Genomic DNA, 432,746 nt, shown 5'->3' with positions numbered 1-432,746 from the left:
ATAATGTACAGTTGGAAATATGGAGGAGACAAACTAGATATGTTGTGTATATTTGTTTATTAATCATTTAGCCTGCTCATACAGAGAACCCTGTTTATTGAAACCAAACAAATTCATCAGTCAGAGAAGGCTAGATGAGATTGAAGCAGTGAGCTACAAAACTTCCACAGAAACTGCCCATTCCTCCATGGCAGCCCTGGCTACTAATATTAGCATTCAACAAATCTGCAGGGCATCTCCATCATCCTTCACCAAACACTATAAAATGGACTTTCATGCCTTAGCGGAGGGTAGGAGGTTCCTCCAGAATGTTATTTCCTTTCAGTAAGTGGCCCCCAGTCTAATTTTGGGGCTTTAGTATGCCCCATTGTAATTGGCTCGAGTTTGCCAGGAAAATGGGTCACTGGGTTATTACTTTGAAGAATCCTTTTAGTTGCAGGCCACACCTGCATACAAGCCACTCACACAAAAGTGTTTGTTCAATATCTGATCAAGGGGACCTGTTCCCAAATAAATGTTTACTGGATTGCAGCCACTGAGCCTCTTTCTATGGTATGTTCAGCATGGCTAAACCCATTGTTTGCAACTAACTGCTTAGAATAAAGCTGTTGGTGTCAATGCATCTCTCAGTCTCATGTCCCCACATTAAAACAAAACAAAAACAAAACTGGGGAGTGATCTGGTGGGGAGTGATCTGTATTGAGACCATGGCATTGGGGAGTGAAAGATTTAAACCCTTACCGCCATGCTATATACTTGCTGAAAATTCTCCCCTCTGTTGCTAATAGCAGGTTTGGCAGGGATTTTCAGTGAAGAATGGAAGTGGGGGAGGGTTATATCTCCTATCCTGTTTGATAGCCATAATCTGGATCAGAGACCAGAGTCCACCACTTCCCTCAGCAGCTACATTTAGACTGAAAAGACACGTTTAAACCAACCTTGGGATGTTGAATGTGGTTTTAGCTGAAGCATGCGTTGCTTGGAAAATAAACCTCTCTTCCGTTTTCACTCAGGGCCCAACTAGAAATGATCTTATTTATGTGTTTGCTTTTAACATGTTTAGTTTTAATATGTTTAAACAGCAGCTAATGACAGGTGGCAGGGCAAGGGGGAACCTGATCAGGTATAGGTTTGTGGCATGCAGGGAGGGAGGGATCAACCTCTATGGTGCAGTGCCATTGGAATTAGGGTTGCCATATTTCACAAAGTGAAAATCCAGACACAAAAGTTGTTGAGCTTCGGACATTGAAGTGATTTCCACCCAGAAGCTGTCTCCAACAGCCAAATCCCAGCTACAGCTGGGAAATTCTGGACATATGGCAACCCTAACTGGAATGTTCTTCTCCTGAAGCTGCTATTTGTCCCTTGGGACACTGCAGAATGCAATCCTGATCCTGATGTGACCCTCTGTGGCTGCTACTTTAATTTTTCAAACTAGACGCATTCATTGCCATCACACAATGGCCCTCAGCATGCTTAATCTAGGCTTCTGTAGCACAAGAATGGCCATGGTAGACATCTGAAGGCAGCCCTGTTTAGGGAAGCTTTTAATGTTTAACAGACCACTGTATTTTAATACTTTGTTGGAAGCCACCCAGAGTGGCTGGGGAAACCCAGCCAGATGGGCAGGGTATAAATAATAAATTATATTATTAATTATTATTCTTATTAATGGGGGCATATTGATGAGGATTAAGCAGTTGCTGCTGACATTTTGGTTTAATTCATGGGTTCAGAATTCAAATCACTTAAAGGAAAAAGTTTACTTTTTTAGTAACTCAAGGAGGGCAGACTTCAGTCTTTTCAGACTGAGGACTAACCTTTAGTTTAAACATGCCACTGGGGGACTTATGTCTTAATTGGTAACTTTTTTTTTGGCAGTAGTGCTGGTACTGCAACCGACCTGTGATCCAGTAGCAGTGGGTCCCTGCTCACCAACTGAAAAATCAATATCCTATATTATACACACCCATTGTACATACTCTCTGTGCTACACAAGCACATATCTTTCCATGCGTGAATTTAACTTAGGAGACCTTTAATGATTTAATAATAAAGGGAAATATGAGGCTGAAGCAATAAATCCATTTCCATTACATATGCAATAGCTTACAGCAGCACTTTCAGACTCTTTCCTTCATGTGTAGCAACTTTGAACATTGATTTTTAAAGCTGTCTTCTCAGTAGATGATAATCAGTGCTGCATGTAAATCATAAAAATGGGAAATTGTACTTATCCAGATTAATTGAAATGGACATAAAATATCAGTCTGCATGATTGTAAAGTAGTACGAATGTTCATCCTAATTATATTTTGTATAAATAATTACAAGGAATATGGATGAATTTACACAGTGCATTTGATATTCTGGAAAATGACTTGAAATTGCCTCAACAATTTCTAAAAGGAATATTACAGATTTATACTAACTGAGAGGCAGCTGTGCTGGTCTGCAAAAAAGAACCAAACCTTGTGGAACCTTAAAGATTAATAGTCAGGGGTTGCCAACATTTTTTAAACCATGAGCACATCTGTAAACTAGATAAATATGTCAGTACAACACACATGACACAACCAAGCAGAAGGCCTCAAGGCAAGTTTAGCAGCGGAGTGAGCTTGACAATAGGGCGAGGAAGCCATGGAAAACTACTCTGCCCCTTCTTTCCTTGATGTAAACAAATTTCAAGCCCCAAAGCAACTTGATAAATGGAGGAGGGGAACGAATAGTTGTGCAGGTAGAAAGCCAACAGGGCTGTGTAGCTAGGACCAGCCCCAGTTGTTTCGGCACCTAAGGATGGAAGTGTCCAAGGTGCAATATGCTCCTGGTTCTCAGAGAACGGATTTGTTCCCTTTAGACCAAAGTTGCCGACCTGGAGAAGCTGAGAGGCAGAGAGGTTGGTGGGATATCTTCCCCTTCTGTCATCGAGAATGAAGACCTTGGCTTGGGAAAGGAAGGCACCACTCTGGGGAAGAGGGGAACAATTCCTTAGAAGGGACCCATTCCTTGAGGACAAGCAATTATCCTGCCCTGCTGAGGACATTTGTTGGGGTGGGGGAATATTTTTTTGCAATGGATAATTCAGTCATTAGGAGCATGAATAGGTTCATGTGATGGGCATGCAGACCACATGCCTGGCGTGGAGTTTGTGTATATCTCCCATCGTCTAATTAGCTAACTGGGTGCAACTGGTTGTAGGGTTTGTTGGCACCAATGACAGGGAAATGTAATCCAGAGGTCCGGGAAGTGAAATGTAGGTTGCTAGGTAGGATATTGAAAACCAGGACCTTGTAGCTTTTTTCTGAAATGTTACCAGTTCTGTGTGCAGGGCGGGCCAGACAGGCATAGCTGTGTAATCTCAATGTGTAAATGAGATGGATGGATTGGAAGGTGGGGTTCGATTTTGTTAGGGAACATTTTGGAACAAGCCAAGCCTGTACAAAATGGATCAGGATGCAGCCAGACTGTTGGCGCTTGGAATATATAAAAAAGTGGCAGAGCAGCTTTCAAACTGATGGGGGGGCAAGGGTAAGCTGGCAGGAGCTGAGGAACATCTGGTTCAGAACAAATCTTCCTCTTGGATAAGGAGGAAGGTGGGCCAAACAATACAGTAATTTAAATAATGGAGGAGTGGAACTAGGCATTGAGAATGCAGGGACACATGACAGCAATTAAGAGAGGCCAGAGAACCGATCAAGGCTAAAACATACCGTATTTTTCGTCCCATAGGACGCTCCGTCCCATAGGACGCACCTAGTTTTTTTGGGGGGAAATAAAGGGAATTTCCCCCCCTTTATTCCCCCCCCAAAAAAAACCAGGTCGAGGAACAGCGGGATGGTGGCGCTACGCCTCCCCGCTGTCCCCCCTCCCCCGAGCTTGTGGGGCTGGCCGATGTCTGCCCGAAGCGCGGGGCGCTCTGTTTCAGCGCGCCCCGCGCTCCATGCAGCAGGCTGCTATCTGCAGCCTAGGGAGCCCTGTGGGAACTCCTGCAGGGCTCCCCAGGCTGCGGATGTCTGCCTGGCGCGCGGGGCGCTCCGCTTCAGGGTGCCCCGCGCACAGGGCGGCAGGCTGCTATCCGCAGCCTGGGGAGCCCAGCGGGAACTCCCGCCGGCTCCCCAGGCTTGCTGATAGCTTCCTGAAGCTTGGAGAGTGAGAGGGGTCGGTGCTTCGGCGAAAGCCTGTATTCACCCCATAGGACGCACACAGATTTCCCCTTCATTTTTGGAGGGGGAAAAGTGCGTCCTATAGGGCGAAAAATACGCTACATGCCGGAGACCCTTGGAATAAGAATCCTTTGAGCACATGTTTACTCTCTCAACTTAATCCTGAAATGCACCCCAGTCCAGTGAGTGAGATCTATGTACGGAAGCAAGTTTTCAAGCTCACAGCTGATGCTGATTCAAATGTGTATCTAGCTGCACTAAGCTGGCTATGCCTTCCAAGGGAATAGGGATGCGTGTCTCCATCGAAAGCCACTGATAGTTGCATGTAACTACTTGTACACAGACAGAGTTTGGTCACAGTTAATTGATTTTTAATTAGCTGTGTAAAAAGGTTGCAGCTCTCCCCTCTGCCCTCTGCATGCAGCAGACCAATAAATAAGCCATTTAAGCTGAGAGTTTTGGATTAACATCCAAATTGCAAACATATTTCTCTAAAAGTAAGTCCCATTTATATCAATAGGCTATTCTTTTAAGCTCCTTGTTTGGAAGCAAATTGCACTGAAATTAATGGATGCTTTTTCTTTGTAAATGTCGTTTATGGATGAGGTGTATATCTACTGGCCACGGTTTTTGTTTTGATAACTGCATAGTGAATAGTGAATTAAAATAATCAACTAAGAGCACAACCTGACCTCTGATGTTGATGGCATGTGGGAAAGGATGATTAAGATAACATGCAGGATCCTCCCTGTAGGTGGAGGAGAGCACAGACCTCCAAGTGTCCCTATTTTCCAGGGACAGCCCTGGATTTACAGAAGCAGTCCTGGATTCTGATTTGATCCCAGAATGTCCCGCTTTTCCCACGGATGTCCCTATATTCATTGGAGAAATGTATGAGAGCACCATTAGTGATGTGGGACATTATGGGCATAGCCAGGACTTTTGCTGGGGGGGGGGGGCAGGTCTTTTGTTAGGGAGGTCAGAACCTCAGTTATCTATGTATTTATATTGATTTTTATTGATTGGGGGCAGCTGCCCCTCCCTGCCCCCCCTTGGCTATGCCCATGTGGGGTGTACATCTCATTTAACTCATTAACACTTAGACTAGCATAGGATTGTGCGGCATGTCACAGTTTTTTTCCTGTACCTGTCTGATGTGCTAGTATTTGGCTGAAGATCAGGGTTATCTTGGTGTCCTCCTCCCTCATATGTTAAAATCTGTTTTCACAAATAAAGTTTTCTTTTTACCACAGATGCTGATAAAGCTTCAGCTTTATTTCCCTTTAATGTAACCCTTACCATTAAGTATACTGCAGTCACTATGATTTATACTAAGTGGTTGGACCTTATTAAGACTCCTTCATTAATCATGTCTTCTGAACACAGAAATAGCTTTAGCAATAATTTTTTATCCCCATGATTGTCTGTTGTGCAACCGGTTTTAAAACGTTTCTTTAATTGTATTATTCTGCCAAAATATTTTTCAGCTGCAATCCATCAACCAGTTAAGCTAGAGCATTTGGCTATTAGCTTAAATCCACAGTTTCTAGTTTGGGTGAAACAGGAAGCCAAAAAATGGGTCAGATCAGATGACAGAGCCCCATTTACTTCCATTTATTACGTGAGTAAGAAAAAGGGCAAATATTGCACCTGTTTTCCTATCCCACCCAGTACATCTGCCTGCAATGCCACCAACCACATACATGACCCATATGCAAAAACTACAGCATGCATACACTCAGATCACACAGTTGTTTTTTCAGGTAAGACTCAGAATCAGCCATACAACCAGAGCCTATGTACTTCTGATTTTAAATGTGTAGGTACTGTTCAAATGTTATGTCCTTCTGCAAGTGGGTAGTGGCATCAGAGGTGGAGCAGACATCCTGGGTAAGTGGGAAGGCAATGCAAACTCTTGTTCATGCGTCTTCTGTGCCATGTGGGGGGGGGGGCGTGACTGGGACTATACCATCCTGTACAGTGGAAACTGTCTTTTAGATGTACCTTCCTTGTTTGCTTGTTTACAAAACTACAAAATATACTAATCCACACAAAACTTACTACATACAATTTGTACAATATGCACTCTTCACTCTTATGTCTCAAACAGATCAAAAGTACCCAATTTGAACATGTCATTATTTATTAGTAGTAGTAGGACCTTCATCATAATTAAAATTACTTTAATGTATTAGGAAGCAGAAGAAAATTAATAGTGTCCATGAGTTGAGAATATGACACAGTGTTCCGCTAAAATTTACTACCTGAATGATGATATTGACTGGGCGGCAACTATTCAAGGACTATTAGATTCAATTCATATTGTTGTGTCATGTATTCAATTCATATATATACACTTAATTTTGTTTATTGGTTTCCTTGCCACTCTTGTACATTATTTGTCTAAATACAGTGGTACCTTGGGTTAAGAACTTAATTCGTTCTGGAGGTCTGTTCTTAACCTGAAACTGTTCTTAACCTGAGGTACCACTTTAGCTAATGGGGCTTCCTGCTGCTGCTGTGCTGCCGCCACCGGCCGATTTCTGTTCTCATCCTGAAGCAAAGTTCTTAACCTGAGGTACTAGTTCTGGATTAGCAGAGTGTGTAACCTGAAGCGTCTGTAACCCGAGGTACCACTGTAGTATAAACACTGACAACTGGGAAACACTGACCTGGGAGCGCTCCAATTGGAGAACAGCCTTTACCAAAGCTGTCATAGACTTTGAAGATGCTCAAACTCAGGATGAAAGGGAGAAACCGTGATCAACCCCTGGCCGGAAATTATATACCCACTGTGGAAGGACGTGTGGATCCAGAACTGGCCTCCACAGCCACTTACGGACTCACTGTTCATGGAAGACACTCGGCTACGAGGGATCGCCAAAGATGAAGAAAGAAGGAGGTTCTAATCTCACCACCTCCAGTTGCGCTTTACAGGCACAGCTGTGAGGGGCTTGAAGTACCAAACAAGCTTTGCTTTCTGCATCAGGTCCCCAACCTATCACCAATATACTACGGATCCATCGACAACAATACGCCCGTAAACATGTTAAGTTAAATTAACTGAAAACAGCTTGCAGATACTTAATTGGCTTAGGATTTTAAGTTAAGTGATGAATTAATAGGTTTAATTTCATAATGTGAAGATCTAAAGATGTTAATGTTTAAGTTAAATTATTTTAAGAACTATGATTTGGAAAACTGTTAAAAGGACATGCAGTGAAATTCAACCAAGGGGAAGCGAGGAAGTCACTAAACAATGTTAATAAGTGTAATTTTTAATAAGGTTATGATTTATGTTTGTTTGCTCTATGTGTCTGGTTGTTTACAAAGTTGTGAAAATAAAAAAAAATATTTTTTGGCAACAATACGGCCGCACTACCAATAACGCGGATCTGCGCCGCGAGGGTTGCAAGGCATCGCGTCGAGGAACCTCAGCATCTTATAACGGTTCTCGTTGGGCCGGCCCCGCCCCTTCCCTCCAGGCCCCGCCCCCTACTCCGGCGGCTGTTGCGTTCGTCTCCGATTGGCGCTTTCCCGCGGACCAATGGGAAGAGCGGGGCCGCGATCCTACGGGAAAGAAGCGGGCGGGGCCTGGACTTGAGGCAGCGCAGCGATTGGACGGGGCGGCAGGGCCGGGGGGCGGAGCCCGCTGTCGGGCCGCCGCCTGTGCGTGGCAGCCGCTCTGAGGGGTTTCTGGCGACGCGGGCGAAGCGGGCCATGGCGAGGAAGGTGGCCGGGGTGGCGGTGCTGGTGGCCGGGGTGCTGGTGCTCGGCTTGTGGCCGCGCGGCGCCGAGAGCGCCCCGAGGAAGGCGGTGGCCGCCCGGCTGGCGGCGAAGTGGCCGGCGACGCCGTTGCTGCTGGAGGCCAGGTGAGGGGGCGAGAGGGAGGGTTGCTTGAGGGGTCAGCTGAGGGAAAGCGAGGGCAGCTGAGGCGCACCTCCAAAAGGGGGCGAGGGACGACCCGCGTCAGGAGCAAGGAGACTAAGGGGAAAGGTTGACCTCGGGATCTGCTGCCCCTGTGGATCTGCTTGCCTCATGGGTGCGCCTGCCCTGGGCGGGGAGATCGAGTTGGAAATCCTCCGCTCCCACCATCCCACGAGGGTCATCTAGTCCAACCCCCTCTGCCCTGCAGGAATCTTTTGCCTAAGGAAGAATGGACAAAATTTAACGATTATTTAGCTAAATGTGTTAAGTTAAACTAATTGGAAATAGCTTGCAGGCAACAGATTGGCTTAGGAATTTATTTAAGTTAAGTGATGTTTAACACGTACAATTTCGAATTGAAAAGATATAAGGATGTTAATGGACTAAATTAAGTTTATAAGAATTAAGATTTGGAAAGCCGTTATAAGGATATGCATGGAAATTCAACCAAGGGGAAGTGAGGAAGTCACTTAACAATGTTAATAAGTGTAATTTTAATAAGGTTATGATTTATGTTTGTTTGTGTGTTTTGTCTCTGTATAATTTTGTGAAACTTAATAAAAAAAATTGGGGGGGGGAATCTTTTGCCTAACATGGGACTCGAACCCGCAGCCCTCACGCCCTACCTTTTGTGCCAGCACTCCACAAACCCGGCATCCCAGGTGTCGGGTACAATTCCAATCATCATTCCTGGCCCTGCGAGCGAGGGATGCTGGGAGTTGTAGTCCAGCGACAGCTGGGGTAGCCAAGGTTGAGAAGCACTGGACTGCGCAACCTCCAACCAGGTCTCCTGGTGGGAATTCAGTGGGGATTGGGAATCACAGCTCTCCCGGCTGGGGCTGGTGGACGCCGAGGGAAAAGGACCTCAGGGCAGTCCGATTGGGAGAAGTGGAGACTTCTGGTGCCAGGGAGTGTAGTGTAGTGGTTAGAGCAGCCTTTGTCAGCCTTGTGCCCTTGGACTGCAGACACCATCAGCTCCAGATAGCGCACCTGGCAGGAGTTGGTGTACGTTGTAGTCCCAGCAATGTCTTGAGGGTGCCAGGCTGGTTAAGTCTGGAGAAACTCCTTCTGAAATACTCAGCCTTGAAGGTCATACTCTTTCACCTACCTCACAAGGCTGTTTTGAGGAGAAGGGAGGGACAATGAATGCTGCCTTGGAACTAACTTGTAGGAAAGTTGTGATATACAGAAGCTGAATGCTGTGATGTATGTAACATTAATTGTCCATGGAAGTCCAGAATTTCAATTGATTTAGGGTCGTTTCCTTGAAATCCATTGGAGTTTATGGAATGATTTAAGGGCCTGTCCCAAAGATTTTAATGGCATGTTAGGGAGATTGTTCCAGAGAAAGTGTCTTGGAGTTGTAATCACAAACCAAATAAGTGCCCCTGCATTCCAGCCCTTTTATAGTACTCGTATGAGTTCATTTGCCTTATTGCTATCTCCATTAAGAACGTGTAGCCACGTGGTAAAATACTGAGGTCAGATATCTTACATATCCAGCAGTATCAAAAATAACAAGAAGCAAGTATGGGTCTTCTGCATCTGGCATGCCCATGAATCTTGTTCCAATGCCATAGCATGCCAAAGTGATGTACTGTAAGAACCTTATTTCAAATAATTCTATATGTCACCAGTAACAACTTAATACCTCAGGATGGTTGATCTTCATATTCCAGCAATTTGACCAATGTTGCCACACTGTGTGCACGCTGCATATAACTATGTAAAAAATTTCCCACCTCCTTTTTTATGCTGTCATAAAATAGAAGAAAATGAATTGGTGTGTTTAAATAGCATTATTTTCTGCTATGTTAAACCAGAAATGTTGCTTGCTATTTAAGCTTATGAGTGGTCCGCAGTTTGGCATCCTGCTCCTTTTCCTGCCCCCCCCAAAATAGATTCATTTGAATTTGTGTTGTGTCTTAGTAATAAATAATCCAGTAGTTGCTCCATGTTTTCTGAGACAAAATCCTATCCCAAACAAACTTTTCATTGCAGAATTTTCACAGAAGTAAATGTAGGCATAGCCCTTCTAGGACTCTGTCACCTGCACAGCAGTAAACAATGTCCTCCACTATACCATTTTGTTTCTATAAAAAAAGAAATGTGTCTGGAGTATAAAATATCACAAAGAACAAACCTTGTTTACAACTCATGGTATGTCTGAAGTAAGGCAAACTATAGACCTGGGTTTGGATGACACATTAAGCCAAATTATTACTCAGCCCTGAGGAGTGTAACAGCAGTATCTCCTCTTTGGGAACCTGTGCGTTTGCGCTAAGCCATGGTTTGTTGTGGCATTACGTGCAAATGAGTCCCTTTGTGCAAAAATACACAACTTCTGAGCAATTAGGAAACAGCAAGAATGGTTAGATCATGTAACACAGTTATTGTCCATGGTGGTATGGATATCACATAATTTAAAAATAAAATAAATAAAATACATTTATGTAGTTAAAACTTACTAGTTTAATCTGTACAACACCAGAACTTACATGTAATTCCAATTGTATGTGATTCAGAGTTTTCCTTAGCAATGAACATTCAATATACCTCTTGTACAATACCATAAAATTTTGCGCTGTATGTGCTACATGTATGGAGGAATGAGGCAACATAACTTGCATGTCTCATCATACTCAGTTTTCATCCATCCCTTTTACAGTACAGGCCTGCCTGCTGAGCTCATGGGTGACTGAATGTCTTTAAAGTCATTCAGAGTTAATTGTATAAATCTAATTTCACTGGTGTACTTGCTGAGTGTGCTAGGGTGTCATATGTACATAGCAATTCTAAGTAAGTTTAGTCAGAAATAAGTCCTACTAAATTTAACAGGATTTATTCTGCAATAAGTATGTTTAAGATTGCAGCTTTTACCTCAGTTTCCTGTCTGTAAAGTGAGAATTACATCCTGCAAGCCTAATTTGAGCAAGTGTTATATAACTGAATGAAAACATCTCTGCCTTAGTTGTTCAGTCTGCATTGTTTTTAAATCTATCTTTAATTGTTTTTGGACTTAAGAAAAATCTGTCTAAGCTGTTTTTATTATATATTTGTAAATTTCCCTAAGGGGCATGTAGAAGGGGATTCATTAATCAATTAATTCATAGGTTGACAGCTTAATACAAAATATATTTCCGGGATCCAGTGCTCTGGCTATGTAGATTATGTCTTGTTGTTGGTTGGTGACATGGGTTATTATTCTGCAGAACGTTTGCTATGTAGTGTTGTTCTACTGATCCCAAAGGACTTCTACAATTTTGGGGTGAGAAGTAAATTATGTCTTTAAATCACTTAGGCTTTTTCAAACACTTAGGGAGAATTGGCATAGCAACATCTTCTGGGATGTGTGAGGGTAGGATCCAGCAGATCCCTAGTTGAGCGGGGAGGTTACCAGTGGATCTGGGCTACACCTGCTCAGCTTCTTCATCTTTAGCTCAGCTGGAGATACCCTGACATATCACCCCCATCTGTCTTAGCTGGATCCCACCTTACTGGGTTGAGCTCAGTGGATCTTAAACTGGCATAAACCTTGAAAAATGAGTTTTCTAGAGACACAGTGGGGTCAGTACTGGAGAGGGAGACTAAAGCTTGACCTGGCTGGGATAAATTAAACCAGCAAAAAGAGTGGTGTAATTCAAACACAATTTTAAAGACTTGTTCCCCCTCTGCCAGGTTTAGGCGGGCTCTGCTAGCAGAAGCTCCGTTCCTGGACGGAGTTTGGATCCAGTGTAATTTTTGCACCAGCTTAACTGATGCCGGGCCTGCTATATGCCAGCTGCTTGTGTATAGGATCGCTCACTTTGGCTTCTTCTCAAAATGTTTGTTTGTGTCTTATGAGCTATACTAATGGATGAATTATTACACACATTTTTAACAGTGAATTCATTGCAGAAGAAGGCAATGAGCAATTCTGGCAGTTTTTGGAAACGGTGAAAGAATTAACATTATACAGGAAAGGAGGTAAGTTGGGTTTGTTGTGTGTATCTGGACTGGCAGACCTTTCTGTAACTTGTACTGTGTAATAGTGTTAGTAGTGTGCATGCTTTCAACCAAGAGTGGTTAACTTGGGACTCTCCAGTTGTTGTTGGTTTACAACTCACCCACCATCCTTGACTATTACTGGTGCTGGCTGGAGCTGATGGGAGGTTTTGGGTTTTTAAAAATCTTGCCTTTAAGTTGTGTTTTAGGAAATTTTTATTCTTTTTTATGCAAACTACTTAGAGATTACGGGACGCGGGTGGCGCTGTGGGTAAAAGCCTCAGCGCCTAGGGCTTGCCGATCGAAAGGTCGGCGGTTCGAATCCCCGCGGCGGGGTGCGCTCCCGTTGTTCGGTCCCAGCGCCTGCCAACCTAGCAGTTCGAAAGCACCCCCGGGTGCAAGTAGATAAATAGGGACCGCTTACTAGCGGGAAGGTAAACGGCGTTTCCGTGTGCGGCTCTGGCTCGCCAGAGCAGCGATGTCACGCTGGCCACGTGACCCGGAAGTGTCTGCGGACAGCGCTGGCCCCCGGCCTCTTGAGTGAGATGAGCGCACAACCCTAGAGTCTGTCAAGACTGGCCCGTACGGGCAGGGGTACCTTTACCTTTACCTTTTACTTAGAGATTTGATTATATTAAGCAATAAAATATGTTATAGAAAAATAGTCCAACAACATCTGGAGAGTCACTTTAAATGCACAGTGTGTTCTGCAACCTGTCCTTAGTAGCGATTCACTTTCTGGTTTCTTCACATTAAAATAAGAACGTTGAGACAGTCCAAGACATGTTGATGCCTGAAGCAGAAAATCAGAATGATATCCTCCCTTCCAAAAATCCACTGCATAAAGTAGGATGCCTTGCCCTGGCTGATACCTGGACTTTGCAGTCCTAGCCACTGATTAGACTGATAGATAGCATGGACAGGTCCTTTTCAGTGGTGGGTCTGTACCTCTGAAACTTATTTCCTCAGCAGATATGTAGGGCCTCCTGTTCTAAGAAGAAGAAGAAATTCAGAATATTTTTATTTCAGTCTCTCTTATTCATCATGATATTGGAATTGCTGTTGCTCAATTTTTAGGGGTGTTAATGTGGTTTTCATGGATTCTGTAGGTGATTATGCCTTACAAAGTGGTATGTAAATGTAGTAAGTAAGTAAGTAAGTAAGTAAGTAAATAAATAAATAAATAAGCAATGGCTTTTTAAAATATTTGCCCAAACCTTTTTCATGCCCCCCCCATCCTTATTTATATTCTGTATCATCTTCTTAGTTATCAGAGATCTTTTAAAAAAGATTTCTGATCTAAGCATCCCAGCATTTGTTGGTGGGGAGGGGAAGCAGCATGAAGGAGGGTCTTGGTTTTGGCCTTATGAGTGAGCCTTGCCACTTGGCAATTTCATAATGTCATATCCGGGTTCATCCTCTTTTCCGTTCACCACATGAAGTTACTGATAAATGTGTAGGTACAGCATTTTTGTATCTATAATAACCCAGAGCTCTTTTCTGCAGCACATCAAAGGAGGCGACTGGAAGGTTTTGTTTCTGTTTGTAACAAACCATAGTTCCCCATTACCTTCAAACTTGGAGAAAAGTGATTTGCTTAAACGCTTGCTACTGAGAACAAACAAGAATCAAACAATAGTTTCAGATTCTTATTTACTAATTAGCTAAAACAATGTTCTCCAAGTTTAGATGTAGGAGTGAATCAAACATTGCATGCTAATTTTAATTGTGTCCAGTCATTTGGGCACATCACAACATTTTGTTTGTTTTGGGGATTTATATTCCTCCTTTAAATGCCCATGGTGGCTTCCATTAAATATTTTTTTTAAAAAAAAATCCACAGAAGGGGGCGTCTACACCTTCTGATGTTTGCTTTGTACAGGTTTGTGCATAACTCTAAACTATGGTTAGTGCACATCAAGATTTATAAACCAGCAGCACACCATGGCTTTCAGGTGAGGTTTGTTCATGTTTAATAAACCATGGTTAGGCTGCTGCTATGGCTTCAAATGATCTAATAAACTGTAGCTTAACATTAAGTGCGAATCACATCATGATATGGTCCTAGAGTTGCATACTGTTCTCTTTAGGTCATTGTTCCTCCTTAGTCACTCCCCACCTCCTGGGACTGGAGAGTTTTTCGCTGTTCCAAGCACTAAGAGGAAGGAACAAGGTGCCACAGCTGGTCCTCTTGTCTCCATACTTACGTGTTATGGTGAATTAAAATATTTCCACCCAACCCCAATCAAACTGCCACACAAGCTGGCTGCCATTAAATATGGTTGTTACAGAATTGTTGTCTTTATAATCTTTAGTCCTTGGGGACTTGCCCAGGTGTTCAGTTAGGATGGCAGCCGTAATTGCTGTTTGTTAAAAGAAAATTATATGCATAACCACTCAGTGGAATAGCAACCTGTTTTCTGTCTTTTGTTTATCTGTACTACTTTATTTTTTCCTTTTCCACAGCACTGTCTGTCTTGTCTTCCTCCATTTTCCTCTTCGCTTTTTCAACAACACAGCACTTTTTGCTTGTTAGTTCATAGGATTTCAGGCATTTACCTTAGCTTGGGCCATTTTATTTGGTAAAATGGTTAGTGATTAATACATAGTAATGCTCTCTGATGTATGATTCAACTTCTGCACCACTCTTTTCAGATTGGCAAGAGAAACCAGTTCACAAGTCAATATACCTGCCCTTTGATGGACACTTAATAGCATGTTTAATTTGTAAGCCCCCAACTAGAGAAATTGTACTTTGTATTAATAAAAAATTTAGAATTGGCCAGTCATCTGAAATCCTACAACTTTCTATATTCCAGATATTTTTATTTGCCAACACGTAATTGTAATTCAGTGATTTTTGGGACTAGATGTTAACATCTCACTTGTATTTCTTTTCCTTTTTTAATACAGTCTCGGAGCATTCTTATTACAACTTAATCCTGAAGAAAGCCGGACAATTCCTTTCAAATGTGCAGATTAATCTTTTGAAATTTTCTCTTTCCTTACGAGCACATTCCCCAACCATTCAGATGTTTCAGCAGGTGTGTAAAATGGGCTGGTACAAGCTAGGAATCTGGATATGGCTTTGGTTCACTTGCTAAAGAGGGGCTTTCAAAAATGGCTCCTCATTGTGGCTGTTGTCATACTGCAAGCCGTTCTCTTGCAGAAGCTTGCAGCATGGCTAAGAGCGCTTTCTTCATGCTGCTGCAACCCTCCCTTCCAAAATGTTTTGTGGTAGCGTGATGGTCTGCGTGCTAAGCTGCTGTAGAACTATAGTCCTGTGTGGAAGGGAAAAAAGACCAGAGGGATGGATTTACAGTAGCATCCAAGTGGTGGTGGTCTTCAAAGCAGCCCTTAATCTCTAGTAGTGTTGTTGATATTGGTAGGACTGGTCTGGAGAAAAACACTATTTGCTTTACATACATATGACCTCTTCAGGTGATATCCATCTGCAGTATATTGTTCAGTGTGAATGCAGAAGCAGACCTCAAATCGGTCCCACGCCATAGAGATACTGGCCTGGCTTGCATGTAGTGCTGAGCGAAACCATGGCTCCCAAAGAGGACATAATGGCTGCTTTGCTCCTCCTTGTCATTATGATATTGTGCTGTGTTGACCCAAGTCTCTTGCAAGACAAACTGCAAGCTGCAAACAAAGACCTAGGAGTTTGTGGTTTGGATGTGAAAGCTAAACCACAAGCATGGATTTGGATGTCATGCTAAGCCAAAGCACAGCTTAGTACATTGGCAAAACAACTTTGGAGAAGAAAAGCTTCCATGATCTCCTCTCTGGGAGCCTGCCCATTTGCAGCAAGCCATGGTTTGGCTTAATGTTATGTGTGTAAGACAACAATGAGTGATCCAGGAAGACTCTGTATTATAATAAACACATGGTGTCCCAGTTCATTTCTTCATTTCTGCCCACTAATGGGGTGTGTGCAGAGTTCAGCCCCCTAGATTACAGGTTGTCCACATGTGCTTTAGAACTAACAAATTCCCTGTAATGTCTAAATGGGAGACTCTCTCCCCACCCCAACTATAGTTAGTTAAAACAAAATATGGTCAAACAACTCACCTGGCTCAACAGAAAATGCTGCAAACTTGCGCTTACTGATGTGAAAAAGAAAGCTGTATCCTATTGATGTTGACACCAAAGCGGAGTCTGATCTTAAAGTGGGTATTTCTGAGGGTATTTTTGGAAGTAGAAGAATAGACATGGTAACTATGAATTCGCCTATCAGCAATTTTATAAAATCAGCTTATACTTTATAAACTAGTTTAATAAAGGGTGTCCCTGTCATGTGAAGTAGGCACATGTTTCTGCAAAAGGTTGTATTAAAACTGTCCAAAGATGATGTATTTTGACCTCAACGGGAGTTGGGGAATGTGAGAAAAGATGATAGCTTCCCTGTTTACTTCTGTTATTTCCAAAAAAGGTGTGTTTTGTTATCTTAATAAAAAAAGAAAATTGATTTCTAAAACATCCAAATAACTGTTAATGGTGGGCATTCTGAGATAGGATACATTGGTGTTACTTGTAGGGCTCCGATCTTTTCATTATTTTCTCCTCACATACTTGGTACTTAGACGCACAATGTGATAGCAGCTGATGAGCTGTTTTAATCAAAGGAAGGTGCATTACTTTTAGGATGAAATGCAATTACACCAGCTGGGTTGAGTGTAATTGTTGAAATATTAGATTGCAGCTGATGAGCCGCCACCGAAAGGTTGCAGTGCATTTGTGGTTATCCATGGGAAGAGCACCTGTAAGACTAATGAAATTTGGAAGCTTCTGAAGAAAGCTGCTACAAGGTAAATATAGTGAGCTATTTTGAACAAACAGTTCTTAAAGCTTTTGTTCCACAGTATCACATTTTTATTTGTTTTGGCAGCACACATTTACCTTTGTACCTGGATATTGGGACTCAATGATGCATGTTGGTCAAAGATGCCACTTTGAGTTGCAGCTGTTGCTTTATCTCAGGCGCCTGGGAAGAGTGATTGTCTGCAATCCTTCTTCCATATGAATTTTACATTTCAGGCAGTGCATGTCAGTTCAGCTCCATCTCTTGGTCTGCTGCCACCTCCATCCTATCAGGTAGCTTCCCCTGACACTCCAAGAGTTCTGATTCTCTGATTCTGCAAGAGAGTGTTGAGTTCTGCCCATGGAACTGTGTGGGATTGCCACATAACAGCAATTATTTTCTTTTTAAAAGATTGGTGGAGCTTTTAAAACCATGAGAGAAGTAAGATGTTTCTGTGAGATACTACACATTGCACCTTCTCATTTAGAAATATTAGACAGGCTGTCTAGTGCCTGCTCCCTGCCACTAATGAAATTTGGTAATTTTCAAACTAGCCGACTAACTTTTCTCTGACCCAAGTGGTCACGTGTGTGGTTCTGACACAGATTATATGGATACAGGATTATACCTGTGGGATTACCACGCACATTATCACACACATTGAGACAGAATGTGGCTGATATGACATTAACAGATGCGTTATGGAAAACCTGGCTAGTTTGAAACCAGCCTCATATAACCAACATGCATAAGTCAAATTAATGCACTTCCCCTTATCTTGGGAGGAGATCTTCCTGAGAAGCTGTGTGTAAAGAGGTTTGAGCTGGTTGTTCCAGCTCAGCCACATGGTTCTCACCAGCCACTCCTGAGTTCCTTTACAGTAATTTAGGAACTTTCACCACTTTGTAAGCTAACTTTTACTGCCTGTGCAACTTCTGACTGATGTCTGGAAAAGCACATGAACCTAACCTTTGAAGAGTTTGTAAGTAAACCAGTTTTTAACTTGGAAACGTGTGGTCCATTCCTATGCTGGAACGGAAATTTTGGAACTCACTTTTAAAGGTCTAACAGCCTATATTTCCATGCTTTGCTTTGCTGCATATTTTGTGACATTAAATCTCTGCTGGGGTTCTCTCACCACAGAGTACTTGCCCCCAATTTGGATCTTGGCATCCAGAAATTATCCTTTCTATATATATTTTCCACCAACAATATCCAGCTAAGTCCTACACAGAGTAGACCATTTCAGTCAATGCACCTACCTTAGCCATGTCCATTAATTTCTGTGACCATCCTCTAAATAGAGCTAATATTGAATGCAATCCATAGATATACATGATATACATTTGCGCACGCACACACAAAAAGTGACCTTGATATGCACTGGCTTCTGGCTCTCTACTTGCTTGCAACATTTGAAGGCTACTTTGGCTGCAGTGATTAGGTGCATTATTTCAGCCCTTCTGATCCTTCCCCAGGTCTGAAGACAATGGTGTTTGATCCCATTGTTTGCCAGCCTACATATAATGAGAACTGATACAGACTTCAAAGCATATGCATGCCTAGATTTCTTTGGCTGAGCTTCAGCATGTTCTAAGGAACATTACCCCCAGTGTCCCTTAAACTTTAGTTACTTTGGTAGGATAGAAGCAGTGTGATTGCTATGAAAATGAACCTTGTGGCTTGTTCCCCCCACCTTGCTCTGCTCTCTGTGGATATCCTGCTAGCAGAATTAGCCCATAAATTGTGAGATTAACAAACTACACATAGTTTAAAATGGCACAGGGTTGCAAAGTCATTAAATTCTCATAGTCAACAAATTCTTGTTGTTTACAAGGCACACACATTATGCATAGGATTGTAGCTTACATAGGAGTAAGTTCCACCAGAATGGCATAAAGCTACATGTATATTTTGACTTCTGGTCATGGTGAGAGTATTGCTACTTTTTCATGAAACAAAGCATAAATTCAACTAGATCGTGAACTACCCATGTCATCTTTAGTGATTGCATTCCCTTTGGTCTAATAGCTCCCATGAACGGTACTAAATAAAAAGTCTGCATGTGCTGGATAATTAAAATAGCATTCAGTGCTTTGTGCTTGCAGCTGTGTAGCTTTTTTATCTGTGTCTTGATAAAATGGCTGATGCTGAGTTGCATCTTCAGCTGGAAACTAACTTAGCTTGCTCTGCAACCAGTTTTAGCTACTGTGATGTCCTTATCTTAGTCTGAAATCCTATATCAGGCATCCCCAAACTCGCCCCTCCAGCTGTTTTGGGACTATAGTTCCCATCATCCCTGACCACTGGTCCTGTTAGCTAGGGATGATGGGAATTGTAGTCCAAAAACAGCTGGAGGCACAAGGTTGGGAAACACTGCTATACGGTACTTCCTATCTGAGAGGAAGCCCCATTGGACAAAGTGGGTTTTACTTCTGAGTAAAGATGTATTGGATTGTGTTACATACTTTTGTCAGTTGTTCAGTAACCAGGCAGTGAAGTCTCTCCCATTCTGACACACTCAAATTAAGTGATTCCTTTTAAGTTGACAAATTATTTGTTCTTAATCCAAGGCCCAAGCCATATCTGTTCAAAGGAGATCATAAATTCCCTACGCTTAATGAGACCGGCCCAGTAGTGATCCTTTATGCCGAAATGGGCACAAAAGACTTTGCTACATTTCACAAAGTTTTGTCTGAACAAGCACAAAAAGAGGAAATTGTTTACGTGCTTCGACATTTTGTCCAGGTAAGTGTGTGTGCAGAAGAGATATAGTGAACCGCAATTGAATTAAAGTTTGTTTAAACCTTTCCAAATGTCCACGAAGCCCCGTTGTTGCATACTTTGTTGTCAGTTTCAAAGCTTTTCAGCCACAGTTTGCCACAAAAGGGGAACACTGGGGCTTTTGGCCTTGTGCCAGACTTATGGGTTTCCTATAGGCTTCAGATATAACACAGTACATTGAAATTAACAGGAGAATGACTGGCTTCAGATGAGCCTACAGTCAGCCACCGGAGAACTGATATATCTAGTAATAATAATAATAATAACTTTTATTTATATCCCACCCTCCCCAGCCGAAGCTGGGCTCAGAGCGGCTAGCCTCAACTAGAGCCAGGGCTTTCTCGGCCGCGGCTCCAATCTGGTGGAACACTCTGTCACAAGAGGCCAGGGCCCTGCAGGACCTGACATCCTTCCGCAGGGCCTGCAAGACAGAGCTGTTCCACCAGGCCTTTGGTCAGGGCGCAGCCTGACCCCCTCCTCTGGCAATCAGCAATCTGCACAGAATTTTGCTTGATGGTTGCCATTAATTTGATTTTAATTTGATTTAATTAATTTTATAATGAATGTTTTTAGAATGTCGGACTATTTTGATTGTTGTTAGCCGCCCTGAGCCCAGCTTTGGCTGGGGAGGGCGGGATATAAATAAAATTTATTATTATTATTATTATTATTAACAACAGTAAAATGATAAAACATTCTAAAAGGATGTTGTAAGGAAAGTAACAGGTGGCGTTTTATTGAAAATGATTATTTTTTCCTTCACCCCCATTGTTTTTAAGTTCCCATTGTGGGTGGCCAGATGCAAAAGAGGACAGGGCTCCTGTGCCTTTCATATTATAAAACATCTGCTACAGCTCCCACTTCTGCACAACTATTAAACTACTGTCTTCTTTTGCACCTGTTCGCCCTATTAGTGAAGCACTTCCTCCCTTCTTTCCTCTAGAATGTTCTTTACAGTATGTCAGAATTCTTCCCCTGAACAAGCACAGACTGCAAACCACATGCATATACCGCATCAAGCATCCTCCAAGTTAATATTGCATTAATTGGATCCTGACATTCAGTCACAAGGCCTAACTCTGATGTGAAGTCGTTGTTTTTTTAATTGAAGTCAACTAGGCTGGTGATGAAAACTCTGTGGGGCAGAGACCAAAGAAAGTGTGTGTGGATTAGTGTAGTGTCCGAAGTTCAAAAAAATAATCTGACTTTATGATGATGATGATAATGATATTAATAATAATTTGTACCCCGCCCATCTGGCTGGGTTTTCCCCAGCCACTCTGGGTGGCTCCCAACAGAAAATTAAAAACACAATAAAACATCAGACATTAAAAACTTCCCTAAAAAGGGTTGCCTTCAGATATCTTTTAAAAGTCAGTTAGTTATTTATTTCTTTGACATCTGATGCGAGGGCATTCCACAGGATGGGTGTCACTACTGAGAAGGCTCTCTGCCAATAGAAGGTATTCTTTCCGAATGGAGGCCTCTATTAATTTTAGAAACAGAATGATTAAAATCCATAGTTCTTGTCTAATGCCTGCTACAACTCACAGTACAATGCTATATGACGTACCGTATTTTTCGTCCCATAGGACGCACCGGCCCATAGGATGCACCTAGTTTTTTTGGGGGGGGGGGAAGAATAAAGGAAAAATTTTCCTCCTTAATTCCCCCCCCCCATGAGGTCGGGGAATCCAAACCAGGTCGGGGAACAGCAGGATGGCGGCGCTCTGCCTCCCTGCTGTCCCCCGAGCTTGTGGGGCTGGCGCTGGGGAGAAGCGCGAGCCAGCCTCCAAACCAGGTCGAGGAACAGCGGGATGGCGGCGCTGCGCCTCCCCGCTGTCCCCCGAGCTTGTGGGGCTGCCCGATGTCTGCCCAGCGTGCGGGGCGCTCTGCTTCAGGGCGCCCCGCACGCTGTGCAGCAGGCTGCTATCCACAGCCTAGGGGGCCCTGCGGGAACTCCCGCAGGGCTCCCCAGGCTGCGGATAGCTTCCTGAAGCCTGGAGAGCGAGAGGGGTCAGTGCGCACTGACCCCTCTTGCTCTCCAAGCTTCGGCGAAAGCCTGTATTTGCCCCATAGGACGCACACAGATTTCCCCTTCATTTTTGGAGGGGGAAAAGTGTGTCCTATAGAGTGAAAAATACGGTAAGTCCCTCTGAATTGTATGGGGATTGCGATCAGGGAAGTGGGTATAGGATTGCAGCCTTAACGGGCAATTATTTGTAAAGTATAATCCTGATCTTGTGTATGTTTACTCAGGAGTTCAACAGATTTAAATGTGATTTACTCTCAAGTAAATCTAAGTTTAGAACTTATTTAGAAATGGCAGTACTTAACATTCCTCCCTTCTGTTCTTTTCGAAATGATGTACTCGAGCAGAAACCTAGCTCCGAGAAGATGTATTTGTCTGGATATGGTGTGGAACTTGCAGTAAAGAGTACAGAATACAAAGCGGTAGATGACTCTCAGACCAAAGGTACATTTTTCTCCGGTGTGTGGTATTACTAGAGACATTATCATCACAAAATATTTGGCAGTGTCTAGAATTTTGAAGGCAGTAATCTTCTACATTGCCCCATTGAAGTTAATGGAAAATGTCTTATTGGGTCAGTAATTCACCCAGTATTTGTTTTCCTGACACACACCGTTGGTTGTGATTGCATTTTGTGGGATATGGCAAAAGTAGCCACAGGCGTTGAGAATCAATACAGAAATGTACATCTGTAATTTTTTTGTTGATGGAATGGAAAACTCCTATTTTCTAACTGTATGCCAAACCTGATCTTCCTCCTTTGTCATCTATTTGAGAACCTGTCTTAATTTCTTTCTTCCTCTCATTTTAGGCAGTGAGTTAGTTTCTTTGATAGAAAAACTAGTAATTGTAATCAGTTCTAGAAAGAAAATATATTGTAATATTTTTGTACATGTGTTTTGTTTAGCTACAAATAATGTAACAGCAGAAGGAGCCAATGAGGAAAGTGAAGTCCAGGGCTTTCTCTTTGACACATTAAAGTGAGTTTATGTTAATTATAATTCCATACTGTCATGCTTGCTTTTATAAACTTGTGTTTTTAGTGCTTGAATAAGCTCTTTTGCAAAATCATCTTTTGAAATTTTACCTGTTTTATGAAGTTAATTTAAACTGGTAGTTACAAATGCCTTGATGTATGCAAATGATGTTGAAATGTTACTTTTGACCATATTGCAATTGTTTTAAGATCATGCTTCTGTTGAACATTGTATCATTTATATGCCACCCATCTGACTAGGTTGCCCTAGCCACTCTGGGTGGCTTACATTTTGCATTAACGTAAAGAATCAGCTCCTTATATGAAAACAGCTGCCATTTTTGCTAAATGTTGGATGTGATACCTAAAATACCTAATATGGGAAAACGGATGGTTAAGATGCAGGGTCCAGTGGCCATGGCTCAATCAACATCCTTTATTAAGAACTAAGGAAAATCAACAAAAATAGATATGTTTATAGAAAATTAGGCACCATTTATTGGCTTTTGTGGGAGTAGCCTATTAATTCCAAGCTCATATTTATCCTTTAGGAAGATAAACTGTAATGAAAATAAACCAGAAACTAAAAATGTCTTCATATTTTATTACACAACTATCACTGACGTTTGCTAACTGCCCTAGGAGCCTTTTAGGATGTTGAGTGGATTAAAAATACTTTAAATAAATACAAAAATAGAACACATCAAATATAGACGTTGAAATAAATTCCCTCAATGAGTAATAAACGGTTGAGTCACGTATTAGAGAAAGCCTGCTTAAACAAAAAACGGATATCAGCAAATGTCTAAAGACCATTACTGGTGGTGTTTAATACTGGTGGTGCCTAATATCTTACTTCGCCAAACCTTTATTAGGCATTACAAATATAGGCCATCATAAAGCATCTATGTACAAAATTTTAAAATATATACAAATAAATAGCCATGTAAAAATATGTAATAATGAGGATTTTCATTGGACTTTCTTCCCACTAAATAGTGCCATTCACCAGAGATACTACTGATAAAAACTCAGCCACCCTTGCAGTTGCTTGCGAGTTAATATTAAACAGATAGAATCTGATATTTTCATTGTGCCATGAAGAGTACCCCCAAAAAAGGGGATAGCATGCATTTGCGTAGCTGGTTGTACAATGGGCAGTAGAAAAGAATATGTTCTACTATGTCCGGCACGTTCCAAAAACATCCACAATGTCTATTGTTTCTGGGGATGTTTGAATATCTGCCCCTGACAAAAGCTGAGGGGGAAATGTTCAGTTGGGCTAACATAAAGGCCCTGCATTGGACTGGAATTATTACTTTTGAAATATAAGTGACCCTGTTATCTGTTGTATTTAAACCATAAAACTAAGGGGAGCAAATTTGATTTACAGCTCTCAATGTTTTGTTTTTCAGTGTTCCTTAATCTGATTTGAATATTATGATAAATAATTGTATAGCTATTATAACTTGAATTATGCAAGAGTTCTGCCTAATATCTATAGAAAGGGAGGTACTACTACATGGGAGATCATTACTTTGTACCAGGCTTGGGAGGGTGAGCTGAATTGGGTGAAGGGACCAGCCAAGCTCTCCCAGCTAAACCAGCCTCCTGCCGTTGGTGCAGTACACTTGCACCCACCAGACGGGTAGGTGTTAGTGCCTCTGGAATGCCTGCCAGCAGTAGCCAGCACAACACTCTGAAACAGGGTGTTCCAGGGGTGAGGAGGGGCTGAGCTGGCCCATATCTGTCGGATCCTGAGCTGGTTTCACTGTCATTGTGTGACAGCATCAGGCCTATAAATGCTATGTCAGCTCCAGGCTGGCACAGTGACCTTTCTGCCCCCCACCTTCCACCTTGGCAACCATATGTGGCAGGGCTGCAAGTGTGCTGGTGGCTTTGCTGCACTGTAAAGCTGTGGGCTGGGAGAGGGGAAGAGAGAAGGTTTGCAGCCTAAAAGTCCTATGCCTAATGGAAGGGAGCGGCCAACTGGAAGGTCAGTTGGCCTACAAAAGCGCCATTTTCTGGCTCTTTTACGGGCTTCCACACACCCGTAATTTCCCAGGTAGTATTTTTGAGAATTGGTTAAAATGTCCTGGAAAACCCAGGCACATGGCAGCTCATATCGGACTTTCCCCAAAAGTAGCTAATGACTTCATTTATTTGGAGTTTTTGTCAAAAAGCTCAACAACTTTGGCCTATATGGTACGACATTTATTTGGAGTTGGCTCCTATGGTTGCTAACCATGGTTAATGGTAATCAGTGATTGAAACTTTGCTTTGAACCCCGTCTTCAAACTTTGGTTGTGTGGGACAGTTGCATTAATAAGTTCCCCCTTCTGGGTTACAAGAAACATTAAAACTACAATTTTCAAACGTTTATCATTGGTCTTTACGTCAACCGAATTATAAGCTCCTACAAGTGTTGTGTAGTTATTGACTTGCTTTATGTTTCATAAAATCCAGGCAGAACTATCCTGACCTCAAAGACAATCTTCAAGAGCTGAGGAAATACCTGATTGAAAGTAGTGATGATACAGAGCCTTTGAAGGTTTGGGAATTGTCAGGTAATAACCTTTATACTAGTTGTTTGTTTTTTGGTGTAATACAGTGGAAGAATGAATGGCAGTGTATTTGCACCAGTTATATTGACATCAATGTAATGTTTACAAACCTTGTATGTGCAAAGGGGTTGTTGGTTTTTGGGAAGGCTCTTCTGAGAAAAAAATTCTCGAGGTGTACATTGGGAAATAACTGCTGTGCACACATAACTTTTATCATCCGGGCTAAAAAAATAAAATAAAATGTGAATCCCTTGCTCCAGATTAGCCATTGTATTCAGAATCTGGATATCCGTTATGCTTCTTTTGCTATGTTGCTTAAGGAGTATCTCCCAGAACTACATTTTCATGGAATACATTTTCAGTGAGCTGTGTTGATCTCCCAATGATAATGGTAATTTGCTAGTGTTATGAAAGTATCATGCTGAAAACCTGAGGGACCATTCTAGATGTTACGCCTAGTTCTAAGTGGTGCAGTGGAACAGGAAATGTGGAGGAATTAATCTCTGGGGCATTTTTTTTTGGAACAATGACATCCTCTGCTGGAGCACCAGATACAATCCCCCCCCCCCACCCACCCACCACTGCCTCTGTTCTCATGCCTCTGGCAAACGAATGAGATGATAACGAGGCTTTCAATTTTTACTGTTGTTTGTAACATATCACCATAGAGGAAATTGGAGAATGTGGGCAATAGACAGAAGCTGGCTGCTTTTGTTTCCTTTCTTTGCGATTCTTGCTTCGTGTCAGCAGTTTAAATGGTAACACCTTTTTGTAAAATGGTGAGCATGGCTGATCAAAAGCTAAAGGTTGGACTTTTGTTAAAGCTCAGTGTGTTTTAGCATACTGAACCTATGCCGTTAGAAACAAACTCGGCTGAATTTAGTAGCACTTACTCCCAGGTAACCATGCATAAGATTGTACTCCTGCCTCATGGCTGATCAGGCAAGTGATTCCAGGTTAAGCGGCGCACCACTTTCTGCCAGCCCAGTATTCTAGGATCGGCATCAGATCCCATTAAGTTGGGTATTATGCCATGTCTACTAATCTTTGAGGTGTACATGTGTCATAGTAGATCAAGACAGCTGCCTGAATTTTTTAACTCAGTGGAGTGTGGCTATGGAAGGCTGTCAATATGCGCTTCTGTACTTCAGAATTTATGTCCTAGCATCAACGTGCAATGGGTTTTTTCAGGCTCCCTTCATATAACCGACTTGGGTGGGGCTGGGGAACTAGACACAAAGCTGCTACTTTCAGCAGCCGCCGCACATTTTGGTTCTGTGATCCTTGTAGCTTTTCTTAAGTTTTCAGAAATAAATCAAGAGATTAATATATGGTCAGATTCAAAACATTTGTCCTGGCTTCATTGACAGGATGAAACACCAAGAAGCATCTATTGTTCTCTTCTGTGAATCTATTTTTAACTAAACAGTTTTAGATTTTATTGGTAAACTGCTGCATCAGATGAACAAAGTGCACATAAAGCTCTTCAGAGAGGCGGAGGGAAGGGAAAGATGTTAAATCTTCCTATCCTGATGACCTGCAGGAGGATCTTGTGTGGCTGAAATCATTGTGGTACAATTTATCTTTACTGTTTCTATTAATGCGGCACAGGAGTAGGCCATGAAGTGTTATCATTGCAAAATAAAAGCCATAATACTACTTTAAAAGCTATTTCGTCATATCTATGATATGTTGAGGATGAGGGAAATTGACCATGAAGCTTGTGGAAGATTAGGCTTTTTTTCATAATACTGTAAAAGTAGCACGATATGATGCCTTTTCCCCTTTCAGCGTTATTGGTAACAGTTTCTTGTATGCTTTTATGTTACATATAGGATATCCTTTTTGGAAATAAATAAACAAGTTAATGAGAATTAGTTAGTTGTAACTAAATTAAGTTCCAATGCTTTCCCTGGGTCTTATAGCATTATGCATGTCTACTCAGAAGTAAGTCCTATTGAGTTTAGGGCGGATTACTCCCAAGTAAGTGGGTATAGGATTGTAGCTCTACTAAAGGCCAACATTGACTGCATTGCAGAGAGAATAGCCTTGTGCTACTCATGATTCATTAGTTGAATTAGATTTGTTTGTTATAAGCTACTAGGAGTTCAAACAAAATAGATGGAATATAAATTTAATGAAACCTTTTGAAACTGGGCAATATAGCTATTACTGTGTTTCCTCTATAGTTATTATTCCTGTTTTCCAGTGTTCCAAAATCTGTGCTATAATAAGCTGAATTCTGTAACCTGTATAAATAATGCAAATTGAGCACCCCTCTTTTTTTGCTGCTTTAGAATAATCAATACTATTTTGCCTAACTTACTCTGATTTTTAGTATTCATGGAGAGTGGCAAGAAATTATATTGGAGTCTGAAACTTCTCTCCCAACTGTTGGAAATTTGGTGTCGCACCTATGCTGCGTTTCAGCAACAGCTGGCAGAACAGTTTCAAGGCTATCAGGAAACTTGTTCTGGAAAGTTTAAATTTTCAGAAAGCTTGAATTCTAGGGGTTTTCTGCACTCCGATCAAATCAAATCAAAACATACAAGCAGTCCTGACAGATGCATGCAGATGAGGTTTGAACAATCAGAAATGCGAGTAGAAGCAGTTCAGTGGTAAAATTTATGTATGCGACTGCAGCGTCAAGAATGTTGTTGGCCCCAAAATGGAAAGAAGAAGACCTGAGGAAAGAACTGGATACAGAAACTCATGGATTATGCAGAAATGGCAAAACTTACCAGAAAAATAAGACATCAAAACTACAAACTTTTTATAAAAGAATGGAAATTGTATACAGTGGTACCTCGCAAGACGAATGCCTCGCAAGACGGAAAACTCGCAAGACGAAAGGGTTTTTTGAGCTGCTTCGCAAGACGATTTTCCCTATGGGCTTGCTTCGCAAGACGGAAACGTCTTGCAAGTTTGTTTCCTTTTTCTTAACACCATTAATACAGTTGCGACTTGACTTCGAGGAGCAACTCATAGCACGCGGTGTGGTAGCCTTTTTTGAGGTTTTTGAAGACTTTGGTGATTTTTGAAGCTTTTACAAAACTTTTCCGACACCGTGCTTCGCAAGACGAAAAAAATCGCAAGACGACAAAACTCGCGGAACAAATTAATTTCGTCTTGCGAGGCACCACTGTATTGGATATGTACAAATAAATTGTAAACAGAGAAGGACATTGGTAGGATTATTGTAATAACCTGCAGTTTCATAAGAGTAAATAAAGTAGTTGAATAAAAAAATAAGTTAATTCAGTATATGCAGGAAATGATAAATATAAATTTTTCGGAACCGCAGAAAGAGGAAGAAGGAGGTCGAATTTTGAAATGTTAAAATGACTGTAAAACTATTGGAATGTATATAACTGAATATTACAAATAGTTCAGTGGCTAAGTTCAGACATTCCTACAAACCATTTGGAGAACTGGAAACAAGACATGTGCCGCGTCTGAGTTAGGGCGGTGCAGGCTGTTGCCCCACACAGGGTGCTGAGCCACAGAGGCACAAAATTGAGAAGATCCATAATTGAGAAGTTCCATTTTGGGGTTCCACATTTTGGGCTCGCTCAGGACGCCATGTTAACAAAGATTGCCAAAGTACACACCTGACATGTGTGTACAGCACTCTCTGTAGTTTGCCAGTTCAAATATCACGACAAACTGTGGTTAGGTTGGAAGAGCAAGTACCAACCCTTGCTGCTCTGAAGTAAATTGGGGGTCAGCACTAAACAGGAGTCGGAAAGGGAAGCAGCGTATGTGCAAGCCTGCAGCTCATTCATAAGCGGAATTATTTTCTGACTAGAGCCTTTGAAACATCATCAGACAAAACAAGCTTAACCTGCTGCCACATCTTACACCTAAGGAAATTATTTAATTACAGCTGCATCTGTAGTATAGTTCAGACTGTTTTCTATCTCTGGTCATGGTGACAATTATAACTTGCATTACTGCTGTGTACTATCATAGTAGCCTCTGAGTGCATTTGTGGAAAATGTGTATAGAAATAGGACTGCTGCAATTGTTAAATTGGCTTTAGGGCAGTGGAAGTCACTTACCATTTCAGACGATAAGATGTGTCAAAGAGTAGTTGAAATGGTACGGTTTTTAATCATATGTTACGATGAATTAATGTATTTTTTATATATTTACCTTGTGGCTTATCTTGTTGCTTTTATTAACAGTGTGTGCAAATGACCTGATTGGCTAATGATGAATATAATTCTATTTACAGTTGTTACTTATATGCCCCTGTCTAGTCAACATATATATGCTCCAGGCATGTGACCATAGTCAAGGAATTGGGAGTTGACCCTAGGATTTCCTCTTCCCTTCTCTCCCTAAATTCTACCTGCCAACATAACTGTAGCTGATCGTTAGATAAACATTGACCTTCAAGTTAATTAAAGCCAGACAGGTTTTGCTATTAACAAATGTTTTAAATCCATACCTGAGGTTCTTTAGTGAATGCTTTGTTTTCTTGTAGACATTAGTTTGCAAGCAGCCTCTCGAATTCTCTCTGTGCCCGCTTATAATGCATTAAAAGTCATGAAGGACATTGCACAGAACTTCCCAGTCAAGGCCAGGTAAGGCTAATGTTATTTCCAATTACAGTGGTACCTCGGTTTAAGAACAGTCCGGTTTAAGAACAATTTGGTGTACATACTCTGCAAAATCGGAAATAGTGTCTTGGTTTGAGAACTTTACCTCAGTCTAAGAACGGGATCCGAACGGTGGAAGGGCACCGGTGACGGGAGGCTTCATTAGGGAAAGTGTGCCTCGGTTTAAGAATGGTTTTGGTTTAAGAAAGGACTTCCGGAACGGATTAAGTTCGTAAACCGAAGTACCACTGCATATTAATGAATGTCTGGATTTTGAGAGTTTCTTTTGAAACTTTATTTACATTTTTATCCCACCCTTCTTCGAAAGTTATTAGGGCAGCAGATGTGGCTTTCTTTCATTTTATTCATTCACCAACCCTAGGAGGTAGAAAGTGACTGGTCTGCGTTGAGCTTTCTGACCAAGTGGAATTTTAGCCTGGTCTCTCCAGTCCAAGTTCAGCACTGTTGTCCACTACAATATGCTAGGGTAGCCTTCCAATAAACTCTACAAAGGTTGCTAGCCTGACTGCTGTCATATATCTATGTAAGTTGTCTGTGTCAATAAAGAAAATCAGGATCTACCCCACATCTTGCCTTGAAGTTGATTCTTATCATGTGACCAGGAAAGTGGTTTTTAACAAGCCTAAACAACAGTTAATAGAATTCAACAGATGGAAGGATCCAGTATGTAAATCCAAATGCTAAGTCTTAAATGGCCCATTGGGTGCAAGTTGTCAAATTAAGAAACATAGCCATGATCATTCATGCCACAATAATAGGCAGTTCTTTGTCATCTTTCTATACCAAGAGATTACTCATAAGAGCAGCGAAGCTAGCTTTCCAGTGTTTATACAACTGGTATCATGTCGAGATTTCCTTCATTAGCAGACATTGTCATGATTGTAAGTGAACTTTTTATAGCGTTTTTCATGGATAAAATGCTTTACAGTTCTTATCTCGTTTACCCTTACAACAACCTTGTGGGTCTCCCTCTGCTACAAAAGCCAAATTTCTTTCCCTACTGTTCTATCAAACAATACACTATTGTTACAGTCTGCGATGCCTTGAATCCCCAATACAATCCCATACTTATTTGACATTGCAAAGCACAGCTGGCTGTAGTTTTTGAACTATTGTGACAACCCTTAGACAGAATAAGGCGGAGATGAGAGTGCATGGTTGATGTTAGACACGAGCAGTAATTTCTGTCGTCTGGCAGAAACTTGAATGACTTTTATTTGTTCCTGTTTGACTACATCTTGCATAAAATTTGTATTTGAGCATATAGCAACTGTTGAAAATGATGCTTAAGTCAAGTACCACACTGTCTATCAAAAGTCTTTTCTAAAAATCTTTAATAGTCATTTTACTTTAGAAGAAAAGTTTACAGGTCTTACTAGATAGCAAGAAATTGAGAGTGGACATCTGGTTTGAACATGCCCTCACCTGCCACAGAGGGAAAAGCCTAGTTTAAGAAACCATAGCTCAAGCTAATTGTAGTTTCAAGTTCAGAAGTTAACTACAAATTGGTTAGCTTAAACCAGTTGTTTCATTGTGGTTGGGTGTTAGAGGGGATATATTGATGGGATATCATTGCATGCAAAACTTTGCCTATGGAGTACTTTATTCCCTCAGAATAGGTGGGGGAAATGCCGAAATACAGAACAGTTCATGATCTCTGACTTTTTCAGATCCCTGACCAAAGTGTTAGTGAACCTGCAAATGCGGAAAGAAATAAAGGAAAATCAACAGGTTTGTTACTGTTCTTTTTATTATACAAAATGATGCAGTTGATTATACTGTGTCGAGAGATGCATATATTATATATTAAACGCATTATAATGTAACTTAAAAATGTAAGCAGCAGAATTTCTAAATGTGGACTTGCTCATCAGTTGCAGTCCTTAGCTTCTCATGACACCTTCTGCTCAAATATTGCATGGCATGGCCTGATTTGCTGAGCAGCCCTTCCAGCTACAGTGAGCGATGAAACTTAGACCATTAATGTTCAGATGTTACCTTCAGGGCTTGAGCTTTAACTCTGAACTAAGCTGCTTTAATTGACCACTGGAGTTCAACATAAATCAGTTCAGTACCCCAATGTCTGCATGCAGTATAATTTGCTCTGTCGATAATGTATTTTAATATATTGCAGAATTATATTTTGAGCTTTTGCCCTTAACACATTTGAGATCTGTGTTCTTCAGAGTATGTTTTAAAATATAAGCCTCCTTCCTCAGCTTCACCCCTATCATCCTAGATCAAGTCAGTAATCTTCAGCTACTGTCCCATTCCAAACAGCCCCATGTTTGTGAAGACTGCTTCGTTCAGGATTCATTTTCTTATATGTATAGAACCAGACAGTCATTGACACCTCTTTCCACTCTTCCCTGATTTACCGGTATATAAAATATGCTTGATTTGCTACTCACAGAGGTGTAAAGAATTTTATTTATTTATTAAATTCCTTGACCACCCTTTATTTGAGGAACTTGTGGATGTCAAGGGTGCAGTACCAGTGATGCAGGCAGAGTTAGGTTATGGACCAACCCCAAGGTCTCACCCCCCCCCTTCTCTGTGCATAACATGTAGACAACTTCAGGTTCTCAAATTTATCTATGTGCTTTTTGAGGGTCCCTTATCCATTTTGATAAACTTGTCAGAAAGACCCACCCTTTTTATCCAACACCACCTATCTGCTGCTAGGTATGCACTTTTCTTCCTCCCTACCTCCCTCGTGGAAACCATTCCATATCTTGCAAAAAATTAATCCATGTGTTGTTGTTGGATTCTATCAGCCCCAGCCAATATGGCCAATGGTCAGGGTTGATGGGAACTGCAGTCGTCCAACAACAGCTGGGAGGGCCGCAGGTTCCCCACCCATGTGCTAAATTATGGTTTCGTGCTGCAAGATTGTGCAGGTATGAGCCTCAGACTTGCATGCCGTATCCTGATAATAATGTAAAAGCCCGGCTGTGTGTTGGGGACTGGACTGAGGGGGACAAGACTGAGGAGGAATGGTGGAGACCTCCCCTCCCTCCTGAACTTCCCAGAGAAGAGGAAGGTTGTATTGAATTACAGCCGTGGTTTGAGGAAGTTCACAGGTCAGAGACAGGTGAATAGAAGAGTTGGGAGGTGTTGGGAAAAGAGAAAGGGGGAGACAGAGACAGAGCAGCCAGCTGACACATTATCGCTGGAGAGCATTTTTGACCCCCCTTCTCCCAGAACCTGGTGTGCACTGAAAGTGGAAGAGCAAAGGACTCAAGAGACAGTTAGTCCCCAGCAGCCACCATCAGAGGAAGTGCTGTTGCTAGGAAGGGAGGGGGAAGGAGCTCCGTTGGAGCAACGCCATTGACGGGAGACAGACTGCATTCCTTCATCGTTCTCTGTGAATTATTGAATAAATCTTGGTAAGACCTCTTAATTGTTGGTGAAAGGCCCAGAGCTCCAGCATTCTGTTCTCACAATGGCCAAACAGATGCATATGGGAAATGCACCAATGGGACCTGAGTTCAGCAGCACTCTTCCCACTTTGTGGTATACAGAGGCATTCTGCGTCTGACCGAGGAGGCAGGACATAGCATAGCTATCATATTTGGTAACTTTAACCTCCGTGAATTTGTCTAATCTTCTTTTAAAGCTGCCCAAGCTTAGCAGCCCTCCCTGCATCTTGTGCGAATAAAGATGTACCCAACATTAGAAAATTCTAGCCTGGGGTTAGTGGGAAGCCATAGATTTCCAGATTCGAACAAATTTTGTTAAACTCTGACTGAAAGATTGTCATCTGCAAAGGGAAGAAGGGACAATACAAGCCCGAAATGCCTGCCTGCTTCTTCTCAGCATTTAGCTTTTATGTCTGAATGCTCTCAAGGAGGCTTTGACACCTTATAGGCTAACAGATTTATCGTGGTGAAAAAATTCATGAGCTAGAACCCACTTATTGATTCATTATGCCCTAATAAATCTGCTAACCTAGAAGGTGCCACAACAAAACTCTTTGTGTTTTCTGGAAGAGACTAACATAGCTACTGCTCTATGTTCTGCTGGCAACTATTTGTTTTTTATTTGGGATTTCTGATCACTCCACTGAGACTGCTTCAGAATGGGTTGTGCTAAGATGTTTCTCTTCTACGCTGCTGGCATTACTGGTTTTCAGAATAGTCTTTCAGAAATACCAAAACTAGGCAAAATCCACTCATAGAAGGGGAATATTTGATCCAGACTTCAGTTCTAAGCTTGGTTATAAGAAGTAAGTCCCATTGAATTCAGTGGGGCTTATTATTTTCTGAGTAAAGATGCTTAGCACCAGGCTATAAATTTCATTTTGTAGATGCTTCAAAGCAGTACTGAACTTCATGCCCATGAAAATCACTATTAAATAGCACAGTGTTTTTCATGCTTTCCTGACACTTTTACGTGGCTGATCTAAAACAAATACTTCTTTTAAAGCCCTGGAGCTATTATTTTTATTTGAGCCATTTGATCTTTTTAATAAGCATCTTTTAGTGAATTCCTATTTAAGTTTTCCTCTTTCCTCTTTTTTCTTTCTCTCTTTCTCTTTTTTTGCCTTACTGCAGATTACTCATTTTTATTAGACTGCAGCAGCTGCACAAACGCAGTGTAAAATGGTATCAAGTACTGGTAGTTAAATAGCTCTTAAAATAGACCTGAATACATTTTGATGCCAGTTGCTCTCTTTTGGAAAATCCTGTTACCTAACAGAAGAACTTTTGAGTCTTTCTGTCTCAAGTGTCACATCCAAAGTAATGTTTGAGTAGACAGGAGTCTAATATACTTGCAGAAATTGTTCTACACAATTGCTAATGAGGTATTGTGTGTGTGTGTGTGTGTGTGTGTGTGTGTGTGTGTGTGTAAGTTGGTTCTCTGTATTTTAAACTTACTACACCAGAGAATTCAAACATAACTTTGAAGAGAAGTAATAAAACAAAATTTCATGAATCAGACAACATTTTGGCGAAACCGTGACCCCTGCGGGTCAGGGCACCAAGAGCTCATTTTATGGCCTACGGTTAAACATGCAGTTTGCACTGCCAAACGTTGCAAGAGCCAATTTGCAGGTGTCTGGCACCATTTTCGAGTGAATCAGATGACATTGGGTTTTCGGGGAAATTGTGACCCTGCAAGTCAGGCTGCAAGGGCTTTTTGTGGAGCGCCTTGAAACGTGGGGTTTTCACAGCCAAACGTTGCAAGGGGCCTTTTGCTAGTGTTTGATGGCACTTCTGAGTGTATCGGATGACGTCAGGTTTTTGGCAAAACCGTGACCTCGTGGGTTAGTTCTTTGAATATAGATAATGAAATTTGGGGTTAATCTGTGCAAATTTAACCTGGCTGCATACATAAGGTATTATCTCTAAGGACCGCATGAAAAAATGCTTTGGGCGCACACGAATGCAGTGGTGAGAAAGCAATCTCTTTGTCTTTTTTGTCTGTCTATAAATCTGGCAGCTATTCAGACATCAGTAGTAGAGCAGAATAAATTGCCATGCACATTTTTGAGCTACAGGATATTCGTCTAGCAGCAGGAGAGGCATGATTTCAAGCTGTGCAGAACTGAAAGATTCTCCTCTAAGATAATGTAAGTTGAATAGAAAATGCAATATGGGAAAGAGGCTAAAGCCTATTAAGGACTGAAAAGTATATGGTGATTAGATGCAGTCAGAATAGCCTTCAAGGATAAGTAGCTATGTTACGGAAGGATGTAGTTGTTGAAGCCTAAATAACATTTCAAGTTACAGACTCACCTAAGGAAGCCTTCCTTTTGTTTTTGCTCAGGTTAGCTATCTAAAAACAAACGTTGTATGGTCCACGTTATAAGTGTACAGCCATTGTACCAGGTCCAGTGAAAAAATGTTTCCATTAGACCAGCCCTGTTTGTATGTATATAGAGACACAGAGAGAGATTGTCCCTGATCTTATTTGCCTTTGGTGCCCATTGTAGGGTAGGCCATTTGGTAACTCCCATTTTACAGACTGAGAAAGGACCAAGAGAGGGGTGTGTTCACACGGCCATCAGTGTGCATACAAAACAGAGCAGGAAGGAAGAATTTTTAAATCAAATTCAACACTGGCAATATATTATCTAAACACATTTCTATGGAACCAATTATAACAGTAATATATTAAGTCAAGAATATTCAATAAAATTTCAAAGGGAAAAGAGAAAAAACAATCAAAGACATCAAGATTAACACTCAAACAAGCCCATCTAGACTTGGACTAACTAGATCAGCTGAGGGCAATTGCTGAGGCCCATGCAGTCTAAGGGCCAAGTCAATTTAAGTTAGAACAGTACAGTATATTTGTGAGCTGCACCCCAGTCTGAGGTGCACCCCCCCCCAGATGTTGGACTCCAACTCCTATCAGTCCCAGCCAACATGGGCAATGGTCAGGGGTGATAGGAGCTAAAATCCGACAACATCTGGAGGGCACAATGGCTACCCCTGCTGTAGCAGATAATCTTTTTCATGATCAAATGGTGCATAGTATCCTATTTCTTCTCTTTAAAAGTTGCATTAACTGAGACTGCTTCATAGTACACCATGTAAATGTTCTTTATTGTGGAAAATAGGGAAATGGCATCTAGCTCCAGTGTGGCACTGCCAGGCAGCACGTTGAATCCACTGCTGGGTGGCACTGTGGTCTAAACCACTGAGCCTCTTGGGTTTGCTGATCGGAAGGTTGGCAGTTTGAATCCACGTGATGGGGTGAGCTCCCGTTGCTGTGTCCCAGCTCCTGCCAACCTAGCAGTTCGAAAGTACACCAGTTCTAGTAGACAAATAGGTACCGCTGCGGCGGGAAGGTAAACAGCGTTTCTGTGCGCTCTGGTTTCCGTCACAGTGTCCTGTTTCTCCAGAAGTAGTTCAGTCATGCTGGCCACATGACCCAGAAAGCTGTCTGTGGATAAACACTGGCTCCCTTGGCCTGAAAGCAAGATGGGTGCCACACCCCATAGTCACCTTTGACTAGACTTAACCGTCCAGCGGTCCTTTACCTTTTTTTTACTGCTGGGGTTGGGAATAATCAAACAGAGCCATTCAAAGACCAGGACTATGCCAGCTTGGAGCTGCTATAATGATCAGTCTAATTACTGGCAATTAACAGCAGTGGGGCTGGCTCATGATTCAGAAGATCCTGGCTTTGCCCTCCCCGGTACTTCTGCCTGCCTGCATTTTTGGCAGGTGGAGCAGCTAGCTTCTTGGCTGGGTACTGGGAGATCACCATCTCATCCCAGCAACCTCCCAGTGCTCAGCATGACCAGATGTTTGTGTTGTACCATGACAGAAACTGGAGACTGAATGCATTGCAGGTGGCTGGAATAGATGATCCCTAAGGTCCCTTCCAACTCTATGATTTTATGAATGGTGCAGGAAAACCTTCTGAAGTATGTGACCTACAGCGGGATGGGAAGCAACTTGCACTTCAACATAGGCAGCAATATACAGGTGAAACTCGAAAAATTAGAATATCGTGGAAAAGTTCATTTATTTCAGTAATTCAACTTAAAAGGTGAAACTAATATATGAGATAGATTCTTGACATGTAAAGCGAGATATGTCAAGCCTTTATTTGTTATAATTGTGATGATTATGGCGTATAGCACTTTGGGAACATCCAACTTCTTCTGCAATTACCTTTTGAGGCTTTCTCTCCTTATGGAGAATCTCAGTGATGGCTTTCTGCACAACTGTTAGGTCAGCAGCCTTCCCCATGATTGTGCTTCCTACTGAACCCATTGCAGGTGTTATGGATTGAATAGCTACTGCACCTTTTCACAATATTCTAATTTTCTGAGATTGTTAATTTGGGGTTTTCATCAGCTGTACGCCATAATCATCACAATTACAACAAATAAAGGCTTGACATATCTCGCTTTGCATGTCATGAGTCTATCTCGTATATTAGTTTCACCTTTTAAGTTGAATTACTGAAATAAATGAACTTTTCCACGATATTCTAATTTTTTGAGTTTCCCCTGTATAGCGAGCAAGAATTGGTTTGCTTCAAAGACTCTGGTGTGTTCAGCAACAAATGCTGAGCCTAATTTCCTGAAATATAACTTGTCAAACTAAGTTAAAGCCTGTCTTTCAGGTTATTTGGTTTTTCCTTTCTGTGAGCAGTGAATATGTAAGAAAGGATGAATGATGTTCATGAATAGTTAGCATCAAGCCTACTCTGTAGAAGAGGAGAAATCCCTTATCTACAAGAATAATTAGAAGATTAAATTTTATCCAGCCAAAATTAATGTCATCTTGTTCACATAGATTTCAGATTTGAAAGATGAGGATATTCTGAAGATGGGTTTTTAAACTGTCTTGACTAAATTATACTAAGCTTGACTTCTTCTTTTTACTATCTTTCTAGCATCTGAATGAAGCTCTTGAACTTCAGCCTGGTGAAGCACGTTTATTTCTAAATGGTCTTCGTATGGATTTGAATCTTCATGATCCATTTAGGTAAAGTATTAGTTATGCAACTTTCCTATATTAACTATACCGAAAAGGCCCAGTGACTTGATCCATAGACCAGCTAAGCTGTGGTTAGCTCTATATTGACAGTCCTAAAGAGAATATTAAGTATAGCAATCTGATTGTTTTGTTCAATTTAAATTGAGAGGAAGAACAAAAGAGTTGCTTAACTAAATCATATATTTGTGGGTTTTTTTAAATAGTCTTTTAGAAACTTTGAAGGTAGAAGAGAAAGCAATGCGTGGACTTCACTCCCTTGGAATTAAAGGAGATGTTCTTAGTAAAATCATGAGATTAGATGCCCATTCTGATGATGACGCTTATGCATTAGACATTCGTCACTCTTCAATAGTAGTAAGTAACCATATTAATTTCTTTATCTAGCTAACAACTTTTAAAGTCCCATGAGACCCTTGGGGTGATACTCATCTAAGTTTTATTCAAGAGTGGACCTCTTGAAATGAATAAACCCAGCTTTCTCATGTTCATTTATTTTAGCAGGTCTGCCCTAAGTAAATCTCAGTTGAATTCCACCCTTTGTTGTTTTTTGCTGCATCTAAATAACATGGCCACCTCTCTTGAAAACTGCATTTAAGGCTTTAACACTAAAAAGTCCAGCAGGTATTCTGATTCATGAAGTGAACAAAGTATAGTTAAGACTTTAACTGTTTTTCTAGCTTAGTTTAAATGACAGATACGGGATAGGTTGCATTCATTTTCTTAAGTGCTGCTACATTATGCTTTCTGGCTACGTTTGCATGAAACCCTTGAGTCTTCCCTTGAGTTGCTTGTCGAAACCACTCTCAGCAAGCAGTGAAATATGTCTGAGTTTATTGCCTGTCTCTCTATGATGTGTGTAAAATGGGTCTGTGCCCATTTTATGCAGCATAACTTGTATAGAACTTTTACAGGGTAGTACAGGCGGCAGCAGCAGCAGCAACAACAACAATGAGCACTTCCATTTGCAGAAGGGCCACTCTTGTTTTAAGGCAGTGATCTGCATTCAAGTGGTACTTGGCATCTCTGCATACTCATGTGGATTTTTAATTGTGTTTCTGTTGCTTCTTTTGTATATTGCATAGTGGAATGCAAATCGTAATACAATAAAATACAATATAAGAATTAAAAGAAGCAATGAAATACAGTTTAAAATCATACAGCATCTTGCACAGTGCATTACAAATACTGCAAGAGGCAGAAAAATCACCAATTGCTCCACCAAGATCATCAGAATGAGTGAATCTTTATTTGCATCAGCCATCGGCCAGAACAATAAAATAACAATGCAATATACAAAGAATAGAAATAAAATGTCAATTATATAAAATACATTTTAGGGTTTTGAATCAATAGTCAAATAGTGGATCTTATTCTAATTGCCCCAGCTAAAAGATCATCAGAAATTTTCATATGCTCCATGGGAAATAAAGTTTGGGATCCACTGCTCTAGGCAAATATTGTAAATGGCATTCAATAAAAAATGAGTCCTATACCAAGCAATCATCTTCTTCTTCTTCTTCTTCTTCTTATTTGTATACTACCCTGTACATATATAGATTGCACACACACTCCCTAAGAAAATTAGCTTTGTATATTTTATGAATTTGTTTGAAGGAAAGAGATTTATTAATTGCTAAGATTCAGGTTTCTTACAAAGTTCTACTGGTGAACTTGATAACCACTGGGTAAGATTCAGGTGCAACTGCAAAAAACAAAACCTTATTCCTATGTGTAGTTGCCATATTAAATTCTGCATTTATTAACTGTAAGTGTACATCAGTGGATAAACGGTCTTCAGTATCAAATGACAAACTTCCTTGTAAGTGAGGAAGAAATTGAAGGGAAGAACCTCAAAGGATGCTAAATTACCCTTTATTGACAAGTATATGAACACAGGTAGTAGCTGAGAAATTTTTAATTACTTGCTTACTGCATTATATATCGTTGAGTTCCCAAGGGGACGAAACCCTCTTTTCCTTTATATGTTTAATGTGTGTTTCCTTAAACTGTGTAATTTGTTAAAAACTTGCATGCAATTAAGTCTATTCAGAGTACAGTAGACCAGTATTAACTTTCTTGTCAGCGCTCTCTCTCTCTCTGTTCCCTAAATGATTGTCATGAGATTTCCAGTGTATACATTTTCTTACTAATAGTTAAACACAGACTGTAGGTACCAATTCTCAGTGCTATTTTTCTAGAAAAAGAGGTGCCAGAACTTACCATGAATCCCTCCCTTGTTCTCTTATAACGGCAGTGGCACCCAACTGAGAGGTGCCGGAACTAAGTTTCGGTGAGTCCTAGCTGGAAAAAAGCCCTGCCAGTTCTTCGTATGGTTTTCTCTGGCTGGGCATACCTTTAAGTGAATTTCAGTAATGGTTGACAAGCTTCTCTGAAAGGCAGTTTGCTCACCTCTGCTGGTCTCACCCTGCAACAGAGCTGCATAGATATATTCCAGACTGGAAGTGGTGCCTTCCAGATATTGCTGGATTGCAACTTTGCAATGAATGGCTGGTTAAAGATATTTTAAATGAATAAAACAAATTCCCATTATCCCTATGCATTGGCTTTGTTGGCTAGGAACGGACGGCGCTGTCATTTAAAACGATGGTCTGTTTAGGTGTTTGACCCCAGACCTTAAACTATTTGGGCAGTGACAGCATTGCTCCACTTCAGGAGGTTGCTGCACCGCAGAGACAGGAGCAATCCTAATGAACTTTTAAAGTTGAATCCTGGGCAAAGAAGGAGCAAAAGCAGACAAGCATGTAAAAAAAATGTTTGGTCTGCTTGTTATAAGATTGAAAACTTAAATGTGGGTTCCCCCCCTTTTTTATAATAATTTTTATTAGTTTTCAATTATAATCCAATAATAGCCTCATTATAACAATACTAATTTATAATACAGTTTATTCAAATACCAAATTATATAATTTAGATAAAGTGGCCCCATGCGTTCTAGAATTGATGGCTTGATAATTTGCTTAATTTCTGCGTTCCAAAATCTTATAATTTCCATTACATTCCAGTCATAATAATAATCCCTTATACAACAACCGCAATATTAATAACTTCTATTTATGTTAGCACATTAAATGATTTATAAAACTACAAGCAAGGAACTCAAACTATATCCTTGTTATTCCTGTGTGTGGCAATTATTCTGTCTGTGGTGTTTCTTTCTGTCCTTGTAAGATGTTATGACTTTCTTTTCCCTGGTTGTTGCTGTTATCCATCATGCCTTGGGTGGAGCTGAGTTGGAGGGGTGTGTGTGTTCTTAACCATGGTTAGCACATACCATGGTATGAACCCAGTCTATACTTCCAGTTCAACAACCCTGGAAAGGTCTGTTGTGAAATGAATGCATACTCTAGAACAGCCGTCAGAATCTTTTGCAATGTATTGTGCAGGGCAGGGTTCCAAGTGAAATTTATCAAGTATTCTCTGGCAGACAAGTCAATGAAAGTGTTCCCTGAAGGGAGAAAGTCTATAAAGTGCTTCTTAAGCTTTGAAAATCCTTTTTAGCACCATATTAAGTTAGACAAGAGAAAACTTTAAGCAGTAACACTGTTTGGCATATCAGATAATATACTCTATTGTTTTACTTTTGTCTTACAAAGAAATTACGACCCCTCTTTATCCCTTTCCCTTTTTGTTGAAATATCTGATACCTAAACTGAACACATTTATTTCTGAGAATCAAACATTAAAAGCTTCCTTAAACATAAAATATGTAGAATAGAGGCCAGGAACTTCAGTCTTCCCCACAGAATTTCATGGTCAGGAGGACTCTTGCAATTGGTCCTTACCTACATGGTTACGTATTTAAATGTTCTCCCAACTATGTGGTTGGTTACTTAGGGAAAGGTAATTCCTACGTAGCTGAGGTAACAAGGAAGCACTTAATGTGCTTAAGACATCAGCCTTACAGCCATGTGAATATGTTGTCATCATGTAACTGGTTATAATGTTTGGTTTTAATGGTAACTCTGGTAATCACTTCTGTGTTTCAGTGGATCAATGACTTAGAAACAGATCACATCTATGATAAGTGGCCTACAAGTTTTCAGGAACTTCTTAAACCAGCATATGCAGGAATGATGCGGCAGATTCGGCGCAATCTATATAACATGGTATGTATTGGGGGTACTGGCCAAACTTGCTTGTATATTCATTTATTTTGAGATTAGGGTCTTCTGCCTTTTGTCCTCCCCACCCTCTGGGCAGCAATCCACATGTCTGTATATCATTTAAGATAGTTTCTCTTGGTTGTGTGTAAAATATGCATAGCTGTGCTGGTGTATCCATGAAGAGTCTGAAAAGGCGTAGTTTGCATCTGACTAGAAAATGGATATGATAAGACATCTTCAAATGTTACTCTCCAAGTAGCAAAACCCTGGAGCTGCAGGCGGATAAGATCAGGCTGGACTTGGAGGACTTTTCTATGTATAAGACTAGATTTTTTCCCCTAAAAATTGATGCTTAAAATTGGGGGGGGGGGTGTCTTATACACGGGTAGTGCATTGGGGGGATTTGTGATTAGCTGCTGCCCAGAAATTGAGGGCGTCTTATACATGGGGGCATCTTATACATGGGATAATACAGTATATACTTTTTCTGTTATCAGAATCACAGCTTTTACCTCTTTCGCCAGACTGCACCTCCTGGGCTCCGCCTCCTTTCTCAAAAGTGGAGAACCCTAAAGGGACAATCTTCTGGCTTGGGAACCTAGCACTCAGTTGCCTCTTGGTCAGCTGCCAGCTTGTGTATTGGCCGACCTTATGATCCGGCACTAATCTGAAAGTGGGCAGCAGGAGAATATATTTAAGGAAATATTGTTTATTGGAGTCCTCATTCAGGAGTCTCTGACCCAAGGGGCTCCTGACTTGACAAGCTCAGGTTGTGCTTTGCTGGTTGTGTTGATCCACCTAGTTTCTCCTCCACTGTGTCAGAAGTTTGGCCTCTGCTAGGGTTTGGGACATGACATAAGTGCTTTATATAAGCTGCCCTAAACTGAAGTTGCAGTCTGTATGTGTTTTATTCATTCATACCAAGATAAGCAGCCAGAAATTTGGAACCATTGAACTGTAAAATGCACGTACCTCATCAGTTTCATATATGTGGGCTGATCTGTCCTGTGCCATTACAGCATGCGGCCCTCTGGTTATTACAGCATCTTTCATACAGCTCAAGGAATTCCTGATTAAATAGTATACCAGTGTGGTATGGGATTTGGCTACATGGAAGAGGCATCTCTTGTGCTACAGCAGGAACTTAGGAATCAGCCCCTGTGGTCCTGAGTATCCACAAGTGTTCTGATATATAACTGAATTTATACAAGCACATTTTATCTGAGATTTTGGCAGTGTGTTCAGCATTTCAGAACCTCTTTAGCTGATTATTCTTATTTTCTACCTGCTGAAACCGTAACCATCAGAGTTGATTTCCAAAAATTCTAAGCTTATCCCAGCAACATGTTCAGAAAGTATGGTAAAAGTTAGGCTTCTTTTGACTGTGAAAGCTGCCATTGCACTTTTAGAAGCGAAATGTGAATATGAATTTCTGGGATCAGCAAAAGCCATCAAAATACCTAATGGGTTAAACCACAGAGCCTAGGACTTGCCGATCAGAAGGTCAGCGGTTGGAATCCCCGTGACGGGGTGAGCTCCCGTTGCTCGGTCCCTGCTCCTGCCAACCTAGCAGTTCCAAAGCATGTCAAAGTGCAAGTAGATAAATAGGTACCGCTCCAGCGGGAAGGTAAACGGCGTTTCCGTGCGCTGCTCTGGTTCGCCAGAAGCGGCTTAGTCATGCTGGCCACATGACCTGGAAGCTGTACACCGGCTCCCTCGGCCAATATAGTGAGATGAGCGGCGCAACCCCAGAGTCGGTCACGACTGGACCTAATGGTCAGGGGTCCCTTTACCTTTTACATGATTCAAGTCTAGATGCCATCTTCTGGTAGAAACAACCTACATCATTGCCTAACTGCTGCTAACTTAAATAAAGTAGTTGTGTGGAGAGACACACACTGAGAGCAACTCTTGCTTGAGCTACAACAGCCTTGCTCCATATCATTTCTGTCAGTGTGTCATAGAAGAAAGCGAAATTAAAATGTGCACCTCTATGGCTGATTGGCTTTTAGACACTAAAACTCAATTTATCCTTCTGTTCTTCCTTGTGATTAGGCTTTTAATTTAAGTACACTTTACTGTCAGAGAGCCTATTGTTGTCTGTCTGGAATACTGCATTAAATCCTGATACAGCTAACATGACACAACTCATTTCTTTTTAGCATGATAAGTTTATCCTTGGCCAAGCTGATTGATAACTTCCTGCACATATTTGAAAAGGTTGTTGCTGAGAGAACCAGTGCAGTCACTTTGCTAGCCAGATTGTTGTGTGTTGATGTCTGTGGCCAAATGAGTATATGCCATTGTAAGAATTCACCTCCAAAAGTTGAAAATCTTGGCTCCTTTATTTAGGTTCAGCTTCTTGGCTTTGTAATGCATAAGATGAAAAGTTGCCATCTAAGATATTCAGAAACAACAACAAAATGAAAATAAAAAATACAGCAACCTAGAGTAATAACTTTTCCAGGGTGTAAAATATTTGTAGACAAAATGTAGATATACATATTTTAAGTATTCTCACCACCCCCTGCAAAAGTGGCATTCATCAAAGGTTGGCCACAGGAAGCGGTAAGCATATACATTTTGGGAGGTTGTGAACAAAATTCAGAATGACAAATCTGCTACTGTTTATCACCCAGACTTTTGCTACAAATGCATAAATTCTAAAGTTGCATTCAAGTATATAAATGGACTTTTATCTTTCCATTTCCCCTAGCTATTACTAGGGATGTGCTTACTTTTTCCTGATATTGTTGAACTAGTAGCTCTCACTGAAGTGATAAATCTGTGTATGGGCTGTACCATTTCACGGTGCAGATGACAATACAGTGGAACCTCGGGTTATGTACCGTCCTCCTTATACACGGTTCGGGTAACAAGCTCTGCTAACCCAGCAGTAGTTGCTCCTGGTAGCAAACTTTGCCCTGGGATGCGAGCGGAAGTCTCATGCCAGCGGCGCGCACACAGCGGGAGGCCCCATTAGCGAAAGCGCGCCTCAGGATAAGAACGGTTTAGAGTTAAGAATGGACCTCTGGAACGAATTAAGTTCATAACCGGAGGTACCACTGTACACATTTTGGGAATGTCCCTCATACAATTCTCCACATAGCCTACAAGTACATCAGGTAATTTTGCTGGGCTAAATGTCGTCTGTTGGGCATCAATATTTTTTGCGGGAGATAATTCAGTTGTGTGAGCCCAAACCTGCGGTCTGGAATCATACAGTCTAGAACAGATATGCTACCTCAATGTGTTCCTTTGGGCCTCTTAAGTCTGCAAAGGAAAAGAGCAGAGAAAGTACAGGGAATGATATTGGGCCTAAGGATTCTCTTCTCCCGTCAGGTCATCTTTATTGATCCTATGCAAGAAGAAGCAGCTCACTTCATGAAACTTGTAGAAGTATTCTACTTTCAAAAGGTGCCTCTTAGGTAAGTTGAAATATGGGCAGATATGTTTCTTATACATGATGGTGTACACTGGCGTACAGTCTGTGTAAATGTCATGTGTGGTGACCCTTGGGGCCCTTCCAGCCATTCTCTTAATTGTGTGTTAATGATTATTTGTGCTCATGATAGGGTAAGGGCAGTTAAAATCCTTTCAATCCTTTGTTTAGTATGGCGGCACCTGCACTTTGGAGTTCCCAGCCTATTGAGATCAGGCCTTCACTGAACTCTTTTTGGCACCTGTTAAAAACATTATTTCCAAACTGTGTCGCGACACGTTAGTGTGTCGGCTGCAGTGTCTAGGTTTGTCCCCATACATTTTGTTATTACAATTTATATGTGTGTCCGTATCTCTTATAAGGGGTTAGTTTAACCTCCGGTTTGCCAGAAAAGCTGAATTACTGTGTCACGAAATGATGCATGCCTGAAAAGTGTGTCACCAGCATGAAAAGTTTGGAAAGCTCTGGTTTGGACAAACCTAAGCAGTTGCTTTAGGGACGTGGGTGGCGCTGTGGGTAAAAGCCTCAGCGCCTAGGGCTTGCCGATCGAAAGGTTGGCGGTTCGAATCCCCGCGGCAGGGTGCGCTCCCGTTGCTCGGTCCCAGCGCCTGCCAACCTAGCAGTTCGAAAGCACCCCCGGGTGCAAGTAGATAAATAGGGACCGCTTACCAGTGGGAAGGTAAACAGTGTTTCCGTGTGCTGCGCTGGCTCGCCAGATGCAGCTTTGTCACGCTGGCCACGTGACCCGGAAGTGTCTCCGGACAGCGCTGGCCCCCAGACTCTTAAGTGAGATGGGCGCACAACCCTAGAGTCTGGCAAGACTGGCCCGTACGGGCAGGGGTACCTTTACCTTTACCTTTAAGCAGTTGCTTTAAAAGTTGAGATAATTTTAATCAATTTTAGTATTTTAACTTTGTATGTTTTAAAGAGGGGTTGTGGATTTATCTTAATTGTTTTATCATTTATTTATTTATTCATTCATTCATTCATTCATTCATTTTAATTTATATACCATCCTATACCCGCAGGTCTCAGGGCGGTTCACAGGATAAAATGACAATATAAAAGCACAGAATATATAATCAAACTAAAAACAGAAACTACCAAATTAATCCCCACCCACCCCAGCACATTTTAAAAGGGCATTGGCTATACAAACCAGTTAAAAACAATTTAACAATTTTAAACATTGTTTTTTAAAGAAATAAACAATTAAAAAGCAGTTTAAAAGAATGTAAACAGCTGTGATGGGTTCCAGGGATTCTGTATAATTCTCTAATTCTGTCCAGATAGCATTTATAGTAGATTTTTTTGGGCAAGGTGGAATGGAAACCTTAATCCGCATTAAACAGCATTAAAGCTTTCTGTACTTTAACCAGGACAGCAGTTGCAAATGGATTACGTGGGGTTATAGATGTTGTAGTTGCGTTTAACGCTGTAGAGATGAAGCAAGCTAGACCGCCACTGGGCCTTCCACCTTTGAGGTTTTCCACATCAACCAGTGCATAAACCAGTGCATATTTATTAGGTAAATAAAGAAATACTGTTTGCAACTGCAAGAGTTTCAGGACGGATATACTACTTTGCTTCCAATCAGTGCATGTCCTGTAACTCCATAGATTTGACGGAAGCTTCCAGAAGCACATGTGACCAGAAAGCTAGATTAGATGAACCTTGATCTCCTCTCACAGTACTTTGTTTTATCAGTGGAGAATTGTTGATATTACTTTGGATTTGTTCTCAATAGAATCACCATAGAAAACTAGTTTAGGGTCCTAGGACTGGAAAGCTGTGCTTGATATTCTGATTTAAAATACTTATTGCTGCTGGCGGATGGGACAAGCAGAATTTCACAGTAAAGATGCTTAGGAACTACCAAGTACAGACTTGCAAAGAAGACTTAGCTAAAGTTAGGAGGGAAGGGATACCAGGAACTGTAGAGTCTAGGTAAAAGGGCAGGAATTTTGGCTACTGGAGAATTACTGTGGTGATATAAAACTGTTGGCATCAAGTGAGATAAATCATAGATGTTCAGGGGGAATAAGGAATGCAGAGTGCCAAGTCAGTTAAAGACTGAAAATGTGTGAACATTTTTTTTTTAACCTCAGAAAAGGTTATTTATGTATGCAACAACTGAAGCCCATGTTTTGTTAGCCCCAAAATGGAAAATGAGGGAGGTCCCAACCAAAGAAGATTGACAACTTAAGTTGACAGAATATGCACAACTTGCAGGCTTAAAGTATAGAATAAGAAAACAAGAAGAACATACATTTAAAGAAGATTGGAAAACGTTTATTGAATATATGGAAAATAATTGTGCACAGCTGAAAACGCTGGCAGCATTAAGATAAATTCAACAGTGTAAATAAGTTTTGATGGATGTAATAATGGAAAAGTGATTGGTATAGTTTCTGTAAAATATGCAGGGATATAAGATATGCAGAATGAACCATGGAAAGAGAAGAAGGGAAGTCATTGATATCTTAAGTATGTAAAATGTTTATCTGAATTTGTAAAACAAAGTATAATAAAAATCATATTAAAAAAGAAAATGTGCAGACATGATTTTGATAGTGTGGTTTTGAATAGGACATGGACATCTGTTTTGAGAGGTCAAGGTAGGAGATAAAGTTTCTCAGCAGAAGTAAAGATCACGTTAGGACCTGAACCATCAGCAAAATCAGGGATAAAGGATGACCTCGGAGGAGGGTCCAGTTTTTCCGCTATCTGTGTTTGATGAATAGAAAAGCTAGGAAGTTTACTTCACGAATGATGTGGTGAAGGCAATTTGTTGGGACAAATTTTCTCTACTTCAGAACTATCTTGTTCTAGAGTGAAGTCCCATTAATCTGGAAAATTCTCTTTAGCCTGTATGAATATCTATTTATCTCTATCGCCTAGAATATTTTCTGTAGTGGGGAAATATGTTTCTTACCCAAAAGATCCTTTTGAATTTTGGTATCTTCTGGTCAGCAGTCTAACTAGCAGGCAAAATCTCCCATGAACCTATAGCTACATGAGAGCTATCTGCAGTCAGATGTCATAATTGGATTGAGCTCACACAGAAAGGTAACCCTAAATTAAAACCTTTCTCTAAGCAGGTCCAGGCTATCTAGTCCTCCAGTTTACCTCTTTCACTGCTTGCAGAGTCATCGTCACTAATGGTAGATGGTTTCATAACAATTAAATTGCTTTTATTTGCTGTAGGCCACTGCCACTCACTTTAATATTTTGAATGTTGCCAGTTTATTCTTGCTGTTTGGATTCATATTCAATGTGTCTATAATGTGGTTTTATAAAATGCTGCAACTCTTACAGAATTTTCATTTCTTTTCTGAACAGAATTGGGTTTGTTTTCGTCCTAAATACCGATGAAGTCGTTGACGGTAACAAGGATGCAGGTGTAGCTTTATGGAGAGCTTTTAACTTCGTTGCAGATGAAATGGATATCCCTGCAGCTTTTACTGCCATGACGAGAGTTAGTGCTTGTAAAATATTTTTAAAACAATCCTTTTTTTTTCAAGGTTACCTGAATTTTTCTACATTTACAAAGTAGCCATGGGGCATACTATTTAAATGCATTTATTTTTAAAAAAATACTTTTCCGTAAGAAGTTTTGTTCTTATCATTGCCAAGCTTTCCTGGTGGGGCGGGGATGGATGCAGATCCATGTGCCTTTTGGCACAGATCTTAGCCTGAATGGGCCAAAAACATAAAATTCAGCTGCCTGCCTCAAGATAGAGACGCACGCCCCCAACTCAGTGCATGCAATTGAGACATATAAGCAGGAAGCCTCAGCTAGCTTCAGATGACTCATACAAACAGAGAAATGCGGCACAGGTGAAAGCAAAGGAAACCTACAGAATCGCTAGGCAAACCAGGGGTGTGTGGGTGTGTGGAGGCAGATTAGAATTTCCTTACTCTTAACCCAACTGTGGTTAAACTGGAAAACATGGAGCTGAATTCAGGTGGATGGTAGTAAAAAAAAAAAAAGGAGGCGGTGAATTCAATGTTAGGCATTATTATGAAACATATTTAGCATCCATCCTTGAGTGCTTTTGCCAGGCCAGTAAGAGGCTGTGTTTATTTTTGTCTCCTTGTCTGGCCCTGCCCACTTTTGGGGTGTGGTACCACCCACTGCTGACATTCAACACACCCACCCCATCCCACCAAGAGCTTTCCACACTAGTAATCTGGTCGTCGGACTGAAAGGCTTCCTGACCCCCTGGTGTAAATGGCTTCTGCTCACCAGTTTGGGATTGTTAAGGGGAGAAACGCTAAATATATGGATTTGAGAGAGTTGGTGCACTCCTGTTTAACAGGAACCCTGGAGGAGGAAGGTAAAATCCAGGTGCTTAAGCGCAGGTTAAACTGAAGCTTGCAGAATAAAATCATGAAAACCTAGCTCTTTAATTTTATCTAACACTCTCATGAAGCCGTCAGGATTCCTTGCTCCCAAAGCTGTTCTAGGGAGGCTGTCCTAGAATTATGTGCTAGTAATAGAAATCTCCCCATTTCTAACCTAACTTTATTAGTGGCTAATTTATAGCTGTGAGGTTTTATGCCTCCCTACTTGTCTTCCCTTAAATAGCTCTGACGGCTAAGCTGTGATATTTCTAACATGACTGCATATTTAGCAGTTTACTCATATTTCTGGGCTTCAGGAAGAGAGTAGGCAACAAGACAGCTTTATTATGTAAATATTTGCTTTGCTTGCTTGACGCATTTCATGGCTGGGTACTGGAAGGATGTGAGATGGATGCATGTAATTGTGCAGAAAATAAAGGGTGGTTTTATTCTCTCTCCTGAATTTCTCCTTTTCCCCTAAGTGCCCAGAAATGCATATGATGGATGAGTTTAAGAGTGAAAGTTCATTGAAGTTTAATTGGCGGAGGCATTAAAGTGTGCCGTCTCTTGGTTACTGCTGAAAAACCCGGTAATAAAATGAGCTAGATGGGCCTGTGATTGGGCGGCAGGAGCCTTTAAAATCCACTTGCAGCTTGGCAATAAAAATTTAATATAATATGAATACATCAGTAGAATGGGTGATCACATTTCTTTATCTGTTCCTCTCTCTCTTTTAATTAGATGTACCATGAAGTAGAAGAGGGAAGTGTACTTTCTGTGGGGCATGTGAAGCGTTTTCTTGTCACAGGGTTTCCTCATGCTGACTTGCAAGATATCTTGGGTGTCGATTCTGATTATGATGAGAACAGACAGGTAGGAACAGTACAGAGTTGCAAGAGGATGTACAAAAAAATCATTTTTTAAAGTATTTCGGGTGGATGGCACAAATTCACGGGCATTGAACACTGAGGTTTTGGAATATCAGATGTTTGAGGAGGTACAATATTTCACTTCCCACAATTCCTATGCCACAGAGTCTGGAATATCAGCAAAGCGACATTGATGCTGTAATGCAGAAAACGGCCAGGATCAGATGTGTGGATGTATCTTCTAAAATGAGCCTTATAGGCTCTGTTGTTTGAGGGTCAACAGGGAAACAGAAAACAACACTGTCCTAATACATCTTACAGGCAGCAGTTCTGTTCTCGGTCACCTGGGAGGCGTGCCCCATTGAGCTCAGTGGGACTTGTTTTTGAGCCGCCGTGCATAGGATTGCAGTGTTAGTCATCCTAAATCCACTTCTGTAAATTCAACTTGATGCTTGGCTTTGTAAGTAAGCAGGAAAGGCAGATAGACAGCTATCATTCAAAACAGTGGCGTTGCCTTGTTTGACTTGCCTGTCATGAGATCTTTTTTCACCTATGACAGTGCATGTTCAACCAGCTTTCCATATCTTCATCAATGCATTGATTTGAAGGAATAAATAAATGAAGTATTCTAATGTTGCCAACTAATTTGCAGGTCTAAATGAAATGCGGAGGGTTGGATCGAGAAGAAGTTAGTTAAACCTAGTTCTCATTGAAATTTGTGTTCGTGTTAGTCTTGACTTGTCCCATCGATTCCAGTGGGAACTGAGTTCAACGAACTTAACCTGAATTCAACCCAAATACTGTTAATGCATTGTTTCAGGAAATCATGTTCTCAGCCGGCGATTGCCAGTCCCCCTGCCTTTAAAATAACTGTTTGAAAAGTTATAAAGGAATAATAAATCACTTTGCTCCTCACCTGTCCCAGCAAGCGATGCATAGATGTTTGTGTTCATTTTCTCTTGATATCTAATCACTACTTTTCCACAGTCAGCTCTATATAATTGGGACATCTTTGCTCCATCTAGGCAGGAGCAATGTTTTATAAGAAGACTGGCCTGGGTCCATTGCCTCAAGCTCTCTTTAATGGCGTGCCCTTTAACAGAAAAGAGATGAATCTTGCAGAGCTACAAACCTCTCTAGTGAAGATCATGGATGCCACAGAGTCCTTCCAGAGGGCAGTGTTCTTGGTATGTTTCGCATTTTATTTTATTTTTAAGCAAATGCTCAGTGAGATAATGGCTAGTCGATTGCTTAAGTTGTGCTTATGTTCTACATTTTTTATAACGAGGCGGTTTGGAATTAATCTTGTGAAAACCTAAATGGCATCATTATTTTAATTTGCAGTCATGATTTTGAAACCTAATATATAATTATTATCCATGCTTTAGAATTTAACTAAGCCCTTGTTAATCCTTGAGATGCTTGGAACCACAGTATGAAGACAAATGCTGCTACAAAAATGTGGACTGGATAAGAAGACATTTTCCCCTACTATCCTTTTCTTCAAATGATTGAATAATTTGTGTGAGTGTGATGTTCTAACCACCTTCCTGACTTCACTTTTCCCCTCCTCACCTTTTTCTTCACAGTAACCTCTGTCTTTTGCCCATTCTAATAATAATAATAACAACAACAGTACAGTGGTACCTCAGGTTGCATACGCTTCAGGTTACATCCATGCTTCAGGTTACAGACTCCACTAACCCGGAAATAGTGCTTCAGGTTAAGAACTTTGCTTCAGGATGAGAACAGAAATCGTGCTCCGGCGTCACGGCAGCAGCAGGAGGCCCCATGAGCTAAAGTGGTGCTTCGGGTTAAAGAACAGTTTCAGGTTAAGAACGGACCTCTGGAACGAATTAAGTACTTAACCCGAGGTACCACTGTAAAAGCCCCATTTGCCTTATCTGCTTGGCTTTTTCTTGCCTTCCCTTCATTCCTATTCTCCCTGTGGTTGTTTTAGCAGAAGGCGGAAGTGGAGTACAATGTATTTTTTTGCCCTTTGCAAAGCTCCTCACAACCCGCTCTGGATCCACGGCGCCTGGTTGGAGGTGTGTGTTGTACTGGCACCCCAACACCTGCTTGTTGCATCTCTGGAAAGGGAGAATGACAGCAAATGAGCCCACAATTGTAGCTTGCAAGGCACTTGAAAAGGGCAAGGACCTGGAGCCAGCGGAACAGGAACAGGCCATTAGCATCCCTGTGCAAGCCATGAAACTTTCAGAGCAGGAAGCCAGGTGATCCCAGTACATGGGGGAATGAATCATTAAGATCCATGCTTTCTTAGGAGCATCTGCTTGAAGCTTGTTTAACCGCTTGTTTCCTTCTTCATCTGAGAAGCAGAGAAGATTCCTGGAGTGGCTACACAGAACAGTGTGAGCTCTTAGAAATGCTTTATTCTACCTCAGCCTCCAGACAATGAGGAGTTTTTAAGGAGTCACCAATTCCCCCTGGTCAAAAAATTATTATTTTTAACTCTCCCTTGCCGTAACTCTTTGCAGCCCAGCGGCCAACCCATCCCACATGCTTTTAAGCTTAATGCTGATGTTCAGAGACAATTTAACCAAAGAGGCATTTCTGGGAGAAGTTTCCTCTGAACATGGGGACAAACTTTGACTCCTTCCCACCCTCCGTCTCCCTCTGAACGTAATGGTCAACCTAAGGCTGTTTTGCTATTAGCTTCCTGACATAAAGCCCTTCACAAAATTATATAAGCAGGTGTGTTCTAAGACTCTGCTTCATAGATGGCATTCTTCCCTGGAGAGAGAAGAAATTGCTCCACAATCTTCTGATCATTTTGTACTGATTTCCGACAACCATATTACCGACACCGGGGGCTGACCCACGTGACTCAATTGTTAGTCCAGAATATGATGATGGGGACTGGGTTGACGGGTCTCAAGTTAAAGATTGAGGGGTCTCAATTTTTGCATCGCCTCTTTTATAACTCCCTCTATAGTAAAGGTAAAGGGACCCCGACCATTAGGTCCAGTCGTGGCCGACTCTGGGGTTGCAGCGCTCATCTCGCTTTATTGGCCGAGGGACCCGGTGTACAGCTTCCGGGTCATGTGGCCAGCATGACTAAGCCGCTTCTGGCGAACCAGAGCAGTGCACGGAAATGCCGGTTACCTTTCTGCTGGAGTAGTACCTATTTATCTACTTGCACTTTGACGTGCTTTTGAACTGCTAGGTTGGCAGGAGCAGGGACCGAGCAACGGGAGCTCACCCTGTCGCGGGGATTCGAACCGCCGACCTTCTGATCGGCAAGTCCTAGGCTCTGTGGTTTAACCCACAGCACCACCCGCGTCCCTCTAACTCCCTCTATATGCCACTGCTATTCACAACTCTGGCAGCTCTTCCTCAATAGCCCTTCTGCAGAGCCAACCCAACGCCACTTAAGGGAGAAGGAGTGCTGATTGAACCCAAATCCATTCTAGCCTCTGTTACATTTTTTTAAAATAACGGGATTCACCTTCATTATAAAAAAATATGTCTTTGGCTAACGAGTATTATAGTCTAGAGCCAGAATTTATGGACTCTTGGAAGCTCCCAGCAGCTGACACCCCAGTCTCTAGTCTCCAAATTTCTCCCCCACAAAGATGGGGAGGCTCAACTGAAAAACGTCACTGAGAGGAGGCAGGATTTCACGTTACACAGCATCCTGTAGTAGAAGGCCATCAGGACTTCACCTCAGTTTTGAAATTCACTCCCTGACCCCTTAGGAAGAAGAAGAGGAGTTTGGACTTGATATACCGCCTTTCACTCCCCTTAAGGAGTCTCAAAGCGGCTAACAAATCTCCTTTCCCTTCCTCCCCCACAACAAACACTCTGTGAGGTGAGTGAGGCTGAGAGACTTCAGAGAAGTGTGACTGGCCCAAGGTCACCCAGCAGCTGCATGTGGAGGAGCGGGGAAGTGAACCCGGTTCACCAGATTACAAGACTACTGCTCTTAACCACTACACCACGCTGGCTAGGTGTCCTACATTTTTCATGCACTGGTAGCTCTTTTATTTAACTCAGGTTTTTTTTTATCAAGATAGTATGCATTCCCCCATCCTTTTTAGTGTTGGTATAAAATTCCAAAGCAATCTTTTCAATTTTGGTGAATATGCAAACTGGATTATGGGAGCTGCCTACTTCCAGCAAGTTCTCTTCCTGCCTTTGACCACAAGTTCAAGCTGCTACCCGCCCCAATGACCTTTTACAGGCACTGGTACTTTTCAAATAGATACCAATAGAACGATCTAAAGTTATTGAGTGGTGCGGAAACTGAACTGCTGTTGTTTTCCTTTCAGGGCGTGCTGAATGACCATACAAACGCAGTAGACTTCATCATGGAGCAACAGAATGTAGTTTCACATATACATGACAAGATTCTTGATCCTCAAAGAAGATATTTGAACTTTGCATCCCCATCAGGTAAACCCAAGTACTGCTTCTTTTCTTTCTGTAAGCCCTAAGTTTGATTTCATATTTGATATTAACAAGCCACGTTTTAATTTTTGCAGTGCCTATAGATACAAACGATTTCTCAACTTTTTCCTTCTTGGACTCTCAAGATAAGACTTTTGTTATTTCAGAAAACATGAAGTATGTTACAAGGAAAGGTACATTTTGTTTTTGTTTAACTGTTGTTATGTAACATTCATAGAGCAATGTCTGATGCAAGCTGAATGGTTTACCAAGATTAGTTATAACATTGTATTGTTACAATAAAAACCCCTCAAATATACATTCAATATAACGTATTTTTTGCTCTATAAGACTCACTTTTTCCCTCCTAAAAAGTAAGGGGAAATGTGTGTGCGTCTTATGGAACGAATGCAGGCTGCGCAGCTATCCCAGAAGCCAGAACAGCAAGAGGGATCGCTGCTTTCACTGTACAGTGATCCCTCTTGCTGTTCTGGCTTCTGAGATTCAGAAAGTTTTTTTTCTTGTTTTCCATATGGTCCATATGGTTTTCCTTATGGTCTGATGCATCTTATAGAGTGAAAAATACGGGAATTTGATTCAATATAATTCAAATATAACAATATCCTTAAATGTAACTTAAATATAACAAGATCCAAATTTGGGTCAAGTACTCTTAGGTAAGAGAACCCCAGCAGAGATTTAAAACCACAAAATACGCATCAAAGTAAAGTGTGGAAATATAGCCTGTTAGACCTTTAAAATATGCCCCTCCAAGTGAATTCCGAAATGTTCCCTAAAAATTTTCTTTCCAAAGTTTTCCTCTTCCCCCTAGCATAAGAAAAGGCCACAAGTTTGGTAAGTTTAAAAAATGGTTTACTTACAACTCTCCAAAGGTCAGATTCATGTGCTTCATATTTAATGAATAAATGGAAAATAATTGTGTACAGCTGAAAACGCTGGCAGCATTAAGATAAATTCAACAGTGTAAATAAGTTTTGTTGGATGTAATAATGGAAAGCCAATTGGTATAGTTTTTGTAAAATATGCAGGGATATAAGATGTGTAAAATGAACCATGGAAAGAGAAGAAGGGAAGTCACTGATATCTTAAGTATGTAAAGTGTTTATCTGAAATTGTAAAACAGAAAATATAATAAAAATCGTATTAAAAAAGAAAAGATTCACATGCTTCAGAAAAGTTTTACAGGCACTAAAACTTAGCTTAATTACAAAATGGTGAAAGTTCCTAAATTATTAGTATAAGAACTCAAGAGTGGCTTGTGAGAGCCATGTGCTTGGGCTTGAGCAACCACCTCAAACCTCTTCAAGTGCTGAGCTTCTCAAGTAGACTGGGAAGAACAAAGGTTTGATTACCTAGTTTCTACAAAGGTGAGGGGAAGTGGACCTAGCTAAGCCTGGCAGGACTGCTTACTCTATGGCATTAACCCCTTCATGCATTGATTAGACTTAAGCATATTCGTTATATGCGACTGGTTATCCCACACATGGGGCATCTGTTAATGTCATATCAGCCACATTCTGTCCCAATGTGTGGAATTGATTGTGAACACGGATTCAACAACTGGTTCTTAAATTGGCTTAGTCGAAATACAACATACCCAGTCAGTGACAATAGCTACTTCAGTTGGCGTGCTGTGCACTTAGTGAGGAGTTGTCGGCTGCACAATACTTCCTCCTCCTCTTGCATGGCAGTCCTCCCTTGGTAGAGCCAATCATAGTTCAGCATTATATTTGTGCCAGCAATAGCACTTAAGAACATAAGCCTTCTGCAGTCGTTTCTCCCTCCTGCCGTGCAATGGGGAGAGAGGGGCCGTGCTCAATGGCCGTTCTGGTGCATCCCCTGCCAGACCCACCCCCTGCCAGCTGCACTTTGGGGCTGAAGTTCAGTGCGTGCACCCCCTCTGAAGATGATTTAGAATTGTTGAATCATGTGAGGGGCCTACGCTTGTAGACTAGGCTATCTGATTCAGACATTCAGGCAAGGGGTGGCTTCAGTAGGGGCAGCGTCCTGCCCTCTCCTTGCTGCTTCAATCATATGTCACATTATTGTAAGAACATGGGGTGAGCGGTGCTGCCCCAAATACTTACTAGCATATTTTAAAATAGCTCTGTACAGTGGTACCTCAGGCTACAGACGCTTCAGGTTACAGACGCTTCAGGTTACAGACTCTGCTAACCCAGAAATAGTACCTCGGGTTAAGAACTTTGCTTCAGGATGAGAACAGAAATCGTGCGGCGGCAGCGGGAGGCCCCATTAGCTAAAGTGGTACCTCAGGTTAAGAACAGTTTCGGGTTAAGAACGGACCTATGGAACGAATTAAGTTCTTAACCCGAGGTACCACTGTATACAGCAATCCATACTTCTGTCAGTGCACTCTTCTTCATGCACTTCCCTTTCTTTTTATTTTTTTAATGTTGAAAAGTGAAAATGTTCGATCTGGGTTCTTTCCCTCCCTTTTCTTTTTTTAGATGAAGATGTAGTATACCCAGGCACCATATGGATCGTTGCTGATTTTGATAGCCCAGATGGGAGGCAACTGCTTTCAAATGCCCTGAAATACCTGGTCAGTGCTGTAAAATTCCTGTGTCCGCATAGTATGAGTGCAGCCGGGTCATCTCTCTCTTCAAGGCTCTGAAGGAGGATAGTGATGGAAACACAAATAACGGCAACAGTATTTGATCACTATGGAAGGGTCTCACTAACCTAATATCTTATCGCCTTTCCATAAAATAAAATAAAAAGTTTTAAGGAAATAGGCAAGCTTAGCTTCTGAACAATTCTCAAAGCTGGCAAGGAATTGGACTGAAAAAGCCAAAGAGAGTTGGAAGAAATAGGCCAGATGAAAGATGCTGACTTCTTTTGACATCTCTGTATTATATGTGATGGTACAAGCTCATTATACACATGCAGTTTACTATGTCAGCACCCAAACCCTTCATTTAGCAAGAGTGTATCTAATAAGGAAGGAAAGAAATGATTATGGGAATGATCCAATCTCCATACTGAGCAGTGCATGCCCATTTCTGCATTTGGGATGAACCGAATGGTTGCCTAAATAAATAAAATTTTAAAGTATCTGACACTTCCAGAGTAAATAACTGTCCTATAAATTTGGTTTTACTGTGCCAAACTGATATTTTTCCTGGACTTTCATAATGTTCAGGAAAACAGCCATTGCAGCCTCCTGCTCTAAAAGATAAGCTGGCATCTTTTGAGTTGGATCCAAACTAAGGTAGTGTGCTTTAGTCACATTTGTCTTTGTTGGCTTGATTGTTCAAAGTATACCACCTTTTATATGCTATATAAGAATTCAGGTCAGTGATTAAATTCAATGGGACTAGTTAATTGTGACCCATAAGTCCCATTGATTTCAACTGGACTAATATATACCGTATTTTTCATTCTATAAGACGCACCAGACCACAAGACGCACCTAGTTTTTGGAGGAGGAAAATAAGAAAAAATATATTCTGAATCTCAGAAGCCAGAACAGCAAGAGGGATCATCCGCTGCACAGTGAAAGCAGCAATCCCTCTTGCTGTTCTGGCTTCTGGGATAGCTGTGCAGCCTGCATTCGCTCCATAAGATGCACACACATTTCCCCTTACTTTTTAGGAGGGAAAAAGTGAGTCTTATAGAACACTATATCTTGGCTGCTCCCACCGTAACAGTTCTGAATTCTGTTTTACATGCATGAACTATCCATAAGGTTCAGCGTTTTGGATACTTGAGTGCAGGGAGTAACATAAATTATACTCATTATTGATGCAGAGCAGAACTCCGACATATAGTTAGCAGAGTGAAAACTTACGTTGCAGGATTCCCAAAGAAATAGACCAGAGGCAATTAATATTTCACCCAGCAGAGCTTTACTGCTACTTAAGGCAGATAAGCGTAATGGTCACAAATCCAACACATTCAGGATTCGCACTGTACTTAAGAAATCCAGTTGCAGCAGACTTAACTTAAACTTACAATAACTTACAATAAGACTAAAACCTTAACACTAAGCATACTATATACAGAACACTACACCAGAAGGAAAGAGAGATAGAAAGTGAAACTTGGGTTCCTTCTGGCCCTACTTTTATAGTCAGTATGACCTTGACAGAAAGAGAGAACAGAACCAATTTAAGCCCACTGTACTCACCTTCTCTGAAGGAATAACCCAAACATCATGAACCTTCTGCTTGTTTCTAAGCAGAATAGAAACTTAGGTGTCAGGTAGAAACTTCCAGCTTGCACCAGATTCTCTCACACACAGAAGCTTCCATAAGCCTCTTGAATTAATTAAAATAGGAAAGATCTCTACACATCAGATCAAGATCTGTACCAAGAAATGCAAACTGAGAGGGAGGCCAGACTATAACATTTATGCCCTGCTCGTAAACTTCCTAGAAACTTGTTGTTGGTTGAGATTAGATTGCTAGACTACATGGAGCCTTGGTTTGATTCCATAGGCTTATAATGCCGTTCTCAGAAAAGAAGAAAAGAAGAGCCAATTCACACTTCATCAGCAAGCCTGTTTATTGCGTGTACACCATTGTTTGCAGTGACAAACACAACAAAGTGTAAAAGGAGCTTATTCGGCATATATGGGGAGCCACAGCCAATTGCTCTCATTTTTTCAAAGCATATCCCCATCAACCTTACCTGCTTTGAAAACACAAGAGTTGATAACAAGGAAAGGAGAGGCAAGGGTACCGAAGGATGAATGTATTTAGGCTTCACTCCAATTGCAGATGCAGACTGACAGGCTTATCAAAAGGCTTCATAGGGAAAGTGGGTTATGAGAAGGGATTTGAAGGAAGAGAGAGAGAGAGAGAGAGAGAGAGAGAGAGAGAGAGAGAGAGAGAGTTGGTGGTCTGGGAGGGACTTGCAGGCATTAACTGTAATAATAAGTTAACATGTAACCTCTATCTGTGTCTTACAGAAAACTAGCAGTCATGTGCAGCTTGGGGTTGTGCATAATCCTGCATCGAAAATAACTGAAGATAACACTGTCATTGCAAGGGCAATCTTGGCAGCTTTTCTAACGCAGAAAAACGCTAGTCTGAAAAACTTTCTCGGTCGGATTCTAAAAGAGGACACGGCAAGATCTCTCACTACGGGAACTAAAATCAAGACACTTCTTGTTCCGGTTAGTAGTTTTACACTCCCTTTGCTCTCTTCGCATTTGCTGAACGTACAAGACGGCGAAGTAATTTTAAAGGAGGGCCCTCCTCATTTGGTGCCGTTGCACTGTGAATTCAAGGAGAAACTGATTTAAGTGTTTGGAGGTGCTGTTGCCAGGCTGGATTTGACACCCAGTCTCTCTTTGGGGGAGATGTTTTAGCTTTTTCTGACCTGGGAGACATCTTGTTACTTTTCTGTTCTAGGGCATGAATAACGATGCGTTTGAGAAGAAGTACAACACGATAGGTGTTGATATGATTCAGGCTCACCAGGTGTTTTGTCGAGAGGTTCTTAAGCTGCTTCCTGGGCAAATGGCTGTTGTTAGTAATGGCAGGGTAAGTAAACAAGTAAACTCATTTGTAGGACGAACTTCACTCAGCTTATCGAGAAAGCCCAGCTCTTGCTCTTTTTTCATCTCACTGACATCTTCTTATCCACCATTCCAAACCAGCAGTAGGGAACCTCTGGTTGTGGGCCTCATTTGGCACAGAAGGGTCCTAGTTTTACCTGCAAGGTCCTAATCTTCCCCAAACCAGGCCCATATGCCCTACACCTGATGTCATATATAAGGGTTTGCAGGAAGGTATAGATCTGGCTCCTTTCTGTAAGCAGACACTGCTGAACGGCTGATGGTTGGTGTCTGCAAACCTCTGAGCCTTTACTCACAGTGTTTCATTTCAAATAACCCAAAGGACAGCATTTCTCCTGGTGTCCCAGTTGCATTATTGAAACGTCCTGCAGGGGTTGAGTGAGGTCAGGATTCAGGCTGCTGGCTGGATCCATTTCCCCACCCAAACACATTATACTTGGGCTTGGGGTCCTATTTATTTTTATTTATTTATTGAATTTCTATACCGCCCTATACCCAGAGGTCTCGGGGCAGTTCACAGAACAAGGTCAACATAAAAGCCACAATATATGTAATCAAAATGAAAACAACAACCCAATAACACCCCCCACCAAAAAGAGCCACATTTTAAAAAGGCATAGGATGTCAGTCAGATCAACCAAAGGCCTGGTTAAAAAGGAACAATTTTGCCTGGTGCCTGAAGATGTATAATGAAGGCGCCAGGCGAACTTCGCTGGGGAGAGCACTGCACAGACAGGGAGCCACTGCAGAGAAGGCCCCGTTCTCGTGTTGCCACCCTCTGGACCTCTTGCGGAGGAGGAACACAAAGAAGGACTTGAATGGGTCTTCACCACTCCAGCTAAGCCCCTCATCTGAATGAGTCCATCCTGTCTCAGCACCCAATGGTGTATAAAAAAGGGAAGCTGCTGGCACAGCACCATTTACTTCTGACTTCCTTGCCTCTTCGCAGGGAAGTGATACAATTGTATACTCACCTAGGTCTAAGAAGGTGGTGACCTTGACAGGTCAGCGATCGTGTAATAAATGCAGCCACCGTCTACAGTGAGACTTTGAACCAGTTTGGTTGTCCATAATGGAAATATTTCCATGCCTGAGTGTGGAGTGGGCCTGCACAGAGTATTGGTGAACCACCTAGCTGCCAAGGCAGCACTGTGTGCTCTTGCCTCTGGATCAGGGGATCCTACCCCATGGCTGATGATGCTCCAGCACATTACACTAAAGGGGACAAGGGGAAAGAAGCACCAGTGCCATCATCACTCTTGTTTTGTCATCCAGACACAATATGAAAGAGTGCATGCAAAATGCGCAGAATATAACACGCAAGTATGTCGAGTTTCACTGGCAGCTAGGCTCATTCTAGGTGCAGATGCTGGTTTGAAGCCTCGAAAAGCAAAATGTAGCATTCCTCCCCCATCCCCACCAATGTCTTAATTTGTTTGTAACAGATAATAGGCCCTCTACGTGAAAATGAACTGACCGCAGAAGACTTTGACTTGTTGGAGCAAGTAACACTAAGTAAGGCAACAGCGAAGGTCAAAGCCCTGGTCAAGGAAATGGGTATTGGCGGTAAACGGTAATATTTCATTCAATTTTTTTTATATTAAAATATTTTTGTGGGGTTCTCTTGGATTGTAGCTAGAGCTTTCCTCACTAGCCAAGGCAATGCGACTTTGGACGTTCACTCCTTTAGATCCAAATCAATTTGACAGTTTGCATTTGAGTTTTAACGTCTTTTGAAAGCCTTCAGAATGTTATGGTGACACTTCCTGGTCTATATTTTAGGGGGTAAATATAGCTGATTGTTTGCCTTGAAGAAAAAAACCTTTTCTTCTTTTCTTTAGCGGCAGTAATTTAGCAATGAAAGTGAGTGCGCTTCTTTCTTCCTTGCCTAAAAGTGATGTCCGCCGAAATATTGACTTTCTCAAAGAGAAGCACAGGTAAAAAGCCTCTAAATTGTTGCGTGTTAGTTTTTGCCACAGTGCATTCGTCGTTGTGAAATCTGTGTGATACACAAGATGTTTCAATACTTAATGAAGCGTTTTCTAGCACTTGATTTATTATGTGTACAGGCAATGAACAATCCACATGTATACCCAAGAACAGAACTTGATCTAAAAACTTGCTATCTAAGACCATAGTTGATTTAGTTGTTCAGAGCTGAAAATAAATGTTCTTGATGCTGCTTTTAGCATTCATTTATCTCTGCTGATCAGGCATGTGTGGATAGGCTCACATGGTCAAAACCACAAAGACAGTGCACAGGAATGGGGGGTATCAGCAGAGCCCGAAGTTTGCAGAAGTACATAAAAACTGGTGGTAAAATAGACCTCAAGGGGGACTCCCCCCCCTGCAAAAAAAATAATCATCAGCCCGATGAAAACTGAGCATGTTCAGAGTCCATGAAATGCTGACAAACTATTGGCAGGGGAATTGGATGGGAGGGGGAATGAAGGACAGGATCGCGGACTGCGCAAAACACTAAAACAGGAACACTTCAAGCTGCAACATTTTGTTGTGGGTTGCACTTAATGTATTTAATAAAGGTTCTGGTAACACATCAGTCAGAACTCCTATGAAGCCTGGCTTTCAGAAATGGATAAACTGCTACATTCTGACATGCCTTAATGACTGGAGTTTGGGGGATTTCTCTGTTGTTTTGTAATTATTAATTCTGTGTGTGGCAACTGAGATTAAGTCCCTTTCTTTAGTTTCTCCCAAATTCTTCAGTTCGGAAACCTGTTGATATTGTGGTTCTGTTTTTAAGTCATATCCCATCACTTCAAGAAATACTTTGTAATTGTGCGATGTAAACCTCCACTTGACACAATAGTTTTCTCTGGAGGTAGTTCCCGCCATCGGCTGTGTGTTATGAAGTGATGGGACATCTGTTGAACCAGAGCATGCTTTCTAAAAACACAAAAGGGTTATATTATAAAATTCCAGTGTATGCCATCCCTACAAATCATACTTGCCCTTTTATATACCTTGCTCAACATTGGGTGTATTTTCCTCCCCACAGTGTACTAAAGATAGATCCAGAGCAGAAAAGCGAACCCTTCTTTGACGTTGTTGGCATTGTAGACCCGTTGTCGAGAGAAGCACAGAAGCTGTCACATTTACTGATTGTAAGATCATTATTGATTTCTTGCATGCAATTCCCGCTTTGTGATTTAGTTAAGATCTGTGTAGTGCAGAATGCTATTGGGGGGTGATGAGAGAGAGAGAGAACACAAACCAGATTCCAATCCTCATTTGACCATGAAATTTACTGGGTGACTTTGGGCCACTTCTCTCTTTTAAGCTAACCTCCTTCATAAGATGATTATGTATATATATACGTTTCCAAGCACAATTCAGAGTGTTGGTGCTGACCTTTAAAGCCCTAAACGGCCTTGGCCCAGTATACCTGAAGGCGTGTCTCCACCCCAATCGTTCTGCCCGGACAATGAGGTCCAGCTCTAAGGGCCTTCTGGCGGTTCCCTCACTGTGAGAAGTAAGGTTACAGGGAACCAGACAGAGGGCCTTCTTGGTAGTGGCGCCCACCCTGTGGAATGCCCTCCCATCAGATGTCAAGGAAATAAACAACTATTTGACTTTTATAAGACATCTGAAGGCAGCCCTGTTTAGGGAAGTTTTTAATGTTTGATGTTTTATCAAGTTTTTAATATTCTGTTGAGATCCACCCAGAGTGGCTGGGGAAACTTCTGTTGCACTTGAGTATGGTATAAAAAGTTGCAAACAAATAAATTTATATGTACAATGAAAGTGTCGGGAATTACGGTACGTTGTTGCCCCATGCAAATTGTTGTGCTTAATTCTGGATAGGGCAAAATCCCACACAAAACAATTTCGTTAATACAAGAATTGTTTCTGTTAGTTCCTTGGTCAGGTTGTCAACATGAAACTGAGGCTGTTTATGAACTGTAGATTCAAGCTGTCAGAGGCACCTTTGAAAAGGTAAGTAGCACGTGAAAGTTTATTAATGAAATGTGCCCCATAATATGGTTCCCACTTAGAAGTAGTTGCCTTGCCTAATGACTTTACTCATTAGGCAGTGAGTATTCCACAATCTTCTGCTAGTCTCATTTACGTTTTCCCACTCTGCTGCTTCTCGATTGCAACTTTCCTTCTCTCCAAATCTTCCTTTCTTTCTGTCTGGAATTACTGTGAGTAATTTTGCAAGTATTGCCACAAATACTTGATCTTCCAGTCCTTTCATGTACCCAGGCATTAACACCCACTTCCTGCTTCTCTGAATTCTTAAATAAATGTGCACATTGGTTGACTGCACTCTGTTAGAAACATGCTTAGCATAAATTCAGCAACTCGTCGCTTGGTGCTGGTGCTTATAGAACATTAGTGGGTATTAATGCAGAAAAATGGTCCTTTAAGCAAAGTATATCCTCATAGAAAGAGAGCTTATAATTGTAATCACTTTATAATTGGAATCGCTTATCGGAGCTCATCATATTACCATTTATTTATCATTTTTGCTGTATTTGCTTTCTGCCGTGTAACCAACAGCCAGGAAGCCCTTTCCTTTTGCCAAAATAATTAGATCATTTGTTACAATATTATGAGTTTTCTGTGACTTGTATTTGCTTTCTCCCAGGCATAAAATGGGTTCTGGGCAGGAAAATTAATCATTGTGTGCCTCATGTTTTTGAAGGGCTTGTTCACTTGCCCTATATAATAGGGCTGTCGCATTCAGCTGGCTAATGCTGGCGTCCTGAGCTGCGTGTTCTGTTTCTCAAAGGGCTGGTAACACCGGCCGCGTTCTTGGCACGTGTTGACAGTGAAGAGAATGTGTTTGTTGAGGGCTCGGCTGGTAATTGTGGCGCAGGAATCCGACCTGAGCTAGAAGAACTATAAAGCCTGTGGAAATTAAAAATAAAGAAAGGGTGCGAAAGATCTCCTACACTGTCTTGTCGCTTGTGGATTAGCTGCTTCAAAAATAGCAGCATTTGCGTGCTCGGCAATGATGAATGTATAAAATAGGATCAGAGGATTCGAAGGTGTTTTAAAAAAGTTGTTCTGCAAACTTTTCAGTTGCATCTTGCCCTTCCTTTTCTGCTCTTTTCCCTTTAACGCTGACATTTGTATCCTTGCTGTAGTTTTTATCGTTTTGTTCTGGAGCCCGAACTTGTTTCAGGAGCCAGTGGTTCCTTTCCTCTCGCACCGGGAGCAAACTTCTTTGAAATGCCAGAATCCCCTCTCCTGACCCTCAACATGATCACTCCAGAAAGCTGGCTGGTTGAAGCGGTGAACAGTTCTTATGACCTTGATAACATTTATTTGAAAGATGTAAGTACTGTTTTCTAAATGTACGCGTAGGAATTGCACAAATGCATGACTGACAAATTAATAATTCTCCCCTCCCTTTACAAAAACATTCAGGATTTGTGTTTTCTTTAGGTCTTGCAGGCCAAAAATGCCTCAAGAAAAATAACTTTTGCCCTGTTTCAGATACATTTAGTGACAATCAGATAGATAAATCAGGTAGATTTAGTGACAAAAGAAGTTTTTTGAATGTGTACTAACCAAGAAGGAGCAGAAGACATAACTTGATGTGTGAATGTTTTTAAATAGTGAATTGTTCTATTTTCAGACATCTTTACAGCATACCTAAAGGTTTGCAGTTGCACTGTATGCCTTTACGGTGTAAGTTCTGGGTCTGTTTTTCTATAGCTCATCATAGACTGTTTTTGAAACACTTGCCTCACAGTATAAGAAGTTTTGTATTGGTGGTAGAACGAGTTGGTGTCAATAAACCAGGAGTCCTGCTGAGTTACACACATTTATGTATTTTGCCTCTCCTTATATTACAAAGAACATTGCTTTGTTTCCATTATTTTGGCATGGGTTTATTTTTGCCTAAGGATGAGTATTTTTGTATTCAATCATTTTGTAAGAGTACCGTAGCTTCCTCATCCTAACTGTCTAGCCACTAATGGCTAACAAGCTTAGGGCCCCACCAAAATGAAAACGTGACAGGGGATTTTGGATTAATCACTTTTTAGGCAGGGTCCATCTAGGTCTAAAACAATAAAGCTAACATTTTCTATCTGGGAACCCTGAAGATCATGGAGTCAGCCCTGTTGTGCAATTCATTTTTAATATATTTGGACAAAGAGTAGTAAATAAGGAAAGCTACCACTGAAATTTGCTGCATTGAGAGCCAGTGTGGTGTAGTGGTTAGGAGCGGTAGTCACGTAATCTGGGGAACCGGGTTTGCGTCTCCGCTCCTCCACATGCAGCTGCTGGGTGACCTTGGGCCAGTCACATTTCTCTGAAGTCTCTCAGCCCCACTCACCTCACAGAGTGTTTGTTGTGGGGGAGGAAGGGAAAGGAGATTGTTAGCCGCTTTGAGACTACTGAAGGGGAGTGAAAGGCGGGATATCAAATCCAAACTCTTCTTCTTCTTCTTCTTCATTGGCATACAGTGCCAAAAAGCAGTAGAGGAATGGCCCTTAGCTCAGTAGTAGAAGTTTCCTAGCATCTCCAGGTAGCATCCCCTGGTAGACAACTCTGTCTAGAAGTCCTGGAGAGCTTCTACCAGTCAGTGTAGAGAATACTGATTTAAATGAACCAATGGTCTGACTCAGTACAGTGGTACCTTGGTTCTCAAACTTAATCCATTTTGGAATTCCATTCCAAAACCAAAGCGTTCCAAAACCAAGGCGCACTTTCCCATAGAAAGTAATGCAAAACAGATTAATCTGTTCCAGACTTTAAAAAACAACCCCTAAAACAACAATTTAACATGAATTTTGCTATCTTAACAAGACCATTGATCCATAAAATGAAAGCAATCAATGTACTGTAGTATAAAATAAATAAGGCAGTATTGTATATGATAAAAATAAAAATTACATTTTTTTTCTTACCTGCACAGATGATAGTCATTGTTTGGATGGGGGGCTTTTATCCATTTCCGCACAATCAATCAACCAGTAGCTGAACCGGGTTCCACAGTCCCAAAAACAAATTAACCAAAAAAGCATTAAAAACAAAAACGCAAAATAAATAGCAAAAACAAACGCACCAGACTTAATCCGTTCCTGAAGTCTGTTTGACTTCTGAAATGTTCGAAAATCAAGGCGCAGCTTCTGATTGGTGCAGGCACCTTGGAAACAATAGCTGACAGCTGCATCAAATGTTCAGCTTCTGAAAAACGTTCGAAAACCAGAACACTTCTGGGTTTTTGGCGTTTGGGAACCAAGGCGTTTGAGAACCAAGGTACCACTGTATACGGCGGCACCCCATGTTCCTAGCTTCTTAAGAGAAGCAAACTCCCTAAAAGAAGCATAATGAATTCTGGGTAAAAAACTGAATGTCAGTTGAAATCGTAGCTGCTGCAAAATTAATTAATTATTGGACAGCTGGGGGAAGGGACCCTTTCCCCTCCTTCTGCCTTATTAGAAAGGACAGAGCTTAAATACAGTGGAAGCAAGGTTGAATCAGATCTAATGCGTTCAGTAAGATTGAGCCTTCTGCACAGGTCCATAGCCAAAATGTTTGACTATCCGTATATGCCTCCCACTCCCTAATTTCTGGAATTCTAAACCAATGAAATTGTGCATTTTCACAGGTTGAGAGTGTTGTTTCTGCAGAGTATGAGCTGGAGTATTTGTTGCTTGAAGGACATTGTTTTGATGTAGCCACTAGACAGCCGACTCACGGACTGCAGTTCACTTTGGGAACTAGGAAAAATCCTGTTAAAGTTGATACCATTGTGATGGCCAATCTGGTAGGTTCTGGCTAAGCCTGGTGAGGGAATACTTTATTTGACCAAATGCTTATTATTGCCTACCTAAACACAACTGTCCCATTATTATTTGATTCTTTTATTCTTTTGGGCCCAGAAATGGTTAATTATAATGGTACAATATGGCGGTTTCAGACAAGCTGAAGATTTTGCTTCAGCTTTTGACTTACTACAGCTTAGTGTTGCATCTGAACACGAACAGACTGCTGTTAATCTTAACTATGGTTTATTAAAACAAGCCAACTTCCTAACATTGTTATGTCATGTTTTTGTGAGCTATAGTTAAGTGTGACCACAGTTTAGGACATGGGAAGGTAAACTAAGGCCCGGGGCTGGATCTGGCCTAGTCGCCTTCTAAATCTGGCCCGTGGATGGTCCAGGAACCAGCATGCTTTTACATGACTACAATGTGTCCTTTTATTTAAAATGCCTCTCTGGGTTATTTGTGGGGCCTGGTGTTTTTACATGAGTAGAATTTGTGCTTTTATTTAAAATGCATCTCTAGGTTATTTGTGAGGCATAGGAATTTGTTTATTCCCCCCCCCCTTCAAAATATAGTCCAGCCCCCCACAAGGTCTGAGGGACAGTGGGCTGGCCCCCTGCTGAAAAAGTTTGCTGACCCCTGGTTTAGGATATAGATCCTCCATTGCAGTGGATGACCCTTGGTGTCCATTTGAACTCTACAATTCTGTGATCCTATGACCCAACACTAAACTGTTTAATAAAAAAATGGAATGGAAGCTTCTAATCTTCTGTTTGTGGTTGCACCAGCAGAATTTCTTTTAAGGAGTCAAGGGTTTCATGAGCTTGAGGTTCCTACAGACTCATTCTACATGCAAACACAGGGGCAATAGCAGAAAAATGCTCTGTTTTCAGGTCACTGTCCCATAATATTATGTAGGATGTGGTGCCATGAGTAGAATTTTCCCAGAGGTTCTAAGTCAGGCATGGCCAAACTTGGCCCACCAGATGTTTTGGGACTACAATTCCCATCATCCCTGACCACTGGTCCTGTTAGCTAGGGATGATGAGAGTTGTAGTCCCAAAACATCTGGAGGGCCAAGTTTGGCCATGCCTGCTCTAAGTGATCTTTACAGTTCTATAAAGGGGCCATGATTAATGTTAACACTGGTTTGTTTAAAACAAACCAGCTTGATCAACCATAGTTTGAAGTTGGCTTGTTCCAAAAACTATAACCGCTGGTTGTCAGATTTAGACAATGTGACTGGCTACAGGCCAAGTAAGACAGAAGTGAGCTTCCAAACTCTGCTTCCTGGACTACACTCAGGGAAGAAGAACAGGCAAATCTGGGAGCAGGCTAGGCTTTGTAGAACACAGCCACTGTTTACAAAGAAAGTGTACTCCCCTCCTGCTTTCAAAGCAATATTTTCATTTTGTTTTGTTTTCCTCCTTTGTAGGGTTATTTTCAGTTGAAAGCAAATCCAGGTGCTTGGATTTTGAGACTACGTGAAGGAAGATCCGAAGAAATCTACCAAATATATAGGTAAGTCATAACATGACATTTGCTAATGGTGTGGCGGTCGCTGGAACTGCTGCAGAGAAAAATTCGGGCATCAACACAACTGTTCATTCTACTGTTTGCAACAGCACAGTCTGACTAGGTGTTTTGCTCCTTGCATCTTCTGAAGGAATGATGTTCACCAAACCGTCCTGGTTCAAAGAGAAGCCTTTGGAAGAATTCACATTCTTCTCACTTCATCTGAATTGGGAATTTGGCAGTCTTAACAGTACCGTCCCAGGCTACAAGACTTAGGAATGTTACATGACTACAGTGTCTTACTGCAAAAAGGTTTAAAATCACAGGAATAAAAATTCCATAACGGGTATAAAGAGGGAGTTTAACATCCTTAGCATCCTCACTTTTTTAAATAAGGAAAGATAATTTCAGAAACGGAGGAAATTAACAGAAACAAACATATGCAGATTTGCTTACTCGTTTATTTTATGTTGCAGAGTTCAGCTTTTCTTGGTACAGAATTTGGGCTTATTATTTAAAGCACATGCATAACCACCATGCAATTGACGAAGAAGTGCACTAAATCCGATAGAATTTATTGGAATTAAACATAACGGTAGGCTGGTTTCTGGATGCACTAAACGATCTGTTTTTTTAAAAAGAAATACATTGGTATTCAGGTTACTAACCTCCTCCTTGAAATTATCTTTTTTTTTTTAATAAAATAAAAAAGCTCCTTTGCTATTTAGACATTTACGGTGACACTATTCATGATGGCGATCATCGTTTTGAAGCAGCTGCACCTGTGAAGCAGAATTTCTTATGCAGTGTAGCTATGGATGACGCCAGATCTAAATTTGGCATCTCTCAAGTGACAAGATTTCAGTCTAATTATTATGATTCATTTGCAGTTCAATCCAGTGCTTCTCTATTTATAGTGCTGTCAGGCACTGCAGGGCTTGGATCAGGAACCCTGCAGGTCAGAGACAGGTATGCTACTGCCTGCACCATTTGGGCTGCTGAACTCCACAAAAGCTGGTGGTCTGGGGAATATTTGACAAAAGAAGCAGAACTCTTTCAAACAATGGCTTCAGCTGAGAGGGTAGATGGTTATCAAAGAATTCTGTGTTTGAGGGGTGATTACAATAACATTTAGAGATTAAATTGCTCATTCTTTAAATCGATATCCCTACATATGTAAATTTGTTCCTTATTATTGTCCTGGATCTTAGGCAAGTCAATTGGCACTTTTGTAAAAATAAAAATAAACAACATTTGGGGTTTCCTGGTTTATACTTTGTGAAATATGGCAACCCTATTATTGTTGTTTAAATCCTGACCCTGTCTATTGATAGCTTTTTATTGTTTTGTACATTTGTATTAGAAGAGGAGGATAAAAATGCTCTAATAATGAAAGACGGTAAATATGTGTCTACTCAGAAGTAAGTTCCACTGTGTTCAATGGGTCTTACTTTCAGGTAATTGTATGAAGGATGCTGGCTTGGAAAATAAAATAAAGCAATAAACCGGGGTTTCTGGAATCCAGATTCTGAGCAATTTATCTTAAAGCTGGGTAGGTTTCCTAAAATATGTGTTGATATTACATTAATCAAGAGACGTGGGTGGTGTTGTGTTTCATCTCTCACTTCAGCCCCAAGCTTTTTAATGGATTTTTAAAATAAGTGAACCTGCCATTGTTTAAAAGATGTTTAAAAATAAGCGAACCCTTTGACAGTGATGCTCAGTAATCAAGCAACGCTCCTCCACAAAAGTAATGCAGCTCTCTTAAGTGTTATAAATGATTGAACGTTTAAAAATTGGTAAGATTTTAGAAGGAGATACCATATTGTTGTTCTCAAATTGAAGGCTGTACAAATAATATGAATTCATGAATTGAAGTCATGGGTATTTTTGTCTCCTTTTGTTACCAAACCCGGGACCCCAGCTGCAGCTGATGACATGGGTGTTACCTTCAGTGCTGTTTGTCAAACTGATCCTTTTGCACTGACATTTAACTATCTAAGGAACAAGATAAAAATGGGTGCTTAAACTGAAGGAACACCAGGATCTTAGGTCGTTTGGACATTTGAGTCCTTTCTATTCTTTCCCATTGCTGGCTGTGAGGCAAGGAGTCATGTCTAAAGGTTGTGGGGACTTCCATCTATTAGAGACCCAAGAACTACGTCAAATATGTATTACAGGAATATAGTAAACAGATAGAAGAGAACGAGCCACAACTTTGGCTTGCGCATTCCCTCCTATCCTTGTCACAGTTGCAAGGAGGAGTTTCCATTTTTACTTAACCACAGCTTGTTCCATTGTCTCAACAAAGAAATTATATTATTGATTGATTGAGTTTATATACCGTCCTATACCTGGAGGTCTCAGGGCAGTTCACAGGATAAAATAAAAATATAAAACAACAATATATATAATCAAAATAGAAACAACCCAATAACACACCCCAAAGAAATAAAAGACCACGTTCTAAAAGGGCATAGGATGTCAATCAGCTCAACCAAAGGCCTGGTTAAAAAGGAACAATTTTGCCTGGTGCTTAAAGATATATAATGAAGGCGCCATGCAAACTTCCCTGGGGAGAGCATTCCACAGATGGGGAGCTACTGCAGATAAGGCCCATTCTCGTGTTGCCACCCTACAGACCTCTTAAAGAGGAGGCACACGGAGGGCCTCAGAAGATGATCTCAGGGTCCGGGTCAGTTCATATGGAAAGAGACGGTCCTTGAGGTATTGCAGCCCTGAGCTGTCTAAGGCTTTATACGTCAAAACCAGCACATTGCATTGGGCCAGGAAACTAATTGGTAACCAGTGCAGTCAGACCAGGATCGGTGTAATATGCTGAAACCATCTTGCTCTGGTGAGCAACCCGGCAGCTGAATTCTGCACTAGCTGAAATTTCCGAACCATTTTCAGAGGCAGCCCTATGTATAACGCATTGCGGTAATCTAACATTGAGGTTACCAAAGCATAGACAACAGTAGTTTGGCCATCCCTGTCCAGATAGGGGCATAGCTGGGCAAACTGTAGTTAAGATTAACTATGTCTTGCATGAAACAAGCCAACTACAAACCGTTAACACTGACCGTAGTTCAGGGTTCAGAGAACACACTAAAATGTGGTTAATGAAAATGGCAAGTGAACAGTTAAGAATTCTTCATCATAGCTGCACTGAATGAGTGTGTGAGCCCAATGGTTTGCTGCAGCTTGTTCCTTCCATGCTGTCGCTAAATGTTTGGTGGACAACTGCCTAATTTCCTATGGTTGTGCAAATCCTGGAGCCAGAAAAAGGAGTGGGGGAAATGGTAGGGAACAGCAAACAGATGGAGCAGTGGAAGGAGAGGGGGGAACCCACAGCAAGTGATCAGTTCAGACCTCTGACAAGGGCAATTTGTTCCCTGGCCCCAAGCAGCCTGCTGATCAGGGAGGAAAGGGGGAGATGACCCTGCCCACTTTTGGTGTTAGCCCTGCCCACCAGTAGCGAACTGCTGCTGGCAGATGACCCCCTTGGGAACACAACCCTCAACAGAAAAAGAAAGTTTCCCACCCTTGTTCCAAGCAACGGTTTAGCATTATGTCTGAACACAGTCAATGCCTAAGGCGAAATTCCTTGGTTATTTTTGCTGTTGGATGCTGCATATGGTTTCTGTAATCTTATTATATCTATAGTATTGAAATGTGGGGTTTTTTTGGCATGTTTTTGTTTTGCTATGTTGTTGTTGTTGTTTGAATTTATATACTGCCCTATACCTGGAAAGGGGACGCGGGTGGCGCTGTGGGTAAAACCTCAGCGCCTAGGACTTGCCGATTGTCAGGTCGGCGGTTCGAATCCCCGCGGCGGGGTGCGCTCCCGTTGCTCGGTCCCAGCGCCTGCTAACCTAGCAGTTCGAAAGCACCCCCGGGTGCAAGTAGATAAATAGGTACCGCTTACTGGCGGGAAGGTAAACAGCGTTTCTGTGTGCTGCGCTGGCTCACCAGAACAGCTTCATCACGCTGGCCACGTGACCCGGAAGTGTCTCCGGACAGCGCTGGCCCCCGGCCTCTTGAGTGAGATGGGCGCACAACCCTAGAGTCTGTCAAGACTGGCCCGTACGGGCAGGGGTACCTTTACCTTTTACTTATACCTGGAAAGTCTCAGGGTGGTTCACAGAACAAAATCAAAATATAAAACCACAAAATATATAATCAAAATTATAGTTTGTTACTATGCTATTGTTTTTGCTTTGAAATGGTTTTTGTAGTGTTTGCTTGAAATGTTACTATGTTTTAAGCTACTTTGGATATGGGTGTGTGTGTGTGTGTGTGTGTGTGTGTGTGGGTGGGTGGGTGGAAAAGCCACATACAAATAAAATGAATGAATTCCAGGTGCAGTGGTTAGCAATGCTTGTCTGTTCCTTTCCCCTGCAGAACTATAAATCTTGGTTTGGCAACTAAGTAAACTAAGCATATTGGAATATCTACGTACTGGGGAGCAAATAAACAAAATGCTGTCTGTTTATGTTTGTCCGGTCTGCAGCCTGTCTTGCTTCCTAAAACAGAGTGACGTTGGATACAATTGCCGATAGATTACAACCACAGGAGAAGTTGCCTTTATTGTAAGAAGTGTTTCTGGCTGTTAGTCAATGTCTTAAAGCTGGTTTTGACATCTTCTTTTGCGGTGTGTCTGTTGGTGATATTCTAGACATGCTTGCCTTAGGAAGAATCATTCTGAAGGCTTGCTGAGAAGGGCCCAGATATTTGCAAGAGATTACCAGATAGTTTTTGGCTTCTTTTCTAAGAATGCCTTAAGCGGAGTGGGAGCTCTACTGAGGCTGAATCAGTAAGTTGTCTTTTGTGCAAGAAGCCAGTCTTTTGCATGCAGAGATACTCGAGGGGAGAGATTGGTATTGGCAACTAGGCTTCAGAGACTTGGCAACAGTTCTCCAAATAGCCACTTTTTGCTTTCCAGTGTGATTAGGATTATTCATTCAATGAAGGTACAACTGCATATTTTGCATTTAGAATTAGCTTTTAAAGACGCTGAGCCTGTAGCTTGTGGATAACTGATAGCTGAAGCATGGGTTTTCGTGCCAGGTGGCCTCCAGTAGATAGACTTTAGCTCTGGAACTCAGCTGTTGAGCATAATAGCACCGTATTGATTTATGCTTTGTTGAACCAACTTGCTTGCTAAATTGATATGACCTTCCCCCAAAATTTATCCTTCCGCCAGCAGCCTCTGCTGGAAGCATATAAATGTGGAAAACTTCCTAAATTAGTAAGCTGGTACAAACCATGCTGTGAACCGGCAGTTTTCATTCTCATCTGAGCAAAACATTCTACTTCTTTATGTTGTGATTAAAAAAGAAGTGGGTTTTTTCCTAATCTGAAGTTAAAATAACTTAACTTTTCCCTCCTCCTAGGCACGAAGGAACTGATTCTTCTGAAGTTTCAGAAGAGGTTGTTGTGGTACTAAATAGTTTCAGCAGCAAAATCATCAGAGTCCAGGTATGTATGCTAATAAAAACTTATGAGAACAATTTTATGTTTCATTTCTTTCTTTTCGGTGAGGTTAGTTTGGCATGGAACCATACCTTGGAAGTTGAACGGAATCCGTTCCGGAAGTCCATTTGACATCCAAAACATTTGGAAACCAAAGTGCAGCTTCTGATTGGCTGCACGAAGCTCCTGCAGCCAATCAGAAGCTGCGGAAGCCCCATCGGACATCCGGGTTCCAAATATGTTCGCAAACCAGAACAGTCACTTCCAGGTTTGCGGCGTTCAGGAGCTAAAACATTCGAGAACTGAGGTGTTTGAAAACCAACTGTAATGGTGCCTGGTGGGTGCTGTCTGTTGACAACTCAATTTGTTCTCATGTGTAGGTGCAGAAAAAGCCTGATGAAATTCATGAAAGCCTCTTGAGTGATGGGGCAGCGGAAGAAGAGGAAGATTTCATGATTAGGTAAACTGGCTTGTTTGCATTCGGGCAAACCAGCACATTTGATTTTCCTTTTTGGGGAATTGAAGGCTGTTTACTTAGAAGAAACTGAGCCTTCCTCAATGAAGATGTTAAACCTTATTTTATGTACAGCAGTGTAGTGTTGCATTTTGCAGTGCTGAAATTTACCATGATGGTCCCCGTAGCCATTGCCCCCCTCCCAGGAAAAGTCCAGAAACACAGGCAGTTTTGTTGATCATGCATATCTTCAAAAGCAGCAATGCATAGTACAATATCAATTTTATTAGGAGCAACTGATGCAGAAAGTTTCTTCACTGTGGACATTTATTACTCCATTCTTCAGGCTCCCAGAACAAGTAGCAAAGATTTTTGAATGGGCAGAATGATAACACAGGGACATTAAAATGAGCAGAGCAGCCAGAGTGTATTACTTCCAGCCAGACCAGGAAAGAAAGAACAGTTTTAAAATGTGAAGATTTCTAAAGAGAGCCAAGGTGCTAGAGGTGATTAGGAGTGACCTGGAGTACTGTGTCCAGTTCTGGGCACCACAGTTCAAGAAGGACACTGACAAACTGGAACGTGTCCAGAGGAGGGCAACCAAAATGGTCAAAGGCCTGGAAACGATGCCTTATGAGGAACGCCTAAGGGAGCTGGGCATGTTTAGCCTGGAGAAGAGGAGGTTAAGGGGTGATATGATAGCCATGTTCAAATATATAAAAGGATGTCACATAGAGGAGGGAGAAAGGTTGTTTTCTGCTGCTCCAGAGAAGCGGACACGGAGCAATGGATCCAAACTACAAGAAAGAAGATTCCACCTAAACATTAGGAAGAACTTCCTGACAGTAAGAGCTGTTCGACAGTGGAATTTGCTGCCAAGGAGTGTGGTGGAGTCTCCTTCTTTGGAGGTCTTTAAGCAGAGGCTTGACAACCATATGTCAGGAGTGCTCTGATGGTGTTTCCTGCTTGGCAGGGGGTTGGACTCAATGGCCCTTGTGGTCTATTCCAACTCTATGATTCTATGATTCTATGATTGGGGCAGGAGAACGAGGTTCAAATCGTCACTTGGCATGAACTTCACTGAGTGGCCTTGGGCAGTCACAACCTCTCAGCCTAACCTACCTCACATGGTCTTTTGTGAGGGTGCCTTGGAGGAAAGAAGGGATAAAAACATATTCAATAAAATTAAAAAGTCCTGGACAAAAAATAAATTTCTTCACATGGTTCTGAAAATACGTTAAATTCAGCAGCAGCCGAGTCCTCCCCTGGCGACATTATTGCACGGTTTGGGCAACACAACCGAGAAGGGCCACGTCTTGGGGCAGTAAAACAGTGTTCTGCAGACTTTTCTGGGTTCTTGTGCCTTCCTCCTTTTTCTTCTTCTTTTGTCTTGATGTTCACTCTTAAATGCCAGCTGAATAATGCTCTTTTTGAAGTTCTACAGGAGGGACTCAAAAAGCGGAGAACGAAAAGAAAATGGATATGTTAAATATCTTTTCTGTTGCTTCCGGCCATTTGTACGAACGGTTTTTAAGGTAACTGATTCTTTTCGTTGTTTTATTTTAGGATAGGATTGTGTTTTTCCTCTGTATTTTAACTTTGAAAGTGGAGTGAAGTATTTAAAATGGAGCTTTTGAGTGCTGGGGGCGAGTTGCATGAGCAGTATAAGCAAGACATGTGTAGTTTAAGAGGCTTGTTACTGGATTTTTTATTTCCAGTTGTAAAGATCTCAAATATCAAATTACCTTCCGGCATCTCTGTGGCAATGTTTTGCTGTGCATATGCTAATATGTTAACTGATGAGATTTTCCCCCCTCTCCAGAATAATGATGCTCTCAGTTCTGCGCCACACCAAGACACCGGTTAAATTTTGGTTTCTGAAAAATTATCTGTCACCAACATTTAAAGTAAGTACACTTATCTCCCTGTTAAGTTAAAAACTTTTGTGAGCCATGAAAATAATAGCAGACTCTTGTTAGCAGAAAGATGTCAGTATTTTGAGATCACAAATCAAAACTTATATATAGTAACATCAGCATGCATTTTTCAACTTTAAAATGTGACCTTTGTCTAGATGGCCTTTGAGAGAGACATTTGTCATCATTGTCTGTGCTTTCAATTCTGTCAGGTCAATTTGTAACTTTTAAAACTCTTCCTTGAGTAAAATCCAGTTCTGAGCAATTTTATTTCACAAAAGGTTTGGTAAATTGAAAGTGTCTCATTGCAGCTAATAAGATCTGGTTCTTCTATGATTCTTAACTATAGAGCAGGAAAGGATGGATCAGGGCCACTTATTACATAATAGGCTGATGCCTGAACTGCAGTTTAAGATTGAGCTGTGGGATCACAAATGTTCCCTTCGGTCACAGTTAAGGGGTACATCAACATCATAGCTAAGTGCAGTTAGGCTTTTTTTAAAAAAAAGGTTTTATGCATTTCTATTTGTACTTTTCAAGTTTATACATTTCACTAATTTTATACATTTCACTAATTTTACAATTATTTTGACATTTCAAAACTTCCTTTCCCCTCTTTCTGCAGTTCCATAAATTTGTTTTTAATATCTTCTGCATATCCAAATTAACTTAATTTGCTCATTTATTCATCTCTTTTAAATATATACTCTTATGAAACTGCAGGTTATTACAATAATCCTGCCAGTGTTTTTATCTGTTTATAATTTATCTGTATTCTTTTATATATATAAAAAATGTTATTTTGATTTCTTCTTCTTCTGGTAAGTTTTACCATTTCTGCATATTCCATAAGTTTTTGCATCCGTTCTTCCTTTGCTGGGACTTCTGCTTCTTTCCATTTTGGGGCAAGTAACATTCTTGCCACTGTAGTAGCATACATAAATAAATTTCTATACATTTAGCTAGTTCTGTCCCTATAATTCCCAAAAGAAAAGCTTCTGGGTTGTTTTTTTTACAAAGGTTATTTTAAACATCCTTTTCATTTCATTATATATAATTTCCCAAACACTAGTCATATTTCAGGAAGCACATTAATTCTGCTCTGTTAATTTTTTCAAACATTTTTTACAATAATCTTCATGTCAAACAGTTGCATTGTTTCATAAATTGACTTTCCACCTGCAATTCTACAGTGTTTTTTACTCAAACCTCTCACCCAGGCAAATCTGAGCATATGTGTACCATACTTGGGAAGCATGTACTGTTAGGAGATTGCCAAGATTATCACAATATGTTGACCATCTGAATGGGGGTTGGATTGTTCTCTGACTGGTGTTTGGGATGGAATGGCTGCTAATAAGTAGGCCATTCTTGATTTAGACATCCCCAGGGAAAATGTGAAGCTGGGAATTGTCTTGGAAGTAGTGTTTGCCTCAAGTTTCCCATGTGACCTTGACAAGTTTCTTTGGCAACAGCGTGTGTGCAACTTTCTTTCTGTCTTTTTATCTTGTAGAAAGTTATCCCTCACATGGCAAACAAATACGGATTCCAGTATGAACTTGTGCAGTACAAATGGCCCCACTGGCTTCATCAACAGGCAGAAAAGCAAAGAATCATCTGGGGTTACAAAATTCTTTTTCTGGATGTTCTCTTCCCGTTGGCTGTGGACAAAATAATATTTGTTGATGCTGATCAGGTAAAAAAGTCCAGTTTTTAAGGAAGCACAGTATGCATCTAAGACTGTTCTTGTTTGCATTGGTTCAGCGTGTCTCTGATATGCCTGAATGTTACGCTTCAGGCCAGAACTGCAGTTTCGCTTGGTTAAAGTTTAACCCTAGATTGTACCATTTTAGTCCATTGAGTGGGCACATATGAATGCTCTCTTTGATGCACAGACAGAACTAGCACATCCCGGAGAGGATTCAGAAACATAATCCTCCTCCGGGATGAGGTTTTGTGGAAGAGCTTTTGAAAGTGCAACCCCCACTTGAGTATTGGAGTTCAGGCAAAATCTTTCCCATGTTACATTGTTGATTGAGGGTTCCCAGCTCTTACACTTGGCCGGGAAGTCATTGCCATCAAGGATATAGCATTCGGGACACCATAACTGATGAAAAGGTTTGCTTGTAACGTTTTCACCCCAAGTGGGCCTTGGCATTGCTAGGGTCATGCTAGGCATCCTCTTTCAACTGGGAGCTGGGATGGAACTGCATTCCATAATGGCTTTGATTCCTGTTACCTGTCCCAGAGATGTGTGTTCAACATACAGAGTATGGTAGTTCAATTCTCAGTGATGTTCTGATGAGATGGGTGAAGAAAGCTTTGAAACATTTAAAAAGCCAACTCCCCCCCCTTCCCCCTTCAGTCTCTGTTCAGCTTTTCCTCTCCCTGCCCCCAGTTATCACAGCTGGCCTCCTTCCTCGCTTTGCTCTTTCCCAGAATTCTGCTTCCAACCTTTAATTGGCCGTGCATTCCATGACATCATATAGAGTGTAGGCGTTACACCATCCTCTCTGTTTCTCCTACTGTTTAGATCGTAAGAAGCGACTTGAAAGAACTCCGGGATATAGATTTGAAAGGAGCACCCTATGGCTATACTCCCTTCTGTGATAGCCGTCCAGAAATGGATGGCTACCGTTTCTGGAAGTCAGGCTATTGGGCTTCACATCTTGGAAAAAGGAAGTACCACATTAGGTAAGAGAACTAAACAACCCTATCTCTCTTCTCTGCACCCTCCTTTTTATTGTATGTAGAAATTAGTTAAAACATTTTTTATGCCAAAGTTCTCTATTGAATATTTCACTAAGCAGGATACCCTGAAGTACATATAGACAAAGCATGGAACCTCTATGGGTTCTTTTTATGTGTTGAGACCTTATTCTGGCCTCATGTTTACCCTTCTTTTGGATACAAAGAAATGTGACCTTAATACATTGCTCTGAAACTTGTCGCTTTTATAGTGCTTTGTATGTTGTGGATCTGAAGAGGTTCCGGAAGATTGCTGCAGGAGACAGACTTAGAGGTCAATACCAAGCCCTTAGTAAGGATCCAGGCAGTTTATCCAACCTAGATCAGGTATGCTGCAACTAGTGGTGTATGTATGTCACAAAACTATTGTCTTGCTTGCTCTTGCTACAGTGACAGTAGCAGTGTCAAGGAAAGAAAACACACCCCTTTGCTTTTAGCATGGCCTAGTGCTGTTTAGCTACTGTGTGTAACATTTTACTATTCACTATATTCAGCTTGTGTCTTGGAACTTCAGCAGCAATGATAACTGGTGACGTGTTTTTTCCCCCCAGGATCTTCCAAATAACATGATTCATCAGGTGTCCATTAAATCTCTTCCTCAAGAGTGGCTGTGGTGTGAAACTTGGTGCAGCGATGAATCCAAGAAAAAGGCTAAAACCATTGATCTGGTGAGCTACTTTGTAATAATTCCCCTCTCCCCCAATAAACATTCATAGTGAACATTTTATCCATCCTAAAGGAGAATACTGTTGCATGGTGTCTTGAAGGCAGTCCTGCTGTAAACTGTTGGATAATGAGACATTTCTTCAATGCACGCTGCAATCCACCCTATGGTAATATCAGGAGGAGGTACTGAGCACATGTACTCATTCCATGCCCTTCCTCCATTGGTGCTGTGGTCTAAACCACTGAGCCTCTTGGGCTTGCCCATCGGAAGGTTGGCAGTTTGAATCCCCGCAACGGGGTGAGCTCCCACTGCTCCGTCCCAGCTCCTGCCAACCTAGCAGTTCGAAAGCAAGCCAGTGCAAGTAGATAAATTGGTACCACTGTGGTGTGAAGGTAAACAGCGTTTCCATGTGGTCTGGCTTCCGTCACAGTGCCCTGTTATACCAGAAGCAGTTTAGTCATGCTGGCCACATGACCTGGAAAGCTGTCTGTGGACAAACGCCAACTCCCTCGGCCTGAAGCAATATGAGCACTGCAACCTCAGTCACCTTTGACTGGACTTAACCATCCAGGGTACCTTTACCTTTTAAAATTGAGCAGCTGAACTTTACATGTGTTTAATCTGCAAGATACAACCCATGACTACCACCCAAGGTGTCTCAGGAAGGGAAAATTGCATAGCAACACTTTCTTGACTTTTCCAGTTGATCACCTTTATACAGGTGTGAATGTCTTTCAAAAAGAGCATTGCTATCCAATTTTATATCTGTTCATCAGATCTCCATCTTTAAGAATCAGATTGTCTGCTGTGGACTCCCTATCAGATTCACATTCTTGTGCTTTTGGTGAAGTTGACAGAAGAGCTTGTTTGGAATGAGGCAGTTTTTTTAAAAAAAGATGAATGGTGGGACTGAGGGCTCCTGGGGGGCTGGTGACAGATGGTTCTGTTTATAAAAAAGAATGCTATCCAGATGTGCAGGCTGCCTAAAGAGCAGTGATTGAAAAGCATGGCATGCTGTTCTCCAGAAATGTATTAATACGTGGATTTTTTTGCCAACATAATTTGTATGGCTGCTGATGTGTCAGCACAGCTACGATTTCTAATTCTGCTATGGAACCAGAATGGTGTGTATTTTAGGCCTTAATGTGAGTCCCATATGGAAAACAGATACGGGAAGTGGGACAACACTGAAACCTGGGAAACAGATTTGCTTCCCTGCTATGTCGTCTCTGCCTTTATTTGTGACTTATCCCCAGGGTTTCCTCCATTCTAAAGTGATAGCTGTAGGAGGACTGTGCCAGGTGACACTTCCGGACCACAATAACAGACCCATAATCTGTTTGTACTATTTGTATTTCAGTGTAACAATCCGAAAACCAAAGAACCCAAACTAGAGGCTGCTGTCAGGATAGTTCCTGAATGGACAGAGTATGATTCTGAAATACAGCAGCTTATAAATCAAATAAAAAAGGAGAAGAAAACCATGAGTCAGTCTCAACAAAAAGGTGAGATATAGAAACATTTGCTCATTAAAGACCTTTGGCGGGGGGAAGGGGGTGATAAGCAGCAAGTTCCAACATTTAATGCCTATCAGGACTGGTGAATTTGCAATGCTGGGGTCCTCAGAACCACTGGCAGAGGAAGGGAGGGTGCTGGGGGTGCAGTCTGCCCTGAAGGGGGGTGACATCGCCCCCTGCTCCCCCGGGACGCTAGCCCCGCCCCCAGGTGCCAGAGCAGCTAGCTCCGCCTCTGCTCAGAACCATGCAAGGATGCCTTTATTGATACCCGTAGAGAGGCCTCATGAGTTCAGAGAGATCATTGTTTCAGAAAATTACCCTCCAACTCGTGGATGGCAATCAAACTGGCACCAAGGGTGTGCTGCACCCTCCCCAGGCCCTGTGTGTTTGCATATGCAAGTAGAGAATGCCAAAAGAGTGTTCTCGCTTTCCTATAATGTTCCAATACAGTCCAAGGTAGCTGATATTAGAATTTGAGCTGTTTGCTCTTTTCTTTTCTCGAATGAATATTACTGCCTAATAAAATCCAGAGATTGTCCAAGCTCCTGTATAACTGTCTGTGGCCCTTATTGTGAGTTAGTTCCGGAAGTAGAACAGCAAGCTCTGGAGTAACTTCTGGTTGTCTTGTTTCCTATGTGAAGGAACCAGCTTGCAATAGAACCACCAACTTGGACAAGAGATTATGGCTAAGTAAATTAATTGTGATTCTAACGGTGATGAGAAAATGGCACGAAGAATGTCTCGGCTTTATTCAGTTCTTGTGTGATCTTGCAGTTGTTCTGTGTACTCAAATAATTATTATTTTGTTTGTTTTTCATTTACAGATTCCAGCCATGATGAACTCTAGCACTATTTGAAGAGTGTCCTGATGACACAGCTACTGGCCATAGACTGGGGGTTAGTGGTAGTTTTTGTGGATGTATGTAAATACTACAGAGATGCTCTATATTTTTAAATGAAAACTTCTGGCATTTTATTGGGACTTGGAACGGAATAACAGAGTGGAAAGGAAACCTAGTAAAGTGTGGGCTGTGCAGTTTGTCATTCAGTCCGATTGCCTTTCCACTTCTTTCGTTTCCAAAGGCATTACAAATTCTGGTGCTACATTCGCTAAGTGCACACTGCTTTTGTTTCACATTACACAAATATTTTGTTGGAGATCTCATGTAATAATTTTGAAATGTCTGTCTGTAGTAAACAAACACCCCCATCTCATACTTTTCTTTTTAAAGCTCTATTCCATCTTTCTGCAGAAGCTTCCAAGGAAGCTGATCTGAGACAATACTTGAAGTTGCATTGCTTTTTCTGTATGACATGTCTGCGTGCCTCTTTGTCGTGTCTGATGTCACTTTCACTGAACTTTACTCTCCTGGTGCAAGAAGTCAGTTGGGTCCCATTCCGTGGAGAAAGTGCTGAATTTTGGAGGGTTCAGCTCGCCAGCTCAGCAAGGACTGAACAGTCTTGGCACTTGCTAAACCTCAATATTCCCGCTGGGCTCTGAAAGAGATGCTGCGTAAGATCAGCAGCTGCTGCCAGGGAAACAAAGTGGGAGCCCCGAATCTCACCAAGAGCAGCCACTTAAGTGATGTGGGGCAAGCAAACGGCAACTACCTCCGATGTTACTAAATGAAGGACTTCCTTTGCAGACACAAATCCTCTGACATCTAGTTCCGGCCTGCAAACTTAAAAGTTGATAATCACTTCTAAAAGTGACTTCTAAAAGCATTTGGCTTAGACCCCAGAGGAAATACTGGAACTAATGGATACTCGCTCCTGCACCCCCATATACTTTTAACCTTCTTTTCAATCTACCTGCCTAAGTTTTCTTTTTGGTTCTCCCAGATAGTCTAGCTGCCCAGAGTGGCTGGGCAGACCCAGCCAGATGGGTGGGGTATAAATAATAAATTATTATTATTATGTTCTTAGCTGCTGCTGGGCCCAAAAATATTTGTCTACCTGCTCTGCCAACCTGGGGCAAACATGGCCATTGTTCTGTTTGCTGCCCTGGGTTCCTTTAGGAGGAAGGGTAAGATATAAATTTAATAATTTCTCCTGTCTGTTTAATCTATAAATCTATTTAAAACCCAAAATCTTTGTGAGACCCTCATTCAGCTGCACTGGATTCCAGTTGATAAACCTTTTCCTGCTTCCACAACACTTTTTGTGACTGTTTTGAGAGTCTTTGCTGATACTCAGATTTCTCTACCCCTTCTCTAAAATGCCTCTCTTTGTATAGATTAGCAAGATGTGTCTTTTGCAATCACTTTTTCTTCCTCAGTCTTACATTGATTTGTCTTTTACAATATCAGCCTTGTTACCACTGACATCTGAAGGCAGCCCTGCTTAGGGAAGTTTTTAATGTTTGAGGTTCTATTGTGTTTTTAATATTCTGTTGGGAGCTGCCCAGAGTGGCTGGGGTATAAATAAATTATTATTATTATTATTATTGATGGGCATGGTTTCCTGGATCCTCCTGATCTTTAATTTTATGAGTTTTTGTGACAGTAAACCAAACTAATCCATGTCTTTTACTCCCTATCTCTCTGGTACAAAATGATGTATCAGGCTGGAACTAGATGTTACAACAAACAATGGACTGCCATCTCCAAATGGTACAATAAGAATCTAACATAAAATAAAAATCAAATTATTCCCTCTTTGTGCAGTAAAATTTACTTCTCTCCTGCTGTGCATAATTTTGATTTCACATCAGAGAAACTGTAGAGGAGAAACTGAGATAGAGCAGGAGCTGTAAGCCCTCCATGAAACAAATGCAAGGGAGATGGAGCTGTTGCTGTAGAGATTTCTTTCACAGGGAGCGGGGCTGCTTCTATCAGTATTATCCGATACCGTGAGACAGTGGTTAAAAAGCAACATTCTACAGTGTTGTCTCCTCTGGTTATTGTAAAACTATGGCACAATTATTTACCTTGGTATAATCTCACTTCATAAAAAAAGATGGCAGCTTGAAACAGATGTAATTTAGACACAGCTTTAATCAAAATCTTTCTTGAATAGTTTTCATCTTTATCTTCAAAACACCTTCTTGGCTTTCATAATGTTTTTAAAAAATAGAGCTTTATTCCAAGACATTTCCAAAGTGCACCCACACTGCAATGGTATATATGTTAACTGATACTGGCTGGTCTTTTTTCACTATAAATCCTGCACTGAGGTACTCTTGTTCACTCTAATTTGCAGGCCCTAATTGCACTTCACCCAAGAGCAAAGCTAGTAGCTCTCGAAAAACCCAAGAATAGCCCAAAACAACTGAAATACACACAAATAAAAGTGAGGGCCTCTCAGGAGCCCTCCCCCATTTCATACAATAGGCCTAAAAAAGGAATTATTTAAATTACTGTTCAGCATAAATGCATAAGAGCTGCCTTTGGCCACACTTTTGACATACTTCCCTTGGACACAGGAAAAGCATTAGGTTGGCACTGGTTACATTACTTAGGAAGATTACTGAGAGCAAGATCTGATGTGCAGTTCAGATGCATGTGCTCACAGAAACTATTCCAAAAATCTGTCCTATGCCAGAAAACGTTATAAATTAAGAAGCCATAGGAGCACTTCAAGCATTCAGTACTTATCTAGTGTTTTGGGATGTGTGAAAGAGAATGTGCTTGACCCGAACTGGACATAATTGGACTCCACAATTGACATGGCTTGGTAACAGCAAATCTAGCAAAAGAAAATATATGCAGAACTTACTCCATGCATAGCTCTCACTTGCAAGAACTGGTTAGGGGTTTATGGATTATTGAATACCAGTAGTACTGTAGACGACAACATTAGCGGAGTTACTCTTGAACTTTTGACTTGAGAGCTGGAGTGAGAAGGTGGTGAAATATTTAACTAGGCTGCTCTGAGCCCAAAATGCACTATAGTCATTTCTTAATGCTCAAAAATTGCCTTCTGGAGAGAGGCTAGATTTTTTTGAAAGCCACTTTTGCAGGTCCATCATCTCATTATGAAAGGACTTTAAATGCTGTTATGAATGCATTTCACAAGTACCAGAGTAATGCTAAATTTAAGGCTATCAGAAGTGTCCCAGTTCCTGCAGCAAAGCTAAGATGGAAGCCAGCTTTGGTTTCCTATGACATCAAGTAGCTCAGTGACTTAACAGAATGAAACAGTGCCTTCTTCCTATATAACTTAATGTACCCCAAGCGCTTCTTGGTTATATGCATTAGTTAAGGCAATGAAGCACTAAAAACTGCCATTTGGAGGGGTCACATTTTCATCAAATTGTAAAACACTGTTGATATCCTCATCCCAACACTGTCATCTTGACAGTTTCCTTACACTACACATCTCTTTCCGTTTTTCCTTTTTAAGAAAAAAAAAAATCTAAGATCGGAACTAGTTCTGCACATTTGGGGCAATGTCTCAGTCGTTCTGCTCAAATGTCAAGCATATGTTGAGTGAAAAGCTCAAAATGGATCTATTTAATTAACACCAACTAAGAATATCATTCTATTTAAGTATCTTTCTGAAGCAACCATAAAAAGAAAAGAGGTTTTAATCCAAATGAGAAAATTGCCCTTGTAAAAATAAGTTAGAAAAAGCCCACAAGCCAGCTGCAGTCGTCCTATATTGGATAAGTAAAGAGTCCTAGTGATGATGCTTCTCTGGGGAATTATCTTAAGCACTAGAGTGGCTTTTTAGAGGACTTGCATGTTGCATAAAATCCTCCTAAAAAGTAGTATGGGGACAGTTATACTATCTATACTCAGGCAAATCCATATCCTGCTTTGAAGAGGCAGGCTTTGTCATAACCTGAGCTATGTTTACAGAGTGCCTCAGAGGTGCCAACAGCGTGCAGAAGTGATGGAGAAGCTCCTCCGATGTCTCCCAAGAAAACAAACTTTTCCTCTTAGCAGAAATGAAAACTAGATTGCTTTTCTCACTGTAGCGACGAGAAAGCATAAAGTATCCCATCGCGTTCCAAAGGTCATGAAGAGTTTAGTAAAAAAGAAGAAGAAAAATTAAAGTGCTTTGGGGAAACAATTGCTTCTCTGGTGTTAATGTGTCTTGAGTTGAAGGTCTGAACCCACTTCAGAATAAGGGGTCCAAAGACTTCTGCAGCCTTCCACCTCTTTAGAGATCTAACACCCAAAAGTACAAAAATAACCAGCACTAACATAACTGTTGTTTCGCTCTCCATTGTGGACTTGCTTACTCTTTAGCCTATCACTGAAAAGCTGGCATTTATTTAAGTTCAACGATCGAAACTCCTAACTGAAATTGTCTAGAAATAAAAATAAAGAGAGTCCTAGGGGGAAAAAAAGGGAAGCGGTGGGGTTGTTTCTAATTGAAGTGGAATTTAAATTTAAAAGGTCCTCCGGAACTGAACGGGTCAAACCCTTGCCACGTATTCCAGCCTCTGTGGAAGTGGTTTCCTCCGCCTTGCTGGCTTTCTGCATCCAGCGGATCTTCCCCTGCGTCAAACTTCCTCCGCATCTCTGAAAAGACACACACGTGGCAATGAGGTCTGTAGAACTGGACACATCATCCAACCAGGCTCTAGGATATTTCATAAACATGGTAGACCACTAGAATTTCAATGGGTGGATAGCCATGGCATGCCTTCCACCCCAGATGGCCCTAAATGTCAGGTAATCAGCGTTTTTCACAAGAGGAGCATGATTAAGAAACCCGAGGTAGCCAGCCTGATACCATCCACATGCCAGCTGCCAGAATCCATCACCATTGTGCTAGTTGGGGCCTGGACACGGCGGCATTGGCTACGCGTCCGCAATGAAGAGAACTCCTGCTTTTCAAATAGAGATGAAAAGCAAAACATGTTGGCTGCGTGGGTCTATCGTTTTGAGAACGAACTAGTCCCAAAACAAGCTGCAAGCCCACATACCTGGATCAGTGAGGACTTCTTTGGCAGCTGCAATATCAATAAACTTCTTCTCTGCTTTCTTCTTCTCTTCCTCATCCTGGAAATTATCTGGGTGCCACTGCATTGCTAGCTTTCGGTATGCTTTGACGATTTCTTGTTTTCTCGCATTCCTGCAGAGAGGGTGGGAAGAATCAGTTCTCCAACTGTCTTCACGTCAAGGTAAGTCTTGAAACACAGGCAGACACAGAAACGGGACACCTTTGCCAGCACCTAAAGCCCTCTCCAATCTTTCAAAGGGATCACAGGAAAGAGCAGTAAGCTCCACCCCCAACATCCCCACAGGAGACATTTCCATATTGAGTGGGAAGGTTTGAAGGGGCTTTCTAAGTGCATTCAGCTAAGCAAAGGATTGGAGGCCTCTGCAGGATCCAGCACCTTCTGTTATTATCAGGGTAGCTGATCATTCAGAGGTATCTGAAATGCATCCATCTGAATGCACTTAGAAGCCCTCTTCAGACCTAGGCAGTGCAAGTGCCTCTCATGCCTCTACAATTTTCCACCCCTTTGCATGTTACTTGAAAGGGATACATGGGGAGTGGGAAATAAGGGTAACATCCAACTGTGCTCAATCTATAGACATAGTCTATTTCAAACAAACCCAAAACTATTTCTTCAGGGCATTTTCATCAGTCAGCATCTGCAGAAAGGGCATCGCAGCCCAAAACTTTCTGATAACTCCCACAAAGTCATTACCTTTTGAACATTACCAGTGTTCTTTGGACTTAGGGCCACGTGGAACACTTACTTTGAATTTTGAGCAACCTTAATCTAAGTCTGCTTGTTTCTTACATAGGTTGCCATAAACGTTAACCAGGCGTCTAAAAATGTGTTTGTCCCTTCATGAGGAGACTGAAATGTGGGAGCAAGAAAGCCAAGGAGCTTCTGGGTATTAGTCACTGTAGACACAGAGGGGCAGCCTGACCACGTCCTGCACCCTAGAGCTGCAGGTGGGGAACTTGGCCTGCATGGCTTCCCCCAATCCATGTTCACCTGCCCCACACCTGGTGACGGACAGGTAGAGATGTACCATCAGGAGGCTTAAATGGCGCTTCCAACTGTTCACTGGCAAGGGCAAGCAGACTTTGGCTTTACACCCATCGTCATCTGATGATGACAATGATGATGATTTATTTGTATACCGACCTATACCCACAGGTCTCAGGGTGATTCACAACATAAAATATTGAAAGATTTTTGGCAGAAGGTAACTGAAACTATCAACAGAACTTACATTTACAGAGCAAGATACCCTTTTGAATTATATACCCAGCACATAGAACCTTACAAAAGGACAATACAAGTGGACTCTCTGTGCCCTTATCGCAGTAAAAAGACTGATACTGATGAATTGGAGAAATAAAAATGTGGCTCCCTTCTACGCTTGGATTGAAGACATATACATACTTATACAACTTGCATATAAACGCAGACTTGCCATGGACAAATTCAAAGAATTCCATTCTTACAAATACTGTAATAGGTTAAGATTACAATAACAACTTTGTAAAATACAGTATACAGTTTGGGGTCCCCCCCTCCCCCCTTTATTTTCCCTTCTACACAGGTGCTGTTTCTTTTATTTACGTCTCATCATGTTTAGTGCACATATCACCATGTACTTTTTGAACTTCCAATAAAGATGTCTGGAAAAACAAAACATAAAATTGCTGATGGGCACTAGAGCTGAAGCCTGTCTGATTGGCTGCACGATCAGATGCCTGGCTGTGCTTTGAAGCCCCAACAGCCACCTGATGTCTTTATGATGTCGTGCGACTGACAGGTGAGCAGCCCAGGAGGCTAGTTCCTGACAAAAGTCTGGCCTGCAGAGCCAAAAAGGTTCCCACCCCTGCAGTAGAGCAACGACAATGTAAGAAGCACCTACAGATCCACTGCAACATTTTTTATTTTTGCTAATGCAACCTTATTCCCATTCTAAAGGCCAAGCTCCCTCCTTTCGTTAAACCTCCTTTCGTAAAAGTGTGCCATAATCTGGTTACTTTTCATCTGAAGGAAAAGCGGTTGTGCAGAGCGACAACTGCTTCTTGTCAAAACCAGCTTCTTGTCAAAAGTCTCTCTCTGCTTCCAGCTGCAATTTGCTTCCTCAAGGGGTGCTGTTTGCAGCAAACTGCGCAGGGGAGAAAGCATAATTCAGACTGGGGACCCCACACAGCAGCTTTTGCTAAAAGTGAAAAGTGGTCAGCTGAGGACAGGCAGAGAGCGAAGAGCAACTCTGCACCAAAGCAGTCGGGTGAGGTGGGAGAAAGCCTTCCTGCCCAACTCTTGTTGCTATGCTCTTAACTCTGTACCCTTTTAAAGACGTGAGTTTGCACACGGGAGACTGGTATTTCTAGAAGACACTTCTTAGCAATTGCCTCCCTCACGTTCCAAGTTGTTTCAGCCCTTGGTCTTTTATATCATTCTTTTTCTCCTTCCATGGCTATTTGCTTTTCTGTAACACTGGCTTTGTTCTTTGCTTAATACTTCATCCAGCCTTTAGCTAATGAGGCTTTTTGGTGCTGCCTGTTCATATGAATTTGCTCTCTGCTCAAAATTAACATCGCTTTAGGACGCAGTGTACCCCTTTGGAGGCCAGAGCTTATCTAATCACGGTTCTCTCCAGTACGTGCGTGTTGTTGGTTCTTTTGGATTATATTTTCTATTGATATTTTAGTTTTGTTATGGCTTCTGGCCAAACAAATAAAAAACTATGCACTTTCCTTAGGAGGTTGAAGAAGTCTCTAAAGTATTGTTGCGGGCGGGGGGGAAGAGAAAGAAAGTTTTATTTGGAATAAAGAAATAACTATTCATTTTGGTCTGCATAAAAGATGGTCTAGCAACAAGGGAAAGTACACAGTTTTAGGATTAAACATTCAGGAGGACTTCCTCATGGGCTGTGACAGTAGAACAGACTCACACAGAATATGGATGAACTGGATGAACACAGGAATAATAAAAGGAAGTTTCTTGTATCTCACCAATCTTACTGCATTGCCCCAGCCACTCTGGGTGGCTTCCAACATATTATACAGAAACACAACAACACAACAGAACATCACACATTAAAAGCATCCTGACACAGGGCTGCCTTCAGATGTCTACAAAAGACCATACAACAGGGCGGGCATCACTACTGAGAAGGCCATCTGCCTGGTTCCCTGTAACTCACTCTCACAGTGAGGGAACCACCAAACGACCATCGGAGCTGGACCTCGGTGTCCGGGCTGAATGATGGGGATGGAGATGCTCCTTCAGATATACAGGGCCAGAGCTGTTTAGGGCTTTAAAGCTCAGCACCAGCACTTTGAACTGTGCTTGGGAATGTACTGGGAGCTGGCTGAAGATCCTTTAGGGCCAGTTTTCTATGGTCCCAGGAAGCTGTTTTATACTCAGACTACAGGTCCATCTAGTTTATTGCTGACTAGCAGCTGCTCTCCAGGGTTTCAGAGAGGGTGTCTCCCCCAGTCCTATCTGGTGATGCTAGAGAATGCATCTGGGATGTTCTGCCATGGAGCTACAGCCCTTTTGCACCCATCAGGGATGCTGTAGTAGTGGATTTCTTGGATCGGCAGGGGGCTGGATTACAGGAGCATTGAGTCACCGTCCAAATCTACAGAACGAGCTAAGTGACAAGAGGTCCATGCTTGAGACTGAGAAAATGGCAAGTAAATGAAGCCAGTGACTATATTTCCCACTCGCCTATGAAGTGACTCTTAAGCGTGGCTCTGAACATATATAAGGGTGTGCACAAGACAGACTGGAAGTGGCAGCGCATGGGACTGATGTTTCTTTCTGAAGGGCCACCTGGAAATGTTTGTTCTACCCACATAGGGAGGTGAGCCCTGCATGGGACACCCACTCCTGGTGAAATGGTACAGTCTGGACAGTTATAAAGAAACATGAAGAAAGGGAAATGGGAGTTACTTGTTCTCATTTCCAATGTATTGCATAGTGCCTGAAACCACTCAAAGATAAGCCACAAGCCTTGCTCCACAGTCACTTTTGGAATGTTGCAATGGTGCTTTTCCTGCTGCCTCCTTGCAAGAACTGTGCTACATTATATTGCCTAACTGGTTTATAATGAGAGAGAGATAGAGAACGGTGGGTGGTACTCAACCAAATTCTTGCACTAGCACAAGGATTAGTGCTACTGCAATGGGATCCCTCTTCTCCTCTCCCTCTTGTGCATCACCATCCCTGAATCCAGAGGTCTGGAGAAAACCCCACAATAGATTTGGGCAGCAAGCAGTGGGAGGAGGCAGAGAATGCTCCATTGTGCAAGGATACAATGGTACCTCGCAAGACGAATGCCTCGCAAGACAGAAAACTCGCAAGATGAAAGGGTTTTTGGTTTTTTGAGTTGCTTCGCAAGACGATTTTCCCTATGGCTTGCTTTGCAAGACAGAAATGTCTTGCAAGTTTGTTTCCTTTTTCTTAAAACCGTTAATACAGTTGCGACTTGACTTCGAGGAGCAACTCATAGCACGCGGTGTGGTAGCCTTTTTTGAGGTTTTTGAAGACTTTGGTGATTTTTGAAGCTTTTCCAAAACTTTTCCGACACCGTGCTTCGCAAGATGAAAAAAATCGCAAGACGACAAAACTCGCGGAACGAATTAATTTTGTCTTGCGAGGCACCACTGTAAATCCTTTCACTGCGCAAATGCTTGCATTAGTGCTATGTTGAATACAACCCAACGACTCCATCCTCAAAGGATGTTCTGCTCCCTTCAGGAACTATAATTCTATAAGTGCCACATGTAATATGCCAACAGACTCAAATCCATGCATAGCAAGGATGTTCACAGGACAGCTTTGGGCACCTGAAAGACTTGTAAAAGGGGGGTGTGATGTTATGAGGACCTGGAAAAAAGGCAAGATACAATGGGCAAGAAGTAATATGTATAAACTTATAGACTATCAAGTACTCACCTTTTTACTCCTAAAATTTTGTAGTAATCTCTCTTCTGAGATTGCTTGAGTAGCCGCTGGGCTTTCTCTAAGCCTTCCAAAATCTGTTGGTCACTGTCACTGTGGTCCTTAGCAGTTTCATAGTCTTGAATAGCTACACATAATAAACAAGGACATGCATACACTTAATGATCTTGCAACGATTAATCTTCAGCAGAGAGGGCTCAATTTCACGTTTCAACTTATTCACTGGTTTTGTTTGGAAAATCAAGTCTCAGCTAAGTAAGCCAAAATAACACTCTTCCCTTTGCACAAGCAGCAAAAAAGCTAGATAAATCTGTTTTCCCTCCTCAGGTGGGCAGCTTTGCGGGCAGGCCCTGGGCCTCCCCTGTGAACCAGCCTGCTGCAGGCTGGATCATCATCTGGCCGCCGAATTGGCCAATCAGGGCAGGAATTTAGGGGGCGTTCCCTTGGGCACAATGCCAACTGACCAGTAGCGGTGCTTGGCACTGCGCTCAGGGCAAGGATAAATGCCCAGCCTACAGGGCCTTTCACCCTCTTTCTTTCTCACTCACGGCACTGGTTTTCCCACCCACCCTCCCTCAGATTTTTTGCAGAGGGTACAACCTTGCTATGGACAATGTCGGTTGCTGGATTTAGGGGCGGGGCAAGAATTTTCGCCATCTGGCAAACTGGCTCCGCCATGTGGATTTTCGCCTACCTCACAGCAATTGTCGCAACTGTGTAAGGCGTACAGGCATTGGGTAAGCCTAGTCTTGGTTGGAGGGGAGGTTGTAGCCTCTGCCTGCCCTTCCACGGGTAAGGGTATCCCGTTAAAAGGATCCGGGAGGAGTGGATCCTGTCCGATGCTCTGACGGGGCCTAGGGCCATACCACTTCTCCAATGGGAACCACTAGGGGGACGCCCCAATTTGATGTATGTCATAGGACATCCCCACCCCCCACCAGCTTCACTCCTGGATGGGCAGGAGTGACATACGCAGTTGCTTATCTCAATGCCTATGGCCAAACATTCACATCTGTAACCAATAAAGTTGTGGCCTTATTTGATCCCAAAACCAACATGCCGTGTGCTGTCTAGTTATTTGCACCTTAGGGAAAGGAGCGGTCATGGCTCCTCATTATATTTGTGCTAGGATACCAGCTTTAAACCACAGCTTATTTTTGTTGTTTGGAAGCCATTAACCATCGTTTCTCAGTTTGGATGCAATGAGTAGCTGTGGATAATTGCAGGTTCCTAGCGGGTGGTGCTGTGGGTTAAACCACAGAGCCTAGGACTTGCTGATCAGAAGGTTGGCGGTTCGAATCCCCGCAACAGGGTGAGCTCCCGTTGCTCGGTCCCTGCTCCTGCCAACCTAGCAGTTCGAAAGCACGTCAAAGTGCAAGTAGATAAATAGGTACCGCTCTGGTCGGAAGGTAAACGCCGTTTCCGTGCGCCGTTTCCGAAGCGGCTTAGTCATGCTGGCTACATGACCCGGAAGCTGTACACTGGCTCCCTCGGCCAATAAACCTCATGCCTATTTCAGATCATTACACTGAGATTTGATCATCTGGTTGGTATTCTATAAAAGCTGAAAATGCAGTATTAGCAATGCCAATTGCACAGAAATATGATCTTTTCCTCACTTAGCTCTCTGCTCCACCTGCTCTGCATTAATTACTTTGTCCTTCTCTTCCAATATCTCCCATTCATTCTCTTATAAAAAAACCCAGTCCTTCCTACCAATGGTTCTTCATAAATCCAAGCGATGGAACAAGATGAGGAAGTTAAAACCATACTGAGTACAGGTATTAGAAACCAGCACCACTTTGAGTCAATCACTGGAGCAATCCACACACAAAACCATTGAGCGGACAATACAGAAGGTGTGTTTTTGTAAAAATATGAATGTCATTCACTACTAAATGGAATGCTTCAGCTTTCGTCTTAGTGTCCTTCACAGTTTTGCATTTCCTAAATAATGAGCCTTTTCCTTTTCGATTTCTCCATCTTTAATCTCGGAAAGTCTCATTGTGGATCTCAAGACTTCTAGTTTTTCTAAGTAAGACAAAGCATTTGCATCAGATTATCTTCCAGCAGCTGTTCTCTCTCAGTAGGCATTACATTTATCTTTCTGCTGTTTCTGGGCAAGCCGGCAGGAGACGGTGACCAATTTATATCACTTAAGACACTCAGTGGCTGCACGCAATTCCCTTTCGAAGAAGAACAAAAGGGGGAAAAGTAGTTCTGATGCCCCAGCGATTTAAAACATCCATCCACCAACAAAGCGCAAATCTGATTACTCTTTTTCATTCTGACTAAGCCAGCCTACTGCGATTTGCCACTAGAGTTCTCTGCCTGCCACTGTCATTTCTTAACACTTTGGCCGTTCACTTAGAAAAACAGCAGGAAACTGCTATTCAGGCCCATCGTAAACACTCTACGGCTACGTCAGAGTTGGAAAGTGAAGCTCCTGAGATTTCCTCCCCCATCTTGCAGCTTCATTGCTCTGGTAATGTTAAATGCCAGACAACCTCATCCATCCCTTTAAAGCACGTATTATAAAATCTCACAATGAATGAAAGAATGCCTGCTGAAAGTTTGCCTTTTTCGTTCATTGCCACAGGCAACTACAACACACCATGGCTAATGGAGTGAAGATACTTGAATGCAGGTTACATACTGGCAAAGGGAAAGCCAGTGTCATGTAACAGATAAAAGTGATGGACTGGGTTCAAATCTTCGTTCTGTAATGAAATCCATCAAGTTATCTTGGGACAGTTGCTATCTTTTACCCTGAATCCACCTCAGAGAAACATTGTCAGGATACAAAGGGGGAAAGCATGAAGTGCCGCCAAACCCACTTAAGCAAAATAAAGTGACTGATTTAGGGTTCATATCATCATCATCATCATCATCATCATCATAAACTTTATTGCACTAGCCAAAGGCCATGGCATCAGTCACAAAGGGAACAAAAAGAAAAGCAACCATAACCATAAAAACATTAGGCACTGCAAATACAATAAACCACGGTCACATTTCCTAGAACTTATAGAATATCAGGGGGTTCTCCGGTAGAATGTGCCAGCTTAAATGTCCAAATCACCTTTGCAACTGACCGCTCCTCTGCTAGAACCTCCAAACAAACTCAAGGGTTTATATCGTACCAGTCGGGCAGAGCATGGCTCTCTTAGTAGTTGCGTGTAAGGAAAGATACAACCCAGGGTTAGAATAAGAAACCTTACAGCCCCTGCCATGATCTTGATGATAAAATCCTCAAGTCTCCATTGGTGAAGCTTACTTGATGAAGACATAATGCTCCCGTCTACAATGTGTAGGTTTAGCACTTTGCCAATGTTCTCAAGTATTCCTAAACAGATAAGACGGCAAGGGCACCCAAACATACTTTAAAACAGAGCTTCCTAGAGTTTTATTTTCTACTGCAAAAGCTAGCTTCCCCTTCCCCCTCAATGCTGTGCTGGACATAAATACCAATCAGCAACTAGAAAAACGGTGGTGTTGACTGCCTTACCTGCCTCTCAGCCCCTGCCTCAAATGGGCTGCCTTTTTCTTTTTTTTAACAATTAATATATATACATAGACACCGTGTGTGCTTTTTTTAAGCAGGAAAAACTAGTTGCAAAGCCACTCTGGGGGCAGAAAGGGGGAGGCAGGCTTGGCAACAAGGCTTGCTACCTTGCAGACTTTATCAGACAAAGGTAACTTCATGAACAGCAGCAGCAGCAGTGCAAACCCCAGAGAATCCACACCGTTCAGAGTTGGCTTCTGCTGCAAAGTTTAGAGAGGAATAGTTACGCCTGCAAATAATGCACTGAGCACACTACCACAGTGACTTGACTATTCAAAATTAAGAATGTGAACAAATGCACATCAGTCATTCTTAATCCGTTTTCCATTGGGACTGATTTTGCATGGTGGCAAAAGGGAACAGCTAGACTGCCCCATGCTGCCGATTTCTGTCTAAAACCATCCGCTGTCCTTGAATTTTTACCTTCCTCATATTGCTCTTCCAGCAAATAAGCTTCGGCCCTGTCTTTGAGAGCATTTACGTTATCTGGTTCCAGCTGCAAAACTTCTGTGCAGAGCTTGATGGCGTCGGCTGACTGCTGGTTCTGAAAAGGGAAGAGGGACCAAACCGGGTCAGCGCTTGCATTCATTTCCGACAACAGCAACAAAAAAGATGAAGCTAAACATTTACCTTCGAGAAGCAGTGGCAGATTCTCTCTTTGGCTCGAGTGGTGTAAACGGGAACTTCGGACTCGGTTTTCATCACAGTCTCATATTTACCAATGGCATCTTGGTACCTATTTACGGCAAACGGTGGTTAGTTTAAACTGGGGGCTGGGTGCTTTCAGCCATGGTGGAGTAAAGGGCAGGAAGGAGTGCCCAGGCTCATTTGCGTAGCACTAAACTGGCACAGCACTGCAAGCGAACCAGGCCTTGCCTCCCCTGAGGTTTGGCATTCATTTACCTTTGCTACGAGTGGGTTACAGAGCACCGTGGCATTTGGAGCACACTCTGTGCACAGCACATTTCCTGTCTTCCAAAGCTTTGGTTTGATCTTGTTTCCCCCAAGAGCTAACAATCTGACGAAGATTTATTTATGGGCAGCTGCAGCATTTTAATTGCAAATATGCTGTGATCTCCACATTTAAACGCTGAGACATTAAAATGCCGTTTTAAATAAGAGATGGCATTTAGCGCTAAAACTAACAGCCCTGACACTTTAATTTACTGGGGAGATGAATAACTACGTAAAGCTTTCCACAGAGGCCATGTGGTAAACCTCTCTAATTACTCACAAAGCCAATCGATTCCCCATTTTTTTGTATTTATCAGCAACTGGAGTGATAATGAAGCTTTTGCTTTTTCCCCCTTTGTCATTTCTGCAGCACTGCGAGTTGCTGGCTTACCCACTTCTTGGCACCAGAAGCCGTGTGTGTGTGTTTATGTGGCCACAGTGGCGTAGCGTGGGTTGTCAGCACCCGGGGCAAGGCAAGTAATTTGCGCCCCCTAACCCGTGGATTTTAGCACTCAGTCTCTTCCGCCCCCCCCCCCGATGTTGCGCCCGGTGCGGCCAGCCCCCCCTGCACCCCCCACGCTACGCCACTGGTGGCCACAGAAAACCCACCACACATTCTCCAATCAATATCTCTGAAATGTTTAGTGCTGGACCTCTTATGAGCCCCCTGAAAGGCTGCATAATGACCATCAAACATGCAGAGAGCAATGCTTCAGCCATTGTTCAGGGCTGCAGTGGGGATCCCAGCAATGAGCCTAATCACAACCGGATCAGTATGACGGAGGAGCCAACAACTAGAACAGAAACAAAGACCCCTCTGAAATTCAGACAAAGATAACATGGTAGAAAAGGTAGAAACTGGAGCAACAAACCAATGGAAGATGGGCCTGGTGAATGTTTTGGGGACACCAGACGCTGTAGTCTTGCTGAACATACCACGAAGCAGAGCAAGGCAGGCACCTCGGGCAGCAAATTTGGGGTGCCATTAAAGGGTAGCGCTTAATTATTTAATGTATCCTCACTGCATTTTTTTCTGCCAGGGAAGGGAAAAGGGGCTTGAGAGATTTTCCACCTCAGGTGCCAATCTAGGCGAGGTTAGTAATCTGGATGGGAGACTGTTGCGAGTCTAACATACATATAATAAAATGGAAAAAAAGAAACCAGAAATTAGAAGGCAGCACAGAAAAAAATCCCCAATAAATACAGCTCATGCCGTTCGCATTTGTTGCCTAACAAAAGTCAATGGCATGGATGCATTTCATTTGGGATTTGGCCTAGTAAGGTTTCCACCCAGCTAGAAAAGCAAAATCTCCTAGTACCGACCAACTATGATAAGACTCACAGGCCTGAGTTTCTGTCTGAAAGAGTTCCCCAGAGCAAACCCATTGCTTTATCAGCTGGCTACGTGTGGTCCAAGAAGTGGCGTCCGGCCTCACAGAGCACCTAACAATTAGTACCTTACCTGCCTTCTTGGATGAGTTCTTCTGCCGACAAAATCTGCTTATTGAGTTTCTTTACTTTCTTGTAGTGAGAAAAGCACTCCTTATGGTCTTGGTCAAGTTTCAGGCATTCACGCACTTCACTTTTTATAGGGGGGGAAAGAGAAAGGAGGCGGCGAGTCAGTTTCATTCTGCGGGCAGCATGCTAGATTTTAAAGACCTGGATTCAAATCTTGCTCCTAAACTCATTTTGTGTGTGTCCCTTCACAGGTTACACTCTCTCAGATTCATTTCCTCTCCTGAAAAATTTGGATATTAAGGGTTTTCTCAAAGGCCTGTGGTATATATGTAAAAAGAGGGGTGGGACACAATCCGTTTCCTCTCACTGGGGATACTAGAGGGTTCTTTTCAAGCTAAAAGCTACTCTGGAGTTTACTAATCTAGTCAGTCAGGCAACCCTGGAATTTACATTCTGGAAAGAACTCATTATAATCATTTTCTCTCTCTGCTTTATTTGCACTGGATTGCCATCGCACTGTTTTCTGAGGTTCTAAAAGTGAGCAGGGATACGAGAGACCGTTTCTGAGGTTCCAAAAAGCCCTTGTGGGTAAGGTGTTTAATTTAGCTTTCTGGCGTGGGACGTGATGCCTCAGAGAGATCTCCAAAGAGAGTGATATTTTGGTTTTAGAAGGCAACTTGCCTAAAAGCAGAGGCTCAGGCACCAGCTGAGGACTAGGAATTGCAGGTGGGCATCATAAGGAACAGGTGGGGTTCTGAACCCTGTGCTTTCCTCCAAATTAAATGTGGTGGAGTGAGGAAGCACTTTTGGAAGAAAATTGGCAGAGGAGCGGACAAAGGTGCTTCACTCTTCCTCCTCCAACCTTCTCCTTTGAGATGTGAAGGCCAAAGGGGAAAAGCTGCGAGAAAACTCTTCCTGCCACACCCCACCCAATTTTTTCCAGGCCCCACTTAAGCATTTTGAACCCTTCTTTCTCTACCACCCCAATCCCAAAACCCAAAATAAGATCCAAGGGAGGGTGTTGCTGGGGGATTTTCAATGAGGAAGCCATAGGCTTGGGAGGAATAAATGTTTCTCTGAGCTATTTCTCCCCAACATATGTCTCCCAAGCTCCTACGATACCTTGGCAAGCAGAGATTTTGTTTCTGCCAAGGCAAAGCATCTTTCAGATAGAGCTGGGTTAACCAGAGTTCCACCTTTACAAGCAGCAAATTTCAAAATAGCTTTTGCTGATTTAAAGGCTTGCAATTTAATATTGGATAGCTGTGTATTCCAAGATGCCGTTTCTGAAAAAAATCAATGCCAGATATTTAAATGTATTAATTTGGTTTATGATGTGTTCATCCAGGTGCCAAACATGCTTTTTAGGGCGCTTCCCAAATACAATGACCTGCGTCTTATCGTAGTTTATAGATAAAGCATTCCTCGCGCAATATGAACTTAATTTTGCAAGCAGCCGTCTCAGGCCCACCTGGGTTCTAGATAGAAGTACAGTGGTACCTCGCAAGACGAATGCCTCGCAAGACGGAAAACTCGCAAGACGAAAGGGTTTTTTGTTTTTTGAGTCGTTCCGCAAGACGATTTTCCCTATGGGCTTGCTTCGCAAGACAGAAACGTCTTGCAAGTTTGTTTCCTTTTTCTTAACACCGTTAATACAGTTGCGACTTGACTTCGAGGAGCAACTCATAGCACGCGGTGTGGTAGCCTTTTTTGAGGTTTTTGAAGACTTTGGTGATTTTTGAAGCTTTTCCAAAACTTTTCCGACACCGTGCTTCGCAAGAAGAAAAAAAAATTGCAAGACGAAAAAACTCGCGGAACGAATTAATTTCGTCTTGCGAGGCACCACTGTACTAGGTCATCAGCATACATTAAGACTGAGAGTTTTTGGTCGAGAATTGTGACAGGGGCAACCTGTAGGCCCTCCAGTTCTTTAACCACGTCATTAATATAAAAATTAATCAGGAAAGGCACCAAAATGCATCCCTGTTTGACTCCAGTAATGGTCTTAATTCTAGTGGTGAGATGGCTAGCCAGATCCACCTTTACTTGTATCGATGTGTCAGTATATAGTGTTTTGATGAGAAATAATAGATGGACGTCTATATTTGTCTTTTCCAATTTTTGCCACAATGCGTGTCTTGGGACCGTGTCGAAAGCTGACTTTAGATCGATAAAAGCGACATATAATTTTTGCTTCAAATTATGGATGTATTTACATAGCAGAAAGTTCATCACAAAGCACTGGTCCAATGTGGATTTCCCTCTTTGGAAACCTGCCTGGACTTCAGATATCAACTTAATTGTATCTGCCCATTCTTCCAGTCTCCCAAGAAGAAGCCTGGCATATAGTTTAGAGGCTACATCTAACAAACTAATGGGTCTATAATTGGCAGGGTTTTTCTTATCACCCTTTTTATATATTGGGGCAATTATACTCAGCTTCCACCCTTCCTGTATGCGACCTGAGCTGTTAATGTATGAAAACAGTTTTGCAAAAATGGGTGACCAGAAATCAGGTCTTATCTTATAAATCTCCATTGGGATCATGTCTTCTCCTGGAGCTTTATTGGCTAGTTGTCTTACGATTAGCCTCTTAATCTGATTGGCAGTTCTGATAACTGAGTATAGTAAACTTGTGAGGGTAAGTCAGGACCGGGGCCATATATTCAAAGCATATTTCCAACCTGTGCAGGTTTTGGGGGGGGACACACACACCCAACTACTTCTGAGGAGCCTTTTTTTATTTTTGCCCTTACAGGTAATAATAGTAACCTTACCTCAAAGACATTTCGTGGTCTCCCAGCTGATAGTATATAGTGCTGATCTTATGAAATGCTTCGGTGTTATCGCTCTTCAATTTGGCAGCAGCTTTTAAATCACTAAGGGCCTTCCCGGGCTCTCCCTCCTTGATGTAACATTCAGCTCGAAGCTCCCGCATCTCTGCAGCCCAAACACAAACCTTGAGAAACCAAAAATGAAAGCGAGACTTTGGTCCAAAACGTTTCTTGTTGCATTTTTTTTTTTTACAAAAAGGACAATAAATGTATTTTGATGCCGCCTCTATGGTGAGGCAAAGATCCATTTCTACACACATGATGAGATTATTGGTTTGCCTTTGTGTTTTTATTATGCATTTTGAGTTTTTTATATTGTGAGCTGCCCTGAGATCTGCAGGTATAGTTAAAGGTAAAGGGACCCCTGGCTATTAGGTCCAGTCGCGGACGACTCTGGGGTTGCGGCGCTCATCTCACTTTATTGGCCGAGGGAGCCGGCGTACAGCTTCCGGGTCATGTGGACAGCATGACTAAGCCGCTTCTGGCGAACCAGAGCAGCGCACGGAAACGCAGTTTACCTTCCCGCCGGAGCAGTACCTATTGATCTACTTGCACTTTGACGTGCTTTCGAACTGCTAGGTTGGCAGGAGCAGGGACTGAGCAATGGGAGCTCACCCCATCGCGGGGATCCGAACCGCTGACCTTCTGATCGGCAAGCCCTAGTCTCTGTGGTTTAACCCACAGCGCCACCCGCGTCCCCTATAGGGTTCAGTTAATTAATAATGAACAACAACAACAACAGTAGACAGCACACAGAGCAATACCTATTAAAAACAATGTTTTTAGGTAAAGGGACCCTGACCATTAAGTCCAGTTGCGGACGACTCTGGGGTTGCAGCGCTCATCTTGCTATATTGGCCGAGGGAGCCGGCGTACAGCTTCCGGGTCATGCGGCCAGCATGACTAAGCCGCTTCTGGCGAACCAGAGCAGTCCTACGTACAACGCATTGCAGTAATCTAACCTTGAGGTTACCTCAAGGTTTATTTTCTGTTGTAGAAGCGGATGTGAACATTTCAGGAGAGAACCCACTTTCAGAAGATAAGAAAACGCTGCTGGATCAGGCCAGTGGTCCATCTAGTCTAGCATCCAAGATATCTATGGGAAGCCTTAAAATAGGATCTGAGCGCAACAACATCTTCCCCATTAAAGATTCCCAGCAGCTGGCATTATTATTTATATATAAAACAACAACAACAACAACTTATTATTTATACCCCGCCCATCTGGCTGGGTTTCCCCAGCCACTCTGGGCGGCTTCCAACTGAATATTAAAAACAGTACAGCATCAAACATTAAAAACTTCCACAGGGCAGGCACCACTACCGAGAAGGCCCTCTGCCTGGTTCCCTGTAACCTTACTTCTCGCAATGAGGGAACCGCCAGAAGGCCCTCGGCGCTGGATCTCAGTGTCCGGGCTGAACAATGGGGGTGGAGACGCTCCTTCATATATATAAAAGTTTTGGTTGAACTGATTGACATCCTATGCCTTTTTAAAATGTGGCTCTTTTTGGGGGGGTGTTATTGGGTTGTTGTTTTTATTTTGATTATATATATTGTGGTTTTTATGTTGATCTTTTCTGTGAACTGCCCTGAGACCTATGGGTATAGGACAGTATATAAATTCTAATAAATAAACAAATAATAAACAATCAGCCTAATTTATTTGTTGAGGCAGTAATCAGTGGTGAAATTTCAGCCATTCAGGCACTGGGAGCCAGATGCTCACTATGACCTCAAGCTGAACTGATCTGAAGACTTTTGAGTTATATCAAGGTAGAGTTTGTTAAGAGGAGTTGCTCATCTGCCACCTGCAGAGCCCACAATTATTCCTTGGCAGCCGTTTCCCCTCTGAGACTTACGTTCAGAATTTCATCCAAGAGACCGATCACGGTGTAATAATCCCCCATGAGGTATGCTGACTGCGCTTCCGAATGTAGGCGCTGCATCTCATCAGACTTCATCAGCTGGGTGCGGGCTTCTGTGTCTTCCTTATCGCTAGGATTAGACTGAAGCTGCAAAAATTAACACAGAAAGACGAAGAACAGTTACACCTGAAACGGAGGCAGAGCCGTCTTTCCCATAGGGCTTAGTGGCGCATTGCGCCAGGGCGCCGGCCTCTCAGGAGCGCCCCAGAGAGTGGGGGAGCTGCACGGCTTTGCCGGCGTCCTCCCCTTTCCCTGCACGCCCGCCAGCTGTTCCCTGTCAACCATATGGCTGTAGGGCTTGCAGCTTGCCTCCCAAGCCTCCGCGGGAGGAGAGCGATCCCTGCAGCGGCATGGGGGAGAGTTGTGCACACACCCCCCATGGCTGGCAGTGCACAGCTTCGTGCCCCCTACTATCTGTGGTAATTTGAGGGCGCTGAACGGATATTTGCACGCTGGCGCCGCATCTGCTAAAGATGGCGCTGAAAGGAGGAATTCTACAACCCATCATCTGCCGTGCACAAAGCAAAATGATGCCACTGAATTCCTTTGGGGAAATTCTTGGAGCTTGTTAGTCATGACTAACTTAAAACCTACTGTTTTCAATGGGTCTTTAGTAAACATGACTAAGTCTGGATATTACCCCATAAACAAAAAGATGAAGAACCTGCAGATGTAGTTGAACTCCAAATTCTAACATCGCTAGCCTTTATTTTTGGAGGTCAATAATCTCTAGAGGCCATCAGTAGGATTTAGATTTTATTGTTTTTTGGAATATGGGGCCAGGAGTTGCTTTGAACGTATAACAACACCCCAATATTTAATGTCCTTGATCCCAAGATTTTACTCACCATCTGAACCAAATTGGTTCGGCCAAAACAACTGATGTGCAAAGTTCAACAAAAGCTTTGCTTAGAAAATACACACTGGCTCACACAATTACAGAAAGAATGTGAAATAAAAGGACACAAGCGCGCAGGGGAAATACAGAATAAAAGGGCTCCTTTCCCCTCCAAAGACATGGAAATTTGCTAGTAATAGAGACAATGTGTCAGCCTGAATCCCAGCAGCTAATCCAACCAAATAACCCAAGGTAGCAAAGCACACATCCCTCCCACAGACTATTTCACTATAATGGCTAAATAAGCTGTTGGGAGAATACTGTAGTGTTAGAAATAAATTATGTGCATAAAACAAGGCAAAAGGCATGTTTTATACAGAAGGTCAGACTACTGAATTTGGGGTTGAGGGAGGGAGAGAGAATAACTCCAGGATATTAGAGGAGAAAATGTTGTTTATTTTAAAAGAAAATGTGTGTAACATATTGAAATTTCAATATGCATTGCCTCATGTTATGAATACAAATATAATTTCTAAACAAGCCAAATGTTCTTTATAGCCACCACCTATCGCTGAGGAGGTCTGACCTTTTGATGAAACATCACGACGCATTCCCTTTGGACAGCAGATTCCAGAGGGGAAACAATTTTCATTTCTCCAACCTCCTTCTCTGTGCATCATTTAACACAAGAAAGGAAAAGGCAGAAAGGAAAGACAGAGAGATTGAGAGAAAGAAAGGGATGGTGGGTGGGAGAAGTGCCATTCTACTCCAGGTGCAAAACAGCCCAGGGCTGTCCCTGTCACCCAGAGTTAGCTGATGAACGGAAGCAAGCAATCAAAAACCAATTAAAAGGGTTTTTTTAAGCCTTCAGCTCCTGTCATTGCTATTTTCTGACATGCAGTTCTTCAGTCATTTAGACTGTGAGCCCTCGCACACAAGGCAGGGCCTGTTTACTTTTGTCTCCGAACCATTCCTGGTGTATCTGACACTTGAACAAATAATAAAATGATGATTAAGTTCCCCCACGTTCGTAACGGGCACTCTTAAAAGGCGTCTTTAGCCTTTTGATTTATGAAAATATATTTATCATGATTACGGAAACACTTGAGCGCTAACAAGAAAGCAAACAAGGCCATACATCCTCCTTACTTCCCACGCTAGTGAAATCCGCGAGTCCAAGGGGAACAAAAAGAGAAAGGTACACACAAAAGGGGTATCGAGGCTAGGAAATAGGAGGAGACGAGGTCAGTCAAATGGTAACAGGCAAATGTGCCACGTTCCTGAGCTTCATTCCAACAACAGCTGTAATATCTTCACAGGAAACCTGGTGCCCTTCAGATGCTATTGGGCTCCAACTCCCATCCGCCCCAGTCCACATGCCAAATGGTTAGGGGTTTGGGGAGTTGTCTTTCAACAAGTTAAGGTGTGTATTAACCTGTAGATATTGCAGGGGGGAAACGCTGGCTGGTGCTGATGGAACTGGAATCCAACAACATCTGGAAAGACAGAAGTTTCCCATCTCTTGAATAGCAGTGTTTCTCAAACTTGGGTTGGACTACAATTCCCATCATCCCTAGCTAGCAGGACCAGCGGTCAGGGTTGATGGGTAAGGTAAAGGTAAAGGTACCCCTGCCCGTACGGGCCAGTCTTGCCAGACTCTGGGGTTGTGCGCCCATCTCACTCAAGAGGCCGGGGGCCAGCGCTGTCCGGAGACACTTCCGGGTCACGTGGCCAGCGTGACATAGCTGCTCTGGTGAGCCAGAGCTGCACACGGAAACGCCGTTTACCTTCCCGCCAGTAGGCGGTCCCTATTTATCTACTTGCACCCGGGGGTGCTTTCGAACTGCTAGGTTGGCAGGCGCTGGGACCGAGCAACGGGAGCGCACCCCGCCGCGGGGATTCGAACCGCCGACCTTTCGATCGGCAAGCCCTAGGCGCTGAGGCTTTTACCCACAGCGCCACCCGCGTCCTGGGTTGATGGGAGTCATAGTCAAAAAACAGCTGGGGACCCAAGTTGAGAAGCACTGCTTCAGAGGATAAATCACATGCCTAGCTTAGGGTTACCAGATGTCCCTGTTTCCCGGGGACAGTCCCTGGATTTGCAAATAAGTCCCCGGACAAATTCCATCCCCGGAATGTCCCCGGATTTCATCTAATATCCCTGGGAAATTAGTGCAGGGGCTCTAAGATACAGCTTCTGGGCTGCTCCACCTTCCCTGACCCCAGCAGCTAAGCTGTGAAGGGAGGCTTCATGCTGCCTCTCGGAGCAGCATCCTAACTCCTACTTGTGTGCAAGCAGGAGGGGGCAGGGATCTCTCAGTTAGGCAATGGTAAGCCTCCCTTCCCAAGCAAGGGATCCTTGCTCCCTCCTGCATGCAGGCAAGTAGGAATGGGATTGGGCCTGCTCCGATGGGAAGGGAGGCATCGCGCTGCCTGAGAGATCCCTGCCCCCTTCTGCTTGCATGCAAGTAGGAGTTGGGATGGGGCTGCTCCGAAAGGCAGTGAAGCCTCCCTTCCCAGCTGAGGGATCCCTGCCCCCTCCTGCTTGCACGCAAGTAGGAATGGGATTGGGTCTGCTCCGATGAGAAGGGAGGCATCACGCTGCCTGAGCCTTGCCGCCACTCTCGGCCCTCCTTCTCCGCCTTCCATGCCTGACCCACCGCACACCACTTCCCCACCACCACCACCACTGAAGAACCAACAACTCAGTGGCTGCCCAGGCTCATGGAGAAAGGAGATAGAAGCCTCGGAGGAAGGGGAAACGCGGCGGTTGAGGTCAAGGCGGCGGCCACCCCTCTGCCACCGCCATCGCTGCAGCATCAACATCCCGAACGTATAGTAATTAATTAATTAAAGTGTCCCCAGATTCATTAAAAAAAATGTGGTAACCTTAGCTAGCTGGTCGAAAAGCATGGGGAAGTGGGGTAACAAGAATCCAAAAAAACTCCCCCGGACATACTGGTGTATTATCAAGCCATTATATGGGACAAGAGAACTGGGGAACACCAGCTTTTCAGACCATACGCATTGAAGTTACAGTCCTATGCACATTTACCTGGAAGTAAGCCCCACCAAAAGGATTTACTTCCAATTAGACATTAGATTGTGCTACAAAAGATTTTGCTCCTACATCCCAGCACATCAGTGACATCCAGTTTGCATCATCCGCCACTTGTCTGCGTGGTCACTGTGCAATATAAATGGTCTAATATTTACATCGCTTATGGGTCTGTAGGCTTTTTAGTGGCCTCCTGTCTCTCTCAGGAAATTTACCCTTTTACAGAAAATGTCATACTAAGAAATCACCACCAGGATAGGGAATATCCATCAAAAGTTTGTCAACTTAAGCTTTCTAGCCATAAAAATAATGATGCCAGCAGAACTTGTGGCTATAAAAAATATACTGCAGTGACCTCCCTATAGCAAGCTAATGTAGGTAATAAAAAAAATCATTTAGTACAGCTTAATTAGCAGTTTAACAACAGTATAAAATAGATGAGATGGAAGTGGTCAAACTGCTTTTAAAAATTATTTGCATGTGCATCTCATTTCTGCTTTATGAATCTATTTGCTTTGTTAAGCCAAAAACACAGCGACATGTGTTGGGTTTAACAATTTGTCATACTGAGCTTCATCAGCTTGCATTTCTAGCCTGCATATTCCTAAGGTTGGTGTCATGTAATTGATCAGATTTTCATAGCTAACCAATCTTATAACCCACAGTGCAACATTTTTTTTTAAAAAAAATAAATCCATAAAACACCAGCAGGCACGTTAGAAGTCGTTTCATCAATTTCTGAAAGCAGATTTTTAAAAACCTCACACACACAAAGCAAATAATTCAAAAGAAACAACAACAACAAATTAAAAACTTAGGATTTGTGTGTGGTTTCCTTCCCCTCTCTTTTCTTAAACTGCTTTGAGAATCAGGGCTTCATATCTGCCTAAACCCAAACCCGACACCCACACAATGCCATTCTATGTACATTTACTTAGAGGTAAGTCACACTGTATTCAATGGAGCTTAGTCCCAGGTAAGTGTGCCCAGGATTGCACCCTCACGCCAGGTTCTCTCGGGTATGTTTATCATTTGGTCTGCCTACACTTGGTAACTGACAGCCATTAGCCCCGTTTATGGGTTGCTCGTGTGTTTGGCACTCCAAAGTTGTGGTGAAGTGGTTGGAGTGCCAGGCTAGGACCTGGAAGACCAGGGTTCAAATCCCCACCCTCCCTCACTGGGTGTTAGAACTCCTGCTCCGTGATTGCAGTCATGGGATTTTTGTCTTTCACATGCCAATATATGTTTTGACTCCACAGAGTGGGAAGTGACGGAGACAGGATGTTTGTGTTACTGTGTTCCGTGAAGTGGGACTATTGTCCTTTGTTTTTTCTCTTTGCTGTCTGATGCTAGAGAGAGAGGGAGCCATGTTGCAGTGCTCCATGTGTGTTTATATGTAAATAAAGTAGATTAGCCAAAATGCTGAATTTCTGAGGTCTGTTACGCAAGCTGCGAAGACTCTGTGGATGTTAGTTTCTGTTTGCTACTGTGCAGCTGCTTAGAGTCACAAGACTCTGTTTACATTCCAGAGACCTTCCAGTCTGTTGGAAGTCTTACGGAAGACAGGAGATGGATGTGATGTTACTGGTTTCCTGTTCCTTTGTTTTTCAGTTGCTCTCTGCTCTCACAGAGAGAGGATGTATTTTTTTTCTGTCTGTGTAGCTTAGAAAATAAAGCATAGGCATGTAGCCATAAATCTCATCACTTCCGCGTGCTGCTTTGATTCTCTGCTGAATGGGGGATGTGCCAGGAGCGTTATCAGAGGCTCAGGTCATCAATCACGTCGGAGGCGATTCTGGAAGACTCGGCCAGAGGAGGATGAGCTTTATCAGCTCGGTCGAGCAGAAATTCCGACAGCGGATGCCTAAGTGTGCCGGTGTCTGTTGGCATCAGTCGCTGTGATGTTCGGGCAGAAGAAAGCTTTTGAAGCTCCCGAACGATCAACCAGGAGGGAGAGAACATGCCAGTCGGGAATGTGTCTCTGCCAAGGTCCTACTTGAGTGTAGGCTGAACTCCTGACGCTGGGTGCCCTTGGGCCAGTCACTGCCTCTCAGTCTAACCTACCTCACATGGTTGTTACGGGGATTAAATGTACACCAAAGAAAAAGCTGGGATATAAATGCAATCAAACGAGCAACCCATCAGGAGTGGAGCTGCAGAGCTGTCCAACCCCATCATCACATGTCATGGCTGGCACCAAAGCAGCTGTTAGGCAGAGGAGGAGCAAGTGGGAAACTGGGGAGCAGTTCTGGTTGGTTCCCCTCTTGCCTCTCTCCTTCCCAGCACTAATCTGGAGGGGGTCTACATAAAAGGAAAAACCCGCTATAAATAAGTCAGAAATTGAATCGTCATAACAAAATTTTAAAAATGCTATGTAAAAATTGCAAAGATTTTTTTGCTCTCTGGCGCCATCTGGTGGCACCATCTGGTTTTGACTTCGCATGACTTTAGGTGTGCGCAAAGGGCTCTTTCACCCTAATCCAACAAATCAGAGAATTATAGAGTTGGAAGGGACCCTGAGGATCATTTAGTCCAGCCCCTTGCAATGGAGAAATATGCAGCTGTCCCATAGGGGGATTGAGCCTGCAACCATGGCGCTATCAGCGCCACGCTCTAACCAACTGAGCTATCCTGCACTATTTTTTCTTTTTTTATGAATTTTTTTGTGGTTTGGAAAGTGACAGGGAAATTCATTGAGATGTGTAAACACTCCGCAAACACATCAGGATGAATGTTCATTGCTGCATAACCGTCCCACAAACAAATCAGAACTATGACTAAAATAAATAATAATTGTAAAATAATAATAACTGTAAATAGGGACGCGGGTGGCGCTGTGGGTAAAAGCCTCAGCGCCTAGGGCTTGCCGATCGAAAGGTCGGCGGTTCGAATCCCCGCGGCTGGGTGCGCTCCCGTTGCTCGGTCCCAGCGCCTGCCAACCTAGCAGTTCGAAAGCACCCCTGGGTGCAAGTAGATAAATAGGGACCGCTTACTAGCGGGAAGGTAAACGGCGTTTCCATGTGCGGCTCTGGCTCGCCAGAGCAGCTTTGTCATGCTGGCCACGTGACCCGGAAGTGTCTCCGGACAGCGCTGGCCCCCGGCCTCTTGAGTGAGATGGGCGCACAACCCTAGAGTCTGTCAAGACTGGCCTGTACGGGCAGGGGTACCTTTACCTTTAATAACTGTAAATATATAATAACTAGGAATCACACTGTCTTGAGAGAAACACTATGGCCTATTTAAAGCAGAAAGGCTTGTAATAGTAATAATAATAATAATTTATTATTTATACCCCGCCCATCTGGCTGAGTTTCCCCAGCCACTCTGGGCGGCTCCCAATCGAGTGTTAAAAACAATACAGCATTAAATATTAAAAACTTCCCTAAACAGGGCTGAATTCAGATGTCTTTTAAAAATAAGATAGCTGCTTATTTCCTTGACATCTGATGGGAGGGCGTTCCACAGGGCGGGCGCCACTACGGAGAAGGCCCTCTGCCTGGTTCCCTGTAACCTCACTTCTTGCAATGAGGGAACAGCCAGAAGGCCCTCTTCTATTGGCTAGGCAGCATTTTAATCAAATAGGCAGGATACAAAACTTAACAGGACATTCTGCATTAGAAAAACACAACTGACAAGAAGCTGACAGAAGACGTTGGTCTTCAATAATAGTCTTTGCTGGCCTCTAGTGGAACAATACAAAATGAACAATAAGTTTTCCACTTGTGGTTCCAGAGAGAGACGATGCCTATGGTCTAGTGTCTCCCTTAATCTGCCATACTAGGAATTGTCTGAGTCACCTTCCAGTCCCTGTGCTACCAATTTCAATTTTGTATTGCAAGAAGCAGCACGTTGCACCGCTATGTCGCCAATAATCCCCTTGTTATTAAAATTCTTGTTTGTTATGCACCCTCTGCCAGACCTCCTCTTCATTATACATATTAATACCATTTTAAAAAGACAGAGATGGGGCAAACTCACCAGGGCCCAATTCACACACAGTCCCCGACTTGGGACTGATCACACATTCACCCAAATTACCACGGTGCTAAAATCTTTGTAGTTGCATATATTCCACACAGCATAAGAAACACTTAAAAGATTTCCATTGTGCAGCATGAAAGATAATCCCTGTGAAATCTACATTTCTGCTTCCTATTTTCCTCTGGAAGCCAGTTGATAAGGGGTGGGATTTACTATGAGCTCATCTATTCCAGAAGCCATCTAGAAAAGCTCTCTTTTACAAGTGCAGTCTGCAGAACCACCTCACACCACATAAAAGACAAAACCGTCTTCCACAGAGCCAAACTTTATGGCTTTAGCAGCACAACTGGTTGATGAAGCCACCTGCCCGCTTTTAATTCCTTACATCTGGAGGGCTAAATTTATTCCTCCAAGCAACACACTAATTCTGCTTGAAAGATGCCACATCGTAGCTTCACACAACATGCCACTTTAACTTTCTCAAGGAAAGCTTATAATTTATTCTGTTTATAGCCTCCCCTTTCTAAAAAAAAGGTTTGATTTGCAAAAAGGGAAATGCTAGAAATTGAAATTGAAATAGTTTACTGTCACTTGTACAACTTGTATACAGTGAGATTACACGAGCACCCCCCACTCAGCTCTCTTAGTCTTAATTCTCGTTTACTGACGCACACCCACCAAACCCGAAAGTCAGTTGCCCTGTTGTTATCTTTTCATTCAGCGGCCTAACAGCCCACGGATAGAAGCTGTTCTTTACCCTATTGGTGAGATAATCATGCTTCTATATCTTCTGAAAGTGTGATGCTATATTTAATAGGCATTTACATAGGCACAGAAAGACCAGAAGCTACCAAAAGTGTTATCTACAATGTGAGAGGAAAAAGGTTTCTGAAACTGGATTATCACAGAGCACCCCACCCTATGATGATAAAGGTTAAGTAAAAGAGATAATCATCTTGCAAAGGAGCTGCTATATACAGTGGTACCTCGGGTTACATACGCTTCAGGTTACAGATGCTTCGGGTTACAGACTCCGCTAACTCAAAATTAGTGCTTCAGGTTAAGAACTTTGCTTCAGGATGAGAACAGAAATTTCACAGCGGCAGCAGGAGGCCCCATTAGCTAAAGTGGTACCTTAAGAACAGTTTCAGGTTAAGAACGGACATCCGGAACGAATTAAGTACTTAACCCAAGGTACCACTGTAACTCTAACTTAAATATTGCCAATGGTTTGTGTGCACAGCAAACTCTTGCCTACGGACAGGTGGGGTCTATTGGTGGTCACTCCCAATCAAGATGCCTTAAAATGGGCCAGCACCCAGGGCTATTCAGGGCCAGTGAATATCACTGAGGCATATCAGGCAGATTCTGTACCAGCCCTGGGTCTGACTAATGGCATGGTCTCCAACAAAGTTGTCCCATTAGCACACGCCCTTCCATCTGCGCAATGGGGCTTCCTCTCCCGTAGGATTTGGGGAAACAACCTGCCCCCCCCCCGAACAGACTGTGGGCACAGAGAAAGGAGCTGCCGTCCCATTGTGCACACAGAAGTCCTTGAATGAACAGGACCATTGCAATGGATACAACCCACAGTTTCCCCTTGCAAACAAAGATCAGTCGCCAATGGAACCTTAAAAAAGGCTTTTTCAAGAGCACAAATCACATTAAGAATGCTACATGCACATGATGGGGGAAATTCCAGAACTGTTTAAAATCATAGAGAGCACTCGTTGCCTATGTTTCACCAGCAAACAAAACTATGGTAGAAATTATTGTGCTGGGAAAGAGGTGTGTGTTTGTTTTTCATATTTTTAATACTTTGGCCTCAAGTCAGTCATGCTTAAATCGTGGCTCTCTTGTCTCCAAGGATTTTTAACTGTCTCTGGATAGAGTTCTCAATCTCCAAACCCTATTAGAGTTCAAAATCCCATTTTCCTGTTAATATTTTTGATTTACAGTAGTAAGCATCCCAGAAATGTTATAACAACTTGAATCATTTCGGCTGCTTCCCCTTCATATTCATTTGGCTACGTAGCAAACAAACATACGGAAATTGTACATTGTGAAGAAAGGGAAATTTATGAGAGGGAATAGAACTCGGGATCATCCACTGAAACTGACTAGTGTTAGATCTGGAGAGACCAGTTGCACTAGCACTTCTTCACACAATATTTAAGTCATACAATTTACAGCTACAAGATGTCACGATGGCTACTAGCTTAGATGACTTAAAAAAAATGGATTGGACAAATTCACGAAGGGTTTGGAAAGTTAAGCTGCAAATTTATGCGTAGAATAGAGAGCAAATCATATCGTACACAGTGGGGTTTACATGAGAGTAAGCGTACTGTGCTGTTACTTTATTGCTTCAGTTTAGCAGTTTCCTTTCCAGGCTGCTTCTATTGTGGAAATGTATTGAAATATCAGTACCCTATCTAGTGAGTTTTATGCTCAGAGAAGTCTCCCACTTTCCCCTTGTTCCTAGCACTGCACAAATTAAAAAATATTTATTCTGCCATTGTGACATAGGAGCTACCCTGTGTGACACGCACTGGATATGTGCAAAGCACCACCTTTCTTCAGCACGGGGCGCTGTTCCATATTTCAATAACCCCATTATTAAGGTTTCTTACTTACCACTCTCTTGAAGTCCTCTTCTGCCTCATCAAACTTTCCCTGCTTCAGTAGCAGGTGTCCTCTTTGCAGCCTCGCCTAAAATAAAGGAAAGAGTTCCGTAACATAGGAAGACACCGTGTGACATACCTAGTGCAAAACTAAGGGAAGTCTGTGCTCCAATCCCCACTCAGTCATTGGAATCCCTGGGTGACCTTTGAGTAGCCCCTATTTCTCATCCCAAGCTACCCTATGCAGGAGGAGAGAGAATCAATTATGCCACCTTCAGTACCTTGGAAAGGTGGGGAGAAAATTAAACGAATGAATGAATGAATGAATGAATGCGGTTCTTAAGTGTAGGCACACATACATTCAACACATATTTATTTTCTATTTCAAAGCATGGAGCATTTTGTTGCTGTCCCGTGAAGTACCTTTGCCCCTCCCACCACCCCAGGTAATTATTTGGGAAGCTGCCTAGCTAGAACCAAGAGTCAAAGGGCATAAGCTAAATGTCCAGATAGCCAAGGAAGAGAGAATCTGTATTATGAGGCACAGGTCACTTACTGGGGGGTGGGGGTGCATTTTCCACTGAGAATCCCCAGCCTTACAAAGCCTTTGGGGAGGCTGTCTATTACCACTCCCGTTCAATAATTTTCCCACTTTAAATAACCCCACTGAATTCAACCGAATTTGCCTCTGAAGAGATACGGGCTGCATGTGCACTACACATTTCAAGCCCTATGATACCACTTTGAACAGTCATGGCTTCTCCCAAAGGATCCTGGGAACTGTAGTTTCTTAAGGATGCCGAGAGCCGTTAGGAGACTCCAGTTCCTCTCAGAGGGCTACAAGTCCCAGGGTTCCATGGGAAGATGGTTGATTTGTTAAACCTTTGGGAACTGCAGCAGGAACGTGCACAATGTTCTACAGGACAACATACGCAAAATGATAGACATCCCTGCCCACAAGGAGTTTGTGATCTAGTGATTTAGAAAAGGGGGCAGGGAGACCACTGAAGAATCCGTCTCAAAAAACTGAGGGCATGTAGGAATCTATGTAGGTTTGATTTCAATACTCAGTAGTCACTCCTACTTTGCATCAAAACATCAGCACAATACTAGGTACCTTACAATCCCATCAGTAGCTGAAATAACACTTTGAAAAGGTGGCCCTCTCTCCTAAAGCACGTTTTGTATCCTGCAGTTGCTGGAATTTCAGTCTACATTTAACCTCTCCAAGTTATAGGATAATAAAAAGTTTTCTGTTGGATTATGCCACTTACTAGAGAGAGAAAAAAAGATTCCCATTTAAAAGGCAACATAAAAAACAAAGACAAAAGCCGTTTTCATCCACCCTGGAGGAGTCTCTGGAAAGTATTGCTTACCGATGTGAAATCCTGCTTTAATTCAACCACCTTGCTTAAGTCACGAATGGCAGCTTTAGATTTGCCCATGGCTAAATATACTGTGGCTCTTCTGTAATAGGCAAGGTAGTTATCAGAGTCCCCTTCTGCAAGTGAAGAAGCAGCAATCAGAACATAGCCTCAAGCCAGCCAAATCTTTGGATACAACTAAGCATGCAATAAGGAGAAATAACAGTGCCATTACCAGAATTTTTAAACAGCCTGATACCACCATTTAATTAGCAGAGGGAACGTTTCCATAGGACAGCCGTTCGGCACACACTATTAACGCTAATGGGGGGAAAAATGAAAATCACACGCACATAGGAGCGTTCAGCTTCCTGGTTATTTTTTAGGGCTTCGGGAGGTGAGCATCCAAGTGGATTCCAGCTGTGGAATGAAGTCAAGCCCCCTACATGCTAAAGCTTTTTATCTCAAACTGCAGGCTTGCCTTTCGAAGGCCGTTTTACATTTTGGTGCAGGCTCCCGCGTCTCTCATTTGCGGAGGGCCAAATAACCATCTCACCGGAGATCAGAGGTGGCGTGTTCTTCTAAGAATCCCCATTAATTCTGCTGATACAGCAATCAGCAGGGACAGAAACATGCCAACCCTAACTTCTTATTCCCATCCCAGACAATGAGGATGCTATAGGACTGAATGGAAGTACAAAACTTTCCTCCCGCACCAAGAATGATGCATTGTATAGGCTTTGCTAAGGACAGGGGTCAGCAACCTTTTTCAACCGTGGGCCGGTCCACTGTCCCTCAGACCATGTGGGGGGCTGGACTATATTTTGGAGGGGGGGAAATGAACGAATTCCTATGCCCCACAAATAACCCAGAGATGCATTTTAAATAAAAGGACATATTCTGCTCATGAAAAAACACGCTGGTTCCCGGACCGTCCGTGGGCTGGACTGAGAAGGTGATTGGGCCGGATCTGGCCCCTGGGCCTTGGGCTGCCTACCCCTGGCTAAGGAGGAGTTTCTCAATGCTTCAAACCACATACTTCTCCCAGAGCTTGAATTGTGGGGAGGGGGCAGGAGGGATAAGGCGAGGCTTCATGAAATCCACAAATCCCCACTCTGCCCAACTTGAGCCAAATCATGGCCATGCACACCTTTCCAAAAAAATAAAAAATAAAAATAAAAAATGGGGTCATGACAAAAAGCATGACAAAAAAGAGAGCTAGCCCCCCCCCCCCCCCCGCAATTAAAATATTGTTTCCTTTGTCCACAGAACTAGATGCAGTAGATGGAAACATCCTTATCTTTCCCCTATGGGCTAAGTTTGATAGGTAGGCTCATTTAGGTAGGACTCATTTTTGCCCCTGTGGTTTGAAATCAAAGGCACAGCCTGCAAAGCACCAATGACCAGCTGATTGCCAGGCCTTGCAAAGGTCAGAGGGCAGGTAGGTGGGTCTTGGCAGAAATGGCCTGGGGGAACCCCGCCGCTCTAGTTATGTTCAAAGGCCAGGGGTTCCCTACTCCTGCTACTGAAGTACTTCTCCTGTCTATCACAATTTGTGTTCCCTGAATTTGTGCCTTTGGCAACATTCTTAAGCCCATGACCTCAGATAATGGATGCAACATTTCAGCAGCATGGAGATGCCAATAGCCAGAGTAGGGGACACGGACGGACACACACACACACACACACACACACACACACACACACTTGTTTTTAAGACTTTCCCATCACAAGATAAACCATAAACCGCAAAACACAAATGAAACAACCACCATAAATATATTTTAAAAGCAATCATGGGTATATGATTGTAAAGGTATCTGAAGAAGTGTGCATGCACACGTCAGCTCGTACCAATAACTAACTTAGTTGGTCTCTAAGGTGCTAATGGAAGGAATTTTTTAATTTTATTCAATTTTATTTTGTTTCAACTACCGGTAAAGCTAGATAGCTAAACACCCTTTGAAGCTCCCTTTTGTCCTGGCACAACAAACCAAGCCAGAAAACTGTAAAAGTGGTGGCGACAGGCAGGATTTTCTGGGAATTGCTTCCTGCTATTCCATATCCCATGCTCCCAATCCTCCCGATACTAAACTTGCAACAATATGAGGTGCCAGGAATCAGTCTTGCTGAATTCCATTCCTTTAGTTGATAACCTTTCTACCCAACACCTGCTGTAAGGTAGATGTCTGTCATCAACAGGTGGTGGAGAAAATCTAAGAACACGTCCTGAGCCCACATTATGTGGAAAGCTCATGTTATGAAGCCACATGACAGCTTTTGTAACAGATCAGGGAAAACCCAACTGCCTCCTCAGTTCCCCAAATTAATCATTAAGTGCCACCTCCCATGTAGCAGGAAAAGAAATTAAGGTTCAATGCGCTACAAAAAATGCCACTTCTTGGCAGAGAACACCTAGAATGGAAGACACCTACAAAGACTCATCTGTTACTCTCTGCCAAAGATCCAGGTTTTGCGATTAGAGGTGCAGGATCGCAGCTACCACAGACCATCCATCAGCCCCAACATCTGTTTACATCTAAAAGGAAGCCGAACATCTTATCGCTTGCATAAAAGCAAGCTCAGCGTTCCGAGCCAGAAGATTTCTCCCGGCGCACGAAATGGATGGCTGTTGGTGCCTCGACTCGGTAAATTGGGAGCTCAAGTTTAACCACGTTAGTAGCTAAGAACAATTCAGAAAAAATCGCTGCAAAGTTTAGCCCAAGCTTCATGGGTTGGAAATGCTTATCAGGAGCATCCTTGTCAAAGGGGCAAAGCAGAGTAGATCGAGAGAAGCCCTGAAAGTAGAAAAAGTCAAGAAGAGCCTAAAACATTTGTCACATTCCTTGCCACAATGATGTTTGCTAGCTGACCTGCCGCAGAGAAAATCTATCAGGCCCAAACCTACACAATTTTTCTTCCAAGAAAGGCAGGGAAGTTGAAACACAATCCAAGTGGTGGAGGGTTTTTCTGCAATTATTCACACAGGATTGAGTCTTTCCTGATCTCTCCCATACATGGGAGATTACATTTGCGTAGCACAAATTTCACATATAAAGCAGCTCTCCATTTAGAAGGATTCAGCTGCAATGGGCAAGCCCCTTGCTGTGACCCAAACCTGGTGCCCTTCTCTTTCCTTGCATCAATCTCGTTCACATAGAAATACAGTTAAAAGTTATAGGACCAGAGTCCTGAATGGAGATCAAGTGCTGGAGCAACCAAAGGCAAGGAGAAAACATGGGGGACAGTTCAGCATTCCTCTCCCACTTACACCTCATACTCACTCCTCCTGCTTTATATGTGGATGAAGGTCCCATATCGGGTTTGGGCCCATGCCAGCCTGTGGGTCAGTGTGTTAACCCCCTGGATTTCCCTAAGCAGGCCTGAATCACACTCTGAACACCCAGAGCCCACAGACATCCGGGAGATTTGGATAAGTCCTGTACAATTCACAATATAGACTGTCGTTACACGCTGCATTTTTCTAAAGAATGCACCAAGGACAACATTACCACCAGGCATGCCCATTTAACTGACAGAAAATTCAAAAGTCACCACTACTAAGGCAAAGGCCTGCTTCAGACCTCATGACCGCAGTCCAATGAACCATTGTTTACCAGCCTAGAAACAAGCCATGTGTCGGCATGCACCTTCCTCCCCTCACATGCCTAGTTTAACCATGGTTTCCCTGGTTTCTGAACCGGTAAGCTTTGGCTTAAGGGCTCCTTCAAACCAGGATACAAAACTAGGGTCAGATCTAACTTTACAGAAACCAGGTCCTTGAATTAAGGAGGAAGAATGCAGCAGGTACACAGCTCATTCCTGGACTGATAAACCGCGGTAGGTCAAACGGGGATTGTTACATCAAATTGGAGCTGCATTTGCAAATTATGACACGTGTACCCTGATCCCAACTACAATCACATGTTGCGAGTAAGTCTTGTTGATTTCTGTGGGGCTTATTGTTACTTGAAACTTTTTTTTCAAAGAGGGCCAGATGTGATGAAGTGAACATGCGTGAGGGCCAACCAAAGTTGTTGACTTTTTTAGGATTGAAGTTGTTGAGCTTTTTTCAGGATTTTGCCCCAGGAGATATACTGCCACAGGGGCCAGATGTAACCAAACAGCGGGCCAGATTAGGCCCCTGAAACGGACTTTGGACATGCCTGGTATATAGTCTTTGTTTCAGCTGTGGATGGGCGGGGAGGGGGTTAAAGACTCCTTACTGCAGACTTAGCTGAATACGCAGCTCACCAGGAATTAAAAGAAGAGCAGGCATAACATACTAGACAACATCGACCAGTGATCCTGAACAAAAGGAACAAGACAGGAGGCAATGTGCTGCTTACTTTTCAAAATACTACGTATCAGTAAGAGGGATGGTACACCAAGGAAAAGGTTTTTCTAGATGAACAGTGAACTTGTGGGTAAAAGAGAGTAGAACAAAAATTTGGCAAAAGTCAAACGCTATTAAATGAAATGCAACTGCTTTTCGACACACACCTATGGCAGCGTGGAAGTGAGACAAAGCATCTGCCAGCTGCCCAGCCGCCAATAGCTTCTTTCCCATTTCAAGTTGTTTTTCGACTTCTGCGTTTATCCCACATTCCGCACCTGAATGAAGAAAAAAAACATTTAATATCGTTAAAAAAGAAATTGAATTGTTTTACTATTTTATTTGCTTCCCTCCTCCCTCCAAGCTGATGCCACAACGTTATCATACGTGAATATGAATAAAACAGAATAAAAATCTGCATACTCTATCAAGCCATGATGCAATTTCTGTTTCCTTCTCAAAGTTAAAACGAGTTCATTCCCTCAGATCATTAAATACGTAATAGTCATAAGATTTATAAAGTTAATTCAGTTTGCTGCCCTCAAGCGCATTTTGTGCTTTCAATGGGGTCACCAACGCAAACAAATACACTTCTGTGTACTTTCTAGCTAGCTGTATTTAGAAAGAAAAGGAAGGAACTAAGGAATATGGGTGTTTTTTTTAAATTCCCCTTCCTTTTTTGGTCTTACACCGATTTCCAAATCAAAGTCGCCATTTTCAAGTACAAATAACTTTCCCCTCTAAATGTTCAACAGACTCACTGAGCTCTGACAGCCAATATGATGATTTCCTTCCCCATTTCACGCATCATCACGGACAATAAAAACTCTGGAGGCCAAATTACATTATATCTGCGCAATCTCTTCTTACCTCATGCATGCCCTCAAAAAATATGAAGCGCGGTTATCTGGGTGTTATTAAGAGAAAAACTGAAAGCAAAGTTACGTGAGTGTCTATGGAGGCTGTACAAGACTCTTATTACTTGAGATGAGTGAGCTATAAAGAGTTCAACTTTATCTTACGAAACCAGAGCCAGTATTTATATAGCTAGAAATCATATATAAATGCATGCAAGTGTGTCCCTCAAAGACAAAATACAAAACTCCAAGATTGCAGTTTTCCACATACAACCACTAAATGTAAAGTCAATTTATTCATTCAGAATAACCATGTACTGCTGAGACTGTCCCACTTTAGATGCTAAGGGTGCTACCGGCTTACCTGCTCCCCTAGTCTATAGGTCTCAGAGAAGCTCCCTGTAGTTACAAAGCTAAGACAGTGAGGGTGGGGTGGGGGGTCGTAACACAATTCTCTTCTTGATGTGCAAGTTTTCTAATCCAAGGAGTTTTCTACGCCAAAAAACATTACAGCAGGAAACTCCTCCCACCTACAGTCTGAAGTGGTACACTCCATCAGGGCTGTGCCACGTGATTATTCTAAATGCATAGGGATGGGGCATTTTATACCTTGAAGCAGATGCACACAATACTTTTAAAGCACATTCAAAGCAACGGGTTTCCTTCAAAGAAATCTGGGAACTGTAGTTTCCCACACAGAGAGACACACAATTCCCACCACCCTTAACGAACTACATTTCCCAGGACTCTCTGCGAGAAGCGGTGTGGATTTAAATATGTGCTGAGTGTGTTTTAAACTTAATTTTTAAAAATATATAGTGTTGATCTACCCTTGCTCCTCAACATATCTATTTGGAAGTGTCACATGGGGTTCATCAGGGCTTATTTACAGTCAAATGTGCTTATGGTTGCCGAAAAGCACAGCAACAGCACTAGACACAATTCTATTCCTATCTCAAGACACGTGATCTTCATATGTGCCCCTGCAAACTCAAAATATTAGGATTATTTATTTCCTGACATGGAACCTTTCTTCTGACATGGAACCCAAGGTGGCATGTATGTTGCTCTCAGGTGGTCACCCAACTAGGCACTGACCAGAGCTGGTTCTCAGGTGGCATGGACAAGACCTGCTTAGCTTCAGCAAGGTGGTGACCTCATGCGTCTTCAGGCTATGCCCCACAGCCAATTAATAGATTGCATTATAATAGTATCATACATATGTTGACCTATGTATGCTGACCACCAAGTGCACAGATCTATAATGCATACTGCCTTGATAGCCATAGACCCCACGTCACAGCCACCCATGTGAGGATAAAGGAAGCACAGAAAGGATGGACTTCGAAACACTATTGTGGTTGTTGTGATTGTGGAAATTTTTGTTTACACAGTATTTGCAATTGCCTGGTTCACAAATTAAATGCATATGAACCTACCCTGAGCCCGAGATCAACTTCTGAGGCACTTCTTTGTGTGCCTCCTCCATGAGTGGTCTGGAGGGTGGTAACATGAGAATGGGCCTTTTCTGTGGTGGCTCCCCATTTGTGGAATGCTCTCCTCAGGGAGACTTGCCTGGTGCCTTCGTTATATACCTTTAGGCACCAGGCGAAAACATTCCTCTTCAACAGTCTCTGGCTGAATAACATTCTATGACCTTGTACATGTATTTGAGGGGAGAGGGTTATTGGTTTTGCTGTGCTTTTGTTTCATTATGTATCTCCTGCTCTCATTTTGTATTTTTATGTTGTGAATCGCCCTGTGTCCTTGGATGAAGGGCAGTATACAGATTTAATTAATAATAATAATAATAATATCCAAGGAGCTCAGGACAACACACCAACAACGGCTTTTTACTAACAGGAAATGCTGTGTTACTACAATATCGTCATCAGAATTTATATAAATATTTATATCTTCCTACATGCTCAAAGTGCCTCACACACATTATTACATCATTAGAACAGTTCTATAACTTAAGGCAGGATAACAATGTCCTCTCCACTTTACAGTTGGAACAGCTGAGCCTGGAGGAGGTGTAGCTTGCCCAATGTCACTCACAGTGAGATTTGAGCAATGCCAGAAAATAAGCAAGATTTTAGCTGGACACTTCCCAAACCATATTCTTAAACTGAAATCCTAAACAGTTGCTAGGGAACAAGGCTCACTGAATATAATTGAAATAAGATATTTCTGGTCTGAAAAATGCTAGAGGATACTTTATCATCTTTGAACAGACACAGACAGGACTCCCTTTGCACCTCTCTTCTCTCCAACAATTGGCAAAGAGTCATGAGTACTACTGGCAAAACTTGAGTCCCTCCCCTTAAGGACAACACACAATAGGATCCCTCGCACATATTTGCTATGCTACACCACCCAAGCCCCTTCCTGAGCCCTGCTGGGGCCACCATTGGGCACCGGCCAGCAGATGAGCAGGTCCATATTCCACACGTTAACCCACGCTAGACTCTGTAGGGGCCCAAAAAGCCAGCTCACATTTTGCCGTTCACTATTAATTGAAATCGCACGCACCCACCCCCTCTCATCCCAAGGAGGACAGCTTTGCTGTCATTTTAGGGGGTGAAACTTAATTTTTGCCAATTTCTTCAGTGAGAGGTCTTCAAAACATGTTTTTGGGTGTGAGGACTTCAAATCTGCTGTTATTTTTGTGGCTGGGCAATATTTAGCTTGGTAAGTCTATGTTAAAGCTCGTAAACTGCTTTCGAAAAACCAAGTAGTTTTAATTTTACCTTAATAATAACAACAACATACAATACAACGGCAAGTACTTGGCAATCATTTCTGAGCATACCTGGATAGCTCAGCTAGTTGAGCATGGTGCCGATAACCCCAAGTTTGCGAGTTCGATCAAGATATGGGACAGCTGCATTTTGCAATAAGTCGGACTAGATGATCCTTAGGGTACCTTTCAGCTGTACAATTCTATGGTTTCCGTGCTATTTTACACACACTTTCTACTTACCAAGCACAACTGAATCATACTAATTTAGCCAAAACACCTTTTGGATTCGCAAGCGCTGTGACTTTTTTGGCACCCGATTTGGAAGGGGGAAAAGTCGACGCGCCCTAAATTGCAGCACCTCATATATTGCCACTGTTTCCCCACCTCTGAAAAATAAAACAACTCGCTTAACTTTCCTCCTGGTAATTACCCGCCCTACTTCCCGGTTAAGCAAACGCCCGGGCTTGCCCACCCCAGTCCCGCAGCAGCAAGCGCTTCCTCCTCACCCTGGTAGTGCAGGTCCCACAGGACCAGAAGCAAGGGCAGCGCCGAGCCCAGCCTGCTCGAGTAAGCCCGGGGGGACACCATGCCTGCGGAGCCGCTCCGTCCCCACGTGCGCCGCCCGACCCGCCGAGAAGTTCACTTCGGAACTCTGGAACTCTCAACATTCCGAGCCAGGTTCCACGGGGTGGGTCGTGGGAGCCGCCGATTGGCCGCGCGGGCGCCTGCCCCGCCCCCTCGCAAAGGGGAACGTGGAGGGCAGGAGAGGCGAACTGTCAAAAGTCCCCGCCCCCGGCAGGCTTGAGCATGCGCGTTAAGGGGAACCGAAGCCCGCTGCCGCCCACACTTCGTGCCCTCACTTTCAGCGTCGAGTTTACCTGTTGCCAACTTCGCGATTGGTCTCGTTTTGGATGACTTTTTTTTAAAAAGACAGAATTGGTTTCCGAAGTTCTGCTGAAAAGGCAAATGTGAGCTTTCGAGTTACACTGATCTCCCCCCTCCCAGGACACAGAATCCTAGAATTGTAGAGTTGGAAGGGACCCCAAGGGTCATCTAGTCCGACCCCCTGCAATACAGGAATCTCTGCTGGATCATACATCTCAGGGGGTCAGCCAACCTCTGCTTAAAAGCCCCCAGTGAAGGAGAGCCCATCAGAGACGGTTTTAGGGCATTTGGCTGCACCAGGTGCCGGTGTCACGGCGGAGCTGCAACAATCATGTAGAACCGAGTGCAAGAGGCGGGTGTGTGTGTGTGTCACTGAATTGAGCATCACACAGGGTGCTGCTGAAGTTTGAGAGCCCAAAGTTCACCTCTGAGTCCATGACCTCTCATGGGAGTTTGTTCCACTGTCAGAAGGTTCTTCCTGATGTTCATAGGAGCCAACTCCCCCACAATAAAATATTTGTCCCCCCCCCCCCAGTTGATGGGCATTGCCATTCAAATTGTGTGTGTGTGTGTGTGTGTGATGTCTTGTGATCGATTATGCGGGTGGGGTTTTCCTGGCCTCCCCCCCCCCCCAATATTTTATTCAAGTTGTCACCCCCACTGATGTTGATTTGGAACATGGGTAGGCAAACTAAGGCCCGGGGGCCAGATGCGGCCCAATCGCCTTCTAAATCCAGCCCGCAGACGGTCTGGGAATCAGCATGTTTTTACATGAGTAGAATGTGTCCTTTTATTTAAAATGCATCTCTGGGTTATTTCTGGGGCATAGGAATTCGTTCATTAATTTTTTTCAAAATATAGTCCGGCCCCCCCACAAGGTCTGAGGGACAGTGGACTGGCCCCCTGCTGAAAAAGTTTGCTGATCCCTGATTTGGAAACTCCTTTCTTGTACCTGGAAGCCTTTGGTTCGGGTCCTATCCTCCAGAGCAGGAGAAAATGAGCTTGCTTCATCTTCCATGTGACTGACAGCCCTTAAGATATTTGACAATGGTTATCATATCTCCTCTCATTCACCTTTTTACCAACTCCCTGGAGGTAAGCACTTAAAAAGGAAAAGTAACCTGGTAGGCTGATAGTGACCTGGCAATAAGAACTGTCCTCCATGAGTTTAGGTGCTTTAAATCTAAAAAATATATAAAATGCCACAAACACCCACTAGAGGCCACTAAAATTATTCTAATAAATAAAGGTATGTGTATACAGTACTAACTTATGAATGGCTGCTTTTGGCTGAACACAGCCTCGTCATTTTTTGTGACGTTGCATTTATGTGATGTTGCAATACTATAGCCAATATTCTCTACTTACCTAAAGAAACAAAATAGTTGGATTATTTAGATTAGTTTTGTTTTTAAAAAACAGTAGTACCAAAATAATGTATACAGTACAGTTGCGGACAGTGCAACGTTACACAGGAGGAGTGCGGTGATTGCGCCTTTAAGATCAGCAAAACATTGCGCTGTCTGCGCACAAGTGGAGCCACGCGAAGACGTCGCACGGCAAAAATGGACTGCCTACAGCCTCCCTCCCAGCTGCATGGCGGGCAGAGTGGGAGGAGGCAAGCAGAATACGGAGGCCCCGTGGGAAAGGCGAAAAGTGCTAAAAGTAATTGGGGGGAAAACTTCACCACTCTTCCCCCCCCCCCAAAAAAAAGCTCAGCGATTGCCAGCGAGGGAACAGGTGATAGGCAGCCTGTTAGACACGCATGGCTGTTAGCCTCTGGGCAATCCTCCCCCCCCCAATTTTTTTTCAACAAGTCAGGGCACTTCCCCCCCATTTTCTTAATTGGTGTCCCCAAAAATAGGGGGCGTCTTATACATGGGGGTGTCCAATACACGGAAAAATACGGTATATGAAGCTACTTCAAATACAATGATACCTCTGGTTAAGAACTTAATTCGTTCCGGAGGTCCGTTCTTAACCTGAAACTGTTCTTAACCTGAGGTACCACTTTAGCTATTGGGGCCTCCTGCTGCCGTTGAGCTGCCGCTATGCGATTTCTGTTCTCATCCTGAAGCAAAGTTCTTAACCCGAGGTACTATTTCTGGGTTAGCGGAGTCTGTAACCTGAAGCGTATGTAACCCGAGGTGTTTGTAACCCGAGGTACCACTGTACACATATAAAGGGCTGTCACATGGAAGATGGATCAATCTTGTTTTTTCCTGCTCTGGTGGGTAGGACCTGAACTAACAATTTCAAGTTACAAGAAAGGAGACTAAACATCAGGAAGAACTTTCTGAGAGTAAGAGGTCTTCGACAGTGGAATGAACTCTCTTGGAAGGTGGTGGACTCTCCTTCCTTGGAGGTTTTAAAGCAGAGGTTATATGGCCATCTGTCATGGATGCTTTAGTTGAGATCCTGCAGTGCAGGGGGTTGGACTAGTTGACCCTCACAGTCTCTTCCAACTCTACAATTCTATGATTCTAACTGCTTTTTACTACATTAGCAGTCGGATCCTGCAGTTCTGCCTGGGGATTCTCCTGCATTTGCTTGCGATGGGGATGCATTTATTATTGTTCTGCATTGAGATCCTCTTGCCAGCAGGGCCACTCAGCCACACTGCTGACAATTCCAAGCAACTCTCTCATCTCCATGTTTCTTCCCTCTTGCAGATAATGGGATTAGCCTTGGCGAAGAAAAGAGGCGGGGAAGAGAAATGAGTCCAGAGAAGCAGCCAGTTGGGTTGGGGTGCATGCAAAGAGGAGAGGGGGAATCCAATCCCCTTGGGGACAAGCAGGGGGTGGAGGCTGTGCAAGCGAGGCTGCAATGCAACCCACCCACCATCTTTTACTGAAGGAGGTGCAATTCAGCAAGCGGATATTGAAGGACACTGCCTGGGCACAAGCTAAGAGAATCCCCAGGACAGAGGAGGGGGTGTTGTTGTGGCTGCTTAGCAATAGTGCACGAGTGTCTCTGGGCTCTTGCTGTGGAGCTGAGTGACTCCTGAGATAGCACCAGTTACTGCAGCCAATTTTTGATTTCATAAAAAAAAGGTTATTTATGCATGCTACTACTGCGGCCCATGTTTTATTAGCCCCAAAATGGAAAAGGAGGGAGGTCCCAACCAAAGAAGATTGGCAACTCAAGTTGACAGAATATGCACAACTTGCAGGCTTAACATATAGAATAAGAGAACAAGAAGAACATTAAGTTTAGAGAAGATTGGAAAACGTTTATTGAATATATGGAAAATAATTGTGTACAGCTGAAAATACTGGCAGCATTAAAATAAATTCAACAGTATAAAAAAGTTTTGATGGATGCAATAAGGGAATACTGATATGATATATAAAATGAACCATGAAAAGAGAAGGAAGTAAGTCAATGATATCTGAAGGATGTAAAATGAGTATTTTAAATTGTACGACAGAAAAGTTAATAAAAATTATATATATATATATTTCTGATTTCGATTACAAATATGTTTTCGATTTCCCCCCCACCAACACTCTTATGCTGGGATAGCTCAGTCGGTAGAACATGGGGGGTTGGACTAGATGACCCTCGTGTCCATTCCAACTCTACAATTCTATGGTCCCATGATTTCTTGCGCAACTACACATCCCAGAGCCTCGTTGTAAAGCTCCTTTCTTTGCAGCTGGGGCAGGCCAAGCAGGGAAAAGGGAGATGGGTCTTCTTCACTTTGGCCCTGGAGACCTGGCTCTCCCTTCCTCTGCCCCGCTGCTGTCTTCTTTTGAAGGTGGCCAGAAGTTTGTTGCAAAAATTAAAATGCATTTAACATGCCCAATTCCAGGAACACATTTCTTTTTCGGCCTAGCTAAACATCCCACCTCCCGGTTGCAATGAATAAAGCTTGCACAGGCGTGCAGCATTTGAATTTTAGCCCGCATTAGAAGCAAATCCCAATGTCTCCAATACGAATTCCCAAGCAAATTGTTTAGTTTTGCAACTTTATTTGCCGCACTGGGCCCTTAGTAAGCTGTGTAATCGATCTGTGCATCTTAAAGTTACGTCTGCATTGATTAAGACTGCCAGCTTTAATCTGTATAATTGGTGGCTTAATTTACTTGCATATAAATCTGCAGATTAAAATCCCTTCTCCATTAATTAGTGAGATTGTAATTGAAGGCAAGTGTAGTGCTGTGCAGGAAACCCACACTTGACTCCTCAGGGTGCTAAAATTCACTGGGGGACGGGGGACAGCGACAGGGGACTTAACAGTGCAATCCTCTCTATGTCTAATTAGAAGTAAATCTAACTAAACTCAATAGATTATTATTGTTGTTGTTGTTGTTAATCAAATTTATATATCACCCTATACCCGGAGGTCTTGGGGCGGTTCACAGAAAAGATCAACATAAAAACCACAATATATATAATCAAAATAAAAACAACCACCCAGTAACACCGCCCCCCCCCAAAAAAAAATAAGAGCCACATTTTAAAAGGGCACAGCTATTTTGCAGGCTGTGTAGAGCCAGGAGGAAGATAATAATACGTTTAGAGAAGATTGGAAAACCTTTATTAAATATATAGGGAATTATTGTGTACAGCTGAAAACGCTGGCAGCGTTAAGATAAATTCAACAGTGTAAATAAGTTTTGGTGGATGTAATAATGGAAAACAGATTGGTATAGTTTTGGTCAGTGCAGGGGTACGCATGCGCCTAAACATTTTGTGAATCCTTGTACTTTTGTCCATTTACTGTATTTATTATTCCCGATTTGAACTATAAAATGTATATATATATGTATGTGTGTATATATATATATATATATATATATATATATATATATATATATAGCACTGTTTTTTGTAAAATATGCAAGGATATAAGATATGTAAAATGAACCATGGAAAGAGAAGGGGAGTCATGGATATTTTAAGGATGTAAAAATGAGTACTTTAAATTTTAAAACAGAAAATGCAATAAAAATTAAATATATACTCACTGTACAGTATCTAAAAGGAGGGAGAATCCGTCCGGCTAGTTACCTCCTAGCTTGCAGCGGGTTTGCAGGGTCCGGTTTCGAATTGGACATGGGGCGAGAGAACTTCCCTGTGGGGGGTTGTTGTTGGGGATTGTGTGTTTGTGTGTATGTGTGGTGTATGTTGTGTGCGGGGCGGGGGGTTGGACTAGATGACCCTGGGCGCCCCTTCCCCCTCCATCCTCATACGAGGGCTCGCGACCGCCTCACCTGGCCTCGAAGGAGCCTAGGCGGGCCGCGGTCGACCAGGCCCCGTTCCCATAGCAACGCGCGCGACGCGCCGCCAGAAGCGCCACAGGCGGCCGCTGGGCCTAGATCCGCCGGGCCGCGCAGGAGGCTCCTTCCCGCCTTCCCCTCACGCCGGGCCGGCCGGGGGATGCGAGGCGACCCCGGGGGAGGGCGGCAGGGCCCCACTGCCGACTAACGGGCCTCCTCCTCCCCCCTCAACCCTCAGCGCGCTGCTGTTCTCGAGCATGGCTGCCCCGGCCGAGTCCGTCCCCGCCTTCCAGTTCCGCCCGCGGCTGGACCCCCCGGACTGGCGGCGCCTGAGCGCCGTGGACGTGGAGCGGGTGGCGGCCGAGGTGGACGTGGCGGCGCTGCAGGAGCACCTGGCGCACGTGGCCTTCTGCGACGCCGGCCGGGAGCGCTGCCCGCGGTGCCAGGCGCCCGCCGACCCGCTGCTGCTGCGGCTCCTCCGCCTGGCGCAGCTGAGCCTCGAGTACCTGCTGCACTGCCAGGACTACCTGAGCGCCCAGCTCCGCGCCACCCAGGAGCTGCTCAGGGCCGCCGACGCCCACCGGGACCTGCTGGCCAAGGACGTGGCCCGGGGAGCCCAGGAGGCCCGGCTGCTCCGGGAGGAGTGCAAGAGGCGCAAGAAGATCATCGGCACCCAGCAGATGATGCTCCAGGCCGGCGCCGCCTGCCACCAGGTGGGCGCATGGGTGGGTGTGGGGGACAGTGGGGGGCAGGAGGGGAGGGTGCACCAGTTTATCTGCACTTGGCTCCTGGCAAGGTGCCCCGGGGCCAGTGCCCAACCCGCCATGCGCCCTTTCGTTGTTTAGTCGTGTCCGACTCTTCGTGACGCCATGGACCAGAGCATGCCAGACACTGCTGTCTTCCACTGCCTCCCGCAGTTTGGTCAAACTCATATTAGTAGCTTGTCCAACCATCTCGTCCTTCCCCTGCATGCAAAGACAGGCTCCGGAGGATTGAGCAGACGAGAGCAATAGTGGGTCTAACAGTCAAGAAGGCAGCTTCTGCGCGTGCCGTAAAGGGAAGTGAGGGTTCATCAACTTGGGAAGGTCTTCTTCTTGTTGTTGTTTAGTCGTTTAGTTGTGTTCGACTCTTCGTGACCCCATGGACCAAAGCACACCGGGCACTCCTGTCTTCTTCCGCTGTCTCCCGCAGTTTGGTCAAACTCATGTTTGCAGCTTCAAGAACACTGTCCAACCATCTCGTCCTCTGTCGTCCCCTTCTCCTTGTGCCCTCCATCTTTCCCAACATCAGGGTCTTTTCCAGGGAGTCTTCTCTTCTCATGAGGTGGCCAAAGTCTTGGAGCCTCAGCTTCAGGATCTGTCCTTCCAGTGAGCACTCAGGGCTGATTGCCTTCAGAATGGATAGGTTTGATCTTCTTGCAGTCCATGGGTATCTCAAGAGTCTCCTCCAGCACCATAATTCAAAAGCATCAATTATTTGGGGATCAGCCTTCTTTATGGTCCAGCTCTCACTTCCATACATCACTACTGGGAAAACCATGGCTTTAACTATACGGACCTTTGTCGGCAAGGTGATGTCTCTGCTTTTTAAGATGCTGTTTAAGTTTGCCATCGCTTTTCTCCCAAGAAGCAGGCGTCTTTTAATTTCGTGACTGCTGTCACCATCTGCAGTGATCATGGAGGTCAAGAAAGTAAAATCTCTCACTGCCTCCATTTCTTCCCCTTCTATTTGCCAGGAGGTGATGGGACCAGTGGCCATGATCTTAGTGTTTTTGTTATTGAGCTTCAGACCATATTTTGCGCTCTCCTCTTTCACCCTCATTAAGAGGTTCTTTAATTCCTCCTTACTTTCCGCCATCAAAGTTGTGTCATCTGCATATCTGAGGTTGTTGATATTTCTTCCTGCGATCTTAATTCCGGCTTGGGATTCATCCAGCCCAGCCTTTCTCATGATGAATTCTGCATATAAGTTAAATAAGCAGGGAGACAATATACAGCCTTGCCTTACTCTTTTCTCAATTTTTAACCAATCAGTTGTTCCATATCCAGTTCTAAATGTAGCTTCTTGTCCCACATAGAGATTTCTCAGGAGACAGATGAGGTGATCAGGCACTCCCGTTTCTTTAAGAACTTGCCATAGTTAGCTGTGGTCGACACAGTCAAAGGCTTTTGCATAGTCAATGAAGCAGAGGTAGAGCTTTCTCCATAATCCAGCGCATGTTTGCAATTTGGTCTCTGGTTCCTCTGCCCCTTTGAAATCCAGCTTGCACTTCTGGGAGTTCTCAGTCCTTAGGCAAGGCTAAACTGCTTGCACACGCACACACACCAAAATTGCAAACTTAAGTTTTTCCAAAAAAAAAAAAAAAAAAAAAACCAGATAGGAAAAACAAAAAGCACAAAACTGCTAGATTTAAATCAAAATTGCAAACTTAAGTTTTTCAAAGATCAGGTAGGAAAAATGAAAAGCACAAAACGGCTAGATTTATCTCAGATCGCAAGATTTAGACTTATCGCAGATCTCAGCAACAAAGCCGTCTTTGATTATCTTCAATTGCAAAATCTAAATCTATCTTAGATCTTGGTAGTGTATCCATAATAATAATTATAGTAATAATATTTATGCCCTGCCCACCTGGCTGGGTTTCCAGTCTTACTTGGCTATGAGTGATCGCCAAAGAAGAAGCATTTGCAGCACCGAAGTGACCTCTCAGGGATGCAAGCCTGGGCATTGTATATGAAGGTCCTGGGCTGCCCAGACAACATATGGCACCCATATATCTCAGGAGACAATGGAAGAATGATACAGTGGTGCCCCGCAAGACAAATGCCTCCAAGACGGAAAACCCGCTAGACGAAAGGGTTTTCCGTTTTGGAGGTGCTTCGCAAAACGAATTTCCTATGGGCTTGCTTCGCAAGACGAAAATGTCTTGTGAGTTCCTGCAGGGTTTTTTTCCTTTCCCCCCCTTTTTCCCAAGCCGCTAAGCCGCTTATTAGCTGATCCGCTAAGCCGCTAAGCTGCTTAACAGCTGAGCCGCTAAGCCGCTTAACAGCTGGTCGCTAAGCTGCTTATCAGCTGATCCGCTAAGCCGCTTAACAGCTGATCCGCTAAGCCGCTTATCAGCTGATCCGCTAAGCCCGCTAATACCGCTAAGCCGCTAATGGGCTTGCTTCGCAAGACGAAAAAAACGCAAGACGAAGAGACTCGCGGAACGGATTCTTTTCGTCTTGCGAGGCACCACTGTACAGGAGAGACATGTTTTATTGCAGGTGGGGCACATGAAAGTCTGATTTTGTTGCTACAGGTGCCACATTGTGTATCAGTCTCTCCATTGTGTATCAGGCGCTCCACCAGTTTAACTTAATCCCCGAAGGTGCACTTCCATTGTCTCCTGAGACAGATGGACGCCCACAATGTGACTCTGAACCCCAACAATTGATTATCATTACCTTAGATGGGGTACATAGACTCCTGTGTTAAACTAAATACAGAGGGCTAATAGAGTTCTGTTCCCTAGACAATACTTAGTCAATAACAATAAGACTAGCCTAAAAGTAGTGTTACTGCTGTGTCTTTTTTAGATTTTCAGAACTCAGGATAATCATGTTTTAGGACGCTGCATTAGCATAAGTTCTGTATGTTTTGGTACATCTCAGAGCTCTGGTTATAAAGTATTCACTTTACGGGACGTGTGTTGGTAGTTTTCATCATATCCATTGAGAACAGGACAAGAAGTGAATGGGTCTAATGTTGAAATGCAGTTGCTTTAAGGAGCCTAACTCCAAACAATATCCCTTTTCACTGTGTGGGAAAGCCTTGCAGTTTCATATAATCGATGTTTATTTATGAATAAGGTCCTTTCAGTAGCTCCATGCAAGACCTATCCCCAATAAACATAAAACACTAATGTACCATGAGCTAAAGTAATTGAATGAAGGGTAAAGCATGCAACCGCTACATGGAATTGGCAGCATTTCAACATGAGTGTTTGTTTGGATAAAGATATTTCACAGCTGATTTAATACATTAAATCCTGATATGTTTCAGCAGAAGATATCTGTGGCTTGCTGGCATTTCCCTGGCATTCAGTCCTTGACTATCCAAGCTTTGCATGTTCTTGCATTTATCCAACAAAAATGTAACTTAATTATTTATACCCTTAGTAGCTCTTTCAAGGAATTTATATTTAATCACATAGCAGCTATCAGTTGCAGGATTTTAAATAGTTGATGGGGATTGGGAATTCAGCAACAAGGATCTGATTCTGAATCCGCTGAGCCATTACACACATTTCACATCATATGAGCTGATCCTCCTAAATGTATAGTAGCATGTCGTTGAAGAAGATGTGCAAGTTTGAAGCACATTAAATGAGCAACAGATTTTGAGAGCATGTGTCTACAAATCAGAAGCAAAATAATCTCCCTTTTGCACCAGCAAAATCTGCTCTGGTGTTATGTCCACTTGCCCCTAAGCACAAGTCCTAGATGTCCTTTACTAGATGTTGGATGCAGGTGGCGCTGTGGTCTAAACCACTGAGCCTCTTTGGCTTGCCGAATCCCCACGATGGGGTTCAAATCCCCACGATGGGGTGAGCTTCCATTGCTCTGTCCCAGCTCCTGCCAACATAGCAGTTCGAAAGCACACCAGTGCAAGTAGATAAATAGGTACCGCTGCAGCGGGAAGGTAAACAGTGTTTCCTTGTGCTCTGGTTTCCGTCACAGTGTTCCATTGCACCAGAAGCAGTTTAGTCATGGTGGCCACATGATGTCTGTGAACAAACGGCAGCTCCATTGGCCTGAAAGCGAGATGAATGCTGCAACCCCATACTCTCCTTTGACTGGACTTAACCATCTGGGGGTCCTTTACCTTTTACCTTTATTAGATGTCCTAGCTTTGGGATAGCGGCCGCTGCCTTCATTTTGTTTCACATTCTAGTAGCGATAGTAGTGACACTGTTTTTCTCCATCGCTGGCACGGTTTTTGAAAAGGTGATATTTGGGGTGGGGGAGAAACTTGCCTACCATAGGATGCATAAGATCAGGTTGCAAGAATGATCTGGTGTAAATAGTTAGTTGTTTACACATTGACACTCTGATCCAAATATTCTTACTGGTGCCTGTTCCTATAACACTGGAATAATATGATGGTTTAGTTCAGAAACAGGCACATCCTAAACATGTATTTACCGGTGCAACTGTTAGGTTCAGGCCAGAGTGTTGAATAGAGTGTTGGACTAGGACTTAGGAGACCTGAGTTTGAATCCTCACTCAGCCATGAAGTTCACTGTGTGGTCTTGGGCCAGTCCCTGCTTCTCAGCCTAGCCTACCTCATAGGGTTGTTGTGGGGATTAAATAAGGAGAGGAAGAACTAATGTGCCCCTCCTTGAGCTAACTGAAGAAAAAGGTGGGAGATTAAAGCAATAAACAAATGGATAAAGGTACTTAATTCTTCTCCAAAGCTGTAATCTTGTGCCTAGTTAGTGGAGTATAAGGCCCAGAGACTGGTGATGCTAGCATATGCATAACTGATAGCAGGATCAAACCCATTCACGATCCAGTTAGAGCTTTGTGCCTGTCCCTCATCTAGCAGCCAGGACTGCTCATGTGATAGTGCTGATCAGTTGTTCAACACAATAAGGGATGGATTTTGATTTATGCTTCTCCACCCCCACATCCTGAACAGGACATTACTGCTGTTCTTTATAGTCTCTCCAATGATTTTTCATGTAGAGTGCCAATTTGCCAGGTGGAACATCTCCCCTTAGGTATCCCACATGCAGGGATCTTAATATAAAATGCACCTCCTAATATAAAACGTGTCTAGTTGGCAAATGCAGCATTAGCACCATTAGTGCTTCCAGTAGTTTGTGTATTTTTGGGCCATGTCACCTTTGAAACTATGTATTGAGAAATGAGTAAAATAACAGAGGTATTTGATGATTGATTTGTGTGTTTTGTCTATTTCTGCTAAGTCCATTTACATATTTTCTCAAGAATACAAACCTACGTTGAGAATGGGCCCTGGACTAGCACTGAAATATACAGACCTAATTTCTTACCATAGTTGTATAGGTGGATTTTTGTTGTTGTTTAAACAAAACTACATTTATTTTACAGTGTCAATTTTGTGACAAAGCTTTTATGAACTATTCCTTCCTGCACAGTCATTTGCAACGTCGCCACGCAAAGGAACCACACTCTGGTGAGTTATGAAGAAGGAGAGGAAATCTCAGAATGGGCAGTGTAATTCATTTTTTCCCCTGGGTGAAAAAGCAAACAAGGAACAGCAGTGCCACTCAAAGAACAACAGTGATTTTGAGATATAGCTCCAATCCAGCTATAGTTAATCATAAGTAACTCCCACTGGAAGCAATGGGATTTTAGTTAGCTGTTTCACTGACATCAGTAAAATTTGGTCATGACTAATTGGGCAACTTAATGGAACTACTAAAGTAAACTGATAATTCCTTTATTCTTTTTTTCACATTTAATAAATGCAAATCTAGGTGGAAATGTATAGGACACGGGTGGCGCTGTGGGTTAAACCACAGAGCCTAGGACTTGCCGATCAGAAGGTCGACAGTTCGAATCCCCGCGACGGGGTGAGCTCCCGTTGCTCTGTCCCTGCTCCTGCCAACCTAGCAGTTCGAAAGCACATCAAAGTGCAAGTAGATAAATTGCTACCGCTCCAGTGGGAAGGTAAACGGTGTTTCTGTGTGCTGCTCTGGTTCGCCAGAAGTGGCTTAGTCATGCTGGCCACATGACCTGGAAGCTGTACGTTGGCTCCCTCGGCCAATAAAGCGAGATGAGCGCCACAACCCTAGAGTCGTCCACAACTGGACCTAATGGTCAGGGGTCCCTTTACCTTTAGGTGGAAATGTAACAGTTTCACATCTGGATATTTGTCTGTTTGACATGCTTTAAAAAAATCATTGTCAAGGAATCCTGACCCAAGACCCAGGTCAGCACTTCCTTAGTAGGTCTGGATCTTGCTCAGAACCCAGGATCTCTATCCACTCCACCAGGCCAATGTTTCGGGAATGTTTTGAACAAAACATTTCAGTAGAACTTAGACTCTCAAAGTAGCTCACAGAGCTCCTTCTTGTCGCCTTTGGCTGATACTGCTCTGAGGCAGAATACACCTGGCATCGCTGTTTGCAGAGTGGAATTTGGAAATGCATTCCTGAAGTGCCTCTGTAGGAAGAGCTGTGTTGCCCAAAATAATAAGGAAAAAAACCATGTTATCACCAAATATGTATTTCTTTTAATAGATCAGAAGCAAAAAGTGCAGACGGGTCAATTACAGGAGGAGATCAACAAGCTGAAGGAGCAGTTACAGCTCACCAGGTCTCAGTTAGAAGCTGAGCAACACGCTCACATGGTCAAGTTGTCTAAGGTAGGGCATACTCTGCGTCAGTACTCTAAATGCAGTTGAGTGGTATCCCAAGTAATGCATTATGGATGTGATCCTGAAGAGACACACACATGGTTTAATCCCATTGAGTAACAGAGAAAATAGGACTGTAAATGTTCAAATGGCCATATTCCTCTGCCACGCAACATTCATTGCCTATTCAGTGCATCAGGCATGGATAATCTTTACAGGTAGTCTTGAGTCGCTTTGGGAACAGAGATTATTTTGATCCATAAATGCATGGAGGTCTTGATCAGTGTTTCCCAAGCTGTTTTCAAGCTGTTTTTGGACTACAGCTCCCATCATCCATAGCTAGCAGGACCAATGGTCAGGGATGATGGTAACTTTAGTCCAAAAACAGCTGGAGATCCAAGTTTGGGAAGCACTGGTCTAGACAAAAGCAGGCAAGCATCTGGGTAAGTAGGATACTGATAGCTAAACACTGGAAAACTCAAGACTTGCCCACGCTGGAAGAATGGCAGATGCAACTGATAGAATATATGGAGTTAGCAGAAATGACTGGCAGAATCCGCGACCTGGGAGAGGAAGCATTGGAAGAGGACTGGAAGAAATTTAAGGACTACTTACAAAAACATTGTAAATTGTATGAGTGTTAAGATGATGCAAGAGTGAAAATAAATGTGGCATCAGTAAGTTAGCTGATAAGAATCTGAGAATAGGTGAAATTTGAGAAAAAGTTAATTTTATTTTGGTTGAAACTATGTCTAATTAAGTACTCAAGCGTTTGGAAAATAAATCTAAAATTAGAGGCATAATATGGGGAAAAATACAAATAAGAAATTAAAATAAGGTGATAATTTGCTGTAAAGAAATTTTATAAACCTGGAAAGCAGGAATGGAAGATGTGAGGAAGTCCAAAAGTAAGGAAAGCATGAATTTGGATACGATGCTACAATTTTGTTTTTTCTTTCTTCTTTTCTTTTTTGTATGTATTGTTATTGTTATTTCTTTTCTGTTTGTTTACTGTATTGTTGGGTATGGGATTATATATGTTGGGTGATAAATGTAAAAAATCTTGAATAAATATTTCATTAAAAAAAAAAAGCATCTGGGTAAGTAGGGACAGGAAGTCTGAGTAAGTAGGGACAGGAAGTTTGTGTTTGAGCAGCATGTTTTCTCAGACTGAAGATCCAGGTGAAAATCAGTTTTATAGGACTAGGAGGAACCCTGCAAACCTCTTGTGCCACTTGATTTCTGTTGAACTGGGAACTGTAGGACCAGAATCTGGCCAGGACAGGATGGGCTTTCCTGTTATTCCTTCTGGGCTTGATGAGACATGTGATCCTCACCTGAGCCTATTCCAGCTTGAGGAATCACCCACCTCCTCCCCAAGCTAGCGAGCCGAACCTGGGCTGTGGGTCCTTGCCTGCCTTCCCTCAAAACTAACAGCTGTAAATTCTGGAATCCTGAGGTCAGGGGTGGTTACATCCCATTTCACCACTTGAGGCAAAACAGAATCTGGTCGTCTGCAGTGGGTGGCGCTACAGCCTATCATAGAGCTAACACTAGCCAGCTGTTCCCTGCTCTGTCAAATCTTCACAGTTGGCCAGAAAGTGAGACACTCTGCTAGAATCTCTGGTTTGAGATCCCTGCCCCTTGCAGGTAGAGCAAGAGTCAAAGTGCGGCAAGTGATAAGCCAGAGGGATGAAGCAGCAAAAGCAGTCAGAGGTCAAGAAGTCTCAAAGCTGAGTACAAGTTGAGGCAAAACGAATTAATTAGGTGTGATGGGATGATGAGCTGCTTGTGCGTAAAATCCTAGTCCCTCAGAGTTTGGTTAAGTCCGCAAACCTCTGTCTATAACGGAGCCCCTTAAGCATGGCTCCGTCAGTCGCTAGCAGAATCCGACAGCGGGCGCTTACGGAATCTCTTCCAGCATAAAAGCTCCTTAACGGAAACGCGTCTTCTGGACTCTCGGCGCGACAGTTTCCGGCGAGGAGTGGGTGTCCCTATAGGAGGTCCTGAAACCTCCCCACTGTTTTCGCTGGAAGTGTCTCTGAGCCATCCCTCCGACTCACTTTCCCTCGGAGCTCCTTCTCTCCCCCTGCTGGTTCCCTCTTCAGCTGCTAAGTCTCTCTCAACCTCTGTGAGCCCTTCCACCTCCTGTCCTTCCGATGGCAGTTCCCTGACATTAGGACTGGGATGAAGGTGGAAGCAAGAGGGTTTGTTAAAATTGGAAGCAGCAGGGCAGAAGATAAATGTCTGGGTCATCCGTGATGGGACAAGGAGGATGCTCAGGAAGTTTAAATAGAAGCAGCAATAACCAATGCCTTGTTGTGCTAGCAAGCTGGCCACGTTTTCTAAAAAGATCCATTATTTTTCAGTGTTAAGTGAGTCAGAGATATTTTAGAAGAGAGATACTATCAGGAGTCAGTAACCTTTTTAAAGCTGCTGATTCTCACTAAGAAGGAACCCCTGTGCACGCTGCCTTGAGTTCCCTGATGGAATAAAAGCAGGATACAAATGTATAAAGTAAGGCCAACCATAAAAAGTAAAAGAATGAAACTCAAAGTTTCTCAGCCTAGGACCTGTGTGTTGCTTGGAACTGTTCGGTTTGTTGTATCCATGAGAGAATTCTCAGAATAACATTTTAAAGCAATTTCAGGAGTATGACGAACACAGATCCAAGGAGGAGGAGATTCGGCAGTTATTTCACAAATGGAAAGAAGAAGAAAAAGACAAACTGGCCAGTGAACTAGAGAAGATGAAAGAGATGTTTATGAAGGAATTTAAAGAGCTAACTGCGAAGAATACAGAATTAGAAAATGTAAGTAATTGAGAAGGGGTTTCAGTTGGCCTGCGCACACCTTCAAGGGGTCTTGACTTGATCACTTCCTTAAAGTTCAAGACGTGAGCTTCTGGGGAAAGACACTTAGGATTTTCTAAGAGCAGAGCTTTATAAAAACCTTGGTATATTCATAAATCTAATTTCAGTTCCAAGGACCAAAATATTGCTATGTCATTTAAACACTTGCTGTGATCCAACCAAAGACCATACTTGCATGGACCCAGGTTTTCCATACATATCCTTAGCTGCATGAGGCTCTTTTATGCAAACATGTGCATGTTTCCTCTGACTCATGCAGCTTGGCCAGACTGTGAACATAAAACCTTCTTGACAGAGCAATGCCACTCATCACAGTTATGGAGGGACAGCAAGGGGCTACCTCTATTCTCTACCCTGCCACTACCAAACAAGCTCTTTTGCATTATTACTGCTTTTCTAAGAGGTCATTGAATTTACAGGGTTGGACTGGGATCAGTGTTCAAAAAATGGTAGTGGGTGGATTCCTAAACATTCAAAGAAGGAATCATACAAGTTATGTCTTCAGGGAAAAGAAGGCAGAGCACGTACACCCAGCCTGCGAAATTGCTGATTGGTGTGCCTGTTGTTGTTTGCAAATTTCCATCCTCTAACACAATACATATTTGGATTTTAGCCTTTTATCATTTTCTGTCTCTCTCCCCCGCCCCGCCCCCCTTCTTGCTCTTAGCATCTATTAGAAGTCCAGAAGTCTAACAATCACCTGAAATCTAATTTGGGCACATTAAAAGATAGCTATGAATTTCCAGAAGAGAAACACCAGAGTGCTGTAGATCAGCAGGAAGCAGTGCAGGCTTTTGAAAAACAGGTAATTTAACGCAAATTCCATTCCAGTTGCCTTGTTTCTAGTTTGTGGGAAAGAGTGTTATTACCCTGTACATATTAGATCAGAGCTTTCCAAACTGTGTTGCAACTGTGTGTCGGCTGCAGTGTGTAAGTGTGTTGCGTGAACACTACCCATGCTTCTCACAGGGCTGGAAAGGGGTTAGTTTAACCTCCAGTGTGCTGCTTTTCTGGTGGAGACACACATACACACATCATATAAACTGAAATACGAGTATGTTAATACAATTAACTTTATTCTGTCTTACGTAGGACACTGAGTGGAAGGCTAAACTACAAGCTCTTATAGAAGAACATGGCAGTGAAAAACGCATGGTAAACAAGACTGTTTGTGATTAAAGGGGTGGGGAATAGACATTGGCTTGGGTCCTAAAATAAGTCATCCTAAAGAAGTTAGTGGAAAGAATGTTTCTCCTTCTCTCCTTCCCACTTCTGCCGTCTTTGACCCTTAAGAGTCTCTCGGGAGGAAGGGAGGGCACTCCCAAACAATGTGGGAAGAGGGGCTGCAGGGGAGAAGGGGACAGAAAACTTTATTTAACTCCCTTACCTCAGGATCCAAGCCAATCTGCTCTCACGACATTATCTAAGGACCTGGCAAACTGTTCAGAATGGGTGTTAAAATCTACTCTTGCTGCATTGTAGAATTCATTTGAACATTCTCGTTGAAGGCTTCACATTCAGTCCTTGGATCAAAAACTTCAGTACAGAGGTTGACTCTTTGCAATACAACCAACTGGTTAGGGTGTGGACCTGGTCTTGCCCTAGCCCTTGAGAAGAGCACAGTTAGAAATAACTTAGGATTCTGTGCTTTGGTATTGGAGGCATCGGCAGAAGTTATTATGTTTTATTCACCCAGGAAGGGACGTAATCATGTGACCTCTCCCCCCATCCCAAGTCTGTTGCTGGTCTTTTCTCAGCTTTTCCCCAGGGCACAGCAAGTTCTTTCTTCTCCTTGTTACCTGTGCCTTGCCTCCGGCCTAACCTCTTCCTGATTCTTGAAGCATCTTCTTTCACTCTTCCAAATCCCTGAGTTCCACACGTGGCTCAAGCTATATTCTGTCAGATGGCCCTCCTAGCTTTTGCCCAGCCTTCACCAGATGCTGTAGGAGAAAAGTGACCAGAAGTCCACTAGCAACAAGACGCTCCTTCTCTTCCTACAACAAGACACCAATCTAGACCTCAAACCAACTATTCTTTGCAGACAGGTGTCAAACCTGTCATCAGTTCTGCCAAGATCTGGCAACTCAGCTCTAAGGACATAATAATATTCTTACCAGACCTTTATTACATCCATATTATGTCATCTACAGATTTCAGGAGCTTCTTCTACCCTCTTTGTCCTCCAGCCCATCCCTCTGAGCAGACCTGGTACACACTGAATGTTCACAGGCTACTTAAGGCATGTATTAAAGGCACCACTGCCTTCTGACAAAATGAAAATCTGTTGATGTCTTTTCGTCCTGCATCTGTAAGGAGATTCCCCCCTCCCCTCCAGTGCTAGAAAGTGAATCAAGGCATGTGTTGCCTATATAAGACACACCATCTACCAACACTGTTGCACGTTACAGTCACTTTTTTATACGATCTGAAGAGAAACCAGAGTATCACTTCACCTGGGCTGCAGCTGACATGTTTTCCAGGCACTACAAAATAGACTGCTTTGCCTTAGCAGAAGCTGTCTTTGGGAGGGCAGATGTTCCAGCATGTAGTCCTTACCTTATTCGGAATGCACATCCCATTGTTGGATGCTTCCAGTGTCAGACAAAGAATGGAACATCGGTTGCTCTCCATGGAAGTTCCTTTAGTTTTGGCACGTACAGGCCTCCTGTCTAAGCTTGGCGCTCCTTGTAACACTTTCACAAAGCCAGCAATTCCTTCACCCTTGTTGCTTGGCCTGCTCAGGCTCCTACACTCCTACTCCCCTTCTCTATTTATACTCCTCTAGATACATTTTGTCTCACGTTTGGCTACAGGACAGAATTGAGGGATGACTCCCCTCCAGGACTGGACTTTGTGAAGAAAACAAGGTAACGCCAGACCCTTCATTCTTGAGCAAGTGCAGACGTACTAAACCATTGTTTAATAACTCCATACACCAAACCACAACAAACCTTCATGGTGATTAATCAGTGTCTGATATCCCATCAGCCATGCCATCAGACTTCCAATTTCATCCATTCTTAACGGCTATTTTTTGTGCCACGGATCAGCATAATCTTCCTAGCTAAACATTGCATGGAGTCACGTGTAAAAAGCTAAAATCCCACCGGTCAGTTGCTTGAGGAATAGAATGGGAGACTGGATTTGTTCCCTCCCCATGTTCCCCCTTCCCCAGCAAACCAATTAGGCTGGGTTTTTACTTTTGAAAAAAGGACTCTGCCTGTGATGTATTGGATCAGAATCAGTGTTATTTTTACCCACACGACCATTCTCTTGTAGCCTTTTTAGCCTCGGGTGAGAAGAGCTTTGCGCCTGGGAAATGGGAGTCAGCAGACACTCAAGGAATAGTTTCAGAGAAAAAGCTTTATTTCTACCATCCGGGCTGGTATAAGGAGCAAGTGTGATAGATTCACAAACAAGCACGAGTTCACAGCCATTTGCACAGAGTATATATTCCCCTCCAGTTCCCTCCCCTTTGTCCCCCTCCTCAGGAGCCCTGCCCCATGATGAGTTTCCTGAGCATGAACAAAAAGCTCCTGTCTTTGGGACTCTTGGACTCTTGGCGCCCTTCCCAGGAAAGAAAAGTTGCAAGTTGAATGTACTGTTTGGCAAGGTCAGCTAGCCTGAGAAGCGAAAAGGCATTGTTCTTCTCAGCTCAGCTTTTGCTACAGCAGAGTAAGATAGCAAGATGCTTAGCTAAATGCTTTTTAGCCTTAGAGAAAATAATTTGAAAAGTGCAATTTGAAAAGTGCCTGAGGCTTTGAGGCCTGATTTGGGGGGGGGGGGGTGACTTACACAGGTTTTAGGGTATCCTAACCTGTCCTCTCCTCCTTCACTCTGTCTTCTCTTTATGCCAACTATATGCAAGTGAAAATTGTAATTTCTTTCCCTGTTCTTTTAAAGGCTTCTTCTGAATGGTTTCCCCCCTCTTTCTCCAGCCATTATGTCTTCATTTCTGTGTGTGGCTGTTTGCTTATTTACTTACTTAATTTATACCCTATATTGAAATGCACGAGGGCAGCTAACAAAATTAAAATGGCAAAAAGCAATTACACTGCTGTGAAGACCGTAGCCTGCTAGGTCAATGAACTTACCTGTCTGGTCTGTGATGTGCTTTGTTCCCATGGTGATCCCCAAGGAGGATACTGGTATGTCAGAAACAAATCCACATTGGATGTTTTGCCCCATCTCTGGAACTTCCAGTCAACAAAGCCAGGCATGTCTGGAGAAATACTCCCTTTATGCCCCACCCCCCTCCCTCACGGGTGTTTTGGATGTCACAATGACTTTCAGATGCAGTCTGCTGGAAGGTTCAGGAGACAGCTGGCAAACATGCTAGGTATCAAGGTGGGTCTTCAGTGAATTTATTTCTAGCTCCTTGTATCGCTTTCTTTTTGAAATAGCATCATCAAGAGCTGCACACGACTTTTTCTGTCTGTTATAAGAGTCTGTGCACCCTTAGGATGCCCACGGAAGAGATAAACTTCCCAAACAAGGGCAAGAATAATAATACAGTGGTACCTTGGGTTAAGTACTTAATTCGTTCCAAAGGTACGTACAGTGGTGCCTCGCAAGATGAAAATAATCCGTTCCGTGAGTCTCTTCGTCTAGTGGTTTCTTCGTCTTGCGAAGCAGCCCTATTAGCGGCTTAGTGGCTTAGCGCTATTAGCGGCTTAGCGGCTATTAAAGGCTTAGCGGCTTAGCGGCAAAAAGGCTATTAGCGGCTTAGTGGCTTAGAAAAAGGGGGGGGGGAGCAAAAAAAATCGCAAGACTCGCAAGACGTTTTCATCTTGCGAAGCAAGCCCATAGGGAAATTCGTCTTGTGAAGCGAAAAACAGAAAACCCTTTTGTCTAGCGGGTTTTTCGTCTTGCGAGGCATTCGTCTTGCGGGGCACCACTGTACTTAACCTGAAACTGTTCTTAACCTGAAGACCACTTTAGCTAATGGGGCCTCCTGCTGCCGCCGTGCCGCTGCTGCACGATTTCTGTTCTCATCCTGAAGCAAAGTTCTTAACCTGAAGCAATATTTCAGGGTTAGCGGAGTCTGTAACCTGAAGCGTCTGTAACCTGAGGTACCACTGTAGCAGCAAGAATTGATAGATAACCTAAGCATCTATGTAAAGACAAAAAAGCCCCTCAGCCATTCATCCTCATGTGAAGGTTATCTGTTGCTTTATAAAAAGAGAATGAGCTCCATAGGGTTATGGATTTCCATTTGCTATTAGTCCTTTTAGCTGGAACTTTTAAATGAAAGAAAATAGGAACTAATCCAATAAACATTTTTAAAAAAAATTAGTGAAATATTGGAATATTTTACGTCTTATTTAAGATCAATTTATTCTTCCCTATTTGACACCTTCAGCTTACGTCCCAAATTGAGAAGTACAAAGCACGGAGTGAGACCTGCAGTGCAAGCAACATCTTCTATAAGAAGAGGATAGAAGAACTAGGCCAGAAGCTGCAGGAGCAGAATGAACTCATCACTACGCAGAAGCAGCAGGTCTGTTCATTTAATATTGTTACGTATTGAAACCCCCAAAGCAGAGTGGAAGATTCCTCTTCGAAACAACACGAAACAAACCCTTGAAAAATACAGATCTATTTTCAGCTGCTGTACCATATTTTAGGGACACAGGTGGCGCTGTGGGTTAAACCACTGAGCCTGGGACTTGCCGATCAGAAGGTTGGTGGTTCGAATCCCCGCGACGGGGTGAGCTCCCATTGCTCGGTCCCTGCTCCTGCCAACCTAGCAGTTCAAAAGCACGTCCAAGTGCAAGTAGATCAATAGGTACCGCTCCTGCGGGAAGGTAAATGGCGATTCCGTGCGCTGCTCTGGTTCGCCAGAAGCGGCTTAGTCATGCTGGCCACATAACCTGGAAGCTGTACGCCGGCTCCCTCGGCCAATAAAGCGAGATGAGCGCCGCAACCCCAGAGTCGGTCACGACTGGACCTAATGGTCAGGGGTCCCTTTACCTTACCATATTTTACCAACCCATACGTTTTAAATTGTGTTCTTAGAAACAGTGATCCTGATTTCTGCAGGGGTTAGGGCTGTTAGAGAATGACTTTCCCCCATTTGCAGCCTCATTCGCAGGGGGGAAATGTGGGGAGAGAGGGTTATTTTTCCAATTTGGGAAGGGAGGGGTTCGTTGAAAATTTCTGAAGGGAAACCTGTGCTGTGTTTTTGTTTTGCAAAAAGCCTCCTTCCTATTGCCCCTCTCTCCCTCCCTTGTCCGGGGAAGTGATATCCTGGTGAGTTTATTCACCACCTTGCTCTAAGGATGCCGCGCAGAACTGTCATCGGAGCAAGCAGCCACCACTCCTGCTTGGCCAGCCAACTAGCTAGTGCGTCACTTCCTGCCCCCAGGAGAAGGAGGGGGGAATAGGAAGGAGCTACTTTGTCAAGGTTAAAACAGAGGAGGGGGGAAATCCCCTCTCTCCCATTCAATAGATCAACTCAGTTGGTCAAACTAGGGAACAGTTTTAGTATTACAGATTGATTCCATAGCATTGGCTGTAACAGACCTTAAACTGGCACAGAAATAGCATCCAGTGGCATTGTATTGATGGGATGTTCAGAGCACTTAAAGCAACCTCCCTCCTATGATCAAGCCAGGTTTGATCATGTTAGGGTTCACATTAAAAGGTAAAAGGGACCCCTGACCGTTAGGTCCAGTTGTGACCAACTCTGGGGTTGCGGCACTCATCTCGCTTTACTGGCCGAGGGAGCCGGCGTACTGCTTCCGGGTCATGTGGCCAGCATGACTAAGCCACTTCTGACGAACCAGAGCAGCATACGGAAACGCCGTTTACCTTCCTGCCGGAGTGGTACCTATTTATCTACTTGCACCTTGACGTGCTTTCGAACTGCTAGGTTGGCAGGAGCTGGGACCGAGCAACGGGAGCTCACCCCGTCTCGGGGATTCGAACTGCCGACCTTCTGATCGGCAAGCCCTAGGCTCTGTGGTTTAACCCACAGCGCCACCCATGTCCCAGGGTTCACATTAGGCAGGAACAAAGGTCCCTCTCCCTCTTTCCAGCCCCTGGGCCACTCCAGCAATCGTTACTGGAGCTCTGGCTGGGGCTGGCTTCAGATGTTTGAATCAAGCTGCCGCCTCTTTGTGGGTGGGGAGGGTGCAGCTGGGCTAGTTGTCCAGCCATCAGGGACTCTTAGGTCAGGGGACAAAACAATCCCACCCTGCCCTATAAGGCCTGCACATGCCCACCTCAACTTGTCAAAACAGCAGGGATTTAGCTGGTACCACCCCACAAATGATAATAGTCGTCTCCTTTCTAAATCTGCACCTACGCTTGACTCTCTCTGCATTTCAGATAGAGAAACTGGCGACAAAAAAATCAGTGGAAAGCATCAAGTCATCTGATGGTAAGTGGCAACAAGAAGGACTTTAAAATTCCTTTGTTTTTATCTGCTTGTTCATCATTGTTCTCTTAACAAATTGTTCCAAAGTATATAATTCAACAAGTCATCTTTTTTTCTAATTGCTTTGAGAAAGTCTGTTGAGAAGTACAAGAACCTCAAGCCTATATTTCTTTTCTTTCCCAGTGAAAACGTCAACGCAGAATGTTGTTCAGCCCAAATCCAGTGTATCGTCCATGCGTGGTAAGTTTTTGTAATAGATACGTACATTTTTACTGATCTTCCAGGATGACAGCAAGTAACAGCTAAATTTAATTAACACAGCAATATTTTTTTTTAATTGAGAGGTCTTCAAAAGATCACTGTCATGGTTCACAGTGGTAAATATAACACATAGGCATTTTCTTCCAGTGCAATACTTCTTTCTATTTCTAGACAAAACTGAAGCTTTTTACTTGGAGTGTGAAATTCCATTGTAGTGGAATTGACTTATTAGTTAACTGATTTTGTTACCAAATGACCTCCGCGTCTAAATTTAAGGCACCTAAGAATAGGTGCCCGAGGCATCAATTTACCTAATAGTTGAGCTGACCTTGAATAAACCATAATAATTGGATTGTAAAATAGCAAACAACCTCATTACATTTTGTTTTATTTCAAGTGGTCTCTTAATTTTAAAAAAGCAGCACCGTGAGGCTTTCAATTAAAAAAACCGTTGACTGGAAAGCCTGTTCACAATAATTATTTTATGAAGACTTTGCACCATGAATGCTACTCTAGTGTTTTATGCTTTGATGTTTTAATCTATGTTTTAAATTTTGTACATAGCTTTATTTTTTTGCAAGCCACTTTGAGACCCAGATGTGGCGATATGCAGGGTGTAATAATAGTTAAAATATTCATCGTATGGCAACTGCACTTTTCATTTCACATTTGGGTTGTTTGAATGGTCACTATGTCTCCAATCTCGCAGATATGTTTATGATCACAAGGGCTGTGTTTGGACATAATACTGGCCAAAAACCCTAGTTTAGCAAAGTAGTCTATGCACAAGCTGTGTGTTGGTACACATAAGAATAATTTTATTATTTATACCCTGCCCATCTGTCTGGGTTTCCCCAGCCACTCTGGGTGGCTTACAGCATATACAAAAAGATAGTGAAACATCAAACATTAAAAACTTCCCGATACAGGGCTGCCTTCCGATGTCTTCTAAAAGTTATGTACAGTGGTACCTTGGGTTAAATATGCTTCAGGTTACATACGCTTCAGGTTACAGACTCCGCTAACCCAGAAATAGTAGCTCGGGTTAAGAACTTTGCTTCAGGATGAGAACAGAAATCGTGCGGCGGCGGCAGGAGGCCCCATTAGCTAAAGTGGTGCTTCAGGTTAAGAACAGTTTCAGGTTAAGAACGGACCTCCGGAACAAATTAAGTACGTAACCAGAGGTACCACTGTAGTTCTTTATCTCTTTGACATCTCAAGGGAGGGCATTCCAGAGGGAGGAGGCCACTACCGAGAAGCCCTCGGTCTGGTTCCCTGTAACTTTGCTTCTCGCAGTGAGGGAACCAGCGGAAAACCCTCAAAGGAGGACCTCAGTGTCCAGGCTGAACGATGGGGATGGAGATGTTCCTTCAGATATAGCTCATGCACTTCCCACTCTCCTCCTTTCATGAGGTGAGGAAACAAACCAGTTTGCAATAGAGTGGCTGGCTTAGCATAGCACCCAAACCAGTTCTCATGAGAACCACAATTAGGAAGCCAAGAGCAAGCTCTGGATTCTAGATCATGGATCTCCAAAACAAACCACAACCACAGTTCCAGGTGTAATACTAAGCTAGACATTCCATGATGTGTTACCCTGGAAGGGAGGGGTTAACTCTGGTTTTTGGTCAGCATTATGCCTGAAGACAGGTATAGATTTAATATCTTCCAGTGGCAGCAATCTTAGCACATTATAGCTCATAGTTCAACTAATTGGGCTTGGAAAGGTAAAAAAATGGAAGGAACATTCTTCACAGTTTTATCATTCATTGTTTTATCAGGTCCATTTCCTCCACTTTGGACAGGCACCAGGGTGATTGTCTCCATTAAATTTAAATCCATATCTGTAATTTCAGATACACTCCCGACTATACAGTGGTGCCTCGCAAGACGAAATTAATCCGTTCCGCGAGTCTCTTCGTCTTGCGGTTTTTTCGTCTTGCGAAGCACGGCTATTAGCGGCTTAGCGGCTTTAAGAAAAAGGAAACAAACTCGCAAGAACTCGCAAGACGTTTCGTCTTGCGAAGCAAGCCCATAGGGAAATTCGTCTTGCAGAACGACTCAAAAAACGGAAAACCCTTTCGTCTAGCGAGTTTTTCGTCTTGCGAGGCATTCGTCTTGCGGGGCACCACTGTACTAAGCATAATAAATAAGCCTTTCTCAGTTTTCGAAACAACTTGGGTATTCATTTTGGATGACTTTGCTGGTGATTGTCTATTTTATTTATCTCTGCAGGTCTTTTCTGTCTCTCTTTTTATCTCTTCCTACCTTGTTCCACCCCCTGCCTTTTTAAAATTAACTTCAAAATTATGCCTTAAAGGGGAAACACTACTTTTCCTACTTTCTAGCAAACAAGACCGTGATTAGTAAAGCTGCATTGTGTTTTCATTCAAATGAAACAGCTGAAATAGGCAGTGTCATCTTCATGAGTGAGTAAATTTAATATAGTATCCCAGTCTTTTGCAAAATAGAAGTTTCCATCTGATATTCATTTCTGCTTTTTGGAGAAACAAGCTTAGATTAAAGCATTCATCACTGATCTTTTTTTGTCTTCCGTGGAATTAAATGAAACAGATCCATTTCAGTACTTAATTTATTTAGATTTCTAGCTCATTCTAAAATAAGGGCTTAGGGAAGTAACTGCACTAAAATGAACTATGACAAAAGCTGACAAATAAAAATGGTTTTTTATAAAAAATGCTACTTCAAATAAAAATGCCTTAAACCACCCTAAAGTGAAACAAACACATAATCTTGGATGCGTTAAATTTGTCAAAAACAGGATTTTGTCGCTTGTGGGGAGAAGGTTAGTCATGTCAAAAGTTCAGTTTAAATCAACAGGATTTGGGTTGCAATTCTATATCTATATAAACACCACTAAATTCAGTGGAACCACTAAATTCAGTAGGCATTATTATTAGCTTGCACTGTTAGAGCAAAACTCGACATGGCATGAGAGTTCCATGAAGCGATTCCCTATTGCCTCTTCCCCACTCCTGCACAAACAATCTACAGCAGCGGTTCTCAACCTGTGGGTCCCCAGATGTTCTTGGACTACAACTCCCATCATCCCTGAGCTCTGGCCTTGCTAGCTAGGGGTGATGGGAGTTGCAGTTCAACAACATCTGGGGACCCACAGGTTGAGAAAGGCTGATCTGCAGGGTATGTGGCTGCATCTGGGGGAAGGTTGCTTAGTTAACCTTTTCTTTCCAAGCCATTTCCTTAATAGATATTATGTCCTGATGCTTCCGCCAGGAAAATGACACGGGGTGAAAGAGTTAAGCCCACTGCCTGATCCTCTCCCTGCCTGGGTTGAGAACCCCCAAGCTTCTTGGGGATCATTCACAGGTGACTCATGACAACCATGGGGCTGCCCGCCCCCCCCCCCCATCCTGTGATGGGTCACACACTTGTCATGGTCAGATGTGCCTCTGCATGCTTCCCCCTCCTTCCCTCTGAAACCTCTGGTTCAGGAGTTGCCTTCCATGCATGGTGAGCAGGGAAGAAGCCCAGGAGCCTAAGACCTAGCATCTATCTCACTACACATGGAGGTAAGAGGGGAAAGTCCCAGGTACGGCCAGAAGCTTACTTTTGTTCTAATGCTAAAGACCTACAACCACTCCACTTGCAGGTAAAGCTGAGAAACAACTGCAGCTTAATGTGATGGAAAATATTTCACTTCCTCCATGCAAATTGCTACAGAGAACAGCATTCGCTACCTTAAACACATCCCTACAATTTGAATAAACTTCTATCACGAGTAATGACATTTTTACTGGGCTCTGAAGTTAGTGGCTCAGAAGAACAAATAAAACAAATGCGGCACCTCCATATAATCTTCTGCATAATTTTCACCCTTTGGACCTTTATCTTGACCTGCTTCTGTCTGTCTGTCTGTCTGTCTTTTTGCTATTCCTCTGTTTCCTGATTATTAGAACAGGCCCATTTGGTGCATATCCTGGAGCCCATAGAGGAGCTTCCAGAGGATGGAGAAGGTAATGGAAGGGCCAATCAAATCATCTGTGGCCTAACGTGGGAAATGTTTACTAGGAATACTAATGTACATGTTCATATGTTTTCCAGAGTATCAATCACGTAGGCATGTTTTCATACTGCATGGTAAATTACATTTTCAAGCCCTACGCAGAGCTAGGCACCGCAATATTTCCGCCGTCACCTTCCTGAAAGTAGATTGCTCCTCCTCCTTTCCACTAATTCCCACCACCCACTTCTCCAAAAAGCTAATTCCAGTCCTTCCCACACTTCTGGGCAGCTCTGACTCTGCCACTGTTTCAGTTTCCATATAGTGTGAGAACAAAATGTGAGCCTGCTTGTTACAGCTGTTTCTGAGCAGTGGGAGTTTCATTTTAGGCTCTTCCTCCTAGCAGAAAATTGATACCCAAATGCAATCGTCATCTTCCTATACCTCTTCACTTTCTTGTTGGGGTGGCCAACGTGGACCCCAGCTCCCATCATTCCTGACCATTGACCATGATGGCAGGGACTGATGGGAGTTGTAGTCTAGCAGCATTTGGAGGGCACCATATTGACTGCCCCCGTTCCTACGGTACTTCCTTGCCTATGTTGGTAATTGTTTCAGGAGGAGTAGGGTTGGCAGGCAGGACTTGTGAGCACAGATCCCTGGAACATAATAAATTGCTATTATTCTCTTGTTGCTGTTACTACAGTAGCTCTTTCTGGCAGATAAAGTGTTTTCTTCTTATCTTTTATCCTTGCACAAACCAGTGAGGTGAGAGTGCCCAGTGTTTTTGATAGCCAAGCAAAGATTTGAACTTTGATTTTCCACAGTCAAGCTATAGTAGTAGTAATTATTATTATTATTATTATTATTATTATTATTATTATCATTACCTGACTCCACTCTGTCCAATTCTATCCAAATTAAAAAGCCAGATTAATCGGGCAGAATTAAAAATGGCCTTATGATATGCCTATGCTTATGCATATAATATATTTCAAGAAGGGTTTAAAGTATTGTTCTGTGGTGTTGTGTTTTATATGTTTATGTGGTAAACGACTCTGGAATGCTATGGGATGAAGGGTGGTTTAAAAATGAAATAATAATAGGTTTCTAACTTTTTAATGTAGTTTTTTGAAGTCAGTTCTTCTCTTTTGCCTCTTTAATTGTTGTGGGCTTAGCATATATTGATACTACAATATCGTTGTAAAGAAAACTATCTGTTCTGTTTCAGAAACAGAGAAACATGAGCCCAAAGCAGGGAGGAATAAGCACCATACAGCACATTCTTTGAGGAGCACTCCTTCAGTACCAAGAGAGCTGAGATCTGTTTTGGAGCAGACCCTAGCAGAGAAATTGGAATCCTTGGGAATTAAATCAGTAAGGCCACTTTATAGTATTTAGGTGATCAGAAGATACTTCTCTCCCTTTTAGTTCCTTAACTTCCTCTTTCACTCAACCTGGGACAATCAATCAATTTCCTTTATTCGGCCGATAGTCAGAAATAAAACATTACACAATAATTATAAACTATAACATCATAGGGGTACATAAATAAGGTAGGGCCACAGTACTAGACCTCTCACAGATAACCCACATCAAAGCATTCAGTTATATGTTTCCGACACTTGAGTGCCAGGAAAAGGAATTTAGCCACTGACAAAGTTGTTTTCCCAGAAGACTTATTTAGCAGATATGCTGTCTGCTTTCCTCTTTGTCGGGAACTGAGCTGGGGTAAGTATGGAGTTATAAGATACTGTCTTAAATCGTTGTAGATGGGACAGCTCAGTAAAATGTGCTCTGTGGATTCTACCTCACCCAATGCACAGTGGCATAATCTCTGGTCATATGGGACTCCTCCATATCTTCCCTTCAGAACCGCCGAGTCAAGAACATTCAGCCTAGCCGCAGTAAATAGTCTGCGGTATTCCACGTAGTGGATATCCGCCAGGTAGCGAACTTCAGCAGCCCGATACAACTGCTCCCACAGAAACAACCCAGGTTTCACACGGGCTATGTCCTCCTGCCTGGCAATATCCCTTAATCTTTGAGCGATCACCGCCTTTGCGTGGCTATACGTCATGGACTCTATATAAAGGGAGGACAACCTGCACTTCTGCACTTCCTCCACTATCTCCCCTTCCCATGGAGATTTAAAGTTATCCCTCAGAATCAAGGGGGCCAAACCCACCGGTCTGAAACAGAGCTTGAGCCATAGCCATAACTTCGCTTTCAGGGCCACATACCTAAAGGCTTGATGGGACAATCAGCAACTCAAAATCACTAAGGGCACCAGTGTTCTTTCCGTTCTTTTTCTTAGACTTTAGTGTAATATTGCAATATCTGCAGTAATCTCACGTATGTGCGGTCTCACACTACTGTTGGTTATACTTACCCTCAAAGCAAAATTTATGCCTGTATCTTGTTGATCAACACACTCCCATATTTTTTCATTTACGTCCACCAAGAGACAGGGAAGGGAGAAAACACGGGCGCAGACGTTTAAGTTCTACAAATTTCAACTGAATTGTCACCTGTCACAATAAGCCACAAACCATGGCCTATGAGCATGGCTGAATTGCGCTTGCTTTGATCCTCCCTGCTAATGCATAGAGAAAACAAATCACGATCCCCGAATTTGCATGTTGTCTGAACCAGGGATCATGGTTTGGTTTGCTTTGCTTAAACAGAACTCTCAATAAGCTAAGAACAAATGTTGGCTTATTGTGGTTTGTTTGGAGTAGAGACAATGCAAATCCCTGGTTTGGAAGTAATGCTAAGCCAGGGATCATGGTTTGTTTCCCTCCCGACATGACCTGGGAGGACTGAAGCCAGCACAGTTCCCTCATGCATGGCTAGTCATAGTTTATGGCTCACCACAATGTGTGAACATAGCCAGCAACTCATTAAAGTGCTTAACTTGGGTTGAATTATGCATATTAAGTAACATTCAGTTTAAATCTTCAGTAATGAAGTAGTAATTAGAAGGATAAAATCTGTTTAGTTTGTAAAGAGAATTTCACATACTGAGAGTGATAGTTTACGGGGGGAAATCCTTATCATTCCAAAGAAATAAAAAGAGGGAGGTAAGATGACCATTATTATTATTATTTAAAAAATACTATTTCTTTCTGGTGGAGAAAACATACCAAGTTTAGATTTTCTAGATAGACTCTGAAGACAAAATTTCCCATAAATCTCATTTGTTTACTGGATTCAAAACTGGGATTTTAGGGAGAAGTTCTATAGAACCACCATCTCATTTAAACCAAGCTTGTATTTCTTAAAACACAAATACAGAGTCAGAGTTTGAATAATACAGACATTAGGAAGATGACACCATACTTTTAGGGAAAGAAATGCTTCTTAAATAGTGCCACCAAAAATCACATAGGGTGAAGATGTCAGTGCCATTGAATAAAAAAACGTAAAAGCCTTCACCAGAAGTAGAGAACCTTCTTTCTGTCAAGGACCACATTACCTTGGGGTTAATCTGCCAGGGGCTGGAATGGGTTGGTCTCTTTGGTAGAAAGGGAGGGATATAAAATAAATACCATATTTTTCGCTCTATAGGATGCACCAGAGCATAGGAGGGGGAGAACAGAAAAAAAAAATCTCCCCCTCTCTGCTCAGTGCTCCTTCAGCGAGGCGGGAGGAGAAACAGAGCCCCTTCCATTTCTCCTCCCACTTCGCTGAAGGGGCGCTGTGCAGAGAGGGGAAACTGTGCAGCACCTCTCCAGCGAAGAGAAGCCTGGAGAGCAAGAGGGATCGGTGTGCACCGACCCCTCTCGCTCTCCAGGCTTCAGGCAGCTATCTGCAAGCCTTCGGAACGCAGCGGGAGTTCCCGCTGTGCTCCGGGGGCTTCAAGCAGCTTCAGTGAAAGCAATGCAAAGCCTCCGTAGCGCGGGGGGAGCTCTCCCTCTGCGCTTCGGAGGCTTCGCGTTGCTATCGCTGAAGCCAAGGAGCCTGCATTTGCTCCATAAGATGCACACACATTTCCCCTTAATTTTTGAAGGGGAAAAAGTGTGTCTTATAGAGCGAAAAATACGCTAGTAGACAGGGCCAACCGTTCTCTTTTTCTCTTTGTTACACATTTGCTACAGCATCATCTTGTAGGGTCCACACAAAAGCAACATCCTTCCCAAGGATAATTTGTATGATTTTCAAAACCGCGTTTCTGAAAAAGGGAAGCAGTATTGCTTTTTTTAAAAGCAGAAAGTAATTTGCATTTTGTTTCCTGCATATCAGAATGAAACTTTTCGTCTTTCACAGGGAGTTCATGGTATCCCAAGTGATCATTTGAACAGGGTCTTAATGTCTGTGGAATCTGCTAGAGAAGAAAGAAAGAAACAGATCCCTGACATTCAGCTTATTCGGGAGCAGCTGCAGCAGCAAGTCAACTTCAGGGTTATGTCTTGCAGCAGACTTTATTCCAGTTCTTACCTTTCTCCAGAAGGTGTGCTAACTTCCCACCCCTCTCCCTGCCCCAAACACCCCCACTGCTTTCAGGTGTCTGGAGGTCAAACCACCATGTTACTTATAACTCGAGACAACGTAAACGTGGGCCTGCTTTCATGTGCAGTGTGTTAAAGGTTTTGTTAACAAGTTAATGTTCAAAAGCAGATCAGCTGTTTGTCTTTGGGGCCATTAATTAATCGGTGAGCCATTTGCATTTTGGTACCAGCGTTGTTTGAGGGCAGTGGATGAGGGCAACATTTGGACTAGAAAACTGGTCCCTAGCTCATGTGGAATCTGATCAAAGAGGAGCAGGTATGAGCTTCCTCAGAATCTACCTGAGCCTCCTTAAGCAAGTCATCACCACAGTTTTACGGCCCCAGTGTTGAACACATTCTCAGATGTCTGTGTGAACTGCAATCGATAATCCTTTCACAGATTTATTTAAACTATTGTTAAAAACTCCCAACTTACTTGTTTAAGGACTACATGTTATTTAATTAGCAGTCTGTACATTCCTGACCAAAGCTACTTTACAATGTATAACTACTTCTTATTCATAAAAAAGTGGAAATCCCGCTACCTGAGGTATTGACCAATCGGATATTACATTCCCTTAGCACATTTTGCAACATGCTGCTAGGCTTAGGGGCCAGAGGGCACTTTTCTGGCTCAAGATGTAGAGCTAGTGCCTCTTTTGTGAAACCTGTGCCCAATATAGAGAAACATTACTAACATTTTTTGTGAGCACAGCTTTCCCCTGCATTCTCTGTTATTCATTAGAGCATTTTTTACCCCATCTTTCCGTTGTGGTTGTTGTGTTTAAAAAATGTGCACTCAAGGAGGCTTGCAGTGTAAAAATTGAAAAAAACAGTAGCAAAAAACCAAACCTGAAATGCAAAATAAACAGGGGCAGCCAGGTGACTTTCTGAAAATTCAAAGGAACTCAGAGCACAGACACAGCCAAATGCCTTCTGAAATGAAAATGTATTCCTGAGATGATGAAGAATAACCAAGGAGGAAGCCAGGCAAGCTCCCTTACTTGGGCAGGTCTATTAGACACAATTCAGCTGGCAAAGTAGAAACTGAAAATGTGTCTGTCTTTCTTGTTTCTTTTGACATTGTTCCGTGGGATATATCTTTGCTATTATTGTTGTTGTAATTTATTGAATTTATATACCGTCCTATACCCGGAGGTCTCAGGGCCGTTCACAGAATAAAATCAAAATATAAAACCACAAAATACATAATCAAAATAAAAACAACAACCCACCCCCCAAAAACACATTTTTAAAAAGGGCATAGGATCCTCACAACATTTAAAGTAAGATAATTAAACCTGGACATGAGCCACTCATTGGAAAGACCATGATCTCAGAAATGTCTGTGGCAATATTTATTGGCAACCAAATTGGCCAGGTGCCTTTCTAATACAAAGACAAAAATAAAAGTGGGAATGGGGGGGATTAGCTTTGGTTGTTGAGCAGATGTAATACTAGTTCTTCATCTTCCGCAAGGGAAAGGCCTGTATCTAATGTTGCAAACAAGTCCTCTTTGCTGAGTTTCATCTTCTTTCTTCTTGGCACTGTTTCTACTGCTGATGCGCTTCCACCAGAATGCTGTTTTGAGTATTTATAACCTGCGTTTCATTGCAGCTAAGAACAGGTTAGCTCATTTGGGAGGTTCGCTGTCAACTGTGTTACCCAAAGCAGCAAAACGTCCATCTGTTGCCAAACGCCCAACCATACAAAGACCAGTCGCTGCTGAAAACACCCCCGCACCAAAGTAAGAGGAACCGTTCAGTAAAGTTTTGTTTGAGTGTTTGGGGTTCTCCATATTATCGGAAGCAGCCTTGTGGGCCTATACGGTGGAGCACCTGAACATGTCTGTATTATTCATCCGCTGGGAGAGATGCACTGTCTTCTGATTGGCTGCAGCTCCATATTGAAAGCTTTTTTAGTAACATAGAAAGCTCCGAGCAACTTGGGATCAGGTTACCCAAAAGGCCCCTGACCCTGGATAGACATTTAAAATTTATTAGATCAGGGTTTGCCAAACTTGGGTCTCCAGCTGTTTTTGGACTACATCATCCCTGACCACTGGTCCTGCTAGCTAGGGATGATAGGAGTTGTAGTCCAAAAACAGCTGGAGACCCAAGTTTGGCAAACCCTGGCTAAGATCATCTGGGGAAATTCTACCCACGGCTCCACGTCCTATAGAATATTTCGGAGCATGTCCATTTTTTGCCATTGCCCCTATTCTGTGGAATGTCCTTCCCTCTGCCATACATGACACGTCTATTAGTTGCTCTCTGCATCTTTAGAAGATGTATCATTTCCTCCTGGCTTTCCCAGGTCCCTAAGATTGGATCCTGTTATTTCTGAGTTCTCTATTTTATAATATTGTTTTTATTATGATGTTGTGTTCTTTTGGATCACAGGTTAGGGTTTCCCCAAACTTTTTCAATGTTAAAAATTTGTAAATGCTTTTAAATAAAAAAGGGGGGGAAAGACAAGAAACGGAAGAAAGGAAATAGGTGTATTGATTTATTTCCTCTAACCCCTCAAAAGTGTATTTTAACAAGATAGCGAGACCGTCATCCTTCTGCAGGGAGGGGGCGATTAAAAAGCATTTACTACATTATTCCTGCATTGCAGGGGTTGGAATAGATGACTTGGGGCCCCTTCCAACTCGACTATTCTATGATTTAAATATATTTGTAACATTCATAAACCTCTTCTGAAAGGCAATTGCCCAAAGCAGCATACAGAATCTGAATACAGAGTACAGAATCTGCAATATTCAATATAACAAAAGTTGTAATTTTTGTTATTGTTCCTTCCAGAACCAAGAAGAGCGCTTTGGGAGATGAAATCCCCCAAAAGCTGCATAGTATTACGTAAGTCTTCCGTTTGGTTTCTGTGCGCAATATTCTGAACTCAATTTAAACAATGCAAAGAAGAAATGTCAAATTGTATACATGCCACTTTACCTAAGGTTCAGGTTTTCCAGTTGCTTGAAATGGTGAGACAAAGAACTGGGGATGGACAAGTAAGCAATAGAGGCAGAACAAAAGAACAGGATGGGGAGAGACAGAGGGGTGTGCAGGATACCACCCCTAAATGGAAGTGCTGCTACCACTCCTCTAATCCCCTGGCCTTCATCAGAAACTATTCACAGATTTCTACAACCATGGTGGCTGGAAGTCTCTTTTTTTAAAGACATGGTAAATCAGATTGTGTAGTAAAACCCAAGACAGATGTATAGCTATGCTTACTTTGCGCATGCTTACTATAGGTATGGTCAGGGGTTCAAATCCGCACAACGGGGCGAGCTCCCGTTGCTCTGTCCCAACTCCTGCCAACCTAGCAGTTTGAAAGCACACCAGCGCAAGTAGATAAATAGGTACCACTTTGGCAGGAGGGTAAACAGTGTTTCCATGAGCTCTGGTTTCCGTCACAGTGTTTTGTTGTGCCAGAACCGGTTTAGTCATGCTGGCCACATGACCCGGAAAGCTGTCTCTGGACAAACACCGGCTCCCTCGGCCTGAAAGCGAGATGAGCACTGCAACCCCATAGTAGCCTTTGACTGGACTTAACCGTCCAGGGGTCCTTTACCTTTACATTTACAATAGGCAGATGCTCAGAGAGAGCCTTGAACCACAGGTGCACTCTACCTGCTTTTCAAACTGGATAAAATGGTTTGGCTGCATAGAATCCACCTTTATTCAAAGGACCTAAAATGGCTTTCCACACGTTCCTTACTGTGTATGGGATCTTTCTCAGCAAAGACTCCTTTCTTACTAGTTTCAAAACATGGGGAGAGTTTAGGTTGATGGAAATCAACATCTGTAACCAGTTTTCTCAAGAATGGTGGCATTGTGGATTAACTTATGCTGAAAATGGTGGCCTGCCATTTACCTTGTGGTGTGGACCAGGATCCTAAGATTATCTTAACCAGAGGTTTGTGACATCCCTACCATTTTCCTGTTGGATGAAAGGATTTGGAGAACCTGGGCAAAGTGTGGCTAAGGCAGTACCGTGTTTGGCAACAGTTGGGTTAAATCAAGGTCTTGCCGCAGCGATGATGATAATAATGGAAGGTGCCTAACTCCACCGATTTCCCTCCCCCTTAGAACTCCACCATTTAGCTCAGAGGAAGAAGTAGAAGAGAATGACATCATGCAGTCCTATATCTCGCCAGAATTGTCTCAGCCTCAGGTGTCCAAGAGCAACATCAAAGCCAGCTTGTCAAGATTTGCAAGCCAGAGTGATGTGAACTCCATGGAAGAAGAAGAGGAGGAGGAAGAAGAGGAAGAAGAAGAATTCAAAACAAGCCTTAAACCTTCAAAAAGTAGGGAAGCTAATTTTGTAGACCACCTTAAGGAGGAGCAGACCTATGGGGAGATGCTCCTCTCATGTTCACACCAGGATCTGTGTTCACCCCATGGTCTCCTTTACTGTGGCTTTCTATCCTGTGCTCAGGATTGTGCTGAACAGCTGATAATCATACTGGCCATTAACCAGTGGGATTGATTACGTAATTAAAAAGAAGCACATAGAGCAAACGGTGAAAAGGAAATAATCTTTTAACACACTACTGAATGTTAAAGTCTGAGGGGTTGTAGCAGGAGGACAGGGTTCTTGGGCAATTCCCACTGCACAGCTGCTGCCTAGACTAATATCATTGATTTACGAGTAACTTCCAAATTGTAATCAGCACAGTAGCTGAAGACTCACGGGGCAGTCTACCAATCTCATCAGCCATCATTAATCTGGGTTTATTTTATTTTATTTTTTAATAAAACTAAAATGTGTTGGAAGATTTGTGCTTCCCTGGACCATTTTGTTGGGGGAAAATAAGGGGACGTTTTTATCCCACTATATTAAAATTGGCTAGAACAACAACAACAACAGAGCACCTCAGTGGCAGAAATCAATCAATTTATTGGGATATTTTTGTCTTAGACTCTTGATTGTTTTCAAAACAAAAACCTACAACGCTGGGTTACTTTTTGCTAGAAGAAATATTTACCCTAACATGTTACACTGGCACCCCCAAATGAGATAACTAACCACCCCAAATGTAAAATTCAGTTGGTTTTCTTTGGATTATTTGTGTACTGTAAATAGCGAGTGACTGAAATTTTTTTATTTCTATGCAAGCAAAGATGTCTTATAATTATTGCATTATAGGTCTACCTCTGTGTTGATTCTGCAAGGAAAAGTGTACTGGGAGTGTAATTTCACACCCAAAAGTCTGGGTTAGAATTAAGCATTTCAGTTATAAGTTACCCATGTCCTGTTTTCTTGATTGTGTAGGCGCATTTATCCAAAGAGAGACTGTCCAAATCGAAAAGCTTCCTCCGAGCCAAGGGAAGGAAAATGAATCTGCTGGAGTAATTAATGTTGGCCCCGTATCTATTCAAAAGTGTGCCCAAGGAGTAAAGGTATTAGATTTTATTTGAAAAGGACCTATATACATCAAGATACAGTGGTACCTCGGGTTACAGACTCTGCTAACCCAGAAATAGTGCTTCAGGTTAAGAACTTTGCTTCAGGATAAGAACAAAAATTGTGCTCCAGCAGCACAGCGGCAGCAGGAGGCCCCATTAGCTAAAGTGGTGCTTCAGGTTAAGAACAGTTTCAGGTTAAGAATGGACCTCCAGAATGAATTAAGTACTTAACCCAAGGTACCACTGTATTATTATTTCTATTTTCTTATAATTGAGGGGATAATTTACTGGTGTAAGAATTTCCTTTGCAAATCACTGTCTTGTTTTCAACCACTTTGTAGTTGCTGATAAAGATATTTGTGGTTGGTATTAATTCAGTATGATGGTCTTCTGGCTTTTAAATGCAATTTAAAAGAGATTTACTTCTTTTCAGTGTAAGTAAAATTTACACTGCAAGTACAAGTCATCCCCCTGGATTTTTAAAACCTGTATCCATGCAAAAAAATAAAAATAATAAAAAAAATTCAGGGAGCTACTGCAAAAGCAGCAGTCAGAGCACAACAAGTAAAACAGAGTATTGCAGCTTTGCCCACCTGCCAGGTAAAAGCTATTTGACCCCCTAACTGCACCACCTCCTTCTTTGTTTCCAAACAGGTTTCAACCTTTGAAAGCCTTTAGTAGTCTAAGCCCATCATACAATCTGTGAGAGCATTCTTCCTATGTGGACCCACTCAGAATTTTGTAAGAAAGCCTAGCTCAAGGTGCTATCTATAAATGTAGCTCTATAGGAATTAGAGAATTGAGGTGCAGGATTTCTTAAAAAGAAAAAGATTTGAGGGGATCGCTCTCTTTCCTCTTGTCACTCGTGGTGAGGAAATCTGGAATCTTAAACCTTTTCCATAAAATGCTCTCTCACAGATGGAGGAGAAGAGGCCTTGTAGCTAATAATAATAATAATAATAATAATAATAATAATAATAATATTTATACCCTGCCCATCTGTCTGGGTTTCCCCAGCCACTCTGTGCGATTTACAGCACATTAAAAAATTGAAAAACATTATAGATTTAAAAAATTTCCCAATATAGGGTTGCATTCAGACGTCTTCTAAAAGTCAGAGAGTTGTTTATTTCCTTGACATCTGATGGGACATAGGTAACAGAGCAGACGTTTTACAGTGGTGCCTCGCAAGACGAAATTAATCCGTTCCGTGAGTCTCTTCGTCTAGCGGTTTTTTCGTCTTGCGAAGCACGGCTATTACTGTTACTGTGCCCTTTTTGTTCTATATGTAGGTCGTGTGTTTGTGTGCATGCAGTCTGTACATAATTTAAATGAATTTTAGGTATTTTGGCTTCATGTAGCATATTGTAGTCTCCTGTCAGTAGAGGGCACTGCAGTCTTTCTTCAGTGTAATAGCTATTCCTTAAGAGCTCTTTTCGCCTTGCCACAGGGTTTGGCACTAATTCAAATAATGTGAGTATTTTGGTCTGCTCTCTTCTCAACCTATTTAAAAAGCAAAACCCACAAGCACAAAGAGAACAAATCACATCAATTGTTTTTTCTTCTGTTGTGTGTTTCCAGAAATCTTCGCTCTTTAGTAGCTCAACGTATTGACGTCCATCGTCTTAAGCAAGCAGCTCCTCTTACAGGATCTGTGTACAAAAAGACTAGCAGATAACTGTTCCTAGATTTAAGTTTTCCATTTGTTTCTTAATAGTTTACAGGAGTTGAGGAGGACGACGACGAAGACTGGGATTTATCATCTCTAGTAGAAGATGAGAAACCATCGCCAGCAAAAGATGAGCAACCTTTGTTAGCAAAAAATGAAGAACGTTTGCTGGCAAAAGATGAGAAGCGTTTGCCCGCAAAAGATGAAAAAGTTAAGAATGCAACTGCTGTTGAAAAGAAAGATTCGAATGCGGCATCCACAGTCCATGCATGGGGAACTCCATGCGTAGGAAAACCAACAAAGGAAGAAGGTACATTCATGGGTGATATCAATTACTGGTCAATAGCTCTGATGTTCTCAGCCATAGCTGTGCCAGGTTCCCTTGGTGCTGACCTTTAAAGCCCTAAATGGCCCCAGCCCAGTACACCTGAAGGAGCGTCTCCACTCAGTGGCGTAGCGTGGGTTGTCAGCACCCGGGGCAAGGCAAGTAATTTGCGCCCCCTAACCGGTGGATTTGCGCCCCCTAACCGGTGGATTTGCGCCCCCTAACCGGTGGATTTGCCCTAACCCCAGATGTTGCGCCCGGTGCGGCCGGCCCCCCCTGCACCCCCCACGCTACGCCACTGTCTCCACTCCCATCGTTCAGCCCTCATACACTGAGGTCCAGCTCCAAGGGCCTTCTGGCGGTTCCCTCACTGCAAGAAGTGAGGTTACCTGGAACCAACAGAGGGCCTTCTCGGTAGTGGCGCCCGCCATCAGATGTCAGGGAGATAAACAACTATCTGACTTTTAGAAGACATCTGAAGGCAGCCCTGTTTAGGGAAGTTTTTAGTGTTTGATGTTTTGCCGCCTTTTTATTTATTTATTATTAATCTGTTGGGAGCCGTCCAGAGTGGCTGGGGAGGCCCAGCCAGATTGGCGGGGTATAAATAATAAATTATTATTTTTATTAATTATTATTCTCTGCAAACCCTGCCTGGAGGGAAGGGAGATTTGCTACCAAGGTCAGAGCCACTGGGGCTATGGGCAAGTTTGATTCAGACCTTTGCAGCTGCAGTACAGAAAAGACTATTTACCTGTGTTGTGTCTATCCTTTTCCTTAATTTCAAGGAAATATACGACTTACGAAACCAATAAGACAGAATAATAAAAGTGCTAAAATGCAACAAAACACGATTAATATCATAAACTTCCCTAAAAATGTATCAGGACTATAACTATGAAATTTAAAAAACTTCATCTGATGTCTACACCTGATGTTTAAAGCCATTGTTTTTTCCCCCTTTATTTTTATGGGGTGCGTTTTTTACTAGGTACAGTGATAAAGTGATTGGGGCCTTTCACTGTTCCCAACAGTGGTGGTTTTGATCCCCTAGGTGTCTGTTCTTATTACATAGAACAGTATTTTCTACAGACCACAGTAAAACAGTGCTCTGAAAACAACAGGACTGGGCACATTTAAACCTGTGGTTGGATTGTGGTCACCCTGTTCGGAATAACTGAAAGCAGCCAGACAAGGTGTTGGGCTTCTTATATTGTGGTGCATTTGACCACAGAAATTAATGCACCTTAACTGCTCTGCTAGGGACGCGGGTGGCGCTGTGGGTAAAAGCCTCAGCGCCTAGGGCTTGCCGATCGAAAGGTCGGCGGTTCGAATCCCCGCGACGGGGTGCGCTCCCATTGCTCAGTCCCAGCGCCTGCCAACCTAGCAGTTCGAAAGCACTCCCGGGTGCAAGTAGATAAATAGGTACCGCTTACTAGCGGGAAGGTAAACGGCGTTTCCGTGTGCGGCTCTGGCTTGCCAGATGCAGCTTGTCACGCTGGCCACGTGACCCGGAAGTGTCTCCGGACAGCGCTGGCTCTCGGCCTTTAGAGTGAGATGGGCGCACAACCCTAGAGTCTGTCAAGACTAGCCCGTACGGGCAGGGGTACCTTTACCTTTAACTGCTCTGCTAGAGGGCCTGTATCATTCAGGATGAACTTTGGTTTAGGTGAGATGGGCTCCACTGCTCCATAGGCTGCTAAAAAGAGTTTGGATCTGGTGCAACTTAATGCCCATTTAATTTACAGCTGCTTTCCTTACACTAACTTCTTCCCTGTTTAGGGAAGTTTTTTAATGACTAATGTTTTAATGTATTTTAAATTTGTTGCAAGCCGCCCAGAGTGGCTGGGGAAACCCAGCCAGATGGGCGGGGTATAGGTCATATTATTATTATTATTATTTATTTATTATATTCTGCATAGGCCTGCTCCTTAAGGAACTCTGCTGGAAGTGTGGAAAGTTCCTGTGTCAGACTTTGTTTAAAGGAGATCAAAATTGTTCTAAATTGTTTTCAGGAAGACCTTCCTACATCTAAAAATGGTAGAGCACCGGAACGTGTTGCAGAAGAATGGTAGCATCTCTATCCTTGCGTATCTTTGAAAGCTAATTTTGCTGTTTCCTTTTTAAACAGCCCTTCAAGATGAAGATATGAGCACAAAAAGCAGCTCACCCACTATCACAGACTGGAGCGACGCTTCGGTTATTTGATTGTTGCAGATAAAACCTCATTCCAAAGACAACAGTCTTGATTCCTGTTCATTTTTTTCTTGTGCGTTAACAAGGAACCTTTTGTTTACAAAACTCTGGTGTCTTTAGTTGATTTAATGCAGGGCCGATTAATACTTCACTAAATCTCCACTTTCAGGTAAGAAGTGTTCATCAATAAACAGCATTAACTGATCCAGTATTTTAAGTAATCTTTTTAAAAAATACAAAAACAGTTTATACATAACTTGATATAAAATGTGAACATTTTAAATAAACTATTTTAACTCGAAGGTTACTTTCTTCCTTCACAAACACACAGAAAATTGCAATGAAATTGGCATCCCTCTGGCAGCCAGAGGATCCCGTTGATCTCTGTTGGTTCCCTGAGCAAAAGAGGGGTTGGCTTTGTAGGAGACCACCCCTGCGCACCTCACCAACTCAGTATATTTGGCCCACCCTGTCCATGTTATTAGGACCTTTTCAAAGCCTTGCAAGCAATACTTAACTGTTGAGACAATGCATAACAGCTGCACCAGTCAAGCTTAAACCACAAAAAGTCTTGTAGCACCTTGAGGACTAACAAATTCATTGTGGTGTTAAGTGTCCGTTCCCAGGTAAGCATGGCAGCTAGATCCTTGCCTGGTGGCAGGGCTTAGACATTTAAATGCTTTGAGACACTGAGACCAAATGCAGCTTCTGCACCTCCTTGCCCTCTTCCGCTGCTTAATACTGTATGCACAAGCAGAACTGGTACATTTTGCCTTACAGCAAGAGGAAGAAATTGACCAAGTGGGCTGGTGGGCAAATAGTGCAAAGACTCAACCCCTGCCACCTCAGGGGCTTGGAGCATTTGAAAATATAATCAGCTTCTGTAGATGAAAAGATGTCATTACAGTGGTGCCTCGCAAGACGAAAAGAATCCGTTCCGCGCTTCTTTTCGTCTAGCGGTTTTTTCGTCTTGCGAAGCAAGCCCATTAGCGGCTAAGCGGATTAGCGCTATTAGCGGCTTAGCGGCTATTAAAGGCTTAGCAGCTTGGCTGCTAAAAGGCTCTTAGTGGCTTAGAAAAAGGGGGGGGAGCGGGGAAAAAATGGCGAGACTCGCAAGACATTTTCGTCTTGCGAAGCAAGCCCATAGGGAAATTCGTCTTGCGAAGCGCATCGCAAACGGAAAACCCTTTCGTCTAGCGGGTTTTCCGTCTTGCGAGGCATTCGTCTTGCGGGGCACCACTGTATTGGCATATTTGCTTGAATCAAAATCTGGAATGAATGCTGGAGGAAGAGGGTAAAACTTGTAAAAACAAGGACATTTATCCAAGGTCAGTCATGTGTCCCTCCTTAAATAAAAATAGCTTATTGTCTTATGATATCCCCAAGAGAGTTTGGCCAGTTTCAGAGATTTGTGGCTGTAAGTTCTGGAAGGAGAGGGATTGGCCTTGTGTGACAATCTCAACACTATCCGGAAAGGATAGGTTTCAGCCCATAAGCTTGAAGTTTTAGGAACCAGTGTCTAAAATTAGGGTTGTTTTTGCACAGCATAAAGGACTTGGATTGTGTTTCTGTTTACTTGGCTCACCTTCCTTCAGAGTAGGCATAAAATAGATAACACAATCCTATGTAACGTCTTTCAAATTGAGCCCAAGGTCAACGACCCATCTAGTGCCCATCTAAAAATTAACCTGTGGTGCCTTGATCTCCACCAATTAGCCATAACCAATAGGACGTGACTTTATTTGTAAATATGTTAATTTTTTTTACAGAAAGCAAAAAATGGCAAATGATTTACATATATAATTTATACATAACATCAGTACAAATCTTAAAATGAGGGAAGAGGAAAATTTACATCAAGTAGGTAAAAGTTCATTTATAAAATATTCTTGTTTCTGGTGCTAACAACACCAGAAATCTCCCTTAAAAATCATTCTGTGAATGAACAGAACAAATGTGATTTTTAAAAACAACAACAACAGGCTGACTCTTGGAGTCACCTGGCTACACGTAGGCGTTTTTGTCGAAGTGCTTTGGAGGGGCTCTGGGCATTTTTAAGTCTGCTGAGCCATTGCAGCCCTTTGTTCGAATAGACATCGCGGAAGCCGCTCTGTTGTATGTATATCCCATCCTGAAAAATGAGAAAGTTACAGTTTACAGCTCATTCTGCAAATACTAGCAGAAATTTTAAGAGCAAACCCCATCCTTTGTTAGAAGAAAAAAATGTCTGACATGAGCCTACTGTCAGTGCAAAGTGGGTAGGGACTATTCTGAGAAACTACAGTGTTGAATAAAAATACAGTGGTTCCCCTGGGTTACAAACAACTTGGGTTACAAACACTTCAGGTTACAGACTCCGCTAACCCTGAAGTGGTACCTTGGGTTAAGAACTTTACCTCAGGATGAGAACAGAAATTGCGTGCCGGTGGTGGGGTGACAGCAGGAGGCCTCATTGGCTAAAGTGGTACCTCAGGTTAAGAATGCTTTCAGGTTAAGAACGGACCTCCAGAATGAATTAAGTTTGTAACCAGAGGTACCACTGTAGGGGCAAATTCAGTACAAATTCTTAGTCAGAATATATATTGCACTTCTCAAACTTCGAAGCAGTTCACTAACATACCAGTTCTCATGTGACGCTAAGAAAAACTATGGCTGAGTGACTCTATTTTTTTAAAAAAAAATAATTATTAAAGAAACATTACAAACATAACTAGAGTGCCTCTAGTGCAGGCTTCCTCAAACTCGGCCCTCCATATGTTTCTGGCCTACAACTCCCATGATCCTTAGCTAGGAGGACCAGTGGTCAGGGATGAGGGGAACTCAAAACATCTGAGGGCCGAGTTTGAGGAAGCCTGCTCTGGTGCCTTGGCTTGGTGTTCTGCTCATGGTCTGTCTCCCTCTAGACAAAGAGATGCAAACCATGAGCCTGGGTTCAGACATAATGCTAAGCCAAGCTATGACTTAGCCCTGGCTAGCGTGGCAACAGCAGAACTTGGGGGGCAGAGCACAACAGCAACCATCTTCACTTGGAGAGTCTACACTTTTCTGTATTTGTGCTGAGCTACAGTTTGGCTTGTCGTTACGTCTGAACTAAGTTACTATCTTGATAACTTTTTTTTTTTAAAAAAAAAAATCTATCAAGCAGATCTGAAGCACTGCCTTCTCTAGACAGGCAACTCACAATTTACGCCGGGGTTACGTCCCAAGGTGCTGCACGTTTGAGTGAAATCGAGTATATTCGAAACACCATTGAAAAGTCTCCGCCCTGGCCCCACCCCTTTTTGTGACATTTTCAGGTCACTTTCGGGTTTGGCACGATGCGCAAGTGCGCTGTCACAAACATATTGGACGCACCTAAAATGATCACTGCCTGTATTCGCAGATTGAGGGCTAAGCAACTTTCCTCCAGCCACTTAGTAATTTTTTATAACGGCGTTTTCCAGTTCATTACCTAACAATGCAGTCCTATACATGTCTATACGTGAGACTTACTTCTGAATAAACATGTCAGTTGGGCTACAATCCTCTACATGTTTACCTGAGAGTAACTTAAAAGGTAAAGGACCCCTGACAGTTAAGTCCAGTCGTGAACGACTCTGGGGTTGCAGAGCTCATCTTGCTTTACTGGCCAAGGGAGCCAATGTTTGTCCGCAGAGTTTTTCCGGGCCTGTGGCCAGCATGACTAAGCCACTTCTGGGGAAACCAGAGCAGTGCACAGAAATGCCGTTTACCTTCCCGCCAGAGCGGTACCTATTTATCTGCTTGCACTTTGACATGCTTTTGAACTGCTAGGTTGGCAGGAGCAGGGACTGAACAACGGGAGCTCACCCCGCCGTGGGGATTCGAACCGCTGACCTTCTCATCGGCAAGCCCTAGGCTCAGTGGTTTAGATCACAGCGCCACCTGCATCCCTTGCGAGTAACTTACTAGGGTCCAATTAAAGGAATATATGCACTGGACTGTGTGTGGATGTGAATTTGATGCATGAGGTTCAGCTGTAACCCCCAGCTTGGGCCGCTAGTTAAATACAAACCTTGTGACTCCAGGTAGCTGGGATCACATGTTCAATATATCCTCAAGTTGGCTGACTGGACATTATTATACAACCACGAAGGAAATATATGAAAAGGTCAACTCTGGCAAATTATTTACTCTAATGTGGAGTGTATGTTGCAGTGAGGTCTCCTGGCACCCTTCGCAAATCTTTTTAATTCTGAAACAAAGCAGGTTAGGCAAATAGGCTAGTGGGGTTGGTTTGACTCCCGATAGTTTCAAAATTCCACTGGAAAAACAGTTGTCTCCCTGTGGAGATGGCAGTATTGAGTCAGTGGCTCATGTGCTTGTACTCTTTATAAAGATTTGAGGAGTGAGGTTATTACCCCTCTATTATTGCCCATTCCAGGTCACTCAACCATTGCTACTGTGTCCTTTCTTTTAGCAGTTCAAGATGATCAGGTGGCAGCAAAAACTGCGAGGTTTTTAGCTGGGGGCAATTAGAATAAGATCTATTATTTGATTATTGATGTAAACCTCCAGAATGTATCTTGTAGAGTTAAATTTTTACCTCTTCAGTACATTTTATTTTATTTTATCGTTATGGCTAGTGGCTGATGCAAATAAAGATTATTCTGATTTTGATTCCCTATAGTTTCGTGATGGGATGGTATTGTGGCAGGGTTAAGCTGAACGATAAGGAGCTGACAGAGTTGGTCAGTATGCCTCTAGCGCTGGAAATTAAAACCAACCAGCCATTTGGGGCAGCTAGGAGGAGAGGCCTTACTTTGCCAGTCTTGGGGAGAAGTCTTTCTGTGACCAAAAAGGATGGAATCAAAGTCAAAACAAGTTTTCAGGGCAGTCTTCCCAGGTTGCAGTGGAATGCTCTCCTGTCGCTAAAACGGCAAAGTGTCGGAAGAATGCAAGGCTGTATCTGCCCACAAGGCAGTTACAAAGATCCCACGTTGACTTCTGAATTCTCAACATGCCCACATCCATCTTTGTGTCTAGACACCCAGAACCGCAATGAGTTTCGAGCAAAGCATTCCCATAGCTTCGCTTCATTGACCGAGGGAGCTCAGGTTGCCCCTTAAGGCCTGAGGCTACCAAAACATGTAGGTCAAACGTTTAGCCCAGCAGGGTCAAAAGCATGGAAAGTCGAGTTAATGGCCAAACCAAGAAAAGAAAACTGCCTTCTAATGATTACGAGATCTTCATTTCTCAAAGAAGAGCTGAAGCTGTGGAATCCTTCCTACCAAAGGCCAACACTAAGAAATGGAGGCAAGTGACAATATTGCCTACATTTCGTACCAGAAATGGGTTTACCTGCTTGGACGAATGGTTGCGGGGTGGGCATGAATGTGGGCCTATCAGGCCAAAGGAACCAGTTTGGAAAAGGCTGGTACTTTCCCTCCAAAGAATTGCAATGCTCCAGTTGTCTTCAGCAGCCACTTCTTATCATTTAAGTCATCCATTTTCCATATTGGTGTGTTTGATTTTTTTATTTTGCATATTTGGGCCTGGACACAAAGGACCCAGAGCCCGAACTGCCTGCAGAGTTGTTTTCTTTTTTTCTTTTTAGAGCTCAATGGCAAATTGCATATATATATATTTATAACATTTTTAATAGCATTTCCATAGCGTGTTTTTCTATAACTGTAGAGTGTAGATTATATTCCAATATGGAAAGACAGAGGAAAGTCTATGACCCTGTAGCTGAAGTACAGTGGTACCTTGGGTTATATACGCTTCAGGTTACATAGGCTTCAGGTTAAGAACTTTGCTTCAGGATGAGAACAGAAATTGTGCTCTGGCGGCACAGCAGCAGCAGGAGGCCCCATTAGCTAAAGTGGTGCTTCAGGTTAAGAACAGTTTCAGGTTAAGAACAGACCTCTGGAACGAATTAAGTACTTAACCTGAGGTACCACTGTAAGTAGAATTACTTATTTGTAGTTACACTCTCTGTCTACACTGTAAGTACACATAGTTCAGATCACTAGAAGTGTTGGCACTAATCCTATCCTGCTCATATAGCAGAGCAAGACAATAGGGTTATTCTGTTAATTTCAAAATGAGAATTCATTTATTGATGACAATCATAAACCAACTTTCAATAAGATTAAAAAATTCTTGTTGCCTCCCTATCAAATGACCTAGCCCATTTATCATCCCCAATGCCTGGTGCCAAAGGGCTCTTCGCGTGGTCTTCAGCCCGTGGCTTGTATTATCCCTACATGTGTGCATTATCTTCGCCCAGGGATGCAAATGTTCTTTGTAGTCAGCTCTGCAGGTCATGTTTGTTTGCCACCACTGGGAATGCACAACTTCTGTGTGTTGGGGAAGGGGGCCTTCAGGGGAGACTCTGCAATGGGAATTGTGCAGGTGTCGGGTCCCCACTTCGCAGCTGGATTGCATGGATCCAGGCCCCTGCCAACTGGGAAACAGAACGTCCTCCTAAAGAGTCACCTAAAGAGTCGATCCTCCACATGAGCCACAATGTGGCTTCTTGAAGTGAGCAAGAGCCGCATTCATTTCCCTTTTTTACTTTCAGCAAAGAATTCCAGGTCTCCTCCTCTCCTTCACTCCTTATGTCACCACAGAACTGTGTGAGAAGCATTCTGATTAGACCCAGGCAACATACGGCCATCCAGCTGTGGGGTGCTTTGCATCCCGCACCCAGAGAAATGAAAAGATAACTACAGAGTTAGTTTCTTTACTGTAAAAGAATTAAAATATCTCCTAGATTCAGAGTTAGCAGCTCTTGTTCCTGAATCATGAAACCTAATTGTCATGAGCCCCATGGAGGTGTCATGGAGGGTAGGATCCTTAGGAGGAATGAGAGGAGCTCAGGGTGCTGGATAACCATGGGGAGGGTCATAGCATGAAGATGGAAGTGAAATCAATAAGTGCTTGTGGTTAGCCAGTTGTCTATACAGGAGTCCTCCCACACGGTCTCTCTCTCTCTCTCTCTCTCTGTGTGTGTGTGTGTGTGTGTGTGTGTGTGTGTGAAATCGCGTGAAGTGGGGAGCACCCTCTGAAAAGTCTCTAAATGCCTATTTCCCCCCTTCTCTCCAGCTCTCTCTTCAATCCAGACCAAAATATCTGGAGTTGAAGCTCTGGGGCCGTCTGGAGACTGGAGGACGTGTAGGAAAGCAGCTGCCACTGCTGCTGCTGCGCTGCCCCATGTGTCAGCTGTTAGGCGGGGTGACTGAGCAGCCTAAACAAAGCCCTGCTGCACCTCTGGTCTCTTTGGGGTTTCCTCTGGCCCTGTATATACAGGGGGATGCCTGTATAAGTAGCTCTCAACTTACACACTTTTATTTTGTGCACATTCAGCTTTGCACACTTGGCAAAATAAATTAAAAAGGGCGAAAAGGGGGTGAGAGTCGGGGGGGGGGGGAGACTTTGGCAATCTCACCTGCCATTGAACACAATATGTTTTGATCATACACGATTTTGCCTTTATGCGCTATCCCCAGAACGTAACCCCTGCGTAAGTTGAGTATCATCTGTGCAACTTAGATCACCTCCTGCACTGTGCAATCTGTGCTGATCTGATTCACTCATCAAAGACTTTGGCAGAGACAGGAGTTCAGGTTCTTTGTATGGCAGCAAAGGACAGGACGCTATGCTTCTTAAGAGCGATGAAAACACACGAGATACCCCTTTAGAGGAAACATTAAAGGCATCTCCATGATGCAAATGGAGCCTTTGGTATCAGCTTCTGCCACACAGCATCTCACGCTGCACTAAAGCCTTATACAGACAACTAATATCAAAGAAGAGTTTCCTTAAAGGTGTTTTATCCCCCCACATTTCAACCAGTTTTTTCCCAAACCCTAAGTTTGTTTTTGAAAGATATGCAAACTGGATCTGCCCAGCTTACTTTCTTACACATTTAATAATTAGAAATATGCTAATGCATTAATTTCAATGAAGCTGGTGTGATCTGTACCTTGGAGTTTTATTGTTTTCGGCAATCGAGAAGCAGAATATGCTGCCGCCAATTATGCAAAGTGCCGATCCGGCCCATCCGATGAACAAAGCCGCTCCTAATTCATACCTGCAGGTAAGCGATACATTCTTGCTTCGTAAATTGTTTAATCAGAAAATAGGTTTCATTCATTTCGTATTTTTGGTGTGACACAGATAAACAAAGCCATGCAACATATTAACATATATTTTCACTGAACAGCTTTGTGGGAGCAGTACAGAGTGTACTTCAGAACAGAACAAAAAGTCACCAGAACTTCTGCTGTTTTGGGTATTTGCCTTTTTCATTCGCCATGTGTTATAGTTCTAGACTCCAAACACCCTTGGCAAGCAACTGCCACAGGCATGGAAGTATGTCCATAGATTCAGATAGATTTTACTTCCAGCAAAACAGGTAATCCCTGTTAAGGCTGATAATAGATAAATGAATGTCAAAAATTTGACTAGTTTCCCCCCCCTCCCCCAACTTCACTTACCTGGAAGTAAGACCTATGGAACTCAATAGGACTTATTTCTGAGTAGACACGGTTAGCAAAGCACAGAGCTTTCAAGATAGGCTTACAGAACTCCCCAACAAGCAATTTTAAATATATATATATATATATCCCATCCTTCCTCCCTAATGAGCTCAGGGTAGTAAACAACAAGACTCAAAACAATGGGAGAAAACCCCTCTTTATAAGATTTTAAGAAACATTCTGATATGGAAGAAAACTGGGGAAGATCTAAAACAACATATTGAGGGCTACAGGTTTTTATATTGCATTTCAATGATGTGAACCGCCCTGCAGGTGAAGGGAGGTATACGAATTTAATAAATATTATTAACAATAAATAATCCCCGCTGTAGCAAATTAAAATAATCACTGCTGCCACCTCATCCCTGTACTTTAGCCTCTGGTAACCATGTTTTGAGCAAGCTGGTTTTCACTCCTTTGAGCCAGATGCAAAAAAAAAATATTTTCTGGAAAATGCACCACATGCTAAATTTATGTGTGTTAAGCTGGTGTAAGGTGCAAGACTAAGACATGATAAACCTAAATATTTACTGTGGGCATCCTAAAGCAGGTAAGTGAGTTACAGGCCCATGCAGCCTCACTACTTTTACAAGTTTTGATCTACTTATTCAACACAGAAATAAGTATGACCCGCTGAAACATGCAGTCATACCTCGGAAGTCGAACGCCTTGCGACTCAAACATTTTGGCTCCCGAACGCCACAAACCCGGAAGTGAGTGTTCCGGTTTGCGAACGTTCTTTGGAACCTGAATGTCCAACGCAGGTTCTGTGGGTTCTCATTGGCTGTAGGAGCTTCCTGAAGCCAATCGGAAGCTGCACCTTGGTTTCCGAATGTTTTGGAAGTCAAATGGATTTCCGGAACGGATTCTGTTCGACTTCCGAGATACCACTGTACTACATTCAAGAATATAATTTAACTATAACAACAAGGATGATGACGATGCATCTCTTTGGTGCTGTTTGTGTACCTCAAACCTTGCATTTTTGTATTTCTAAAAAACCTTCAGTATATTTGGATCAGCAGACTCAGTTCCAGGCCAGGGAATTTGGTTTCAGTGAGGCACTTTGCAACCTCCGAAAACTAGGGGGAGAATTTATACAGTGGTACCTCGGGTTACATACGCTTCAGGTTACATATGCTTCAGGTTACAGACTCCGCTAACCCAGAAATATTACCTCGGGTTAAGAACTTTGCTTCAGGATGAGAACAGAAATCGTGCAGCAGCAGCGCAGCAGCAGCAGGAGGCCCCATTAGCTAAAGTGGTGCTTCAGGTTAAGAACAGTTTCAGGTTAAGAACGGACCTCCAGAACGAATTAAGTACTTAACCCGAGGTACCACTGTATAGGCCTTCCCTGACCTGAAAGATCAGACCCTGTTCCATATGCCTGAATCCCCTGAGTTTGTGCTTTTATATGCCTTTATAATGCAGTTTTGCTCAATTTTTGTTTTAATTATATATTGTGTGTGTTTTTATATTATACATCGCTTACAGATTTTAAAAATCTTAACTGGTTTATAAATGCACTTTTGTTCCATTCTAGTAAGTATTGTACCATTGCCTATTTTAAATATTTTAATAATAATAATAATTTATTATTTATACCCTGCCCAATTGGCTGGGTTTCCCCAACCACTCTGGGTGGCTCCCAACAGAATATTAAAAACACGATAAAACATCAAATATTAAAAACTCCCCTAAACAGGACTGCCTTCAGATTTTGTAACCTGCCACAAGATCTTCAGTTGACAGGCAGAAAAAGGACCCCTGGACAGTTAAGTCCAGTCAAAGGCAACTATGGGGTTGCGGCGCTCATCTCACTTTCGCTTTGACAGGCAGAGTATGGATGTTCCAAGATAAATAAATTATTTGGATTATTAAAGGACTTATTATTACATGAGTCACATGCCTATCATTTTTTTAAATAAAAAAAATCTGCAGTCAATACAATATGCAGGTAAACCACTGAGCCTAGGGCTTGCCGATCAGACGGTCGGCGATTCGAATCCCCGTGACGGGGTGAGCTCCCATTGCTTGGTCCCAGCTCCTGCCAACCTAGCAGTTCAAAAACACGAAGTACAAGTAGATAAATAGGTACCACTCTGCTGGGAAGGTAAACGGTGTTTCTGTGCGCTGCTCTGGTTCGCCAGAAGCGGCTTAGTCATGCTGGCCACACGACTTGGAAGCTGTACGCCAGCTCCCTCAGCCAATAAAGCGAGATGAGCACCGCAACCCCAGAGTTGTCCGTGACTGGACCTAACAGTCAGGGGTCCCTTTACCTTTACCTAATCATTCATATCTGTGGCATTTATCCAGCAATCTTTTATGTTGTGGCATGTAAAATGTGCACACACACCTTTAAAACTTCCTTGTGCAGCAGAAGAGACAGCAGCCTTTCTCTCACCTGTTTTTCATTTTCTGGACTTGTCACCCACCATCTTCTGCAGCAAAGAGGTTGCATGGCAGGTGGCAGAGGGAAGCAAATGACAGGCTCAGGGAAGAAGCAAGATGCAAAAAGAAGGAGCTGCCTCTTTTCTCAAATTTGAGAAAACTGGCGAATCTGAAAAGCCACGTGCAGATAAATCTATCTGCAATCTATCTGCACTCCTGAACGCACTTAACTCGGTGGGGCTTACGTCCGATTACCCCTGTATTGAACCACCTGTATAGTCATGATACTTTTGATGGGACATTTCTGCCTGCATTTTGCATATGTAAATTAAAGCATGTTGCAGAAATGAAGGAACCAATTGCAACCCACCTACATTTCTTCGAAAAGTCCCAATGCACACCCCTCCCTCCGACTTACTTTTGGGCAATATATGTGGGATCGAAGAATTCCGACGTGATTCGATTTGCATACAGGGAGCAACCAGCCATTGCACAGAGCCCTAAAAAAAGCAGCAGATGGAGAACCAGATGTTTAGTTAGTACCAGATGTTCAGTAACTGGATGACGATGATGAAATTAAGAAGAGTTTTACATCCACTTGGTGTAAAACACAGAGCATTGATAATGTCATATTTACCGCACAGTATGAAAATAAAGCCAGCTAAACAGGCAATTTTAGCTTTCGTCTGGTCCGAGCCTCCAATTTTCGTACATTTCATCCCAACCAGTGCAAAGACGGAGCCAAAGAACCCAAGACAGACAGCGGCAATCATGAGTCCTCGACAGGCCTGGATGTAACCTGAAAAATACAATGGTAAAATTTGGTATTAGGCAGCAGTTTCAACTTCCATAATTCCAGTGCAAGTGAAACACTTCTGATCTTCCTAACTCCAGAGATTTGGTGTGTGCCATGAGTTCATATGCTCCATCCCTCCGTATGGTTAATTACTGAGCCATTTGCAGTTCGACAGATCACTCTCCTTCCCAGGCTGAGAGGGAAAATGGTGGAAACAGGTTATTAATTGTGACAGTGTGGTTTTTGCAGCTGCTGGTAAAGTTGCAAAATAAAGAAGCATGAGATGGAGCAATCGAGAATTTCCGAAACAAGAGGAAGAAGAGTTTGGATTTGATATCCCGCTTTATCACTACCCTAAGGAGTCTCAAAGCAGGCTAACAATCTCCTTTCCCTTCCTCCCCACAACAAACACTCTGTGAGGTGAGTGGGGCTGAGAGACTTCAGAGAAGTGTGACTAGCCCAAAATCACCCAGCAGCTGCAAGTGGAAGAGCAGGGAATCAAACCCAGTTCACCAGATTATGAGTCCACCACTCTGAACCACTACACCACACTGGTGTAGTGAAACAACAATGGGATATCAGCTCTGCCCAAGGCATGACGGAGAACAGCAACAACCGGGAAAAGATATGACACAACATTTTACAAGGACAGGAAGAAACACCACGAACAGAATAATTGCCACAAACAGGAAGAACAAGGATATCGTTTGACTGCCTCACCTGTAGTTTTATAAATCATTTAATTTGTCAGTACAAATGGAAGTTGTTAATATTGCAGCTGTTGTATAAGGGATTGTTATCTTGACTGGAGTGTAATTGAAACTAAGAATTTAGAACGCAGAAATAAAATCATCAAACCATCAATTCTAGCATGTGGGGGGGCCACCTACGGTAAATTATATAATTTGGTATCTTAATGATTGGTATTAGTAATTGTATTATAATTTGGCATTGTTATAATGTGGCTATTAGGTAAAGGTAAAGGGACCCCTGACCATTTCGTCCAGTCGTGGCCGAATCTGGAGTTGTGGCGCTCATCTCGTTTTATTGGCCGAGGGAGCCGGCATACAGCTTCCGGGTCATGTGGCCAGCATGACTAAGCCACTTCTGACGAACCAGAGCAGCGCAAGGAAACGCCGTTTACCTTCCCGCCAGAGCGGTACTTATTTATCTACTTGCACTGCGTGCTTTCAAACTGCTAGGTTGGCAGGAGCAGGGACCGAGCAACGGGAGCTCACCCCGTTGCGGGGATTTGAACCGCCGACCTTCTGATCGGCAAGTCCTAGGCTCTGTGGTTTAACCCACAGTGCCACCCGCGTCCCAATGTGGCTATTATTGGACTGTAATTGAAAACAAATAAAATTATTATCATATATGCTCCATCCCTCCTAATCCCTCACATGCAAATCCCTTCCCCTTCCCTTGTCAGCCTTAACCATGGTTTTCTTTTACAGCTGCACTATGTTAACTATGGTCAGCACCTCAATAAGGTTGCCATATGTCTTCTTTTTCCAGGACATGTCCTCTTTTTTCAGGATTAAAATTTCTGTCTGGGCAGATTTTTAAAATTTGGCAAAATGCCTGGGGTTTTTTGGTTTTTTGTTTACAGTAACCCAATACATTTTTAAAATAAAAACAATTTTAAAAGCCCCACGTGTCGTGCTCCCACCCCTCCCTACTAGCAATATATCACAGTTTCTATAGCCCACGTATAGTAGGAGTATTTAAAAGTAGAAATGGGCCCATTTGTCCTCTTTTTTGCTCTTCCAAATATGGCCGCCCTAGAAGCAAACCGCACAGGAGGACATGGCACAGACAGGGCAGGAGGGAGTAAGCATTTGACCCCTCAACGTGTTCCCAGTCTCCTAACTATTGTCAGGAGAGCAGGGGCATTGAGTCTGCAACAGATCATTGTCCAGCTTACTACACAAAATTATAATTCTGCTTGCATTAATCGGGCTCCTTACGATGCACACTGCTTTGAGATCAATGTGAATAAGTGGTCTGCAGATCTTTCTAAAGAAATAATCCATTGGCCATGGACTGGTTGGACACAGAAGAATGGCGGGAGGAACCAGTGTGGAAACCACCGAGGGAAAAAGGCTCAGAGCCCGGGCAGTGGAGGTGGGACAACGAGGAGTGGTCAGAAGGAAAAGAGGGAGAAGACTGGGTAGAGGAGATGTCGAAAGGTAACACGGCTTAGAGTGCTGGGAGAGTCTGCGGCAAAGAACAGTCAAGAATCAGAGGCAAGAGAGTTGAGTGAGGGAACCTAAGAGGCAGAGATGAGTCAGGCTGGTGAAAAGTCACAAGTATCTCTGGATAGCTCAGTTGCTTAGAGCAAGGTGCTGATAATGCCAGGGTTGCAGGTACAATCCCTGTATGGGACAGCTGCGTATTCCTGTTGCATTACAGGGGGTTGGCTGGACTAGACAATCCTCAGGGTCCCTTCCAACGCTACAATTCTGTGATTCTATGATTCCCTCCTACTGCAACAAGCTCCCCTCCTGCCTGGTCTCCCAGAACCAGAAGAGGCATGAAAAGGGAGGAGAGGAGAGGTTGGCTACACACAGGTACAGTCTCTGATTGCTTGGGGAAAGCCCTGAGGAGGCAGGGACTTTCAGTTCTGGCAACTGATATGCTCCAGTCTCAAGCAGTATAATTGTCAGGACTGGGGAGAGGAGGAATGGTGGAGACCACCTCCCCAGCTTGACCCTTCCAGGGAGGAAGAAGAGGAAGAGAGTTTAGATTTACAACAGGGGTTTGAGGGAGGTCACAGCTCAGAGGCAGATGAGGGGGAAAGTTGGGAAATAATGGGAGAGGAGGAGGAGGAAGAGGAAGAGGAAGCACCAGGAGGGCGACAGCTGATGGACACAGTGTCTTTAGAAAGCATTCCAGACCCTCCATCTCCCAGAACCCGGCGAGCCTTGAAAGTAGGAGAGCAAAGAGCTCAAAGACAGAGGGCACTTATCAGCACCCATAGGAGAGACAATGAGATTGATGAATTATTAAGTGGGAGAGATGGGGGGGTGTACAGATTCACTTGGGGAAACACCATTATCCAAGAGGCTGGGTACTATAGCCTCTCTCTGTAAATACTGAATAAAAAGCAGACAGTAAGAAACATTTCCTTGTCTCTGTACGTTCCTGGGCAACTGACCGGAAGTCGCTGGCAGCAGCCTGACGATGTGCTGCTGCACACACCAAGTACCTCACGCCAGAAGTAGTAGGGTTGTGGCAACTACTAGTTTCAACAATTCCCACATTTGTTTAGTAGCATGTTGCATGGCTGGATGCCTGCATAAAACCATTTTCCCTCGACTGTTGCCATAAAATTTAAAACAGTGCAAGAACATAATTTTGCTTAAATACTCTTAAATAGCCAAGAGTCTCTTGAGGCACTTTCTTCCTCTTTTCCTCTGTTTGCTAGCTCTGCCTGCCTTCAGCAGACGTCATAATTTCCGACATCCACAGAAATGACGCAGAGAAACCTTGTGATAACAAAGGGATCATCCACTGTTATGGCGTCCAATCAGCAATTTTCCTTGCATTTTTCAACAAGGAACTTTAACCCTGCACATCATGATGGTAGGGAGATTTGGGGTAGAGGGAATTGCTTCTATAGTACAAGGTCCAGGGGAAACTTTTGCTAAATTTAAAAGCAACTGTGACATTGCCTATGACAAGGGCTTTCAAAATACAGTGGTACCTTGCAAGACGAATGCCTCAGAAGACGAAAAACTCACAAGACGAAAGAGTTTTTCGTTTTTTGAGTTGCTTTGCAAGACGAATTTCCCTATGGGCTTGCTTCGCAAGACGAATTTCCCTATGGGCTTGCTTCGCAAGACGAAAACGTCTTGCAAGTTTGTTTCCTTTTTCTTAAAACCGCTTGAAGAGGTGCAGTTGCGACTTGACCGTGCTTCGCAAGACGAAAAATTCGCAAGACGAAAAAACTCGCAGAACGAATTAATTTCGTCTTGCGAGGCACCACTGTATGCCTTCTTAGTGTGGCATGGGTGGGTAGTCATAAAGACTTTTGCTAGAAGGAAAAGGAAGACTTTCTTAACTGGTCATAAGATAATCTCTGTAGAGGAGAGAAAGATGATTTGGTTTTGGAGCAGGAAGCACATGAAACGAGAATGAATTGTGATTTCCTTTAAATGTAGGGATTTTTGGCCAGACACCCAAAAAGTTTGCTAGGGAAACTTTCCCCAAAGTTTCTAGAACAGGAAAAGCTTCACCTGCTTAATATTTGTACCCTGGATTCAGCCAAAGGCACAGGAGCAGGCTCAATTTAACACAAAAAAAATGTAGAGAGAATTAAAGGAGACGGACCACAGATTCCCAATTATATTACCACTGTGGAAAATGGACATTTGAGCAAATCCTCCGTCGCGCTTTAAACATAACGCTATGTGTAATCATTAAGGGTTTCAGACCGACAGCCCAATCCGAGCTTGAAATTGCCTTTAAGCAGACCTCTGACCTTCCATCAACTATAAATACATAGGCATGATTTCAAATTCCAATGCAGGCACGCAGTGCAGCTTGGCAGCAACATACCCTGTGACAAATCTCACTCTCCCTATTTTTGCTGCCTATAAAGGTAAAGGTACCCCTGCCCATACGGGCCAGTCTTGCCAGACTCTAGGGTTGTGCGCTCATCTCACTCTATAGACCGGGAGCCAGCGCTGTCCGCAGACACTTCCGGGTCACGTGGCCAGCGTGACAAGCTGCATCTGGCGAGCCAGCACAGCACACGGAACGCCGTTTACCTTCCCGCTAGTAAGCGGTCCCTATTTATCTACTTGCACCCGGGAGTGCTTTCGAACTGCTAGGTTGGCAGACGCTGGGACCGAAAGACGGGAGCGCACCCCGCCGCGGGGATTCGAACCGCCGACCTTTTGATCGGCAAGCCCTAGGCGCTGAGGCTTTAACCCACAGCGCCACCCGCGTCCCTTTCTCCCTATTTTTGCTGCCTATAGGAAACTGCAAAAAAAGAAAGAAGGGCATTAAACCTGGAGGAACAAGAAGTGCTCCTCCTGAGCTGGATTCAGATTCAGCCTGGTGAAAGCCTCACATGGGTGTGCCGACTTGGTTTAATGTTACTAAAAGTGGGTTTTTATTCCAAAGCTCTTCCCTTTGTGCCCTTGCCCAGTTCTCTTCTTCTGTAGCTACTTTGTGGGTTACATTCTTCAGCTACACCTGTAGATTCAAACTAGCCAAGGAAGCCATTATTTCCCGACAGGTCCAATTTATTGGCACCGTTAGTAGCTAATTAACACATTAAGGGTGATGAAGCATGAAGGTATTTACCCAGAGGTCCTCTCCCGTCTAATTTATGGCTAAATCTCCTAGGCAAAGCCATAAACATTCACCCCAACCCAAATAATTAGCGTCTGCTAAAAACAACATGGCTGCCATTTGCTGGTCAAAGGCCAGCGCATGTTTTGTTAGGGAGACGGGTAGCGGGGGGTAGAGAAAGCAAATGTGTGATCAGCTCATTGAACCAACACAAATTCACAGAGTGGCAGGATAATAATGAGGGAAATGGTCATCCAGTCCCAACTCCCCAAGGCAGGATCAGGCAAATGTAATTGTTCCTAAAGGGATTAGTTTCCGGGCATGTCAAAAGGCAAGTGGAAAGTAGGAAGCATATAGGAACACCGTGGCAGAGGTACACTTTAAGGGAGTTTCAATATATTTAAAATAGATAATTAAATGAGAAAGTGAAACGAATTTGGATATGCAGAAGATATTAATAAATAAATAAATTTAAGGAACTGCCGAAAGAGAGGGAAGGATGTCAAATTTTGAAATGTCAAATTGATTGCAAAACAAATTGAAATTGAAAATTATAAATAAAAACTAAAAAAAGAAAAGATTTAGATTAATCACAGAAACTTCCTTAAAATGCCTGCTGAAATAGAAAGGTCTTTGTAAAGCACCTGAAGTTAAATTGGGGCAGGGGGGCTGTCCCATCCCAGACAGTGGGGTGGAGTCCACAGAGCTGGGCATCGGAGCAATGGGGAACTCACTGAAGATCCCAGTGATTAGGCAGGGTTATAAAGGATCAGGCAGGACTCAAGGCAACCTGGCCCCAAGCTGTTCAGGGACTGGCAAATTAAGAGATGATTCCCGAACTTAGCCTGGTAATATATTGACAGCTGGTGAGATAATAATAATAATAATAATAATAATAATAATAATAATAATAATAATAATAATAATAATAATTTAATACTAATAATTTATTATTTGTACCTTGCCTTTCTGGCTGGGTTTCTCCAGCCACTCTGGGCGACTCCCAACAGAATATTAAAAACGCAATAAAACATCAACCATTAAAATCTTCCCTATACAGGGCTGCCTTCAGATGCCTTCCAATAGTCAGATAGTTGTTTATTTCTTTGACATCTGATGGGAGGGCATTCCACAGGGTAGGTGCCACTACCGAGAAGGCCCTCTGCCTGGTTCCCTGTAACCTCACTTCTCGCAGTGAGGGAACCGCCAGAAGACCTTTGGAGCTGGACCTCAGTGTCCAGGCTGAACGATGGGGGTGGAGACGCTCCTTCAGGTATACTGAGAGCTTTTAAGCACCTGTGTTATGTGCTAGGGGTGGTCTCACCCCACCAAAGGTCTAGCCACAGCAATGGCTTATGCTTCCTTGCTCAAGAGCCCTGCAGGGAGTGGGAAAGTCATGAGCACCTAAATATCGCTTGCATTGAGAAAGGAAGCATAAGCCACACAGAGAACATTATCAATTGGTTCTTCATTGGCATCCATCTATCTCGGGAGACAACGGAAGACTGTGCCTTCAGAGGTGAAGTCAAACTATTGGAGAGTTAACAACGGGCTCCTAGTGTTTGAAGAAAAATGACACAGCAGTCACTTCATGTGTGCATGATGCGAAGCCATAGTTTGTCTGCTTCCCAACCTTCCCTAAACCCCCTGGCATGGGTGAGGGCAATAGACTGGAAGTTTCTGGTTCCTTTTAAAACTAATTGTAGTTTGTTATTTTGTCTGAAGCAGGAACTACAGTAAGATTTAGCAATGGTTTATCCAAACAAGCCCAGATCATAAACCATAGTTTTTAAGTTCACTCGTTCAAACAAACCACAGTTGGAGCTAACCACAGTTTGTCCCAGTTCAGATATAAGGACAAAGCAGAATAAACTGAAAATGGAAGTCACTGCTTCTGATCAGCTCCTTGTCACAGCAGTGGGGAGGCTAAATAGAAAGCATACCAGGACTTTTGCACCATCAATACTTTTGTAAAAGAGGGAATTTCAGCAAATGTAGCAGGTGAGAGGAGAGAATACAGGTCCAAAGGAAATTCGTGTAACCCTAAACCATAGTTAAGTGTTACATCAGAACCAACCATTGCACATTACTTAATATTAGGGTTGCCATATTTCAAAAATTCCTGACACCCACAGGAAAGTTGTTGAGCTTTTTTGGGCGATTTTAAGCTTTTGCCCTACATCTGGGTTGACATTTTGTCAATTTGGCAAAATTACCCCCGATGCCATTTTTACACCCGAAAACCAGGACATGTCAAGAGTTTGACAGGCAGGACATGTCAAGCCGACTTAATATCCTCACTCTGTCACTTTCCCTAACATTCTGAAGCAATCTTGATTCCAAATGCTGAATACAGAATCGGGAAATAAACAGGCTATTTCCATGCTTTCCCACCACAAATGGACAAAAAGCGGTGTGCAATAACGGCAGCTAAAAAAAAAGCACCACAATATAAAATAAGCAGCAAGAAAGAACCAAAAGCCATAATATTGTCAGAAAACCACCCCCAGTTGTGCAAAATAGCAACATACATATTTGCAAAAGAAGAGTTTGGATTTGATATCCCGCTTTATCACTACCTGAAGGAGTCTCAAAGTGGCTAACATTCTCCTTTCCCTTCCTCCCCCACAACAAACACTCTGTGAGGTGAGTGGGGCTGAGAGACTTCAGAGAAGTGTGACTGGCCCAAGGTCACCCAGCAGCTGCATGTGGAGGAGCGGAGACGCGAACCCGGTTCCCCAGATTACGAGACTACCGCTCTTAACCACTGCACCACACTGGCTCTCAAGGAAAACAAATGTAGATGAAGCTAGGACTAGGAGCCAAGAATCAACTTTGACGAGCCACTTGAAAATTTGTGAAATAGTTATTTTTAAAACGCTATTCACTCATTTGCTATTTGAGTACCACGTGTTGCAATTGCTTATCACATGCAGCAGATAGTCGCTCTCTGAAAATAAAAAGTTGCCCCTAAGTGAAAGGATAACAAATGGATATATGCTTTCTAGAAAGATGTCTAAAGCAGAACTAAGTTAATGGCTGCGGCTGCCAACCTTGAGACCTTTTTTGTTTAAGAGCCAAAGGGCAAAAAAGCATTCCTTAACAGCCACTCAAAATAATAGCCAATTCTGAGCTATGACAGCCACCAAAACCAAAATACCACTGCAGTTCAAAAGGGCAAACAGATTAGAAAGGGAGCTGGGTAGCTTTTGTTGTCACCTTGCTCTTTCTATAAAGCGGGTCAACATGGTCTGAGGACCCCAGTATATCCACATTCAATACTGATTTTTAATTGCATTTTTTGTCGCGATGCCATCAAACACAAGATACAAGAAGGAAAAGAAGTGATAAAAGCACAATTGAAAATCATACAGTTTCGAGCACATTGCATCACAATTGCTGCAACAGGCAGAAAAATTACTAAGCCATCCCCAAAGACCATCAGGAATTTCAAAATGATCCATGGGAAAAGAAATTTAAGGAACAGCTGCTCTGAGGATGATCGTTGATCGTCACATTGGATAAAACAACTCTTGTCTTTCCAGCATATAAGCATCAATACTGTTACTGATTTTGAGAAAGGAGACAAAGCCGTTGCATATCAACAAAATACTCAGAGGCACGTGTTTTTATAAAACACAGGAGCAAAACGGTGATTTCATTGCATCAGCCCACAACAGTTAAGGAGAGAAACCTATTTTCTTTCTTTTTTTAAGTGCATTATTCAAACCAACTCGGTAGGTTAAAGACCAATATGGATTCACTACTCTCTTAATTAACAGGGAATTAATGAACACATCTGAGATGGAGGTGACTGCAAGACTAGCTTCCTCAGCCCCACACCTGGTGCCCTTTTTGATGTCAGATGTGAAGAAGGAGGAATTGTGGCTGCCAAGGATCAACCAAAGGATCAACCAAAGTGATCTTTTTCAAGGTAGGCTTGCTGTCAGTGCCGATCAGCTGATAGGCAGAAACAGGAAGCCTGCAATGATCAATGGCACTGTAGTTTCTCTTAGGGAACTTCATAGCACAGTTAATTCCAATGGGCTTCCTGCAACTACCAGATAGCTGACCCCTGTGCTTCACTCTCTCGTAGTTACCATTATGGGTTTTTTTATCCTGTTTTTATTGATCAGGACAGCCTGTTGACTTTTCACAGCTGTCGAAAAGATCAGCAAACACATGCTTTTTAAACGACACAGCCGACACATGCATTGCATTCATCAATCTTTGCAAAAGCAGATGTAACCAATATCTGCACTGCTAAAGACTTTTTATTATTCTGCACCTAGATATCATTCTGGAAAATAAATGGAAATGTACAAAACAACAGCACACCGCTGATCGGCATTTACAAGAAGCCCACTGGGATCATCCATGCTATGATGTTCCTGATGGGGAACTTTGTAATGCAGTTAATGCCTGCCCAAAACCCAGCTGTTCATTACCGGGAAATGATATATAATGAAACAAAAGGGATGTTTAAAATAACGGTTGTAAAAAACAACAACCCAGAAGCTTTTCTTTTGGGAATTACAGGGACAGAACTACCTAAAATGTATAGAAACTTATTCATGTATGTGACCAGTGCGTTTTTTCTTTAAAAAAAATGTTTAGGGGTACTCTCATTTTCCTATTCGTATTGAAATACTGCCCCTCAATGATGCCAAACTTAGATTCACAAAATGTTTAGGGGTATGCATACCCCTGCGTCCCCCAGAAAAAAGCACTGTATGCGACTACATCGGCAAGAATGTTACTTGCCCCAAAATGGAAAGAAGCAGAAGTCCCAGCAAAGGAAGAATGGATACAAGAACTAATGGAATATGCAGAAATGACGAAACTTATCGGAAGAATAAGAAATCAAGATAACAAACTTTTTTTTATAAAAGAATGGAAATGGTTTACTGAATATTTACAGATAAATTGTAAACAGATAAGAACATTGGCAGGATTATTGTAATAACCTTCAGTTTCATAAGAGTATATATTTAAAGAAGATGAATAAATGAGCAAATTAAATTAATTTGGATATGCGGAATATATTACAAATAAATTTAAGGAACCACAGAAAGCGGGGGAAGGAAGTCAAATTTAGAAATGTCAAAATGATTGTAAAATTAGTGAAATGTGTAAAATTAGTGAAATGTATAAACTTGAAAAGTTTTAATAATTTTTTTAAAAAAGAAAATAGAAAGAAAAAAGAAAAACTCAGCTCTTCGGCACTTGGAGCAACCACCTGCAAACCACACTTATGGCAGGCCTTGCTGTTTGTATATCTCTTTGGACCACTAGCTTGAGTTGAAGATGGCAATGCAAAGGACCTTCGTCTCTAGGGATCGGGGGGGGGGGGGGTCATCTAGAGCAAAATATAGATTAGAAGGCTCAGTTTGGTCAGTATCGATTACAGTATACACTTCCAGAGTTAACGCTAAATAGAGAGCCAATGTGGTGTAGTGCTTAAGAGCGGTAGACTCGTAATCTCGTGAACCAGGTTCGCGTCTCCGCTCCTCCACATGCAGCTGCTGGGTGACCTTGGGCTAGTCACACTTCTCTGAAGTCTCTCAGCCTCACTCACCTCACAGAGTGTTTGTTGTGGGGGAGGGAGGGAAAGGAGATTGTTAGCCGCTTTGAGACTCCTTCGGCAGTGATAATGTGGGATATCAAATCCAAAATCTTCTTCTTCTCTTCTAAATACATTACGTCTGTTAATGAGCCACCATAGCTGCTAGAGGGCTGTGAAAATTTGTGTCTTGGGCTTTTTAGACTCGTCTACCCATGTACTGGGGACGTGGGTGGCGCTGTGGGTTAAACCACAGAGCCTAGGACTTGCCAATCAGAAGGTTGGCGGTTCAAATCCCCGCAATGGGGTGAGCTCCCGTTGCTCGGTCCCTGTTCCTGCCAACCTAGCAGTTCAAAAGCACAAAGTGCAAGTAGATAAATAGATACTGCTCCGGCAGGAAAGTAAACGGTGTTTTCATGCGCTGCTCTGGTTCGCCAGAAGCAGCTTAGTCATGCTGGCCACATGACCCGGAAGATGTACACCGGCTCCCTCGGCCAATAAAGTGAAATGAGCGTCGCAACCCCAGAGTCGACCATGACTGGACCTAATGGTCAGGGGTCCCTTTACTTTTACCCATGAACTATCTGAAACCAAAGGGGCACACTGGTTGCCAAATGTGAAATGTATTGGCATTATTTTCAGCTCTCCTGCCCCACTACTGGGCGCAATGAGAGACTTGCCCTGATTCCAAACTCCATTCAACTCGGTCCTGTGACCTAGCAATCCAGTGGAAGTTACACTGGCAAAAGGGGGGCGTAAGTCTTTTTTATTGTTTTTTATTTTTATTTTTTATTGTTTTATTTTCTTTGTTAGGTTTGGGCTGGCTCAGCCGGCAGCAGCCCTGTTCCTGGAGTTTGGAAAGGAAATAGGTAAGTTACACCGGCATAATCTACCCTGGCGCAACTTACACCAGCTTCTTACAGCTTGAATTGTTCTGCACAGTAGCAGAAGTCGGGGGGGGGGGGGAATCGCAAGCCTCTCCTCTGCTACACCTGCGCTCACGAACATTTATTCACCAAAACTCAAATGATAAACCCCACGTTTCCATGCAAGACTGGAGGGGGGAAAACAACAACCTGCACCTGTCAAAATTCTTATTTGCCAAACTCTTCAAAGAAGAGGATCTCTCATTCTCTTCACATCTGATCAGCCTAAACCCTCAGATGAAAGAAACTGAGCTTCTTTCAGGCGCTCCTTCCTCACCCTTAGGGCTCAAGTTTAAGGAAAGCTTCTGTTTCACAGGTATGGCTTCCCTCTGAGTGCATCCATTTACCCGGAGGACAAGGTGAAGACATTGATATTTTGCCTTTCAAGCTGAGAAAAGGAGTTGACGGAAGGGACCTCTGGGTCAATCGGTATAAAAACCTGCAATGTAGCACGACTCCTTCGCCTTAATGCATGTCCCGTGCAATAACAGAAGCTTTAAAATATGCCGACACCAGGAAGATTGAGGTCTTTGTTTGCCTCAGAAGCAATATAACTTTATGTGTTGTGACTAGAACAGCCACTGGATAACAATGATGCACAAGATGCTTCTTACTATGAGAGCTATACAAGTGACTCTGGAATAAGATTATTATATGGATGACCACATTGTTTGCAAGCAGCGGGTCCCAGGTTAAATCTCTGACATTTGTAATTTGGAGGGCAGGAGGAGAGAGAGTTAAGGGTCAGGGAGGAGGTGATAGAAAATGACATGCCCTAATAACATAATGACAAGCATCTATATGAGATCCAAAATCAGGAGTGAGAAGAAATGGGAAGATCCCCAAAAGCACATTGGAGAAGATATTGCTCATCACATTTGCTCATCCATGCAACAAATAACAGGATGTGATAACATATTTATTCCCCTTGGCCATGGCAAAGACAGCATGATATGGACCCCACCTCTCCTCTAACACTCTAACCACTAGATTATTTTGGCTCTATTAATGCAGCGGACTTTTTAAAGAAGAAAATGTTAGCAGCAATCAAGGCCTTAAATCAAAGATGGATATGTATACACCAGTGGGTCAAAAATGGGGAACACTTAAAACAAACAAAACACAGAGGGTGTCAAGCCAAGCGCTTCTGGGAGCTCAAGCAGAGAATGAAGGCAATAGTTATCTTTAGTTTGTTGGCCCCTGGTACTTACATGTATACTGACTTTAATGCAGGGTCATGGACCCTGTGGCCCTCTGTATGTTGTTGGGCTGCAACTCCCATAAAGCCCAGCTAGCATGGCAAAGGTCAGGGATGGTGGCTATTGTTGGCATCCATCTGTCTCAAGAGACAATGGAGTGTGCCTCCAGGGGTGAAGTCAAACCACTGCGTTAGCAACGTCAAAGTGACCACCCTGGGATGCAGGCACAGGCAACGTGTCTGAAGGTCCTGGGTTGCCCAGGCAGCAAGATCCCCCTCTTGACCTCACTGATGTGGTCCAAAAGAAAGCAGAACAATATGTTTGGCACCATCTTGGCTGCAGGAGTTGCTGGAAGGAGGCAGACAAGGCACCATCCAACTCCACTGCAGATATGTGCAAGGTTTACTCCTTAGCATTTTCTTCTTCTGAAGTTACCCTGCAAGGCAGTGGAGATTTAGGACCAGAGCTTTCCTTCTCCTAGATGGGCTGCCTTCCCAGGTGGACGACCCCCATCTGCCCCTCAGTTCCCTCTCTAGCACATGCAGAAATCGCCTTTTTCATGGTTGGACCCACTATCTAATGGATCATGCAGGTTCCCCATGCTTACTCTAAAGCAGGGGATGAAGCCCAATCGCCTTCTCAATCTGGCCCACGGGTGGGCCGGGAATCAGCGTGTTTTTACATGAGTAGAGTGTGTGCTTTTATTTAAAATGCATCTCTGGGTTATTTGTGGGGCATAGGAATTCGTTCGGGACGCGGGTGGCGCTGTGGGTTAAACCACAGAGCCTAGGACTTGCCGATCGGAAGGTCAGCGGTTCGAATCCCCACGACAGAAGTGAGTTCCCGTTGCTCGGTCACAGCTCCTGCCCACCTAGCAGTTCGAAAGCACGTCAAAGTGCAAGTAGATCAATAGATACCGCTCTGGCGGGAAGGTAAACGGCATGGGAAGGTAAACGGCATTTCCGTGCGCTGCTCTGGTTCGCCAGAAGCAGCTTAGTCATGCTGGCCACATGACCCGGAAGCTGTACGCCGGCTCCCTCGGCCAGTAAAGCGAGATGAGCCCCGCAACCCCAGAGTCGGTCACGACTGGACCTAATGGTCAGGGGTCCCTTTACCTTACTAGGAATTCATTCACCCCCCAAAAAAATGTATTCTGGCCCACCACATGGTCTGAGACATGGTGGACCAGCCCACGGCTGAAAAAGGTTGCTGACCCCTGCTCTAAAGGCTCTGTTTAGGTATCATGGTCAATCGCCATTGATATATCTGCCTTCCCCGAATACTTGTGATAGCTGCTTAAAGTCATCTCATGCAATGATCATCACCATGTCTCGCGACAGTGAATTCCATTTCGAAATGGTACTGTGTCAGGAGAACAAGATCACTGAGCAGGCAAATCAGCTCTCAGATTATGAGGGAAAGGACTGCCTTTAATGTCTGCATGCAGAAAGCCCCATGTTTACTCTCCAGGTAGGGTTTGAAGAGAACCCTATCAGAAATCCTAAAGAACTACTTGCCAGTCACCAAAGACACTATTGAGTTAGATAGACCAGTGGTCTGACTCAGTAAAATGCAGTTTCCTATGTTATTAATGTTATTTATATGGAAGGACCAGAGCTCAGTGGTAGAGCACCAGCTTTGTCTGCTGAAAAATCACAATTTCTCGTTGAAACAGTTAAAAATTTAAAATGAAATTTAAAATGAAATTTAAAATGAAGTTAAAAATTTATCTATGATGTATAAATTATTATTAGAATGGCATTTGAAGGATGAAGAGGTTAAATCAGTTATGATCCAATGGGCCAAAGACTTTGGATATAACATTCAATTTGATGATTGGATAAAATTGTGGAAGGAAGGGATGAGATTTACGGCATGTACCACAATTAAAGAAAATGCTATGAAAATGATATATGTAAGGAGAGAGAAGGGACATTTTATCATATGTGGTGGGAATGTAAAAAAAATGAAGTGCTTCTGGGAAATGATATATAATGAGATAAAGAAAATACTGAAATACACATTTGTTAGAAATCCAGAAGCATTTCTATTCGGAATATTAGGTGGTGAAATAAAAAGGAACGATCAGAAAGTATTTCTGTATGCAGTAACTGCAGCCAGAACTCTTTTGGCCCAGAAATGGAAACAAGAAGAAATGCCTACGATTGAAGAATGGAGATCGAAATTAATGGATTACGCGGAACTGGACAGATTGACAGGGAGGATTCGCAACCGACGAGACCAAAGATTCACTGAGGAGTGGAGTAAATTTACAGAATATATTAAAAATATTTGTGATAATGATATAACGTTTGTAAGTTTTCAAGAAGCTCTGTAAGGTTTGGTAGAAATATTGTTTAAACAACATGGTAAGATAAGATATATATAGAGCAATATAAATTAAGAAATGTGAAGATTTGTTATAATTAGGGAAAATTATCAGACATGTTTGATGGAAGTCTAAAAGAAAAAAAGATGTGTGATGAGTTTTTGATTTTTAATGGTGTTATAAATTTGTTTTGATTGGAAAATTAATAAAAATCATATAAAAAAAGAAAAGAAAAAGAAAAATCACAATTTCAGTCCCCGGCATGCCCAATCAAAGAATCTTAGGTTGCAGGGCTGGAAGATGCTCCCAGCCAGAATGTGCAATACTGGGCTGTCATCCAGTGCTTTATAGATCCTGCCTTATCCTTGCATATTCTTCATATGCAGGGCCAAGCCATCACAGTGGTGTACCCTACTAATACTAGCCCTGATTACAGAAACCAGCTAGGAATCTAGGAAGATTTCATGCTTATGTCAGCATAGGAACTGTAGGGAAAAGATGGCTTCATTTGCAGATATTCTGGGCCAACCAACAGGAATTCAACCAGAACTGAGCCTAAAGAGTTTGGGATTTCAACTTTAGGATGGAAGTGTAAGTGTGCATGTGCCATAATTTCATAGGCTTTTATTTTTTAAAAAATAGATTAAAACATTAGATATCTCTGGAGTCTTTTGCTAAAGGTAAGTTGGGGAAAAACCAAGGGGGACAATCAGATTGAGACTGAATCCTGACAAGACAGAAGTACTGTTTTTGGGAGACAGGGGGCAGGTGGGTGTGGAGGAGTCCCTGGTCTTGCATGGGGTACCTGTGCTCTTGAAAGACCAGGTGCGCAGCCTGGGAGTCATTTTGGACTCACAGCTGTCCATGGAGGCGCAGGTCAATTCAGTGTCCAGGGCAGCTGTCTACCAGCTCCATCTGGTATGCTGGCTGAGACCCTACCTGCCCACAGACTGTCTCACCAGAGTGGTGCATGCTCTAGTTATCTCCCACTTGGACTACTGCAATGCACACTATGTGGGGCTACCTTTGAAGGTGACCCAGAAACTGGAACTAATTCAGAATGTGGCAGCTAGACTGGTGACTGGGAGTGGCCGCCGAGACCATATAACCATATAGTAGGACCATATAGTGGGTCCTGAAACACCTACATTGGCTCCCAATACATTTCTGAACACAATTCAAAATGTTGGAGCTGACCTTTAAAGCCCTTAACAGCCTCAGCCCAGTATTGGTCCAGCGCCAAGGGCCTTCTGGTGGTTCCTTCCCTGTGAGAAGTGAGGTTACAAGAAACCAGGCAGAGGGCCTTCTCAGTAGTGGTGCCCGCCCTGTAGAACGCCCTCACATCAGATGTCAACGAAATAAACAACTACCTGACTTTTAGAAGACATCTGAAGGCAGCCCTGTTTAGGGAAGTTTTTAATGTTTGATGCTTTATCGTGTTTTTAATATTCTGTTGGGAGCTGCTCAGAGTGGTTGGGGAAACCCATTATTTTTATATTATTATTATTATTATTATTATTATTATTATTATTATTATTATTATTATTATTAAAACTAAAATCAAGCACTTTCAAGTCCCATTGATTTCAACTGCAGAGTTGAAGCCCTTGCTTCAATTTCTCTCATGGATGTCAAATGAGCAACAGAGCTGGCTTTGGGTGGACTATGCCTTAAAACCAATAGCATCCATTATTTTTCCTTGTCTCTTTCAGTCAACCACTGCCACCCCTGACCCCCCTCAAGATAAACAAAACAGGTACCTGAATATAAAATAATTTTAATATCTAGGGATTTCTAGGAGAGCTTTCTGATTCCAACAACACTTGTGCTTCAGTATTTAGGTAACCTTTCACTATTTCCCCGTGAAGCCACTACAAAAGCTTAGCAACCATTCAATATAATAATAGCCATCCTAGCGCTGAGACAATTAACATACCAGCCAGTTTGCTACTCTTGAAGCGTTTAGAATGGAAAGAGGAAAAACAACACAACCAAAAAAAACCCCTTACATCAGGACATAGCAGCATGTTTTTCTTTTGGTATTGCAACAAAGTGTTTAAACAGCTAATTTTTTTACCTTTCAACTAATAACAGCACTGGGGGGGGGGTGTTTGGGAGAGGTCATTGTAAAGTATTCTATACAATTTATGTTGTATTTGTGGTGTTCCATCGTGTTATTTTTATCTTTTGTTTGTAAACCACTTTGGGATTTATTTTAATAAAAAGCGGCATAGAAATAGAATCTATCAATCAATCAATCAATCAATCAATCTCTCAAGTAGGACACCCTACATGGACTCCATGGATTATAGACCCACCCTACCCAGAGTTTTTTTTTTGGGGGGGGGTCCCTCAGACAGGGCATTGGATAAGGCCCTTTTCACTTCTCAGGGATGGAACTTTACCTGCCCCCCCCTTGCAGTGATGTCAACTGCTTAAGCTCCTCCTACTCACAGGCTGAGCTGTTGGGGAAGGACCAACTGATGCCTCCCCTTGGCCAACCTTCTCCATGATGCCACTGCTACCTCTCATCCCTCACCTGTCCAGTGGCTATTTCACCAGCCCACTTGCTGTTTCTCCTGCTCCTTGGTGAGCGCAGGCAAGCAAGTGGTTTGGGTGGCAAGGAGCAGCGGCAAAACCAAGGAGAACTGGCTGGCAGGCCACAGACAAGTATGTGGTGCTATCAGGGATGAGTTAATGGCTACATGGCTTGTCAGATTACACTTCATTCTGTTCACTGCACAACTAGCAAAGCAACTTAAAAATGCAGTGGTGCCCCGCAAGACGAATGCCTCGCAAGACGGAAAACCCGCTAGACGAAAGGGTTTTCCGTTTTTGAGTTGCTTCGCAAGACGATTTTCCCTATGGGCTTGCTTCGCAAGACGAAACGTCTTGCTAGTCTTGCGATTCCCCCCCCCCCGCTTCCCCCCCTTTTTCTAAGCCGCTAAACCGCTAATAGCGCTAATCCGCTAATAGGGTTGCTTCGCAAGACGAAAAAACCGCTAGACGAAGAGAATCGCGGAACGGATTCTTTTCGTCTTGCGAGGCACCACTGTGGTTTAGAAAGAGGAGCGGGAATATGGAAGTTCTGGATCGCACAATTCTTTCCCGCTATCAACTCCAGGCACACCTTTAGAGCAGCAGCATAGCCGAGCAGGTGCAACACTGAGAAGACCCAGAACTGAGAAGATCTATTTTGGGGTGCCAAATTTTGGTCTCACGTATGGGGCCACATTACGAAAGATTACCAAAGTCCATCCCTAACAGAGTGTCCAGATAGGTCTGAGAAATGAGGGTTCAAATCTACCTAGCCCTTGTTCCCAAAGAGTAAGTGCTTGCAGGACACCATTCAAAGCACTTACAGGGGCAAGTGGTGTCTTCCCAAAGTGGTCCAACATAGAGAGCAGATGGGGGATGGGGAGATGAGGTGCCCCAATGCATGCTGGGCATATCTTTGGCACCTGGAGGCAGGTGATGAACAGGGAGATATTACATGCCCTGGTATAAATAAGTCACTCTTTGACAAATCAGGGTGGGTTGGTTTTTTTTTTGGGGGGGGGGAGTTGCAGAGGAAGAGAAAGGCACCTGCGAAGGAGGTCTGTTTCAGCTGCTGATATCCAACCCCTTGCTGATTCCTCCCAGCCTACCTGCATATTCAGCAAAGAGGAAGAGGTAAGCACAAAGCTACCTGGCAAGGATCATATCCGGGACTGTCTTAGAGGTACCGGCACATATTACGGTAGCTTTTGAGGAACTAGTTTATACGCTTTATTGCATAAGCTGAGAAAGCAATATTTCAAAAAAGCACTACATTCCAGATGTTGCTTGGGAAAGTGGGGATTTCTATTTGTTCTTCCCCTTCATCAGGGTAGGAACCAGGGGATCCTTGAAATCTGTTATGGGTGAGTTCCCAAGGTGTCTGCCTTCCGAGCCAAGGGAAGACTTAAAGGGAAGAAGCTTTAATATTGTCAAAAGCTCTCCAAGACCAAAAAGCAGTGAAAACATTTGGTGGCCACAAACAGTTTGGTCTCCTATAGAGCAATCAGCAAACCCTTCAGCACTTAAAATAAAACACACAGCAATTATCCTGGGTAGCAAGTAAAGTTCAGAAACAAAGTATTAGCAAAAAAAGAGACGGGGGAAATGATTCACAACTGTTGAGATGTTTCCATCTGTACTTGGGGGAAATATGTTCACACCTGTACATCAAACCCCCTTTTCTTATTATCATCAGCCGAAATACAAACTTTATATAATTTCAAGATGGAGACAAAAACACACACAAAAATAAAAAACAGTGGGAGGGAAATGGTATAGTTTCAGAATTCATTAAAAAACTATGTGAAAATATTTGTACTGTATTCCCTTTCCCACGGATCTTAGAAAATGGATCAGAAGGCAAGCAGGTCTCCAGCCTCCTCGTACATTTCTTTGCAGCTGGACCTTTCCCGAGGCGTGTTTCCTCGGAAGTAAGTCTCGCTGGATCCAACGGGGCTTACTCCCAAGTAAGGGGCGCAGAGAAGGTCCAGGGGCGCGCAAAGAGCCTCCACCGTGGCCATCGGGAAGCGCAAGGAGCTGTTCCTACAAAAAAAGAACCCTCTCCTTCTCCTTCTCCTCCCTCTCGCCCTCCCCACCATCCCGGATCTCCGAGGAGACCCATCTGCTTCCAAGGAAGGCGGCGGATAGAGAAGAAGAAGAGGGACTTGCGCACCGTCCAGCGCCAGCATGGAAGGGAAATCCTTGCAGTTGGAGACGCCGGTGGAGTCGGTCACGCAGGTCTTCCACAGGTTGGCCCAGAAGGTGGCCGTGGTGATGACAGTGCCGTCGATGGTGGACACTTTCCAGTAGTCCGTGGGCAGCGTGGACGACACCAGCACCCAGCCCGAGATGACCAGCAGGAAAGCGAGGATCTCGGCCGACGAGTTGGCCATGGCGGGGAAGGAGGAGAAGATGGAGCGCTGCGCTCTCGGAGCGGGAGGCGAGAGCGCACGGCCCTTCCTCGCAGCCTCGACGGAGCGCACGGAGCGACTGAGCGCCCCGGCCGAGCTCCCCACCCGGGCGGCAGCATCCTCCCGGCGGCGAGGGAGGAGCCGGCCGCTCCACGCCCCACCCCGGGCGGCGAGCCCTCGCGGCCGGCCTGGCCAGGGCGACGGGGCCCCGGGAGGAAGGCTGAGGCGGGAGGGGAGGGCGACCCTCCTCCTGCTGCCCTCGCTGGGGAGAGGTCTGTAATTCCAGGTAGGGTTGGCCGTCTGTCTATTAGGATGATGGTTATTACACATCCTCCAACTTTTCTCTGATGAAAATAGGAACGTCTTGTTCCACAATAATAATTTTACTCTTTATACCTTGCCCATCTGAGTGGGTTGCGCCAGCCCCGTCTAGGGTCCGATAACTCCAGACCCTCTCTGTTTAAAATATAGCATCTTATTCCATCATAATAATTTTGCTATTTATACCTCACTCATCTGACTGGGCTGCTCCAGCCCCTCTGGGTGCCGTCCAACATATAAAACACAATGAACCATTAAACATTAAAAAATACACCTTTCCTATACAGTGGTGCCTTCAGTTGTCTTCTGAAGGTTGTGTAGTTACTTATCTCTTTGGCTTGGGGGGTCAGATAACGCCATACCCTCCAACATTTCTCCAATGAAAATAGGGACATCCTAAAGAAAAGCGGAACATTCTGGGATCAAATTAGAAACTGGGATGGATTCTGTAAATCCTGACTGATCCCTGACACCAGGATCTATTATTACTGTAATCTTCATTAATAATAATAATTCAAATTATAGGCCACCCTTTATCCAAAGATCCTAGGGTATTGTAAAACATTAGGAACGTAATTACGCAGCATAATAATAGAAACATGATACACACACATTTAAGAGGCCATAGATTATTTAATGACCAAAGGCCTGGGTAAAAAGGAATATTTTCACCTGGTGCCTAAATATATGTAATGATGGCACCAGGTGAGCCCCTAAAAGTAAGCAAACAATATTACACCCCCCCCCGCCCCCCACCTAAAAAGACACACCACCAGCCTGCCTGAAACCATTCTGAGCTGGCCTAAGCCCAGCAAAGGGAAAGCAAACCTTTGAAATAGTGTTTGAAGAACACCGCCCATTTTTGCTGACTTGAATTACACCAGGCTGTCAGGTCATGTGACCAAGCCGAATGGGTTTAGGACCCAGGGTGTATTTAAGCTTAAGATCTACTGGGTTTGGCATCTGGGAAGATATGTTGGTAGATCCCTGGATGAGCCAAGGATGAGCGAGCTGAACCAGGATCCAGCCCAGAGGATCCTGCTCTGTAGGATTGCTCCGTTAGTGACAAAGCATCAAAAACGAAACTCCAAACCGTCTCCAGATGCTTCCACTTCATGGTCACAGATCTGGAAATTGGGCCCTAAAAGTCCCATAGAACTTGTGACACTTACTAAATTCATCTAAGAAGAGTAACTTGTTCCACCGTGAAACTACTTGAACGGTGTTCTCAGCCATACTGAGTTGTGCATTGGGCTGTGGAACCAAGGGTTCTGCAGAAAATGTTTTGTTTGTGAAGGCTGTCGGACAATTTGATCACTGCAGGCCTTTTTTTTCCTTCCCAAAATAAAACCACACGCACCCATTTCTAGTTTCATAAATTAAATACGGATGACAGCCTTATTTGTTCCTCTGCCAGTATAAACAGATTAGGGTCGTCATGCCTGTTGTTCCAGATTGGTTTTTCTTTTTCATTTACACCCGCTTTCTGTTGGGCCACTTGAAACCCTCCCCTGCCCCTTGAATGACATGGTTTCAGTGGGTGCCTGGGTGCAGCCGGCCAAGGAAAAGACAGCTTGTGAATCTGGGCTCTGTATAACCTCTATGCATATGGCTGAGTTTGTCTGCAGGCCTGAATTGTTAGAGAACCTTTCCTGAATTCTTGCCAAGATGTTAAAGACAGGTGAAGCTTTGTCCCTGGGCATGGTGGAGGGGACACAGGCAAGCACATGGGTGATGAATTTGGACCGTGGGATAGATTGTGCATCCTCTCAAACTACCCTCCTCTTTCAAACCTCCCTCCCCTGCTGGTGAATATGGATACAGTGGTACCTCGGGTTAAGAACTTAATTCGTTCTGGAGGTCTGTTCTTAACCTGAAGCACCACTTTAGCTAATGGGGCCTCCTGCTGCCACTGCGCCACCTCTGCACGATTTTCATCCTAAGCAAAGTTCTTAACCTGAGGTACTATTTCTGGGTTAGCGGAGTCTGTAACCTGAAGCGTATGTAACCCGAGGTACCACTGTACTACATTAAGTACTTGGGTTCAAGCTAGCTGTTGGTGCTTTAAACAAATCTTTCCTACCATTACAGTGGTACCTCGGTTTTCGAACGTAATCCATGCCAGAAGTCCGTTCGAGTTCTGAAACGTTCGAAAACTGAGGCGCAAACGACCCCCTGCAAATTTAATAGAGAAAACTGAGAAAAATACAGTGGAAGCCATTTGACTTGTGAGGCATGTTCGAAAACGGAAGCATTAACTTCCGGGCTTACAGCATTCGAAAACCGAAACGTTCGTCAACAGAGACGTTCGAAAACCAAGGTACCACTGTACCTTAAAAATGTGTCTGGGAAGAAGCATTAACACAGAGGGTAGGGTTGTGAGGACCATGAATGGGAGGAAACTTTTGCAAAGGGTTTTTGCCCAATTTTGCCTCCTTCCCCTCTGCCCCCCCCCCCCAGTTCCCCATGACACCCCATTCTACTGGGTTTTGGAAGAACACAGGGAGTGGGAAAGAAGAGGCCGTCAACAGACTTCCTTCCATTCGAGGTTCTCAGGAGCCAAATCAAGCATTTTGGAAAGCATTTAAATACACTGAGAACTTGTGATACTCACACACACACACATGGGCATAACAAACAATATATACAAACTTCACATGCCTATTGTTGCTAATTTGGCTATTCCTATACAACTTGCATTTTAAGATGCAATAGGTCAAAACAATTAGCTGAAGAAACGGACTGGACCAGGACCAAAAACATTTTCTACAGTAACTTACATTTTTCTCTCTCCATTTAAACACAATGTTATGCATAAAGTAATACCATGAAGCACAGAACAGATGGCTTGACTGTGAATATATTAAAATACGTTTTCAAGCTGCTTAAGTATATTTAAGGATTTAACAGGCAATTTAAAAAGGCAGCAAATGTTTTCAGAGTGCCAGCCTTGCTTTGCTTACAGATATTCCTTGCAGTCAATCAATTACCTTACCGTGAAACTGTTAGTATGCTTTGTATACGGAAGAAACGGAAAGAGACAAGGAGAGAACATTATACTCTTTAATCCTGCAAATTATAGGGTTAGGGAGAAATGGAGTATACAAAAAGGCCTGGACTGGCCAAACCTGGCATAAATTTAGTTTTCACAGAAGGAGAGATGTGATGGAGAGCGAGTTACTTGTCTTTTCAACATGAAGTCACCGTGCATCCCAGCTCAACAAACTGGACCACACAAGCTCCCTTCTCTGAACAAAGCTGTTTTGTGATTTTGTTTCAGTCTAGCAAAATTAATCGAAAACATGGAATTCTTCCAAGAGTTTTGTGTTGTTTAACTGGATGGTGTGTGCAAAATACAGGAATGTGCCAAGATAGGACCCTCCAAAGCCTTTCTTTGACTTTTGAGCTCAGTTTCCACTTCCCAATCAGTCCCAAGCCCCAGTGCCAATGCAAGGAATACATAGACTACAGTCCTAAACACACCTACAGTGGATTAACTTAGCAGTGTTTCCCAACCTTGGGCCTCCAGCTGTTTTTGGACTACAACTCCCATCATCCCTAGCTAGCAAGACCAGTGGTCAGGGATGATGGGAACTGTAGTTCAAAAACAGCTGGAGGCCCAAGGTTGGGAAACACTGGATTAAGGGCCCATCCACACTCCTGCTGGTCCCATGCCCAGAAACCATGGGGCCGAGTGGTTTTCTGTTTGCTCCTGTAGCTTACCCTGGGGAAACCATTCAGAGGTAAAGATCAGGTTTCCCCAGGCGAAAGCAGCAGGACAAGCGGATATCTGAATGAGACCTAAGCTTTGTTGGGCACAATGGTTTTTTTTTTTTTAAAATCACTAATAAATATGTATAGGACCAAACTGTGAGTCAGATTTGACAGCTCCCTCTCCACAGACATGCTGGTTAGAGTGCTTCCCTTTTATATAACCCATTTTGTATCGTACAGAGGTCCCCGAGCTTTTCCTCCAGTGGACCACTTGAAAATAGCTGGGAGTCTTGGCAGACCACTTAGTAATTTTTCTGCCCATTGCAGCAATTTCAACGATATTTGCTAGATGCTGCATGATTTTTAATTGCCATTTTACAGACATGCCATAGACCATCTGAATGAAGTTCACAGGCCATTGGTGGTCCTCAGGCCACAGTCTGGGAACTCCTGATCTAGTGGACAACTATAGTTCCATATATCTACCAGACAGGAACTGGCCAACTTCTATGTAGCAGGTAGGACATGGGAAGCAAACATGACTGGACACGCTTAGGACACTCTAGGACACTCAAGCCTTTTTTGCCACAAAGGATTCCTGGAGGATTATGGTCCAGTAAGAGACATGGGGAAGGCCAACCCAACCAAAGAGCAGGAGGTACATCTAAGAAAGTGCAGGAAAAAAATGTATATTTACTCATAAAAATAGTCCAATATATCCAGTATTATTTCATGTTATAAAACCATCTCCCATACATCTCTTCTTCCTTCTGAGAGAACAACCTAGCCCCAGACACCAACCAGCAGCTGCCAGAACATTACTTCTTCCTTCCAGAAAGAAATTTGCTCCAACTGCCTGTGGCAGGTTTTTGCTACCTTGTGACTTCCAGATGTTTTGGACTCAAACCCCAATTATCCTTGACCATTGGCCATGCTGGCTGGGGATGATGGGAGTTGGGTGTACAAAATTACCTGTAAGGCATCAAGTTGAGGAAGGCTGGCCTGGGGGCTATAGAAGGGAGCAGGAAGGTTGTTCTGTCCATTGTCACCAGCCAAGTGATTAAGAGGTCTGGTATTTTCGCCCCTTCCTGTATTGTAAGCTGTTTTGTAGATCACTTCATGGAAAGGCAGAATGTAAAATCTCTAGGTTAAAGATGACAGTGGCAACAGTGATAGATTTCAGTTTTTAATAGATCCCCCAAATAAAACCCAAAGGAAAATACAGTGTTATCGTTGAGCTAGAAATCTTGTAATTTTTGTGGGAATAACTTCACCAAATCCTATCCATTAAATCCAGTTCTTTAAAACACATCTTCCCAAATTGTGGGAAGGAGCAGAGTAATCATAGTGGGGAATCAGCAGGAAGAAAAAGGTAGCGCTCAAAACCTCTGTAAATCCATAATAATAATAATAATAATAATAATAATAAGTAGGGTATAAATAATAAAATTATTATTATTATTATTATTATTATTATTATTATTATTATTATTATTATTATTTATTATTATTATTATTATTATTATTATTATTATTATTATTATTATTATTATACCCTGCCTTTCCCCTTCAAGGCGGCTTACATAAAAATGTCACAGAGCCAACCAGTCAGTATATCACACAGTTCAAAACTGGAGATAACTCTTTATTAGCGAAACACGATCTTCACAGACTGGACAGAATTTCAGGCCCAATGAGCACAGCAGCTCATTCCCTTTAGATCTTACTCCATGAAATTAGTTGCCGAGACTAAGAGCCCCCTCCTCCCCACAGCCATCTATGTCTCCTCCTCTCTCGGGACGCTGGTGGTGTTGTGGTCTAAACCACTGGGCCCCTTGGGCTTGCCGATCGGAAGGTCAGCATTTCGTATCCCTGTGACGGAGTGAGCTCCCCTTGCTCTGTCCCAGCTCCTGCCAACCTAGCAGTTTGAAAGCATGCCAGTGCAAGTAGATAAATAGGTACAGCTGTGGCGGGAAGGTAAATGGCGTTTCCGTGCGCTCTGGTTTCCGTCACGGTGTCCCGTTGTGCCAGAAGCAGTTTAGTCATGCTGGCCACATGACCTGGACAAACGCCAGCTCCCTCGGCCTGAAAGCGAGATGAGCCCCACAACCCCATAGTCGCTTTTGACTGGATTTAACCATCCAGGGGTCCCTTACCTTTACCTTACCTCCTCTCTAGGTCTTCTTGCACGCAATCAGATACTACACCTGTGTGCAGCCTATCTTTGCGCCTCCTGTTTCATGCCTCTCATGGTTCTGGGAGTCGAGGGGGAGCTCACTGCAGCAGTGGGGTGGGGGTGGGGAGACACCTGTGACTCTTCACTAGCCTGACTCATCTCTGCCTCTTGACTTCTCACCTCTCACTCGCCTGCTTCAGCCTCTGCCTCTGCTTCCTGACTTCTCTCTTTCACAGACTCTCCCAGCTCACTAAGACACCTCCTCTTCTCAGTCTTCTCCCTCTCTGACCACTCATCATTGCCCCACCAGCACTCCCCAGGCTCTGAGCCGACTTCCCTTGGGGGTTCCCTAGCTGGTTACTCCTCTGTACCCAACCAGTCTATGACAAAAAATAAGAACAGGTAAAGATACTGAAGAATTGTTAAAAGCAAACAAGGCTGCCCCCCCCCAATACACACATCATGGGTTTACTTGCATTCTCCGACCAAAGTTGATGAGCATTTTCAGTAAAGAACTAGTGGGACAGAGAAGAGTTAAGAAAACTCATATACACTACAGTGCTATTTTTCTAGGGGAAAAAACAGTGCTGGAACTCACCTTCAACACCTTCCTCATTTTCTTAGCAATGGCAAGATGGCGCCCACTTGAGAGGTGCCGGAACTGAGTTTCCACAAATTCTGGCTGAAAAAAATCCCTGTTCATATATATGTCTACTCAGAAGTAAGTTCCATTGAGTTCAATGGGGTGTACTTTCAGATAAGCACATTAGTCAGGCAGTAAGTCCCAACAGATCCAGGGAGACTTCCTTCTGCAAAAACTTGCGCAAGATCGCCCTGCTTAGATTTTACCTTCAAATAGGTTTTCATGTATCAGATTACCAAACTCATAATACTAAGAACATTAACAATTTAAGTACAGTTTGCCCATCGGCTTTGGTTTCAAGTCATTGTGCTATTCCGTGCAAAATATATTAATCATGTGTTACTAAAATCAGCAAATTATCTGGCTCATTGTTTGTTTTCAATGGACCATTGATGAGGAACTATTTCCTCCTGTCTGACTGAATGAAGCCATTTTCTCTCTGTCTCTTGACTGCACTCCCCCTGACTCTTTTGTGAAACACACTGTATAGAATGAAAATAAATAGAGTTTCTACGATCCTAAACATTGCAAGAGAAATCAGAACATGAAACACTATCCTTAATCATAATCAATAACAGGATAGATATGGATGAGTTCTAAAAGTCAAGTGTACATCACTTCCTGAACCAATAGCAGGAGCACATGGGATACAGGAGAGCAAACAGGAATGTTTACCCAGCCTTTATCAACACGCTGTTTGTGCTGTTAATCAACACGCATCATTGCTGCCAAGAGGACATCTGCATATATGAATCCGTGGACTTGGGCTCTCCGATTAATTTTCTAAGCACTCAGGAGGCAGCATGAATCACAGAATTGTAGCGTTGGAAGAGACCACTAAGATCAACTAGTCTAACCCCCTGCAATGCAGGAATCTACACGAGAAAAGACTAAAGTTTATTGTTAGGGCTTCGTGTGCGCCGTGTTTTAACTGCAAGGATCAGATGCAAAAAGGTGAGGCGTTGGCCAAACGGAAAACAACCAGGAACGCAGTAATTGAGATGGAGCATGGTGAATTAATTGGCGTGTCTGGTGAGGAACTGACAGACTCCATTGACAAGGGAGTGGCTGGAATGAGGAAAAAACCATCTGGGTGCTTTCAGGCAGCCCAACGGTATTTCACTTCAAAGAACCGGACCTGGGTCATTCATAATGAAAACCTGGACTTCAGAAATAACAGAATTGCAGCGGTAAGGGTGATTAGGAAGCACAATCACTGCGTTTACATCCGCGTGGTGTCCAGCCTTCTCCAGCAGGGCCTACTCATCCATGAAGCCAGGTGAGATGGTCATTTCAGGTGGCAGATCCAGCTTCTGAACACCACATCACTCACTACCACCCGGCCCCCTTCACCCTGCTATTATGCCCCTGCGGCCTTCAGCGTGTGGGGAGGCTGTGGAAGAGGAGGTGGCAGTAGCAGCGTTATCTGTTTGCCCTCAGGCGGCAAAACGTCCTGGGCGGGCCCTGCTCTCTAGGGTCCCATTCTCAAAAAAACCATTCTGCAACTTTGCAGCAGAAATTGTCTGTGCCAAGCACTGATTGCCTTGTGCCTGTGATGTCACCACTATGCCTGCCTTTACTTCTCTAAAATAGTTTTCGCCTGGATAAGAGGAGAAATGACAGCCGTCTCCCAATATCTAAAGGGCAGCCACATGGAAGATGTAGCGAGCATGTTTTCTCGAGGGTAGGACTCGAACCAATGGATTCAAGTTACAGGAAAGGAGATTTCTACTAAACACCAGGAAGAACTTTCTGAGGGTAAGAGCTGCTGGACAGGGGAATGGATTCTCTCAGGAGGTTGTGGACTCTCCTTCCTTGGAGATTTTTAAGCAGAGGTTGGATGGCCAACTGTCATGTATGACCTAGTTGAGATTCCTTCATTGTGGGGGGCGGGGGGGGGGGAAGGTTGGACTAGAGGACTCTCAGGGTCCAGCAACCATTCTGTGATTCTGTGTTCTGCTGGAGGAACATTCAGAGCACAAACTGAAATTATGTACTGCTTCTAAGAACCTGTGGTGGCTGTCAATAGAGGCAGGAAATGGAGCTGTGATCAATGAGGGGCTTTCCTCCTTTCCCTTTCCCCTGCTTCTACCTATGATTTATCCCTTGACTGTAGAAACAATTACAGTGGTGCCCCGCAAGACGAATGCCTCGCAAGATGAAAAACTCGTAGACGAAAGGGTTTTCCGTTTTTTCAGTCGTTCCGCAAGACGAATTTCCCTATGTGCTTGCTTCGCAAGATGAAACGTCTTGCGAGTTCTTGCGAGTTTGTTTCCTTTTTCTTAAAGCCGCTAAGCCGTTAATAGCCGCTAAGCCGCTAAGCCGTTAATAGCCGCTAAGACGCTAAGCCGTTAATAGCCGCTAAGCCGCTAATAGCCGTGTTTCGCAAGACAAAAAAACCGCAAGACGAAGAGACTCGCGGAACGGATTAATTTCGTCTTGTGAGGCACCACTGTATGGCACTTCAGAATATTAAGGGATTGTTACTTCCAAGTAACAGATTGCATAAGCCCAGGGCTGGCACCAGAGAAAAGAATGGGGTCTCCTTTTGTGTGCCTTCTTCCGTTCTTGCTTTACTTAGGCTCAGTTTTCTTGACCCCGTTAAGAAAGGACTGTGATAGATCATTGCTTGAAGCCTTGTTGTGTATTTCTTGGCTTCTGCCCTACCTGCCACTGATCATGTGAAACCAAGCATATTAAAGGAAAAGACGGACCAGATCCATTTCTTTAGGCTAATTTAACTCAAGTGAAAGCAGGATGGCCAAGATCAAAAAAAGGTCAGAGTGACAAAGGAAAGATTATTCTGGACTGGGAACAGTGTGAATAAGCAGCCAGGAAGTAAAAGGGAAAGAGGACAAGGAGAAAAACGATTTCAACCATGAGCCTTCAGCATGTGCCTTCCAAAAACAGCAAATTAACTGGCACTCCGATCCTAATTGCAAAATGCGGCTTGTGCCATCATAAACCAGAATGGCATTGGATGCAAGATAACTGGAAAAGGTTATTCTACCACCACATCACAACAGTTTTCTATAATCAGAGTTGGGTATATGCAACGTCCTAAAAAAAAAAAAGGACCTGTGTACGTTGCACTTTATATTCGCATAGTTGTGCCTGTTTCTGCTAGGGAATGACAAACTATCCAGAACACTGAACTTGCACACCCAGCTACTGTTGAAAAAAAAAAAAAATCCTTCTCAGTGCTCTTTCTAGCTTCTGAAATTTTACCATGTGTTGCCGATGCATTTTCAAGCTGGCTCTATCGCAGAAAGGACTAAAAACTTACTCATCTTTTTAAAAAGACAAAAAGCTAAGATACTATGGATGCCAAATTCTCTGCCAAACTGAATTTTTTGCACCAGTTACAGAATACACACAGCCCTGGCTACACCTGTACTGGTCCATCTACTGTTGGTTAATACCTAACACAGATGCCTGCCTCGCATTTTGTTCATAGTCTCACTGAAAGTAACAGAAAGTCAGCTCTGAATATCTTGAGTGCCACTGCTTTCAATAAGATACCGAGAGCTTCTGCAGAATTAGTGCCACTGATTTCCCAGGGACTAAGGTAACGGTAAAGGGAGCCCTGACTATTAGGTCCAGCCGTGACCGACTCTGGGGTTGCAGCGCTCATCTCGCTTTATTGGCCGAGGGAGCCGGCGTACAGGTCATGTGGCCAGCATGACTAAGCCACTTCTGGCGAACCAGAGCAGTGCACGGAAACGCCGTTTACCTTCCTGCTGGAGCACTACCTATTTATCTACTTGCACTTTGATGTGCTTTCGAACTGCTAGGTTGGCAGGAGCAGGGTCCAAGCAATGGGAGCTCACCCTGTCACGGGGATTCAAACTGCTGACCTTCTGATCGGCAAGCCCTAGGCTCTGTGGTTTAACCCACAGCGCCACCCGTGTCCCTTCCCAGGGACTAGGCATTCCTAATTCCCAGTAGACCTGTTAGCAGTTTTTGCAGTGCCCTTTGCAGTGTATCACAGGAGTGTGCTGGTCAACAGTTGCACAGTTCAAAGTTGGAGTTAACTCTTTATGAGCAAAGACACAATCTCCGCAGACTTGGCTGAGTGTCAGGCCTAAGGCACGGAGCAGCTCATCCCCAAATAGGTCCATGAAAAACCAGTCACCAAGGCTGAAAGTCCCCTCTTCTCCCCCCAGGCTTTTCCCAAGCAACCAGAGACTGTGCCTGTTTGCGGCCAATATCTCCTCTGCCCTTTTCATGCCTCTTCTGATTCTGGGATACAAGGGTGGAGGGGAGCTGGTCGCAGCAAGAGGAGGAGACACCTGTGACTCCTCACCAGTCTTGCCTGAGCCACAGATTCATTCATTGGAGTCTGTGCCCCATGATGCCCTTACAAATGTACAGCCACTTCCTTGCAAGCAGAATTGGTGGCTGTTACAGGTGCAGCAGCTGTCAGGGTGGCGTTGATCAGCTCAGGTTACTAGTGCTATGCCAGAAAGTGACACTTGGTCTGTACACCTGATTGCCTAGGGACTCATTCGCCACCACCGAGGCAGCAAGACTATATAAATAAATGTGATTCTTTAATAACGATCCCTCCTTAGTGCTTGCACTAACTGCCTAACTTGCAACAGGAGTGAAATTTACAATAGATACTCACGGCGATAAAATCTCTGGGGTTGTAATCCGAGAATGAAAAATAAAGGGCCGATAAGATCGGCCAAAGCTTGCTTTCAAAAGAAAAAAGGACTTGGGGACCTGTCGTTTGATTACAAACAGAAGCAGGAAGTTGTGTTTCAGCAGTGCTGTCTGATAGCCGTATGAGAAACGACCCAAAACATAGACGTTATTTAGAAAGTTGCTCATGTCGAGGGATAAAGCTACTTTGCAACCTTCCTTGTTTGCGTGCGGTTTTAAACAGTTTTCTTAGGTGTTCGAAACTAGGTGAATATAATTCCTTTAAGAGCACACTGCTATTATTTTCTTCTTTGCCAATTAAAAAAGGAACATGCTGTGATTCTGGGCAGAGTAAAACTGAGAGCTGGTATAATGTAGCGGCTTTAAAATGTGTCAACCAGAAGCCCCTTGTTCAAATCTTACCACAAGTTTGAGCACATTAGACATGGTGGCAATTGTTCTATTCATTTAGACATAGAAATGACAAGTAATGTAGAAAGAGGGAACTCCTGACCTTAACAGCAAAATGACTCAGGTGTTGTGCAGAATTTCTATCCTGCCTGAGACACACCTCCCCACAGTCTTTTTTCCCAAACAAAGGTAACTTCTGCTGTTGGAGTTTCTGGGCACTTCCAGACTGTCACTGTTTGCAAATGGGATCCGATCACATGCTGGCAAATTCAGGTTGTGCAATTTTAGATGATCGAGAGGTCTTGTACAGCCCTGGAAAGGCTGGACTTTCCGCAGTGACTGGAAAAGTACAGGATAACACTTGCCTTGATCCAATGTCACCAACCTCTCCCCTAACAATTAAAGAGTGAATGCCCATTAAATAGCCAACACTATTTCATCTTCATGCAAATAAATTTGGGATGAATGCTGAAATAAACAGGTTGTCTGGACATACCCTGGGTTGAAGAGATAACCTTTTAAGACATAAGTTGCAGGTGGGGAAAGGTACTGCACTCCTCTGTGGGGCTATTTTGGTCTTAAAAATCAGCCCCCTCCCCTTCTTTCTGTATGATTGGGGCAGGTACTAAACATGACTTCCATACACTGGTACCTAGGGTTAAGAACTTAATTAGTTCTGGAGGTCTGTTCTTAACCTGAAACTGTTCTTAACTTTAGGTACCACTTTAGCTAATGGGGCCTCCTGCTGCCACTGCACAATTTCTGTTCTCATCCTGAAGCAAAGTTCTTAATTCGAGGTACTATTTCTGGGTTAGCGGAGTCTGTAACCTGAAGCGTCTGTAACCTGAAGCGTCTGTAACCTGAGGTACCACATACAGAGCCCTGCCTCGCCCCCCCCTATGCAGTTAACAGAAGATTCAGAGGACATTTAGAATGATACAGCACAGATTGAAGCGTTAATTGATTGTGATTTGAACTACCGCAATGCGCTCTACGTGGGGCTACCTTTGAATGTGACCTGGAAACTACAACTAATCCAGAGTGCAGCAGCTAGACTGGTGACTGGGAGTGGCCGCCGGGACCATACAACACCAGTCCTGAAAGATCTACATTGACTCCCAGTACGTTTATGAGAAGAATTCAAAGTGTTGGTGCTGACCTTTGAAGCTTCGGCCCCAGTATACCTGAAGGAGCGTCTCCACCCCCATCATTCTGCCAGGACACTGAGGTCCAGCGTCGAGGGCCTGGACCTCAAAACCTCTTGACATGTTAGGACTTCACAGAAAATGGAAAGAACTGGTCTGCATGTGAAGTGAAAGACCTACGTTTCTGAACACAATTCAAAGTGTTGGTGCTGACCTTTAAAGCCCTAAACGGCCTCGGCCCAGTATACCTGAAGGAGCATCTCCACCCCCATTGTTCAGCCCGGACGCTGAGGTCCAGCTCCGAGGGCCTTCTGGCGGTTCCCTCATTGCGAGAAGTGAGGTTACAGGGAACCAGGCAGAGGGCCTTCTCGGTAGTGGCGCCCGCCCTGTGGAACGCCCTCCCATCAGATATCAAGGAAATAAAAAACTATCTGACTTTTAGAAGACATCTGAAGCTAGCCCTGTTTAGGGAAGTTTTTAATGTTTGATGTTTTATCATGTTTTTAATATTTTGTTGGAAGCTGCCCGTAGTGGCTGAGGAAACCCAGCCAAATGGACAGGGTAATAATAATAATAATAATAATAATAATAATAATAATAATAATAATAATTCAATTTTCATCCATTTCCACTGCACAACATCAGAGACGACAGCTGCCAACCTAAACTGTATGGAACTGCTGGCAATTGCCTTGGGGGCAGGAGTTGATGGAGGGTGCTAAGCTCAACCAAGTCTCCTGTATTCAATCGGCAAATGTGCCAATGACCAGGTATCTGCTATGGGGATGAGGAATGTGTATTCATTTTCTTCAAGAGCAGAGGAGGTGAGTTTGTGAGGGTCGGCAAATGCACTTGGAATCCCATAACAAGGGGGGGAAACCTGCCCGTGTTAGGTGGGTTGAGATGCAGAAGAAAAATGGCAGGCAGGGAGGGAAAGGTTAGGCATCCCCATAGCCTGATGTTGCTTCTTGCAAAAAGAAAGAAAAAGACCCCCCAAAGAGGTTTTATTTCCAGCCAACACGACAGCTTCTGAGTTGCGCATGAACTTGTGAACCTTATGCTCTCTCAGATGAGCAAACTGGGTGGAGTTCTCCTCTAAGTAGTTAGAAAAACCTTTATTACTGTGTTTATTGGGATGGTGATTCATACCAAATTCCAGGAGTTCATCCCTTTACCCTTTCATGTGGCATTTGTATAATTGAAAATATTGAACGATGCTTTGTTGTATTGTTGTAAGCCAATTCCATACATCATTGCGGCAAAGATTAGATAGGTGAGCTATCAAACCTATCAAGGGGTGTGAAAAAAACAAAGCACCACTCCTTTCCCTTTGAAATAGAATAGACAATTTTTCACTGGCCTGTCTCCTGAGTATCCATGTGTATGAAATATAGTGGGGTGAGGTGACCCCCATTTTGTAAGGATCACCCCCCCATATTGCATACCTTGGGTCCCAAAATGGTTAATTTCTGGCCATGATATAAATGTGAAAGCAACAACAGCAACCATGCAAAGGCTGCAATCCTGTCCCCACTTCCCTGAGGAGGCTGCATGAAATTCAGTGGGACTTACTCCTGAGTAGACATGCATAGGATTGCATTGTAAAACACCAGTTTCAGTTTCTCAGATTTAAAATGGTTCCAATGCCCTGCTCCTAGTCCATATTTGCAAAGCTAAGCAGGGTCTGGTGTGGTTTCAGATTGGATGGGAGGACCGCTTCTGAGATTCCTGTCAGGGAAAACCTGGATGTATGGCAACCAGTGCTTTTTTCCTGGGGGTATGCAGGGGTATGCATACCCCTAAATATTTTGTGAATCTAATGGGGGAAGAAACTACAGTGGTGCCCCGCAAGACGAAATTAATTCGTTCCGCAAGTTTTGTCATCTAGCGAATTTTTCGTCTTGCGAATTATTATTTAGACAAAGGAAACAAAGTCGCGAGACGTTTTCGTCTTGCGAAGCAAGCCCATAGGGAAATTCGTCTTGCGAGGCAACTCGCAAACGGAAAAACCTTTCGTCTAGCGAGTTTTTTGTCTTGCGAGGCATTCGTCTTGCGAGGTACCACTGTAAACATTTTTTTAAAAAAGTTTCTTCTCTAGCATGGTGAATCGTCAGCTACCTCCAATGGCGGCCCCATTTCCTGTCATGGTGTTTCCTGAGTCTCAGGTGGAAGCGAGCGTTTAATGTGTGAAACAGTGTGGAATGTGGATGTGTGGTGTTTTACTGTCTGGCCTCATTTCAATATTAGTAGAAAAATTACTATTTTTCACCAGAGGAATCAGGAAGATGTTAATGCACACAACCTCGTGCCAGTGTGGAAGTTACTGTGAGCTGTCAGCTGTGTAATATGAGTTAATGCATGGGTGGGCAAACTAAGGGCCGGGAGCCGGATCCAGCCCAATCGCCTTCTAATTCCGGCCCGCGGACGGTCTGGGAATCAGCATGTTTTTACATAAGTAGAATGTGTTCTTTTATTTTAAATGCATCTCTGGGTTATTTGTGGGGCCTGCCTGGTGTTTTCACATGAGTAGAATGTGTGCTTTTATTTAAAATGCATCTCTGGGTTATTTGTGGGGCATAGGAACTCGTTTATATATTTTTTCAAAATATAGTGCGGCCCTCCACGAGGTCTGAGGGACAGTGGACCAGCCCCCTGCTGGAAAAGTTTGCTGACCCCTGAGTTAATGCATGCTCTTTGTACTTTTGTCCATTTACTGTATTTATTTTCCCTAAATTGAACGATGAAATGAACGATGAAACTTTGTGGGTTGCAACAACTTTGCAATATGGCAACCCTAACTGCAGGGGTCCCTTCCCTATGATTCTATGATTGCAGTCTTCAGCCCATTTTATAACAACTGACTTTGGGGGGAAATGGCCTGGTCTGCTCCTCTGCCTTTCCTAGCAGCCTTGATCTGCAGGAATCGGCAGCTGAAACTTTTACATCACGCAGATCCACATTTCCACCATCTAATATCTGAAGATGAAGGTGCTCTGAAAGGCAAAGTAGCAAGAAGAAGAAAAAAGACTTTGGCAACCCTGTATTACTACACAGGAAATGTAGAATTGGTTTGAAGCTTTAGTCCCAAGCCTTAGTCATGAAGGCTGCAAAGTCCACGCTCTGAGAGGAAGCATCTGCCATGCATGGTTTTCCCCATCATCATCAGATGTTGGCAGAATGAGGCCATAAGCAACATTCCTAATGGGCAATTCTAGCTAGGGCTGCTGGGGACACAGCTATTTCCCCCTTTATGCTCCTCTCACAGGTATAGCTGTGTCCCCAGAAACCCTAGCAAGAATTACTACACAGGAAAGCTGTTTATGGCCCAGATTTGTGTGCCTACCTATTTCTGGCTTCACTTCTACAAATTAATGCCTTGTTTAGCCATAGGTCAATTGCAACGATACGTCATAAAAGACGATGAGACATAATACAATGGAGTGACTGACCGCAAAAAGATAAAGTGGAAAGGAAGGAGCGTTGTGAGGAGCGTTGTGAGGAACTATGCGTCATTATATGCTGTACTATAGATATAATATTGCATGCATATAATATGAATATATTTCCCAGGTTTCCTAACGCAATGAGCACACAAACTGCATATAACTATCATGAAAATTATAAATAAATTATAAATAAAATTATGCTGCAACAAATGGATTAGCTCTTTTACACATATAATGTTTGGCTTTTAAAAAAATACATTTAATGAGTTGGGATTTTTAAACCACAAGCAGCTTGGATATGAGTGGGCACCTAATATGAGAGAATGTGATCAAAGCTTGATTGGGTCACAACCACCAAATCCTACGTATAAATCCCTCTAAAATGGATTTCTCCTCCCTCTCTAGACCAGACCTGAGCAGAGGGAAGGAGCAGAGTTTTACATTACTGAAAGGACAAGAAAAAGGGACATGACGGATTGAATATGAGTTTCAAAGGAGGGGAAGGAATCGAGAACAAACCCCAGGGCTGGTGTCCAGTTGACTGAGAGGGGGACACTCTCAGTGAATCCAGAGATCCAGTTTGAGAATATGGGGCTGGATGGAGGAGAATGAAGAGATTCACGTAACGAGGTACAGTGGTACCTCGGGTTAAGAACTAAATTCGTTCTGGAGGTCCGTTCTTAACCTGAAACTGTTCTTAACCTGAGGTACCACTTTAGCCAATGGGGCCTCCCGCTACTGCTGCACCACCGCGACACAATTTCTGTTCTCATCCTGAGGTAAAGTTCTTAACCCGAGGTACTATTTCTGGGTTAGCGGAGTCTGTAACCTGAAGCGTCTGTAACCCGAGGTACCACTGTAATGAAATGATTCCCGGTCCAGTCATGAGCTCACCGTATAGACCTTTAATATAGCAGCTTCTATATCCCAGAATACATGTGTGCTGAGCAGAGATTGGAATCTTTTATTGGCTATTGCCGAAACCGACCTTTGCAAATTGTATTAGGTGGCAGTTGCAGTTAGCATTTTGATTTTTTTACGGTTTAATGGCTTGGGCGTTTTATTGTGTTTTTCTGAAGGACAGCCCCCCATCCCACCCACCCCCCTCAAGCATTTGGAGAGTCCGGTGCAGAAGTTAAATAAATCAAACAGAAGCTGAGCGTAATCGTGAATTGTCGTGCGATTACATGAGATTGCCTGGGTGGGGTGGGCATTGCGTAGAAGGGTACCGAGACTAGAAAACTTGAGAACTCGGGCAAAAGCAAAGGAGCTTCTCCCACGGCAATCACCGGAGGAGTGATTTAGCACATTTGCTAGAGAATGAGACTCTCAGGCTCAGGGTTCGAGCCCCTTGCTGGGGCAAAAGATTGAAACATTGCAGGGGTTGAACTAAATGGCGCTCATGGTCTCTTCCAAGTCAGTAACTCTATGATTCAATGATTTGGCAGGTAGGGAGAGGAAAACTAGCTAAAGACAGAGTCTCTCTAGTCTAATAGCCTCGTCGCTTATATGCCCAACCATTGCATGTGCTCTACAAGATAGGGCAACTGGTGTTAGAAGCTAGGAGCTAGGAGCCAAATGGCTCCTTAAGCCAGGGTTGCAGTTGCCAAAACGGAATGTCTAGTTGCCATTTTGGGGCCAAATGGCTCAAAAGTTGTATTTTTCAACATGACGTTTTGGTAACTGAAATTCCTTCTGATTGAGCAGATAGAATATCACACAGAGAATTCTACAGGATGTGTTGTTAGTGTGTGAAAACAGGGAAGATCCAAGGATCCCCCGGAACAATTTATTTGATATTCATTGTGATTACAGGTGTGTCATCAAGTCTTTAACAAGGAGTGCTCCATACTAATAATAATAATATCTAATTATTCCAGATATTAAAGTGGATGTTGCTACTTTACTTTCCCCTATTTTCTTATTTTGTATTTTGTTTTTAAACTACCCCTTTTGTGTTTTTATTTCAAATTAATTTTAACTTACCTGCAACATTTGCAATGAAAATATATGAGAAGGAAAGTGTATGTGCACTTGTTTGTGTATATTTGTGTTGTACGTCAGAAAGAGAGAGAAAGAAAAGTTCCTATACATCCGCTAGAGGGCAGTGAATCCAAAGGATTCGGTGTTTAGAAGATTAAAAGATTGAATTCCTGGCCATTTGTTCCTTTCAGAGGGCATATTTCTCATTGTTGTACAATGAGAAAACTCTGCAAATTAAGCAATGCCATTGTCATTAGTCTTCTTACTGCCCATGTGGAGTGAAAGCATGTTATTTCATCATTTGCCATTATTTCCTTTACCAGAGTTGCCACCTTTGTTCTGGCAAAATACAGGACAGGGCAGGTTAGTTGGGGGGCTTCAACCTGTTAAGTTGTGGGTGAACATATCAGACAACACAGCGATTCTTCAAACAGTTCTTGTTTATTCACAGGCCAGAACAGAACTGAACTGAAGGGTTCAGCCAGCCTGCTTATATAAAGCTCCACTACAACACAACAGTAACCACTTTCTATAACTATCCAATCACCGAATGTCACTTTCAATCCCTTATTTGCAAATGTGGACCTGAGTGAAAACTATCTACAGTATCCCCCTGCTGGCCCAGGGTGAGAACCTCAGTACATAACACCCCTCCCCACCAAGATAAGGCGTAAGTTGCAATCATAATGGTTTCCTTATATACATCACTACACGTAATGGTTCAGTTAGGCACAAAAGCATATTGGTTACATTTCACATACTTCCATTAGACCGACAGTATTACATGAGAACATCAGTATATATAACACAACCAACCAAGTGACTTCAACCAAAACATTGCAAGATATTACAGCCTAACAGGATGGTCCGTCTGAAGCACACACACATACGCATGAATTTGCAGATCTGTCTGTTCTTGGCTGCCCTGAGCTTAAATACATGACCTTTCAAACACCCATTCAGTCACATGCATTTCAAGAAGGTCCCTAACTTGGCAGAGAGAGAGAGAGTGTGTCAGAAGACCTGAAATACAGGACAAAACTGTATCAATACAGGACGTAGCATTTTACATTGAAATATGGGACAATCTTGTATTATACGGGACGGGAGGCAACCCTACCCTTTCCCCTTGTAAATATTGTAAACGTTGGTTGCATTCATTCAAAACCAAACCAAGTAAAAATTCACATTTTAGGAGGAATAGATAATGTTTATTGAATATTTTAAGAGCCATTATGAACAAATACATAGCCTAGCAGGTCTCAAGTAAATCCAGCAGAGTTGAAATAGATAAAAAGGTTTTTAATAGATAAGAAATTGGAAGATGGAAAAGATGTGGATTACGTGGAGTAGTAGAAAAGAAAAGGAACCAGGAAAACGGTAGAAGGGAAGACCTATGGTATATGCAGTGCTTTTATTGCTAAAAAAAATGTTTAAGGTTATTCTCATTTTGATTCAAGAAAATCACCATTTTATAGTTCAAATCGGGAAAAATAAATACAGTAAATGGACAAAAGTACAAAGATTCACAAAATGTTTAGGGGTATGTGTCCCCCCCCCCCCGACAAAAATCACTGGGTGCAGTATATGTAGACATGCTGTACACCTTTAGGTGCCAAGCAAAAGCAAAAGCAAAAACATTCCTTTTTAACGAGACCTTTGGTTGATCTGATTGACATCCAATACCCTTTTAAAATGCGGCTCTTTTTGGGGGGGGGTGTCATTGGGTTTTGTCTTTATTTTGATTATATATATTGTGGTTTTTATGTTGATATTTTCTGTGAACTGCCCTGAGACCTCTGGGTATAGGGTGGTGTATAAATAATAATAATAATAATAATAATAATAATAATAATAATAATAATAATAATAATGTGGGGGAGGAGGAGGGGAGGGAGGAAGGGGGGTTAAATATGCTCTCTGTTCCTGTTTTTGGAAATGCAAAAAATGCAAAAAATAAAAAATCCAATTCACATTTTGACAAATAATTAAGATGATCATGATGATGATGATTGATAAATAAATAAATAAATAAATAAATAATAAAAGCAGCAATTTCTGCAGCTTATAAGACACTTATATAATGAATGATGTGGCAGTTAATTCTATGGCAAGATACTTTGGGATGAGCTGCTTAAGATGCACTGGATCTCCTGCTTGGCTGGGCTCAGTTGGCATTACGTCCCCTGGGCTCATCCCAACTCAGCCAGCAGACCTAAAGCTGACTGGGCCGAAACCAGTGTCAGTCCTTCCATGGGTCTGGCAGGGGCGTGGCCACAGGTAGGGGTCTCTGCCTGCACCCTGAGCCCACTCAGTTCAGTCCGATGACCTGGAAACCCAGTGCAATACTTCCACCTCCCACCAAATAATTTTTAATTCTAGCAGGCATTTTAATTGAAGTTTGATTTAATAGTTCAGACTATTTTTTAAATTACTTTTTTGCATTGTTTCCTTGTAAACTGCTAAGAGATGATTGTAGTTAAGTGGCATATAAATAATCCCGCTTCTGCAGCTGCCCTCAGTTTACTCCAGTGTAGGGAGAGAGGAGGGAACCTCTCCCTAAAAGGTGTGGGGTTCTAGCTATTCTACTACTACTACTACTACTACTACTACTACTACTATTACTACTACTAATTTATTATTTGTACCTCGCCCATCTGGCTGGGTTTCCCCAGCCACTCAGGGTGTCTCCCAGCAGAATATTAAAAACACGATAAAACATCAAACATTAAAAACTTCACTATATAGGGCTGCCTTCAGATGCCTTCTAAAAGTCAGATAGTTGTCTATTTCCTTGACATCCGATGGGAGGGCGTTCCACAGGGTGGTGCCACTACCGAGAAGGCCCTCTGCCTGGTTCCCTGTAACCTCACCTCTCACAGTGAGGGAACCGCCAGAAGGCCCTCGGAGCTGGACCTCAGTGTCCGGGCTGAATGATGGGGGTGGAGACGCTCCTTCAGGTACACTGGGCCGAGGCCGTTTAGGGCTTTAAGGGTCAGCACTAACACTTTGAATTGTGCTCGGAAATGTACTGGGAGTCAATGTACGTCTTTCACTTCACGTGTGAAATCCTAACATGTCAAGAGGTTTTGAGATATGCTGTGTTGCTCATTGAACAAGATCATTGGGGATTTTGACAAAGAAAGGGCTTTATCTCTTTTGTCCTCCCTCCACAGCCATCTGTCATGGATGCTGTTATGTACTGAGTTGAATAGGATCCAAACTGCAGCAGTCTGATTGGTCCTAGAACAATAGGATCCAAAATGCAGCAGTCTGATTGGTCCTAGAACAATAGGATTCAGAATGCAGCAGTCTGATTGGTCCTAGAACAATGCAGCAGTATGATTGGTCGGCAGGAACCACCCAATCATGCTGCAGATAGAAGGGAATCCACAACCTGATTGGCCTACAGTAGAATTCCGGAATTAGCCAATCATGTGCAGCCCATTGTGTAAATAATGTATATAAGCAGATACTTTGAGGGGACTTCCATTCATTCCTCCTCACCACTACGAGCTGAATAAAGAGCATGAAATCACTTTACGACTCTGAGTATATTTCAGACGCTTTAGCTGATTTTCCAGCTATATGACCCATAGGGTCCCTTCCAACTCTACAATTCCATGAATCTACGATTCCAGTCTACTTTCTCCAGCATTTGTGACAGCTTTATAGTACCACCTGCAGGCCAGTGCCAGGCCGGACGAAAGCCCTCTCTGCTAGAAGACTAGGCTGGCCTTAGATGTACATTTCACCGGTAACCAAGAGTACATGCATTCCAAAAACCAACCCTCCTTCAATCCTTTCACTTTGCTTTGCATTGCATTTGTCTTAATTTTACAGCTCCCAGATGGCATCATTTTGAAACCCCAGAGCTCTTCCCACAACAACTGATGTTCTAGTTGCTTTGAATATTAGATAACAAGGCACCAAGAACTGTAGTTAGTTAATTACTTGAGAAACACAAAAGCAGCAGAGAGCTGCAGCCAACATAGAGTGACTTCCTTTTGGTAAACGTCTCTGTGTGTTTCCTTTTAAGTGGCAAGAAACTACATTTGTCAGGAAGTGACTCAGCACTTGAAAGGTAGTGCTCCATAGCTGGCCCCCAGCATCAGACACAATGCCTGAAAAATGATATAAAATAATATTTATTTAATGCTAGTAAATAATATTTATTTAATGCTAGTAATGGTAGCCAGTGAGTAGGGACGCAGGTGGCGCTGTGGGTAAAACCTCAGTGCCTAGGACTTGCCGATCGCATGGTCGGCGGTTCGAATCCCCGCGGCGGGGTGCGCTCCCGTTGCTCGGTCCCAGCGCCTGCCAACCTAGCAGTTCGAAAGCACCCCCGGGTGCAAGTAGATAAATAGGGACCGCTTACTAGCGAGAAGGTAAACAGCATTTCCGTGTGCGGCTCTGGCTCACCAGATGCAGCTTGTCACGCTGGCCACGTGACCCAGAAGTGTCTGCGGACAGAGCTGGCTCCCGGCCTCTAGAGTGAGATGAGCGCACAACCCTAGAGTCTGTCAAGACTGGCCCGTACGGGCAGGGGTACCTTTACCTTTAATGGTAGCCAGTAAAGGATCAGTAATGGCAGGATGTGATCATGCCCAGATTAAGGCAAGTGATGGCCCCACTCTATTCAGACCACACCTGGAATACAGTGTCCTGTTCTGGACACCACAATTTATAAAGGATGTTGACAAGCTGGGATGTGCGCAAAGGAGGATGACCAAGATGATAAAGGATCTGGAAACCAAGCCTTATGAAGAATGGTTGCAGGAGTTGGGTACGTTTAGCCTGGATAAGAGGAGACTGAGAGCAGATATGATACCAATCTTCAAATATCTAAAGGGCTGCCACATGGAAGATGGAGCAAGCTGGTTTTCTCCTGCTCTGGAGGGTAGGGCTTGAACCAATGGATTCAAGTTACAAGAAAGGAGATTTTCATTAAACATCAGGAAGAAGATTCTGATGGTGAGAGCGGTTTGAATGGATTCCTTTGGGAGGTTGTGGACTCTCTTTCCTTGGAGATTTTAAAGCAGAGGTTGGATGGCCATCTGTCATGGATGACCTAGTTGAGATTCTTCCATTGCAGGGGGTTGGACTTGATGACCCTGGAGGTCCCTTCCAGCTCCACAATTCTATGATTCTACGCAGGCTGAACACCAGGCATGTAGGATGTCAAACTCCTGTCAAGACACAGTATGTGGGTTGTGGGTTTTGTTCCTCCTGGTAGGCCACAAGTCATGCGGGTCTGATAAGCAGGCCTATGTCCTTGTTTTTGTTTCAGTTTAAACATGGTTATTTTTCTAAAGGGTAACCAAGAAGAAATAAGAGACTCTTGGCACACACAAGTGTATGAAGAACATTTGCTAGGATTGTTTATATCAGCTTCTTCCTGGAGAATATGCTGGAGCCAACATTCCAGCTTGGGAAGGAGAGGAGGATAGCAAAGACGAAAGCACCCAATGTAGATTTCGAGGCAGAAATAGCAGCGGAGAAAGCAAGCCCTTTTAAATATCCTTAAAAGGAATGAGGTGTGTGTGTGTGTGTGTGTGTGAGAGAGAGAGAGAGAGAGAGAGAGAGAGAGAGAGAGAGAAAGAAAGAAAGAAAGAAAGAAAGAAAGAAAGAAAGAAAGAAAAATATTCACCAAAAAGAAATTGCAAGGATGTTGTTAAGTTGTGGGTAAACATAGCAGACGTCATAGCGATTCTTCAAACAGCTCTTGTTTATTCACAGGCCCAGAACAGAACTGGACTGAAGGGTTCAGCCAACCTGCTTATATAGAGATCAACTACAAAGCAACAGTAACAACTTTCTGTAACTATCCAATCACTGAACGTCACTTTCAATCCCTTATTTGCATATGTGGACCTGAGTGAAAACTATCTACAGTATCCCCCTGCTGGCCCAGGGTGAGAACTTCAGTACATAATAGATGTAGCCCACAGGGATATTTAATGTATCCTCCCAAGTCAGCCAGCCAGTATACTTAAGTCACACAACTCCCTTAGCCTAAAGTTCAAAAGGTAGGGAGTATAAGAATCCTGGGAATTATAGGTTACGCTTCATAGAGCTACAGTTCCAAGCATCCTTGACAACTTACAGTTCCCAGGATTCTTGGGGTGTGGATGCTTAAAGATAAAAGCATAATAAGGAAGGAGAGAGGACGTCTTGCCACTGCCCACCAACCGTTAGCACCAGAGAGTAGACTGAGCAGGTGCACAGGTCTCCCTCACAGAAGTGCCAACTTGAATAAAATATTCAGTTACAAGACACGGCACATGCACACCATTTGAATGGCAATGCCCATCAACTTTGGGGGTCCCCGGCCCAGCAGTGTAGCTAGCCACTCGGGTGCCTGGTGTGGGGCGTGTCCTGCAGCCGGGAGCGGGACGATCCGCCTGTGGGGATGGGGCGAGCCTCTCTGACGCTTGGAGCCTCTCCTCTGCCTCCCCCTCAGCTGTAGGGCGGCTGAGGTTGAGGCAGTAGGCAGACGCAAGTCCCATGCTGCCGTTTCAGGCAGCGTGGAACCTGCAGACGCTTAAGTCACCACATCACTCCTAAAAAGTTTTGTGAGCCCAATTTTATTTTATTTTAAAATCATTTTGTTACCCACCCCCTCAGTGATGTCACCTGGGGCAGGCCACACACCCCACATCCCCTTTCCTCTGCCACTGCCCCAGCCCTCTCAAATATTTTATTGGGTCCCCCAAAAGGACCTCAGCCCATTGGAGTTGGTTCCTATGCTTCCCCTCTATGGCCAGGTCAGGTATATTGCATTTCTATTTAAATGAACGCAATTAGTTCTAATTTTGCGTCTGCACATGTACATCAGCGTGTGCAAATTTTAGGCTAATGTGTGCCGTATTTTGCCATTTTTGGGGTGTGTGTGTGTGTTGCAATTCCTCTTTTTCCGGTGATGTGTCAGCATAGAGAGTTTCTGTCCCAGCCTGACTTGCTGCTATATTAATTACAGTGGTACCCCGCAAGACGAACGCCTCGCAAGACGGAAAACCTGCTAGACGAAAGGGTTTTCTGTTTTGGAGGCGCTTCGCAAAACGAATTTCCCTATGGGCTTCCTTCGCAAGACGAAAGCCCATAGGGAAATCTCCGGGACAGCGGGAAAGCGCAGCGCGTCTTCCCCACTGTCCTCGGACCTCCTCCGAAGGCTGGTGGTGGGGCGGAGAGACCTCCTCCCGCCGCCAGCCTTCGTTTCTCCGCTATTTTGAAGGCAGGCGGGGGGAGCAAAGACTTTCGCCCCCCGCCGGCCTTCAGAAGAGGTCCAGGACCTCTTCTGAAGGCCGGCGGGGGGCGAAAGTCTTTGCTCCCCCCTGCCTGCCTTCCCGGGAGAGCGGAGAAACGCAGCGTGTTTCTCCGCTGTCCCAGACGGCTTTTGAAGGCAGGCCGGGGGGAGCATAGACTTTCGCCCCCCGCCCGCCTTCAGAAGAGGTCCTGGACCTCTTCTGAAGGCCGGCGGGGGGGCGAAATCTTTGTCCCCCCTGCCTGCCTTCCCGGGGGCTTTTAAATCGCCCCGGACAGCAGAGAAGTCCCCCGCTGTCCCGGGGCTTTTTAAAATGCTGGCGGGCGGCAGCGGAGGCTTCGCTCCCACCCGCCAGCATTTTAAGATCGCCCCGGACAGCGGAGAAGTCCCCCGCTGTCCCGGGGTTTTTTAAAATGCTAGGTGTGGGAAGAAAAGCCCTTGGTCCCCCCCCCCCAGCCTTCAGAAGAGGTCGTGGGACAGACTGTCCCCGGACCTGGTCTGAAGTCGGTTTCCATAGGAACGCATTAATTGATTTTCAATGCATTCCTGTGGGAAACCGTGCTTCACAAGACGAAAAACTCGCAAGAAGAAAAAAACTTGCGGAACGAATTAATTTCGTCTTGCGAGGCACCACTGTACATTTATTTCCAGGCATTTCTTGCTGGCTAGGTCTGATGGGATTTGTAGTCCAAAACATTAGGAGGGTACCGGGTTGGGGAAGAATGATCTAGAGTACCACATCAGCTGGGTCTGACTCATTACCAAATGTATTCTTATTATTATCATTATTATTAGGGAGTACCCATTGTTGAAGACTTGATGATACACCGGTCGTCACAATTAATATCAAATAAATTGCTTGTGTCAGTAGCAGTAGGTCACACTGTGTTAGATAACTTAAGCAGCTCCAGCTATTTAAACTATCCGAGTTTGTTTAACATATGCCTAATTAAATTTCTAATCATACTTTAAATGCTTAATTCCAACGCAGGTAATGAGGTAAGGAAGCATTTTGAAAGGAAAATAAAGATCAGTGTGATTAAATATAATTCTCCGTGTTGCTAGTTCCAAGTTCCCCATGGCAAGAAGCTGATGAACTCTGATTTATGTGGGTTTTTGTGCCAACGTACCAATGCGGATTCCATTGGAGTTAAATTAGCTTACAGGAGACCACACAATGCATTTATTATCTCCTTTGAAACAATTTTGCCAACAGTTTTTGAAAAGCAGGTTTGGAATGTGTTTTTGCAGGCATTAATTATTTTAATGAGTGATCTAATCGTACTGTTTAGCTTGGGTCAGGCTATGCACGACAGCAAGTCCCAGCTCGATTACTTGAGGAGCTGGAAGGTTGTGCAGCATGGAGGTTAGAGGGGAGTAGTTTGGGATTAAAAGATATGGCATTGGTCACCCAACGTCCTAAGGATGCAATATTCCATCCACACCAAGAAGTCTGTCCTTTTGCTGGCTTTGGAACACAGCAGCTTTCAGAAATATCACAACAGAGAAGCTACAGCTGCAGAGGTTCTCCTGTGCAACTTGGAATTGGCATCTGGACCCTATTGAATAGCTGAAAAGCCTCTAGGGGGTTAAAAGAGGGTCAGGCACAAACAGGTTGTCTTCGATAACTCAGGGACCACCACCAAATTTGGCTGGACTCCACAGCTTGCCTTTAAAGTAGTATAACAGCCATGGTTCACCCCCCAAGAAACTGGAGTTTCTTAAAGGTGCTGGAAAATGTAGGTCTGTGGCAGGTCTCCTAACAACTTTCGGCACCTTTAAACTACCATTCCCATAATTGTACGGTTTGCCTAATGGGCTGAGGTCCAGCTCCGAGGCCCTTCTGGCAATTCCCTCACTGCAGGAAGTGAAGTTACAGGGAACCAAGCAGCGGGCTTTCTTGGTAGAGGCACCCGCCATGTGGAACTCCCTTCCATCAGACGACAAGGAGATAAAGAAATACACAACTTTTTGAAGACATCTGAAGGCAGCCCTGTTTAGGGAATTTTTCAATGTTTGATGTTTTATTATGTTTTTATATGCATTGGAAGCTGCCCAGGGTGGCTGGGGCAACTCAGCCAGATGGATGGGGTATAGCAACAACAACAACAACAACAGCAGCAGCAGCAACAACAACCAAACTATACATTAAATGTATAGTTGCTCCATCATGTGTTATTCTTTCAGCATGTGTCTGTAACCAGGTTAAAGACTCTCTCAAGGCAAATCTAAAAAAAATGTAGTATAAACACCGACAACTGGGAAACACTGGCCTGCGAGCACTCCAGTTGGAGAACAGCCTTTACCAAAGGTGTCATGGGCTTTGAAGACGCTTGAACTCAGGATGAAAGGGAGAAACGTGCTAAGAGGAAGGCATGCTTGGCAAACCCCACTGTGGAAGGACATGTGGATCCAGAATTGGCCTCCACAGTCACTTATGGACACACTGTTAAGACTGTGTTCATGGAAGACAATCTTACTTGGTTACGAGTGATCACCGAAGAAGAAGAAGAAGAAGAAGAAGAAGAAGAAGAAGAAGAAGAAGAAGAAGAAGAAGAAGTAGTAGTAGTAGTAGTAGTAGTACAGTGGTACCTCGGGTTACAGACCAGAAATAGTTCCTCGGGTTAAAAACTTTGCTTCAGGATGAGAACAGAAATTGTGCGGCGGTGCAGTGGCAGTGGAAGGCCCCATTAGCTAAAGTGGTACCTCAGGTTAAGAACAGTTTCAGGTTAAGAACGGACCTCCGGAATGAATTAAGTTCTTAACCAGAGGTACCACTGTATTGTTTGCGTTCAGTTTGCAGCCAAAACGATCAAGGGGGTGGAACAACTCTCCTACGATGAACCGTTGCAGACTTACTGATTCAGGGGGAAAGCCTGGTAAGAGGTGACACGGTGCAAGTTCATAAAAATATTTGTGGCATGGAGAAAGTGAATATGGGAAAGTTTTTCAGTCTCCCCCATGACACCAGAACTCATGGCCATGCAATGAAGCTGCATGTTGGAGTATTTGGGACAGACAAAGGCAAGGACCACTTATGCAGCGCCTAGTTAAACTACAGATTCCTCTCCCACAGGAGGCAGTGATGACCACCAATTTGGATGCCTTTAAAAAAAATCAGACAAATTCGTGGAGGATAAGACTCTCAAGGGCAATACTCTGTCTCCAATGGTAGAAAAATGCAACCTGTGCTGCTGATAGTACAGTGGTACCTTTGGATACGAACGGGATCCGTTCCGGGGCCCCGTTCGCATCCAGAGCAGAATGCAACCCACGCCTGCGTGTCTGTGTGCGCAGGTTGCAATTCGCTGCTTCAGCACATGATGTCATTTTGAGTGTCTGCGCATACGCGAGTGGCAAAACCCAGAAGTAACATGTTCTGTTACTTCCGGGTCACCGCAGAGCGCAACCCGAAAACGCTCAACCTGAAGCAACTTCAACCCGAGGTATTGACTGTAGTGCGACTCATGCAACACATTGGCGATTAATATACAGAGAACAATAATTATACAGTGCTACCTCAAGTTAAGTACTTAATTCATTCCGGAGGTCCTTTCTTAACCTGAAACTGTTCTTAACCTGAAGACCACTTTAGCTAATGGGGCCTCCTGCTGCCGCCGCGACGCCGGAGCACGATTTCTGTTCTCATCCTGAAGCAAAGTTCTTAACCTGAGGTAATAGCAATGAGGTAAAATAGCAACCTGAGGTAAAATAGCAATTTCTGGGTTAGCGGAGTCTGTAACCTGAAGCGTATGTAACCTGAAGCATATGTAACCTGATGTACCACTGTACATACTTTGTCAACCTTCTGAGAAAAATGCAAAGCATTAAACAAAGCCACAAAGACTTGTGAACTACCCAGCCTAAAATGAACTTATAATGTCCGGTTTCAGTAGAATTTTCAAATGCTTATCTCAGTCTTTTGGATAAGTTCATGAAGATACCAACAAAAGGTAAGTTCGGTGATATTCACAATACCGAGAGGTGCTAGCAGAATTGTAGTAAAGGTAAAGGTACCCCTGCCCGTATGGGCCAGTCTTGACAGACTCTAGGGTTGTGCGCCCATCTCACTCAAGAGGCCGGGGGCCAGTGCTGTCCAGAGACACTTCCGGGTCACGTGGCCAGCGTGACAAGCTGCATCTGGCGAGCCAGCGCAGCACACGGAAACGCCGTTTACCTTCCCACTAGTAAGCGGTCCCTATTTATCTACTTGCACCCGGGAGTGCTTTCGAACTGCTAGGTTGGCAGGCGCTGGGACCGAACAACGGGAGCGCACCCCGCCGCGGGGATTCGAACCGCCGACCTTTCGATCGGCAAGCCCTAGGCGCTGAGGCTTTTACCCACAGCGCCACCCACGTCCCAGTGCAGAATTGTAGATAGATGTTAATAAAGTTGTAGACAATGAAGTTGTAGACTACAGGGTGCCGGCATTTTGTACCTGTTTTGCCCTGGCAATCCAAGTAATCAAAATCACCCCGGATGGGGCCCTTTAACTGGGGTTTGCCGGTAGCATCCTCCCAGGATAGTTTTTCGCGCTTCTTCAGTGGTCTAATCTCAAAGTCTTGATACGTATATTGATATTCAATCATATAGAGAATACTCTTTCTTGGCTTAAGCTTAAGAGACTGATTTGCTTAGCCAGAATACTCTGTCTGCAAAGCCAGAGGCAGTGTGACTCTGAATTGCGGCTGCTGGCATCTGCAGGAGTAAGAGTGCTCTAATGCCAAGATCCTGCTTGCGGATTTGCCATCTGGTTGGCCACTGTGAGACCAGGATGCTGAACTCAGTGGCCCATTGGCCTGATCTACTAGGCTGTTCCTGTCAAAAAACATTTGCTTTAAAATGTGCACTTGGTATTGGTACCTGTGGCACGGAGCTCCCAGTTGTCCAAGACTCTTCGTAGCAGATAGCCATGCAGGCAGATTTCTGGTTTGCATGGGTTTGTAGGTGAATAGAAATTTAGGGTTGCCTTTTAAAAAATAGTTGGCACAAATTGCTGTCATTATCCAGGTTTCAGCTCCCTCCTCCATTGTTTAAGTTTTAACCACTTTTCTTGGGTAGAATGAACTGCAGCTACTGCAGGCGACACAAACCGAGGCTTCCATTGCAGTTAGAAGGATCAGAATGTTAAAACAGCTTGGCCTTTTGCAAATGTAAAGAAACGCAAATTTTAAAAAAATATGTCGTGACAATTTAGATAACTATTTTGATGCTTTTAAGATTTGTTAACTATTTTGCCTTTCTTCTGAAGATGGGAGCAGCTTTTGAAGTTCAAATAGATCATTTTGCTGCGTGCAACATGTAAAGAGCTTTGCTGTGTCATTCTAATTGTTTATATACGCCTATCTGAGCTCTGGAAGACAACATTCAAGGGGCTGTGACTTTTTGGAATTTTTCCATCTAGGAAAGGAAATATAAAACTCCTGAGTCCTCATTTCCTTTGGAAATCTGAATCAGGGCTTGTTCGTAATTTTGAACGAATGGGTGGTTTCAAAATGATATATTCCAGGAATAGTGTGCATCTCGTTGCCATCTGAGAAATACCGGTAATAGACAAAGTCCACCTACCCACCCAGTTTTGTCTATAAAGATAACCTATTAGTTAATAAGATTTAACATCTCAAGATTAAGGGGTGTACAAAATAAATGCCCATTGTGTGCTCATGTCCAAAAAAGACTTGGCTGAAAGACTTTGGTGCAGGGTGGCTTTGATTTAAATTGAATCGATTTAAATCACAATTTAAAATTATTATTTTTTAAATCATTTATTTTTTATCCACCCTGAGGCAAATTAATACTTTTTTAAGAGTGTGGAAGATTGTATGTAAGAAGCATCATTGCCTGTGATATTGATATGCAAAACTTTGCATTTGGAAAAGGCATTTGGGGCTGTTTTGTAGTGTGCCCACAACTAGCAAAAGCTGCTCAGGTGTGTTCATTGTTGATAACAATGCCCCTATCATACCATAGTTCTAGTTACAGGTAGATAGCCGTGTTGGTCTGTTGTAGTCGAAATAAAAAAATAAAAAATTCCTTCCAGTAGCACCTTAGAGAGTGGTACCTCGCAAGACGAATGCCTCGCAAGACGGAAAACTCGCAAGACGAAAGGTTTTTTTGTTTTTTTGAGCTGCTTCGCAAGACGATTTTCCCTATGGGCTTGCTTCGCAAGACGGAAACGTCTTGCAAGTTTGTTTCCTTTTTCTTAACACCGTTAATATAGTTGCGACTTGACTTCGAGGAGCAACTCATAGCACGCGGTGTGGTAGCCTTTTCTGAGGTTTTTGAAGACTTTGGTGATTTCTGAAGCTTTTCCAAAACTTTTCCAACACCGTGCTTCGCAAGACGAAAAAAATCGCAAGACGACAAAACTCGCGGAACGAATTAATTTCGTCTTGCGAGGCACCACTGTAAGTTAGTTACTGTATTGGTATGAGCTTTCGTGTGCATGCACACTTCTTCAGATACACTGAAACAGAAGTCACCAGACCCTTATATATCGTGAGAGGGTGGGGAGGGGTATTACTCAGAAGGGTGGTGGGAATGGGTGATTGGCTGATAAGTGAAGTAAACCTGTTGAGGACTGTTAATGGCTGCAATTGGTCTTACAGGAAAAAGCAAGGGGTGAGATGGCTAAAAATAGCTTTATCATGTATAATGAGATAAGAATCCAGTGTCTCTATTCAGACCAGGTCTCTCCATGGTTTTAAGTTTGGTAATAAGTTGCAATTCAGCAACTTCTCTTTCCAGTCTATTTCTGAAATTCTTTTGTAATAAGACAGCTACTTTCAGTGGCGTAGCGTGGGTTGTCAGCACCCGGGGCAAGGCAAGTAATTTGCGCCCCCTAGCCCGTGGAGCGGGCCCCCCCAGATGTTGCGCCCGGTGCGGCCGGCCCCCCTGCACCCCCCACGCTACGCAACTGGCTACTTTGAGATGTTGTGTAGAATGTCCTGGGAGATTGACAATCTCCCACTTTAAACTCTCTTTAAAACTGTATCCCTTGCCATTAATAGCTCTATAGCCTGTAATGGTGCCATTTGTGCACTTTTCTTCTTCTTCTTTGCTTTTTAATGAGAAATTTCTACAAAAATTGTTTATCTCCACGGTTATCAGTACGCTGAAAAACGAAGTCTTAGGACAAACCTAGATCTGCACTGTGTATCTCTCAATAATCATTGCTTTTTTAGTGGCACGAAAACAGGAAAAAGAGTTAATGGATTAACAATAGATGAAGGGGGGGAAATGGCACAAACGCATTTGATATTGTGCGCCCTCATTTGAAATAGACTGCTGGCTGGATGGTCTTGAGGAATTCAATCGCTAACTTTAATGAGAATATTAAGTAACAGCACTATGCAAGATGGGTGAACTGAGGTAAAATTAAATTTGACATCTGCAATGGACGTAGTTCAGAGCTGTGCCCGTCTGGACAGGTAGCCTGGTACAATCGAGGTTGGATTACTGCAAAGCGTTATATGTGGGGCTGCCTTTGAAGATGGTACAGAAACTGGTGCAGAAGACAGTGGCCAGATTGTAGACTGGGGAAGGAACATATTGAACTTATCTGAACATATTGCCCCAATTCTGGCACAACTCAATGCAAAGTGATGATTTTGAGTTATCAAGGCTTATGCAGCTCAGGACCCCCATAGCTTAAGGGCCATCTCTCCCCATATGAACCAACCCAAAACCTGCAGTCATCACCTGAGGCCTTTCTCCTTGTGCGTCTTTCACAGCAGCTCCAGTGGGTGGGAACACAAGAATGAGTCTTTTCAATAGCAGCTCCCTGCTTGTGGAATGTTTCTCCGATGGTAGTTTGCCTGGTGCTCTTTTTATTTATTTTTCTAAGCACTGGGCAAAAAATATTCCTTTTTTACCTATGTTTCTAGCCTTTAATTTCGAACGGTTTTAAGTCCCCATGGCCTCTTTTGGTGGGGCAGGATCTGTAAGACCCATCTTCACATTTTTATAGATGTGTTTTTGAGGGGTTTTTTTAATTAGTTTTGAGGTTGCACTTGGTTTTAGTATTTTGTTAGAAAAGCAACTAATAACATTGAAGTTTCAACATGGCAGATTGGAGTTAAACTGCTTCCAAACTGTTGGCTCCTAACACTACTCAGCCATAGATCTTCTCTTGTAAGCTACATTTAGAACTGCAATTACATTTCTAGACTTTGGGGTGGGTTATAACGCTTTTTGTGAGTATACAGTGGTGCCTCGCAAGACGAAAAGAATCCGTTCCGCGATTCTCTTCGTCTAGCGGTTTTTTTCTTCTTGCAAAGCAACCCCATTGACAGCTTAGCGGATTAGCGCTACAGCGGTCTAGCGGCTTTTCGCGATCAGCTGTTAAGCGGGTTATCAGCGGAACAGCTGATAGGCGGCTTAGCGGCTTAGGAAAAGGGCGAAAAAACAAAAAAAAAAACCCCGCGGGGACGCGCAAGATTTTTTCGTCTTGCGAAGCAACCCCATAGGGAAATTCGTTTTGCGAAGCACCTCCAAAACGGAAAACCCTTTCGTCTAGCGGGTTTTCCGTCTTGCGAGGCGTTCATCTTGCGGGGCACCACTGTACATCCTTTTTCGTGAGTATACACCCTAGGCCAATATTTATTGAGATTATCAGCCTTTTTTGCCTAAAATTATTATTGCGCCTTGCCTGGAGTACTATTGATCAAGAGATGAGTAGGGGAGAGGGGGCAGGATATGCTCAGGCAATTGAGGAAGAGACCAAGGTGCAAGAAGAAGCCCTTTCAGTGCTTACAGACAGAGGGAGGTACAACTTTGGGGTTCAGCTGGTTTTGGTTAGGAGGAGGGTTGCTGGATGCATTAAGGCTATCACTTTTACTGAACCGCTCTTCAGACATCAGAATTTAGGAGACTGCAGAAATTAATGGCGACACTGTTGGTTGTTAATTCTTTGTGTTAAATTACAATTTATTTACCGTACTTTGTGCAAAGGAACTCAATGGGAACCAGGGAAAATTAAACCTCATCCTGTCTTCATCGGCCTGCCCCATTCTGCTAGAACGTTACAGAATGGAATGTGCAGTATGTTGCCTCCTAGATTTTCCATCCATCCATCTATCCTCCTAACCTGTAACCCATCCATTTATTCACCAAACATAACGTCTTGACTGTTTCCCAATGAACGTTTACAAGGCCGCGTACAGTAAAGATGTCAGAAAACAGAATCCTAGTATAGATAAATATCAATTGCACACATGGCAATATAAAAACAAGCAGTAAATAGACCTAATTACACATATTTGGTTTATAGCATTATAAAACGGCTAAGGGCATGTACACACTGTGGGATAATGTGCATTCGAAACTGGATGCAGGCACCTTTTTGGGGTGGGGTACACATGAGTCATCCTCATGCCCTCCCTGTCCCAAACTGTTTGTCCATATAAAATGCATTTTGCTGGAAGGGTTGCAATCCGTTTTGTGCCGAGATTCCTGCCATTCTCCAGAGGAGGAAGAGACTGTTATGTACTGAAGTTCTCACCCTGGGCCAGCAGGGGGATACTGTAGATAGTTTTCACTCAGGTCCGCATATGCAAATAAGGAATTGAAAGTGACGTTCAGTGATTGGATAGTTACAGAAAATGGTTACTGTTGCTTTGTAGTTGCGCTCTATATGAGCAGGTTGGCTGAACCCTTCAGTTCAGTTCTGTTCTGGCCTGTGAATAAACAAGAGTTGTCTGAAGAATCGCTGTGTCGTCTGATATGTTCACCCACAACTTAACAGAGACTGTCCTAGGCACTGTATCTTCCAAAGCCAGCCTGGGGTCTTCTTAGGTCTGCAACTGCTGTTCCTGAGCTTTCTCCTCTCGTCTTTTGGAGCTTATCTGGATATTGTTGGGACAGGTTGCAAAGGCAAGAACCTTATGGTTTGATTACTTCCTAACTCCTTTCTCTCAGCTTGTCTTCTCCAGACTGCAAGCCCCTTTCTCCAATGTCGTTTCCATGGAAGGTAGCCAGGGGGTTATCAGCATACCAATCCACAACCAGTAGCCTTGGATCTCTAGGGTTAGGTCAAGAATGGAAAAAGCCTTCTCCAAGTCCATCTCCTCCTGTCTCTTACTCCTCTGGGGGTGTGTGTGTGGCAGGAATCATTCTGTGCTCTGTGCCTTTCACAGCCACCTTGGTGTCTTCTGAGGTCAGAATTATGCATGTGATATGAGAAGCAGTACAGTAGCTTAGCAACCTCTGTATACTGACATGCACCCCCTGTTTAGCAGGATAATAATGTACCGGTTTCCAGCCCTTCTCTTTTGAAAGAGAGTTTGCTGTGGCACTCTGTTGCAGAAGTGCTAAAGAAAAGGGATTTGGATCTTCATGTCTGCAGTGATTTTGTATTATGAGATTATACTAGCCGATAGTTTAAAATGCTTGATTTCTGATCAGTGCCTTATTTCACTTAGTGTAATACTATACATTAGAAGTGCTTGCACAGTGTGTTTAAAATTAGCATCGCTGCTGCTGCCAACTCATTTGAGCAAGCGCTGTTATCAACGAGCTTCTTTCTCTGAATATAAGCTACAAGCTCCTAGTAGAAAGAAGTGGTTCAAGGGCTGCGTAGCTTTTTGTCCCGGGGATTCGTAAATGCTTGGAGCACCGTGATTATTATCATTACTTGGCGTGTTAAAATTAAACTAATCTTAAAAGGCTCACCGTAACAAACAGCAATATAGGCTTGCTATGGCCATCTGTGTTATCCATACTTGCTGAAGGATTCGAAAGGGAATTATCAAGATCCCAGCCTCTCCATTCCCACTTGTTTATTGGCTGTGCCATTTTGGCTACAAAAGCAATAGCATTCTTTCCCTGAAGACTGGAAAGAGCGTTTACAAGCCTGCATTCCAGGTGATAAGCGAGAAGTCTGTGGGACGGGAGGAGAGTGGAGCCTACCAGTTACCGAAAAAAGAAATGCAAAAAAAGAGGGGGAAAAAAGAGAGAGAGCTGCATTTCGACATCAACAGCCTAGCCCAATTTCTCCTTAGCTTAGAAGCGGGTGACTGCAGTTCATGGTTAAAAAGAGATGTTATGTACTGAGTTGAATAGGATCCAAAAGGCAGCAGTCTGATTGGTCCTAGAATAATAGGGTCCAGAATGCAGCAGTCTGATTGGTCCTAGAACAGTAGGGTCCAGAATGCAGCAGTCTGATTGGTCCACAGGAGCCACCCAATCCAGCTCCAGGTGGAAGTGAATCCGCAACCTGATTGGCCTACAGGTGAATCCCGGAATTAGCCAATCACGTGGGGCCCATTCTGTAAATAAAGTATATAAAGCAGACATTCTGGGGGAACTTCCATTCCTCCTCACGACTATGAGCTGAATAAAGAGCATGAAATCCACTCTCGACTCCGAGTATATTTCAAAAGACTTGAACCACAATCCTAGGTTCAGACAACATGCTAAGCCAAACCTCACTTAGTTGCCACACTAACCTAAAAAGCCAGGGAGGGAGCAAAACAGCTGTGATTTCTTCTTCAGAAGGTAGCACGTGTATGCTAAGACCCGGTTTTGTTTTGTGTGGATGTGCGCAATGACAGCTATTAACCAAATTGCCCCAGTGCATGTGCGACTACTTGGTAAACTGGGAAAATCCATTCCTGACAGAGATTTTTTCCTTTAAAAATGTTTAGGGGTACTCTCATTTTGACTCAAGAAAGCCACCATTTTATAGTTCAAATCGGGGGAGATAAATACAACAAATGGACAAAAGTACAAAGATTCACAAAATGTTTAGGGGTATGTGTACCTGTGTGTTCCCTTAGAAAAAAAGCACTGCAGCCAGATAATGAAGAGAATTTTAACACTCTCTTGCTGTCAGACATATGGCTAAAATTCTCCTTATCCTTTACCCCTCATGTGTGCTAAAGCTCCTCAAAATTAGCATGCTGCTGCTGTCAGAGATAGAGAACTACCTTTTCCCTAGAATGTGGGAGGCCTGCAGTATTACTTGTCTCAAATTTTCCAGGTACAAGAAGACTATTAATCTCAAGGAAGCCGCCTCTGTAGCAATCCCTTGTTTTGACAAATGAAGAACAACTGTGGTTCTCCTTAGTTTGGGTAGAATAGATCAGAAAGGTCACTAATAAGTAAGGATGGATTAATAGGCACAAGCGAAGGATAATGATTTTTCTTGGCCTCTATTCCGTACTGTACAAGAACCGAACTATTCAGGTTGAGCTCTTTAACCCCAAGGTAGCTTTTGCCGACACTGATACATCTACTCTCCAAGTAGTAAGGCAGAACGTTTGTTCACATCCAGTAAATTTATAGATTCATGATCTAGATCCGTTACCTGGATTAGCCCTATCGCCCTATCATGGACATAAAGTTCGTCCTCAGTGTGGAAGCATCTAATTGTAGAGATCCTGGATCCATAATTGTTATTTCAAAGGGTTACAAGCAAGTAGCTTTATAACATTTTAATTTATTTCAAAAGTATTTCAAGTTATCAAAGAAGGAAATTATTATTATTATTATTATTATTATTATTATTATTATTATTATTATTCATGTCATGTCTATACTGTTTTATATATATTTTTAAAATATTTTTTATTGAATGGTTTTATGTTACAAAAAACAATACAGCCGTACTACCACTAAATATATACTGTTTTATATTTTTAAGGGGGGGTAATCTCAAAGCAGTTTAAAACCTACATGAAAACAGCAGATAAAACAATTCAGAATAAAACATTGCTGAAGAAAGTCAAATATAAAGTATACATTTAAAAACAATTAACATTCATTCAAACATAATTAACAGGAAACTAAAATATTATCCAATTTTTTTTAAAAAAACCACTACAAGGAGGTCAACTGCAGAATTCACATTTAGGAGAGCAAAGTTAAGAAAAAAAATTACCTTAAACATTTCAAAAGAAAGCTTTACTAAGTGAAGTCAAATATAAAAGGCACATTTGAAACAGCGTATCTAGCAAAAGAATAAAATAGACTTGTGAAACACAACCACACACACTCAAAATATTGAACAGGGCTGTGTAAGGTCTTGGATTGGAACTTCTGAAACTTCTTTCCAAACAGGATTTGATTCATCTGAGCAACTTGCTGCTCTTTTAGACCCAAGTATGCTATTCTGGTGGCCTCTCCTTGCCTGTTGCTGCTACCATTTTGTATTTGATGTTAACAGGCATTAGTGACCATGTACATATAAACAGGGTTGATGTATACCGGGGTGGCCAGCTCCCAAGAGACTGCAATCTACTCACAGAATTAAAAACTGGCAGTGATCTACCCCCCTTTTAGGGGTTCAGGTCAAAGTCATTGGGCTTTTTTTAGGAAGGAGGAAAGACGGATTCTGTTTTACCAATGATAAGGAAAAGGACCCAGAGATCGACCACGATCTACCAAAACCTCCCAGGGATCTACCAGTACACCGCGATCAACCTGTTGGACATCCCTGGTGTATGCTAAGATGCCTGGCAATGTCCTTGTTTATGTTTATTTTAATATTAGTTTTTATTAGTTTTCCAAATTATTACAGATCAGACCAAATTACTTTAATACAATTTCATAGAAAAAAACAGGTTCCCTGCTCCTGTTGCAAACATATGTCCATCACTTCCTCCTGAACTGGACAAAGAAAGATAGCAATTAACTCTCCCAACACACCAGGTCTGAGAACAACATTTATGAAGGATTTGAAATGGATTTTATATTTATGATAAATAACAGAGGCGCTGTATGTAAAGATCAGCTGTGAGTATGGACTACAGACAAACCTTGGTTGTCAAACGTAATCCGTTCCAGAAGACCGTTTGACTTCTGAAACGTTCGACAATCAAGGCACGGCTTCTGATTGGCTGCAAGTACTTCTTAAACTCAAGCGGAAGCTGCGTTGGACGTTTGGGGTCCGAAAAAATGTTTGAAAACCCGAGCATTTACTTCCGTGTTTTCGGCGTTTGGGAGCCAAAACGTTTGAAAATGGAGCCGTTCGAGAACCAAGGCTTGACTGTAACATCAAGAGAAGGATTAAGTGGATATTAACAAAGAGATGTAGTGGCTACAGGAGGAACTGTTTATGTTTGATTTTGTGAGCGTTGAAGACCATAAGGAGCAGAAATGGCAGCGGCGGCAGCAACGAAGGGAGAAAAGAGTGGTGGCCAAGAAAACAGGGCTCATGCTAGCCTCCCAGTGGTCCCCTGTTCCAAATCTCAAATGTCAATGACTCAAACAAGCATCCTAATCTAAGCATGTACCCCCATCTACAAGTATCACGATGGCCGTATTTGTTCCCCATCTAACAAGATCCACACACACATACATATAGATACCCACCCTCTAGTTCCCTTTCACTTACTCTCTATTTTGAAGATGGTCAGGTGAGGTCTGCAGTGAAAAGCACCCAGGGCATTTCCTGCACAATTCATCCAGAGACCCTGGAAGACCCACGTCGCTGTGATCACAGACGAAGCCCTGCTGGTCACTTTCCATTCGTTTGAGACTGTGGCTGCAATAATTGCTCCTATTCCACAAAAACAAAGGGCGAATGCTATAATCTGTACTCCGGACATGTTCCCTGGGTGAAATTTCCAGCGGCTTCTTCTGCCACAACGGGAAGAGGAGCACACTTTTCGCTGTCTAGTACAACATTAGCAAATTACACAAGGGAACAAGTGTCAATGCAGATGCAAATTTTGTTTTTCTTCATGTCTGGCTAGCATCTGAAATCATGAGCCTCATGCTTTTGCGTGAAGAAAGGGGGCACCGTATTGGCTTAGCAATATTTAGCAACGGCAACAGATAGCAGTATTGACGTTATTAATTTGCAATTCCAGGAAGGCTAGTTTTTTGAATATATATATATATATATTTCTCTTCTGGCATTCTATCATATAAGTTAATGCTTAATTTTTAGTTAAGCTCAAACGCAAAACAGCTCATTGCTAAAAAAAAAAAGGGAAAAAAGTGCAGAGTCCAAGTTGCACAGTAGCACTTGACAATTATTTTAGCAAAAGGTCATGAAAGAAACTCAGGCGTGCTTCAAGACTGGCTCCCTTCACCAGAGTCGTCGCCCCTCCCCCGTCTTTAAAGGAATTGCAGAATTAAAATGAGTCCTGTCTTTAGCATATACACATCACAGTATCTGAAGGTACTCGCCTTGCCTATTAATTTATTTTACAGATGTATTGTGGCATCATCCAGATGTGAGTTACGCCAGGAACTCGTGGAATGACCAGGGCAAAGTGGTAGTTCTCTGCTGGCTTTCCATCTGTAAAATATGAGTATTATGGACCCACCTCACAGACTGCTAGAATTATAAAGCTGAATTATAAAGCTTCCTCCTCCTTAATCTCAGTGTTAATGGAGATCTGCCCTATGTGGTAAGCAAATCTTCTTGTGTTTTTGTCAATGTCAACATCCATTTCCCCTTGTGCTTCACCATTAGCTCCAGTGATGAAGAATTCTGACTAGGTACTGTAGCTCTATAAAAGGTAGAGGTAAAGGTACCCCTGCCCGTACGGGCCAGTCTTGACAGACTCTGGGGTTGTGTGCCCATCTCACTCAAGAGGCCGGGGGCCAGCGCTGTCCGGAGACACTTCCGGGTCACGTGGCCAGCGTGACATCGCTGCTCTGGCGAGCCAGAGCCGCACACGGAAACGCCGTTTACCTTCCCGCTAGTAAGCGGTCCCTATTTATCTACTTGCACCCGGGAGTGCTTTCGAACTGCTAGGTTGGCAGGCGCTGGGACCGAACAATGGGAGCGCACCCCGCCGTGGGGATTCGAACCACGACCTTTCGATCGGCAAGCCCTAGGCGCTGAGGCTTTTACCCACAGCACCACCCGCGTCCCTCCTACTGTAGCCCTATCCCAGACTTCAATTCTCTGCTACTATAAAGAATGTCTGGGCACATACATACCCTGATGGATGTGTATCACTTTTCTTTTGTATTAAGATCTTTAAAATGGCACAGCACTTGATACAGTTCTTCCTTTCTCAGACATCTGCAAAACGTATTCTAATATACGGTATATATTGGGCAGTTCATTTTTCTGCTTTGAGCCTAGTATGCAATGAGGTCTTTCAAAATCATCCTCAAAGAGACTTGGAAATCTGGGGAGATCTCCTTTGACTATTACGCCAGGAAGTGTCGCCTACCAAATCCCTCCTCATTTTCTCCAGTCTCCGAAAGACGAGTATTTCTACTTTCAATTTCCTCTATCCAGCGTGAGGGCCTTCCGTTGCCAGGATTGGTGTTACGTCTTGTCCCTGTGAGGAACCTGGCTGGCTGAATTGTGCACAAGCTTCACTTTCAGAACTATCTTCAAAGGTAGCCTCATGCAAAACATATTGCAGTAATCTAATTTACAGGCTACCAGAGCATAGGCAGCAGAAGTTAGGCTGTCCCTTGTCCAGATAGGGGCGCAGCTGGGCCACCAGCCAAAGCTGATGAAAGACATTCCAGGCCACTGAGGCCACCTGGACCTCAAGCGACAGTGATCGTGTGCTGGTCCCGGGGGAAAGGTTACCGAGAGGCGAGGTCAGGGTCCTGGGTTGAGGGTTTGTAGATTGGCCTCCAAGGGCGGAGAGGGGTCCGAAGCGAGGAGCTGGGCAAGGACAGGAACTCTGAAGGTGCAGGTCTGGGTGCTGGCCGAAACAGCTCTTCAACGACGTTGCTCCCGCAACCTGGGACCGGGCTGACTGGCCTTTATCTTCTCTGAGGTCAGGGGTGGCCCTGGCCCCCAGGAGATCCGCCTCTCCTGGCCTTAAGGCGAGCACTCCTCCTGGGAGAAACCAGTTCCCTCCACCTCTCTGCCCTGAGCCTCTGCAGCTCCGGAGAGGCTGGAGGGTTACTGGACCCAGGGGGAGACTCGCCTTCCCCTGACAGGGCTGGGAGAGGAGCACCTGTAGGCAATGCGTCCTCAATCGCCTCTGGAGCCAGAGTGGATTCACCTGGTGCCTGCTCCTGAGGATCCGGCACAGGTGCAGGCGCTTCACATTCAAGGCCCTGCACCAGCTCAGCCGGCCCTGGAGGCGGGGACTCCTGTGCAGGCTGGGATTCCTCCGGTTCAGCCTCTGAATTGGACTCCCAGGCCATCACAGATGGATTCAGAAATACCCCCAAGCTGCATATCTGCTCCTTCAGAGAGAATGTAACCCCATCAAGAGCAGGCAACCTCCCATCCATCTGGTCAAGGAAACCACTCACTAATGGTGCCTTATCTGAATTGAACAGTTTACTGTATTGGCTCTCATCCGGTCCACTACCTAGTCAAGTCATCCTTCCAGCACATCCATTGCCACACCTGCAAGGAGAAGTAGAGCTGGGTGTTACTAGCATATTGTTGACAACATCCTCAGTGTTTTCTTGCAGATGTTATGTGGTCTAAACCACGGAGCATCTTGGGTTTGCTGGTCAGAAGGTTGGTGGTTCAAATCCCCTAGACGGAGTGAGCTCCCATTGCTCTGTTCTAGTTCCTGCCAACCAAGCAGCTCGAAAGCACACCAGTGCAAGTAAATAAATAGGTACCACTGCTGCGGGAAGGTAAACAGCGTTTCTGTGCACTCTGGTTTCCGTCACGGTGTTCCCTTGTGCCAGAATTGGTTTAGTCCTGCTGGCCACATGACCCTGAAAGCTGTCTCTGGACAAACGCCGGCTCCCTCGGCCTGAAAGCGAGATGAGCGCCACAACCCCATAGTCCCTTTTGATTGGACTTAACTGTACAGGGGTCCTTTACCTTTTTTAAATATCACATGGACCCTGTAGAATGCCACACTGAAGATTCCATTTTAGAAAGATGCTCTTATGCACATAATGGTCAATTTTCAAAATTCTAATTCATCCATTCAGCTTTCATTGGCATAATAAAATTCTAACTGACAGTGGGTATCATTTTTCAGAAAGTTATGAAACTTTTGTTTGAAATGTCACGATCAATATATGTATGTACTGAACTGCTTAGCATAAATCAAGAGAACATAAAAAACCCTTTTAAATTGTGGTTACAATGCCACAGTGAGTCCTCTTGTTAAGAAAAGCCCTGTGGGACATCATGGGATGTCACTTAGAAAACAGTTGCAGACAATTTTGCAGCAGTACACAAAGTTCTGTTCTCTAGAGGCTTCATTTCCAGTAATATGGTGAAATTCTCCATGCCTACTGTATCGTCTAACTTTTGGGCCATTTCAGTAATTTTAGATTACATTGGGAGTAAAGCTGTAGATCAATCAGCCATTAGTTTGTACTGCAACTGTTTAATTTGGCCCCCCAAAACTCTCGACATCAGAAAGTCTTCAGCCATTTTGCTGCCCCCCACTAGTTCTTTCAGGGGCCCAGTGTCTGGGAGAGCACCGTTCTCCCTCTGGAGACCTCTGGAGTACTAAAAGGCTCATGTGAAGTAAAACAGGACCTTTGATTTTATTATTGGTACCAGATTATTCCTTGTGGCACTTCCCTCACTCTGAGCTGTCCATATTTTGACAACTGTCAAAAATAGGCTGCTTTCTTTGGGACTGATTTCCCTGTTGATCAGACAACTTCACAGCTATGCTGCCATTTTTATTTTTATTTTGGTGACGAGATTCACCACCAACCCTAAAGAGTAACTTTAAACGTCTAAGGTGTTGGATCTGCTTGGTTCAATGTGGGCACTCCCTCAGTCTAGCATTTGCTTCAGTCCACACTGTAGCTATTGTGACTTCCATGGTGGCAATAAGGTACACTTTTCCTTAGCACCTGTCAACATCATCGTCGTCATCATAATATTTCATTGTTAGGTCACCTAAATATGCTAGACTTTGTACAGCAGTACTTTTAAGGCAACCCAAGGGTGTGTCCGGCTGGCTGAAACCCTGAAAATTATATCCACACAAAGCTTGAGGGCAAAGCTTGAGAACGGTAAAGTTAAGAAGATAGATCCTGATTGAATTGTCTGAATTCTCGACTAAATTGAGGTAGGCCTGATCTAGAAAGGCAATGCTTATATTCTTAAATTCCTCTCGTTTCCTGCCGTTTAAACTATGTATCATGCTAACATTTTCCCCGGAATTATGGAAGTTTTTGTTGTCGCTGCTTAAAAAAACCCCACACCAAACAGACACAGAGACTGCAGCATTAACAGAAAGACTAGTGAAGAGAGGGCTTCCTAATCATTTTTCCTCCTGGGGTTTCCTTTCCAATTAAGAAGGCGAAAGATACAAGTACATGTCTCTTCCCCCCCCCCCCCCTTGGGGTGGTGCACTGGTTGGCAGGGGGAGATGTGATTTGCCGCAAAAGAGGCAGAACACCTGCATGAAGCCATTTCCACTGCTGTACACAAGCTGGGGGGACGGGACGCGAATCTAGGACCTGTGAGTTTAGCCCTCACTGATCGCAACACTTAAAAGTTTTGAAGTGGGAGGGGGAGGAAGTTAATTAATAATTTTAAGTCATTTATTTCCAAGTTAAAAGCTAATGTGTTAATCTATTTGAACCTTCCTTTTGTAATCATGCAGCACGGTAATGCGTGAATAACAACTTTATCCTGGTAGACAAATGGGCCTTTGGATTGTCAGGAGGCTGGCAGGTCACAGAGCTTTTGGTAATGATCCCTCTCCTATTACTGCCCAACCCTGTTAGTTTGCATAAGCTCCGTAGAAGAAGCAATAAGATGGACATGTGACGTGGACTTGGGCAGGCCAAGTGAAAGGCATGTGAGCACTGCAAGAAATGAAACATAATATTCTTATTATTCATAATAAGAAAAGAGTATTGGGAAATAATTCATAATGAATTGAAAAAATTGTTTAAAGGTACTTTTCCAAAACACCACCACCACCACAGAGTCCTTTTTCTTGGGGATAATTCAGATGGAAATTCCCAGGTATCAAAAAAGGTTAAGTTGACAGAATATGCACAGCTTGCAGACTTAACATATAGAGTAAGGGAACAAGAAGAACACACATTTAAAGAAGATTGGAAAATGCTTATTGAATATATGGGGGGGGGGAATTGTGTACACTTGAAAACGTGGGCAGCATTCAGATAAATTCAACAGTGTAAATAAGTTTTGATGGCTGTAATAATGGAATACTGAATGGTTTGGTTTATATGCATTTAGGTTATGCAAAATGAACCATGGAAAGAGAAGAAGGGAAGTCATTGATACTTTAAGGCTGTTTACATGAATATTCTAAAATGTAAAACAAAATTTAATAAAAATTATGGGGGTGGGGAAAGTCAAACCTGAATCAAGCTGCGGTCTGACTCTCTGACTACTGCTCAGCTTTCATGAACTCTGATTTTGTCTTCTAACTACCAGCCGGGTGCGGGAAGAGGCCCACCCCTTTGCCCTCTGGCACACTGCAACTTCCTATGTATCATAAGACACGGCTGGGAGAGCCAGTGTGGCGTAATGGTTAGAGTGTTGGACTAGGACCTGGGAGAACAGGGTTCGAATCCCCACTCAGCCATGAAACAACCTAGGTGATCTTTGGCCAGTCGCCATCTCTTAGCCTAATCTACCTCACAGGGTTGTTGTAAGGATGAAATGAGGAGGAGAACCACGTATACCACCTTGAGATCTTTGGAAGATAAAGGCAGTATTATAAATGAAATAGATAAATTAAATAAAGAAGGTAGATCAGTGGCACTTAGGTAGGGACACGGGTGGCGCTGTGGGTTAAACCACAGAGCCTAGGACTTGCCGATCAGAAGGTCGGCGGTTCGAATCCCCGCGACGGGGTGAACTCCCGTTTTTCCGTCCCTGCTCCTGCCAACCTAGCAGTTCGAAAGCACGTCAAAGTGCAGCAAGTAGATAAATAGGTATCGCTCTGGTGGGAAGGTAAACAGTGTTTCCGTGCGCTGCTCTGGTTCGCCAGAAGCGGCTTATTCATGCTGGCCACATGACCTGGAAGCTGTACACTGGCTCCCTCGGCCAATAAAGCGAGATGAGCGCCGCAACCCCAGAGTCAGTCACGACTGGACCTGATGGTCAGGGGTCCCTTTACCTTTAAGGCCACAAAGAAACTTACCTGACCTTTTCAGGGATGAAACATATTTTAATCCTTGCTGGATCCAGGATCCCAGGAATTAGAAGGGACTCAGGCGTTGTACATACGAACCCCCTCCCCACAACTCACAACAATATTGTTTGTCTTTATGCTTATGTCCAATCCACTCTGATCTCATCACCATAGGATCCAACGCCTAGAGCAGGGGTCTGCAACCCGCAGCTCCGGAGCCGCATGTGGCTCTTTTACAACTTTGCCGCTCCGGGGCGGATACTAGCGAGGGGAGGAGGCGCATTGTGCGCCCCGACACTCCCCACTGTGGCGGGCGCTGTACTGGCTGTGACGTCGCATGGGGGCGGTGCGTGCGTTAGTCACGCACCGTCCCGACGTCACCTTCCCGCCCGCTGTCAGATTGGACATTAAGGTAAGAAACAAGATATGCAGTGTTATATTTGTTTTAAATGTTGCAATGGTTTTGCGGCTCCCAGTTATTTTTCCTTCAGAAACGGGTCCAAGTGGCTCTTTTTGTCTTAAAGGTTGCAGACCCCTGGCCTAGAGGTTGAGGTCCCTTTGGCTCACCCCCCTTACATATTTGAGGGGGCTGCTTCCCCAAAGTTGATGGGCATTGTCATTCAAATGCTGTGCATCTGCCACGTCTTGTGATCTATTATACGGGACAGGGCTTACTTGCCCCCCTTCCCAATATTTTTTCCAGGTTGGCACCCCTGCTCATCATGATGCAGAAGCAGTTGTGGAAAAGGCCTTGGTCCAGTTTTACAGCATCCGTTTCACATGCAGGTCTCAGGTTTGGGCTGGGAATGTCTATATGAAATTCTGGAGATCTGCTGTCAATGCAGCTAAATGCTCTGCTAGTTGGACCAGCGATCTGTTCCACTATAAGTAAGAGTCTTATGTGCCAAAACCTTATGAGGTTTCAGAGCTGAATTAGTTTTCTAGTCTGTGCCAGGCAGATTTTGGTTCCTTCCCCCATTGTTTTAATGCTTCAATGGTTCTTTATCTTTTAAGTTACAAAAGGTGATTGTACTGGGAACTCCTTTGTCAAAACTTCTTTCTCTCCCTAGGTCAGCAGGGAGCCACTGCCACTTGGCCAGTTTTACAGATTAAACATTCCTGCATTGGTAACGATGGAAGCATCTGCAAATCTTTGGATCCAATTTTCCAACCGCTCCAAATGTCACAGCGCATTCTTCCTCGCGCACTGAGAATCGTCTCCCCGTTTTCTTCATGCGCCAGTTGAATTGGAGCTTTCACATCCTCTGGGAACGAGAAATGTTGTTTTTGACTTCAGAAGGCCCTCTTGCCTTTTATGCTGCAGTCTAGAAAAGCTGATAGAAATTCACTTTCTTTCATAGCATGCCAACGTACTCCATCTACCTTAGTGGAAGGCAAAAGCGTGTGAGCTGGACTGGATGAATCCCATGCCGGAATTAAGATTGCCGGAAGAAATATCAACAACCTCAGATATGCTATGACACAACCTTGATGGCAGAAAGTGAGGAGGAATTAAAGAACCTCTTAATGAGGGTGAAAGAGGAGAGTGCAAAATATGGGCTGAAGTTCAACATCAACAAAACTTAAGATCATGGCCACTGGGCCCATCACCTCCTGGCAAATAGAAGGGGAAGAAATGGAGGCAGTGAGAGATTTTACTTTCTTGGGCTCCATGATCACTGCAGATGGTGACAGCAGTCACGAAATTAAAAGACGCCTGCTTCTTGGGAGAAAAGCAATGACAAACCTAGACAGCATCTTAAACAGCAGAGACATCACCTTGCCAACAAAGGTCTATATAGTTAAAGCTATGGTTTTCCCAGTAGTGATGTATGGAAGTGAGAGCTGGACCATAAAGAAGGCTGATCGCCGAGGAATTGGTGCTTTTGAATTATGGTGCTGGAGAAGACTCTTGAGAGTCCCATGGACTGCAAGAAGATCCATTTTTAAGGAAATCAGCCCTGAGTGCTCACTGGAAGGACAGATCATGAAGCTGAGAATCCAATACTTTGGCCACCTCATGAGAAGAGAAGACTCCCTGGAAAAGACCCTGATGTCGGGAAAGATGGAGGGCACAAGGAGAAGGGGACGACAGAGGACGAGATGGTTGGACAGTGTTCTCGAAGCTACCAGCATGAGTTTGACCAAACTGCGGGAGGCAGTGGAAGACAGGAGTGCCTGGCCCATGGGGTCACGAAGAGTCGGACACGACTAAACAACTAAACAACAAGAAGAAGATGGGCTATCTTCCCAGGTTGATGAACCTTCACTTCCCTCTACGGCACGTGTAGAAGCTGCCTTCTTGACCGTTAGACCTACTATTAGTCTTGTCTGCTCAATTCTCCGGAGCCTGTCTTTGCATGCAGGGGAAGGTCCTTAACTCACCGAGGGTTTGAGACTTATCAGCTACCCACACTTGGTTTAGCCTGCCAGTCGAAGCCGTTTCCCAGGATGCAGCCGGCGTCACATGCTGACAGCCACAGGTGAGATCTGAGTGCAGGGTGGGGACCAAAGGTGGACAAACTACCCCAGAAGAAGCAATATGTGTTGCCCCACCAGAGATGCTATCCTTCCCCTAACACCCCGTACAATGTCGGGCCTGTGATATGTCGAACTGCTAGGTTGGCAGGAGCAGGGACCGAGCAAAGGGAGCTCACCCCGTCGTGGGGATTCAAACCGCTGACCTTCTGATCGGCAAGTCCTAGGCTCTGTGGTTTAACCCACAGTGCCACCCGCATCTGAAAAGTCTGCACTTTATATCCTAGCAACAAACCGGCAGCCCCAATGGAACTGGAAACCTCCATAATGTTCTCCAACCTGCTTTTGTTGAGCCTTTAACAGAAGAAGAAGAAGAAGAAGAAGAAGAAGAAGAAGAAGAAGAAGAAGAAGAAGAAGAAGAAGAATCTTTATTTGCATCAGCCACTAGCCATAGCAATAAAATAAATAAAATGTACTGAAGATAGCAGTAAAAACTAATCTACATTTTGGGGGTTTACATCAATAATCAAATAATAGATCTTATTCTAATTGCCCCCGCTAAAACCCTTACAGGTTTTGCTGCCACCTGATCATCTTGACTTGCTAAAAGAAAGGACACAGTAGCAATGGTTGAGCAACCCGGCATGGACAGTAATAGAGGGGTCATAACCTCACTCCTCAAATGTTTATAGAGTGCAAGCCAGAAACACATGAGCCACTGACTCAATACTGCCATCTTCACATGGACATACGGTAACTGTTTTTCCAGTGGATTTTTTTGAAATCAACCCTCAAGTCCTGCGGAAGGCAGCATATTCAATCTTGCGAAAGTGAAAGAGTGTCTGTATTTCGGATTATTCTGCTGCTCGATATCATATAGGTGCTGTCTAAGTACAGTGGTAAAAGGTAAAGGTAAAGGGACCCCTGACCATCAGGTCCAGTCGTGGCCGACTCTGGGGTTGCAGCGCTCATCTCGCTTTATTGGCTGAGGGAGCCGGCGTACAGCTTCCGGGTCATGTGGCCAGCATAACTAAGCTGCTTCTGGCGAACCAGAGCAGCGCACGGAAATGCCGTTTACCTTCCCGCTGGAGCGGTACCTATTTATCTACTTTCACTTTGACGTGCTTTCGAACTGCTAGGTTGGCAGGAGCAGGGACCGAGCAACGGGAGCTCACCCCGTTGTGGGGATTTGAACTGCCGACCTTCTGATCAGCAAGTCCTAGGCTCTGTGGTTTAACCCACAGCGCCACCCACGTCCCTATATGTACAGTGGTACCTCGGGTTAAGTACTTAATTCATTCCGGAGGTCCGTTCTTAACCTGAAACTGTTCTTAACCTGAAGCACCACTTTAGCTAATGGGGCCTCCCGCTGCTGCCACACCGCTGGAGCACGATTTCTGCTCTCATCCTGAAGCAAAGTTCTTAACCCGAGGCACTATTTCTGGGTTAGAGGAGTCTGTAACCTGAAGCAGTTGTAACCTGAAGCGTATGTAACCCGAGGTACCACTGTAAATTATTTGCTTTACTGAAGCCCAGTGTTAGTAACTGTTGTGGTGACAAATCAGAAAAGTAAAGCTTTTGGTTGACAATTTTAGTCCAAGCACTCTCATGACAATCTTGCGATACTAAGGGTAGTAGGCCAGTGGGGTTTAAATTTAGGCGAAGCCAGTAATTAAATGTCCTACGCCAAATCTGTAATTCGACAGAGGGGAGGTTAGCCTCTAAGCGCAATGAAGCCTTTAATTGGCTGTGACCACCTGTCAGCACTTCTCTTATCATCGCTAAATCTGAGCATGGGAGAGAGATTTCCCCACGCAATTCGGACACAAAACCGGTCACGCTTGTAGGCACAAGGTGAGAAATGCAGACAAAAATGTAATCTCTCTAAGGCACGAGGGTAGCAGAGTCAAAAGTTCACTTCTGATATTGTTCGGCACATGGTAGGAGAGCATACAGCCAAACCAAACTGAACCGAAGCCACCAGCCGTCATCTGTGTTGACTTGCCATGTCACAGGTAGGCAGCAGATGGGCGTAGCCAGGATTTATGGCGGGGGCAGGACAAACACCTGTCCTGTTCCAGAACCGAGCTACCTGCCATGTGATAGGTCAGTTTGCAGAAGCCACGCCTATCACTCAATTGGGTTGTCAGTTGCATCACTAGAATGCGCCACAACATCGTCCAAGTGACCTCAGCAAGCATTTCAGTTTCAAATATTCTGATTATTTCTACTTTTTGTTAAGTATTTTTATTTATTTACCTGATTCGGGGAGGGGGGGACACAGCTGCCCCGCCCCGCCTACACCCATAAGGCAGCATAAATGGAAAATCTATCATATTTGGTTGGTCGGCTGTGTTTGATTTGAATGGTCACATCTGTGGTGAAAACTGCATTCACTCACAAGCAAACAGCCCATTGCACAGACATCTTCTTTTCACGACTGACAGCAATCTGAAATTGGTTAAGTGTTAACGATCAATGTTGCTGAGCCATGGTGATGGCAGAGTTTTTATCTTTCGCTCCGTTCAGCCTTGCCCTGCCAAGAGTATTCAGACAAAAAGCTATTAAGGACACCGCCTGCATGTTTTGGGTGCGCCTTCTGACAAAGACTGGCCCTTCCTATAAGGAAATATTAAACCCTCAGGATTAACGACGGCCACAAAAGAAGCCTCTCAAAATACTTAAAAGGCTGGATTCCAGAGCCCAGTGTTATGCACAGTAGAAACCACTGCCAACAGCAAAGGGTATATTGGAGTTTTATAAAAAACTGTAAGAAACTTTACTTCCCAAGGGAACAATTCTATGCACGAGAAGCTGGCATAGAGGAAGCCACTGTAAGTTACGCCAGTGTAAAGTACACCATGTGCTGCTCTGCTTGGGGAGGGGGGGTTACAGGTTATTGTACCCCTGTAATGCCCTTGTGAGTGGACTATGATTACATCTCCTGTTTCCTTGACAGATTATGGCAAGCAATAGACTGCATTCTGGAGGAAGAAGGAAATTAGACAGTGGATGCTTGGCAACTGCTGGGCGTCTGCCATGGCTGTTCTTTATTGCGGCCAGCAACTTCCAGTTTTTCCTCTGCCTGAGAAGAGACAGAGGTAACTAGGATGCACTATGTGGTCTTCAGTTTGCAGGGGAACAGCTTTGCCCTGCTACATTTAGCACGACAAAAAACAAAAACAAAAACAGTCTGACCCAAATGCTATTTGTATCCGCAGGGGCTTTCAATTAATGCAGACGTTGTGTACTGTGCAAGTTGCACAAAGAGCTTTCTGCAAGGAAACCAGTGATACAAGACCAACTATAATTCATGGTAGGTCTGTTTTGATTTTGGGCACCGGGTGGTGCTGTTGTGTTATTACCTTGTAAGCAGCACTACAGCGACACCTACTGATGGAGAACATGCATTACAAAGCAGCTGTCACGTACCGATCAGAAGCAACTCACACCCAATACAGAAAGGATTTGTTTGAAAAAAGTATGTATTCTTGCTCATGCACATCTGAATTGCTTCAAGCATTACTGTATCATTACTGAACAAAACTGTGCAATCTTCTACAGTGGTACCTCAGGTTACAGATGCTTCAGGTTACACGATTTCGGGTTGCGCACCACACCAAACCCGGAAGTACCGGAACGGGTTACTTCCAGGTTTTGGTGCTTGCACATGCGCAGACACTAGATTGCGCTTTGCGCATAAGCAACGAATCGCGACCCACACATGCGCAGATGTGACATTGTGGGTTGCGAATGGTGCAGGTTGCGAGCGTGCCTCCTGCACGGAACATGTTCGCAACCTGAGGTTCCACTGTATTTGCTTTGAAACTCCCTGCCCCTTTCTATTCTAGTCCTCATTCCCTATATACCGGTAAAACCATTCTGCTCCAAAAGTAACAAATACACATTTTTTCACTATATTGGGTGATTGTAAATTCATAAATTGGGTGTATCATTACCTACAAGTAACACTTTAGGCCAAGGTACTTGCCAGATATTGTAAGGATCCATGTTAAGTGCTCAGATGATTGCTGAAATATGCAGATTCCTATGAAAATCATTGGCTGCAAAGTCGAGATGTGCAATTATGTACGTGTTGGAAAGCAGCCAAAATCATGGGGTTTCTTTGACCTTTCTTTATAATCCCCAGGTGTTGATGGTTGCAGCGGCTCTAGGGTGATGCTAGGAAGCAGTGTAGTTACCGTATTTTTCGCTCCATAAGGCGCACCTGATCATAAGGCGCACCTAGTTTCTAGAGGGGGAATTAAAAAAAAAAATTATTTAAAGGGAGTGCTGCTCTTTAAAGGGTGCGTGGCTCCCGTGGGCTTTTCTACGAGGTGGGAGAAGAGACTGATGCGGCCAGTCAGTCCCTTCTCCCTCCCTTCAGGAGCCAGTGTGGTGTAGTGGTTAAGAGCAGTGGACTCGTATTCTGGTGAACCGGGTTCGCTTCCCTGCTCCTCCACATGCAGCTGCTGGGTGACCTTGGGCTAGTCACACTTCTCTGAAGTCTCTCAGCCCCACTCACCTCACAGAGTGTTTGTTGTGGGGGAGGAAGGGAAAGGAGAATGTTAGCCGCTTTGAGACTCCTTCGGGTAGTGATAAAGCGGGATATCAAATCCAAACTCTTCTTCTCCTCCTGGGGAAAAGCCTGCAAGAGCCGCACGGAGCTAGTGTGCGGCTCTTGGGGGCTTTTCCCGCCTGCCTCCCCCCTGCATTCGCTCCATAAGATGCACACACATTTCCCCTTGCTTTTTAGGAGGGAAAAAGTGCGTCTTATGGAGCGAAAAATACGGTACCTCTCCGCTGGCAGAAAAAAGGTGCTACTGATGAGAGAGGTATAAGGAGGATGGGATTGGGCTGGGGCATCAGAGCCTTTAGATCTACAGGTTGGTCAAAAGTCTCAGCTGTACCAACCTTTGAGCAGCCTCAGCAAAAATAAGCTTCTATACTGCTCCCTGCTAGTGTGTTTGTTAGCTGATACAGGAGTCTGGGGCAGGAATAACAACAACAACAACAACAACAACAACAACAACAACAACAACAATTTATATACCATCCTTCATCCAAAGATCACAGGGCTGTTTACAATATAATACAAGGAATGGTTACCTTACCTCCTACAAAAGTAACGGGAGCTTCTTGATGCTCACCATTAAACGGTTCATTATTGGGCAGAACACACCCTCATTTTTAAATTATTTACTAATTTAAATAGCAATTAATCCCAAAGTAGGTTTGCGGAACCAACAGACAACATTAAAATATAAACATTACCAATTCAAGTTATTTGGAGAAATATCAGGGGCGTGATAGCTCTCTGGGGCCCTTTCCTGCTCCGAGATCAGTATGGCTGCTCTCAGGTTATTTTAGGATCCGTTTGATAAAAACGATTCTGCCATGAGTTGCATTGCCATATTTTGCAGAGCAGAAAAGAGGCAACAAGGGCCGACTTCTACTTTTAACTGTGGATGGCTATGACGACTCTCATTTTACATACCCATGCAAACGAGGACGTGTCTTGAAAAAAGAGTTTCTAATCTACTTCTACCACACAGATACCGTATTTTTCGCCCTATAGGACGCACTTTTTCCCCTCCAAAAATGAAGGGGAAATGTGTGTGTCCTATGGGGCGAATGCAGGCTTTTGCTGAAGCCTGGAGAGCGAGGGGGGTCGGTGCGTACCGACCCCTCTCGCTCTCCAGGCTGCAGGAAGCTACCCGCTAGCCGGCACCCAGAAACTTGGGGCGCGCTGAGCTCAGCACGCCCCAAGCTTCGGGCTTCGCGCAGCCCTCCGCTAGCCGTGGGAGAGCTGCGCAACTTCGTGCAGCTCTCCCACGGCTTGCGGATAGCAGCCTGTTCTGGGGGCTGTTGTCGGGGGAAGCTCGGGCTTCCCCCGCCCCAGCCCCGCACCTGGGGGGGGGATATATATTTTTCTTTATCCCCCCCCAAAAAAAAACCTAGGTGCGTCCTATGGGCCGGTGCGTCCTATGGGGCGAAAAATACGGTACATTTTATCAGGGAGATGCTAGCTCCTGTTTATTTTCTCTCATCCGTGCACCACTCTTGGCAACAATGCTCTTTTTGGCATTGAAAAGTAGCTCAGCTGCCCTTCCTACATGCTTTGCTCTTGTTTGATTTTGCTCGGCCATCTTATGATTCTGCTGACTCATGTGCCTTGTGTTGTTGTTGTTTTTAAAAAAATTGTTTGTTTGCGCCACCCGCGTCCCTATGCTTACACACACACACACACACACACACACTCATGCCCTCTGAAAGTCAAACAAAACTCTCCCAATAGTTTCTCGGTAACAGCCGTTCCATCAGGTTTTACACACACACACACACACACACACACCCTGCAACAAAACAGTGATCAGGCTTTCTTAACATACCTCACTGCGTTTTCAACACTGCTTGAAGTCTGGACATGCACATCGTTTGCACACTGCCTAATTTTTGTCACAGTGGCTGGATGGAACTGCTGATTTCCCCCCAAAACGGCCATGAGTTCCCAGATGGAATCTACACACATATTTAAAAAACCGCTCTGAAAATGCTTTTTTAAAAAACGTTTTTAAAAATACGTTGAATTTTCCATGAGGCTCACCATTGCCATCTAGTGTCACATTGCATATTGCACTTAAAACGCACTTAAAATGTTTTCATCCAGCCCTACGAACACTGGCTAAGGGGGCTTAATATTGCAAGCCGGTCGTTTAGATATTGCAAACGGGACCTCGCTAATTGCTGTTGCATCCAGGTAACTGAGCACGACTCCCCAATTGCTTGCACAAAGTTTGCAAGGAGCTTAGGTGATGCTGGCTACGTAACCAGCAATCCTTTTATTTTCTTGATGAGTTGCTTCAAGCATTGCCAAACACTTCCAAGCGCATTTCTCCATTCCAAGTCCCAAATCGTACCGAGTCCCAATTTTGTGAGTGTGTAGAAGCAGCTTCATTGAAGCAGAGCGCCAAATAATCCTTTAACAACAAGCACCTTGGGCTGTTTTTTCTGCACCAGAAAGCCCGACTGTGCAACAATCCCTGGCCTGGGCACTGTCGCAGCCCAGTTTGATTCACACTTTCTCAGGAGCAAGCTGCCCTTCATCACTGTGAATCACGATGTAAACCCAGAGGATACAGTGGTGCCTCGCAAGACGAAATTAATCTGTTCCGCGAGTCTCTTCGTCTTGCGGTTTTTTCGTCTTGCGAAGCACAGCTATTAGCGGCTTAGCGGCTATTAACGGCTTAGCGGCTATTAACGGCTTAGCGGCTATTAACGGCTTAGCGGCTATTAACGGCTTAGTGGCTTTAAGAAAAAGGAAACAAACTCGCAAGAACTCGCAAGACGTTTCGTCTTGTGAAGCAAGCCCATAGGGAAATTCGTCTTGCGGAAAGACTCAAAAAACGGAAAACCCTTTCGTCTAGCGAGTTTTTCGTCTTGTGAGGCATTCGTCTTGCGGGGCACCACTGTATATAGATCTATACTGATTAAGGTCAATAACCGGTTGAGAAAGTAGGAAGAAAACAGAGCACATAAAACACGATAGAACACATTGGAAGGGGCAAGAGGAAAATAAAATGGAAGAATGGTATAAAGAGGTGTAGGATATAGCTATTAATAATAAATTAAAATGTGCCATTAAGGAAAGACGGGGAATATGCAGGAGAAATGATTTTGAGGAGATATGGAAGGCGTTTGTAGAAGTTGTACTGTTAAAACGGAAAGGGGTCAAACCATCATAAGACGTGTTAAAATTTTGGGAGGTTGAATAGTTACAATGGAATAGTCTCAGGGGTGGGGTGCACTTTTTTATTCTTACTTATTATTACTTTGTCAAAATAAAAAGAAAAAGAAAACAAATACGAAAAGTAACACATTAAGTATACTATTAAAGGTAGAATTAACAATAATGTGAAACGTGAAAAATATAAAATAATTATTTTAAAATGGTAAAAACAATGTAAGGTGTTAATAATTTTTAAATCAATTAAGGATCCTGTGAAACCCAGAAATTTACCCCCCTTTTTCTTCCCAACCCTATACTGCATATAACACCACATCAAATGTAACTGAAGAATCTGAAGAAAGAGATCATGCATGTGCTTTTGAAAATGAGGGGTAATTTTTATTTTTTTAAAGGAGAAAAGGAATGTGTGGCAGCCCCCAGTATTTAAAGAGCCCCACCCTTATTACATCATTAGAACCAGAACATAAAGCTATGAAACCAGAAAATAGCAAAAAATATCAATGTTTGGTCCAGATCCTGGGTACTGCCCCCTCACTAAAGGAGGCTGTATGGATGATTCACTAAATGACGTGTATACCTGAGCTTAAGGCCTCAAATTCTCTTTATCTTATATGCTGCCTTATTACAAAAATGACGACTAGACTTCTGATCCTAAACTGAATAGTTGCCCCTTCCAGAACCCACTGCTCTCAACTGCCACGCGTTCAAACTCCCTTTCCAATCCTCATCCAATCACCACCCACCACCAGAGTTCCACAACCTCTCTTTCCCCCTCCCTCCCTCCTTGACATTCCTTTAATAATTCTGATACAGTTACAGTGGTACCTCAGGTTAAGAACTTAATTCGTTCCGGAGGTCTGTTCTTAACCTGAAACTGTTCTTACCCTGAAGCACCACTTTAGCTAATGGAGCCTCCTGCTGGTGCTGCGCCGCCGTCGCACGATTTCTGTTCTCATCCTGAAGCAAAGTTCTTAACCTGAGGTACTATTTCTGGGTTGGCGGAGTCTGTAAGCTGAAGCGTCTGTAACCTGAAGCGTATGTAACCTGAGGTGTCACTGTACATTCAATATTTTATACAGTGGTGCCTCGCAAGACGAAATTAATTCGTTCCGCAAGTCTCTTCGTCTTACGAGTTTTTCCTCTTGCGATGCACGGTTTCCCATAGGAATGCACTGAAAATCAATTAATGCGTTCCTATGGAAACCGACTTCAGACCAGGTCCGGGGGACAGTCTGTCCCCCGACCTCTTCTGAAGGCTGGGGGGGGGGGGGACAAGGGCTTTTCTTCCCACCCCCAGCATTTAAAAAAAACCCGGGACAGCGGAGGGCTTCTCCGCTGTCCGGGCGATCTTAAAATGCTGGCGGGCGGCATTTTAAAATCGCCCCGGGACAGCGGAGGACTTCTCCGCTGTCCGGGGCGATTTAAAAGCCCCTGGGAAGGCAGGCAGGGGGGACAAAAGTCGTTGCTCCCCCCTGCCTGCCTTCCCGGGAGAGCGGAGAAAGGCAGCGCTTTTCTCCGCTGTCCCGGATGGCTTTTGAAGGCAGGCGGGGGGGGGGGGGCAAAGACTTTCGCCCCCCGCCCGCCTTCAGAAGGTGTTCCCGCCCCGCCACTCGGCTTCGGAGCATCGTTCCGAAGCCGGGCGGCGGCACCAACCCCTCTCGCTCTCCAGGCTTCAGGAGAGCCCCAGCGCCAGCCCCGCAAGATCCGGGGACAGTGGGGAGACGCAGCGCGTCTTCCTGCTGTCCCCGGACGTGATCTGAAGGCGGGCGGCGGGGAGAAGAGCGCTTCTCCCTGCTGCCTGCACCGCAACCTCTGGGGACAGCTGGGAGGCGCAGCGCATCTTCCTGCTGTCCCCGGACCTGATCTGAAGGCGGGCGGCGGGGAGAAGAGCGCTTCTCCCTGCTGCCTGCACCGCAACCTCTGGGGACAGCTGGGAGGCGCAGCGCGTCTCCCCGCTGTCCCCAGACCTGATCTCAAGGTGGGCGGAGGGGAGAAGAGCGCTTCTCCCCGCTGCCTGCACCGCAAGCTCCGGGGACAGCTGGGAGGAGCAGCGCGTCTCCCCGCTGTCCCCAGACCTGATCTCAAGGTGGGCGGCGGGGAGAAGAGCGCTTCTCCCCGCTGCCTGCACCGCAAGCTCCGGGGACAGCTGGGAGGCGCAGCGCGTCTCCCCGCTGTCCCCGGACCTGATCTGAAGGCGGGCGGCGGGGAGCCTTCCGAAGCCCGGCGGCGGCGGGAGGAGGTGTCCCCGCCCCGCCGCCAGGCTTCGGAGGAGGTCCGAGGACAGTGGGGAAGACGCGCTGCGCTTCCCCGCTGTCCCGGAGATTTCCCTATGGGCTGTCGTCTTGCGAAGCAAGCCCATAGGGAAATTCGTTTTGCGAAGCGCCTCCAAAACGGAAAACCCTTTCGTCTAGCGGGTTTTCCGTCTTGCGAGGCGTTCGTCTTGCGGGGCACCACTGTACATGCTCCTCCCTGTAACCATACCGTATTCCTGGTTCCTAGGAAATGGAGGTAAGCAAACTGCAGGTTCTCCATCTCTGTTCCAAAAACCAGATGTCTTCCCCCAAAATGATCCTGAGAATTGTAGTTTGTTAGGGGTTCTGGGGATTGTAGGTCTGTGAGAGGGAAGTCACAATAATAATAGTAATTTATTATTTGTACCCCGCCCATCTGGCTGGGTTTCCATCTGGCACAAATCATTTTGGGGGAAGTGATGTGCTCTAAAGGAGCATTGGATGCTCTTCAAAACATAGCATCATAGAATTGTAGAGTTGGGATCCCGAGGGTCATCTAGTCCAACCCCCTGCAATGCAGGAATCTCAACTAAATGATCCATGGCTGATGGCCATCCACGCGCTGCTTAAAAACCTCCAAGGAAGGAGAGTCACTGCTTCAGGCCCTAAGGGCCTCTGGAACAGGAGAAAACAAGCTTGCTTCATCCTCCATGTGACAGCCCTTTAGGATTTACTTATTGAAAGGGCTGCATGGTGTGGATCTCCTATCAGGGTTATGAGAGTGTACGCAACACATTTCTCTCTCTCCTTTCTCCACACCATGCAGAATTGCAGTGGTAACCAGAAGGCTGGAGTTTGGAGCCCAGCCAGGGCTGGCTGTGGGCAGGATCCTTGCATTGCTGGGCTTTGGACTAGTTGACCATTGGGATCCCTTCCAATTCTGCCATGCTACGATTATATCAAGCAGCTAAAGGAACGAAAAGATGCTTCTGAAACATTTGGGAATCACAGGAACGCTCTCCTCACCAGTGGATTCCAGCAAGAGCTTGCATCTTCCTTAGGAGAGAGGCAGACCAGAACAAGGGGCAAAAGGCTCAGAGTTCAGGTAGGTGGAAATGCCAATTGAGTGCCCTATGCTATCAGAATGGTTACTTCCCGTGTCCCCCATCCTCATGCGCCAGACTGGTACTAACATGACTGGGAGCCAGGCGCCTGCTGATTGCTTCGTTTTCTTTGCAGGGAGGGAGCTTTTCCCCAACATAAACTTGTTTATCTAGCCCACGGCGACCCCTGCCGCCTGCTCTTACCGGCGCTGCGCTGCGGCCCACTTCCCGAGCAGTGGAAATAGCTTGTGCGCATGTGTTATTTGCGCATGCGCAAACGTTATTTCCGGTGAACACCTGGGTTGGAGGAGGCCCGTGCACATGCACACAAGCTATTTTCGGTGCTCCTCTGACCCGGAAGTGTGCTGGAAATAGCGTGTGCGCACGCATATGGACATGCGCTCCCCTGTCCTCTGGTCTGCCGCACAATCAGTGCTGGAGTTACTGGCTGACCCCTGATATACAGTCATACCTCGAGTTTCGTTTGCTTCACATTGCGTTTTTTCAGGTTACGAACGTGGCAAACCTGGAAGTGTTTACTTCTGGGTTCGCCGCTTCGTACATGCCCAGAAGCACACTTATCGCATCACATGCACGGACAGAAGCGGCGCTCTACTTACGGACTTCTCGGAGTGCGAGCAGCACCCCAGAACGGATTGTGTCTGTAACCTGAGGTACCACTGTACTTTGTTCTGGCCAAATCCCTGGAGAGCCGTGATGACCCTCAGGTACTGGGGCAGAGGGAAGGAAGGGGTCCTTGTGAAACACGTTGGGGGAGTCTGTGGCTTCCAGCAAGTGCTTTTGAGCATAGCCATCACGGCTAGTTGCCTTTGGTAGGCCTCTCCTCCATGCAATTGTCTAGCTCTCTTTGAAAGCCATCTCATCCAAGATGCTCTTGTGGTGCATTTGATTCTCCTGTGGTTCCTTGCTCCTGCAAGGAGATGACTATGGTGAGATCCTTTGGTTAACATCTATCTGGGCTGGAAAATATGAAAGAATCAGAGGACTGGTGAGCTTCCCTTGAAGCACAACTGATCAAAGGCAGGCAGATCTGTTAGCATTTTGATAAAGATGCTCAAACGACAAAGGGTGCTATCATGCCCCGCAAGCGACCCAGAAAAAGCTCCAGAACCGATGGAGAAGAGAGCAGTTAAGTGGTCAGTGGGGTAGAGTTGAGTTTTTACCTCTATCTTAAAAATATATTAAATCTATTATTTGATTTTTGATGTAAACCCCCAAAGGTATTGTCTGTAGTTGAGTTTTTACCTCTATCTTCCGTACATTTCTTTTCATTGCTACGGCTAGTGGCTGGTGCAAAGGATGACTCTTCGGATTCTGATCCCAGAAGCGGGATCCCCTGCGAGCGATGAGCGGACCGGAAAGGAGACCGATTAGATCTTGGAGCGCGCGGGCGGGCGCGCGCCTGCCTGCCTGTCTCCTCCCTTCCCCTCCTTTCTGATCGCTGCGCGGCTGCAGCTCCCTCTAGGGCCCTCCGGGCGGCTTGCAGGTCGAGGGTGTCGGGTTTCCCGGAAGCGGCGGCGGCTGTCCTGCCCTGCCTCGCCGGGGGAGGCTCTTTCCCGGCAAAGCCGCGGCTGCCGGGCCACTGGGCTGCCGGGTCCCGGCCGATCGGCGTCGCCTGCGGCTGCTGCGGCGCCTTGCGCTCCTTCCCCGGCGCGCGATGGAGGCGCTGCCTTCCCGGGACGAGAAGCGCAACCCTTTGCGCGGTGCCAACTTCTGCTCGCGGCTTTTCTTCTGGTAGGTCGGCGGCGGGATCCCTTTCGTGTTGTGTTTTCTTATTTTTTTTACCCCTTTGCTTTCCCTTCTCATTCCAGCAAATTAATTGGTGGTGGGTTGTTGTTTTTTTGCATCCTCCCCCGCTTCAGTTGCGGAAGATGAGAGCCAACGCCAATGGTACCCCTGGACACGTGCAGAGTGCCGGAATGAAAACCCACGCGCTGTTAAGATGCGGGGTGTTCAGAGCGCCATTCTGCCTGCGCACCGCCCTGAGATCTTCGGGCGGAGGGCGGGATATAATTTAGATAAATAGACACATGAATCTGCCATCGGGCCGCAAATCTTGGGAAAGATTTTTCTTCTTTTTTTCTTGCTTCCCCTTCTCATTCCAGCAAATGATCGAGTTGCTCCTCTGCCTTAATTAATTGTTGATTTTATTTTTTGCACCCCCCCCCCCCGCTTCAGTTGCGGAAGATGAGAACCAGCGCCAATGGTACCCCTGGGCATGTGCAGAGTGCCGTAATAAAAACCCACGCGCTGTTAAGATGTGGGGTGTTTAGAACGCCGTTCCGCCTGTATACCGTCCCGGGATCCTCTGGCGGGATATGAATTAGATAAATAGACAAATGGATCTGCCATGAGGCCGCAAATCTTGGGAAGGATTTGCTTTCTAGCGTGTCTCTTCATCGACATGAAGCTGTGCTTGGGGACACGAGGTGACCAGGGGATTGTGTTCTCCCCATTGACTTAATCTCCACTCCCTCCCCTCCCAATCTGTGTTTATTCTAGAGTAGCTTGCATTTCAGTATCATAATTCTGGAGCCAAAGGTATTGTGTGTTCAGTAGTAGTATTTGTTTTTCTACGGTTTTTGAAAACCAGTAAGTAGATTGTAGGATTTGTCAAGCTTCTTGTACACTGAAAAATGATGTGGGCGTTAGAATTGTTCTCTAAATTAAGGCTGAATTCTTAACACCACCTAACTGGAAGTAAACCCCACTGGCTTAAATTGGACTTAACTTCTGAGTAGACGTGGTTAGCATTGTGCAGTAATTTATTTGTCCAAGTGAACCAGGGTTTGGAACTGGTAAATAGTGTTTAAATGGAAGAGCTATCTCTCTGTGTGTAGAAGTTTGTGATATTACACAATTCAGCCGAAGTGAAAGAAAATATAAAAGATACGAAAATGAAATACATCAAATCTAACTGAAAATAATATCCCACAATCATGGCATGTGTGGATCCCATTCATTCCCATCTTACCCTGTAACAAGAAATTTCCTAATCATACAGCTCATTCTTATACATGCCTACTCAGAAAGTAAGTCCCACTTATCTAGGAGCAAACCTTACTAGATTCAACAGGGCTTAGTTCTGGGGAGACCAGACTAGGATTGGGCTATAAATTTAAGCTTCTGTCTAAAAGAAAAGGGCTAGGTTTATATTGTTGTACCGCAGCACCAGAGTGGATTTATTTAGAATAAGGATGATTTAGGCAAGAATATCACTTTACATGAAGAAAAAGGGCCACAATCCTGCTTGAAGTTAGGTGTGCTGGAATGTGGGCTAAGTGCCCAGAAATTTCCATAAACAGAGCTGGTAATTACTGGGCAACAGCAGATCTTTTGTAAGATGGAAAGTAAACCTTTCTGATGTTTGGTTGCTGGAGTCACAAATATCCATCACTTGTGTTCATTTCTGTAACGTGATGTGTCATGTTAAATTTATCGTCCTAGTTAAATTTTATCATCCTTGACTTCAGATCAGATATTTTCTTCCTCGCTGTTCCTTACCCATTTATAATATAAAATGAATTCATGCACCTCTTTTAAACTCCCTGGTTAAAGTAAAAGCAGGCTTTTAAGGTGCTTAAAAGAGGCGCATGAATTCAATTTTATTCGAGAAGTATTGATTTTAAACATCTCAGGTAACCTTTCATCCCTTATCCTAGAATAAAAAGGTAAAGGGACCCCTGACCATTAGGTCCAGTCATGGATGACTCTGGGGTTGCGGCGCCCATCTCGCTTTATTGGCCGAGGGAGCCGGCGTACAGCTTCCGGGTCATGCGGCCAGCATAACTAAGCCGCTTCTGGCGAACCAGAGCAGCGCACGGAAACGCCGTTTACCTTCCCGTTGGAGTGGTGCCTATTTATCTACTTGCACTGCATGCTTTCGAACTGCTAGGTTGGCAGGAGCAGGGACCGAGCAACGGGAGCTCACCCCGTCGTGGGGATTCGAACCGCCGACCTTCTGATCGGCAAGTCCTAGGCTCTATGGTTTAACCCACTTCTCACTTTAACAAAAATTCTAGCTGCTGTTCGCTCAGTTTCTGTCAGGGTTAGCTGACGTTTGAGACATGCACAGTGGAGGAACAATAACTAACATTTTCCCGCAAGTATGCAGTGCTCTATTCTTCTGGATCCTGTTTTTGTTGCTAGGCTCCACTCCATCCTTGTAGAGGCATAGAGAATTGGGGTCCTTGGTTCAAATGTTGCCCCTGCCAATAACTCACTAGGTGACCTTAGACAAGCTGCCTTGTCTTTCTCAGCTTCAGTCCATCCCCACCCCACCCCACCCCTCTGCAGTATCCTGGGGACAGTAACCCTGACCTACCTTAAGGAGCAAGATTTCAGCCAGGCCAAACTGAATGTGTTTAGGATCCCCCACAGCTAATTTTGTACTTATAGTTTCATCTGTGCACAGTGAGAAGAAGGTTGCAGGGCTACATGGGCCTATGGGGTGGTTTGAGTGGAATATTTGGGAAGTGGTGCTTTGGGCGAGGGTGTTTAACTGAGGCAAATCATTTCCGCCCCCCCCCCCAAAACACACACGCTATATTCTGCAAGGTGGAAAGACAGGTACAGTCATACCTCAGGTTACAGATGCTTCAGGTTGCCCGTTTTCAGGTTACGGACGCCCCAAAACCCGGAAGTACTGGAATGGGTTACTTCTGGGTTTCGGCGCTCGCGTATGTGCAGAAGCACTAAACCGCGCAGAATCGCCGAATCGCAACCCTCGCGTGCAGAGATGCGGCGCTGCGGGTTGCGAACGTGCCTCCCGCACGGATCACGTTCACAACCCGAGCAACCACTGTACATTTATTGTTCCCGTTTTCCTCTCTGCCCAGCAGATAGTAATTAGTTGTGTGTGTGTGTGTGTGTGTGTGTGAGAGAGAGAGAGATACAGTGTTAGAAACTTCGAGATATAAACTAGGTGCCAAGTGACTCCTTAAACCAGGGTTACAGTCTCCGAAACAGAATGCCTAGTTGCCATTTTGGGGTCAGACAGCTCAAAAGTCATATTTTTAAAGACAACTTTTGGCTTCTGATTCGTTCTGATCGTGCAGATAAAATATCACAGGCAGAATTCTATAGGATGTCTTGTTGGTGCGTGAAAATGGTCAAGATCCAAGGCTCCCCAGTCATGCACCTCCAGATGGTGGCGATGTCAGCACCAACCATCCTGGCACCGAGGCATCATCAGTTGGTCGCAAGTGGCCGATAGCCAGGTGCAAAATGAGCCTGGTGCCTGGCAAATTTTGAATTCTTAGGGGGGGGGGCGCTGTTAGAGAAAGCAGCCTTCTGGGGCTGCTAATAACCTAATTGCAGATCTCCCACCTTGGCACTCAAACCCATACAAGATGGGTATTGCTGTACAGCTGTATGAGAGTCACCCAGTCACTGGCCAGAGATGTTTTGTGGTCTTTAGTTTCAGAATACGAAGACTTCAATAGTTTTGACTAAGAATGGAAACATTTACTGCTTCCCGTAAGCTAAGGAGAAGTGTGATTGTTGCTCACTCCCAACCATCCTGGTCCATGTAAATATGCAGATACTATTTATCTAAATGCTTGCTGATGTTTGTTCCGGCAGGCATGTTATCTGGGGAAAGATTATGCAGGAATAGTTTGTGCACAAGGTACCTTTGATGTATTAACAGCTAGGGGAAGGTCACAAGGTGGTTTAGGTTCAGACACGGCAGGTCTCCTCCATAGAGTTAACAGCTGAAGGCTGAAACAAATTGTTCCTGTAAATGTATTCATTTGAATTTATTTCTTCCATGCCTCTTGCCTTTTTGTATGTATTGATCCAATCTTGTGCCTGAAGATCTAATACACATGTGGTTGTTCTGCTGTCTTAGAATCATAGAATTGTACAGTTAGCAGGGACCACAAGGGTCATTTAGTTTAATCCCCTGTGTTGTCGGAATCTTTTGCCCAATGTGGGATTCAAAACCATGATTTTGAGATTAAGAGCCTCATGTTCTACCAACTGAGCTTTCCCAGTGTCCTCCTTTTTCAGTTTATTGCACAGTTAGGGACGTTGTCACAGGGATCAGCTTCCGGAAATGTGCACAGTCTTATGTCTGTTTGCATGTATGAGTGAAGGGACACCACCTGTTTGCAGCAAAATTGGTCTGGAAAGTAACCCACACAGTGTGAATGGTCTGGGCTAGTGGTACCTAAACTTTTTTGCCATGGACCACTTGGAAATTGCTGCTGATATTGGTGAACCGCCTTATGATTTGTCTCCCTGATGTAACAATTGTAATGTGTGGTACAGTGGTGCCTCGCAAGACGAAAAGAATCCGTTCCGCGATTCTCTTCGTCTAGCGGTTTTTTCGTCTTGCGAAGCAAGCCCATTGACAGCTTAGCGGATTAGCGCTACAGCGGTCTAGCGGCTTTTCGCGATCAGCTGTTAAGCGGGTTATCAGCGGAACAGCTGATAGGCGGCTTAGCGGCTTAGGAAAAGGGGGGGGGGCGGAAAAAACCCGTGGGAACGCGCAAGATTTTTTCGTCTTGCGAAGCAACCCCATAGGGAAATTCGTTTTGCGAAGCGCCTCCGCGACGGAAAACCCTTTCGTCTAGTGGGTCTTCCGTCTTGCGAGGCGTTCGTCTTGCGGGGCACCACTGTACTAGGTGCTGTATGGTTTTTAACTGTTTTTCTATTGCTTCTTTTATTTATTATATTGTATTTTATAGTGCTAGAATTTGCATTCCACAGAATTATTAGGATATTTGATCCACAAACAAGCCATAAGGAGTTGATATGGAATTTAAGAGTAGCTGCTTGAATGCTGGTTGCACAGAAACGGAAATAAATAAATAACATAAATGTAAATGAATAGAATGATTTTTCTATGTGGTAAAATATTAATACAGTAAGCCCACAACTTATATACTTGGCAAAAAATTAAAAAAACGGAAAATAGCAGGTGTCTGGGGGGAAAAGACTTTGGCAATCCCACCCGCCGTTGAACCCAATGTGTTCTGACTATACGTACCGGTAATTTTGGCTTATGTACTATTACTAACGGGACATGGGTGGCACTGTGGGTTAAACTACAGAGCCTAGGACTTGCCGATCAGAGGTTGGTGGTTCGAATCCCCGCGACGGGGTGAGCTCCCATTGCTCGGTCTCTGCTCCTGGCCACATGTGTGCCGGCTCCCTCGGCCAATAAAGCGAGATGAGCACCGCAACCCCAGAGTCGTCCACGACTGGACCTAATCGTCAAGGGTCCCTTTACCTTTTGCTATTACTAATAATACAGTTTAAAATTGGTATGAATATTGAATGCAGACATGCCACGAACCACCTGAATGATTCTTGTGGACCGCTGGTGGTCCATGGACCACAGTTTGGGACTCCCTGGTCTACAGGAACTTTTAAGTTCTTGTAGCCAGCAGCACAAAACTCCAAGGACCACTGATAAATCAACCTATAGACAGTAAGCACCATGGAGCATGACGGGCCTTACTTCTAAGTAAACATACGGGACTGTGCTCTAGATATGCTGCGTTTTGACTTTTTATTTCTCATTAGTGAGAGAGGAAAGGCAAGACCTTTGAAAATCCTTTGTAGTTCATGGATAATGTTGTGCTGGATTAGCCAAGTCACCCTGCTTCTGAAATGATGCAATCTGGTTGAAATCTTTGTATTTCCTTTAGTTATTTTTCCGGCATAAGTAGCTTAAATACTTTCCAATGGCTTTTCTAGCGCAACGCCCAGGGCTGGTGTATGTTCCGACTGTACCATGAGCTCTGAGTGACTAACTGCCTGTAAACATTTTGCAGCGTATAATAAACAGGCTGTCTGAGGAATCTGCCAAGGGGGAAGATTCAGGGTTCAGAGTTGTGTATACTTTGTACGGAAGCTACTTCAGAATCCCAGATTCTGCGCTTCAAATGGATGTGTGTTTACTTTCAGAATTCATTCTTCTTTTAAAATTTGCTTCTGCAGAGAGCTTAGAAATATTTGGCCTGGATTGGAATTCATGCTTAAGATTTAAGATGGTCGTGACCTTGAAGATGAGATGGCAAAAGTTGCTGTATGAGTCATGCACCTGTATAGCATTTTTGAATGTTCAAATGTGTTTGACACGTCTTCAGTTTTTAATTATATTTGTCTATATAAACATACATTTATAAAATGCAAGAACAGTAAACAATACGTGTAACATTCATCCTTCAGCTTCCACTGGCATTTCAGATCATGATGTAATATTTATTGCGTAAGTTGATTTATATGTTTTGGTTTCTTCCCAGTCCAAAAGGAAATTCAGTGGATTAAGTCTGGTTATATACTCATTATATACTCGTATAGAGGAGCCATGCATCCATGAAATTCTCTCCTAGTTAACTGACAAAATGGCTACATACATTGATTTGTGATCCTTAAAGCAGTAAGGATCCTTAACCCCATAAGATTCATCTTCATGAAGGTGTCTAAGGCCATCTAAATCTGTACCTGAGTGTCTAAGCCACTATGTTGACCAGCTGTAGGAGCTGCAAGAGAATTGGTGGGACGAGCATATGCTTCTTGCATTCCAGCGTTCTGTTTCCAAGCTTACATAGACAGGTGTCCTGGAAGCTCATAAGAAGGACATGGCGATGGATGGTCAATACCTAGTACAGTAGTACCTCGGTTTTTGAACAGCTTAGTTCACGAACAATTTGGAACCCAAACGCTGCAAAACTGGAAGTAGGTGTTCCGGTTTTCGAACTTTTTTGGGGAAGCCAAACGTGCTCCGTTTTGCGTCCCCCTGTGTTTCCTGTTGCTCTGCTAGTTTGCGTCCCTCCTATTGTAACCCAAGCCTTCCGTTTTTGATTGCAGTGTTCTAAGGAGATATTTGGAGCTTATGTTTGGTGCTTTTGTTTGTGCTATTTTGTGTTTTTTGTTTTGGGGCTTTTTCAGTTAATTTGTTTTTGTGACTGTGTGGATCCCAGTTCAGCTACTGATTGATTGATTGTGTGACTGTGGAAATGGATAAAAGCCCCCCAAACAATGACTATCATCACTGTAGGTAAGAAAAAATTGTAATTGTAATTTTTATCATCTACAATATTTTTTTTATTTATTTTATAGTACAGTACAGTGGTGCCTCGCAAGACGAAATTAATTCGTTCCGCAAGTTTTTTCTTCTTGCGAGTTTTTCGTCTTGCGATGCACGGTTTCCCATAGGAATGCATTGAAAATCAATTAATGCGTTCCTAGGGAAACCGACTTCAGACCAGGTCCGGGGACAATCTGTCCCCCGACCTCTTCTGAAGGCTGGGGGGGAGGCGAAAGTCTTTGCTCCCCCCCCCCCCCCACGGCAGCATTTTAAAATTGCCCCGGACAGCGGAAGACTTCTCCACTGTCCGGGGCGATTTAAAAGCCCCTGGGAAGGCAGGCAGGGGGGACAAAGACTTTTGCCCCACGCCAGCCTTCAGAAGAGGTCCAGGACCTCTTCTGAAGGCTGGCGGGGGGCGAAAATCTTTGTCCCCCCTGGCTGCCTTCCCGGGAGAGCGGAGAAACGCAGCGCGCTTCTCCGCTCTCCCGGGAGGGCTTTTAAAGGCAGGCAGGCAGGGGGGACAAAGACTTTTGCCCCACGCCAGCCTTCAGAAGAGGTCCAGGACCTCTTCTGAAGGCTGGCGGGGGGGCGAAAATCTTTGTCCCCCCCTGTCTGCCTTCCCAGGGGCTTTTAAATCGCCCCGGACAGCGGAGAAGTCCTCCGCTGTCTGGGGCGATTTTAAAACGCTGCCGTCCCGGGGGAGCAAAGTCTTTCGCCCCTCACCCGCCTTCAGAAGAGGTCCTGGACCTCTTCTGAAGGCGGGCGGGGGGCGAAAGTCTTTGCTCCCCCCGCCTGCCTTCAAAAGCCGTCGGGAGAGCGGAGAAGCGCTGCGTTCTCCGCTCTCCCGGGAAGGCAGGCAGGCGGGAGCAAAGTCTTTCGTCCCCCGCCCGCCTTCAGAAGAGGTCCAGGACCTCTTCTGAAGGCGGGCGAGGGGCGAAAGACTTTGCTCCCCGGGACGGCAGCGTTTTAAAATCGCCCCGGACAGCGGAGAAGTCCCCCGCTGTCCCGGGGTTTTTTAAAAACCTCTCCGCCCCCCTGCCAGGCTTCAGAGCAGCCTTCCGAAGCCTGGCGGCAGGAGGATGTCCGAGGACAGTGGGGAAGACGCGCTTCCCCGCTGTCCCGGAGATTTCCCTATGGGCTGTCGTCTTGCGAAGCAAGCCCATAGGGAAATTCGTTTTGCGAAGCGCCTCCAAAACGGAAAACCCTTTCGTCTAGCGGGTTTTCCGTCTTGCGAGGCGTTCGTCTTGCGGGGTACCACTGTACATTGATTCTTGCTTTCATTTTATGGATCAATGGTCTCGTTAGACAGTAAAATTCATGTTAAATCACTGTTTTAGGGGTTGTTTTTAAAAGTCTGGAACGGATCAATCCATTTTGCATTACAGTACTTTCTATGGGAAAGCGCGCCTTGGTTTTGGAACGCTTTGGTTTTGGAACAGACTTCCGGAACGGATTAAGTTTGAGAACCAAGGTACCACTGTACTTACCTAGAACTTGAATGTTTCATTTAGGTTTGTTGGCTAATGGCTGTTGATACACCTGTTTTCTATTATATTTTAGGGGTGGAGATCTTAAAGCATGCCACATCTTGTGTAAATGCAAGAAGAGAACAACTTAATAGATCTTAGACAACCAGCGGGTCCCAGACTGCGGTCCATGGACCGCCAGGGATCCAAAAGATTCATTCAGGTGGTCCCAAGAGGAAGTATACAGAAGTATAAGGAGAACCACTTACTAGAACAGCAGTGGATAGGGGTATTGCTTGGCTCCAGCTCATGACGTAAATTTATTTATATTCATGCCGATTTAGGCTGGCTTTCACTAAACTCTAGCTTTGGTTGTCAAGGCATTTATCTGAGCTACAGGATTTCCTGGGTCCACTACACTTTATGTACACTCTGTTCCCTGCATATAATCCATTGGCAAGAACTGTTGCTTATGACAACTGAAAACATACGTTGTCCAATATATCTAACATGACTTCTCTCTTTTGCACACACATATCTGGGTTTCCTTCCCTACCTGACCTAGCTGTTGCATGTGCTTTCAAGCCCTCTGTCACCAGTCAGTACCAACTACAGGATATCCAGCAACCACAGGTCAGGACAATCGGAGCCCCAAGTGGAAAGGTGAAAAATGCCCCATGTGCAGAGCAGCAGATAACTCAAGAAAGTTAGTCGCGCCCCACATGATGTGCACTATAACGTCAAGGAATTAAGCAGGGGGAAGACTTTCCAGAAAACACCCTCCCAGTTTAGAAATAAGAACATTGCACTTAAGCTTGAGAGGTGTAAAAAGAGTGCTGTAATAATATTAGTATTAATATTAATAATAATAATAATTTTATTATTTATACCCCGCTCATCCGACTGGGTTGCCCCAGCCACTCTGGGCACCTTCCAACACATATATAAACATAATAAAACATCAAACATTAAAAGCTTTCCGATTCAGGGCTGCCTTCAGATATCTTCTAAAAGTTGTGTAGTTATTTATCTCCTTGACATCTGATGGGAGGCTGTTCCACAGGGAGGGTGCCACTGCCGAGAAGGCCCTTCGACCATCTATATAAAACAAACCCCCATAACAGAAACATATATCCACCCGGCTCTCTTTCTGAATTTCAGATAGTGGGTACTTGTCCCACTAGTAAACTTATAAGAGATATTTTATTTATTGTATTTTTATCTTGTACTGTAAGTCTCACGGACCGTGTTCACTGGGGTTCCCTGTGCCTGTTTTACCAACATCACAGCTCCTTATGTGGTGGTGGGCCTCAACATCATTCTGCTTCCTCCAGCAGTGCTACATGTGGGAAGGGCTCTCCCGCTATTGCTATGGTTTTACCTTCCTCTCTGGACCAGTTAAGCTGGGGATTGACTGGTGTCTCCCTGGCAGCAGGATGTCCAGAGCTTGGGGTCCCTGTACCACCCTCTAGCATCTCTCCTGGTGATGGGGAACTTGTGGTCCTCCAGATGTGGTGGGACTCCAGTTCCCATCATCCACAGCCAGTGGCCAGGGATGATGGGATTTGTAGTCCAGCAACATCTGGAAGGCCACAGTTTTCCTCTCTCTGTACTAGAGAATAAAGCGACCCTTGAGAAAAAAAGCAATTTTTTAAAATATGTGGTGGACTTGTAAAAGGGTAAAAGAGTATTGGGAAATGATCCATAATGAATTGAAAAAAAAATGTTTACAAGTACTTTCCCCAAAACCCCCCAAAGTCCTTTCTGTTGGTGATAATTCAGACTGAAATTCCCAGGTGTCAAAAAAGGTTATTTATGTATGCTGCTACTGTGGCCTGTGTTTTGTTAGCCCCAAAATGGAAAACGAGTGAGGTCCCAACTAAAGAAGAGTGGCTACCTAAGTTGACAGAATATGCGCAGATTGCAGACTTAACATATAGAATAAAAGAACAAGAAGAACACACGCTGAAAAAGCTGGCAGCGTTAATATAAGTTCAACAGTGTAAAAAAGTTATGATGGTTGTAATAATGGAATACTAAATGATATCGTTTCTGTAAAATATGCAGGGATTTATGATATGCAAAATGAACCATGGAAAGAGAAGAAGGGAAGTCATTGATATCTTAAGGACGTATAAATGAGAAAAATTAATATAAATTATGTAAAATAAATAAATAAAATGACCCTTGAGAACAGAGAAGCTGGCCACCCACGATGAAGTGAAGTACAATGTTAGCTAGTCTTTCCTCATTTTGTTTTATAAACCAGGCATTTGTATAGAAGTTTGGAAGTGGATGTTACTGTAAAGTCACCATGTTTATAGGCAGAAGTTTGGATAGTCAAACTTTGAAACAGCCCTATGTTTCCACAATCTCTCCCTTCACCCTGACCCTGTTGAATTGTTTGTTCTAACTCAAGGGAGTTACAGTGTCTGAAAAACAGCTCTCAAGGCTGAATGAGCCTCTAGGCGCCCAGGCAATCTTAATACCCTTTCACGACCCTTTATTTTGTATTTCCATCATCCAAGAGTCATATCCCAAATGATGTCTTTAATTTTTTTATATGAAGGATTTCTTTACTGCCCTGCTTTGAAAGATTACTAGGGCAGTGTTCAAAAGCGTGAACGAAATATTGTGCAGAACTTAAAATAAACACAGACCCCATTTGCACTATACATTTAAAGCAGTATTATTCTACTTTAAACAGTCATGGCTTCCACCACAGAATCATGGGAACTTCTAGCAACTCTCAGCACCCCTAACTAAAGTTCCCAGGCTTCTTTGGGTCGAAAGCTGTGACTGTTTTAAAGCTGTATAGCGCTGCTTTCAATGTAATAGTGCAGACAGGGCCACAATTTTAAATCGGCTGGCATTTTAAAAAGGCAACACAGACACAAAATGCCAATAAACCAGAGGATAATTTAAAAAAACCCTCAAAAATTATCTACTACAGTGGTACCTTGGGTTAAGTACTTAATTCGTTCCGGAGGTCCATTCTTAACCTGAAACTGTTCTTAAACTGAAGCACCACTTTAGCTAATGGGGCCTCCAGCAGCCGCTGCACCGCCGGAGCCCAGTTTCTGTTCTTATCCTGAAGCAAAGTTCTTAACCTGAAGCACTATTTCTGGGTTAGCGGAGTCTGTAACCTGAAGCGTATGTAACCCGAGGTACCACTGTATCTAAAATCTGTAGGTGAAGGTCTTCACTTGCTGCAGAAAATCTTGCAAAGCTGATGCCAGATTCACCTCATTGGGGAGGTGATTTCAGAGTCACGGGGCCACTTTGGAAAAGGCCCTGCCCTTCGTGGAAGCGTTTTTGGAGCTGGTCTTCTCCAGGGGAGTTTAAGGCAGAGACAAGCTAGTATGGGAAGAGGTTCTCCTTTAGCCATTTGGTTCCTAAGCTGTTTAGGACTTTAAAGGTAAGCCCTAGCACCTTCAATGGGTTAGCTTTGGAGCAAATAGAGAGTTAATGTAGAGCTTTCAAGATACTTGTGACATGAACTATTTTGTAAGCTGATTTTTATAGAAAAAAAATTAATCCCCAAGGATTGGAAAGTTGGCTGTGATCTGGTGGTGGCTGGGGCAACAGGCGCAAGTTTGCTTTGTGAAGTTCGCCCTTTATTCGGAGCTGAGGAGTGGAGTTGGTTTTGTTGTTGATGATGCAGTTATGTGTTCTGTTGCTTTGTCTATCGGAGGCTGGCACAACTTCTGACCCACCAAGATGAATATGGTCTGCCTGCCAGATGTTTGACAGCACTTGCCTCTTCCCACCCAGCCCTTCAGGACTTGGCATGCGGTAAAAACAAGAGGTTTATTAAACACTCAATTATTAAACACTTTTGCATCACTGGTGGACTGTGTTTGGCTTGGTAGATCACACGTTTTGCAGGTCTGGTCTAGAAACTCCTCGCCATTTTTTGAAACGTTGCTGGGCTTACATACCGATCCTAAACATGCTTCCTTCGAAGGAAGTCCCAGCGAATGAAGCATGCCTTTACTTCTTGATAGCATGCTTAGGATTACAGCCACTTTACATCTGTCCTTACAATTAGTGGCATTAGCATCATTTGGTTACACTGAGACAGGCATGAAGTTAGAGCTGAAAAGCATTCCTGTGCATCTTGACCAATGTTTTCCTATTGTGCAGAGCCGCTTTGATGACTTGCTGAAATCTGGCTCCTTGAAAGATGCACTGGGCAGACTTTTCTTATTTGAGGGTTGCTCTCAAAGAGCTTCGTTCCCACTTGTGACACAACAGGGCTGAAACATGATTTCCGTCGGCGGTTAGACTTATTCTAGCAATGTGCAGGTGTCATCTGCCTAGATCTTTACCCGGTCTTTGTCAAGGTATTCTGTGAATTTGTTAACTGGGGCAATACATGGAGATACAGTGGTACCTCTGGTTACGTACTTAATTCGTTCCGGAGGTCCATTCTTAACCTGAAGCACCACTTCAGCTAATGGGGCCTGCCGTTGCTGCCGCGCGATTTCTGTTCTCATCCTGAAGCAAAGTTCTTAACCTGAGGTATTATTTCTGGGTTAGCAGAGTCTGTAACCTGAAGCATATGTAGCCTGAAGTGTATGTAACCCGAGGTACCACTGTAGTAATCTCTCCTTATCTCCCTGGTCTTCCTGATGTAGCACTCAAAATGACTCCTAATGTGAAGGGAGGGAAGAAATGAAGGTGGAGTTGTCTTTCTAGACAACCCATTGTGTACAACATCAGTTGTTGCCGAGGTGTATTTCCCATCATTTCTGGCCTCTGGCTGTGGCTAAAAGCAGGACCACCAGGTCCCCACCACTGGTGTTACTGGCCACCCTGCTCCTTTTGGAAGAGACTTGCGAGGGAAAAGCACAAGTTCTTGGAAATTTCTAGGAGTGACCTGTAGGTTGTGCTGCTAGAGGATTCGTTTGAATGAAAAGCAGCATAGAAACCCAGTGGTAACTCAGTTTTTGAACGTCTCCGTTGACAAACATTTCAGTTTTTGAACGCTGTACACCTGGAAGTAAATGCTTCGGTTTTCAAACGTGCCTCGGAAGTCGAACATGCTTCAGCTGAGTACGAGATCCTGAGGCCTAGCTGTTGGCTATTGAGTTCAGTGGCGTAGCGTGGGTTGTCAGCACCCGGGGCAAGGCAAGTAATTTGTGCCCCCTACCCCGTGGATTTGCGCCCCCTAACCCTAACCCCCAGATGTTGCGCCCGGTGCGGCCGGCCCCCCCTGCACCCCCCATGCTATGCCACTGATTGAGTTTTCAGTTTTTGAACATTTCAGAACTCAAACAGTCTTCCAGAACGGATTATGTTCAAAAACTGAGGTACCACTGTATAACATAATAAATCAATCCAAACCAAACCTTTGGCCTGCTAGGCCTCCCTGTTTGGCCCGCAAGGTTGTTTCAGCCAAGGCACAGACACCTAACATATCTGTGAAGGACAGGCATGATGTCAGGTGTGGAACAGGTAAAGGTGGGGCTTGGACAAAAGAAACTTTGCAGGATTGCCGGTGCTAGTTGGGAACTGCTTCAGGCAAAGTTTCAGTAAGTGTTTGGGAAGCCTTGCATACTCTTTTTTGACCAGGCGGTTTGATTTCAAACCATATGGGCAAGGCAGGGCACCAGATGTCTTTGTGGCATCAGGTGATTGACAGGTGGGTGACCCTGCCCACCTGTCAGGCTTGAACCGCTGGGGTGCTTGGAGATAAGGATCTGACCTGTCCGCCAGATCCAGATTCCCCACCTCTGGTTTTTAGCGTCACATATAAAATTCTGCTCTTTGGCGTATTTTCAAGCTGCACAGAGCAATCCTTTGCATGGTTACTCTGAAATAGTACTTTGTTCTCCAATGCTGTAGACTGGCTACCTAAAAACCTCCATAGCTAAGGTTTAACTAAGCAATGACCTTGTCTTAAACATCTCTCATTTGAAAAGAAAAAAAGAATATTTTTTTCCACTCCCCTCTCCCCTTTGGGGCCTTCACATCTCTCTCTCTCCAGGTGAATGAGGCTGTAGGAAACCTTCCTTTAGTGTAAATATCAACCGGCTTTGTTTCCTTTCGTGTTGTGTGATAAGCACACACAGCTCTGTACAAAGAGCTCCACGTGCCCAACCAGCAGATGTTTGACTCTGGCTTGGGGAAGTCCCACAAGTTTGTGTTGAGCAGGAGGAGCCAAGCTGAAAAAAGCCCGGGGGAGCATTTCTGTTTAAGAGCGGACGCTGTGGCCTGCCTGTTTCAGTTTTTAAAAAATGGTACGTGCATATGATGTGGCCAGTCTTGAGGAGGGGAAATCATTTCTGCCATTGGGAAAACGACATCCTTCTTGAAGGGCTTGGCTACATTGGGGCTTAAAAATCTCATTTTTCTCAGCCTTGTATAGGAGAAAGCATTAAAGCACCGCTAATTAATGAACGACAAAGGACTTCCGTGGTGGTTAAGTCCTTTGCAAAGCAATTGAAAGTCCAAAGGGCGCTGAGGCAGAGGGGTTTTAGACGACAAAGAGTTTCACAGAACCGAAAAAACCATTTTTGCAGCGTGAGCATTAATGCTCCCCCTTCACTCCCAGCTTGTCTTGCCCTCGGGGTCAATGCGGGTTGGGAGAACAAGAGCAAAGTTGCCTAGAAATAGCATCCTTAAGAAACCTGCTTGTGACATCAAAGCTCTCCCCTTTTTTGCCTTTTGTTGGCTTAATGTGTTAGGCAGTGTAGACGCCATATCATTAAAGTGTTGCCCCTCACCCAATCCTGGGAAGTATAACTTACCCTGCATGCTTATCAAACCACAGTTCCCACAATTCTGGGTTTTTTTTTGTTTTTTTTGGTGGGGATGTGTTTTAAAGGTATGGAGCTGTGTTCAAATTTAACTTTTGCAACCAAGTGAAGATGGCTGAGGGTCATGTTAGAAACGCAGGAATAATAATAATAATAATAATAATAATAATAATAATAATAATAATAATAATAATTATTATTTTTGTTTATACCTCACCCATCTGGCTGGGTTTCCCCAGCCACTCTGGGTATATAAGCTGGATGTCAAATGGTTCCTTAAAACCAAGGTTACAGTCGCCAAAACAGAATGCCATTTTGGAACAAGATGGCTCTAAAGTCATACAGTCAAACCTTGGTCCCCAAATGCCTCCATTTTGAAACATTTTAGCTCTTGAACGTCGAAAACCTGGAATTAAATGCTCCGGTTTTCAAACGTTTTTCAGAAGCTGAACATCCGACGCAGAGTGCAGGAAGCTCCTGCAACCAATTGGAAGCCGCGCCTCGGTTGTCGAACATTTTGGAAGCTGAATGGGCTTCCAGAATGGATTGTGTTTGACAACCGAGGTTTGACTATATTTTTCAAATGATGGGCCGACTTTGATTGATTCTTTGTTAAACATCTGGGTAGTTCAGATGAGCACCTTGAACAAGCTGAAGAACTTTGAGAGCTTAAAGAAGAAAAGTAACTTGATCCAGAATATTTGGAGCAATAATTGGCCCCGAGACTTTGAAAAGCTGGTGTCGCTGGATCACGTTTGTCAGTTTTGTTGAATTAATTAAACTAAATGGTTTTAATTGGATTTTGAATAAATGTGTAGTTAATTGTCACTGTTTTGAATTTTATTGTGCTATTATCTTCCTTAGTATAATGCTTCCTTCCATATAATGCTCTGTATACTGAATTCCTGCTTTTATAATCATGTAAGCCTTAGTCCCTTAACAGAGGGTGTGTGTGTGTGTGTGTGTGTGTGTGTGTGTCAGAGAGTGAGGGAAATTGATGTGTAAAGCAATATTTTATCATTCAAACAGGTGGCTGAATCCTTTATTTGTTACTGGTCATAAAAGGAAACTAGAAGAGGATGATATGTTTCAGGTACTCACCGAAGATTCCTCTAAGGTGCTTGGGGAGGGGTTGCAGTGGTAAGTAGACAACAGAATATCAGTGATTGTATTTGGATTTTTTTTTTTATTCTTTCACAGCATGCATCAATCTGTCTCTTCCCCAGGTCAAGGATTTTTGAAATGTATGAGAGGAGAAACCCTATAGTACCAGCTTTCTGCTCTATCTCTGCTTGGTGTGCTTGTATATTGGAGTTCTTGTGAGGCAAGACAGGTTTTTCAATGGCTCAAGTATCAGAATTGCCTTGGATTGCATTTAAACTGATTTCCGCCTTTCTCTGTGTTGCGGAAAGTACCGTAACCATTTTGATAGATCTCTCCATAACTTTGTAAGTGCGGGCTTATTCTGACCCGTGCCTGTTTATAGGGTCAACTTGTCCTTGCTTGACTGCTCTCATAAGCTCAGGAGAAGGCCTCTCTCTTTTCCAGCGAATTATCACAGTTCATCTTGTGTTTCTGTACAGGTGATACATGAAAGTGATCATTCTGTGGACTGATACTTGTCTTTTCCTTCCTTCCTTCCTTCCTCCCTTCCTTCCTTCCTTCCTTCCTTCCTTCCTTCCTTCCTTCCTCTCTCTCTCTCTCTCTCTCTCTCTCTCTCTCCGCCCCCCTCCCCTTCAGCATCCTTCACTCATGTTTTATTTTATAGGTACTGGGACAGAGAAGTGCAAAAGGCAAAAAAGGAAGCGAGGATGCCACATTTAACAAAGGCGATTATACTTTGCTACTGGAAATCTTATCTACTTCTGGGATTTTTCACGCTGATTGAGGTAATGCAATGAAAGAGATGCGCTGTAAGATCATAGAAATCATAGAAGCATGTAGAGTTGGAAGGGACTGTGAGGGTCATTGAGTGCAAGCCCTTGCAATGCAGGAATAACAGGGATCGAACCTGCAACCTGGGCATGATCAGCACCACGCTCTGACCAGCTGAGCTGTTTTGCAAGGCAGAATTTGTTGTGGTGGTCCTGCTCTCTTCCTCTCCCTTTCCCTCAAGCCTCTGCTGCTGAAATCCCACCTCCCCTTTCCGAGCCTCGAAACCCTTGCAGCTTTCTCTTTAAATGCGGAAGACAACAAATGGGCTAGAGACACTAGCCGCAAGCGGTACTCCTCTGTGTATTTTTGGTTTAGCGGCACTAATTAAAGCTGTTTTTCTGCCTTCAGGCAAAGCTGCAGGCTCAGCTGACTTCAGTTTGGCTCCTCAGTTTGATTGCTTTTTCTCTAGGAAGTGCCACATTTACACAATACCTTTAAAGAGCTATGATCCCACTTTAAACCTTCGCGGCTTCGAGTGGCTGTAGTTTGTCAAGGATGCTGAGAGTTGTTAGGAGACCCCATTTCCCTTCCAGGGCAGAGTGGTTTTAGGAACCAGTCCTCCTTCTTAGGAAACTGGGATTTGTAGCTGTGTGAGGGGAATAGGGGGTCCCCTAACAATTCTCAGGGACGCGGGTGGCGCTGTGGGTTAAACCACAGAGCCTAGGACTTGCTGATCAGAAGGTCGGTGGTTCGAATCCCTGTGACAGGGTGAGCTCCCGTTGCTCGGTCCCTGCTCCTGCCAACCTAGTAGTTCAAAAGCACGTCAAAGTGCAAGTAGATAAATAGGTACCGCTCCAGCGGGAAGGTAAATGACGTTTCCGTGCGCTGCTCTGGTTCACCAGAAGCGGCTTATTCATGCTGGCCACATGACCTGGAAGCTGTACGCCGGCTCCCTCAGCCACTAAAGCGAGATGAGCGGCGCAACCCCAGAGTCGTCCACGACTGGACCTAATGGTCAGGGGTCCCTTTACCTTTACCTTTAACAATTCTCTGCGCCTGTAATAAGCCACAACTCCCAGAATTATTTTGGGGGCAGCCATAGTTGTTTAAAGTGGTATCATAGTGCTTTCAACCTATAGTGTGAATGTGCCCGGTGACTTCAAATGCAGCAGTCATAGTGCTGAGAGTATGCCGATGTTGTCCCACATTTAGCCACAGTAGCCAGGTAGGTCCTATATTCCCTTTATAGCCTGTAGTCTCCAAGAGGCAACTGATTGTGACATTTTTGGTAGGGTGTGGACAGATGAGGGCTCCTAGACAGATTATTTTCAGAGAGCTAGTGTAGCACCACAGCAAACAGATTGCGCTATGAACCTGAAAGTTCCAGGTTCAAATCCTGGCATTGCTTTCAATTTTCCAGGTAAACATCTTTCCCCCACATTCTGACTCGCGCTCTTCAACTACACCATTGTGTCTAAGCACATAGCAAAGCTTAGGTGCAAATGACCGGTGTAGGAAGGTAAAAAAAAATAGTCCCCATGTTGTGCAGAAACATGTTCTACAGTGGTGCCCCGCAAGATGAATGCCTCGCAGGACGAAAAACCCGCTAGACGAAAGGGTTTTCTGTTTTTGAGTTGCTTCGCAAGACGATTTTCCCTATGGGCTTGCTTCGCAAGATGAAAACGTCTTGCGAGTTGCGATTTTTTTCGCTCCCCCCCTTTTTCTAAGCCGCTAAGCAGCTAATAGCCTTTTAGCCGCTAAGCCTTTAATAGCCGCTAAGTCGCTAAGCCGCTAATAGCGCTAATCTGCTAAGCCGCTAATAGGGTTGCTTCGCAAGACGAAAAAACCGCTAGACGAAGAGACTCATGGAATGGATTATTTTCGTCTTGCGAGGCACCACTGTATTATCTACGAAACAGTGGACTAAGATGGTTTGATGTTTGCTGGTTAAGATGATTCTGCTTTTGAAGCAAGTTAAAATGAGACGCTACTCTCTTCTAGAGGAAGATTTCGCTATTATGATTCTGCTGTGTTTATTAAAAGCCTCTCCCTCCACCCCCGCTTTTCTCCCCACTCTTTAGGAAACGCTCAAATTAATCCAGCCTATATTTCTGGGAATGATTATTGCTTATTTTGAAAACAGTGGCTCGGATGTTGCCTTGAAATACGCCTATGCCTCCGCAGCTGCCTTGTCCGTGTGTACGCTGGTTTTGGCCATCTCTCACCACTTGTATTTTTATCACGTACAACGTGCCGGCATGAAGCTTAGAGTGGCCATGTGCCACATGATTTATCGCAAGGTGGGTAATATATTTCCTTTATCTCAATAAACAGGGCGCTTAAATATGTGGGGTCTTGACTGACTTTGCATATGCTGAAACAACTCCCTTTTAAAACATATGCTTGAAATTGATAGCATTAGGAACAGGGAGGGGGGGAAATCCATGGATAATATTTGGATTGTGATTAGGTTTTGTTTTATTTGACTTATTCTGCACTGGGTCTTTGTTCAGAGATGAGGCTCTGAGGGCTGACTTTTTGAAGCAAACCACTGCGAGCTGGAGAGGCCTTGGCAGCCATTATACACACTCCTCGACCTTTACAGGAACATACCAAAAGAGGCTAAGAAGAAAGATTTAACTGTCAAGGTCCAGGAATGTGGGCTGATGCTGGGAGGATGAATACAAACCCAGGGTAGTAGTAAATCAGTTTCCAGCGGCTTCTTGTTTGTGACATGGTGGGCCTAAATTTTGTTTTCATTCTTGCCCTTGAACTCAGGAACTTGAACCTTCACTCCCCACCCCAAATGTCTCTGACAAAAAATTTCCTCCTGTATTTGCAATATAAGACATGGGTAGGGCTGGGCGCTATATCGTCCAAAATAGGTTTGAAGTCCATATTGTGATATCGGTTTCATAATTTTTGACCTGGCAATATACAGTGGTGCCCCGCAAGACGAATGCCTCGCAAGACGGAAAACCCGCTAGACGAAAGGGTTTTCCGTTTCTGAGTTGCTTCGCAAGACGATTTTCCCTATGGGCTTGCTTCGCAAGACGAAACGTCTTGCTAGTCTTGCGTTCCCCCCCCCCGCTCCCCCACACTTTTTCTAAGCCGCTAAGCCGCTAATAGCCTTTTAGCAGCTTAGCCGCTAATCCTTTAATAGCCGCTAAACCGCTAATAGCGCTAAGCCGCTTAGCCGCTAATAGGGTTGCTTCGCAAGACGAAAAAACCGCTAGACGAAGAGAATCGCGGAACGGATTCTTTTCGTCTTGCGAGGCACCACTGTATCATGAATCATGATGTGTGTTTTTGTGCTATGCAAAAATTAGAATGGGGGGAAATCGGCGAAGCCAGCCAATGCCTCTCCATAATTCCATCCTTATTTCAGACATTATGATTTATCAATATATTGCAATGTTTAGGTGGTGGTATGTTGGTGTTGAAAACCAAATATTGCCCAGCCCACATGGGTGGAATACATTTTCTTTCCCCTGTTATTGGCTGCATTCCCTTGGAGTTCCTCTGTTGGGGTCAAATGTTGATGGTTAAACCAGCAGTGGTCAGGACCAGAAGGGGCTGGAGCCATTCTTTTTCTCTTTCATGCCCCACCTAGCAAGTTGCTGACAGACGGACCGATCGCTGTTGTCTGAACTGATCACTTGCAGATCTTATAAGGTTGTCCCAAGGGAAAGAGATATTGCTAAAGATCTAGGACTGAATTAAAATAGCATGCTTTTTTTTGGCAAAGAGATTGGAAAATTGGGATGGAACACACTTATGAATGAAGACATGGGAAATTGGTATGTATTGGAACTGGTCCCACCCATTTTCTAGTAGTTTTGCTAGTTCTTGAAGGGGGCCAGACTTTGGTCCTTTTTATGAGCCCTGAAGCAGGGTAAAATCCAGCTGTTTACCTAGGCATTGCTGTGATCTATGGTGGGAGATGCTCTCCCCATGGAACTAGTTCATCATTATTCATGTAAGGTGCAGCTAGCTAGCAACTTAGGCCTCTTTCTCTCTCTCTCTGTGTGTGTGTGTGGTGTGTGTGTGTGTGTGTGTGTGTGTGTCTGTCTGCGCTGGGTTGGAACCATAGTGTATGCATATGTGTGTGTGTGTGTGTGTGTGTGTGTGTGTGTGAGAGAGCTGTGTCTCTAGTCGTCTTGGTAAAGCTGCATTTGTTTTTAGTGCATTTGCTGATACCTGGGAAATCATCCCTTAGGAGTTATCTTGTAATGGAGTAAGCACATGGCTTTCTTGTACATAAACATATCTCTGAGGTATTAATTTGCCGTTCCAGATGAGATAACTCAAGTCTGTTATGGGATTTAATAAAACAATAAAATAGCCTTTACATCGAACGCTTCTTGTGGAGAGTAAAAACCAGTTTGGTGGGGAAAGGACAAATGGGCTTGTGTTGTGCTCTTATCGCTTTATTTTTAGTAATGCAATTAGTTTTTTCTGTTTGATCTTCCCACATTGCAGAAGTCCTGGAACACACTAAGCATAGGTCTTTGTCAAACTGTGTATGGGGGGGAGGTGTTTGTGGGGAGGAAAGTGGTTGCAATTTTCTCCACTTCCACCGGCACACTGTGTGCTCACCATTAAACCATGGTTAATCTTGACCATGGTTTAAAGTGACATGTGAGAGGCATTGTTATGTGTCGTTTGAGGTTGGAATTGGTTTTAGTTTTGAAAAACAACTTTTGGATAATGATGAGATCAGGGTAGTTTACGGTGCGTCATTTGTAAGATAGAGGTTTGTCCTTGTGAGTCACGTTGCCTCACTTTCAGATTGTTTGGAAAAAGTAATGTTGACAGGATGTGTTGGAGGAATGATGCTGATTTATAAAGCACATCACGGTTTGGTGGCGTTTTGCTTAGAAACCTCAAAAGACCAGGATCTGGACACAGTGAACTGTGTACACAGATTGGCTTCCTAGTTGGCCTGGAAGTCAAGGACTATTGAGTACAAGGTGTTCCTCAGTAGAAGATCCCGACAATGCGCTACAGCATAGATATGCACAATAAGAAGCTCTGTACTTAAAATGTTGCCAGTATTGTCATGTGAGAGGTGCAGGAAGAGAAGCTGGCTTCATTCCCAGTCCTTTACTTTCTCTAAAACAAATCCCACAGAAATCCTTTCATAACAGTAGAAACCTTCAACAGTTGCGTTCTTCTAATGCAGGAACTTATCGCCCATGTATGTTTTGAAGATACACCTGTTTACACAGGCATTCTCTTAATCTTTCGACCTGCGTCTCATGTTTTAATGGGATTGTTTTGTGGCTTATTTAAATTATGGATGTTTATAATACCTGTGCAATTGGTCTTTAAACTTGTAAACCACTTGGGAGCCTATTTTGGTGGTTTATAAGGACAAAAGAGCTTGCTTGATAAGCCAGAGCCTCATCTAGTTCAGTATTCTCGGGGTTACCAAACAGATATCTGTGGGGAGCCTGCAAACAGAACCTGAGTGCAACAGCACGCACTCCACCTGTACGATGTCCAGCAAGTGATATTGACAGTGGGCCATCATGGCTGGTAGCCATTGATAGAGTGTTAGCTTTCATGAATTTGGCAAAACGCCCTTGAAAGCCATCCCAAGTTGGTGGTCATCACTATCTCTTGTGGGAGTCAGTTCCGTAGTTCAACTGTGTGAAGTAGTTTCTTTTGCCAGTACTGAATCTTCCATCTTTACTGGAGTTCTAGTATTATGGGTTATATGAGACATTTCTCTAGCCACTTTCTCCCCACCAGATAGAATTTTTGACACCTCTACCATATCCCCTCTCCTTCCTCACCTTTTCTCTAAAGCAGGGTGGATAAAAATCAATGCTTTTTAAATAAATAAATAAATCAGATTTTTAAAAAGTTTGAATCTGATTTTTAAAATAAAATGCTTTTGGAGTAAAAATCTTTCTAAAGTTTTCTATTTAAGTTACATTATAGTCCAAAGGCTATTCATCAGGAAACAAGGCTTTGTTTTAAGTTTTTCATGTGTGCTGAAACTCAGTCTATGTTTTTTTTTAATTGTTTAACCACATCAGTTAACAAACATGGATACATTTGATTTAAATCAAATCTACCTTGCTCTAAACTAAGAAGTCCTCACAGGGGACATGGTCCATCCCCTTGATCATCTTGGTTGCTCTTTCTGGACCCTTTGTAACACTACAATTGCCTCTTTTTTTTAGATGAAGTGACCAGAGCTGTACATAGTTTTCCTTTTTTTTTTTTTTAAAAAAAGATATTTATTAAAGTTTTCAAAATGTTACAAAAAGAAAAAAGAAAAAGAGAAAATACAAATTAAAAACAGTTAAAAACAATTCAATCTTTCCGTATCTTATCTTTCATTTGCTTGTTCCCCAGACCTCCTCACACCTCCCTTTTTTGTATTCCAGTTCAATTAGTTGGTTCAGCAAATCCTTTCCCTCTTTGTTTTTATCCTAATCTTTAATCTTAATATATTATAACTTTAGATTATCACCTGTTAACAATCCATTTTTACACATTCCTTTATGACATTACTGCTAAAAACCACTTAACGTCAATCCAACACCATTCTAACATTCATTAATTTTGCAGTATTTCTGTAGATAGTCTTTAAATTTCTTCCAATCTTCTTCCACCGACTCTTCTCCCTGGTCTCAGATTCTGCCGGTCATTTCCGCCAGTTCCATATAGTCCATCACCTTCATCTGCCATTCTTCCAGGGTGGGTAGATCTTGTGTCTTCCCAGAGCTGTACATAGTTTTCCAAGTGTGGTTTACACCATAGATTTGTATAACGGTACCACAATATTAGGGACGCGGGTGATGCTGTGGTCTAAACCACTGAGCCAAGGGCTTGCCGATCGGAAGGTCAGCAGTTTGAATCCCCGTGACGGGGTGAGCTCCAGTTGCTCGGCCCCTGCTCCTGCCAACCTAGCAGTTTGAAAGCACGTCAAGTGCAAGTAGATAAATAGGTACCACTCCGGCAGGAAGATAAACGGCGTTTCTGTGCACTGCTCTGGTTTCACCAGGAGCGGCTTAGTCATGCTGGCCAAATGACCCAGAAAAACTGTCTGCGGACAAACGTTGGTTCTCTCGGCCTGTAAAGCGGGATGAGTGCCACAACCCCAGAGTCATTCGCGACTGGTCTTAACTTTCAGGGGTCCTTTACCTTTACCTTTTTTTACGCGGCCACAGAAGAAGATACTTGATTCATACAACTCTAAAGTTTGCATCAAACATCTTCTGGAATAGTAACCTTAAATAGTAACAGACTAAGTCTGGAAAAGATTGTGAACAAGATACCCTACGATGCAACTAGAGAAATTAGACTTCGCTCTCTCTTTCTCTTTCTCTCTAGGCACTTCGTCTGAGCAATGCAGCCATGACAAAGACTACAACGGGCCAGATTGTAAATCTTCTATCAAATGATGTGAATAAATTTGATCAGGTAAGGCCCAGTATTGTAGCGTGGAATTCAGATAGTGGTTTGCTTCGGGGGGAACAAGCCACAATCAGGTTTATTTCTTCCATACTCTAGGAAGGATTAGTGAGTCGGGAGTCATTGGCATGTTCACAGTAAACCACCCATCACGATTTAACTTGAAGCACCCAGTGTCATGACAGTATTGAGCACCCAATTCTAGGGGTGCTTTTAGCACCTTGTTTAGCACCATAAAAATATGGTGAAAGCATGGGTTCTTATTTAAATATGCTCTCTCTTCCTGTTTTTGAAAATGCAAATAATAATAATAATAATAATAATAATAATAATAATAATAATAATAATAGAAAGCATGGGTCCAAAAGGTTTTCTCCTTGTCCTGTTCGTTACCCATACTGCTAAATCGGAGCAAACATCAATCTGGAGGAAGCACTCTTTTTCTCTGTTGAGTAGTAGTAGTAGTTGTTGTTGTTGTTGTTATTATTATTATTATTATTATTATTATTAGAATTTATATACCACCCTATACCTGGGGGTCTCAGGGCGGTTCACAGAATAAAATCAAGATATAAAACCACAAAATAAATAATAAATTTGAATTTATAATGAATTTGAAAGACACAGATATGTTCCTGTCACATTGACTTCCTTTTAAATTGGGGAAAATAATGTTTTTCTCTTCTGATTTAAACTTCTATATACAAAATTCAAATATGGAAAGATTATTTGCGGTGGATTTTGTTTTGAAAGATTCTGTAATGGAAATTTTATCTGTAAATTGTCAAGGCTAGTACAATAAAGCTGTTGTTGAAGATGATTGAAATGATTGTTTGCCTGCAGGCTAGTTCGCATAAAGACACACACAAACTGCTGCCTCCAGAATTTCTTCCATGTAGTCATCTTTGGTTCAGGGGTACCTGCAAATATCCGCATGCGAACTAGAAGTGGCTTTGTTTTCTTTCAGCCCCATCTATATGTTTATTTCTCGTTCGTGTAGAAATTTCTCCATGAGTCACACAGGCAGTGCTTTTTTCCTAAAAAAAAAATGTTTAGGGGTACTTTCATTTTGACTCAAGAACATCACCATTTTATAGTTCAAATCGGGGAAAATAAATGCAGTAAATGGACAAAAGTACAAAGATTCACAGAATGTTTAGGGGTATGCGTACCCCTGCACCCCCCCAGAAAAAAACCCCACTGGTCACAGGCATCTCTGAACCCAGGTATGATTGTGCAAGGGAATTTGCCATTGCTGCTAAAATATGTGAAATACAGTGGTACCTCGCAAGACGAATGCCTTGCAAGACGGAAAACTCGCAAGATGAAAGGGTTTTTGGTTTTTTGAGTTGCTTCGCAAGACGATTTTCCCTATGGGCTTGCTTCGCAAGACGGAAACGTCTTGCAAGTTTGTTTCCTTTTTCTTAAAACCGTTAATACAGTTGCAACTTGACTTCGAGGAGCAACGCATAGCACACGGTGTAGTAGCCTTTTTTGAGGTTTTTGAAGACTTTGGTGATTTTTGAAGCTTTTCCAAAACTTTCCCGAAACCGTGCTTCGCAAGACGAAAAAATCGCAAGACGAAAAAACTCGCGGAACGAATTAATTTCGTCTTGCGAGGCACCACTGTACACCTGCGACTTATCACACTCTGTTCTAATGGCTGCTTTCAGTAAATTTGTGTGTTTCTGTTTCTGCAGGTGACTATTTTTTTGCACTTCTTATGGGCCGGACCCCTTCAAGCGATAGCAGTAACGGCGCTTCTTTGGCTTGAAATTGGCCCCTCCTGTCTTGCGGGAATGGCTGTTTTAATTATTCTGCTTCCTCTGCAAAGCTGCATCGGGAGGCTGTTCTCATCGCTGAGGTAAAAGCATTTGGCGTCTCGTGATTTCTGTTTCCGAATGTTTAAAAGACCCCTAGAAAGAAACCTGCCAACTTCATTTTTGTTTTGTTTTGTATTTTGTTACGTGCACATTTTTACATAAAGTATTGGGGGAAAAAGGAGTGTGTTCGTTCAGTGGAAAGAACAGAAAGCACCAGAAGTCCTTACTTGTATGATACAGGTTTTTGTTTTTTGTTTTAATCTTTACGACATCTTGTTTTTGGACTATTTGCTCGGGCAGTCAAGAGTAAGGAACCTATTGCATTAGGGAGGATTGCAATTTTCAACTTTTAAATTCAGAAAATGAAGGGTGCGAAAAGGTTATAACATGACTTGGGAATTCAAAAGATAGTTTGGTTAAATTAATATAATTTAGTTTTACTCGGTAAGTAAACTGTTTGTAAAATTGCACAGAAATCAGTGATTGCCCAAGTATTTGCAGTTATATTCTACATTATTTGTTTGCTTGTTTATTTATTTATTTAGCATTTTCCCAGCATTTTCAGAAGGTAAACTAAACATTCTTTGGTTTTTCCAAGAGCAGCGTATATGCTTTTAAAATCAAACATAGATTTACCAAGCTAAATATTGTCCGATCACAAAAATAATAGCGGGTTTGAATTCCCTCATACCCAAAAGCACGTTTTTAAGACTGCTTATGGAAGAAATTTGCAAACTTAAGCTTTCACCGCCTAAAATGACATGCTCTGCCATTGCATGCTCTTTTGGTTGACGTGTCTCCTTTAAAAGGCAGTAAAGAAAGAATGTGGTAAATTCTCAGTTACTGCATTTGTTGACGTTTTGAAAAGACAAATTGCCTATTATTATTATTATTATTATTATTATTATTATTATTATTTATTATATATACCCCACTCACCTGGCTGGGTTTCCCCAGCCACTCTGGGCGGCTCCCAATAGAATATTATTATTATTGCCATAATTATTAATAGTAGTAGTAATAATAATACTAAAGTGATAAAACATTAAACATTAAAAACTTCCCTAAACAGGGCTGCCTTCAGATGTCTTCTAAAAGTCAGGTACAGTAGTACCTCGGGTTTCAGATGCTTCAGGTTACAGACGCTTCAGGTTACAGACTCTGCTAACCCAGAAATAGTACCTCGGGTTAAGAACTTTGCTTCAGGATGAGAACAGAAATTGCGCGCCGGCGGTGTGGCAGCAGCGGGAGGCCCCATTAGCTAAAGTGGTACCTCAGGTTAAGAACAGTTTCAGGTTAAGAATGGACCTCCAGAACGAATTAAGTTCTTAACCCGAGGTGTCACTGTAGTTGTTTATTTCCTTGACATCTGATGGGAGGGTGTTCCACAGGTGAGCGCCACTACCGAGAAGGCCCTCTGTCTGGTTCCCTCTAACCTCACTTCTCGCAGTGAGGGAACCGCCAAAAGGTCCTTGGCGCTGGACCTCAGTGTCCGGGCTGAATGATGGGTGGAGACGTTCCTTCAATTCAACAAAACTAGTGACTCACCCAACAGCAACATTTATAGCCCAAATTGCATACCATTGCGTTTTAAGGTTCGGGCAGTATCTATTTAGATTCTCAATTTTATCCTTCCAACAATTCCATGAGGTAGGCATGGAACTTCGCCATGGCAACTTCAGTGAACATTATGACTGAGTGAGGGATTTTTCTTGGGTCCAGCATTTTTTCAGCCAAATGTCAGTCTACCAAAAAAAAAAGTTTTGTTGTTTTTTGCCGGGCTTCTTAAAACCCTGTGAGGTTTCCTTGTTGCAGAGGGAATTCTAGAGTTGTGTAATATTAAGCTTTTAGGTATATAAAGGTTATTCTTGATTGCAGAAAGGAGCAGGGCTGACTCATAATGGTCTTGAGGAAATAAATTTGGGCCCTGCCCGCATGTTGTCCCTGAGGGTATCTTTTACTTCCTTCTACAAATGCAACCAGCATATTCATGCCAATAGGGGAAAGTGAATTTCTGTACTTTGAGAGGAAATGTCAGAAGGGGAGAGGACTATGGAGGCAAGGACCAGGAAAATATTTGAGAAGAAAGAATGGTAGCTCCTGGTGGACCTTCTTGTCCACCTTCTTGTCTTTGTGTCTCGGGCAAGATACCCTCAGTGTGGACCCATAACCCACTGCATGCCACCAGCTTCCCCATGGGGAATTTTCCGGAAGAACGAGGATGGCAGACAGCGATAACGCCAGGTACCTGACCCGGTTTTAGCTGCCTTGTCCTGCCTCTTCTCAAAGCCATCTGCCACCAACTGCACTGTGGAGAGGTTCTTGAAAAATTAATGTTTTTTGTTTTTATTTTTAGTATGCCACCCTATACCCGCAGTTCTCAGGGTGGTTCACAGGATAAAATTACAATATAAAATCACTGATAATACACAATCAAAACAAAAACAATTCAATTCAAAAACCCTCATGAAAATTCCTCAGCCTTTCAGTATGAATTTCTCCTGATACGCAACTTTTTATATTCAGCTTTGAATAATGTATACATTTTTCTGCGAGCAATTTCCTCTAATCAAATGGATTTTTAATGTTATTTCACTAATATGTTCATCTTTATGCACGCTGCCTCCTAATATATGCATTTTTGTAAATGTCTTTGGGTTGGAGGACTGCATCACACAATTCAGATTTTTTAAAAATTCCAAGGGCATGGTATTATTTGTGCACTTTGCTGTCAACCTTTAAGCTGCTTCAGAAAGGATGGCAATGGCACCCACCTGAGAGGTGCCAGAACTGACATCTGACTGGAAAAAAAGCCCTGGATAGCCGAAAAAACTTTCCCTCATTCATTCATTCATTCATTCATTCAATGTATATCATTTATATCCCACCTTTCCCTCCATGGAGCTCAAAGTGGCTTTTGTGGTTCTCTCCTGTGCTATTTTTCCAGAAAAAGAGGTGCCAGAACTTACTATGAACGCCTTTGGTTATCATGGCAGTGGCACACACTTGAGACGTGCCAGAACAGAGTTCCTGCAAGTTCTGGCTAAAAAAAAGCCCAGGTTCTTTTCCATCCTAATTTAATTCCTACAACAACCTTGTGATATAGGTTGGTCTGAGTGACTGGCTCAAGGTCACCCATAGGTGTATTGGAACAGTGTCAAAAGCTTAAATGATTCTCTAATCTTAGGTAAACAGTTCACTAAACAGTTACAGATGGGTAGCCGTGTTGGTCTGCCATAGTCAAAACAAAAAAAATTCCTTCCAGTAGCACCTTAAAGACCAACTAAGTTAGTTCTTGGTATGAGCTTTCGTGTGCATGCACACTTCTTCAGATACACTGAAACAGAAGTTGCCAGATCCTTCTATATAGTGAGAAGGTGGGGAGGGGTATTACTCAGAGGAGGGTGGGGATGGGTGATTGGCAGATAGCTGTGATGAGCCTGTTGACGACTATTAACGACTGCAGTAGGTCTTACAGGAAAAAGCAAGGGGTGAGAAGGTGAAAAATGGCTTTGTCATGTATAGTGAGATAAGAATCCAATGTCTTTATTCAGGCCAGGTGTCTCCATGGTTTTAAGTTTGGTAATGATTTGCAATTCAGCAGCTTCTCTTTCCAGTCTATTTCTGAAATTCCTTTGTAGTAAAACAGCTACTTTGAGATCTTGTATAGAATGTCCTGGGAGATTGAAGTGTTCTCCTACTGGTTTCTCTGTCTTGTGATTCTTGATGTCAGATTTATGTCCGTTTATTCTTTGGCGTAAGGTTTGGCCTGTTTGTCCAATATAGAGAGCTGAAGGACACTGTTGGCATTTGATGGCATACATAATGTTAGACGATGAGCAATTAAATAGTCCAGAGATGGTGTGTGTGATGTTGTTGGTGAACTTGCTGCAAGACAGACCCAAAAAAGAAAATAACAGAACTCCTCTAGTCATCACATACAGCTCCCAAGTTAAAACAGTACAACGCATCATCAGAGATCTACAACCTCTCCTGGACAATGACAGTTCTCTTTCTCAAGCTCTGGGAGGAAGACCTTTCATTGCCTACAGACAGCCACCCAATCTTAAACAACTCCTAACCCACAATAATACTACAACCAGACTTAACACGGACACTGGCACCAGAGCCTGCAATAAACCCAGATGCCAACTTTGCTGCCACATATACCCGGACAACACCATTACTGGCCCCAACAACATCACACACACCATCTCTGGACTATTTAATTGCTCATCGTCTAACATTGTGTATGCCATCAAATGCCAACAGTGTCCTTCAGCTCTCTATATTGGACAAACAGGCCAAACCTTACGCCAAAGAATAAACGGACATAAATCTGACATCAAGAATCACAAGACAGAGAAACCAGTAGGAGAACACTTCAATCTCCCAGGACATTCTATACAAGATCTCAAAGTAGCTGTTTTACTACAAAGGAATTTCAGAAATAGACTGGAAAGAGAAGCTGCTGAATTGCAAATCATTACCAAACTTAAAACCATGGAGACACCTGGCCTGAATAAAGACATTGGATTCTTATCTCACTATACATGACAAAGCCATTTTTCACCTTCTCACCCCTTGCTTTTTCCTGTAAGACCTACTGCAGTCGTTAATAGTCGTCAACAGGCTCATCACAGCTATCTGCCAATCACCCATCCCCACCCTCCTCTGAGTAATACCCCTCCCCACCTTCTCACTATATAGAAGGATCTGGCAACTTCTGTTTCAGTGTATCTGAAGAAGTGTGCATGCACACGAAAGCTCATACCAAGAACTAACTTAGTTGGTCTTTAAGGTGCTACTGGAAGGAATTTTTTTTGAGTTCACTAAACAGTTATTCATTAGCATTCGTACATTCTTTCCGCTTGGAAATAACCTATGGATGTCTGCGGAATAACCATTAACCATTTTGGGGCCCATATCCTAGAGGATGTTTTTTAAAAAAGTCAAAAACCAAAAGCTACAAATGGTTTGATTGCAACTTTAATAGTTTCCTCTTGAAATTGCAGGAGCAGAACAGCAGCCTTCACAGATATAAGGATCAGGACCATGAATGAAGTCATCAGTGGAATACGGATAATTAAGATGTATGCTTGGGAAAAATCATTCGCTGATCTTGTGAACAACATGAGAAGGTAATGTTGAACACTTATCCAAAGTTATGGACAGGCAGCCTTGCCACCTTCTGGTTTGCTTAGTTTTTTTGTTTTTTTTTAAAAAACAGCTATATAGGAGTTTAATGATATGTCTTCTTCCATGTCTCAAGAAAAGATTCCAAGAATTTTTTTTGGAGGAGGTAAAACAATTATCTCGATGTGCCTGAATAGCCTGTTTCTTTCTTGCTTATGCAATGGTAACATATATTTCTGTAAGTAGTGGTGATGTAATAATAATTACGGTTGCCGTATGCGGTAACTTAAACATATCACCGTCTTTAAAACCTGAGAGAAGTACAAAGCGGGACCCAGCATATTTTCAATTTGTTATACCCTGAGAGCTCAAAAATGTGCTCCAAAAGAGCAATCCTATATATTGTATAAGCTATCAGGTATTTTCATAGAATTGTAGGGATCCTGAGGCTCCATTCCCTCTTTTTTTAATCTTTTTTGTTTTTGTTTTTAAAATAGAGAGATATATAAATCCAACCACAGGAAATGAAATCTTGCTCCTGCTATGATCTTTCTCCTCTCTTGTTTATTACTAAGTGCGACTAGAAGAACAAAAGGACTTCTAATGCACTTCTCTCTAGACTGATTTATCGTGGTGTGTGTTTAAAATACGTACGTTTCAGAAGATCTCTTTGTGCAATGAATGTATTGTTATGTGGCATGAAAATAAATACTTATTAATCAACTCTGTGTTATTATTACTATTATTATTATTTTCAGGAAGGAGATCTCCAAGGTTCTCAAGAGTTCTTACCTTCGGGGAATGAACCTGGCATCTTTCTTCGTTGCCAGCAAAATCACCGTGTTTATGACGTTCATGACCTACGTGTTGCTGGGCAATCAGATCTCCGCTAGTCGGGTGTTCGTTGCGGTGTCTCTCTATGGTGCCGTGAGACTGACAGTTACTCTCTTCTTCCCAGCGGCTGTTGAGAGAGCGTCGGAAGCAATGGTCAGCATTCGACGAATCAAGGTATTGTGTAAGAAACAAAAGTGGATGTTCTCTGGATATGTTTAATAGCAGCATTACAAATCCACAAAACTGCCAGACCACTTTTTTTTTTTGCAAGTCTCCCTCCTGTATCTATGTTAGTCCTTTGTGGCCTCTTAGAGAGAGCAACTACTTTCAAGTGGAAAGCGTACTGCTGGTGGTCAACAAAAGAAGTTCAAAGACTCTCAAGGCAGATGTAAAAAAATGTAGTATAAACACCAACAACTGGGAAACACTGGCCTGGGAGCGCTCCAGTTGGAGAACAGCCTTTACCAAAGGTGTCATGGGTTTGAAGACACTCAAACTCAGGACAAAAGGGAGAAACGTGCTAAGAGGAGGGCATGCTTGGCAAACCCTCACTGGGATCAACTTCTGCCCAGAAACCTGTGTCCCCACTGTGGAAGGACATGTGGATCCAGAATTGGCCTCCACAGTCACTTACGGACTCACTGTTAAAACCGTGTTGATGGAAGACAATCTTCCTTGGCTACAAGTGGTCGCCAGAGAAGAAGATGTTAGTCCTTTGTGGCCTCTTAGAGAGAGGAAGCACACAAACATTTTGTCAGCATTTCTTGCCAATTTACTTGTCAGGATCAGTCTACCAGTCCACCAAATTCGATAGGGCCACGCATCTGCCAATCTCACAACATTGCTGTGGCAACAAATGATTGCGTTGTGTTGCTCGCTGGTCAAGTACCAGCCAGCCGGCTGGCTGTCAGACGCTTGGGAACTACAGCACAAGGGATGCTTTGAGAAGTGCTAGGCGCAGGGCTCACGTAGCACTTCTTTCTCCCCTCCCCATGGTGGCAGGGAGAGAAGAAAAAGAAGTCTGCATTTTCCAAACTTGGAGGAAAAAGGAGCTTGCTTTGGCTGTGAGTGTCAGTATGTGGCAGCCAAACCAAGGAAGATTTAACCTCTGTTAAATCAGCCATTTAAATTTGACCAAACTGTGGGAGGCAGTGGAAGACAGGAGTGCCTGGCTTGCTCTGATCCATGGGGTCATGAAGAGTCAGACACGACTAAACAACAACAAAATCAGCCATTGAGCAAGGGTTAAATTCTGTTTTCTGGCTGGGGGTACCTGTTCCTTGCTAGGAGCAGGCATCCACAAGCAATGTAGAATTGAACCGTGTCCTCCACATCAGCTGACTTCACAAGTAAAGCCAGCTGACTTGTGGTTTGACCTCATGGGTGAAGTTAGATGGTTTGTGGATCATCAGTTTCCCATCCATACAGTTGGTGGGCACCACTGGGAGAAGCAACGCTTACATGGCTGTCAGACCCCTAAGTCTCTGCTATGTTCTGCTTCATTTTAAAATTTGCTTTTGAAGCAGCTTTGGGTCAGCTATTGATCTAGTTCTCATTATTAATTTTTTGTGGGGGGGCGCCCCTACTTTGCATGATTTGTAGAATGAAAGTGTAGTTTTCCAGGGTGCATTTAGAATTAAATATTCTAACTTTTAACTTTAATTTCTTAGACAGTGATTTAACTTTTCAGGTGTGTTTGGAGGCTGCCCTTCCTATATGTTCACAAGGAGGTGGTGGGTTCTCAGTTTTCCTGACCTGAAGTTGTTTACCAGTTAGTGCCATTTATAGTTTCTGAATGTGGCTATGTAACCTTGTGATTCACAAGGAAATTCTGGGTTATTTTCCCTATGCGGTTCTGCGTCGTGCTCAAAGAAGTCTTTGTGCTTTCCCCCCCTCGTTGGTGCAGAACTTTTTGATCCTTGATGAGATTTCTGAGGTCAACCCGCAACTCAAAACTGGCAGTGAAAATACACTCCTTCATGTGCAGGATTTGACCTGTTACTGGGACAAGGTAATGTCATTCCCCACCCCCCTTTGAAACAGCAAAAAAGGAAGGAGTTTGATTTAACCCCAGAAGTACGCTTCTTCCACAGCTGGATGTTGCTGAATTATCTTTTTATCATTGATTTAAGCAGTAAGTGGCAACGGGGAGTCAATTTGGTGAGTTGTTTTTTGGGTGGGGGGCAGGGAAGCAATCTTCTACATCAGAAGCTGGTGTAAATTAAGACGGCATAAAGTTACACCAAATCCAAACCCTGTTCAGCAGCAGGGCTACTGCTGGCTGAGACACCCTAAGCCTGGCAGAGGGGGGAAAAGCCTTTAAAATAGTGTTTTTTAAAAAATTTCACTGCCTTTATTGCCGGCTTAAATGGTTTCCAGATTGCATGATCGAGTTGAACAGACTTAGGCTCCAGCCTGTTCATTCCCGAGGCAAAACATTGGTCCAGCACATCCACTGTTCGATTGTAACAAAATCTCTAATCCGTTTAAAAGAAATACTAAAGCTATCGATAAGAACAGTTTAAAGGCAAGTAGTTAACACAGTGAAAATCAATTAAATTCAGCCGTAAATTAAAAATATTAAAACACTTGGATGTCTTCTTGCCTGGAAAGGCTTGCCTTAACAAAAATGTTTTAAGCAGGTACTGAAAATAATACAGCAAAGGTGCCTCATTTGGTATACAGAGATTCACACGTGCACTTACTCAATTCTATGAGCTCTCGAAGTTCTCCTTAACATTCTGTGATCATTCAGATTTTGAGTAGGCCCCATTTCACCAAGCATATGTTATCTTGCTATCTCAAGTTGCGTTCTGTGTACAGTGGTGCCTCGCAAGACGAAAAGAATCCGTTCCGCGATTCTCTTCGTCTAGCGGTTTTTTCGTCTTGCGAAGCAAGCCCATTGATAGCTTAGCGGATTAGCGCTACAGCGGTCCAGCGGCTTTCAGCGATCAGCTGTTAAGCGACTTATCAGCGGAACAGCTGATAGGCGGCTTAGCGGCTTAGGAAAAGGGGGGGAAAAGCAGAAAAAAAACCGTGGGGACGCGCAAGATTTTTTCGTCTTGCGAAGCAACCCCATAGGGAAATTCGTTTTGCGAAGCGCCTCCAAAACGGAAAACCCTTTCGTCTAGCGGGTTTTCCATCTTGCGAGGCGTTCGTCTTGCGGGGCACCACTGTATTCTTTCTATTCAATAGCTACGTTCTGAAACACAGCGTTATGTTTGAATCAGATTTTCTGTTGAATGAAAGTGCAGTACAGTGAAGGTGATATCATGGTCACAAAGGTTTTGGCGGGATGGTTTGTGTGTTGTGAATGAGTGTGTGTTAATAACGGGCTGATGCTGCCACCTTGTGGGGCTTTATAAATAATATTTCAAAAGGGATCTTCCTCCAAAATTCAAACCTCCCGAAGTTCAAAATGTATCAGTATTAAAGGTTTTAGAACACAGGCATGTGAGCTGAGGCTTGGGTTTTAGTGGAGACTTGGTTTCCATTTTTTTATTGATTATTGATTGCTTATTTTATTTCTATACCACTTAATATATTAAAAATATCTCGAAGCGGTGTACAGGAAACTGAAGCGACAACAGCGTAAACAAAATATTACAAAAAGACACAGTTACATATTAAGATGTTACATTAATACAAAGTTACTATATATATAATTGAATCTTGAAAACTTATTAAATGATCTCACTGGATAGTATTTATGTATTTCAAGAAACAAATAGAAGGAAAGATGCCGCTGAGCTATGGTGTAGAAAATATGTGGCCAGGTTTCACTCTGAAACAATGCTGAGAGAATATAGATGTAATTCTAAATCGCTTGAAGTTTCCACCCTGATTCTTAACCTATTTAAAAGGTAAAGGTACCCCTGCCCATACGGGCCAGTCTTGACAGACTCTATTTACTTTGAAACAAATACTATTATTTTCATTGTACCCTGTTTCCAGGTATATTTTATTGGGACTGCAGACTTTTCTGATTCTAATACGTGTCAGAATTTTTTATTAATTGTTCTTTTGTTAATGTATAGGCTCTGGAATTGCCGACACTTCAAAACATTTCAATTACTGTCAGACCAGGAGAATTACTAATTGTGATTGGCCCTGTAGGAGCAGGAAAAGTAAGTCATAACTCAGATTTTTACACTGCTAAGAATTACAGTTAAGTTGTCCACAAACCATCGCGTCTTCTAATTATGAGGCAGGTGGAAGGTGGTCAAAATAGGTTTTAAAGATGTTGCAAATTGCAAGAGCTGTGATGTCCTAAGGCTTCAATCCATGGACGCAGGTATTATTTTTGTCTGTTATTATGGTATGTACTTTTGTGTTTTCATATTGTAAACCACCCTGTGATCTTTGAATGAAGGACGATATGGAAACTTAATAAAAAATAAAGCATGCAGATATCTGTCAAAAGTGCTAAAAATGCTTCCCAATTTGCTTCTAAACAAAGAGTGTGTGCCCAGATTTGGGCATTCATGCCTAGGTTAACTAAGTGGAGATAGACATCACCTGGGAAGACAGTCAAACTAATGCCAGTGTACTGGAAGACGCAGAGATCACTAGTATTGAAGCAATGATTCTTCAATGTCAACTTCATTGGACTGGTCATGTTGTGCGGATGCCTGATTATTGTCTTCCAAAGCAACTACTGTATTCCGAACTTTAAAATGGAAAGCGTAATGCTGGTGATCAACAGAAGAGGTTGAAAGACTCTCTCAAGGCAAATCTAAAAAATAAATAAATAAATAGTATAAACACCGACAACTGGGAAACACTGGCCTGCGAGTGGTCCACTTGGAGAACAGCCCTGACCAAAGGTGTCCTGGGCTTTGAAGACGCTCAAACTCAGGATGAAAGGAAGAAACGTGCTAAGAGGAAGGCACGCTTGGCAAACCTTCACCATGATCAACTCCCGCCCAGAAACCTATGTCCCCACTGTGGAAGGATGTGTGGATCCAAAATTAGCCTTCACAGTCACTTACGGGCTCACTGTTAAAACCACGTTTATGGAGGACAATCTTACTTGGCTATGAGTGATCTCCAAAGAAGAAGAACTAAGTCGAGATAGACATGAGCGTTTTGCCCCTCTGCCTGGTCCCCTCCTTCCTGGTAACTGTGGTTAGTAGGATCTGAAACAATGGTTTGGAAGATGTTTTTAGGGGGGGTTATTATGGTTTGTTCTGATCCTAGTAACCACAGTTTCCCAGTTTAGACTTAACAAGAGACTATGATTACTTAACCTAGGAAGTCTTCAGTCGCAGCATGCCCAGAGGGGGAGAAAGGAATCATAGAGCACATGGCTATTTTGGCTTAATAAGTGTGTAGCTGAGGATCACACCAATGAACTGAAGGATGTGGACCCGAATAAATGAATGAAATACATTACTCAGGTATTCCAAACTCTTGCATTGTGTGGCGGCCCATCTGTGCTGCTGCTGCAGTGTAACGAGAGGTCTGCACCTCTGCAACTAAAGCAGGTTGTTTTGCAGTCATAGAATCCCCAAAAAAGCTTTGCTAGAGCAAAACTGTGCCAAGATTTAGGGTTGCTTTGTGTATCCAGCTCTAACTGTGTCTCTTATACTTTGCAAGGTAAGGTAAAGGGACCTCTACCATAGGTCCAGGATTGACCGACTCTGGGGTTGTGGCGCTCATCTCGCTTAATTGGCTGAGGGAGCCGGTGTACAGCTTCCGGGTCATGTGGCCAGCATGACTAAGCTGCTTCTGGCGAACCAGAGCAGCGCACGGAAATGCCGTTTACCTTTCTGCTGCAGTGGTACCTATTTATCTACTTGCACTTTGACCTGCTTTCGAACTGCTAGGTTGGCAGCAGCAGGGACCGAGCAATGGGAGCTCACCCCGTCGTGGGGATTTGAACCGCCGACCTTCTGATCGGCAAGCCCTAGGCTCAGTGGTTTAACCCACAGCGCCACCCGTGTCCCCCATGATTAGGGTTAGCCAGGGCTTTTTTCATCTGGAACTCACCGGAACCCAGTTCCAGCACCTCCCAGGTGGGCGCCATTGCCATTATAAGAGGCATTCATAGTGAATTCCGGCAGCTCTTTTTCTAGAAAACTAGTACTGGTGTTAGCTAGTTAGCTGCACCCTGGTAAAAATAGGTGCAGGAAGATTAGGTGTGGGAGCAATTAGGTGAGATTAGGTGAGGCAAGCAACTCTCCCAGTAGCTAAAAGCATTATGTTGGCCCATGTAATAAGGGTTGCAGGAGGTGAGTGGATTTGCATGTACACATTTTTTCCTGCACCCACTGAAAACCTTAACTTTAATTATTTTTTCTCCCCAACGCTTTCAGTCTTCGCTCTTGAGCGCTGTCCTTGGCGAACTGTCTGCAACCAAAGGTTTCACAGATGTTCGAGGGAGAATAGCGTATGTTTCTCAGCAGCCGTGGGTGTTTTCTGGCACCGTAAGAAGTAACATCCTCTTCGGAAAAGAATACCACAAAGAAAAATACGAAAAGGTTCTCCGAGTTTGTGCTCTCAAGAAAGTAAGTCCTTGTCTTTGAAATTCTACTCAATATTGATCCGGAGCAGAACTCAGACGTATAGTTAGCAGAGTAAAACACATTGCGGGATTCCCAAAAAATAGACCAGAGGCAATTAAATATTTCATCCAGCAGAGCTTTACTGCTGCTGAAGGCAAATGAGCATAATGATCATAAATCCAATATATTCAGGATTGGCACTGTCCATAAGAAATCCAGTTGCAGCAGACTTAATTTTTACTTACAATAACTTAAGTCTAAACCTTAACACTATGTACAGTGGTACCTCAGGTTAAGTACTTAATTCGTTCCGGAGGTCTGTACTTAACCTGAAACTGTTCTTAACCTGAAGCAGCACTTTAGCTAATGGGGCCTCCTGCAGCTGCGCGCCGCTGGAGCACGATTTCTGTTCTCATCCTGAAGCAAAGTGCTTAACCTGAAGCACTATTTCTGGGTTAGCAGAGTCTGTAACCTGAAGCATATGTAGCCCGAGGTACCACTGTATATTATGTACAGAACACCACACCAGGAGGAAGAGAGAAAGAAAGTGAAAGTGAAACCCAGGCTCCTTCTGGCCCTGCTTTTATTGTCAGCGTGACCTTAACAGAAAAGAGATAAGAGAATCAGTTTAAACTAGCTGTGCTCAGCATCTCTGAAGGAATAACCCAAACGTCATGGACCTTCTGATTGTTTCTTTCACACAGAGAAGCTTCCAGAACCCTCCTGAACTAATCAGAATAGGAAAGTTCTCTACACATCAGATCAATACTTTCTGCACTAAGAAATTTAAACTGACAGTCCTCCCCATGGAATTTTTTTTGAAAAACTTCACTGTGTGCAAGTGACCATTCGGAATGCATTTAGTGAATAATTAGCAGCGAGGGTTGTATCCCGCAAAGTTTTGTTTGTGGAAGGACATTGCTCCTGCAGTGGGATTTCCCCTTCCTGTGCTTGCCCTGATCTAAATCTGCTTCAGAGGGTTAAGGGAAGTCCCAGAACATATTTGGGGGGAAGAGAGGAGAAATGCAATGGTGCAGGTGTGAACTTTTTGCAGCTCATAGACCTCTTGAAATAGCTAATGTTTTTAAAAACAGCATAAAGGTTAGTTAACATAGCCAAAAAAATACCTACCGATTGAAACTGCTTGCTAGTGAATTAGCATTCCAGACATTATAATACTAGTTTAGTATGTGATTTTATCACTTGTTAGGTTTTTAAAAACTTTTGGAGCCATGTCATATACACTCATCAGTGTTACCAGCCTCGAGATCTTCAAATTGGTTACACGTCTAAGACAAATGCATAGCACTGGATTATTACATTAAGAAACTGCATCTCTTTAATATCAATAGTAGTAATAATAAATATCCCGCCTTTCCTCCCAAGGGAACATTTACAAGTAAAAATATATTTAAGAAATTAAAAAAATGTCCCGTAATTGTCCTTTTTATTTTTTATATTTTTATTATTATTATTATTATTATTATTATTATTATTATTATTATTATTATTAATATATTTCTACTGCATCAGACTAACACGGCTACCTACCTGAATCATTTACAAGTAAAATTATCAGCAGCAATTTGCTTGACATTACTGAACCTACTGCGGCAGGGGGGGAAATGGTATTGCCACATAAATACACATAAATAAAGTATGGCTGATCATACTTTAAGGGACACGGGTAGTGTTGTGGTCAAAACCACTGAGCCTCTTGGGCTTGCCGATCGGAAGGTCAGCGGTTCGAATCCCCGCAATGCGGTGAGCTCCTGTTGCTCTGTCCAAGCTCCTGCCAACCTAGCAGTTCGAAAGCATGCCAGTGCGAGTAGATAAATAGGTACCGCTCCAGCGGGAAGGTAAACGGCGTTTCCATGCACTCTGGTTTCAGTCACAGTGTCCCGTTGCGCTAGAAGTGGTTTAGTCATGCTGGTCACATGACCCAGAAAGCTGTCTGTGGACAAATGCTGGTTCCCTCAGTCTGAAAGCAAGATGAGCACTGCAAGCCCATAGTCGCCTTTGACTGGACTTAACCACCCAGGGGTGCTTTTTTACCTTTACCTTAATCATACTTTAAGTTTGGTTACAGTATATATGCTAGAACAGCTCTTAAAGTCATCTCTGTTTGCTATTTAAACAAGAAAGCCCCAAGAGAAAACAATGTACGTGAGGAGATCTTTCACACTGTCCTGATTATAGGAGTGAAATTTGGAACGGCAAAGGCTATTATTATTATTATTACAGCCGCGAAATAGTGCTGTTGGCTCCTTAGGGTGGCATCTAAAGCGAGAGAATGCTTCAGAGCATTTCAGCTCTGAGAAGACCCTTTTCTTTGATTTGGCAGGTATGATGTAGAAGGGGACACTGAACCAGATTAGCTAAGAGACATGTATTTTGCTTGGCAGCTTGAGAAGTATTATGCAGTGGATCCAATATATGGTGTGTTATGATGCTACTATCAGTGGAAAGATAGCGGGGAAAGCAGACAGTTTAAAAGCTTTTGCAAATCACGCTTGTTTTTCTTTTAAACACAGTTGATACCTTTTTCTAATCTTGCGTGGCAGTATTAAAACATTCATCACCTTCTAAAATTCAGATTCAGGTTCTGTGGTGTTTATAAAGGATATAAAACACATTTCTTGAAAGGGGAGAAAAATCTCTCACAACATTTGAAGCTTAGTAAACTGTTGCCTTTAGTGTGATGTACATTGGCTTTTATCCAAAGCTCTTTCATGAATGAGCATAGCAATTTTTTTTAAATTTTGATGCAAGGCATTGGATTTATTATTTAACCCTGCAGTTGAGCTGTTTTAATTTGAGTAATAGGATCCTTAATCTACCCATTATGTGGACTGCTATGCAACAATAATTTTGTTTTAATACGTGTTGAAGCATCAAGTAAACTAGCAGGTTTTATTAGACAGCTTTATTTTAAAAAGGTAGCACATAGTTCCATGCCATCTCTCTTTTTTTGTAACAATGTGATTTAAATTTAATAATGGAACAAATAATGAATCCACATAGCATGGCGAGTGTTCAAAGTGTGTTGTGTTAGCTCAGTAATCTTTATGACAACCTGCTGAGGTAGTTTAGTATTACTGCTCCCATATTACAGCTGAGAAGACTGAGGCGGGAGAAAGTAGTGTGGCCTAATGGATTCCTTCTGATGAATTTGTGTTGCTCTAAATTTCTTGATGACTTCCTTTTCTAATTCCCTCGAATTCCTTCTGCCCAGTTCTCAGTTCATTAGCTAGATTCTGCTGCTTTGAGCAATAACTTGACCATCAATGGTTCCGTTGCTCTTGGGTTTTCAAGTGACTATACAGTTTGTAAAAATTACTGCAGTTCAAGCAGCAACGCCTTTTCTGTTTTTAACAGGATATGGAGCTGCTGGAAGATGGAGACCTAACAATGATAGGAGATCGAGGAGCTACACTGAGTGGGGGACAAAAAGCCAGAGTTAATCTTGCCAGGTAAAGTGGGACTTTCATTTACTGAGATAGCCCTTTTCTGCTTAGAAGTGAGGGATGGTGATGGCAACTACCTTAACATTTATATGTTATAATTAAAAACCGACACGCTGCTAATTCATATATACTTTAAGGTGATGTACACAAATTTCAAACAGTACCAGGCAGCTATTTGGAGCAATATAAAACATCAGTTTCACAACAGCCCTAGGACAAAGCAGCAGAGCAGAGTATGACAGGCCATGGATTTAAAAACCTTCTTAAAGGGGGAGATTTTAACTATTCTTAAAAGAACACAAGGAAGAAGCTGTACATTCCTTTCCTGGAAGAGAGTTCCAAAGTGCCTTGAAAGGGAACCACCTTAGCATTTTTCCTGTATCCGAAATTCACATGTTCTTAATATGTTTTCAAACATGGCTTAAGGCAGGGAGAGGGACCCTGCTGCCCTCCAGATGTTGTTAGATTACAAGTCCAATTATCCACAACTGTTGGCCATGGTTTGAAATGGGTGCCTAAGGCTGGCATCTTAATCTGAAGCCATGGTTTGGGGAGGGACAGTGTCATGTCTGCTCTGGACTGTGTGTTTATGAAATAATGGAAGGTATTTAGATATATAAAAAAGAGCAGTTTTTGGTTCAAGGTGAACCAAGTGGGTTGAAGGAGAGGATTTAGATCCGGGTCACTGAGTGTCCGCTTCCTGTTCCTTTCTTTAATATTGGAGTGCAGAATTTGTGGCCTTCCAAATGTTCTTTAGACTCCTGTCATCCCAAGCCAGCGTAGCCAATGGATGATGGGAATTGTAATTCTTTTGGTAGTAACCCGTCTGTTACTTCTTTACATGTTTTTAGGGCTGTGTATCAAGATGCAGAAATCTACCTCTTGGATGATCCCTTGAGTGCCGTGGATGCAGAAGTTAGCAGGCATTTGTTTGAAAAGTATGTAACTTCCAAGTGTCTTTACATTGTATTTCTGTTAAGAGTAGCATAGTACAAGTTATGCCTAAATGTTCACTTTCCTGCTGCTCATTTTAAATAAACGCAAGGCAGTTGTTTAATGTGGGAGCTTTTGAAAATGCTCAAATTTAGAGTGCCAACCCCAAGGCAGCCATTTTGTGACCGGCGCCCATGGCACTCTCTCACATTTCCAAAAAGGTTTGCGACCCCTGTCTTAAGAGACTTTCTGTCGTGTGTGTATGTGTGTGAGTTCACCTTTTGTTATGGTGGTGTGTCCTACAAAAGAATGCGTCGTGTGTGAATCAGGTGAACCCTGTTTTCCGTACAGGGTGCATTTAAAAATAATGTTATCATTTCAGGTCTACCGAAGTCAAACTCTGCTGACTTACTGTTGGATATAAAGCTCGCCCTCTGCTATACACTAAACTGGTGGCGCTGCTGCTTCACAAACCACAGAATGGCACTAGAGCATAGCGGAAGGACGAGTAAGTGGCTTTTTTTATACTGCAGTGGTCTCCCTTTGCAAGCTTTTCAGTTTTGCCTTTGCAATTAGATAATGTAGGGCTATGTGAAGTGTGTCCAGAATTTGTTTTTAAAAGTTGCACGTAGGGCATCACACCTTTGCACGGGCCGTGCCGAAAGAGCAGTGCTGAATATTATTGCCACATTATTTAGTTTGAAAAGGCAATTGAAAGGCTTAAGGGCTACCCACGTATATTGTGCATTTTTGCAGCCTGGTAATAGTTGCAAACTGCACTTATGAAAAAGCCACTTACACGTTCCGTTTAGCCATAAACTCTAGTTTTGTCTCCTTTTCTAATCACCAAACTTTATGTTACGAGACCAACCAGGGCTCCTGGATCATAATACTCTTTCATAGGGGAGAAGGCGACTCTCAGCCTTTCCCCTGTCCGCTAATTCTCTCCTGCCAGAGCTCTTCCCCCTCTTCTGTTTCTAATCCAGTTTCTCAGGGGTCTGACACCAGAAATAATCCTGTCTGGGAATGATTTTGAATAGGCTTCATACTTCCCCCACTCTTCCATTTGCATTACCTCAGCAAAGGAGAATTTGAGTATATGCGTTTGCTGAGGTCACGTGTAGTTCTGCCCTTTGCACATGCTTGAGAAATGAGAAGTTTGTTAACGGATATTTTAATATTGCAGCTTTGTTGCATTGAGCTCTAAATTACCACTGTTTGTTGTGGAGGTGCAACAGTCTATGTTGTGAGCTCAAAGCTTGCAGTCATAGGAAGGGCTGTAGCTCTGTGATAGAACATCTGTTTTGCATGCAATAATAATAATAATAATAATAATAATAATAATAATAATAATAATGCTTGTATACTGCCCTTCACCCTAAGATCCCAGGGTAGTTCGCAACAGAAAAATACAAAATGACAATGCAAAATACATCCTAAAACAAACACAAACCAATAACCTCCACCACTACCACAAACACTATTTTAAAAGCTGTAGAACTTTAATCAGCCAAATGCCTGGTCGAAGAGGAACATTTTTGCCTGGAACCTAAACATATAGCAAAGGAGCCAGGTGAGCCACCCTGGGGAGAGCATTCCACAGACGGGGAGCCACTGCAGAGAAGGCCCTTTCTCGTGTTGCCACCCTCTGGATCTCTCACGGAGGAGGCACATGAAGAAGGACCTCAGTTGATGATTGCAGGGTCGGGGCTGGTTCATATGGGGAGAGGCAGTCTTTGAGAAACTGCGATCCTTAGTTGTTTAAGGCTTTATAGGTCAAATCCAGTACTGCTTCGTTTCCCAACATACCTGTGTTCAGCTGGGAATGTCTCTCGCCTGAGAAACCCTGGAGAGATGTTCCAAGCTAATGCAGATGGAGGTAGATAGATCCAATGGTCTGGCTCCCCATAGGACAGCTACTTACGGTCCAAATAGGTGCACTGGTGGCATGGACTTTGTGGTAAGGTACATTGATTTTCAATTAAGTTCCCCATTTTGTAAATTGGGCACTTTCTGAGCACCAGTGCATACTAATTGTTTGCTGCAGGAGCTAAAATAATAGGTTGCCATGATACATAGGGTATACAACCTAGAACAGGGGCAGGCAACCTATGGCCCGGGTGCCGGATCCGGCCCAATCGCCTTCTCAATCCTGCCCGCGGACGGTCCAAGAATCATTGTGTTTTTACATGAGTAGAATGTGTCCTTTTATTTAAAATGCATCTCTGGGTTATTTGTGGGGCCTGCCTGGTGTTTTGACATGAGTAGAATGTGTGCTTTTATTTAAAATGCATCTCTGCTTATTTGTGGGGCATAGGAATTTGTTCATTCCTCCCTGCCCCCGCCCCCCCCCCCAATATAGTCCGTCCCCCCACATGGTCTGTGGACCGGCCCACGGCTAAAAAAGGTTGCTCACCCCAGACTTAGAAGCACAACTCAAAACCTCTGGTTGAAAGCCGCACCATGTAATCCAGCCAAAAGCCTTTTCTATTATTAAGCATATTTTGAGTTTATAGGAACGTGGGCTCAATTTCACACACATAGGAGTAGGTCTAGCCCGTTATACTAGAAATAAGTTTTATGTTTATTCGTTTCATATGTAAATTAGTGTGTCTGCCATTCCTCCGATCTGCAGAAGATAGACAGGTCCCAAGTTATATCCATAATTTGGAAGGAGTACAGTGGTACCTTGGGTTACATACGCTTCAGGTTACATACGCTTCAGGTTATAGACTCCGCTAACCCAGAAATAGTACCTTGGGTTAAGAACTTCGCTTCAGGATGAGAACAGAAATTGTGCGGCGGCGCAGCAGCAGCAGGAAGCCCCATTAGCTAAAGTAGTGCTACAGGTTAAGAACAGTTTCAGGTTAAGAACAGACCTCCAGAACGAATTAAGTTCTTAACCCGAGGTACCACTGTACTGAACTCCACTCTGATGCTAAAACCATCACAATTTCAACTAACACCAAATATTGCATAGTAACATCCATTGCTTAGATTGTATTTGGAAACGATTCTCTGTGTGTTGTTGTTTCATTTTTTATTTTCATTTTCTGTAATTGCGTAATAATTGTGTGTTACAGGTTTGGAGAATAATAATAATAATAATGACCCCCACTTTTCCAGTTTCCTCCTCTTCCACACACCATTATGACTCCTATGAAATTTAGTAGGATCAGCACTTCTTGAATCCAGAGACTATTTGAATTGAAGTTTTATATTCAGGTTTTTATTTTGAACATTGTGGGATCCTCGCTACTAAAACACAGCAATATTTAAACTGCTTATCTTTCATTCCAAAGGACAGAACCTTTTGCTTCTCAATTTAAGACTTAAACAACAAACACGCACAAATGTTTTTAGAAAATCAGAGTTTAGTTCTCATCTCGTTTCTTTTGCAGGTGTATCTGTCAAGCTTTACATAAAAAGGTGACTATTTTAGTGACCCACCAGTTGCAATATCTTCGGTCTGCAAACCAGATCCTAATTTTAAAGGAGGTAGGTGGAGATAAGATTATCTCTAGAAAACTGACGCTGTTTGTTTGTTGGTTTCTTTAGTCTGAACAATGTTACAACAATTTATAACACAACTAAATCTGTTCCAAATGGAATAGAATAATATAACAGTGTTGGGTGGTTGTTTTTATTTTAAAGATGAAACGTTTTAAAGGGAAGAAGGAAAATAGTTTTTTTCAGCCCTGGAGTGGCTTTGTAAATACAGAGGAAGCTGAAGTACCACAGCTAATTAGCATGTTAGTTTTCATTGCACTTTTAAAAGAAAATTTGAGTGGCATTTTTCAGTAAACTCAATGAGACATACAAAATAGCGAGAGCACCAGTAAGAAAAACATTATAAAACAGTGCAAATAATCTGAAGTCTAAAGTACAAATTATGGTTTGGGGTGGGGTTTTTTAAACTATTGTTCTATGACTTGCACTTAATTGAAAGAAATGTGAAAAACATCAGTTGAAGGTGTTTAGCTGCAGTTCTTAAAGCCATTAATTTCGTGTTTTGAGGCAGTCCCAGCAACTTTGTTTTTACTAATTCAGCTGGTTTAAAATTAGAAAGAAGAGGGGAGTAGAATTTGCTGCATTCTAAGCACATCTCTAAAAAATCCCACTTGAAACTTAAGAGGATTAGAAGTTTTGTTAAGGGGTAGAGATTTTCAGTCTGATAATCAGTCTGCATGATGAGTACAGAAAATAAGGTGATAACTAATTTAGGTAGCAATCTTACGCAGAGTTTTCTAGGTGTAAATTTTTGGACTTGCTTCTCAGTAAACGTGCACAAGATTGTGCTGTTGAGGCTGCAGTGCTAGACACACTTTCTTAGGAGTAATCTCTGACACGAAGAAACAAGGAGGGCATTAATCCCAAATTCCTGTCTGTAAAAACTATCTTCCTATTCCCCCTTTCCCTCCCCCCCCCAAATAAAAATACACCACCAGTTGTTTATTCCTTGATATCTGGTTCTCATGCCATGCAAAACCCTTGTTTGTTTTAAACCATGGTTTAATTGTGAAAGTGCCCCCCTGTGGCTTTTAATGGGGCATAAAAACCCCTGTATGGCTTTTCATGGGATATGAACCTGGAGCATGGTTTGTTAAGCAAACCATAAATGGTAAGCCACAAACCTTGACAAGTCATAGTGAAGGTGTGCGGGAGACATGTTCATGATTAAGCCATAGTTTAAAATAAATGTGACATCTGAGTAGGGCTATTATTTCTCTCCAATTGTTTTTTAAAGGGATGGTGGTAAAGAGATTATCCGGACTGCAAGGCTTGACAAGAAGGGTAGTGATTTTCTATGTGACAAGAAGGGTAGTGATTTTCTGGCTTCAGTGTAGCATTTGAGTTTGCCAGTTGGCTTGTATTGCATGTCATCTGAGATTAGAGAGAGACCAGGAAATTATCTGCAGAGTGATAGGATATCTGTTCTTCCTGCCTTGTGACTATTACCATAGAGAACTGGTGCAGACATCACAATAAGCCATGGCTGTTTATCATGGTGGAAAGTGGTTACAGTGAACCCCAGTTGTTTGCATTCCTCGCTCTCCTCTCTCCAGCGACTTCGGGGAGAAGACGGGAAGCATTTTTCTTCAGCTTTTGATTAACTACAGTTTAGCGTCACATCCAAACAGTAGTTAATCTTCACAACGGTTTGTTTAAAACGAGTCTGTTTTCAAATCCGTGGTTTGAAATTGACTTGATGTTCCAAACAAAGCATAGTTAAGATTAACCACGCATTTGTTGGGTTAGCTGACACGACAAGTTGTAGCTAATAATAATTAAAAGGAACTTCTTACGTTAGCTGGGGAGAGTACATGAGCTCAAGGCTCGCTGTGGCTTGTTCCCATCGTCATCAACCATGGCTTATTTTGTTGTCCTAATTGCCTCATTATTTCAAAACTTCAAAAACAGGCAAAGAAAAGATGCAATTTTTGTCCTCTTTGGAAAGAACTATATGAAAAGAACTCCTAATGCTTTACTTGCGGTGTGCATGGGGTGTTAGGAGAAGGGTGGCACCTCTGGTGGGAGACACATTGTGTTCCTTCTGGGGTAGTTTGTCCACCTTTGGTGCCCACCCTGTGTTCAGTTTTCACCTGTAGCTCCTAGAAACTATCAGCATGTGATAGCAACCACACCCCAGGACCAGTTTTGACTGGCCAGCCCAACCAGCTGAGGGTAGTCGTTGAGTCCCAAGCCCTCGGTGAATAAGAGTTTCCCTTGCATTTGAAGATAGGCTCTGGTGGACTGAATGGACGAGACCAATAGTGGGTCCAACAGTCAAGAAGGCGGTTTCTGCACATTCTGTAGAGGGAAGTAAGGGGCAGTTGAGACTCGTCAGCCTGGGAAGGTATCCCATCTAGAAGGAAAACTCTGGTCCACTGCCTTGTGAGATATCTTCATGAGAAGAAAAGGCTGAGGAGTAAACCCCATACGAATCTGGAGTAGAGTGCCTAAGGCGGTTGGATGGGGTATGGACATCTCCTTTCAGCAACTCCTGCAGCCAAGCTGGTGCCAAACGTATTGCTCTGCGAGGCTGAGGGCACCCCAGGACCTCTGTACACACTGCCCTGGCTTCTGCACCGAGCAGGTCCCTTTAGTGCTTCTAATGCAGCAGTTTGACATTAGTATTATTAGTATTATTAAGGTTTATATACCACCCTTCATCAAGGGACTCGTGTGGCGCTGTGGGTTAAACCACAGAGCCTAGGACTTGCTGATCAGAAGGTTGGCGGTTCGAATCCCCACGACGGGGTGAGCTCCCATTGCTCGGTCCCTGCTCCTGCCAACCTAGCAGTTCGAAAGCACGTCAAAGTGCAAGTAGATAAATAGGTACCGCTCCGGCGGGAAGGTAAACGACGTTTCTGTGCGCTGCTCTGGTTCTCCAGAAGCGGCTTAGTCGTGCTGGCCACAAGATCCAGAAGCTGTACGCCGGCTCCCTCGGCCAGTAAAGCGAGATGAGCGCCGCAACCCCAGAGTCAGCCACGACTGTTACTAATGGTCAGGGGTCCCTTTACCTTTTACCACCCTTCATCAAAAGATCTCAGGGCAGTTCACAGGATAAAATACAAGGTAAAAATACAAGTAAATAGTTGGAAGAAAAACAATAACTTCTCCCTTCCCTTCATCCCTGGAGGATCACTCCATTGTCTCTCAAGACAGACGGGTGCCAACAACCTTACTTAGGGAAAAGAAATGAAGATACATGGCTGTTGAATTACAATTTGTTAACTTTCCTTTCATTTTAATGTCAGCAGTAAATACTCAAATATGGTTTTCATTTAAAAAATTAAAAACAATGCTCCTGTTACCATAATGCTGATGATTTTGGGAGTCAACAACGTATCACGTTAGACTGTAGAATTATCTAAGTTATTTGAGATGTAAAATTTGTTCACTTTCTGAATATTATGTGCATTATGCGACTCTGTTTTTTTTACTTCTAGGGTAAGGAGGTTGGGAAGGGGACTTACTCAGACTTCCTGAGATCTGGAATAGATTTTGCTTCCTTTTTGAAAAAACCTGAAGACGATGACCAGCTACTAGTTCCAGGAACTCCTAGCCACCGGTTATCCAGGATCCGAACCTTTTCTCAGTCTTCTATGTGGTCAATGGAATCTTCAGCGCACTCACAGAAAGATGGGTCTGCAGAACCTCCCTCTGTGAGTACATGAGATATACGAAACACCTGGTTTTCTTAAGTAGTTATATATATATATATATAAATGATATCCCATTGTGCTGGGGATGGAAGAGTTACATTTTCAGTTTCTCATTTTCCCAGGCTAATGTTCAGTTCACCCCATTTCTGTCTCGGTTTGATATTTTTAAAGAAACCTTGAATAAAAATGGTACTCATTTTCATGCACATTTCTCCTTATCTGTTCATTTCAATACCTTAAGGACTGCTTCTCCCAATACAAACCTTGAGCTTGTTATTTGAGGCCCTACTCTATGCCCCCTGAGAGGTTTGAAAGGTGGCAACACGAGAACGGGCCTTTTCTGTGTTGGTTCCTCCTCTGTCGAATGCTCTCTCCCCCCCCCCCATTTTTGCAAGCATTTTTGGGTCGAAGAACAGCATCACTTTTCAGTTCACATATTGGTTTGGGAAACGTAAGTTAATTTTGCCTTGAAATGTAAGCCTAACTAACTTCCTGTATCATGCGAGCTGTGAAACCAGCCAAGATGCCACAGTTAAAGGTTAGTTCCCATTACATGCAGCAGAAAAACATGAATACAGTCATACCTCATGTTACGTCTGCTTCATGTTACGTTCTTTCAGGTTACGTTCCGCGGCGACCCGGAAGTACCGGAAAGGGTTACTTCCGGGTTTCGCTGCTCGCGCATGCGCAGAAGTGCAAAATTACGTCACGCGCATGCGCAGAAGTGGCGAATTGCAACCCGTGCATGCACAGACGCGCCTCTGCAGGTTGCGCTCTTTTCATGTTGCGAACGGGCCTCCAAAACGGATCCCGCAACCAGAAGTACCACTGTAATGACTTCTAAACATGCTAGGGGATGAAGCCGTGGCTTAAAGTTCCATTATCAACTCTTGCTTGCTTGAAAACCATTAACTCTAGTTTCTGATTGGGAAGCTGTGGCTGATTGGGAAGCTGTGGGTTCCTGGCTGGTTTATTTGCTCACATTAAGCCAGGACTGAAATGACAGAAAGCTTGTGCATAGAGTATTTCACTGTGTGAATGTGGTCAGTGTGTGTCATGCTATGGATTGTGAATGCCATGGAGTTTTGCATATTTCAGATCAAAATCATCAATGCAAAATCTGCAATAGCTGCCCTGGACTCCTCTGGGAGGAAGACCAGGACAAAAATTTAATAAACAAGTGAAAGGAACATGAAGCAGAACATTTTCATGGCTGCTGTAATGCATGTTCCACTTATACAGTCCTTCTTGTTATTGTGCTGTTCTCATGGAAGTGTATACAGTGGTACCCCGCAAGACGAACGCCTCGCGAGACGAAAAACTCGCAAAACGAAAGGTTTTTTCGTTTTCGAGTTGCCTCGCAAGACGAATTTCCCTATGGGCTTGCTTCGCAAAACGAAGCTTGCCCAGGGGACAGCGGGTCTTCTCTTTTGAAGCAAGGGGCGGCGGGGAGAAGCGATCTTCTCCCCGCAGCCCCAGGTCCGGGGACAGCGGGAAGCGCTTCCCGCTGCCCCCGGACCTCTTTTGAAGCAAGGGGCTGCGGGGAGATCGCTTCTCCCCACCGCCCCTTGCTTCAAAAGAGGTCCGGGGACAGCGGGAAGCACTTCCCGCTGCCCTCGGACCTCTTTTGAAGCAAGGGGCTGCGGGGAGATCGCTTCTCCCGGTGCTCCGAAGCCGGGCGGGGGGGAGGGAACACCTGCCCCAGCCGCCCCGCTTCGGAACGCTGCCCCGAAGCGGGGCGGGGGGGCGGGAACACCTGCCCCAACCGCCCCGCTTCGGAACGCTGCTCCGAAGCGGGGCGGGGGGGCGGGAACACCTGCCCCAGCCGCCCCGCTTCGGAACGCTGCTCCGAAGCGGGGCGGGGGGGCGGGAACACCTGCCCCAGCCGCCCCGCTTCGGAACGCTGCTCCGCAGCGGGGCGGGGGGGCGGGAACACCTGCCCCAGCCGCCCCGCTTCGGAACGCTGCTCCGAAGCGGGGCGGGGGGCGGGAACACCTGCCCCAGCCGCCCCGCTTCGGAACGCTGCCCCGAAGCGGGGCGGGGGGGCGGGAACACCTGCCCCAGCCGCCCCGCTTCAGAACGCTGCTCCGAAGCGGGGCGGGGGGGCGGGAACACCTGCCCCAGCCGCCCCGCTTCGGAACGCTGCTCCGAAGCAGGGCGGGGGGGCGGGAACCTCTCACCCCGCCGCCGGGCATCAGAACGAGGTCCTGGACCTCTTCTGAAGGCAGGCGGGGGCAAAAGTCTTTGCTCCCCCCGCCTGCCTTCCCGGGACAGCGGAGACTTCTCCGCTGCCCCGGGCGATCTTAAAATGCTGGCGGGCGGGAGCGAAGCGTTCGCTGCCGACCCCCAGCATTTTAAAATCTCCTCGGGGCAGCGGAGACTTCGCTCCCGCCCGCCAGCATTTTAAAATCGCCCCGGGACAGCAGGGGCTTTTAAAATGCTGGCGGTCGGCAGCAAAGCCCTCCTGTCCCCGGAGCTTGCGGGGCGGGAGGTGGGAAGAAGGGCTTTTCTTCCCACCGCCAGCCTTCAGAACAGCCTTCTGAAGGCTGGCAGTGGGAAGAAAAGCCCTTGTCCCCCCCCCCCCAGCCTTCAGAAGAGGTCGGGGGACAGACTGTCCCTGGACCTGGTCTGAAGGCGGTTTCCCTAGGAACGCATTAATTGATTTTCAATGCATTCCTATGGGAAACTGTGCATCGCAAGACGAAAAAACCGCAAGACGAAGAGACTTGCGGAACGAATTAATTTCGTCTTGCGAGGCACCACTGTATTTTATAGTTAATATGCAGATGTGTCAAATGGTTAAAAGGATTAATCAACTAATTTTTTTTTCAATCTCTTGACAAACACAATACAGTGGTACCTTGGTTTACGAACTTAATCCGTTCCGGAAGTCCATTCGTAAACCAAAGCGTTCTTAAACCAAGGCAAGCTTTCCCATAGCAGTGGGGGGACTCAATTTACAAATGGAACACACTCAACAGGAAGCGGAACATGTTCTGCTTCCAAAGAAAGTTCACAAACCAAAACACCTACTTCCGGGTTTGCAGCGTTCTTAATCCAAGTTGTTCATAAACTGAGCTGTTCTTAAACCAAGGTACCACTGGGTTGCCATTTCAGAACCTGGTTTTCTAAATTTACCTGGATGCTTTGTGCCTCACTCACTTGAGAGAAGTGGTCTAATTTTTTATTTCTGATTTTAATAAAAAATAAGACTTTAAGTATTCAACCCTGGCGATCAATGGGGTGACCCATGTCGTAGCCAGATCACCCTCACAGCCAATATTCAGTTTTACTGCACAATATCATAGCAGTTAGGAATTTAATGACTTTTGCCTCTTTGTTGTTGTTATTTTAGATTGCATCATTGCTATTAGACTTGTGCCCAGTTCTTTAACAAGTGCAGTTGTAGCTCTGGTATTTTCTTAGGCTTCTCCTGTAATAGCCATTATAACAATATTTTCTTATGCATTCTCTGCCCTGCAGATGGAACCTGTTCTAACCGCCTTGCCAGAGGAAAGCCGTTCAGAAGGGAAAATCGGCTTTAGCATTTATAAGAAGTATTTTGCTGCTGGGACAAATTGTTTTGTAATTTTTATTCTTTTGCTCCTCAACATTTTGGCACAGGTACGGTATTTGGCATCGGTGAAAGCATCATGGATAATGTGCGCTTATGGCATTTCGGCATATATGACTTCCTGCTGTGTGCGAAAAATATTTATATTGTTGGCAAGAAATAGCCGAACTCTTTTCAAAGATATCAGAGGGTTTCCCCTTTGAATTAAATGGGATTGCAAACCGGCTAGAGGCCTGTTTAGTTCCATTAACTTCAATGGATTTAATTCAACAAAAGTTTATAGACTTATTCACTTGCATCTTGTCAGAGGCAATTCATTCAGTAGTAGCGCTCTGACTCAGCCCACCTCAGATTTGTGTGTTTGTATATACTACACAATACCACCAGTCTGTATTGATCTGGGTTGCACCATGCAGATTTCCTTACATCCTACTGCAAGCAACATGTTTGACTTCCAAATAGTTTTTGCCCGTGGCGGCAAGAACACCAATCGCCATCCTTTTCCTTCTTAGAGTGCACATTGCTAAGCATAGGTGCCATCTGGTGGCTCCAAGGGCCCCCCGAATTTTCAAGAAGGGGGCTGCCCCCCAACCCGCAGCAGCCGTGCACACACACCATGCAACATGCTCACCTTAAGCGGACAGACAACATGGCATGCACGCATCACAAGCGCATGCCCCGTGGCACGTGCGTGATGCGTCAGCTCATTGCGTGACATGCGCACATGACGTTCGCGCATCAAGTGGTGTGCCAATGTCACTCGTGCCTGTTGTGTGGTGCTGGCCCCCTCAATCGCAGGGGCACGGTTAGCACGTGTTTCTAACTAAGGTTTGGGCAGCAAGATCAAGTAACAATCTATGGGCCATTTTAGGCAAAGCTCTAAGATGTAGCTTCTATGTATGCTGGTAGAGAGGAATCGTACTCATTCACCACTCTGTGGGTTATGAGTATGATTTGGAGTGTGATATACTTGCATCCAAGGGACGCGGGTGGCGCTGTGGGTAAAACCTCAGCACCTAGGACTTGCCGATCGTATGGTCGGCAGTTCGAATACCTGCGGCTGGGTGAGCTCCCGTCGTTCGGTCCCAGCTCCTGCCCACCTAGCAGTTCGAAAGCACGTCAAAGTGCAAGTAGATAAATAGGTACCGCTTTATAGCGGGAAGGTAAACGGCATTTCCGTGTGCTGCGCTGGTGCAGGCTTGCCAGAGCAGCTTCGTCACGCTGGCCACGTGACCCGGAAGTGTCTCCGGACAGCGCTGGCCTCTTAAGTGAGATGGGCGCACAACCCTAGAGTCGGACACGACTGGCCCGTACGGGGAGGGGTACCTTTACCTTTTATACTTGCATCCATTGAAAATATAACAATACATTTGTTAGCTCATTGAATTTTCAGAATCTGCTGTACAATTTGGACCTACCTGCACAAACACACCCACCCACACCCACATTATGGCCAATGTCTGGTGGTCCAGGAATGAGACAATCATCCTTGATAAGTGGGTGTGATTCAGGTGTCCAGCTGTACAATTACAGGCTCTCTGAGAAGCTCTCTTGCGGCCAGGCCACTAATAGAACTCTGTTCTACAATTACCCAATTCCCTGTACAATACTTGAGGAGATCTAGTTTTCTTGTTCTTTGGGGCGCACATTTTCTAGGATAATACGTGCTTGGTACTAAAAAGCCCCCGCCCCCTGATATGGCTTGCAGCAGTTGAAATATCATTGCTATTAAAACTGGAAATACTTTTTTAAAAAAACAAAAAACCACAAATAAAGCAGAAAACACACTGTTTAATTCTGTTTATTTTTTAAATATAATTTTTATTAAATTATCTGTTTTACAATTTCAGATAAACATTTTACATCCTTAAAATATCAATGGCTTCCCTTCTTCTCTTTCCATGGTTCATTTTGCATATTTTATATCCCTGCATATTTTGCAAAAACTATACCAATCGGTATAGTTTTCCATTCTTATATCCATCAAAAATGATTTCCACTGTTGAGTTTACCTTAATGCTGCCAGCGTTTTCAGCTGTACACAGTTATTTCCCATATATTCAATAAAAGTTTTCCAATCTTCTTTAAACGTGTGTTCTTCTGGTTCTCTGATTCTATACGTTAAGTCTGCAAGTTGTGCTAATTCTATCAGATTAAGTTGCCAATCTTCTTTAGTTGGGACCCCGCTCATTTTCCATTTTGGGGCTAATTCTGTTTGTTGCATTCTGTTTGTTCAAGGTTGCCTATGTGCTGCAGGACTGGTGGCTTTCTTACTGGTGAGTTGTTATTTCTTCTAAAATCTTTTAGAGCTCAATCCTAAGTAGGGAAGGTTGGAGAGTCGCTCCATTTCCATGGTTGCACTGGCCAGGGTGGGAGTTGGGGGAGCACACCTGCCTTCCTCCCTCTCACAGTTATGCCCCCTTCAATTCTCTCCCACTCCCCACTCCAGGGGAGTGCTCCAGGGGGGCCAGTTTCAGGCTTCAGTGGGTAGGGGGCTGACCCTGGTGCCTTTCCATCAAAATGAAGGGGCGTTGGATTCCCTAGAATGCCATAGTTCAGAGACTACCACCAGCTATGCTGGTGGGAATACAGCAATCTGTAGATCTGTCTGATTATCTGGATCGATTTCAATTGGGGTTTAGGCCTGGTTTTGGCACAGAAACTGCTTTGGCTGCCCTGTATGATGACCGATCCTGGTCCAACTGCACTGGCTGCAAATTAGTTTCTGGGCCCAATTCAAGGTGCTGGTTTTGACCTATAAAGCCTTAAACGGCTCAGGACCGCAAAACCTCAAGGACCCTCTCTTTCCATATGAACCTACCTGGACCTTGAGGAGTAAATGCTTTTGGGGGGGGGGCTATTGGGTTGTTTTTATTACGTATTTTGTGGTTTTATGTCTTGATTTTATTCTGTGAACCGCCCTGAGACTCCCAGGTGTAGGGCGGTTTATAAATTCAAATACCGTATTTTTCCGTGTATAAGACACTCCCATGTAAGAAGAAGAAGAAGAAGAGTTTGGATTTGATATCCCACCTTTCACTCCCTTTAAGGAGTCTCAAAGCGGCTAACATTCTCCTTTCCCTTCCTCCCCCACAACAAACCCTCTGTGAGGTGAGTGGGGCTGAGAGACTTCAAAGAAGTGTGACTAGCCCAAGGTCACCCAGCAGCTGCATGTGGAGGAGCGGGGAAGCGAACCCGGTTCACCAGATTACGAGACTACCGCTCTTAACCACTACACCACACTGGCTCTAAGACGTCCCCTATTTTTGAGGACTTCAAATTAAGAAAACACCCCTCAGCGCTACCTGTGTATAAGACGAGTCCCAATTTTAAACCTAATTTTTTGGTTAAAAAAACCCTAGTTTTATACACAGAAAAGTACGGTATTAATAATAATAATAATAATAATAATAATAATAATAATAATAATAATAATAATAATAATATCAATATCCATGTGGGCCTTTCCAAGTGCTTAGTGGGGTTCTATGGTGACACTCTGTTGGGGCAGAGTACCTATTCAACACACCAGCGGAATGTGCCAATGGAACACAAAAACACCTGACAGTTCTAGGTATAATAATAATAATAATAATAATAATAATAATAATAATAATAATAATTTATTATTTATACCCCGCCCATCTGGCTGGGTTTCCCCAGCCACTCTGGGCGGCTTCCAACTGAATATTAAAAACAGTACAGCATCAAACATTAAAAACTTCCCTAAAGAGGGCTGCCTTCAGATGACTTTTAAAAGTAAAATAGTTGTTTATTGCTTTGACATCTGCTGGGAGGGCGTTCCACAGGGCAGGAGCCACTACCGAGAAGGCCCTCTGCCTGGTTCCCTGTAACCTTACTTCTCGCAATGAGGGAACCGCCAGAAGGCCCTCGGCGCTGGATCTCAGTGTCCGGGCTGAACGATGGGGGTGGAGACGCTCCTTCAGATATACTGGGCCGAGGCCGTTTAGGGCTTTAAAGGTCAGCACCAACACTTTGAATTGTGCTCGGAAACGTAGGGTCAGTCCCTTGACTGACAGCATAATGTAGTCCCACAGTTTAAAGGTTACCTGCAGTTGTAATATACTGTGTGTTCTGCTCAGTCTCGCTTTGCCAGAACCTGGCATTTTGCTCAAATCCTACCCAAGGACAAGGACGGGCAGCCATTTCCAAGTTTTATCTAGGTGCACCAGACTCCAGCGTATGTCTTCTTCTCCCGGCAACCCACAAAGTTCATTAGATGCTGTGTGTTTTGCTTTCTGCTGCTCTGGAATGCAAAAGCTGGGGGTCTGTGGCTCAGTGCTACAGGTTGTGCCTGCTTTGAGATCAGAGTCCTAGGTTCATTTTTGCATTGATAAGGATCCTGGGTAAAAGACCTCTGCTTGAGACTTTGGAGAAGCACTGAAAGTTGGAGCACCTGTCATTGGGCTCAATGAATGAATGGCCTGATGGAGAAAAGTGGTTTTATGCCTTTGTATGCCTCTTCCCTTCCAGTCCTTGACTGCACGTACTGTTGCACGGGAACAAGATATTGCCCTACTGGCAAAGATCCTTGTTAGATATGCTTAACAAACTTATTTATTTTTAATTAATGTATAGTAAAGGTAAAGGTACCCCTGCCCATACGGGCCAGTCTTGACAGACTCTAGGGTTGTGCGCCCATCTCACTCAAGAGGCCGGGGGCCAGCGCTGTCCGCAGGCACTTCCGGGTCACGTGGCCAGCGTGACATCGCTGCTCTGGCGAGCCAGAGCCGCACACGGAAACGCCGTTTACCTTCCCGCTAGTAAGCGGTCCCTATTTATCTACTTGCACTTAAGAGTGCTTTCGAACTGCTAGGTTGGCAGGCGCTGGGACCGAACAACGGGAGCACACCCTGCTGCGGGGATTCGAACCGCCGACCTTTCGATCAGCAAGCCCTAGGCGCTGAGGCTTTTACCCACAGCGCCACCCGCATCCCTAACGTATACTACTGTATCATAAAAAAATATTGAAGAAGAGTTTGGATTTGATATCCCGCTTTAACACTACCCGAAGGAGTCTCAAAGTGGCTAACATTCTCCTTTCCCTTCCTCCCCCACAACAAACACTCTGTGAGGTGAGTGGGGCTGAGAGACTTCAGAAAAGTGTGACTAGCCCAAGGTCACCCAGCAGCTGCATGTGGAGGAGCGGAGACACGAACCCGGTTCCCCAGATTACGAGACTACCGCTCTTAACAACTACACCACACTGGCTCTCTGTTTACAGCAATACCTCTAATGAAAATCTGTAAAATTTTATAGAACTGTAGAATCAAGTACTTACTGCATATTTCTGCAGATCTTAAGGTTTTACTTACGTATGAAAAGAGAAGCTTTTGAAGACTTCCTTTAAAACAACCTGTAGATGTGTGGATTTAGTGGATTTCTGAATACCTGATGCTAGGGATTAAGGTTTAAGTGAGTGGGTAGGAAGTCCTGTTGCTTTCAGGTCTTCAGTAAGCTTTCCAGAAGCTCGATAGATCCACAATTCAATCCTTCTGTTATGTACTTAAACACATTTAAATTATTTTCTTTCCACTCCTTTTGATGATTATACAGGGCTAATGAACAAGTAAAGCTGAATGTTACTATGGAGGGGAGCACTGAAAACAATGTGACGAAAACTCTTGACCTTGGCTGGTATTTAGGAATGTACGGAGGTAAAAAAAAACCCTTTAAAAACCATTATTGTTATGTTTTGCAACATGGTGTCTTAAGTAGCAACAGGCCCCAAACATCCCCCCCCCCCCAGTGATTTAGTTTTGTCATTACAGATTAGCAAGATGGTACCTTGCTTTCTGATTAAAATAATTGACTCTAACTCTTAAAAAAATGAAACGTTAGTAGAAAGGAGAGGTTTAATTTGTTTTCTGGATTTTGGAAGGCAAACCAGAAATTGAGTATTCAAAAAGTCATTCACCATAAACATGTGGCTATTGTCTTCCCAAATGGATTGTCCTAGCTAAATCTTCAGCGCTAATAAGGATGGGCAGAAGGATTAGAGATTGATCCTCATTTTACTGCGCTCAGTTTCAATTTTGTTTTTTATTATAAAAAGACCAGCCTTTAAAAACAACAACAGCAGCAACATGGATATATTTTGATCTCAAGTGCTATAGCAAATTAACAAACTGCGAGGCGGAAAGCAGAAAGTGGCCTGCACAGAATATCAAGCTTTAGCATGCAGCTCAAGAGCTGGTGCAATGGATTAGGAGAGCAAACGTGGAAAAATAGGTTGTGCTCAAAACCGGCTGTAGCAGACAGGAGGTGTCTGAGCTCTGAAACCACAGTTAAGAGATGAGGAGTGGACCGCAGGACCTTGCATTTCCCTGCCCCAGCCTCCCTTCTTAGATTCAAATTCTCCCTTTCTTCTGCCAGCCTTATCTGTGATAATCAGCACGAATTTTAAAGCAAATCACAATACAGCCGTATCTTGGAAGTTGAACGGAATCTGTTCCGGTACTCTGTTCGACTTCCAAAATGTTCGGAAACCAAAGTGCGGCTTCTGATTGGCTGCAGGAAGCAGCCAATCGGAAGCCACGGAAGCCCCGTTGGACGTTTGAATTCCAAAGAATATTCACACACCAGAACACTCACTTCCGGTTTTGTGGCATTTGGGATTCAAATCATCCGAGTTTGGGATCCAAGGTACGACACTAGTAAAATCCTCCTATTTAGTATTCATGTGGGTTTTCCCCTGTAAGTTACAAATTAAATTATCTGCATCTGTGGTTTTCAAACTTCCATGCTTCTGGGGGCCTTTTCCACTTGTCTGCCAAGGAACCCCTGTACATTGTAGAAAATGTGAAGATATATTCTTCTCTAGGGTAAACCATGACATGGAGTGTTGGACTAGTTTTTGGGACCACATTGTGTGGGGGGGGGGTGTCATATCAGTATCCCATGTGAATTGAAGTCCAAGTCAAATGTGATGGAGGTGCATGAATGCACCTCTCTTTTTATTACTCTTTTGGCAAGGGGGAATGACTCACCTCCTCTAGGATCCCAAGTAGACTACAATTCATGATGCTTCATTCATTTACAGGTTTAACCGTGGCTGCAATAGTCTTCACTATATTGAGGAGTCTCCTTATGTTCCAAGTTTTGGTTAATGCTGCTCAGACCTTGCACAACAAAATGTTTCAGTCCATTTTGAGAGCTCCAGTACTATTTTTTGACGTGAACCCTATTGGTAAGTTGCAACCCACCATAAAATGATTTAAAAAAACTATAGCCTTCTATTCGTAAGTTAAGTTGTTAATAAGTGTTCAGGCAGAATATGTTGGTGCCTGTTCAACGGGGCTAGTTTGTGATTCCTGAAAAATTGTGCACTGTTAATTCACTGGTGGTATTGATCTTGCACATCTAGACAAAACCTGGTAAGTTTCTGTTGCACCTGTTGTGCTAACGATTATCTAGTTGCTTTTACGGGAATCTGAATATTTGTAGACATGACTAGCATGCTAGTTCTTGTCACGAGCTGCGGAAAGATAGCGCTTGGTTCAACCTAACTTGAAAAACAGTATCCTGAGTATATTGTTACCTGAAGATTGTATTTTTTGCAGAGCACTGAAATTGTTTTTCTGAAGGACCTGTAATAATTTAATAAATAAAATAAGTATTTTGCGTATCTTTACAGCTTGCTTTGAGAAACTGAGGGTGAATCCTATGCAGGAGTGGCTTGGGGGCGGCGGCTGAGGGCTATGTTGCCAGCAGAGGTCAAGACAAAAGCCATACATGACATTCACGTAGCCCCAACATGCCTTACTTCACTATGTTTGTTGACCGTGGTGGCTTGTCTTCAACATACATACATACATACATGTGTGTGTGTGTGTGTGTGTGTGTGTGTGTGTGTGTGTGTGTGTATGTGTATATACAGTGGTACCTTGAGTTACAAACACCTCAGGTTACAAACGCGTCAGGTTACAAACTCCGCTAACCTGGAAGAGTTACCTCAAGTTGAGAACTTTGCCCCAGGATGAGAACGGAAATCGTGTGCCGGTGGCGCAGTGGCAGCAAGAGGCCCCATTAGCGAAAGCACGACTCAGGTTAAGAACAGTTTCAGGTTAAGAATGGACCTCCAGAATGAATTAAGTTCGTAACTAGAGATACCACTGTATATGTGTGTATATCTATCTATCTATCTATCTATCTATCTATCTATCTATCTATCTATCTATCATCTATCTCTATCTATCATCTATCTATCTATCTATCTATCTATCATCTATCTATCTATCTATATCATCTATCTATCATCTATCTATTTATCTATCTATCATCTATCTATCTATCTATCTATCTATCTTTAGAACAACATCCTGTCTCCAACCTCATTTGTTTGTGGTGACTTGTAGAGGCTCCTCCTTCTCTGGGTTTGGCTTTTGTCCGTTTCCACTATAGAACTGTAAATTCTGGAGTGTTCAGTAGCAATTGCCAGTGAATGGGCATTATCAGAAGGGGCGCTCTGGTTGCAAAAAATGCCTGAATGCCAGCAAAGTTTGCCAAATGTTCTAGGAACTGGCAAGGTAAACCAAACAAGGAGCCCCAAAAATAGTAAGAGCTCATGAAGGTGGAAGTAGCAGGGGCCACACTAACCACTTCTGACAGGGGTAGCTCTAACAGAACAACTGTTGGATTTTTGTATGCTAGACCTTTGTAGACCTCCCAGTGTGACTTGAGCTTATATATATGCCACCATACATTATTTCTTGGGGTGTGGTCTTGGGGTTCACTATTCATTCACTATAAGTAAAGGTAAAGGACTCCTGGATGGTTAAGTCCAGTCAAAGGCGACTATGGGGTTGTGGTGCTCATCTCGCTTTCAGGCCGAGGGAGCCGGCATTTGTCCACAGACAGCTTTCCGGATTGTGTGGCCAGCAAGAGTAAACCGCTTCTGGCACAGCGCGACACCGTGACTGAAACCAGAGCGCACGGAAAGGGCATTTACCTTCCTGCCGCAGCTGTACCTATTTATGTACTTGCACTGGCATGCTTTCAAACTGCTAGGTTGACATAAGCTGGGACAGAGCAACAGGAGCTCACCCTGTCGCGGGGATTCAAACTGCCTACCTGATCGGCAAGCCCAAGAGGTTAATGGTTTAGACCACAGCGCCACCCGCATCCCTTCCATACACTATAGGGTAGCAAGCCATGGTTACATTTCAAACTATCAATGCATGTTATTGACATCTCTGCAAACATTCCCACACTGTTGTTAGTTGGTCCCGTTCAGGAATTTGCTACGTTGGTGCAGGTATGGTCATTGGGACAGACGTTTTGTGTGACCATCCTGTCATCTGCACAGTTGAGTAAATAATGTCTCTTGATTTCTTTAGCTTTCTGTTTGCCTAGCACAAGAGGGCAGCATGGTCTATTTTATCCTGCTCCAGCTCTGCAATTAATTCCTCGGGGAGAAAACGGCAAAGGTTTCTCTCGACTATTTACGGCGACTGGAAGTAGTAATCCTTCAGGTTATATGTTGAGCTACTGAGAATATGGTTTTGTGACATTTATCATGAGTGAGTAAAGTGTTCTTTTGGCATATTCGTTGCCTGAGCTTCCTGCCCGCCTAGACGGTTGTGCTAGGCCACACTGTGTTTTTTGGTTATTACCCAGAGAAGGTAGAAAAAAAAGGGGGGGTGACTCCCCAGCGCTTTGGGAGTAAATCCCAGTGAACATGGTAGGACTTCTTTTTAAGAAAACATGCATAAAATCAGGCTGTTTAACACATATTTGTATTTCTATTTGGATTGGCTTGAGAATAGAAACTGTGGCTCTGGGGTTGTCCTGTCTACAGAGTCTGGATTTGTGCTATTTTTCCTATAGTTTATAGACCAAATGCTGGCCAGGGCATGGTTCCACTGTCATCTAATAGCCGTACTGTGCATTGCTATCTCTGAAGCCAGAAAAGAGAAGCACAGAAATCTCTGTGCAGTTGTAGCTGTGAGTGTGTTTGTGTTTGTGTGCCTGCAGGAAAGCTGTATCTAGTTACCATCCTGGCTGTCAGAGGACTTGGGATAAGTAGTGAATAAACATGGAAGTGTGCATAGCTCAGGTAGGATGGTTGAGGTTTGACCCGCATGGCTTTGAACAGAACGTTCTCTGGTCATAGAACTGTTAGATGATTGGTCTAAGGTAGCGATGGGGAACCTGGGACCCTCCAAATGTTGGACTACAACTCCCATTGTTCCTGACCATTGGCCACGTGGCTGGGGCCTATGGGATATGGAGTCCAGCAACAAGTTCCTGCTTCGGGGATAAGGCAACTTCATAGGTCTATCCGACACTCCCAGGGGAGAGAAGAGTACGCACTGAGCTTTGACATATTGAATTATTGCTGCTAAAATTGTGGTTGATCTAATTTGACAAAACGCTGCTGCTGGATGTATTTATTTGTCTAATCCGTCGGGGAATATTCCTGGCAAGCCTCAGCGCAGTGAATTCAGTGTCGGAGAACTTCCCCAACGAATAGTGCCAGCAATGTCTCAAAAGTGATGGTATGTAAAAAGAGGGGAAACCTCAGAGGGTGGTTCTCTCAGCGCCGTCGCCTATGCACTGAACGACTGCGGCATTTCAGCATGTTGAAAATTAGTACGGTGATAGTGGGGTTGTATTAAATTACAATTCTATCAGCTGAATGGTGAGGCTGCTTTTGGTAGCGTTCATAAATCTATGCTTGTTCACACAAGCGATTCTGCTCATCTTGTAGCGTGTTTAAACAAGAAATACCGGTCTGAAGGCTTTGATTTTTATAGCAGGCAGTATTTTTGACAGATCGTACAGGCCATTTACAAGGCAGAGCTTCATGTTAAAATATTTCATTGCTGTTGTCACTCGTCATCGGTATAAGTACTCAGGCACAATGCCAGAAGATCGCTGTGTTATGTCTGTTCAGGGTGGCTTATCAAGTTTGCTGTTTTATTTTTTTTAAAGGAAAAAACCTAGATGAATTTTAGTATCTTAAAACACGCACATGTGCACATTTTCTCGTAAACGGGATGGCTGTAAAGAAGAATGAGTGAACTTGCATGGGAGCTCTCGCTGTGCTCTTTTTCGATTAGTTTTAAGTACTCGCAGCTTGGATTTTGTTTCCCCGTGTTAACCTGCGTTGCTTACTTTTAGGAAGCGTATCTATTGCATATTTAATTTTCTTGCCCTAAAATAATAGATACCTCATGCATTTTCTTCTCTGTGCATTTAAACAAAAAGGAACAGCCCAATAAAACAGCGATTGCTTGTGAAGATAGACAACACAATAGGGTTGCAGCAATCATAACGATCCTGAACAACTGTATAACACTCTAAATATTATTTTTGGATGTTTGCATGGAGCAGTTAGTAGGCTGAAATAAGAGGTGTGGTAATTAAACCTGTTTGGCTGCCACATGTTTAAAGGGAAAAGAACACCTTAATATTTTTTTTCATACAACAATGGTTCTGTGTACTTTAAGCCTTATCAGGGTGTGATATTGAATGATTTTTATGGGAGTTGCTCTTTTATGGCTATTATTATCATAATAGCTTTTGTTACAAGTTTAAATAGCCTTACTTACACATGCACCTATTTGATTATAACTCTTGAGATTCTGTTAGCAACCTTTATAAAGCTGATTGCTATAGGAGTAGGCTCTGATCAGCAAATATTACCCTAAGGCTTTGTGTGCATTTACTATCTATTAGCATAGCCAAATTCATCTTTACTCCAAAGAGCCAAAAAAATACTGCTTATTGAGGGTGGAACTGCATGGTGTGTACAGCACAGGGTTTCCGCTGAGAACAGCAATCCCATGTCAGGTTAGGGCCTTAGCAGAGGGAGAAAAATTGACACGAGGTTGCTGGTCCTTTAGCATTAGCCCTGAATTCTGTGTAATGTGTTGTTTTGCCCTGAAACTCCCCAGAAGAGGCAAGCATCAAATATCCTTGTTCTTCTGTTAAGCAAGCAAGAAACCTTGTCAAACGTTCAGGAAGTAGGCTTAGCGTGCATTATTGCTTTTGCTACAGCACACCAGCATTTCCACGCATGTTTAAAGCTATCCGAACAGGGAGAAGGCATGGGAATGCTATTCTGCGCACGCTTTGTTCCTCGCAGGGAGCCTTTGACAGAGATGGGTGTGCTTAGACGCACAGTTCTCTGCATGCAGAGCCATGTGGCACATAGACTGCACCATGCGTCTTCCTCAATTTGTGAACAGGCTAAATGTTAAAATAGATACGGTTTAAAGGGCTTTAGAAGAAGCCTGCGCAATAGAAGCGACACATAAGCTAATTTCCCCATGTTCAAGGTGTAGCTGTTTCTTTGTGGTGACATAAGAAAGCTGTCTTCTGTCATGCCAACACTGTCCGTTCTAGCAGAGGAAAATTGCACGGTTGCCAACCAATGCATTTTAAAAATGTGTTGGGACAGGGGGTTATTGGGTTGTTTATGTTTTTTTATTTTGATTATGTATTTTGTGGTTTTATATTGTGATTTTACCCTGAACTGCCCTGAGACCTGCGGGCGTGCGACAAATTTAATCAATAATAATAATGTTGATGATGTGTATTGCTTTTGGCCATAATGCTCCCCTTTTCTAGATACTTCAGTAAGGTAAAGGACCCCTGGACGGTTAAGTCCAGTCAAAGGCGACTATGGGGTTGCGGCGCTTATCTCGCTTCAGGCCAAAGGAGCTGGCATTTGTCCACAGACAACTTTCCACTTCATGTGGCCAGCATGACTAAACCCTTCTGGCACAACGGAACACCGTGATGAAAACCAGAGCGCACGGAAATGCCATTTACCTTCCCACCGCAGCAGTACCTATTTATCTACTTGCACTGGCGTGCTTTCGAACTGCTAGGTTGGCAGGATCAGGAGCGAGCAACGGGAGCTCACCCCGTCGCAGGGATTCAAACAGCCAACCTTCTGATCGGCAAGCCCAAAAGGCTCAGTGGTTTAGGCCGCATCCCTTTACTTCAGTAAGACAACTTGGAATAAGGCTACTAATCCGATTTCAGACAACAGGGGTGGCAAGAAAGAAGATGCTTAAGCAGACGCAGGTGCTTACATTTAGCCCTTCCATGAATTCTAATGAAAAGCAAAGAATATGCTGTGACAAGTGTTGTGACGTGATTGTAGGCAGGTTGAAATCAGAGGGTGCTTCTTCTAGGCTTCAGGCTGCGGAAGGGGCGATAGTATTGCCCATGGCATGCCATTTGTGGCAACGCTTCAGCAGTTTGTAGGTGCCATTCCTTGAGGAACGTATACGAAGGCTTGTGCCTTGTGGATAGCGTGTGTCTGTCCCCCATGCTGCCACATACGTTTTGGAGTTTTAAAGGTGACCTTCTTTGCAGCCCTGGCTGGGCCACATCTATTCCGTGGAGAAAAGGACAAAAACTCACTGCGAGTTTGGAACCCGGCCTGTGCTTCTGTGGTTTGCATTCAGCCATATCTGATGTTCAGATAAGGAAAACAGGGCTTCCTATGGTACTGAAATCATGTTGGTATTCTCACATATGTATCTTGTTCATGGCCCTTATAATTGATCCAAGAAACCAGGGTTCTGCCATGGAATTTGACTTTTCAGACTCATGACAACACTTCGTGCCACGGTTCAGTTAGTTCCTAGGCCTGTGGCCATGGAAGCCAGGTATGCAATTCTAAGTTATCTTCCAGGGTTTTGCAGCTGGAAATAATTCAAAATCTGAATCAGGGTGTGAGGTTTTCCTTGGATCCGATTTGGCACTTATTTGTAGAATGTGTCATCGCCAAGTCACCAAGATACCAGCAATATGCAAAACCGTTGAAAAATACGCCTGGCTCTGTGTTTCTCTGCTCGTCAGAACCTGAGAAGAGTAGAGGGCTGTGTTGGGAAAAAAATATTGTCTTGGATTCTCAAACTTGGGCAGCTGTGAGCTGGAATGCACCAAAGACTCTTACAATTAAAAGTTATTTCATTAATATAGTTGGTGGTAGTTTGTGCAATGCACAGAATACTGTCTCCCAGATGATCCTGAGTAATCTGCACTGCAGCATCTGGATGAATTAATTAGGCTTCTGCCAGATTGCAAGCACCTGGCAGATTATGTAACAGTTGTGGAGTGTTTGTGTGCTCAGGAGATTCTGGGATTGACTCTCCCCCCCCCCCCTTCCTTCCTAAGGCACTTCTCTGCCTTAGAATCCAAATGCCTATGGAGTAGATGAGGGGAGTGAAGTTGGGAGGCTTGGAAATGTTTTATCAACAGTAAAACTGGAGTGATAGAAAAAGCAACTGAGGTTTCAGAGTAAGACATCGACTCCCATCCAGTATTTGCGGCTAGAAAACTGAAAAATGCCGGATAACATGATGATTTCTGCTTAACTTCATTGCTGTTTTTACTCAGCTTAGAGCATATTCTGTGTCTGTGTTAACTGCACAATACAGGAACACCCTGCACAATATCTCCTTTCTTCATTGCGCCATAAGTTCTGAAAGTTTTGGACATTCTTTTGCAGAATTATTCATCTGTCACTCTTCGGTTTTCCAGGGCCATATTTTTCACATAGGGTTGGGTCCTAAGGTGTCTTGCGTGATCATACTGCCACTTTGCACAAGACAGCCTCTCTGAACTCTTCTCACTTCCCTGACCACGTAATGTTTCACATGCGTTCATGTCTCTTGCAACTCACTCTTTATATATTTAATTGGATTTTCCAAAATCATTTCTTAATTCATAAGATTTTTGGAGGTCACAGTAAATGAATGTATTCACGCTGAAGCTAATGTATATTTTGTAAATGTGTAAAAACAACCACCACAGTTTATTTATTTAGAACCTTTGTTGACAATCCAATCAACAAAGTCATCTGAGTGGTTAAATTAATTAAAACCATCTATATCTGTCTATAGCCTAAAAAGTAGCATAATAGTTTATAGCCTGTGGGAGGGATGTGTGTATGTGTGTCCCAGAAGAGGTAAAGGTTTTCACTTGCTACTGAAATGATTTCAATGTAGGTTCCAGGCAAGCCTCATTGAGGACATTCTACAATCAGGGAGCCACCACCAAAAAGGCCCATTGTTCTGTGTTCACATGTCTGTGTATATGCAAATGACTGAATGAGGGATATCTACTTTCTGGTGCTGTCAGATGTGCAGAGGACTTTAATTTGGGTTATGTGTGTGAGAAGCCAGTTACATTCACATCTTGGGGTTTTTTTGTTCGTTGTCTTTCTGTAGTACATCTCTGCTAATGAGAGAGTATTTAGAGAAACTGAGCACTTCATGAAACCAATAGGCTGTGCTTGCAAGATATAAAGTCTGTGACTGTCGAATAACATCAACAACAGCTATAGAATTCCCCCCTGACAATTCAGCAATAAGGAAATATATTTTTTCCTTCTCAATCGCTGAGTGTTGTTGAGGGTGAAGTTCTGGCGAAGGAGTGTGTCAACAGAATAACTCTTGGTTTCTTGAAAGCCTGTGATCCTCAATTGGTTTATAAATAATATTGCCATTCACAAAATCTAGATAGATTTTATATGTTATGCTGAAGCAAAGTTTGGGACCACCAAAGGAATTACTGCAGTTGTTTGTTTTCTGTCCTGGAGCAAGATTGGGTGGGAGGCAGAGACTGAAGCAAAAGGCTTAGTCTCAGATCCTTTTAAAGTTGAAGCATCTACCACTAGGAGCAAAACCTTAATTTTCCTCACGCTTTTTTTTTTTTGTAGCGCTACTTCTTGTAGCAGATAATCTTATTTAAACCTCTGAGATGAGTCATACTCCCTCAATAGGATTTAAATCCAGTTTAAACTCTCTGATGTCAGATGTCCTTTTGAGTTATTCCTGTATCAGTTTTTAAACATAAAAAGTGGTCTCTTGGTTGTCTCAATTTATGCTGAGCATGGGAGATGAACCGGGAACACATAGCTATTGAATAACCGTATCCGCAACATGTTTTGAAGCAATAAAAACCTATCTTGAATTTGTGCCTGATGTTTATTGGATTTTCAGCATTGGGGGGTCTTCCCCTTTTTTCCCTTTAGCTGCTGCTTAATGGTTGTTCGTAATAGCATTCATCTGGGATTAGAATAGCGGTGTGATGTGGGATTCTGGCGACATGTTGATAACTTTAGCAGTGCTAAAGCAGTGCTAAACTCATCTTGACTGGCAAACCCCTGCTTTCCCTCTCCCCCCCCTTAAGGGCTGCAACCCTTGCCACTTGTTGCAGTGGCAATTCATAGTTAGGAGACTTGTAAAGGTAAAGGTAAAGGGATCCCTGACCATTAGATCCAGTCGCGGATGACTCTGGGGTTGCGGCGCTCATCTCACTTTACTGCCAAGGGAGCCGGCGTACAGCTTCTGGGTCATGTGGCCAGCATGACTAAGCCGCTTCTGATGAACCAGAGCAGCGCACAGAAATGCCGTTTACTTTCCTGCCGGAGCGGTATCTATTAACTACTTGCACTTTGAAGTGCTTTCGAACTGCTAGGTGGGCAGGAGCAGGGACTGAGCAACGGGAGCTCACCCTGTCACAGGGATTCGAACCGCTGACCTTCTGATCAGGAAGCCCTAGGCTCTGTGGTTTAGAGTCTGGCACACACTAATTTATCAGGTGTTTGGGGTGTTCATCTGGGAGATGTCAGATGGTTTCGTGACTGAGCGATGGTTTGTCCTTTCGAGGAGGAAGATCTGCCTCACCTGCCGTGGCTTGAAGTGGCACTGTGAAGGCTAGCAGCTCAAGGAGAATGGAGGTGTATGGACTAGGCAGCCATTGCGCTCCTCAGCCGTTGAGCTAGAAATTTGCTGTTGTAATACTTTTGGTGGGCGCAAGTCCTCTTTCTCTCTCACTTCAGCTTGCCACATCTTGTGTTAGAACTTTGAATTCATCATACTGCTTAAAGGGCTTGCCTTCCTCTCCTGACTTTTGCCAATTTTGATTTAAGCATGCATCAAGGACTTCAGCTTTTTCTTAAATTCAGGCTTGTGCACTTCTGCTGACTGAAGGGAGGACTATATCAGTAAACTATATTAGTTTGGCGTCACTTTCCACTAATCCTGGATTGTAGTGTTCTTTGGACCAGGGATATTTTGTTTCCATGTCCATCCATAGAATCATAGCATTGGAAAGGGACCCTGATGATAATTTTGCCCAACCCCTTGCAATGCAGGAATATGCAGGTGTTCCTTACGGGACATCTATGGTTTACGGGACAGCTATGGTTTTCCTAGTAGTGATGTATGGAAGTGAGAGCTGGACCATAAAGAAGGCTGATTGCCGAAGAATTGATGCTTTGAACTATGGTGCTGGAGAAACTCTTGAGAGCCCCATGGACTGCAAGAAGATCAAACCTCTCCATTCTGAAGGAACTCAGCCCTGAGTGCTCACTGGAAGGACAGATCGTGAAGCTGAGGCTCCTATACTTTGGCCACCTCATGAGAAGAGAAGACTCCCTGGAAAAGACCCTGATGTTGGGAAAGATGGAGGGCACAAGGAGAAGGGGACGACAGAGGACGAGATGGTGGGACAGTGTTCTTGAAGCTACCAGCATGAGTTTGACCAAACTGTGGGAGGCAGTGGAAGACAGAAGTGCCTGGCATGCTCTGGTCCAGGGGGTCACGAAGAGTCAGACACGACTAAATGACTAAACAACAACAACAACTTACAGGGATCAAACCTGCAACCTTAGCGTTATCAGCATCACATTCTAACTAATTGAGCTATTAATAAAAAAGGGATTGTGCTTTAACCCAAACGGGCCTGTTTTCAAAACGAGCCCAGTCAAAGCATAATTTACAAAACTTTCGATTAACTAACTGGGATTTGAAACCATATTCTCTGGTTGCTGAGATGCAGTTGGCTAGGGTTAGTAGAAAAGTGAAGCTGAATGTTGGTGAAGTCCTTTTCCCGATGGTGCAGGAGTAGGAAAAACATGCACATCTGAGGCCCTGCTAAGGCTTCTTGCTTCTTGTGCATGTAACACTAAACCGTGGTTTTAGCATTGCGTGTGAACCAGGATATTAATTACCGAGCATGATTTGAATGCAGATGGGCATGTGAATAAAGTTTGTTTGGTTGAGGGATTGAAATGCTTGCTTAACTTGCAGTGGGCCATTGCATCTTGCATTGATTTTAGATATTTTGTCTTTGATAAATTTTTACTTCAGGAAAGCAAATTGGCAGGCTAGCACTCGATGCACAGACTGGTTCTGTGAATTGTTGGGTAAATGAGCATTGTGGATGAAAATGAAGTCAATATTGTGATAGTTTGATAGCGAATACAATGTGAGGTTTGAAGACACCGTTGAGAATACAAGAGGGACAAAGTTTAAAATCATTAAAAAGCAAATGGAGAGATGATTAAGCTGCTTTCTTGAAATACAGATAGTTCTCTTTATATGGCTGAAAGTCTTTGTGCTCAGATTAGCGACTAAAGCTTGCTTTTTGAGCCAGAGGCCAATTGGTATTAATTATTCTGATTGTTTGTTGACTGGGGAAGAAAACCAAAATGATTTAGGAAATGATTGGAATATAAATCAAAAGGCAGCAAAATACTTTTATAAAAAGATAACAGCAACAAAAAAATTCTTGCAGGTAGGTCACTGAAGAATATTAAATCTCTTAATGGCAAAACTACAGCAGATTGATGATGAAGCAAAACAGTGTTTCGATGCCCGAGGCTGATGGCTTTGTAAGAGAGAAGTTCTGTTGTACCAGACAGACAGTCTCTCTCTCACTCACTCTATTTCTGAAATATGCTTTCTGTATATCCATGCGCTCACAATTTTTCATTCTTGGTGTCTTCTACTTCGGAAAAATTGTTATATATTTTTTCTTTCATAAATGTTGTAGCAATAACCCTCAACTCTGGATGCTAATATTTTGTGCATACCAGTGAAACAGATTTCCAAAAAAGCCAGTATAGTAGCATGTTAAATCAGAGAGCCTGGTCAAATGCCACTTTAAGAACTCCACATGACAGAGAATAAGTCTGAGATATATATAATTTGTCCTCAAGCAACCTCTTCTCCCTGAGGAGCAAGGCTTTTCAAGGAAAGTGTTTACCTGTCTATACACAAAGTTTTCCCCCACCTTCCGTCCAGAAATTGGTTGTTTGCTTAGCAATGTCTCTTCTCAAGACTATTTCTTTTCTTAAGGTTTGCCCACAGATAGGTGACCTAAAACATGGTACTATTAAATGGCTTTCCACCTCTATTATTCCAATTAATGAGTTAATCCAATATTTCTGCATAATGTTTGATCCCTATGTCTCCTAGACTGGTGTAATCTGCATATCTCACTGACTAACCTTTACTTTGTTTAGGAGATTACTAATGAAATAATGTCTAAAATAAAGCAAAGGAGAGATTTCCTCTGCTTTTCCCGTAGTTCTCTTTTTCTCCCCCTCCCCCCGCCTTCCTCCCCTTTTTAACCAGTGGGCTCCCCCCACCTTTTAAACTTATTGACACGTGTTTATCGCGTGAAATATCAGGGGTATTTCACTCTCCTATCTTGTTTGCCTCTAATCTGCTATTTCTCTTTCTGTCTGCAAAATCAGTTACATTCCCAGAAAAAGGATTTCAGAATAATGTGCTTGGATCTGTAGGAATCCATGCTGCCCAACATTCCTTAAATGCAATTAAAATATGAAAAGGGAATGGAAAGATTACTTTAACATAAGGAAGACTACGTACTATGGGACCTTTCTTTAATACAAGTAAAACATCTTTTTTTGTCAATCAGGTAGTTTCCTTCAAACCCATTCCCCTCATGTTATTTCACTAATTAAAAAAAATACTGTCCAGCTTTTTTTACATCATGTGCCAGTTGTTTAAACTTCCAGGGTATGGACTACCCTACTTTCCTGAAGAATGCCATACTCAGCCCAAGATTGAATTCCAACTGGCTTTGAAAGATTCCTAATCTCTTAGCTTTTCCCACCTCATAGGTTTCTATGAAGCTACAGTAGGGTTGCCATATTTAAAACGGTGAAAATCCAGACAGAAAGGTTGTTGGACTTCTTTTTTTCTTTTGGCTAAAGTTGTTGACATTTGGCTGATTTCCGCCCAGATACCACTGCGTTATTCCGGATGTATGGCAACCCTAATCTACAGTCTATTCTGAACTTGTATCTGCTGTTTTGAGATGAACCACCCTTGTCACATATCCTTGAAGTTTATCATTGCTGTATGGGAAAGGAAGGATTGCAAACTAGTGGTTCAGAAACTGCAAACCCCCCCCCCCCCATTTTATTTGGAAGGGCAGGATACAGGCTATAACAAATACAGCTAATTTGATATTTCTCCTTTCATCCTTTTAGAATTTTGAAATATTTTGTTGTCCTCTCCTCCAGTGAGGATTTTGACTTCAGTATACATGAATAAAAAAACACAAGCACCCATTGCTGCTGTTATGCCAACAACATTTCCCGAACGTGGCTGGGAGACAATACACTTATCTTTCCCCTTGCCCGGGTGATTTCTCTTCTGTGGTTAGTGTTATCTTTGGTGCAGCATTACATCTGCAAAGATGCCAACTGTTGTTGGCTTTTAAACAAAGAAACCAAACTGTTAGACGCTGGTTTTATAAATCCTAGTTAAAGCTATCCCTGCATCAGTGCAGATATAAAAGTTGTACCACAGATCATGATAGCTAGTGGAGGAGAAATGAATGTGTCTTTGGAAAGACCCGCTGATGTGAAAAGTTACTCCAGTTTTCTTGGGCGAAATAAATCTCCCCCAGCAAAATGTAAAACCCAAACACTTCCTTCCTCTTCCCCGACTCATTCTCTGGCTGATTGCGTGTCTGAGAGTCTTGTTCAAATAGCAAATTAATTTAGGTTATACAAAACGCCATGCCTTGGTTTCCTGCATGCTGAAACTTTAGGAAAAGGCATGTTATCTGAGCACACTTCTGCTCAGCACCATGGTGCCCGTTTGCAGAAGTCGGGGAAAGCGATTATGTTCTTGTCAGTTTCAGTCCTCTGGGGGATATTGACAGGGGAGAGAGAAACTGGGCATATTTTCCCTATTTGTATTTAGAGGACCCCTGTAGCGAAGCCAGTAATAACTTCATAGTAGCATACATGGACAGGCAGCGTTAATGACATATTTTTTAAAAAGATAAGAGGCATATATAAATATTTCTTTCTAAGAACACGGAAAAGAAGCAAGAAGAGATCAGTAATTGTCAACAATTCAAGATATATACATATATAAATATTTCCCGTTTTCTCTAGAATTTCTTTCTTTCCGAAACATAGTTCCTTTCAGAGCTTGTAACCCAATTTTAATGGTTTTGATGATTTGGCGATTGTAGTGCGTTGAACTTCACTAGTATTGCTGCGGGGTGTGTTTTCTGTCAGCATTTGATATGGGCAAATTCACTTATTTGCCACTGCTTTGATAAACTGGGAAATGCTTAAAGTTGCAATAAAAATGTTTTGTTGCAGAGTGATTCCATCCCCCGCCCTCCAATCAGTTTCTGACATCCCTTCACATAGGAGGGGGGACATTTATCCTCTTAAAGCATTAGAAGTCAGAAGGGGACCATCTCTCACACCTGCTTTTATACTTAAAGTGCAATCTGATTCATCTCTACTCAAAGTAAACCCAATGGAGCTTGCAGCATTAAGCGTGCTGTTTGCTCCTACTTTCTGTCTATCCCACAAAAAGTAAAACAAGCACACAGCCTAACTAAGCCGCCTCCTAGCCTGCCAACCTCAGAAGGACACAGTGTTTGAAACTCCCATTGTTCTAGGTGCATTTTGCGAATGAAAATTTCGTTAGCACGATCAGTTTCTGAGCTCTGGGCGCAGACCTGTGCCTAAGATTTCGGATTGAAACTGCAGAGTGGAAGGAAAGGAGGACCTTTTTCTGCCTCCCCACTTCCAGCTACTGGAGAAGAGACCCTTTTAAGAATATTAGGGGAGTGGGCAGGGGAAGGACGAGACCATATGGAAAATGAACATAATATTTTAGCTGCAGATCATTCATTTTTAGCTTTGTATTCTTGTTATAAAAAAAGTGTGCTTAGACATTCTGTTGTTGCGCCCATAACCTAGGATTAAGGTGCCATTAGCTCCTATCTTTCATATCTCAGCTTTTAACACAATGGAGTTACCATTATTACCAATAAAGGAGTTTCTAACACTGTACTGATTCGGGACACAGGTGGCGCTGTGGGTTAAACCACAGAGCCTAGGACTTGCCGATCAGAAGGTCAGCGGTTCGAATCCCTGTGACGGGGTGAGCTCCCGTTGCTCGGTCCCAGCTCCTGCCAACCTAGCAGTTCGAAAGCACGTCAAAGTGCAAGTAGATAAATAGGAACCACTCCGGCGGGAAGGTAAACGGCGTTTCCGTGCGCTGCTCTGTTTCGCCAGAAGCGGCTTAGTCATGCTGGCCACATCACCCAGAAGCTGTCTGCGGACAAACGCTGGCTCCCTCGGCCCATAGAGCGAGATGAGCGCCGCAACCCCAGAGTCGGTCACGACTGGACCTAATGGTCAGGGGTCCCTTTACCTTTAACACTGTACTGACATGGTTCCTTGAACCAGGGCTGTGACTGCTGAACTGCACCAGTTTTAAACTTGGTCTTACATTGAACAACCCCATTCTTTAAGTTCTTTGGCCTTCGAGATTTAAATGTCGGGTGTTTGCTGGATTCTTTCATGCAGAAGTATGAACGAACTTTTTGATACAGGTGAGTAGATTGTCAGGTGTTCTCATTATTTGGAAGGAAAGATTTGAACATCCACTCTGGAGTGTCAGCAAACATCTGCATGAGCAGAATTGTATATTGAGCCACCTGAGCACATTCTGATTCATGCAATTAAAGCAGTTTACAGAGTTGGTAAGAAAGGAATATCACATATTGAGGTTTGATGTCTCTTTCATGAAGAACAAAGGAGTTCCAATTCTTTCACTTCAAGTTTGGCCTAACCATTGTGTAATGAGGGAGGTTTAATGAATCATTGTTTAACTTAGATACTGCCAAGTATTTGACTATAACAGAGTCCCAAATGGGTACATAGTACTTTTCTGACAGACCCTTATTTAACTATGATTAATTGGCATTGGATAGTTATTTAATTACTTTAGAAGAAATCTTAAGTACAGTGTGTGTTCTGATTAAGTTATTTAATGTAATAACATGCATAGAATTGTAGACTGTGTGTTTCCCCCAAGGAAGGTAATGCACATTACATGGGGAAAAGTGAGAGTTTGAAAATACCCTGAAATTTTCTAGGGCATGTGCTGTTTTAAGGGTTACCTCCAATGAAATATATCTTGCTACAAATCTAGCCTTTTTATTATTTGGCTGTGAGGCATAGGAGGGATATTTCTCTGTAGTGCAGGAAAGAAACGAGTTGTTGTTGTTGTTAATGATCCTGTGCATTTGGTTTTCAGAGATCCATAATATAATGTTCCTAGCAACCACGGCTTCAAGACAAACACCACTGCCTGTCTTCTCATCACCCGTCCTTGTCCCCCTCCTCCCCGGCCAAACATGTTTTAGTAAAAAGAAAATAAATTAGAGGGGTTAGTGCAGGGGTCAGCAAACTTTTTCAGCAGGGGACTGGTCCACTGTCGCTCAGACTTTGTGGGGGACCGCACTATATTTTTTTTTGGGGGGGGGAGTGAATGGTTCCTATGCCCCACAAATAACCCAGAGGTGCATTTTAAATAAAAGGGCACATTCTACCCATGTAAAAACACGCTGATTCCTGGACCGCCTGTGGGCCAGATTGAGAAGGCGATTGGGCCTTAGTTTGCCTACCCATGGCATTAGTGCTTTGTTACACTAGGATAAGAACGTAAGAAAACCCTGCAGGGTTAGGCCAGAACCATCTAAGTCCGGCAGCCTTCTCACAGTGGCCAACCAGATGCCTAAAGGAAGCCCACAAGCATATTTTTCCTGATGAAAATGAAGGCAGCACCCAGTGGCGTAGCGTGGGGGGTGCAGGGGGGGCCGGCCGCACCGGGCGCAACATCTGGGGGGCGCACTCCACAGGTTAGGGGGCGCAAAATCCACGGGTTAGGGGGCGCAAATTACTTGCCTTGCCCCGGGTGCTGACAACCCACGCTACGCCACTGGCAGCACCTGAGAGACTGCTTTCTCCCCATCCATTTTTGAATTCTTGGGAAGTGCGTGTGTCCCTTATTTATGCCACAGGCTGTGAAGTAGGGCTGAGCGATCTATCGATCTATCGTCCAAAACCGGTTTGAAGTCCATATCGTGATATCGGCTTCATAATTTTTGACCTGGCAATATATCATAAATCATGATGTGTGTGTGCGCACTATGCAAAAATCACAATGTGGGAAAAACTGTGAAGCCAGCCAATGCCTCTACGTAGCTCCGTCCTTATTTCAGACATTGTGATATATCTAAGGCACATTTTCCCTATAGGTCTAGGAAAGTTGTTGTGTTCTTAGATGTGTTCATGTATCTGTCCTTCCTGAGCCATATGATTCTACTTCATTGTTACCCAGAATGAACATGTGAATTCGCTTCTTTCACTTTTAGTTTCTTTTTTGCAAAATTTATTTAAATTGATTTTTAAAAGCTGATTTCCCCTGTCCCAACTTCCTTGTTTTAAAGCAAAAGATACCCCGCCCCCCCCCCCTTACTAGAAGCTCTGGCAAAACACACTTTTTTAAAACATTGCATTACTCAACAGGACCTCACAAGGCAGGTACCAAAGCTACAGTTTGTTGGAGTTGATTAGCAACTTGATTACCCATGAGAACTAAGTCGTTATTTTAAAATGTGAATATTGCATATAAATAATCTTCCTTGTGGAATTATTAGTGTAGCTATTGGCTAGGTTGATGCTACCTTGGCTCTAAAATGGAATTATATTATTCTGGCACTCGTTAGCAGTTGTCATAACTGTAGACGTTACTTTATGCAACACTTGCGCATGTTTGTTTTGGGTTAGAAAGCCAAGACGGTGCTTTTACTGTGCTTATCTCATAAAGCTTATTTATTCCAAGCTTTGAAATGTGTGTTTTTGTGTGTGTTTTTTTAAAGAGAGGGGGAAGATACATGCCTCTCAAGTGTGTTTGAGAAAAATCCCTCTTCAAAAACTCCTCAAGCAGCCTTTTGGAGAATGAGACAGGAACTTGTGAGAAAAACGAGAGACAAAGCCTGAGATGCTCTCCAGATTGAGACTTCAAAGGGCAGAAGTGCTTTGTGACATAGTTTTATGAACATTTCATTACGGGGTTGTGTCTGCCCTCCAGCCCCCTAGGCCCTGCATCTAAATTACAAAGTGAAACCAAATTCCCAAGTAGTTGTGAGTAACCGTGTTGGCTTCTACCGTTTAGGTGAGCAAATATGACTCATGGGCAGAATGCGAAGGTTTTCCAGAGTTCATGACATTTCAGCAATTCCTTCTGACATGTACCGTGCTGGACCCTACATTCCCTTAGAGATGCTGGCCTGGTTCCAGGGAGCGCACGACTAGGCAGTTTGAACTTGTGATTCTCAAACAGCAGCACCATGAAATAAGAGGCGAGATTTATCTATTTTTGGCACCATGGAAAGTTTGAAAAGCTGTTTGTGAGATGGTTACTTATGCCCTGGTTAGATTTACAGTGGTACCCCGGGTTACAGACGCTTCAGGTTACAGACTCAGTGAACCCAGAAATTGTACCTCGGGTTAAGAACTTTACCTCAGGATGAGAACAGAAATTGCACGCCGGTGGCGCGGCGGCAGCAGGAGGCCCCATTAGCTAAAGTGGTACCTCAGATTAAGAACAGTTTCAGGTTAAGAACGGACCTCTTCAGCAACTGGGGTGGGTTTCATTTCTTTCCTGATGAAGAAAATGCTTGCTTTATTTTACAACTCGGCCATCCCCAGGACTGGAAATGAAGCTGTTAACTAAAGATGAACCAATGCTTCTTTACCCTCTTCCCAACTTATCCATCTGAACCTCAAACTAGCAAGGTTTTTACATTTTGAAGGTACGTGCTGAATACGGCTGTGCCAAATGGGAAATGGGAAAAAGGTAGCCCATAATACTGCAAGAAATTGCATTCCTCTTAATATAGAATTGTAGAGCTTTGAAAATTATTCGCTCTCTGGAGATGTCCCTAAAATGAGATTTGTATGGACACCAAAAGGCAAAACCTGAATTGTGTTTTGAAAGGAATGGTTGTAAGTCCTCAAGAGGTTTCTCATACTCAGAACTTGTCCTGCCTGCTTTTTGCTTTTTTCTTTTTGACACACAGTGACAATCTCACAATAAGTATGTACAGTGGTACCTCGGGTTAAGTACTTAATTCGTTCCGGAGGTCCGTTCTTAACCTGAAACTGTTCTTAACCTGAAGACCACTTTAGCTAATGGGGCCTCCTGCTTCCGCTGCGCCGCCGCACAATTTCTGTTCTCATCCTGAAGCAAAGTTCTTAACCCAAGGTACTATTTCTGGGTTAGCGGAGTCTATAACCTGAAGCATATGTAACCCGAGGTACCACTGTACCTCCCTCTGGCTACATATTTGTCTCCAGATATACAAGAGTATCTGATTGTTGCAGTACACTAAGTGGGCTTCCATTTTCCCCCTCTTTGAACTCAGGTCACCTGATGTCATGGCGATGTCAGGTGACTGGCTGCACACCTGTAAAAGTGGCCCGTGAGCAGGCGGGGGGACCTCAGGATCCAGCTGACCAGATGGATTGTGTTCCCCACCCCTACTTGGTGCGAGTGGTCCTGTTTGTATCTCCTATGGCACCTGCAAAAGGGCTCAGTAAATGCCCTTCCTGTTGAATTCCTGATTGCACTGGCTTATCCTTTCCTGCACTGAACACCATCACACTCATTTCATTGGATGCTAGAGTGGAATATCCTCCTCCTTCCTGTTTTAGTCAGAGGAGAGGTAGAAAGAACTGTTCTCCCTGAGCATCCTTGAAGGTGCTGATGTAGTTACCTTTCTCCCCATTAATGCAGGTAGCAGAAAGAGGGGAAAGCTTATGATAATATTTTATTCTCTTGTTAATTATGCTGTTTTAAATGTGCATTTGATATCTGACTTCCTTTAGTGACGTTTTCTTTTGAAATTTTTGATATACCTTTTTGTATATTGTATACAATAAACAGTGGTACCTCGGTTTTCAAACTTAATCCATTCCAGAAGACCGTTCGAGTTCTGCAACGTTTGAAAATCGAAAACTCAATACGGAAGCTTCAAAACTGAAAACTCAACACGGAAAACTTAAAACGGAAGCCGCCTTGGAAGTTCGACTTCCAAGGCGTGTTCGAAAACGGAAGCATTTACTTTCCAGGTTTACGGCGTCCGAGTTCCGAAACGTTTGTCAACAGAGATGTTCAAAAACCGAGGTACCACTGTACTTGAAATGTTTAATACTTGAATACAATATACTTGAAATGTTTAATATACTTTTTTGTATATTGTATACTCTACAGTCGACCTCTTTTGTAATGTTTTATTTTGTAATCTTTTAGATAATATTTTAGTTTCCTGTTAATTATGTTGCTTTGAATGTATCTTTTATATTTCACTTCCTGCAGTAATGTTTTATTCTGGCTTGTTTTATTTGATGTTTTAATGTGTTGTAAACCGCTTGGAGATTTCTTTCTTCAAAATATAAAGTGGCATTGAGATGTGATGATGATGATGATGATGATGCTTGCAGCAAAGCTGTGGTCCTATCTATCTTTCTGTGCTAGTCTTTCCGTGTTATACTGCACACCCCACAACAGCCAATTTGTGACTGGCACACACGGCACTTTTTACAAAATCCCAAATGTGCCCACAGATGTAGTGTCTAGGTTCCTTCATGGAAGATAGTATGGCTAAGCTTGTCCCACAGAGATAGCCAACATATTGCCCTATAGACCAGGGTTTCCCAAACTTGGGTCTCCAGTTGTTTTTGGACTATAACTCCCATCATCCCTAGCTAGCAGGACCAGTGGTCATGGATGATGGCAACTGTAGTCCAAAAATAGCTGGAGACCCAAGTTTGGGAAACCCTGGTCTTGATGTTGCTGGACTGTAACTCCCTTAATTCCTGACCATTAGCCATGCCTAGCTGGTGCCAGTGGGAGTTCAATGACATCTAGCTGGCATCATGGCTACCTTTATCTACCCTCTTAGTTAATTAATTTATCTAAAAGTGGTTTTGTGTGACCTCACATTCTCCTTTATGTGGACCTTAGTTATAGAAGAAGGTTTCCTTGAGGTTATCCTGCCCATAATGAGTTTTAATCAGGGCCGTCTTAAGCATATCCGGCGCCGTGGTGCAAAGATCCCTCCGGCGCCCCCCCCCCCCCCACTTTCCCAGAGTTTACCTTTTTTAGGGCTGGAGGAGGTGGGCAGCAGCTGGAGGGCAGCTCCTCCAGAGGGGAACAGGTGGAGGCTGGACGCGGCGCCTCCTGGCTCAGTTAGCCGCTTCGTGCCACGGCAGGCAGCACACCGAGTGGGCCTGCGCCGAGTGAGCAAGGCTCGGTTTCCCCCCTTTTAGCCTTCTGGTGCCCCGCAGAATTTGGCTAAAAGGGGGGGAAAGGAGCTGATGCTCAGTGGGAGCGGCACACACACCTTCACTCACTCAGTGCGCTCGTTCGATGTTCCCCGGACTCTCACCTGGCGCCCTCCAGAACTTGGCGCCCCGGTGCCCAGTGCCACTAGCCTCAATGGGTAAGACAGGCCTGGTTTTAATTAACATGCGGAAGGACATAGGGTTATGAAATTTAATTGGGACCATTGGTCCCAATCACTGTTTGAATAGCTATAGCAATGGAAGGGGTGACGGAATCCAAGGAAAGTCATCAAACGGATATTAGGTGGCTTTAAATATACACCTTGACTGGTTTATCATAGTTCCCTAGCCTTTTTTAACCTAACCACCTAAGCTCATGCACATTGCATAAGGGCCTCGCTGATACATGATGCTCCTTTGTCTTGCATTTGCAAGGTTGCCAAATGTGGGAGCAGATAATTACATGGATAAAAGTGGCAGTGATAACACTGAGAAGCGGGAGTACACATGAAGTCTTTTCTTTCAGTTTATATCTTGCATATCTGTAAAACTTACAACAGGGGTGGCTACCCTGTGGCACTCCAAATGCTGTTGGATTTGGAACGCCCTCCCATCAGATGTCAAGGAAATAAGCAACTATCTGACTTTTAGATGACGGCTGTTCTCTAATTGGAGCACTCGCAGGCCAGTGTTTCCCAGTTGTCGGTGTTTATACTACATTTTTTAAAGATTTGCCTTTTGTTGACCTCCAACATTTCACTTTTCACTTTTGTTGACCTCCAACATTTCACTTTCCATTTTAAAGTTCGGAATAGAGTAGTTGCTTTGGAAGACAATAATCAGGCATCCAAACAACATGACCGAAGTTGATGTTGAATCATTGCTTTGACACTGGTGATCTTTGCAAATATCCAGCGAGTGAGGGTGTGTCAGTAACCACATGCTAAGCTGGGAAGCATTTGCATCTTCCCGAGGGATGAACATTTTGTGAGATATCCACACCCAATCAGAAATCTCACATAGACAAAGAATGGTGAAATTCTCTTTATCTTGTGGCAGGATATTCCGGTTGACCAGTTTATCTTTAGGTTGCATGAGCACTGTCGTAAGCCATCACCACTTTCTTTGTAAATGAGAGCTGAAGGTGGTTTGTTTTGGTTTGTTTTTAAAGAGTGGCCGTCGTATCTTTGCTGTTGATCTGAATTTGACTTATGGCATGAAATGGATAAAATTTCTGTTGTTTGTTTGATCTGCTCATTCATTTGGAGAAGATGCTTCTCTGTGAGGCATGGAATTAAGGAGACCAGCCTCTTCCCCAATTTGTGGGTGGGGGAAACCCTGAGGTTTGCAGTGTCGCTGGACTTCTGTGATATCTATGTGGTTGTAGTAAATCCTTCAATAGTTACTTAAATAACGGACAATGAGACAGATAATGGGGTATTGGGCAGAAACTGAACTACAGGGAAATGGAAACAGCAGTCGCTGCCTTTTTAGAAGCATAGTCTTAATGGTGCAGGCTCGTTTTGTAATAATCGTATTGCCATAAGAAAATTTCCCACTTCCCTAAATAAGTGATTAGATTTAATGTGCTTATTTGACCTTTAAAGTTTTTTTTACTAAATGCCATATTTCTCGCTCTATAAGACGCACCAGACCACAAGACGCACCTAGTTTTTGGAGGAGGAAAACAAGAAAAAAAATATTCTGAATCTCAGAAGCCAGAACAGCAAGAGGGATCACTGCGCAGTGAAAGCAGCAATCCCTCTTGTTGTTCTGGCTTCTGGGATAGCTGCGCAGCCTGCATTCGCTCCATAAGACGCACACACATTTCCCCTTACTTTTTAGGAGGGGAAAAGTGAGTCTTACAGAGCAAAAAATACGGTATATGTCATGTTAATTTTGCGTACTTTTTCAGATAGCCAAAAGTGGTTGAACTGAAAGATTGGATTTTTCTCCTTCAATAAAGTACATAGTGTAGTTTGAATTATTTATTCTATATTTATCACCATGGGTGTGCGTAGCGCTTCAGAACATAGGAGTCAACTCCTAGGGACTGAGGTCCCTTCACCCCCCAATAAAATATTTGAGGCAGCTGCCCCCCAAAAGTTGATGGGCATTGCCATTCAAGTAGTGTGTGTGTGCCATTTCATGTGATTGATTATACGGGGTTGGGCTTATCTGCCCCCCCCCCCCAATATTTTATTCAGGTTGGCACCCCTGATTCAGAATGTGACAGGTCTCTGTCCTGTAGAGCTTACAATCTATAATTATTCATGGGGAAACAGAGAAAATGGAGTCGGGTGTAAGCAATGGAGGCATATACAATTGTTTCAGTTTATATGTTCTTAGTTACAGGCTGAGGCTAGAATCCTGTACGCAGTTGTTTGGGAATAAGTCATATTGAACCTAGGACTTACTGATGGTGATGGGCATGTATAAGATTATGAGATCCCACAGTAGGCTATGGAAACCACAGAGTTGAACCAAAGACATCAGGGAAAAGTAGGTTTTGAGAAGAGATTAGAAGGAAGAGAGGTGATATCACAACAGGTGTTTTAGAAAGCAGTTCCAAGCATAAGGGGCAGCAAGGGAGAAAGGGCAGTTTTCTAAGGGAGCAGGACAACTTTCCACAAATTTATTTGGGAATTGTTTTTAATGGGATGCTGGTGAATTTTTCAAGGCATGACATCTCAATAGTATACACATCTTTTACATAGTTTAGATTCTGGGGTGGGATGGGGGATGAAATTAGAAATTGTTTTAACATATTGATTTTTAGCATGTCTGAAAAGATGTGCCCGAGAATATATTTGCTTCCCATAAAGTTGGGAGGGAGGAGTTAATTCGAACTTTAATTTTAGAATAGGCTACTAGTAGATTTAGCCATTCATATGACCTGCATTGTGTTTGTTCATTAGGCTATTAATTTTAACTTTAAATGTACTTAATTTAAAAAGTTGCTGGGGGTGTGAATTTTATGTGAAAAAATTTCCCATCCCTCATTTTGTGTAAGAAACCAGGCTTCGCTTCACCCTTAATAGCTAGAAGTGACATTTCTTTCTTTACTTTTTTTAAAATAATAATTTGTGTTAGTTTTCAATTACCAATCCAATAGAAGTGACATTTCAGGATAGTACTTATTTTTGAAGTTGATGGTTTTTCCCTCCCATCTCATAAAGACATGTTAAAAGTGGGTGTGGCTCATTTTATAGTCAGATGGGTGGGGTACAAATACAACAGCAGCAGCAACAACAACAACAACACAGTGGTACCTCAGGTTACAGACGCTTCAGGTTACAGACGCTTCAGTTTACAGACTCCGCTAACCCAGAAATAGTACCTCGGGTTAAGAACTTTGCTTCAGGATGAGAACAGAAATCGTGCTCCGGCGGCACGGCAGCAGCAGGAGGCCCCATTAGCTAAAGTGGTGCTTCAGGTTAAGAATAGTTTCAGGTTAAGAACGGACCTCTGGAACGAATTAAGTTCTTAACCCAGGTACCACTGTAATAGTAGTAGTAGTAGTAATAATAATAATAATAATAATAATAATAATAATAATAATTTTGCTCTATGCTTCATCTTGACGGTAAAGGTATAAATGAAATTCAGGTGCTGAGATCAACAAATCCATCTTTAGCTGGTCTCATTGAAGAGCATCATTATTTGGCAATACCAAATGATTTGCATTGGGCCACAAATCATCTGGGTTGGGCAGTGATTCTCACCTCGGGTTTTTTCTCACCTAGGGTTGAGCTGCAAGAAATGGCCCCAGGCTCATCTTTGGTGCAGCAAGTTCTCTAGCGCCAGTGGGATTTAGTTGTTCTTGTTCTGCTGTGCTGCGCAATGCTAGGAGGATAAGTGTTTTATCACAGCAACTGCTTTGAGAGGCAGCGGAGAGAAAATCTAGCTTGCTTTGTCTGGCTTCCCAAAGAATAAAATTCCAAAGCTAAGTGGTGATGCTACCAAAAGCAACTTGTACTACTGTTCGCTTGCAAATACTTATTTCAAATATGGCCTGTGTTTAATGGACATAATGTAGAATGTTTGGTGTGTGTAAGTAAAACATTTGATACAGTTCAGGGATGAATCCAGACTTTATCCCAAGAGTAGATCCATTGAAATCAATGACACTAAAGATATATTTTAGTGGGTGTGCTCTCTAAGCTTAACGAAGTTTGGATCCAACTGTCTCTCTGGTATAGTCTATCCTTTAAATTGTATTATAAAAACACTTTATTACTAAGCAATATAAGAACAGGGGATTTTTATTTTTATAAATAAAGCAGGAGGTCCTTATCAGAAATTTCATTCAAGTGAAAAAAGTGTGAATGTTTAATTAATAACAGATTAAGAATGATTTATTGTACTAAATAAGCAGAAGGTTATTGTTTTTGTTTGTTATTATGGTTTGTCTTTTTGCGTTTTTATATTATAAACCACTCTATGATCTTAGGATGAAGGGCTGTATAGAAACCAACTAATTGAATAAGATACAGTGGTACCTCGGAAGTCGAATGGAATCTGTTCCAGAAGTCCATTCGACCTCCAAAACATTCGGAAACCAAGGCGCGTAAGCCGTGTCGGATGTTCAGGTTCCAAAGAACGTTCACAAACCAAAACACTCACTTTTGCAAAGTTTAGGAGCCAAAACGTTCGACTTGCAAGGCTTTTGGTCACCAAGGTACGGCTGTACCAGAGCTCAGCAGTCTTACATTGCTTTGTTCTAGAGATCAACAAAACTTGAACAAAAAAATTGATTTTGGAAACATTTGTAACTTCTTTGGAATATGACCTAATATTTACTTCCTCGCCCAGGTTGAAATATAAAAGTCTCCATAGTTACCAAAGATGATATCCAAACACATGGGCCAGATCTTGATTCCATTTATCGCTGGTGGTGAAGCAGATGTGCCACTTTTACTCAATTTTTTTATGATCTTGGGCACAGGGAGACTTGTAAGAACCATCATGAAATCTAGCATGCCTTTAGAAAAGATATATTCAGTGCTGCTCTTGAACATGCAGTCTTATTTATCCCATGGAGCAAAGCTATTAAATGTAGGCCCAAACAGTTTGTTTGATTTGGAAATGTCTATTTTCTGTTTCTGTACTGGGTTGTCAAATGGCGATAAAACAATGTCTCTAAGGCTGCAATACTGTGCACAGTTCTTAAGGAGAAAACAACAGCAGCAACTGAATATTGTGGTACATAGATTCACTAAGGGCCAAGTCCCTTCAATGTGTGCGTGTGAAATGAAAACATCCGAATCTCTACATCATGTTATGTTTATCTGCCCTTTGTACAGTTCAGCCCGTGCTAGTATACTAAACTCCATAATCCAGCCTATGGCTGACAAACCAGTAGACCTACAGCTTGCCTGGGTTCTTCAAGATGTGGATCCTTATATTACTCTACAGGTTGCTAAATTCCTAACAGCCGTCCTCTCGTACAAGAGACGGAATGGAATGTTAGCTGATTATTGATAGTTATAAGAATTTTCTATAATGACATCAGATATTGATTTTAGTGTAGTGCCAAAATTTTTTAATCTTAATCATAAACTTTTCTTATGAATGGCTAATATCTGTCCTTGTGAGTTGTGAACTGTGTTATACTACTTGTGGTTTGTACGAGTCCACTGTTTTATATGATTTGTTTTGTTGTGTTGTGTTTTATGATGGGCGTAAAGCCGAATAAACATTTTGATTTGAATATTGTGGGACTTTACTTCCAAGTAAAAATGTTTAGGATTGTTCCGCCGGCTTCTTTTCCTTTTCAATTAGGAGCGAAACAATGCTACTTGATAACATGCTTCAATTTTTCTCCCATCATGTTTTTTTATAGGAAGAATTCTAAATCGTTTCTCCAAAGATATTGGTCACCTGGATGACTTGCTTCCATTAACCTTTCTGGACTTTGTGCAGGTAAATTAGTAGAGATCCTTGTAGAATTTGACAAGAGCACTTAGGTTTCGGGAATATAAAGTTATGATGATTTGCATGTCAATATTTTGTCAGTATTTCAGGTAGGTTAATGAAAGGACTTGTTTAAGAAGGGTGTAGTCAAAAATTGGGGGGGTGGGGTGGAGGGGAATGAGTAATAAGTAGCAGGCAGGAGTGGCTGCCCGCACCTTGCCATTATGTCAAGGTTTCAGTACGTAGTAGCTACATGCTTTCTAAATTGCACCTAGTTTGCCTTGCAGCCATTTGGCAAGCCTGCCGCAGTGTTATGAAATATGTCCACAGTAAAGAAACAATCAGCTCACATGAAAAGATATCACTGATTAACCTAATTATGCATGTACTTCCTGAAAGAAGCCAGTGTTTACCGTACTGTTTTGGGATTAAGACAGGTGTGGCTATTTACAAAGAAGAGATTAGCAATAATAGGGCTGGAAACAATAGCTGTAATGAGAACAAAAGGAAGAAGTGGTTATAAATACCAAAAAGAACAAAAAAGTTGTCTAAGCACAAAAGATGTTAATGTCAGGGAACTGGTGACGGATTAATTTGTGGCAGTTCGCTGGCTTTTCAGTGGCTTGTCGAACAGTACCTTTTTCTGGGAGCTATGAAGGAAGCATGACATGCGAGTCAACCTTCATACATTGTTCGATTGGCTTATTTTCCATGCTCCTATTTCTGGGAAGGCGTTCTCTTTCTCCCCCTTCCACACATAGGTGCTGGCATGTATGCAATGGGACGCTGGTTGATGCATATGGATGTATATAGACACACCATCTTTTATTTTTATATATATAATTGTTATTAAATTTTCTGTTTTGCAATTTAAAATACTCATTTTAACATCCTTAAAATATCAGTGACTTCCCTTCGCTTTCTGTGGTTCATTTTGCATATCATAAATCCCTGCATATTTTACAAAAAACTATGCCATTCAGTATTCCATTATTACATCCATCAAAACTTACCTACACTGTAGAATTTATCTTAATGCTGCCAACATTTTTAGGTGTACACAATTTTCCTCCCATATACTCAATAAATGTTTTCCAGCCTTTTCTAAATGTATGTTCTTCTTGTTCTCTTATTCTATATGCTAAATCTGCAAGCTGCACATATTCCATCAGTTTAAGTTGCCATTCTTCTTTAGTTGGGACCTCGCTTATTTTCCATTTTTGGACTAACAAAACATGGGCCGCAGTAGTAGCATACATAAATAAGCTTTTTTGACACCTGGGAATTTCAGCCTGAATTATCCCCAACTGAAAGGACTCTGGGTTGGGTTTGGTTTTTTTTTTGAAAAGTACTTTTAAACATTTTTTTTCAATTCATTATGGATTATTTCCCAATACTCTTTAACCCTTTTACAAGTCCACATGTAAAAGGACACACCATCTTTTCTAAGTGGGGAAAATTGTGTTAATTTGGCATTAATTTGAGCACCTCCTTTAAGGACGGATGTGCTGCCCTTATTTAAAAAAATAAATAAATGTGCAGGGTGGCTTGCATATAAGTTAGTAAAATACCCAGGGTTGCAGTGAAGTGGTGGTTTTTCCTTAGCAGAAAGCATTTGGTGCACCTATATTTCTGCCAATCTGCCATAGGCACCTAAGCTGCTCTGATAGGTTATAGTGGCCTCCACCCAGAACAGAATGCGATACAGGAGGGGTGGCAAAAATCGGGTGTCCTGACTTGCCCCAAGTAGAAGCTCTTTCTGCAAGTTAAAGCCACCGTAGGATACAACCCAACCCATGATAAAACAATTTGTTGTTGTTTAGTCGTTTAGTCGTGTCCGACTCTTCGTGACCCCATGGACCAGAGCACGCCAGGCACCTCTGTCCTCCACTACCTCCCGCAGTTTGGTCAAACTCATGCTGGTAACCTTGAAAACACTATCCAACCATCTCGTCCTCTGTCGCCCCCTTCTCCTTGTGCCCTCCATCTTTCCCAGCATCAGTGTCTTCTCCAGGGAGTCTTCTCTTCTCATGAGGTGGCCAAAGTACTGGAGCCACAGCTTCACGATCTGTCCTTCCAGTGAGCACTCAGGGCTTATTTCCTTAAGAATGGATGCGTTTGATCTTCTTGCAGTCCATGGGACTCTCAAGAGTCTCCTCCAGCACCATAATTCAAAAGCATCAATTCTTCGGCGATCAGCCTTCTTTATGGTCCAGCTCTCACTTCCATACATCACTACTGGGAAAACCATGGCTTTAATTATACGGACCTTTGTTGGCAAGGTGACGTCTCTACTTCTCAAAATTCTGTCTAGGCCTGTCATTGCCCTTCTCCCAAGAAGCAGGCGTCTTTTAATTTCGTTGCTGCTGTCACCATCTGCAGTGATCATGGAGCCCAAGAAAGTAAAATCTCTCACTGCCTCCATTTCTTCCCCTTCTATTTGCCAGGAGGTGATGGGACCAGTAGCCATGATCTTCGCTTTTTTGATGTTGAGCTTCAGACCATATTTTGCGCTCTCCTCTTTCACCCTCATTAAAAGGTTCTTTAATTCCTCCAAAGACAACAGAAAAGAACATCATAAAATAGCACACCCAAACTGATTGCTAAAACATTTAGAACAATGAAAAGGAGTTTGCCTGGCACCAAGAAGACAATTGGATGCCAAGCGGGCCTTCCTAGGGAGAGCATTTCACAAGTTTTGGGCTGGGTTGTCATCAATATGCTGATGACGCCCAGCTTTATCTGTTGATGGACCGCCGCCCTCACTCGGCCCTGAACACACTGACCAGATGCTTGGAAGCTGTGGCTGCGTGGGAGCCGGTTGAAGTTAAATCATTTGAAGACAGAGGTCCTCTGGCTGGGTCGGGACGACATGGGGTTGGGGGGGGCAATCTCTTGTGGGGGCTCAGTTAGTGCCAGCGCCTTCTGTCAAGCGTTTGGGTGTAACCTTTGACTCCTCCCTTTCTATGGAGACACAGGTTGCAGCAACAGCAAAGGTGGCATTTTCCCATCTTCGCCGCATTAAGCAGTTGATCCCTTACCTTTCTCGCCCTGATTGGCCAGAGTGATCCATGCGATGGTCACCTCCAGGCTTCATTATTGTAACTTGCTCTACACGGGGCTGCTCTTGAAGCTGACCCAGAAACTCCAGCGGGTGCAGAATGCTGCGGCGAGGCTCCTTACGGGGTCCTTGCCACAGGATCACATTCATCCAGTGCTTTACCATCTGCACTGGCTCCCAGTGGAGTACAGGGTCAGGTTTAAGGTGCTGGTTTTGACCTTTAAAGACCTATGCGTCCTAGGACCCTTGTACCTACAGGACCGTCTTTCCTGGTATGCCTGCGGAGTACCCCTTGATTCCTCCCATGCCCCACCAATAACAGGTTTGTCTTATCTTCCCACCACCCACACCAGCCCCTTCTGGGGAGGAGGTGCATGAAAGTGAGACAGTCTCTGTGCATTCAGAGGGGAAAGTGGGGTTGTACGCTCTGCAAAGGGAAGGGCAATTCGTGGAGATGCCACTCTCAGCCCCTCAGTTAAGAAGTGAGAAACACCCCATAAGGAGGTGCTAACACCAGAAAGAACTCCTCTTTCATATTTAGGAGGAAACAGAGGAATACACAAGGTTGACCCAACTTTTCTAAATTGATTTTAGAATGTATTTCAGTTAATTGACTGTGATTTTGTTAGCCGCTCTGAGCCCAGCTTTGGCTGGAGAGGGCAGGATATAAATAAAATATTATTATTATTATTATTATTATTATTATTATTATTATTATTATTATTATTATTATTTCTTAATGCTAGAGTTACCAGGGTCACCAGCAGGGCTGGAGACATTGGCTGGCATAGTTGGGCAGCTGCGGATAACCCATGTCCTTCCTGCTGCCCAGTGTGCTTGCTTGCTACAGCATCACAATATACCACCAGCTAAATATCGCACTATATTGATATATCACAATGTCTGAAATAAGGTTGGAGCTATGTAGAGGCATTGGCTGGCTTCACAGTTTCCCCCACATTGTGGCTTTTGCAGAGAATGCACACAAATACATACACACACACACATCCTGTGATTCACGATATATTGCTAGGTCAGAAATTAAGAAACCGATGTCATAATATGGATTTCAAACTGGTTATATTGATATATTGCCCAGCCCTACTGCTGGCCCACTGTGGCCCTGGCCAACCTGTTCTGGGCCCGGTGTGTTGAAAGTCAAAAAGAGTGTGCAGCTATACACACTCTCTTTAGCTTCTGAGTGTTGGAGAGCCCTAGCTGCACATAAGGAGAATGAGAGGAAGCAGCAGCTACCGCTGGTGAGCTGTGTGTTGGGAGAGTTAATAATAATAATAATAATAATTTATACCCCACCCATCTGGCTGGGTTTCCCCAGCCACTCTGGGTGGTTCCCAACAGAATATAAAAAACACAATAAAACATCAAATATTAAAGACTTCCCTAAACAGGGCTAACTTCAGATGTCTTCTAAAAGTCAGGTAGTTGTTTATTTCTTTGACATCTGATGGGACGGCGTTCCACATGGCGGGCGCCACTACCGAGAAGGCCCTCTGCCTGGTTCCCTGCAACCTCACTTCTTGCAGTGAGGGAACCACCAGAAGGCCCTCGGAGCTGGACCTCAGTGTCTGTGCTGGACGATGGGGGTGGAGATGCTCCTTCAGGTATAGTGGGCAGAAGCCATTTAGGGCTTTCAAGGTCAGCACCAACACTTCGAATTGTGCTAGGAAACGTACTGGGAGCCAATGTAGGTCTTCTAGGACTGGTGTTATGTGGTCTTGGTGGCCACTCCCAGTCACCAGTCTAGCTGCCACATTCTGGATTAGTTGTAGTTTCCAGGTCACCTTCAAAGGTAGCCCCACGTAGAGCGCATTGCAGTAGTCCAGAGCATGCACCACTGTGGCGAGATGTTGAGTTGGGCCAGATTGCTGCTATTGCGGGCACTTGGTGTGGTTCTTGCTGTCGCTAAACTGAGCATCCAACCCTGGGCAGCGCAAGTGGAAGAAAGGAGACAGTGACTGTGTTGCACACACTCTGCCTTGGACCTTGTATCCTGAGGAGCTGCTTTCTTGAGGAGCTGTTTGTTTTGGCTTCCTTTCTGTGGTGCCACCTGACTAGTCACTTTCCGAGGAAAGGAAAGGCAGTTGAACTCTGTATCGTTATTGAACCTGCTTCCCCAGTTCAAACACAAACGGATAAGAAAGATTAACATTGCCGTCCTATGAATGCTTACCCTTAAATAAGTCCTGCGGAGTTCAGCGTGGCATATTCCCAAGAAATAGCGCATAGGATTTCAGCTTCTCTGCAAGCATTTCCAGCTGAACTGACCTCTTGAGTACCATATTTTTCACTCTATAAGGCGCACCAGACCACAAGACACACCTAGTTTTTGGAGGAGGAAAACAAGAAGAAAAAATATTCTGAATCCCAGAAGCCAGAACAGCAAGAGCGATCGCTGCGCAGTGAAAGCAGCAATCCCTCTTGCTGTTCTGGCTTCTGGGATAGCTGCGCAGCCTGCATTCGCTCCATAAGACGCACACACACATTTTCCCTTACTTTTTAGGAGGGGAAAAGTGAGTCTTATAGAGCAAAACATACGGTACATCAATTTGCCTAGAGCAATAATAAAAGCTACCCCTGTAAATGTAAATAAGTCCAGTATGCTTCTCCTCTTTTAAAAGTTGTGAATCTGACTACCAAAATGTCACAGAGGGAGCATGTGGAGTGATGGAAATTTGGTTCTAGTTTGAAGCTGGGTTTGGTACAGAACTGGCTTGATTACCCTGACGGACGACCTGTATTTTCCATTTCCCCTAAAGTTAAAAAAAGGCATAGGAGTCTGTTGGGACACATCCTTTTATTTTCTCCTAAGCTAATCTTGTCTCTAATAGAGAAGAAGAATAAAAAGCTCCGCAAGTTTTCCTGGTGGTTTTTGTCCTGCTTGTCAAGGGGCTCTGCAGCCCAAGAGATTTTAGAAAAGTAGTCATCTTTTTTTAATCCGCTTTATAAGCTCGCTTTCTTTTTGAATTGTCCCCTGTATACATTAAGCCTTTAAACATACAGGCACATTGAGGCATACGAGAAAATCTGTGCTGAGCAGAAAACTTTATTCCAGTTTCACAGTGCTGCATGGCAAGGTGCCCTTTGTCTGTAGTGCAAATAGGTATCTTTGGACATGTGAACGCTTGTTGGGCATGGCTGGCTGTTTTCATTTTTGTATCTGACAAAACATCTCATGCAAGATTTACAGCCTGGTAAGTTGTTACAACAGCTCTGAAAACAGGTGTGTGTAGCAAAGAAGCACACAATACAAACCACTTGGGGTTTGTTTGGTTTTTTGGCTAAGACCAATGGCTTTCTACCATGGGAATGTATAATACCTTCCTCTTGACACAACAACAGCTTTTCACAATGCCTTACAGTGGTGCCTCGCAAGACGAAAAGAATCCCTTCCGCGATTCTCTTCGTCTAGCGGTTTTTTCGTCTTGCGAAGCAAGCCCATTAGCGGCTAAGAGGATTAGCGCTATTAGCGATTTAGCGGCTTAGCGGCTATTAAAGGATTAGCGGCTAAGCTGCTAAAAGGCTATTAGTGGCTTAGCGCCTTTGAAAAAGGGGGGGGGAGCGGGGGGAAATGGCGAGACTCGCAAGACGTTTTCGTCTTGCGAAGCAAGCCCATAGGGAAATTCGTCTTGCAAAGCGCATCGCAAACGGAAAACCCTTTCGTCTAGCGGGTTTCCCGTCTTGCGAGGCATTCGTCTTGCGGGGCACCACTGTACTTTTAACATCCAAGACAATGTTCAACCCACTGAGGTCTAGCTCTGATGGCCTTCTGGCGGTTCCCTCACTGCGAGAAGTGAGGTTACAGGGAACGAGACGGAGGGCCTTCTTGGTAGTGGCACTCTCTCTGTGGAATCCCCTCCAATTAGATAAAAAACTTTTGGATGGCATCTGACGGCAGCCCTGTATCGAGAATTTTTTAACATTAGACGCTTTATTGTGTTTTTATATGTGCTGGAAGCTGCCCAGAGTGGCTGGGACAATCCAGCCATACAGAGTATAAATAATAAAATAATTACCATAACACGCAAAATGCTATAATTTTGTCTTCAGGCCAATGGACTTTTCCTACAACAAGCAGGTTGCTTTGTACTTGATTTAATATTATTATTATTATTATTATTATTACTATTATTAGAATTTATATACTGCCCCGTGGGTCTCCAGGTGGTTCACAGAAGATAATCAAGATATAAATCTACAAAATACATAATAAAAATAAAAAGAACAATCCAATAGCGCCCCCCTTTTTTTAAAAAAAAAAAGGGCGTAGGATGTAAATCAGATCAACCAAGGTCCTGGTTAAAAAAGAACATTTTTGCCTGGTGCCTAAAGGTATATAATGAAGGCGCCAGGCAAATTTCCCCGGGGAGAGCATTCCACAGATGGGGAGCCACTGCAAAAAAGGCCCGTTCTCATTTTGCCACCCTCCAGACCTCTTGAGGAGGAGGTACATGAAGAAGGGCCTCAGATGATGATCTCAGGGTCCGGGTAGGTCCATATGGAAAGAGGCAGTCCTTGAGGTATTGCAGTCCTGAGGCATTTAAGGCTTTATAGGTCGAAACCAGCACTTTGAATTGAGCCCGGAAACTAATTTGCAGCCAGTGCAATCGGAACGGGATCAGTGTAACACGCTCAAGCCGTCTTGCTCCGGTGAACAACCTGGCCGCTGAATTCTGCACCAGCTGAAGTTTCCAAACCATTTTCAGAGGCAGCCCTACGTATAATGCATTGCGGTAATCTAACCTTGAGGTTATCAGAGCATAGACAACAGTAGGCTATCCCTGTCTAGATGCTGTAGGGGAGTATCTGGGCCACCAGCTGATGGAAGGCACTCTGGGCCACTGAGGCCACCTGAGCCTTGAGCAACAGCAAAGGATCCAGGAGTACCCCCAAGCTGCGAACCTGCTCCTTCAGGGGAAGTGTAACCCCATCAAGACTTGAAGCACTAATCCAAATTTCATCTCCTTACTCCCTCTTTTGGTTGTGTTTAAGAGAGGAGGAGCAGGCCATTCCATCCCTTAATAATTATTTAGGTCACATCTACACCAAGCGTAATGCATTCGCTTTTAACCAATATTTCTACCGATTTTGGCCAGGGCACAGGCTTCAGACAGCCTGCCAATCACTGTCACCTTTCTTTCAGGCTCCTGTTCCCTTCTGTGCCTGAAGAGGGCTCCAAGTGGACACAGCATGCATGGTTTGCTAATCTGAGGTCAAGAAGTTCTCCATCTGAGGTCCCTGAGCCCTTGGCAGCAAGGGGAAAGTTGTATACTGCCATGCGAATGGCTCATTCAGGCTTCTTTTAATCTTGCCCTTCATATCCACTCCTCAAATATTTTCAAATGCGTGAGAGCTGACGCAGCCAGTCTTCCATTTGTTTATCACTCCTCCCCATATTTCACCTGATTGCTGGCAGAGCTGATTTTTAGTTGATGTATTTTCCGTCGAATTGCGAAGGGTTGCTGGTTTATTTATGTCTAGAGAAGCCCAGCTTTGTCCGAAGGATAACTCTTATTGAATATGATAAAGATCTTTTGTCACTTGTTTTGTTTGCAGGTGTCTTTTTATAAGACATCCTCTAATCCCTTCAGGAAGAAATATTTTCTCCTTCTTAAAGAAGAGAGAGAGAGAAGAGAAGAGAAAGAAATCAGTATTAACTAAGTATAAAAGCTCTGAGCCTCTACCATTGTTGTTGATTCTTTGAGGGACATTTCCCAACAGTCATTGTTCAAATGGTTGTCAGGAGGAATCAAGTGAAACTCAATAAACAATGCCGTAACTGGTTCCTCTCACTTTGTGTGCAGAAGCTTTTCTTGAGAGGATTTGCATTGAAGAAGTGGTCCATTTTCGAGTTATCATAGGGTCATTTAGAAGCATTCCAGCCTTTTCTCTTTTTTGCTTTACTAGCAGTTGCATATTTCAGTTCTGCACAAATAAGCTTGACCTATCTAGGCCTTGGAAGACTTCGAGGCGAGCACTGGAGGAAGAAAAACAAACCTGAAAATACCTCAGGGATGCTTTTGCTCTTTCCAGAGTTAGGGTATAGATTTTAAGAGAAAAATGTAAAGCTTCCTGCTCGCATTGTTATGCTGTATGCAAGTATAATAATTGATTTGATTAGACTGGATAGCTTTCCTGGAATGCAGTCCCCAAACATAACTACTTGGAAGTAAGCCCCATTGAGTTCACTGAGGCTTACTCTCGGTTAGTCGGTACAACACTGCACAAATTATTGTATTCAGTGAGACTTATAATTGGGCTTCTCTAGAGATTTTTCATAAAGTACTTGCTTCCAAAAAGCTAATATATAGGATTTGTGTCTGCTTTTAAGGATTGTGTGTTTTATATTCGCAAAGACCCTTACTTCAGAACGTCTAGATGGGACCTGCAATTTTGTGTATGTTTTCTTGGAAGGAAATCCCACTGTTTTCAGTAAGCATGTTTAGACCTGCAGCCTTAAACTTGAAGAGAACTGTGTAGATGGACCCTTGATAGCTTTTGACCCTAGCTAGCCACTTTGAAAAATACTGGCTGTTGAATTATGCCAAATATTTTAACTCAAGTTCTTCACATTTCCTTTAGTTTTGCCTTGCTAACTCACTCTCTCTCTTTAGGTATTATATATTGATTTTTTAAAAGGATAATTTTATAGGTTTTTAATTGTAACAAATTATCCAATCAATAAAACTGCAGGTTACCTTGTCACTCAGCTTCTGGACCAGAGGAATTTAGAAAGTTGAAAATATTTTGTCCATCAACTTTAATTTCTCTCCCCCCCCCTTTCTCCTCAATGTCGAGTTTGGGGGTTTTTATTTTATTTTAAAGCCCACCTCAAGACTTTCCTTTGTTTCTGGAGAAACATTGTGTGCTCTCTGCAGCTGCCCTTGGAGAGAGAGAAAAAAAAGGCCAGTGATTTATTGAAGCAAGCTGAATTGAAAACCCCCTTTTTTCCCCTCCCCAAAATCAACAGCTTGACTGAGTTTAAATAACTGACTTTTCATATCCTTTCATCGCACACAAAGACCTAATCCTGAGACTACTTGAGCCACCAATGTCGGCTGTGGACAAGACCACCACTGGAAATGTCACTCCCTTCTCACCACACACAAAAACACATTGACTGCAGCTTTATGAAGTGAAAATGCCAAAGAAAAGGAAAATGCGAACGAGGTGGCCACAGTCATTTTTCTCCCCCCCCAAAAAGGGGGGGGGGGTAGAAAAACTGCTGCATCTGGATATTAAGGACAAAAAGTGCCTAAGACGACGATAATAGCTTGGGTCACTAGCTTTCATAAGTGCAAATGAGTGGAACTGCCTCTGTTTGTTTCAACACCACTGACCCTTATATTTTATTGTGTGGAAATGTCAGGGAAAGTGTGTTGAAGGCATTCCGGCCTCTTTTAGCTTAACAATGCCTTCGTCATTTTGAGATTCCCAAGTGCTGCTCCACCCCAACCGCCTGCCCTCTTTCATGGGCAAAGTAGACTTATACAATTTTTGATAATGATTACATTCACATTCCTCTCTTTTTTAATATAGTTTATAAGGTAAATGCATTACTTGATGCTTGTGTGTGGATTTGCTTAATCCATAAGAACAGAAGCCCCCTATTGATTTATTGTAGACCGGCCTCTCATTGGCCTCTGCCTTTTTTTTTTAACGAAAAACGAGCAGGCAGGGAGAAGGAAAAATGCCATTCTTGTTATTTAAACAACTCCTTTTTGGAGTTCAGGGGATTTGGGGACAGAGCATGGACACCTCTCATAGCAGTTCTGTGAGATGAGCTGGAGTAGAAATGATCTTCAAATCTGACGTTGGGTGGGCTCGTATGAAGAAACTTATATAGCATAGCACACTACCAGCAGAAGTTCCCTTCCATCTTGTCTTGTCCCCTTGGGATTGTGTGTGTAGATGTAACCCAGAGGTCACCAACACAGCGCCCACGGGTACCAGTGTGCCTGCTGGTATCTCCTGTGGCTCTTCCTGCTCAGTTCCTGTTCTGCATCAGACACACACCCCTTAAAACATGCCCACATTTCATTGGGTGCCAGGATTGGACACTAGCCCTATCCTTTTCAAAAAATGTGTGTGTGTACAAAATCTCCACCATCGTTGCACAGTCTCCTGACAAGAAGATTGTGGGGGGAGGAAGAAAAGACCAAGCAAGGTCATTAACATTTCTAACACCTTCTCAGCTACTACAAATCTTTTAATTCTTCTGTCAGTCAGGGAGTGTAACAATCCTGTTCTAAATTGTGATAAGTACAAATCTTCCAGATTGCCTTAAACTATTGATATACTATAGATATGACTTATGTGCTTACAAACAAAGTACTTTTTTCTGTTTGGCAAAAAGAGACAGCAGATTTCACTTTTTGATTCAAAGGAGGGAGGGCGATCTTTAAGCATAATTTGAATTGCCGAGATGTGTTTACCGGTGTGGCGTCTTTACAGCATAAATATGCATAAATAAGCTAAACCAATCTGGGAACAAGACTTTATCTCTGGCAAACATCCCCCCCCCAAGTCTTCTAAAATGTGCTCCTAGGTTTATGTGCACATTTTTTATCGGATTTTAGAACTCTTTTCACTTGCTTTTCATGAGATTTAAAAGTGATACACTGACTGATAGGCAAACCTTCCAGTAGATTTAAAGGAGTAGCATTGATAGCAGCAAATATTTGCACCCCCCCCCCCCCGTCAACCATGAAAATTATGGGTTGGGTAGCAGAAGATGAAGAGCACAAGTAAGAGGCTGCTGTTGAAGTCCTGTTCTGTTTATCCTCCTGTCTGTTTGGCCGTTGTGAGAATAGGATGGTAGACTAGTACATCTTTTGGTCTGGTCCAATAAAGCTCTTCTTAAGTTCTTAAGCACCTTCTTGAGAAGAGCAGAGGGATGCAGATAGTTTTTGTCTGACCTGACCTGTGTGTAAGAGTTGGAAGGGACCCCAAGGGATTCGGCTAAAGCATCCAGGACAGTTGGCCATCCAACCTCTGCATAAAAGGAGTGTCTTCACTCCCATCGTTCAGCCCGGACACTGAGGCCCAGCTCAGAGGGCCTTCTGGCAGTTACCTCGCTGCGAGAAGTGAGGTTACAGGCAACCCAGCAGAGGGCCTTCTCGGTAGTGGCGCCCGCCCTGTGGAACACCCTCCCATCAGATGTCAAGGAAATAAACAACTACCTGACTTTTAGAAGACATCTGAGGGCAGCCCTGTTTAGGGATGTTTTTAATGTTTGATGTTTTATTGTGTTTCTAATATTCTTTTGGGAGCCGCCCAGCCAGATGGATGGGCTATAAATATATTATTATTATTATTATTATTATTATTATTATTATTATTATTATTAAAACCTCCAAGGAAGCATATTCCACCACCTCTTGTGGGAGTCTGTTCCACTGTCGAACAGCTCTTACTGTCAGGAAGTTCTTCCTGATGTTTAATCAGAATCTCCTTTCTTGTAACTTGAAGCCATGAGTTTGAGTCCTACTCTTCAGAGAAGGAGAAAACTTGCTCCATCTTCCATGAGAAATGAGCTGCTTTTTTTTTTTAAGCAGAATTGTTTTGGATTTTCCCTTGAAATTTCTGAATTTATTGTGCCTGAGCGGGACCTTCTAAATTAACCTTGAATTGCACTTCCAGTGCCTACTCAAATACTTTCAGTAGTGAAAAGGCTAGGGCGCGCGCGGGGGGGGGGGCAAGTTAGAGAAAGTAAAGGGAGCCCATTCCTCCTTTTATTTATTTTAATCATGGCCCATCAAATTCTGGACCTTTCACTGCCGTGATGCAAGGTGTGCTTCCAAGGATGTTGTTGTATTTGCATAGGTTAAAGAGTTGTTGGGAAATCGGGCAATTAGGTGCCTTAACTACACAAGGCTTGGTCGCCACCTATGCAGAACTACGTCTGCCTTTTTGAGACTACTTCATTAAGAGTTCATTTGTATGCAATTTTGACTTTCCAAAATGCATGCACTACCTTACGGTGATCCGCCCTGTCATAAATGTGATGATAATAATAAGGTGTCATGGGCTGATCTAAAGCACCTTTCGAAGATGGAGTCAGACGTCTGTTAGTCATCTTAACAGTTTTCTCCTCCTGATTTGCTTTGATCCCAGTGAGACTTTAGTTGTATGCACCTCATTCTGCATAGTATTGCTTCCCCTTTGACAGCTCTTTGTTTCTAAACATTGCAGCCTATAATCGCTAGGAGTCCAGCGACTTCGATGGGGAATTGGAAATTTTAAAGGCCTAAAATATTCCACAGTGTTGTAACGTTTGGAAATTTTGCCTGGCTCAATTTTGTTGCCCAATGGGAGCCCGTATGTTTGTGGAAGGCACAGTATTGCTCATAAGTTCCTCAGGATTTCTTTTGCTTGTTTGTTTTTTAAAAAAACAGGAGTACGGTATTTTTTTATATTATAATAAAGACTTTGGGGTTGAGAAAATAACTGGGCTCCTTTTGTGATTTGGTTGTTGCAGACTTTGCTTCAGATATGTGGCGTGGTGGCAGTGGCAATTGGAGTGATACCCTGGATTCTCGTCCCTTTAATTCCACTCTTCATTCTTTTTATCTTTCTTCGACGGTATTTCTTGGATACATCGAGAGACATTAAACGTTTGGAATCTACAAGTATGTATCATTGATACGGGTTGTTTTTAAAAGATTTAGGCATCATTTAAGAGTGCAAGAGGCTTACAAGTTTTTCCCATAACATAAGGACAGTATTGGTTTCTCTCCCCTTCCTTTTTTGGGAAAACTAAGGAGTGCCTTGTTGATGATTTTCAAATGCTTCTTGTTCACTTGTCTCTGTGTTGTTGCGACAGCTATTAAACAGGTCATGTAACATTCTGCTTCTAGGCCCAGAACAAACAACACCACCACTACTGGGTCTTCTAAGTATGGCTGGATTCACATGACCTCTTATTCCATTTTCATGATGTTTCCCTTACTGTTCTATTTGAGCTTTCACACAAGGTAAAAGCCACTTCCGGAACTGTAGTGGTACAGGTTTGGCACTCATTTTAATATTATTTTCAAGAAGATTTTTTCCCCCTGGGAACAAAAAACATGGAAATGAGTGCTAAGCTTGCACCATATTTCACTGAAGTTTCAGAAGTGCCTTTTATGTTGTGCAAAAGCTCAGATATAATGCGGCACTTAACAGTACCTGTGTAAGGTAAAAAGCTAAAGGACCCCTGGACAGTTAAGTCCAGTCAAAGGCAACTGTGGGGTTGCGGCGCTCATCTTGCTTTCAGCCAAGGAAGCCTGCATTTGTCCACAGACAGCTTTCTGGGTCATGTGGCCAGCATGACTAAACCTCTTCTGGCACAACGGAACACTGTGACGTAAGCCAGAGCTCATGGAAACGCCGTTTATCTTCCCGCCACAGCGATATCTATTTATCTACTTGCACTGGTGTGCTTTCGAACTGTTAGGTTGGCAGATGCTGGGACAGAGCAACAGGAGCTCACCCCATTGTGCGGATTCAAACCTTCCGATTGGCAAGCCCAAGAGGCTCAGTGGTTTAGACCACAGTGTGTATAAGGTACGGTGCAAGGTCAGGGGTGGCCATCAAAGCCACCCCTAAATTTGATGACCCTTGCCATTGAAGCACATGTAAAGTTGGGGTGCCAAGATGGATGCACTTGGCCCAAGCCCTGAAGTTGCCTTGAGCTTGGGTTGAGTTCTCCTCACTGGTCCATTGGCATGGCTTCTTCATGCTCTGTGTTCTCATCTTTACTGCTAAAGATGCTTTTGGGATGTCCTCCTGATGCTACTTCTGCCTCTATCTTGTAAAGTAAGTGGGTACACCCAACTAATCAGCAGCCCACCCAGGTTTCTCTGACTGGAGGCTGTGTTACCCATGTACTAAACAGTATCACATTCTCACCGGTAAGATGTAACCCAATAAGTTTCACAATTATGTGACTTGGTAAAAATTAAAGTAGTCCGTTCTTGAGAATTCTGAATCACAGAATACTTTATCAGTGATAAGCATGGTTAACATAACCTTGGAGGAAAACCCTCTTTCTCTCTCTTTTATATAACTGAGTACTAAATACCATACATTTATTCAGATAGTACTCTTAGTTGAGAATGATGGTATCATTTAACCCCTCATCTTGCAGCTCGAAGCCCCGTGTTCTCTCATTTGTCGTCATCGCTCCAGGGACTTTGGACTATTCGTGCTTTCAAAGCAGAGCAAAGATTCCAAGAATTATTTGATGCTCATCAAGATCTACACACAGGTTTGAAATAAATAAACAAAAAACAAACAAACAAACAAACAAACAAATATTTTGCAGTTTGGTGGAATTGAGTCACAAAGCTTCTGCTGAGCTGTACTACTCAAGGTGCAGGTGAAGAGTAAGAATTTTATAGCTACCTAGCTATTAAATTCTTACTTTGAGACTGACAACCCTCTAACACAAGCATGGGGGAACCTGTTTCTCTACAGCTTTTGTTGGACTACAACTCCCATCATCCTTGACCAATAACATGCTGGCTAAGGCTGATGGGAGTTGGAGTCTATCAACTGCCCTTTATCCCTTTCCCACTCCTAGAATTTCATCCAGCCTCTGATGCTTGAAAATCATTGCAAGGAACCTTTTCCAGATTGGCTGAAGCCCTCAACAGGAGCGCTTCTCTTAGAGGTTTGGGATATACTGTAACATTGTGTTGCAGGTAGGGAGGGATTTCGGGATTTCTGGCCCCTGACTCTTCCGAATGTGTTCATTCGTAAGTCTGTTCCATCCCGTTTCCGTGTTAGTCTACAAGTACCATCTGCACAAAAACGTACATTTTAATATGTATTAAAATACAGTGGTACCTCAGGTTACAAATGCTTCGGGTTACAAACACTTCAGGTTACAGACTCCGCTAACCCAGAAATAGCACCTCAAGTTAAGAACTTTACTTCAGGATGAGAACAGAAATTGCTAGGCAGCAGCGGGAGGCCCCATTAGCTAAAGTGGTACCTCAGGCTAAGAACAGTTTCAGGTTAAGAACAGACCTCCAGAACAAATTAAGTTCTTAACCAGAGGTACCACCGTATGTCATTTTTGAAAGTATTTATCTAAAAATATGCACTCTAGAATGCATTTTGATACTTTTTAAAAAAATAACAAGAACTGCACTACAGAAATTGGAGATGTGTGGAATACACATTGGTCTGAGAGGAGCGGATCAGGTCAGCTTGTGTCAAAATTTTCGCACTTGCAGATCATCCTTTATTACTTCAAGGAAAGTTGCTACTCAGAATTTTATAATTTGCCTGGACAACCAAATTGGAGTATTCTGTCTGGTAACAAACAGAGAAATGCATTGTACTGTATACTGGTAGACTCATAACACAAAAGACTTCCTGGCTAAAGATGCCCCACTGGTCTCAGTGTGGTCCTGAAGTTTCTCAGGCTTAACTGTTCTTCAGAGTATGACTTGGCCTTTGACATAAACATCCCCCCTCCTTTTTTATTTTCTTCTTTCTTTTTTAGAGGCTTGGTTCTTATTTTTGACGACCTCTCGATGGTTTGCCGTACGCCTGGACGCCATCTGTGCCATCTTTGTGGTTGTGGTTGCCTTTGCTTCTTTGCTCCTTGCTCATAGTGAGTATATTCGCTGGAGTAGCAACTACTCTTCCACAACTTGATTTGCGTTATCGTTTTCCTCTAATTGTGCTAAAGCTAACAGCTGAGTGAATTATTCTCTGCCCGAAAGTCAGACATTTCTAATGGGACATCTGTGTTCAAAAGTGTTATGGCTTTGTGGTATTACAAGTGAAGACCCTACCAACATGTCTCATGTGATGATAGATTTTAAGTTTCTTTCTTATTTAATAAGATTTTTATTAAATTTTCTGCTTTACAATCTCAGATAAACATTTTACATACTTAGAATATCAATGACTTTGCTTCTTTTCCTCCCCATGGTTCATTTTGCATATCTTATATCCCTGCATATTTTACAAAAACTATACCAGTTGGTTTTCCATTATTACATCCATCAAAAATTATTTACACTGTTGAATTTACCTGAATGCTAACAGCGTTTTCAGTTGTACACAATTATTTTCCATAAACGTTTTCTAATCTTCTTTAAACGCATGTTCTTTTTGTTCTCTTATTCTGTATGTTAAGTCTGCAAGTTGTGCATATTAAATTAAAAAGTTTGTATAAAAGTTTTGAAACTTTCCTTCTTTTTTCCTCGGTATAGCTCTAGATGCGGGGCAGGTTGGTTTAGCTTTGTCCTACTCAATCACGCTCATGGGAACGTTTCAGTGGGGAGTTCGGCAAAGCGCTGAAGTCGAGAACCTGGTAATATCCATTAGTTCCAATTGGAAGCCTTTAAAATACTTTTTGTGTTGCTTGGGCATTGCAGTTAAATGCCACTGCTTTCCAAAGCACACTGTTATATACACTATAATACATGCTTTTTGAGTTTTGCATAGTAACACAATAATTGCTTGTTTAGTAACATAATAATGGCTTGAAGGTATGCAAGCTGGAAAAAATAATGTTAAAATTACTCCTGTAGTTGCTGATATTGATAAAGAAGGCTTATAGTTTGAATTCCTAGTTTATAGATTGCAGTAATATAATGCAAAATGGTTAGGCTGCTAAAGAGACTGAGTTATGGCTGTTTAGAATATAAGCCATCATGATGTAGAGTGGGAGTCAGAAAACTGAGCCCTTGGCCCCTTTGGGGAGGAAAGATGGGATATATATTAAATCAAACAAACAAACAAACAGACAAATTCAGACCAAGGAGAAATAGGTTAAGGTTTAAGTTTAGGTGCCGATACATCAAAATGTGTCAGGTCTTTGGAATTTACCTGCCCTGGTTAGATATCTGTAAAATGGAACTGAAGAACAGTCCACTTCTCTGAGGCCTGATAGATGTTAAAAGATAATGGGTTAATGAAAAGATAATGCTCACCTTATGGGATCACAGCATCATTGTTTCATCCATTTAAGGAATTTGGAAACAGTTGTCAAGAGAAGTGGCAAAAGTCTTTTGGAAACCATATAAACCATCATTTTCTGCCCTTAGTGGTAGAAACACTGGCACTGACTGGTACAATTATGGAGGAAGGAGTGGGTGGTGGAAACCAAAGAATTCAGATTGCGAGAGAAGTTGTGGATTTGAAAATCCAATCCTGGTGACTAGAAAATTACCGTATTTTTCGCTCCATTGGACGCACCGAACCATAGGAGGGGGAGAACAGGGGGAAAAAAAATTCTTGTTCTCCCCCTCTAAAACAAGGTTCAAGGTACATTCACCCAGGCTTGTGGGGCTGGTGGGGGGGGGGGGAAGGGCTGCTTTCCCCCACCGCCAGCCTCAAAGATCCCTGAAGCCTTTGGAGCGCAGCGCCCGCTGCCCTGGAGAGGCTGTGCGCGCAGAAATCCCCAAGCTAGAACAGCGAGACGGAGCCCTCTGTCTCGCTGTTCTGGCTTGGGAACAGCCTTGCTAGCTTCTGCAGGAAAGCGGGTGAAGGCACCCCGCTGCCCTGGAGACGCTGTGCGCGCAGCCGTTCCCAAGCTGTAACAGCGAGACGGAGCCCTCCACCTCGCTGTTCTGGCTTGGGAACAGCCTTGCTAGCTTCTGCAGGAAAGCGGGGTGAAGGCACCCTGCTGCCCTGGAGAGGCTGTGCGTGCAGAAATCCCCAAGCTAGAACAGCGAGACGGAGCGCTCCGCAGTGCTCCGTCTCCCTGTTCTGGCTTTGGGCTTAGCGGCGCAGCCTCCATTCGCTCTATAGGACGCACACACATTTCCCCTTAATTTTTGGAGGGGAAAAAGTGCGTCCTATAGAACGAAAAATACGGTAATTCATTGAATCAGCTTCTGTAATTGCAGACAGGGTTGTTGACTTGCATCTGGATTTGTCGCTTTGTTCCAGATGATATCAGTAGAAAGAGTCCTGGAATATACAGAACTTGACAAGGAAGCACCTTGGGAGACAAACAAGCACCCACCACCGGATTGGCCAAGCGAAGGTGTTGTTGTGTTTGAAAATGTGAACTTTGCTTACACCATAGATGGTCCTTTGGTACTGAGACATTTGTCTGCTGTAGTGAAGTCAAAAGAAAAGGTACATTTTTTTGGTTTTTGGTCACCCAGGTAAAATGGATCTTGAGACTCATGTGATCCGGGCATTGTGAAGCTGTGACCCTACAAATGTTGGGATCCAGCTTCTTTCCTTACACACTGTGGGCCATATGGGTGGAATTTATGGTGAAAGCCTCCTAGATAGACATTCATCCCCCCAAGAAATGGGTCCCTTCTAAGTTTCACTCAATGTGATGCTTTTCTTCCCAAGACCCTAATTCTCTCCTTATGAGAGGGGCTAATATTACCAGTTGACAACAGACTTTGTGCATCACTGCTGCTCTGGAAGGCCCTTGATTTTCAGGGGACTTTGGGGTTTGCACCCATCTATGGGACTACTACTGGGAAGGAAATCCCGAAAAGACCCTGTGCATCAGTAGAAAAAGGCTCATCTTTTACTGGATACAAATTAGGAGTATTGTAAGCCGAAGACAGATCTACCAGTTTTCTCTTGTGGTATTATATAAGTTTTTTTGGGGGGGGGGGGCAGATGCCAGAATAGAGGACTATCACTTATGCATCTCTTTTTGCTGGGGACAGACAAGGAGCAGTGGGTTTTAAGTCCAGGAAAGTAGAGCAATAGAGACTTAAGAGCAGTTCAGTAATTGAATAGGGAGCTTATGGATTCCCATTCATTGGCAATAATTCAAAAACAGCTTGGATAAACATCTCATAGTGGGGATTTTTAGGGGTAAGATAACCTTTTTTTCCGGATTGTGGATTATATTAGATGCCCCATTGGGCACCTCTGGTGACCACATATTCCTGCATATCTAAAATGCTTTCTCATCCCCCTAACTCCCAATTGATTTCTGAAAAAGAATGATTTTCCTTACGAAAAAATTTCCAGCTTGTCTTTTATGTGCAGAGAGATGACTTCATGGGAACAAGCTGGGTGGGAGTTGAAGCTCTTGAGGTTTTTATGCAGTGCGTCTGTTTATCTCTTTCATACTCCTACTTGCCTTTGGGCCCAGCTCACTTGCCGGGGTAATAAGCCATTCTAATAGCGGATAAGAAGATTTGCATTTCACGGGAAGAAACAAACAAAATAAAGGATGAGAAATAAGAGAGAGAATATGTTGCTTAGGCAGTGGCTCAGTGCTGGCTGCATTTCTTGGTCTGCTTGGTTTTCTTTTACGTTTTCATTGCTAAAAGAGGAGGGTTATTGTTTCTTTGCCATCGTAAAGAAGAGATGCAGTCTATTATTATCATTATCATTATGCTTTCTATTATTTTTATTATTAATAGGGCATAGCAGTAATATTATCAGGCGTTGCCAACCTTTTTTTTTTTTTTTTTTTACAAAGGCCCAAGGGTGCATTCAGATTTTTGAGCAAGTGTTTTTTCGCACCCTCTCTCTCGCAACATTCGGCTCCAGTAGAATCCATCTTAGACTTGGAGAGCACATGGTGCTAGAAGAGGAAGTGAGACAAAGTTAACCACCCTCCCCAACTCATGCCCAAAGCGGCAATGGGGCACGGGCAGGCCTGCAGAGGCATTGCTGGCACCAAGAAACAGATCTCAAGGGCACCATTGCAATAGTGGCACCCTTTGCAAACTATATAGATTGTTTTCCTTTCCCACTTGTACCTTCTCCAAAGCCTTTCCTACAGACCGCCTTATCATGATGGGGAACTGGGAGAGATTCTTGTTGTCAAGCTCATCTCCTATTCCTTTCCCTCCCTAATCTAACTTTGGGAGTGATCCAGTGCACAAGACGCTGGTGTAAAGCAAGCCGGTGTAAGAGACCTAAATCCCCTGTTGCCGTTAGCAGCTCACTTTACCCCATACGACAAAGCATTTCCCCCCGACATTGCTCAGTGCGCTCTTTTTCATTGGATGCCAGCCTGAAAGAGGAATTGTTGACAATGAGCATAGCAGCTGCAGTTTTATTTTAAGTACCAATGTTTGTAAAACGCTTTCATGCTGCTAATGCACTTCTGCACATCAGTGACATCAGAGGAAACACTTGAACTCTTTTGTTCTAATACCGAACTCTGCACAGTTTTGTTTCCTTGCTCTTCCCTTTTAAAAATTATTATCATTCATCTTTCTTATCCTCATCTTTGCTTCTGAAGGAAGTCACGCTCTTTCGGAAGTCATAGCACCTCCGTCTTTCTGCTCCTTGTGAAAATCAAAGCCGAAGGGATCAAGCTATTTTTCATACGTTTGTGCACATTTCAAAGTATCTGCTATGCTTTCCAGCAGCAAAATTGAAAGAGCAGCAAAATAATTGTTTTAAAAAGCTCTTTGTCTCACATGGTTGAGACTACACAGCCAAATACATTCAGTGTCTCCCTCTTTTGGAGGGTGAAAGGTGCAGTCGAGAGTGGTTCAGGGTCCGAGGCCTGTTTGAATTCTCCCACGGTTCAGTTCCAGGAGGAGAACAAATGGCCGGCTTATTGTAGCACACTTTGGCACATATGTATTTCTGAATACTTCCAACTGGAAGGAGATAAACCCAGAGCACTGCCTTGTGCAGCCACCCTGCATGCAGACTTTTAATGCAGAGAGGAAGGCAGAATTAGTTGCCCCAAGTCAAGGCATTGGTGCCTTAAGGTAATCTTAGACTCTAGAAGTGGGCTTAATAAAAAAACCCAAACTCTCACACTGGGGGAGAATGGATGGTGCCCCTTCACCCAGTCTAGAACAGCTCTGCCAGTCTCTGCCCACACAGTGATGCCAGCATCACGCTAAAAGATGTTTGTTGTTATAGATTCTGTCATATCAAAGAGTTAATAAAAATATATATACAGTTTCTTTTCTGATGGCACAATATTAGACTGCGGTGAACATGTCCTCTCAGATCAGCTGATGTTATAAACAAACCACTCACACTTACCTGCTCTTTTTTAGGTGAATTATTCTGTTTTTGTGTGTCATGGTTTTATATATATATATATTGTGTGTGTGTGTGTGTGTGTGTGTGTGTGGTGTGTGTGTGTGTGTGTGTGTGTATATATATATATATATATATATATATATATATATATATATATATATATATATAATGGTGAGAAGCCACTCTGGACCTCTGAGAGGGTCTAGCTGGTGCCGTGGACTTCGTACTTCCAACAACTGACCTCATATTCTGATTCAGAGGTCTTGGGTTAATATTTTTGTTGTCTCCATTTCCCCTTTTTATAATGGAAAAGCCAGTGACCTACCCATGAGACTTGCTCTGAGGTTAGATTAGAGAAAGGAAATGTTATTCCTTTATCCCAAAGAAAATGTTAATAATGTTTTATAAGCCACCCCATCCCTGAAGGGTTAGGGCAGGCAACAATAAATTTAGAAACAAATAAAAAATTGCATTAAAATTTAAGATCAATTTTAACAGCTGAGACAAGACAGTTATGCCTTAAGGGAAAGGGCGGGAATCTTAATAAATGAAGTAGATGGCAGATATTATTAATGGGAACGCTTTTGTTTTATCCGTACTACTTTGGCCTTGTATGGCAGTAGCTTTATACCACTCAAGTATGTTCAGGTATTACTGGCACAGTTTAAAAACAATGTTTATTTATAGTGATCTTCTTTTTGCTGCCTTGTCTTCTGTTATCTGGCTTGTCAATCTTGCCCACCAAGTACTAAAATATGCAAGATAATTGTGAGCAGCACTTTAGAAAAATGCTCTGTTCATGGCTTAGCTCTTGTGCGTGTGTGTTTTTTCCTTTCAGGTTGGAATTGTGGGAAGAACCGGAGCTGGAAAGAGCTCTTTAATAGCTGCTCTTTTCCGGTTGGCTGAGCCCCAAGGAAGAATTTGGATTGATAAGTATTTGACATCAGAACTAGGACTTCATGACTTGAGGAAGAAAATTTCAATCATACCTCAGGTATGGTCTACTTTGTGTATCAGTACATTATAGAGGTCCAGCACTCTCCAGAAAGTCTGGATTTGTAGCATTTTCTTTATCGTTATTCTGCACCCTGTTGGTAGCATTCCAGGAATCTTTTGTAGTGTTGTGGTTCTTTCTTTCTCTCCCCCACCCCCAATCATTTTTAATTATTATTTTTTGCACATGTTAATCCTCTTTTCTCTGAATGTTGACTTGAAAATGAAGTGAAATTATTATGACTATTTTAACGGTTTCATTATCTGTGTTTCTGCCATGCCCAAGCAGCTTGCTTGCAGTCATTAGTTATCATTGCAGATTGAATTTAGTTTGTAGGCAAAGGTGCTGTATTCTGCAGGCGGGGGGATGACACACAAGAGACATTGGAGCAGAAATTATAGCAACATGCAGATATATAAAAGGCTAAAAAACTGCAGGCCAAGTTGCTGTGATGCGTCTTGTCCATTCCTACCCACAAACTGAATAAAAGTCTGTCCTTACATATAGTGGCATATCAGTTTTCACTGTGGACACAACCCATGTGGGAAACAGTTATGGCCCTTCTGTGTGTACAATTTATAGCAGTCCTCCACCCCAATTTTTCTGCATGCCTCGCCACGATGTCATTCATCATTCCACAGCTCTTTCCAAATACGGCAGCCACTTTTTCTTCAGTTGCCCTCCTCCCAAAAAAGTGAAGGGCCATAACTCCAGAATGGGGTCATAACATTTCCATGATGTGAAAAGCGCTTTTGCCTAGTTTTCTGCGTTCTGTGTGGCATTTGATGTGTGAGGTTTGAGTGACTTCCATTTTGTACCCCACCTCCTGATCAACTTTTCTTTCTTTTTTTTGGTTTTGCAAATTCATCCACAGAAAAATAGTCTTGCAAATATTAAAGTTTTACACATGATTCTTTTTAATCTATGACTTCCCTTCTCCCCTCCATGGGTTCATTTAAAAACTTTTCCAACTGCATATTATAGGTACATCCAATTTGCAGTCCTCCATTATATCCAAAGTCTATGTCTCATTCCAAGAGTTATTTAAAACCTGCCAAAGAGTTCAAGTGTTTACAGTGGTCTTTCAGATACAATCTATATTTGTCCCGTTCTCTGTTCAAGTTTTGATCTTCCTGATTTCTGATTTTCCCAGTTAGTCTTGCCATCTCTGCATAGTCCAATAGTTTCATCTGCCAGTCTGCCCTCATAGGTATCTTATCGTCTTTCCAACTCTGAGCGAGCAACATCCTTGCAGTTGTTGTAGCGTGCATAAATAGCCTTTTCGGTTCTTTTGGAATTTCTGCAGCTGCAATTCCTAACAAAAAGCCTTCTGGTTTTTTAACAAAGGCTATTTTAAATATTTTTTTCAACTCATATCATTTCCCAAAATCCATTTATCACTTTACAGTTCCACCACATATGGTAAAAGGTGCCTTCTTTCTGCAACAAATATTTGAACTAGTCCTGTACATTTTCGCTACCCCTAGTCAACCTCTTTTGATGGGAGATTGCTGTTGTTCTTTAGTCGTGTCCGACTCTTCGTGACCCCATGGACCAGAGCACACCAGGCACTCCTGTCTTCCACTGACTCCTGTAGTTTGGTCAAACTCATGTTAGTAGCTTTGAGAACACTGTCCAACCATCTCATCCTCTGTTGTCCCCTTCTCCTTGTGCCCTCCATCTTTCCCGACATCAGGGTCTTGTCCAGGGAGTCTTCTCTTCTCATCAGGTGGCCAAAGTATTGGAGCCTCAGCTTCAGGATCTGTCCTTCCAGTGAGCACTCAGGGCTGATTTCCTTCAGAATGGATAGGTTTGATCTTCTTGCAGTCTGTTGGATTCTCAAGAGTCTCCTCCATCACCAGAATTCAAAAGCATCAATTCTTTGGCGATCAGCCTTCTTTATGGTCCAGCTCTCACTTCCATACATCACTACTGGGAAAACCATGGCTTTAACTATACGGACCTTTGTTGGCAAGGTCATGTCTCTGCTTTTTAAGATGCTGTCTAGGTTTGTCATTGCTTTTCTCCCAAGAAGCAGGCGTCTTTTAATTTCATGGCTGCTGTCACCATCTGCAGTGATCATGGAGCCCAAGAAAGTAAAATCTCTCACTGCCTCCATTTCTTCCCCTTCTATTTGCCAGGAGGTGATGGGACCAGTGGCCATGATCTTCGTTTTTTTGATGTTGAGTTTCAGACCATATTTTGTGCTCTCCTCTTTCAGCCTCATTAAAAGGTTCTTTAATTCCTCCTCACTTTCTGCCATCAAGGTTGTGTCATCTGCATATCTGAGGTTGTTGATATTTCTTCCAGCAATCTTAATTCTGGCTTGGGATTCTTAGAAAGTTCCTGTTGTCTAAACAGAATTCCGGAACCAGGTGTTAAATACCAAAATGATAATTGTAACCTGAAAGGGCTTTTGATACCGTGTACATTTGCTCATTACTAAGATATGTGCTTGGTTAGTAGAAAAGAGAATAGAAGTGGTGTGGGTAGAAAGACAGAACCTTTCTCAGTCCAAACACATCCCATCATTGGTGCTGACAGAAAAAGCACAATCACCATCAAAACAACAGTGACATGCCACAGGGGGACGTACCACTGCAATTTCGCTCCAAGAAACATCAGAACAATCAATGGCTAGTATGTCTGGAAGGCTCCTGTTGTGTAAAATTGATCTCCATGTGGTTTGTGTAATTTTAACCATTTCAGCAAAAACCGAGGCACGGCTTCCCATTGGTTGCAAGAGCTTCTTGCACTCAGCGGAAGCCGTGTCACATGTTTGGGTTCTGAACAACATTCAAAAATGGAAGCATTTACTTCCGGGTTTTTGGCGCTCAGGAACTGAAGCGTATGACAACTGAGCTCTTTTTGGCTTTGCTGTTGCTATGGTGTATTAAGCTTTTACCTTGTACCTTTGGTACATTTTATTTTATTTTACTTTATTGCATTACATTGCTTTGGCTAGTGGCTGATGCAAATAAAGATTCTTCTGGTTCAGATTCTTCTGATATAGCATGAAGGAAGAATGGTCATTTTCCTTCAACACAGAATGACCAAATAAAACTCCAAAAACATCTGGGATGGGTGAAGGCAGGGACTCCATCCTCAAAGTGTGACTTCATTTTAGAAATCCGTTTCCGGACAAGGGAGAGGGACTTGGGAGAGGTGAAGAAATTGGGAGGCAAAATAGTGACTGGTAGGATAGGGGGGAGGAAGACCCTCTCTCATAACACACTACCTGTGTGCTAAGAGCTACAGGTAAAAGAAGGACTGGGAAGAGCAGGATTCTGGGGTCAGAATGTGTTTTCCCACAAGTAAGGCTCATGACATTTATGATGACTTGGTGGGAGGCATGTTTCTGTTTACGATGCACAACCACAACAAGCCCAAAGAAAATGACCTAATTTGGGGTGGATTCATAGCTATAGTCTCCCTGGTAAAATGGAAAGCTGGGTTGCTCCTTTCCTGCCTCAACATTTTGTTGCTCATGTGTGGTTTTTTAATTCACGACAGTGTCACAAACTCAGTGCTGGGAGCCATGCGCGGTAATTACCTTTTATATAAAGAGGGTTTTTTGCTGAGAGTTTTTCTTGTTTTTTAATGCACTACGGTAAAAAATTTAGTGCGTAGAATGGCCCTCTAAAAGCCCCCTTTGGCTTATCCTCCTTTCCCCCTCTGTTCAGAGAATGGAAAGCACAGAAAGAGGCAGGTATGCTATTACTAGCAAATACATACAATTGGATTGCAGCCTAATGCAGCCTCCCTTTTTGTTTCTGAACACTGAAGGCTTCATTAATGCACAGTAGCGCTTCTGAGTGAAGTTGGTGACCTTTTTGTATCTAAAAAGGACTTTACATGGACTTAAATTCTTCTGCCTTTGTGCTTGCACAATGTTCTTTTCTCCTGAAAATGGACGATGATCAGTTCATTCAAAGGCTGCAGGGTTTTGAAAGACCTTTTCCAGGCTATTTCAGGTGGGAGTTGCATTGTAAAATACCGGGGGGGGGGGGAATACATTTAAGAGCTCAGAGATATTCTCCGAAGCTAAGTCTGCTTTCTATCCTTTGAGATACTTGCTGTTATATACATTGTTGACACACGGGCTTCTTGTTATGAGTGTACAATTAGTTTGACAAAATAAGAAGTGTTTTGACTTCTATCTTTCCAGTTGTAAGTAAAGGTTTAGTCTAAAATCCCTGGGGAGATTCAAGTGTCTAAAGATTGGTGGGTACAATTACTTTGCAGGTGAAAAGAGACTCCCTCTCTCTCTCTCTCTCTCTCTCTCTCTCTCTCTCTCTCTCTCTCTCCACCCCCAAATTCTTAGGAGTTTATAAAAGGAAGTAACCTTTGCATGTTTGGATTTGAAAACTGCGGACGAGGCTAAATTGTGCAATCTTTTATTAATTAATACAATATCAGGTGTGTTGGAAGCAACTGCACAAAGTGATTCTTCATCCTCAAACACTCTGTCCTTACTCTCTCTTGATCAAATTCTCCTTGTCTCTTTGCTCTAGAGTTGCTGGTGCAAACTGTCCTTTAGGGTGAAACCAGTGGTTTGGGCTGGTTCACAAAACCCTAAGAATTGCTGGGAAAGCAGGGAGGGAGATGTTGCAGAAAGGCCAGGGAAGCAGTCAGCAGGCACTCCTAATTTTTATTTACGTTTTTATTTATATTTAAAGCTTACATCTTGCCCGTTTTATTTTTTCAAGAACTCAAGGGAGTTAGCAAGTCAAGGCAAGTATTAAAACAATATTTCACATGTAAACGAATTCTTCGGTTAAGCTGAATAATAAAACCCACAAAAACACACAGTAATGATTTCAACACAGCCAAAGAGCAGACATAAAAATAACCAGCCCTTTTCGAGCAAGCACATATTTGCCCAGCTGCCTAAAACTCTACCAGATAACACTTGGCTTGACAAGGCATTCCATGGTATGAGTGGCACCGTGAAGAATGTCTTAGCGCTGGCTGCCATCAGCTGGGCCCTGAACTATGGCTGAGCAACGGCGAAGCATCATATCAGCACAGGGGTGTTGTGTATGTATATTATTATTATTATTAGAATTTTTATACCGCCCTATACCCAGACGTCTCAGGGTGGTTCACAGAAAAGATTGACATTAAACCACAATATATAAAATCAAAATAAAAACAACAGCCCAATAACACCCCAAAAAAGAGCCACATTTTAAAAGGGCATAGAATGTCAATCAGATCAACCAAAGGCCTGGTTAAAAAGGAAGGTGCATAATGAAGGCGCCAGGCGAACTTCCCTGGGAAGAGCATTCCACAGAGGGGAGCCACTGCAGAGAAGGCCCTTCTCCTGTGTTGCCACCCTCTGGACCTCTCGAGGAGGAGGCACACAAAGGAGGATTTTTTAAAGTCTCCAGTGAAAATTTGGACTGCCGCCAGTTTGCCAAGGATGCACAGCACCCTTGTCTCTTAATTTGGGTGGTGCAGAACAGATGTCCAGCGTCAGTAATGGCTTAATGAGGGTGATGAGTAGTTCAGTTGTCCTGTTGAATTCAGTTCTTTCTCTGGATACCTAAATGACTTTTGTGGTATGCAGTGCCTTTTACAAGCTTAGGCTGGCATCCCAGCTGAGGCCCCTCTTACGTAGAAATAGTCCTCTCCTCTGTTCAAATACGTGTTAGGTTATTATGGTTTAATGTACATGGGGCTACCTTTGAATATTGTTCCTAAATATTATTGCTTCGAAATGCTAAAGTCAGGTTTTAACTGGTGCTTGTGACGCATCTTTTTAATGCTAATAATAATAATAATAATAATAATAATAATAATAATAATAATAATAATATATTATTTATACCCTTCCCATCTGGCTGGGTTTCCCGAGCCACTCAGGGCGACTCCCAACAGAATACTGAAAACACCATAAAACATTAAAAACTTCCCTAAACATGGGTGCTTTCAGAAGTCTTCTAAAAGTCAGACAGTTGTTTATTTCCTTGACATCTGATGGGAGAGTGTTCCACAGGGTGGGTGCCACCACCAAGAAGGCCCTCTGCCTGGTTCCCTGTAACCTCACTTCTTGCAGTGAGGGAACCACCAGAAGGCCCTTGGAGCTGGACCTCAGTGTTTGGGCAGAACGGTGGGGGTGGAGTTGCTCCTTCAGGTATACTGGGCCAAGACCATTTATGGCTTTAAAGGTTAGCACCAGATACCTGCACTGGCTCCCAGTTTGTTTCCAGGCACAATTCAAATGCTGGCTTTGATCTTTTGGGGTTTGGCGATGTGCTTCCATTTCAGCATGCCCATTTTCAGCCATCGCCATACGAGACCACTTCTGAAATTAAGCAGGTGGCAACCAGAAAAGTGTGACAGTGGGGGAAGGCATCAGCCCTACCCCACAAAACTCTCCCATGGCTGCAAAGAAGGATAAGTTTTCTTTCAGGGAAGCATCATTTCAGGGGATCCATCATTTACTTTCCGTCTTATCAAGAACTTGCTACGTTTCCTTGGAATATAAGTTTGAAAGCTTGCAAGTTCTTGAGTGCGGGTGGCTCAGTTCCAGCATCCACTCCAAATCATGGTTCGGTACATCACCAAATTGGCGAGCTGTGATTAATGCCTTGCCTGAAGATAATGGTTTGCAATTCCACTTCAAACTGTGGTTTCAAGTCAGGGCTCGGAGGCAAGGCACCGATTGCAGCTTGCAATCAGTCTGGGTATCGCAGCAAACTGTGGTTGGTGAAAACCAGGAATTGGAGGAAAGAACCAGCTCATAAGCAGGAAATGGGAGAGCTTACAGGGATGCTGTTAATCACCAAACCATGGTTGTTTTAACTACCGAAATGAACCTCAGACCTGTTGATTTTAACCGAATTCTGTTTACAGGTTGTTTCTGAGATAACCATCTGCCAGAAAAAAATAATGCTGCTTAAACTTCTAATTGGTTCTTTGGATATGATTTTATGAAACTTGTATTACTTGCCACCAGTCTTTTGATGCAATATTATTTCTTTCCCTGACTGTAATTTACAGTTATTTACAGGTTTGGCTTATTAACTTCCTCTCATGAAACAGGCAATTTTAATATAACAATCTGTGTCAGAAATAGTAATTAAAATTATCCTTATCTACTGTTGCAGTACATGTGTGCTGTTATAATTTTATAACAGTTGTGAAGATTTTATGAATTCAGATTTCCCATTTTGCCAACCTATAAAAATAGATTGAAATGGAAAATCATCTGAACAATAATTTCAACTTGCACCCCAATAGCGTAATATAATAAGTATTGTTTTAATAAAATAGGGGCTTTTTGTAAGAAGACTGTAATATTTCAGTCTTTTTAATGCTTTTGCTGGACGCATTTCATCAACAGGTTCCGTAATAAAAATGACACTACTGAAAAACCTATTTCATAGTTTTGTATTTGAAAAGAAAACACAGATCTACATTATACTGTACATTTATACTGTTTGTGTTGATTTTAATTGCATTTATAAAGTGGCAGAAGTATAGTATGCAAAAAGCTTTGGATGTGCCATATATGTGGGATTTCAAAGGCGGAATTGATGCACGGGGGGGGGGGGGGATTTCTGAAAAGCGGCACTTTGTCCTGGCGTGTTTTTTTTTTTTAACACCTTTGTGATATCCTGGTTCTTTTTGAAATATGGCGACCCTACAATAAAATCAAAATAGCTACCTGAATCTTGTTGGCATTTAATCATCAGCCTTTGAAATCTAGTCTAGCAGGGGGCTAGACTAGATGACAAGCTCTACAGCACTGTGGGTTAAACCACAGAGCCTAGCGCTTGCCGATCAGAAGGTCGGTGGTTCGAATCCCTGTGATGGGGTGAGCTCCCGTTGCTCGGTCCCTGCTCCTGCCAACCTAGCAGTTCGAAAGCACACCAGTTCAAGTAGATAAATAGGTACCACTCCGGCAGGAAGGTAAACTGTGTTTCCGTGTGCTGCTGTGATTCGCCAGAAGCAGCTTAGTCATGCCGGCCACATGACCCAGAAGCTCTACGCCGGCTCCCTCGGCTAATAAAGTGAGATGAGCGCCGCAACCCCAGAGTCGTCTGCGACTGGGCCTAATGATCAGGGGTCCCTTTACAGTTCTATGATTCTATTATTCTTTTCTCTAGATTATTAAACTTCCAGTGCAGATCATTTTAAAGAGAAAGACTATCAAATACATATGGACGAACGAATGCTTCTAGGCTGTATTGAACCATTATGCTAAGGCTGCAGTGGGTGCCTTTGAATGAGTTGCCTCACCGGATGCACCCACAAGTGGGCCAAATCACATTATATGAAATGCATAAAGGTAAAGGTAAAGGTACCCCTGCCCGTATGGGCCAGTCTTGACAGACTCTGGAGTTGTGCGCCCATCTCACTTAAGAGGCCAGGGGCCAGCGCTGTCCGGAGACACTTCCGGATCACGTGGCCAGCATGACAAAGCTGCATCTGGCGAGCCAGCGCAGCACACGGAAACGCTGTTTACCTTCCCGCCAGTAAGCGGTCCCTATTTATCTACTTGCACCCGGGGGTGCTTTCGAACTGCTAGGTTGGCAGGCGCTGGGACCGAGCAATGGGAGCGCACCCCGCCGCGGGGATTCGAACCACCGACCTTTCGATCGGCAAGCCCTAGGTGCTGAGGCTTTTACCCACAGCGCCACCCGTGTCCCTTATGAAATGAGCTCCCGTTGAAATGCATAGCTTGGTCTATATACTGTATAGGAATACAGTGAGGGGTTTTCGACCCTCTGTCAATGTGCTGTGATCCTGACAATTCTCACACACACCCCACAAGCTATTTGCAGTGGGAGGTAAGCTCCCATTGGCATGTCATAGTGTGCTTTCTCTGTGGTTGGCACATGACCTTGGCATTTCGCTTTGAGAGGGAATTATTATTATTACTATTTTAATTTGTGTGCCACCCTTTTTTTAAAAAAATAATTTTTATTAAGAATTTCAACATAACAAATTATCAAAACATATCATCTTCATTCCCCCTCCCCAAGAAAAACCCTCCCTTCCCCCCAAGACTTCCCTCAGCTCCTCTCTCTGATTTTTCAACATATGTTATTCTTCATATTATAAAATTGTAAAGATCTTTAAATTATCTATCTATTATATTAACAATAATAAATTTGTGTATGTTTATTCAAAACCTGCCAAGGAGTCCAGTTCATTTTGTTGTTTTTTTAAGTAATTTGTAAAAAGTTCTTCTTTAAAGCCACAGTTGTCCTTGTCTCGCAGTTTGTGTGTCAGTTTTGCCAGTTCCGCATAGTCCATCAGTTTTCTTGCCACTGTTCTTTTGTCGGGATTTCCTCATTCTTCCATCCTTGTGCTATTAAGACTCTTGCCGCCGTTGTCGCATACATAAATAAGTTCTTTATTTTCCTTGGCAGGTCTTTTCCTACAATCCCTAACAGAAATGCTTCCGGTTTTTTTTTTACAAATGTTAATTTAAACATTTTCTTCAACCCATTATATATCATTTCCCAATTTTTAAAAATTTCTCTACATTCCCACCACATATGGTAAAAAGTCCCTTCTTTTTCTTTGCATTTCCAACATGCACTTGACCCAGTTTTATACATTCTTGCAATCTGTACTGGTGTGCATGCCACCCTTTACCCACAGGTCTCAGGGCGGTTACAACATAAAATCACAATGAAAAAACCACACAAAATACATAATGAAAACAAAAAACAACCCAATAATCCCACTCCCTCCCTGATACATTTTAAAAGGGTATTGGATGTCAATAAGATCAACCCAAGGCCTGGTTAAAGAGGAATGTTTTTGCCTGGCATCTAAAGGTATATAATGAAGGTACCTGGGGAGAGCATTCCACAAACAGGGAGCCACTGCAGAAAAGGCCCTTTCTCGTGTTGCCACCCTCTGGATGTCTCGTGGAGGGGGCCCATGAAGAAGGGCATCAGATGGTGATCACAGGTCTGGTGTGGTTCATATGGGTAGAGGCAGACCTTGAGGGAAGCTGCCACCCAGTGCATATAACTCTGGGGAGGTTGTGTGTGTGTGTGTGTGTGTGTGTGTGTGTGTGTGGTTTGTCATGTTTGAGGACAAAGGATAAAAATGCATCCATGGTCCAGATCCTGACCCCCCTCCCCCAGGCTGCCATGCAAAAATAACAATTAGGCATATAAAACCAGATGTGTCACTGGGCCGTCATTGCTGTCTAGAGACAGACAGCGAGGGCTCTCATTCTGCCAAATTAGATAACACTTGTAGTTTAATGGTGAATTTTGGATATAATGGAGATGTAAAAGATTTGGATTGTTATAAAAGATGCAGGATGAAATGATTAATAGCAGGACCCACAAAGGGGAGGTGGGAAACCCAGGAGATTATTTGGAATCTTGTTTTTATGTTGTATGTTGGATATGTGATTATAAAATTCTAATTTGAAAAACCAAATAAATTTATTTATTAAAATCATCATCATCATCCTGCCAAATTAGTTATGACCAAGGCTGTAAGCCTAAGCATGAGAGGAGACCTCATTCTAGACAGTGGGACTTTTCCATGTAAGCATGACAGGATTGCGCTGTAAGTAAAATTGAACCAAGTTAAGTGTATCTTAGAAGCACGCAGTTTTAAGCAGGACGTAATCTTGGCTAAAATTATTTATCTGGAGTGGGGCCAGTGATTTCCTTATTTGCCCAATCCTGCCTCAGGCTCCAGTCATACTACATTTTATCCTGGTTTCACCATGCAGTGAAACCAGACGAGCAATTATCTTCGTCCTTAATGATGAGATCGCTAGCATGAGCAAGCCAGGTTCCCCCCCCCCCCCTTCACAAGGAAGGATCAAGGTTAATCCAGTTGCAGAATTAGGGTAGCAAACACACGTGTATAATTGAGGCAACAAGTAGCTACGTATCAAATGTTATTTGTTGCTTTTAAATTTCAATTTTGTCAGTAGGTATTTCAGTGTGTGTGTGTTTGAAAAATTTCATAGCAAAACCAGTTTGCCTTTTAGTTTCTGCCCCCCACTCCCCAAATTTGAAGAATGGTAGGGAAAGAATCTTGCTGAAACTTCATTTCCCTTGGAATCGTTTACTACGTAGCTAATTTTTTTGCCTGTTTTCTTTTTACCCTCCTAACAAGATCTGATTATGTAGTTCTGATGGGTGATTTCTTAAAGGACATATATCCAGTACACGTGTAAAGAGGTTCAAATACAGTAAAAGACTGCGCAGTAAATCCTTCCCTTTAAACATCATCATGTAAGCAATTTTTCTTGAGTGCCTCCATAATAAAACAGTAAAAGGCATCAGTGTGTGCAGGTGTGCAGCTGCGTATCTGGATATTTTCTTAAAATTGTACATATATAACTCACATAGGGACGCGGGTGGCGCTGTGGGTTAAACCACAGAGCCTAGGATTTGCCGATCAGAAGGTCGGCGGTTCGAATCCCCGCGACGGGGTGAGCTCCCGTTGCTCGGTCCCAGCTCCTGCCAACCTAGCAGTTCAAAAGCATGCCAAAGTGCAAGTAGATAAATAGGTACCGCTCCGGCGGGAAGGTAAACGGCATTTCTGTGTGCTGCTCCGGTTTGTCAGAAGCAGCTTCATCATGCTGGCCACATGACCTGGAAGCTGTACGCCGGCTCCCTCGGCCAGTAAAGCGAGATGAGCGCCACAACCCCAGAGTCGGTCACGACTGGACCTAATGGTCAGGGGTCCCTTTACCTTTTAACTCGCATATCCTAAAGCAGCATTTCACTCAGGGCAGAATTTATTTATTTATTTAAAAAAAAAAATCCCAGTGGCTGCTGTTTCTAGGCAAAGCACAACGTTGAGAGCGATTTAGCTCTTCCATGCTCACAGCTTTTTCTCCTATGGGATGCCATATGTACAGGGTGTGGTCTGAAGACACACAACAGTGACACCTTGCTAAAGCTAAGCAGACCTTGGGTCACAGGGAGGGAGTTTTCTAGAGAAAATGTGGTGGTCAGGGAAGGGATGAAGCCCCACTTGCCAGACCTCTGTTGCCCAGAAGAAGAAGCGTTTGTTGAACAAGTAGTTCTGCCCTAAATGGTTTTCTCATTCACCTGGGAGACATCTTTATCAAAGCTAAGTGTGTACAATGTTTGTATCTTAATGATCAAGGCTGATAAAGCGGAAACATCTTGAATGATAACCCACTGTGTTGTAGGAGCCGGTTTTGTTCACTGGGACCATGAGAAAAAACTTGGATCCTTTTGACGAATATAGCGATGAAGAGCTGTGGAATTCTTTGGAAGAGGTAATGTTTTCAAAAATAAAATGCCTTTTACCTGCAACATGAATTCAGAATCGAAGGCTTCCTGGGCAGCTAAGTTTTGCTTAGACCTAACTTAGTCAGGCTCAGTAATTGCAATAGGTGTATTCTGAGTAAAGCTTAGCTGAATGATACCTATATTCTTTCTGGTGCTTGTACATATTAAGTTAGGTGAACAGGTGGCATGCCCTTCCTAGTCACTTGTGACTATCATTTTCTTTTATAGATAGAAAAGACAAGAGATTATGAGTCTCATTTGAAGTGAAATATGAAGCACAAAATTGATATTACGTTATTTTAGGAACAATCTACTTACGGCATACTGATATATTTGCAGGTCCAGCTCAAGGAGGCAATAGAAGAACTACCTGACAAACTGGAAACACAACTGGCAGAATCTGGATCTAATTTTAGTGTTGGCCAGAGGCAACTGGTGTGTCTTGCCAGGGCTATTCTGAAGAAGAATAAAATATTGATTATTGATGAAGCAACAGCAAATGTGGACCCAAGGTAAGCACATAATTCTGATAATCCACCTGCAGTGCTGTTACATATCTTCCATCAACTTAATAATAATAATAATTTATTATTTATACCCCGCCCATCTGGCTGGGCCTCCCCAGCCACTCTGGGCGGCTTCCATAAAAACCACAAATACAGTAAAATATCACACGTTAAAAACTTCCCTGAACAGGGCTGCCTTCAGATGTCTTCTGAATGTCAGGTAGTTGTTTATTGCTTTGACATCTGGTGGGAGGGCGTTCCACAGGGAGGGCGCCACTACCGAGAAGGCCCTCTGCCTGGTTCCCTGTAGCTTTGCTTCTCGCAATGAGGGAACCGCCAGAAGGCCCTCGGCGCTGGACCTCAGCGTCCGGGCAGAATGATGGGGGTGGAGACGCTCCTTCAGGTATACTGGACCGAGGCCGTTTAGGGCTTTAAAGGTCAGCACCAACACTTTGAATTGTGCTCGGAAACGTACTGGGAGCCAATGTAGGTCTTTCAAGACCGGTGTTATGTGGTCTCTGCGGCCGCTCCCAGTCACCAGTCTAGCTGCCGCATTCTGGATTAGTTGTAGTTTCCGAGTCACCTTCAAAGGTAGCCCCACGTAGAGTGCATTGCAGTAGTCCAAGCGGGAGATAACCAGAGCATGTACCACTCTGGTGAGACAGTCTGCAGGCAGATAGGGTCTCAGCCTACGTACCAGTGGATGGCTGGAGTTTGATGTAACACTAAACCATGGTTTCGCCTTGAATTCATAAGCTCCACCCTCCCCTATTTCAGCACGGCCAGGAAGAGGAAATACAAAGTTTCAGTTCTGTTTGGTTCGTTATCTGTGAAACCGGAACTGTGATTAGTCTTCACTGTGGTCTAAAGGATTATAAACCATGAACTATGATCTGAAGCTGATGTGTCCCAGACTATAGTGAAGATGAACCACAGCTTGCCCATATGGACAAATCGCAGCAAGATGGAAATCCACTCTTGAGGCTGTGCCAGAGGAATGGGCGAGCACTCAAGCCTGAGGCTCATTCACATACATCTAAATGATGGTTTGGCAGTACAGTCAAACCTCGGGTGTTGAACGCAGTGTTTGAAAAGCAGAGCATTTACTTCCTGTTTTTTGGCGTTTGGGAGCCGAAACGTACGATAATGGAGGCATCCGGGAACCGAGGTTTGACTGTACATCTGAATGTAGCCAGTGAGTGAGTTTGAGATTTTCTACACTCTCTGGTGGTAATGTGATACTCATAGGATAGTCAAAAGAACTAGACCAGTGGATTCGAAGTCCAAATTCTTGAACCAGAACGTAGGCACACTGAGATCACACTGAAATAATAATAATAATAATAATAATAATAATAATAATAATAATAATAATAATAATAGTGTGATGTAGCCTAGGCCACTGTGTGTGGATTTTTCATACCATGGAGCCATGATTCATTTTAATAACATCTTCGCAAGAGCATCTGTGTTCCTTGTGAAGGTTCTGACAAAAGGACTTTACTGTTTGTGTGGTTTTTCTTTTTAAACTGTCGCAGGAAAATGGCGTCCCTTTCATTGGCTAATGCTTTGCTTAAAGCAAGAAGGGTTGGTAGCTGTAGCTTTTATCAGGCTAATGGAAATATAATGTCTTCTCCAGTTTAACAACCTGGGAGTTTGTTGTTTTGAAATAAACGTATTATGCATTCAAGTAATTTTGCCTAACCGAAGTGCCGTAATATATGTTACAGCAACAGAACTGTTTCCCTGTGTGGAGTACAGGGCATGGTAGCACGAATCGTAAAAGATGCTGTAGTGGCAACTTGAATTTCTTGTTTTGTTTGCCTTCACCTCAGCATCTTTCTATTTGGTCCTCCTTAGCAACCATAATGGCATCTTTTATGAAGGTGCGATTTGAGTAGCGTGAGTGGATTTCTCTTTGCCTCTCTCCTCCCTGCTACAGGCTCCCTCCATGCCCCGAATAATCTGCTCAGGGCCACCCCCCATGTGTGGGGGGGGGACTTCAAGGAGACGAAAAGAAGGTGAAGTCCCAGTACACAACCAGAAGTCAATTCCAGTTGCACATGGACATCGTAGAATACAACCCTGTATGCTATGGCGAGTTAGAGCAGAATGTCACAGTTGTACACTAGCCACAGAGAGCACACATTATAATACAGTGGTACCTCAGGTTAAGTACTTAATTCGTTCCAGAGGTCTGTACTTAACCTGAAACTGTTCTTAACCTGAAACACCACTTTAGCTAATGGGGCCTCCTGCTGCTGCCGCGCCGCCGGAGCACGATTTCTGTTCTTATCCTGAAGCAAAGTTCTTAACCTGAAGCACTATTTCTGGGTTAGCGGAGTGTGTAACCTGAAGCATATGTAACCTGAAGCATATGTAACCCGAGGTACCACTGTATGTTTGAGAGCCCTTAACACAGGGAAAGCTCCGGAATGAAAAGCCGAGCGCTCGGGAAAGGGAGTCTGTAACTTGAAGCATATGTAACTTGAAGCGTATGTAACCCAAGGTACCACTGTAATGGGAAAAAACAGAAAGAAGAGAAAAATATAAAGGTAAAGGTAAAGGTACCCCTGCCCGTATGGGCCAGTCGTGTCCGACTCTAGGGTTGTGCGCCCATCTCACTTAAGAGGCCGGGGGCCAGCGCTGTCCGGAGACACTTCCGGGTCACGTGGCCAGCGTGGCGAAGCTGCTCTGGCGAGCCGGCACCAGCGCAGCACACGGAAACGCCGTTTACCTTCCCGCTATAAAGCGGTACCTATTTATCTACTTGCACTTAGGGGTGCTTTCGAACTGCTAGGTGGGCAGGAGCTGGGACCGAAAGACGGGAGCTCACCCCGCCACGGGGATTCGAACCGCCGACCATGCGATCGGCAAGCCCTAGGCACTGAGGTTTTACCCACAGCGCCACCCGCGTCCCAAATATAAATATAAATATAAATATAAATATAAATAAATAAGGTTTACTTGTGGAAGGACAGCTCTGTGCATGCAAACATGATACCCAGCATACAGATGCCATTGAACTGACACACAAACCTAATTTTCCTGCTCTACCACAAACTGAGAGGCCTGTCTGCGTAGGGCCAGAGGTTATAAAGTTTTCGTCCGTGGTGCCATTGTACTGTTACGTGATATTTCCTCCTACTACAGTACAAAAATTCTTGGCTTATTTCTGTGGCAGTGAATGCAGAGAGGAGAACTTTTGAGAAGTTAAAATCTGCTTTCTGCAGCCTCTCTTTTCACACCTGCGCGTGCTGTTTTATTTCAGGACGGACGAGCTGATTCAGAAGACAATCCGTGAAAAGTTTGCCCAGTGCACCGTGTTGACCATTGCCCACAGACTGAACACAATCATCGACAGTGACAGGATTATGGTGAGCTGCATGTTAAAAACCTAAGGCCTAAGGAGGAGGGACGGTCTGTGCTTTGGCACACTTTACCCTGGGAAAAGGAAGGATGCAGTCTTGCCGAATACCATTTTTCAGAAACTATGGCTGCGTACAAATGTAAAATTAACACCTGACTGTCAGAGGATAGGGTTAGCCTGCTTTCTTCTGGGGCTACAATATAAATGGCAGGCAGGCATGTCAATAAAAGCAGAATGCAGTTTTCAGTCTTGCACTATATGCTTCAAGGCTGGGTGAGCGCCTTTTTTATTGTTTTAATCCTATGTGTATATATTCATTTAAGTATTGATTTTTTTGCTGTCCCCTCCTCCAATCCCTAAAAGCTCAATCAATGGGGGAGGGGCCATGAGTGGCCCCACTGCTCAAATTCAAGCTATCTAGATTATCTTCATTGGCAATACAGTCATAAGGTAAAGGTAAAGGGACCCCTGACCATTAGGTCCAGTCGTGACCGACTCTGGGGTTGTGGCGCTCATCTCGCTTTATTGGCCAAGAGAGCCGGCGTACAGCTTCCGGGTCATGTGGCCAGCATGACTAAGAGCATGTGGCCAGCATGGCTAAGGGCGAACCAGAGCAGCGCACGGAAACGCCGTTTACCTTCCCGCCAAAGCGATACCTTTTTATCTACTTGCACTTTGATGTGCTTTCGAACTGCTAGGTTGGCAGGAGCAGGGACCGAGCAACGGGAGCTCACCCCGTCGCTGGGAGTCGAACCGCCGACCTTCTGATCGCCAAGTCCTAGGCTCTGTGGTTTAACACACAGCGCCACCTGCATCCCTCGGAATAAATGTGCTTCAAGTTAAGTATTTTTGGGTTGCGCTCCGCATGGACCCGAAAGTAACGGAGCGCCTTACTTCTGGGTTTCGCAGCATGCGTATGCGCAGATGGTCAAAATGACGTCGCTTGCATGCACGGAAGCGGCAAAACGCAACCCACGCAGATGCACGGGCGCGGGTTGCGTTCGCTTTAGGATGCGAACGGGGCTCCGGAACAGATCCCGTTCGCATCCCGAGGTACCACTGTAGTAGCTCCTAATTCCGGGGTTCTTTCAGCTGCTCTGAAATCCCCACTGCCTCAGGTAGCAGGACTCTGAGGATGTCCTTTGCAGAGCGACACTTTCCCTTCGCTGCATGAGTAGCTTTTGAGTTGGGTGTGAGGTCTCTGTTGAATATTGTATACTACTTTTAAAAAGCTTTTCCCAACTGCAGTAACGTTTTGTTTTCCTCAGAAAGGCTTGAAGAGACTGGTTAGGAAATGGCAGTGACCTAATTTAATTTTAAAAATAAATAAATGTCCAGGTTTGGACTCATAAAGTGCTATTAACCAGTAAGGTTGAGATTGCTGTTTGAGTAATGGTGTCCTCCCCCCCGCTCTCTGTTTCATTAAATATGGCATAGTCTTAATAACAGCTAATTGTTGGTTTTTGATTGACTCAGTTGCTGCAAAATAAAAAGGAAGACAAATTAGACATCTCCTTTCTTCTCCAGCTGTTTGTTCTTTGATTACTAAAGACAGTTTCCCCTTGTGCTTGAGGAATTAGCTTGCCATTTCTGACTCTTCAACCACGGTTTACAGCCCAAAGCTTAAAAGCAGTGCTCCACCATCAACCCTGTTATTTAGATGGTGCCTGTGCTGGTGGAAGAACATTTTGAGGATCGTAGCCTAGTTTCTGTACAAAGTCATTATGCCCTTGTTATCCCATCAACCTTGTATTACTTTGTGTTCCCCAGCCCCTATTAGCAAATTTTTATTATCCTATGGTTGCTGTTTATCTTGAGATCCTTGTTTCTTTACGTACATCAGTTGCTTGGAAGTTCTTACTGTAGATTTGAGTGGTAGAGGAGAAGAGCCAGAATACATTAGACAAAAGTTCCACAAAACCATTTGCGATAGGCAAAAATCAGTCACTGCACATTGACTGTCGTTCTTCCAAGGTGAAGCTTTCATGTAAATGCACTCCCGTTAAATTATGCTATCAATGAGGATACAATGTTAGCATTTCATGACTCCTCAGGATATCGTTGCGTGTGAATTATAAAGGTACATTCACACAAAGCTCTCCGTAAAACGATTTTTCCTTTTACTCTAAATGTTAGCGTAATCTAATCTTGCATGATACAAATAACATCTGTGACGACCTGTTAACATAGCTCTTTGCTTATGAGGGTTGTGTGCATGCATATATATATATATATATATATATATACGCGCACACAGCCCTCAGAAGGGCTTATACCTTCTGTGGTGTGTGTGTGTAAAGGTAAAAGGTAAAGGTACCCCTGCCCGTTCGGGCCAGTCTTGCCAGACTCTAGGGTTGTGCGCTCATCTCACTCTATAGGCCGGGAGCCAGCGCTGTCCGCAGACACTTCCGGGTCACGTGGCCAGCGTGACATCGCTGCTCTGGCGAGCCAGCGCAGCACACAGAACACCGTTTACCTTCCCGCTAGTAAGCGGTCCCTATTTATCTACTTGCACCCGAAGGTGCTTTCGAACTGCTAGGTTGGCAGGCGCTGGGACCAAACGACGGGAGCGCACCCCGCCGCGGGGATTTGAACCACCGACCTTTCGATCGGCAAGTCCTAGGCGCTGATGCTTTAACCCACAGCGCCACCCGCGTCCCTACGTGGTGTGTGTGTGTAATTAATGCTTTATGCTGTCACATAGTCCATCCACACTATGACATCTATGGCTGTCAGGTGTGGGACAAGTGGGTTGGCAAAGTGGTTGGGTTTGGCAAGCACATCAGGCAGGGGGGCCATCTCTTGCCAAACATACCTTTTTCTAGCAGAACTATGGCTTCACACCTAGCAACGTTCCACTGTCATTGTAATTCATTTTATACATAAATGTAAGGACACAGTCAGTATTATAATATTAGAAAAGTTCCCTATATAAAATCTTGTTTGTAAAAGGAAAGAAATTGTATATGATCTTCTACATTAAAAAACACACACCAAACAAACGTGAAAATAAAGCCTGGGAAGACTACAGATATAATAAAGTGTTCTTCAAGAAAAGCAGGGTTGCATTAAATTGACGAGAAGAAACAGAAGTCCTTTACGTGCACCTTTTAGTTAAATAGGTGCAGTTGTTAAAAATTTTCCCCTTAGTCTGAGAGGGGCGAAAGAGAAACCCTTTGAAAAGGCCATCAGCAAATGGCATAAAGTTGATTATAGTATGTTAGTGTGGTGATTAAAGCTTGAATCAGGGTGACAACTCACCTTCATTTTTCATCAGGTTTTATTTTACCTAATGAGAGGAGCCTCCTCAGAGAACAAAAGGAAGAAAAGAATGTGCTTTACACAACTGCAGACAGAATTGGCCTTAGGAGCTGTTTAATTCTAGCTTATTCTCTTCTCCAAAGTCATACTTCTGGTTTCGCAATCCCAGCGACGCCCTGAGGAGAGTATCTCCACAATATCTTTCTTTTAATTATAAATATGCTTATCAAACTTCAAACAGCTCAGAATCATTGAGAGAATCTCTATTGTGTAAGGTGATACTGTCCTAAGACGATCACACCAATGAGTAATAGCTTTTTTTTCTTTTTTCTTTTTGCTCTTATACAGTACCTTTCATCTGGGAATCTTAGAGCTTGTTGTAAATCTTAAGTAATTAAGCTGCACAACACCCCTGTCAGGTAGGGAAATAATTGTAGACCTAGCACAGGGGTCAGCAAACATTTTCAGCAGGGGGCCGGTCCACTGTCCCTCAGACCTTGTGGGGGGCCGGACTATATTTTGAAAAAAATATATGAACGAATTCCTATGCCCCACAAATAACCCAGAGATGCATTTTAAATAAAAGCACACATTCTACTCATGTAAAAACACACTGATTCCCAAACCATCTGCGGGCTAGATTTAGAAGGCGATTGGGCCAGATCCGGGCCTTAGTTTGCCTACCCATGACCTAGCAAATCCACAGTTAGAAGAGACCTGGTAGGTCTGACCGTCAAGGTATCCCACTGTAACAATGAAAATTGTTATAATCTTCTCTAATATGCTAGTTTAATGCCATAGTTTAGATTACCTGGTAACAAAAGTTAAAGATAATTAGATGTATATATGGCATATACATATATATATATACACACGCACAATGTGTGAGATTACTAGTTATGGGAAAACATAAAACAGCCTCTGTAGGCTTTGAGCTTGACCTAGAAATGCAGTGGCAATTTCCGAAGGAGGCACTGTCAAGATTTCAGCTGAGCTGGGAAATGTATTAGGATTGATCATTTGCCTTGCCAAGTCAAAACCACACCTCACAGACAAATTGGCACCACTAAAAGATCTCCCGAAAGAGTCAGGCTCAGAGTTTCAGTGGGACGCCCGGAATGAGTCTGTCTTCACCAGAACAAGGCACCTAATTGGTAATGCTCACGCCTTCTCCTCATTGTTGGAAATTTAATGTGTGAGATTGCCAGCCAAGTTTTTAATTGATTTAGTCAATAGTCGCAAAGGAGGACCACTGATCTACACCTGACCATGCCCCAGTACTTTTAAAGCACATTTGAAACACATTTCCCCTCCCCTCAAAGAATTCTGGGCACTGTAGTTTGTTTGTTTGTTGTTGTTGTTGTTGTTGTTGTTGATGATGATGATGATGATGATGAATACCCCACTGGGTTGCTGGGAATCATAACTCTGTGAGGGGTAAACTACAGTACCCAGAATTCTTTGAGAGGACAATGTGTTTCAAATGTGCTTTAAAGTGCATGTGTACACCTGACAGGAGTGAGGCACCAAGAAACCACACTGGGCTTTATTGGCAAATCCAGGATCTGCACAGAGTGTCAGGCCGAACAAGCACAGCAAACCATCTCTGGCAGGTCTTGCCCCCATGAAGCAGTTGCAGAGACTGAAGGTCCCCGTCTCTCCACAGTTGCCTAAGTCTCCTCCTCTCCAAGGTTACCCCCAAGCAATCTGAGACTGCACCTGCGTGAAGCTAACTTATCCTCTGCTCTCTTCATGCCGCTCCTGTTTCTGGGAGACGAGTGAGGAGGGGAGCTTGTAGCATCAGGATGGGGAGACACCCATGCCTCTTCAACACCCACATTCATTTCTGCCTCTTGGCTTCTCTCCTCTCCTGCTTCAGCTTCTGCCACTGAGTCTGGACTTCTCTCTGCCACGGACTCCCCCCACTCACTAAAGCTCTGTTACCTCTTCTGGTTCTGACACCTCTCCTCCCAGTCTGCACCCTCTTCTCCCCATCATCATCTCACCACCAACCCGCGGGCTCTGAGCCTTCTTCCCTTGGCCATTCCCCAGCTGGTGCCTTTCCACCAGTCTTCTGTATCCAACCAGTCCATGACAATACCTCAGGTGGTCATTGCTCCCCCAGCTGGAGCCACAATAGCTGTAGACCAGTTTTTGTGGAGACATTTGTGGTATGTGACATTAAAAAAAGAGAGGAAAAATAGAGAAAAGGCAAAAGACAGAGGGATAGCCTGCACATAGAAACCTGTGAAAACAAATTGTTGTGTAATGGAGAAGGCTTGGTACTTTTATTAAAGGCAAACCAGTAAATGACAGATAGCAATATAAGTTATCTGATAAAAGTTAATTGAGTAGGGAAAATATTAGCTTGATTGAGCCAATGTCCCTTAAATCTTATTCTTTATTACCATAGCAAAAACTCTTGAAGTCTCTTGCTGAAAAAACAACAAACAGTGTTGCGGCATCTTAAAGGCTAGATTTATTATGAGTTTTGGGGACTATAGTCCACTTCATCAGGGAGCCTAAGTTGTCAAGTATATTTACGTGGTTGGTTGGATCTTTTTATGTGGGGTGCTGGTGATTGTAAGTCAGGTGCAGGGCTAAACAAAATGTAGAAAAGTAAAGCCAGGCATAACTATGTATGTAATAGAGGTAATTCACAAGAACAGTTGTAGGCAGCACAGACATTGCGGCATTGGTAACATGTAACATGCTAGAAATCCTGTCACGGTTAAGTCTAGATGTGCTAGCATTGACCCACTTGATGTATTGTCATTCTTTCATTTCACATCGCAGTTACAGTGGTGCCTCGCAAGACGAAATTAATTCGTTCCGCGAGTCTCTTCGTCTTGCGGTTTTTTCGTCTTGCGAAGCACGGCTATTAGCGGCTTAGCGGCTATTAGTGGCTTAGCGGCTTTAAGAAAAAGGAAACAAACTCGCAAGAACTCGCAAGACGTTTCGTCTTGCGAAGCAAGCCCATAGGGAAATTCGTCTTGCGGAACGACTCAAAAAATGGAAAACCCTTTCGTCTAGCGAGTTTTTCGTCTTGCGAGGCATTCGTCTTGCGGGGCACCACTGTACTTATGTATTTCACATTGCCAGTCGAGCCTCTGCAACATGGAGAACAACTTATCTCTCCTTTCAGTTAAAAACATCCTACAAAATATTACACGTGCCTCACTAAATCTTCTGTTATATTGATTTCATACTGAGTAGACTACCCTGCCATCTGCAATTTGAGCCGTTTGCAACATCTTTGTCTGGCCCGGGTTGAGCTTCAGTTTCTGTGTTTTCTCATTCGCTCAAGATTTTGGCCTCTACTTGAGAGTTTAATGAAAACATTTTTAAAATAGTGTTAAATATTGTCATGACACCACACTCCAGAATTTTACACCATCCTTCTCCCTTGCCATCAAATGGATACAACATCGAATCATGCAGTATCTCAAAGTTCAAAGCCTATCAGATAGAACTCACTGTCTAGCACTGATGTAGGCAGGAATCAGAAGAATCTTTATTTGCATCAGCCACTAGCCATAGCAATAAAATAAAATGTACTGAAGTTAGAGGTAAAAACTTAACTACAGTATGCAGTTTTTGCTGTCACCTGATCATCTTGATCTGCTAGAAGGAAGGACACAGTAGCAATGGTTGATCGACCTGGTATTGATAGTAGTAGAGGACCTCACTCCTCAAATCTTTATAAAGAGGGCAAGCTAGAAGCATATGAGCTACTGATTCAATACTGCCATCTCCACATGGATGTAACGGGATTTTTTGAAATCGACCCTCAAGTACAGCTGAAGGCAGTATATTTAATCTTGCGTAAGTGAAAGCGCTTCTGTCTTTTGGAATTATTAAATTTTGCAACATGTTGAAATGACTAGGTGGAAAATAATCATGGACAAAATTTCCTTATCGTGGCCAAATCAGATTAGATGTAGACAGGAGTGGAACTGCTATGGAACTACTCCCAGCCTCAACTTTATCTTACGATCTGGAAAAACTTGATAGTCAATTTTCTTCCCTAACCGTTAAAATGTCTAGAAGTAAAAGTGAGCTCATATTCCCCTTGTCTAATTGTGGTCCGGCGATGTGGGTTTTCTAGAAAATTTTGAACTGGGTAGTTTGCATAAGACAATTTGCTTTGGAAAACTTTCAGTTGACATTAGGAGACTTTCTGATGTTTATTTTGCTTGTATTTAGTAAAGAAAACAAAATCAAAACAACCCTTAGAAACTGCCAGACTCACTTAATATTTAACTTGTGGTCAACATTCATTCATTGTTACCAATGTGCTTACTTACAAAACAGAAATATTTCCACCCAAAAATAAAACACTGGAATGTAGGGTGGACATCATAGATCTTTTTCCAGGGCTGCTAAAACGGTCTCTGCCAAAATGTCACCCGAGTCCTAACTGGCGTGGGTTTAGATAATCACCATCTTCTAAGAAGAGTTCCTGGAACTATTTACATAGACGATCTGATATTCTGTCTCACCTCATCAAGACAATGCGCTCTTCACTTCTGAAACTAGTTTACAAAACCAGTAGAGTAGGCAGGTTCTCAGATTAGAATGTTAACATTCCACATTGTTTGTGCAAAAGCATGTGAAAAAAGCCGCAGTATTATTCATTTGTTGAGGCCAATACTATCTTTGAGAAACATAAACAGCTGCCTTATATGCAGTCAACCCACTGGTCCGCCTTGCTTGGTATTTTCAACAGCAACTTTCCAGAGTTTAAGACAGGAGTCTTTCTTATATAGAGGAATTGAACTTGGAACCTTCTGACTGCAAAGAACGCTGGCCACCACTAAGCCATGGTCTCTCCCTTGTCCCTCATGTTTCCCCTGCCCTGCCCCCCGTTTGCTCTAAAAAATAAGAGTTTTGAAAATTTGATTTTACAGTTGCACCATCTGCAATCCAGAGATTCAAGTATCCGTTATCTGCAAAAAGGGAAATCTATATCAAATATCACTGTTGGAGTCATCCACTCAAGTTTTCCCAGTCTTTTTTTTAATATAATTTTTATTAAATTTTCTGTTTTACAATTTAGAATACTCATTTAAGCATCCTTAAAATATCAATGACTTCCCTTCTTCGCTTTCCATGGTTCATTTTGCATATCATAAATCCCTGCATATTTTACATAAATTAAGCCATTCAGCATTCCATTATTAAATCCATCAAAACCTATTTACAGTATACTGTTGAATTTATCTCAATACTGCCAACATTTTCAAGTGTACACAATTTCCCCCCATATATTCAATAAACATTTTCCAGTCTTCTCTAAACATATGTTCTTCTTGTTCTCCTTTTCTATATGTTAGGTCCGCAAGCTGTGCATATTCTTATCAGTTTAAGCTGCCATTCTTCTTTAGTTGAGACCTCGCTCGTTTTCCATTTTTCGGCTAACAAAACGCAGGCCGCAGTAGTGGCATACATAAATAACCCTTTTTGACACCTGGGAATTTCTTTCTGAATTGTCCCCAACAAAAAGGACTCTGTTGTTGTTGTTTTGTTAAAGTACTTTCAAACATTTTTTTCAGTTCATTATGAATTATTTCCCAATACTCCTTTACCTTTTTACAGGTCCAGATTTTCCCAGTCTTATCACCGCTCCACTGATTGATGAACAGTAGGCCTACTGGATGCCCTTTCTGTTCGTTCTTAAAACCTGTAATTGTGCCAGGAACACACAACTCCTTTCTAGGAGATGTGGAGTGGGTGGAAGTCAGCTGGTAAACTGGGATGGTCAGACTTTGCCCACTGGGGAATGGCCATAGCTCAGTCATGGAGCATCTGATTTGCATGCAGAAGGTCCCTTGTTCAATCCATGTTGTCTTTAGATAGGGCCGGGAGGTTCCCCTGCCAGAAACCCTGGAGAACTTCTGCCAGTCAATTCAGACAGTAGTGAGCTTGATGGACCAGTGGTCATGACAGGTTCCTACATTCCACTGTTGCTGATAAGTTGGCTGCTTGGTTTATTTTGATTTGGGGAAGGCAGGATTGCTTGCCCCACTATTCCACTGTCCCTCTATCTACAGGTGAAACTCAAAAAATTAGAATATTGTGGAAAAGTTCATTTATTTCAGTAATTCAACTTAAAAGGTGAAACTAATATACGAGATAGACTCATGACATGCAAAGCGAGATATGTCAAGCCTTTATTTGTTATAATTGTGATGTTTATGGCGTACAGCTGATGAAAACCCCAAATTAACAATCTCAGAAAATTAGAATATTAAATGAAATCAGCAAAACAAGGACTGCAAATAGAGCAATATTGGACCTTTTCACCTTTTAAGTTGAATTACTGAAATAAATGAACTTTTCCACAATATTCTAATTTTTTGAGTTTCACCTGTAAGTGTATATGATCAGGAGTGGATACTTATTGTTCTTTTTCTGCTACCACTTTTTTATCTATTTATACTTTTCCAGTGTATACATTTCACTGATTTTATACATTTCACTAATTTTACAATCATTTTGACATTTCAAAACTTGACTTCCTTCCCCCTCTTTCTGCAGTTCCTTAAATTTGTTTCTAAATTTCTAAATTTGTTTCTTGATTCCACCATTTCTGCATAATCCGTAATTTTTCGTATTCATTCTTCTTTTGCTGGGACTTCTGCTTCTTTCCAATTTGGGGCAAGTAACATTCTTGCTGCTGTAGTCACATATATGAATAAGTTTCTATACAGTTTAGGTAGTTCTGTCCCTATAACTCCCAAAAGAAAAGTTTATGGATTTTTTTTTTTTTTACAAAGGTTATTTTAAACATTCAACTGTTGCTGATAAGTTGGCTGCTTGATTCATTTTAATTTGGGGAAGGCAGGATTGCTTGTCCTGGGCACTGTTACACTATTTTAAGTGTATATGATCAGGAGTGGATATGTATTGTTCTAATATTCCAGCTGCACATCTTCTTGGAGACCACAGACCTCATTGCAGAATGATGACATTATTGCATTCGAGGCAGGGATTCCCGTGGAATAAACAGTTTGGAAGCTACAGATATTGCAGTTGAATTACTACTGAGAGAAGACCGGAGGGCTGGTTTTACTTTGATTTCGGACCAGTTGCATTGGCCATCTGTCTGATTTCCAGACTCTGTTTTAGGTGCTAGATTAGTCACTCTCTATAAAGTGATAAAACAGCCTGGGCAATGGCTTTTTTGATCATCCATCTATTCCATCAGGTGCCACTCAGAGTCTATGCCCAAGTAAGCCTCTGATTCAATCAAAGGTGTCTTTGTGGAAGTGCCACAATTTGGGATTACATTTCCCAAAGACACCCACTAGGTAGCATTTTTTTTCCAGTTTTAGAAGCCAAGTAAAACCCTATCTCTTCTACCAGGCTTTTGGAATACACTAGTGGAATAATTTGACCCCTGCTGTATGTCTTAGTTTTGTAACCCTATTAAGCAATAGGTGCAGTCCCATTGCTGCTGAAATAAAAGTTTCTCCTTTTATTGTGATTTTATTGTGGACTTTGGAGTTTCACTACATTGTTAAGTCTTGTATACATGATTCATTAATAGGTAGTGTGAGATACACGCCTTAGATGTGCTTTACATTCCTTAAATACTGTTAACTTCTGAATTTTCAGCTCAAGGGATATTTGCTCTGATACCATCTAGTGGCTAGAAGGAAATAATGTGTGCGGTGAATCTATGTTTGGCTTTGTAGGTCATCTTGCAAGCGCTTTCCCCCCGTTCAAACTACATTAATCTTTCCCCAACACTTTACCAGGTAAACAAAATATCCAGGTGTGTTACAGCTTTAGGCATGATTGTGGCTTATTATGATTTGTGTTCTCCTTGGCAATTCTTACTGCTAAACAGCATGTGGGGAGTTTAGTTATGCAAATTTAGTTGAGCGGTGGAATTTTGGAATAGCATAGAGTTATTCTTCAAGGCAGTAGTTTTTAAACGTTCTACCTTCAGGGAACCCTTTACATACCGACGTTCCCATTGAGCATTGTAAAAAAAAAGTAGGGTTAGTATGTACTTTAGTAAGAGTGTTAGCATTAGATCAGGCTTGTGTCCTGCACATGATTTGGATTACAACTCTGATCAGCTCCTCTGTGTGTGTGTGTGTGTGTAATTTTTATTTAATTTTCTGTTTTACAATTTTGAATACTCATTTAAACATCCTTAAAATATCAATGACTTCCCTTCTTCTCTTTCCATGGTTTGTTTTGCATACCATAAATCCCTGCATATTTTACATAAACTAAACCATTCAGTATTCCATTATTACATCCATCAAAACCATCCATCCAACCGTTTTAAGGACTCCATTCCAGATTTGTGTAGGGTTTCCTCCTTAGCTTTCACTTCTCTCAGAGATGTCCTGCAAGGTAGCAGGTACGGATTTTCCCTAAGAGTTTCCTCGTGAAAACTTTCTGACAGATAAATATAGCTGCAAGGCACTGGAGGTTTAGGACCAGAGTTTTCCTTCTCCTAGATGAGTCCCATCTGCCTCCCATTTCCCTCCACAACACTTGCAGTAACCACCATCTCGACCATTTGACCCACCATTGGTCTCGTCTGCTCAATCCACTAGAGTCTGTCTTTGCATGCAGGGGAAGTTCCTAACTCACCAAGGGTTTCAGACCCATCAGCTACCCTCACCTGGTTTAGCCAGCCAGTCAAAGCTATTTCCCAGGGCGTGGCAACTGTCACATGCTGACAGCTTCTAGGAGCCACAGGTGAGAGCTCATAAAAACAAAGGGGGACAGACTACCCCAGAAGGAGCACAACATGTTCTCCACCAGAGGTACTACCCTTCCCAACACCCCATGCGCCCCTCGGAGAGGTCACTTTGGTGCTGCTAATGCAGCAAAAACAACACAGGCAAGAGCAGTTACATATGAGTTATTGGTCTCTGCAGCCATAGCAGGCACTGTGATTCTCTAGCGCAGCCTTTCTCAACCCTGGGTCCCCAGATGTTGTTGAACTACAACACCCATCACCCCTAGCTAGCAAGGCCAGAGCTCAGGGATGATGGGAGTTGTAGTCCAAGAACATCTGGGGACCCACAGGTTGAGAACCACTGCTCTAACGGTTTGGCTTCATCCCCTGAGGTGCACTCCATTGTCTCTTGAGACGGACAGATGCCAGCAAGAAGCTCTTGAGTAAAACCCAATAACATGACTTTCAAAGTGAAAACCCAATTGAGATAGCTCAGTTGGTTAGAGCGTGGTGCTGAAATGCCAAGGTTGCAGGTTCAATCCCCATATGGGACAGCTGTATATTCCTGCATTGCAGGGCGTTGGACTAGATCAGGGATTGTCAACCTGGTCCCTACTGCCCACCAGTGGGCGTTTCAGGATTCTAGGTGGGCCGTAGGTGGTTCTACGGCACAAGCTGAATCTTCCTTCCATCGAGCACTGGTGGGCGGTAAGGAAATTTTACCATCAAGAAAGATGCATTAGTGGGCGGTAGGTATAAAAAGATTGACTACCCCTGGACTAGATGATTGTTAGGGCCCCTTCCAATTCTACAATTCTATGATATCACCAATGTTAATAAAACATTATTGGAGTTTTTGATTTTTGTGTGTGGTTGTTTTTTGTTTCTGCTTAATTAAAGAAATGGTTACATTCTGGAATTCTTTGGATTTTTAAATAGCTAGGAGGAATCGTGCAACCAGGAAAATATAAAAGGGGTCAGTGGCAGGAGGCTTGGACAGCATCCTGAGAGCTGGTTAAACATTCAGAACTCATCTGTTCAGGTTTGGAGCATACCTGAAGCCATGTGAACTGCACAATCAATACCTCTGTAGGAATAGTGGGAGCGAAGAAAAGGTCACACCAATTAATTTATATGAAATCTGGTACTCAAATCATGTTCTCCTGAGCTCAGGTTCTATGCTGGAATATTACTGCCTCCCTCTCCTTTTGGGTTATTCCTGTCTTGTCTTGCAGTGACTCTGAGTCTGTCTGGGTTATGAAGACGAATGTAGCAGTTGCATTCTATGGCACTGTCTGGAGTAAAAAATTAAGTTGTCATGTTCCGTAGGAAGAGCTCTCTCCTCAATCTGGCTGTAATTTTGATGACAACACTAAAAGTACACATAGTTCAGGGTTGGATTCTGCCGCTCTTTTCACTCCCCCCCCACACACACCTTTGTTCCTCTGGGTTCATCTCCTAGAGTTCTCAGCCTGAGCAGGAATGTCAGAAACTTGGCCAAAGTATTAGGTTTTGATTATAATTTATATATGCGTTCGTTGGAATAGAAGCGCCTATCCCTTGCCCTAGGCCCTACTTTGACATCTGCGACTTGACATCAGGTGCTATTCTGAAATATAACATAATCGCACAAGAGGCTGCTCTTTTTGGCTTCCCCACACCCCCTTCCCTTTAACCATTTCATTCCACAAAACTCTTGCAGCCCAGCGGCTGGAACATTTGCAGTCTTCGTGAAATCACACCTAATCTTTTCACTACTGCTTTTCCCTGCCGCTGCAGACGATCAATTGAAACATGGTTGGGAAATTAATTAAATTCCAAGTAAGCTGGGGACTCTGAAATGGGGTGGGGATCAAGCAGGCCACAGGCCCCTTAGATAAAGCAACAACAACCCTGGCAGCTGCCTGGTCCCTTGTCTCGTTTCGGTGCATCTGTGCGCACACCTCTTGCCAGATTTTGTATCCTGCGTTTTTTGTGGGGTGCCTGCATAAACATGGGAGCTGCCGCAGAATTAAGCACCTTATGTGTCTGATCTTTTGGTTATATTTGAAAGCAAATTTCTAACCCAAGTAGCCAGGGAGAAAGCCGAAGGACGTATTGGTGGTGCCATGGGAAATTCAAGAGGGGGCTGAGCAGGATTATTTATCTTTGCAGCTCCATCCCAGCCCTCCAGTGCTGCTCATTCTGAACCCGCATAACCTGTGATCTGTCAAGCCAAATCAAGCCCACCAGGGAACAAGCCCGCTTGAGTGGGTCTGTGAAATTGAGGGAGGGGGTTGCCAAACATTTGGAATGGAGAATGAGAAATTGGCAGGTCACATTTTCTGAAAAACTTACAGTAGGCGAGTCAGAACACCAGCTATGCTGGATTATTTTTTATTATTTACTGAATTTATATTCCGCCCTATACCCGGGGGTCTCAGGGCAGTTCGACTTGTGGAATCATGGTATCCATATTTCAGCCACCAGTCCTCCAGGCTTTGTTTTGGAGTTAGGCGTAGCAATGATTGTAGTCTTTTGTTTTGGTGACCTGGTGGCACTGTACTTCTGGTGTAATGACGATAGTGAGGCATGTGTGAAACAAATCTTAGAAGCCACTTGACGTCTTTATATAGAAATTCTTAAAATCTTCAGTATATATTTGCACGTGAGATATGTTTGCTGGGCTGCATTTGACTGGGTGGATTACATGTTATGCAAACCTGTTCTCTTCCCTGGGTTCTGCTTCAACAGGTTTCAATCCTAAGTCCTTCTCCTATTCTCCTAGTCTTTGCCAACCCTAACAGGATACTTTTGAATCTCAGATTTGGAAGGCAAAACTAATGAAGCGATATCAGCAAACATGCTTAATATTCATAATTCTCAATGCAGATGTTTGTAGCCCACTGTTGGCTATTTACTTTAACATCCTTGTAACTAACGTGTTATACTAGAGCAGTAATAAAAATGGAGACAAATAAGAAACTGCATTTGTTTTCTGTTCATTTCAAACAAACGACCCATTTTGTCATGGCTTCTGGTTGTGCCTCATGCCATTTAAATATGACCATGTAGTTAGCATGAGACAAAAAAGATGGTTAGAAGTTGTTTTTGTCTGGGACGGTGTTCTGTTCTTGAAGCACAGCTTAGAAGGGGCAAGATCAGAAACTTGACAGCTGATACCGCCACCTAAAATCTTTTTTCATGCCGTGTTTTTAAAGAAGCAAATATATGGACTGGGGGTGAGACTTTTTATGCTCTATTTGGGGCCAAGCAAATATAACTCTTCACAGAAAAGAGTGAAGCCTATATTTATAGACTAGATTTTCCCCTCTTTCATTTCAAAGGGAGTGGTTACACAATAAAGAGCTATCCTTCTTTAAAATTACACATTGAAATGCTGAATTATAGGACATCTTAATTGTTGTGCCAATACTGTGTGTACATGAAAGATTCAATTATCCTTAAACTCTGAAGAAAGATTCTCTTAATTATGATTAACTGTAGTAAATAAAAGATTGCAATGAATATATAACATTGATAATGTATCATTGTATATGTTAAACAGGAGATAACAGTGGTGAGAAGTTAAAATACAGGTTGAGAATATTTGCAGTGTTGTATGATATTTATTGAGCTAAATGACACAGATACAGGCTACAGACCAAAGCATATTTAGTGGAGTAAAATCCACCAGTAGCAGGACAGAGATTTGAAGTGGCATTCACCTGACCTCCTGACAGCTGAGTCACTGCATACTGATCACCTAACAGCTCAGTCACTGCATACCAGGAGGAAGAACTGACAAGGGAGGTCAGCACAGTGCAAACCAACCAACAGGAACATCGGTTTGGCTCTGCTGGCGTGTTTGCACCACTGAGCCGAGTCTGGTGGATTTTAAGCTGTCATAAGCCCTGCGGTGGGGGCAGGAAGAGAAAAGCGGAGTTAGACTAGATCCTAAACTCATTCAGCTCAGATATATGACCTGGCAAACCTGGATAAGCTAAGCTGGCAAGAAGTGTGGTATAACTCAAACGCTGTTTTACAGGCTTGCTTTTCCTTTGCCAAGCTTAGGCCTGCCCCTAAATGGACTTTGGAACTAGCGAAACTTTATACTGGCTTAACTTACTGCCGGGGTGCTTTATGCCAGCTTCTTGTGTATAGGATTGCGCCCCAAGCCCACTTAGGAGTAGGCCATTGTCTACTGCAATGGACTGAGGAAGTCAAAAGATTTCAGATGCTGGCATTTCTGTTGTGTCAGCCATTGGGTGGCTCTGTGGTCTAAACCACTGAGCCTCTTGGGCTTGCCAGTCAGAAGGTCAGCAGTTCGAATCAACGTGATGGAGTGAGCTCCCATGGCTCTGTCCCAGCTCCTGCCAACCTAGCAGCTTGAAAGCACGCCAGTGCAAGTAGATAAATAGTTACCGCTGTGGTGGGAAGGTAAACGGCGTTTCCATGCACTCTGGCTTCCATCACAGTGTCCCGTTACGCCAGAAGCAGTTTAGTCATGCTGGCCACATGACCCGAAAAGCTGTTTGTGGACAAACACCAGCTCCTTCGCCCTGAAAGCAAGATGAGCGCCGCAACCCCATAGTTGCCTTTGACTGGACTTAACTGTCCAGGGGTCCTTTACCCTTTACCTTTTTTTTCACTACACGAGTGCATTAATGACATATTTCTAGTAGTTTGGCTCTTGCAGTATATACTCTATTTTTATTTTTATTTTTAAATTTACATGTATGGCCCTGAAAATCAGGGCCGAAATGGGGGGGGGAGAGAGAGAATGAGTGGCAGCAGGGCATTACAATTGCATCCTTCTTGTAGCCCCAGTTCCCCACCTCTGGCTATTGTGAGAGCAGGATTCTGGGCTAGAATAGTCCTTCCTCAAAGCCTCCCACTGTAGAACCTTCACATATAACAACTAAATAATGGTAAGTTACGGTATGCTGCTAAACAGTAGTTTACAGCGCTAATTTACTTTTCCTGTTGAAAGTGAATCTGGAGCGTTCAGCTCTCGGGCCATAAAATTCATGTGCATGTGAAATCATAGTACTTGTTTTTGTTGTTGCCAAACTTCACCTGTTGTTAACTGGCTTGCTTTCCGCTGACTCATCAGGTTTTGGATTCAGGACGTCTGAAAGAATATGATGAGCCGTACATTTTGCTCCAAGAAAAGGAGAGCCTGTTTTACAAGATGGTTCAACAAGTGGGCAAGGCCGAAGCTGCATCCATAATGGAAACAGCAAAACAGGTAAGGCTGTTCTCCGCCTCTCCCTACCCCTGCTAAAATGTTGTAATTAAGTTTGTCTCAACAATTTACTTTTCACAAGTTAGCACATTCAGTATTTCAGAAAACCCCATCCTCTCCACTATAGTTAAAGGTCTCGTGGCTTTTCGGTTATAAACTCTTGTTTTTCAGCGCTTTATTACTGGGATTTAGAATAATATATACCCAGAGCTGAAAATGACATGCTGCCATTGCAGACAACAACTATGCTTGGGATTGTTTGTTTTTATATCTGCGGGGAAGATAATACATACTCTAGTCCTAGACACGCTATGCTTTTCCCTGACCACTGTGTTGCAAATTGAAGCCGGGGTTGCAGTGAAGATTCACTGTGCTCCTAGAGCCCATGCTTTTTTTGTCCATCAAATCTGCAGTTTATGCATGTGCTATGCAAGCTACAAGAAAACTCCATATCCAATGCATTCTTTAAAGCACTAGTTTTTCCTCTGATTCTTTGGGCAAAAACAACAGCAACTCCACACTGAATCCATTTTCCAATCTCTAATGATATTTTGTTCTTGCTGCCTTGCACATAAGCCCAATAAAATCCTTCCTGGCCTGCTTGTGTACTCATTCATATAAAATATTTGGCCTGGAAAGGGCAGCGGGTGGGGGAGGGGAGCTAATAAACTCTTCCAAATATGACAAACGTTACCCTTGGCAACATTAAATCACTTTTATTCACCACAGATAACCAGGTAAATGGCTATTTACAGTAGTCAGGGCTGACCCCGCCACGAGAGGGAATGAGGCAATTGTTTTCATGCAGAAGGAGCAGGAGAGAAGCAAATTGATGCCCTACCCCAACTCTCCATTTGCCACATTATTGGGTGTACTGGATGGGTTGCAGGCCAGCTGCCCACCCACCCACCTCCTCGTCCTGCATGAGCTTTGAGAAAGGTCCAAGGGAGTGAGGTAGGTTGGAGAGGGGCTGTGCCACTTCTGTGTTTGTCATTTAAGCTGAGAAAGGCTGTTTAAATATAGAGGAGGAAGCCTAGGTTTATCTAAGCAGGCCTAAGCTTCTTTCATTTGCCGCTGCAAGCTGCCGTAGCGGCACAGACACCGACCAGGCCATCTCACCAAGAATGCTTCATTATGAAAAAGGACCTCCATGGGTCTGATGTCAAACGGGGCAACAGCAGCGAAGCATCATGCACTGCTACTGATGCCGCAAAGAAGTAAGGTAGCAGTGGCAGGAAGAAGATAAGGAGCCCCACGTTTGGCAGCCCTCACCCTTGCTCTGATCCCTGATCCTGAATTCTTAGGCAGCGAAAGAATTTCATATGTCAACTTACTGACATTTTAAGGGCCTAAGCCCTTAGCCGCAATTAGCAGGCCTCAGGATTGTGTTCTCCACAAACACACACACATCAGTTGATCTGTGCAGTTAATCCTAACCAGGGTTTACGATGAACCATTTTAAAATGGCTTGAAACTCTTGGTTTCAACTGGTCATCCTTGATCCCCGTTCTTTAACAAGAGGAAAGAAGGAGGAGGTTTTGATGAATGGAGAGTAGATAAGAGTGTCATTAAGCAAACAAACAGCTCTTCTGGAGAAGCTCTGAAATTGCTGCAACCAGAGGCCAGAGGCTTATTGAAAAAGTATAGAAAGGGATCTGGGTTGAATTTTTGGTTCAGTACTTGGAAAGGAACCAGGCAAGCCCCGTGGTTCCTCCCAAAGCTTTGATTCTGTGTAGGTATGTTGAGCAAAGATTAAAATTTCAGCTCCTGCAAGTAACACCTTTTAAAAGTGTTTTTAATGTAGTCATTGTGATCTTTATTTCATAGTATCCTCGTTTCTTTGAAGTGCCAGGGATCTCTCGCTCATATATCTTGCAGTATTAAGACTCTAACTCAACTAAATGCTTTTTCTTCTCCTTTCCACCCTGAGATGCTTTCAGCGAGGGCTGAAAGGCTGCTGCTGCTGCTGCTTTCATTCTGTCCTAGGGTAATGTGGCAGAGTCTCACTATTAACACTCTTAAAGGAAGCTCACTTTTTCACCTTAGGTTAAAATACTATCTTAAAATGCATCTTCTGCTGTTGCCACGCCATTGCATCCAGCAGCCCATGATGCAAGAGGGGGAGGAGTTATGGACAGTGTGGTTACAAAGTGGGGAGGGGGCAAAGAGTCAAGGAGTGGTGGGAGCACGACGTTTCTTGTTCGGTCCCAGGTCTTCGGAACTTACCGTATTTTTTGCACCATAACACTCACTTTTTTCCTCCTAGAAAGTAAGGGGAAATGTCTGTGCGTGTTACGGAGCGAATGCCTGCGGGTGGCGGGGGGGATCTGCTGCAGTCGTGAGCAGAGGATCCATGGTTCCCCTTCCTTCCCTCCTCCATGGTTACAAAGCATGGATCCACATGGATCCTCAGGATTTTTGCATTGGGCTACTCCAAACTCACTGTCAGATCACATGTCTGTGGCCACAGCATGAACCACAAAAATCATATATCCACTATTTCGTTTAGAATATTTTTTTTCTTGTTTTCCTCCTCTAAAAACTACGTGCGTGTTATGGTCTGGTGCGTGTTATAGAGCAAAAAATACGGTACTCAGCAAAAGGTGTGGACGGGTAACAAGTTCGTTGTTTCCTTCCCCTAAAAAACAACTTCTAGGGAGCATCTGATCTCGTAGTGGATCTTTCCACTACAGGAAAGAGGCATCCTGATTGCTAGGATAAAAGGAAGGGCAAAGGACAGAAATTCCCAGGAGAATAGAATATGAGACTGAAGTAGGAAAAGTGCACTAAAGGGTAGGGGGAAATAGCAGCCCTTTAAGACGCTACAGATTCCTGTAGCCTGGTGCACAAAAAAAGTGTTGCAATAGTCACAGCTCTGACGTCACATGCCTAAAACGGTGGGAGCAGCTATGAATGCTTATCTCGCAGAAATCACTTAGGTTACCTGTAGATTTCACCTTGGAATACTCTTTCTTTGAGGGCTAGTGACTTGCTTTAAAATGAAATGAAATGAAATGAAAGCTCAGAGTCTGGGCTCTGGGCCTAGTAACCCATACAACAGTACTCTCTGTAATCCTGACACACCAGTACTCTTGGTAGACCCTGGCTACTACTTGTATCATTTGAGCCTGAAATTATAAAAGCTCCGTGCGAGGCACTGGATTTCATCCCACAGAGCCCCAAGAGGTTGTTTTTTTTTTATTGCCAACTCTTTTTTTGTGGAACGGTGTCCCTGCCTAAAAGAGGTGCATGGTATGTAATAATTCAGCGGGAAACACCATCACATTTGGGGAAGGTGTGATAAGAAAAGTGTCTTTCATTGAATTTCTGCATGGTTCTTAAGAACAGGAGCCCTGTCTGATAATAAGTTGGCAACCAGGGGTGTTCAAAAGCCGTTTCCGTTGTAGGCGTGTTGCATCAGGTGTGTTGTATCTTAGAACATGAAATTCCCATAGCATGCAGGAGGAGTTCATTGCATGCGCGCGCGCGCGCACACACACACACACACACACACACATATCATCCTTCACCAACATGTTGTGTTTTTTTGGGCTATAACTCTCACTAGCTCTACTTTGGAGGGTCCAGGTTGGCAAAGATTGGCTTACATGTAAGAGCGTTCACTGGATGGTGGCCTTTCTATGTAAATTAAAAGAACGATTTATTAACAGCTTTACTGGAACATACCCAAACAACTCAAATTACTAAAGATTAGGGTTTCATGCTCTCATTTCATGATTTCATGGCAGCATGAATATTAGGCCTAACTCATGACACATGTCAGCCGCGGGGAAGATAGTATATTTTGTGTGTGTTTTAAAGGCTCAAACAAAACTTTTCACATTCTTCTTTGGGGGGAAAATACATTTTGAAGTCCTTTTTCACCCAAACACATTTTCCGATAAGAGCACACAAGTCTTGACATTATTTCATTTTGTTACACGCATCTGTCAGGGAGCAGAGATATGATACAGCTACTAAAAACTGATGATTGTGGAACAGTGAAACTTGACAGCATTTCATTTCCTTTATGTTCTGATTATACATTTATCAGGAAACCTGTATCTCTGGCAGTTCAGCTAGAAATTGGTAGAATTCAAGAACTCAAAGGCTCGGCAAAGAACTGTCCTATTATTTGGTATCATCTTACATTTTAGAGAAGTTGCTTGGTGGAGCCTTTGTTACGGCTCTCCTTTTCCCTTTCATTATTGTGGCACCCTATCCCCAGATCACATTTCTATAAGGCTCTATGACTCCTCCACGGCGCAAATTAAACGCTGGGATCTTTCATACGTACATCCCGAAGTTTCAATGGTTGTCAATCATAGTTTGTAAAATGCAGGGATTACAACCTTGATATTAACATCCAAATCCATTGTGCTTATTTTTATGTGTGAAAATGAAAAGCCCTTGTGCAGACACTAGATTTTGAAGCTGCTGTGTCGCCCTGTTTTTAATTTATCTCCATTTCTGAGCCGGTAAAAGGATTTTATTTATCTGTTTAATGTCAAATGATAAAGTTATCAGTTGATCTGAATTATTAGCACTTTGAGTGGGAATAGCAGGCATGGATGTTGATGCACCGCAGCTTGGCTGCAAGTTGTTGGAAGAGCAGAAGACAGTTTTGCTAATTTTAAAGGAAAATATATGTATTACAACGGTGTCCTTCTCCCACTGATATGCATCCTTTCGTTGCAGTATTTAGAACAAGCTGCTTTATGAAACTAACACAGAACTTTCCCCTCCTCTCTAGGTTTATTTTAAGAAGAATTACCCTGAAGTTATTCCAAACGGCCAAGCAGCCACCAACTCATCAGCCGATGATTCACAAGGATTAATTATTTTTGAGACTGCACTATGATCCCAAGCAATTATGGGTGCTGGATTTTGTTTTTTAGCAGAATGCAATGCTAATACGATGTAAACCAAATATTGCTCTTAATTGAAAAGACTGTTTTTGCACTGAATAGCTACTTGTTATATTTTGGGGGAGGGTGAGTTTTGCATTACTCCTGTTCCTTGCATTTGAATGTAATGCAGTTCAATATTTTTTTTAAAAAAAGACAGTACATTTTGAATCTCTCTTTGTAACTGCTTGATCCTGTGGAATTAGCAGCAGAAGATTGCCCCAGAATATGTATAGCCATATTCTATGCTGGGCAAACCGAGACCCGGGAAATCCTGATTTTTCTCAACTCCCATAAAAGTGCCTTGACGCCAGGAGTACTGCACAGAAAGATTTCACTCCTGATCGTATCTCCTGAATTCGTAGGTTGCTACATAAAGATGCTCTTGATACAGTGGTGCTGTGCTGGAAAGAATGGCGCTGTTGTGGCAATGCTTAACTTTTCTCCTGCATGAGCATTACTTTCAGTCAGGGCTAGAGCTCTGACCAGAGGCCGCCTGTGGCATCACTGCACTGGCAGAAGTCCCTTTAAACGTGAACCTGTCGTTTCAGAGTGTAGTCGAATGCTGCAAAGAAGGTCTTGCGCCATTTGTAGCACATTGAAACAGAACGCAGTGGGCCAGCTGTTCATGCCCTCCTAAGAATCTGGTGGGCTGCACTTGGCTCGATGGGTCACAGGCCTTCTATACAGAAATGAAGCACACAAATACATACACTGTTTGCTTGTTTACTACTGTAGATACGTTTGAACCACCGGTGCAGGACACCTCCCGCTTTGAAATTTCTCAGGTTGGTAATAACGAATGTCTATTTTTTTTTAGCTTTGCATATCAAAGGAAGGCAAATGAAGATGTTCTACTTGGCCTAACAAATGCGTATTTGCAAATCCTTAGCTGCATCCATTTTATACCAGACCAAAGTTATTTCTCTGGAGGGGAGTTCTCCGCTTCCTTGTCTTTTAAACTTGTTTTAAGTGGGCAATGGTATCCCAAACAGAAATGCAACACAAACAGTTGGCAGTTTTCATTTTCAAGAAGCTTAGGCATACAAGAAACTCCCCCAGTACCTAGTTTGCCTTTATATGCCTGCAATAGACACTTTCAGAGCAATAAATCAGGAGATGATGAGACATATCACTAAGGCTGGGTTAAAGAAAACGGCTACTTAACAAACCTTACAGTGCTTTTCATGTGGCTTCCCAGGTTGCACGTTTCGTCGTCCTGACCAATTCACAGCTACTGGTCAGGAGTGGGCTTTCCGTACCTTCCTCCCAAACTATCCTTGGAATGGAGGAATATTGTGGGAAGAACCATCCAAGAGTTGGAGTCTGGGCTGAAATGGTGGTTGTTATGTTAGTATAGTTCTTCTGCAAGAATCCTACCTATTGCAGGGGTGGTGTTTCCTGTTTCACCTCATGAGGAGAAATGGAAAGTTCTGCTTTGCCACTCCTGCCACCACCTGCCCTGCCACCTCTACCACCATCACTGCCAATTTGGGGCAAGATCGTGCTGATTTGGGGTGAGATCTTACCCCAAATAGACACAGTCTTGCCCAAAATCAGTGCAGCTGTGGCACCGACAAGTGTGCTGTCTAATTATTGGGGCGGCTCTGCACCTATGTGGCTGTGTTGTGGCTACATTCCTAGATTGGCACGGGGGAAAGACACAGGAAAGGATATCCCATGCCTAGACAAGAATAGTGGGAATTCAGCCACTGTAATAGCCTGTCAACTAGTAGGGATGGTTTGCACCACACATCTGCTAGCACCTAATTAGAAATATAGGGAAGCACCAGGGACGTTGAATTCTTACCAGTTGACAGTGGGTTACAGGCTGCTGTCTTACAAAGCAGTTACATGTACACTTTTCTGATGCTGTATTCAACAACCGACTGGAGGCACAGTCCCTAGGTAAGGCTAAGTACCCCTGGGGTTGTGATATTTGTGCTAATTGGCAGTGGGTCTTGGTGTGTGGGCAGTGTGTGGGTGTTGCAAATATTCGTCAACAGCCACACATCATGGGAAATACAGTTACTGGCCAAACATTCCTAGCTCAAGTTTTGTATAAAGAATAACAACCATGGCGATGCTATTCAAGCATCTGTTGAATGATGGAAGTCTATACAAAAGAATGTTGTAATATTTTGTGTGGCTGTCAGCGCACACGTGTTAAAATAACTTCCCTTTCCTCTTTAGTAAACATTTAATCGCAATGTTTTGCCAACGTTGATACATAGAAAATTCTCTCTGGTCAAGTTATCAATGCATTGTTTGCATTTACTGTGCCTTACTGGATTTCAAGCCAAACTTATTTGAAAATACAATAATTTTAAATCCATATTGTGTTCTTGTTTCTCTTAAAGGTCTTTTACACTTAATTGCAATTGTTATCTGTGTCTCCACTGTACCACTGTTCTTCCATATTGGGGGGGCGGGGACTGAACATAGAAAATTTGTTCATATCAAGGAGATTGGCTAGGCTAAAAACAGATATCTGATATTTTATGTGGAGCTATTTTTTACGATGAAGCATCCCCTACCTGTATCATGAAGTGGTAAGATATGCCCCATTTTCTCTAAGAGTTTTGCCATCATAAACACATGGACACACACCTAAGTGTGAAAACGAAGAGTGTTTTTATAAATTGTACCTGGCACAGAAACTTTCCCAACTTCCTCTTATTTGAGCCAGCGAGAAATATCTTAAGGGATTAGGTGTACTGGGAGCGGCATTTATCATAGGTAGAAGACCCTCCTTAAATAGGAGTGTTGGCCATTCCTTCGCCTTTTGGTTTGTTTGCTACTCATTTAATCTCTTTCCCCTGGGTTCACATCCTCTGGAACAGTGGGGGAGGCAAGTTTTGATCTGGAACCCCCAGAATTATCCATACTATGCACCTCAACACTATTATAGTACTTTAAGGGTCATGGACATCCTGTTGAAACCTAACATGCTTGCAAGTACTTCAGAGGATTAACATTTTTCCATTTTTGTTGCATCTGTCCCCGACAAGCCCTTTGAGGATCAACTAGGAGAGAAATTAGATTCAGTTTGAATTTAAAGGTGAACCTACCTAATTTGCACTATCTGAAATGATATGCAAATTGCAACATGGCCATCCTTTGAAAATTTCATTTATCTGAATTTTGCAATGCAGTTCATCAGCTAAGTGATGTGTGCAAAAATGTTTAGTGCATTAAAAAATCGTTGTAAGTGAAAATTGCTGGTCAAAAATGTGTATATATTAGGAAAAATTCACACTGAAATGATGAATTTTCATGAGGACTTTTTTCTTTCTTTCAAAAAAAGTTAGCAAACTGATGTGGAAATGTGGATTGGAAAAGCGAGCAAGTGCAAAAAATGAAAATTGGCAGATTCTACCATCCCTGGGATAAATACCTTGGATTTCAAAAAGGCCCAATGTACTTTGAATTACTCATTGTAAAGGTTTTCAAAGGGGTAAAATCTTTTCCTTGTTAAAAAAAGACATGTTTCTGAATGTAAGTAAAGGTAACTGAAGACCGTAATAATCACCAAAATGTTTGAAATTCAGATGCCTTGCTTAGACTTGTAGAAGATCTGTAAATTACAACAAACCTGTGTGAGAAGCCCAGGTTCACACCACAACTCATATCACCGCAGTCCATAAAAGGGCTACTCAAGGCTCCCAGATCATGAGACGAAACCAATAAACTTTAATTTTATATGTCCGTTGCTGGTGGTTGGAAGGCAAGCAGGGGTTGAGCAATCCAGGAGCACTTCAGTTTGCCTGAACAATCAGTTGCATATCGAGGTTCAGAGGCAGGAGCTTTGGACAACCTGGTGGAACCTCATTGGGCCCTTGTGCCACTTGCTCCCTGCTCAACTCAAGGTCTGCAGTACCACCCTTTGACCATCTGCAGTGGTGGCACTGCAGCACAATGCAAGACCAGGCATTCCTCTAAAAGGCTGCCATGGTACTGCAGAATACAAGGCCTTGGGCTACAAGCTGTTGATACCTGTTTTGATAGTCCTGGTACCTGGATTTTTGTTTGACGTGTAGAGCACAGCTGGGGTGTTTTTTTGCCTAGTCAAATCTTATTGTAATAATGAGATCCAGAAAGTCAAATTTGACTGGGTTAGGAATACAGAACGTGGTCGCGCTGATGTAAGAAAATTACACCTTTAAGTAATTGAGTATAATAACGGTGCATTCTCTTACACATTTTGCTTGGTTTAGTCTCCAGTGCTTTCTGGACTCTGGTATGACGAAACAAAACTATTTTCTTTAAAATGCTTCCACCTATAAAAGGTAAAGGTATAGGACTCCTGGACGGTCCAGAGTGACTGGGGAAACCCAGCCAGATGGGCAGGGCATGTGTGTACAATGGTACCTCGGGTTAAGAACTTAATTCGTTCTGGAGGTCTGTTCTTAACCTGAAACTGTTCTTAACCTGAGGTACCACTTTAGCTAATGAGGCCTCCCGCTGCCACCGTGCCGCTGCCGCGCGATTTCTGTTCTCATCCTGAAGCAAAGTTCTTAACCCGAGGTACTATCTGGGTTAGCGGAGTCTGTAACCTGAAGCGTCTGTAACCCGAGGTACCACTGTATGTATGTGTCAGGGGCTCAGGAGCAGAGGCACAGGAATGGGAGGAAATAGAGAGCGAGGGGGAGGAATCCGAAGGAAATGTTAGCGATGACAGCGTCCCGAGGTCTCTGAGTCTTTCCAGCGAATCAGAAGATTCACAGAAAGGGGCTCCCATGGTCAGAGCAAGGGGGGTGCCTAGGGGGACACCCCAGGAAGAAGGGGCCAGAGGGGACTCAGAGAGCAGCAGTTGGAAATCAGGACCAGCTTCCCCACCAGAGCGCAGTAGGGGGGAGGAGTCCCAGGTATCGGGATCAGGCGGCTCACCGCCAGCGGGAGGAGAGGAGTCAGGATTGGCCTCCATCGGAGAGCGAGGAAACGGTCAAGAGGAAGGTTGGAGGCTGGGCGCGCGCGCCAAGTTCAAATGTACAGGAGGGCGGCGCAGTTGGTAGCCCGGATAGGGAGCCAGGTCCTAAAGCCCGCCGGAAGGAGGGACAGGAGTCAGGGGGGTCAGCGTCAGAAGAGTCCAGAAAGGAGGAGACCCCGGGGGGCAGAAGGACCCAGAGGAGAAAGGAGAGACGGAAGAGGTGGAGTAAGGTTAGAGTCTTAAACTGGTGTACAGGGGGTGGAGACTCAGACGGAGCTTCGCCGGTCTAGCTTCTAAGACGTAGAGCTGCGCGCTGCGGCTTGAAAATGGAAACTGTACTTCAATAAAGACTTTTGTACATTACTACCGGCTAGCGTTGGTCCTCTGTGAGCTGGGACCTGGGGACAGCTCTGACAGTATGTATGTACGTGTGTATGATAATGATAATAATATGTTGAAGAATGTTTCTGTCGGGCTGAATTACTCTTTTCCCTCTCCTTGATGGTTTCACAGTATATCAGTCTCAGAATTAAAGCTGAGGGTTCTTGCATTGACTGGTAATAACTGACCTTGGATTTTCCCTCTTTCATCAATGGAAGTAACTTTTTAAGAAAACCCATAACTTGCTCCTGACCATGTTTTCTAATACTCAAGAGTGATGTCTGTATCAGCTGCCAGATGGTTTGTAGCAACCTTGTAAAATTTGCCAAATTTAATTACTACTGCTACTACTTTTCAATGATCTGGAATTTATTTTTTTAAGTGGTTAATTTTTTAGCAGTTATCACTTAAGCAACAATTGCAATTGTCAATGTTTTTGAAGCACAGCAATTAAACTTCTTGGCTTGGATAAACATCCATTTGTGCCTTGGATCTCCAGTCATCTTCCTGCTGCAGCAACTTCATGCCCTTCTCTCAAAAGCTCTAGAGGACCCTCCAGGGTAAATGTGGTACGAAGACAGACGCTGCTGACTGGCCCAAATTCTCAAGTGGGAGTTTGGATCCAGGCCATAGCTTTCCCATTCCTTAGAAGAGGCAGGGGGAGCTAATATTAAGCAACAGAAACCTAACATCTAACGGCACTGAGAAATGTTCCCAACACATACATCATTTCTTGGTAGTCTCCATTCGATTCTCAGGGTTTTTCATTTTGGTATCTATTACACTGACATCAGTTGCATAAAGCCAGGATTATCCTGTCAAAACACGTTAAAACAGCACATTCAGCAGCCTTGCAGATACCTAACATTTTTGTTAGCATTCTAAAAGCTACAATATCAAATTGATTCAGGTAAGCAAAATATGTTGTTTTTTATGACCTGATATAGCAAGATGTGTCTGAGTTTTCCTTACAGGAAGAAGTCTGAAATGTCTCTTGCTTTCTGCTCTCATGAGTAGCCACATCACCTTGGAATCAATTTATGATGAAATGATTTCATATTTAACGCTGTTGAACCAATGCATGCAAATCTCTTTAGTAGTGAAGAATATTTTGGGCCAGTTTAAAGATTGTTCATTATTATTTATTAGTAGATGCATTTTTGCTTTAAAATATGCAAATGACATATTTGTAAAAGCAGCTATACATTTGATGTTAAATTAAATCACAAGAAATGTATCATTGTAAAACAAAAATCTAAGTTAGATTGAGACTGATGCAATGTAGAATTTACCCAGAGTCCACAGTGGATTACATTATCAAAATGTAACTGTAGTGATTTGCCCCTCAAGGCTCAACTTTGACCTTTGAACTTCATGCTAATGTTTAAAATGAAGGTTCATCACCATATATATATATATACATATATATATATATATATATATATACATATATATATATATATATATATATATAATACAACTAATCCACACCTAATGACCCACCTAAGTGGTACTCAGGATATCACTCAAGAAATCACTCAAGATATCCCTCAAGCAATTAAGGAACAAAAGAAGAAAAGGCACACTAGCCTGGGAACTTCCTCTCTGCCCAGAACATTGGAGGCTATACACCACACCTCCTCAACAGTATTTATAGGAACTCAAACACTGAGATCCTGCTCTGTTCCAGTAACAAGAAGCCGAAAGCACCAGCCTGAAGATGACGAGTGAGACCTCGTCGAAACGTCGCCTAGACACCCCAACTTTTACACGGGAAGACACCCGAGGACACCAAAACCTGCATTCCTGTACCCGTGAAAATCTACGAAAGCATATATATATATATATATATATATATAGGCATGATTGTGTTGCACAAAACCTCACTCACAAATAATAATAATAATAATAATAATAATAATAATAATAATAATAATAATAATAATAATATATTATTTATACCCTTCCCATCTGGCTGGATTTCCCCAGCCACTCTGGGCGGTTCCCAACAGAATATTAAAAACACGATAAAACAGCAAACATTAAAAACTTCCCAAAACAGGGCTGCCTTCAGATATCTTCTAAAAGTCAAGTAGTTGTTTATTTCCTTGACATCTGATGGGAGGGCATTCCACAGGGCGGGTGCCACTACTGAGAAGGCCCTCTGCCTGGTTCCCTGTAACCTCACTTCTCACAGTGAGGGAACTACCAGAAGGCCCTCGGAACTGGACCTCAGTGTCTGGGCTGAAGGGGGCAGAAACGCTCCTTCAGGTATACTGGGCCAAGGCCATTTTGGGCTTTAAAGTCAACCCCAACACTTTGACTTGTGCTTGGAAATATACTGGGAGCCAAAGTAGGTCTTTCAGGACCGGTGTTGTATGGTCTCGGCGGCCATTCCCAGTCACCAGTCTAGTTGCCACATTCTGGATTAGTTCTAGTTTCCGGGTCACCTTCAAAGGTAGCCCCATGTAGAGCGCATTGCAGTAGTCCAAGCAGGAGATAATCAGAGGAGGCACCACTCTGGCGACACAGTCTGTGGGCAGGTAGGGTCTCAGCCTGTAGACCAGATGGAGCTAGTAGACAGCTGCTCTGGACACATACAACTCCGATATTTAGACATGACCTGTAGTGCCTGTGCTCCCTGTCACTGATAGAAATTAATGGTGATCTCAGAATTGGAGAAAGTTATCACTCTCATACCTGCTGACAACTAAATGGATTGCCCAACTGTTGTGAAGCACGTCAAAGATTCTTCTCGGTTAGTCATCAATGGGCATCCCTTTGGGTAAGCTGACACAAGCTAACACTGGTGGGGATTTTGCCAATTCTTTGTTCAACAACTGAAAGGCACAAAACGAATATTCATATGAGTTGCCATTGAGAAAGCAAATCAAGACTTGTAGGCATGAGAAACACATGCAGCTCTCTGCACCGGAGAATAGCTTTCTGGCATTGCCTGAGAATAAGGAAGATCTTGCTCCCTTCCTTCTCACCTCTCTTGTCGTTGCTGCAGGATTTGAGGATGAAAGGAAGGTGTTGAACAACATCTATTGATGTAGCACAACTTCAGTTAGGAGCAAGAGTTTGGAGGAACCACTGGTAAGTGATACGGACTTTCACAGCTTGCAGTTGGCAGCCGTGCTGATGTAGTTTCTGCTTGACACAGACATATTCTTCTGCTGCACAGTTCCAACAAGATGAAGTGTGTTAAGTTGTGGGTGAACATATCAGACGACACAGCGATTCTTCAAACAGCTCTTGTTTATTCACGGGCCAAAACAGAACAGAACTGAACTGAGCTCCACTAGAACGCAACTGTCAAGGTTGCTTCAAGATCCTAGCTCACAGAGGATCACGCTAGCCAACGGTCATTAAGTAAAAGTCTTTATTGAGTTACAGTTTCCATTCTCAAGCTGCTGCGTGCAACCCTACGTCTAGTAGCTAGATCGGCGAAGCTCCGTCTGAATCTCCGCCCCTCGTACACCAACTTAATATCCTAGCCCTGCTCCACCTTTTCCGCCTGACTGTTCTTCTCTGGGTCCCTCTGCCCCCCTGGGTCTCTTCCTTCCGGGATTCTTCGGACGCTGACCCCCCGGACTCTCCTGTCTCCTTGCGCCGGGCTTTAGGACCCGGCTCTCTTTCCGGGCTGCCTACTGCGCCTTCTTCCTGTGCATTTGAACTTGGCGCGCGCGCCCAACCTTCCACCTTCCGTCTAACCGTTTCTTCGCTCCCAGATGGAGGTGTGGCCACCCCTGACTCGTGCCCTCCCTCCTGCTGTGAGCTGCCAGCGCTTGCCCCCTGGCTCCTTTCCTCTTCCCTGCTCTCTGGCGGTGACGCTGGACCCGATCTCCAACTGCTCTCCTCTGATTCCCCTCTGGCTCTATCTCCCTGGGGTGCCCCCCTAAACTCCCCCCTTGCCTTGGCCACTGGTGCTCCTTTCTGTGAATCCTCCGACTCACTGGAGAGACTCGGAGATCTCGGGTCGTCGTCATCGCTCATCCTTTCTTCTGCCTCCTCCCCTTCGCTCTCTGTTTCCTCCCTTGCCCTTGCCTCTGCTCCTGAACCCCTGACATCCACCCCCCCTCGAAGCCCCCCACTCCCCCTTCCCCTCCTTCCGGTGCTGGAGCTGGGTGCTGCTGCGTCAAGGAGACGAATGTCGGGTACCGTTCGGTTCCCGTAGCGGGCCTCCCTCCGAAGTCTTCCGGTTCTTCCTCCCTTCTCTCGTCGACGACGGTCACCTCTGCTTCCATCTCTGTGCCGCCGTGCTCGAAACCTGGATCGTCCCCGAAAATGTCCATGTCCGTCTCTCCCTCGCTTCCTCCAGGCGGCGTTGCTCGGCCTGGACCTTCTTGCCACTTCCTGCGCCACTGTTCCTCTGGTTTGTCGTCCCACCAATACGAGGGTTCTGAGGCAGATCCCGAGGGCGACCCCTCCGGGGAACGGACGTCTCGTATCGGGTCCTCGTCAGAGTCGAACCCCCGGAACGTGCTGCCCGAAAGCGTGGGTGTGAAAAGCCAGTCGTCGAAAAAGTCTGCTGGCATCGGTCTATGTGGGAAGAGGGCATGAAACTCGTCTTTGAGCAGAGGTTCGTCCAAGGCGTAGTCCGGCACCCAACTGTTCGCACTGGCCGGGGTGCCCTCCCTGGCGAGAAAGTATTCTACCCCTTCTTCCCCCCATCTGGAATCCAAAATCTCTGTGACTTCGTTGATGCGCTCCTTCTGTGCCACTCCTGCGTGCCCTGTTCTGTCTCTGGCCGGACTCTGCGCCGTTCCGGGTTCCTGAAACCTGTGCGGTGCCTTGTAGGGAGTGAGCACCGATCTGTGGAATACCGGATGCATTCTGGAACCCTCCGGAAGCGCCAGCCTGAAGGCCACCGGGTTGACCTGCTCTTCGACTTGATAGGGCCCCAGTTGCTTATGCCCTAGTTTCTTCTTGGCCAACGACCTGGCCGGCACTGCGTGGGCTGCTAACCAGACCCAGTCCCCCACGTGTAGCTCTTCGCCAACCCTTCTGCGTTTGTCCGCTTGTACCTTGTATGCGTGCTTGGCCAGCTCCAGGTGGCGCCTCAGCTGATCGTGGACTTCCTGCAGTTCCGACGCGAACGCATCTGCCGTCTGCGGCTCCCCTTCCCCCAGCCTTTCCAGTCCCGGGAAGGTTCTGGGGTGCCTCCCGTTGTTGGCGAAGAACGGTGTGACCCCCGTGGACACGTGCTTCGTGTTGTTGTAAGCGAACTCGGCGAGCGGCAGGTAATCCACCCACGTCGCAGGCTGTTGATTTGCATAGCACCTCAAGTACTGCTGCATGATGGCATTGACCCGTTCTGCTTGCCCGTTGGTTTGCGGGTGTCTCGCCGACGCCAGGTTGATCTTGACGTTCAGGAAGCCCATCAGCCGCTGCCAGAAATTTGAGATGAACTGCCGCCCTCGGTCGGACAGAATAGACCGTGGCAGACCGTGAACCTTGAACACGTGGTCTATGAACAGTTTGGCGGTTTGTTCCGCCGTGGCCACCTTCGCACACGGAATGAAATGTGCCATCTTGGAGAACAAGTCCACCACCACCAGCACTGCCGTCTTGCCCCTCGAGCTGGGCAGATCCGTGACAAAGTCCAGGGCCACCCTCTCCCAAGGTTCGGCCGGAGTTTGCAGCGGTTCCAACAGTCCGGCCGGCGGTCTAAGCACTGGCTTCGCCCTCTGGCAGGTGTCACACCTCGCCACGTAGTCCGCGACCTCCCTTCTCATTCCAGGCCACCAGAAATCCCTGGCTACTAGTTCCACCGTCTTCTCCTTGCCGAAGTGCCCTGCAGTGGGCGCGTCGTGCAGCTGCTGCAGCACCTTGGCGCGAAGTTCGTCTCCCGGCACGTAGATGGCCCCTTTACGGATGAGCAATCCATCTCTTAGCTGGAAACCGTCGGCCGCTGCTTTGCCCCTTTGCACCTCTGAGATCTTTGCTTGCGCGAAGGAGTCCCCTTGCAACGCTCGTCGCACCGCCTCCAGATCCACGGTTGCCGCGGCGCACGCCCACACTGTTGGTGCGAAGATGTGCATGGCGGCCGCTGGCGTTGCTTCCTCCAGATACTGTGGCTTGCGGGAGAGAGCGTCCGCCATGATGTTGGTGTCCCCCGGGACATACTCTATTCGGAAGTCGAAGTTCGCAAAGAACTCAGCCCAACGTATCTGCCTCTGGTTCAGGAACTGTGCCGTGCGCCAGTGCTCTAGGTTCTTGTGGTCCGTGCAAACCTGCACCGTGTGCTTGGCGCCGATCAGAAAGTGCCTCCACGCCTTGAACGCTGCATGAATGGCCAGCAACTCCCTGTCCCATATGGTGTAGTTCTGCTCGGACTTGCTGAGCTTCCTGGAGTAAAACGCTCCCGGTCGCCACACCCCCTGCGGGTCTTTCTGCAGCAGGACCGCCCCCACGGCTCTGTCCGAGGCGTCAGTCTCCACCCTCATCGGCTTGCTGGGGTTGACATGAAGCAGCTGCTCTTCCGACGCGAAGAGACGCTTGAGTGCCTGAAAGGACTGTTCCGCCTGCTCTGTCCAAATGAACTTCTTTTTCTTGGAGCTAAGCGTGTCAGTGATGGCCGCCGTCTGCATAGCGAAGCCCTTGATAAACTTGCGATAGAAGTTCGCAAAGCCGACAAACCGTTGGACCTCCTTCCGGTTGCGCGGGCTCTTCCAATCCAACACCGCTCGAACCTTGGCGCTGTCCATGGCGAGCCCCTTGTCAGACAGCTTGTAGCCCAGAAAATCCACCTCCGTCACGTCAAATTGGCACTTCTCCAGCTTGGCGTAGAGCCTATGGTGCTTCAGCCTGTTCAGTACTTCCTTGACGTGTTTGTCATGCTCCTGTTGCGACTCCGAAAAGATCAGGATGTCATCTAAGAAACAGACGCACGTCTTGTAGAGAAGTCCCGCCAACACGTGATGCATGAATGCTTGAAAAACGTGGGAGCCATTTTGCAATCCAAAAGGCATAACTCTATACTCGTAGGTCCCCAGTGGCGTGAACATGGCTGTTTTCCACTCGTCTCCCTCCCGCATGCGAATGAGGTTGTATGCACCTCGCAGATCCAATTTGGTGAACACTCTGCCCTTCCGCACCTTTGCGAGGAGGTCGTCAATTCGGGGCATGGGGAAGTCCGACGGCTTAGTCACACTGTTCAAGATCCTGTAATCCACTACGAGCCTCTTTTGGGGCGTATCCCGCTTCTTAACGAAGAACACCGGGCTGCCTCCCACCGCTTTGGACTCTCGGATGAAACCGCGCTCCAAATTATGATCTATGAACTCCTTGAGTTCTTGCAGCTTGTCCTCTGACATGGAATACAGTCTCCCCTTAGGCAGCGCCGCCCCTGGCAGCAGGTCAATCTTGCAGTCATATGGCCTGTGAGGGGGTAGCCTGTCTGCCTCCTTCTCGCAGAAAACTTCCAAAAATTCTGCGTACTTGTGGGGAATCGCTTGCAGCGTGCCTAGCAGTAGCTGTGACTCCTCTTCCTCTCCTTCCTGCCTGGGCACGATGCAGTGTTCAGCACAAAAGGAAGAGCCGAAGGTCAGCTGCCTCTGGTACCAAGCCAGCGTTGGGCTGTGTTTGTCCAGCCAACTCATGCCCAACACAATGGGCGTGTCCGACAATTGAGTGACGTTGAAGCTGATGACTTCTTGGTGATTCCCAAGTCGCATCACCATCGGTGGCGTCTGCTGCACCACTTGCCCTCCTAGCAGCTCCCTGCCATCCACCGTGACCACCTGCAGGGGCAGTGTGGCCGGCAGCAACTGTACAGCATGCTGGTTGACGAAGTCCTGCCCCATAAAGTCCGCATTGCTGCCTGAGTCAATGGTGATTGGCACGTCCATGGTGATGCCATTGGGCAGCTGGAGCGACGCGGTGAGCCTCACCACTGGTTTGGGCGGGAGGGGGTTCACGGGCTGTAAAATCTCTGGGGACTGCATCATTAATACGTCTGGCTGGGCCCCAGTGCCTGTTCCTCCAGCCAGACAGCGTCGTTTCCCTGCTGTGGTTCTCCTTGCTGCGTTGCTGCAGTCGCCATTGCTGAGGCTGCAGTGAGCTTGTGGAGCCTCTGGGGACACTCTTTCGCCATATGCCCTGGCTCCTCACAGACGTAACACTTCCTGTTCCCTCTAGGAGGCTTCGCTTTCACTGCTGCTGGTGCTAGGGCTCTGGTTGCTGACTGAGCCCTGGCACCTCCAACCTCCATCGGTTCAGCTCCTCCCCCTGGCGGAGGCGTGGATTGCGTACGTGCTGCTTCTCTGGGAAAGAAGGAGGAGCCCCTGGCTGGTTCGCGCCCTCCACGCCCTTCGTCCCTGCTCCACGGACGTCCTTCCAGCCGTACCCCCACTGCCAGCGCCCTCTGCACGACCTCCTGGGTGGTCCGGGGTCTCTCCCCCCTCGCAATCTCATCTTTTACAGAGCTGTTTAGTCCCTCCCAGAAAAGGTCTCTTACAGGGGTCGCATCTCTGTCCCATTCTAGGGCACTGGCCAAGGCGAAAAAGCGGGCATGGTACTGCCGTACGCTGGCCCTTCCCTGCTTCAGTCCATGAATCTGTTGCCGAGCAAGATCCACGTCAATGCTTGATAAAAAACACGCATCCATCGCTTTAATAAAGGCATTCGCATTTTGGAGCGCCGGATCGTTATCCCTCCATAAATTGCGCAGCCATGCTCTGGCATCCCCATGCAAATAAGACATGATGAACCCCACTTTCTCTTGCTCATCTCTAAAATCTTTACTCAGCAGTTGCAGTGCACACAGTACGTCTGCTTTAAAATTGGGATACTGTTGCAGGTTCCCATCGAAGTGAGAGACCAGACCGCCTGTGCGTCTCCCCAACCCAATCCCCTCTGGTTTGGGTGTCTGTTGCCCTTGCTTCGTAAGCACTTCCAACCTGACCTGGAGATCCCTGTAGGCGGCAGCTGCGTCCTCCTCTCTCTTCCTGGATGCGAGAGCCTCGGCATTCAGCTGTGACACTGCTTCTCTGAGTTCCGCTATCTGCTGTTCAGCCGTCATGTCGGCTGCCGTTCGTGAGCTCACTAGTAGGCACCTGCTTCTCTCCTCTCCTCGAGGCTGTAGATGCCCACAATACAAGAGACGGAGCTTACTGTCAAGGTTGCTTCAAGATCCTAGCTCACAGAGGATCACGCTAGCCAACGGTCATTAAGTAAAAGTCTTTATTGAGTTACAGTTTCCATTCTCAAGCTGCTGCGTGCAACCCTACGTCTAGTAGCTAGATCGGCGAAGCTCCGTCTGAATCTCCGCCCCTCGTACACCAACTTAATATCCTAGCCCTGCTCCACCTTTTCCGCCTGACTGTTCTTCTCTGGGTCCCTCTGCCCCCCTGGGTCTCTTCCTTCCGGGATTCTTCGGACGCTGACCCCCCGGACTCTCCTGTCTCCTTGCGCCGGGCTTTAGGACCCGGCTCTCTTTCCGGGCTGCCTACTGCGCCTTCTTCCTGTGCATTTGAACTTGGCGCGCGCGCCCAACCTTCCACCTTCCGTCTAACCGTTTCTTCGCTCCCAGATGGAGGTGTGGCCACCCCTGACTCGTGCCCTCCCTCCTGCTGTGAGCTGCCAGCGCTTGCCCCCTGGCTCCTTTCCTCTTCCCTGCTCTCTGGCGGTGACGCTGGACCCGATCTCCAACTGCTCTCCTCTGATTCCCCTCTGGCTCTATCTCCCTGGGGTGCCCCCCTAAACTCCCCCCTTGCCTTGGCCACTGGTGCTCCTTTCTGTGAATCCTCCGACTCACTGGAGAGACTCGGAGATCTCGGGTCGTCGTCATCGCTCATCCTTTCTTCTGCCTCCTCCCCTTCGCTCTCTGTTTCCTCCCTTGCCCTTGCCTCTGCTCCTGAACCCCTGACAGCAACAGTAACCATTTTATATAGAGCTCCACTAGAACGCAACAGTAACCATTTTCTGTAACTATCCAATCACTGAACGTCACTTTCAATCCCTTATTTGCATATGTGGACCTGAGTGGAAACTACAGTAGCCCCCTGCTGGCCCAGGGTGAGAACTTCAGTACATAACAAAGTGGACCATGGTGTGGTTGTTGTCTGGCACTGCATAAGATGGCATGTTCTGGTCCACACGGCCGGCAGCCAACTGTCAGGGGCTGAAAAGGGCAGTATCACTAGTACTGTATGCTATTGGAAGACTGGGTGTTGCCTCCTGCAGTGTGACTCTAACAAAGCATGCAGTGTAGAAAACATTGAAAGAGCTCAAGAAGGATTTTTTTTTTTTAAAAAGGACTCAAATTGCAGGTTACATGCAGACCCATATATATGTATATATTGACAGCACCATTCTGTCAGCCAGTGTAACATGTAATTTGTAAGACACATGGAATAAATACCGTATTTTTCGCTCTATAAGACGCACCAGACCACAAGACGCACCTAGTTTTTGGAGGAGGAAAACAAGAAAAAAAATATTCTGGATCTCAGAAGACAGAACAGCAAGAGCGATCGCTGCGCAGTGAAAGCAGCAATCCCTATTGCTGTTCTGGCTTCTGGGATAGCTGCGCAGCCTGCATTCGCTCCATAAAACGCACACACATTTCCCCTTACTTTTTAGGAGGGAAAATGTGAGTCTTATAGAGCAAAAAATACGGTAAATACATTTGTTTTCTGCCTCCAGTATGCGAAATGTTTTGTGCAAGCAAGACATTTTACAGAACAAGACCATTTAAAAGCATTTATATCTTTTGAGGGTGTTATGATGGGCAGCAACACCGAATTTGTGAATTGATGTTCACAAATTTTTGGTACATACTCCTGTGGATTTTGGAAAAACCTGAAAGGGCCAATTCACTGATTGACTGTTTCCTTCAAGCCCCTATGCAGGCACAGAACAGAGAAGCAGCAGCTCAAGTCTTGGACACCATCTTGAATTTCTGGGATTTCAGTTGAGAAATCGGTTTGGGAACAGTGGTTTTCAGATTCAACTTTTTCGAATTAATTTAGAAAAATGGGTTTCCCAAAATTATTTCCTCTTGCATTTGGGGAAAAATTAGTCCAGACTACATGGAGACTGTTCCAATATTTACTTACTAAGTATCTGCTTGTTCACTTCTAAAATAACCTGTTGTATGGTAGATAGAAATAACTATAGGTTTGGGGATTTTAAAAGATTTTTGTTTTTACAATGTTTTGTAAGGCAGTATTGTCTATGTGCAGGTGTTTTAATGTGAGTGTCTTTGTTTTTAAAACAGAAGGTGCAATTTTAATAGTTGATTTCAACCCAAAGCCTTGTTACACAACATACTCTGTGTTACAAAGAAAGTGATGTGACAAAAGGTTTGTGAGTGTATTTCATAGTTAATTATTCCACCAGCATCTGGGGATTTTGCAAGGAGCAGTCTTGATGTCTCTGCACATGTACGAAATGGTCAGGTCTTTCATCATTCAGAGGATCACGCTGGTAATCAGCTTTAACTCCATTGTGTGCATCTTTTCATATTTTCCTCACTTTGCTTATCTGATTCTAGTGGGAGGTATCAAAGGTTTTTTTAAAAAAAACCCCTAAACATTAACACCATATCATTAACTATGGCCCTCTAGCACTTTAGCAAGCCCATTAGTTAGGGTTTTCTTTTCGGGGAGAGAGTGTTTTTGTGTATCATGGAAGCAACTGGGCATTGTGACTTAATTTTTTTTGAGAAGTGAGAGAGATTGATAATGGTGAAGTTCAGTGTGTAAGTCTCCTTAGCAGAAAGTGGAAATCATTCAAATGGATCATTTGCTTCTTGACCATCAATTAAGAAGCACCTCAAGTATTATTTCACATTGCTGAAAGCATTTCACGAAAACTGTCTCGGTTTCTTTGCAGCATTCTTATAAGGTAAAGTCAAGGGTAAAGGGACCCCTGACCATTTGGTCCAGTCGTGGCTGGCTCTGGGGTTGTGGCATTCATCTCACTTTATTGGCCGAGCGAGCCAGCGTACAGCTTCCGGGTCATGTGGCCAGCATGACTAAGCCGCTTCTGGTGATCCAGAGCAGCACACGGAAACACCGTTTACCTTCCCGCTGGAGCAGTACCTATTTACTTGCACTTTGACGTGCTTTCGAAGTGCTAGGTTGGCAGGAGCAGGGACCGAGCAACGGGAGCTCATCCCGTCGCAGGGATTCGAACTGCCGACCTTCTGATCGCCAAGTCCTAGGCTCTGTGGTTTAACCCACAGTGCTACCTATAAGGTAGGCCAATGTTTTTAGCTCCATACTGCAGATGGTGGACAACGATTAACATGTTGGCATCTGTCTGTCTCAGGAGACAACGGAAGAATGCACCTTTGGGAGTGAAGTCAAACTGTTGGAGAGTTACAGCGCCTGCTGTGGCTGTAGACACCGATATGAGAGAGACATGTTTTGTTGCAGCCAGACCAGATGCACAATTGTGTTTCTTCTCTCTGTGCTTCTCCCAGAGGTCCCTGCAATCCTATATACACTTGCCTGGGAATCTCCTCTGGTCCCTGCAATCCTATATACACTTGCCTGGGAATAAGCCCCATTGATTCAATGAGACTTGGTTCTGAGCAGATGTCTATGGGATTGCACTATAAGACACTCAGCACTATAAGACTTTTGTAGGGTTATGTAATCAGCTATTTGCTGAAATATTTGAAGAAGGAACTGGCTTACGAGTGTGGTTTGTTCATGGTGAATAAACCATAGTTAAGCTGCTGTGAAACATTTGTTTCAGAATGCAAGATGGCTTTGCTTGGAGGGAACGCTGGTTGTCTAAAAATCAGCTGGGTGCTACACTGATGACATTGGGTGATATACAACTTGAACCAGACAGAGCGCCTTCTCGGTAGTGGCGCCCGCCCTGTGGAATGTCCTCCCATCAGATGTCAAGGAAATAAACAACTGTCTGACTTTTAGAAGACATCTGTTTAGGGAAGTTTTCAATGTTTGATGGTTTATCGTGTTTTTAATATTCTGTTGGGAGCCACTCAGAGTAGCTGAGGAATATAAATAAATTACTACTACTACTACTACTTAACCCATAGAAATCATTGGGACCTCAGATTTCAGTAGGCCTACTCTGAGAATGACTAAAGTTGGATGATATCTCATGTTTTCACAATCTTCCTGCCTTGTGGGCCCCATATTGAAACAGACATTCTAGCAAAAGGGGGAGGAAGTAAAAAAGACACAGTTCATTCCCCCCAGTGTATTTCCTAATACCATTTTTCATCTTGTATAAAATACAGTGTACCTCATGCTTAGCTTTAAATTGGAAAAGGCTCTGAGTTGTATTTATGACCTCTCTTAGGAAATAGGATTTCAAATGTGCTGACTTGTTTGAAAACATGTCTTGTTTGCATGAAGACGGTACGGCAGTTGAAGAATCTGTTTACTTGCAATGCTGCCTTTACATTGGGAAAAGATTAATACATTTAATTTTGTGTGTTGCTTTTGACTTGATGTTTTGGCTTTTTGATGGGCTTTCCAATGTCCGTATTGCTGTGCAGACCACTATACCTATCTCCTAAAACATCATCAGGATTCCATACAGGCACTTCCCAAACAGAGAAGCGGACACGGAGCAATGGATCCAAACTACAAGAAAGAAGATTCCACCTAAACATTAGGAAGAACTTCCTGACAGTAAGAGCTGTTCGACAGTGGAATTTGCTGCCAAGGAGTGTGGTGGAGTCTCCTTCTTTGGAGGTCTTTAAGCAGAGGCTTGACAACCATATGTCAGGAGTGCTCTGATGGTGTTTCCTGCTTGGCAGGGGGTTGGACTCGATGGCCCTTGTGGTCTATTCCAACTCTATGATTCTATGATTCTATGAAAAGCCAGGTTGTCACCTTGCATTTTAACTTCTCCGGGGGAAGGCAGATAAGGTTCAAGTCCAGTTGTCCGGCAAATTTCCACAGTGCAGGCATATCTGCACTCAAGAAAATGGGGATGGGGCAGGGGACAGAAAGGGTCAGAATTATTCTCCTCAAACCATCAGACAAAGCAACATGCTTGGTTATTATTTTGAACTTCATTTCAAAATTAGACACAATGGACCGGTCCGGGACCAGCCTTCACTTCCTAGGTTGTGGCAGGGTCAGAGGAGAAACATACAGCAAAGATTTTCAAGCCTTCTTTCTGGCAAATAAATATTGGGGCCCTTTCAAACAAACAACTCTCCGTGTGAAACCTGGACAGGTACAGCCCAAATGTGAGGCATTGAACTGGCCCTTTAAAACTGGTCTGCAGCTGAATTTTAAGTGGGTTCGTCCTACACCAAGCGCCCATTTTCTCTCCTGGAAGCTACTGTCCTACGGGGTGATGGGAAAACCTCTCCTCTTTCCAGAGGGGAGGAGTTGTGAGTGGGAGCCGGCTCCCGCGTCGGCAGGGGGGCGTATACGGCCCCCTGCGTCAGCTCTCTTCTGCTGCCGCACCAAGCACATCAGCCAGCCAATAGGGCTGGTGTGTGGGTGGGGTTTAGCTGCATTTAAGCGGCCGCGGCAGCGCCAGGCTCCATTCTGTTCCTGTTTTCGCCACATCACCCTCCCTTCCTCCCTTTAGGTCATTTCTTTCTTTTGACCTTGCTATGGGCGTTAGTTGGTTGCCTTGGTTGCCCAAGGGGCCTGGTAGGAATTTTTATCCAATTGGCAAATTGGCACCAGCTTCTTGGTTTTTCGCCCACCTCATAGCAATTCGTCACAACTTTCTGGTATTGGCAATAAGGCCTTGGAATATGTGTAGTGTGTTGGAGGGCAGGTTGGGGCCATCACCTACCCCTCTCCTTGTTGGGGTATTCTGTTAAAGGAATCCGGCGGTTGTGGATCCTGTCCGATGCCCTGCTGGTGGCTAGGGCCATGGCACAACCCATGGTGACTTCAGGGGAAGTTTCCAGTTGTATTTTCATCAACAAGCTCCTTCCACTGGTTGTTAACCCTCAAATGACTCCCCGCCGAGCGGGGTGGAGTCATGTATAGATCATTTGATCCAATGCCTAAGCCAATACCACTCACGTGCTATAACCAATAAAGTGGCCTTAATTCGCCCATTAACCTAAAATACTTGTGTCCTTTGTCTTATTTATCTCTATGCGGGTGGTGGGTCCTCGACTCACAATGGCCATTATTCGTCTCATGTTGTGCAAGAAACTACAAAATAGTTGGTTAAAAACCAATTTTAAAAGTTGTTACTTCCATTGCAATAACAATATCATTTTGTATGTGCAGTGATTGAAAGAACCCATGGAGCCAAGCGAATACAAATACTGATTGGTTGGCTCTTCCTGCTGCTTATGGCAGAGCTTCCTTTGACTCCTTGGGAGGTTGCCCCCCCCCCTTTTGCCAACAGTGCATCTTTTAAGCAACTGGTTACTTGATGCTGTTGCCAGGGATCATCTTGCTTCTTGTTACAGCAATGGAAAGTATCTGTCATCTTTCCCCTAGAGCTATGGCTGAGATAAACGGTTTTTTCAGGGTGCATTAATGTCTCGTGTACTTAAAAAATAAATAAATTTGGATTGGATGTTTCACTCTCAAGTAGAGCTGTTTGTTCTTAAATCTGGTTTGCATGACTTTAGGCGACTTGTACGGTTTGTGCATGTTTTGTGAAATGGTTCGCCTTACACATGGGGCTTTAAGAAAGGGCATGTCCTAGACTACTATAAAGGGACAGGGGGCTCCAAGACAGTTTGTCCCCTATGGGATTTCCATTTTGGAATAGTTATGGGATATTCTGGGGAAAGCTTTCTCCCTTGATCCTTCGTCTTTCTTCTTTACCTCCAGGAAATCAGAACATTGCTGAGTTCTTCAGAGGTGCCTCATCAGGTCTCAGTCTACAGACTCTGCCTTCATATAGAAAACCAGTTCAACGGTAGAAGCATGCCATTATTTTGGTGGAAGAAACTGGTAAAAGTTATTTTGATGTAGATGGGCCTTAGGTTACAAGAATCTGACAACTTCTGAAAGGGTTGAGGCTTAAACCAGCTGGAATATCATGCTTTATGACAGAGAAATATTTCTCTAACTTAAACCCAATTGCGTGGAACATAGTTGTGATTACTCAAGGTGCGGAGTAGTTTTTGAAATGAATAAATATGAGCAAAAGTGGTTTCTTACGATCTGCGCTGAAAGAAAATGGATATAGGTTTCACAAAAAACATAAATGTGAACGTTGCATAATAAGTAATAAAACAGATGAAAGAAATTTGGTCATTAAATCTTAGTGGTTTAGATTTAGATAACCTCTTATTGTCAAGTGTTTCATTAATATGTGTGTGGGAAGAAGCAGATAATAGGCTCCTCAAACAAGATGTGTGTGAGGAACAAATATCACAACTGGAGAGAGACATGTTGGAATGTAATGTAATGTAAAAGTGCTGTCTAAAATGTATAAGATATTATTGGAATGGGAGACAAAGGATGAGCAAGTCAAATCCTCAATGGCACATTGGGCAATAGATATTGGTCATAATTCAGTTATGGAAGCATGGGAATGATTGTGGAATATGGATATAAAATTTACAGCATGTTATGGTTTAAGAGGAAATTATATGAAAATGATATATTGATGGTATCCAACACCATGTAAATTGGCAAAAATGTCTAAATCAAATGAGTGTTGGAAATGTAAAGAGAAAGAAGATTCTTTTTATCATATGTGGTGGTCTTGTAAAGGTTAAAGTTTACTGGGAAATGATATATAATGAGTTGAAAAAGAAGTTTAAAAATTGTTTGTAAAAAACAAACCCAAAAGCTTTCCTTTGGGGAATTATAGGGATAGAACTACCCAAACTGTACAGAAATTTATTCATGTATGCAACTACAGTGGCAAGAATGTTACTGGCCCAAAAATGGAAAGAAAAGTCCCAGCAAAGAAGAATGGATACAAAAACTTATGGAATATGCA

General features: G+C 43.5%; 5 protein-coding genes and 1 long non-coding RNA gene across 18 annotated transcripts; 3 read left to right on the top strand and 3 right to left on the bottom strand.

The window, feature by feature from the left end:
* The first annotated feature begins 7,806 nt into the window (after positions 1-7,806).
* Positions 7,807-85,784, top strand: UGGT2 (UDP-glucose glycoprotein glucosyltransferase 2). Of its 3 annotated transcripts, XM_077927719.1 has the most exons (39): positions 7,809-8,034; positions 11,973-12,055; positions 14,987-15,117; positions 16,775-16,887; positions 19,454-19,628; positions 22,044-22,140; positions 22,604-22,676; positions 25,139-25,239; positions 29,726-29,825; positions 31,532-31,592; positions 38,223-38,314; positions 38,530-38,680; positions 42,334-42,453; positions 45,793-45,878; positions 49,235-49,370; positions 50,981-51,112; positions 52,134-52,295; positions 55,401-55,524; positions 55,614-55,712; positions 58,008-58,102; positions 60,473-60,679; positions 60,918-61,049; positions 62,530-62,657; positions 62,926-63,021; positions 64,104-64,209; positions 64,962-65,041; positions 66,199-66,388; positions 68,676-68,834; positions 70,271-70,356; positions 75,747-75,831; positions 76,206-76,285; positions 77,716-77,814; positions 78,102-78,186; positions 79,709-79,891; positions 80,729-80,889; positions 81,156-81,270; positions 81,495-81,611; positions 82,971-83,115; positions 83,952-85,784. In XM_077927719.1, exons 1-39 carry the CDS (start codon positions 7,883-7,885, stop codon positions 83,972-83,974), a joined length of 4,560 nt encoding a protein of 1,519 aa, XP_077783845.1. In that variant the 5' UTR covers positions 7,809-7,882; the 3' UTR covers positions 83,975-85,784. The 3 variants fall into 3 exon arrangements, with proteins under 3 accessions (XP_077783846.1, XP_077783845.1, XP_028584137.2); XM_028728304.2 differs by lacking the exon at positions 14,987-15,117 and having other exon boundaries at positions 8,019-8,034; XM_077927720.1 differs by lacking the exons at positions 80,729-80,889; positions 81,156-81,270; positions 81,495-81,611; positions 82,971-83,115; positions 83,952-85,784 and having other exon boundaries at positions 7,807-8,034; positions 77,724-77,814; positions 79,709-79,847.
* A 321-nt stretch (positions 85,785-86,105) lies between these two features.
* Positions 86,106-130,520, bottom strand: DNAJC3 (DnaJ heat shock protein family (Hsp40) member C3). Of its 2 annotated transcripts, none has more exons than XM_028728309.2 (12): positions 130,376-130,520; positions 121,082-121,192; positions 116,591-116,715; positions 115,228-115,302; positions 104,648-104,800; positions 102,731-102,912; positions 99,958-100,077; positions 98,172-98,277; positions 97,965-98,085; positions 93,971-94,103; positions 89,006-89,154; positions 86,106-88,598 (listed from the first exon to the last, which is right to left on the bottom strand). In XM_028728309.2, exons 2-12 carry the CDS (start codon positions 121,146-121,148, stop codon positions 88,444-88,446), a joined length of 1,386 nt encoding a protein of 461 aa, XP_028584142.2. In that variant the 5' UTR covers positions 121,149-121,192; positions 130,376-130,520; the 3' UTR covers positions 86,106-88,443. The 2 variants fall into 2 exon arrangements, with proteins under 2 accessions (XP_028584142.2, XP_028584141.2); XM_028728308.2 differs by lacking the exon at positions 130,376-130,520 and adding an exon at positions 125,024-125,224.
* A 195-nt stretch (positions 130,521-130,715) lies between these two features.
* Positions 130,716-166,905, top strand: DZIP1 (DAZ interacting zinc finger protein 1). Of its 7 annotated transcripts, none has more exons than XM_077927721.1 (18): positions 130,719-131,352; positions 136,744-136,828; positions 137,898-138,022; positions 140,664-140,825; positions 141,553-141,690; positions 141,978-142,040; positions 145,179-145,232; positions 146,248-146,385; positions 148,218-148,269; positions 148,450-148,506; positions 153,741-153,886; positions 156,779-156,962; positions 158,617-158,746; positions 159,807-159,860; positions 161,097-161,314; positions 162,283-162,410; positions 164,134-164,395; positions 166,539-166,905. In XM_077927721.1, the coding sequence occupies exons 1-18, from the start codon at positions 130,885-130,887 to the stop codon at positions 166,613-166,615; spliced, it is 2,541 nt and encodes an 846-aa protein (XP_077783847.1). In that variant the 5' UTR covers positions 130,719-130,884; the 3' UTR covers positions 166,616-166,905. The 7 variants fall into 7 exon arrangements, with proteins under 7 accessions (XP_077783850.1, XP_077783852.1, XP_077783851.1 ...); XM_028728307.2 differs by having other exon boundaries at positions 130,720-131,340; XM_077927724.1 differs by lacking the exon at positions 141,553-141,690 and having other exon boundaries at positions 130,716-131,352.
* Positions 166,906-168,315: 1,410 nt separating this feature from the next.
* On the bottom strand, positions 168,316-239,090 carry CLDN10 (claudin 10). Of its 3 annotated transcripts, none has more exons than XM_028728316.2 (5): positions 238,647-239,090; positions 178,136-178,297; positions 177,917-177,998; positions 174,552-174,659; positions 168,316-168,734 (listed from the first exon to the last, which is right to left on the bottom strand). In XM_028728316.2, the coding sequence occupies exons 1-5, from the start codon at positions 238,858-238,860 to the stop codon at positions 168,608-168,610; spliced, it is 693 nt and encodes a 230-aa protein (XP_028584149.2). In that variant the 5' UTR covers positions 238,861-239,090; the 3' UTR covers positions 168,316-168,607. The 3 variants fall into 3 exon arrangements, with proteins under 3 accessions (XP_028584149.2, XP_028584148.2, XP_028584150.2); XM_028728315.2 differs by lacking the exon at positions 238,647-239,090 and adding an exon at positions 198,324-198,669; XM_028728317.2 differs by lacking the exons at positions 174,552-174,659; positions 238,647-239,090 and adding an exon at positions 198,324-198,678.
* Positions 239,091-247,243: 8,153 nt separating this feature from the next.
* Positions 247,244-260,407, bottom strand: LOC114596580 (uncharacterized). The gene is made up of 3 exons (XR_003706567.2): positions 260,121-260,407; positions 259,475-259,834; positions 247,244-248,124 (listed from the first exon to the last, which is right to left on the bottom strand). It is a non-coding gene; the product is annotated as an uncharacterized LOC114596580 (long non-coding RNA).
* A 10-nt stretch (positions 260,408-260,417) lies between these two features.
* Positions 260,418-412,889, top strand: ABCC4 (ATP binding cassette subfamily C member 4 (PEL blood group)). 2 transcript variants are annotated; one of them, XM_077927718.1, is made up of 31 exons: positions 260,418-260,609; positions 277,178-277,288; positions 277,917-278,037; positions 280,105-280,323; positions 285,374-285,463; positions 287,155-287,318; positions 292,293-292,418; positions 293,172-293,421; positions 295,154-295,258; positions 297,285-297,374; positions 299,565-299,756; positions 303,132-303,226; positions 304,072-304,158; positions 307,555-307,651; positions 311,107-311,322; positions 314,806-314,946; positions 317,135-317,172; positions 320,474-320,574; positions 321,960-322,106; positions 349,222-349,301; positions 362,852-363,002; positions 364,502-364,621; positions 365,867-365,977; positions 366,585-366,685; positions 368,269-368,460; positions 372,158-372,313; positions 384,474-384,563; positions 384,916-385,088; positions 388,354-388,459; positions 405,516-405,650; positions 410,401-412,889. In XM_077927718.1, exons 1-31 carry the CDS (start codon positions 260,533-260,535, stop codon positions 410,506-410,508), a joined length of 3,990 nt encoding a protein of 1,329 aa, XP_077783844.1. In that variant the 5' UTR covers positions 260,418-260,532; the 3' UTR covers positions 410,509-412,889. The 2 variants fall into 2 exon arrangements, with proteins under 2 accessions (XP_077783844.1, XP_028584139.2); XM_028728306.2 differs by lacking the exon at positions 260,418-260,609 and having other exon boundaries at positions 277,181-277,288; positions 277,889-278,037.
* Positions 412,890-432,746: the final 19,857 nt, after the last annotated feature.

The sequence above is a fragment of the Podarcis muralis genome, chromosome 4, assembly GCF_964188315.1.
Source record: "Podarcis muralis chromosome 4, rPodMur119.hap1.1, whole genome shotgun sequence".
Classification (NCBI taxonomy): Eukaryota; Metazoa; Chordata; class Lepidosauria; order Squamata; family Lacertidae; genus Podarcis; species Podarcis muralis.
The sequence above is the reverse complement of the archived record's forward strand: the minus strand, read 5'-3'. Positions and strand labels throughout refer to the sequence as shown.

Excerpts from the sequence above, each read along its gene's own strand:
- DNAJC3 (XM_028728308.2), bottom strand. The coding sequence starts at position 125,105 with ATGGTGTCCCCCCGGGCTTACTCGAGCAGGCTGGGCTCGGCGCTGCCC. Across the intron at positions 116,716-121,081 it reads TCACTTCCACGCTGCCATAG|AAGGGGACTCTGATAACTAC; the intron begins GTGTGTGTCGAA and ends CTTCACTTGCAG. Across the intron at positions 98,278-99,957 it reads GAACTCATCCAAGAAGGCAG|GTACCAAGATGCCATTGGTA; the intron begins GTAAGGTACTAA and ends TGCCGTAAATAG.
- UGGT2 (XM_077927719.1), top strand. The coding sequence starts at position 7,883 with ATGGCGAGGAAGGTGGCCGGGGTGGCGGTGCTGGTGGCCGGGGTGCTG. Across the intron at positions 49,371-50,980 it reads CTTTTACTGCCATGACGAGA|ATGTACCATGAAGTAGAAGA; the intron begins GTTAGTGCTTGT and ends TCTTTTAATTAG. Across the intron at positions 64,210-64,961 it reads AGCTGTCACATTTACTGATT|TTCCTTGGTCAGGTTGTCAA; the intron begins GTAAGATCATTA and ends TGTTTCTGTTAG.
- ABCC4 (XM_077927718.1), top strand. The coding sequence starts at position 260,533 with ATGGAGGCGCTGCCTTCCCGGGACGAGAAGCGCAACCCTTTGCGCGGT. Across the intron at positions 363,003-364,501 it reads TAAACGTTTGGAATCTACAA|CTCGAAGCCCCGTGTTCTCT; the intron begins GTATGTATCATT and ends CTCATCTTGCAG. Across the intron at positions 368,461-372,157 it reads TAGTGAAGTCAAAAGAAAAG|GTTGGAATTGTGGGAAGAAC; the intron begins GTACATTTTTTT and ends TTTTCCTTTCAG.
- DZIP1 (XM_077927721.1), top strand. The coding sequence starts at position 130,885 with ATGGCTGCCCCGGCCGAGTCCGTCCCCGCCTTCCAGTTCCGCCCGCGG. Across the intron at positions 138,023-140,663 it reads ACATGGTCAAGTTGTCTAAG|GAGTATGACGAACACAGATC; the intron begins GTAGGGCATACT and ends AAGCAATTTCAG. Across the intron at positions 153,887-156,778 it reads AATCCTTGGGAATTAAATCA|GGAGTTCATGGTATCCCAAG; the intron begins GTAAGGCCACTT and ends CGTCTTTCACAG.
- CLDN10 (XM_028728315.2), bottom strand. The coding sequence starts at position 198,543 with ATGGCCAACTCGTCGGCCGAGATCCTCGCTTTCCTGCTGGTCATCTCG. Across the intron at positions 178,298-198,323 it reads TTCCATGCTGGCGCTGGACG|GTTACATCCAGGCCTGTCGA; the intron begins GTGCGCAAGTCC and ends TGTATTTTTCAG. Across the intron at positions 177,999-178,135 it reads CTTTATTTTCATACTGTGCG|GGCTCTGTGCAATGGCTGGT; the intron begins GTAAATATGACA and ends TGCTTTTTTTAG.